Source organism: Leptonotus elevatus, chromosome 14 (assembly GCF_054856555.1).
Source record: "Leptonotus elevatus isolate MCC_2025b chromosome 14, RoL_Lele_1.0, whole genome shotgun sequence".
NCBI classification, from domain to species: Eukaryota; Metazoa; Chordata; class Actinopteri; order Syngnathiformes; family Syngnathidae; genus Leptonotus; species Leptonotus elevatus.
Genome location: NC_141252.1, coordinates 5,376,740 through 5,909,365, shown reverse-complemented (window position 1 = coordinate 5,909,365; position 532,626 = coordinate 5,376,740). Strand labels below are relative to the sequence as shown.

Here is a 532,626-nt window from a genome sequence, read left to right as displayed (position 1 = left end):
GGTCTGGTTTTAACAGCCCAACACCTGCGCACGTTGTTGCCGCTCTTCATCATCACATGACAGGACGCCTTAACGGTCTTCGGGGGACGACTGAGGGAGATTTGTGAAGACACCTTCAGAAGCGCTGCAACATGCAAAGAGGGAATAAAAACAATGTGCTCCGGCTAGATTTGGTGAGGTCCACCATGTGCTTTACCATCTAGGTGGAGTTGTCAGAGGCCCATTTTTTTCTCCATTTTGGGGTGTGGGGGTGTGGGGGGGGGGTGAATGAACAGATAAGATGGGAGATGCGACAAACAAATGGTCATAGTGAGCGAAAAACGTGGAATATATATGCCAAGAAGCCAAAAACACTCAACTATGTGGAGGAATTTCTGGCAAGTGCTGGCTGCTTAGGTAACATCGATCTCCTATCTTCTTATAGAATGCCTGCTCTGTGGGGTGACAAGCATTACAAAGAAAAAAAATAAACACACTTCAAATCTCCCAAATACATGTGGGAAAATATGTTACGGCCGCTGTGTCATGCTTGGAGAGCTGTTTAACCTTCATGCTACTGCTAGAAAAGCAAAAAGTCAGAAAAATCCCATTAGACATTATTAACTTTATTTAAGGTTAATGAGAGGCACTTAAAATGGCAGCACTTGTGCTGAATCTCATTTAACTCATTCACTCACAGCCATTTTCCCTGAAGCCACCCGCTTTGCTTCCAGCTGTTTTACTGGATTTGGACTGATTTTGCAAGGCCCGCAGAAAATCGTGTTCTATTGCTATAAAAACATGGAACCTACCAAAAGAAAGATTAGAGTCTCTTCTTTCATCAAGAAAAAAAACCCATTTCTATCTGTTTCCGTTTTGCAGCAATTATCAATAGAGTATAGTGAAGTTTCATCATTAGAGCTTTTTGCAACATGGCCCTGGTTGACCTCTTTTTGTAATAATTACCATTGCTTCAAGCATTCTCTTCAGTTCAGAGGCTGCATCAAAGTCTTCTGTAAACATGAAAAAAACAAAAACGTATGACACATGAGCAAATGAGTTTGGCTGTGAATGGTTAATACTGAACACAGCCGCATACGAAAGGGTGTGCACACTTGTGCAACCACATTATTGCAGTTGTTTATCGTATAGGGTATAGGTCACATTCATGGGAGAAAAGGTTTGGAAATGAAAATTGTTTTCATCACAAAAACCTGGCATTTGAAAAGGAGTGTGTAGACTTTTTTTGTATACACAATGTACGTAAATATGAGTCTGTCCATTCACACACCTTTGAAATTATCGTAATTTCCCCTCCGTAGTTTTGAGGTAAAATCATGCAGTTGTTTTTTTTTTTTGTCTTTCGGCATGCTGGTCATGTTTGTTGTTATTCCACCATTTTTGAGGACCTTGTTGCTAGAGGCATATTTACTTCTACTTTTTTTTTTGTATCATTTCCTACTACATGATCGTGAGAGCACATTGTTTCGATCTGCTCCAGGAATCCAGCATGAAAAAAAAAAATCACCCGAGTGGATCAGAAGGTTTCTCATGCTGCTTTTCTAATGCCATCCATTTGTTGTCTGCTCACTTCGCTCCAGCTTTAGCCGCATGCTAAATTCCTGCACATGGCTCAACGCCCACCCCCTTTTTTCCTTTTGTATTTTTTTTGCGTGCACATTTTTGGCTTCCTGCTAGGCCCTCGCTATCATGCACCAGATTGTGTGGTTGCTCCGTCTTCGTTCCCATCTGAAAATAGATGATTAGAGTCAGCGCGGAAGACAAATGCAACTTTTCTGGATGCTCTAAATCTGTTTAGGCACATTTAATAGTGTCAATTATTGAGGGGCCAGACGCAGGACTCGGCCCTTTCTGTAGTCCTAATAACATTGGCTGCAATGAGAAGCAGATGCTGACCTGCTTGGTCTCTTTGAAAAAAAAAAAAGAGACATTTGAGTAGCTCTGCTTTTAATTTATGAGCCCCCTGCCCCTCCCCATCCTTCACATCTGGAATTCTTTATAATTAAAACATAAAGCCCGACGTTGTACTTCCACCTGTCAAACGCTGAGAGGATGAACATAGTAATGGGCTGGAGGGAGGGACTGCTTATTTTTTGCAAGGGGCAATAATGGGGTGCAAAGAGGGATTGTTTTTCTTTGTGGCACCGCATAGTTCCAAGGATAGACGTCACATTGGCGTCGGTTTACGGGGATGTAAAAAGTCGAAAAACAAAATCCTCAAAAAAAAAGAAGAAGAAAAGCCGTTTACTTCCTGACTTCAGAGCGATTACATTAAGACACAGACAAAAGATTTCCGATCCCATCCGGAAGCGTGTACGTGAGTTATATATTGGAAGCCAAGAAATGAATTGGACACGGCTGACGAGAAACATTGTTACCCGTCCGTAAAAAGGGTTTGTTCCACAAATCAACGGGACGCATTAGACTGTGTAGGTGTGTGCGTGTGGATCCTTACAGTTACCTGCCTTTCATTCAGGGTTCAAATCCCGGTCAATGCACCATTCCACCCTCCAGTGGCAAACCTTGATAAAAGAGAGGATTGTGTCAGGAGGTGAATTCAATACAGGGAGCCCTTGAGTTACGTACGCTGGCGATGTCATCCGACATTCTATTTAAGTCGGATTTCACCGGTAAAGTCGATATTTACATCAAAATACTTCGTACAGTAATTAAAAAAAAACATGTTTGCACCACCTGGAAGATGCCAGAACCACTATTTCGTGTTTGCGCACGGACATTCAATGCCGACGGACGGCAAAGCGGAGCTAATGGAGACTTAAACACGGAAAATGTGGCATGATTACTGTGGGAAATTACCGAAAAAGAAGGTGCATTTTGATTGTTTTATACGCATGGCCTAGAAAGAATTATCATGCAAATATTCACATTGACTCTGATTTGTTTTTGAACCACATCTACCGGATTAGCGTAGGTTAGTGATTGACTACGGAACATTACAACTTGCAATTCCCTAATCGTCAATTCCCGTCGATGACGACGCCCAGAGTGCCCATGTTTCGGAGCGCTTCCGCATGTTCGGCTTTATGACGCCTCGCAAAGATCCACGGAACGAGAGGGACCATCTGTACCCACACCGATTGACGGGCGTAAGTGTGCTTCAGTCGGTGCTCAGTCCGAGTATTTTTTTCGAGGCTTCGCATCATTGTGCACTCGCTAAAAAGTGGGCGTCGTCATCGACGGGAAGTGACAATTAACGGAAGTGGGCAGCTCTGCGCTGTAGCAACCGTCACAAACCGAGGGATGACCTATAGTCTTCGCTAACTATTTCATACATCAGCGTAGACGCTAACACCGTCATGCATTTAATGATGTTATTGGCAATATCCTCAGCGGGATCTCTACGATATATAAAAGACACAAAAGGAAGATCAACACGGTATTGTTGCTTTTTGCTATGGTTCTGAACTGCAAAAATAACGCTCGACAGGCTCCGAATGCACAATTTCCTGTCCTATTTAAAAATCTGTACCTGGACTTAGCCTGATGTATGAGTAATATTCCTACCACCATATCTATAGGGTAGTTTTGGGGCAGATGGAGGTCCTAAAAGTGTGTTCTTGGCCAGTTTGCGACCCGAGGATGAGAAGCGGCCCACTCCCTTCAAAGCGTCTGCGTCACATCGGCCCAGAAGTAAAAGCGGAGCGACTACTCTCAGGGGTGTGATTGAAAGGGTGAGAAGTTAATTTGGCAGCTTTTCCTCCTCGCTTTGCTAATGTTTCCTCTCAGGGCTAAACACCCCCTCCTCAGTCCCCTACCCCACCCGTTAGGGCTGCCGCTCCTCTCCAAAGTCCATAACGACCCACTTCCACCCCCCCCCCCCCCAGCGCCTCCATCCAGTTACACCCTACCTGCTAAGGCTTGCTTCATCAACCATCCACTCCAAGCCACCCATCACCCCCCACCCCTTACATCCTTGTGAAAATCCACCCTCCATCGCCGCATTGCACGCTGACCCGAGACGAAACCTTTTCTCCCCAGGAAACATCCTGCTCCGAAACACTTCGGCTCAAGTGTGTTTTCTCCCGGGACCCGTGGGGGGAAGACGGAGGTGGGCGGCAGGAGGTGTGTGTGTCCGAGGTGATGGCGGCGCGGTACTTGAGCTAAATGGAGACCATGTTGGTGTATCTTCACGGCCTGTCAATCAGGAGTCCGCTGATGTGTATGGGGGTCTCTGCTACAGCTCAGCCGAGGATGAAGGGTCACGAGGGGGCGGCGGCAGCGGCGGGTAATGGGGGCCAGGGGCATGTGTTGTGTGTTACGCAGTTAGGGGGGCCACATGGTGTCCTTGTTCTTTTCACTCAGCACATGAAGGATGACTGGAGAGTGTGATGGTGTGTGGGGAGCGCTGCCGGTTGTAGCAGCGGATTAAGAGGCAGAGGGGGGGGGGGGGGGGGCATTGAAAACGCATCTAAAAGCCAATTTGATAGTCTTTTCTTCAAGGGACGTGGCAGAACTTTCTTCCGAAGCTTACAACCCATAATTGCCCCACGGGGATACATAAAGTTTTCTGAACATGAATCTGAATTATCCGATCAGTGTTTTAAGTCCATTTACGAGCCACGCAACTCACGGCCTTTCGAATGTTTGACTTTGACGGCGTTTACAGCATAACCGGTTACCGTCCTCTTACGTACAATATTTCAAGTTCCAAATCTCAGTCACAGAGGGATAACAGCATTCCTTAAAGGTTCACACACTTTGGGAATTCTTTTTTTTTTTATGCCATGTGTTTTCACAATTTCACAAGCCAACACCCAAAGTACACACTGAGGGTACGATGACCTGCACATGCCGCCGTGCCATATAGTTTCCTATGATGATACATACTCAGTGGGGAATTGTAGAAAATGCCAGACTGGGGGATTGCGTAGTAGTTTTGGGTGTGGTTTCTCACTCGGGAAGCCTAGCTCTAGGAACTAGTCCCAATTTTGTGCCCGCAAGTCCTTAGACACTGAGTCATTACCATTCAAACAAAGGGTGTCCACTTGTGTCCACCAAAAGGTCCTTGCTGTTCCACAGCAGGGTGTCAAGGCAAGACAGGACAGGAAGTCTGTCTGTTGTCTCTCATGCACTTTTTGGTGCTGGCTTTCATATTCTCTGTTAACCAATCAGGGATTCACTCTATGACAGTGAATCGAACTTCTGCAACTGGCACCCAAGGATGCAAAAAAAGTGGATTGGATATTGTGGGACTTTAGAATGGAAAACGACTCAAACTACTTTGCATGTTTTTTGAATGTTGGGAGAAAGCTGGAGTACCCGAAGAACATGCAAATTCCAAATTGAGAAGTTCCAACGGAGATTCGATCCAGGATCTAATGCTTATCACGCTACAACAACCTAATTTGCATTAACTTGACCGAAAAAATGATAGATTCAAACTGAAAGCTGTCCTGAATACTATTCATTTATGACTTTGTCCAGTGCGACTTTTTTAGCCTGTCAATCAACAGACAACACCATGTCCATCTCTGTCCCATGCAAACCAATTGGGTTGGCACAGGTCGGCTATTTCAGGACTTGAAAATGGAAACACTTGGGAGGGTAACCAATGGAACCAATCCCAATTTCTTGGTGTTCAGCTTGTGTTAAATGCACCTCCAATTGATAGTAGCGTGTCAAGCTCCAGTCTCACACAAGAACGGGGGCAGAAAAGTGCATCTTTTGGGACGTTATGACAGGAAAACTGTCTGAACTGAACATCTTTGGTGTTCTTAGGTCGCATTGAATGTACTCATAAATCACTAATTAGTCTGAAACATAACCTACTTGTTTCTGCTTCTCGAGGCAGTGCATCACTAGTCAACCTACAAGGCACATAATGACAGACAACCGCTACACTGCCAGTGACACTTTTATATTCTATGTCAACTAATAAAGAAGTTTGTGTACATGCATGTGCCCTGCGATTGGCTGGCGACTAGTCCAGGGTTTACCCTGCCTCTTGCCCAAAGTAAGCTGGGATAGACTCCAGCAAAACGGCAACCATAATTACACCAAGCAATGGACGGACACTAAACCGAAGCCTACTTCTGGGTGCTCGGAGATGTTAGGTAACATTAAACAGAACTACAAATGAATGACCAGAACCGAACGTGGTCTTAAACATGACCTGCGACACCTTGCATCTGCTTCTCGAGCCAGCAGAATGCATTACTTCAGCCCCCCGAACTGGCAGGTAGACATACGCCACCCCGACATTAACCGTGGGACCCCTGGAGAATGAGGCAATTTAAAGTATCTCAAACAATTTTAAAGCACTTAAGAGCATTTACTCGGACATGGAAAATGACTTAAACGGTTTCTGCAGTCAACACTTGAGCACCAGCAGTGGGTCCCTCCGGTACTGAGCTCGTCATAGTGGGTGGGGTGGTGCCATTGGGTTTTCGGTATGAGTGACATCACCTAGCGAGCTGTAACTCATTTTCCCGCAGCGCACTAATCAAACATAGGTTTTGGCCCGGGGCCAACACCTTACACATAGGCGAATGACGTCGAGACGTACCTATGGTCCCTGCTTTAACACCATGCAAAACATGATCTCACACATACAGACCTACGCACACATGCTTGCAGGGACAAATCCTGTCCATTTGTGGTGGCCCCCGTGCCCGTTGCGTGCCTGGCTAATTTTCTAAACGACATTCCCAGACAATGTCTTCGAACCATGATGTCATCTGATGTGACACGCTAGCCGGCACGAGACGTGCGTGTCGAAATCTTTGTGTGTGATGCGAAGGCTGACATACGAGGTGCAGTACTGCAGCTGACAATGTGGAGGCATTAGAACCGCTCAAATTGATTTCTGTTGATTTCTTTTTCTGTGTCACACCAGACATCGACAGCATCAAAAATATCTGACGAGATGCCACATTGCTAGGTAAAAGAACACAAATCTACGGCAACATCCTGCTTCGCTGGGTTCGATGTAAAAGACACAGTGCAGAATCTGGTGGTCAATTTGCGTGAAACAGGCTTTGATGACAGCGTGTTGACGCAGCTAACGGCACACGTGGCTAACACAGCACAGAGACAGGCCAGCTCTGCCGGTGACAGTGAGCAGCCGCTCCCCTGCCTCATTTATCTGCCATGGCGGGAGGACAGAATGCAATTTCCTGCCGTGAGTGTGTGAGGAAGGGCGGGGGTGAGTAGGGGGGGGGGGGGGACGCATGGCGGTTGGGAGTGCAAAAAGAACTTCAAAGAAAGCTATCAGGAACTTGAGCAGTGCCAGCGCTATGTGCCAACCCGCAGCCGCTCGCTCACCCTGTGGTGCGCCCAGATGTGACACACACTGCTCGTGTGTGTGCGTGAGGATAAAAATACCTCGTCCATTTAGAGGCGCAAACACCTCGAGCTCACTCGCAGCGGCCATTAGCGCACTTGCGGCATGAGCTGGAGGTCACAGTTTATCAGTGCACACACACACACACACACACACACACACACACACACACACACACCCACACACACCCACACACACACACACACACACACACACACACACACACACACACACACACACACACACACACACACACACACACATACACACACACACACACACACACACACACACACACACACACACACCCTATGTATGTTCCAGCTTGGTTATATATATAAAAAAAATATATGGGAATGATCAAGCTAATTCCTCCTGATGACTTCCTCCCGTTTTACATTGCACCTACACGCGTACACATTTATTAAATACATAGAACATTTTCACCTTTTTTTTTGTTTTAAAGCAAAGCCCGACTGTGTTTTTTTTGTGTTTTTATAGTTGCCATGGCTGAACAGAATAGACATTTCTTGTGCAGCACGGAGGGCAGCTGGTTAAACAAGTGCAACTAAATAAATGGGCCGACCTCGGTGTGCGCGTGTTTGCATCGTGACCACCGCGACTGGGCCTCCTCACGCAAATCCAACATTCCCAACACAGCTGCACTGACCAGAAAAAAACTCACACTGGACCGAATATGCATCTACCGCCTTACCAGCGAGACATGACATTTGTTCAAACTGAGTTTTCATTTTTATGGCGGGTCATCAAACTTCACCGCCATGCTCCCAAAGGCAATGACAAAAGCTCAAATTATTCGCAATTTAGCGCCACCCATCTGTCTGGTGTATGATGTTCAAATTCGGTAGCAAGTGGACAAAATCTCAAGGAATTTCTAGTTTGTCTTTGAGGGTCACCTGAAAACCCCCCCCAAAATGATCCTAAATTGGCCGCTTCAAACCAAAATGGCGGACTTCCTGTGTATTTTCAGGCTTGGGTTCCTGAGACTAATTTGTGGGTCTTCTCATTACAGACAAGCCTCCTAAATCTCAGGTTGCTAAATCAAACTAGCGTTGGTTGCTGAATTTTAAACAAAATCCAGGAGCTTCAATTGAGACCATTGTTTTAAGTGCACTTTAAGTACGTTAAAATAAGTTGATGGCTCTAAAATGTCCACTTTTAGAACAGGCCATCACGTCATTCGTAAATGTCACTTTATTTGGTCGTTCATATTTTTCCAAAAACTATTTCTCCCTCCCTAAACTTGACTATGGCCTTCAGCGGACTAAAATGGCCATCACCAGGCACTACGGAATGTTTTTGTCTCGCTCTTTCGTGCCATCCGCTTTCACTTATGCCATATTGGGCCCAAGAACTTTGTCTTTCAGTACCAGCTCTTAGAGGGACAGTTAACCTGCTTTCTTGAAAGGTGCTAGAGGGGTCAGACACCAGGGGTGGGATATCTTATCGCAGCCATCCCACAATGCCTTGTCGGCAGCCATTCATTGTGCTGCCCCCTACCCTCAAAATGACAGATAACAGCATACCGCAGCAGGGCTCCCCTTTCCCCAGCCGTCTATCACACTTGCCGCACAGTCGTCTCCCTCTAAACTCCGTCCCTAGCTGGTTTTATTGGCGAGGAGAGAGAAAACAGAAAGCCTCAGTGTGGGAAGCCACTTGTTATCTGAGAGTCTTGGGAATCAACGGCTAGGCAGAGGCTTCACTCAGCACTCTAATGAAAGTGGGGCAATTTGGACGTATTCATCCCCCGTCCGCGTTCCCTGCGCACAGTACCAGTACCAGGTACTCCCTCATCCTCACCTGACCCTCTGCCACCAGAATATATTTTTTGTTCTGAAACAAAAATGCCATTAACATGCATCCCGTCCATCAATTTTCTATAGCGCTTGTCCACGTAAGGGTTGCGGGTGACCTGGAATCAATCCAGACTGACTTTGGGTCAAGGGTGGTGCACACCCTGGACTGGTTGCTGGCCAATTGCGGGACATACACAGTGGTACAGTTTAGTTTAGTCAGTTTAATTGAGCAATCGCATTTCAAATGGGATATTGCAGCAACTGTGTGCACTTTCATGTGGCAAACACCAAGAGCTACCTTCACTGTGGTTTCCTGGTAAATTGGCATTTCAAAAAAAATTCAATGAAGCAAGACATTCCAACCAAATCTAATCCGAAGTATTTCTGGAGTACATTTGAAAACAACAGGGTTTACTGAAATTTTTGCTGTACAAGTTTGAGGCTGCTTTCAGAGGTGCCCCCGAGGGTGTCACCTCTGCATTGGGACACAAAGCGAGTCCAGGTGTACCTTTCACCCCAAGTCATTTTGGACAGACCTCAGCTTTCCCAGTGACCATGAACAGAATAGTGGTCAAAAATGAATGAATGGATGATCTCATTTGGCCAAGCTTACTGGGTTAAATCAAGTGAGGCAAACAGGAATCTCCCAAAGGCTTGACCGTCACATTGTGTCAAGGTATGATACAGTTTTCAGGGTAAAGATTGTTGGGGTACGTTGAAAGAGTCGCATTTGGGTCTTCCAAAGCGTATCGCCCCGAATAGGGCCACTAATTGAATTTTCTGTTCAAGATTCAGCTATCCTGTCTCAGTTGGGATAGACTTTACTAACTACCCCTGCAAAGAAGAGATTTACAGAAAACAGTGTGCGTGTGGTTCAAAAGGCAGACTGGTGGTCCCACATAGCACCCAAATCCACTCTATTCAGCAACTCATTATAGCTAAAAGATTCACATTCCCAGAACTTAACAATGGTGGAGATCGCCACTAAGTTCACCTTTGTCTGCTACATAGCTGAGGTTTAGCGTTTTTCAGCTAAGCACTTCCCTGCCAAAGTAGAGGCTATGAAGGCCGTTGTCGTAAGGTAAGACTTGGCCGCCAGGCATCCGGGTTGGGGGGACACCGAGGCGAGGGCTCAGCTACCTTTGTGGCAGATACCTGACAGGTTGGGACGATGAACAGACGGACTCCCACCCATCCACTTTCACCTGTGGTGGAGGGGGGGGTTGGGATGGGATGTTCCCATAGGGCACGGGGGTGGATTGCGTGTAGCTCGATATTCCAGCGGGCTTTGACGGCCTCCGGAGAGAGGTTAAATGAAGCCAGGGCTGTCTGCCGGACAAAGGCCGCAGGTCAGCACATGGGCCTTTGATGGGCTCCTGGCCTCTTCAGACCACAGAAACAGTCCTTTTTGTTTCACCTTGCTCCTCTGTCCCGAGGGCTTGCTGCTCCCCCTCCCACCTAACCCTCTTTTTCCTCTCAATCTGCCCCCGACAATGGAGTCACTTACAAAGCTCTGAGCGCTCGTATGGCTCGCCAGTCACCAGACGGGAGAGGTTTCAAAGGCAAGGCGGCGGAGGTTCGGGTCCCCAGCGAGGAGATGGATACCCAGCACAGGCACCGAACCCCCCGCCATCTGCACCCGGGGGCATCCAACAAAGACACGGTGGAAAGCAAAGTTGATGTCTCGGCTCCCTCTTCGTAACTTTTTACTTTTGAAAAAACATGATTGATGATTTGAGGAAGATTTTTAAAAAAGTGTGACATTTGCAGGTACACAAAACAGCGTGTTGAATTATTTTTTTAAGGTAGTCTATACTAACCTATGCTGTTGTTAAGTCGCCCACCCATCCTGATTATGGTTGTGAACTCAGTTTGGTCTAGACTGGTTGTAGGGCACATATAGACAAACAATCATTAACAATCAGACCTAAAGACAATTTGGAGTCTTCAGGTAACCTAACTTGAATGTTTTTTGGATGTGGAAGGATGCGGAAGTACCTGGAGGAAACCAAAAGCAAGCACGGGCAGAACATGTAAACTTCCCGCTGGACCCCCAGTCTCAAAATGGTGAGGAAGATTTGCTAACCACTTGACTCCCATTCCGCCCGGAAGAGCCATTACAGTAAATGTTTGTATGAAAAACACTTGTATCCATTTATGCCACTTGTGACATCAACATCTGAAGCAGTCATCCCCTTAAGCTAGATGCTGTATGAAAGCAGGTCTTACTAAGTTACAAAACCTGTAGAGGTTACTTCGCATACTTCGACTGTTTAAACTTGTTTATTGTACACCTTTTCAAAACCTTGAAACCTCATATCTCTGGAAAAATGCAAAACAGGGACGATCATATTTTAATAGTATTTGGACTTTGTAGACTTTGTCCTGGTAAATAAAAATGAAAAAAAAATAATAAAAAAATAACAGCCTTAATTCGCACAATATTTTGATTTCTATTCCAATATTCAGAATATTTTATCTATACAAAATTATAACTTTTTGCTTGTAAGATGTTGACAAATGTACAGTACATCTACAGTATATTTTCAGTTTCTTCTCGGGGTTTTAAGACAACAACAATAACAACCTTCTTATTGTAACATTTTGATTTTATTCCTGTAATAGTTCAAAGTTTATTTTTACATTGTCAAGACTTGATTTTCGTAAAATTACAACTGTATTCTCATAATACAAACGGCACAAGGGCAGGAATGCAAAGGCTGCACCGGGGGTTGGGGGGGGGGGGTGCTTTGCAGTGCTAATGGATTAACGGGCCGTCCTGGCATGCTAATGAAGATTGTCGGTGATGTAATGAGCTTCTAATTAGGTCACCTCTGAGCTTGACCCTCTTGTAATGAACAAGAGGACTGAAGAGAAGAAAAAGAAGGAGAGGAAGAAGAAGAAAAGGAAGGGGGCCGCGGGGCCGGTGATAGCAGCCTGACCTGCAGGTGTGAACCGGCCCGGGCTGTAAACATGGGTGGACATTCTTGGCATTCCCAACACAGCATCCCCTCCCACTACTCCCCACGTCCTCCTCCTCCTCCTCCTCCTTCTTGCCAGGAACTTGTCTTTCCCGGGTGCTGGATGCATGCGCAGACACAATACACCTTTCCAGCATGACATCACACGTACTTCCGGGTGGCAAAGTTACCATTGCACCACTGGTAAATAAACACGTCATTTGACCAAGGCATCGCGATTGTGAAAAAATGATAATGGCTCAAAGGATGATTTTTTTCCCCCCCTTCTTCTCTTCCTCCATAGCTTCTTGAATGGGTGATGGTTCAGACCAAAATAATATATGGCATGAGGTAAATTGCTTGTAAAGAAAATGGAACACCCACAGACAGTAATTTACATTTCAACAGGTAAGTTGTTTCAAAAATAAACGTGGTGGAAACTCAGACATACTCAATCCTCAGTCTCGTCTCAGTTTTGACACCACCAAGTCTTGGTCTTGACATATACTCCCCACTCCTTAAAGTCAATGTATTTTATGGTCTTGACTACAACACTAGTGAAAATTGGGGGGGGGGGGGGGTGAACTTTATGACAACTTGTCCAAGTAATACAAAGGTTTTTTGCCCGAGTTTATGTCCCGAGTCCTTGCTTAGGTCCTTGGGGAATTGTTGAGAGGTAGGAAGTAAGTAGATGATGTCTTTATCTGTCTTTGCTTGCAGCAGCCTGGACTCGTTAGACCCTCAATAAAGGGTCTGGTCTTAACAAGGAGTCATTTTTAGGAGTCTAAAAGTCTTGGTGTTTTTTATTTTTTTACTTAACTCCAATTCTTTGGATCCATACCACAGAGTCTTGACTTGGTCTAAACTTCTTAAAGTCTTGGCTTGGCCTGAAGTTCTAGAATCCTTGGCGACAACCTGTGTTAGTCTTGTTCTTTACTTGGTCTCAATTCATACAAATCTTGGTATTGACTTTAAAGATCTTTAAGTATTTTTGATCAACTCCACAAAGTCTTGGTCTTGACTAATCCCAACACACACAGTCTTGGTCTTTATTGTATATCAACTGCTAAAAGTACTGGTCTCTCCTTGTCTTGGTGTTTTACTCTTCATTTTCTTGGTTTTGACATTGTCTCGACTGGTCAGTCTTGGTCTTGATTCAGTCTTAACTCCTTGAGTTAGTCTTGATCTTGACTTGGTTTTAAAAGCCTTAAAATAGTGGGCTTTACTTCTCAGAGTATTGGTCTTGACATAGTCAGATTACCTCAGTCTTGGTCTGTAGACTTCTAAGTCTGAATTTGCCTCTGTCTTGTATTTAGCTCTGTCTAAACTCCCCAAATTATTGGCCAATATTTCATCATAAACCCTCAAAGTATTGCTCTTGACCTGGTCTTAAACCTCAAACTCTTTGTTTCTTGGACCTGCCATGGTCTTACATCGGCTTTGTCTCAGCCCCCCATAGTCTTGGTCTGGACTTGGTATCAACCCCTCAAAGTCTTGAATTCAGCCATCATGGTATTGTTCTTGACTAGGTCACCCTGGTATTGACTTGTTCTTACCTCTTGGCCTTGACATGGTCTCAAATCCTTACAACTGTGGTCTCGACCTCACTTAGTATTGCGTTGACTTGGACTCAACACCTCTAAACCTCGGTCTCGATTCACCTAAGTTTTGGTTTTAAAGTCCTCGCTCGGCTCCTTGGGGTGCCTTTGTTGGGACCTCTGAGTGCAGGAAGGTGCTGAAACAATAACCCCGAAAAAGTAGGAAGTCAGTGGACGTTGTCTTTATCAGTCTTTGCTTGTCGTAGCCTAGACTCATTACACCCTCCATAAATGGTCTGGTCTTAATGAGGAGTCTTTTACAGGAGCCTTCAGGGAATAATCAGACTACAGTAGGAAGTCGTCTGTCTTGATAGCTTGCCCCCTGTCTCAGCGGTGGTCCCGACTCCCGAATGCATCGCCCACACTTCCACTTCCATACAACTGACCCACTTTTCATTCTGTCTTTCTCTACTGTCTCATTAACTACAGTATCTGTATCTGTATACTGTATATCACGGCAGGATAAAAGTCAGCTCTAGTGGCCACCGTCAAGCCCTCTCGCGGGTCTTTAATTGCCTCCTTCCTTGCCGACTCCCCCCCCCTCGGCCCGGCCGGCTGCAGACGTTTTACGAGACTCAGGCCTTGGACCCACCGGCTGCCGCTGCTCGGCCCTTTTTCTTCAATCTCTTTCCAATCATTTCTCTATCTGTCTCCCGAGGCAGTCTCATGCAAACATGCAGGATGTGTGGCAGCAGATGGAGGACGTGATAGAGGATGTGATGACACAGTGATGTTTCCAAAAAAAACAAGCTGGTGTTGTCATAAATACACTTACAGTGGAGCTGTAATTCGTTTTCAATATCATTTGGTAAAATAATGGTCATTTTCTGATATCGGGCTCTTCTTCCGCAAGCAGAAGTGAGCAGCCGGCCGGCCGGCCATGGTGAACTCTCGCCGTGACTGAAGCGGAAGACTACATGGTTAAACACAGCGGCAGCGAGAACAAGAAGGTAAGATCCAGCCTCCATCTAACGAAAGCCGTATGTTGGCCGGATGAGGGCTGGCACATTGCTGGAGACAGATCAGCCCCTAAACTCAATTTCACCATGGCAAGAAATATGCTGTAGAATCTCTCTCTAATTCTGGATCATGTTGTTAAGACACATGGGAAGAGTTTGAAAAGTTTCTAAAAGCAAAATGTCTACGCAAGCCAAAAATGACTAACACGCATTTTGTTGTGCATGACAAGGCAGACGGTGCGTTTACTTGCCGTCTTAAGCAGATAATGAAGATTCATGTCAAGTGTTGCTTTTGCTGATTAAAAGCATATTTGTCAGCGTCGTGTCGGATCGTCCGAGAAAGATTATCCCCGAAGCACGTGTTTACCGTTGAGGTCAAAGAGCACGACGTGTTTACATGGGCGGCTTTGGGACAGACATGTTTACCAGTGGAAATACCGCCGGAGGCAAGTAGGACTTTAATCTAATTACTTTTGTTCCCCCTTCTCTCGCTGTCTCCTCACTCAGCGGATTCAAAACAACTGCTGCCTAACGTCACTGAGTGGATGTCACTTCCTGCCCCCAGTCATTCCAGAGGACCGGATCCTATCTGTACCAAGATAACGTGCCGCATCACACACCGTGCCTCAATTAGTCGCTACTGTTCAAACGCGGATATTAAAACTGTCACCTGATGAATCCATTTGAATTTGTTAACCAAAACAGCACCGCACACACTGAGCAAACAGTCTCACCAAGTGTGGAGTTTTGTCGTAAATGTTCCGGTAGACATTTCAATCCGATTGCTAACCAAAACGGCAGCACCGAAGAAGTGTCTACTGTACCAAAAACACGACTAGTGCCTGAGTAAAACACATATAGAAGTAGTAGTGAAGTAGATATAACACAATCCGTTGTGCTACTTGCTAACAGCAATGCTAAGCTAATGCCTATGCTTTCCATTACTTTTGATGGGGAAGTTGCCCTTGCTAACATGGCCACCACGTTGACACGAGTTTTGTTTTATAAACCTGCCCTAATCCCGGAAGAATGTGGCCAGGCTCTTCCTGTTGATGGCACCACAGCGCCGTTTACTGGCACTGTGGCGAATTGCGGGCCAATGCTACACTAACAGACTTTAAAAGGTACTGTACAAAGAGACATTTTGAGCGTGTTTCAGGTTATTCCCCACAACGCCCTATCTGCAGCTGAGTAACACGAATGTTGAGGGATGTTGCCGAGCAGCTGCGTCATGTAACGTTGTCTCCACTGGAGCCTTTCAGTTCTTGGCAACACATCCAAAGAGAAGGGAGATGGAGAAACTGAACGATAGCTGCGAGCAAAAACAAAATCCTTTCTGCTTTCACTTTGGCGCGGTGTGATTATCAGGATGGGTGTCAGATCAGACGGCTCGCCTGGATCGACACACTCCAGACGGAAGGGTGGGGTGGGCGGTTTGAGTGCTTTTTTGTGAAATTCAAGTTAGCGTCTTTGGAGGCGGGAGGTGGAAGGTCGGGTCCAAAGGTGGCGGCCTTGGCTCCGGGTACAGGGGCTGTTACCGGTGAGGTGCATGGACAGGACACGAGGGAGATCTCACATCCTTTTGGGGTTTTTCTTTGAGAGGAGTAACTTAAACCGAAACGAAATAAAGCCTTTTGCTAAAAAGTAGCATACATACATACGAATCAACTTCTTCATGTGGCCCCCATGGGAATGGCCCACCTCGAACCCAAACCTAAATTCAATGGAAAATCACGACAGGTTATACGCCACAACCTCCACTTTGCTGCCGGAAGCCCTCAGTCTCCTTTTGGATAAACTTTGTAGAAATTACAAAAATATAAACACACATGCAAAAGCCTTTAAGTGCATTATACTTCACAGGCTATTTTACTGCTGTTTGCCCTTAGTCTCTTCTTGGATAAAATGTATAGAAATTACAAAATGTTCCATTAACAACTAAATGCAGTGGATATATTCTCCACAGACCCCCACTTTGCTGTAACAACCTGCCCTCAGTCTCCTTTTGGATAAACATTGTAGCAATGACAAAATATAACACACATGCTTAAATCCTACATTCAAAATGGTGCTGGCATATAATCCACAGTCGCCACTTTCTAGAAGGGTGCCCTCAGTCTCCCCTTGAATAAACTTTGCAGCAATGACCAAATATGACCCACACCTGCTTACATTCTTGACTTTCGCTTTTAAATGAGAAGAGCAATGAATGTGATCTGCGTTTATGGGCATGTCGTACGATCCATGTGGGGTGCGCCGTGATAATTTATTGTATTTTCATTAGGAGGCCGAACGGGTGCACGGGATATCCCATTAAAGCAATAAGGTATTTTTTCAACCGTTTACCTGCATCATTTTCCCGTGCCTTCACATCGCCGCTTGGGTGATACCTCCGCCGTGACTCAGGCAGATAGGTGCGCTATCATTACGAAGACTGAGACGCGCTTTGTTGTTGACAGGATAGCGGTGATTAACATGCCTTCTCCCTACCCCAGCTGCAGCATTCGTACCTCCTACGTATACAGGTACCCCGCCTCTTTCTCATTCCTGGAGACAGCCTCCATGGTAATGACAGGGATTTTGTTTAGCTTGCTTAATTAACGCATCTGATACAGTATTTATGCAATTTATATACAGACAACTTTGCTGGGATGTTGAAGAGCACTTTTTTTTGTTTTGTTATTTGTGTATTTTCATTATGTCTGCATGATTAATGTTTTTGTTTTGATTTTCTTTAAGTTTAACAAATATTTATCTGTACATACAAATATTATTATACCAATTATTTTTCAAAATATTCAAAATAAAAGCCAAAAATTTGATTTTATTATTATTATTATTATTATCCATCCATCCATTCATTTTCTTAACCGATTATACCTCACAAGGGTCGCGGGGGTGCTGGAGCCTATCCCAGCTGGCTTTGGGCAGTAGGCGGGGTACACCCTGAACTGGTTGCCAGCCAATCCAGATATTCTTTTTTTATTGAAGTCAAATTTCCATCGGTGAACCCCCCCCCCCCCAAATAAAACTTTAGGGCACTTTTAAAACAAAAAATATAATTATTTCTGTATCTTGATCATGTCTGCATCATTATTGGTTTTTGTTTTGAGTTTTGATTTATTTTATTTCAACGTTTAATATTGATCTCTAATTTCCACATTCCTTGACCAATTCAAACCACTCCAACTTCAGACTGTTCATTTTATTCTTATTCCACCAAAAATTTAAAATACATTTAAGAACACGTTTTTAGGTATGTGTGCATTTTGATCTGCACAATTATTGGCTTTTTTATTTTGATTTCTTTAAGATTCTTTTTTGCAATGTTTTATATTTACATCCAATTTCCACATTCGTTGACAGATCCAAACCATTCCTATTTAAATTATGCAGCTCATTCTTATAAAAAAAGAAGACGATTAAAAAAGGCCCAAAATTAAGTCTTTTTTTTTTTTTTTGCATTTACCTTGACTTTTTTGCATTCCTTGACTAATTCAAACATTCCAATTTCAAACTGTTTAGATCATTCCTATTCCAGAATTTGTTTCAAAATTTCAAAATAAAAGCCCAACATTTGAGAGTGCTTAAAAAACCCAAAACGTATTGGTGTATTTTGATGACGTTTGTATGATAATTACATTTTGTGGAGAGGGTGCGCCAACTCTGTCAGCATGTTGATAGCAGTGTTTTCATCATGTTTGCATAGAAACTGCCTATAAACAGGGGCTGCGCCAAGACTATACTTTGTTGCAGAAACACTACAATAACCAGTTACCTGTCCACTGTAAAAAAATAACGACATCTACTTTGAAAGCTTCCTTAAAGGGACCACTTTTTACAGTATTTTGGGGAGCGTTTTTCTCTTGGACTATTCAAGTTAGAATCGTATCAAAGCGTCTTGCGCCCGTCTGTCTCCTCTCTCGTGTGTTCGAACCTCATAGAGAGGCAGCTCCCAGTGGGTTAGGCAGCAGCAGACGAGCCGCCCTTCCAGAGTAAACATGTAATCATCGTGGAAGACGGCTATCATTAGACGTGGAATAGGAAGGGAGACAAGCTTGGCAGATGCATGTCAGAAAGAGAGAGAAAAGTGTGCTTAGAATTGGTTTCAAATCTGCGTTCTGTGTTTGATTGAAGGTGTACAGTGTCGCAGAATCGCACAAAGACCTTTTTCGTTAGAAACTGAAACTTTGGGACTCAAAAGCATGGAAAAATCAGTCCTGAATCTTAAGGAATAATGTCGATGACAGACAAACGTTTCATGCTCTTCATTTTGTCTTATCTAATTGCATAGATGTTCGTCGTTCCATAACTTGTTAGTTTTGCGCCCTTAGCTTCATTTGTTTGTATGCTTTACTGTAATTTGTCCCTAATGTCGCGCCTGCATCTTGAGCTGAGGGACAGCTACAGTGAGCAGTTACACAATATTCTTGAGATTTAGGACTAAAAAGGTGACGCTCCTTCCTTCTAAATCTAAAAGAGAGAACTACTCTGACCTTTTAGCCTACTTTAATTATATGTAACATCGTCTTAAAAGAGGTATGCAACCACATCTGTATGAGATGAGTTTCATTTTCCTTTTTTTTTTTTTATTTAAAGATACCTTTCACAATAACCAGTGGGTGGCTCCGCCATTAAGCCTGTTCTTTAATCTGACTTCTCCAGAGAATTTTTTTTCCCCCCATCGCCATTAAAATTGTATTCATCACTCTCAAAAGCCGACGCATCGCTATCTGTTTTCCTTTGCATCAACCTGACTCACTTTGAAAGCAGCCAAGCCTTCTTCTTCTTCTTCTCCTTTTATGTAAAAGTTGCCCTCTAATTTGCTCCCGTCTCAGATCATCTTGAAAGGGGGGCGGGACTCAGTGGTGACATCACGCCATTTAGGCAAATTAAACACACGCAAACAGACAGGGGAACAACTGAGGCTATTCGCCATTAGAGCCGTTTCCAAACTTTATAAGCTACCTTCAACATCCTAACACTGTCAAATATGTCCAAACAAAGCATTTTTAAAACCAATAATTATTAAAATATGATTTAAAATAAACACAACAAATATTTTATTTTGAATTGCGATGTGCAGGTTATAGGCTACATTAATGGTGGACAAAGTTTTGCAATGATTTAGCTTGGTCTCATTTATTTACATAACAAAAACCTGTAGGGGTGTGTAGACTTTTGAAATACACTGTATATTTTACTGTCTTGTATTTTTTAAACCACATTTTCATAATTATCGGCTATAAACGAGCTTTGTTTTCTACTTTTTGAAGGGTGTGAAGCAGTGCCCTCGCACCCGACTTGCTCCCGTTGCTTAGCGACAACCATGACTCAATTATGCAGTAGAATGCAAGGTGGGAAGCAAAACATGTGCTTATGTCATGCTTTGACATGTTTACCTTTCTGAAGGCACAGGCAGGAATGACCTGTAGCCGTTAGCGGGCTGGAAATCTTGAGGGAGATTGCTAGCCAATGAAAAAAACAAAAACAAATTATTAAATTGCAAAAGTAATGTTGTGTTAGATTGTTTTGAGTTCATGAGTCGCAGCATATTTACAGTTGAAACGGTTAATACAGGCAATTAAAAACCTTGAGGGTGGGGATGTCAACTTTAGTTTTTCACTTTTTGCCGCAGGGTTCGATCCTTATCCCCTGCGTAAAGCCGTATCTAACAGTATTGCCTAACCCAAGTTTGAGAATTAACCACTGCTGTAAATAAATGAATAGCTTGTTGCTGAATCTTGTATATTTGTAGATGTTTGGTTGTAAACTACTCAGGGAGTTTCTAGTTACCCAATTTCCTGAACTGGAGCAAATAAATAAATACGCGCTCTTGGTTGGCGAAATTCTCCCACCCTTCCTTATCCCGCTCGGGCGCGCGGATACTCCTTTTAGCCACGGACGCGCTCAAGCATCCAGGCTCGCCTCTCTGCTGTCGGCGTAATGGCAGAAAGGACGATAAAGAGCCGGGGATAGCTGGGCCTTTATCTGCTCTGCTGAAAGTCAGCCATTGACACCATGCACTTTAGAGGATGTGTCACTCAGTATGGGGACCCATCCATCCCCCCTTGGACCTTCACTGACAGCGACGCTTTATGTGGCTGGCTTGACTTCGCTAAAATATTGGAAAACCTTTTACGGATGGGAAAAAGATGGTTGGTGAGGAAAAAGACCTAACGAAATAACCCAACTTTTTTAATGGACTTTTCTTGTGGAAGGTTCCTGGACCTCCAGGGCCTAAAACTGGTCCATGTTTGGAAATAAACTACAGTCACTTTAATTACAATACAGTTGACAATATGGCCCAAAAATGGCCATATTGTCACCTGTAGTGTAGTGTATTTTTTGCCATTCATAAGTCTAGGTATGGAAAGCTTCCAAACCACCTGAGCCAATAATAATGAGAAATTATACCAAAAACAAAAAACTGCATTTTTTTTTCTGGGTGTGTTCAGCGACCCTGGTGTGAATGTTGAAGATTTCCCAGATCTACTGGCCCCCCAAATCAGCCTCGTTAGAAAATTGATAAAATTATTATTTTGGCTGTCAATGATTTTTTGGTGCAGTCATTGAAGTTTTCCCGGACTTGCTTGCATCCAAAATTAGGCCTCCAAAGAATGTTTCCTGCACTTCTTGGTTCTTTTGGGCCCATAAAACCGAGCAAGTTGAAAAACTTGACATTTCCCAACAGGTATGAACAAAATGGCCAAAAACACACCCCCATGCAAAAGTGCATTATTTAACCCCAACCCTGGCAAGCTCTCGTGGCCTCGACGGGAATGTAGCAGCAAATTCCAAAATTCATCTAAGTCCGAACCTGCCCCTAAAAATATTTTTGTTGTTGTGCTATTTACAAGTGTGTCCAGTGTGTCCCTGGTATGAAAGGTTTCCTGGCCCACAAAGGAGGTGGCGTCACTAACTTTCAGAGTCATGGCAGTCTTGATGTTAAACACAGACACACGCGCACACAAATCAATGCACTGGAAAAATGCCTATTTTTTTCTTGTTGCACCATTTCTGCATTAGTCCAAGGGCCCTGGTGCGAATATTTGAAGTTTCTCACCTCCTGGCCCAAACAGTTGGCTGTGCTAGCAGATTCAGTAAATTGTAATTTCTTGACAGGTCCAGACCGGACAAATTGGCCCAAAATCATTAACCCTCCAGGTGTGTCCACAGTTCCCTGGTGTTTCTGCAGAAGGTTTCCCAGACTTTGGGAAAAAAGGGTAGTGGCAAAGTTGAAAAATTCACAGAACGGTAAAATGAGCAACCTCTTGGAAAAAAGGTACTATTTTTTTTTTCCTGGGTTCGTCTGGGGTCTCTGGTGTGGATGTGGAAGTTTTCCCAGACTTCCTGGGACCAGAATTACAATATCCCCAAATGTTCATTTTATGACAAGCAAAAATTGTAAATTGTAAAAATTTGGGCACCATATGGTGTAGTTAAAGCAGTCCATTTACCAAAACCCCTTCATTCAGGTGAGTTCATGGTTCCTTGGCGTGGCTGTGGAAGGTTTCCCGGACCTCGGGCTCAAAAATGCTGCAAGATGAGAAAATTGGAAATGTTTGAATCTGACAAAATAGCAAAAAAACAACAAAAAAACAACAACAACAAAAACTAATGGGGTTTATTTAGCCTTGTGGGTCCCTGGTATGGATATGGGTTTCGAGAACTGCTGGCCCAAAAACGGGTAATAGCAGCAACTTCAACAACTTGGACAGATTCGGACCCGAGTAAATGGTTGAAAATACTCCTCTCTTGAATTTGAGTTCTCATTTTTTGGGTCTCGAAATACTAGAAGTTGAGACCAAAAAAAAAAAACTCTAACACTAGCCTTAATTTTTCTGTTGCTCCACTGAAATATTGTTGACATTAAAGGATCTTATGTCTTATGTCTGTTTCCAGTATCAGAGATTTTCACTTCTGGTAGAATAGGATCTAAATTGCATTTAATTGGGATAATCCCTTCGCTTCCCACAGCTGCCCTTCAACCGAGCGTCTGTAAGTGACAGGAAGTAGCGAGCGTGAATTCCTGGCTGACAGGGATGTGAGTGAAATCAGGAGGGCAGCGCTTATCTGCTGCGTCCAACCGGACTCACTTCAAGCTGACAATGACTCCCCATCTGCGCTCCTTATCCGTCCAGAGAGCTGCTGCTTTTTTGTCCGCATTGTATAGTCCGTTTCATTCTTTCGACGACGCCTGCTGCACCGGTGGCAACGTCCCCAAAAAAAAAAGAAAAAAAAAAGAAGTCAATCGAGGGCAGCGCCCCTGTTCATACCGGCGGACAAAAGGGGGCTAAACCGGAGTCAGTTGGTTTCCGCTTTGTCATTTTGATTGCTGACAAGTGAAGTTTTGTCATCGTAGCAACGATAGCCCGACGAGAAGCAATCTCATTGTAAACATCGTGGCACTTGATTGTTGGCTGAAGGACGGCGGGACAAAGGAGCGGCAGGTGGGATTGGGCATGGCCAGGGCCCTCCCTGCAGTTCTCTACAGCAGTAATGACAGCCTAAGTGCCAACAGCAGGTGTCTTTCATTCAAGGCAGGCCAGGTTAATAAAGTTTACTCCCGGCGCCCCGCACCACGACCACCACTGCCGCACACGCACACTTCAAGTCAATAAACAAGCACTCGTTCACACACTAAAGCTAATTTCTCCTCCGCACTCCTGTGAGAGGCTCGGGTCTTCTCCCCCCTCGTAGGAACAGTCCCTCAAATGTACCGATTTGGTAAGACCTTTGCAAAATCTTCAATCGTCAGGTTTACTGCAGCCCTTATTTGGGGCCGGAGGGTCTGGGAAGGTTTCCACACAATTGCTGCGACTCAGAAGGCGCAAAAAAAAAAGAAGAAAAAAAAAAAAGCACTTCGGCAAAATAACCTTTTTCAACCAAATTGGATTTTAGAGTTGCCGCCTTTTTGTTCGTTTTGGCATATTTTTTGGTGGGCCATTTGGTCAGGTCAAGGCCTGGTGCAAACCAAGAATTTGAGAAGTTCCTGCCAATGCCACTTGTTTATGCCAGGATGTCGGGGAAACCTTCCATACGCACACGAGCGACAGTGGATGCACCTTTTTTTTTCTTGTCAGGTTCAGACCTTTTACAAAGTTACTCATGTGGCTGCCACTGACCTTTTTTGGCCCAAAATGTCCTGCAAATCTTCCACACCACATTCCAGAGGTCCTGGACTCACCCAAAAATGTCACTTTTTTGCCCAATTTGTCTCGAACTGTCGCAAAATTACAATGTTGTCAATGCACTTCTTATTTATTTCGTAGGTTTCCGTGTATGAGCGTGCCTGAAATTGTAGCCGGGCCACTCTAAAACCAGATCAAGTGGTGTGGTTCCATTAGAAGAGACACATGTGGTAACTTTCAAAATAAAATGCCAAGCCACAGTTACTCAAGATCTTAAGAGCTTTGCCATGTCAATCCAGATGTGGGAAGAGTCGTGTGGGCATGTGTGAGGGCTGCTTGGTGCAGATTCCATAGTGGGTTTGCCCCTCTGAACTGACGTTGTTAGGATTAGACCACCTCACCCTTGAACCTTGAGGGTCACTCCATGCCAAATCACCCCCAAAATAAGAAAACTTAAACCAAGCAGATATTGATTGTAATGAAACTTGCTGTTACTTTTTGATAGCGATGGCACAAAACAAAATCTCAAGTTTCAGGTCAATCAGAGCAGGGGTTTGAAAGCTACAGCCTGCCATATTTCGACATTTTCCGCAAAAGAGATGTGGCCCGCCTTCCTTTGAACCCTTGTCTCTCAAGAACTGCTAGGTCGCTCTTCACAAAAAAAAATAAAATCAGTGATCCCCTTATCTTGCTTAGAGCCTGCTGAAGCACAGGACAATGCACTAACCCACGTTTTGAATGGCCGAGGCGTGGCGGGCTTGTTTCCAAAAGATGGATCGTACCAACATTTACCATAAAACGGCATCGACGTCGTACGTGACAGATCGCCATAACAGCGAGCAAGGCCTATGTGCCTCGGAGGCTTAAAATACGATATGACAGCTTCCACATCAGAGGACTATCTGGGGATTTTCCCAAAACCACACCATGAAACTCCCTGTTGTTCCAAGTTCCGATGCAAAATGCAGGCAGCGGCTCAAAGTCACCGGAGTGAAGTGGTGAGGAGGTCAGGGCCGCTGCACATGCAAGGCCGACTCACGTTCATGTGGCAGCAAAGGTTCACGTCCCGTCCAGCCCTGCAATTAACTCGATATTTCCTTAACGTTGACCAAAAGCTTTGGTGGCCAAACCCATATCTGAGCGTGTGTGTCTGTGGATTGCAAATATTGAAGAGAGCTACTTTTTTTTTTTTTGGGTACCAGACTCTCTGAAAAGGTTGAAGAACATATCTGACCCAGAAGGAGTTATCGATATCACTCTACCCAAAGGGACAAATCATTTGCTTCTTATATTAAGGAGATAAAAGAAGCAATTGTGGTAAATGTTCAGTTTCTAGGGTAACGCCACAATATTTATGATGGTGCAAACCCAACACGACCAGAAACCAGGGTACAGTAGGAGCTGTCGTCTGCAACCACGCGCCCCATTTCAAAAGGATAGCTAAGCAGTTTGACAATACGAGCCCAGTGACAAGGCATTGTACCCCTAAAGGCTGAACTTTTTGTTCCGTTCCCTTGATAGGAGCTGAGGATATTGAGGCCTAATGGGAACAATATGGCTGGTAATGAGAGACATGATGGAGGAGTTGACATGGATTACCAGCATTCCTCTTGATGGGTTTTATGGAAGAGGGAGTGGGGAAAAAAGAGCAAAGAATAGAGCTCCCTGGTTTATTTGATTTGAGGGGTTGTGGTCGTCCAGATGCAGGTTTCATCAGGGCTAAATATTTCCACCCTGCGTAAGAAAAAAAAAAAGCCAGAAAGCAAACACAAGCCAGATTGTGGACGATTGTGGGTATTTGTTTACATGATGGTCTTTGTGTGTGTGTGTGTGTGAGTGTGCGTGTGTGTTATCCCTTGTAAGTAAATACCAATTCTAGCCACGTTGCATGTCATAGCAGGTGCTTCTGGAACAATTGCGCAAGACTATGGTTAAAGATTTATTTTTTACATGGTGGCAAAAAAAGGTCACTGCAGATCAATATACTCGCTAACCACTAACCACTTTTTTTTCTAACAGCTGTTTGAGAAGGACATTTAGCAAGCTTTAATGCTGTTATGACACAAAGCTGCCAGTTCCACTCACAAGTGTTTAGGGCTGGTTTGGACATCTATTATTTATTAGTTTTCCTGAAATACGACACAGGGAAAGTCTCAAAAAAGGAAATGTGTTTGTCACGCTGTTTAATGTGCAAATCAGTGAAAAGCTACAAAATGTCCAATAAGGCCAAATAAATAAACAGAAAGAACAACAGCATTACTCAGAGAAAACCGTTTCACTGTTCAGCCAAACCCCCGTTTGTCACTAATCAGCAGTAGAACATAAGTAAGTTTTACGAAATTCCGCCGCTTCTCCAAAAAAAAAAAAAAACGAAGAAAACAAGCTTTTGTGAAAAGAAACCTATCAGAGGCTATAAAACAGCTGAAACAACATTAAGGAATGGCTTTTTATAGCAAAAATAATAACATACTTAGCAAAATACACACGCTGTGAGTGAAGCTAACTCACTGGATATCATGTCAGTCACAGATTTGTATTGTTTAGTGTCTAATGATCCTCATCATATAGCCAAGATCTCGGTTTTACTTGGCCACATTTATGACCCTCGCTCACTTCTGCTACCACAACACAATGTATAGTATTTTTTTTTAACTCAACGAGAGAATTCTCTCATCAAGTTAAAAAATAGTCTGTAAGTTGCGCCAACACTGACTAGTATTTGGAACGGTTAATAATTCCCTCCACTTGCCTTGACTAAGGTGCGCCTGTTCCTGCTGAGTTCACGCCAAACACAGCTTCTGGAATTAGAGCCAACATTGGTTCAAACGGACCATAATCTTTCTTTGTAAAACAAGGCTTCTGCCTCGCCAACCGACACCATAGCCCAAAGATACAGTATGTAAACCCTAAACCAAACCCTTAACTCTAGTCCTAACCTGAAACCTTAACCCAAGATAGAGAGAATGTTGCATCTGTAGCCTTGCTGGAATACCACCTGCATATTTATGATTAGGGAGCGTGCCTTGAGAATGACTGCATTTATAAACTTCAGTAAATACTTTGATGCTCAGTAAAACCCTTGTCGTAATAGCTGCCATGTTTTCCCAAGCTCATCACCTTCATCGTTTATCCTGCGCCCTTTTTCTCCCACTGCCCCGTCTCTCCTTCCTTGTTCCTCCTGCCCGACGGAGGCCGAGCCAGAGCACCTGCAAATGCTCACTTTGAACGATGTTGCGGACTCAAGAATGTGTGCCGTAAACACACGAGAGTTCTATTTATAATAAATCAGGTTTATGGGCCTCTGATGGAGGTGATATCAGTGAAATTTATGCCGGGAGACCTCGCCGTCCCGAGTCAAACAGCTGCGAGATAGCACTACAAAAAACACCCGCCTCCCCAACACACACACAGCCCGCACTGACCACCCCCCAAAACCCTTCTCATTCTCTAGCCGATGAGCTTTTGCCAATTAAACATAACTACCACGTTTTTTTTGTTCAAGCTAATATTCTTGACCTTTAACAGAAAGGAACTTAAATCAGACGAGTACTGTTACTTGAGAAAAAAATGGACTCAAGTACAGGTATGAAGGCATTCATCAAATAGTTACGCGAGTAGGATTTTTCAGTATTTAATGACAAAATGACGGCCAAGCGACGGCTGGCGGATGCCGACTACGTTCTGGCCACCTCCGCTCCGTCAGAGTCGGGACACAGTGCCCCCCCCCCCCCCCCCCCCCGTATGCGGTGGTGCATGTGGTGTCTGGACGAGTACTGTCCAGACTGAAATAGAGACACGGATCTGATAGCAAGTAACGACATATCGCTCATAATAATGTAACCACAGAGAACTAGACTAACTCCAGTTTCATCATTTTTGCAGGAGAGTGAGTTAAAGTTTTATGACTTGCAGTAATATCTGACGGATTTATATAGCAGTGATGATTATCTTTGGATACTTGTTTTTACAGAAGTTGTGGTTTTCCTCAGATATTAGCTCATTCCAACATCCATCAAGTCTCGTCAACATTTGGTGCAAGATGATAAATACATGCAGTTACATGGCACCCAATCTTAAGCCCCACTTTGCTACTACGTTCTGAACCTTTTATCAATTTCCGAACCTCACGCAGGTGAAGTCTGGTTTCAGAGGTGCGGCCATCCTGGAAATTCATCATCATTGCACTGGTATCGATACCAAGGTCGTGATCAGGATTGTCGATATCTGGTATGATCCCACCGCTAAGGTCTAGAAACCCAACGTTCCCGGTATGTGGCATGAGCATTTTTCCTGATGGTTTCCTCTCACTGGACACAGGGCCGAATTTAGGCGCCGATGTCACGGACGTGCATACATTGTACGGTTTCACCTTACAACACCCCCACCTCTCCTCAATCCCACTATCCCTGCCCCCGATTCCCGTTATTCTATGATGAAAGGTGACCACCCGCTGTTATTTGGTTTTCAGCAGATGCAGGCAATATTAACAACGGCTGCTTGCGCTTGCGCTGCGCTCTTCCTCCCGAGCGACTAAAAGCACCACAGAAACAAGCCTAATGGAGCCCTGAAAATAAAAGCGCGTAAACAGCGGAGCGGCTGTCGGCTGATGTCATGCTTGTTCTGGGGAGGAGGTGAGGCAGCTTCTGTACGTGTTTGTTGTTCTTTTGGTCAGTCATCTCCAGCTGAACTACCAACTGACAATTCAGTTGGATTTCCTTGGGAAAGTAACGCATTGGATTCACAAAATGCAAACCTTTCCTCCAGGAGATGGTCGGAGTAAAGTGCCACAGTCGGGAGAACCTTGACTGCCGACATTTTATGAGCCACCAATCCTCGCCTCAATTAGTCTTAGGCTGGATTCCCACTACGGAGTTCAAGTAATACCATTCTCACGAAACCGAACCCCTAAACATAAATGCGAACGATCTGTGTGACCCTTAACATAACCATAACCCCTAACCCAAATTGTAAACCCAAAACTTTAAACCTACTAGCCGCTAATCATAATCCTAACCTGTTAACCTTATCAATACCCTAACCATAATTCCCTTCTATCCCTACACCCTAACCTGTAAACCGAACCCTAATCCCTACACTGAACTAATCCTAACCGCTTAACAATGACCCCTAAACCAACCCCTTAATCCAAACCTGCAAACCTAACCTATAGATCAAATTTTAAACTAATTTGAACCAAACTGCAAACCACTAATCCTAACTTGTAACCCCAAAACCTTATTCTCACCAGTAAACCTTAAAATGACACCCCCCCCGTCCCGGCCCATACTCCCGCATTGGGAAATATTAAAGCTTGTTAGTGGGGAATACTTTAAACAGTCGGACCTCGATCATCCCGTGCCACAAAACAGAAACATCCTATTTGAACGACGTTCCTACGAGTGCTCGGAGAAGCTTTGGACCACCACGTATCAAAGTGCAATCTGGCCCGTCGCCTAGTAAATGTGCTTGTTGTTTCGTTGGTGGAGGAAATGGTAACACTGCATGGCAATCTATGCACACACTCTGTTCCATTCCCTATTTTACAATTTCTAAACACAGCTGCTACCAAAGACAGATGGGAATAAGGATAAACCACTGTGTTGCCCTAGTTTCCCTGTTATTCCCCGCGCCGATTCCCCTGCCGATCACGAGGCTCCCCGAGGGTGGGGCACAAGGTACTTGAGGGGAAACAGCAGAGCGAGGAAACACATTTTGGCAGCAGATCTGATGCCAACCAACGGCATGTTTGAGCGGTCGTCATGGCAAAGCGGAGGCGTCTCTGGGGGTTCTTCCTTGGGACGGAAGTCAAGATGTTGGTTACTCCATAGGGGAGAAAAAAAAATCATGAGGAAGAACACGTTTTTTTGTTCACCCGGATAAACCAAACATTCCCCTCAGAAACAATTAAAAGTGAGCCAAACCAAAAACAACAATAAAGTGACGTGTTTAACAAAAAATAAATAAAAAAAATCCATGATTTTCGACATGCGCGGGTGCACAACATCCAACGTGTTAACATGACCAATTGAGTAATTTTCTCCCAGAATAATAAAGTGACACCGGATCCTAAATAAACACACTAACGGTTACTTCGGCTTATATTCTCCACGACGTTTGCCGGAAAAGAATATCCATTGTTAGTGGTACCATTTGCTCCGCTTACCCTGGCCAGGCAGAATCCTCGAGGGTATTTGCTCGTGAGCAGGAATACACACAATCAGCCATAAACCCCTTTTTTCGGAATTGTTTGCTTATTTATTCATTTCGCTGTCAGCGGAAAATTTGTGTCATGTCACAAATGGATCCCCCAGGGGCCGCACCGGCGCGCAGGGGGAAATGTGGCTCTAGTTAGACAGATCTGTTTCCAGTTCAAAAAAAATAAAAAGGGGTGGGGGTGGGGTGGTGTAGTCCAGCTGCCCCGGCTTTTTGCGTAGTGGATTGATTTGGTAGCACAGGTAACATGACTCAGCATTTTTACGAGCTTCCCATCAGTTGGCCAAAATCCTCATTCTAAGCCTGCTAAGATATCCGCTTCTCTTTGTCCTTGTTATTATTGTTGTCGTCGGGTAGCTACACAAAAATCTTTAAGTAGTATTTGTGTCTGAATGGCTCAGTAGCGACCTAGCCTTTTCTTTCTAATGTATTTCCTACTGTTGTTGCTATCATCAGCACCTTACTGAAAAAAGGCCCAGCAGAGGACGTACTTCCTGCGGCTGCTGAGGAAGCACGGAACCAAGACACGGGCAGGCAAAATCCTCATGGACCCTCAACACCCGGGTCACTCCAGTAAAACCAACAGACATTGCAATAGTTTCTTCCCTCTTGCCGTCAATTCCCAAAACAATTGACTCACGATTCCACAGTGCTACTTGTGACAGTATTACTGTATTGTTGGTTTGTCATAGTTGTTTCCGCAATACGAGTGTAACTCATACTGTAAAATTCCTTTTTACACACTTGGCCAATCAAATGATTTGTCATTCTGATTGAAATTTAGTATTACAACAGGCCTGTGAACTCCTCAGCTTTGCCAGGTTACTTTGACCGTGGCTTCGATGCCAACCGTTCCTGCTCAGGCAATTGCATGCCGCTCGCCCTCGGGTTCTTCTCTTCAAAGTGGTATGTTCTTTAAAGATGCGGTCCAGGGTGCAACCCAGAGGCGGCAACTGCTTTAAGCATTTTTCCATGTGTACAGGCGACACGTCGGAGCAGCGACCGATTCTTAAAACCTGGGTGACAGCATTCCTGGATCTTTGAGGGGTGAGCTAATCAGATGTCCGCTGCCAAAATCTCAGGAAATGGCCCGCGGGGAGTTAAATTTCAGAATGCGCCTTGAAGTATTACGTCAGGAGCGAGTCAATTGCTTTTACACCTTGTTGTTTTTATAGTTTATTTCTGGTGAGGAAGAGATTGTTCTGAGCAGATACACAGACCGCAACCTCTGAGCTAACATGGTGAGCCTGCCTGCTAATTTTTCTGGCCAACGTGCTAACTTCACTAGCCTGTGTGTTCATGTGCTGCACATTAACGTTACTAACCTGCACGCTAACAAGGTGGACACATGCTAACTTCTCAAGAATCCGGACGAACTTCATTAGAGTCCTTGCTAACCTGGCAAGCCTGCATGCTAACGTTGACAACTTCTGTGCTAGCCTCTGTGCTAACATGGCAAATTTCTATGCTAACTTTGATAGCTACATTTATCAGAGCCTGTGCTAACACCGGACTCTGTTGTATTGATTTTGCTAGCCCGTGTGCTAACATGGTGAACCCTTGTGATATTAACCTTCGTGTTAAATCCGCTCGCCTCCATGTTACCCTCACTTGCCTCCAAGCTAATATGGAGAGCCTCCCTGCTAACTTCAAAAGTTATAGGCCGTCACCAGGCATTTTAGTTTAGTCTCCTTTCAAACACACTCCCCCTCCTCACTCCCCCTTTGCCCACACAAGGGATGTTAGCATATTCCAACTGCTTGGAATTCCTGGCCCGCCGTCCCGCGAGCGCACACTGCGTTTTAAAACTTGTTGGGCCCTTTCAAGTTTTTATTTGAAAGTATGTAATTGCATTCTTGGCTGAATAACAGGTCTCTGGAGTGATTTACTCGCCGTATTAAATGTCACGGTTGAAAAAAATACAGTACTGTCGACACTCGGAGAACGTTTAAGAGTGCTGTTGATAATCCACTGAAATGGCGCAATAGCTGGGGGGGGGGGTCTAAATGTTATACACGGGTGGTGTGTTGAGAATTATAATCGATGTTCTGACTGCTGTGTAAAAATGTTGTGTTGATGTCTCACTTTGCAGTTTGATGATTTACTGCGTCAAGGCAATTGAACGGCTTTCCTTTACAGGGTTAGTTAAGGTTGTCAAGCGGTCCCACGATTCGGCTATCTATCAAGTTTGTTTATTTTGTTTTGTGTGCCCCGGCTTCCGCCCACATTCCAAAACAATGCATGTTCGGTGAGTTGCAGAATGGAAATTGTGGATCAATTTTATTTAACAAATGCAAATCACAATAGCAAAAACAGAATCGTCATGTTGCGTTTATAAACAGCGAACACAAGAAGTCATGTTTTGGATGAAATTACTGAATATTTTGTCTAGCTATATAAATTGCTGTTACTGAGGAATATGGGCAGAAATGGCCAACTAGTTTTCAGGCAAATATTACACTTAAACTTGGATTTATTTAATTTTACATTTTGGTAAAAATAATCATTACTGTTCTTAATATTTTTTGGCTCCAGAATATTTTGGCCAGAAATAAAGAGCGGGCGAAAAGAGGGTATAGCTTGTTAGCAACAATTGTAATAGCATCAAAAATAAGACAATATGGTATCCTACATCAGTTCTGGTGGTGGTGGTCAAGCAACTACCCCCCTCCTCCCACCCCCTCGCTCCGATGACGACATTATCTTCGAGTGTCAAGTGACAATCCACATGGTGATAAAAAAGCTTTTTAATCCATTGACAAAGTATCCCCCCCACTGCCTTTGGCCCACTCGGGCTGCGTCTGGACAGTGTTGAAACCAAAGGAAGACCTAAAAAAAGGAGCCTCGCACTACTACCACCACCACCACTTGACCAAGCGCCTGCTGATAATATCTGGCAGGGAGCAAGTTCGCAGCAGCACAAGAAGCGCATGGAAAGACATTAAAGCAGCATCACTCTCTTGGTAAACTCGTAGCCGCCGAGTGCCGGTGATGCCCGCTCCTTCTAATGGGTCCCACCATCACCCCCCCCCCACTCCACCTGAAAGCCATGGTGTCGCATGAGATGACCACCTGACAAATACTGCCGCTCTTCATTGTAAATACGATCAACAGTGGCCATAAAAAGTGTACACACCCCTGCCAAATATCTGTTTTTTGTGATCTACAAAAATATTTTCCACCATTAACTCATATGCTCCCAAAAACGTAGAAATGCGTTATATTTTAAATAGTACCATGCTCCCAAAGACATATTTATGTTTTTTTTAATGTTTTTTTTTATGCTAGGGCATACAAAAGGCTGAACTGAAGAGAATGCTAGAAGCAATGGTAGCTATTACAAAAACGGCCAGCAGGTGGCAGCAGAGTATAAGAGATCAACCAGGGCCATGTTGCAAACAAGCTGCCCCCTCCCCCCACTGTTTTAAACAAGATTTGTGAATAATGATGAAACTTAGTTATATTCTAATGCTAATTGCTGCAAAACGTAAACAGATAGAAAGACTCTAATCTTTCTTTTGGTATGTTCCATGTATTTATAGCAATTGAACACAATATTCTGTAGGCCTTGCAAAATCAGTCAAAATCCAGTAAAACAGCCGTGAGTGAAGGTGGTTGCTTCAGTGAAAATGGCTGGGAGTGAATGAGTTAATGTGTCCTGTAACTTGTGGAACAGGCTGAGTTGGGTTTAATCAGACACTCGATTAATTCACTGCCACCAACTGCTATAGATAAATATCAAATATCCACAAGTTAACACACTTTCATTAGCAGCCCTCAACCCATTATACACGAGTTTGAATGTAATTGGTTAATTCTGAACACAGCCACATACTGAGGGTGTGCACACTTGTGCAACCCCATTATATCAGTTTCTATTTACCTCCCATTGAAAAGATTTTTTTTCTCAATGAATTGCACAAGTTACAGTCACATTACTGGTGTAAAAAGTTTTTGCAATGATTTCTTTTGGGCTCGTATTTTCAAATCACAAAACCTTTTGGGGGCAGAATTGGACGGATGGATTATTCAAAACAGGCTGTGATGTTAGCTAAGAGACTATAGTTCATTAGCATTATACTGCAAATGAGACAATATCCTACATTAGCTTGTCAACAAAATGCATGTTTACAACAGCGGCTTGCAAGTGTATTACAATTCATGACAGCAGGGGGAGCTCATGAGCAAAGCATTTTTTTCTCTTACTGTTACTTTAAAAACAAACCTCAAGTTTGAGCATAAATATTCTTTGTGGCCAGAAGGTTGCCGTGTTTATCCAAACTGGGAAATGCGCTTACAAGAGATGGTCCGGAAAAGGTTTTAAAGTATCTTGTGGTCTGCTCGCTCTGGGAGGGAGAGGCGAAGGAGGGGTTACGAACCGTGAGTTTCAACACAGATTTTCCCCTGGAAAGCACATCCATCCCTATCCATTTTCCCTCTGTTTACTTCCAGCCTCTTGAGTTTACATGCCAATTCCATTACAGGGATTAAAATAGTTTCTCCGACCCGTCCGTAAACTTTTCTTGTCCGTTTTTTTTTTTTTTATACCCCTCCTGTCTCGTCTGAGCACGACTTGCACGTCGCAGAGGATGGATTACAGGCCAAGCCTTGCAAACGCAAATTAAACTGGGCGGGACAAAAAGGTACAGGTGAGAGGTTTAGTGACAGTCGCGTGGAGGTGAAGCCGCCCGATTCAAAGCTACAACGACGGAGGTGCATTCTGAAGCGAGTCCCCCCACCCTTACTTTTTTCTTTTAGGTTCTCTCTCCTCCCTTTGCTGGCTGCGACAGAGTTGCATCACTTGAAAAGAATCTCCAAAAGTTCACCGAAAAAAAATTTACTTTAAAAAAAAATTCCCATGACTCCCTGGTGACAGTTAGTCTAGGAGATGCTGTGGATCAGAAAAATTACTTTTTAATGCAATGTAGATATTTGACTCTTTTTTTTTTTTACAAATCTGAAGGCCGAAAAAGCTGCTATCTCTCTGAGCGGCAAACTTTAGCTAAATTAAAATAAAAATAAAAAGATTTTCATCAGGTTTTGTAAAATGTTGCCAATATGTTCACAGACAGTTTTTCACTATTTGCGAACATCTTTTGAAAACTTTTACAAACTTTACAAGAGATGCTGCTGACACTTTTTGCTTTTGTTAAAATTAAAACTTTATTTACTATAGAGAAGTATTTACTTTTGTGTTCAAATTGTCAAACAAAGCTGTTTATTTTCTGTATGTTTAAATTAAAAGAAATGTTTTTAAAAAAACATGCTTAATTTTGTTTACATTGGATGCTAATCATTTTTCTTTTACTGCAAAAGAATACCGGCCTCCTTGCCTACTAATAATGAGTATCAGCATCGGTCCTGAATAATTCTAACACCAAATTTAACACGACATCACATTAACACCAAGACCTGCCAATTGAACTTGCTTCAAAAATGTAGTCCTGATGACTTTTTTTTTTGTAGGGTGCTTAATGGGTTCTTAAAAGGTCTGGTCCATAAATATTGGGGACATCTTCACAATCCTCGGTTTGGAGGTGGCGGTGCCATTCACCCCCCCCCCCCCCCCCTCAAATCGAAAGACAAAATGTATTGGTCAAAATCACTTTTTTCCCTTCAAGTGTATTTCATTTCCACTTGATCTGCTTTATTCCAGAATGTCGTTAAAATATGCAAAATACCATGTAATATCCGTATTAACGTTTCATTATATCGTCTAACTTTAGAACGTTATCAGAATGTAAGACATTCGTCTAACACCAGTATCCTGTTTGATGAGGGCAAGCCGCAGCAGTTCCCCGTGTGACATGCCAGCATTTTACTTATCGGGCCATAACAAATAGCTCCATCACTTTTATGTGACGTCTTATCAGGGCTTTTACATCTGCTGCTCTGAAAAATGCTTGTCTTTGGCGCTTCTGCGCTGACGTCACATCTGATTCATCCCGTAAAGCATCGGCGGCGCCCTCTGCTTTGTGTTACAATAACAAGGTTTGATTACGTCTCATTGTTTGCTCGTACATGTCAGCGATGTGTTAAATTGCCTTCCCTTCAGTCAAAACATTTCGGCCCAAACGTTTATAACGTCTCTAATTTCTGACATCGGCCAGAGCGAGCGTTGGATTATTTCACGTTTCATCTGTTTTTCATTCCGTTTCCAATATGAAATCACGCAGGGAGCGTTTTTTGGGGGGGAATCTGAATGTGAGGGGCAGTGGACTCTGAGGTCTGCCGGCATGCTGCGAACTTTGTGACTTGAAAGTGAAAAACGAGGTGTGAACCACTAAAAATAAGCATGGAAGAAATAGTTTTGGTAAAGACGTCCAATAGGACAATCTTTTGCCAAAAACGTCACTAAGTGTATAGCATGCCAATTGTGGCAAAGGTACTCTTTACCTGAGCAGAAGTACAAATACTTGTTTAAAGAAATATTGTGGTAAAAGATTCAACTCTTTTTCTCAATTTTAAAAATGTGCAGAATTTTACAAGTTACTTCGTGTTAAAGATTGGATAGCTCTTAATATTAAAAGAAAAATGCACTGAGCTGTCACCTACGTCTTACAAATGCAACTATGCCATCACAACTCAATATGGTAAGTTTTTAACTCAATTTTCTGAATTATTATGGAATTACTGTATCAATGACTAAAAGATGCAGCCATATTTCTATTTAATTTTTTTTCCACTTTTATGTTAACAATATGAAACTTAGAAAAAAAAATATTGTAGATTTTATTGTACATTTAGAACAGATATAAAATTTGCAATTAATCGTGAGTTAACTCTTGAAGTCATGCGATTAATTACGATTAAAAAATGTAATTGCCTGACACCCCTAATATATATAATAAAATGAATGCATTAATAAATAAAAATAAATTAGCTTAAAGTTATTTATTGCATTCCGCGATAATTCTAATGCTAATTAGAAGTCATGCTGCACTGCTTTTACCCTTTAAGCAACAACCAATTGGTTCAGCAAACATCGAGACAGGAAATAACAGTAGTCAGGCTTAAATTCTTTATCCTCTTCGCAGAGCAACTAGTATTACTGTAGTTCTGCACTGATAAGCTCAGAGTTGAGGTGTTATGAATTCTACTTGAGTTCTAGGCAGGACTTGCCCCACTGCAATATGATTGGCTTTACTATTCAGAGACAAGGACTGCTTAGAAATCTAGTGAAAATCATATTAACGCCTCATTGAACAATATATTTGTGTGTTATACTGCCACCAGGTGGCCAAGGCGGGAACACCAGAAGAAGCATCATCAATGCAGTGACAAAAACAGTTGAATTCTTTGTCATTCTATTGAATTATGAAATGATTATGTTCTTATGAAGCGCAATGTTATGCAGCGTTATTTTTCCTCATTAATAAAAATTTACATTTTATTTTTTGGGGGAAAGGCTGGAACTGATTAATGGCATTTCCATCCATTTCAATGGAAAAGATGATTTGAGATTTGAATGTTTTCAGTTACGAGTGTGACCACAGAACGAATTAAACTTGAGTCTTAAGGCCCCGCGCACCTTATTTAAAGAATTGACTTAAGTACAGAAACAAAGTATTTGCTCATTTGCACCACTTCCAATTCTCTGCATGGCACCAGGGTTCGGCCCAGAGGCTAAAGCAAAAAAAAAAAATCCCACCTGTCAGGTTGACTGAGATATGAAATAATTCAATGAAAATGAATAACGACATGAAAGTAGGACAGAGGGTACTGCTCATAGCGTTCTTCATCCCGAGCGCTTCCAAGCCTTAATGGCTCGTCCGTCAACATGGTCCTGCTCAGGAGTGCTTATTCAAACCCGACAAGTGGAGCCAACAGCTGTAAATAATCTGCGACTTTCACACATCATCCTTCTGTTGTGATAGTTTGGCGCACGTCTGCCTCGCATTGGAAAAGGGGAAAGTATCTTTCTCTGGCCGACGATGTCTTGTAAATCACCCAGCATTGAGATTTTATGCGGACATTCGGGTTGTGAGAATGCGCTCGTAAAAATGAACGGATGGACAGATGGGTTGTCGGACGGATGAGTGGACGTCAAATGATACAGAGTGAAGGTGGTGCTTTGCATTTCAGCAGAAAGATGCAACTCTTGGTGGTCAGGAAAATGGATGAACTGGCTGGTTGGCCAGATGATGGTTGGATGGGCGGGTGATTGAAAGAATGCTTGGACGGATGGACAGTAGATTGGATGGATGGATGGATGGATGGGTGGGCGGATGGATGGGCGAATGGATGGATGGACGGGTGGATGGATGGACGGATGGATGGAAATGGCTGAAAAGGTGAATAGATGACAAACTATTGGATGGATGGTTGGATGGACGGGCGGATGGATGAATGGATGGGCGGATGAATGGATAAAAAGGTGAATAGATGACAGACTATTGGATGGATCGGCGGATGGATGGTTGGACGGATGGATGGACAGATGGAAATGGCTGAAAAGGTAAATAGATGACAGACTATTGGATGGACAGAAGAATGGATGGACACAGACAGACAGATGGACAGATTGGACACAAGGACAGATAGACAGAGACGAAAAGTTGTATGGCCGGATGTGCTGCACATTAAGTTGAATGAACCGCTGCAGAAACAGATTGCTGAATGACAGATGAGTGGATGAAAGAATACTGTGATGGATGGACAGCGGGTTCTTGGATGGACGGACAGACAACTGGACAGCCCGTTGGACTGATGGATAGATGACAGAAAGATGGATGATAAATTGCTCGATGGATGAATGGTTGCACAGATGAATTATTGGATGATTGGCCAACGGATGATGGATTTAATGGATGGAGGGACAGACATTTTTGAAGAGGCGAATAGATAAACAGACTACTGGATGCATGGATGGACGGACAAATACTCATGGTTGGACGGCTGGATTTGCCTACTGTTGAATAGATTGGCAGATGTAGAGATTGCTGGACGACATATGAGGGGATGAATGGATGAATGGATGACAGGACACATGGATGGATGGAGAAAGTAATAGACGGATGGCAGACTGTTGGATGAATAAATAGATGACTGGACAGCCAGATTGGAAGAAGTTTGTAAATATTGTTGAATGAGATTGTTGGAAAAAAAGATCATTTAGATGCACAGACTATTATTGGATAATTATTAATTGGATAATTGAAAGATGAAAGAAAGCAGTTTGTTAGATGGACAAATTAATGGACGGCTGGACATTCAGCTATAAAGATTTAAAAAATTACAAAAAAATAAATTGTACAAAGTTGATCATTATGTTTTGGACGATTAATATTAGAATCATATAGATCATATATCATATCACATGCTTATAGAGGAGGGGCAAGGGGGTGTCGTGATGATGGTGGGGTGGGGGTGTGGGAGGGGGGTTATTCAAGGTGTCTTGAGACAGATGAGGGAGAAGGTGGGAGTCGCACGGGAGAAGCGAGAGGACGAGGAGGAGGAGGAGGAGGAGAGGTGGGCAGGAAGGTTGAAATTGGGCGGATCCATAAAAAGTGCACGGGTCTTCGGATGCTGGCTCATTTCGGACACGTCCCTCCTGCGCACCGCCTCGTTCTCTCTTTTCCCGTCCCACCCCGCATCCATCCCAACCTTCGGCCGACGTGCGTGCGGCGCCGGCTGACCCGCGCGGAGCCCCTCGGAACACCTTTGGAAGGGATTTAATGAGCCACGAAGACGCCCGATTCCACTTTGAGGCGCAGTTTTTATATCCTTGTTGATCATTCCTGGACTTTATGACTGTATCGCGTCAATCTTGATACTTGCTTGTTTGGACCTGGACCTCTACTGATGGTGAGTCTCGCTCGTTATTTGACGCGTCCTCCGCGGTGAGGCGTTCACGGACCGAACCAACCTGTTGCTTTTGAGTGTTTTTGTAATGATTTTTTTTTTAGACTAGTGAAAACGCCCGATTTCACTTGTGAGTTGGGGATGCAAAGTGAACGTTTCGTATGACAACGTTTGAACGTGACGTTATCTGCCATTTTAAGTGACGAACAAACTCACCGGTGGCATTTTTTTACGCATGGATTTACGCTCGAATGACAACGAAACGTCATTAATTGTTCACATAAGTCGCGCACATTGCAAAGCTGTTGTGCAACATCTGTTCTTTGTGAGCAACACATGAGGGTTGTTACATTCTTCTACGTCACCAAATGTGGATGCATTTAAGAATCGTGGAGTGCGTGTGTGTGTGTGCGTGCGTGTGACTGTGTGTAAAATGTCTCAATTGAGTGGAGTGAGGACAAAGGACACACACTCACACATCCACACACATGCAGACACACACACATGATGACGTGTAAGCAAGTTGCAATAACAACCAGCATGGGTTAAACCTGTGCATTTGAGTTATATAAGAGTGGGTCGGTGCAGTAATGTGAAATAAGATGTTTATTTTCAGTTTATTTGAGTATTTTTTGTCTAAAATGGAAAGAACAGGAAAAAAGGAGTATATTACTTAGTCATACATACCCCCCCCCCCAGAAATATATTTTAACATGTTTTTCTTAGTCTTGCTTATATTATTTTGTTTGTTTATTGTTTATATATGTTTTGAAATGTTAGTGCATGTGTTAAATTATTTTGTATTTTTTTTAAACTCGCTAATTGTATTGTCTAGTTTGAGGAGCTTGTGTTAAATAAACTTTTCTATACATTTTTAAAAAATATATGTAACTCAAAACAAGTCTTTAATTGATTTGTTCTATTTTATAATTATTGCATGCCATCGTTGCTTGCTTTTTATTTTAGGTACAATTACATTTTTGGGGCTCTAAAATCTTGTTATGCAATTCAGCTTATAGTTTGGTTTTAGATCAGGGTTGGCAACCTTGATCATATTTTGTCACAAATTCTGTACGGCCCTCGGAGGACTTCATGAGAACCAAAATGGCCCCAGAAAGGCAAACTGAGCTTTCCGTAGCAACTTAAGCCAAAGCAACATAAAGACGGAACATTTTGTGCTATATTTTGCTCGTTAGCTGCTTATATCTGAAGGCTAATAAACAACAATAATAAACATCAAACCAAACAATGGCTGACTTTCTTGTAATGGCTTTGAAGTTTCCTTTTGATGGCAAACCAAAACTTTTTTCCTTTTGATGTCCAGTTGCTACTGAATAGAATAACAACAAAACCAAAGCGACATCAGCTAGCGCAGACGACAGTAGAAGTAGCCAATATTTGCGGCCGAATTCCAGCCCACTTCTGCTTCCGTGACTGTAAACCAATTAGTGACAACTGAAATGATAAAAATCAGGGGCTAGCGATTGGTCAGCTTGCCCCGCCAACCCATCCCCGCTAGTCAAATTCCTCAAGAAAGGCATTATCTCTGCTTTAGAGAGCCAGGCTTCTAATTGCGGCCTGCTCTTGGGTTTGTCGCCGCAAAATGTCCGCAGCTGGGCCATGTGTGCTGACGTCCTAAAAATAACAATACGGTAACACATAAGTCATAAAATGGCATAGAAGCCAAGCACCTAATGGTCTTTCATCATCACTATTTTGTTACTGTTACAAGATGTTCTTATGGTCGCTGTTTTCAATTCCCTGTAATGATGGGAGAGGCCCCCATCTCTCTCTCTCTCTCTCTCTCTCTCTCTCGCCCTGTACAATGAATGCTTGTTGTCACTGATGCACACACACACACACGTTATTCCCATACACACACACACACACCTCCCACCCCGTGGGTAATAGAGCTGATCATGTTCCGAACCGTCCTCGCTCGCTCTGTTCTCACAAACATGCAATGGCTGCCGTTTCCCGCCAGTGTGTGTGTGTGTGTGTGTCAGTACGCAACACCAACACTCACACAGGATTTAGTGTCATGACCGAGCAAGTCGAGGGTCGATGGCGGGTCAAAGGCAAACGAAAAAAAGTATCCTTGAATCTACAGTGGTACCTTGATTGACAAGTTTAATTCATTCCGTGAGCGAGCTTGTTAACTGCATTTATTTGTATATCAAATCGATATTTTCCATTGAAATGAATTGAAATGCCAGTCATCCGTTCCAGCCTCCCCCCGCAAAAATGTTTGTTTTTATTGAAAAACAGTAACGTTGTATTCTTTAAAAAACACGAGAATGTAAAGAAAAATGGTTTTCTAGTTATGATATCAACTGTGCACTAGAGCTCTGTCACTGTAATGTGGGCGTGGCCGAGTGAGTGACATCATGGACATTGCCAGTTAGATCAGATCTCAAAGGGATACTTGACTCATTGAGCCATTTTTAACAGTAAGAAGATAATAATTTGCCTATAATTAATGTGACAACTTCATTAATTGGCACAATTAAAAGATTTAAAAACTAACTTTGCAAGTTGCTGTCGACTGAAGATGACATCACCTGTGCTAACTGCTGAGGAAACAGGTAACGACCAATCATAGCTCAGTTTGTTGACCAAGCCCAGAAAACAGGTGAGCCGTGATTGGTCGTTACCTATATTCCTCAGCACAGGTGATGTCATCTTTCGTTGACAGCAACTTGCAAAATTAGTTTTTAAATCTTTTAATTGTGCATGACAATTAATGAAGTTGTCACAATTATACACAAAATATTATCTTCTTACTGTTGAAAGTATCCTTTTAAGTTTTGGCCTACTCAGCTGTTGTATTAGTGACAGTGAGTCTCCTTTTTTTTTCCCACTTTCACTGAAGCCAGCTCGTAAATCAAATTTTGGCTCGCAACATGAAGAAAACAATGTTTTCGACAAATTGGGATGCTCGTTAAGTCAACATACCACTATACATGCAAGAGCAGCAATGGGTATAATAAACGATGTTCGTAAAGAATTTCAGCGATGGTGCGACTTGGACGACAAATGTGAAATGACCTGAAAAAGATTCAATTACACGATTCCATCAATTTGCCGTGTCTTAAAGCAAAATGGAGTGCACTCTTGATGTGGTCTCAACTTCTATTCTGTAAAAAAGCTGGTAATAAATATATGAAAATATAACTGGATTAACATCTGAAAAACGTAAAAGTAAATACAATATATATATATATATATTTGTAAATACCATTTACAAAAAGTAAATTTATTTTTCTTTACGTTTCAGCTAAACTTAATATTCATTGGATATACAATTGAACTAGTAACAGAAGTTGAGGTTAAAAAAAATGGTGTGCACTGCTTGGCAGCTACCAGCAGAGGTGCTGTTTCAAGTACTTTCGAGTTTTGTCAAAAAAAAAAGGGGAGCTGGACGACATCAGCAAAGGGACTTTTTGTAGAAATGTTGTTTGTACTTAATTTTCCAAATAATTACAAATCTGAAATGATAAAAACAAAAAAAAACTAAAAACCTTCTACTAGAAATCTACATAAAATTGTCTGCAGCCAAGTCAGCATCTAAATTGCCTCATCTGGATAATTAAAGGCAACATTTGATGATGATGATGATGATGATGATGATGATGATGATGATGATGATGATGATGATGATGATGATGATGATGATGACGACAATAACAATAATTAAAATAAGTGGATTCCTGCTTGGTAAAAATATTGCTGTAAATCAAAATGTTGAAAATATTGAGATATTTCCTGCCATCTATTTTTTCCAATAGAGTTTTTAACCAATCAAATAATTGTTAACTTTCCTGTGTATAGTTTGGTTTAGGCTGTCACCTTTGTGCAAAAACAGAAAAAGAAAAAACAAACAGTTATAAAAAAGTGCTTGATTTTTCCATCCATCCATTTTCTTAACCGCTTGTCCTTACAAGGGTCGCGGGGGGCTGCAGCCTATCCCAGCTGGCTTCGGCAGTAGGCGGGGTACACCCTGAACTGCTTGCCAGCCAATCGCAGGGCACGCTTGATTTTTATTGAGTTTTTAGGTTTAGAATCTGTTTTTACACATTTATTTACCACTATTATTGACTTTGTGCAAGTAAAGACCAACAACATTTTTTTTTTAAATCGTCAAATTTGCATTCCTGGTTCATACACATATAGCCGACTTTTTTTCTATAAATGCATTTGGCTTCAGCATCCAAAATGGTGACAAAAACGTCATGAGAGTAACCTTTTACGATTGTGATTCAAGAGTGGTGCATTTAATGACCCCCCCCCCCAAAAAAAAAAGGACAAAAAAGAAACACACCCAACACTGCTTTCGTCCTCCGCGCCAGACGGTAAATCAAAACCAGTATTCCACCTTACGACATAGTTTCACGCGTGTTGCCTCACTTGACAAGTCTATTAATACCACCATTTTTCTCTCAGAATTCTGCTTCTAGAAGTGTCATGCTATTGATTAATTTCACAGCCTGGAGATTCATGTTTGATTTAGATGATGCCCATGATGAGTTTTCCAAACAGCACAGGATCATAGCAGTGTGAAATGATGTAAAAATAAGTGATTTGTTTGGTATAATGTGTTGTAGATATGTCAATTCTCTGCTGCACTGTAATGAGTCCTATATGAGGGTTCGATACCCCTTCAATACAGAATGGCTCAGTTGCTTTGGTACCCTTCAGAAACGTAGACGATTAAAATGGAATAAAATTCGGTACTAAAGGATTCTGTGTTTGGTCTGGAAGAGCTAATAAGGTTGAACGTGCTCATGTGGAAAAGCTTGAATCTAATTTTCACCCCAAATTTGTATTGTTCAGTTGAATTGGTGCCAGAACGGGTACCTGCCCGCAACCTTGTATAAACAGGACCCATGGTTTTATCTCTGCATTTCACAGTCAGCTATCTCGACTTGGCATATTTTCAATTGGAACAGGCCAACAGCTCAGCTTTGATGGATTTTCTTCATCTTGAGCTGTGCAATAACTGATAGAATTCAACATTTTATACTGTCGTTATTAAGCTTCAGATACAAATGATTCAGTTATTATATATATTTTTTTAATTTTTGTTTGAATTCGGCTTCAAACAGGAACATTAAGATTCGCAAAGCTAGTACTAACGTGAATTGTTTGCATTTTTATTTTGGCACGTTTTAATTTTTAATTAGCTTTATGAACAGGAACAGACAAAGCCGAAACATTGTAATTTTGTGCTTTTAAGCTTTAGACCTAGACGACTCAGTTTTGATGTATTTCTGATCATTAGCAATTGGAACAATGATAGCACATGGTACAAAGTAGAAAAGTTTTGCCTTTGACTCACTGTGGCCGCCCCTCACAGGAAAAAGCAAAAGTCACTTTTTATTCTTGTTTATTTGCAATTTACCAGAGGTGGCAAATCCAGGTACAGAAAGTTAAAAAACCTGCTACAGTTTGGCTTTAGCCCCTTGTGCTAGCTAGCTCCATAGCCGAACACCCGGGGAGCTAGCTAGGGAGCTTGCTAGCTAGCAGCTAGGGCTAAAGCCAAACTGTGGCAGGGTTTTTACTTTCTAGACCTGAATTTGCCACCTCTGAATTTAACAGATGCACACGGACATTTAAAAAAAAAATGCCATAAACGTCTGCAATTATGTGCTGTAATTAAGTTTATAAGTTCTTTGTGTGTGTGTCTCTTCCAGGAACAGGCTCACTCCTACGTTCTCCTGCAGCCGCCCAACGCCACCTAACATTTCCTGGAAGAACGTGTCCGCCGCCTGCTCCCAACAAACATGGACTGTTTTCCCATGCTTTATTTTCTCTCGGTAAGCAAGTGGCATGTGACTTTGTTAAAGTCGCACATTAAAATTTTATAAAAATCCATTTTTAGTTTGGCTAGTGGCAAGTAGTTGAAAGTACAAGAAGTGAAAACTGCTCCTGAGAATCCATCCAAAATCTGGATTCAGTCAATCAAAATTCTTACTTTTGAAGTATGTCAGCCAAAACCAAATGCAAGTCGTCTACTGTAAAACGGTCTCACGTACGGTAAACAACAAAAAACAATCCATTTTCTGTGGGTTGGCTGAGTTGAACTCCAGCAGTGTTACCCGCCCGCTAAGCCAGTCAGCCGCCGCCAACACTTTCTAAGATTATTTTCCTTAACTTTTGTAGAGAAACGTTGAAAACGCCGACCATCTTCAGCTCTTCAGTAGTGTTAATTATTTCATGAACAAAAACTAAAGGAAATGATCTTCGTCAACTAACATTTTTCACCGGACTGAATTGATATTTTTGTTGACTCATGAAGACTCATGAGACAAAAATGTGGTCCACTTAATAAAGACTGGACTAAAATCTATGGACATTTTAGTTCATGAACAAAGACGAGACAAAAATTCTATGATTTTGTAACAAAATTTTTAGTGGTGGTTGTTTATAATGTAACATTAATCCAAAGGCTATAATATTCCGACAATAACGTTAATCTGACCACTAACTAATGCTGGCTAATTTACTAGCTCGTAGCATGGAGCCATAGTAGCCACTTAAGATACAGAAATTGTGTGTGAAGTTGTTTATCAACGAAAATGTGAGATCAAATTAAATTGATTTTATGTAAAATAGTTTTAGATCAGATGGAAATTTTCAATGTAAAAGGGTCAAATGAATGTCCTGACTAAAATTAGACTAAAACGTTGACAGTTTTTGTTGACTAAAACAAGATGAATATTATGTTTTCTTGGACTGAAATAACGACTAAAATGCTCGACTTGTAATCAACTAAAAGTTGAATAAATAAACAAAATAAACACGACTCTTCAGCCTGCCCAATACCAATCTTCAACCCAATCTACTGAGCCAAATAATGAACCCGACCTTGGGTAGAAGTAGAAGTATCCCAACCCCCAAAATTTGAAAACAATCGAAAATTAGATTTGATCTTACCTTTGAAGTATGTCACAAAGATCAAATGCAAGTGATATGAGAGGGCCTTCTTTACTGTAAACAAGCCAGACTGGATCATTCAAGCCAATTAAGTGGGCGGTTATGAAGTCCTGTCTCCGGGCGGGTCAAAGTTCAATTTCTAATCTTGTAACCTGTGTCCCGTCAGAGACATCATGATTCCTGGTAATCGAATGCTGATGGTCCTTTTTATATGCCAAGTCCTGCTGGGAGAGAGCAACCATGCCAGTCTGATACCTGAAGAAGGAAAAAAGAAAGTGCCGGGCCTGCAGGGGCGTTCGGACGCTCAGAGCCATGAACTGCTGCGGGACTTCGAGGCCACCCTGCTGCACATGTTCGGCCTCAAGAGGCGGCCCCGGCCCAGCCGCTCGGCCGCCGCCGTGCCGCGATACCTGCTGGACCTGTATCGGCTGCAGTCCGGCGAGGGAGAGGAGTTCGGGGGCGGCGACGGAATCGCCTTCGAGTACCCGGAAAGGTCGGCAAGCCGAGCCAACACTGTGAGGGGCTTCCACCATGAGGGTAAGGATGGTTGTGGAATGTGTAGTTGGGATTTCCTCAGCGTTGGCTAGCTCTCTGTAGCGTTAGCGTCAGGGGAGTAATTCAAAAAAAAAGAGAGAGAAAAAAGGAAAAAAAATGGGAAAAAAATGTTTTTAAAAAATTAATTTAATTCAATTATTTAAATTAAATTATTATTAAATTAATAAATTAAATGTAATTTAATTAATTAATTGAAATTAATATAAAAAAAATAAAATTTGGAAGATGACAGCTCCACCTGCTTCACAAAGCTTTTTCAGGATGTGATCATCAAACGATGCGTGACAAGCTCCAAAAATCCGCTAGAAAAACTCAACAGCCTCCTGGAATAAAGTTACTGTAAAGCTTAAGGAAAAAGCATATCACCTTCATATTATCCATCTTTTACGGCAAACCACTCCCAGCAAAGAGCAGCATTCCGTCTTAAAAGGAAATGGGCTCGGCATCACCTTAAATGTATAGTTTTGTGCTCCATTTCTTAATTTTTTTAAAGTATCTCCAAATTGAGCTTTTTTTAAAAACTTTTTCAGACCAAAAAGTTATTTTGTGCATTTTTGGTATAAAGACAAAAAAAATGTGTTTCATTTGTTCGTCTTTACCTCAAGGTTCGGTCTGCTTTAAATATTTCATTTTGTTTTAACGTAACAGGGTCAATATAACTATTAAGTGTGTTTTGTGTCCTTATCAGGATTACTCAGTCATCATGAGAATGTAGCAGAATACTGAAACTCCGAGTTCTTATCATAAGTGGCTAAACGTTTGCACACATACCAGTGCAATGATCAGGCTCTTAAAATGTGTTTCTTCGTTTTTATACAACTCTTTTTCATTGAATTTTGGTGATTTTGGCTTTTCCCACACACTGCTCTGCTATGACACATCGTTTTATTGTCCATGCCAAGTTATTTAATAAAAACAAGTGATTTTGATCATTAATTCTATTTGTATAATCCCTGGAATTGCAGTCCACCCTGTCATTATGGGAGAACTGCCCTTTTAAGAAACCCTCTTATCTTTACAGTGACATTTTGTCATTCTGCAGTGGAGGCTGGTTTTATAAGTGAAGGTCTACCGTGTGTTCATTAAATGCTAACATTAGCCAGAAATGTCCATACTGTCATTGTCAACCCTGTCGCAAGCTCACTTATTTTGATTTGTGTATGTTCAATGCCCAGTTAATTAATTCAAAAAGAGGGTGGGAGCCTAACAAATATGCATCCCCAACAACATAACATCGACTTAATACTTTTTATTTTATTTTATTTAAAAAATGTTGGTGACAAGATTAAGTCACAAAGGAACCTTATGGTAAAAATGAGTACTCATGAATAATAGTACATTTAAGTTGATACTGTAAGAGCGGTTGCCACCTAAAATATGTGGGGGGAAAATTCATTCAAAATTGAACTTAAAAGTCTCCAAACATTCCCTGACTAGTTGCAAAATCATTTTAGTATCTCCAAATCTTGTGATGTATTATTTTTAACCCGACAAAACAAACTTTCAGCTGTTTTCTGTTCACTGCCTAGCAACAAGATTTGTTGGCCTTTGTTTTGATGCTCAGTTAAAAATAAATAAAAATAAATAAATTAAATAAATTAAAAAATTACAATTGTAAATGAAAGGTAAGGGTATATAATATAGTGGCCGAAGGAATGCTCAAGTGGGGCCTAAAATGTGCGCAACCTGACATTAACCTCAAATTGATCTGAAAAAATCATCAAACGCTGCAAAATATTTTTGGCATCGCCTTTTTTGTTTTCTTTAAACCCGAGAAATACAAATAAAATACACAAAAATGTAATTTCTTTGTATGTTTGGAGTTTTTTTTGGATGAAAGAAAAACAAATTCAGGCGTGCTTTCTATTCCATAGCGACAAGATTTGTTCGTATCCATTTCAAGGTGCCGTCGCTGGAAAAAAAAAAGAAGAAAAAAAGTCATCACGATTGTAAAAATAAATCTGGTCAAGAAAGCAAGACAGTTTGCTGAAAGTATGCTCGAGTGCCGCCTAAAATATGCGCAAAAGATTAACCCCCAACCTGGCATTCTCCCAGATTTGAATGTGAAAGTAAGCAAATACTGCCTGATGAGCTGTGAAAACCTGCTTGAAAAACTCAAGAGCCACATTGGACTAACGGTTTTAGTTAACAGCTTTAGCAAAAAGTCTACCTTCATATTACCGACGTCTACGTCTAACCGCATCCTGCAAGGGAGCAACTTGGAAAACTGGACTGCAGCTCCCCAGTCTTGTGGCGCTGGACCATTTTTTTTCTTGAAAAAAAAAAAAAAGGACCTTCCTCAACGTGCAATTATCTTTAATGCTACTCTGCCGCGTTCTAAATAAAGACAGCCACTGCTAACAATGTGGGTGCCCGAGAGCGGAGGGATGGAAAAAAGTGCCTCAGAGGCCCGTGCGACGCAGGGGGACGGGACGTAGTTGCAGTGACCGAGGCGGGCGGCTTTCGATTAATGGTGAAGGAACTCGTGGTTGACTGAGCTGCTGGAGGTAAACTGTGGTCGGAAAGCTTTAAACAAGTCTGGTAAATCCTTAAGGGTCAAGGAACGAATGAAACCAGAGGGGAGACAAGTGTGTTGAACTTAGAAACCTTCGTTTTACTTTGAAGTCCAAGGGAACAAGCGTGAAAGTAAAAAAAATTAAATAAAAAAATAACAGCAATCAGTGTTCAAATTATAAGACAGTTGGTTGACAGTGTGCTTGAATGTGCTCTTCATTGATTTGTTTTAGGGTTCAATCAGCTTAAAAAGGTCACATATTTGTTATAAACTTGCACGTGAGAACACCTCTGAAGTTCTCCAGAAATGTAATTATATGTTTTCATGGGACAACGCTGAAGAGATGACACTTTGACACAATGAAAAGTAGTGCACAGCTTATGTAAGTATAAAATTTATTGTTCTATCAAAATAACTCAAAAATACTGCCATTTATAGCAAAACCCCAGGCAACAAAAGTGAGTAAAAATGTCCAAATGGAGTACAGTTAGTCCTTTTCCCTCCCCAATGTCATGTCACTTGTTAGTGAGATAGAAATGTGGCCTACTTTTGGGCTACTCCATGTACGTAAAGTAAGCAAATCTCCTTGCTTAAATGTGGCAGGTATAATTTAGCTACAGAAAACAATCAGGTTTATATAATGTTTAGTTTTAAATGAAATTGAATTTGAAGTTCAATGGATGTCTTAATCAATTTGCTCCCAAAAACGTATAAATACGTTCTATTTTAAACGTTTCAGTTGTCCCAAAGACATATTTATACGTATTGTTTTGTTATGCTAGAGCATACAGAAGGCTTTGATGCAGCCTCTCAACTGCACAAAACGGTTGAAACAATGGTAATTATTACAAAAACGACCAGCAGGTGGCAGCAGAGTATACCAGGGCCATGTTGCAAAAAAACTGTTTCCCCCCCACGGTTTTAAACAGACTTGTGATTAATAATGAAACTTAGCTATATTCTAATTGCTGAAAAATTGAAAAAAAATAGAAATATACTTTTCTTCTCCTCATGAAAGAAGAGACTGTTTCTTTTGGTAAGTTCCATGTTTTTATAACAATAGAACACAATATTCTGTGGGCCTTGCAAAATCAGTCAAAATCCAGCCAGGAGCGAAGGGGGTTGCTTCAGTGAAAATGGATGGGAGTGAATGAATTAATAGTCAGGTGGAAGTGGCTGTATGTGATGTAATGTGTATGTTAGAAGAGTTTCTACTGCCCGGTCTAAGAATGTATGTGTTTTTTAAGGCTCTAAACTATGTTAATATAATGCTTAGAGTTCATTTGATTGGGAGTACCTGTACTCATTTTCAGGTCTCCGTCATTTTGCGATTCACTTGACATTTACCTTTTTCATTCATCCGCCTCTGAGAACATCCGACTCAGCTGACTTAAAAATAATAATAATAATACATTGACAAATATATCTCAAGCGAACAACCGGCGCTAATCAGAACCACAGCGGGTTTTAATAATCAGAACCACCTGGGCAAGATTAGGCTCTGGGTGCGAAATAACAGGAGTGGATTGTGCAGGAAAATAGTAGACGCAACATTCCTTCCCCGCCCGCACCTCAACAATGGCGATCTCGCCAGATTTCTGCAGCGTTAGCGCGCAACAGGGAGCCTCCACTGTGTTTATCCTGTCGCTGTGGTACGTTAATCACCACGCCCCTCGGGAAGTGCTCGGAGAAAGGCAAACGAGTCCACGAGATACTTTGGGAAAAGACGTACAGTCGTTAGCTTGACTTGCAAGTTTCATTCATTTCGGTGGCCAAGCTTGTAACGAAGTTATTTGCATGTTCAATCAAGTTTCCCCTTTGAAATGATCTGAATTTGATTCGCAACATGCACTTGGAAATGTTAAAAGCTGATGGAATACAATCCACAGATGTTAGCAGACGTTGCTTCTTGTACTCATTTTAATGTGCATTGTTGCCACCTAGAGGTGTGGAGTGGAACATCATCAAAACTGGCGTTGGAATGGTTTTGTTTTATAATCCAGACTGTTCCACAAACTGACACCTTGAGTTGAAATACATTGTTCTTTTTGTTTTGTTCTGTATTTAGGTTTGGCAAAAATTTCTGTTCCTCTTAATTTGTACCCACTTTCCCTTGTTTTGAATTTGATTTGCATGTTAATTGGTAAGATTCCATGATGGGATTTATACCATATATTCCATCAATTCATTAAATTTTAAAGTTTCAAGTTGTATGAATATTGGATTAGTGTGATCTCTGTATCCACAACCGAAAACGACACAAATAGCCCGTTTCTGTAAAAGAAAAATGGGTTCAGTGTAGGTTTTGGCTGCACACCCCCGCACTTCAATGCAATAGGCCATATGCGCTTTCCATGTTAAATGTTCATATGTTCAATGGTTCACGTTCACATTTTCAAGTGCTTTCTGGGTTATTTCTTGAACTTCCGGCACAGAAGTTTGCAGGCAGTGCTATTTCTTCTTTGGCGGCTGTCAATAACTTTTCAATGTACAAGACCAACACAGAGAGGATTAGCGTTAATGCTAACTTTGGAACGTTGTAACTTCAAAAATGTTCATAGCTGCCTATAGATTCAGGCCCAGAGTGAGTAATCTACAAATTGTGGTGAATTCCCGCTGGGCCAGGGTGCTATATGGGCTACAGCCCGCCGATCCATTTTGAAATCTGCAAATATAGTGCATCCACGATTACTATGACTTATCGTACAAATGTACTACTACCATGCAAAGACAGGCAGATACAGAGAAACAACAACACTGTAACTATATTAAACCCTGCCTGCACAAAATAACACATTAAAAGGCATAACACTAGGGCTGGGTTTAAAAAAAATAATCGAATAATCGATATCAAATCGATTTTTCTTTTCGAGGTGCATATCAATTCATAAAACCATGAATCAATAATTTTACTATCGAATTTTCTCAAACATTTTTACGAAAATCGATTTTTAAAGGCCACATTTTTTCGTATCTTACTGTTTTCCAGAAATTGACTGTTCACATAAATGTCAAAGTATTTTGTTACATTTATGAAACACCTGATTTATTGTACTTTACAACAATTCTGAATCTTTTTAATTTATATTCACAAATATTGAATTAGAATTATGAAAATATTTTTATCTCATCCTTGCTGATGTCAATGTTTGTGTCACACTTAAGTGATTATAACACGTTACTTTCATGAATAAACAAAATCATTTAACCAGTTATTGCCGACGCAAAATTTTATTTGGAATTTAATGTTTGTAGAGCTTTTATCATGTCCTTAATATTTAAGAAAAATTTATGTTCCATAATTAATCAATATCGGATTGAATTGAAGTGAATCAAATCAAATCGGGGAAGAAAAAAAAAGGAAATTGAATCGAAATGAACTCGTGAATCGAAATTTAATCGATTGAGGAAATTTGAATTGATACCCAGCCCTACATAACACGGTCACAAGTGTTACTTGTAATGGAAACAAAGCATTATGGGAAATCCTCGTCCTTACTTTGGCCTTGTGCCGATCTTTAAGTTAGCGTAAGTCCGCTAAGTAGTGCACCGAAAGGGGTGTGAATAGTTTTCAAAATAAAATTACTAAGAGGAAGTGCAGTGTTACTTGATTTAATCTTGCTGTTTTAACAGTGTTTTTTACAATAAGGCCAACCCCGAATACTCGTTTTCAATAAAAAAAAATAAAATAAAGATTTTTGTTCCAGTTTTTCCAGGATCACCGTGGTAGCGGGAGTCGACTTTAAATTATTCTAAAACTTTCATCTTGTTCCCTTTCAGAGCACATGGAGAGAGTGCACGAGTTGGATGCCGGTGAGGCCACGCCCTTACGTTTCCTGTTCAACCTCAGCAGCATTCCGGAGGACGAGCTGCTCTCCTCGGCCGAACTGCGCCTCTACCGACATCAGATAGCCGAGGCGGTCGGCGACGACAACGACAAGACGGGCCTCCATCGGATCAACGTGTACGAGGTGCTGAAGGCGCCGCGGCCCAGCCAGCTCATCACGCAGCTCCTGGACACGCGGCTGGTACGGCACAACACGTCGCGCTGGGAGAGCTTCGACGTCAGCCCCGCCGTGCTGCGCTGGACTCGCGAGCGCCACCCCAACCACGGACTGGCCGTCGAGGTCCTGCACCTGGACGAGACGCCGCGCCACCGGGGCGAGCACGTCCGCGTCAGCCGCTCGCTCCACCAGGAGCCCGGCGAGGACTGGGAGCAGCTGCGCCCCCTCTTGGTGACGTTCGGTCATGACGGCAAAGGTCACCCGTTGACCAAGCGGACCAAGCGCAGCCCCAAGCAGCGGGGACGCAAACGCAACCGCAACTGCCGGCGTCACGCGCTCTACGTCGACTTCAGCGACGTGGGCTGGAATGACTGGATAGTGGCGCCCCCTGGCTACCAGGCCTATTACTGCCACGGGGAGTGTCCCTTCCCGCTGGCGGACCACCTCAACTCCACCAACCACGCCATTGTTCAAACACTCGTGAACTCTGTGAACAACAACATTCCCAAAGCCTGCTGCGTGCCCACGGAGCTCAGCGCCATCTCCATGCTCTACCTGGATGAAAACGACAAGGTGGTGCTGAAAAACTACCAGGAAATGGTGGTGGAGGGCTGCGGCTGCCGCTAAAGCGCAAGCTAACCTGGACTTGGACAAAACAAATCTCTACAAGGTCTCTTAAAAAAAAGAAAAAAATCACTTGGACGCTTATTTATAACTTTTACGTTGAGGTGTACGTTTGTCTCACTTTTTTTGTTTCTTTGATAATATGATCATATATTTTGACAAAATATATATATATTTATATCGACATTTTAAAAAATAAATTGAGTCCTTATTTTAAACATTGAAAAAAAAAAAGCTGTACAACTTTTCATCATGTACATTAGATTGTATACGTTTTTTATTGATAAAATAGTAAAGATGAAAAAAAGAATCTATGGAGTTTATTTACTGGCAATATTTATTGCTTATATATATATTATACACCCTTTTCAATAATTCACATTTTACAAATTCCTATGTTTTCTTCCCTTATTTAACTCAATTTCAAAGACAGTAGCAGGCCTTTAGTTAGGCTCCCTATTGTTCTCCCATTTCACCTAAATGTCAATTAGGCTAACATGTGCTGGGACAATCGCTAATCCAATTGCAAGCAGGCCGCGGGTGAGGGTGAGCCTATTGTCCCCCCCCCCCCCCCCCTACTCCCCTTCCTACCCCACGTCCCCACGTTAGGGACATGATTGCGGACGATGTGTCCCGGGCTGACGTGATCCTCTGAAGAATCAAAAGGTTAGACGCTCTGTCTCCTGCCTTTGTCTCGTGCCGGCAACAGCAAAGACGCCTGTCTCCAACCTGTGCCCCCGCCACACAATGGGCCTCGACATGACTTATTTACAAGCCGACGGCTGGCCCAAATTATATGATAATGTTTGCAGAGAGCAGCTCCTTTGAACTGCTGCTGGAAAGGGGGGCTAATGGGGTTGGGGTGGTGGAGGGGGGTGGGGGGGCATTGCCGGCAGCTCTGCATTGTTTTGAAGCGGGTCGTGTACATCATGTCATCGGCCACCGCTGCACTTTGTTTTGATCACAAACCATTCATTGAAATGCGTGAGAATTCCAATACTCAATACTTTTTACAGAAATGTTTTAACTACATTTGCATAATTACATTAATAATGTTGGCAAGTTTTATATTGAACACACTAACGGATCATGTGACAGAGAGAGGAGAAAAAATGTACAGTAGAGTATTTACAAATATATACAAATTTATAAAAAATTTAATAAAAAAAGATAAATGGATTGCTTTTTATATAGCGCTTTATCTCCACCATATGATGCCCAAAACTGAACAAAATTTCACATTCACGCACACATCCATACACCGGTGGTCGGGTGCCGCCATGCAAATCGAAGTTCAGTGTCTTGCTCAAGGACACTTCGGCGTAGTCACAAGGGCTAAGGATCGAACCCACAACTTCACAGTTGGAAGACGACCACTCTACCACTGAGCCGTGCCGCTCCCCTGACTCTGTGAATTAAAATACGAAAATATGAGCGGCTGAAATGCAAATAAAACGTAAGGAAGTCCTGGTATTATTGCAGTGAAAAGTGACCGGTAATCACTCCAAAATGTATGATTTTAAGTTTATTTTTTTGTTTTTTTTTGCTGAAATGGGATACAAATATAAACTCACAAGATATGTTAATACTCCATGCTTTTCATTAGACAACAACGATATCTTAATGTGAACACATACCACTGCCCAAGAAAAGCAGAACTCTCGATTTCTGCATAAATTGGCCATAAAAACGGAACGTGATCTTCAAGTTACAGCAATAGAGAAACGTACTGGTCTTAAATAAATCCCACGCAAATAATTATGGTTTCATTTTATTTTAGCAGTGTGAAAAAAAAAAAAGTTTGTGGTCCCAGGACTAATGACTTCTGCAAGAGCTAATTGGCGGCAGGAGTCAGCCAACCTCGAGTCGAATCAATGTGACAAGATGGCGGAGGTGTTGGTTCAAGCTGTCCCACCCGATAAACGCAAACCTCAGTTTGCGATGCTCAATAAGCATTGTCTGTTGTACACCGTTGCAAAACAGCTCTCACAAGTGTCTCTGTCAATGGGTAAAGTTCAACAGTTTAGCTACTGACGCTAGGAGTGGCTGTCGTGCAAAGACGAGTGACTGCGCAGAAGACAAGGAGATCGCAGTGCGTGGAGGAAGATTCTAAATGATCGTTTCTCTAAAAAATTCAACCAACAGCAACTTAACAGTATGAGATGAATGCATAACTAAAGTGAAATCTATGTGCTTAAAAAAAAAAAAAAAGATTGCAAGATTATACTCAATGAGATCTTATCTATCACGTTATTGTCAAATTTAGTTAATACTTGACGAACTGTCGATGGGCTAAAGTCTCAAGCTCATTGAGCTAGCTTAGTTTCACAGTTCGCACAGCTAGCTTACCCGCGCCGGACAGATGATTTCTTATCTTCGAGTTTTAAACGGTTAATGTTGCTCTTTTCTTTTTCTTTGTTTCATCAAAAATATAATAAACACATAAAATTCATCTTTGTCAAAGCAGATTTCCAAAGTAAACAGAATGCTTTGTCAAGTCATGGAGAAAAGTCAATCAAAGTCAAGTCGATTTTTTCATACATTTTTTGCCAAAGCAAGTCGTAAAATTTGCGACTCCAACTCAGCATGGCGGAGGTTGGCATCGTGGTTTGTGATCGCTTTGTTACTTCAGGGCCTGGACTGGATCGACAACTGAACCTTTCTCAGTTGTACATAACATCTGATTGCCAATTGAAGATTGGCAGAAGACACAGTAAGTGATGCAGCAGGCCGGTAACCAAAGGACAGAAATAAATCAACAACCTGAATGACTTCAGCAGAAGAAAGTACACCTTAAAGTGGCCAACACAAAGTCCTGATCTTAATTTACATGCCGCAGGACCTCAAGAGAGCAATTTACACCAGACGTCCCATCGATATTGCTGAACTGAGAACGTTTTGTCAAATGTAATGGTTCAACATTCTTTCGGATTGGTTGTGCAGGTTGGATTTGCAACTACGAGGCTCAAATCCAAAGATACATAGACTTTTTCCACCCAGCATCGTGAATGTTTTCAACATTGAGTGTCTAATAAAAACATAAAAACATAATTGTTTTTGTGGTATGATGCCAAGCAGACAGTATTTTTTTTCTTGTGGCAACTTATTGTATATTAGATGACATTTTATGATGAATTTACATCACATACGTTTTGATGGTGCACGTTTTGTACATGTTAAAAATATATTTTTGTCGAAAAGCAAAAAAATATGTTGAGTTATACGTAAAAATATAAACGTAAATTTGAAGCATGAAAATCATGTATCTCCAAATTCCAAAAGCAACATAACATTGTGCTTTGGGTAAAAATACAAACTCACACAATTTAAAACATTAAAAGCGTGCATCTCAAAATGTTTAATTTTACTAGAATTTATTCAGATAAGATAAGCTTTATTGTCATTGTAAAATACAATGACATTTTGTTTGGTTGCATCTCTCGATAGCAGCAGCGAGTCAAAATAAATAAATAAATAAATAAATAAATAAATAAATAAATAAAAAGAAAAAAAATTTAAAAAAATTTTTTTAAATAAAAATTAAAGAAAAAGCAGCAGCGAGTCACAATAAAATACATAATCAAAACGAAAAATAATAGTCATAAAATAAGTAAATAAATAAATAATTTGTGAGTTCAGGGTAGTTGACTGTGTGTATATATGGTGGGCTAAACTGATTGCGCACTAAAACACATTTTATTTTAATTTTTTTATTGTTTTTTTTTTTTTAATGAGAACTCAATATTATTCATTCGACAGACTTCCCGAGTCAACGTCATCATCGTCACTCTCGCTCTTTTTTTCTTTAAAAATGGTTTTATTCAGTAGACTTGTTTGTCCTTTGTTTTTTTCGTTTGAATACTTTTGTGGAGGCTTTGAAACAAACAAACAAATAAAAACATAATTTTGCTTTACAATAAGTTTGCAAAGTGCATTTAACGTCTTGCATCTGCTCCCCGCATTTTGCCCTGTCGCCAGAGAGATGCCATTTATTTCACTGACATGTTTTTGTCACAAAAATGAGTTGAATTTCGCTAATACCAAGCTAGGTTTGTTAGTTTGTACTCCTAGAGCACATATAGGGAGTCTCTAGGGTAGGGGGTTTGGGGGGGGGGGCATCTAATGGCCACTGGGCGTCCCTTTGATGCCTTGCATATTAGTGTCAAAAAGAGAGAAAAAGGAGGGAGAAGAAGAAGAAGAATTTCATTTTGAAGTGGCTAAAGGCCAAAGGGGGGAGAAAAAAAGTGGGAGGAGGAACATACATGGCGATGTGTCCGGGAACAAGCTCGGCGTTGGGGGCCAGTTGGGTGGTTGACAGTGCAATTACAACATTTCAACTGCCCCCCCCCCCCCCCCCCAAGCCCTCCAACCCCTGAAGTGGCGATAACATCAGCTAGTTATGGTAATTGTCTGCCTGTTCATTATCCTGCTACTCCACACAAAGACGACATGCATGTTCGTTTCAAGGCCCGAAGAGGGATGTTTATGTAAGATCATTGAGTTTACCAAAGGCAGGTAAGTTCCAAATGTGTTTTGGGCTTTCCGTCCATGCAAAAAGTCTGTTTCTCGTTCCTAAAAACTATGAAGTGTCAACGGTATGCAGCAAAAAAAACTCATGGTTCGGTAATTAGCTTAGTTATAGCAGCGGAGACGCACTTTGATCTACGGAAGCCGAAAAAAACATAATCCTGACAAGTAAATACAAATTAATCAAACAATAAAGTCAATTAATCACCCAAACCATTACATCTGTGTCCAAATCCTGATAAAGATATTACTGGGTACGCTCCCTCCAATCATGTAAAAAAAAAAAAAATCCTGACTTCCCTTGTTCTTTATACCAGAAAGCAAACAAACACAAATACAGGGCTCCATGATTAAAAAACAGTCCGAGGTCCGAAAAGCAAATGTAGAGTCGAGAGGTGATCGATGATCAGATTAATCGAAAACTTTTTGCTCAATGAACCATTTAGCAACATTAGCTTGTCCAAATCCTCTGAATTTCAGTCTTTCACCAGCAAATAGTTCCAAATTTCTCTGTTTTCAATCCAAAAAAGACATTTGCAACAATCTGCTTTTACTTTGGAAAACGATCTGCATTTTTTTTGCCTATTTTATGACATTTTACAGACCAACCCAACAACTGAATCATAATCAATTTATGTACGTCCATTTTCTATTTTGTCAATTTGAAATGATGTCCTGTTTTGATTAAGGGGATGGAGGGTAAAGTGTTTTTATCCAGTCCGCCGATTAATTGGAAAAATAACTGCTAGTTGCAGACCTAGCAGAGTCAATTCTCCAAGAACAAGAAAGGAGCTGCTCGTTAACAAATGGATACAACAACATGGCATTTTATGATTTTTCACTTTTATCAGAAGAATTTTTTTGTGTTGATATTTTACTTTCTTCAGACGTATTACATATCTGAAATGGCCGCATAGGATCTTCAAGCGCCACCTGTTGTTTTGGCAAGCACTTAACCTCCTGTTAATGTATGGAGGACAAAAACTGCCAAAATTAAAAAAATAAATATATGACTAAAAAATATAATTCGAAAATTAAATTTTAAATATATTTTCATACATACATACATATATATATATATAAATAAAAACAACAAAAAAAATATATATACATAAATAAATACATTTGTATTTAATTTTTGAATTATATATATTTTTTAATATCTGTTTTTATTTTCACTTTTAGTCATTTGTTTATTATCCTGGCAGTATGGAGCAAAACTGCCCACATTTAAAATAAATAAATAAACAAATAAATTCATGAATAATTGACAAAAAGTGAAAATATAAACAAATGTAAAAAATATTCAAAAATTAAATACAAATGTATTTATTTATGTATATATATATATAAATATATATATATATATATGTATATATATATATATATATATATATATATATATATATATATATATATATATATACATATATATATATACATATATATATATATATATATACATATATATATATATATATACATATTTCCATTGATATGAATTTTTTGGGATTACATTTTTGAATTATATTTTTTATATGTGTTTTTATTTTCACTTTTAGTCATTGATTTATTTATTTATTTAGTCATTTATTTATTTTGAATTTGGGCAGTTTGGTTCCTCCATACTAATGGATGCCAAAGCGTGTTTGCAAACACTTTTAGTGTTGCTCTTAAAATGCACCCATGGACGTACAGTACATCACATTTAGCAACATGACGGTTCGAGTCCCAAAGTGTCATCGGCCACGTGATTGCCAAGAATTCAGCAACTCGAAAGACGAGCGCGAGAGTGTGTGAAGAGAATTAAGAGGGTGGGGGGAGGTCAATTGCAGTAGGAGTCCTTAAAAACAGATCGAGGGCTTTGTCATTCCTTTGTGACGTGCCCCTCGGTCTCCTGTAAGTGCTCGTTCGCACGCCATAACGGGTGAGTCATTATGCAGCGGGGTCTATTGACACTGCTCACCTAATTGACCGGGTGAAGTCTTCAAAAAGCTTTTTTACTTGGACGTCCCACCGTAAAAAGCAGAGTGTTTATTTGATAGTAAACCTCCCGACAGGAACAAAGGGAAATGATCCGGACTGGCCTGGTTTGAGCCGGGGGGGCACGAGTCATGAGTCACGTGATTGTCCTCTTGATATGGTGACACAACACCACTAAGTGGTTCAGTCAAGTGTTTTGTCTGATGACAAAAGTGGAACTAAATCCTTTTGGATAAAACATCATGGCATGAAATGATGTTTTTCAGAGGATAGTAAAGTGTAAACGTGACCATTCATAACTGAAAAGCATACAGTGGTGTTTTGAGGTACGAGTTAAAGCAATTGAATGGGCGTAAGTTATTTGCAGATTTTTAAAAACTTCATTTTTATTCTATAGCTTTCGAATCAGCATTTTTTTTTTACAGTCTTTGTCATTCACTGCCATAAATCCATTAAAAAAAACAAGATTATTAAAAATGAGGGGCAAGAGGCGATTACAATTTTTTATTGTAATTAATCGCATGACTTCACTAGTTAACTCGCGATTAATCACAAATTTCATATCTGTTCTAAATGTACAATACAAAAAAATCTAGGTTTTCATACTCATACTTGTTAACAAAAGTGGGAACAAATGTTAAACTAATAGAAATAGTTGAAATGAATTTTTGACGTTTATAGCCGTCAATGGCAGTGAATGAGTTAATTTACTGTGTTAAAAGGATACTTGACTCATTGAGCCATTACAGCAGTAAAAAGTTAATATTTTGTCTTTTTATTTTGTTTTGACTTCATTATTTTTCATGTAGAATTGATACCTTTAAAAACAAACTTTTCCACTTGCTCTCAACTGAAGATGACATCACCTGTGCTGAGGAAGTAGGTAACGACCAATCAGGGCTCAGTTTGCTGGCCAAACCCAGAAAACAGGTGAGCCCTGATTGGTTGTCATTGGATGTCATCTTCAGTTGACAGCAAGTGGAAAAAAATCGTTTTTAAAGGTATTAATTGTATACAAAAAAATCTAACTTTTTACTGCTGAAAATGGCTCAATGAGTCAAGTATCCCTTTAACTGTCTTTGTTTAATTTTCACTTCATGAAAAACATTTTGTATTCAGCTATGGTTGTTTTTAAATGGCTCTATAACTAATGTTGAGTTGAGTAAATGTACTAGATATTGCCTTTTTCTTTGTGTACTCTCGAAATCTACTACGTCATGCACAGATTCGCTATAGCTAACAGCTAATCGGTGATTAATCATACGGCCAATTTGAATCATATCTAAGAAACGAAATGACACTATTCACAATTCTAAATGTTTCTCCTCTGCACCACAGTATCACAATAATCACAATCCTCTCCTGGGTGGCCAGTGGGGTGTCCACCATTAACTCCGCCCCTGGACACAAGTAACCACACAATACCGCCATCAACTGTGACATTTGATTCACGTTACGGAAAAAATCTTTCCAAGCATACAGAATGCAAGACAAGACAACAAACGGCTGCTCTTCAACCCGCTCGGGCTTCTCACACACACACACACACAAAAACTACACTAATCCGTGTATCGTTTTCACAAAACGCAGGCCTGAAATTTTAGAGCCATCTCGTTGTCCGTCTGTAGGGGTTATCTGGGTGGCACCTTTGACAACACCCCCTACACTCATCGACCCCCCAGCCAGTCATCGCACAGACACACACTGGCACGTCAGCCACGGGAGGGGCGCCGAATTTTCATCGACGTAAACGTTTGACCTCGCCGAGGCGGTAATCGCACGCAATGTCACAGTTACTGTTTATAGTTTGTTTTTTATTTATTGCCTATAGTGGATATAAAAAATCCTACACACCCCTTTTCCAAATACCAGGTTTTTGTGATATACAGTAAAAAAAAAATGATAATAATAAAAAAATATATATATAAATAAAAAATAAACCAAGATAAATTAATTCTAAACTTTTTCCACCATTAATGATTAATGTGGCAAGTGAAAAATATATAATAATTTCTGGACCAATTAAATAAAATTGGATCATTTCCCTTACATGTTGGAAATCGTTGATGTACAGTAGAGGGTATATGAATTTGGTCATGCCAGTGAAATGGAATATTGTATCCTGGAACAGATGGTGGTCAAGTTACAAGGTTACACTGTACAAAAGCAAGTGTAAATTGTAATGGGGCCTGTCAAAAGGTGTGAGAAAACACACTCAAGCCTTTGGGGGGGGAGGGGGGGGGCTCTCAATGAAAGCTTAATAACCGTAATTGCTGCCTGAGTGATTAGCAAGAGTATTAGATATTTCCATCTTGACAACTGTTCCCAAATAAAGTGCAAAAAAAGGGAGCGTTGGCAGGGAGGGGGGTGCTTGATTATGTGACCCCCTCGCCGGCCCCTCCCTGTCTCCCACGACAATCCTCGAATGAGGAAGGATCCGTGGTGGAAATTTCCACTGCGGCGGTAGTTGAAAATTTGGTGTCAAGTGTTTCTGTCGCTGCGCCGACGGAATTCGCTTCTATTGTGCGGGCGGGCGCGAGGTGTAATTTTGGGCAGGGCAGGGTGTCCCCGCGGTGGGTCTTTCTTTTCTTCCTTCCTCGGACACCGAGCGGTTTCATTAGATACGGCTTATGAAAAGATGGCGGGCGCTGCGCTGCTCTAAGAGCGTTCGCCTCGCCCACTCGACAGGTGTGGACCTGTGACGGACCCCCGGCACTTACTGGAGCACGCTCAACACTCTTTGCCCTCATCTTTGATTTATGCAAGGTTGTCTAAATACCATATAATATCCAATTTACATGCTTGACTGTCATACGAGTGTAAAAATAAGTTGACCATGATTTATAGTTTTCGCTATTGAAATAATGGAACTGGAAGTAAAAATAGATAAATAAAATAAAACATAACATTAAAATAATATAAAATAAAATAAAATAAAACTAACAATCAACACAAAATCATGGCGCTAGAAATAATGAGTTTCCGATTTGCAAAAACGTTTTTTGCATACTTACTGAAGAAGAAACGAAGACTGTAACTGTCATACAGTATAAGCGCAATAAAGGTACTGTAATGGTAGACTTACATGCAGTTGGCTTTTGTGCAAACGGTGCGGGCTCAATTCACGGCCAGTGGCCCAATAATCAGCCTTTGTAGCTCCAGGCCTAAAAAAAAAAAACATGGGTGAGTTGTATCAGTAAACTTGTGACTCGCTGTGATGACCCCTAATGAGACAAGCTGTGAGTCGCAATAATTGTCAAACAAAAGAGAATTTGTGATACAGTGCGATACATTCAACAAATGATTGACACAGGCCGACAGCTATTCATATAACAAAAGAGGTGAGGCGGTGTTTGGAGCGCAGCCGTGTTTATTTGCAAACAAACTCCCTCTGTGTTCCGAGCCCGACTCTTTTGTGTGCCGATCTCAGGTGGGTTGCGCCCTTGGCTGAAAGCGACAGCGTGAAACCGGAGACGTAAGGCGACGCAGAGGCAATTAAGCCCACAGAAAAACGTCTTTTTCTTCTTCTTTTTTTTAAAACTCAAATTCACCCCTATTGTGTGTAGTTAAATTATATTTAAGGGAAAAAGGTTTTGTTTGAGTCTTCCTGGCTAGCGTTATTTGTCTACAAGCATGTGGATGGAGGGGGGGAGGGTGGGGGGGTTAGCCCCCCCCTCCTCCTTCTGCTCCCTGAATACAACATGTCTACCGGATCTGGCCAGGATGAAATGTCATATCTTGAAGTGATCCTTATCTCTTAATCGCTTCCTTTGTCTCCCGTGATTCCCCCAGACCCTCCCGGACGGACTTCCCTCCTGGACGATCTGCTTTGATGTGTCAGCCGCTTGTTAGGGACCGGGGCCTGCTCCGCTGGGGGTGGGAACTCTGTGTGTGTGTGTTTTCAAGGCTCGTTCTTCTCAGAAATAATTTGAGGCCTGAAGGTTATTCTGATGCAACAAAGGCCACTGGAAAGGCTACTTGTATGACATTTGCATTTCTGATAGCAAATAAAAATTCACAGGCAGTGGCGGTTTTTGGTATGTGCGATATGTGCGGCCACACAGGGTGACATTCTCAGGGGCGGCCACGGACCAATCCCTCCCCCCAAAAATTGGTGCGTGAATTGGTTTTGTATTGGCGTAATTTGTAGATCATTGGAATTTGTATGGGGAATGTATGCCCCCTTGTGGAGACAAAAGGGTTTTCCAGGGTTTGCCAAATGGACATTGTCAGCGGTGGCGTGCAAGAGGACAGCTGACGGGATGGGGAGCCTGGGCCTTATCCAGCCTGCCTCCATCTGTAGACAAAAAAATTCAACGAGCAGCAAAATGTTTTGTTGTTGTTGTTTTTTTGCCGCGCACACGTTAACCTAAAAAAAAAATCTTTCTTGCACAAATGTATGATTGTTTCTGAAGGGGCATCCATTTTGGACTAAGCCCATCAAGCAGCGGATATATATCAACAGCGACCATCAAATTCTTCCTTTCGCACCCCCCCCCCACCACCACCACCACCACCACCACCACACAACTTTTTTCATATCACTTTGTTTCTGTTTCCACCAAATATAATATGTTTTATTATTTGCATTTTGTTACTTTGCTGTACTAAAAATATACTGAACCTTAAAAACAAGATATGTACCCAACAGGGATTTTTGGTGTGCCGTTCCACACCTACGACATCCAGAAATGTATTTTGACCTGTTAAGTTCCCCAAACAAAATAATTATTTCATACACAAAGTTTCCTCCGGTGCGCTCATTCATTGAAATCTTCCGTGCATTTCCGTGCAGAAATAATATACAAATAATAAAATAATTCTCTTTGTATCTCCCAAACGCATCATCCAAATGAAAGAGGAGCTTTTGTATGCTATCATCACATCAGTTTGTCTGCTTGCCTCATTGTGTCCATGCAACATCCGGAGGCTTTAGTCCAAAGCCAGTGGGGGTAACCAGGTGGTGATGGGGGCACATTGTCTGCCCCCTCTGGTGGCCGGATGCAACAGCACAGCTTTTGTGCATGTGGATCTGGGTTGAGAGGAACAATCAAAGCATATGTTTCAGGTGAGTGAGATATGAGTGACGTACAAAAGCAGCATAGGAGGCAATGGCCGCCACTTACGGGTGTTTGGAGTGAAGCCTTGAAGTCCTGTTATAACCACCTGGTAATGGAGAAAGGAAGGAAATCCACAATAATCAGGCGTGTGTCAAATTCGCAATAATAGTCAAACGTCATCTGTTTTCTGTATAATAAGACAAGAATGAAATAAATAATGGAGAGGGAACAGGAGGGTTTTTGCAAAGCACTACAGTCACCTAGTGACCTTTTATTGGCATTGTTGAACAGCTTCTGTGGTCATGTTACCCCGAACAATATGCTAACATCCAACATCTGACTGCTAAAAAGGACAGATGATAGAAAATATATTTAACGATTCAAATTAATTCAAAATGATTAAAAAATAAATTAAAAAAATTACATTTCAATTAAACAATTTTTGAATGGAACAATTACTGAAAGCTCAAGATTTGTTGAAAAAGGAAGCTTTCTCACAGTCAAACATTAAGACATATTTTAGTATTTACCACTACTAACTGTCATACAAGCATATATTTGCCACTGTAACGTATTTTCTGTTCATTATTAAACATCTCATGTGGAAAACGAAACGTTAAAACCCACCTTTTGATCACGTGACAAGCGCAAGTAGCCAATCTAGCTCGTTTAGCTAGCGCTAACACTAGCATAGCAACTACATCGTCATTCAGGGCTACTACTAGTCAAACAGTGTACACATATGGATTTTTCTGTACGACACCACTCACAAAAACAGAAAATTGAAGTCAATTTAGTCCACAAAAAGAAACGTGTCTGTAGGAGTGCCAGAACTCTCAGCTAACCTGACCGGAAAAGGAACAAATGAAAGAGGAAGTTACCAAAATAAAACCGACAACCTCACAAAGAGAGCTGCGACTCAAGTCAGCATTGACAAAATACTCATCACCCAATGTGCTAAAAAACAAACAAAAAAAACCCTCATTGTTGATGTTGCTTTAAGCCCTGCTGCGAATTGACTCTTGACTAAAAATGTTCATACCACAATTGACTCTTTCACAGACCACAGTTTACAATCAGTTTACTGTAACATCATTTCAAATTAATTTTACAACATTACCCATAAAGTTAAACAGTTTGAAGATTATTTAATTTTGAAAAAACTTTTCTGTCAGTCCAGATGTCTCACATAATTTCTTGGCAGCTACTTTCCTATTAGGTCGGGCTTTGGTGTCATCTTGGGCCTTTCAGAAAGAGCACTAAAAATGGGCTAGGGATTGTTTTCGCAGGCGGAAAAAAAAAACACCAATAGGTAAATTTGTGAATGTTGAACTGCAAATACGTGGGGTCACTGGGGGTTAACTGAAATGGCATCACTCCTCTGGAAGACAGGTGATGTTTTTTCAAGCCAAATGGTCATTCGAGTGGCCAATATTGCAGTCACTTGTGCATCAGCGTGTATTTTCCCATTTTAAAGCAGCAAGCAGAGAGTACAAATATTCCAGCTCATTTGGTCCAGATTTCGTATTCTATAAGCTTGAATCAACCTCTTCCAGTTGAATGATTGTCAAGAGGCTGTGTGTTGCTTTTGGCATGGCCATACACAACTGCATACATTTAGCCAATTTAGCCAAAAAACGCTGCGGGCATTGCAGAGTGAGCTCATGAACATGTGGTCCGGGGTAGTTAAGACCTGCAGTCACGAGCCCGGAGGGACCGCCCGGCTGTGTAAGTCTATACCGATCATATACTTTTAGTGCATGGCAACAACATGTGCAAGAAACATGCTTGCTAAGTGTGTGCAACGGCGTGAGTGAGATACACGTATACAAACAAACACATCAGGCGAAATTGCACTTGTTATGAGGTTTACGATTTCTCCCACTAAACATTTGGCGGTCTGCTTAGATGGTCCGATACACCTCGACTGCTGCAGAAATGACATTTTTAGCAGTAGATTTGTGACTTTGATGGGAAATCTGGAACGACTTCACACACACACACAAAAAAGAAGCAAAATCAAAACCAGATTGACAATTACTTTTATTTATATACAGTATTTATTTATTTAGTCAGTTTCCTCACTTTTTTACTTATTTATTTAGTCAGTTATACTCGTTTTTTTTGTTGACATTTTAAGTTATTTGGATTTTCTTTTTCTTTTTTATTTAGTCAATTATACTATTTTTTTTTTTACCAATTAAGTTATTTAAATGGTATTTTTCATTTTTATTTAGTCAATTATAAAAGTATTTTTTGGACTAATTTACTTAGTTGTATTTACTAAGCTATTTACAAGAGCCTTTTTTGACTGAAGTTATTTAATATTTTCTTTTTTTAATTTGGTTGATTATACTAGTCTTTTTTCTGCATATTTAAAGGTAATTATTTAGTCTTTTTTTTAAACTTATTTCTTTAGAGTTTATTTAATTAAAATGTTTTTTTTTTACTTTTTTTGTATTCATTTGTTTATTTTGTCACTCATACTAGTCATAGATGGTACATAGGTGGATAAATCAAGGTCAAGGTTTATTTAAAATATTTAAAATACAGTAAACACTGCCCAAAGTATTAAAGATAGCACACACACAAAAAAAAGACAATTTAAAACAATACAATGCAAATGTCAAGCTACATGTCCTGTGCTAGCAACAGATGAAAGGAAGTTCTCAAACATGGACGCTGGACCTGAGAAACAAACTAGCTTAGCAATTAGCTAGGATGAGGCTAGTAGCAACGTAGATGGATTTAAAATGGGACCGAACAGAAACAAACATCCACCACATAGTGTGTCCAAAAATGTGTTGCGGCCTCACCCATCTACCGTTGAGTAAATGATTTGTGTGTGTGTGCCTGCGTATGTGTGAGGAAGAGATGGGTCCTTTAAAGCCCTCAGTGGGCACACTAAGGTGTGACCCCTGTGGTCCGGCCCGCTATACATCACGCTTCTAAAACACTCCTTCAACTCGCTCGCATTGACTTTGAAGTGGATCACGGTTCAGCGAGCGAGCGGTCGCTATCCCGCGGCTCGGAGACACGCGGCGAGAGAGAGAGAGAGAGAGAGAGAGAGAGAGAGAGACGGACAGACAGACAGAACAAGTCAGCATCCAAACTTTATGGTCCTCGACTCCACACGAAAAGGAGCAAGCAGCAGATGTTGAGAAGACCAGGTCTTTTTTTCCCCCCAAATCAGCCTGCTGTCTTTTTTGCGGTTGTGCTCCATTCAGTGACTAATTAAGTGCCTTAGGAATGACGTCATGGTCAAGGGGAGTGAAGTGCAAGGTCAACGTCGGTGTTTGGACAATGACATATTGGTGTCTCACAATCACACCTATAGGAAATTTAGAAGGTTCAATTAAACTCATGTTTGGAATGTGGGAGGAAACCGTACTGCCCAGAGAAAACCCACGCAGGCGCAGGGAAAACATGGAAACTCCACGCAGACAAGCCCGGATTCAAACCCGCCACCTCAGAGCTGTGAGGCATATGTGCTAACCAGTAGTTCACTGCAAAGTATTATAAATATGTATATTTATAATTAGTCTCCACTTTATTTCAGTGGTCTTGCCCTCAGTCTCCTTTTGGATAAAATTTGAAAATAATGACAAAAATTAAAAAAAAATACACAAAGATCCTGAGCCTGGCAGTATTAAACTCCACAGTTTACCCTTAGTTGTGGGGCTAAATTTTCTTGTTGCCCACAGTCTCCTCTTGGATAAAAATGGTGAAAAATAGTAATGTTTTAACATTCTTATTCCTGGACACTGTGGCAATATACTCTGTAGTGTCAACTTCCCTACATTTGCCCCGTTTGTTTGCTACCCTTAGTCTCCTCTCAGGTGAATTGAAGGAATGACAAAAAATAAACGCGAAAAATAAACACACGTTTACATTCTTAGCCCTTAATGTTGCAATATTAGTCTCCACAGTCTCCCATTTGCTGCAATAGTCCATTTTCTTGTTGCCCTTAATCTCCTCTTGGATAAAAATGGTGAAAACATGATGAAAAATAGTAATGTTATTCCTGGACACTGTGGCAATATACTCTGTAGTGTCCACTTTCCTACATTTGCCCCGTTTTTTTGCTACCTTTAGTCTCCTCTCAGGTAAAATTCGAAGAAATTACAAAATTTAAACACATGCTAACATCCATAGCCCTCCAACTCCACATCCTTCCCTTTTTGTGCGAGTTTATTTTTTTCTTTTTTTTTTCACTGGCTGCAGCCTCCTCTCGGGTAACATTTGAATAAATAATGAAAAATACACACACGCTCACATCCTTAGCCCTTAATGCGGCAATATTAGACTCCACAGTCTCCCCTTTGCTGCAATGATCCATTTTCTTGTCATCCTTAATCTCCTCTTTGATCAAATTTGAAGAAATTACAAGAAATAAACACACAAATGGTCCGTTTTACTGTTGCCCTCAGTCTCCTCTTGGCTAAAAAGTAAAGACATTATGAAAAATAATAATATGCTAACATCATTAGTACTGTTAATTGCGGCAGCTGTCCTGTCTCCCCTCTCAGATAAAATTTATAGAAATAAACATAAAGCCTTTAATGCTGCAGTATGCTCCGCACTTCTCTGCAGCTGCCCGCATTCTCTTTTCAGCTCTTCACACAACAAACAAAATGTGTCCAAATTCAGGCGATTACCATTTGTGAATGAAACCGGTGTGCCAAATGACCGACATAAAGAATATATACAAGAAAAAAGAACAGCAAAGTATTCCAGAGACACATTCTCGAGTATGATGTCAATCCTCGTCAATAATAAACATGTACGTACTTCAAGTCCCGCTGGCAGGAGGTTGTTTATATGCTCCCTGTACATGAACGCTACCACGGGGGTCTCCCCAACTTTCCAATCCCAAGCCTGGCCCTGCGTGTGAACCCCCTTTCCCAGACTGCTACATCAGGTTGCGCCCTGAGGGAAGCCCTTGGGAGCCATGTTCGCGAACCCCACCTCCATCGCACCCCCCTTTTTTGACTGCAGCTCTCTCACCACCAGGAAACGGGGGCCTTCTCCCGTGCGTCTCGGGCCGCAACATTTGACAGCTAATATTTTTCCGGCCAATGCGCGTCGGTAATCCGCACGTCCACGCCGGGATCCCGTTACGACCTGTCTTGAGCGGGCCAGCTGTTCAAACAAGGTGATTAATTAAAGGAATTCTGTTTGTAAAACAATCCGTGACCTCTTGCGCTTTCTCCACCGTCTCACGCTCTACCTTCATCATCCTCGTCTCCTTCTCGTTTAGTTCCCGCTCCCATTGGACCATCCATCCAGTCTGACCATTGCTTCAGACTAGAGTATGTCTGGAATCCGGAGTTTGAAGTATATATTAGCATAGTATATTAGCAGGAGTGTAACCCCAAAAAAATCCGTTTGAATTGGAATCCCATTGAATCAACCCGAATTCTTCTAACTTTTGAAATGAACTGTGCCAATTTATAGAGATACGCGTAAAACCGTCTTTTATAGGAGAGATTCACACCCCTACATATTAACATATCGACAGCTGCTCTACCACTTCTTTTTGTTATCGTAACATTAAAACGTGCTTAATTTATTTCACGCAACATTCGGATTGCTTTGTCTTAAAATTGCTACTTGATCTGAGAATATTACAACTTGTTTCTTGTACACCTGACATCGTTATGTTTTTTTTTCTCATAGTTGTATCATTACAATTTTTTCTCTGAATTAAAAGACAGGTTTCGAAAAGGTAGGACTTTTCTCATGTGATATTACAGCGTATTATAGTATTTAAAAAAAAATCTCAAAACATCAATCTTTTTTTATGGTCTTGTTTCACTTAACATTACAATTTGTTTTCTCATTACTTTGAAATTTCTTTCTCATAAAATTACATATTTTTGCCGTAATATTGCAAATTTATTCCCGTAGCATTATGTTTCGTTTTTTGCTTTGTTTTTTTCACGAAATTTTACAACTTCAATCTTGCAAGATTATTCATTTTCTTCTTCAACATTTGGGTAATTAAAATAAGAACTCCCAATCAGTGATGCTGCTTGAATCAATGACGTGATTGCGCAATCAGTAACTAAAAATCCAGCCAATCCCAGAGCATTCCCCGTTTCTCCCTGAGATCTTCCACATTATCGAGACAAACATGTTGAGAGGAGGCAGTGCAGCTGGCTGTGTCGTGTGTGTGTGAGTGCAAACCTGATAGCAGCTGATAGCGAGTGAGGGATGGACCTCACAAAGGGAAGTTAGCGGATGAGAGGATTTTTTTTATTGCTCTGCCTTGCAGCAGGTGAGTCCTCTCCTTGCCAATTCCACAGAAACGCAAGCCCCCACTCCTCCCCTTGTTTCCGCCATCTTTCCATCTTTCCGTGAGATGTGCAGGTGCTCGCGATTCATCATGCACTCAAGCAGATGCCGCAACTCCCAATAGGCAGAGGCGCATGCTAACCTAAACTGTGTTCATGTCCCCTTGGCTGCAGTGCTTTGTTCCTTTGTTGCCCTCAATCTCGGATATATCGTTTTGAATGTACTAAAATAAATACAAATGACCAACATAAACACTTAGTTCTGGACTGCTGTAAAATTCTCCACAGTCTCCATTTTTCTACAGTGGTTCATTTTCTTGCTGCCCTCAGTCTCATTTTGGATAACATTTTAAGTAAGTGAAAAAATGCACTGTGGTTATGGTATGCTTCAACTCCAACACTACAATATAATACTCTACATTCTTCACTGAGCTGCAGCACCTTTTTTTCCCTGTGCCCTCAGTCTCCTCGTGGATAAGATTTGCACTATGTGTCAAAAATGGACCGATCCTCTACTTGTGTCGATTTGACCCAACTTTGAGTCAAGAAATAGGTCTTTCAGTGTAAAACAACTAAATATTGGTCAGATCCTTTACTTGGGTCAAAAAATTTGGTCATTTTGTAAAAAACAACCCAGAAAGTTAGGTCAAATTGACCCATAAAGTGGATCGGTCCATTTTTAATCCATAATTGGGTTACTTTTGACCCAACTTTTAGAGTGTAGAATCAACGCAAAAATAAACACATATGATTAAGCCCTTAGTTCTAGGCTACTATATAATTCTCCACAGTATCTACTTTGCTGCAATTGCCCATTTTCTTGCTGCCCTCAGTCTCCCCTAGGATACAATTTTAAGAAATAACACACACAAAAAAGCACCGTTGTTATGTTGTTATGGTACGTTTCAACTCCAGCACTGCAATATGATACCCCAGTAATATGCCAGAGTCTCCACTTAGCTGCAGCAGCCCTCAATCTTCTCTTAAAAATGGTCCGAGACCCGATGATCTGATTTTAAATTCCTGCGGGACTCCGATACAATTCATTCGACCATTGAACGTCTGAAAAGAAATTGTATCGTAACACGCATTACTGAGATGACATAATTGCCCAAATGTTTTCCCTGTTAGTTCCTTTGGTGACACGTTACTCTCAAGAATGGCAAAAGCAGAGCGGACTGCAGAATGAGAAAACACAAGTGCAGGCTCGGTGCAAGATGTAAACAGCTGGGGCCGCACCTCGTACACATGAGACAAGCGTGCACCCGCTGCTCTCAAACTGCAGTCTTGCGCACAGATGTTTCATCACAGGACACAAAAGAGGCCATAAACCCCCCCCCGCCAAAAAAAACCCATTGCACACACGACCTTACATACGCCTTGGAAAGCACTCTCTCCCTAAAAAGCCAACAGGGACTTTTCCAAAGTATTTCTATGAGGAGTCTGGGTTTTGTCCCGGCTTGTGCGGAAGGACTTGGTGAAAGGATTAAAGCCGGGTTCTGGTCAAGAGGCCTCGCTACTTGGTTTACGGAACAATTCCAAAATCTACGCCACCTGGTTAATTGGGGTTTTAGGTCAAACACATGCTTTCCCGAACTCGCCGCCGAATTGTGCGAATGTTCAGACGTGTCGACACTTTTCAACTGCGCAGATCAGAAGGAGGCCCCGGAGAAAGTACGAAGTGCTGAAACCAGAAGTGTGGGACTCGAGTCAGACTTGAGTCGCGTATTTTGGAGCTTGGGACTTGCTTGACTAAAGCTTAGGACTTTAACTCAGTGTTCATGGACATAAAAGCCAATGTCACCGATAGTGTAATGCTACACACAGCATCGGCCGGATTCCCACTTGAGTGCCTCCTGGCAACCAACCAATCCAGGGTGTAGTCCTACCTTTTACACACAGTCATCAAGGATAGACTCCAGCTTTTCCCGCAACCCTGACAGGACCAGAAGATAAATGGACGGATAAATCAACCACAGCTACGATCATTCCGGAAATCGGATCGCCTTGATTGCGCGGTAGGCCGGACGACATTCCTCGCGGGAACACGGCGAACGGCAATAAGAAACATGCTAAACAGTCGCAGAGGTCCATCTGCGGGAAGTCCGAATTTAATTTGCCCGTGCCACTCCCCCAACTTTTCAGGACTGATCCAGATCCAGATGCCACATTCTGCACCATCTGAAAGGGATTCACAATGCATGCTGGGAAAGAAAGCATTGCGATCGTCTGGAGACCACATTTTGTTGAGACGTGCAAGAGTGTAATGTTATAACGGAATGCAGAGGAGGTGCCTTTGGTACGCTGATAGAAAAAAGCAAATCAATGCTAATTTTAGCTAGCTTGCGATATTATACTCCACAGTCTCCAATTTACTGCAGTCTGACTCGTGTCTTGTTGCCCTCAGTCTCTTATTGGATAAATTGTACCTGGGGTTTTTTCTGTGAAAAAGTCGCTGTTCCAAGCGAGACGGAACAAAAACAGGTACTACTTGGTTTTGGAGATGTTTTGCGCGTTGCTCTAGTGCTCAGTTTTCCTGCAGTCCTAAATAACGAAGTTTAATATTGATTGGCGAAACTGCGCAAACTCTTTACAAATCGACTCAAGCCGTAAATCCTTTTCTCCAGCACAACCGGCGTTAGCTTATCTCCTCCACACTCCAAGATGGGTGGCATTCCATGCCGACCATGGAATGGTTACGCTGCCTTCATGCCCGACTGGCCTCATGTGTCCCCTTTCCAGTTGCTAACATGCTAGGCACCGCCCTGTTTCTCCGATCGTTCCGTGCGTACCGGCAGAAAAGAAAGGACGTGATTGTAAACAGGCCCACGCTTACTTTTTGGCAAATCGGTGATGTCACAATTTTGCTCGGCCAGCTGCCCGACTGCTTGGAGGAGTGAGCCAAGGGGCAGCAGAGAACTTGGGCCTGCTTTAGGGATGGGGCGGGGGGGGGGGGGGGGGCACGATGACAAACTCGGCCTGGTTCCACACGGAATAAAATGAAGAAGTGAGAAATCATGATCATGGTCATGGAGAATAATAAAGAGGTAAGGGCTTAGTTCCTTGGCAAGTTTTGGCCATTTTGTCTCGCAAAAAAATTGAATTCTGCAGCAACCACCCACTCCAAATTTTTGGGGCTTCATAAAACCTTCCAGACCCTCACCAGGGGTCCCAGCCAGACCCAGACATGGCAATAAAAGGTTGCAGGGAATCCAGTAGGTGTGAAGTAAATTCATAAACTTTAGAAGCTGTTTCGAAGCCCTCACTCCAAACTTTATTCTTGGGTCCAGTAGGTCCAAGACATGTTTCAAAGCCACACTATGGGGGTAACCTGTCAATCATTTTGTCAGGTTAATATCTAAAAAGTCCAAGAAACGATGCACACAGTGAGTCCTGAAATAGCAGTAAACCAGGGCGGGACTGGCACAAAAAAAAATGACCCTGGCATTTTGACTTAAGCCCTCCAACCCAGCTCGGCCCGACTCCTAATCACATAGTTACACATAGTTCTGCCACTGATGTTGATATATATTCTATATTCTATATTCTACATGGATTAATGGTCGAGTCCCTCTAAATGGTGGGTCAGTCTCTTGGGGTAAAATGGAAGAAAATAAACATCCAAAAGGATTGCATCGGCCTCAAAAAACGTCGGCCCACCGGGCATCTGCCCTGTACGCCAGATGGCCAGTCCAGCCCAGCATTAAACTGCACTTTTACATGAGGACGGGGTTTCCATTGAGAATCAAGATTTTGCAAACCTTTTTGAAGAATCCTTAAGAGGAACATGAAAACATGAGCTGGTGGAAAACATGTTGAGCTTCATCCTGGCCAATCTCTGGCTGCACCTGTGATGACAACCCCTTGTGTGCACTCCATTGATTGTGTAACCTGGAATGAGACCGGAGAAAGGTTGGGGGGCTGGGGGGGGGGGGGGGTGTAAAGATTCCCTCAACTTGTAAATCCACGACAAGACCCAAAAAAGTCACCCCTCCACTCGGTGTTCTTCGGCAGGGCACGGAGGGGGCTGGGGGGAACGAATCCAACGCACCCCGCTCTGTAGCCTCACCCCCAAACTCCCCCTCCCCCCCACCCTTAACCCCCGATCGCCATTCCGCACAAGTGTGTTGTTTCAAATCATAATAGTAACCAGACTGTAATCACATTATTGCACACATGGTGATTTTTTGACAAGTGGTGGGAGTCATGTGCTGAGGCTTTGGCAGGGTTCGCACACCACTCTCCCAGCTGCGAGCTCAGACGCACCCTACCCTACACCCCCGTCACTCCCTCCCCTCCCCTCCACTCCACACACACACACACACACACTACAACCATCTCTCAAATTGCTTTGTTCCACTGTAACCTGCATGCATCTGCGCCCAGCCTAATTTAGATCAGACTTTTGTTCCGACACTTAGTGCTGCGTATTAACACCCCCCCCCCCACCACCACCACCAACACCACCCCCCACCACCACACCTTGACAGGAGAGACCCCTCATGGGTCGTTCCCATCACATGCGGCATACATGTTAGAAGAGTGCCTCGTAAAATCTTGAACACAAGCTGTTATTTGTTAGCAACCAGAACAAGAGGCTATAAATAGACCTCGTCTACAGATTGTAAACAAGCTAACAGGGTGGTCAAATGCTCCGACCGTCTGCCCCTCGCAACAACGTCATGCAAATATCCGTCGGCGTTCGCGCAACCCGCTTGGTAGTTCAACTCAAAGCATGATGGATGATTAGTGATTCTGCAGATGGGCCGCAGTCAAGATCATTTAGTTAAAAGTCCGAACTCGAGTGAGGTTGAGGCCAAAGAATGTTGCAGTCAGCCACCTCGTGTCATATGTTCTTGTACTACGCAGTTCAACCTTGTCGGATCTTTGACTCTTCACCCGTCCCCGAAACCAAAGCCAACCGCCACCTAATACATCAGAGATGATTGAGCTTGTCATGGAATCCTGCTTAGCGAAGCACATGACTCAAGTCCAAATGTGTAAAGTCTTCATGGTTGACATCCAATTGCTCAGATAGCAAGAAAATGCTACTTTTCCCACACAATTTGTCTTGCAAAAAAAATAATTTTGGAGCATTTTATGTCAGGAAAATCCAAATCCACACCACTGGGGGTAATTTTTCCATCATTTTATTAGGTTTAGGGTCCACTTTGGGGTCCAGTAGGTCCAAGAAATTTCCACACCCAGTGCCCAGTCCAACACAAGAAGGCTAAAAAAAAAAAGCACTTGTTTAGGAAGTTGTCAATTTTTTGTAATTTTATCCTGCGAATTATGGAAGGTACTGCCTTGGTCCCTGTTTTGGGTCTTATGGTGAATAAAATTTTTAACGCCATTTTATTAACTTTTCAATAATTTTGTCATGCCATGATCTGTTGTTGCTGCCATAACCCCCCCCCCCCCCCCCCCCCAAATTTTCATTATGTCAGGTCTGGATCCATCATAGATAAAACAAAAAAAACAAACATAAAATCTGGGTCCAACTTGAAACTTTCATGGATGTGAAAGATTTCACAGTCCTTCTGGACGCAATAATGCTGGGGCCATGGCAGTAGCTTCCAAAATATGAGAGAAATTGACGCCCTCCTGGAAAAGTGTTTTTTCCCCCCCATGTCTTGGTCAGACTGGGGTCCCAGGCAAAGCCACCCCTCCCTACACGCAGACCACGCACTGCATATGGGGCCCCAACCTCCTTCCGTGGGGGACCCCATTTTGCGCAAGGGGACAACATGCAACACCTGACCAATGTGTGAGAGCGCCCCGACATATGAAATGCCCAAAATTCCGCCTGCACATTCCCCCGCTCCCCCCTCAACCATGGCATGAAATACGCCTATAGGGGGCCCCAAGATGAATTCTTACTTGGGGCCACATTTTGGTCAGGGGCGGCTCTTGTCTCTGGTGTGGTTGTGAAAGTTGTCCTACGGGGCCCCAAAATTGATCTTTCTTGGACCTAGTGGACCATAAATTGTACCCAAAAACCGTAAAATATACATATATACTATAAAAATATAGTATTTTAAATGTGATTTTATGGGTGTAATATGGTAAGTCATTCTTGTTCCTATCTAACCATTACGTAGTCAAATTCCTATGAGTATTTCGACATCAGGGTTCGTTCGGTATTTTTCCTTTGACTTTGTCCGAATTGGGTGCGGGTTCCCGTGCCTGTATGTCTTCATCATAAATATAAACCCACTTTATTTGATTCATAACAATCCGCTTCACAAAGACAAGTGTGATGTAATTAAACAATACGAGCTGATGGCCCACATTGCTGACAGCTTTCATCAGAGGCCCGGGATTGTACGCTGGTGGGAATGCATTGCACAAAATCTGATTAACATTGTGTTTTTATGTAGAGGACACGTTGTTATCACTGGATCGTTCAGTAATTTATGAGCGTTGTAAACAAACAACAGCTTTGCTAAAGCTTAAAGGTCAGTCAGGCTGTGGTAGGGGAGGAAAAACTCGCCGTAATGCAATTATACCGGCCACAATTATGTCATCAACGAGGGGGATTTAATCATTTGTGCAAACAAACACACGCTATTTCCCGTGCACACTCGTAAAAAACGATAAATGAGACACCGATGGGATACTTTGACAAATCTGCAGGTTAGCGCTCATGCACGGTGGTCCTAACATCAGATAATACTCCAGGAATCCCCGGAATGGTTTTGTTTCACGTTCCCTCCGGGGGCGGGGAAGAAAAGAAGAAAAAAAACAATTGTGACAATCCTTGGAAATATGATGCTTCTTTTTTGAGAAGTGAAAACATCACTCCATCACAAGTTTAAGAGGCAAAACCAGATAGCGACACGTCTGCGGTGGAGACGTTATCTCCTCTCCAACGTGCTGGATGTGTGCGAGGGGGACCGACGGGACGAAAACAAGTTGGGAGGAACATCCACGCACGCACGCACGCAGGTATCTTGACTGCGAGGCATGTTAAAATACGACGGCAGGAGAATGTGTGGTGCAAAATTGACAATATGATACTAATAACGAATGTAATTATGTGAAATACGTGAAATACGTCGAATCTTTTACACAATTCGGTGAGATAATATTAACAGAACACAATAAAAAAAAAAGTATGCGGATGAAGTGGAAATGTCAAAATTATAATAAAACTAAAAATGATAACTGTTCCATATTTCTCATTGGAAAAATAATGAGAGAAATGCACAGAAAAATGTGAAAACAGATGCTCTTTTCCGCAATTTTACAACTTTATAATGAGAATATTAATTAGAGAATACAAATGAAAATGTGTGAATGACATTTCACTCCTCAACATTACAATAATAATAATAACTAGAGAACGTTTAAAGATGTTCACTTGAATGAAAACTATTGCTGTCAAAGTTAAAGCGTTAAAAAATTATCGCATTAATCGTAAATTAACGCAGATTAATTTTGACCGTAGGTTAGCCTTTAGCGTGACAGCGTGGCTACGTTTAAGCTAGCACAGGTTGTTTTTGTGCAATAAACATAATCACATGCATTAAAGTATAGCATTTAATAAATGTTTGCGTTTCACATTTAGAATATTTGTTCATGTCAAAATATTGGGGTCATTTTTTTCCATTTTAAATTATGCAAGTGATTAGAAAAAGAGGAGGATGTCGTTCTCATAACATTAAATGTCAAAAGAATGAACACATGACCGGTGCTCTTCAAATTTGGCGGGAAAAAAATATTGACAAAAAAAGCCATTTTTTTTTATTAAGCGATAAATCATGATTAATCAAAATTCTAAGATGTGATTAATCTGATTAAAAAATTTAATCGTTTGACAGCTCTAATTAAAACCTAAAAGACGCGCACAAAAATGAATGAAAGACAATAGCTGTGTATGTCGAGGGCAACATGTGCTCCATTGCTTTTTCCTATTTGCCTGTTTTGCATTTGTGGCTGCATTTATTTCAGAGCCAGAGAGGGTATGCCAGGCCTCAGTTAGGAACGCAGGCTATAATTTCTACTCGCTTTGATCATGCGTGCGTGTGTGTGTTTTGATTCCAAAATATATGTGAGCGCGCACGGTATACTGTGATACCTAAAGGTTACGCGAACAGTTCAAGTCAATGTATGGACTAAATTACAGTGCAGCCCAAGTCTGACATTGCCACGGAGTTTGTATCAACAACGTAGGCCTTGACAAAGGAGGCCATTGTGGCGCGTTGCACAGGTGGTCGTGATTTTTTGCGTCTGTTTACTGTCGCGCGTATTGACTTTTTCATCATGTCGGCCATGCGTGCGTCCAACTTGAACCCTTCTGAACTTCGTGCCACTCTGTCATTGAGGTTGAATAGCAAAAATAAAAATGCGAGAACACGCCCTCATCATCCTCGTCCAGATGGCACGGTCCTCTTCCTGTCTTTAGCTTTCATGATCATAGTATCATTACATATGTCTATACGTATAATATTATATCAAGATAATAATGGAAGAAAAATGGTTAATGTGCCTAATGTGTTTGTTCCTACATTCTGAAAACTCCCTGAATGCACTATGCTGCTTGTATAGCAAGGATGTGAACATTTTTATTTTGCCCTTCCCGATCATGTGCTAAGCTATTTAATGACACCCCAGTTGGACTTTACTGTAAAACAACACAAAAAAAAAACACGACAAAAAGAATTACATATTGTATATTTAAAGCCAAGACCTACATTTGTTTTAGAAACATTGCTAGTGCAAATGCCAATACAAAATCCCATTGACATGCTAATAGACAATTAGAAATGAGTTCAGGAAGTGATATTTCTTCAAATAACAAATAGTCACACTCAAAATCTGTAGTATTACACACAGACAGGTAATATAACAATACTCAAAGGCATGTATTCTTTCTAATCTGTAAAAAAAAAAAAATATATATATATATTTTACACAGTTGGATCACAACTTTCTTCTTCTACTCATATTAAGCGTGGCCCAAGCTTGCATGGCACCACACTGTCCTCAAGAGGTCATGGTGAACATTGCAGGAACAGCCGGTATTATTACATATTGTTTTTTTTATTGTTATTATTATTATTATTACCATCATTTTTATTACATTATTTTACTTTGTTAAAAAAAAAATTCTGGCTGTTATTTCAATTTGATCTTTGATAGTTAAGTAAAAGTTTTTAAATCATCATGTTTATTAATCGCTATTTCAATACCAATCAAAGCAAAAAGGTGATTTAGTTTTTTTCATACTCACGCAGCAAATTAGAGCGCAGAGTTGGCTGTTGTGAGCTCAGACTAGCGGCTAACTGTTAACTGGCTAACCGTTATCCAGCAGTTTGTTTATGAATTTTCATTAAGTGTTTATTTTGTTACTGTTTGCTCAATAAAGTGATTGAAAGTGCATTTATTAGCTCACAGCGTGTGTTTGTGATCATAGCAATGGTGTTTTGGTTTGTTAGTTCTACATAAAAGTGATCTTCTTTTTTTTTTTTTAAATGTCAAATCATCCCAAGCTAATAGAGTGTGCAGGGAATAGGATGTGCGCCGACTCAGTTGGGATGTTGAAGGTGCACCAACCTTGTCCACATATGTTTGAAGTGCGTACAGAGTTTCCAAAGTTTGTGAAAGTCTAAATTAGTCCCCGTGAGTATAAACATAAGGAATTTTAATGTCTTGTTTTGGCATTGACTCACTGGAAAACAACATAAAAAGCTGGCTTAGATGAAAGTCATTCACCTGCGTGTGACCTTTCCTCGGTCTTACTATCACCAATAAGGAGCAGCCATCATATTAATGTCATGAATTAGAGGCCTTTGTCATAAATAGGTATGAAAAAAAAAAAAAAAAGGGTACTAGAAGCCTCCATGAGGTTGCAGTGAGTTCAGGCTCCCCGCCAAGTGACAGTACACAGACTGAACCTTTAACGGGCAACCATCAAAGGCAGGTCAATTAAGGAAGCGGACACTTAACGAGAACCTTTGAGTTGCAGGAAAATACGGGAAATCTCATCCGGGTGACTCACTGACAAAAAGTGACTCACATGCGCTAATCCACTTGAATAAGGGGAACTCTGCTGGGAAGCTACCGCGAAAGTAGCCTCGTAGTAGCATAGGTGCCTTTAATTGAAGACATAAGCCCCCCCGCCCTCCCTTACGGTTCCCGCCCCAAACAAACATGACCGGTCATGACATTTATTGGAAGCAAGCGGATACGCGGCCGAATGAGAAGATGAAGGCTAAGAAACACTCTGTAATGAGCGTTACGCATCACTTTTTCCGCCAGGTGTTTTGCGTTTTTATTTGACGGCGTGCGCCGCCGCCACCAGGTGGCCATTTTAATTTTGGCCTGATGGACAGTCTGGCCCACCATGCAGGTTTTTTGAGATACGAGCCATCGCACTGTTAACAAAACGAGAATTACACGATGTGTATTTAAAGAAACCATGTAGCCTCTCATGCCTAAATACTAACAATGGGAAACTCTATTGACACACTGGCTAACAATTAGCATCTATGTGGCGGTGTTGGTACCCTTTGACCAACGGATAACTCAACACAAATGTTGCTAGAACACAATGTAGACAGACCATTTAACAATACTCTCAAGCATATACACTATTCTTAATCCTTTGTGAAGAATGGCTAATTATTGCTACACCCATTAGCTGAAAGGAGTTGTTACGTCTCATATAGCATATCGATGCTAACTTAGCCTGTCTTTATGGCGTTAGGCACTAAGCGAGTGGAACTTCGAGACAAATTTATGTGGATTGGTTTTACATTAAACTTCAACTGAGAATGGCAATAAACAACTTGATGAAAGCCCGCACACAGAGGGCAGGGCAGACGCCATCCACTTCTTCTCAAAGCTAACTTTTGTAGGTGAAGTTTAAGCTAATTTTGGCCACTTGTAAGTCACGGTACCACTGTGCTACCGTCGCGTTTGAGTCACTTAAAAAGGTTGACGTGTTGTAAAACCCAAATAACGTTTTAGCTTCATATCTACACTGAGCTATCTCCAATCTCGTGAGCTGGGCAACACTGTCTGATCTCGCGCCGGCGTCGGACCTGCATGCCAAGGTATCTGCTGAGCCAGCGGCCGGCGAGCTGTGAAACCCCACGCTTGGCAGGATGCAGGCCTTGCGGAGATAAGTCGCCCGTGTACCCATTGAAGCATCTGAAAAAACGCACACACAGATGAAAACACCGGCTGATTGCGAGATTGGACACGTTGAGAAAATGTCAAAAGCATACCGGATAAAAGAGGAGGCATTTACCTTTGATTTGTCCAACTAAGTCTTGAGTCTTTCCCAAAAGCGTTGTGACGCCATACAGAACCCTCGCGACGAGGGTTCTGTATGGCTAATATACTAATCTGCCATAGAAGGAAAGAGTCCAATCTCTATCAGATGTAACGGTCTTTACAGTCTACTGGCAAAAATGTCAGCATTTTGAATAAGAATCAACAGCCTACCTGCTGTAGGATTGTACATCGGCGTTTTTATCGCACCGGCAGATAAACCTCCCGGGTGTCGCGATAAGACGCGGTGTCGCAAACTCGATTTTTGTCTGCTTAAAAGTGTTGTTGTGGGATTTGCTCGAATGATCTGTGGACACTCATCATATGTTTTGTTTTTGGTGGGTATGCGGGATTGGGGTGCGACAACTTTACTTTCAATTTTGCATGATTATTGTTGAAATAAAAAAAAAAACGAACTGAAACTGCATTTTACGATAAAAAAATAAACTATCAATAACTAACTATAATCAGGGGAAAATGTCTTTCATTTTCGTTTTTGTCAATTTTATGCATGTCCTTCCGAGGTTTATTTTAAATGTATCCATTTCGGTAGTACTGTACAGCCATACAAAAGAAAGGTCAAACAGTCATTTGGGAATTGTAGTTTGCTTTATTGCGTAATAAAAAAAAACTCAAGCTAATTCTAAAACTAATAAAACTAAACTAAATTGAAGCACTTAAAAAATGAATGAAAACAAGCAATTCCACTCAAAAATCTCATTAAAACTAACTGAATAAAAAACAAAAGATCAAAACTACATAAAAAAAATAGCTACAATAAAAAATTCTAAACTATTATAATCCTGGCGCTAACTCTGCTGCAATGTTGGAGACTAATTTTTGATTATTTTGTTGTTTTTGTAAACAATGTTTGCATGCTTACTGGCTTCATGTGGCGTTTTGATTTACCTTTTCGTGGTGCTAAAAAACATCTCAGATTTTTCAGTGTTTTTTGGAGGGGAGTTACCATTCTCTCCGCACCACCTCACGTTGGTGGTCCAGGTCCGAGAGGAAGATTTAAAAAAAGGGATGGAAACAGCGAAAGACAAAGAAAACTAGTTTGGCCCTGGACGATTTCCCTCGGCTGCAGATGTGGTCGTAAAGAAGGGAGGGGAGAAAAAAAATCTCTATAAAGTTATAATTATCCACATGAATGCAGTGGAGCATATTTTGTAAAAACACACACACACACACACACACACACACATACGCTGGAGCATATACTGTACTTCACTCCAGTGGTTCTCAAACTTTAAACAAAAAGCACCTATCTACCAAAAAAATTCTTAGCTCCCAAGTATAGAAAAAAAACTTGAATTTGATTTAATGATTCACAGAAAGTTAAAGACAAATTGTACCTAAATGAATGTCCAGTTCTGAAAAATAGAGTGCAATTGAATTGTTTAGAACAACCTCAGTTTTCTTGATTAAGCCTTTTGAGAAAGTCTGACTAAAATAGAATCGTAATGAAACCAAAGCAATATTTTGTATAGGAAATCATGTCAATCCAATTAATCTGTTCCAGAGTCTGGAATCTAGACACCAAAAATATTAATAAAAAATACTAAAAAAATAAAAAATAATAAAAAATATAAAGATTTCTATTTTTTTTTATGAAAATTATTTAACATTTGAAACATTTAAGTCTATATGTTTTCTTTTTTTGAGTGTTCTGCTACAGTACACTAGTACAAAACTATGAGATTCGCTGCGTTGCTCCATGAGATATTGAGCCTTTTACCATTTAAATGATTCCAATTTTAGCTGATGAAGTCAACTAAATAGCAGCCCATAAAGAGCGAGCGTTCCAAATTTGGGTCAAATGTGTTCACTATTGTTCGCTGACAACCGCTTTGTATCAGCTCCGTTTACCTAACAGTATATTTCCCTGCGGGACATGTGGAGAGATAACTAAATAAACCTTTCAAGGCAGGAATGTTCCCCAGGTGGGTGTTTTACTGAGCTATATTTGCAATGTAATGTTGGTCATTCAAACATCACCTCTCAGGTGTCGCGCTTCTATGGAGTTAACTCCAAACACTTCCTCTGGTTAATGGCGGGAATTCTTCTTTCATGTAGCAAGGGCTTTTTTTTGGGTTTTATGGCCTCCGGGAGAGTGGCCAGAGAGTAAAAATCACAAAAAAATTGGGATTAAGCGAAGTCACAATGTTGAAGGCCACTTTTTGATTCTTTTGTCATTTCTTGCATGACCGATGGATATAAATAGACTTTGAGCTTTTTTTAGGGCATGTGCAGAAGAGTGCGGGTGCGCCAACTCGATCAGGATGTGGTAAGGGATGCGTGGCTTCAAAAGTTTTTATGGCCACCAGGAGAGTGGCTCAACTCCGCAGAGGCTCGCAAAAAAATTGTGATTAAACAGAGGGTGAGGAGCAGGGAGGAGTGGTGAGCAGCCTCTCCCCTGTCGTGGCTTTGTTGTCCCAGCTGCAGACTCCGACCGACCGCAGTGCGGTGGTGCTTCCCTTCTTTTAACGTGATAAGAATTTTTCAGGCTCAGCTCAACTGACTTGACGCGTGGCGCCCGTGGTGGACTCGTCATCATCATTTACGACAGCCCCAGTCATACAAATTACAGTGCCCCTGTGAGGATGTCGTGTTGAGACCAAGTCAAGTCAAGTCAAATCATCTTGAGGTTCTAATAGTTTGGGATTTTTCATTATTAGTTTGTTTTTGTTTTGTTTTGACTTTTTTTTTAATTCAATAAAAAAAAAGAAGAAATTGGTGTGCGCGTTTGTTAGATTTTTTTGTTTTGTTTAAATTTGTATCTATTTAAAAATGCTTAATTTTTTGTTTTTATTAGTTCTAGTATTAGTTTTAGCTTTTTAAAAATATCGCCATTATTTATTTATTTTTTAATAAGTGCAAAAAAAAAAAAAAAAGGCACTAAACATCATGTAATAAAGTAAAACAAAGCACACTTGATTGAACTCACAACCAAACTCAATTGCTTTTGTTTTATTGAAGGGAGTAACCCAAAATAAATTAACAACTGAAACGGATTTTGGACGGCTGTGAGAAAATTGCATGACTTAAACCTAATAGAGCATGCGTTTTACCTACTAAGAACGAGACTGCAGGGACTAAACACATAAAACAAACAATTATTTAACTCTATCATTTTCATTTAAATTTTTATATATATATATATATATATATATATATATAATTATTTATTTATTTTAAGGCCACATCACCCAGTCTTTCTCAACCAGAGGCTACAGGTTACTTTTGGGTTCTCACCACTCAACCTGTGCCTCCCGGACTGCCAAACAAAACCTGGAAAAGTCTGTTTTTGCGGAGCCGAAGATACAAATCGCAGATGAGGTCCCCGGTGGACCTCGTTTGTTTGCCTACTTTTGCATACTTGCGTTGCTGCTGCAAAGCACTCGTCGCCAAGCCCACCCAGACTCCCCATGCGTACATTTGACGTGATTGACAGACGATTGTATCCGACCACGTACAAGAAAACGTCTGCCGTTTAAAGGCCGGTCATAGGCTTTTATTTTATTTCCATCTTTTCCTCGCCTGTCAGCCCTGATGGTGATAACAGGCTGTGCTTGTACGGCTTACAATACATGGCCCATAATACACTCCAGAAGGCCTGACTTCCTAATGACCGCTTGTGCTTCGAGCCTTTCCGGGCATGACACGCACGCACGCATGTATGCACGTATACTGTCCACCAGTGGTTCTTAAATTGGGGTCTGAAGAGATGTAGATGAGATGTATTTTTACTTGTTAAAAATTGACACGGAAGAGAGTTACTTTTTTTTGTTTTATAGATTGCTTGTTAGCTTTTTTTATGCTGCACTACAAAACTGAAATTTTAAGTAAGATATAATTTGTTAAATGTAACCTAAATTTGCTTATTTTGTTTTGATAAATTATTTTTTACTTAGAATAAAATTGTCAGGCAAGATTATTCTGCTTTTTTTTTGTTTTGTTTTTTAAAGATACTTACTTGTATGTTACTGTGAGGCTTAAAACAAAATTTTTCACATTTTAAGATGACTAACCAACATCAAAAGCCCTAACTGGGGTTTCAAAAGTTTAATTTTCTTATTTTATGATTTTTCTGAATCTAGTAATAAGATAAATGGGGAAAAATAAAAGTCTGAAAACAATCAGACAAAAGTGCAATAGAGCTCTTTATTATAAGAATTTTCTTGGTTTTGTTATATTTACTAAGCTCATTTTACCTCTTGCCAGTTAATGCACTATACATGATCAGTGGTCGAGTGGTAGAGTGTCTGCTCTCAGACTTGGAAGCTGTGGGTTCAACTCCCTGGCTGGGTCATATCAAAGAAAATTAAAAAATCTCCCTGCTTGACACACAGGCTAAGATGGCCACCTGTAAATAGTTCTATATATTACAGCTTTAAAAAAAAGTAAATATTACTTGTTTTTAAATCTAAAAATACTATTTTCAAGACCGCTGTGGTTGATATGGGCCTAGCATTATTTAAAAACATTGTTTTTATTATTATTATTATTTTAAATTATTTAAATTATTTTTCAAAAATTTACAGGTAAATTTAAGTAAAATTTTCCTGTTCTGTTGGCAGATAATATTGCTTATTTGAAGTAATAGTTTTCCTATTTTACTCTATTTTTTCTTACATTTTCTACTGTCCTTTTTGCAGTGTGGGTGGCTTCCCCGATAGAACCCCCATTTTATTAATTCAGATTTATGAATTCAGATTTATGAAAGGCTGTGGTAGGATATTGGGGCACTGGCCAAAAGGAAGCTGGCATACCTGGACGAAAATGGACGCAAGCATGGGAGGAACATGTAAGTACCACATAGGGGAGACCTGACCCGAGATTCAACCTCAGAACCTCTCAAATGTGAGCCAGACGTATATTAACCACGAGGTCCACCTAGATGTAAGAGAGCTGAAAAGGTTTGAAGCAATCCCGAGAACGGCGCTCCCACGTCCAATCCGCCTGCCTCCCTCCTCGCCCCCTTCGCCCCCTTTCTCTCGCCGCCCCGCTCTCCCGTCGCTGGGCGTCGGGAGAAAGGAAGCGGACGAAGGATTTACTGTTGGGTCCTGACTTGTACACATTCCTAGTGTTGTTTTTCTCCCCTCGGCCCCCTTTGGCCATAGCGAAGGCCTCTAAAACAACAGGCTGTCAGGTTGAGACAGCTGGCTTCAAACAGCTCCTACACAGCAGCCCCGCACCCACACGTTCCCAAGCCTCACCATGGCGCTCCGCGTGTGTGCGCGTGTATTATACGTGTGTGTGTAAGTGTTTGTTTGGTCTATGCAGATAAGTAGGCCTCCAGTCACTACACTTAACATTTAAGCCTCTTTGGCTGTGTTCCACAGGTGGCCGAGTGGCTTTGAAGCCCTCTCACGGCCCCGTCCAGGTGTGTTGTGGGCCGGCCCCCGCCGTCTGTCTTTTTGTGATCCTCTTCACATATGTGGGAATCCCGGGCACAAAAAAAAAAGAAAAGGTGAGCGGCAGCTCTAATGGGATAATTGTTTGCACTCCATCGCCCCAAATGAGGTCACAGCTCAAGTGTGGCTCTTTGCGAGTCGCGGAGGTCGGACATTTGGAGATATACGTTCAAAAATCATGACGTCACAGTAGAGAGATTAATTTAATCCAAGGTGAGACAAAGACCGGCAGGAAAAGGAAGTTAAAACTGTGTAATTTACACATTTTTACAAAGCCACCTGGTGCTAAAATATGAAAAAATAATAATATTAATTGATCATCTGTACCCTCAATTCACGAATCTGTACCCTCAGTTTACCAGTCTGCCCCTTTGGTTTAGTAATACATACCAGTTTAGTCATCTGTACCCTCAATTTAGTCATGTGTAACTTCAATTTACTAATCTGTACCCTCTATTAGTGTTTAGTATACTCTACTCAATTACCTGTAACCTGTACCTTCAATTTAATGATTTGTACTCTAATTTTCCTAATCTGTGCCCTCACTTTACTAATCTATACACCAGTTTACTTACTATAGCCTCAGTTTAGTAATAAATACCCTCAGTTTACTAATCTGTACCCTCAATTTAATAATCTGTACACTCAATTTGTATTCTTCACCACGGTTTACTAAATAGCATCCTCAGTTTAGTAATCTGCACCCTCACTTTCCTAATATGTAACCCAAAAATTAGTCATCTGTATCTTCACTGTGCTAATCTTGACCCTCAGTTTAACAGATCGATAAGAGACTAAGGATGACACAGGAACAGGAAAGGTAATGTGACGTAATGTGGAATGAATACCGCTTAATAGATCACTGTGCTAAAATGTAAATAAAGTGAATTTTTGAGTACTGTACCACACTGACCAAACCCAAGTCCAGAACAGGAAGACCAGACAACAGCAACTGGCACACTGAAACTGCAACAATTTTTAGCAGTGATCGCTAAGAAGCTAGCTGCTAGCTAATGCTAACGTGAGCTCGACAGTGATCCGCAATCTTGTCAAGTATTCTGGTTAGCTTCAACTACCAGGTGGAATGAGTAAATGAGGGTACAGATTACTACATGGAGGGTACGCAGCGGTAAACCGAGGGAACAGATTATCAATTCATATTATTTTCCTCATACGTGGCACTAGGCATTTTCAAGTGCATAAGCAATGACGTCACCACGCATTTAGGTCAAGAAAGACATACAAATATGACTAATATTAATAATTGAGTTCAATTTGATAATTATTTTTAAATAAGACGAAATAAAATCATTTGTTCCAAAAAGAATATAACAATTAATTGAGAATACCTCAAATTAAATTTAGTATTTTTTTTTAAAGAAAATTAATGATTTTCAATAAAAAAAAGAAATGCAAAAGATGTGTATTAAACCTATTTATTATTTAGAGGGGTGTGGGACCATCACAGTATTCTGTACGAACTATAAATCTTGACCTTTAGGTACTTGGCCGTTAAATTGTGAGCCATTTCATGCCCCCCCCCCCCCCCCCAAAAAAATCATATAGTCCCTTCATCCGCAGGGAGTTTAGCCGAGGGTCTCACGCTTACAAAGTGTTTAGACTGCCCCAGTGCACTCTGGGATGCAGAATTTAAAAGCAATCCGTCACAAGTGGAGTTTTCCACGGCCTGTAAATGTTAGCTTTAGTTTCCTTTACATCAACTGTTTAGCCATCTCTAATTGGAACATGGTCTTTCTCTCTTCTTCTTCTTCTTCTTGTCTAAACATAGAAGAAGGCGTTTTGCGCGGGGGAGTCGTGGTGACATCTGGATGAGCTCATCTAATGCACAGGGGGGGGGGGGGGGGGGGGGTGTCGAGGCTTCCTGGAGAGTACCTTCAAACAGCCCACCAGTGGTAACGCAAACACACACACGCATGCAAACACTCGTGTTGTTTTGGGGGCGAGGGGATCAAGAGCTAAAAGTCTTCCAGGAAACACATTTTATTAATTTAACTGAATTAAAGTCAAATATTTTGTTTTTTAAATGATGACCTAGGCTATATTTATTCATTCAACATATGAAAACATAAGTAGATCAATATTATCCGTGCATTGTAAAAAAAATTGAGGTGATACATCCTCCTTTTTTTTTTTTTTTATCAGACTTTAGAAATTAGTGGTACTGATGTAATGATTGACATGCGATTACTGGATACTGACCACAGATTGGCCTGAAACTGTTGTATTCATTACTGTTTTTTTTATTTTGTAATCCCCGGTTTACACAATTTAGGTCTCCGGGCAAAACCAGATGCCTGGACACCATATTTAAGGTAAACCCTTCAAGGACTTGGGTTTATGTAGATGGACCTAATGAAGTGTCAAGAGGACCACCTGGATACTGAAACAGCGGGCCTTTAATTCTGGGGGTCATCGGACTGTGTGGTCCTGCAGACAAGTCCAGACAACATCCACGGATTTCAGATGTAAAAAAAAAAGGTAAAAAAAAGAAAAAAAAGCAAGACTGATTTGTTGCATGTTCTTGGACTAAAGTGCGGATGGATGGATGGATGGATCTCCAGACTTAAACTCTACAGAGGATGCATTACACCTGCTAAATGCGTTACTAAGAAGAAAAAAATGATTTTACTTGTAAAATGTTGCAATACTATAATTTCAGGTTTAAAGATAGCCAATTATCTTTTTTTATCATTGTCACCCCCTCTCACCTGAGACCTCACCTCTTGCCTCACCACTTCCTGACACCACCCCCTGTGTCGGGGGGGGGGGGGGGGGCTTTCACCTTACCTCTCCCCTGCCACCGTCCATCCCTTCACACGTCGCCTCCCCCCTTGCTCACCTCCCTACCGCCTAGCGAGCGCATTTCCCTGCTCCCTCCTTGCCGACAATGGAGAAGCTTTTACTCATTAGCGGATGACCCTTGGCCCGGGGCCACATTTTAAGAGGCTCTACTTGACTCCTGACAAGGCCGCCAGCAATCAAAACATGTGCGTTCCGAGCGTACATAAGGCTCGGAGGGAGCGCGTATGCATGTGAGCATGACGGCAGACTGACAGGAGACAGACAAGTTCACTAACTCGTGCCTTAAACCCCCTGCGCCGCTGCTTCCTCTCATCTTGGGATGGACACAGGCTAAAGGTAGTTCCAAATGGAACAGTGAGCTTGATTGGTTGGCAGGGCCAACTCGAGATGGCCATATTAGCCATAAGCCTCCTAGCTATGGCTGGCATTAGCTCCATGCTAATTAACTTACGAAATGACTAACCGACGTTCTCAGTTACTAACTGGGATGGACACAGGCTACAGGTAGTTCCAAATGGAACAGTGAGCTTGATTGGTTGGCAGGGCCAACTCAAGATGGCCATATTAGCCATAAGCCCTCTAGCTGCGGCTAGTATTAGCTCCTAGCTAATTAACTTACGAAATGACTAACCGACGGTCTCAGTTACTAACTGGGATTGACACAGGCTAAAGGTAGTTCCAAATGGAATATTGAGTTTGACTGGTTGACAGGGCCAACTAAGATAGCCATATTAGCCGTAAGCCTCCTAGCTATGGCTAGCATTAGCTCCTAGCTACTTAACCTACGAAGTGACTAACTGACAGACTCAGTTACTACTACTTGGGTGGAAACAGGCTAAAGGTAGTTCCAAATGGAAGTGTGAGTTTGATTGGTTGGCAGGGTCAACTCAAGATGGCCATATTAGCCAAAAGCCTCCTAGCTATGGCTACGATTAGCTCCTCGCTAATTAAATTATGAAGTGACTTACTGACGGACTAACTTAGTGACTAACTGATGGACTCAGTTACTACTACTGTATGAGTAAGTGCCTGCAGGTCAGAGTTGACGCAAGGGCTTAAGTGAAGACCAAAAGAGGCTTTCACTCATATTTAAGCACTGGGAGACATGTGGCCACCAGACTACTCTTCTTCCTCCTCCTTGTCCTGCCACTCCTCTGGAAAACACAGCGTCCCTCTTTGGCATGAGCAAACATGTTTGGCCATCTTCCCTGTGAAGGATGGTTGGAGACCCCCTCACCTCTCACCCTCCTCGCGAGGCCCTGAAGATATCTCCTCTCAAGTGGTGAGACAGCGAACCTTGAAGTTGGTTCTCTGTGACCTTTTAAAAGCATTTAATGCTCCACACTATTGAAGTCTCTGCTGGGCCGGGACCATTGTGTCTATGTGAATGATACTCGTCTAGGCTACCTACTTAGACTTAAATGATTAATCAATTAATAACTATTGGAGTATGGAACGGCTGCATGCCCTGCGATTGGCTGCCCGAAGCCAGCTGGGATAGGCTCCAGCAACCCCCCCCCCCCACCCTTGTGAGGAATGAACGGTTCAAAAAAATGGATGGATGTATGGAATGGCTTGAATAGGTTTTAGACTTGCATGATGAGCTGGATCACTTTTTATGTGTTCTGCTGAGAATTTAATAGGACAACCAAGAAAAAAAACAAATGTAATGCATTTTTAATTTTAACAAAGTAGCCCTCTACAATCGAATGTAAAGGATTAAACAGTTTTTGCCTTATTTTTTGCTTTAATTAATTCAATGGACATGATGCTGCTTTTGAGTATTGTTACATTAGCCGTCGACATGTGTTCAAATATATATTGCTTGAGGGGTTAGAGCACTACAACTTCAATGCTATTCTTTAGCCCGTAAATGGGGGTTCCCATTATGTGTTAGGTTTAAGCTAGCTAACTTTAAGGTAAAGTTATGCAGTTGTTTTAAATAAACAACAATGTGCTCTGATCTTAATAATATGATCTGATCTTAATAATATCTGGTTTGATGATGATGATAATAATAATAATAATAATAATAATAATAATAATAATAATAATAATAATAATAATAATAATAATAATAATAATAATTTAACAGTTATCTTTTAATAATTAGTTATTTAGTAAAAAATATATACTTAAACAGCCTTTTACGGCTACAATTTCTTTGGTTAAAAAATTAACTAAAATCTTATTTAAAAAATTCACATATCCACATTTTTTTCCTCAAATAGTGGTCATCCCTGTAATATAAATGGCTATAGTATGTCCCATTTCCAGTTCATGAAAATAAACGGCTCCCTCGAATTAGAATCAAATACTGCCGCGTGATGTTTATGAGTGAATGCTACTTGTGATCAATCATGGCTGACTTTGAAGCATTTTTAGCTGCTCTGGAGATGTACACAAATAGATGTCTTCGTGCTTGATTTGGGATGCAAATAAGCCGAGGAAGTTCGCATGCCCGATCAAACGTACTTTTATGTTTTTCAGCTACATGCAGAAGGCGGATGATTGCTATCCAAACACATATATTTACTTAGTCAATCAAAAATAGAGTAAAGAAGTGTATGTTGATGTTTTGCACTCTATATGATGCAGTGGCTCGTTTGCGGACAACGTTTGCATCTCTCGTGCCAACATGAGCCACATAAGATAATACAGGAAGTCTGTTTGAGTCGCTTCAGTTTTTTTTGGCTGCAAGTCACTTACCAAATGAAAAGTTTATTTTGATAGTGACGATAAATCAAGCTGCAGAAGTCAAGGAGTGCTCTCACGTGGGGTAAGACTGCTGTTTTGGTGCGCAAAAGAGTTCAAATGGGGTCAGCGGAGAATTCTTTTAATGTCTGTGTGAACAATATTGCTGCGACTACTTCCACAACTACTACGTTGTACTATCACCAGTACTGTGATGGTGACTGCGGCAAACACTACCACGGGCACTATAGCCGTCACTACCACTACCACTGTAACTATTTACATCACTACTACCACTGCCACTTTCACTACTACTACTACCACCAATGACACCCACTACCATTACATCTACCGCCACTACTACTACGAAGCTGTTTTTGTTACATTGCCCCTTCCCATGTAGCCAAACAAGGTATGCCTTCTATTGGAATAGCATGTGTGATATATGGGATTAGGGCTTCCTTTGTGTGTTTTCTTTGCTCTCTCTCCCATGGATGCTGGATGTTGACGTCACGGCACAGAGCCCGCACTCACATGAGGTGCTGACAGCATTATTGACGCAGGGTCCCTATTGAGCTTGCGCGTTAAAACGTTATACGGACCCTGGGCGAGCGACAATTCTCCTTTCACCTGCTATATATTCGGAGAGAGTTATTGCCCCCGTAGACGCAGTGCGCCATTTGTTCCCGCGCACAAACTCAACAACAACGAACAAGCAGTCGCGATGACGAGTGTTTTGGTGCAGCGCAGAGCCTCATCTGTGTATTTTCACCTGCTGAATGTCGGAACCGGGAGAGAATAGAGGGAAGTAGTGGAGCTTGTACATAAATGTGCAATTAGGGAGATGTACACACTCCCAACTGCTCTGTTTAGGATCTGGAAGGTTTCCTAACGGCTTCAAGATGCTCTCTTTTGGGGTGAAATGGACCCCCCCCCCCCCCACACACACACACACACACTTTAAAATAAACACTTTCAATAAACGAAAAATGGAAAATGCAGTTCAGGTATTACCAGCCTTCTTCTGTGCCATAAAATCACAGGAGTTGGACAATAAACAAACTTTGTTTGGACTTATTTTGTGATGGGTACCAGTGATAGCATCGAAGAAAAGTGTCATTACATTAGAGCAGGAAATAACTACCAAGAGTAGAGGACACACCTTCCAGTCTCTAACTTACTCTAATTTGAACCCCTAACCCAGTTTTGAAATCAAGATCATCAATGAACATGGCCATGAAACATCTTGCTGCGCTGTCCTTTGAGCCCCACCCTCTCCACGCACCTGCTTACGCTTTTCAGATTTCATTGCGAATCGTTAAGGCGTCACTGTATTGCCATGAGCCTCAATAGAAGACCGACTGGCACGCAAGTGGTTAAAGACAGCTGCCAACATCTGCACTCGCCGCGGTTGGCTTTTAATTAGGAGGCCCACGGCGGAGCCAAGATGGCGGCTGTGGGGTGGCGTCGGAGGAGGTCTGGCAGGCCACGTATTTCACAGGGCCGACATGTGGCCTCAATGATAGCGTCCAGGGGCGCGCTCGTCTCCTATGAAATATTCAATCTGGCTCTGCGGACGGACCACCTGCGAGAGGGCCAGAGACAGGGAGAGAGACCATGTCCCTGCACGGCAACAGACGTGCGTGTGCGTGTGCGTGAGAGAGAGCGAGAGAGAGAGAGAGAGAGAGAGAGAGAGAGAGAGAGAGAGAGAGAGAGAGAGAGACAGACAGACAGAGAGAGAGAGACAGAGACAGAGAGAGAGAGAGAAAGAGAGAGAGAGAGAGAGAGAAATGAATAATTTGCCTCAATGTGTTTGACTAAAAGGCATCACGTCTTCAATGCAGCAGACAAGGAAGACATGTAGAAGTCTGTGTTTCCAGTAAAGTCTATAAAACACATATAAAGGCAGCCAAAAAGGACATGGTGCATGCTGCCTCCTGGCCTGCACTTTTACACTGATAAGGGGCATTATCGTCAAGAAACGTGAAGCGTTTTCATTTCCAACGATTTAACAGACAACGGCGACGCGATGTGGATATGTGTTGTCATTGCATGCGAAAAGGTGGATATACAATATATATAGTTCGTTGCATATGCTACTATTTCATATGCACTATAATCTTCCATATTAATTATACGTAAACTGGATTATAAAATAGGGGCATGACTAGATAAAATAAGCTTCTTCCCGCCCCCTTTGCATACCTGTTTACTGATATTTGGGTATAAGATGGTTAATATTGTTTATTTGAACTTTTTTGTTATTTTTTTTTAAATCTAACTTTCAATTTTACAGGTGAATTAATTTTGTTTGTATAACATTGTGAGTACGAGATGAATAAAACAAACAAACAATAGTTCACTAGCTTACAACAACAGCGAATTGACTCCTTATTTAGCACTTTATGTACACCATATGCTGCCAAAAGTACTTTACAAAGCTTTACATTGACTCATTCAGACACACACATTTGTCATAAATATAGCTAGGAAGTGCGTTGTCATATGTGGCCCCCGAGTAGTACGCAAGTGGGAAAATGGTGGCCCCCTCCGCCATTTAAATTGCCCATCACTGCCGTACACGTATCCGTGTCGTGATATAAAACGACCACATGATGGCAGTAAAGAACTGCTGTAGTTCACTATAGCGTCTCTTCCCTGTATTCGGGTGCACCTGCGCTTCAATAAGGGTGGAGGGTATTTTATTAAGCGTGAAGGTCACACACGCAACGTATCATTATCATCATCCTCCTCATCATCATATAATGATTGCATTTTTAAAGGTGAAGAATTAAAGATAAAGACAGGTGTCACTTGTACGATACAAATGATGTCATGCCTTCGGAAAGGAAAATATTTATGAATGGCTCTGTGGCATCACAAACAGTCTCATCATCAAGTGGCTGCTCGTCATTCCAGACGTGCCGGGACTGTTCATTTCGTCAACCCCGCCTCCACCTCCACACTGGAGACGACAAATCGATAGTGTCCTGCCGCAACATCTCCACGTTATCCACCGACACACCAACACACACTAAAATGAGATATGACGGGCATCGTGACGTCTACACTTAACCGGCGCTCCGATTGGCTCGCATCAGGAAGGGGGCGGGGCGTTCTCCATTGAGGAATTTGACGGCGACGTGCGTATACACGCCTCACGGATAAAAAGTGCACACGAGAGTGGCGGCGTCGAGCAGAGGAGGAGAGACGAGACGAGATAAGACTAGACGACCTGGCTGGCAGTTGAGTGTCATTTTGTCGTGTTTGGGTCCCTTGTGACGTGCTAAATGTGACGTTTCGACATCCAAAGAGCCGCAAGCTAATTAACCCAAGTGGCATCAGGTGCGCTTCGAATACATGTCTGTATTTCTTCGGATTAATTCAGGTGAGTTTTCTCCCGAGTATTTTAATAAGCATGTGTAGTGTTAAAAGGTGTCATTTTTAACGTGAATTTTGTTGATTTAATGCTTAATTTAATCCAATAAACCTCAACTCATATCGATGGCCGCACTCGTTTCTTTACCCAAATGTAAGCATCAAAGAAGAAAAAAAAAAAAGGAGGGGGGGGGGGTTTAGGCGTGTCAGAAATGTGTCAATTAAATAAATAAAAAAGATAGCCTGCTCTGTGCAATACCTGAGAACCAAGCTGGAAAGGTTTCACATTTATCTTTTATATTTAGTTATAAAAGTATTTTTGGTTTGCGTCCTTCCAGACGCCCCGCCCCTTCCATCCCCTCCACTCCTCTACATCAAACCTCGAGTTGTATAATGGCTGCAGGTGCATTGCAGTCGCAAAAGAGGATGCACCCATTTGTTCCATATCCCAATTCAGCTTAAAGTCCATGTACTAGTATGTGCTTTGTTGTCACTACTAGTAAGACAATTCAGCTCACTAGTAGAACAAACGTTTTCACGCGACGACTGTCCCTTTTGGCCTACGAATATGAAGCTGCATTTATTCCATATCTTTGACATCCATCTTGGGGTCCGTGTACCAGTTGGCTCTTTGTCTTCACAAGACAATTCAATGCACTAGTATAAAAAAATTAACAACTTTTCCCGCTCCACTAATAGTACCACTTTTGGCCTACAAGTACGACCTTAGTTAGCAATGGAAATGACATTTATACACAGTAGGAGGACAACCTTAAACTAGTAACTTGTAGTTGTTCTACTAGTGTTCCCTAGTTGTCCTTCTTGTTCCTCCCTAGTTGCACTGAAGTGTTTTACTGGCAAGGACCTGTATTACATGGATGTTTGAGTGCACTAGTAGGATATTGAGTAAATGCTCAAACGGCTTCCCATCGAGGTCTGGGTCTCACACACTTGTAGCACCGTCTTGTAGTGGACCGTCCTATGGTGTACAAAAATGTGAGTAATATAGAAGAAAACTAGTAACTAGTTCTACCATAGTTCGTGGAGTTGATATCAAAACAGTGTTCAGATTTCTATAAAGCAGTTATTGGACATCCTTGATGCCAACATAAGGTCCATGTAAGGCCGACTAGTACACTTTTTTGTCTCGCTACCTCTTTACAGTTAACCTTAACTCGCTGAGGATGTTGTTGCGGTTTTTCGAGACTTGATATAGTGTATGCTCCTTCCTGTCTCTGGGGAGGATATGCGAGTTGCTACTTTTTTTTTTGTTTGTTGGTGAGCATTGTTCTGCAGGTTGTCACCTCGCCTCGCCGGGAAGTTCACTCTCAACAGCTATCTGCACTGTAACACCACTTGGCTTCTTCACATAAAAAAAAAAATAATGTTACCAACCGGCATTGAAGTCAAAAGTTTTTTTTTTTTTCCCCAAGGTCAACCAATCTTTTCATGGCAGGATCATGTCATAGTCATGGTTAGCCTAACATCAGGAGTTTGCTTATTATGGTAGAACCACAAAAATGTATAATCGCTGTTCGCTACAGGTGTATTGTATTTTTTTTTTTTTTTTAAACAATCAGTAGACAACTGTACAGTATAGTTAGTGCATTCTTGACATGCGTGACCCACTTCTGCCTGCTGGCCTATATCCTACCTGGCTCAAGATGGAGAGGATTTCACCTGCAACTAGGGCCCAGTACACGTCAAGTCACTGTCTGTAGTTGTACACGCGTAGTCGCTGAGAGCATTAACCACCACTCTTGTCTATACTGTAAGCTTTTATGTAATCCATTTACAGCTGGGTTACTTTGTAGGACATTGTCTGCACGTTCCACAATGGGGACGCGCTGTTTAGTCCCCCCCCCCCCCAATTACCTTGTAGTACAGTAGTTTACCAGTAAAGTTGTAGTGGAAAATATTACTAACTAAAACAAACTACTAGTGATGACAGTAGTCTGGATGTTGAATAAAACCTCAAATGGCTTTCTATTTCCATTAATGTTGGTGTGTTTCCCTACCAGGTGGACATATTTGCGAGAATATACACACACACACACACACGCTTCCTCCTCATTGTGCCCCCGTTCTGTTTTATTAGCCCAATGTTCTGTTATTCTTAGCCAAGCAGGATGTTTATACGATCCCCGCGCAGAAATATGACTGGCAAGGCTCGCGTGTTTATCTTTCTTCCCGCTTCTCAGGTCGTCACTGTCTCACTTCCCTGAGCATCCCTCCATTCCCCCCCCCACCACCACCCACCCTCCTGTTTGCATGCCTGCCTGGCCCTCCTCCGCATCCCGCTCACAGATGAAATGACATCCGCCGTGATGAACCTCTCATCGCTCTCGAGCCTCCATTACTTTAATTATTATTATTGTTAGTAGTAGTAGCTCAAACAAAAATACATGTAACGCTTATAAATAACATTTGAGATAAATATTCCCAATTCCAAATCTTGATTCATTATAACTTGGATAAATTAAATGGAAAAAACATTAAGCAGAGTATGTCTGGATTCTGAATCTAAATAAAAGTGGAAAAATCGGGTCACTGTTGGTGTTGTGATGTTCTCCTGAGGGATCTTCTCCCGAATGGCAAACATTTATCACAGAGAAAAGGTGCTCTACGGTGTAAGTTAAAACTGAATTATACTCCGTTTCATGAGATCAAGTGCCACAGGTTGACTCATCCCGAGAAAGCGGTACTACTTCCTCAGGACCTGACACTTTGACATGTGGCATATGGCGACACATTTAAGGAAGTGGAAACTAATCTATGGGAAAGGAAAGTTAACTGTCGTGCTTTTTAATTAACTCATGCTTTTTAACATTCCTGATTGTCGCAAAGGTGTAAAAAAAAATTATTGCTATAAAACATGGAACCTACCAAAAGAAAGATTAGAGTCTCTTCTTTCATTTTATTTCTATCTGTTTCCGTTTTGCAGCAATTAGTTTCATCATTATTTACAAATTTGTTTAAAACGGTGGGTAAAAGAGCTTTTTTTCAACATGGCCCTGGTTGATCTCTTGCTCTGCTGTCACCTGCCGGCCGTTTTTGTAATGTCTACCATTTCTTCAACCGTTCTCTGCAGTTGAGAGGCTGCATCAAAACAAAAAAAACAAAATAAATACATCTTCGGGATACTTAAAACATTCAGAATAGAACGTATTTATATGTTTTTGGGAGCAAATTGGTTAATACAGAAATCCAAGTAATTCCAAAGGTGCTTTTATAAAATTTGGATATGTGACAGGTCTAGCGTTTAAAGAAGTGCGAATGGAGGATCATCAAAGAAATGTTAACTGCTGTCAAGTAAAACTTTGAATGCAGTAACTTACTTAATTGCTGCTAACTTGTGACTGAGGCTGATGCGAGTGTCGGCGTATGTACGTATGTATGTGCCTGTGAGGCAAGTCAGTTGACAAAAAAACTGAACACAGCTAACTTTTTGCGATGCGCACAGCGTCCCTGGTGGCATATTTCCGCCAAAGCCGAGCTGCAACATGTTGCCACCGGCATGAATTGACAGTGACTCAACTGGATGATACTCGCTCTTTCACAACAACGTTGCACTCTTCTTGTGATGTCAGACTTTCCATAAGCGAGTAAAAACTGAGTGTGTAATCAGGACTGGAAAAAGTAATTAAAAAGCAGTTGGCTTTTTTTCCCCCCTTTTTTTGCTTTAGGGGTTAATCAGCTGCCACTTAGTGACTCATGTCATGTGATGCCACTACCCCCCCCCCCCCCCAGAACTGCTCATTTGAGTGGACTCTTAGTCTGGAGAGAGACAATTTGGAGCTTAACTGTGCGTGTCCTCACGTCCTACGCTACTCGGGTTTGGGTTCATTTGCCATTGGGGTTCCGTGCAGTTGGTATGTTGACTATCTTTTAGACTTTTTGGGGCAGTGATTTGTTCAGTTATATTTACATGATTTCATCCTGAGAAGGAATCAATTTGTGTCTTACGGTGAAACGATTTACAGAAGCATCACACAAATGTTTTTTTTTTAAATTATTATTATTATTTTAATTCATGTTTCTATCATGATGATTGATTGAAACACTACTTTTAAGAAATATGAGGCACAGTGCAAGTCCGAGCTCTGTTGTGGATTTTATATAATTGGATGTACATAACGTACGTATAACTTTTGATTGGTTTTGCTTGGCTGTGAAATGTTCTGTATATTATCGCAATCAATCATTGCCTCAATGTACTTTCTGCCGAATTATGTTTTGTGTGAAATGTTATAATGTGAAACAGGACAGTGGTGTTGTGATATTTTGGTCCATGTGGGCTTGTGGTTGAAGTGTGCCAATATGGAAACGATGCCATCCATGGTTTAATTGATGAAAATGTATACAAAAATGATTGTCAATGAAGTGTAGACATTCAGCTTTAATTCAACAGGTTTTGCTAAATATAATGCTTAGATTCATATTTGGCACGGGGAAAAAAAGCTATGTGAAATGTCAAATGCCATAATTCTTGTGATGACACTTAAATTAAAGCTGAGCGTCTAGTACACTTAAATCCTTGGTAGTGGTTAAAGCTCCGTCATTGTCCAAATACTTTTGGCCTCAACTGTAACTCCTCTGACCTCTTGCAAAAGAGGACTTGATCACACGGAGTGTGTTCGACGCAAGCCAGACCTGTGCTCGCGCATTCCTTTTGGGGATGCTTCATGATGCAATAGAAGTTTCACAGTGTGTCCCCTGTGGGCTTTAATCAGCATTGGTAATTAAGAGGTTATTCGAAAGAAGAATGTTTTAATAAGACTCGGCGCTTTTTTACATTGTGGCAAATTGATTCCGTGTAACAAGTGTTTACATAATTGTACTTTGCAAATCATGTGTTAATCACCGTCCCCTGCTTATATCCTCAAACGCGTCTGAGATTTAAAGTGGGTCAAGCCAAATCTGTCGGCTCATGTTGAGCGTCTTGTCACAGCTTTCCTTTTGCAGCCAGCAAGCATACAAAAGTGCAAACTCGTGGTGGCCGCCGACCACGGCGTGCTTTAAATAGACTGCGTGAGAAGGCCGCCGAGCGTCGCGTCGCGTCGCACCCCGAGACTGCGCGCGGGCCTCACCGCCGCCAATCGTCGCCAATCGTAAAATGGCAACAACATAGAAAGACTGAACTTGCAGGCAACCTCGTGCTATTTGGAAAGTTCGGTCAAGCTTTGGTGGAACAAAAGTGCATTGAGTTCCTTCCCCAGTCAAACCCACAAAAGCCCATTTTCCTAACACTGCAGGCAAATGGAACAGTTGGCAACAAAGTGTTATTTGAACGCAAACTGTAAGAATCGATACTACGCCAAGTTAAAATCCATCATTCAGATGTATTTTAAAAATGCTTTGGTTTCCTTGATTTGAACTAGCAAATATTTGACAATGTTTTTTGTTTTTTTGTTTTGCGTTTTAGCAAGAGTAACAAGCATATGTAGTTTGTGGAGTGCGCGGGGATAGCGTAAATATGTTTTATTTAAATGCCCTTAAATTATACGGCTAATGCACACTGATGACTTCCTCCCCGTCGCATTTAACAACAAGCATCCCTTTTTTTTCCCTTTCCCGTAGTTCAGCAATTGTGCCTGTCCGAGATATGACTGAGGTGATGATCAACAGCACCCCCATGGACGACATGAGGCTCAGTCCCACCAAGGACAGACTTTCTTTCCAGGTATGTTTGGCACACGCGTACAGTAGATATGCTACATCCCACAAAGTTTCTACAAATGCAGCATGCATAATAACACTAAACCGTAAACAGATGCAAGACCGTTGTTGGTCAAAAATAGAAAAGTTGTGAGCATCTTATTTTAATTTTTTTGCTCATCGGTTCGCTGGTCACACTTCCAGTTTAACAAATTCCTTTTTATTTTTATTTTTATTTTTTTTGGTCAATACTGTGACATTAAACTTTTAGAATTTTTGTACTTTGCTGTAGTAAATTTGTCGGGAGCAAAGTTTAAATGAGTTAAGTGAGAAATGTCAAAAACACACCGCACGAGTTTGTGGATTTTTTTTGGGGGGGGGGGGGGGCTATCCTCAGTTATTCACTAGAAATCTCATCTACTGTACTGTATTTATTTTTTTGGAACTTGAGTTGAGGAGCTTAATTTAGACAAATTTGTTGAAAACATCATAAAAAAGGCAAAGTTTGGGAATGCTAGACTGCCAAAGACCAAAAAATACTAAAAATGTAGATCCTTTGTATTGTCTGAGAGTGTTTTCCAAAGGCTCCATTTTTAAAGCCAAAAGAAAATATGCTTGTGTGTGAACGAAAGGCCAAAAAGAATAGAAAAGTCCGTCTGAAGCAGTCAAGAGTTCCGGTGGAAATTGGTTACGTGGCGTTTGCGCACCACTGTGAACAAAGAATCATCAAAACAATCCCTCATCATTTCATGCGTGGCACGGAGCTAAATATGGTGTGAAGATTGTGACTGCAGTCACAATCCGACACGGAGACGTGTTGTTATGTGCGAAAATAAGAAATCAGAGGTTTCCGTGAGGCGGAATTGCTTTGCCCGAAAACTCATCGTAAATTAGCGCAGCAGCCATCCGTGTCGGGCGACGCCAGACACAATCGGCCATCAGGTGGTCTTGACAAGCGCCTTCCAGCAGCTTTTGTTTCACTGTCAGCTCAACAAGGTCATCCAAAGCACGCAGCTGCTGTGCCGCCGTCACATTTCACACCCAGCGCCGACACCGAGGGATTAATGTGACGCAGCGTTTATGATTTGGAACGCCAACTTTGCATCCGCTGGACGGCGAGCGATGCCCGTTGATGCACGTCTTGAGGAGGATGTAGCTTGACCCAGAGGAAGAGGCCGACTTCCTCTTGCCCTATTCGCACACCAGCTGCCTCGTCCGTCTGGGTCTGGACTGGTGCAAAGGGGGGGCGACGCTAAATTGTGTACTCTTTAACCTCACCACACATTAGCTTTCTGCCCCAAGCTTCCAGACTGTCTCGGAACCAAAAAGTCTGAGGTGCCAATTCCGACGTCAGCTTTGGTCGGACTCAGGCCAAGTATACACTTATGTAATTAGCAGAGAGTTTGGAATTCTTTGATTTGCCATGTAAGTTGTAACATGGAATTCAAAGACACTGCACACATCCTAGGCCCAGCTGTCTAGTACAGGGGTCTGCAACCTGCGGCTCTGGAGCCACATGTGGCTCTTTAGTGCCTCTCCTGTGGCTCCCTGTGTATCTCCAAAAACTGACCATCACATGCCCAAAAAGGAAGAGGAAATCAGAAAATGACCATAAAATGTCCATGAAACTGCCCAAAAGTTAGAAAATTATTTATTTTATTTATTTATTAAAAAGGCAAAAAAGAAAACATTTACGAAGTAACTATAAAATGTAAAAAACAAAAACAAAACTAAAACTACCATAAAATGTCCACAAAATTGGCCCAAAAAAATCTGAAAATGTATTTAAGAAAATATTCAAAAAGTTAACCATAAAAAAAGAATCCCGAAAATTATAATAATGAAATGGCCACAAAAGTGCCAAAAATGTCAGAAAAAGATTTTTTGGGGGGGGGGGGAACAAAACCCAAAATGTCCACCAAAAAAGGGAAGACGACGGAGAAAAGTACCAAATTGTCAAAAAGGTCTAAAAATGTATGGAAAGAACATGAACCGTATTGGATGCTGCTTATTTTTCCGTTATGGTGCAGCTCTAGCTGTTGGGCCCTCAATACATTAGACTAACACCAACACACAATGTTCAAATGTTTTGTGGCTCCAGACATTTTTGTTTGTTTGTTAATTAATTTGCTGCCGACCCCTGGTCTAGTATACCCTCCCTGTGGTTGTGATTAGATAAATTCCTTTGGAGGATTTCATTCGGGTACGGCGCCTGGAAAGGGCCAATATCTTTGAAAAATGGCACCTTCAAAACAAAACAAAAAGACTCGTGAAAATTGTTAGCCTGTGAGCATGACATCACTTGGTCATTATTTGATTGATTTCATATTTACTGTAACTATACTACTACTGCGCTAGTTGTAAGTTAATGATAGACAACGGTGTGTTCCGACTTGTCACTGCTTTAGAAATGGAACTCTGTCGTGAACCAAGAAGCCCTTGTATATTTTTAATTTGACGCACAAGAGTAAAATGTTTAAGCATTCGCAACAATGACTTTCTCAAACAGCATATTAAACGGTGCGGTGGTTTGGTCCTGCCTGGTACGCAACAATCCCAAAAATAGCAACTGATGCGCTGTCGTCGCTTCCTGCCGCTGTAAGTGAAACTAGTTGTGACGCGTGTCCGAAGGCAAAGTCATTCCTTTTCCAGCTCCCGCCCACCCGTTTTTTTTTTGTTTTTGTGAGAAATAAACTCCCAATGATGGACTCTACTGTTTTCCTAACCTGATAAATTCTCACAGTCCCCACAGAAGAAGACATATTTGCTGTCTTCTCATGCGTTTGATGGAATTCCTGGAGGCTTGGCCACAGCTGCATCCCCTCTCTCTCACTCTCTCTCCTCTCCTCTCCTCTCTCGTCTCATCTAATGCTTACTTTCCACTCGGCACTTTGCCCAGACGCTGACCCACCACCCCTCAAACGTCTCTGAGTGAAATATGCAGGTCTAAAAATATTCATCCACTTTGTCCAAACAAAAATGCTGTTCTTGGATCTGGAGGTTTTCTTTCCCTCCGCCCCTTGGGCTTATTCGCCGGGATCCTGAGAACGTAGAAAAGTTTGAGGTTGTTAAATCTCAAATGTTCTTTGCATGTCTGGGGCTTTGGCCAAACATTTGACGACTCAACCTCTTTTTTTAAAATTTTTCCATCATGTTCTGTCCTCAAGCTTCTCCCAACTCGAATGAAATATTCAACACCGTACGCTGACTTTTATAGAGCGTTGTTTCACTCTCTTTTTTTCCGAAAAGGCCAGTTTACTATCGATTATTATGCTCTTGTATAATCTTCCGTGCTGTACCGGATGAGTTCATAACGAGCTGTGAGCGGCTTGGCATGTCGCCCCCGTCGCCTGCAAAGCACTTCAGATTAAACACGATGCAGCGTTTTTAGCGCAAAGTCTGTTGGACATGTTTAATTTGCCACTGATGTAACTTGCCATGTGCCGCTAATTTTAAAGAGTGTTGGATCTGCAACCATGAATATCCAATTTACCCTTGTTTATAGAAATACACGTTTTGACGTCTGCTTGTCCTCTCTGCAGATCTTCCCCGACCCGTCCGACTTTGAGCGCTGCTGCAAGCTCAAAGACCGTCTGCCCTCCATCGTGGTGGAACCCACGGACGGAGAGGTGGAGAGCGGCGAGCTGCGCTGGCCCCCCGAGGAGTTCCTGGTCAGCGAGGACGACGATGACGAAGTGGAGCCCGACTGCGGCGGCGTCCAGAACGGACAGGCGACGGTGAACTCCCAGCACTAGGGGCCACGTCGTAGCTTCCAATGTCAACAACCCCCCCCCCCCCCCATCCCGTTCACGCACTGGTCACGCTGCACCTTAAACCTTTGCGACCGTCACCACCCGAAAGAAGCAATATCCCCTTTTTTGTCGCACTGCCACTCGATGGGACGCTGTTCGAGAAAAGACTGGGCGTTGGGACTGCACTCGCATTGGGGCCACAAAATGGTCGCCCTCCAAAAGCAGAACTTTCTCTTAACCCGACAGTTGTGTGTTCACTCTCTGGATTGCTGTTGAAGTATTTCTTTGCGCGAGAAGGTTTAGCCGTTTTGTCGTCGTGGGTGTTGAATGTGTCAAACTTTGGCGAAAGTTAACATCTTCGTACTATTAGCAAAGCGCTAGATGTTAACTCGATTCTTGTAAGTCACCAGGCGAACTCGTAACTTTTAGATGTCAGCTAGTGCACAGTTTTCCCTCGGTAGTATTTACTTGTTCTAATAGTGATGACAATGGGCGTGAGTGTTTAGAGCACTAGTAGAACGACTGTCTATGCTAGTACATTAAAAATAAATAAATAAAATTTAAAAAAATTCACACACTAGTGGACATGTTACTAGTGATCCAAAACTACTATTATGCAATTTGGTGCTACTATGAGGTAGTGCATGACATTAGTCTTCTAGTTGGGCCTAGTGCTGTTACTAGTGCAGAACAGTAGTTTTACTAGTAAGGTTTAAGTGCATACTAGTAGTTGAAAAAAAAATGTTACGGGTAAGACAATCGTTCTATTAGTCATCCTGGTAGTACACTGAATTATCTGATGAGGACAAAAAATTCTATCCACTAAATTATCCATATGAGTTTTGAAAATTTACACAATAGCTTTGACCATACTGTTTGACTAGTAACATTTTTTTCCACTGCCTTCCTCTACTTTATGCACACTAGTGAACTATTAGTCGGCATATTGGTGCTACTCGCAGGGTCCATGAGCCTATTGATGCTAGTTGGGTCTTTTATTTTTACCCAGTGAAGCAGTTTACTAAGGTTTAATTGCATACTAGTAAAAAAGTGAAACTAGTCGTAGAAAAAACTTTTTTTTGTCTTACCAGTGAGCACAACTTTGTCATCCCAGTAAGGCAACTACATGTTAATCGCGAGGGATACTGCTATAGTTGACATCTACGCATTCGTCGTTTTTACTAGTGCGCTTCACTGTGGCGGATTTAAAAGCAAATGAGCGGAGGAAAGGAGGCTAACGTGCTAACCGGATGCTATTTGCTTGCCGTGGGAATCCTTTACGACTCGACCGCGTGCAAATTACGACTGTATTTTGTTATGTTTTTTTTCTTCAAGCTAATAACATTGGACGTAAAATGGATCCCGTCGCAAGTGAACGCTCCTTTCTATTCTTCAAATTTCTTTGGAAGCAGTCATACGTTTTCTCTCCACGTAGCTTTGATATGTAGGTCATTCAACACGTTCCACCTTCAACGTCAAAAAGTAATGTCGTTTTTGTCCACTTGTTGTTCTGACTTGTCATCCATGTGGCATTAGGGCTGTGTACAGGATGTCTTATCGTCTTTTTCCTATGTCTGTAACCGAGCAGGTTGTTTTTGTAAAGCTCAGGGAGAATAGCTGCCATCTTTGTTTTGTTTTTGTCATTGTATTTAGACCACTGTTTTTCTCTCTCTGACTGTTACAGAGGCTGTAAATAAACTTGAATTTGCTAACCCAAGCGTGTGGTACATGTGTGGACTACCTACTCTTGATTATGCACTCCCCATCAAAGGTAATGGAAAAGTGAGGCCAATTCCTTACTGTATATAATAAAAAGATTTGGGTTTGACATCAAATCAATATTAAAGGGGGGGGGGGGTTACTGTATCTGGAATTGATACACAACTTAGAAGTTGGCATTAGTTATACCAAAACACATTTTTCACATGAACAGAAGTATTTGATCATGTGACAATTGTGTCCCATTATTCAAACAAGGAATGTTTGGGTTTTGCCTGTGAAGAAGGAGGGGGTTGCATTAAAAAAAAAGAAGGTATTAACAAATGGAGGAAGTCCACAATAAAGTATATTGCAATGCTCAAGATTCTTCTCGTTATGACAGGCTGACCTTACAGTTGTCTTGGACTGCCTCTATTTTGTTTATTATTGTGCTCACCATTGGCAAACTATAATTTACACTGTGCTGACATGGTGTCATTTGGCTTGAGAGGGAGGCATAAATAACCCCTGGCGCGCTTCCCATAAGCACGATCGCAACGATACAAGACTCATAAAAAAAATTGGCTGCACGGAAAAGGGCTAATGGACGGGAACTGAGGGGATTTACAGGAAAAACAACCACTCACTTCCTGATCACTGGAAGTGACTGTCGTGTACACGCAGTAGCTAATATTGTATCGGACTGCTGTTAGCTTCTTGTGCTAGCTAGCTGCTAACCATGTAGCTCACCGCTAAATGGTTAACCGCATTATGCTTCTCACTGGTGACCAATGACGAAGCGGGAATCAAAAGACCCTGGTCTTTTTTGGGGGATGTGATAGAAAACTTGCTTGGTTAGCAACACGCTGCCTGTGTTTTTGTGAACTTTCAACTAGCTTCTCTCTGTTTACGGCCATGGTGTTCATGCAAAGCGTGCACATCAGCGAGGACACATCACCAACTGGTGGGTTATTATTAACCTACGCGGCCATTTAACTTCCAGGAAAAAAAGAAGCAGAGTAGAACGTGAATGTCCGTTGATTGTTCCTGTTCCTGTCGAACCAGGAAGTGCCGGTAATTCCCAAGGGATACCATTCCTGTCTAAGCTAGCAGACTACTTCCTGGTTCATGGAGTATTATGTAAGATGGCACAGTACCATTTTTTTGTGGAGGGAATTGTGGTTGTGATTTAAATGCTTTCTAAAAGACGGGGGATTGTATATGTTTTTTTTTTTTTATTCATGTTTGTCAGTTCTGAGAGGGCTACTTAGCACTCGATGCTACGGTATTCCACAATCTATATTTTACTGTAGTAGTCATTTTCTCCCTACCTCAGTCTCCTCCAGTCCATGGATACAATTTATTTCTGACTGCTATTGACTTTTAATGTTAGCTTCTTTGTCTCTAAGGTGTTTATTTCTTTATTTTATTTTATTTTACACGAGCTATTCCTGTTGCTTTGACTCAGCTTTGTAAGCTTCCGTATTATACTAGCTATTATGCTTTCTTCTACCTCTGCCGCTTGCTAGCGAGCTAACATCGAGTTAACCAGAGAGAAAAACATGATTGGTTAGCCACTTAGCTAGCATTAGAAGCTAATAATACTTCTTAGTGTCAACCTGACTTTAATATTGCTACTCATTTTGACGGGGTTAACCTGAAGCTAACGTAGCATCCTTCTGTAAGTGTTTCGCTGATAGAGCTTCTCGCTCATTCTTGGAATTCTTTCCAATGGAAACAATGTTATCCCAGAGTGTCGGCCGAGTTTGACCTGACGGCCAGTCGACAATACTGGTGACTGGTTGTCCACATTAAAATGTCTTCTTTGAACACACACGCACGCACGCACACCAGTGCTCTGATAACATTAGTCCATGAATTTCCTTGTCATGAAGAGAACAGTTATCTGATGTACACTTTTTACACTCCTTTTAGAGCCTTTCCCAAACTTTTTAAGCTGTGTTCATGTCATCACATCACCTCTCCACCACTCCAGAAGCAATTTTTTAAAAATTTACATTCTGTTTGGAAAGTGCCCAGACATGGTAAATATGTGGCACCGTGAACAACATGGAGAGAGACGCAAAACACAAAGAGATGTGAACAAGTGATGGAAATCACATTTGTGCTTATCTGCCAGCCAGACTAGTTCCGGATTCATGGAGTACTGTACTACGTAAAATAGGACTGCGCCATTTCAAGCAAACATGTTATTGTTTTTTTGTGTGTGTTTTTGTTAATGTCAGCTTTCCCTGTTGCTTTGATCGAACTCTGGACACTGCAGTCTCATAGTCTCTATTTTTCGCTGCAGCACTCCATTTTCTCAATGTCATTAGTCTCCCCTGCTTTTTTTTTTTTTAATTAGTAATTTAAGTTAGCTTACCCTGTTGCTTTGACTTAGCTCTGGAATCTCCACTTTGCTTCCAGCTGTCTGTTTTCCTGCTCCTTTTCTGCCAAAAGGGGGAAAAAAAAGTCAAGCAAAAATTATTTATAACCGAATGTATGTGAGTTTTTAACTTGGTAAAAACTCCAAATCCAAATTTCCATCATGTATTATTCGTGTTCATCCCTCGGGTAATTTAATGTCTAAACTGGTTCAAATCTTCAGAATGGAACTGATGATGATGATGATTAAAAACGACTTTGATGTATACCTCTAGACTCCAACATGGCCTTTTAAAGCAGAGTGTGTGTCATTTGTTTCTTCTACCCGCCGCTCTACTGTTACACATGACGTCAGCATGTAGTGATGTGTGTGTCTGTGTGTGTACGCATGTGTGTGTGTGCGTGTTGTGAGTCAACGAGTCAGGCTGACAGACAGGCTGAAAAGAGAGCGAGCGAAAGAGAGAGAGCACTTAGTCAAACTCAAGACTTTTCCATGACCCTGCTCCCTGTGGCATGCACTCCGTGATAGACCGAGGAGAATGCGAGCCTTATCACTGTACAGGTCATTCCAGAATTGGGGCACAATTTGATCAGCAACATTTCTGGAAAATGAACCATTTGTATTACAATATATGTTGATGTTATTTCTTTCAGCTCAATCCTCAACGGTATGCTTTTAATGAAATATTTCATTTGTTAGGTCATATTTTTGCTGTGTTTGGTTGCAGCCCTGTTAGACATGCCACGGAACCTAAAAATTTTTTTTTAAATATAGTGCTGAATAAATAATTTACAATGAAATAAAGTTAAATTTTATGTGAGTATAATATTAATTATATTCTCTAACTGCACTAACGGGATTGCAAATGAATGAGTTTTTTTTTCTCAAAAGTATATGCTAGCTGTGTTAGCTTCTATGCTAACAGGTCAAGAACTGACTTAACTACGTTATAAAAACTGATATTGATGTGTTGTACTGATAGTCTGAGTAACAGGGTTGTGTTTGGTTTGTGTGACACACTCAGAACAATTAAAATAAACACACAATTATAAAGGACTTACCTTAGGTCTGCCCATGGTCAGAGCAATTAGCTTAGGCTAATGATGACATTTCTGCTAAGTCATGTGACTCACTTTTTGTCCTCTTCTTCAAACGTTTTTTTAAAGAGGTAAAAAAAGCCATTTTAGGGGGTACTCAAAGAGCTATTTTGAATAATATTTATAAATCACTTTTACCACAGCTACAGTTTAATTTTGTTTCAGAGCAACTATATTGCACACAGCAAGTGCAGTATTTTGGCATTTTGTGCATTGACTATTTAAAATGTATTCACTTTACAGTCGATATTTAAAATGTCTTGTAATGACCCATAAAGTGCAGTGAAATTAACCTAAAGTGGTACAATTAAGTGGGGGTCCACCAACATTTTATGGTGGAACTTTTTACGTACACAAAGTCTTTTTTACCGCGCCGATGCTAATATTTATAGCATGTATCTGAAAACATCAATACTAGTAAGGAACCTGCTTGAAAGTGCCCAGCAACTGACTAAGCTGAAAATTATCTTTAAAGGCTGAGTGGTTTTACTTCATTGTGGTTTTATGCCATTACTGTATGCAACAGAAGACTTTTCTTTACACTTGTATGACACTTGAGAATGTGAAAATGTTACTTTTTGTATGCATAAATTCACTATAGCAAATGCTAAGGTATGTAGCATATAGCCAAAAGCTCTCCTCTTAAGTGGTTTTACTTTAACCTAGTTTTGTTTATCTTTATTAAACAGGGATTACCTCGTTTTTGTGGACAGTAAAAAAAAAAGTTTTTATCATTTTGCTTACACAAATTATTCATAGCATATTCGTAGCATTTAGCATAACTCCTAATAACTAGCATGAAAATGATCAGACATCAGTATTGACAATTTTGAACATCCGGGCATTTCTGATATTTGTATGACAGGAATGTGTAAAATGTGATTTCAATATGGTCTGTACACTTCCTAACATTGGAACAGATGTTGTATCCACTTTACATGATTTCCTGTTGGATCATCTAGCCATAAGACATTTCATCATGTGCTTTTGTGCCACAAAAAAAAAAAGTTTATGTAATTTTTTCCCTCTCCATTTAATCACATTTCCAGAATAAATGCAGAAGAAGCGCACGAGTTCAAGTTGGACTGGACGTGCCTGTTATGTAAGTCAACGTGGGAAAGACAAGAGTGACTTTTTTTGGGCATCGCCTCTCGTCTCCTTTGAGTCTATTGATAGCACTTTGAACTTGTTTTCTCACATCGAGAGGAGAAAAAAACGTTTGTTACATTTAACATTCTTCCCTTTCACGACCTCTTTAAGTCTTCTCGTCTTACCGCCGTGCTTCCTCTTCTCGTTCCCCAGGCCTTGCACCTGCGATACCACTCTTCCCTTTTAAAGCGTCTCTTTGTAGTTTTGCCATGTGCTATATCGGTGCATTTATCTAGCCCATGTCCCTTCGTGCACCCCTCCATAGTCTCAAGGTAAGACGGATTAGAGTGGCGAGGACATAAGCTGCCTATTTAAATCAACACGTATGGCTTTTCAGCCCGTGCTAGTATATAATACTGAGACGACTACTCAATAATGTAAAAGCCGCTTTCATGTCACTTTTCCACTGCAATGTACCGGCTCAGGTTTCCCTGTCACAAAAGTACAGCGAAAAACACTGACTGAACGCATCATGAACCGACAATAACAATGGAGGTAACTGAGATTCCCTTGTATTTACTTCTCTGCATAAGAAACACATTTTACCCCAGAGGTGATTTAGGGCATCGCAACAACGGAGCAGTGCAGCCAAGTGGAGACTCTGGGGTATAATACTGCAAAGTCTAAGAACATGGTAAGCGGACGTTAATTAAAAATGATACTAGTGGTAAGCAGACAAAAAAAAATTTTTATCCAGGAAGAGACTGAGGGCGCTGCAGCAAATTGGAGACCGTGGAGCAGGGGTCACCAATGTTTTGCCCGTGGGCCTGTTCTGAGTAATGACTCACCAATGGTGGGACATTGTGATTTTCTAGTAATGTTCTAGAAGTGATTGTTTGAAAATGTAAACATTGGCAGAGATTGATAGAAATAAAGTGTGGTTTTTTTTTAAACTTTTTTCTGTCTCAATTATTGTGGGAAATCATTAACATGATTAGTGGTTTCAAATTAATTAATCTATTTCTTTTTTTTGAATAATAACATAACATTTCATTAAGTGTGTATCAAACTCGTAGTCTGTTCAAGTAGAAGCGTGAAACACTCCTGACAAATGTCTGACGAGTTACCACCACATTTGCACAGGTTTCCAAAGAAACATTTGTTGGTCTGTGAAAGGTCACGGGGGAGTCTCGAACAGTAAAAGTCATGTACTGTAATCGTATAGGTCAGGGGGGACAGGGGTATCAGGGATTTTGAAACAGTCTTGAGAACTGTCTGCGTTCCACCACATTTCCACAAACTCCCTTAGAAACATACATCTGTCTTGAAAGTACTTGGGGGTGGGGGGGGGGGTCTTGATCATACACAAGAAACACACAGACTTTTCCTTTTCTCTGAAACATTAAGGATTAATAATCTATTTATGAATGACAGACAGGATCTTAATACATAATTTAAAAAAAAGTATGTAGTTTGTAAACAATTTTTTAATTAATAATTATGAAGATTTTTTGCCTGTGTCAATATCAACCTGGAACATGCCATGCATGCATGGAAAATGAACAGTATGTAAATAGTAAAACGGAAATGTATAATATAATATAATAATATGTTACGACTGATAAATAAAGTGGCTTAAACAAGACACTAAAGTTTGTTTTTGCATTTGTTAAATTAAACGCTCTGTTTAGTAGGTAGGAGCCGTTTCCTCGGTGGGTTTCTTGGTAGTTTGGGTTAAAGAAAAGCTGAAATAAACATCATAGCAGTGTCATAGTAGGAGTCCAGGAAAAAGTTCCCCACGGGGAAAATAAAAGTATATCGTATCGTATCGTAATCCTTTAGTGAGTGTGGAAGAAACAGCACCCCCTGTCAAAGGCCGGCTGCAATTACAGTTACAAGGTAGCAAGTTGAGCGCTGGTGTTAGCAACGAGGTGACACTGCTATGATGTTTATTTCAGCTTTTCTTTAACCCAAGCTACCAAGAAATCCACCGAGGAAACGGCATTCGGCTGTTTCACGCCCGCAAATCAGCCTCCCAAGGATTCAAAGGGAGAGCTTAGTCGGTTAGCATCCGTTAGCCCAGCAGGTTGCTATGTCGCAGGGAAGCCGTTGGACGGACTCATCCGAGCTACAACTTTGTTTTTGAAAAGCACGTCAAAGGTGAGTTTGTTCACGCCTGACATGTGCTGTGTGCTAGTCGCCGGACCCGTTAAAGTGAGCGGTGTAGTGTAACCGCTGCATTTCTTTTTAGTTGAATTCGCCTAGTTAGCTTAGCATTCGGGCTGAGGCCAGATTATGAAGCAACACTTGGTGGTGGGCTGGGCATATTATAAACTGCAGATGCGATTCGGATGACGTTGATCGAGTCACCTTGCGTTAATTCACTTTTTGAGGAACGTCGTTTTACAATTTCAAATCCAAGATTTCCTTGGCTTACTTTTAAAATAAATCACGCCCTGTGCACCTGTTCGAAAAGTTTTTTTTTTTAATAGGTTGTTCACTGCGCCTGATGATAGGAAAAATACAAACTAGTTTGATAATATTTAAATTAAAACGGATTGCACATAAAAGTTAAATCGTGTACTCACTTTTGCACAACACATACTGTGCACATGTGAACTAGTTCCTCCATGTTAGCAGCGATGTTAGTGACAGCACACATCAGCGGGGAGGCAATCAGAACGAAGAAGAAGAAGAATAAAGATCTTTTCTTTTTTCTTTTTTAAATCGGTCCTGAAAAATACATTGGAGTTAGCTGATAACACATTGACCAGTCTTACGACCATCGGTTTTGAATATGAAAATGAAAATCCCCCACGCAAAAAAAGAGAAAAAAAATCTTTTTTTTCATATTTAATTATTTATTTATTTATTTACAAGATTTGGACACATTTGATTTGACAAAAATATTTTTCTTATTTTCTAGTGTTAAACATTTTGTTGTTGTTTTGTTGTATCAGATGCAAAAATCAAAACCCCACAAAATAAAGCTAAATCCAACATCAAATACTGCTTTGATTACTTAATTCGTTGTAAAAAGGCCCTCTATTTTTTTTTTTTTTTTTGCAAGCATTTGGATCCACACGTTACGTCCTCCAGCTATTTGAAGCCGAGTTGACGTTGGCGTCAGCTGACGCACCACAAGGGCGTCTCCAGCACAACCCAAGCGGCTGACGTCAGCACTGACACGTTCAACCTTTTGAGGTAAATTTTTTAAATTTTTTGATTGGGGACCTGCCAGCGCTCATTGAGCTGCTTTGTATGGTAGGATTTAAAAATTGAGTGCTTGTTCAATCAAGCAAGCGAGATTTTAATGTTCATATCTACCGTCCCTGTTTTTTTTTTCTTCTTTAAACCCACCACCAGCTTTTTGCTCCTATACCTCTTCAGTTGATCATAAGTTGATTACGAACACATTTTGAGATGTTTAATACAGTCGGACCTTGTCTTACACGTGACCCAGCTTGAGAGTTTTTAAATGTAAATTTAAAAACAAAACATCAACCAAAAACTTTGTAATCGTATAAACGTGTGCTCAGCAAAGCTAATTATTGTTCGGGGCTCACATTTTCCGTCATTAATGTAAGTATTGCTTGCATGCAGTTTATTTTTTCCTTAATAAACCTTCAGTTTTCACTTGCCACATGGAGTCTCGCTGCGTCATGCTGCTTTTGATGTGTTTTTGTGTGTGTGTGTAGTCCAGACCAAGTGCGTGTGTGTGTGCATGTGCGTCCATGGTGATAATTGAGGTGGAAAGGTGCGAGCTGCAATGCGCACCTGCTAGATGAAATAAGTCCCAGTAGCGTCGGCTCTGGACTCGGCGCGTCAGCGAGGCCTTATCAATTCAACGCCCTTTTCACCTACGCTCGGCAATAATTTACCGGCAGCGCTTCTACGTTTACGACTGGCCAAGGTTATTTGAAACATTTAATAGGTGGCACACTTTGCAAGTTATGCATTTATATGTTGATGTGGTGCTTTTTAGGTGGTGCTCTACCACAAATAAACCCATCCCAAATCCGCTTCTAAGATCAATCGGGCAATGTTTTAAGAAACAGTTTTCTCTTAAGTCTTAATTGTGAAATAGAAGTGTTAAAACGTGTCAATCGCTGTATGGATGAAACCTTGACAACAAAAGCTGAGAATACCGGATAGACAACTTATCTGAGGTGGAACCAGAGTGCTACAGGTGGAGTTATTCCATCGAAGGTGCTCCTGTGGGTCTCTTCATTACACGCTAGACGTTTGATGAAGACGTGACCATGCAGGCCCGACTTAAGAGTTTCATGTTTTACGGCGAGTCATCAAATTTTGCCACACCCTTTGACGAAAACCCGCGTTTCAAATTTGGTAGCGAATCGCGATTGAACACAATCTCACGGACGAGTTCATCTTTGAAACGCACATGGGAAAGATCCTAAAATGGCTGCGTCTGACTAAAGCGGCAGAATTCTTGTGTTTTGAAATTTCCTGCTGGTAAATTAACCTTATTTCACAATTTTAAAAATATTACTATTTAGTAGTGATGGCAAAATGAAGCTTCATGAAGCATTTGCGATATTTTTTGACTCCTCTAGATGGCGCTCTTGGTTTAAAGATAAAGGCAAGTGCAATGAAAATGGATTACATTTGCATTGCATCTTTGAATCATGAGTGCCATCTAGAGGAGTCAAAAAATATCGCAAATGCTTCATGAAGCTTCATTTTGCCATCACTACTATTTAGGCATAGTCCATCTTTAAAGGACACTTGGAAATGGCCAAAATAACGGTAAAATGGCTGTTTCAAAACTAAAAATGGCTGACTTTTTTTGTGGGTCTACTAATGGTGGACACGCCTACCAAATTTCCTGTTCCTACGTAAAACTGGCAAAGCAAGGGCGGCCTCAACACAGCTGTCAGCTACTGTATGAGGCCCCTAAACCTGGAGAGTCACCGCTGGAACATTCCAGACCTTTATTGACTCTTGATGTGATCAGAAACAAGGAGTTATTGGCAAGGACAAAGTCAGCAGTCTCGAAAAGAGGAAAGGATGCAGAGATGCTATCGCTGGCTAGGGCTCAGTCTTCGAAAACCAACTCAAAGCGTCACAAGGTTAGTTAGCACTCAAATGGAACCCAAAGCGCAGAAGAAATCAAAAGAAATACCTGGCGAAAGGGATCGAGAGGCTGATTCTCAGAGGTGGAGAGATTGTCTTTCTCGAGTCTGTCTTTCAAGACAAATGGCCAATTTAACCCTAAAATGTCCACTTCAAAACAAAATGGCCGACCGTGTTGCGTACAGCACATGTTCCGCAAGTGTAAAATGACCTGTGCCATGCCAGCGAGATACCAAGGGATTGTCACGGGCACTTTAGAGATGACTCACCTCTCGCCCGTTACGTAACAATCGCCGGTCCTGTTTCTCGGTTTCAATTTTCACAAGGATCACAGGCTTCCCACCGTCCCGACCCCGTCCCGCAGGGATCTAATGTCCATGTGGTGTTTCCGCTATGTGGCGACTACCGCTATGACGCAGCTGTCAAAAAGGCCCTGTGTTGATTTCATGTAGCCCTTGCAGGGGTTCGGGTTGCTACTCTTCATGATAATTGGGTGTTTAGCGCATCTATCTTTGATTTGCTCGGGGTTTATAGGGGGATTTGACATTCTCTCGCTGGACAATCCGGACCTTCCTCTGCACCTGTGTGGTTGAAAGACTCCACTGTGTACTTGATCTTCTGGGCATCCATTAAGCAATATGGAGCTGGGAAAATGCAGTCTTCTGTCATTTATTGTTAGCATAGCGAGCATTAATGATTAAAAAAAAAAAAAAATCCTGTCAGAGGCTCACTCCAAACTTTTCAGCTTTCTAACTAGGGACCTCATTAGGGCCCTCTTGTACATGTACTCCTTGTCTCACAAGAGAGCCTAAAGTACAGAATGCGACGTTTGATTGAGCCCGTGAGTCAATTAGGCTTGTTGTTTAACTGGTGGGGGGGAAAAAAACTAACCTCTGTGTCAACCTAGCAACACAGATTGGTACAGTGCTCTGGAAGTTTCCATTTGTCAAAAGTTGTGAAAGATCATGACTCGGGATGCACAAACTGTGATCACGGAATTATTTATTTATTTTTGCCCCAAAATGGCCCTAACGTCCGATCAGAACCACTTTTGATACCATCTGATCGTCTGATTGAAACCATGTGTCAATTTAGTGGGTTGTTAACCATTTGAGATAGTCCTGTTTGTTACGTTGTTGTTTAGTACATTTTCATTGAAAAAAAAAAAAAAAAACTAAACTTAAGTAACACCTGAACAAGTTTTATTTTATTGGCTCAATTTAGTTTGAAGCCACAATTTCTTAGCCCCAGTCAAAACGGTCCCCCTATTTACATTCCAATTGAGGAATGTCCGCACTGGATTTTCCACTGTTTGTGGGAAAATACGTCGGAAGAGCAACAGAACGGCGTTGAGTGTCCGTAATCAATCGTGTGTTTCATGGAGCATGAGAAACTTCGGTGGATGATTGACTTTAGGCGCTGAAGCTATTGGAGGTATGGTTATTTTCATTTTTTTTTCTTCTTCTTTGTCTTCACAGATGGCTGTGTCGGTGCGGGGTTTGTATTTTGTCCTGACCCTGTTCTTGGCCAGTTTCTTCGGGAGCGTCTTCATGTTGGGTCCGGTCTTACCCCTCATGCTGCTGTCCCCCGCCTGGTACCGCTGGATTACCGATCGCATCGTGGCTACCTGGCTCACCCTGCCTGTGGTGCGTACGTCTGCTCAGTTCTCACTTGACCTACTTGGGACTGGCTCGAGATGAATAGTCTTGAATCCATTTTTTTTTGTTTGTTTTTTGTTTGTTTTTTTACACAAGGGCTCAATTTGATCTCATCCTCAATTCAGCTTGTTTTTTTAAGTCAAACTCTTTTAACTCATTCGCCCCCCAGCCATTTTCACAGAAGCAATCCCCTTCACTCCCTGCTGTTTTACTGGATTTTGACTGATTTTGCAAGGCCCGCAGAATATTGTGTTCCATTGCTATAAAAACATGGAACCTACCAAATGAAAGATTAAAGTCTCTTCTTTCTTCTCTGCAGCAGTTAGCATTAGAATATAGCAACGTGTCATCATTAATCACAAATCTATTTAGAATTGTGAGTAATTGAGGTTTTTTTTCAACATGGCATTTTGTCTCCCTCCCAAACAGTCCCTGCTGGAGCTGGTGTTCGGCGTAAAGGTGGTGATCACGGGCGACGCCTTCGTCCCCGGGGAGCGCAGCGTCATCATCATGAACCACCGCACGCGCCTTGACTGGATGTTCCTTTGGTGCTGCCTGCTGCGCTACAGCTACCTGCGCCTGGAGAAGATATGTCTCAAAGCCGCACTCAAGGCTGTGCCCGGCTTCGGTAGGCCCCGCCCTTCAAAACGCGCACTTTTTTTGCAAGGGTTCTGATCGAACCGCTGATGCTCTCCAGGCTGGGCCATGCAGGTGGCCTGCTTCGTCTTCATCCACCGTCGCTGGGAGAAGGACAAGGAGCACATGGGGAATATGCTGGACTACTTCTGTGACATCAGAGAACCTTTGCAGCTGCTGCTCTTCCCAGAGGGCACCGACCTCACCGGTGAGCCACCGCTTTGGTGACCGTTTTGTGTCATTTTAGGGATTTTAGTTATATTTCATGTTTAAAAGGGGGGGAAGTCAACCTTTTCTTGACAATAATGTTAGATGTGACTTCACTGATCTAAACATGACATTCTGATTAATGTCACATTTGTGGAATATGAGTCATGAAGCAAAATCCAACCGTTTTTATCCATCTGAGGGGGCGGACATTTTGCCACTTGGTGTTGACTGAAGATGACATCACAGTTGCTCAACAGGCAACGACCAATCACAGCTTAGCTGTTTTCTGAAGCTGCACTGTGATTGGTTGTTACCTGAGGTCAGCAAGTGGCAAAATGGCCGCCTTCTGATATTGATACAAACTGCTGGATTTTGCTGCTTAGCTCAAATTCCACTAACGCAATATTAACCAGAATACTATATTTAGACTAGTGGGGCTGCATAGAATATATTATTGTCAAGAAATTTGTTTGGGATTGTCTTCCCCTTTAAAAAGAACAATTAGTAAATTGTTCCTCATTATATTACATTGAGCCATTTGTTGGGGATATCGACAGCCATGCCACAAATACACCAAAAAAAAAAAATAGTGACTAGGTAGGTCTATGCCAACACTTACAACAGTAATAAATACACAAATAATATATGTTGAAAAAAAAATCTTTACATTTTCTTTTATTATATTTGATGTTTTTATACTGTACATGTGAAAATATAAAAATACCAAAATATATTGATTTTTTTTAATTCTAAACTTGTTTTGAATATTTGAATTGTCTATAAGCAAAGGGGAAATGATATTGAAAAAATATATATATTTTAATGCCATATCGCCCAGCCCTTTTTGTCGCCCACACTTCACCTGCCTGGGCCGCCGACGCCGCTATGCAAACACGGTTCAGCAGTGCTAACACATAACCAAATGCTTGTCATCACGCTCCCAAAATGCTCTGATGTCAAATGACACCGCTGCCTCAAAGCACTCCCTTAAGCTGAGCAAAGCCCCCCCGCTCAGTTTCTTTTATGAGTGGTCGGGGGGATGCTAAATTTCTCTTTGTGTGTTATGATGTCATCTCAGGAGGTCCATTCAAGTGACATCATAATTGAAGCTTTAGCTGTAGCTTTTGATAGCACACCAGTGCATGTCCTCTTATTTGGCCTATTTGGTCATTTTTTTATTTTTTTTATTCAGAGCTATAGTGCGTTCTCCTTAATTCACAGAAACATAAAACCTTTACAGTACAGGACCGATGCTTCATACTTGCATGCATCACGTTGTAAGAGAACCACAAGCTCCAAGTGCAGATGAACTGTCTTTCGTTTGTCCTGCCCGAAGGACCTGCTGGTGTTACATAACATGATTAATGAGTCACCCTATAGTTAGTTCCCCGGGAACTGTTTGGTTAATAAACAATCGTCTGTCTTTATATGTTTATGTCCTCCCTCGCTCTTCACATTCTCCTTTACACAAATGTGTGTTTGTGTCAGCTGGAACATCGTTAACCCCCGCCTGTCACCACTGTTATTGTTGCTACGAGTGTTTTGTTCATCTAAATAGTGTAGTACAATTGTTTATGTACAGTAGCTTAAGTGTCCCCTTGTTTTTATGCCCCATAGCGTGCAGTTTTCTGTCAACTTTTCTTTTGCTTCCCCCGCAGAGAACACGAGAGTGCGCAGCGACGAGTTCGCCGCGCAGAACGATCTGCCGAAATACCAACACGTGCTGCATCCGCGCACCACTGGTTTCACTTTCATTGTGGAGCGATTGCGAAAAGGTTAGTGATGCAAAATCGTGCCTCCACCCAAAATGATGCCTCCACCCAAAATGATCTACGTGGGATTGATTAAAGGGGAACCCCCCCCAAAAAAATTATTGGCAGTTATGTTCTATGCAGCCCCACTAGTCTAAAAGGAAGAGGATTAGGGCCAGTGAAGAGAGAGAGAAAAAAGTTTGGCAGGATTTTCACTTTATTCTAAGAATTCTTGCTAACTTTAAAGTCAGAATTATGACTTTATTTTCAGAATTCTGACTTTAATCATGGAATAGGGTTGTCACAATTCTGACTTTAAAGTGAGAATTCTGACTTTAATCTCAGAATTCTGACTTTAAAGTGAGAATAATAGTAGCACTAATAAAGTCAGAATTCTGACTTTAAGTGAGACTCAGCATTCTGAGATTAAAGTCAGAATTCTGAGAATAAAGTCAGAATTCTCACTTAAAAGCCAGAATTCTGAGATTAAAGTGAGAATTCTCACTTAAAAGCCAGAATTTTGACTTCTGAGAATAAAGTGAGAATTCTCACTTAAAAGTCAAATTCTCACTTTAATGTCAGAATTTTTAGATTAAAGTCAGAATTCTGAGACTAGTCAGAATCCTGCCAACCTTTTTTTTCCTCTTTACTGGCCCTAATCGTCTTCCATACGGTATTCTGGTTAATATTGCGTTAGTGGAATAAATCAGTTGTTCAGGTCTCAGCCAGGTAACAACCAATCACAGCTCAGCTTCAGAAAAGGGGTGAGCTGTGAATGATCGTTGCCTGACCCCTGAGCAACTGTGATGTCATCTTCAATCGACAGCAAGTATGCCTGAGATGGGAAAAAAAACGGCTGGATTTTGCTGCATAGCTCGTATTCATTCACTCCTATTATTGTCGAGAAATGTTTAAGGTTGACTTGCCCTTTAAAGGAAAGCAGCTTATTGAAACAGGACACATGAAAAATTCTCCATGACCCATGTCCGAAGTTAAACAGGAAATCCGCCGTTTTGGTTTGAAGTAGCCACTTTGAGTGAATTTCAGCTTGTGCTTGAATGTGATCGGAAGCAGGTGGCCCCTACCTGCTTATTCTTCCAATTCCCAGAGAGATGCTATTATTTCCAGTTGTCTCAGGAGATTTAGCTTTAACAGAGCGTTAACAACAATTTTGTCCACGTTCGTATGGAGCCTATTCTAATGGGAAGGTATCATTTTGAAGCATAAATGGTAAAAATGTCGCCCGTGTTCCCAGGAGACAACCTGGATGCGGTACACGACATCACGGTGGCTTACCCCAAGAACATCCCGCAGACCGAGCGCCACCTCATGCTGGGCCACTTCCCGCGCGAAATCCACTTCCACGTGCGCCGCTACCCCGTCGCCACCTTGCCCGCTCCCTCCGCCGAGCTGGAGTCGTGGTGCCGCGAGCGCTGGGCCGAGAAGGAGTCGCGCCTGCGGGACTTCTATTCGGGCCAGCCGCGGGCCTTCGACCGGGAGGGCGTGTCGCGGGTGCCGCCGTGCAAGTCGGAGCTGCGCGTCGCCCTCATCAAAGCCGCCTCGCTGCTCTACTGGACCGGCTTCATCGCGCTGTGCTTCGCCGGCCTGTGGCTGTGGGCTCCCGTCAGGTTGTACTTTGCGGTGGTGGTGGGCGTGTACGTGGCCCAGCAGAAGATAGCAGGTGGGTTGGAGCTGCTGGAGTTGGCCTGCCATCGCTATTGGACCTCCGTGGCGGCCAACGGGGGCGACAAGATGCTGGATGGAAAGACTCAGTGAGGCTTTTCGTCCTTCTTTCTAAAGGGAATCTTTATGTTCACCTCCCGGCAGCTTGCTTGACCGCAGCAGGAGGCTCAAGATTTTGTCTCCTTTCAGTACCTCCGCCAACCACAAATCGCACCAGACATCATTTTTTGCAGGATGGCGCATTTAGTTACGCATTTAGACCTCTCCAATGCTCGGGATGATCCATTTTCCAATTCGAAATAGGACAGCAGGAAACTACGTCCCTCCTACTGAACAATCTGCCAGACAAGAAACATGCCAAAAATTGACAACACCCAGAATGATGACCTTCTTTTTTTTTTTTTGCGAGAGGAGACTGAGGGCAGCGATAAAACAGTGGGGCGCAGCCAAGTGTAGACTGCGGAGTATAATACTTGGCCCTTATGGCCACCCCACAGATTTTTGATAACATTTTCTGTCCTCCTTGAAGTAAGAAACAAATTGTATCCATTTTTACTGACCTCAGACAGCGGGCTGCGCTATCCTGGGGTCCACCCGAGTTGTCACTGAGCTCACGCCACTGGTAGGTTTACTGTGAAGTGTACGTGTCAGGCTACAATCTGTGTTATCGCCACATTGTCTCCGTACGTTTATTTTTTTGGTTTTGCGTATTTCCCCGGTGTCATACACGATGGAGCGAAAGCCATACAACCTGCACATCCTCTACAAGGACTCATCTAAATGTATTTTCAAATACCTCCTACTTGGGTAGAATTTCGCTTTTATACAAAACATAGGAATGGATTTTTCCCAGGGATGGGAAAAATCTGCTTGTTTGTACTAGTACAAAAGCCAAAGGTGAGCCAGAAAGTAAATACCCACTGATGAGGGTTGGCTGTGGTAGTTCCTTGAGATTAGAAGCTGATTTTCTTTTCTTTTCTTTTTTGTGTTTTAGGCTTGAAGCAAAGTCCTTATTGGGAATGTTTTGGAGGAAGGGGAGGGGGGTTGTCGGGATGTTGGGACAACATGACCCTTCCGCCACAGTGGTGGCACAGGAGGACCACCAGACTTGGAGTGGAAAACTGTCCCCCCCCTGAAGAAGTAATCCCTGAAAAAGTCCTTTAAGGCCCACTTCTGTGTGTGACACTGATGCGCCGGCTCAAGTCAATTAGCAAATGGCAGCTGAGAGGAAAGCCACGTTTGTTGTGACACAACTTCTCCATGCCACATTTCGGGATTTTAAACTACAGTGGAACCTTGGTTTTCCTATGCCCTAGTTTTCGCCAGGGTGCGACGTAAAGCCTTTTTGAGTAGCGGTGGCCCTGTCGGAATCGCTAATTGCATAATATATCAGGTTGTGTCCCTATTCTGGCCGACGACGCTTAATAAGACCTGCACAAAAAATGTGCACGGTCCAGTAATATGACTCGATTTAAGTGGAGAAAATATTTGGGGTAAAAAGCGAGAATGTAGGGTTGGTCGACATGGCCTCAAATTCATATCACAATATAAATACAATCCATTCGCCGTAATGAATTATGTCACAATATAAATCTAAGTATAAACATTTTACAATATAATTATTTTTGAATGGGTTGTATGGTCCTTTAGCAAAGCTGAATAGACAAAAAAAAAAAAGAAGTCATTTTGAGAACATTTAATGCGCAGAGCTCAAAATCGAAATTCAGCCCTTTATTGTGTAAAAAAAGAACATTGTTGATAAAATAAAAAATAAATGTATACAGTATATAACATAAGCCCTTCCTTTCAGTTGACTTATGTGGTAACATACCAATTAATTTCTGCCAGTATTTAGGCGTGTGCCTGTATGTTTACTGTATAGCTGTGTATTTTCTCTCCAGGCACTTATTTACCTAATTTGTTGTTCATGTTCAGATAATGGATGGATGGATAGTTTGGATTATTTTCCCGCATAACGCAGTTACAGACAGACTTTTGTGAAAAGCGTACTGCATCACGCAAGCACTTATTCCGGTGTTTCGCGACGATTAGCATGGCTCAGACCTTCAAAATAAAAGCACACAGTCTTAATAGCAGTTTCAATGCACTGTCTTTGGCCGCATGGTGGCTTATTTAGCAGTCACACCCAACCAAACACAAAATAGTTTGAGTGTTGCGGAGCAGACCCGGGAGTGTTGTGAATGCAATCAGTTGTTAACCGTCTGGTAGACCACTTGTTCCACAATATGATCCAACAGTTTGAATGTCGGCTATAAAGGCAGTGAGAAATTAGATACGTTTGAATGAAATCGAATTGAAGAAAGAACCTGTAGCAAGGAACGAAAATGTCTCTTCTTCTTGCTGTTTTAAGCCTTAAAGGTAAAAGTGATGTTCGGTGTTCATTTCTTCACTTCATCAGTCATGTGCATCGATTTCACACTGTTTTCTGTGCGTAAAACTCGCCGTTTTCTCAGAAATGTATTTTTTGTTCATATTTGTGGGTGTCTGGAATAGATTAATTGGATTTCCATGATTTCGTATGGAAACAATTGCTTTGGTCTTCGTACGATTTGGTTTTAGTCGGATTAATCAGGAAAAAGGTTCCACTGTATGGAAAATGTGTCCTCTTTTAGTTTTTTGCCCGAAACAGCAGCTTTCTGTAGCAAAGCTTGAGCAAATCAGCAGACCGCCGACATGGCAACAAACAATCTTTTCAGCACAATCAAGCAAGACTTGTATGTCCTCAAATAGTGGTTGCGGGCGTTTGTTGACTCCAATGCAGACGAGGCAGGCATATTTTGAACAATGCATTATTTTCTTTTCAATATGAACAGTATATCGACATGTTTTCGATAGCATGCACACACGATAGGCTAAAAGGAAATTCCAAGGAGCTCCTCACGTGAGATGATTACAGTTTTCTTTCCCCTAAAATGGAAATAGGAGGCCACTTGTAATTGGTTATTTGAGGGAGGCGTTTATTTTGTTTTAATGCCGCACCCTACGATGAATTGGGACATATAGTCAAGTCAAGGTAGCGCTACTATGTGAGGAAATACACTGATTGTCTGTTGGAAAGATCACGTTTGGAGCCGCTGTGCTTTCCAATCACTGTGATTGAATCGACATGAAACACGTTAAATGAGCTTAAATGTATTACGTGTCTTTGTTATTATTATTCTATGTTTTATTGTTATGTGTTTTCACTTAAATTGCTGGTGCTGGACCTCTTAAATTGACAACCCTCAGGTAAACATGGTGAGTTGATGTTGGAGAGAGAAAAAAATACCAGATTAAATGGACTCTGACTCCATTCAAAAGTCTCATTTGTGTGTTTGTGTATACTTATTGTTTTGCTTTTTCTTTGGCTTTAAAGTTTTTTGGGGTGACACTTGATGATTGCAGGAGAACAGAGCAGCCTCGACGGGATGTTGACAAGATTAGGATGCAGGAAGTGACGCGATTTACTTGAGCATTCGCTGTCACGTTACGTAGATGGAGGGTGAGTCGTATTACTGTATTTTAGTTTTGCTTGGCTACTTTTAACACATAAAAGATTTATATCTTATATTTATATGTTCATTTAATGTAATTTGTGCTAACACCAACTATTTTTTTTAAACCCAAATAGAAGCGGGAATCTTATCCTATAAGTAAAAATGACTATTAGTGCTGTGTTGGTGAACTGAAAAAAAGTTGTGGCTTTACTATGAATCCCACTAATATTCTAGGAAAGGCATACCCTACTGCAACATGATTGGCTGGTGCACCCAGGCAGCAGCCAATTAGATTGTACCATGGCTTGTCCTGGCTAGAACGCTAGTGGGCTTCATAATAACGCTTCAATGAGCACTGTCTGTTTTATACTGCCCCCATGTGGCCAAGGCGGGCACATCAGAAGGCGCAACATTTGATATTGGGCTTTTAATTGAAATTGTGTCACAAAATCTCGAAGTCTTATTCATTCTAATTAATTATGTCACCATTGTATTTGTTTTATGAAATACGTCAAGTTATTTGTGTGTGTGTGTGTGGGGGGGGGCACTAAATGAATTAAGCCACCGGTTTATTAGATATTTTGTATTGATTTTCTTTTTTAATCAAATCTTTTTATTGTATGTTTAGAATGTTATTTATTCTACTCCTCTATTTTCATATTTAGTGATTTTTCCTTGTGAATGTAGTTTTTAAATTGCTTTGATGTTATGCACTCTATCATATAACATTAACATTTATTTTATAGTTGATTTTCATATTTTATTAATTTGTTTGTATTTAATGATTATTCACGTTACTTTATCGGCACTAACTTTGCGTGGAATGACAGAATGGTGTGTTACACAACAGCGCGATTCTCATCCCCCTCCCTCCCCAACCGCAGGCACAAAAAAAAAAAAAAAGGTCAGGAGCTTTGAAGGTGAAGTGCAGTCACCATAGTAACAAATGTTGTCTCCGCTGTCGTCTAGCAACGGGATGTGGAGTGATGTCAATGGAAAGCATGCTATTTTCTCCCCGCTGACAGAATGTCACTGCTTTGTGTGCGTGTGTGTGTGTGTGCGCGCGCACACTGCTAAGGGAATGGAAAAGGGGGCCACAAAGTTGACATCCCCAGGAGTCAACGATAAGCTAAAATATCTCCCCTCCGGGACGATGAATCATGTGCCAATTAAGGGTCCAATTGTAGTGGCTGGATCTTTTTTGGGCAGCCGATACGCTGCAGGATCATCCTCTGCATTTGGATATCAGCTCAAATTTGACTAAGGCAAGATGTGTCAGCACGCGGCACATCACTTTACAATGCATGTCCTCCGCTATTAATACACTTCTACAAGTGGCGTCACTAGCTCTATTTTATGGGGGCTTTAGCCCTGGTGAGTATTCTAAAGCCCCCCCTAAGTAATCCTTCCACAGATGTTCGATAGGATTTAGATCAGGGCTAATGAATGCCATTTCAGAATAGGCCAAGCCTCCTCCATGTTTCAGAGTAAGGACAGTGTGTTGCCAAAAAATTCCAGTCATTGTTATTGTTTGGGTTGTTCTTAGGCCAGCAAACTAATGGGCCTAACATGCTTAGCCGGGCATTATGCTTATCACACCACATGCTTTGTTGAGGTTACGTGGGGACAAAGTGAAAAAGACTGCAATGAATTATAAAGCAGGAGCGCTCTCACTCTCTGGGATGAAAGATGGAGTCTCCTTACATACTGTTCATTTTCCACACACACGTAGTATGATACAGGTCCATTTTTGAAACATTAATGGGGGATTAATCCTGAGTGAAGGTTAAGTGTATGTTTTACATTGCTCATTTATTTACTGATTGATTGGATGGTAATGATGATTTTGATACTCTTTCGCTGCTTTGCGATTCCCCCTGGACTCTTCAAAGACGAACACGTGCATGTTTCTGCGGAAATCTATGCCGATGTGGCTGGACCATAGTGTTCTCGGGAATGCTACTGGTACCACCATTAAAAAAAAATACACACATTTATGGCATGCAAGAGCCAGAGTGCATACAAACTATACAAAAGTAATCACATTTCAGGTTAAGAGACATTTAGGCTATTTGAATTTGTATTGCTGTCAAATACAATGCCAAATATGAATCACAATTTGACCCAAACAGCACATTTTGTCAGGTGATATCGTTTCCCCTCACACAATGAAGGCTACGAATAACTCTTGCGACATTAAGTGGGCGGATTTAGAATGAATCATCCTAAGACCCTATTTAAAAAACCAAAACGAAGCTCTTCCCTATGATGATTGGAAGTGGGAGGATAAAAAATAATTTTGCCATTCATTTTCTTTGGCTCCAGGGAGCAACATGACTGGCATGCATTTTGCACAGCAGTGACTCTCTAATTCTACCTTGTGGAGTGCGTCACATCCACATCAGGCCTGCCCAGGATCAGGTCTAAAACAGGTCGTGATGCTTCACTGCCACCTGCTGGCCGAAGGGCGGCCATACCCATATCCCCAAAAATGCTGAACGGTGAGTAAAAGCCAACAAAACGAGGGTCATGGTCACATTATGGAAAATTTATAATTATTATTATTTTAATGATTGTTTACAAATAATGGGTGGTCAGACACACTAAGTGTGAAATTAACTATTCCTGAAAATGTGTCTGTGAGCCAGCTAAGGCTAGCTTAATTTAAGTTTTGAAGTGGGGGAAAGAAAAAAATCACTAATGCAGCAGATGAGGTGCTATCAATGTCAAAACTTTTTACAGATCACACTTGAGTGATTAAAACCACACATGGAACAAAATCCAATACAGTTATATATTTAAATCACAAGTAAACTCCCTCCCCCAATATTGAAAATGCACACGTCAATAAAATAACTCAATCGGAGAGCAAATTAAAAACATTGGAACCATCCGTAAATATTAAAGTTCAAAATAAATCAACATTTTTTTTTTATTTTACAAAATCATCCCCAAAAACAGTGGTGCCTTGAAACATGAGTGACCCGGCTTACGGTAACTTAATGCTAACATGTAATGGAAAATACCAACATGCTAATGGTTAGCATTGATGGTTTTACAACTCGTTCAACAACAGACATTTGAACACAAATGGAAGAAAACATGTAAACATATAATATAATATTACCCACAGGTGTATATTACCATATATTATTATTAAATAACCCTTTATGAAAATGGCTAATATTACAGCAACTAATGAGTAGTTGAAGAAGAAGTTACAATTTTGTGTCTGTATCAGGGCCATTGACAAGAGTTTGGCCAACGCCAAGATGGCGTCTATATGTCATGTGACCAGCAGTTGACCAATCACAACGTGGTACTCTACGTGGTACTCTGCTGAAAACAGAGTTGGCCAAACTATCAACGACTGTGGTCTTCTGTATTATACAATACTGCCTCCTGGTGGCCAATATGGGTACACCAGAAGCAACACCAGCTTCGAATAATGCACAAACTGTTCTGTGCTTTACATTATATTTGTTTTGGTTTTTATAAAGAATGCAGAGTGTTTTCATTTACGATCATTGTCACGTAACAAACTCTTATTTCAAGACACCACTGTATTATATTTTTCTTTATAAAAGGAGAGATGAAATGACAAGAACGGCGGGCTTATTGGGCACAGATGATTGTTAGCGCTTGAAAATTTATCTTAAGCTCAACTAATACGACAAACGTGCATTTATAAATCAAGGAGACCTGTGGAGAATGCCGTCTGTTATTGCGAGCGCACAAAGCCAGCTTAACTAACGGGCTTGCGTATCTGCGCGCGCTCCACGGTGACCCGGTTAGCAACGTAACAGCGAGAAGAATGCAGCGTAATTAAACCCAGCGAGAGGCTAACAATCACCTTTAGCTACGTCGACGTCAAAGGCGCTTTCCATTGTCGCTATTGAATTGCGCTAATAAAAGGAAAGTCCGCGCTGGAATCAAGGCAGGTGACGTCATGTTGGTTGTTAATAATCAATCAATCTATTGTTGAGAAAATGGCCGATTTTGTGGTTTGGTTGGATTCGTCGGTTATTGAAGTGGCTTGAGTCAATAGAGTGGACGTTGAGCTACGTCCATGCTACGCTAACTCCATTGGTTGGTCTAATTTTGCTGGATACAATGACGCCGCCATGGACTACAGCTACGTACGGCGGGTATGGAAATATTTAGAGTATGTTCCTCTGCTCGCAGTAAAAATTATAATCTGAAGAAATAAAATTATAAAGAAAATCTAAAAAAATTTAAAATAAAGATTCATTAAAGGATAAGATATCGGTGTACAAATGTAGTGCACCGGATGCGGAAACAAAAGTTTAGAAAGAAAGCAATTTGCCTTTCCCCAAAAACAAAATCACAATGGAAAGAAAATCAAAAAGTAATCATTAAATTGGTTGCTTGCTCCTGTCTGGCCATTGAGTCCAAATAAAGCACACGACTGCAGCAACCGGTGGCGTCATCTAAAGCAAGTGTTCATTTTCCGCACCGCCGATAAAGGAGCCGGAGTGAAAAACCTACCCCTAATGTTTCTTTCTGTGAAGTTGCTGAGTCAACGGGCATGGTGGCGGCAAAGAAGCGGCGCGGCGTGTTCAAGAGTTGTCCGAGGGCACGTGCTCCTCGAAGCCCTCGCTCTCCCGGACCAGCGCCCTCTCCAGGATGACTCTGCCCTCCTTGTAGCGCTGGCTGTCCTCGGTGGCAAATTCGTAGATCCAGCCCAGCTTGCTGTTGCAGTTCTTGCAGCTGACGTCTCGCACCATGTGTCGGCCCGTCAGCATCACGCGGTCCTGGACCTCGCTGTACTGGAGGTTCACCACCTGGACGCGTGTAAGTATGTATGTATGACTACCGTATACTAAATGTTACTTACGACACCTTACCTATTTGCCCCACCGTATTACAAGCGTGTATGTGTCATTTTACCTTGTTGAAGAGGAAGGCTCTGCCGGTGGCGCCCGTAAATCGGGTGGAGATGAGTTCGGAGCGGTTGGTCAGGATGGTGTCACAGTTGGCGCAAGAGAACAGGCGCGTTCCGCCGATGTGGTCCAGGAAGATGCGGCCCATTCTGACTACATTAACAAAAGCCAATACGTCACATCTTGGTGACATTTTTCAAGTGTCGAATACTTGAACATCAAACCACACGAACTGCTCATAGAAGCTATTAAAATGTCCCTGCTACAGTATCATTTTTTTATTTAATTTACATCCAAATCAGGTGAACACTGTAGGAACTAAAAAAAAATTTAAGGCAAATAATTGAATGTTGTGTTTAAATAATGGTTATATTAGTACTTACTATACCCAACACAACCTCATAATCTTTGCAACCATATTAATGTACAATTACAAAATAGTCTTGCAGTCCTATAATTTGTCCCGTACACACAAATTACGATCTACCTACTAGATTATACACCATCTACCTCATCCACTTATTAAACCTTAAATGTACAACCCTGTTCAGCTACCGATCTACTCTTGCGCGTCTAATCACAGGGAGCGCAGGAAGCTAACGCCGCACTAGCCGCTTGCGCTAACAGACAACAAAACCGACATCAGCAGCATGAGGGGGGAAACTGTTTTAGTGGCTTTTTAGCCCACTGTCGACTTCTTACCGGCGACTCCGACGTTCAAGGTCCAAAAGTCTTCTTCGAGACGATGTCAGGGTGGATTGAGTTGCGTTTTACACGGACAAACGTCGTAAGTCTCGGTACCGTCGGTGGTTTTGTTGTTGCTCTTCAGTTGTTCCTAATGTTGTGTCCGGCAGTGCACATTGTCAACATCCGGTGTTGACGTCAGCACAGTGCTGCAATGTGACGAATTTACGGCAGGGGACGGCAATGTGCAAAGACGAACGGTACCTTCCAGCAGTTGTAACGAAAGCGTAAAGGTGCGCAACTGTACTCTAAAGTGTAAAGTAATAATAAAACACAAGAATAAATCATAATGTAAATAATAATATAACTAACACAAAAGTTAATAACATACAATAATTAACACGGTAAAACAATTGAAACAGTTAATAGGTGAACAGATTGTAAAAACAACCCTGAAGCAATTACAACAAAATATATAAAAAAGAAATATGAAACATAAGATTAAAGCAATAAAGAGGTGTCTAACATACATTTATAAAACTGCAAAACGGCGACGAAACTAAATATAGTATATAAAATATATAATATAAAACATTTAATAACTAACACATTTTTAATAATAAATAATACAGTATATTATAAAAGAAAATATAAAAACTACACAATTATTTAAACAATGAATAGAAAATATCCACATATCCTAAGATATAATATTTCATGAATACATTAAAATGAATAACCCAAAGACTATTGAAAAGGAACATATATATACAAATTATAAAATACAATAAAAAGAACAATGAAATATTTTAAATGATACATAAATTAATATAAATGCCATGAATTAATAAAATATTTAAAAAAAATAATGACAAAATAAAAACCTTGTTAAATAAAACAACATATCGCAACAGTTGCAACTTTACGGCTGGTTGATTTTGTTTTTGTTTTTCCTTCTTTCTTTCTATCATTTATTTTATTTTATTTTATTTATTTATTTGTTGCTTCTTAATGCTAATCTGATTACAAGGCATGAAGATTAACTCCGTTTCCTGGTTCATTCCAAGGGTCGGGGGCTATCAGGTAACAATCTGAGCACACCATAAAACATATCATATCATCACCATCTCCAAAACTCTGCTGGAGTTTCACCGTTTGACTGAATTGCCAGTCGTTAACACGTCGATTATGCAAGCTGTCGAAAAATGCCAAAGACAAGTTGAAAGTTAAACATCAACCTATTAAATAGATTTTGAGCTTCGGGTCCTTTTTTGTTGGGGTTTACTGAAGCCGAACCAAACCGTCTTTGTTAGCTCGTTGACTGAGATTATCGTACATTTCCACCCAAATGACTTTTATTATTCGTCATGAAATGTAATCATATCTCTTTGGTTACTATCATTGTGTCCACACGCGCCATAATATTCTTTAGAAGAATGGGGCAGCTCATAGGTGTTCTATTTATTAGAAATAATAAATTTGTTTGTTTTTTGCTGAAAATATCGTTTGATATATTGAATAAATTACACCATAATATTGCAATATCTTTCCTTTCATCACAATACAGCAATTGCAGGATAATTGATATTTTCACTAAAAACAACTTAAAAAAAAAAAAAAAGGTCTCACACATTGAATCATTTGGATATTGCGATATTTTTCTTGTATCTCGATTCTGTGTTTACGCGATTGTAACACGCACAATATCTTTGTAAAACGTCTCAAAACTATCGTCTTGCTTGCATTTTGCAAGTAATAGTCAGAAATGATTGCGATATCTTTCCTGTCGCAGGATACAGTGACATCGCAATCGCAATATCTATTTCAACCAAATATAAATAAATATGCAAATGAGTAAGTTATAGCATGACATTGCTGTATTTTAACAATACAGTATCACGATACAGCAATTGTAAGGTTGTGGTATCTATTTAAAATAAATGTGTAGAAACTCTTATCCAATGGCTTAGTTGTTCTTTATTTTAAATGCTCATTTCATAAACTTCTTTTGAATCATTTAAAGTAATTGGGTTGTTTGCAATACTCCACCGTGTGGCAAATTTAGAAGACATTTATTTGTACTTTACAGGGTTTTTAATAATTGCATTAAAAAAAATATTTATATAGGTTCGATTTTTGTTTCACTTAAGTTCATATATGAGCCAATAAAAATATTGGATGATGAGTCAATTCAAATATATTGCACATAAGTGTTTGCTTAGCCGTTGTGTTTTAATTTTGGTGATAAGTGATATTTGGAGAGCAAAGTTGTTTTTTTGTGTGTGTGTGTGTTTTTTTTAGTTGCCATTTGGTGTAAAAACTTAGTCACAGGCAGTTTGTAATAATTAACCACTACGTAAACCACACATTGTGGTGTATTTGAGTATACATGTTGGCATCCTTACTACGTCACCTGCATCTCTCGACAAGCCATTAATGCTTAAGCGTGTCATTGAACCCTCACCGTCATGTTGAGGAGCAGTGGTGGGGGCCGAGCTAATAAAGAGGAAGGCAGACGCAGCCAACGGCCTCACTCTGTGCGGAAGATAATCATTATCCTGCTATCATGTCCGGATATACATTTAGGCTCCCCACTCGGCTGCTTCTCATTGGCTCCACGCTTTTGCTTATTGGTAAGACACTCCAAAAAATTATTTAAAAATTGTTTCAATAATTCATTATTTTGTATTCCTATTCCATTTAGACACTGTAACAGGCAAAACACATCAGAAGGTACTTAATTTTTTTTCTTCAAGTATCAGTGGCTGATATCAGCACCTGATACCTACAAATAAGGCCGGTATCATCCCGATACTGACACCTCTTATTGTTACTTAAACCTTAACCCCCCCCCCCCAAATATTTGTAGATGGTGATTACATAGGATACAAAGGCGACTCCTATCTATTAAATAAAATATTAAAAACATTATACATCAATTACCATAAAAAGGAATCAGAGATATAAAAAAAAAAGTATGATGGATGGTGGGTGGACTGTTGTCCGCTATGGGCGGAGACGCCAGCCCACACATCAGTGGAAGGAACGTGACGGGAGGTACCAAGGACGGAAGGACCGTGCGATTCTCTTTCGCTCCAGGAGGGGGGGATCAATTCCCCTATCCTGGTCGAGGAAGGGCTCAATCCCTCATTCCTAACCCCTAACCCTTCCTTGCGCTCCATGATGGGGGGGGGGGGGGGGGGTATTCCCCCTATCCTGCCAGGGTAAGGGTTCAGTCCCTTTTTTCTAACCCTAACACACACGAGCGCCTTTGTATCATTGTGGGGACATCTCATTGACTTAATGCATTTCCTAGCCCCTTCCCCTAACCCTGTCTACTCCCATTCCTTACCCCAACCAAAAATTCCAAACCCCAACCCCAACCCTGTAAGACAAAGCCTTGATCCTCAAAAATAGGTCTAAACTTGTGGGGCCCAGCAAAATGGCTCCACAAGGTTGGGTGGGCCCCAAAAAAGGGTACGTACACACAAAGTTTTTTAAATTTTTTTATTGAAGTGTTGATTGACAAAGTTGCCGTATGAGATTTAATCAGCAAATAAACACACTGCAAACTTTTGTTGTTCTTGTTTCTGCGGAGACAATGCCGGTTGTTTACATTCATGTTTTACACACCAATCTTAAACCTACACACACAATTGCACAATCACTTGTTTCCGGCGCAGGGAGCATGACGAGCTTGTCGCAATCAACTGTAAGGAAGGGAGAGTACCGACGCCAGGTATCGTATCGACTCAAACCTTATTTGGAAGTATCAGTATCCGTGACTTTTATGATCAGGAAGGGGGAAGTTAGAATTTGTCATTCGGGGTTAGTGAGACAGCAAACAGGACCCAATTCTTGTTTGCTGTATTTAGTTATCCTGTTATGACAATCCAATGGAGGGCGTCTTATTGCTTGGAGAATCAATAAGACACTCGGGGTGGGAGGGGGTTTCACGTGTGCGGGGGTCCGTTGGTGTAGCGCAGCATGGGGTAGAAGGAGCGTGCAAAGTTGTTGGCCAGCGAGCAGCTGTAGGACGGCTGGCCGGAAGGCGGCGCCACCAAGCAGGCCAAGGTCAGCAGCAGCAGGAAGACCACGTGCAGCGGAAACGCCGCACGCAACACGCGGTGCAGCAGGGGCCGTCGGACGGCGGGGCCGCCACCGCCACCGCTGCCGTCGTCGTCGTCGCCCTCCTGGCGACTGCAAGCAAACACCAGTTTCCATTAAGAAAACACAAGTTAGGGCCCTTGTACTTCCGCCCCACCTGTGGACTCGGACCCCCTTGCGCCCTATCAGTTTCCAACATGGATATCTCTGCTTCCACATCAACCCTTAGAAACGGCCATCCGTGCCCTTGCTCACAACTGGGCCGGATTGCGCTTTTATTTTGGTCAGTCAGCCAGTCGGTCCAAAATTCTGCAAGAGCTCACAGGAGGGAGCACGGAAGTGCAACTCTGGCCTCCCTTCACTGGCCAAGTTTTGTTTTTCACATTTTCTTTTCAAATCCCTCCATGGTCTTGGCCCGCCCACCCAACTTTTGTGAGCGTCTCCATGCCGACGAGCCTCCAAACGCGACTTCGGTGCCAGACTGGGACCCAGCCTTTCTCCTTTTACTCTTCTCTTTCCTTGCATCTCTCGCCCTCCCTCCCTCCCTCCCTCCCTCCCTTTCTCTTTTTTCCTTCCTTTGTATTTCTGTCCTGCTGCTAACTCGTCACTCCCTTCTTCTGATGTCGTGTTGCGTCTTCCTTCCTTCCTTTCCCCCTCCCTCAAGCAGTCATTGCCAACACACAACCTTCCCATCGGTTTTCTGGCGTTAGAAACAAGAAAGTACCTTCTTGGCACGTCCGCCTCTGCTGGCTCCTCTTCTTTGTCCTGAGAACAAACACACGCAAAATGTCAGCGTCCGGCAGAGGCTGGCGTGCCGTTGAGCGCCGCGGCCTACCTGCTGCCGTTGGAGGGCGCCGAGATCCCGGTCGAGGCCGGCGAGACGTTTGTGGACGTGCCTGAGCAGTAGCTTCATCTTGTTGCCAACGGCGTGAACTTTGTCCCTGGCCTCGACGCAGTCCTCGTGGTCGCGGCCCGCGTCTAGGAGCAGCTGCGCGCCCACGGCGTGCAGCGACGAGGCGGCCGCCTGATGACCCCGCAGCTCCTCCCGCAAAACCTGAGGGGGGGGGGGGGGGTGTTGTAGGACGACCGTTGGGGAGATGCGCAGGAGCAGATGAGGCCGGCACGCGCTGCTCACTTACCTCCAGCGCGTCATGCTGCTCCAGCAGGCCGGCGTACGTGGGCCGCGCCTGCCGCGTGCTCACCGCGCCGACTTTTTGTTCCACTCGCGACAGCCACAAAAGCAACGAATGCAGCGACTCGTGAAAGTCCTGAAAAACAACAAATTGTCAACTTGCGTCCTCGCCTTACGGAAGGAACACGGCCGATGTCGGTACCAGATGTGATCGGGCTGCCAGATTGTATCGGGGGTCGCCGACCGATGACGTCACGTGACAGGATAGGCTGGAAATGACCCGTTTACAATTGTTCAATGAAGTTATATGAAAAACATATCCGGTTGCTGTCAAAATATTGGAAAGAAAATATTAACTCATTTTGCTCCCAAAAATGTATCAATACATTCTATTCTATCTATAACGCTGTAAGTGTCCCAAAGACATATTTATGCATTTTTTAAAGTTGTTTATGCTAGAGCATACAGAAGGCTTTGATGCAGCCTCTCAGAACGGTTGAAGCAATGCTAGTTTTTACAAAAACGGCCAGCAGGTGGCAGCAGAGTATAAGAGATCAGCCAGGGCCATGTTGCAACAAGCTCTTTTCCCCAATGTTTTGAACAGGTTTGTGAATGAAACTTAGCTATATTCTTATGCTAATGGCTGCAAAAGCGCTAAGGAAATGCGTGATTCAGATGTGTTCACTTCGGTTTCTTTTTTCACGAAAACAGCCAATGATAATAGGGACACATTGGCAATCGAAACGGACAATATTTGTCACATTTCAGGCAATTAATTTGAGTATTTATCATTTATTCAATCTATTTGATTATTTATTCAATATATCTTGCTTTTGTATTCTTAGGTTGATTTAGGTTTTTACAATTTCAGTCCATACATTTTGTTATTTCAAGGATATCTTAATATTTTCTTTCCAATGTTTGACGTCCACTGCATAATTTCCAGCCAATTATGTAGCGTGACGTGTTCATTAGGCGACGCCGATACCATCAGGCAGCCCGATCACATCTGGTCCCGACACCGACCGTCTTTCCGCACCTGACACTGCAGGAGCGCGGCGTGAAGCCCCGCCTCCCAGCGCTCCAGCGCACCGCAGGCTCGCATCCAACTGTGATTGGCCGAGGCCAGCCCCGCCTTCAGGTCCGTCAGCCGCTCGCCGTCGGTCAACAGTAAGCGAGCGCTGGCCAGGTTGAGCGAGATCAGGGCGCGTTTGTGGACACAGAAGGCCCTCTGCATCTCCTGCGCTTGGCAGAACAACAACAGAAGGACCGTTGGGGCTCCTCAAGTGCATGTCAAAGGTCAAACCAAAATGCAACAGTAACACAAGTTCCTCTCAAATAGTTGGCCGGGTTCCGATGCAGCTTTTTTTGGCTGTACTCGAAGAAAGTTGCAGGGTTGGTTTTTTTTGCAGTTTAGTAGGTGCAAGTGGCGCCGGAAGGCAAATGTCAATGCAATGTGCTGATGGCTTTTCTATTTTCACAGCTTGGAGGTGGACAGGAGGGTTGTGCAGAATTAGGCATGTTTTGGTGACGACTGGTCACACTTTTCAGACACTTTGAATGGACAAAAACATGATTAGGATGCTTGCCTTCTTCCATCAATGACGTTGACAGGGTGAGGTGAGGGAAAACGGCAGGCCACGCCCAAAATGTGGGTGGGACATAATGTGTGCAATGCCGTCATCTAAAAAGGTGTGAAACGTTTTTTAGGGGGGTGAATTTTAGTGCTGACGTGGAGACCCTCACAAGTGTTCATGTTCAGCTCAATCTTAAACCCTTTCAGACACACATTTTTCCTGCCGGTTAATTATAAAAAATTTTAACCGATTTTGACTCTTTTTCCACATAAGAACAACATGGAATTTTTTGGGGGGGGTTATCTCATGCTTTTATTTGTTATAGTGGACCCTAGGATAGTACGGCTGTCACGTGTTGCAAACTTACCAAGCTTATATGTAACATTTTTTAATATGAACATCATGCAAATCAACTTGTGGTTTTGATTGGTTAGTTGGGATCCAATCACGAACCAGGAATGGTATCGTCTATTGGTTTAGGCGGGCAAATATTTCATGTCCACTGCAATCATCTACGGGTCCGACCGAAGGGTTCATTTGCTATCGCAGCTCTCACGCTGCTCAGTCAAAGTTCAACGTGGCAAACAAACTCTCTGAAGATCTGAAAACAAAAAGCTCTTGCCCAATTTTTTTTTTATGCCATAGCACGAGTACACCCCATCACACGCCTCACACCTGTTGATGTTCTCCAAGAGTGGAACGCAACAAAACGGATTATTAAATAATGATGATTCGTTTTGTTCCTTTCATTATTTTAACCAAAGCAAGGTAAAAAAAAAAAAGCTGCCCAAAGACAACTGGGACAGGCTCCAGCACACCTGGGACCGTCGTGGGGATAAGCGCAACAGAAAATCCAGGTAACGGTTTTGGGGATGGATGACGCAGAAATAAGACTTGGCCGCGTCTTTGTCCTGTGCTCCACGCGGCTTCGCGGCGCAAACTATCATCATCCATGCAGTTGACAATGTGGTGCGTTCACCTGAAAGTCATGTTTTGTTTTTTTCTGATGAAGATGTTGAAAAATATTTGCTGAGATGATAGATAGGAGTCATAACTGCCGCAGTGGCCAAAACGTTCCTAGCCAACCTCTGGCAAACCACGCCCCCAATTTGGTCGGTCAGGCTCCATTGAAATTCTTTGGACAGTTTACAAGTACATTTATTAAAAATGGTTGTTTGCTGGATTTATCTTGAGGCCTGTATGCTTTAGACTCCATACTTGTCAATATGGTGAACAGATCCTTCCACTTTTGCCTCCGTCTGGAATATATCACGCTTGCATTGCTCCAAGAACACTCACTGACATGCTCCGGTACCCTCATTTACATTCTAAGTGTACAGAAGGATGTCCATTCAAATTGAACTGCACTGATATAAACTAACCACCAGACAGAAGACAAAGCGAGTGTACACCTTGAGCATCCTGACGTTGCCTTCAAAGTCTTTGAGGCCAGTGGAGGGCGGGATCTCCTGCAGCGCCTCCAGCTCAACCAGCTTCCTGTCCAGCCAGGAAGTGATGTCACGCAGCTCAGCGTTGAGCTTGTGCCATTGCTGCGGGTTGCCCAGAGGCACCTGCGCCTCCTGGTGGACCTCCTGGCGGACATCCTGGTAGACCTCCTGGGCCTGCGCCACCTCCCAGTGTTCGATCACACCTGCATGCGACCAGAGAGACTCCATTGCATCACTATAGCCAGGCATTTTGAGTCCGTGTACCAGAGAAACTCAAAATTAGGCATGAGCCCAAATGTCATTGTGACGGGATGATAAGTCCGCAACAACTTGTTTGAAAGGTTTAAAGAGCATTTTTATTCCACTGAAAATAATCGGCTTTATTCTTAAACAAATGAATAAATATTGAGTACCGACCGATGCTAACGTTCAACTTAACCTTCTTAGTAAGTCACAACGTCTCTTTTTACAACAGACCCTGTAGGCTATTCATGTTTGCCTTGGTGCCAACTAATGTTAATTGTATCTGCCATTTTTAAATGTAGTGTTTTTTAGTCCAGTTTCAATCACCATAGTTAGTTTTTTTTTTTTTATCAAAGTTAGTCAATCTCACATCCCAATTTTATTTAGGCCATTTTTAGTCAACTATAAACAAACATTTTAGTCTATTTTAGTCCAAGAAAAAAACTCATTTTATTCATCTAGTTTTAGTCAACAAAAGCTGTCAACATTTTAGTCAGGACAATCATTTTACCCCTGGATTTTTTTTGTCAGCAGATTATGTTGAAATTAAAACTATCCATCCATCCATCCATCTATCTATCCATTTGAAGAAAAACAACTTAACACACAATTCCAGTAAATCAACAAGTGGCTACTATGGCTGCATGCTACGAGCTAGTAAATTAGCCAGCATTAGTTAGCGGTCGGATGAACATTATTGTTGGAACGTTATAGCCGTTGGATTAATGTTACGTTATAACTATAATTTACTTATTTTTAACCTTTTACCGTGAATCCACCTCCTGTCTGTCCCATGGGTTTGTGCATGTTGCACTCGCTAGCTGCAGATTTGAAAGGGGGTGTGTCACATGACAGTGTCACAGGCGTGACAGATTAGCAGAGACAAGATTTGACAAAATTATATAATTTTCGTCTTGTTTTTGCTCAAACTAAAATGTCCATAGATTTTAGTCCAGTTTTTTATTCAGTACATTTTCGTCTCGTCTTCATTAATGCATAGTGATTTTGTCCCACTTATTGTTCATTAATGAGGGCTTTAGTCGGGTGATAAATGTGTGTTGGCGAAAAGATTTTTGTTTCGTTTTCTTTGACGAAATGAACACTTGTGCTAACTGGCATACGTGTCGTTTCTTTTCCACTCGGGTTGTGGGCGTCGGGGCCACGATGATGACGACGATAGGGAGCGGAAGGAGATTTGCTCTTACCCGTCCCCACGGGCTTGTGTGCGGTGCCGCCGCTCAGACCCGGCAGAAGCGGCGGGCCTTCCGCTTTGCGCTCGTCCTTGAGGATGGACTTGACTCGCTTGACGTCGTCGATGCTCCCGCTGCACTCGGACATCAGCTTGACCTGCCCACGTGAGCGCACACGCCAGTGTCAACCAACAACACGACAAGCCGTCCTCTCACGTGCATTCGTTTGCTTACGTAGCCGGGCCGGTGGAAGGAAGTCGTGGCGACTGTTCGGCTCCACGCCGTCCTCAGCGGGGAGGGCGGTCCATGCCAGCTTGGTGTGTCGCCAGCTGACGTCACTGTGGAACCACAGGTGGCTAGCAATCAGTTATATTTACTTCCTTGCATTTACTTGAGTAACTCTTTGGAAAAAAAAATACTTTTAAGAGTAGTTTGAGCACACAATACTTTTGACATTTACTCCAGTAGATGTGTGAAAAAGAAACGCTGCTCTTACTTTGCTACACTCGAGTCATTAGCGTTCATACATTGCATTTAGCGTATTTTTACGTAAGCGCTCCGCTTGACTGACTGTGTGGGACACGTTGCTTATATGCAGGAAATGCGGCCCTGTTTGAAGACTGGCAGGCATGATGAGAACCCGAAAGAGTCAACAGAAAGATGACGTTTTGGTGCAGCAAAATCGAAGTAGATTAACAAAAGTATTTTTGTTTAGTAAACTCCTCTCCCCACCGCTCGGCTCTTACCTGAGAGGGCACTGAAGAAGGCGAAATCTTCGTTGTCCTCACGCGACGAGGATCCTCCCACGTCCACCGTGTGGTCCCACTCGAGCGGGATGGAGTCCACACTGACGGGCTTTTCTCTTCCAGAATGTTCCAAAGGCGGCACAAGGAGATGGCACGAGGCCTGCCGTTCGCTGCCGTCCTTCAGCGGGTCAGTCCACGAAGACGCCGCACCAGCTGCTCTGGGGGGGTTCTCGGGTGCGGACAGCTCCTCCTCCAGCACTTCAATCTACAGCAAGACGAACGTTAGAACTGGAGAAAAGGTGCACGTTCTCCATGTTGCCCACGAGGCCACTTTGGCTACTGACCGGACGGCGGAAGACTAGACGTTGGTGAAAACGTGCCACGCGGCCAAAGACTTCCTGGCAATACGAGTGCAGTTCTTCCAGTTCGTCCTCGATGAGTGCCCCGTCCGGAGGAGCGCTCTTCTGGATCAGCTTCTCTCCAAAGACAATGAGGGCATCAATCTTGTTGGTGTTGAGCGTGATCTGGTGCTGGAAGGCCTACGACACAAACCAGAACAAAACTTTGCTTTGAGGGGTGTCGCCAGAGATCAAGCGGGGACCGCTGGCCCCTCAGTACCTTCAGCCGCCTCATCTTATCTTCCATGTCACTCTCGGAGAAGTGCTCCACGTTGGTGAGCTGCAGGTCCATCTCCGTCAGCCACATGAGGATGCTTTCGCGAGTACCCTCGAAATCTTCTCTCTGCGAAGTGAAGTGCTGGACAACAACAACAACAACAACAACATTCAATGGTGGCGTCAACAAGAGCTGCGTTAGTCCATTCTCCAGCCAGACCACTGTAGCCCGCAATGACAGAATTGAGCTAAGTGGATTCTTCTCCATTGGTGAAGACCCGATTCCAAAAGCCTTCGTCCTAACTTTCAGGTGTGGAGTCTCCCTACTTACGATGCCTGCGGCGGACCAACGCTACGACAATGGAGGGCGGTCTCTCTGGGTCCAAAGTCGGTAAAAAGGGACTCGACTTGAAGACAACAATGTCCAAATTGGCTTAGGGTTACCCCAAGTCTGGGGCGCTATTTGATAATCAACTCCTTCAAACCTCAAGTTGATGTTATCTCCAAACAGGTGCAGCAAAGATTGTGCCTTGGGGTGCAAATAGAAAATGTCATGACTCTGTGACAAATGGTTGCAAATGTCTTACTCTGAAAATAACAAAAACAAGCAAAGAAAAAAATGGATCGTCACAGAAATCTGACGATGGTTCCTTCGAGAGGCTGAAACTGCAAATGTGGGCAACAACTTGATCTTTAAATGACTAATCGATCATCAAAAACAATGAATGGTTCATTAGAAAGGAATTGAAGCCAGAATTAAGTTTTTGTCTGAGGCCAAACAAGCATTGTGAAAATGTGGACTGTCGTCGGATGAGCGTGACATGCGGCCGGCCGAGAACTCGGCACACGTGAGTAGCGGATGGCAGCCGGCGAGGATCGTGGCTACCTCAGGCAGCAAACGTTAACGCTCACCTTGAGTCGTCGCAGCACGGCGGCCACCCGCCTCTGGAGGCCGTCCCATCGCCGGTTGCCCTGGTTGGCCTGCAGTCGGAGCTGGCTGGCGCCGTCCGTTCGGTTCTCGCGGGCCAGCCGGCGGTACTGCTTGTTGAGCAGCTCCAGCTGAGTCAGACGCTCATGCACCTGGCGCTGGAAGGCCTGAAAATGACGGTAGGCCGCGTCATGTGCTGGCTTTTGCACAGATAATCGCTAGCTTTATCCCTCCTCATCATCATTGTGGTCCATTACCACAGCGCTGCTACTGTCCTGCCGCAGTGGGGCGTATTTAGAGAAATAGTCATGTGACGTCTGGATCCCGATGGACTTTGTAGGAGCGAGCTAGGCCAGGGGGCTCCTGTCCGGCATGTTCTGGACGTTTCTTTCCCCCAGCACACCCGATGCATACGATCCGGACGCTTATCAGGCTCCTGCAGAGCGTGCCAAGGAGCCCATCGTTTCAATTAGGCGCTTTGGAGGCAGGAAACATCCAAAACATGCAGGAGGGTGGCCATCAAGGAGCAGATTTGGACACCCATCAGTTGAAAGGGCCAACCAATCAACCAGACTTGTCACATTTTCAGACTGGTTGGTGCTCAGATTGCCATCGCAAGCATCTTTGATTCTCTTCAAGGTCAAGATGCGGTAGGAGATTGGATAAATGTAGAGAAGTTGCCCCATATTTACTCTTAATAGTATTGCAAAGCATTTATTTAGCGGTATAACCTTGTTTGAATGATGTCAATTGAAGTCATCTGTGAAGAGAGTAGAGCCCTGTGAGAAAGAGCATGACTCATGCTCCTGCAAAACGCAGCAGTGCGCTTAACACAAGATAGAGGCTGAAAGACTTTGCGGATGAACTGTTGAACTTTGACAGCGCCAGAGACAGACACATCTGTATTATCTGCACAATGACTCATATTTAATGTTGCTGCTGTGTGCCCCGTCCCCTTTAGAGCATCAACGACTGTAAGCAGGGACCACCCTAAAAGAAATTAAAAGAGAGGGCTGGGCAGAATGTTTTTCCGAGCGGTAGGAGATTATAACTGTGCACATCTCTGTCCGTTCTCCTCGCGAGCAAAAATAATCTCTTGTCTTCCTTCCTTGTCTGTTGGTTATGAAATGTTCTAGGTTGACTGAACCTGACACCACTTTTGCTTTGACATCAAACTGATATCAGCACCACGAGCATTCACGTAAATGACAGATAATTCGCAAGCAAACCAACACGGACCGTCCTTCTGATGAGGACGACTTACTCCGCATCAGATTTGTTTGCCTCAGTATCGCTGGCTGGTATTGGCAGCCTTCACAAGTAGCCAATACCTTGAAACGCGGCTGATACCTGCTGTGTCGGAAGGTTCACCTCAAACTTCTTGAGCTCCTCCTTGGCGCTGGTGTAGAGGACGTCAGCAGAGTCGGGATTGGCCGCTGTCAGCTCGGCCGCCGTCAGCCAGTCCTCGAATGCGGCAAAATCGTCCAGGAACGTGCGCCACAGACGGCACGTCTCCTCGATCCTGAACCGGCACAAATGCGCATTTTCACTCAGACTCCGAACGTCGGCTCAACTGGGGCTGCCATTCATTTGTTGATTTTATTATTTGTTTATTTTTTTGCAAAACGCTACTAACCCAATTCCAAAAAAGTTGGGATACTATATTGTGAATAAAAACTGAATGCAATTATTTGGAAGTGCCAAATTTCAATATTTTGTTCAGAATAGAGCACAGATGACAGGTCAAACGTTTAAACTGAGAAAATGTTTTATTTTAAGGAGAAATTATGTTGATTGTAAATTTCATGGTGCCAACAAATCTCAAAAAAGTTGGGACAGTTAGCAATAACAGGTTGGAAAAGTCAATTGCACACAATTACAAAAAAAATAATATATATATATATATATATATATGGAAGACCAGAAGCCAAGATGGGTAGAGAATCGCCAATTCCTCCAATGTTGCGCAGAAAGATAGTGGAGAAATATCAGAAAGGTGTTTACCAGCGAAAAATTGCAAAAATGTTGAAGTCATCATCATCTACAGTGTATAACATTTCAAAGATTCAGAGAATCTAGAACAATCTCTGTGTAAGGGTCAAGGCCCCCCCCAAAAAAAAAAAAATCATACTGAATGCCCATGATCTTCGGGCCCCTAAACGGCACTGCACCGCAAACAGGAATGCTTACTGCAAGGGAAATCACAGAAAGGGCTCAGCAATACTTCCAGAAAACCAAAACAAAAGTGGAAACCTGTTTTGTGTCACGATTGGAAGTTCTTTGTGGAAAACTGGGGCGCTATACCATACTGACTAAAGAGGACAAGAATGAGCCAAGTTGTTATCAGCACTCAGTTTCTAAGCCTGCAGCCTGCATCTGTGACGGTATAGGGTTGCAGGAGTGCGTGTGGCATGGGCAGCTTCCACATCTGGAAAGGTCAATGCACAAAAGGTATATTCCGATTGGAGAACAACATATGCCGCCATCCAGGCATGATCACTTTCAGACTAGATCTTGCATTTCTCGACACGATCATGCCAGACCACATGCAGCGCCAATTACAACATCATGGCCGCGTCCGGGTATTGAAATGGCCAGCCTGCAGTCCAGTTCTAGAGCACATTCGGCGCATCATCAAGGGGGAGGTGCAACAAAGGAAGCCCAAGACAGTTGAACAGTTTGAGAGCAAGTAGTAGACAAGAATGGGACAGCATTCCTATTCCTAAACTTGAGAAACTTGTCTCCTCCATCCCCAGACTGTTGTAAGAAGAAGAGGGGATGCCTCACAGTGGTGAAAACGGCCTTCTCCCAACTTTTTGGAGATTTGTTGACACCATGGATTTGAAAATAAACAGTTTTTCCTTAAAATGAATAAAATATAAAAATTTGGCACTTCCACTTAATTCCACTTCAGTTTGTATTCACTATTTGTAAAGTGTCCCAACTTTTTGGGAATCGGGTTTGTAAAACCTTCCATCGCTTTCCTAAAAACCCAGATGTCATTCCCAACAGACGTGGGCCAAGTGCCGGTTTCGACTGGTTTTGAAAAGGTTGCGCTAATACTGGCTGTCACCGTAATCCCCTTTTCTTTTGCTTTCTTTCTACGCAGGGCACAATATGATGGGCTGCTTGCAGGGTTGAGCAAACCAGCCGCCTCACTCAAGTTCATCGCCTCGAATGTCATGTTTGGGTTAGCTTTTTGTTTGTTATGGCTGAGCTTGTTTTTGTCTGGGGTTGGTGTTCCTGGTTGCGTCCCTTTTCTAGTTATGTCTAACCACGTCCACATGTGTGCGTCTTCCCTTCCGCAGGTGTGTCTCAGTGTTGCTGTAGTCTGTTGTGTTTGTCCAGTCGGGGTGGCTGCATTGCCTATGTCATTTCTGTAACGAAGCGCTTTTATTAAATGCACGAACACTTCCTGCTACCTCATCCTCCTGTCCTGGGAAGCAGCGCAGATGTTCTTCCAGCGTCGGTCCAGACTGTGGGCGGTCTGCAGGATGGCGTCGCGCTCCGACTCGCTGCCGCAGGCGTCCACGTCACGCACAAGCTCGTCGCACAAGCTCAGGACCGACGCCACCGTGGCCGCGTGATCGTCGATGTCGCACTGCGCCTCCTGCGGGGCCAACGCCGTTAGCCTCATTAGCACACCTTGCTTGCACATGCCCCTATGGTCAGATTATTTGCAATCTTTTTTTGTCCAAGCCTTTTTGTTTCTGAATAAAGCTGGAGAAGCACAACGTCTCATTTTTGCTTTCGCTCTCAGCCGGTTACCAACAGTTCTCTCAAAATGTGTACTTAACGTTTGTGGAATAAGATAACATTTTGCGGTTGAACTGTTTAACTTTGACTGTGGAAACTTTCAGTGCCGAAAAAAAACATGTAATTGTAATATTATTTGCACAATGATTCAAATGCGGGATGGTTTTAATGTTGCTGCTGTGTGCCCCTCCCCTTTAGAGCAGCAACGATTGCTTCAACATTGATATGACATTAGTAAAAAGTATGTACTCTGTCGTTTAAAGCCGGTACATTTCCATCAAAAATGAAAATAGCAATAGTTATTCCTGGAGAAAGACAATTATTCACAAATGATAGACCAATATTACTGCTGCCACAGTTATAAAAAATTATATCTTTTTTTTTTCATACAGACGGGACAATTTTTTTTTTAGAAACATAAGCTTTTAAGTGAAAATTAATATGGGTTTAGACGGACCACCTCAATGGCAGTTATGGAACTCGTAGAAGCAATATCTACTAACATAGATAAAATATTTACTGTTGGGAATGTTATAGATCTTAAAAAAAATAAAAAAGGATTTGATACCATAGATCATTATACATTAATGAATAAATTAGAGAGATAGGGCATAAGAGGCTTAGCATATAAATGGATGAAAAGTTATTTGGACAATAGATATCAGTACTTGCAGTTAAACAATATACAATCAAAACACTTCAAGATCACTCATGGAGTTCCACAAGGGTCTGTGCTAAGCCGGAAACTATTGATATTGTATATCAATGATATCGGTTGTGTCTCAAAAATATTCAAAAGTGTTTTATTTGCTGATGACAACTCTCTACTGTTTAGGAGAGAAACTTCTGATTACCGTGGAGAATGAATTGAACACTTAAAAAACTGGTTTGATTTAAATTCATTATCATTCAACTTCAACAAAACCAAGTTTCTAGTTTTTGGTACTAGACAAAATCACTAATCAAGTCAAAATTATGGTAAACTCAATTGAAATAGAAAGAGTGTATGAAAATACATTTCTTGGAGTAGTTATTGATGATAAATGATGTAACACATAAATATGTCAAAAATTATCGGGATACTCTCTAAAACAAAGGATGTCCTGAATAAGAAATTATTATTATTACCCTTCCTGACTCATTGGAGAAACACATAAAACAAATACCAACCCGGTTTTCAAACTGCAAAAACGAGCCAAAAGAATGATCAAATAACGCAAAAGCAACACATTCACTATTTATGAAATTAAATACAATTACATTTGATAACTTAGTTGAGTTTGAAATAGCACAAATAATGTATGAAGTATACAACAATCTACTCAGAAGCTATTTGAAATTAGAGAGCGTCCTTATGACATGAGGCAGGGGTGGCCAAGTTTGGGCATTGAGAGCCCCTATCCAGCCTGCTTTCCATGTCTCCCTCCTTCAGCGCAGCTGAATCGAATGATCAGCTCATCAGCAAGCTTTCCCACGCAATTTCTGCAGAAATTGCACTTAGTCTAATTTTTAGTGAGAATTTTGGCCACCACGAGTTATTATGAACGAACAACCAAACGGAATGAGCGCTTCCGACCCACCTGCTGCCGCTGGAGCTTGCGCTGGATGTCGTCGGCGTGGCAAACGTGGTAGACGAGCGGCTGGGCCAGTTGGGCCTCGGCGCCGGCCAGCCAGGCGCGCAGCTGGTTCATGTGCTCGTCCAGCTGCTGGACGGCCGCCAGCGTCTCCTTCAGCTTAGCGACCCTGAAAAAGAAAACAAATTCATCACTTCAGGTTACTCAATAAACGTAGACGGTGCCGGCGGTTTCGGTCCCAATGCATCTCTTCTCGTCCGTTTTGCGCGGTGGCGCGCGAAAGCCGAGCGGCGCCTACCTGGCCTGGATGTGTTGGAACAGGTGCTGCCATCTCTGGTCCACGCGGTTGACGGCGTCGTTGACGCTCTCTTTGCTTTTCTTGCTGGCGTCCATCTGCTCTGCCAGCTGCTTCAGGTGTCGTTTGTTCTCACTGAACAAGTTCATCTCCTCCATACAGTCCTGGTTGGCCCGCAGCACACAAAGCGTTAGCATCCAGCGGGCTGAGCCTTTAGCCATGTTGACAAAGCCATTTTTGTGGCAATGCTGGACAAATGTTATTCGGAGTCTTTATTAGGATTCCGTCGGATTCCACGTTACTTACAGTATTGGCACAATTTAAGGTTAAAGATCAACTTTTCCCCATTCATTTTCAATGGGACTGACATTGAACTTTTTCTACGGCAGAGCAGTACTAATCAAGTGGGCGGAGCTTACTTTGTTGGTTTAACACCAAATAAATCAACGGTCAAGGCTGACCTCCATTTAAAATGTGATGATGTTAAAAATACACTTTGAGCCTTGACATGCAATTCAAGACAAAAATGGTGGAATTTTGGACTTAAAATGAACATGTTATGCATTCCATGGTTTGTCAAGTTTCGCATGATCACGAAAATGCAATCAATCTCCCATCATGTGGTTTGTCTGGTATTTCAATATCAGTGGGGATTTGATTGGTCCATTTTTTCCTTGATTTGAGTGCAACTTGTCAGCAAATGACGACATGGTGGGTGGGATGTTCCTTCATTTTGTTTTTCAAGCCAATGTGCAGAAGTGCTTGAGAGCGACATGGCGGCCAGCGCGTTCACCTTCTTGAGCTTCTCCACCATCTCCTCCATGTTGAGATGGGACGCGTCGGCCATCTTGTTCTCCATGTGCGCCAGCCAATCACACAGCTCGGCGTTTTTCTCCTTGAACATCACCCACGCGTCGAGCCGGTCGCCGATTTCTTGCTTGCGCAGGGACACCTGAACGTACACACAAAATGACTGACGCACAACAAGCGCTTTATGAAGCTAGCTAGCACGTTAACCCGTCTTTGGACGAGACGCTAGGCTGGAAGCGCCACAGCGCTCCCTGGCTGCGCTTTTGCCGATGGGATCAAGCGTTGACTTGGGGCGAAAGAAAGGCGGGGTCAACAACAGCCAATCACAGGGCACACAGGGAGACAGAAAACACCCCCACCCTCTCTGCTACCACCTTCTGTCCCCCCCCCCCCCACTTGCAGAACTTTAAAGTGGACTGACAGATGCCGAGAAGCGCTAAAGTCATTAAAGTCTTAAAGGCTCTCACACCACTCAACTAATTCTTCCTCGGCAGGAAAGCCAGCAACTGTCGTCATCATTCCTTTGAGCGGTGATGGATATACATACATATATATGGATATATGGATATATATATATATGTATATATATATATATATATATATAGATATATATATATATGGATATATATATATATAGATATATAGATATATATATATATATATATCCATATATCCATATATATATATATCCATATATATATATATATATATATATCCATATATATATATATATATATATATATATATATATGGATATATATATATATATATATATATGTATGGCTATATATATATATATATATATATATATATATATATATATATATATATACATCCATCCATCCATCCATCCATTTTCTGTACCGCTTGTCCTCACAAGGGTCGCGGGGGTTGCTGGAGCCTATCCCAGCTGACTTCGGGCAGTAGGCGGGGTACACCCTGAACTGGTTGCCAGCCAATCGCAGGGCACACAGAGACGAACAACCATACTCACAATCACACCTATGGACAATTTGGAGTGTCCAATTCACCTGCCATGCATGTTTTTGGAAAGTGGGAGGAGAGTACCCGGAGAAAACCCACGCAAGCACGGGGAGAACATGCAAACTCCACCCAGGAAGGCCGAAGCCCGGACTTGATCTCACAACCTTTGCACTGGGAGGCGGACGTGCTAACCAGTCAGCCACCGTGATATATATATATGGATATATATATGGATATAAATAAATAAATATATATATATATATATATATATAAATATATACATAGATATAGATATATATATATAGATATAGATATATATGGATATATATATATATATGGATATATATATATATATGGATATATGGATATATAAAAAAAATTTACAATCGATTCATCTATTGGTTATTCAACTGATTCATCGACTAATCGGATTCATTTGACATTTTCCCCCCTGAATACTGTTAAACAGTCATTGGTGTTTTTTCGTACTTTGCATTCGTATAGTGATTAAAAAGAAAATGTGGGTTGATGTTGTGCTATGTCACCAATTTGGCTATTGTTTTCCAAAGTAAAAACTGATTGCTTGCAAATGTCTTATTTGATCAAATACAGAAGATAACCTAACTTTGCTCATAAAGGACGACAGAAATCAGTCAACAATTACTGATGACATCAGAGGACTTAAACAAAGTTATTAAAATAGTTGTTAATTAATTGGATAATGGATTATTTGTCCATTAATAGATTCATTTTGACAGCTCGACATTAAGCTGACCCGACAATCAGCGTGGGAGGGCCACCTGCCTCCATCGATGAGGTTAGGCAGAGAGGTGAAGAAGGACAGACAGACAGACAGACAGACGCTATTTTGGGGGAGATGTTCGAGGGAGGGAGGTCGGGAGGCCGATCAGAAGTGAGAGACAAGAACGTGCAGTCCTACAAGCGTCTCGCACTTCAACTAGCGGATGCAGAGCCAGCAAAAAATTGTTGAGGCAAAATCCAGATTGAAACGTTTTGTGTTTGCGCCATTCTGACCTTGAGGCACAGCTCCTCCCAGTGGCAGCGAAGGTGTTGGACGTGCTCGTGGACAAGCAGGACGTCGTCGGCCATGGTATACTGGCTCAGGTCCGTCTTCATGGCGCTCAACTGGCTCAGGCTGTCGGCCCAGTCGTCCAGACCATCCTCAGGCCACTCCTCTTCCTCCTCCTGCATACCAAGGTCCGCCGTTAGGACATGCTGAGGTCAAAGTCACCACTTTGTGCCTCTCCGCTGCTCTGGGACGGCCCGCCTTAAAAGGGATTGTGGGGGGCGGGGGCGGCGGCAGGATAAAGCCTTTGACGGGTCAGGAGTGGTGTGAGGAGTACAACAGACTGGTCTCAATCAACAAAATCAGGATTAGGATTTCTGTTGTGGAACCCAAAGTAAAACGCTGGGCCTCCGGTGTGAAGAGGACTTCTTTGTGGACCAAGACCATCTGATGTCACAAGGAGTTGCCAGAGGTGGCAAATCCAAGTCCACAAAGTAAAACACCCTGCCACAGTTTGGCTTTAGCCTCAGGTGCGAAAGCCAAACTGTGGCAGGGTTTTTACTTTCAGGTGTTAGCTAGCTAGCTCCCTAGCTAGCTGCCATGGTGGGTGCACGTTTACCTGCTAGGGAGCAAGCTGGCTCTATATGTATAGACGATATTTTTTGCCAGCGATGCGTGTGCACGCGCGTGCGTGCGTTCTCGTTACCTCAAGGCTGGTTGTCTGGCACTCGGCCATGGGCCGGTCCAGTCTGGTCTTCATGTCCTTCAGCTGCAGCATCTTGTCCTCCAATTCGGCCTCGCAGCGCTCCCAATTCTACAAACAAAAATGGCTTCTCTTTAAAGGCCTGCATACTTTTCTACCTCAGCAAGCAGCGACTGGCGTTGCTGAGCAACTCGACAAAAACTTGACAAAAGGGACGATGACAAGGTCACATTTGAGTTCTAATCCATTTCCTGTCAGGGGAAAGCAAGTCCACAAGCGTCCATACGCCGACACTGACTCGCAGCAAACCTTTCAAAAGCAAATCTTGGCAACAATTTTCAAAAGGAGCCCCACCCGGCTTGCTTCAAACTCAAATATTTCCGCAACATTGCTTTGTCTTCAACACACTCACAAGTAGGGCTGGGTATCGATTCACATTTCCTCAATCAATTCCATTTTGATTCACAAGAGTTCAGTTTGATTCGATTTCGATTTTTCTGGATTCTCAGTGATGATCTTTTGTTTTCCAAAATAAAACATTTGCAAACATCTGCTTTTACTTTGGAAAACAATGCTCGCGATTTTGGATGTTCCCGAATCATCATCAGCTGATAATTTTTTGCGTCTCAGTTCAACAAGCTGCCTGAAAGAATGTCGCATTTGCCAATTCAGGGATGCAAAGTCAAAAAAGCCTTTGATGCGACTGAGTACCTGCACAACGGCCTGGGCCAGGTCCAGCCGGCGGGCCAGAAGGCCGTGGAGGCGGTCCCACTCGTCCTGCAGCTCCCCCAGCTGGGCCCGGAGCACGTCCTGCTCTTGGCGCCGGGCCGCGGAGAACAGCCGGCCGCCCAGTTCCAGCGTGCTGGCGAAGGTGCCCTGCCGGCGCTGGAAAAGCAGCCGGGCGTCCTGCCGGTGGTACGTGCGCAGAAGCCGTGGAGCTCGTCAAAGGCGGGCATCATCACGAGGGCTTCCGCCGGACAATAAACAGCGAGTCCAACCTTGGCTTGTGAGCAAGCTAGCGGCGCCCGCCCATTTTTTGGGACGCCAGTGAGCGCGCAACTCAAGTTGCTGACTGGGGCCATTCGATGGGGAGGAGCACAAGCGCGAAGCAAGCGCATCAAACTCCAAAGATGTTGGACAAAACGTTTGTACCGGCAGCCTTTTTCATGTCGGATCATCTTAACCAGAGGTGCCAAATCCAGATCCAGAAAGTAAAAACCCTGCCACAGTTTTGCTTTAGCCCCAGGTTCTAGTTAGCTAGCTCCCATGGTGCTCATTTACCTGCTAAGGAGCTAGCTAGCTAGAACCTGGGGCTAAAGCAAAACTGTGGCAGGGTTTTTACTTTCTGGACCTTGATTTGCCACCTCTGGACTCTCTTTCAGTATATATTATTATTATTATCATTTAAAAAAAAACACCACCAGTTTTTGTTAGCTGGTTTGAAGGCTCTCCTTGCTCACATGCAAGGGCATCATCACTATGCCCAACCTCTTTTATAAAAAATAAAACAAATACACGTGAAAGCTTGCAAGTAGACAAACGGCACGCGCACCTGCAACTGCCGCAGAGATCGCCGCGCGGCGCCCAGGCCGCCGGGAAGGGGCCCGGATCCCGGCAGGAGGTCCTGCACGTCGGCCAGGAAGCGCTGAAGCTCCCCGAGGCCGCGGCGGTACCGCTGCCAAAGCCGGAGCTGGTCCTCCACCAAGCAGCGCCGCTGCTCGGCCCGCCGCGCTGCGCCGCACCACTGCTCGCGCAACTGCGTCAACTTCAGGATCAAGTCTCTCCTGAGGGGAAGACGGCGGAGGCCAGCAACTGTCACCACCACCTCTCCGTTTTGTCTTCAGCAATTTATCTGTCTTGCATTCCCGTGTGAGAGAAGAGGCGTAGCACGTTCAAATCCAAAAGTCTTCCTCAATTCATTCGTTTCCAAGTTGGAAAGTTACTTTTGAGGATATAGGCAGAATGCCATCATTTTGTGTGATTTATGTTGACTTTTAGCACCCTCTAGTGGTGAAGATATATTACGTCTGACTCGCGTTGATGTCACTTTTCAATGACACTCCTGAAGAGCAACACCAGAAGTGGCATATCCAAGTCCAGAAAGTAAAAATCCTGCCACAGTTTGGCTTTAGCCCCAGCTAGCTAGCTTCCTAGCTATCGCCCTAGGTAGCTCCCATGGTACACATTTACCTGCTAAGGAGCTGGCTAACTAGCTAGCATCAGGCGCTAAAGCCAAACTGTGGCAGGGTTTTGACTTTCTGGACCTGGATTTGCCACCTCTGAGCAACACATCATACTCGGTGGAGCACGTAAATGACTATTTGTGTTCAAGTGCATCATTTTCTGTCAGCTATAAAGAGTTAAAAAAAATGTAAGAACAAGTCATTGAAGATGTTAGCATTTGCAGCCAATTTGCATGTTCTCAAACTTTTTTCAGTTAAGTACCCCCTAAAAAGCGCAAAGCATTTCTGATGAACTCTATTTGTATTTATGTGGTCCCTTGAATTATTTGGAAATTAAAAAATATAACAAAAACAAAAGAATACATAAATAATATAATTATAAATAAAGATTTGTGCACATACAGATTATTATCAACTTTAAGTGTCATCTTTTAGAATCATAGTAAAGCACTGCTCTCCAAAATATAATGAACTGAATTTTCAAGAAAGTTTTCAAGTGATTGACAGGTGATTCTCGGTGGCATATGCCAAGTTGGCTCAAACCATTCTGCTATGGGGGGAAATGCTGGGTTTTGAGGACACTGAAATTCAATTGCCTACTGAATATAAAATTCATTTTAGGAAACCCGCTTTGCCGTGGAATTTCTCAATTAGTGTCCGTTTATCACCTGTGGTCCATGTCTCCTCCGTGCAGCAGGTGGATCACGTCGGCGATGAGGGAATGAAGGATCTGGTGCCCTGAGGACTCCTCCACCCGGAAACGCTGACAACACCAGCACCAGGTTAATCGGCCGGTCAGCCATTTTTGCAAGCACGTGACAGAGACGGCCACGCTTACCTTGTGAGCGCGGAGCTGCTGCCGGAGCCCGAGGTAGGATCCTGCCAGGTCCACGGCCAGATGCTCCTCCATCCTCTGCAGGAAGGACATCCAGCTCTCGCACTTTTGCTGGAAACTCTGATGGCGCAACGCCTCCGCCTGCAGCTCGCTGGTGGCCGCCGCGTGGCAAACCCGAAAACAACAACAAACATGGCAAAGTCACTCGCTCGCCGCATGGTCACCACCGTGGACGTTTGCGTTTGCCTGGCGGAATGCCAGCGTTTAAGGTTCAGTCTAGTCAAGGACTTTATTTTTGTAACGGGAAGGTGTGGAGGCTCTCGCCCAGCTTGAAGAGATGGCGGCCGACTCTTGATTGTATAAATGGTCTTGAATGCTTGATGTTTGCTGCTCATTTGTGAGGATGTGCGGTCTGAGGATTAGTTTGCGCAACACGCACAAATTCAAATTCTGGCACATCCGCAGTCCGCACACTTAGGGAACGAGGCCCAGTGAGTCTATGCTCCTGCCAGCCACTGGGGGGCTCTGTTGCGCCAACCCACCTGCAAGCTTCCTGCGTTCGGGCGGAGGCGTCGGCCCATGCTCGGTTGAGGCGCCGCAGGCGTCGCGCATCGTTATCGTTCAGCGTGACGCCGCGACTCAGCTCGTTGAGGACATCCAGGTCGGCGGCGGCGGCGCTGGCGGCGTCCAGCAGGTCGCCGTCCAGCAGGTCGGCGTGCTGACGACACATCACAAAATCAACCCAAAAAATTGTCATCATTAACATCAACTTGGACAACGCGGATGACATTTTTGAGAGGGGAAGAGAAATCAATGCAAGTCACGTGGTTGCGCAATTGTGCACACCCTCTTGTGAGTGGGACGTGGCCGTGTTCAGAATGTCACATCGAAACTCATGTGAAATGCGAGTCAACTGCCACCAAAGTGCCTCAATGGCACAGCCAAGTAAAGTTAACCTTTAACCCGACAGAGGCTGCATCTGAAGGGCAAAACCCCTGGAAAATATCACAAACTGAGAGAGGTTGCAGTGAAGGCCTGGCCTGACCTGCTGATCGGCGTCCAGACGCTCCGTCCAGCGCTCCAGGGCGGACTCCAAAGCTTCCAGGAGGTTGCTCACTTCCTGCAGCGTCGCAAGCTCCTCCTGAACGCCAACAAACCTGATTAGATAGGACCACATTGGCGCACGCTAATTTGTGGCTCCGTCTGTCACTTGGCCTGCTGGCACACTGACCGACCTGCGTGCACAATTGCACATACACGAGAGGTGGCAAATCCAGGTCCAGAAAGTAAAAACCCTGCCCCAGTTTGGCTTTAGCCCCTAGTGCTAGCTAGCAGGTAAACGAGCAGGTCAATTAGCTCAATGGGTGCTAGCTAGCTAGCAAGCTAGCTTCCTCCTTCAACAGGTAAACCATGGCAGCTAGCTAACTAGCACCTGAGGCTAAAGCTAAACTGTGGCAGGATTTTTACTTTCTGGCAGAGGTGGGAGTAAGTAAAAAAGCAAGCGAGCCAAGCAACAGCTGTCAAACTACTATCGGTAGCCAGCAGATCAGTGGTCGCCAGTCACCCGATGCTAACGCTAACAGTTAGCTACTAGCCACGAACACTGGAGACTTGTACCGTATCGTGCACTGACGGCGTAATTCACTTACGGTTCCTTGGCATCCAAAATGAGCTATTTAATATACTTGATAATAGTAGTCACAAGTCATTGTCAAGTCCAGTTGTAAGTCTTTTAACATTTTGTCGTGAATTTGGGTCATGTGACTTGGACCCGAGTCCACACCCCTGCTTTCTGGACCTAGATTTGGCACCTCTGATACACACACACGCGTGCCGTTAATTCTTAAACCTCAACTGGTTAAGATTTGCAAATGCACTTCCAGAGTCAAAAATAGTCAAAACAACACCGGCACGTTCGTGTCCGTTCCTTCCTTCGTTCCTTCAACTGTGTTTGTTTTGAAAGTAGGGAATGAAGAATATTTCAACTTGAATTTCCACACGAATGGTCTCAGTCAAACTTCAACGTGCGCAGCTCATTCCCATTGAATGCATTTTTGAAATTTTTGTTTGGGATCCGCTCATCACAAATCATTCGTCTGCATTTCCGCCTTCATGTGCAATCCCGCCAGAAATTGCTATCTAGTGGGCTGTGTTGAGACTGCAGCCCAAATTCAGAGTGGCGCTGCCCCATATGATGCATTTCTTGGTTTATGGATTTGGGATGGGACCGCAGTCGGGTTGCGCTCTTCATTAAAAGATGCCAAAAGCAAATGATTTGGCTAGAAAAATGGCAGCCAAACACCCTTCCGTGTTTGGTGTCACTTGCCGGATGCATTCTGTTGGCTTTCCGACTATCAAGGATGAGATGAAAAGAGGTTCCCCCCCACCCACCACCAAATTGGCCGGCCTGGCCTGCAGCGTCGGCACATATTCATGCACACATTTTTCCACCGGTGGACGGACGGATGAGGCCACCTGCAGCCCTCGCCGTTTGGCAGCCAGCGTGCGTCCGAGCCGCAGGACGGCACGGGACAGCAGCCTGCTCTCCGATTGGACCAGAGCGGCCACCGAGGGATCTAGGCGGCCAACCGGGTCCTTGGAGGCCTCCAGCGCCCCCTGCAGGTCGCCCTGCAAAGCGTCCGCTCTCTCCTGCAGAGTCTGGACAAGAAGAGAACCGCGTGAAGGTTTTGCACCGCTTGCTTCCAAAAGAACATTTGCTGCTGTTGTTTGTCTGGACTTGGAGTTTGCGCAAGTCCTTGTTGACGCCGTCCAGGTGTGCGTCTCCGCCGACGACAGACGCAACCTCCTCCTTCAGCTCCGTCACGCGCTCCCACAAGAGGGCTGCGTTGAAGGCGTGACCCTCCCACCACGTCTGGAGGACGAGGCTCCTCTGGAGGGCCTGGTCCAAACGTGAGCACGTGCGCCGCCAACTGCTCGGGCAGGATAGGAAAGGAAAGGACATTTGCCAGGCAAAAAAAAGAAGACATTTGCTCCCTTGGAAGTGAGCTCGTCCGGCAGCAGCCAATGATTTTTTATTGTTTTGAAAAGCCGCCGTCCTGACTTTGTCACGTCGCTTTTGTCATAAAGTCAGCCAGAAATGCGACGCTAGCTAACAGACAAAAACTAGACAGTGCAACCGGGTTCAAATGCACTTTGGAAGTTGGCAACTTGGCATTTTTTACGACATAATATTTATGTAGTATTTTAAAAATATATATTTTTAACAAGATAAATAAATACATGGAGTCCTCGAGTTACGGCCAACTTCCGTTCCTACAATTAATACTTTGTATTTTCACATAATTTATCTTTCAATTTGCTTCATAAGCATTCAGCTATCAGCATTCAGCATTTCCATGCAATTTCTGCAGAAATTGCACTTAGTCTAGTTTTTAAAGAAAACAACTATAATTTGCCAACTATTCTAACCCGTGTGCGTGTGTGCGTGCGTGTCACCTGTCATCTTGCGCATGGACGCGCCGAGCCAGCACGTCGGTTGCATCCGGGTGTAGCCGTTGCTGGAGAGCGACCAAGGTCTGGCGGAGTCCCTCCCAATCGGACTCGCAAGACTTGGTGTCCTCGCAAAGACTCTTTTGGGAAAGGAGCGGCTGTCAGGCGGTGAGCGGCGGCGGCGGATGGCGGAGGGGGCGGGGCCGCGTTTACCTGCAGCTGCCGTTGGAGGTCTTTGTGGGCCCGCAGCGAGAGGGCGGGACCTCGGACAAGATCCCACATCTGACACGCCCACGCCCGCCTCCACGTCATCTGCTCCAATTGCTCGTCCAGGCTGAGCCGCAGCTGCCTCGTCACCGCCAGGTCACGCCCCACCGCCTGCTTCTGCTCGCCGTCGCCGTCACAGCGGAGCGTTAGCCTCGCGGCTTGTCTTGCGCAAACACACGCTCGTTTGGGAAGTCCAGCAAAATCGTACAAATTAGGGGTGGAAATCTTTGGCTTTCCGATTTTTGGGTCTGCGATTGGATTCAGAATCGATTTTTGATTCAAAATGATTCGAATGACAATGATTTCTGCTTATAGATGTGCAAAGAATCGTCATGATCTACTCCAGTCTGACTCGCTAACGCTAATTAGCGCACTACTCGCGGCACTTTTATCACGCAAAAATGCATGTGTCGAAGCTATTTGAATCATTTTTAAAAACATATTTGCAGACCTGGAAGTTGCCGGAACCACTATTTTGTGTTTCTGCACGGACACTTATTGCTGACAGACTCCAACCGGCATGCTAATGCTAATCGCAATTATTAATTGTTTAGCATAGACTAACTTTGTTGGTGTTTTTGTAATACGTGCATAATGTGTGCAGCAGAAGATAAGGAACAATGAGTATTTATATCCACTAAATTCAACTCACGTTTGACCTTAGTGGAGCCTTTTTTTTTTAAATGTTTTTATTGTTGTTGAAAAAAAATATTTCTTTATATTGGGGGGGGGCTGGGGAGGTTAGTCGATTAATCGATTTTTTATTTTAAAAAGTCGTTAGTGACAGCACTAATATGTTTTGACAAACAATGTTGTGAAAATTTAGCATGTGGCGTTTGGATAATTGTGGGAATATTTTAGATTTATATATTTTTTTAAATGGTGGCTCAACAGCTGGGAAAAAACTCAAAGAATCATCATCACGTCGCTAACGCTGAGATGAGCAAATTCACAAGACAGCAGTAGCCTAGCATCTCTCACCAGCTGAGCTAGCTCCACGCATGCCGCTCTAGATTGGTCAATGAGACACGCAAAGGCTCCGCCTCCTCCTCGCTGGCCATGCTGGTCTGCTAGCTCCTGCAGGGCAACTTGCCTCATCTGGATTTGCTCCTCCAGATCCTGATGGACGTCAAAACATTGGAACAAACTTTTGGAAGGCGCAAAGAAAAGATGCAGGTGAGTGACCTGGGGGTCGTGCTGAAGGTTGGTCAGGTTTCGAGGGGTCCGGGCCGAGTCCAGTTTCCGTTTCTGGTCCGCCATCCAGGTGTTGATGCGCTCAAGGTGGACTTCTTGCTCCGTCCTGACCCTCAAGTCCTCCTCCAACTCACCAATCTGACGCCAAAATGTCAACATGACTTTTTTTACGGGAATTTTTTTGTTTCTGGTTCAGGTGAATGACGCCAAAGCTGTAAAACTGTAGAAATTGTAAATAAAGGTCTACAATGTCTTTTGATTGTCTGTTTTGTTGTATGACTTGTGAAACCAATAAAAAGACATTTAAATGAAAGAAGGAAGGACATTTGGCAGAAGCGTGAAAACAGGAAGTATTTCAAGCTTGGCTTCGTTTTTGTTGAACGTCAAATCCTCTTCAGTCTTGCTTTTAACGAACGTCTACAAAAAGTGTTTGGCTGACTGGACATGTGCGTCAACTGTCTGAAAAACTGCAGCCACACACTTAATGCTGCTTATCCCATCATACACAAGAAGTCTGCTAACCTTATTTCTGGCTTTGGTCACATGACCTTCCGCACAGAGCCGAATGGCTGAGAAACTGGGCGCGGGGCTGGGTAATGTGTTAATTAGTCCTGTTGCGGTGTCACAATTTGCAATTTGGCGCAACTGAGAAGAGTTAGCTTGTTCGAAAGCTTACAATCACTAAAGGTAGACGCGACCTGTTCCAAAGTCACGTTTATCATCTTGAAAGCAAAACTGGTCTCATCTACCTGAAAGTCAAGAGTGGTTTGCCTCGTGAGCCAGAGCCGCTTGAGGCTTCCCTGATCCTCTGCCATCCGGTTGGCGTCCTCTGTAGCGTGCGTCTGCCAAGGTTGGCTGGCGTGGTCCAGGGTGGCCTGGTGCGCCGACATCTCCGCCTGACACTCCTGACAGAAGGGCGGTCGCATGGCCAGTCACTTTCATGGCTAGATTTTGCTCCCATCAGAGGTTGGAAATCCAGGTCCAGAAAGTAAAAACCCTGCCGCAGTTTGGCTTTAGCCCCTGATGCTAGCTAGCTGGCTAGCTCCCTAGCAGGTAAACGAGCACAAATAGAGCTAGCCAGCTAGCACCTGGGGCTAAATGCCACAGTTTGGCTTTTGCCCCAGATGCTAGCTAGCTAGCTAGCTCCCTAGCAGGTAAATGAGCATCAATAGAGCTGCTAAAGCCAAACTGTGGCAGGGTTTCTACTTTCTGGACCTGGATTTGCCACCTGTGGGTCCCATTTCCGTCGCGGGGAAGCTGGAGACTATTCCAGGCACGTTACACTACTGAGGTACTGGTTGCTAGCTAAGAGCGCAGTACACACACTGTGACACACAATAGACTGGTAAGCGCGCGATCACTCGTACAAACCTTGTAGCACTTGAGGAGCAGTCGGAGATCGGCGCTGGTGCAGGACTTTTGGTCCACACGACTTTGTCGCTCCTCCAGTCTGGACTCCAAGTCGGCCAGCCAGACGCGCAGCTCCTGCAGTGCTCCCCGCTGGCTCAACGTCTCCATCCACCACTGGCCGGGAGTTAGCCGGACAACACCGTTGAGGAGGCGTGTGACGGAAAAAGGACTTTTGGCGCCAGACACTCACCTCGTGCAGAGCGCGTTGGACCGCCCGAATGTCGGCCAGCAGAGACGACCAGTCGCGCTCCAAGCGTCCCGCACGTTCACTCACGCTATCGGGATCCCCGTCCGAGCGCAGTGCGTCCTCAAGGTCTCCTCCACAGTCTCGGTCAGAGCCCATCAGCTCGAGCAGCCGGCAGGCGGCGCTGACGGCGGCGGCGTTCAATCCACTTTGCTCCTCCAGATCCTTGATTAGCGCCTGCGCATTTAACAAATTGCTTCATCAAACATCATCCTCGTTAAGTCTGCTCCTGCAGTCATCCGGACATCGTTCACTTTCTTCCGCTTATTCCGTATCTCGGCTCTTAGGCCTGATTTTTTAAATCTTCAAAGTTCACAAAAAATGGCAATTTTGTGATGGGATTTGAAGATTTATTCATCAAGGAGATTTAAAGTTGTCATGACGACATTTGAACAGTCAACTCAATAGTCAAAACTCTCCATTTAACGTATTCAGTCGCAGTCTATTTTCACTGAAGCAATCCCCTTCGCCCCCGGCTGTTTTACTGGATTTGGACTGATTTTGCAAGGCCCACAGAATATTGTGCTCTGTTGCTATAAAAACATGGAAGCTACCAAAAGAAAGATTAGAGTCTCTTCTTTCATCAGGAAAAAGGGACATTTTTGTCTGTTCCCGTTTTGCAGCATTAAAATATAGCTAAGTTAAATCATTATTCACTAAGCTGGTGAAAACACTGGAAAAAAGAGATTGTTGCAACATGGTTGATCTCTTATACTCTGCTGTCGCCTGCTGGCCGTTTTTGTAATAACTACCATTGCTTTAAGCGACTTCTTCAGGTCAAAGGCTGCACCAAAGCCTTCTGTATGCTTTAGCAGAAAAACCCCCCATAAAAAACGTATAAATAAGTTTTGGGGAGCATGGTAATATTTAAAATAGAATGTATTTCTAAGTTTTTGGGAGCAAATGAGTTAAACTTGAGGCCTGTTGGGTAAAATATGTGTGAGTGTCAGACTTTTTTTTTCTTCAAAAGCAGAGCCATCATCATTTCCGCGTACGCATGCTGTGTGGACATTCCAAATTAGTTCCAAGCAGGAAGATATTGACGAGTCCTGCCTTTGTTAACCAATGAGACGCGTTGTCTTTGTGTGCAGCAGGCCGAAGAAGCCAAACCCCCCCCCCCCCCAACATATGCAAAGACTGACCTTGTTTGGCAATGCGACCGTCTCGGGACTCACCACAAAGCGGCGGAATTCTTCCCGCCTGCGCTCGCCGTCCATAGCGTGGGCGGTGTCCGCGACCAGCAGAAGATTCCAGCTGCCAATCAGCTGTCTAGCCCCGCCCATCCACTGCGTGAGCGCAGCAGAGTCGCATGCAAAACTGTTGATGGACACAAAATGGCAACACTTGACAATTGTGGCAATCCTCGTTTGCTTTTCCTCCTGTTGGCGCCAGTCGGTGGGCGGGGTCTCCTGCATGACATTTGTGGGTGGAGTCTCCTGCTTGACACTTGCCAGCGCTCGTCATTTCCTCCTGTGATCTTGGTTTTGTATTTGGAAACAGAAGAGATGGGTAGGAAGATGAGAAGCATGCAGATGGGCACGTCCATGTGTACACCCTACTGAAACATTTCTGGCCCCGCCCCCATCTGCAACTGGAACCTTCTGGACTTTGCTTCCTTCCGTCCATTTGAGAGGAAAAGCAAACATTTTGGAATATGTGAGCAATGGAAAAGGGATGGCAGCTTGCTTGTCACCTGTCGGCGAGTTTTCTCCTCCTGTCCGCATCTGTGTTTCGTCGCTGGTACTTTTTCTTCACGTTTCTCCAGCGACTCTCCAGGTCCCTGCAGGCCACGCCCACTTGGATGCAGCCGGCCCCCTGCAGCCAAAGTCCCGCCTCCAGCATCCCGCCCAGCTGTGCCGCGTTTGCATCCAGAAGGCCAGACGCGTCCTGCAACGACGGGCGGGCGGGTGTCAAGTCAGAGCGCAATGGACCAAAACAGGTTAGCATGCTAGCATCATCCCCTTTTCCTTTTTTTGTCTTTAACTCATTTAAACCCAAAGACGTAGAAATACCTTTTTTAATACTTTGTCATTTTTTTAATTTTAATATTTTACTACTTTACGTTATACTTTATTAATATTATTATAATAAATAAATAAATAAATAAAACGACAAGCTAAAAAAATAAAAATAAAATGTAATAATAATAATGTATATAATAATAATAATAAAACAAATAAATAAATAATTAATATTATTATTATTATTATATTTTATACTTTATTAATTTATACTTTACTTTGTACTTTAATTTACTTACTTTAATACTTTATTACTTTTTAATATTTTTTAAATACTTTGTCATTCACTCCCCAAAACGTATTTATGCATTTTTTATATGTTTGTTTTTTTAGGGCTAGAGCATCCAGAAGGCTTTGCTGCAGTTTCTGACCCGAAGAGGTGGCTTAAAGCAATGGTAATTATTACAAAAAACGACAAGCAGGTGGAAGCAGAGTATAAGAGATCAACCAGGGCCATGTTGCAACAATCTCTTTCCCCCAGTGTTTTTAACAGATTTGTGAATGATGATGAAATTTAGCTATACTCGAATGCTAATTGCTGCAAAACAGAAACCGATAGAAATATACCTGATGAAAGAAGAGACTCTAATCTTTCTTTTGGTAGGTTCCTTGTTTTTATAGCAATAGAACACTATATTCTGTGGGCCTTGCAAAATCAGTCCAAATCCAGTAAAGCAGCCGGGAGCGAAGGGAGTTGCTTCAGTCCAAATGGCTGCCAGTGAATGAGTTATGTGCCAAAAGTGGACAGCCCACATAAGACACAAAAATAGGACAGTTGACAATAAGAAGAGTCTCCTTCCATCCGGCCCAAGCCCGTAAGTGAAAGCCCGTCGATTGAAATGGCTTCCGCCTGTCAAACAAACGTCAGCGTAGAGTCGCCGATTGCGAGAGGAAAGGAAATCACCTGCGTGGGCAGCGAAGTCTCCACGCCGGTCAGCAGCGCCTGGCAGCGGCCGGCATCTTCCTCCCACTCGCTCCACCTCTGGCAAGACAGCGAGCGGTGCAAGTGACGGCAGATAATGAAGCCGGGTTTGGACCGCGCGCACCGTGAGGCAAACCTGCAAGACTTGTTCCATGCGGACGCCTCGGCGCAGTGCCTGCTCCTGCAGAGAGAGCGCCTGCTCCTGCAGGACGTCCAGCCGACTGTGGAGGGCGCTCTGGGGAACTCTCTGGCTCAGGAAGTGCAGGATGTGCAGATGTTGGTGCAGGAAGTGGAAGAACTTCTGGAGAGAGAATTCAATGGCTCTGCACGCAGCTTTGTTGTTCTTGGCTGAATGTGAATTGCCAATCGCATTTGGCCGGCTGTCGGTTGCCATGGCAATGCAATCAGCAAAACCTTCACAACAGGGGCTGAGATACCAGTAGACCAGCAATGTGGCTTACTCGCTGTCGGGAGAAGTGAAGCTACGGGAGGGCCATTATACGTTGCTGTTAGAATAAATGTACATAAGTTATCCCATATTTACTCTTAAAGTATTGCATTTATTCAGCAGTGTGACCTATGTTTGGACCATGTGAGATGGGGTCGTCTGTGAAGACAGCTGAAGCTGCATTTGCAACACAGGAACTGCGACCTTATCACAAGATAGCGACTGGAACATTTTGCAGCTAAACATTGACTGAAACTTTCTGCGCTGTAGAAAAACGTTTGCATTATTGTCGGCGCAATGACTCCTATCCGGGATGGTTGTCATGTTGCTGCTGCTTCCCCAACCCCTTTAGAGCAGCATTAGGCTATGTAACTAGGGACTGCCCAATAAAAAGAGAGGGCTCAGCGGTGTGTGCTTCCGAGCGGAGATTGTAATCTGTGCACATCTCTGTCCGTTCTCCTCGTGAGCAAAAAAAGAATGGAAGTCTCTTGTCTTCCTTCCTTGTCTGTTGTTGATGAACTGTTGTAGGTTGACTGAACCTGACACACACTCTCAAGCTTGACCTGGCAATAGCGCAGATGTGTCCGCTCGGGCCTGAGCAAGCACGCACGTAACCACAACTTGAAACGTTGACTCGTAAGCGGCGCCGCTTCCTTGGCCTGATTGGTTCGGCACTGTCAAGGCGCTATCTGTGACCCCTGCGCCATCGGAGGCGCTAACCTACGGCAACCGCGCTAGGACAAAACATAAATGTATTCCTCTACGTACAATTGGATAGATGGATGAATGATAGATAGATAGTCTAATAATACATAATACAAAGTAAATACTAACGTACATAAAGGTCAACAACATGAAACTAATGTGTCTGTCTAGGAAGCCAGAAGACGAGCAAAGCGCGCACCCAACTGACCGTGTGAGCGTGGAGTTGCCGACAGAGGTCGGTCCTGGAGTTCAGCCGCGGCGGGCGCTCTAAACGTTCTCGACCCGCCGCCGCCAGATCGCTCAGGCTGTGCGCCAGACGCTCGCAGTGCTTCAGCGCGTCCTGGCCGCCCCTTCGTCCCTCCTGGTCCTGGTCCTGGTCCTGGTCCTGGTCCTGGTCCTGGTCCTGGTCCTGGTCCTGTATGTGGTCATCACAATCACAACTTTCTTCTCTTGTGGCGCTTGACCTGGACTGTGATTTGCATTGTCCTATCGCCAATTTTGAAGCTGGCACTTGTTTTCATGCCTTTTTTCTGTTATTTATTTAACAAATAGTTGGCAATTAATCGGTCATCAGACGACTCTGAGACCACCTGGGGGCGATCCAAGCACTTCAATCCAGGTCCAGAAAGTAGACCCTGCCACCGTTTGGCTTTAGCCCCAGGTGCTAGCTAGCTAGCTCCATTGGTGCTCATTTATCTTGCTACATCAGGGGCTAAAGTCAAACTCTATTGATGCTCATTTTCCTGCTAGGAAGCTAGCAAGCTAGCTAGGTTAGGTAGCATCAGGGGCTAAAGCCAAACTGTGGTATTTAGCCACAGGTGCTAGCTGGCTAGCTCTATTGGTGCTTGTTTATCTGCTAGGGAGCTAGCGAGCATCAGGGGCTAAGGCCAAACTGCGGCAGGGTTTTTAGTTTCTGGACCTGGATTTGCCTCTGGTTATGTTTGGATTTGAAGGATTTTTATTTGCAACTTTGATTGATAGATATTGTAAATAAACTTAGCTGAAATTAAAAACATTCAAATTTGAGATAAAATCAGCGATGAAATAAAAATCGAGAGCATAATTGCAGTCGATTAAGCAGATATGAAAGCAACGGCACCCCCTGGTGGCTTTGATCTCAGGTTGAGGGCCAATTAAATATGACGTGCGTTATCTATGATCGGGCACGTCGGAAATATGCTTTTCTTTAATATTTGAACAAGGGTGAAAAAGGACATGGGGCAGCGCCCCCTGGTGCTTGTAAGTTCACGCTACCTGTTTCCTTTTGATCATCAATCCATTAGAGTCAACATAGGGCTGGACGATTAATCAAAATTTTATTGTGATTTCGATTTTGACTTCTCTCAATCTTCAAAACTTAATTAGCAAAGAAAAACAGTTCATGTACAGAACGATGCGTTGCGTCATCCCAGTGTTTAACCTGAAGATGGCGCCACACACACACACACCCACACACACACTTTTTGCCCCAAATTCAAGCTTTCAACAAGCATGCACTAAATGACTAAAATGTCCAAATAATCACCAGGACTTGTAAACAGCCGTTTCTAGTTTACTGGCAGAGAAAAGTTGATTATGTACTTCAGGAGGAATCACTTTGCATACCGTCAAGTGGCAAATATTTACCCAATAGGGCACTTTACAATTACGCCCAATTATGGGGTAGATGCCACGGACTGCCGCCGGCATCAGCGCAGTTTCCGGCCACTTCTGGCCACATTCCAACACTCGCACCTCCACTCCTGCGCCCCCAAACCGCGCGCTCCCGATCATCGGCGGGAGGGCGTCTCGGCTATCTGAGATGCTTCGGACACTGAGACGGACACGACACACTCGCAGCCTCGCACCCGTCGACGGGAACGCGCAACCGAGGGGCACAAAGGCGGAAGCGCAAGTACTGGGACGCGGCCCACACGTCGCAAACCGGAAGTCGGAAGTCCCGCCTCCTCCGTGGCATATAGTCAATTAGATGGATGGATGGATTTGAATCCAAAAACCGATAGAAATGTTTAAATGCTGTAGTTGCGGCTTGTGTAAGCGTGATAGCCGTTATCCCAATGGACGGGAAGGAGGTGTCCGGTTTATTCCCTTCTCTAAACCCTCAAACAACTACGAAACACGCGTGCGCTGGATCAAACTTTGTGAAAGAACACACGAGCAGTTGAATCGCTCCAAAATGATCATAAACGACTACATCTGCACTAGGGTCATGTTCTCAATTTTGTTGTCGGTCAGAGTGACAACTTTACCATTACTGTGGATGCACTTTTTGCTCATCTTGACCGCTAAATGTCCGAGGGCGCTGCTCGTCGCATTTAGTGGGCGGGGACGGGGGCGTGCCACGGTAAGGTCAGTTGTTACGTGACTGCTGTTTTGAGCGTGACCTACCTGGCAGGCCAGCTGTTGGCGCACGTCGCCGTCCGTCCCGGCGTCGAGCGTGTTGGGACCTCCAGCCGCTTCCGCCGTCGGCAGCGCGTTCTCGAGGGGCGTCTGCGCACACGCAGAGGAAGACGACACCTGGCGCAGGTGACATGAGGGATGCACACCAGCAGCAGGACGTTAGACTAGGATCCGCTTGCTGCTTGCAGTTCAAACTTTGGAGTGCAACACACGGCCGCGGCTGTTTGTGCGCTTTTGGCCCAGACTGGTCCAAAAACAGCACAGTCGCCGACTATAATTGGCCAACTAGAATCCAATCGCAACATTCTTCTGTACTCACTTTAAGTGCGTACGCCATGAATCCACGAGGCCAAAACCCACAGGAACACAATTTGTTCTGTTTTTTTCAGTTGCCATTATTTTTAGTTTATTTCACTTTCTTATTGTTTTAATTTGTCATTGTCCTTTCAAGTTATATTTAAAATTATTTCAAGGATTCAATTACTTTATTTTCTCACATTTCAAGGATGCAAACATCCAAGGATTTTTGCTGTTGTCTTAGCATACATTTCCACATGACATGGCACGAAATATAATCCCCGAGGTCCCAGGTTTGCCCCGTACGTCTCAAGACTTGTGAAAATAACACAAGATAAAATTATATAAAAGATAAGGTCAATGCTTTACAGCAGTTGTAAACAAGTAAGAATGTTTTTATTATTGACACGTAAATCTATACAATGACCTTGTATACTTCATGAAATGCTTTGATAAGGTCATACTATGGACTTGTCATTCAAAGCAGAGAATCTTAATAGCGATAGTTTGCGCGCAAGTGACACCCATTATAAAGAAATTGCAGAGGGGGGCTAATATTATGCATTACCATATATATATTTTTTATTTAAAATAATCTGCAGCTTAATCGGAAATTGGTATTTTTTCGGCATCGGCCTCAAAAAATGCATTTCGGTCGGGAACCGACACGACATGCACCTTATTTAAAATTTTTGATGCACATTGGTGGACGGCCACCTATCCCGAACCCTCTCTGAATCTCAAACACAAACATCCATAAACCTCCTCTTTGGTCCCTAGACCTTCTGCCTGGCATTTGGAAACTCAGCATCCTTCTGCCAATATACTCACTATCTCTCCTCTGGACAAACCATCTCAGTCTGGCCTCTGATGTACTCATTCCTGATTCTATCCATCCTGGTCACTCCCAAAGAGAACCTCAGCATCTTCATCTCAACTGCAAATTGTTGACCAAATGGCAATAATGTAGGGCTGGCACTACAGCAGGGTCAGGTAGTGCGAGAGCCCCAGAGTCCCAGTTAGGCCATTATTGGAACCCAGAGGTGGCAAATCTAGGTCCACAAAGTAAAAACTTTAGCCCCTAGCACTAGCAGGTAAACAAGCATAATGGGTGCTAGCTAGCTAGCTAGCTCGCTCCCTAGCAGGTAAACGAGCACCCTGGGTACTAGCTACCTAGCTAGCTTGCTCCCTAGCAGATAAACGAGTACCATGGGGGCTAGCTAGCAAGCTCGCCTGCTCCTTAGCAGTTAAACAAGCATAATGGGTGCTAGCTAGTTAGCTAGCTCGCTCCCTAGCCGGTAAACGAGCACCATGGGAGCTAGCTAACTAGCACCTGAGGCTAAAGCCAAACTGTGGCAGGATTTTTACTTTCTGGACCTGGATTTGCCACCTCTGTCTGAACCTTGTATTCCTCACAAGGGTCGCGGGCGTGCTGGAGCTTATCCCAGCTGTCTTTGGGCAGTGGGCGGGGCACACCCTAAACCGGTTGCCAGTCAATTGCAGGTCACACATCAAATAAGGTAAAAAAAAAAGGCACCAAAACAAGTGGGAGGTGCCACCAGAAGGAATGAAAAGAAGCAAAGCTACATGTTGGTTTTGCACATAACTGCAGCTGGGAGCGGGAACAAGCAGATCCTAGCCCACCTTTGTTGCCTGCTTGGTTGGCAACTTGCGCTGGTAGATGGGCGCCTTGTACCTCGAAGTGGCATCCAGCGTGTTGCAATTGACGATTGCGCTGTCGCCTGTACCTGATGAGGTGAGCAGCATGCAAGACGGCTTTCTCTTCCCCTGCTGAAGCAGTGTGCAATGTCTCCCTCTTGTGGGGATGACAGGCCTCACTCACCTTTTGCTTCACCCCGGCAAGCTGCCAAGTATGTATTAGGTTTGGGTATTTTTGGGTTAAAAAAACCGATTTAATTAATCCTATAATATAAAGGGTTAGGGTTCCACTGTATGTGCAAGTGAGGTGATGATTGGGGCCATTATTGGAGCATGTACATAAATGTGTAATTAGATCCACAAAACAATTTGTATTCACAAGTCCAGGTCCAGAAAGTAAAAATCCTTCCACAGTTTGGCTTTAGCCTCAGGTGCTAGTTAGCTAGCTCCCTAGCTAGCTCCCATGGTGCTCGTTTACCTGCAAACAAAGTGCTTTGTTTACCTGCTAGGGATCGAGCTAGCTAAATAGCTAGCACCTATGGTGTTCGTTTACCTGCTCGGGAGCTAGCTGCCTAGCCAGCTAGGCACCATGGTGCTCGTTTACCTGCTAGGGAGCTAGCTAGCTAGCACTAGGGGCTAAAGCCAAACTTTGGCAGGGTTTTTACTTTCTGGACCTGGATTTGCCACCTGTTAAAACAGTACACCTGGTCGAATGTGTGCACGCGCGGCTTTCAAATGTGTGGCTCCACCAGCAGCCATTGCTAAAGGTGCCTGGAAGCCACCTTTAGCAATGGCTGCAATACTAGCGGCCCCTGGTGGTCTTATATACAGGATGTGTTAATGGAAGGACTGTAGCGTTCAACCACTTTACGCTTACAAATGGCAGCTAATTGGAACTGAACGCATAGCAGGCGTCCAACCGTTACTTGATAGGTTGTCAATATGGTGAAGTGCAAAAGCAAACCTGTGAGTGTTATTTATTGGTTATTGGTCCCGTGGTGAGTAAAGACACAAAGACATCAAGGATTTGATGAATGTTTTATTGATACTTGCAAGACAGGAAGGAGCGCAAGGGGAGGACACATCATCCATGCAAACTGTGTTAAGACTTCATGCTGACCGCCGGTGATAATCCAACGCTCGGACCGGCCACGCGTCGCCTCGGACGACTTTCATTCATTATTAACATATTAGCAAACAGGACGTCAATTAGTGAGCGTTTGCAAGAAAACATCAAGGTCCATGCGGGACGCCGGCTCAACGGCAAACACAAGCAAACAAAGCGCGCCAGGAGCCAACGGAGAGATCATCATCAAGACTCCGCCGCTCAACGTTCATTTGCCTTTGTTCCGCCAGGCGGAAGCCGACTTGGAGACATGGAAAGCAGGCTGGATAGGGGTACTCGAGGAGCAATGCTTAGCAGGTGAATAGAATCCAAAACATTGCGACTTGCGTTCTAATCGAGTGCACATGAATTCGTTTTTTGTCCATGTAGGACTTTCAAGCTATTGCAACAAGTCAAGCTGCAAAGTGCACCATCCAAATGATGGCAGACGCAATGGCGGACTTCCGCTCAAACACGGCCGAGATGGCGCCGCGCCGGTTAGGTCAGGATTTCCAATCGGATGCCGCGGACGTTTACACAACAGCGCCTAATGCATGGGTGTCCAAGCTCGGTCCTGGAGGTCCGGTGTCCCGCAGGTTTTGGATGTTTCCCTGCTCCAACAGCATCGTTATAAGGCTTATGCAGAGCTTGCTGATGAGCTTCAGCTGTGTTGGAGAAGTGAAACATCCAAAACCTGCAGGACTACCGACCCTCCAGGACCCAGTTTGGACACCACTGTCCTACTGGAATGCAGGCCGACCGACGTCGAGTGGCGTCTTTCAGGACTGCTGAGGTGGTTTCCATGTAAAACAGTCCACTGTGAGCTTTGCTTTTCTCCAATCAATTCCAAGCGGTCTAGAAAGCCTTAATGATGCCGCATCTGGCTTGGGCTCAGAGCTCAGCCACTAACTTTGGTCTACGGGACGTTATAGAAGGACGGGGAAAGGATGTGATCCTATGGTGGCTTCTAAAGGTAGCTGGCGTAGCGCCGACAAGACTTGAAGGCTTCCCACATCTAGCAGAGCAAACATCTCTGCTGGGAACCGGCCGCAGGTTTGGAGACGGTGGAGGTGTTTACCATGCGACCGGGGACGTTCGGATGTCCGGCAGGCTCCGGGCCGGATGGAAAATCCTCAAAGGAACTCGGATCGGTGCCACCGGAACCCTAAAACAAACAAATGAGCAAGCAAACAGCCAGGTGAGCGGACGCAAAAGTAGCTTGAATTAGGAGCGTGGTCCAACAAAGGTTCGAAAGCCCTGCGTCAGGCCTGCTACACGCACAAAAGCATATGCGCGCCCATGTTACCCCAAATGCTTCACCAAGACCACTCGAGTTGGAAAAGGCCAAGTTGTTGAAATCAAAACTCTTCAAAGCTGGAGTTTTGAAATCTGGCGTGCTGATTTTGCCATATTCTTTCGGATTTGCATTTTTATTTAATCTTATGTTGTACTGTACGATGTCTTGAATAAAATGTATTCTGATAATAATTATTTGCCGTTACCTGTTGACTTTCTTGGCCCCGTGAAGCTTGGTGGCCTTCTGGCTCGCTGACTTCCGGACTCTGACAACATCATCAAGAGAAAGCAATCAATTGAAGGGCGGCAGAATAGCCAAGGGGATATCCATCGATCCACTACGCTGAAAGCTTCCAAACAATTCATCAATGAAAAGTGTCACAAATTGGAATTTGCATTTGTTCCACTTTTCTGTCATTTTTGCTTACCGGCAGAGGTGGCAAATCTAGGTCCAGAAAGTAAAAAACATTGCCACAGTTTGGCTTTAGCCCCAGGTGCTAGCTAGCTAGCTAGCTCCCTAGCTAGCTCCTGTTGGAAAATCGTTCTTTGTTTTCCCGTGTTCATAATGTTGATTATCAAAATCAGACAATGAGATCGGTGAAATCAGGATTTATTTTACATAAGCTTATGGACAGTTAAGGTAGCAGTGAAACTCCATCATTATTCTACCTCATCTGTAACATCCCTCCCCCGAGCAAGTCACTAATATCCTTCCGTGACTCTACAAACCCCTCCCCGTCTTCTTCCACCAATCCTCAGCCGTTCCTCTCCGTCTCAGACAGTCACATGATACATCAATACACATCGCCAAAATGCTCCCGCTCAGTCACAAGATGAAGATTTACGTTGTTTTCAGAGCCAGAACAGATGTCACTAAACCCCTCTGCTCAACCGGTTGTAAAATACAAAGGCATCTAATTCATTCGCTTCACCCCCTCACATCAACTTGAATTCTCACACAGAGACATACTGAGTAAATTAAAGCAGTTATGTCCACTTCTAAATAGTAATATTATAAATCAAACAGTTATAATTCAATTAATTCACTTCACTCCCATGGTACTTGCTTACCTTTTAGGGAGCTAGCTAACTAGCATCAGGGGCTAAAGCCAAACTGTGGCAAGGTTTTTACTTTCTCTGCCTCGATTTGCCACCGCTGATCACCTGCTCATTTGACAAAGTCAAATGTCTTTGTTTCATTTATTGTGTATCCATCATTGACATTTCTTTCATTTCATTGTTTTGAATGTCATGATGGGTCGTTGTATTGGGAAAAAAAAGGCAAAAAAGTAATCAGTGTGAAAGTTGGAGCAGACGAGAAGTTGCTTTTCATCTCTTGAAACAGATGTCCCACGTGGCGGAGGTTCATCAAATAAACCAAAATTAAAAAAAAACACTTGACATTCAACAAGCCGATAAGCATAGCAAGAAATTAAATAACCCAAAAAGATTGCCAAACATGGCGAGGGACCATTCACGAATACACGTGTAGGGAAAAAGCCGAGGAGGAGAAGAGAAGCAGGTGCGGTTATTTGCAGCTTGTTTGGTTACCTCTGAAGGAGCCCCCATCAAAGTACCCCAGAGCCACCACAAAGCACTTCCTGCACCTGCCTTCAGTCCCTGCAGCAGCCCTCCCCTTTCGCGGCCGGCCACCGCCTTGTCACACTCGCGCTGCAGAAACAAGACGCACGCACATTGCATCATTCGCACCCATGTCACCTCGCTTCAAACGCAAACAAGCTCGGCCGAGCCACTTTTCTTGTGCAGGAAGAATTTCCCAAGTCCAGCTACTCTCACGCAAACAAATCACAAATAATTGAGAAGATTGGCAAAATGGCACAAATATGGGCCACAAGCACATGCAAGTTCCAGATTATTTTCTTGTACGGCCGCGGAACCCCTACCCGATTCTTTCTTTAGGCCGCTGAAGGCTTCCAAGCAAACAAATTGGTTTCAATTGAATTTCGACTGATGTTTTTGATTGCGTTCATGAAAAGCTGCGGCAAGGATGGCCGCCGACTTCTCTCACCGGCATGCTGTCGGCCATCCCGGAGCCTTCCTCCTCGTCCGGGGCAATCCTGAAGTGGACCGGCTCGTCGTTGTCATCCTCCTAATGGGCGACAAGGCCGCTGGGTTGGGAGCCGCAACAAGAATGACACGATGCCGCCGACTCACCTCTGAGCTGGACAGCTCAAGTTCTGCTCGGAATGTCCCCTGCGGGCGACTGCCTCGAGCAACTTGAGCCCACTGAGCCCGCTGAGGCGGCAGCTGCTGAATGAACAGAGCTGGAACCTTCTACGACCACAGCAAGACAAACGGGAAGTTTGTCGCGGGTCGGTCGGCGAGCCGCCCCGCCAGCCATCGGCCCAATCGACGGACTAACCTTCTCCAAGTCCAGCAGCACGACTTGGAGCTGATTGATGGCCTTGAAGACGGTCAAGGTCTCATCTGCAGTCTTCGGAAGACGAAGGTCCAGTTTGGCTTTCTGCATGTCGGCAACGCTGCTCCTCATGGACTGGATCTTCTCCTCGGCCATCTGCGTGCGGTCCAAGGGCTTTGAGCACATGTTTTGGTTTGACCAAGGACAAAAGCCACACATCACCTTCAGATATTTCTCCTTGGGGCTGGGCAAGGTCTCCAGAGAACAGAAGATGCTCTTGATCTCGGCAACGCTCTTCTCCATCTTCTTGACTTGCGCCTCCATCGAGCTCACCTCCTAAGGGAGCCAGCCGACGACATGAGTGGACATGAGCGAGGCGCAGACACCGAGCGACGTGTCGAATAAATGCAAGACTCACGACAGAGGCGTGCTCCAGGTCAACCAAAGGGGTGGCAAAGCTCTCCTGAACGCTCGTCAGTTGCTGGTCGGCTTCCGCCAGCTGATCCCTGAGAATCGAGACTTCCACCACTTGAGACATTTGCTCCACGACTGTAATGAAACCCTCCATGGTGCTTTGGATCCGCACAGAGTCGTTCAACACCGCCTGTGACGTCCCGAGGTCAAACAAGTGAGAGAGTGTCATTCGCCAGGATGTGGATTTCATCATCATCCTCCTCCTCCTCCAACCGTAAACCAAGATTTGGGGCGGCCGCTGCTGACCTGCAGAGCTTGGGCCTGCTCACGCAAACATTTGGACGAGATGTACTTGCGGGGAGTGATCATCCACAATTTCGACTCCGACATCCAAGTCCTGGAGCTGTAGATCATTTCCCGATGCTCCTTCAGCCAAATTTGGGTCTGCGCACAAGCGCAAAGCCACACTTAGCATCCGACAGCCAGAAGCAGCTCGGGAGTTTGATCACAGCAAATATCGAAAGACAAAAGCGTTTGTCCACCTTGCTAATGAGGGTGGTCCTCTGCTCGGCCCGCTCGGCCAATTCCGCATGAAGCTGCTGCACCTCTGCCAATCTCTCCGTGAGGGACAGCGCCTCCTTTGGACTGTCCAAGCCCTGCACGTCAGCTTGCAGCGCCGCAGCACGCGAGTGCCACTTCTGCAGCTCGTCCCACACCAGCTGCTCACCCAAGTTCAAACCGTCTTTACATTTGGAGCAGAACGTGTGCCACGAGTTCCGTGTGTGCCCCACTCACCTCCTGAGACAGTTTTGCGTCCGCTATGTTAGGACTTGTGTCTTCCAGCATCTCCTGCACGAACATTAGGCCAGCTTGCGTCTCCAGCAGCTTGGCTCCGATTCTCTGCACGGGTTTGCTTTTCTCCAACGCCTCTTCAACCTGAAGGGACAAATCCAATTTTATATTTCACTTTAGGCGGACTTCTGCAATTCACACCTCAACTTTATGCGTCCAGTTGCTCCCAATCAACTTTTGTGAATTAGTCTCGCCCGGTTGACTTGACTGGCAAACTGGGTTTACCTTAAGCTCGACTTGCTCCAAAGACTTTTGGATCTCCTGCAGCTGTCCGTCCATCTCAGCCGGGACGGCGCAGGATTCTGAATACTTTGCCTTCAGCCTCTCCCGAATGCGCTGGAACTGGATTCTCTGGGCGCACAGCTGGCTGTGGATCTCCTGAAAACACACACGGGTGGACACGCAAGTCCCGTCAGGACGCTCCACTCGCAAACCAAATCCCACCGCTTCCGAGCATTGGAGCTAGACAGCCTTGGTATACCTTCAGTTCTGCCATGCCGCTGCTTGGATCTATCTCTGACAAAACGCTGTCAGCTGCCGTCAACCAAACCCAAAACACCTGCAGCTCCTCCTGCACTTTTTGTTTCTCCTGCAGCTCCACCTTGATCCGCTCCAAACCTTCTTGGCTCCTCTGCTTAACGCTAAGGAGCCGCACACAGCAAACATGCAAAATTAATCTCTTCCAGAAGTTTCCATCAAAGTCAGCTTGCGATTCTTAGCGGTGGCCTTCTTTGCTGGCTTCAACACCATCAGAAGCACTGACCTAGATCTTCCAGTACAGGAAATGGTAGCAATTTATTCCGTTTTGGTAGCGTTTCTCTTGGCTTCGATGCTTGCCGCAAAGCTTGCATTTTATTGTCCAATCAAATTTCAGCATCGTTGTGTTTCAGCAGCGTTTTGCAATGGGACTGTGACAACAGTTCTTCCTGCTTACCTGCTGTAGGTGGCCTGCATCACTTGCAGCTGCTGACAGATGGGCGTTAGTGGCGCCTGTTCCGCGTTGGCAGGGACGCCCAGCAGCCTGGCAATGCGCAATTCTAGGCCGGAGAGGGCCCCCTGTTGACAGTCCAGCCTGTCCTGGTATTGTTCCCAGCACTGTTGCAGGCCAACAAGTTCTTCGACAGTGGCCATCAACAGGGCAGGCTCGGGGAGCTCCCCCTCCAGTTGCTGGAGCACAGCAGAGGCTTTCGCCACCTGAGAAACAAAAGCCGAAATTGCCGGTGGAGCAGACGCTAGCTTTCGACCACTGGGTCACGCCTGTTCAGACTTACACTTCGGGTGATGTCGCTCCATTCTACAATCGCCTGTTTAAGTCTGGCAGCCAGCTGCTGGGAGCAAAGGCGGAGTTCTGTCATGCGTCCCCAGGCGGCAGCAGTGAAGATCTCCCGGCGCCCTCGGCACATCTGCTCTGGACACCACTCCGCCACCTCCTCAAGCTGCTTGTGGACAGAGTTCAGATCCCCGCGCAGACCCTGCAGCGGAGAGCCGACACAGGTCAGGCGCAAGATGTACTTTGTGGCATTGCGTAGCCTGCGGTTCGATGCGTACCTCAAGCTTTTGCAGCTGCTGAGTGCAGCCGGCCAGAGAAGTGACCTTATGAGAGGCAAACTGCTCCAGGCTTGCCTCAGCTTTTCTCACACTTAGAATGATTTCTTCGTGAGATTTTGCGTAGTTTCTGATGTTTTCGGCACAGCTGTGAAACATTTTTACCAGTTACAACAAAGAGGCTACCCTAGTGGATACTGTGAATAAATGTACAACCTGCTGAGATTCTCCATTTGAAGGTAGCCTTTTGCTTTAAGCGTGGACATCCTCACTAGTATCTGGCTCAGAATACTCTCTTGGAGATGCTCTAGCTCCTGCGTAGACAGGAAAGGATGCAGGACAACTTGGCTCAGCTGCTCCACGTGAGTCTGGAAATTATCCTCCACTGAGGCCAAGATCTCCTGGGTCTCCTCAAGCTTTTCACAGCAGACTCCAGACAAGGCAGGAAGGGGCAGCACAGAGACCTCAAAGTCCCTCAAGAACTGCATTGCATGCTTGACAGTACGGGTGTACTTTCTCAGTGATGTCCTTGCATCAGAAATGTTGTCCTAAAACACCAATGCATCACAGACTGTTATGTCAGAGCATATAGTTAAATACAAAGCCCAAATGAAAAAAAAACTGATGGATTGAGGACAGTTTAGCAAGGCTGTAGTTTAGCAGGTGCTTGTCAAATCTTGAAAAAGCAGAAAAAGCCCACTTGCCATTTGTGCGTCACATTCACGTAGCACGCAATTCTTCAAGTCTTCAAGATCTGATGATCCGGTTCCTTCCTTGTTCCCATGACTGCGCTCGAGAACCTCCATTGCTCTCATTCGTGACTCAACGATCTTTTTCAAAAAGAGTATTTTCTGGTATTCTTTATTAATCCAGGTTTCATTTGGCATCATCAGTGCAGGCTTCTGGAGCTCCTGCTGAGCATCCCAGAGGAAGTCTCGTATACCTTTCCTCTCTGCGTTGAGATCCAGTTCTTGAACCAGAGAACACTCCACGATGCTGAGAATGTTGAGGGTTTTCATCTCCAGGTTTGTAAAGCTGTCCTGGTTTTGTTGAAGTCTGTGTTGCTCTGCGCACAGCTGAGCAGGGTATAGGTCAGTCGAGATCATTCCCAGTTTGGATCCTACCTCCATACAAAATCTCTCTATCAGAGGGAAGTGAAAGAGAAGCTTCTGGTAGGCCTTGTACTGCTCCACCACCGGTCTGTCATCTTTGGTGTGACAGAGTTGCTCCTCGACAGACTCTCTAATGTCCTCCACATTCTGTCTCATGTTGAGGTACTTCTCGTGCTCTCTGGCCTTTAATTGCAGGGAAGTCAGTTTGATATGAAGTTTGGCAGTAAACGAGTACAATTCTCTTGTCTTCCCTTCCTGAATATAGGATTGGAGATGGTCAATCTTGGACCTGTGCTCCAAAAGCCTGTTTTTAAAAGACGCCAAAACTTGTAGGGATTCCGTCGTGACAGGGAACCTCTGTTTGTTCAGATCGTCTTGCATCTGCCTCAGGCTTTTTTCAACAGTATCAAGCTCTCTCCTGTTTGAGTCCACAGATCGAATGTGTTCATCAAGCTCATTTCTCTTGGCCCTTTCATGGCTGCCAATGTTGTTGATGTCTTCCTGGAGGTTGGCAAGCTTGCTAAAAAGCTGCAAGTTCTCCGCGATGCTAAGCTCAGAAGCAATGTCCTTACTTTTCATTAAAAGTGCCTCACAGGCAGCAGACTGCTCTCCCACCACAACAAGCATCTCCTGGATCTCATGACCACTGTGATCAATCTTGCCTACACTCAGGAAATCCTTCCTGACGGCCTTAATTGTCTCCCTTTCCAAATGTGTCACCACCCAGGAGTCCAGATCCGCAATCTCCTCTGCCAATTTTTCTCGGAACTGCAGACCCGATTCTATGTCCTTCACCGCCTTGGACAGCTCCTCTGTGATTGACTTTGAATGTTCTTCAAGACGTTGGAGAACGGAACGCATCACCGGCATTTCCTCACTTTGCTCCAGCTGTGGCAGAAGTTCGGCTGCTGCCTTCACCTGTGACTCGAGTTGCTTCTGTTTGACCGTGACCTGGGACTGCAGTTTTTTAAACGCCGTGAGCTGTTGGTAAACCGCCTCAGGGAGCAGCGGCACCCTGCTGCGCTTTCCCTCAATGTCGCTCTCGAGCTGCCTAAACCAGGAGAGGCCGTCCCTCCCCAGTTTCATAACTTTCTTTATGACGGGATTGCCGCCACTTCTCTGGATTTGAGAGGACATCCATTCCTCTGTGAGACAAAGTTGGTCTTTGACATTCAGGAGGGCTTTCTTGATCTCCACTCGTTCTTTTGGCCATAAGCTTGGGGGCAGTGCCTCGGACCTTTCCTTCATATGGTGGTATTTGACGTGGGCAGCTTTCACTTCAGCGTGTGCTATGATCAACTGCCATGCTTCCTTGCAATCCCACGGGGAGCCTTGAGGGACTTGGGCTTCAAGCTCTTGACTAATTGATTCCAAGTGTCCCCGCAGGTAGGAGAACTCCAGCAAAAGGCTACTGCAGCTTTGGGACTGAACACACATATGATGCAATGCCTTTTCCACGGCTCTCTCCAGTCCTCTCCATTCCTGACGTCGAATCTGAAGAATATTCTTTGAAGCTGCTTGATGAGAGAGGCTGAGAAGAGGGTACAGCTTTGCATGGATGCTAAGCAACTCCCCAAGGACAGTGGGTTTCTCCTCAAGAGCTCTCTTGATGGAGTTCAGGCGGTCCTCATCTTCATGGCAGCTCTCCGCTGGGGAGCTACAAGACAAACAGTTCAACTACTCACACACAAACCAACTGAGCCAATGTGGAAGAGATTGGGCAGTGATGAACTTACAGTCTCCACACATCCAGTTCAGCTGACAGACTTTCCAATGTGGTCTGGACTTTTCCATTTTGATGACAGTAGTCCCGCACAAGCTCAAGCTGTTCCACTTTGTTTTGGATGACAGCGGCTGCATCCTGAGCAGCGGCCTTCCACTGGTTTTCCATGTACTCCAGAGCGTCAGACTCGTCAATATCTGCTTTCCTCTGCTGGCACAGCAGCGCTGCCTGTTCCTGGGCCACGTCTCGACACTTCTGTAACCGGGTAGGCAAAGCATGGCTTGTGAATTGGTCCAAGTGTGGTTACACTTTCTGTTGTGATTTATGCAGTGTGTACTTGAAAAGTCTCACCTCAGCCTCCTTCACCTGCTGGCTCATGGCGTCTAACCGTAGCTCAGCAGAGCGATTCTTACAGGTCAGGAGGTTAGACACAAGACTGCACAGGAGAGCATCCAAGTCACAGCTGGGGGAGGTCATCAGGACTTCGAGGCAATCCTCACTTGAGTCCTATAATGACAGGTTTGATATCAGTCAAGAAGGCCATCTGTTAGTAAAGCCTAAAGCTGTATACGATACGTACCTCGTTGAGGAGTTCCATGTTTGCGATGGCCCTAAGTTCTGAGAAGATTTCTGTCAACCAAGACTTTTTTGGTATGTCGCTTTGCAATTCAGGTTGGTCAATGCTTGCTTCACATATCTCAAATGTGCTTATTGTGGTGGCTGCACAGGGAGCATCTTGTGGTTGAAACCAAATGACCTCGCCACTTTCCTTTTGGAATGATGTGCTAATTGTGTCTTTGGTAGCATTGTTTTTCTGGTCTTCTGGGAGCGTATCAGGGCCAGTGTGTGAGGGAGCGTCAGCGAGGCTCTCCTGTGATTCTTCTTGTGGCACCGATTTAATGGGCTGAATGTCACCTTGGTCCACTGTTATCTCAATCTGGACATTCGGTTCCTTCTCTTGGGTCACAGCCATTTGGATTTCTTCCTGTTCACCAAGAACAGGATTAAAAGCAACAGTAAGTGCGTCACTCAGAGCGCCGTGTTTTTCTCCCTCTGTGCTTGTGCCTTGCTTCTCTACTGGTGACATATCATCTGCAGGTTTTGGTGTCTCTTTTGTTCCTGTTTTCAGTTTGTTTTGCTTCTCTTGTTGTGTTCTTATCTCAACCAGTAGAAGATGCACATCTGGCCCCATCTGAATTCTCGTGGGGGGATCTTGAAAAGCACCTGTAGACATGGAGGGCCCGTGCTCCTCTGTGTCACTCCATCTTTCCGTGTTGATTTCCACCAGAGTCTCAGTCTGGCGTGTCTTTTCCACGGCCTTGTCACACAATACAATTTCTATCACTTCTGTCGCATTTGGTTTAAGTGTTGCTAAAACCACAGGAGGTTCTTTCTGTTCAGCGCTGCTCACACTAGAAAAGTGTTCATCCTTAACTTTGTTCTGTGTGTTCAGTTCTAAAGCGTCCACAGGTGCACTCCCACTGATTCCCTCGAAAAAAACTGAACTTTTTTCTAGGTCTGCGCTGTCATCAACAGCAACCTCTAGCAGGACTTTGCCCTCTTCGGGTCTTTCTCTTGCGGATTCTAACAGTTCCAACTCAATGACAGTTTGCATTGATGTCATTGTTTGCTCAACTAAGATAATTTCTGAATCGCTCGGAGTCTTAGGTGGCTGAGCTTCTGCAAATTTAGCCTGGTCATTTTCAAGCATCTCACAGGTGCTTTCCTCGACAGCTACTGAGTTTGTCTCATCAGGCCTGGCCTCTTGTGTGATGGTTTGCGCTTCCTCTTTCTGAGGTTCTGGAGAAGGCTTTAAACTCTTTGACTTTCTTTTGGGCGGTGATAACTTTCTGTCTCCCAAAATCATAGCTTTAGGCTTCGTTCCACTTTCAGGGCCAAAAGCTTTACTGATAGCGACATCTGGTACAGTGGAAACTGAGGGAATGTCAAGCTTTTTGGACTTTCTCCTAGTTGACAACTTTGGAGACTCTGGTGAAATGGTCGTACTCTTTGCCATTGCTGCCACATTGGAGCATTGGATTCTGTCGGGTTCTTTTGTTTTCATGAGCCCCTTTTTGAGAATTCCCGGGGATGCCGTTGAACTCTTTGACTTTCTTTTGGGTGGCTGTGGAGTTGTAGGTTCTTTACCAGAATTGGACGACTTTTGCTTGGACACCGTGACATCTTCAAAATGAAGTTTCACAGCCTTTGACTTTCTTTTGGGTGGTAAGATCCCTCCTCCCGCCACAGTAACAACTTCAGGCGTGTCTGTGACAACTTGTGGAGCTGAGGATGTTTTCCTACGACATAACTCTGGCAGATCTGCCTTTGCTAGTGAATCAACATCTTGCATCGCAGATCCAATACGTCCTGTGACAAATTCATCGACGGCAGAATATTCCGCACTTCCCGCCATGCGCTCTCGAGATGTTTCTTCTTTGGGTTCCAGATCAGATTCTTCCTTCGGCTCCCCTTTTTCAGGCAGTTGTGGAGCCAGTGTGACATTTTTTGATCTTCTTGTCGGTGGTGAGAGCTTTCCTTCGTCCTCCATAGCAACTTCAGAGATTTCTGTGACAGCTTGCGAAGCTGAGGATGTTATTCTCCTTTCAGACTCTAGCGTTTTTTCCCGTGAAAGAACATCAACAGCAGATTCAACAATTGCTGTGACAAATTCAGCAATGGCAGAAGCTTCCACACTTGTAGTGTCTTTAATTGCTTCCTCACAAACCGTGCACTCTTTGTCGTCTTGAGATGCTTCTTCTTTGGGTTCCAGAGCAGATTCTTCTTTCGGTTCCTCTTCTTCAGGCAGTTGTGGAGTCAATGTGACATGTTTTGATCTGATTGTGGGTGGTGAGAGCTGTCCATCGTCCATAACTTTAGAGATTCCTGTGACAACTTGTAAAGCTGAGGATGTTGCTCTCCTTTCCAACTCTAGCGCACCTTTCTGTGAAAGTACCTCGACAGCAGATTCAACAACTGCTGTGACAAATTTAGCGACGTCAGAAGCGTCCACACTTGCAGTGTCTTTTGCTTCCTCCCAAATCCTATGCTCCTTGTCATCTTGAGTTTTTTCCTCCTCAACAAGGTCTAAATTAGAGACTTCCTTTGGCATCACTGTCTTGTCTTTTTCTGGTACTTTGGGAGAAAATGCAACACTTTTTGTCTTTCCTGTGGGCGGTGAGAGCTTTCCTTCTTCCACTGTAACAACTTTAGGCATTCCTGTGACAACTTGTGACGCTTTGTGTGATAGTAAATCAACATCTCTCATTGCAGACTCAAGAAGTCCTGTGACAAATTCAGCAACGGCTGTGGCTTCCACATTTCCAGAGTCTTCCCTCGCTTCTTCACAAACACCTTTGTCATCGTGATTCTTCCCTCTCAAGGGCTCCAGATTACATTCGCTAATGGGCTCCTCTTTTTTAGGAAGTTGTGGAGAAAACTTTACACCCTTGGTCTTTGTAGGTGGTGAAATTTTCCCTCCATTCACAGAAGCAACATCAGTTGAGAATGTTTGTCTGCTTTCCAGTTCTAGTGGAGCTTCATTTGGTGGCAAATCGAAATCTCTGATGGCAGATTCAATCATTCCTTGCACAAATTGAGCCACTTCTGCACTTTCAGTGTCTCCTGTAGAAATCGTGTGCTGAACTGGAGCTGTTGGTTTGATTTTTCGTGGCGGTGCAACCAAAGGTGTCTTTGACTCCTCAGGCTCATTAACAACATCAATGGACTGACACTCCGTTTTTGGCTCACTATTCACACTAGCTTCCTAAAATGAATAAATAAAAACCATTCGTCATTTCAGAGTCCACTTTCATTTCATTTCATTTCACAAGATGTTTTCGATATGGTTACCTTTGAGATCGGGCATAGAGACAATTGAAGTGCCCCCGCTTCTCTGAGAGTTTTGCAGATGTCTTTTGAAAGTTGCTCAAACACATCCTGGGTCAGACAGTCACTCAAAAACTGCTGATGATCTAAAGCCTCCCCAAGTACAGCCTGCAATTTTTCACCTTCCTCTGCTGTCTCCTAATAAACATCAGACGTTGGCTAATGAGTACCACTTTGAGCTGTCAATCAAACGGGACGTCTGAAAAGACATGATGCAAACCTGCAGGGATGTACTCAATTGTGAAGGCTTGCTATGACTCCAGTCCTGCAGCGCTTGCAAGGAATGGCGGAGGCAGCGGGCAGTGTTTGTGGAACAGCTTTGTTGATTTTGCTTCAGTCTGGACTGCAGACTGAAGGAAACAGCAAAACACAGCATTATACAAAACAAAGTGGCACCGGCATGGATTTGATGACACTGTGAATGGAGGTTAACTGTTCCTAACTTAATACAGCAGATATTTTGGCTTCAAGAATGTGAACATCTCTTGTTATTGTTACAGCTATCTGTTTTTTAGTGTTTTTGCCAAGTGGCGTCGTGCTTGCGGTGATGAACTGACGAGTTCTGTTAATGTGCTGTGTTGTCGTCATCCTCAAAAGTGGCATGTTTTGCTCAGTCATTGACAATACATCAAACAAATTAATTTGAAAATAAAAATAAAAACCCACATCACTATTTGTATCGATTTTGGAAAAATTATGTTAATTGACCAATTTCTGATGTGAAGTATCGGCCCAAGGCTAGCAATATAAACAGGGCCAGTGCGGGTTCGAGTAGGGCCACCACCCGAAAAGGCTTAAGGTAGAACCCTGAGTGGGACGGAGATGGGGTTGGCTCTTTTGCGTCTTTTCCCCACAAAAGAACATGGAATATTTGTGGGGCTTCATCTCCTGTTTTTAGTTGTTATAGTGGACCCCAGGATAATATGGCTGTAACGTGTTGTCACCCTCGAAGCTTGAAACATGAACATCATGCAAATCAACTTGCGATTGCGATTGGTTAGTTAAGATCCAATCATGAAGCAGAAGTGTTGACATCATCCAAATGATGCGTTTTTATTGGTTTAGACACGCAAATATGTCACGTTCACTGGGACCATCTATGGGTCTGAAGGGGTTAAAGCAGCTACAAATCATGATGTTGCAACGTCTACACACCATCCTAGTGTACACAGCACAAGTAAAATGGCAGAAATCAGCAATTGCAGACGGCGCTCAAATTGATAACAATCGGAATGTGAAGCAAAAGTCAACTTATATGTAAATGACGTTGCATTTGAAGCAGTTCAAGAGGCTAAGAAACAAACCCTGGCCCTAATGTGGCGTTTGTTGGCAGGGGCCAATACATCAGGCTTGGAGGACGAGGAAAAACAAAACAAAAACATAGCTCATCATTGTGGTGACCATTCACCAAGCACGCTTGCTCCTGTTTTAGGTCGTTCCGGCTGGCAAAGGAAGCTGTCTGTGTCCGATACAACTTTTGAACCGACCGCAATGATACTGTTGTTTTTATTCCACCACGTTTTGTGTGTGTGTGTGTGTGTTTGTGTGTGCTTGGTCTAACATAACCCTGTTCAGTGTACAACTCACCCTGACAGAAACGACTTGATTTCTCCAGCATACTTATGATCGATCCCTTCATCCAGTCTAAGCTGCCAAAAGTCAAAGATCATCACTTGTGCTACTTGAAGACTTCCACGAGTTATTAGCGCCCACTCGTTTGTGTGTCGGTGTGTGCACAGTGGAACTCGAGCAATGTGAGAGTGCGCCCAAATTACATATAAAGACGTAAAATATTGAACCAGAGTCTTACACTCACTGCAATTCGGTTTTAACTCATTCACTGGCAGCCATTTTCACTGAAGCAACCCCCTTCGCTCCTGGCTGTTTAACTGCATTTGGACTGATTTTGCAAGGCCCACAGAATATTGTGTTCTATTTCTATAAAAAGATGGAACCTACCAAGAAAAAAAAGATTAGTCTCTCTTCTTTCATCAGGAAAAAAAAAGTCTTTTTTTTGCAGCAATTAGCATTTGAATATAGTTTCATCATTATTCACAAATCTGCTTAGAACTGTGGATAAATCAGCTTGTTTTCAACATGGCCCTGGTAGATCTTTTCTACTCAGCTGCCACCTGCTGGATGTTTTTGTAATAACTACCATTGCTTTAAGTGGCCTCTTCAGGTCAGAAGGTGCATCAAAGCCTTCTGTATAAAACGTATAAATGCGTCTTTAGGACTGGCATGGTGGCTGCTTGAACAATCTGGCACCACCTATCGGTGAATCTGCCTCTTCGAAAGAGCCGTACAGTAGCGTGCGCCACACATGCAGAATGTAGCGTGTGCCATTTGGCACCAGGCGGTACCTGTCATGTTGCTGGTGCAGAGACTCCGCCGTGATGCAGAGTTCTGCCGGAAGCTCATTGGTGGCGGCAACTTCCTGGTTAAGCACATCAATGCGGACACGGAGATCCTCCAGCGACTTTTCACAATTCTGCAGTAAGAGAAAGCAGGGCGTCTTTCAACGTGCTTAAGCGGCAGGTCAGGCCTGGCCGCGGATTGTGGCGCAAGCTCACCTGCAGGTCGTTCCAGTGCCGCTGCAGCTGGGGGACGTGGTTCTGCGGCCGGGCGTAGCCGAGCGCCCGGTCCAGAGAGCTCAGCTCCCGCAGCAAGCCGGCCGCTCTCTCCTTCAGCTCCTCGGCCCGCTGCTCCGCCCGCTGCTCCAGCTCACGCAGGCGGGCCTCGCAGACCGCCAGTTGCTCCCTCAGGCCCCGCTCCGAGGTGGCGCACAGCTCGTGAAGGACGCTGACCTCCAGCGTTAGAGCGTCACGACCTCCGGGCGTGCACATGGCCAGCAGATCGTCCGTGGCGGCGTCCAAGTCCTTCATCTCATTCTGCTCGCGCTCGACGGTCTGGAGTAAGGCCTGAGAAGGAGACGCCAATCAAGACCTGCACTGACGAGTTGTTCCCGGCCCGGCCCGGCCGGTGCTGACCTTAAGCGTGTTGACGGCGGCGCGAAGACGGGCTGGCTCGTTCGGCGGCGCTTCCAGGCCTTTCACCTGCTCTCGCAGCCAATCCTGGGCCGCTTCGTGCTGTTCCAGCAGCTGCGTGACTTGTCTCTCCGCCACGATGCCCTGCTCCAAAGCCATCACGGCCTCCTGATCGCACGCACACAAACAAACAAACTCCTGTCAACGTTTGCCTTCTGTTGCGCCTCGGGCTGCAGACAAAGACTATTTTGCTCGTGGGACATCTGACGGAAAATTCGATCTAGTGGTGCAGCGGATCACAAAAAGTCACGTCCAGATCAGATCACAGATTTGAGTCAAGGATGGGATCGTTTTTCGGATTAGCAAAAAAAAAAAAAAAAAAAGATAAATAGTACTTTGTCTTCATTTATTTTGTAAAACGCCTTTTCCCATTAAACTCAAACCAAACAAACCAAATTAATTCAATATGTCTAATATAGCCGTTTAGGATTTGGGAACACAACTTTTAAGTGCAATATAAGGCTTATTTTTACATGGTCCATGTGTAAAATATTGTAAAAATAAAAATAAATAAAAACTAGAAAATGCCATTTCTGGAGAAATTGAAGGTGAAGGCAATGAGGCTGAATGAAAACTGTGGAATGATATTGCAGTGACTAAATGTGAAAATCAGTAGAAAAACAAGAAAACATGCTATTTTTGGGCCTTTTAGTGGGTATTTTAATGGTGAAAATGTTTAATTGATTCTAAGTGGAAGAATATCTGGCAACGGTAGGTAAAAGCTGAATGGTTTGAATCAGTGAATACATGTAGAAATCAGAGTAGAAAAACAAGTAAACATGGTAATTATTGGCTTTTTGTGGGTATTTTAATGGAGAAAATGTTGAATATATGGTAAATGGGAATTTCTGGCATTGGTAGATAAAAGCTGAACAGTTGAAAATGAGAATGGTTTGAATCAATTGAGCATCGACACCTGTTGCTGTACGCAAAAAAAAAAAAAAAGCCCAGAGAACCTTGGCACCGACTGGAGAACTGCCTTCCGGCCTGAACTCACCGTCAACTCTTTGAGCACAGCTGAGATGGATTCCTCCATGCCAGCGCAGGTAGAATCAGCCCACTCGGGATTCTGGGTGGTCTCAAATAGCTCGGCAGCCTCAACGACATGAAACGTCCGCAAGTTATTTTTCACGCCTACAAGAAGGAAATTGTTCTTCCCGAGAAGGGCCTGCGCTCTTCGGCCAAGATTTCCTAGTAGTTGACATGAAAGACATTTGAGAATGTACCTGCGAGCGTAGAAGGAAGAGGAGGGGCCCCAGGGTCGAGGCCGTGTCCAGCAGGGTCCGGGCTTGCTCCGCCGCATGCCTGCGCTCCCCCAGGCCAGGCCAGGGAAAGGCGCGCGGCAAATTGGACGTCTGCGTCAGGAGTTGGGCCAGCCGCGCCTCAGCCTGTCCTCGCTGGAAGTGACAGGACACCAGGAGCTCCTCCACACTCTGCAGATGTCTGCTGGGACGGCGGCAGACAAACAAACGTCAGTGATCCGTTTTGGGGAGGGGGGCGTGGCCGTTCGCCGCCTTCTGGTAATTGTGCACTCTGCTTGCTTTGCCTCCACTTCTTCCACTTCTCATTTGGCAGAGGATTTTTCACTAGATTTCCGTTCACATTTCCAAAATCAGATTAATTTGATTTGGTTTGGGTTTTCAGAGAGAATTAATTCCAAGCACAGGGCAGGTTGTGCAAATCAAGTGGCGAAAAGACAATTGTGACATTCCTGCCACTGATTCACAAGGTTGTTGTGAACTGAACAAATGGAACAAATTCAACTGGATCCTAAGCCAATAAATAACTGCAAGGATACGTTAAACAGATTCTGAATTGTCTTTCGCAAATGTCAATGGATGACTTTTTGTCAAGCGCTTTATTTATCTACACCCCAGAAAATACTTGGAAATTCCTCTAAACAGTAACCAAACAACAAAAAAAGGCCTTTGAGTCCAATTTGAATTGTAAATTTATGGCTATGAACCCATATGGGGCTATGGAACGGAAAATGGGACACAAATGGTTTCCTGGACTTAGTCAATGACGGAAGGATCCTTTTGGCACCTGATTCTGTCGTCCGCCCCCTGCAGCACAGCTGTCCACTGCTCTTGCAGCTGTTGGAGTTTGGTGTGCACCTGTAGCCTGCTGTCCTCTTCCAAGTCCGTGTGTTCGAACAGCCAGTGCGCCCGCCTCTGCAGATCTTCCACTCGACTCTCGCCGCTGGATTTGCCGCTCAAGATCATCTGGAAAAAGATAGTTGATGGATTTGCAAGCAAGCGGCTTACCAGGGCGCCATTTGTGAGTCAAGGGGCTTACGTGCGCCGCGTTCAGCCTGTCCTCAATCTGGGCCAGGCTGCCTCGAGCGTCCGTGCCGATGCTGTCCAGCCGCGTCCGCAGCTGGTCCAACCAGGATTCGGTGGTGCTCGCTTGGCTGAAGAAGGCTTGGAGCTCCCTGGAAAGCGTGTAAGCCAACTGGGCTTTATTAAGGTAGCTGTCAGCGTCACGCAACAGCACCCCCCACAGTTCCTCCAAGGCTTGGAGTGCCGGTCCGGACTCTGGCCCGCCGTCACCAAGATCCCGACATTGTTTCTGCAGCTCGGCCAGCTTGCAATCGCCTTCCGGTTTGGAGCTCAGGATGGCCTGACGCAGGGAGCACAGACCCGTCTAAGCAACAGCATTTGCTGCAATCGTTCTTTTTGCATCAATGTAAGGAAAGCTGCGACTGCCACGGGCTCAACTTGCGCATTAACTACTAACCTGTGCGGTTTTTACGGTCACGTCAGGTTCCTTGTAAACAAGGAGCGAATTGAGATTGTCTCGCATAACTTGCAGCCAAGCTTGGACTTGTTCTCTGGCCTCTTTGTGCTCCTTCAGCTGACGCTCTCGAGCCATCTGCCTTTCTGTTGCATCCAGCGCTGCTTTGGCAGCCTGGATGATTCTCCCCCACCGCTCCTCGGCATCCTCCACAGTCTTCTCCAGCCTCAACTCCGGCTCCTGAGCGCACAAACTCCGGGAGCGTCTCTTCAGCTCCTGGACTTTCTCGTCTCCTTTTGACTTCGTGGTAACAATGGTCTGACAAAAAGACCATGACGTCCAGTTAGTAACTTGGAAGATGTGGCCACGAACTACCACCAACGGATAAGATGGACGGTGGACGCTCAGCTTACTCATGCTCAAGTATAAAGTGTGCTTTCACTTATTCCACTATTGTATTCTACTTATTTGGGGGCGGCATGGCTCAGTGTGGTCGTCTTCCTAGCCCAAGGTTGCGGCTTTGATCCTCAACGATATTCGTGACCATGTCCAAGTGCCCTAGAGCAAAATACTCAAGCTGTCTCAGCAGACCTGGCAGCACTTCCCATTGATGAGTGAATGTGAGGCTGCGCAAAGTGCTTTGGCCACCTGATGGTGGCGCTATTAACTCATTTGCTCCCAAAACCGTATATGAAAACGTTCAATTTTTAAGTCATATTTACACGTTGTTGTTTTTTTATGCTAGAGCATAAAGAAGAGTTTGATGCAGTTTCTGACCAGAAGAGATCACTTAAAGCAATGGTAGTATTACAAAGATGGCCAGCAGGTGGCATCAGAGTATAAGAAATCAGCCAGGGCCATGTTGCAAACAGCTCTTTTCCCCACTGTTTTCAACAGATTTGTGAATAATGATGAAACTTAGCTATATTCGAATGCTAATTGCTGCAAAACGGAAACAGATAAAAATATCCCTTTTTCCTGATGAAAGAAGACTCTAATCTTTCCAAAATCAGTCCAAACAGTAAAACAGCCAAGAGCGAAGGGGGTTGCTTCAATGAAAATGGCGAAAAGTGACCTCCATTTACTTTCGACTTTAGAAGATCCCCAGGCGGCAATTTGGTATGCAACAGCGGAGAAAAATAATAACCCGTACGTTTCCTAAATACCTCAAATAAAGTGAACACGTAGTAGAGGAAAACAATCTGACAGTGGATTTAAATGCGCAACAGCTGATGGTAGGAAATCTCTCTTAAACGTGACAGTAACCAGACCATTCTTGGCATCCAAACGACTATTTCCATTTTGGCGGCAAATTCAGTTCCTGAACCAAGTGTTGCCTCACCTGTGTCGCATGCAGTCGCTCTTGCGCTGTGGCTTGGCTGCCGAGAGAATCCAGCTGATATTGAAGGTCTGAGAGCCAGCGCTCCGTTTCCTGCTGGAGGCTCTGGAATTCCCTCACCTTTAAAAAAAAACACACACACACACAGAAGACAAGCAAGCACAAGATGAGGTCCAGAAAAAGTCAAAGTCTGCCAAGTTCTGAATGAGCGTTCCGTCACCTCAGAGTCTCTGGACTCCTTCTTTTGGTTGATCTGGGCTGCCGCCTCCTCCTCCAGCTGTTGGGCCAGCTCCACAATGTTCTTCCACTGTTCCTCGGCATCTTTGACCGCCTGCTGGATTTGACATTTTGACTCCTCGGTCACATCCTGCCGGTCAAACAGGGTCTGGCCCAGCCTCCTCAGGTTGTCCACCTGACAGTCGCCGTCAGGTTTGGCCTGCAGTACGTCCTGAAAAAGCCAGCGCAGATCAATGGCTGATACATCAAATCCACTTTCCATAGTACGAAGCTCACGCGGGTCGCCGCTGGATGAGCTGGCGCCCCTCGCGCGCCAATATCCAAACGAGGCAGCAGTGGGTGCACCAAAAAAGGGACGTGTCCTCACAGTATTTAGTTTCTATGTTGCTGTACTATGTTGCCAAACACAACATTCGGATCAATATTTTGTTTGTGGAAAAGGAATAGAGCAGCAAAGTTCACCTGTTTGATCCATCTCAAAGGTCGGCTCTCATTTAGAAAATGAGAGCGACGACAAATTCCTCTCCTTCCTCTTACTGTTCAGGACATGCGCTGAACGGGAATGTGAATCGGAATACTCCCACAATACATTTCACAATGTTCAAAAGCAGAGTGGTCTCTTGTTTTGTTTTGGTTTTTTGTTTGCAGAGTTTTTCTTTGTGACGTTTTCTACAAGATTTGGTAATTATAAAACGAGAGCGACGACAACGACAAATTCCTCTCCTTGCTGCTCAGGACATTTGCTGAAAATGATGTTGCTACCTCCAGCGGGAATGTGAATCGGAAAATACTCCCACAATGCATTTCACAATGTTCACAAGAGTTTCCTCTCTTGTGACGTGTTCTACAAGGTTTGGTAACGTGTGTGCGCGTGGCTGTTTATTCAAGTCTTCTTTCTCACTGCTGCAGATGTCAATACTGCTTATTGTAAAAATAACTCTGAAAGACAAACCTGGCCTGATTTCTTACAAGTGATTTTTGAGCAAAGGTATAAAGAAGAGAACCGACCTGGGCCAGGCGGCGTCTGTCATCAGGCGGCGCGTGGATGCCGACGGCCTGCAGCCGGCGAAGTCGCTCTCGCAGCCAAGACGCTGCCGTTTGACTGCGCGCCTCAAAATCATCGCAGAGGCTCCGCACTTGAGCCTCCTGGCAGATGTGCAGGAGTGACTCCCACTGTTGCTGCGTGTCTTCCAGCAAGCGAGCCATCCCGGGCTTCCTGCTCTCCTCCAAGGTCTCCCACACTTTTTCCATTTCACTCTTCAGCTCCCCGACTTGACATTCGCCCTCATGGCGGCACGCAAAAACAGCCTGCGGGTAGGGGGGTGTACGTCAACAACAAGCAAAACATTTCCCAAATCACAGCAACTGCATACTCTTGAGGTTGGCCCCGCTTCTGCCTCGCACGCTTCAGTGACTTTTCACTTGTTTGTGTTTCCAACATGTCTTTATTAAGTCATTCACTCTCAGCTGTTTTACTGGATTTGGACTGATTTCGCAAGGCCCACAGAATATTGTGTTTTGCTATAAAAACATGGAACCTACCAAAAGAAAGATTAGAGTCTCTTCTTTCATCACTAAAATCTGATTAAAACAGTGGGGAAAGAGGTTTTTCTTCAACATGGCCCTGGTTGATCCTATTTGCTCTGCTGCCACCTGCTGTAATAACTACCATTGCTTTAAGCATTCTCTTCAGTTCAGAGGCGGCATCAAAGCCTTTTGTATGGACGTGGGCGGCTCTGCCCCTCTGTTGGCTGCTGGGTGGCGGCTGTGTCTCGGCCGTTTCCTGGGTCTCTTGGGGGGTGCTGCGTTGGGGTGCTCTCTCTGGTGTCCAGCGGGGTCAGTCGCAGCCAGGCAACGCAGTTCGGGGCGGGTGGGCCTCCATGGTGCCTTCGTGGTTCCCTCTCCCCCTCACCCTGGTGTGTTAGGCGATGATAGGGGGGGGATCTTTTTGGGTGGGGGGTGGGAGTATGGTGATACGGGTGGCTGGGTGGGGGAGGTGCCCCGTTCTGCTGCGTTGGGCTTGGAGCGCGGGTCGTGTTGAGGCACCTGGGTTTGCTCTCCGGCTTCCCTCTTTAGTGGAGGTTCTCATGCATTCCAAATCCACAAAACCAGGGAGGCTGATGTCTGTGAATCTCACTCTGCTTCATCTATCCTTTCTTCCTTTGGTCTCTTGAAGTCTCCCTAATTTGTTGGAATCTAGATGTTTCTGAGGTTGGTGAAAGATTCTGATTTGTAACCCTGTGGGGTAGTAGGTCGGTGCTGAATTTCACTTTTCTTTTATCCTTCTATCTCCTGACAACTTCACAACTCTAGTGGGATTCTGAAGTCTTGGGTTAGGTGAACGATATGGGATTTTTAATAGGTTCAGGTGAATTAATGAGCACAAACTCACACGCACGCACATATGCACACACACACAAAATAATAATGACATGTTGAATGAACCGAATGAAAAATACTGAGCTCTCTCTATAAAAAAAAAAAAGCCATCTGTATGCTCTAGCATAAAAAATTTTTAAACAACAACTTATGTATACACCTTTGGGACACTTAAAACATTTAAAATAGAACATATTTATAAGTTTTAAGGAGCAAATGAGTTAAGAACGCGAATGAATGAGCGAGCGACTGAATAGGTAGGCACCTGTACGACTTGCAGTCTTTCTTGGAGCGGCATGTGCGGCCCGAGCGAGAGAAGCTGGGACCTGCGTTCCCTGATCCAGGACTGCGTGGCCTTGATGTGGTCTTGGAAGGCGGCGGCGGAGGCGTACCTTTGCGCCTCCTCGGTGGCCATCATCACGCCGGCCCAGCCGCCTTCCGTGCCCCGGATCAGATTCTGTATCTCCTGGCATAGGCCGTCGTCCGGGTCCAGGTTGTTGCACAGAGTCTGGCCCTGCTCTTTTAGCTGCTGCAGCTTGGACTGCATTTCAGCTTGGTTGGGCAGGGCTTCCTGAAATTAACGAATCACACCAAATATTAAGTTGAACCACCGTGAAAGTCCCTCGATCGCCGGGTAGGGTTTCGTTCCAGTGTACGTGAAATCCGCACGATGCAAATAGTCAGGAGCAAAGGCGTGTTTTTAGAGCTTTTAAAGCTCAGATTTGTTCAAGGCAATATCGTCAAGTCTGCCGACAGTGAAGCAAGTCCCGCCTTTTTCCCCATTTACAGCATCACGTCGTTGAAGATTCAATGTCGAGGACCTCACTTCCTCTTTTGGCTTATTCTTTCAAATTTACTGTCATGTGCCGCCACAGAGTGTCAAAACGTGTGTGTGGGAGGGGGACACGACGTACGCGGCCTTAACCCCTTTTCAAAAACCTAACCCATCGCTCTACAAATCAAAGGTGAGTTTAGTTTTGTAGGCCACCTCTGACCCCAATGATGCACAGCTGTGACGCCAAAATCAGTCCAGGTCATAAGGGTTCATCCGCATCATTTAAGGCGTTGTCCGCATCATAAAACTGGCTGACGCTTTGAAGAATTATGAATAAATAATAAGAAGAATTAATGAATTATTATGAAACATACGCTTTGGATGACTATCAACTTTTCTGTACAATGTACAATTGTGAAAATCGGAGTCCCGTTTTGTTAACGGGGTGTCACTTGCAACTCGCCTTCAAAGTCTGATGAGACTCAAGGTTGCCATCCACGTGCTTGAACCAGGACTGCAAAATTTCACTCTGGGCTTTGAGAGCCTCCACTTCCTGGCGGAAGCGCGGCGGCGGCTTGGCTTTGCTGAGGACATCCTGAGCAGCCCGCAGGACGCTACCCCACTCGTCCTGCAGGTCTCGAACCAGCTGCTGGACTTCCTCTTTCTTGCGCTGGTCCAGCTGGCCCTGCTTACAAAGGCTGTGGCTGTCAAGTTGCAGCCTTTCCATCTTGGAGTCTCCCTCAGCCTTTGCACTCAACACAGCCTGGTGGCCACAAAGTCAAAAAAGAATGCGTGTGCACGTTTGTAGGCTCAGAAAGATTGTTCCGCTTGAGACAAAATCAGGAAACGTACCAATCCCCTTCTCGCCTTCAACGGCTGTTTAATGTCAAAAACAACAACAGTACCTAAATTGTGTGATTCAAACAATGTTGGCTTTTGCCCTGAAAGGAAGAATATGAAAGCAAGGCAATTTGTTGACATGGACCAGCTCTGACCTGCGCTTTGAGGCTCCTCTCTTTGCAGGGCAGGTCGCCACACGCCGAGGTGAAGGAACCCAGGAGCTCCTTCAACCAGGCCTTGGTGTCCTCAGCCTGGCCGGCAAACTCCTCCAGCTGCCCGTCCATGACTTGCTTGTCCTCCTCCGGCCGCGTCTGCAGCCGGGCCTCCAGATCTCGGTAGTGCTCGATGACGTTGTTCGCGTCCTCGAGGATTCTGTCGTTTCTGACGCCTTGGCGGCGCACCAAAGTCAGCAGCTCCACTAGAGCGTCCACTTGTTGTCTGACGTACGCAAGGAGAACAAAAATGACACCTGCGATGGTTGTGAGCCATCAGTCGGCGCACCCTGTGCTAGAAGGGACTGAAGGCACGTGACATCACACGCCATCGTTTCTCTTAGCCAGTGGATTCAAAGATAGACTTGAAGGATCAAAGGCGACATCATAGTCACCAAGGCAGTGATGACAGCTCATGTCACGGATAATATATATATATATATATATATATATATATATATATATATAAACTATACCATATCATGCTTGTGAAAGCCTGCCAATGTTGCTTTTTCCTCCAAATGGCTTTCAACGAGCCCTGAGCAAAAAGCAAGCTACGTTCACGGACCAGATTCAGCGTGCCATGTGATAGCTTTTGAATTTCAGGGCCAAAGGCAAATTTCTCATTGCCATCCTTCAAAGGCGGCACAGAGAACCGCCTCGCCCCATAGTAATCGGTCTATCTCAGTGGCGCCGTGTCCTCAAAAATGATGTTTGACAATGATGAGTGATAAACCTGCAAGGCTCATTTGAGCCGTTATGGCCTAAAGCACCTGTGCTGTGTTTAATGGCGTCAACAAAACAGCAGGTGGAAATTGTCATCTAGAAAATAAAACTTCCTGAAGTCAAATGGAGGGGTTTTGGCATCCATAAACTTCTTTTAAAGCCTAAAGTGCCTGTGGATTAAAAAAAAATTAGGCTTTAAAAGAAGTTTATGGATATATATATATATATATATATATATATATATATATATATATATATATATATATATATATATAAAATAACTACAGCTGCGAGCAGCTTGTAAAGTTTGGTGAATTTTCGTTCATGTTAAGTTTCTCAAAAATGTGATCGTTTCGAAAGAATAAGAAGAAGAAGAATTCCTTCAGAAACAATGGGACCTTGCAGCGGCACAGCCGCTGCCTGGGCCCTAATAATAAAAGTAAGGGAGAAATGGTGGGTGTGGGAAAATTGGATGCCAGTGGAGAGCTTTGGTGCAACTAAAGCATTTGTAACTACAATCAGACCATTTCGCTGTGGTCAATCAAGACAATTTCAATTTAGAGCGCAACGTTATTGATCCTCAACTAAAAAACGCTCGCTTGCTCTTGTTTTGCTTCTGAGTGCCGAGTGGCGGGAGGCCTGGACCCTCGTGGGATACACAGCCGACGCCAGCCCAAAACTTTGAAAGCTGTTTTGGAGCAGCTCTGAAAATCAGCTGCAAAATTGCCTTGAATTAATTCAAGTCAATTTCAAAGCCCATCGAATGACCACTGGGGGGCACACGTGCCGTCCTGCCAAACGCAAGCGCTCACCTCTCGCACTGGAGGTCCCGGAGGAGACCCTTGGCCGCGCCAGGTGCTGCGCTCAGCTCCTCTTTGCCCCGCAGCCAAGCTTGCAATGCGTCATGCCGCGTCTGCAGACTGCACAGGCGGCAAACATCAGCTTGGTCGCGTCCTCTTTGGAAGACTTGGCGGCAGTCTGAACTTTACCTGCTCAAGTCCCGACTGAGAGCCTCCATTTGCTGGCGCCTGTTGAGACAGTGCGTCTTGAAGGCACGCGCCTCCCCCTGCCGTTCCTTCAGCCAAAGGTCGAGCTCACGCAGCTCCTGAGGGTCCAATTGCGGCCGTCCTCCTTCCAGATGTTCCCTTAGCTGCTCCAGACGGCGCTCGGCATCGTCGGTCTTCAGGAAGCCCTGAGAGAAGCGGGGCAAACCGTGAGGAGCCTTAGCCAACGCCACGCCGTCCTCGCGGCTCGCACGCTCACATTCAGCCTTCGTAACGACGTTTCCACATGCGCGCTGCTCTCGGGGTTTTCGAAGCACTCGTTGACGGCCAGCTGCAGGTCCTGGAACCAGTCATCAAAAGACTGCCTCTCATCTGGACAAGACAAGACAAAAGGATCATTCAGCTGAATCAACAAAGTGAGAGCCTCTCCGGAGCACCTGAATGTGCTCAGCTGATGTGGTGGCTCACCTTTTGTTGAAGAAAGGCCTCTGCTGATTCTTTGCTCGACCTTTATGTCTACATTTTTCTTTGTACAATATTCATCAAATAATAAAATGAACTCGTCACTGGCAACAAATGCTTGGTGCAAATTCTGATTGGCTGGTAAACTTTGGATCCAAAAAGTTCATTTGGAACCCTGACTCCAACCAACTATCGATAAAGGGAAATCGAGTTTCAACCGGAGCTGAACTTTGTTTTGGCGCCAGCAGAGAAACCATTTCGGGAAACGACGGAGCAGACACGTGGACTGACCTTGGATGACCTTGGCCAGGCCTTTGTTCTTCTCGTCCCTCTTGAGGCCGATGGCGTCTTTGGCACGCACCATGGCGTCCGTCAGTCGCCGGCAATCCACCGACAGATCCTCCAGCACCGCCGGGCTGGCCACGCTGGACACAAGAGCCATCTCGCTCAGCACCGACTCAGCCTGCTCCTCTTGCGCCTGCAGCTCATCGCACAAACCCTGCAGCCAAACCATACAAAAAGCACTTGACGAACCAGCGGGAAATGGGATTGGATCAAGTGAAAATTCATTTGCTCTACAACATGGAAGCATGGCGGCGCCATTGTCTGCATCAATGATGATGGTGAATGTGGTTGAGTGTAAAATCACAACTATGTTGTATTAAGGGTTCTTAAAAAAAAATTATATATATATATATATATATATATATATATATATATCAGGGTGAAGGTCAAGGTGACAAGGTGACAGATGGAATTGGTAAGCATTTGATTGAACTGAAGATGTGTGTGCGCCCCCATCGGTGTGAGCACAGCGGCAGCACAGATGTGTGTGTGTCTTTTTTTTCAGCTTTGTGTATTGAAATATAACTAAATAATAAAAATAAAACACTTCCGGTATCGATATCGGATCTATAAAAAAAAAAAAATACACGTAGACAAAAGGACAGCGGAACAAAAAACACACACGAGAGGTATCGGAACGGATTGACGCCTGACGGATTGGTGAAATGTAGCAATGACGGACGGATGATTCCGACCGAGTTCGGCTTGCAATAATGCCGGACCGACGATGCCGGACGAGTTGCCCGGCCGCTGACCGCTAAAATTTGCCGACGCGTCCATCTCCGAATGCACGCGGCGAACCGTGACGTCTGACAGGTGGCGCGAGGTCCCTTGACAGCTGCGTACCTGCAACTGGGTCTCCATCTTTGGTTCCGAGGCTCGGACCTCACGGACAGAGCAGTGAATGTTGTCGACAGCCGACAGGCAGTGCTCAATCTTTTGGGCCAGATGCTTCTTTACCACCATCAGCTCTTCAAAGACGTCAGTGCAGTCGGCAAACAGCTCCTTCACCTGCTCCATCCTCTTCCTCAACTGGGTCTCCGTCACCTGGAAGCCGAGCAAGGGAGATGTTTGCGGTTCCAGCGTTCGTCCTGCATCAAACATTTTCAAAGTGCTCGGACTCACTTGCAGCTCCAGTGGAGCCTCTTGACTCTGAAGCATTTCCCGGATCTCCTCAGCCTTCTTGTGGAAATGTTCCATGTTCTCCTGGTACGTCTGGATCTCGGCCTACGTATTCAAATCATTCGCACGCTTTCATCTTTTCGAGCAGGTTAGTGAATGCCTGTTGCACACCTTTGAAGCTCACCTTCATGTCCAAGACCTGCTGCCGGTTGTGGAAGGGGTGGCCCTCTGCAAACGAAGCCAGCTTGGAGGCCGCCCAGCCCTCAATCTCTCCGCCAAGCATCAACTCCTTTTCCCACAGCTCCAAGGCCACGCCAAGGTTGTCCGCGTAAGCGTCTACCTTCTCCGTCACCTGCGCGGGGACACAAATTGACAGCGTGAGCTCTTGACACGATTGCGGTGGATTCCGGGAGTCCAAGCAAGCTCTCACATCCAGCCAGGCGTCCATCAGTGTGTCAGCTTCGGCTTGAAACGGCGCATCGCTGCAGTCGGGGAACTTGTTGAGATGACACTGCAGCTGCTTGCAAACGGCCCTCAGCTCATCCAGCTGCTCACTCAGGCCGCTCAGCTCCTTCTTAATGTCCTCCACCTGGACAAAGCCACGCAATCCGTTTTGTAGAGTCAATTTGACAATGAAAAAGACTAGATTCCGTCCCAGTCTAAACTTTATACTCAGAAGAAAGTCAAATATTCACACACACACAAAACAACTGTTACAGCCTCTCTCTACATTCCCTATTCAGTCGTTTGCATGATTAGTGATCGCCAGCACGCACGCAGACAGACGACAACTTCATGAAAGTTCAAGTAACGTCTACCAATCAACTAGCAGGAAAAAGAAAGAAGACGAGCAAGTCAAAGAAGCATATTTAGTGGATGCGCAGACACGAGTGATGTGACGTTCACGAACCAATCAAGTCTTTTGAACGGCTCTTCAATGTGACGATGGGAACCGAGTCTTTACAGAGACCCGTTCAACCCCCGAACCCCCCCTCCCCTTCCCCTTGCGCGCCACAATTCACTTTTGGAGGGAGCGTCATCTTCGCATATTAGCCACAATCAAACAATTCAGTTGTAAGTCGGTCAGTGAGCTCTGAAACAAGCAAAAAAGAAAGAAAAGAGGACACAGCTCATTGTGCATGCCCGCTGTTAGCATCATGGCAGAAGTTAGAATACAACAAGCTCAAAAAGTTATTTTTTTATTTTATATTGTCATCTGAAGATGCCAGCATTTGCACATAATTTTGCCTGATGACATTGTTTTAAAAAAATTAATAAATAAGACTTCATGTTCAAGCGGTTACTTTTCAGCAAATACTTTTTTTACTTGTACTTTTTACTTTTACTCGAGTGATATTATTTTTGAAGTAACACTACTCTTACTTGAGTACAATTTTTGGCTACCCTACCCACCTCTGCCTTTGGGACGCATCAGCATTTTGTTAGCTAACAATAAGTCGAGCATAGCTCAAGTGGTAGAGTGACTGGCTTCCATGCTGAAGGTTGTAAGATCGCTCCTCAACCCTTGAGGGTTTCACAGTTATTTTTTTTTGTATTTGACCCTCTTCCAAGTGTAAAAGTTGACTGTTTACAATGGGGCCGAATATAGTCTTTTTAGAGTCAAATTTACTCCGCGAAGTTGACTGTGCAGTGTGCAGTCACTTCTTGAAGACTGCAGAAGGAACTCAAGGGAGCCCGGCCGGGTGCGCCGGTCCGGCCGTCACAATCTTTCCTGCTCACCTTGGTTCGAATCCTCTCAAGGTTGTCTTTGCCCATGTAGGAGGCCTGCTCGCTCACGGCCTGCTCAGCTCTCAGCACGGCGCCGCTCAGATGACTGCGACGACTCTGGCACTTCTTGAGAAGTTCAATCAGGATGCCGCACCTCTGCTTCCTGCGAGACACCGTGACTTAAGGCACAGCTTCTCAACCACACTAAGATACTGTCTGATGTGCCGTGGGAAATTGGCCAATTCCACCTAATTGGTAACACCAAATTAATTTCTATCCGCAAATAGTGTGGCGTTGTTGAGTAACTCAAGAATCCCCGAAATCGCACTTGCACACAACTTTGTCCAAACACCACAACTTTAGACGCTAGCGTATACGTAAAAAGTATTGACAGGAATATGCGGTCTCGGCAAATCACACTCACGGAGGCGAGTTAGGAGCACCGAATGAATTAGGGTGAGAAACTGTGTGCATAACATTTTCATGTGAAATTGTAAAATGATGCATCTTGAGCCGAGAGTTGGTCAGTTTTGACATAAATCAATCATTAAACATGTCTTTAAATGGGTAGAATTATAATGTGAAGGTATTTCACCATACTTAATTGAAAGTGTACAAAAGTATGTTTTTCAGAGAGATCAAGTGGAAGTGGAAATGGAATGCAGTAGTAGTTATAGCAATGAAGTTGACCAAGATAGAATTAAGCACGGCACATTTCTTAGTATTGGCAATTTATTTTATATTGTTTGATTATACTGTGCATAACGCACCTGTAAGAATATTTGCACTTTTGATTTTAAGAAATGATTTGCGCTTTTTCCAAGTTATGTGAACTTGTTCAATGATCTACAATATATATAATACAAAGGTTAAAAAATGAAACACCTAAGCCATTTTAGTCAAGTTAGGATTTTTGTTTTGTTTTACATTTTCTATGGCTGGTGTGCCTGGAGATTTTTTTCAATGAAAAAAGTGTGCCGTGGCTCCAAAAAGGTTGAGAAACACTGACGTAAGGCGCCACAGACGAGTCGCCGGATCAGGCAAGAACGGGACGTCAACGTACCTGTCTTTCAAAGATGTTTGAGTCTGGTTGTACTCCGTCTCCAGCTCCTCCATGAGGTTTTGACTTTCTCCTTGAGACTCAGGAAGCTCCTTGAGACTTTGGATCTCGGAGTTGTGAGTCTGCAGCTGGCCCTCCAAATCAGACAGAGCCCGAAGCCTAAGGTGAGATGTGATAGTTTAACAGGAAATCTTTGTTAGCATTGTGGTGCTGCTAAAGGGACAAAGGACCCACCTGTGTTGTACGGCCGGCACGCTGGCCTCTGTCAGGCCTTGTGATTGGATGGCGTCCTGAAGCTTTCTCAGCTCCCCCAGCAGGACCCTCTTTCTCAAGCCCAAAGACCGGCTGTGAGTGTCTCTCCGGAGGCTCCGCTGTTGGCCCACCAGTCTGCCGTCCGCCTCTTTCAGCTCACTGAGCAGGACGCCGACCATGTCCAGGCAGGAGGCAGGAGAACCGTTCCTAGTGACCGTCAGCCGGGCCCCCTGGAGGAGAACATCCAGCTGCGGGGCCTTGTCTTTCAGACTGTCCACACTTTGCCTGATCAGAGCCAGTTTGGCCGCATCCCTGCAAGGGGGAGCTTGCGCGCCGGCGATGTCCTCCTCTACCGTGCGGAGGGACATGAGAAAGCGGTCCAAAGCACGAGCAGCCGCCTCGCTTTTGCGAACTTGTTGGCCGAGCTGATCCAGGCTGCTTCTGTGGGCTTCCACCTCCCGGGAGAGAGGCAGGCAGTCTCTGGGATCCAGGTTGCTGGATTCTGGCTCCAGGCGGGCCAGCTGATCCAGTTCACTCTGGATGTTTTCAACGAGTTCCTGATGGGGGAACAAGTTGACATTTTAGAATCTGTTACAGAGTGACCGACTTCTTCCATGGTGGACACTGGACCTTGATGTCTTTCAGGATGTTTGTGTCGGCCAGTGAAAAGGCCGTGACGTCTTTGGGTTGCCTCAGGAAACGGTCCAGGCGGTCTGTGAAGTCCACCATGTGGTTCTCGGTGGAGTCAATCTGCCTGAGGGCGGCACCCAGTGAACTGCCTCTCCTCTGAAGGTTTGACTGCTGGGCCTGCCACCGGTCCTGAAGATCCGATTTCTCCAGCTCGAGACCAGCGTCTCCACTCAGTTGGGAGCACTGGTTTATAAACTCAAACCACAAAGACTCTGTGTCCTGCCTCAGGAACTAAGAGAGAAGAAATGTCGATTGCCAGTTTGTTTTTAATCGTGCAAATCCTGCGCTCTGCCATCATGGTACCTGGATTTCCTGTAGTCGGGTGTGAAGATCCTTTAGAGTCACAGAGCCTGAGGAAACGTCTCTGATGCTCTGTTCGTTTTTAGACAACTGGACCTGCAGAGACTTCTTGTAAAGTTCATATCTGTAAACACAAACAGGACGGATGACGGCAAAGCTAATTTCAAGCATTGTATTAGCATCATCGCTCCATTTACTTCTCTAAAGCCTCCTTCTTGTTGCCGTCGTCATCGGCAGACGAGTGATGTTTCGCCATTTGTTCGGCATTTGCTGTCTTGGGTTTGCTTTGCGAAACCTGCAAAGCACATGCGTGGATGCTTGCTGAAGGACAAAAAGCTTCACGGTGACAGTTACTGTCTGCTTTCAATGGCTGCTGTGATACCTCCGTTGGGATTGGAGGTTTGCCGAGAGGCGCGCTTTCCACGGTTGGCGTCTGCTCCACCATGAAGACATCAGGAAGCCTGTCAAACATCAAATGTCATTTGAAAATTGGAGAAAAAAGGTGTCTGCCGCCTGAGTGACCTCGGCCGGCCGCGTCACCTGGATTCGGGCAGCGGCGCATCTTGGTCTCCGCTGAATTGGCGCTGGATGGCAGCCAGGCTGCTTTCACACTCCCTCAGCTGAGTGTGGGCCAGCCGGTGGGCGTCCTCCGGACTCAGCATGTCGCACAGCTCTTTTAAAGCCTCCGCTTGCCGGCATGCTTGGGCCGAGTTGCCCTCGGAGGAGAAGCAAGCCTGACGGACGGTGACAAGCATATTTCAGGTCGCCTGTAGGGCACTGGATGCAAATGGGTTCAACTGATGCACAATTTCAAAAAACAAAATCCGACCTCCCACTGGGACCTGACCGACTGCGTAAACAGCTCCATGTCCCTGAGCTGCGGAGGTGCGCAGAAGGCCTCCATGCCTTTGGCTGCTCTCAGGAATTCCTCCAGCAAGTCTGGATCCAGGGTCCTCCGAGTCTACAAACGAGCCGAGGCTTTGGTCAGCTGACAGAGTCAAAGTAACAGCAGCACCATGTCGGCAAAAAATCCCACTTACATTTGTCACTGCCGTTTGCTCGGCTGCCAGACGTTGGTCGCTGATGGCCTCCAGGATGTGTTCCTGCAGGCAGTGCTTTGCCTCCTCAAAGCCATTTCGAGCCAAAGCCTGGGCCTTGGCGTAGGCCTCGGAATAGGCTTGCGGTGGAGCCTGGGCCAGGGCTGGCGGTGCCGTGCAGACGTCTGCCTGGGCTTGAGGCAGCGCACAGATGGAATCCACCGACTTGAGAACAGCTATGGGCTGTTTTGGGTGACTTGGAGCTTGGAACTGCGGAACCTGGAGGCTCGCCTGCATTGGCGACTGGGAATCAGGAAGTTCCGGTGGCCGTGATGCAGGTTTGACTGGTTGCTGAGTAATCATTTGAGGCAAGCTGGTTTTAAGTGAAGGCTTGGACACGGATAAAGCACTGCCTTGGGTCGCTGTTGGAACTTTGTGCTGAAGAGTAAACTGGAGTTCAGGTTTAGGTGGTTGGAATTCAGTGTTGGATTGAGGACATGGCTGACTAGTTAACTGCTCAGGCATGCACTGCACTAGTGTCAAAACCTCAGGTTGGTTTGGTGACTGAAATTTGGGCTGAGGTGCTTCCCAGCTTTCAGCTTTATATTGTGGTCGGGATTGAGTTTGAATTTGAAGTTGGCATACAGCGTGTGGTTCAGGTTCGTTTTGCGGCAGTGAGTGACTCTTGGCACCTGGTTGTACTTGATGTGTATATGCTGGCACTGAAGGAGCAGGAGCCCGGGGCAGCTTTGGTGTTTGAGCCAGCCAACTATATTGCTGTGGCGGCTGCTGTGGCTGAGGCTTCAACTGAACCTGTGGCTGCACAATGACTTGCGTCTGAAGGGGAGGTTGGGGCTGTGGCTGAAGTTGAGGCTGAGCCGGACAGCGAAGAAGGCTGGCTTGGTTTAGTTGCCAAGGTAACCGAGCTTGCATGTTAGGCCACTCAACATGTGGATTGTTCTGAGCCGGGAGAAAAGGGCCGTGGCTTTGGACACTTTGGGGTGCCTGCATCCGCATCTGTTGCTGAGCGTGGCCTTCCTGCGTCTGCATCACAGCCACATGGTGGGCTTGCATTTGGAACAATGCGTGAGCCTGGACTTGGGTGTGAGAGTGCAGCTGCATCTGAGGCTGATTATGGGATTGTGGCCCGGCAGGGTGCCCCATTTCAGATCTTTGTGGGTGACCAGCCTGGGCCCATTGTGCTGCTTGTGGAGCTTCAAATGTTGGCTGAGGGAATGCTTGGGGAACGTGCTGCCTTTGCCTGACCACATCTTTAATTTGCGGCTCCAGCACAGGAGCCCACTGCTGTGACGGGGGCTGCGTCTGCGAGTTGGGCTGGGGGTGAAAGTGAGGTTGCGCTGAAGCCTGAGGTCGCATTGCCATGGAGGATGAGCTGCAAACCTGGGCCCATGCGTGAGGTTGGTCTGGACACTGCCCAGCTGGCTGAGATTGGGTGCGATATTGCGTCACAGGATGTACTTGAGGCTGACCTTCAGTCAAGGGTAGTGTGAGACGTGGATGAAGTTTGGCTTGTGTTTGAGGTGGCGGATGAAAATGAGCTGGCGTTGACGCCGCCTGCTGATAAGGCATGGAATCATCTGACGTTGCTTGAACTGAGCTTTGAATCTGGGCCAGAGTTCCGGTTTTGGTGACTGCCTCCGTATACTTTTGAGACTGGACCTTTGAAGGAGGGTGGCTGTGAGCCGTTGCTTTGGGCTCTGCTTGAGACTGAGCCATGGGCTGAGCGAACCTTTGAGCTCGTGTCTGTACCTGGGATGGCGTTTGGGCCTGCATCATGGACGCAGGACTGCTTTGGGGCTGAGGCATCGGAGTCGGGTACTTTGGATGTGGATGGGTTTGATGGGGAATATTTTTTTGTGCCTGGTTTTCAGACTGGGGCCTTGGCGCAGCATTGGCTTGAACCTTGAGCAAAGGTTCAGGTTTGGCTTGGGAGAGGTCCAGTGACTGTTCAGATCCAGACCCAAAGTGGGCGTGGCTTTGTGTTGGAGAAAGCGTTTGTGCTTTCTGTTCAGGCGTGTTTGGCTGAGTAAGACTTGTCATCGGGTATGTTGTCTGCTGAGATGTGCAGCTGTGCTGGGCCTGCGCTGGTGCTTCAGAGGAGGTTGGCCGTGACTGCGGATGACAAGGGACCTGAATGAGAATTGGGTCCCGCCTGGGAGATGTTGGCCTGACTTGAGCCCAAGTCACCCCTTGAGCTCCAACTTGGCCATGTGCGGGAAGTTGGAGCTGAACAAGGATGTGAGCTGCTGGCTGACTTTGCTCAAGAGGCAGAACTTTTGGACTGGCCTTTTTCTGGCAGTTTTCCTCATGTTGCGCCACTACAACTGCTTGCACTCCCTGTTGCTGATTTTGAATTTGCTGTGCTCGTTCTTTCTGCGCTGTTGCCTGTGCGGCGGACTTGTCTCGGAGTTTGGACCGGGCTCCGGGGTTTTCTACAGGTTCCTTAATATATCCCATGACATCCTTTTCGGCCTGTGGTTGCGGAGCCTCAAGTGGTTCTTGAACAGAATCTTTCTTTGTACTTTGAATGTCCCCCTGTGCGTTTTTTTTTAGCCAGGGTCGATTCTTCACGGCCTGGGCCTTTCTGTATTGGAGTTCTTGTGGATGGAGCGGTTCCTTTCGTGCCGGCGTTTTATGCAGGAGTTTGGTTTCAACCTCTAGATGCTGCTCCGGAAAAGTAATTATTTCTTCTGCGTATTCCTCCCGCACTTCGTTCGGCACAAATGTTTCTGGAGATGGATGCGATGCCACCAGGGATGCCGGCGACTCCTGGGTTGGCGGCGGTGCGTTCGATGGCCACACTTGATGGGGTGCGCTTTCGGCTTGGATAAAGACTTTGGACGGAGGCCCACCCGTGGGACTCCTGCTTCCGTCTCTCCTTGCTCCCAAACTGCTCAGCATCCCGACTGCCTCCTGGAATCGTACAAAAATGGGCAAACCTTCAAGAAGGGAAACATTTTTACACACGCGCCCGTGGGACTGACATCATTTAACTCATTCACTTTCAGCCATTTTCACGGAAGCAACCCCCTTCACTTTGACTGATATTGCAAGGCCCACAGAATATTGTCTTCTTTTGCTATAAAAACATAAAAGCTACAAAAAGAAAGATTAGAGTCTCTTCTTTCATCAGGAAAAAAATATTATAATAATATATAAAAAATATATAGCTAAGTTTCATCATTATTCACAATTTTTTTTAAAACAGCAGGGAAAAAAGCTCTTTGCATCATGGCCCTGGTTGATCTTGTATGCTCTGCTGCCACCTGCTGGCCGTTTTTGTAATAACTACCATTGCATCAAGCATTCTCTTCAGCTGAGGCTACATCAAAACCTTCTGTATGCTCTAGCTAAAAAAAAAAAAAACGTATAAATACATCTACGGGAGCATGGTAACATTTAAAATAGAACATAGTTATATGTTTTGGGGAGAAAATGAGTTAAGCATCTCCAGTCTCTTTTTGCCAAGAAGCATTCAAAATAAAGAGCAAGAAGACGACAAATACGACTGACCTGTGACTGTGATAGTGCCGCTCGCACTCGTTCGTGCATGACGGCGGTCTGTAGGTAGCGAATGGGCGAGCTCTCCTGACTGCTCAGAATCAGCACCTGAAGGTCTTGCTCCTCCGTCACCACCTGACCCTCCAGCTGAAGCCCACGAGAGATCAGGACCTGCAGGAATAGAGAGACGGAATCCACTGACTCAAGTGGCGGCGCCAGAGAAGTCCCGTCGCGGCACGCTCAGAAGATGGTCTCACCCGAGCCCTGGGGTCCTGGCCTCGCTGCTGCTGTCGCTCTGCAGCCCTCAGTAGTTGGTACATCTCCCTGGCCTCCGTCTCCCAGTGCAGGAGCTCGGCCAAGCGACTGTCCAGACCCGAAATGCTGCGCTGTAATTCTGCACACACCTGCTCTGCCTGGCACAGGGTCTTCTTCACCTGGTTCAAGCACATGCATGCCCTTCAGGTTGCGCTTTGGATCTCAGATCTCTGATATCACTTTCAGCTCAGGTGTGCGATGGCTTGAATTCAGGCTGACAACGCGATGGCTTACTTCAGATGTGTTCATCTTCAGGTCCTGTAACTCATCCACGGAACATTCTGGAGATGAATCAAGAGCCTCCAGATCCTCTTCCTTCACCTTCCTCAGCAGTAACTGAAGGACAAAACGCAAACCCTTGATGGCAAGTCGTGATTCTAATCAAAAGCTGAACAAACCATGTTTCTTAAATCCATCGGCGGGGGATAGGGTCGCAAATAGCCAAATTATGTGAGACGCTGATTGTAAGCCAGCTTTCTAATTGGTAAACCAAGTGAGTCAACTTCTAGAGTGCACCAAGAGTGCCCAACAAGTCCATCGCAGTTGACAGGTGAACCGCTAGGGGTATGTGAAAATGTTTCTGTTAGCATTATTATTTATTTTATTATTTTTTTTGTGCTGGTGTACACTACAGCAGTAGTCCCCAACCACAGTTGAAAGAATCAAGAAAAACTTACCGTACTTGCAGTTAATGGATTAGCCGAGGCTTACAAATATTTTATTTTGAAAAGTGATCAGATTCTCTCTGTTTACGGCAGACTCTTGACACATGATGCGGCACTTCATTTAGCGCTATGGTGAGTGAGTTACTCATGCACTTTAGATTTGTTCTGTGGTGCCTTGTTATGTTGGCACATTTAATTACAGAAGACGCTGCTAATATATTTACATCATAATGTGGCTTCACATTTATTGTTATATCGAGAAAATAGCCCACTTTTTGTGTTGCTCGTATCATTCATAAGCATCATCAAAGTGACCTCACCATATTAAAGCTTTGTTGTTACCCTTGTTATGGTGCTTGTGCAGCTAGTACAGGTACATGGGGGGGGGGGGGGGGGGGGGGAACGCTCCGCGAAAGTTGTGGCAGCAAAGCACTCCTTTTGTCAAAATAAGGCTTCTCAACTCACTCCAATGCCGCAATATTGCAAAAAACACAGCACTACTTTTATTGAAATGCAGCTTTTATAATTCCTTGATCCCAAGATGCCACAAGATGGCGTCAAATTGATTGGTATCAAAAGAGGATGTGAGGTCCAGAAAATGGATGGACGGATGCTGGTCTGCTTTTCATATAGCTACACCATATAGATGGATGGATGCATAGACAGACGGACGGACGGATGTTGGTTGGAGGGAGTCTCAAAGGCCTTCACAAGGCTACGATTAAAAAAAAAAAAAAAAAAAAACTACATGATTGTCACAAAAACAGCCAACGTTAGGTTTTCCAGCAAATAATGGAGGAGCAACCAAAATAGTTGCAAATGTGCAAGTCCAAAATTGTGGGGCAATGTCAATTGTTGTCTTACCTGGATTCTTTTCCTGCAGGTGCGTAAAGGAGCTGCGCTTGTCTTGACAGGCGTTTGGAGAAGAAGTGTGGCCTCCTTGACAAGAGCTTGAAGTTTTTGTGGTCCGGTCTGGATGTCGTTGTCGGAGTCTGCCGCGCTATCCTTGAAAACACACAAACACACAAACAGCCTCATGGAAAAGTTTGCCGTAAGTGGAGTCGCCTTTCCCAAAAAGTTGAGCATCTGCCAACACTCTTCTTAAAATTGTCGTCAACAAGACGTGAAAACCTACCAAAGTGTTTGAGTGGACAAACTCCGCCCAGTCCACGTTGAGCTTGAGCAGCTCCTCCTCCAGGCCGCCGCTGGTCTGCGGGTCGCTGACCTCCATCAGGAAGCTTGCCACCTCGTTGAGGTGAGCCTGTCGAGACCCCCACTCGGCCACGCTCTCCGACGTCACCTTCAAGTTGCAAACACATGTTGGAAAACCCATCATTTCCATTCCAACCCAGCGAATATGTACAGTTGGGGCCCATATGGGCAGCACTTTGGCTGGGCGTGGGCTTGGAGTGGGCTTCGTTGTTGGGCCCCACTTGGGCAGTAGATGGGAGAAACTAAGTGTGGGCAATAAGTGGGCTCTGGCTGGGCTTCACTCCAAAATATTCAAATTTTGCACAATAACAGCATGCGCGAGAAGGCTTACTACCTGGCCTATATATTTCATTACAAGTAAGATTTTCTTTTGGAAAAGAAAATGCTCACAAAAAAATCTATATTTCAACTTAATATTGACACCTTAAAATCATCGCCTAAGTCATTTGTATTCATATTTTTCAGGAAACACAAATTGAACCATTTGCATCATTAGGCAAAAAATTATAATTTGGGGGGAGAAAAAATGACATAGGTAATTATTTTAAGAGGGTGACGATATGTATTATTATGTATTATTTGGACTATTAATGGCCATTTTATACACATTTAATAGCACAAGATTCATATTCAAAGCTAGAAAAAAGCACTGCACAGCATTCCGAAATGAAATGGGAAAACCCCTCCCCCATCGAGCCAATTAAAGGAAGTCTGCCAACTGGCAACATTTTGCCACCTCAACAAGTACTTCAAGCTCCAGGAGTTGGAAAAGGAATAATTCTGTTTGTCTGTTTCATTCGAAGAAAAGGAATTTGGGCACTGGAAGTAATTTTCACTTACAAAAGAGACTTCCCCAAAAACTGGACTGTTAAAATGTGGACATCAGTGATACGCTAATTTCTCGTTGAATGCATTTAAAACATACATTTTGTGCTGTGGCTGTATAGCTTAGTGGTTAGGGTTTCTGACATTGGTTCCATGGTTCGCTGGTTCGAATCCCTGTCATAGCAGCCACTTTTTAGGAGTCAACTTTGAACTGGGGCCCATTCACCAGCCATTCCAAACCCATGTGGGTTGTAGCTAGGGCCCATATGAGGCCCACCTTGAGCCCATCTGGGTTTGGTCACATGGGGCCACCATGAAATTAAACTGGGACCCATTCACCAGCCCATATCCAACCCCCATGGGGCCCACATAGGTGTGTTGACAGGGAAGAGATGGCACACGTGGGCGGATTACAAAGCTGCCCTTTTTGGGGAGGGTTTACGCTAAACAGGCAAGTCATGTATGAGGCGGATGGTGTGGACCGTGCTCCACCCTCTTGGGGGGACCACCTTTGAAAAAGAGACCTCAGTCTCCATGCTTTTTTTTGTCTGGTTAAGATTTGATTTAGATTTGCTTGTCATTCGGAAAAGTTGAACTGTGAGTGAGAGTAAAGACTACTTAGCAGAGTGTCTTTCATAAAGTGTGTGGAAGGGGTACGTCTATTTGGAAGAAAATAATTTGACGTGGATGTACAGCATGATCTACAACGCCGGCGAATACCCTGGGTGGCGGGCCGCAGCCCCTTCCGGCCGAGGCCTGCTCCAGCCACGCCTGCATGGAGCTCAAAGCGTCGCCGTAGGAGTCCCAGGCGCTCAGAACCCGTCCCAGGGTACCCTTGGCCGAGTCCACCTGGGCCAGGACGGCCGCCGTGTCCTCCTCCAGCTGCGTCACTTGTTGACAAACGCGCTGGTAGTCTGCAGCTGAAAGACGCACGTTGAGCAAGCGAGTCTGAAAATTGGCAAGGCAGCAGACTCACCGAGAGCAGACTTGCTCGAGTATTTCTCCGAAACTTGCTTCACCTTATGGAGAGCGGCTTCCAGCTTAGAAGGAACTTCCTGACTGGACACCAGCTCCTGAGGTACAAACGCAACATTTCATCCATAGCTGGGGGAAAATCTTGGAAAAGGAATGACAGAAAACCGATGGGCTGGGTCTCATTGTGAAATCATTCAAAAACACAAGCTTTTGACCTTTGAAAATGTTGTGAATTGGAGTATCTTGAAAGTGTTTTTTCAATGTTTGTACATCTGTGTGTCACCACCGTTATCTGGTGTCGTGGTGAGGCGTCGGAGCTTCCGTAGACCGACCACCAGAGCCTCAATAAGTGGGGACTGTGAGCTCCCAAAGTTTAGGACAACTTTTGGACAGTCTAGCTTCTGCTATCGGAACTCAACCCTGGAATGCTCCCCTCTCCCCGCTCAACTTAAATTGGAGACAAATACAAGTGTCTTCAAAACAAAAACTCAAACCGTGACTGAAGTCGGGCCAAAACTTCTCTCGTTGAATGAGAGATTTGTTTGCACTGAATTGTACAGTACAGGCCAAAAGTTTGGACACGCGTTCTTATTCAATGCATTTGCTTTATTTTCACGACTTTGGAGATTCTCACTGAAGGCATCAAAACGATGTATGGACTGATGCGGAGTTACGTATTTGACAAAAACAAAAGGTGAACTAACTGAAAAGATGTTTTAGATGATGGATTCTTCCAAATCGCCATCCTTTGCTCTTTTTGCATTCTTACCTGTGGGAACTCCTTCAAGACTTTTGGAAAACCCTTTCAGGTCGTCGACTACCTGTTAAAGCTCATCGAGAGAATGCCAAGAATGTGCATAAAAAGTCATCTGAGAAAAAGGTGCCTATTTATTGATATATTGATTTGATTCTTTTCAAGTCCATCACTCCAAACGTGTTTGTTAGTTGTCGTCATAGTTTTGATGCCTTCAGTGAAAATCGACAATATGAAAATAAAGCAAATGCATTGAATGAGAAGGTGTGGCCAAACGTTTGGCCTGCACTGTACTCGTGTAATATGATAGTATTTTGTTGGAAATTGATTTGTGATTTGAATGACTCTCTATTATTACATCCGCGAAAGGGACTGCCAATGAAAACTAGCTTGACTGAGCTAACTTGGGCACGTTTACATTGTAAAATGTTGATTCATGTGCATTGTCCCTTTCAAAGAAATACATTCCAATTCAAAACACCGGCTAGCGCAGGGGTAGGCAACTTTGGTTGTTTTTGATGTCTCCCTCCTTGAACACAGTTGAGAGGCTCCTGCAGAACGTGATGACGAGCTAATGATTTGAAACACCTGGATTGGAGGCAGGAGGCACCGAAAACATGCAAGACTGCGGCTCTCTAGGACCGAACTTGCCAATCGCTGGGTTAGCGGGGATCTTCCGATCTGGTACTGCACGTGCCAGCAAGAGAATTTGAAAAAGAAGACAACCCACATGCCACTCGCGCAGCAAAAGCCGGACCGCCTCTGGGGACAGGTAAGGCCTCTTCCACAAGCGCACTTTGGTCCTGATCTGGCTCAGCAAATCCAGAACCACGTGATGGTGCTGGCGGTACTCCAGCTTAATGCCGTGGTACTTGGCGCTCACTCTCACGCTGGTCAACCTGGACGGCAAAAAAAACAAAAAACAAAGTCACATTGGATCATTTGTCACCATCGGGGAGCCATGAAAAACCAGAGAAAGGTGACATTGGCCCCGAAAGAATCCAGATGAGGCCCACCTTCTCTTCAGATCCTCCATCTTTTCAATGGGAACCAGCAGATTTCCGTACACGTCCTGGTTTTGAAAGGCCTGCAAAGTCTTCAGCTGCTGGGGCATCTCCTCAAGGCACACCTGTGTTGAAGAAGGGAGCCATGGAAAACAGACTGGATGGTGTTCCCCGAGGACCGCGGTTGTGAAACCAAGTGTGGGTGAGCCGAATGGCAAATCTTCACCTTGAGTTGCTCTTGCTTCTCCTTGGCTTGGTCGGCGGCCCGGCCATGGTCCCGGGGGTCGCCTTCCTCCTCGGCCAGAACGCCTTCCGTCTTGAGCAGCCAGCGCGCCACCGCGTCCAGAGGCTCTGGCAGGCTCACGTCCAGCTCCAGCTTGTACTGGCTCAGCTGTCACAGAAGCAACGTGGATGGACGGCGGTCAGGGCAGGGCCGCCACGGCTTGCGCAAGCGCCGACCCGCATTACGAGCTCAATTGGAGTATGAGGTGGGGCGCCTCGAAAAACATGTAGGACTGCGGCCTTCGAGGACTGCAGTTTGACGCCTATGTCCTAGACCGCAGGTGTCAAAGTCTGATCCTCGATGTTGAATAAAAGGAGAAGATGAGGAGAGGTTCTTTACAGGGTGCAGTATTGTGAGAGGCACTTGCTCTCCTCTCTCCTCGCCAGCTGTCTAACAAAAACTGCTAATAATGATAATGGATTGATTTCCCTTTTTTTTTTTTTTTCAACCATATGGCATGTTTCAAAAGAACGCTGCACTGGTGATTATTATTATTGTTGTTATACATATTTCCCTGTGACTGAATTAAAAAGTGACATTTAATTGCCAGTTACAGTATGTGTCCCGTTTCAAATGAAAGCAAAGACAGGTTTAAGGATCTTGCAATTGAAATGAAAAAATGTGTTTCGATGTCAAAAAGAATGTCAGTCGGCCCCCGCCCCGCACTTTCATCTCTCCAAAAAACGTTTGGACACCCCTGCCCTCGACGGTGTGTGGTATGGCGGCTTTCTATCACTGCGACATGACAGCGGTTGGATTCAAAAGTGTCTCCAGTTGCCCACGGAAAGGTCAGGTAGCAAAAGCGAGAAAGAGTTAGCGGCCGACGGGCAGGATGAACCCACGTGACCGAGGAGGCCGCCCACAAAATGACGAGAAAGCGTCCCCACCTTTTCTGCCAGGGCGTCCCAGGCCTCCCTGAGGCCTCGCTGCTCCTCACTCAGCGTGGAGCTCTGTCTCATGGCGCTCAGCAGAGGCATGATGGGACGCCGCTGCTCGTTAAAGGACGCCACAAAGGTCTGCAAAACCTGAAAAGCGCACAACGACATTCAAGCGCGCACGCAGATCGGCGGGCACAAAAAAAAAGCCAAGAGAGGAAATGTGGTGGACCGTAAAACAAAAGAGCAACCCACGTGATAGCGCTCGGAGTAGTTGTGGTCATGGGTGGAGTCCCAACCCTCCAGCAGCTCCTCGTACGCCTGCACAAGCCAACGGGACACTTCCTGCAACTTGCGCTCCGGCCTCGTCTGCAGGGAACAAAAAACGTTGGACATTCACCCGCCACTTGGCTCTTTTTGTCTCCGCAACTTAACGGATTCTCAATTCTTCTCTTGCTCCTCATGGCTCGCTCGTTTGTGACGGCCGCTCGTCGGAAATCAGGATCCAGCCTTCGATCGGTCGACATTGGTTTCCTTTTAATATCAATCGGCAGATTTCAAAATTACAAGCGGACGTTTTTTGAGGGATTCATTTGTTTGCTTTTTGCGTTTGTGCGAATGATTGTCGATTGTCGCTAATAGTTCATGGATAAGCTAGTCAAGTTTGTTTCCAGTCTCCTACTCGACTGGCATATGACCCTTCTGGGTAATCTTATGCTGTTTTTGCTTCTTCTTTTTTTCCGCCTGTCGTACGTCACAAGGCCCTGTATGTGTGAGTTTTTCCTCGCCCGGGTGGAGACTCTGCGGCTCAACTTTCACAACTTGGGAAGCATTTTGTCTGCTTTTGCACAGGGACAGTTAGGTTTGGTCCCCGAGTGGCATTTTGACAGACCAACATCAGATTCAAAACTTTCATGCCATTAATCACTTACAAATTATATTTTAGCTAGGAATCATCTTATAAGGATTTTAAAAAATAGATATCTTGAAAAGATCGGCCATATTGTCATATCTGAAACACCAACCCCAGTAAGAAGCAAAGCATGATGGGAAATACCTGCCGCAGGGGACAAGCAGAGACAGCAGGAGTGTAGTGGACGGGAAGGCTGACGGGAGACGCGGCCTTAGGGGGACGCAGGTACTCCATCTGAGACGAGACGCAGAGGGAGGGAGGAAGGAAGGAAGGAAGGAAGGAAGGGAAATAGGGAAGGAAGGAAGGGAGGGACAAAAGAAGGAAGGAAGGAAGGGAGGGAGGAAGGATAGAAGGGAGGAAGGAAGGAAAGAAGGAATTAAGGGAGGGAGGAAGGAAGGAAAAAAGGAAGGAAGAGAGGAAGGATGGAAGGGAGGGAGGGAGGAAGGAAGGAAGGAACGAACAAATGAAAGGAAGGAAGGAGGGAGGAAGGAAGGAACGAATGAACAAAGGAACAAAGGAAGGAAGGAAGGGAGGGAGGAAGGATGGAAGGGAGGAAAGAAGGAAAGAAGGAATTAAGGGAGGGAGGAAGGAAGGAAAGAAGGAATTAAGGGAGGGAGGAAGGAAGGAAGGAAGGAAAAAAGGAAGGAAGAGAGGAAGGAAGGAGTGAGGGAGGGAGGGAGGGAGGAAAGAACGAACAAACGAAAGGAAGGAAGGAAGGAAGGAAGGACAGTTGTTTTCAACACAAGATGGCGGACGCCTGTGTTGCCTGTCAAACTTTCCAGTCTGTCTTTGTCTTTATGCTAATTTATTATTAATCGGCAAAGTGACAGTTTGGCTGTCAGGGATGCAAATCAGGAACGATCTGAACAGATTGGTCGTCCGGCTTACTTTTTACTTCAAAGCGTGTGGAGGAAGCCAGCGAGTCATTTTGGGAACATGCGTTGACCTTTGACAATATTGAGCAGGCAAAAAAATCTAAGCAAATGATGCGTTCGGGCGCTCCAACCCATGTCGTTACACTTTGTGCAGCAAACCAGTTGGCAAAATGGATTTACATCTATCAGGAGGAATAAACGGCAGGCAAAATGGATGGATTTTTTTTGAGATCACACTTGCAATTGTGTCATTATTTCCATTTTTTAAAAAGCAGTACAGGTCAAAGGTCAGCATTGCATGACATGACCAAATAGTGTTTGTGTAGCCAAATGATTTGAGCCGAGGTGTTGCTTCGGAACGAAGTCGCTGTCAGTTTGAAAAAGGTTCTCCTGCCGGCAATCATTGATTGGTAAAGAGGAGCGGTCGCTGACCTGCACGGCGTCCTCCTCGGAGACGACGGGCGCGTCTTTGGAGTAGCGCAAGAACTGCGCCACGTAGGTCATGATGGACTTGTCGTCGGGCTCGCGGACGTCCACATCTGTGGGCACATCGTCACAAGCGGCCATCAGCGACTTGTTCTGGCTCTCAGCGCACCCACGGGAGGCGGCAGACACATTTGGCCCCCTGGGCGCACGCACGCAAGCCCAACGCCCGCCCCCGTCCCATGTGAGAAGCTCAAGCGGCTAATGGGCGTGAACCAGTCAAACAAGAAAGTGTTTCATGTTGTGCAGAAGGCAGCGAGCGGCGGGTCGATCAGCCGACACTGCGACGCCCCGCGGGAAAGGCGGCTGACGACACAACGGCGTCTTTCAGCCAGCCAGATCAACGTTTACGCCGCACATCCACCATCAAGTACGGCGCCACTGCAACACCAAATGGCACTTTTATCATCCACGTGCGGTCAAAGGAGATCAAAAAACTCGTATAGAATATCTTAATATTGATTTTCTTTTTGATTCCAATATTCTCAAATGTTATTGTTGACATTGCTGACTTTGTGTATTTGCTGAGTTGAGATACACGCAAGTGATTTTGCTACAACAAAAGACAAGGTTGCTCGCTAGTCCGAGTCCTTTGGTTTTTCGTTTTGAAGACAAAAAAAGGCTTTTGGTTTTACTTTGGCTAGTTTTGCCCTCAGAAGCTGTCAAACTGACAGTCGTGACGTGTCTCATCGGCCGATGTTCCTGAGCGTAGCCGGCGTGGCAGAACTGTCATGTGACGACCACGCCCTCCGTCGTTCGATGATCTCCAGAGAAGTGGGTCTCATGTGCGATTGATGATTTATTCAAATGATTGATAGAAAAAGTGTTAGAAATCAAGTCGGAAGGGTTGAGATTTGCTTGGGAGGAAAGTGCGTTGAGACCCACGTCTGTGGTCAGGGGTGCAACTGCTCGGCGAGTTTGCCGGCGGCCTCACCGTCGGGCTCCAGCAGCCGCGGGATGTTGAGCTCCCGCTCGGCCAATCGGAAGGCCTCGTCCAGGTTCTGCCTGTTGCTTCTGCTGGCCGCCTGGGACAAGTCCACCAGGTCCGGGCGCAGCGCGTGCAAGATGGCCAGGAAGAGCACGCCGCTACGCCAGCTGCCCTTGAAGTCCTTCACGCTCACCGAACATCCTGCCCTGAAAGCAAACAAACGGCTTCACTTCCTCATACACAACTCCACCCCCACGTTTGCAGCGTTTAGGGGGTTCAGGGGGCCGCAGCCATCGCAACGTTTTCTGCCCGATACGTCATCTTTCCGAAGTCTGCCCTGCCCATCCCAAATTGGTTCCCTCAGCTTCAACCTTCTCATCTCGTTTTTTTGCAATAAAACGTACAAATCGAACTCAGGAGAAACGTTGCCCCCCCCCACCCCCACCCCCACACCCCTCCACGCTGCGCACAAATGGAGATGCAACGGACCATTGCGGTGGCGACATACGCACTTGTGGCACTGCTGGCGGACCCACAGCATCAGCGCCTTCTTGGCCGACACCCTGAAGCGGGCGTGGAGCGGCGAGCCCCGACAGGGGAGCGCACTGCCGCCGGCCGAGCCGGCGCTCCGTGACGAACCCGAGTCCAGACTGGCAAGAGACTCCATGGACGACTGGCGCGAGCTGAAGGAAAGTCCGCTGGCCAGCTCCTCGATCTGCGCAAGGGACACAAACACTTCCTGGTTCTGTCCGTGCACCGCCATTTTGGACATGCAACAGTGCTACTTTCAGTGCCGGTCGGTCAGGAGAGGTCGACAGGGCGGACTCGGCTGAGGCAAAAATTCCATCATGCAAAGGGAATATTGGCATTCAAAATGGAGAACTAATATTATATTTTGATATTTATGAAGAGCAGGACAAATCGCGTACAGTTAACCAAGCGTGAAATTGTTCCCGCTATCTTAAAAAGTTGGACATGCGCAGTAGGTCGGTTTTTCCTGCAAGAGAAAGGAGCAAGGTGGGCCGCAGGAATCCCGGTCCGGAAAGTTCAAATCCTGAAACAGTTTGGCTTTTAGTCTCAGGTGGAGAGACGAGCTCGTTGACCTGAAGCTCCCGCGACTAAAGCCAAACTGCGGCAGGGTTTGGACTTGATGGACCTGCGAGATTCCCCAACCCGGCGGGTTTGGCGGCGCAACGGCACACCCGCTGGTTTGGTCACGTCATGTGCTCCGCCTTCCTCCTGACCACCCGGCGAGCCACGCTTTCCAGTCGGACCTGAAGGCGGCAGACCGGAAGCGACCACTAGACCCCATGGTGAAAAATGCTTCAAACGTCCTGGAACAGGGACGCCCCTGCCCTGGCAGTCGCTTGGAGCAAGTAGGCAAGACTGCAATCGACCACGACTTGCCGGAGAGACTCCAGGGAAGGTCGCGCAACTGGCGGCGGGCACTCCAGTACGAAGGCATTCAAAGACGGTTGGATTTGGAAGTAGAACGATTGGATTCGGTGTGATAACGACTGAATTGGAGATGGTACGGTTCTGGATTGGATTGGAGATGACCCGAACCCTAACCTGGTTTGAGAGGGGATGACGCAATGACTTATTTCCTGTCATGTGACGTGCATTTCCATGAACCTGTCCGTACTGTAACTCCAATAAAATAGGTTATGTCAGTCCTGGTCCTGGAGGGCCAGAGTCCTGCAGGTTTTTGATGTTTCCGCCCGCCGACGCACCTAATTGATATCAGCAAGCTGTGCCGAAGCCCGATTCAGATCGGGATCTTTAGAAACGGGCGCGTTCTCAAAAGTGCAGGACCAGGATTGGCCTGCGTTACGTCCACATACTTGAAAGTGGAAGCATTCCATGCACTCGCAACCCTTCAATCAAAAAAGCTATTTTCCGATTTGTTTTGTTTTTTCACAGTCCTGGTGAAAAGGGTCCCGTAGAAGGCCCCAAGAAATCTGCGACAGCTGGACGATGCCAGATGAGGACATTTGACGGATTTATTTGGCGCACTCTGTCTGATGCGGGCCAAGCAGAACATTTTTGGGGACCCGGGCCGTTGACTTTGACAAAGGAGCGGCGGCGTTGCTCTCACGTGATACTGCAGGATGATGGTCCAGATGAGGCCCAGTATGATGGCCGGCTTTCCATCGATGATGTCGGGAATGTTGATGTTGACCAGTTTGATCTGAAAGCACCATGAGATCATCGTTCCGGCGCTCAACATTCAACAATCAGCGTTTGATAGTTACCGATTTGCGTCGGAGGAAGGCCAGGCCTTTCTCGATGTTGCTCCTGTGCTGGAACGGTCCCCTTCCTCGTTCGCGATTCTGACCCAGCCAGCAGACCCGGTTAGCATTTGCGCTAGCTAGCTGGCGTTAGCCTTTTTGCGACATTTTGGACTCACAATGCGTTGGTCGCTCATCACCTCCAGCAGGTCCAACAGTTTGGATCCATCGCAGAAGTCGTGGAAGAGATCCTCCACCCTGCACGGAGGCCTCCTCTGCACGCACAAGACCTTCACTCGTTCATTCAGGTCACAAACATTCCACTTTTCTCTTTCTTTCGACTGTAACGAGGCCATCAACGTGCCGATGACCAAACTCGGCCGGAAGGACGCATCCGCATGGGCATCATTTGTTGCGTGGCAAATCCGCCATGTTGGATTGGCTGATTTCCGACATGCGCTTTAAAAATGGCCACTTTGCGCTGTTGTGGGCCTGACACGCTCAGGAGACAAAAAACAAAAAAGGTGCAGCATAACATGCATGACTGGCGGCTGCAGCAACAGACAACGCAATGAGCTCATGTATGTGAGTGACGTGTCCTTAACATGCATCGCATTGTACTACTTTTCAATTCATGTCAACTCTAAATTGCAAGGAAACCAAAATGTGGCCCTAAAAATTCTATTTTCTGAAGAATTTATGGGAAAAAGAGAAAATAATTGATTTGTGGTTTTATGAATCGATATTGATGTCGATGATTGGATGTTTTAAAGCAGGGTTAGCGAACGTGACTTGATGCTAACGTGCTAACGTTGAATGTTGAGTCGGCGCTCACCTTTGCCAGCTGGGCGTTGACCCAGTTGGTGAAAGTCCGTTTCTGGATCTGCTCCTGCTCCACTGCGCGCACACGCACGCACACGCACACACACACACACACACACATTGGTCTTGTTGACTTCATGTCTCATGTCTGACATGAAGTCCTTTTCACTTTTAGTGACATTTTCTTCAAGCACACAAGAATAAAATCCACTAGCACAAAATGGTTTGTTTGTTTTTTGGATCAGTCAATAAAAACAAAAATGATCACATTTGCAAAGTTGAAGAAATATCAACTCAGACGTTTGTCATTGGCAAGAGATGCCACAAGATGGCGGCACAGGCCTGCAACGTCCATTTTCAAAATGGCTTCGTTCTCAGATGACAAGAGGAGAAAGAAAAACATTTGTCAGCCCACAAAACTATCAATGGTGTCTATTTTAGCACACGTCCGCACGACCTTCAAACAAATGACCTTGAAAGTAAACTTGTGAATGAATTATGACGTGACACGGGCGCACGTGATCAATAGCCACATTGATCATTGTAATTGACTGGCGGGAGGGACTTGTCCACAATCTCAACCTGATTTGAAAGTTTGGTTTTGTGTGCTAATTTTGGTTGATTGTTTTTTTGCAACACAGTGCAATGCTAACTTTGTTAGCTGCAGTGCTAATAGTGTATTTTTTTAATTAATGTGTTATGAGTTCACCAACCTGTGGCCTAAAACATAAGTGCAGCCTCTGTGCCAATCTGCCTCAAACCAACGCTTTGCTTTTTCACTCCTTTTGCAGTTTGAGCCGCAGTTTGCGTTGCGCTCCTAGCCGCCATCTTGCTCTTGTGTTTTTGTTTTCAATTTCCATCCCACTTGTGCGCTAACGCCTGCAAATGTGGGCGGGGACGAGCGAGCATGATGTCATCGTCCGCCATTTCACCCGCCCCAACGAAGTGGCAATCGCGTGTTTGTCGCCAACGCGCCACACTGAAGGGAAGATACACGCTTGATAGGCGCAGTTCAAAGGTCAAGCCTCCCTCTTTGTACTCAACCGGTCATGGTGGCGCATGCGTGATGGACAACATTCCTTCGAGTTTGCAACGCACCTTTAAACTCACACTGTGAAGAGCAGGACATTTTATGTTCTTGTCTTCAAGTACATCCACGTTGATTTTTTGGTTTCTTCTGTAGCATAATTTTATAAAATGTTTTTTTTTTTTTTAAAGAGAGAGTGACACGTGCGCATTGTACTTAACAAGCAGCGCCTTTGAAGTAAATTGCCTTCAATTAGTCCACTTGTCGGTGAGTGAAGCCGAGCAGACGAAAGGGGACGTGATTGCCTTGGGTGTTGAGTTTGCATCGTAGCCTACTTTCTTTCTTTTTTTTTAAGCGTAAGTGTGAGGTCTGTTGTAGAAATAGCCCAGCAGTGATTGGATACGGCGTGTTGCTAAGAAAAAGTCAAACAGAGGAAGAATATCAACATGTATTTACTTATAAACTTAACATGGTACATGTTTCTAAATGTAGCCATTTTTCTATATTTTCTTTAAAAACAAAATAGAATGTGGTACATGAAAAAAAAATGCTGGTATTTGCCCAAATATTTCAAATGAGCACGTTTTAGAGTTGTAATTTGAATACTTTGATATTTTTCCTCATATCAGCCCTTGCCTATTTATAAAGTATCCCGGCCGGCGCGCCTGCGAAAGCGGCTCCTCGCTCGGCACATTTAGACCCGAAATGTCGCTTGCTGGGAAACCGGAAGAGCTGCTAACAAAACGTTGGGGTTATCCAGCATAATAAACATATCATTTAGGTATACATATGACGTACTTCCTCATGATGATGAATCGCCTTAAAGATCATGTGCGGTGATACGTATCGTACGGTGACGTTGTTGGCAAAAGGTTGCCCTCGACCATACGATGAGGACATCATCGGCAATCTCACCGTACAATGCATTATAGTTCAAGCGTGCGTTTGGGCTTGGCGCATGTTATGAAATGCAACGTTAGCCTAACGTTAGCAACTTAGCCCTAAACTAGCTAGATGAGGATCATGTAGGGCTGCAGTGGTTCTCAACCTTTTGTCACTCACGAACCCCCGGCGACATGTTTTTTCGAGCCGAGCACCCCCAACCAGCGCAAAAAGATTTTGGGATGGACAAAAGGAGACAGTGCTGTGCCATCATCTGTCGGGTTTTAATTTGGAAACTGGTTTTAACTTTGACCGCAGTCCCACTATGTATCGGTCAAAAAAAACTTAAGTCATTAACTTAATGGTAGATTAATAATTGTGCAATAATTATCAACATAACACGTCCTTTGGGATACAGGTCACTTTTCAAAACAAATTATTCAGTTAACTTAGCATGTATGCTACTTTTTGAATTATTCTTTTTTTTTTAATTCCCGTACCCCGATTTGAGAACCGCTGATGTAAGAAACTCCCGTAATTGTTTCAGTGATTGTAAAATGAAGCCAGTTTGCAAAGACTGCAATGTTAGATGAATGAAAGTGTAATAAATGCCAGGACCAGAGATTATTATCTCAATGTCTATGAAGCCCCTCCCCCCCCCCCCCCATACAATAATTCACTTATATGATGGATATTATTCGTGTTTAGCTCACAATCAATACATTTTACATTACAAACTGCTCCCAATTCGTTTTATTTTTGTGCATAATTCCAAATGATGGCTTTTCCCTCACAGGTCACCGTTTCTAAAACGCAAAAAAAAAAGTACGTTCAATTTAGAGAATCTTCTCCGGGGACAACGACACCAAACAAAAAACGTAAGTAGAAAAAAGCCGTCACTATTTTCACAACTTTTATTAATTACAGCTTTGAATTTCTTCAAATTCAAAAAACAATAAATCACAGCAAAAATAGCAAATATCAATTGACCTGCAGTGTAATGTAATGAAACAAACAAAAACGCAACGTAAAAAACAACAAAAAGCTCGTTTTTAAGCATTAAGCTAAAAAATGAAGTCAAAAGCATTGTTTATTTGAAACTTTTTTTTTCATTTCTTTTCATGTCATGCATGATTTAGGTTTGGCTTTTTTTCCCATAATGCAACGGGACATTATGTGGCATGATGGGAAAATGTTATCAAGTAGGTCAGGACAACAAATGACAAATTTTGATTCGGTCTCCTCGAAAATATTGCTGGCTACTTTGTTTACACATGTTTTTTGTTGTTCTTCTTTTCTGCTGAAAATATGACGACAAACAATCATCAACACGTTTGCCAATTTTATGGCATCAACCTGTCCACGTAATTCCTTCATGTTTGTCCATTTTCTCTGCCAATTTCAACAATGTCCTGTTTTCAATAAAACGATGGACATTACAATTTTTTTTAATCCGATTCATCGACAGATTAATCGATTATGAAAATCATCCCTGTTTTGGACGTTGTGAAGCCTGCATGTTTCCGTTTGCCATCATGAAGTGACATCATGACTTCCTGTTTGTGAAGTGACATCATGACTTCCTGTTTGTGAAGTGACATCGTCACTTCCTGTTTGTGAAGTGACATCGTCACTTCCTGTTTGTGACGTGACATCATCACTTCCTGTTTGACCAGTTCGCCTTGCAGCCAACGTTTGGTTTCTTTGGACTTTTAAGGTTTGCCAGACAGTCAGCAAGAAGCTTGAACAGGCCCCGCCCCTTTTGCCCTTTCTTGCAGCATTCCCGACTTCTGCTCGCAATGGAAGCTGCCAACGCGGCGTCGGCTCAAGATCACGTTTGTTTTGGCTTTGAAATTGCCCGCGATGAATTTGAGGACATCCTGGTCCAATGACAAATCAGGTTGTCGTGATTCTGAATCGGATGTTTGAGGAGAAGAAGAAATGGACTCACCCATGCCGACTGAAGCGTTCACATTGTCCACGCGCGTACGCACCCACGCACGCACACACGCAAACACCGTGAGAGCAATATGAGAAGCGAATTGTGTTTGTCTGGTCCGACCGCCTTTCAAGCAGGTCCGACTGACTGCAGCTCCGCCCCCTGGTCATGCGCCAATTAAAGAGTCGCTTATTCAACCCGCCAGTCGCGCGTTCCTAGACGGCGCCTCGAGATACGAGTGCAGACTCGTTGTTTGTCCTCGACTTGAGCAAAAGTTTCAAACGTACTCGTTTGGCAAATGGTGAAAGTTGCTTTCCCGGCGGCTCCAGTTCAACACAACCGGACGACTATCGCAGGCACTTTGGTTTTTTGATCCACTTAAAAAAAAAACTTTTTTAAAAGAGCAAGTAGAGTGTTTTGCAAACGCTTTTTTTTCTTTTCACAAAATCCCTTTTGGCATTTTTTTGCAAACTTTCGGCGCCGTGTCGTTTTACTGACCGTGCAGCAGCATGAGTAGGTTGTCGATGTCCAGGGGGGCGGAGCCTGACTCCCCCGTGACGTCATCAGTGCAGTCCGAGGCCATTTGGGGTCAGTGGCCACCTGCCGGCAACATGGCGGGCGAACGCGTCAACAAGCGCTTTGGGTCAGCTGAAAACATCCGCTGGCGGACAAAATGCCTTTTTGAGGAGCAACTTTCAACTTCTTTAAAACAATTACAACATAGACGTTATGAATATTTGGCTTTCGGTGAAATTTCAGGATGAGCCTAAAATGCATTCCAACGTTTACGGGTCAACTGAATGTGACCTTCTCGAAGCTTTGTTAAATGTTTGGGTGCTGCAAGTTGCTGTTGACGTGAAAATTGCCAAAGGACAAAGCTCCAGCTGATGGAGGCGTCCTCATCGGGCAACGGCGTGTACCTCAAATAAACGTCTGACACTCAAGTATGTCCGTCTTAGGTTAGCTTAGCACTTAGCACGGCTTCTTCCTCTTTTCTTGTCATCTCGTCCAAAATGAGGCCACGCGGGCACAACATTTCCGACTGTTAGCCGTTGGACGCTGTTGCTAGCTCGCTGCTTGTGGCGGACGTAACGGCGAGCCGCGCTAGGTGACGTGATGACGCTAGCCAAGCTTTCTAGCCCATCCGTCTTGGTCACTTCTTTTGGCGCTTGTCAAAATCTGATTCTCACTTTTGCTCTTCAAAGGGTTTGAATGGGGCCAAATATTCACATTTTGAGCCGCTAAATTCCAGCCTTCGTCTGTCTGTCTGTCTGTCTGTCCGTCCGTCTGTCCGTCCGTCTGTGTGTCTGTCCGGGCTGTAAAGAAACGCTCGAAGTGAGAGGACGACAACGCAGTTTGACCAACAGCTGTCTGAACAAACGCACATGTGACGTCTTCAAATGACAAGAACACACACTTGTTTGTTTGTTTTGACCTCCAGCCGCTGCCAGAGGGGCGGGGTTTAACAATTCAACGACACAACTTCCTGCTAGCCCACACTCACAAAAAGTGTGTGCGTGTGCGTCCGTGTCATTTTACAAGTCAAGCAGTGCCCTCTAACATTCACACTGAAATGGAGACGTGTGTCATGTGTGTTCGTGTGTGTGCGTGGCACGCAAGTCATGCCAAGGTTGTGAGTCAGCTGCCGCGTGAACTTTGAGTGGTGATTGACTTGACTGGCAAAATGAGGCCACAAAAAGGCAAGAACAAATATGCCCAAAGACGTCAACACAACTTGAAGAGTGGCTTGGGAGACCTCCGCCAAGGCCAAAGCACACGTTTGTCCTCGGGCTCATGTTTGCTAGCGCTAATTGTTGCTTGCGCACAGCAGGCTGGCAGAGGCCACTGTTGATCAACTTCAACATGGTGGACCCGAAGGACGCATGCAGAGACTTAAGATCACTTTCAGCCGTTGTGCAATATTCTGCACTTGCCACATCGTTGTGACCGATTGCCAACGGTCCAAAATCGAAGAAACGCGGTTAATATGGTGGGAGAGAAATTTCTACACGTCCTGTCGTTGCCGTTGGTCAGAGCCGCGCAAGCCTGATCGTGGTCCGAATCTCACCAATGGGCACCGGCAGAGCAAAATTGCCGCTTTGGGATGTCTTCTGCGAGGTCATCGGCCTTGAGGTCAGGACTTGGCCTGGGCCAGTCCAGAGACCAGAACGGCTCTTCTCAAGCTGTCCCCCTTGCCGTCCTTTCCAGCTTCAGCCGGTGGACGCCAGTCGTCAACTTGTCAATTGATTGCTACTCGCGGCCTCCTTGGCTTCCGGTTTTCGGCTCTTCGGCGTGTCGCTGAAATCTCGCCAAATCTTCAATACCGCATCGGCCGCCGCAATAAGCCGAGACTGACATTTGCCGCTGCCGGCTGGTCGCGTGACGCGACACGTTGCGCTCCGTGCTACCTGCTAGCGAGGCTTGGCGCCCGGCAGAAGGTCAGCTGGCGTTTGGAGCGGCGCTAAAAATAGCCGCTCACGTTGGTCGGCGGCAAAAGTGCAACATGCTTCGTTGGGCTATGGAACGCTCCCGCCAACAGGAGTGGAAAACCTGAACGACTACTTACTTGCTACTTTGATTGAGTGCGGCCGCTTACTTACCCGCAGCAAAGGTCGGACAGCAAGAGCGGTCCAGGCCCCAAGAAGTGCAGGAAGACCAGAGAGGAAGGTTGCACCCCGCTGGCACTCGCACGCCGTTCTGAGGACAAACTTCAAGCTCGGATGCGGACCGTCGGCCAAACCAACCGGGACATGCGCCCCACAAGCCCCCGGCATACTTCACGCCGCGCTAAATTTACACACACGCGCACAAACTTTCATGCGCACACATATGCAGTGGTGTACACACATGCGCGCGCGACACCTGCTTCAAAGGTCCAAAGAGAAGCAAAGTTGAAAGTCTAGAGTAGAAACACAACAACAATAGAAAGAAAGAAAGAATGTGAAGATGATCTCAAAGTCAAGTTGTTTGGCTTCATCAAAATTGTTGCAACACGCCTGAAAAGTATGGAAGACCAAAACAAATAAATGACTACATAAATAAATAAAGTGAAAAATAAAAATGGATATAAAAAATATAATTCGAAAATTAAAATGGAAATAAATCATTATTAGTCGTTTGTTTATTTATTTAGTCATTGGTTTATTTTGGACGAAATGTTATTCAAATAAGGGGGCGGTCCTAAGCACGTCTTGGGTTGGACTCCGCCGTTGCATACTGCCTTTTATTGGTCGAGTGAGCCTCGCCGGTCGCTTTGCATGGAAAGCTCCAGCAATGGACGACTATCTTGGCCACTGTCACCTCGACTTGCGACTCGAGTTGCTCGACAACAATGACATGTTATTTGCTTTCCAGTCCTCTCGTTTGACTTTCACTTCCCACAATGTGCTCCTCTGCGAGTCACGAGGCAGGGAACCGATGCGTCATCATAGCGCTGCTTGGCGGTCGTAAGCAACAAGGCATGATTGGAACATGAAAGGGGAAACGCTTATCGCCAAACACTACGAGATGTTTTCTTTTTTGCTAAACACGACGAGAACGCAGCGGCAGGATAACAACATGGCGTCCACGTGTCATGTGACCAGCAGTTGACCAATCACAGCGCAGGCTCTGATGTCGCGTGACACGGACGAGGAGCGCGCGTGCACTCGCGTCACGTGTCACGACCGACAGCTGCCAGATGAGATGAAGACGACTATGGCGAGAGATTTGTCTCAAAATGATCCACACAACAATTCTGACCTGATTTTCAAATAATACCGCATGTATTTGTTCATGTTTTGAAAGCATTTATCACGACTTACCATTTGCAAATGCTCAATTGTGCTTGTGAATGTGCCTTTGTGGATCGCATTTTGCGCATTTCGTTTTGAGACAAACATCACAATGAAGTTTCACACTCGTTCGTCTTCCGTCCACGAGGTGGGAAAGAGACGTTTTTGTCCTTTACAAATGGAATTGGGAAAACGGGAAACGAGCCTTGATCTGATCTTCTGTGATGCGTTTGTTTCATACAAGTCGGGAAAAACGTGTTTTTGCTTTCACCCGGACAACTCGCTCCCAGTCACGACATAGTAAGATTTAAATCTCTCCTTCTGCCCCGCGACGCCAAGAGGCCGACACGAGACAGCGGACGCCGACCAAACAATAAAGTCAAAGGTGGACGGCGAGGAAGGAGAGGGCAAGAAAAGAACGAGAATGTAAATGTAAAAAAACTAAAAGGAAGAAGAAATAGAGAGAGAGAGACCGTAGATGAGGAATGAAATGAAAGGAGTGAGGATTGGCAAAATAAAGCAAAGAGGAAAGCAAGAAAAGAAAGGAGCGAGGGAAAGAGGAGGCTGTTGAAGGTGCGATCGACCGACCCAACACGTCAAGGGACGGCGCGCCCTCGTGTGGATTCAACGGCTAGCGCAGTACACTTTCCCAAAGGAAGTAAAGGCAGTTCGAGGCGTGCCGCAACGTCAGGTGGACCTAAACGTTTGACTCCGCCCACACGGATTATGTTTTGTTTGTTTTTTTACTTCGTAGCGCCGCCGCCTTTCTTTCTTTGTTGTTAACCCTAACCATTACCCTACCACATCACGATTACAGTATTTTTTTTAACACTTTATTGAACAACAAAAATTAAAAACTGAGCGAAACCCAAATACCAACCTCAACCGTCCAGGGATGCGCTATCTGCTGGGGACATGTAGTACTGCACTTTGGCCTCTTCCTCAAACCTTTAGCTGACTGAGTTTTGAGTGTTTGTCATTTTTGTTGATCCATAATGTTTAAAAGAAAAACTTTACGTCATAAAACGAAGCATTATTAACTCTTCAAATTTTGTTGGAAAAAAAAATGGTTTAAACCGTTTAGAAAAATCTGTGTGGGCGGAGTCAAACGTTGAAGTCCCCTCAAATGTTGAGGTACGCCTCCAACTGCGTTCTGTGCGAAGTGCAAGGAGTGCGAGTCGAAGAAAGATGGCTTCCCAAATGACAAAAAAAAATATGTCTTTCATATTCAAGTGTAGAACTTGGGAGACTTACAACAATTTTCACAAATACATTCACAACTCCAGATTGAAATCAACGTAAAAAACACACACACAGGTCTGAGAGTAGCAATTAATACAATTAATTCCTTGGAGGTGGAAAACTTTGGCCATGAAAGAATTTCCGTACATTATCCAAAGCGCGTAATCGCAAACAATTCCCTTCCAATCAACACCAACACAAACACGAGTGACTTCATCGTCTGCTCTCTCACAAAACGGTTCGTTTCATACCACTTCTAAATGATTCAACGTTTGGATTTATTTTTTGTCACTGGAAAAAAATCATTTTGTACCATCCGAGACCTGGCGACGGCGTCGACACATTGCTGCCGGGAGGGAGGGGGCCGGCCGGGGCCAATGTCAACAAACCCCGCCCACATCCAGGACCCCTCCCGCCCAACAATGGCAAAAGCCAAATTCATCCGATGAGATGACAAGCAAGAGAAGAGCAAAATTGTGATGATGTTTCACAGGCCAAATTGCTGAGCAATATTGTCAACATGTCGCTCGCTCGGCTCCCTCTAGTGGTTGCGTAAATAAATGTAAAAAGTGCACATCACCTTGTAGTTTCCACTTCGAGGAGTGGTTTCACTTCACTGAAGATTGATTTGCATACACAATTGCCGATGCCCCTGTTTCTTTGACCCAATTAGCATTTTTGGAATACCGAACATTTGTGAAACCCACTTTGGTTGGATTTCACTTTCACTACGTTTACATCAAATCTTTTACAACATTTTGTTTTCATACCATTTTTATTCACATTTCATTTTGGATCCCAAATGAAGTTAGAAGTTGAACGTGTGCACAAGGTTATGTTACAGCGGCGTACAAGAATATTGGAAGCAAAGTCAAGTTTGGAGGTGCGAATCAACGCCGAACGACAAAATCAAGTCCAAAATGTTGCTGACAATGCGCTTCAGTTTGCCGTTGTTGTCGTCCATCTGAGGGCATAGGGCGGGCGGCCATTTTGCCACTTCCTGGTCACCGAAAGTGACATCACGGTAACTGGCGGGCCAACGTCACATGACCGCACCCACAACACAGGTGAGCCGTGATTGGTTGTTACCTGAGCAACTGCGATGTCATTTTGAGTGGCCAGCAAGGGGCAACATGGCCGCCCACGCTGAAATGGACAGGAAGCATTTTTTCTGCTTCCTTCCTTTTCCACAAACGCAAGATTGATCAGAAGCGCATACAATATTTGACTGTCTTGTCAACATGGTCATGGGGCGTCGGCCAAGCATCGCCAATCGATGGCGGCTGACAGTACGGCCGATTATAAAACGAGCCCGGTGACGACGGAGAAGCGGTTTCCCATTTACAAGGCGACGCACATCTCCTGACTTTTGCAAAGGGTTAGCAACAACATTCCCAAGTGGTCGTCTGATTGGATCAGCAGCAGCAGCACAACGCCAGCGCGCCGTCCTGCCACAATTCGTCTTGTCGCTCAACAACAAATGATTACTTTCGGCTAGCTCGCTAGCTAGCAAACATCAAGGTTGCTCGCCCACGTCGACGTCAACAAGTCATCCCTCCTCTTGGCTAGCCCGACACTCGCGCATTTTGTTCCCCTCGGCCCAAACGCACGAGTGCTTTTGGAGGAAGAAAAAATGGACAGCTGGTGGCAAAGGTCCAACGATTTGGTTTTGTTTGACGTCCCACCCACACAAGTCAGTTTCTTTGTTGTTGTTGTTTTTTTTTTTTATTGTTATTGTTCCGTCCGTTTGCAATAATATCAGTTGAAGGGAAAAAGAAAAAAAATATTTACAGTGTTGAAAGCATGAAAACAGACGTGATGATGAATCTATTGTAAAGTAAATTGCACAAACACAAGAAGGGAAAAAAAAAACATAAGAAAAAGAATTAAGAGACCAGCGGCGCTCGCGTTCCAAACGGCAGACGCTGCCGGACTTTTGCGGGGAGGGGCTCTACTGATGTGAGGGGGCGGGGTTAAGTGGGGATGATGCCGTCGCTCCTCAGGCCTCGCTTGAGCTCCAAGTCCTCCAGCTTCTTCCACAGCTCCTCGCGCTCCTTCTCCTTCTTCTTCTCCCTGCAGCCAACATTCACACGCAACACGTCATTCTCTTCTTCAACACTAGGGGGCACATTGTGCTCACAACCGGCCAATCGGGAGGCCCGCTCGCACTGATCAGGAATCAAAGCCGTTACTCGAAGGTTTGTCCTTTCCACGGTTGCTGTGCAGGATGAAGTCGGAGTGTACGCGCAGAGCGATCGTCAAGACAATCGGCCTCCATTGGTTTTTGTTCCTTCCAGCCCAGGACTGTCCGAGAACGGAGGACACGAGGAGTTGTAAAAATAGCCATGGGACATTGTGATTTTCGAGGAATGTTGTCATTTGAAAAAGTGAAACCTGGCATATGATTATCTGCTTATGAATCCCAGACTTCCCTCTTCCGGGAGGATCGCAACAGACGTCCAGCCCGTTCATGCATCCGTATTTTCACGAGCTTTAAAAGGCGCGGTCTCGCTTACGGATGCTATTTCTGTATTTAACACACGCACAAGGCGCACCGCACTATTGGGCGCGGGCACCGTTCATCGTCATTTGACAGCTCAAAACATAGGCTAGCATGCTTTCACGCTAAAAATGCTAGCGTAGGTTTTTAAAAAAAAAAATTCCTGAAGAATTGAACGTAAACGGTGAATTGAAGTATTGAACTCACGTTTGCTTTTGATTAAGCCTCATCCACAAATCCTTCAAAGTCCTCATCTTCTGTATCTGAAAGCAACAGCTGGCCAAGCTCGCCATCAAACACGCCAACGTCCCTCTCGTCTGCCTCGTTAGCGTGCGTCTTTTGCCATAGCTCCATTAGTGATAACATTTTTGCAAAATTTGGGCCCTTTTTCAAAGTTCCAGCGTTTCCATTCAGTTTTATTTGCGCATTTTTTGAATAAAACGGGTGGACGGAAAGCCAAGTGCAGACAGTCAAGCGAAAGTTGCACAACAACATTTGCACATTTCAGAACTCGGTGCACCCGACCGACTATTAGGCGCGCCGTCGATTTTTGAGAAAACGTAAGACTTCTCAGTGCGCCTTATTTGCTAATCAATCATTGAAGCAAACGTGCGTATGAAGAATCTGAAGTTGGGAAGAAGCGGACGGTTTGTGAGTCCCGTCCTCGAGGACGATGCCTACGTGTGCGGCGCCAGCCAGAGTGGGCGTGTCCCGCTCGGGGCTGACGGTCTGACACGTTAAACCGGTCCCAATCATCGGAGCACGTGAACACAACGCAGCCCCAAAAACCAAAAAAGCCAGAGAAGTTCTTACCGCTGGCGGTCCGACTTGTACGTGGCGGTGAGCTCGTCAAATAAGGTGCTGTTCATCTCCATGAAGGCCTTCAGCACGTTGTAGACCAGCGCCACGATGGCCCTGAGGAGCACCACAGCACGCGTGAGAGCAAAGCCGGGGAGGATTGTGGTCACGTGCGCGACGCGTGCGCCTTTTCTCACGGGTTCCAGTGTTCTTTGGAGATGCGGTAGAGGCTGGCGAACATGATGGGCAGGATGACGCTGGAGTTCTCCTCGATCAGGCTCATGATGTACTCGTTGTTCCAGTAGTACAGCGCTCGCTCCGCCACCTGCAGGTCGCAAACGCCGGCAACGGTCACAATGCCCGCCCGCCCGCGGCTCGCGCCCCCAACGGCGGCGGACCGACCTGGAAGTGCGGGCTGGACACGCATCGGGAAATCTGTTTGAAGAGCGGCTCCTGGATCTTCACAAACTGGGTGGGCTCGATCACGTCCAGGATCTCCTCCAGCTCGCCCAGAAACATCACCTGGCGCCGGACGCGCAAAGGGTTCAAGCGACGACAGCCACGACAACAAAAAGCAAAAGCGGAAGCTCACCTCTTTCTGACTGCAAGTTTTGGGCCAGAACTTCAGTAATCCTCGGATGACCTGAACAAAGCAAGACCGTTTGGTCACGACTAGCGGTGCAACGGATCACAAAAGTCACGGTTCAGATCGGATCGCCGATTGGAGTCACAGATCGGATCGCTTTTCGGATCAGAAAAAAAATCAATAAATACAAGTAGACATATGTCTTCATTTTGTAAAGCACTTTTTCCATTAAATACAAAACAAAACATCTATTCAAACTGTAATATAGCAGTTTCGGATTTAGAAACAGAAAAGTGCAATATGAGGCAAACATTCTTATTTTGACATGTTCATGTGTCAAAGAAGGCTCAAAGTTTCAGCTAAGTTTGACATTTGGAGTTGAGGGTTTTCCTTTTTTGAAATAATGAAAAGACCTCCAGGTGCAATTTAACTTTAAACAAGGAGAGTAATTACAAAAATAATTCAAGTAAGCCGTCAAACGTACTTAGCAGCCGGCAGCCAGCAGCCAGACACTCGTTGGTCATGCTAACAGCTAGCTGCTAGCCACTTACGTCAGAAACTTCTGCCATATTCTATATGCCTTTGAGGTTTGATGTCAAACGTAAAGTGCTTTACAAATAAAATGTATTATTATTATTATACGGTCTAATTATTTAGTGGTTACTTAGTGTCCTAAATTAGCGATTGGACATGAATTTGGGATAGTGTCAATTCTGATCAAGTAACGTCTAAAAGGGAAGTCAAGCTCTCCATGGCGCCACCATGTGGGTCAACTTCAAAGTAAAAGTCTACTAAAGGCTATTTGCATTGCCGTCAATATATGACTGCATTTGTTCAACTTTATTTTGAAGTTAGGCTTAGCGTGTCACGTTGAGTATGTTTCAGCAGCTTTGACATGTCCGAATGGTACCGAGCACGGATCCATGATGATCCGTCGCACCGACAGGTGGCTGACTTGACGTGGCCGTGCTCCCCGCAATGGCTTCAAAGTTGCGTTTGCCGTTTGGCGTGCGTACTCACGGGTTCCGTTAGTGTGGGGTCTTTCTCCAGGAACTGTACAATGCAATACGCCAACTGCGCACAACAAAGAAGAGAGCGTGACCTGCAAGGATCGCAACATGCGTGTTGACGTGCGTGCGCGCGCGCGCTTGGCGTGTACCTGCGCGTGGAAGAGCGACAGACTGCGGACCGTGTGCAGCGGGATCAATACTTTGACCAGAAACTGTTTATGCTCCGCCTTCAGCGGCAGAGCAAAACCGTTGATTATACTGCAATAAAAGGAAGGATCATTTGAGTTCACAATTTATGTCTTCGCATTCAACCCTGCTTTGTCAACCGCGGTCCTCCAGGTACACTATCCAGCTAGTTTTCCACGTCTCCCTATTCAGACACAGGTGTGGATCATTATCAGGCTTCCCCCAGAGCTTGCTGATGCGCTGTCATTGGAATCACGTGCGTGTGGAATCGGGAGACACGGGAACCGGACTGGAGAGCGTGTCCCGAGGACCAGGGTTGACAAACACTGACCCAAATAATCGAGATTTTGCCCAATTATTCACGACGCTCACACACAAATCAAGACCCGAAAGAAAAAATCCTTTGCCCATCCTCGGCAGCCAGACACTCGTCGCCTCATCTTGACGCAGAAAAGTGACTTTGAGGAAAACGTTTTGCTTTCCTTCTTGAAAGCAGCTCGACGGCATTTACGCCAAAGATTTCGGGCTGGCAGGAATGACGTCAAAACACCGCAAGCAGAAATGTTTTCTTCTTTTTCCCGGGTATAAAAGTCAACATGCAATTTTGCCAAACAAGTTATATTTCTGGCCAGGTGTGTCCACATACCTGCCCAGGATCTCCAGCAACTCTGCCACGCCGTTGAAGTGCTCCGTCTCATAAACAAAACTGCAGTCGGGATGGCAAAACAAAAGTTGCAAAAGTCACAAGGCGGCATATTTCTCAAACGACGACATCAAAGTCATCATGCAAACGGGCACATTTCACAAAAGCACAAATGTGGCAGCAAGCAAGGATCAGGCGCGTGCTGACCGTAGAAAAATATTATTGATCTGTTTTCGTATAAAAGCCCTCAGTCCCAGGAATTTGCCGTAGATTCTATGCAGGACCGTCTTCAGGTAGTCTCGCTCCCGAGGGTCCTCGCTGTCAAACAGCTCCAGCAGCTGGACGGACGAAAGCAAACATCAGGCGCTTAGGCAAGAGTGACACCAAAGGCGCAAATCTTTTTCTGAGGAAAGGGCGCGCACCTGCAGGACAAACTTCTGGTCTATGTACTTTTTGGCAATGCTGGGCTGGAACTCCTGACTCTCCAAGAAGCGGATGAAGAATTCGTAGACCAACTGCGGAAAAGGGCGACAAGAGGCGTCAGTCATGGGCGGACCGAGGCCGACGGACCGAGGCCGGCGGCCAGCGCTCACCTGTAAGTGAGGCCAGGACGCCTCCAGCGTGGGCTCGTCCTCTTCGGGGTCAAACTCGTTACTGTCGCTGGGCGGGAGGGTCCGGAATATGTTGTGAGACACCTGAGGGGCAAAGGGCGTGGCGTGAGCGTCGGCAAGGCCAGACATGCGGGCGGGCGGGAAGGGGCTCACCATTTTCACCACTTCGGGGTAGGCCTGCTCCGTCAGGTAGCCGCGGCTGACGGTGACGTAGTCCACCAGCTCGTTGAGCGTGGAGCGCTTGTACTCTTTCATTTTCAGGTCCGACAGCGTGTCCATGAAGTCGAAGACGGTGCAGCACTGCTGCAGCTTCTTCAGGAACAGCTCCGGCTGCTCCGGGGCCGGCACGTCTGCCGACAACAACACCACCACCACACCAGACGTCAGTGGCCTCACACTTGCCACTTTCATGACAAATTGGCAAAGCAATGGAAAAACCACTGCATTTTAGGCCCGCCGATTGTTAGGGATGTAACAATAACGTCAATATCGTGATATCGAAACTGCCACAATATTGCCGTCGGCGTTGTGGTCATGTCACGATGTTAAAAGCAGCACATCTGTTAAAAAAGTCAGGCTGATTTCCATTTGTGCAGTTCTAGCACCCTCTGGTGGTTAGTTGTTGTTGTTTTTTTGGTGCAGGTAAATTTTCACAAGGCATGTTTTGGCCCTTAACATAAAATCCACACTAATGGTCAGATGAAGGGGAACGTAATATGTTTGTGAACAGTCAATATGTGGAGGAACTTACACTAAGGGCAAGTAAGTGCCACTATATATATATATATATATATATGTATATATATATTTGACTTTAATGCATATTGAAACGTCCGTCAAAGTGGCAGTTGGCTCATGCATACCGGAAAGCATCGGCCACATGTAAGTAACTGTCATGCTGAACCCCCCCCCCAAAAAAAAACATTGTGATTTTCTAGGAATACCATTTGAAAATGGAAAAGACCAGCAAAGATTTGAAGTCTTGCAAGGAGTCATTAACCTCCGTGTACGGTTTTCACTTCAATGTCTGGGATTAGTTTTTAATGATAACAAAAGCATTTCAGCAAATTGTGTGCATCATTAATTAGCCCCCAAAAAGTAGCTTTCAAAAAGGCCGCACCTAAACCATTTGTCCATGATCAAAACTGCTCTCTCTCTCTCTCTCTCTCTCTCTCTCTCTCTCCATTCATCTATCCCTTCTCACATGCACACTTTGAGAGTGGCGGGGCTTTCCCGTGTCGCTAGTGCGTGGACCTTGCTCACTCGGGTTACAGGCGGCGAGTGGAGCCTCAAGGTGACTTTGGGGAGGCGAGTGACGGAAGGAAGGAAAGCAGGCCACGACGTGACGGCGACATCAAGACTTTCTCCTGCGCTTCCTAGAATGTCTCTGAAAATCCTTCTCTGGAAAGATTCGTCTTACTTGGTCCCCTCCCGAATCATTTTCATACTTTAGAGTAGACAAATCTAACGGAAGACTAGTTAGCAAGACGTTTGGCCGATAGCGTGGTGGTTACTAGATCTTACCTTCAATCATATTAGCGGTGTATTTGAAAAATTGTCGGGATGTGATGACGTAATGGCTAACGTCCTACGTCATCGTGTCCATTTGGACCACTGATCTGAATATATGACTGGACAGCCGACACACGCCAGTGAAAGACGTTGAAGCCACAGGGCGGCCATCTTGCTCCTCCCATTTCGCGAGCAGACTACTGTATAAACTATACGGTACACGTACAGAATAGACATATACAGTTCGTATAGGGGTGGGGTGGGGTCAGGGAGGTCACTATTTTTTAACAAGTAAAAAAAAGAACACGTTTTGAGACCCCCTTTTTCTTTGATCGCTCAGTTGCTTAGACCCCAATATTAGATTTGCCAGAGGCCTCTTTTGTTGAATTGCAGTTATAATTCTTTAATTTAAAAAAAACATACAAGTTTCCTCTAGTAAACATCATTGAGCATATCATTTATACATGTATTTAAGGCAAGTTGTCAAATGTCTGAAGTCCTCTTGTCAAATTGAAAACATGATAAATCATGCCGTTTCTACGAAGTACTGTCTGAAAGGCTCTCTAATTTCAATACTGTAAATGTATAGGATCGTATGCCGAGAAAGGTTTGGTGGGAGGAGCAATATATATGCCGTTTCCGCAACTTCAAAAGTCTTGGCCTATCGGCTATCCAATCATATATTTCGATCAGTGATTTGGACGCACGAGTTGTTCGCTACTGCTTAGCCACAACGTCGGAGACGTACCAAGCGCGAAGCCTCAAACTGGTTTCCGGTCAAAAAGGAGAAAATATCGGATTCATGAAATTTGCAAAAAGCACAAATGGGTCTGGGGGCCACAGACTCTGCGACTTGTTAAGGTTTGTGTTTTCTTTTATGAAGCAATCATGTTACAATTTGACCTGGCAGGGAAATCACTACCTGGCCAGTTTTCTTCATTTTGTATTATTATTATTATTATTTCCATTTCAAGCTGTCACTTATACAGTTGTGCTATACAGGTAGTCCTCTAGTTACGAGCATTCAACTTGCGAACGTTTCACAGATACAAACAAAGGCCGACTGATGCCCATGAATGCGTATTTCACTCATGTTTTTTTTTATTTGCGCAATTTATCGACCTCACTGTCCTATGAAGCACGGCATAGGAGCCATGGTGCATGCACTCTCATACACCAAATATGATAAATAAATTAAAAAGAATAAAAGTAATTTTTTTGTATTTATTTTATGCACTATAAAGGCACTATATACACTACATATAATTAGTTTTAACTTTTTTTTTTTTTTTAAATAATTGAATACAAATGTAATCTTAAAATTAATGTGATTGGACCTACAAGCAAATTCGACTTACAAACAACCTCTTGGAACACATTGTGTTTGTAAGTTGAGGACTACCTGTATTTGCATTTTGTTTACGTTTCAATTGGGGGGGAAAAAAGTTGCCTTAAATATTGTATGCAATAAAAATAGTGATAACGGGGAAATAACGGTGCTGACAATCATGGTGGAAATAATGGCGGTGATTATTTTGGCACAAGGGTGCAAGGCCTGCTATCAGCCCGCTTGGACAGTAGACCCACTCGGACTGATATGCCGCATCCTCCCCAAACGCCAACAGTGGCTCTTCTCAGTTCCGGGCTAGAAAAAAGTTCTACTTTCCAACATGGAGACGGGAGCCGGTGCCATTTTAAGGGCGTGCACGCCTGTCAGGCCGGGCTAACTTTATCACTGGCGACACCCACCTCCACCGTCGCTCCCTCGGTCAGGGCTGCGCTCCCTCGGTGGCACCGGCGGCGGGGAAATGCGGAGGGCGAGCGTGGCGTTGCGTGCGTGGCCAGCAGCCTGGACGTCAACACGTGGACGACACAAGTTTGCCGGCGCGCCTCTCGTGGCTTGTTTGGAGCAAGTGTAACTGCTGGGAAGATGTAAAGGGACACCCCGCGGCTCGGGTTTCTCCCTGGGTGGGGGTGGGCATGGCGGTGGGCTTCGGCGGCTGAATGGGGTGGGCGGCATCGTGCATACGTCTGGATGCAGCTATTTTTGAGAGCCTCTCTTTGAACCTGATGACCAGGAAGCTCAGACAGGCCTGCTGGAGACGCCAAGCCAGCGCAGAATTCACCAAACGGGCTTTGACCAGCTTCTTCTTCTTGCGTGTTTGAACGCAGCTCGCGGAAAAGACACTTCTCCAACAGTCTTGATAAGAGCAAACTGGTCAGTGCAGAAATTTCCGGGGCAGCAACTCCCAGGTGATGGTCTGCCTCGGCTCTCGCCCGGTTAATTAGCGTTTTTGGGGGGGGGAGGCAAAAAACAAAAAAAGTTCCATCTTTACTCATTTGCTCCCAAAAACGTATTTCAAATGTTTTAAGTGTCCCAAAGACGTATTTATACGTTGTTGTTGGGTTTCTCCCCCCCCCCCCATGTGTTTTTATGCTAGAGCATACAAGAAGGCTTTGATGCCGCCTTTGAACTGCCGAGAACGGGTGAAGCAATGGTAGTAATTACAAAAACGGCCGGCAGGTGGCAGCAGAGTACAGGAGATCAACCAGGGCCATGTTGAAAAAAAAGAAGCTAATTTCCCCACAGTTTTAAACAGATTTGTGAATAATGATGAAAATGTGCTCTATTCTAATGCTAATTGCTGCAAAACGGAAACTGATATAATATATAAAATATATTTTTTTTCCTGATGAAAGAAGACTTTAATCTTTCTTTTGGTAGCTTCCATGTTTTGATAGCAATAAAACACAATATTCTGTGGGCCTTGCAAAATCAATCCAAATCCAGTTTAACAGCCGGGAGCAAACGGGGTTGCTTCAGTCAAAATGGCTGCCAGGGAATGCGTTAAAGTGATCATTAATCCGCATGAATGAGTTCCTCTCAAAAATGTTTCGGCATCGATGACGTACGTGACTTGTGTTGCCGTGACAACCTGGCAACGAGGGCATCCGCGCCGTAAACATCTTCAACCGCATCTTTCAGCTCAACTATTTGATGAAGATGCGCTTACTACTTAATACTTGAAGCTGGTACGCACAGCAGTCCACATTTGTCAAACCTATCCGCAAAGTCCAAAGCGTTCAAATGCAGCAAAAGACAAGCGGCCGATGGCTCGTTCGGTCGGCTTCCACCATCCGGCAGGTTCGTGCCCATCAAATCAATCCATCGACAACATTTCACAACGAGATGCCGAGTCCAGAAAAGGTCACTCCTCGTACAGCGGCACGCCGAGCCGTTGGAACCGTCCCAAAAGGCGGCAAGCAAAGCGAAGGCCCGACCAATCGATGGATGGATCGTACGCAACAAGAGGCGAGCGTCGAGCCAGTTAAACGAATTGATGATATTGGCCAATTTCATCGTCTTAGCTGAAATAGACATTGTTTCTTTTGAAAATAGTTCTGTGCAATGTGACTTTTGTGTACAATATTACAAATAGTTTGATTGCGGGTTGTCCTTTCAGTTATTTTGCTCCACCTGCGGGCAACGGCTGTTTTTTGGCCTACATCCAATCTGTCCGGTCAGGACAGAAGACAAGCTTCCGTTTTTCACCAAAATCAACCCTTGTGGCCAATTTTGTCCACTGACAACGCTTCAGTGACTTCCTGAAATTCGGCTCGTACTCAGAAATTGACGCAAAAAAATGCGCACTCATTTTTAGGACATTTCAGATGCAATATAAGCTAATAATAGAATGAGAAGATTTTCACAATGGTTGCAGGTCAAAGGTCAATATGTTTGATCTGATATTACTTATAGTCTATTAGGCCAAGGACATGCTGGTTCGATGAAATTTGGGTAAAAGCAGCCCGGCATGAAAAAGAGTTTGACACGGCTGGCCCGCAGTGTCAAACACAAACCCGCGAGGGCGTGGCTAGCGACACCCCAGCGTACCGAGGAGATTTGGATACTGTGCAACGAAGGTTGCAAGAAAGTAAGAATTGTCTGCCTTCATCAAACAACTGTGACGAGATTGTGATGGTGGCCCAAGAAGGAAAATGGCAGCGGCTTACCCTTGAGCAGTGGCAACGGCGTGAGCTCGATGGGTTTGCCCTGAGAGCGGAACTGGGACGAGCTCTGCGAGCGCTTCTGCTTGGCCTTCCTGACAGACTTGCGGGAAAATCCGTCCACTTTGTCCACGGATGGAGGGGCGGTGGCTGCCGAGGACATAGCCCTGCTGGGGAACAAGCGCCACGCACGTTACTCTCTCGCACTTTCACGACAACGACAACAACAACAAACACAAAGTGCAGAGTAGGGGTGAAACAAGTACTCGAGTAAATAGGATACCTCGAGTACGAAAAATCCTCGAGGGCTTTTTCCTGCCTCGAGTACTAGCATAGCAGAAGCTTTTATTAGCAATGCACTTGCAGGGTTCGACACTGCCCCAATTTACCCGAAAATATGGCCATTGATTCGTCTGTCATTGTATGATACGGCACAAATCTCCGGCGTCACTAACGAGAGCGTAAACATTGACAGCGTTCAGCGAGCCGCGAGGTGCATTCAAATGCAGTTGGACATTTCAGACTAAGAGAGAGAGGGAAAAAAAAGTCCACAATGTATTCACCGTTAATAATTGCAAATATCTAGACAATGTAGGCTTTTATAAAAATGCCTTATTTGCCTTCTTACTGGTCAGATGGCCCAAATTCATAAATGCACAACCACTACCCTCCCGCGTAATGTCTTATTTTTTGTTGCGTACGTAAAATGACCCATTCTTCATCCCAACAAAAAATATGTTTTATCCGAATACTCGATTACTGGATAGGACTTTCAGCAGAGTATTGGAATACTAAAACACTCAATAGTTTGTTTACAGTAAGCACATCGCTGCAACTGTACAATATTTTGCTCTCTCCGTCATTTTAAGAGCGTTCAACTCATTCAGTGCCAGCCGCTTTCAGACCTTCCTTTTTCCCTATTACGTGACTTTTGTTCCTATTCACGGGCGGTTGAATGTCCGGATTCTCGGGAGACATGAAAATCCGCACGGTAAAAGGCCATAAAAACATGTCGAGGGAGTCTTGAAATCAAGTATTTTTGCCCTCCTCCTTACACGCGTGTTCTCTTGTTCCCGACTGCAGCGACTGGACAGGCTTCCCATGGGCTTTGGCTCGGCTGGTGATGGTTATTTTCTAGTTTCGCCATACATCAGATCTCACCAACGGCCGGGCGCACCTCGTGCTGCCGTCGGTGTCAGAGTGCGTGACGACGCCTTCAATCTGGGATTATCTGACAACGCTAAGAGCGGCGCCTCGCTGACGTCTTCCAAATCAAAGATCCAAACATAGCGGCTGCCTTAAACGCTCGCCGCTAATCGGCAGACATCACGCGTCGCCCTAACAACCAGCAGCCTCTCAGTGCTGTCCGCTCCGGGAAAACGTTCAGTCAGAAAGCTGCTGACTCAGCAAGTCTTCAGCGGGTGACCGGCGAGCAAACTACCGAAGAATATCAATGATGATGATGGCGGTGGCAGCCATTTTGACTACATTTACTGCCCATTCAAAAAGACTTTAGCTCCGGTCAGCACGTCACGTGCGCTCCGTCCAAAAGAATCCCAATCAAAACCATGATGTCATCAGACCAGCTTTTGTCTGCCATCTCAGCCTCAGCCTTACCTGTGCGGCGGAGGGGCACTGCCCTCCCCGTGAACCACCATCGGACCCTCGCTGTCTGCCCGTCAAAGTCGACGGCGGCGGGCGACCGCGACAAGCGCAGGACGGCCAAAGGAAGAAGAAGAGGAGGAGGAGGAAGAACGCAGGACGATGCGGGAGCCCTTCCCTCCTCCGACTCTTACATAAGCAGCCTGATGACGGCTGCGTCAGCTCGCTGCCAGGAGCAGCAGCAAGAGGAGCGAGGAGGGATTACACCAGGAAGGGGAGGGTTGGGCTTACAGACATAAAAAGACGGGAAGATGAGACTCGCACAACCAAGGGAAGACAGAGTGGAACCGTGAAGGACACAAATTAGGGCTGCGCGATATTGGAAAAACATGCCATACTTAACAATTACCTCACGTACACGTTAGACTTATAGTAGGACTCCAAAGTATATTCGTATTCAAGTTAATTTTGCAAACAATTATCGGCTTAGTTATCAGTTATCGACATCTGCACTTTCTAAATGATTGGTTAATCGGTATCGGTTGAAAATGGCATTATCGTGCATCCCTAATTGTAATAACCTTATGTTCAACTATTGGACGGTGATGCACATTGACGTTCGTGTCTGACTGGTCAAATTGAGGTAAAAAGACAAAAAAAAATTCCATGTAAAAAGTATTGCATGTTTTTGCGATATGCATATTGCATGGGCCAATATCGCAATATCGGTATTTTTTCTATATATTGCCCAGCCCTAATGGATACACAGACAAAAGAGATGGGGAGAGCGAGAAGAGGTAGAGAGAAAGAAAGAGCAAAATCTGACAAGAGGTTGACGTCTTGGGTTTGGATACCTGAGCCATGAGCAACTGGGTTGCCATGTTCAGCAAGTGACAAAAATGGCCGCCAACATTAAAAGCTAGCGAAAGAGAAAGCTTGTTTGATTGACACGAGCTTTCCATCTGCAAGCTTGTTTCGCACTGCTGTCATGAAGACTGAACATATGACGTGAAGCGTCCTCGCGTGTCCAAAAAATCTCAATTGAGACATCCATATACTCTATTTCTACACTTAATTCCCTTGTCAATGGACGTACCTCAAAAATGGACAAAGTTGAGGCAATTTGCAAGTTGTGGTCCTTGCACCTTTCAAATGTCCATAGCAAGAAGACAAAATGAAAATGGCATTTTCGGGCCCGGAGCAACTGGCTTTTCACAAAATGCGGAATTTGTTTTGCGTATGGCAAGAATGGCAAATGTGGAAAATGCACTTGAATTTCTGAGTGATGGCGTTTCTAGTCGGATTTGGACTAAAGGTACTTTGCTTGCGCTTATTTCTGACAATCTGTCAACATTTGTTTGCAATAACTTCTGTGGAGGTTGACGGAAGGTCATGCTGCAAAGTTTCGTCTTCCCAATTTTAAAGCTTGCCGTCAGGAAAGGTGAAGGCGAGAAAAAAGAAGAAGACACAAATCAAGTCTTTGTTCTTGCAAGAGCGTGAGATTTGATTTGAAGGCGACATGGACTTGGACGAATGAGCACGTTCCACTCCTTCCAATCGGGCTGCAGTCACAAATGCAAATAGGAGAGCAGCCTGTCAAGTCAATCGAGCTTTTTGACCACCAAACACTTTTTGCTTTGCATGACTTCCACTGACGTGAGGCCAGGCCCCACCGGATGGCGCTGTTGAGCACCAGGCAGGCTGATAATTGGTCTTTGTAGCGAATCATTTATCACATTGTATTTGATGAAGAACAATAATATTCAAATAAATACCAATTATGTTTGTATGATAATTATAAACGTTCTAAACATGTATGTAGAATCCAAAGCCAAGTTCAATGGTGTCACTTTCTAAACAGGACTGATGGCGTCTGTTGAAGTGGATGAGCCATTCAAATCACACTGCGCATGTCCCAAGCTGCTCTCATCAGACAGCCATGGGCTGCCACATTAACTGGGCCCATCATCCAATTGGAATACACGAGTGATGTCACGTGACGTCAAGACCCAACCAACACGCGCTGAGTTTTGGCGGGCTGCAGTATACAGCAGCAAACTAGATTGGTTTTCATCGGAAGCAAAAAACTAGATGTCATAGCAAAGCAACAATATGAACCAAGTAGATTCATTGATGACGTCATCGCTCAAGAGAGAAAGGCAGCGCTGCAGAAACGGAGGGCGCTAAAACACCATTGAGTACCGGTATCAATTCCCAGGTACCCAGAATTGGAACAGTACCACTTCAAATGTGAAAGGTCGCCATCACACTTCCGTCAGCCTGCCCCGGGGCAGCTGTGGCTGCGTATGCAGTTTACCGCCACCACGGTGTGAATTTGTGAGTTGTACGTGAATTATGCACCCATTGTGAAGCGGTTTTGAGTGTCCAAAAACGCGCGACACAAATCTGATGATGCATTATTATTAATATTTACTAGGTGAGGGGAAAAATAATACAGAATAGTGTAAACGGTCAGCGACGAGCTAGGGTAGGTGGCGAGTCAATCGGTATCACGATTCGATACAAATTAATCCCGATTCAAATCTATAAATCAATTATTGCTATAAAAACAAAAAATACTAATCAGTAAACTTGTACGCTGTAAGATTTTTATGTATATTGTACTTCGGGCTTATATCTGTGAGCCGCTGTATTTAACAAACAGTTTGCAATCTGTTTCATGTTTGAACGGAATTGAAATCTAATTTTAAGGCTTAATTTTCCGCTAAATTATTCTGTGCTTCAAGTGCGATCTGCAAGTAAGACAGTTTATTGAATATTCCCATCAAAATTGATGTTTAAACATCGATTCAGCTGCATACGGAATCGATACGAGAATTGCCCGCTGTAACATCGCAATAAACTGCTGGGTCGATTTTTTTAAGACCGCTCATTCGTGGTAACACCAGCAACCCAAGGAATGTAAAATGGACTTATCATCTGGCAAACATGCAATCGTTTGTCTTCGCGAAATGCGTCTGTGACGTGCACTTGCAACTGAAACGAAGAGTGAAAACTGTCGATAAAGGATCGTTCCGCGCGCCGAAGTGGAGAATTGCCGTCAGAAAGCATCCCACGTGAAAGAGCAGACCGCAGCCGGGCTCTTTTCGACTCTTTCCGGCTCCTTTCGGGCCTGCCGAAGCTCAAGCGCTCTCGACTTGACAGTTAGCACTTAGCACGGTTAGCCTCCCGTTTTACCGGAGCCGGCCGCAGTTTGCCGCTAGCTAGTCGCTTTCCGCGCGCACGCGAGACATCCGCGTGGCGTTAAGATGCGTTGAGCGCAAGAGTGACAGCAAATGTCATCCGAGTGCAAATTCTGCTGCTGTCGCTCGACTAAGCGAAGCTAATCTAAGCTAAGATGAGCGCAGGGGCTAACTGGCTATCTAGCTAGCCGTTATCATGCTAGCACGTCGTCGTCCTCGGCAAAGTAAAAGATAACAACATGACAACACGGACGAACACATGAAAAATCAATCAAGTCAGTGAGGTTCTGCAGAGCCGAAACACTTTACCTGGGCGGGTTCGGACGGTCACCCATCATCCCAGACGTAAAAACCGAGGCGGAGCTAATGCTGCTAGCGATAGCTGACACACTGATGGGGTGGGGGGTGGGGGGTTTGTTGGGGGGCGACTGAAGCCCAGGCTGGACGCGCCGTCCCGAGTCCCGACAAGCCGCTGTTCAGCTCCACTGGGGGCGGCGGAGGTGGTGCTGGTGTGGGGTACTTTACCTTGATCCTCTGCGTTTCGCAACGGAGACGGCGGCGCGGAGTTATCCTATGTTGGGGAATCTAGCGGGCGGGCGGGGGGGACGGCTAAGTGGCAGGGCTACCTCCAGCTCGGTGCGGGCAGCCTTTCCCAAGCGGCGGAGGAATGAGGCAGATTGTCGGCCTGCAGCTGCGGTGCGGCGGCGCTTCTCCTTCCAAGCGGACAGTCAAACTCCCATGCAGAAGGCCCAACGGTGGCTTTCACATTCCCCCTTCCTCCCTTCCGCTTGGCGTCCTCCTCCTGCTGCTGCTGCTGCTGCTGCTGCTGCTGACGCCGAGGGTTGCGTCCTGATTCTCCTCGCGATTGAAGAATCCGGCCTACTTGTCTCCGACTCTCCGCACCTATTGTCAACAGCACCACACACGCAACGCAAGCACACGAACGTGCTCGGCAGTTCCCGCCTCGCTCGTTGGTCGCGCCGGCGACGACCGCGATCGCCATTGGACGCGCAGCGCGTCAGTCGGACCGTGGGGCGGGGCCAGAGCGTGACGCGAATGGCTCGGCCGGGCTGCGCTCATTGGTCGCAGCGGGCGATGGCGACGACCGCCATTGGCCGAGGAGGCACGTCAGTCAGTCGGAAGGCGGGGCCAATTTGCGACGTCGTCAGTGCCGCCCGCTGCAAACAAGGAAAGACGCAAATCGCAAAGGAAAAGGGAGGCGGCTGGAGGGAACTTTGAACTCAACCTTTGTCGCCTCGGAATGAGGACAAACCTGTCCGCGGCCTTGCTGCCTGCCGCCCTTCAAGACGGCCTAAAAATGCTGCATTCGTGGAAGGTCGGAAGTCGGATTTATCCCTCCTGACTTTTCCCAGTTCCGATCTGAAAGCTTTCGAGGCGAAAGTAAACAAGCAAAATGGCGGATAGCGATCAATTGTTTTTATTTTGGTCCTCAAAACACATTTTGACCTCCAGCAAACTTGCCTTCTCGCAATTTGGTTTCATTTATTGTATTTATCGTATTCCATAAGCATTCCATAGTTCAAGTTGGTCGTGTCACATCAAGTCATTTCAAATATTTATGAATGAAGAAAGCTATCTAGTTTTATACTCGAGTAAATTGTGTTTTACCATTCACGGTATGTATTTCTATAGTGGTCGCCATTGACGTTGGTTGCATCCACGTCGGTCGGTGAAGTCGGTATTTTTTTTAACGACTTCGCAAGTGGGATTTCTATGACGGTATATTAGGACCACATATACATTTATTTTATTTATTTTTAGAGGGTTGGGCAATATTCTGGAAAAAAAACTCACAAATTTGCCACTGTTTTAAGTCGCAAATTTTACCAGGGCTTTTCCTGTGTACAAAATTCAGAGGCGGCCACCTCCAGCCTAAGCCACTGATATCCAATGACGGAGGCACGTGGTGGCCACTCTGTATTTCTTGTACAAAATGGTCCATTCAGATACTATGATTGTATTCAATTATAAAATCAAATCCCGCTGAAACAAAATAAAATAACATGAAACAATGTGATCATCAAAAAGACATTTATTCATGTGTGAACTGACATCCAACATCAAATTAATCTCAAGAGTGTTGAGTCCTATTTACTAACACAAAAAAAACTACAGGCAATAGATTTTACCACAGGAATAACAATGGGGAGAAAAGTAGTCTTTTGGTGAGGTAAGGCATCAACATAGTTTTTTTCTTTTTATACTAATTTCTCTGTTCGGTTTACTTTTCTACTTATTGTGTACAGGTCAGTAAGTGACATTTGCCTTCTTGCCACCAAGTGGCAGAAAGCTCTATTGCAACTCATTGACAATTGTAACCGCTCCAACGCATTGAATTTTCCCCAACACATTATTTTATGCAGCCCACTCGTCCGCGGTGGGCATGCGAACGGTATGGCTGCATGGTTAAGAAGCACTTATTTCGACATTTCAGCTATGAACTTATGGCCGCCACTATATGAGTCATGGTTTCACCCCCAATGTTACGTTTGTAAACGCTTCACTTGTGATCCGGCATCCCAAGTCACGTTTTGTTCACGTTCAAGTGGCGAGTGATCGATTTTGAATCTTCCCACCATCGTGGCACTGTTTGGGGACGGCAAGAAGTCAACGGAACATTCAAAACGAGCTCGTGCATTGCATGGATGTCAGTACAATGTATATATTGGAATACTTTTTGTTATCCTCGAAAGCATTCATGTGTTCAAATTGAATGAGTTTGTTTTCATCCACGAATGCATTTGTACAGTATTAAATGCTTCATATGAAATCATCACAAAACTTTTGGGCCACCACGGCACATTCTTTTGCTGTGTGAAATTTTCTGATACTTGCACTTCTGGTCTAAACATTAACTTGACATTTTTAGTATTTAAGATGTAAATGTATATTTATGGTGTGTAGACACTTGTACAACAAATATGAATCAAAAACATTGTTTATGTGCACCCCTAAATTTTCGAAGTTAGTGGTTACCGCGCACAAAATGTTAGCCTGCAGCCCTGATCAATGTGCTCGAAATGGCGAAAGCGCCATCAGCGAGTCTGCCCACGGGAAGGGGCCGCCGCATCGCTGAGGAGTGTCCCACATTGTCCCTCAGAAGCGTACCCCTTGTCCCCCCTTGGGCTTATTAGCAGTTGGTCACCCTGCTCGTGGGTCAGATGAAGTCCATCCCAGCACGGACCTTTTGCAGGTGACGCCACAGCCCTCATGGGAACGCCCCCTCTGGGACGCTGGACGGCAAAAGAGCCACTTCAATTGTAACCATTGAATCTCGCACAGCGTAAAGTCGTTACCGCATCGATGATCTTATAAAAGGGTCATATGTTGCTGTACGGTCGGTTGTACAGACAAAGGAGTCAACCAAATGTTGCTTTTTAGCGCATACCTACTAATGAAGACAAAAGACGTCGATGGATAGCAGCAATCGACAGAAAGGACTCGCAGGCCAAAGTATTCACGGATTTGCAGCAATCATTTCTTGCAAGGTGAGTCGATAAATGTTGATACATTTTGCTCGTAAACGTACACTCAAACAAAGATTGTAACAGAGGTGTCGAATTGCGTGTTTCAAATCACATTAACCAGCCAGATAGTTAGCATCCACTCCAACTGCACAAACACACAGCTTTGTTTTTAAATGTACCTTCTTCAAAACTATGAAGCGCATTTGACTGTTTAATAATGGAGGATTTCGTCTTTGTGCTATTCGTGAAATGGCCGCATCGCTTGCCACTTCAATCCATTGCTAGTAAACATAGTAACATAACATCATCACAGTGTTTCAATATAGAACCGACTGTCTAAATAAGTCCGTCAGCATGATCGACACGTTTGACCTTTGCATTGCCAGGTATGTTGTCCCAGGTGCGAGCGTAGCATCTCGTCCCAGAGACCCCGCCAGCCACAAGCTTTTGAATCCGCCCCGCCCGGTGGAAGGAGAAGAGATTGACGACATCATGATATAGGTCGCGGCTAAGTGGCTCCGGGTCACGTCCACTTCCATTCAACAATCATTTCCTTCCGCCGTCCGTCATAGGGCAGCCGCGTGATCACGTGACGTCGGTGCAAATGGTCAAGAACAAAAAGATAATAAAACATTCATGATGAATTGCCACTAACGTGTGAATAAACCATACGCGCCATCTTGCCAACACGAAATGCCGTCAATCATTTTCAAAAAGTTTAACGAACAACTTCGAGTCGGACCTCCTGAAGAGAAACAAACGCAACAATTTGGGTTGCAGTCCGCTGGCCTATTCGCTTCCAGTCGAAAGGCAGAATGCGGCCCCCGGTTTCCATAGCGACAGGCGCGCATCCTCCCCGCCGGTGACCAGCGTCCCGCGGGCCTCGTCCCAGGCCAAGCACCTGACAGTGGCGGTGTGTCCCCCGCGCAGGTCGGCGAGGAGACGCAGGCCGCGGTGGTCGCACTCCATCAGCTGGATGTCGCCGTTCCTGTCGCCGCCCACCACCAGCAGCTTGCCCGCCCCCTGCAGCCAGGCCCCGCCCACCAGGTAGTCCGGGCCCCGGCCGCCCGGCGTCAGCTCCAGGCGCCGGACGTCCGGGCAGCCGAAGACGGCGAGCGCTCGCTCCGTGTCCAGCTGCCGCAGGTCCCACAGGCGCAGCCCCTCGTCGCGGCCCAGGCACAGCAGGCGGCTGCCGTCGGGCGCCGCCCAGCGCACGGCCGCCACCGCCGACTCGGCGTTGCAGGTGCACAGCAGAGCCTCGTCCTCCGAGCCGCGCCGCAGGTCAAACACGTTGACCAGGCCGTCGGCGGAGCCCGACGCCAGCCGGTCCTTGTTGTGAGGGTGGAAGCGCACTTGCGTCACGTCGTCGCTGTGCGACTCGGAGTAGGCGCCGAGCGGGGCCGCGTTGGGCTTCCTGCTGTCCCAGAACACCAACAGGCTGTCGGCGGCGGCGTCCAGCTGCCGCAACAAGCACAAACGACAGAGAGGACATGAGCGCAGGAGCCAGCTATCGTGCTGACACATTTATTTGCACAGAAGCGCTCCTTCGTGTTGCCGCAATCCCCTCCTCCGACACACCCGAATCAAATGATCAGCCCGCCGATGAGCTGAATCAGGTGTGCTGGAGGAGTTCCGCCTCTTAAACCGTGGTTGGTCCCGCAGGTTTTGGAGGTTTCCCGTCTCCAACACACCTGATTCACACGATCAGCGCATCATCAGCATAAGCCTGAGAGAAACATCCTGTTCATTGGAATCAGCTATGTTAGAGGAGGGAACCCTGGAAAACCTGCAGGACCGGATGAGCGTAGGGCATGGGTGCCCAAGTTTGGGCCTCGAGCACCCCTATGCAGCCTGTTTTCCACGTTCCTCTCCACTAACACACCTTGGTTCACAATCAGGGTCGTAATCAGGCTTCTGCAAAGCTTGCTGATTATCTGATCATTAGCTTCAGCTGCACTGCAGGAGGGAAACATGGAAAACGGGCTGGATAGGGGCTCTCGAGTACCGGACTTGGGCACCCCTGGTCTAGGGTATATTGGGTCCTATATTGGGATGACCTCAAATCAAAGTCTCGTCCTCAGCCTGTGTTTGTTGAAACGCGTCCTCCACTAATCCCACGCCAAAAGAAGCTGGAGCATTTTTTTTCCGGAGCAGCCAGCCACAGTCACAATAGTTTGTGGCAGGGCCGATCAACCTGAAAAGGATTTTTTTCTTTCCAAACAACAGACTGACGGCAACGCTTTTCACTTGTTGGTGGCAATTGTCTTCCCGAAAGGAAGCTCGTGGCTTAAAGCTTCGGATTGAAATCATTAAAAACAACAACAACCACAAAAGCGGCAGTTGCTAGCGGCTAGCCGTGAAGCGGTTGCCCGCTAGCCGCCGGCGACTGCTGCCGGACGTCTTTTCCAAGCCACTCGCAAATGAGCGACGTCGTATACTGACCGAGGTGCCGGCGCAGAGCAGCACGTCGCCGCAGCTCAGGTCGAAGCTGCCGAAGACGTGCGACGGGTCGCCGCGGAACACCTGAGCGGCGGCGCCGGCGGGGATGCGGACGTCCCAGGCCCGCACCGTCCCGTCCTCCGACGCCGAGTAGAAGAGGTAGGGCCGCGCGCGAGCGAAGGTCAGCCCGCACACGGGGCGGGCGTGGCCGCGATACTCGGCCAGCGGACGCAGCGTGGCCCCGTCGTGCAGCCGCAGCGCCAGGTCCGAACAGGACGCGGCCAAGGTGGCACCGGCCGGGTGCAGCACCATGTCCAGGAGGTAGGCCGGCTCGCCGGGAACGCCGCCGCATAGCGCCGGCCGCAGGACCCTAACCTCCGACGGCGAGGCCTCCATACTGCCGGCACCGCCGCTTTCCTCAAACACGCCGCCCGAAAGCGGATCTTGCAACTGTTGCCGCAGTCAAAAGAGATTGCGGGCGGCGCTGATAATCCTGCAAGCAACCTGAAACACACAAGAACTAACATTTGCACATTTGTTGTCCATATTCAATCAAACAAACGCAAATGTTTCAACATCGGACAAACTCCAAAAGTACACAAATATTGCCCCGCCCCCCTTTTTTTTTTTTATTACTTGTAACAAAGTACACAAACGCCTTTTATTAATAACTGATCAAAATAGTGATGTTGGATGCCAGTCGTTTTTCCAGATCAATACCAGTACAAGTACTCGTACGGTATTCACCAATACCAAGTACAGATGTACCACGAGTACTTTTGGCACATTAAAAAAAAAAAGCCAAGTCGGGGAAAAAGCAGCAAACAACCCAATATTTCTATTTTGCTTCAATTGCCATGAAATCACCAGCAATTTTCTATTCTTCTCATTTCTAGTTCCTGATTGTAAAACGGTCACAAAACTGGTATCGGCCGCCACCACAAGTACCAATACTTTGGTATCAATGAAGACAAAAAGTACACAAAATGTTGCTCGTTGTTATTATTGTTACCGCTAGATGAACATTTCTTTCAGACACAAATATTACATTTGTTTTCATATAAATGTGTGTTGGGTTTATTACGGCAATTAAAATCCTTTAAAATTGAAATGATCCAAAATGACTGGAAAAAAGAGCGGTTTTATTTTGTGGGCACAATTTGTGTACTTTCTTTTTGGAAAGAAAAAGTTGTATTTTTGTCTCGGCATATCGGTGCTTGCGACAGCGGACGATTGTGACCGTTTTACGATCACAAAGTAGAAATGAGAAGAAAGGAAAGTTGCCGCTTATCAACATCTGATGGATTATTATTATTATTATATCAGTCTTTCTTTAAAATAACTGGCCACGTTTTTCGGGAGAAGTTCTACACATCGAAAGCAGCAGCGGTATCAGAACTTTGAGTGACTCACACTGGTATCGATCCGGGACATTTTTTCCTGGAGGCCGTGGCCCAGTAAGCGATGGGTCCGCCGTTCGATCCCCACTCTCCCCAAGTCATGCGTGGTCGTGCGGCGCCCTTGGGCAAGACGCGTCACCCGTCTCGCCTACCGTGCCGCTCACACCTGCTGCAGCCGCTGGTGGGAGGGCGCTGGCAGCCAGTGCGAACCGTGCCTACCTTTGTAAGTTTGTACTTGTTTCTCACCACCGGTGCCACTAAAAGAATAATTGTAAGAGTACAAAAGAGAAATCGGATGCATTCTTATTCAACAAAAATTCGTAGATATTGGATCTTTTCAACTAAGACAAACACAACGGAATACAGTATTATTTAGAAATTGAACAAAAAGTTTACAAAGCGAAAATACAAAGACACTCTGGGGAGAAGATGGCAGACTTTTCAAAAATGCTCTAAAAAACGCAAATATCAAACAAAATCTGAAAAGATTAGTAATAAATAATTGACACAAATTAAGCAATTTTACAATAAGACAAATTCCTTGAATGTTTTTTAATTTGACGAACATTAGAGAAAAATGAAAACATTTTCGGGGAGGGGGGGGGAAGCAAATTATGAAAAATAAACACTTAAATCTGAAGCGAGTAAATGAAGAAGAAGAAAAAAGTCTGAAATGTGGTTGCGTGTTAACGGTCAACTGAGAGTTGCCGGTTGACGCTTACTGAAACAAGTCGTGGACATTTTGGGAGTTCAACTTGAGGAAAACCAAACAAAAGAAAAGGAGACGAGCCAGACGCTCCGTTTCATCATCAAGTGTGTCAAACCTTCGACAGTCATCATCGGCACGTCCGCGGCACGACCAACAACTTACCTGTAGCCTGACGATCGCTTTCGTGAGGTGAGGGAGGAGAACAGGTGACGCGGACGAGAAGAGCAAACACGCGTGGTGTCACGCTTACCGGAAGTCCGGCGGGAAACACACACAGGACCAAACGTTCCGCTTCATGAAAACCGCCAAAGATGATCCGTCATTATTCTCCTGAAGCGGACTTTCGGTCCGACGTGAGGTCATTTTAGCGGCACGTTTGCTTGTATGTCGTTTTGTGAATCTTTCGAATTACGTCACAGCCATCTTGTGGGTAATTCATTGACTTCCCCATCGGATTAAGAGCAGCAGTATTCCAAAATGGGTCCTGCGGGATGATTTGGGATGTTTCCCTGCTCAGACCATCGACATTCACCAAAAGGTTTTTACGCTTGAAGTTGGTGGATTTGAAAAAAAGGAAAATGCACATTTTGCCAATGGAAACAGCTTTTGCGAATAAGCGACTACAAAACCGGACTACAAGACCGGATATACGGTGCACGTTTTCTTTTGAACGGACACGTTTGTGTCGTCACAAAAAAATGGCGGATGTTAAAGTAAGACATGTTTGGGGAGATGAAGAAACATGATTATTTTTAGAATTGAAGCCATGAATGCCATTTTAGATGACTAATCTGTCCTTTTAGTGACGTCATCTCGCGTCTCCATTCGCAAAAGAAGAACGGATGGAAACGGGCACAAGTCGCGTCTTCACAAAATTTGATTACAAATTTCAAAACATTTGGATGGAAACTTGACTATTGTTTTTTCATTAGTAAGACTTGACAAGCGACTTGCGTTTTTGGTTTGACTTTCTACGCGTGCAGAGGAGTCATACCGCGTTCAATAATCCTGGAAGTAACTGGGAGTAACATTCAGGCATGTGGAATGTCGTCCATCTTGGAAAGCAAAATATGCTGGCTCTCCCACCCTGCGCAGCCTGTAAAGGGCGGAGCTGGCAACACCAGACGAGCCCCAAAACGGGCATGCAAGGTTGATGGGAGCCTCTGAATTGTCTGGTTGAAAAAGTGGGTGTGGACAGGCGTCCACAGACATTCCATTGCGATTCGGCACCGGCCAATCAAATGTGTCTTATTTGCGTGACGTCGTCTTGGCTAACGCTGTTGGAATATCAAAATAAGAGTTGACACCATCAAACTTTTTCCCGCAACAACCACACAAGTCATCCGCTACTATCTCTCTTTGGCGAGTAGCCATTAGGGGTGTGGCCTAAACAAAATCCATTTTAAATGTCCCCAAATAAATGTTATTTGAATTATTTGATACCATCTTGCCCTTCTTTGTGTGTGCCCTTATTGTGAGCACACTTCACGTTGTACACGATTTGGCCACTAGGGGCAGTGTGCTTCCGCCCGTTCTGATACACTGTTAAGTTGTAGACGCCTTGGGAAGGGTTAGGGAAGGCCCTTGTTGACGGCAAATGCTGTCATGTGCGCTGCCGGCGGCCCCATCGCCTCGTAAAACAGGAATTGCAAATTTTGTTTTAGACTTTGAGCCACTTTTCAACCCCAATTTCAAAACAAAACAAATGTTTACATTATATCGGTAATATTGTTTTAATTTCATTGCAATGTGTCTAAACGTGTGAATAAATGACAAAATATATTGTTTTCACTTTCAAATGTTTGTAATGGTTGGATAACGTTTTAAAAACAATAGATTGATTTAAATCGAAGTAGGAGTGTTTGGTTATAATGTTAACATCCAAAAATGTATTTATATTCCGTGGTAAAAGAAGCATGACGTTAGCGTTACTCATTCAACTGTCCCAAAACCCGTGATGGAAAATTTGGTCCGGTTTTTTTAGACAAGCTGATTTGAATTTGGACAACTTTCATTTCCTTTATATGGGTTTGTTGTGAACAATATGTTGAACAGACATCTGGAGTTTACATTTGGTATGAAAGTGAACGTCTAAATGTAAACGTCTGTTAGCGGTTATTTAAACGTCTAAGAATAGATGACGGGTCGAGATGAAGTCGTCTACAAAAAAAAAAAAAATTCATTATTAAACCAGTTGGGGACCGTTTTTAGCCAAGACGTCCAAGTACCATTTAGACGTCTTGTAGACGAAAAAAAAAATACTCGGGTTGTTTCTCCTCGCGCTCCCGATCGTCACTTATTGATTTCCCTCCTGAACTCGTAATTTGCAGTCGGCCACGTGATCAAATCAATCAATACACGAATGAATGAAGAGGGCGCGTTCGCAAAACTGTCGACAGCATTTTATTTCACATTCCAATTCATTTTGAAGCATCAACGAGCAGCCATTTTGTTCAAAAACAACCTCGCACCGGCTCTGAAATGAGTACAGCGCATGATTGGAGGCAAAAGTAGCCGTCTGGTTTTGTCTCCAAAGTTTCGCTCAGCGTGCGCGGACGCCGTCAAGCGGCGATCTGCTCCAGCCTCCGGACGACCGCGCTCGCCAACTTGACGTAGGACAACGCCTGGACGGAGCGCAAACGCAAAAGACAACGCAATCATTCCCAGCTTCTCACACGGCGGCCAACAATTGGAAGAAGAAATGGAAGAAGCACCTCGGGACTGCCAGGCGATGACACGACGACGGGCGTCCCTCTGTCAGCCGTTTGTCGGATGTGGACGTGAAGAGGAACGTCACCTGAGACCAGCACAAGTCACGCAAGATGCCTTCACGCACGGCTTGCCACTGGCATTAGCCAGCCATCCATCCATCCAGCCATCCATCCATGTGTAAAATAAGGTATTCATGGCTTAAAGTTGTGTTCCTATAATCTAAACAGCTATGAGTGATTTTCCTTCCTTCTTCTTTTCTTTTTTTTTTGCCTCTTCTGGTTGTGCCAGCTGGTCCACAACAGCTGTCAATCATTATTCAAGTGTGCCGTTTACTCAAAGTGGCAGACGCCTTTTCTATACTGCCAAAATGGCTGCGCTAGCGTAGCCTGGAAATCCAGACTCACTGGCGGCTTTGCCGGAGAGCGATTCTGGTCCTGGACCTGTCGCAAATCTGAGGCGGGGCAAACCTGAGCTTGTGGAATGATTCGGCTCCGGCCAGTTTTCATCTATGGCCGCCGGTCCACACCCACTTTTTTAAACAAAGAAAGTGGGTGTGCCGTTTTGGGACGCGTGACGTCAACGTCCGAATTTCTATTCCCACCCGGCTGCGGACCAACAAACAGAAGGCGCGACACCGGATTGGCCGTACCTAAAAGAGCGACTCCCAGGGAGTCCGCCAGCTGCCTGGCGCCGTCCGAGCCGAAGATGGCCGTCTGCTGGTGGCACTTGGGGCACTCGAACGTGCTCATGTTCTGCACCAGGCCCAGAACCTGCAAGCACGCACACATACGGCATTACAAGAGGAAAATGCGGGCCACCGGACCCAAAAACCAAAGAGCATCAGGAAATGATCGAGAATCTTCCAGGATCGAAATCAATCAAACTTGAATCGATATATTCCAGCGTTCCTCTTTGTTTCTTCTTGACGTGCTAAACTGTGGGAACAGATGAGCCCCGAAATACAAATTCCTACCTAAAAAACATCCACATTCCCACATTCTGAAGCGCGTCTTTCCAAGTGTGCGGCAGTGGGCAATTTTCCATGGCGCACTTGAACGCACCAGCATTCTGATGTCACCCGCTCGCGCTAAATGCATTTCCTTGCCAAAGTCACCGTTGAGCAAGTATCGAGTCAGAGTGAATGAAGCCTTGCACTTGCTAGCATACTTTGGGTGTGCGCGTTTGTCTTTGCTACGTTGTGGGGCCCGTACACGCGTGGTCTTCCAAGTTTAACTACCATTGTGGGGACCGACTTGAAATTGTGTGGTCCCCACAAGTTCCGACCTCTTTTTGAGGGTCCAAATTTGGTTTTAGAGTTTCGGTTTGAATTGGGTTATGGTTGAGGTTAGGGTCAGGAATGGGGGTAGTCAATCCTTTTTCATGGATGGGGTTAGTGGGCGGGGCTAGGAAATGCATCATGTCAATGACATGTCCCCACGATGTGTGTGCGTATCGCGCTGTAATCTGTTAGGATGTCGGGTTTGGGCCAAGTGGGATGCAGGTCCGGATGTCTGACGTCGCTCATGGCGTTCCAATGAACAATCGGGGAGAAAATTGGAGGGAAAATTGCTGACGCACACACACGCACGCACGAGCATTCCACACAAGCGGCTGTTTTTTACCGGCACGTTGACTTTCTTAAACATTTGCACTCCTCTGCGAGCGTCCTGCAGGGCGACGTCCTGAGGCGTCGACACGATCACGGCGCCTGCACGCAAAGCACACGCGACACGTGTCATATCAAAAAAAAGGGGGGGGGGGTGATGATGTTTTGTCGAATGCCTCCTCCTGGCCCTCAGAGAAGCGTTTTCCGAGCGTTTTCCCGAGATTGTTGATGTGGTTTCAAGCAGACCCGGTTGATGATGTAACCTCACCCCCACACCTCCATCCCAGGAAAAGTTGATCGGAGCGTTATTTGGGATCCATCCAAGATTATTTTAACTAAAACTCAATTTCGTTAACAAAATAAAAACAAAAATGCTTTTTAAAAAACGAAAACCAACTGAAACTACATTTTATGTTTACAAAACAAACTATAATTAAAGCAAAAATGTCCTTTATTTTAGTCTTTGGTCATTCATTTCATACATGAGCCTTTGGGGATGATTTGAAATGCCATTTTAAGTCGATTAATTTTTATATTAACTGGGATAAGGATATTTGAAAGTGTGTCACACAGAAGGACGTCATCGAGCAGCAGCCAATAGAAAAGCACCTTCAGATGACGTCGCTCCCATATTGTTTTTTTTTTTTAATATTGTGCACAAGTCACCCCCCCCCCTTTTTTTTTAAGTAAAACTAAAACTAAAACCAAGCATTTTCAAAAAAAAAAAAACCAACTGATCAAAACTAACAGAACTAGCCTGAAAACTAATGAAAACTAACTGGAAAAACAACAACTCAAAACGAAATGAAAACGTTGCCAAACTATACGAACCCTGGATCCATCAGAGGCACTTGGAAGGATGGCAGGTGCGCGCAGAGTCGCATTTAAAACAACTTTCAATGTGATGTACACTTAGCCGAGGGTGTGCTCACTTATGCAACAACGCCATTACCTCAGCAGCGTACCACTTCAGTTGTCGCTTTTTCAGTTGAGGTCACACTAATGGTGGAAAAAGTTTGGAATGATTTTTCTTTTTTGCACACCTGGATTTGAACCGGCGTATTTACTCTTTTAATCATAGCTAGCCTTCATTGTCGTCATACAACCGGATAGACAATGAGATTTTTCCGTGCAGCATAAATACAATTAAAACAAAGATTGATTCCTAAAATAAATATCAAATCGAAATCAAACATCCAACTATTCATTAGCATCGCGGATGTGCTAACCTGCTATCGGGATGCTCTGCGTGATGGTCAGCTGGACGTCACCTGTGCCGGGAGGCATGTCGATCACCAGGTAGTCCAGAGGGCCCCACTCCACCTACACACACACGCACACACACACACACACACGCGTGCATCAGCTGGACGTCGACATGCTTACTTGTACACACGCACACGCATGTGTGCACACCAGGGCCAGAAGCGACAAAAAATTTAAAAACAATTTCGTTAATGAAATAAAATCAAAATGAAAATGCTTAAAAAAACCAAAAAAAAACTTATAGGTAACGTCCTTCATTTTAGTCTTTGGTCATTCATTTCAATCCGTGAGCCTTTGGGGATGATTTTCGATGTGATCTGAAGTATTTTTATTTGGATCTCAATTGGAAGAAAGACGTTTGAAAGTGACGTCATCTTGCAGCAGCCAATCGAAACGTTTTCTTTTCACTCAACCCAAATGCAACGCCAGCTAAGAAATGAGTTACTTTTTTCATTTTAATGGTCTTTATAAAAAAGTAATACACATTTTAAAAAAGAAATACTGAAACTAACTAAAACTAAATTAAAAGTAAGCACGTTTTAAAAAAACTCAAATTAATCAAAACAGAACCACCCTAAAAACAAATAAAAATACAGAAATAAAAACTATCTTTTGAACGTCATTACTTTGTTACTTCTTTGGACAATATTTCAATCGTGTCTGGTTACTAGAAGATCTTTATTATTATTATTTAAATATATGCCATATGTGTTGAATGCAAGCTAAGAAGACTTGTTATTGTGTCATAAAGTCAATTAAAGCACAATCGAACTTCTTCTGCAGCGTCGAACCTACAACCGCAAAATCAAGACATCCAAAAAGAACCCCAAAGCTCATGAGCACGTCGAAACATCGATGACAACAAAAACATTTGAAAGGTTGCCTGGTTTTATTTGCAAAAAAAGATGCTTTTTTTGCAGTTCCTTTTTTTGTTTGGTGCGAATCATTTGTAAAGGTTTTGTGGAACCTTGGTGCGCACGCATACTTGCGGCCAGGGAGGAAGCGTGCCGTGCCAACCTGTCTGAGCAGCTTGTGGAGGGCCGACATGACCATGAGCCCCCTCCACACGATGGCGGCGTCCTCGTCCACCAGGAAGCCCATCGACATGCTGACGGCACACAAGAGCGCGTGAAAGTCCAAACTGGCGGCGACATTTGTTGGGCGTGGAAAGGAAAAGTCGTGTTTCCATTCGCCGCTCCAGGCCAACAAAACGTCATTTGGGCCTTCGGGTTGCAAGTTGAAGTGCTCAACAAACGGGGACAAAAAAGGAACGGGCAAATAATTCTGCTCGTGACTCGCCAACCGGGCCTAATCTGACCTTTCAAGCCACCGCCGGACTGACTGCTGGGGGTGAAAAGCAGGCGCTTCAAAAGGTAAGCAGAGCTGCAGCATTGGTACTCATTTTCACGAGATAATGTTTCCTTTCAAGACTCACCAAGGGATGCCGTAGTTGGTCAGCGGGATCATGTGATTATCTGCACAGACAAAAAAAAAAACAATCGCGGCTTTGGGACATTTAGGTTTTGCTGTTTAAAAAAAATAAAAAATGCAAACAAACGTTTCACAGGCGACGCTAAAATCAGCATATTTGTTCACCCTTTGACCTTTGCGTCATCGGCCACAACAAGCCACTTGAGATTGGTCAGAAATGTATAAAAATACAAGGAGACTTCCGTTCCTACGCTGGCGATGTCACCCCAATTTGGACGCAAGTCGGCGTTCCCCGTTAAAGTCGATATTGACATCAAAATACGTCGAACAGTCATTTTGAAAAACATTTTTGCACGACCCGGAAGCAATATTTGGTGTTTGCGCACGGACATTGATTGCTGACGCACGGCAGAGCGCAGCTAATGAAAACGTCTACACGTACATGCGACGCGGCCGATGGCGAGCCGACGTGATGAAGGACGTCGGCTGCTGGACGCAACAGCACAACTTGAAATAGCGCCAAAATGGAAAAAGAAGCGGTTACGGACGTCAAAACGACGTCGGTCGCGTACGACGTTGCTCAGTCCACGTGTCCAATCGATTTGTCTCACTATATAATATTAATATTTTGACAGTTTAGATTGATGATGTTATTTGCATTCATTTGAATGGGGAAGCTGGTTTGAGATACAAACACAGTGATGGGACCAATGAAGCTCGTATCTCAAGACACCACTGATGTCACGCTGTAACAAACTCTTAAGATTTGAATGTATTTGATGAATGGATTGTCCAATTTGTCACAGTTGGACTTTGTCGAATGAAGACATTTTCCTTGTTTATTTAAAATGTCATTTTCCAAATCCATTGCGGCCCGCAGCCCACGTTTGCACACGCCTTCAAATGTATGATGATGTTCATGTTGCTGCGTTACCGTGAGTGAGCTGCGGGTTTCCCTTCAGGTTCATCATTTTGGGAATGGACGGACCGTAGATGTCAGCGTCCAGCAGACCCACCGACGTGCCCTGAAATGAAGGACAGCATTGGCAAAAATAGCAACAAAGAGCAAAATTGATGCTTTGCAACATTTCATGTCGAAAAGTGAACACGGCGCCGCCGCAATTAAGGATCCCATCAACAGCCCTTTTTTTCTTACTAAAAAAAAGAAAAGAAAAAAGATCCAATTCAAGGAAGTTTTATACAAATGGCTTCAAGCAACACTTTTCAAGCTTCCAAAAATATTGTCTCAACTCTTCTGATGAAACATGGACTTACTGCTAATTAGTCACGGCCTGGGGGTGGGGGGTGGGGGGTGGGGGGGTCTGAATCGCCTTTTACTGAGCAACGAACCCTGCCACACAAAAAAACTACCAATGTGCAGATGTACGTCAGTTCCCCCCTTTCGTCACAAAGTCCATTCCAGCGTCTGCGTGTGATGGCAGAAGCTGCAACACAACCACTTTTGTCTGAGACGAAGAAAAAAAAAAGGGGTGGGGGCAACCTGGATCAACACAGGACCGACTTTCATTGGCTGGCGTGAGCTCAAAGACGACGCGAATAAGCGCTGGTCCTCATGGGAAACGTGGTCTTCCTACAGGAAGAACAACCGGCGCCGTCGTGGAAGTTTGTTTCAGAAGAACATTTTCCACATTGTTGGGACGCTCAGCATCAGCTGACCTCGGAGATGCGCAAAAAAAATCAGTCACATGTTTCATACACAGCCCAACTCGATCGACTTCACATTGTGTCATTAAAGGTCAGCTACAAACAGCTTTGGAGGTTTCAAAGCAAAGTCAAGAATTCTGGAGCAGCTTACTAAAAAAAAAAGGAGGGGGGGGGCAACGCAGAGTGCAAGAACAAGAACAAATGACAATGAAAGCGCTGTCAGAAGATGTTCCTTTTCAACCGGCCTGACACGCATTTACACGCAATTCAAACATTTGGATTGAATCTTGATTCTATTTCCTGCGATAAGAAAAGACAGCTGCAAAAATGAGGGGAAAAAGAAGTTTGTTTGAAGGTGGACTTTGGCTCGGGTACGTCCTTGGCGCGTTGGTCACGGGATTTGACGGCGATTCTTCCCCCCCCACCAAATAATAATTGTCGGGCGGCGTCGACTGAAGCTTCCTCACCGGTTTGTCAGCCGTCAACGCCAGCGCCAGGTTGACTGCGGATGATTCACAAGAGAGAGCTTTTGAAAAAGCCGACGTGCACGAGCGCCGCTGGTCAAGATGAGGCGCGCCGTACCCGCAGTGGTGGACTTTCCCACGCCGCCTTTCCCCGAAGCCACCAGCAGCACCTGGCGGACCCCCGCGATGGCCTTCCGCTCGGGGAGGCCTCGAGCCATCCGCTGCTTCTGACGCTCCGTCAGGGTCGTCGCGTTCGCCGACATCTGCCGTGACAACGAGACACAAAACGACAGGCTGGATTTCATTTGGTCAACGGAAACTAAACTAAAATCATTTGGTCAACACACATTTTTCACCGGACTAAGACTAGACTAAAACCTTCATTAATAAAACATAACTTTTCAATGAGTTTCTCATGGAAAAATGCATACCCTTTCTTCCCTATTCTTTTTATCCCGATTGGAGTTTTCATGTACAATGCTAGTTTCCACGTCGGCAAAGGTGATTTTTGGGCAAATGCTTGAGCTTGTACAATATACTTTGCGACCCACCTTACTTCGAGCGCGAGATACAAGGACCGGAAGCTGAGATCCACAGTGGTGACGTATTTTGCGTTTTTGTGAGGAAAGGGGGGGTCCATAAATGCTTGGCAAATCCAGGCATAGCCATAGCTGCCGTCGACTGGGGGTTTTAACTTCAGTACTACTGCTACTTTACTACACTTTTGACATCATTTTAAGCAGCACAATTGATATAAAATAAACACTGCGGCAATGTTTGATGACGCAATCGCTCAGTGTCGCGAGTGGATGACGTCCCTGTCCACATTCTCACGCTCGTACCCGCGCTCTCCAACCTTTCTTTGTCTATTAAGTGAACACTTCGTCGAAGAGCGTAGGGTGTATGGAGTGCAAGTCTAGAGACAGGGCCACACTTATACATACAGATCAGTGGTGTGAGCCTAGCGACCGGATGTTAGATCGAAAGCACTCCGACCACGTGCGGTCTATCATCGAATCAGATTGCGCTATGATCATAGTTTGATCAAAGAACAATAGTATGGAATGTTAACTCAACGTGATACTTCCGGTGTCGTCGCTGTCAACAAACGAATCTTAACGCAAAGCAAACCGCGACTCTGGAGAAAGAAAGGTCCAAAGATACTCACGTGCCGGCGCGTAGAGTGTAAACAGCAGGCAGACTGGCCTTTTATTTGTGGCCTGGCTCGTAAAAGCAGTGATTTGTTGGCGTGTGCGCTTATCAAACAAGAAAATCTGCCGTAAGTGAAGTGCGCCATGTTCGAGCTGTTCCACTGGATCACGTGATGCGCGTCAATGTTGCGCAAAGTTACGAAACGTTTTCAAAAACAACACTTACGGGATTAGTTATGGAAAGACTATTATTAATGAATACAATAAACAAGTGTTTCGGTATGGTAGTGATTGCTAATTCACAAGGCAAGTCCTGACGGCGAAAAACGTGCGCAACTTTGGGCTTCATCAAACTTCCGGTGTGACATAACCAGAAAGGGAAATATGTTTCAATCCACGTTTCCTGCTTTTCAAACAAGGCAGAATGTGAGTGGTGAGCGTTTGTGTTTAGTTTGCTCGCGCGTGTTTTTGTTGTTTGTTTGTACATTCTCTTGCAAGAGATTATTTTAGCGGAGTGTCATGGCTGGCAGAAGCGATTGTACGACTCCGGTGGCCCGCACGGTTGTGCAGCAATGTTTGCAGGCGAGGCTGCAGGTGAAGCCGCAGGACGAACACCAACAAGCTCAGTGGGTTCAGGTCAGACAGAGAACTCGTACCTAATTCACATCATAACGTATTTCAAAGTTTCCGTTCATCAAAAACGAAAATAAAAGGCAGTGGATTATTTATTTTTTTGCAGTGACTCTCCTGCTAGCGTTATTTTGCCGTGAACGGCTCCGGTTAATCGACGGACCGAGTCATGCGCTTCTGTGTCTTTTTTTATGGGCTTTGTTTTGAAATCGTGAGCAGCTTTTAACCCTCAGCATCTAAGCTGGTGTTATCAACAAATTTGTAGTTTAAAAGCGTACGAACGAACTGGAGCAGGATTTGTTCCCGTTTACACTTTCGCTGCGACCTGGCACACATTCACTGGCGTGCAACGTGTGAACTTGTCGATCTCGCGCGATTCACGGCAAAGTAGCGCGCGGTGGCGAGTTGCTAATCACGGCAAAATATCCACACCGAAAGTGAAAGCCAGCTGCCGTTATATTCAGAGTTCTAATTGTCAATGAACTTTTCGGATCAGCAGCCAATGTGTTTTGATGTGAATATTGCAGATCGAAAGAGGAATGGTGGTCTACGTTTGTTTTTTGAAAGGCGCAACCGAAGACATCCTTCCCAAGATGGGTGAGTTGCCGCCCCCTATTCAAACGACAACTGTCAGGTCAACATCTTCTCTTATTTCAAATCAGCAAACTGTAACTCCACAAAGTATTCAGGAAAGAGAGGATGCACCAAACATGGCATCTCCTCTCTTCTAGAGACGGCCATTTTGTTTGTGAATTTGCAAGCTTGTGAATATTCAGCAACGACATCAGTCAATGCTGGGACTTTTGCATTTTCCAATTCCCATTTAGTGCTTTAAATGCATCTTTTTTTGGGGGGGGGTGTGGAACAGATGAATAGCTATGAAATTCATTTCAACGGGACCAACTGACTTGATGACCCCGTTGCGTAAGAGTGCAAAAATTCCCGCCCTATTGACGCGGTGGGCAGGCGAGACAGTGGTCACATTTTGAATTGAAGGCGTGAGTGTTTCAGTACGACGCCATTTGCGTACGAGCGAATAAGAAATCAACTTCCCGTGCAATGTCTCCTTCCGTAGTTTCCACGCTGCTGAACGTGCAACTGTGCGAGTCTTCGTCCGGGAAGTTGGTTTCGCTGGCGGAGCTCCCGGGCAGCCTCCTGGTGGTCCCCCAGGCCACGCTGGGGGGCAAAGCCAAAGGCAAGAGCATGCAGTATCACCACAACGTGGCCAAGGAGGACGGAATGAGACTCTACAGCCGCTTCGTGGCGCTGTGCCAACAAGCGGCCGGCGCCGGCGTGCAACACGGCACGTACGGGAACAGGCAGGTGCTCCACGTGCAAACCAACGGACCTCACACGCACCTCATGGAATTCTGAATTGTCTCCTTTGGAGTCTGGTCAGCAAAATGTGGAAAGAAATCCCAGCCTCGTTAGCCGTACCGCCGCCACGTTCTGTACTGAGGAGGCGGTCGTCAGCGCCGCCAAGGTTGGAACGGGGGCAACATTCGTCCTCTTTTGCTTCCCCCAAAAACAAAACAAATCTCCACAGTGCATAATTGAAAGCAACTTTTGAATTCACCAACTTCAAACAAAAAACGGTTCATTTCCTGCTTTGATTCTTTTCCACATTAAAAGCTGATTTTTGCAAGCCTTGTTTTGACGAAACACAAAATAATCGTCCTGATGATGTTTATGTTGTTCTGCAAGCGCTGCGGCTGTTTGGAAAGTGCTTTATAAAATAAAGAGGACTTGAAATCAAGATTCGGACCACATTGTGACTTCAATGGCTCTTACAAGTGAGTCGATTATCGCAATAGACTGCGTTGAATGCACGCCATCACCCTTTTAAAACAACAAAATTGGGATATGGCGACGCTCGGAGCGTTTTGCAAACATCCCCATTTCCAAGTTCGTGATTCGTTAGCATAGCATTCGGTTCGTTTATTTAGCATAGCCCTTATTTGGATGGTCGTTCTCGCTGCTGCCGTCAATCACAGCCAGGCCCCGCCCAACCCTTTACGCAAGCCCACGGTTTCTCCAGGCAACGCCCCCTTTCAGCGGTCCATTTCAAGTCGGGTCTGGCTTCCGACCCTTTAAAGCAGGGGTGCTCAAGTTCGGTCCTCGAGAGCCCCTATCCAGCCTGTTTTCCGTGTTTCTCTCCACTAACACACCTGATTCATGATCAGGATCGTTATCAGGCTTCTGCAAAGCTTGCCGATTAGCTGAGCATTAGATTCAGCTGTGCTGCAGGAGGGAAACATGGAAAACAGGCTGGATAGGGGCTCTCGAGGACCGAACTTGAGCACCCCTGCTTTAAAGCCTAGATGTCAAACTCCGGTGCTGGAGGGCCGCAGGTTTGATTCCGATCAACTTATGCAGAGCTTGCTGACGCGCTGATCACATATCAGCTGTGTTGGAGAAGGGGAACCTCCAAAACCTGCAGGACTGTGTGACACCTTGCTTTAAAGCGCCGGCCCGCACCAACAAAGCTTGAGTTTGACGCCCCCTGGGTCCGAATCAAATGTTCCCAGATGTGTTGTGTTGCTTTAAGATCTCAACAAAACGCGAAGCGGACACGCCTCGTTTTTCTGTCATGAATCGTCATCCAGCTCAGCTGGAATTTTGTGCTACCAAATCATCTCATGCATGGAAAAAAAATAAAAATAATAATAAGGATCACATGGTTTAATGTCTTCACCTTGCGACGACAACAAATGTACAAACCCTTTTTCACCTCAGCAGTCCAATCAGGATGTAAATTCAATTGATGACGCAACGTTGTTGCGCCAACGTTGTTGCGCCAACGTTGTTGCGCCAACGTAAACGAGTCCACATGATGACGTCGACCAAAACAAAGACGGAAGCAACACATTTCAAGCTTGCAGAATTCACAAAAGAAAGAAACAACTTTTACACATTAGACGTTTGTCAAGTGTTGCTTATTTTTTTGTTCAACAATAACAAATTCCTGTCCACAATCGTTCATTCCTATATCTTGTCCCGTCCAATATCGCAGTCTCGTCTTTCCACGTGCTATGTTGTCCAGTCCTACCTTGTCAACTTATCTGGAATCATTTGTCCTGTCCTGTTCAGTCCTGCACTACCGGGTTGCAGTGTGTCTGTCTGCCTGTCTGTCTGTCTGTGAGCTCGGGTTAGAGTCATCAAGGTCTTGCGGGGCGCTTCACCGGGCGCCCCAAGTTCCAGGGTACCCCCGTCAGTCCCCCTCCCAGACGCAGTTGCACTCTCTGAGCGGGTTCCGGCGGCGCATGGCCGTCACCACGGTGATCCGGTTGGCCGACAGCTGCACCAGCTGGTCGATGAGCTCCTGGACGCAGGGGCTGGGCCACGGGTGCCCGTTCAGGTAGTCCCTCAGGATGAAGGAGCGCTCCACCAGCAGCTCCAGACGCTCCAGGTGGCGAAGACGCTGCAGGCTCAGGAGGTCCTTCTCAGGCTCGCGGCGGAAGAACCTGCCAGGGGACCGACCCGCATACATCAGCAGTGGCATTTGTCCCGTCCCGTCCCAACCCGCATTCCCCGGTCCCGTCTTGTGCAAGTGGGCAGTATAAATAGGACCCATTACAAAGTTAAGCAGAGGATCAATAATTGGATGAGGATTATTTTGGTTCCTTGGGTTTTTTAAGATTTAAGATCAATTCAATCCCACCTTGGAATCCTGAAATCTCGCCAAAAATGAAGAAAAAGAGCTTCGGGACCGAAACGAGGCACCGTTTGATTTCACGTGAATCGGTGCTCAGTAGTACAGACCCACATCGGTCCCGAAACCAAAAAAAGGACCGTCTTTGCTACCCGTCCCTAGTCTTGTGTCGTCCTGCCCAGTCTTGTCTCAACTTATCCTGTCCCGCCGTGTGTTACTTGTCCTGCATTGCCTCAACATACACTTATTGAGACCTTGTTAACTTCAATGTCTTACTTGGATGATATGATCATCACTGGAGCGTCAACTTTTTTGTGAGTCGTGTCGTCTGTCCTCGTGCCTCGTCTTTTCCAGTCCTGTCCTGTGCCGAGTGCCTTGCCCTGTCCTGTCCTAACTCAGAGTATCCCATCTTTTCCTGCCCAGTAATGTCTTTCTCGTCTTGTATTCATCTTGTTGTGTACTAGGACTGCGCCTTGCACTTTTGCAACTTTCTTGTTTTGTCCTGTGTTGTCTCAACTTGTGCTGTCCCTGCCTTCCTTTGTCCTGGCCCATAGTCTCCACTTCTCCATCATTCCGGGCCCGATCCACTCACCGTATGCGCAGCGTCCGCAGTTGAGGGAACAGCATTGGGATGCGTCGGCACAGGCTTCCGCTGGAGCGGTTCTGCTCGATGTCCAGGTGCTCCAGGGCCAGAACTTTGGGCGCGATGGAGTCCAAATCCTTCAGCGTGATGGCCACGCGCAGCGTTAGCCGCGTGACGCTAGCCGGGATGGTGGTGGTGTACAGCGACAGGGAGTTCCCGCCTGACAACAGGACGCCAAGTCAATTCTCCACCATTTTGGGAAATTCCGTTTCCCTCATGTGAATGATATGAGAACCATTTTGAAATTGTTAAAAATGTATTTTGTTTGCAGATGACACCGCTTTATTGCACACCAAGGAAAATATATATCATGTACCACAAGTAATAGAGAAAGAGTTTAAGAACATTATGAAGTGGTTCAACGCTAACACACCGTCTATAAATATGAATAAAACCAGATCTATGATTTTCAATTGCGGAAATATGGATGTCCAAGCAACAGAAATAGGAAGGACGAACAAAATGATGTTTCTACGGATTATTATCGATGAACACGGAACATGGAAAGCGCATACAGAATATGTCAAATTCAAAGTGTCACAAATTGAAGCCGCGTTACGCGAGATCAAGGAATCGTTGAACAAGAATGCTTTGTTATTGTTCGATAATTCTTTGATTGTTCCACCGATTGCGTTGAAGTGTGAGGGCGCGCCTTCACTGAACCCATTTTTCTTTTACAAGAACGTGCAATTCGTGTCGTTTTCGGACGTGGATACGGAGACCACTCATTCAACATTCATACAGCTACAAACTTTCCCACATCATCAATTGATGGCGTTTAACCGCATTTAAATATTGTATAAAGACCGTTGTGAAATCTTACCGATTAACGTGCAAATCAAATTAAAAAAAAAAAAGGGAAAGAGTACAAATGACATTTTTTCCAAACCTAAATATCGAACAAAACAATAAGAAGGATGCATTTCAACTCAAAGTGTCAGTTTGTAAAACAAAATCTTCTCAGTCTACCTGTATTATTATTATTATTTTTATGAAAGCAAAATGACTGCAAAAACATGCATAGCACAAGAACACGCAGTTGAATTCTTTGATAGAATTGTTCCATTGAAAGCGTCTGGAGCGCATTCATTTTGTGAGTGTTGATGAGCGGCAGACAGAACACGGTTCGTGAAGTGATGACATACATTTTTGAATTGTTATATTTTTGCCGTCTTGCTTACGTTGAAAAAAATGGAGGAAAAAGGAAAAGGAAAAAAATGGACAAAAACAAAGCACTTTCTTCACAATGATTTTAGTTTTTGCAAACGTACGCGTTCCGCAGAATATGTATTTTCTCCCCAATGGGACTTTTGGCGAGTTTGCCGCTGCGGGAGGTCAACGGCCGCAAACGGCGACTCACCCACGATGCTGAGGGTCTCCAGGCGTCGGAGGGGCGCCAGCCAGGACGCCAGGCGGCAGTCCAGCCCGTCGCGGATGTAGCGGTAATGCACGGTGAGCGAGCGCAGGGACGTCAAACTCCTCAGCGCGTTGTAGGGCAGGATGGTCTCGGGGTAGTCCACCAGCTCCAGACTGGTCAGGGCCGGACCCCCGTACGGCGAGCCTGAAGCACACGTACCATCGCAGGGATTGACGCAAGACGTCCATCAAGCAGACAGAAGCCAGCGTTGCGGTGCGATAATAAATAAGAATGAAAAGCATCACTACGACGAAAGCAAGTTTGCAGGAGGACTTTGTTCAAATATGTCGTCTATAAAACGGACAAACGCTATTCGGGCTTTAAGACATCATTACGCGGGCATCAATAAAAAGCTGTCCAAATACTTTTCAAAGGCAGTTTAAAAAGGCCACCATGACGACAGCCTGTGGACAGCTGGGATAGGTTCCAGCACGCCCGCCGCCCTGGTGAGGAGAACCACATTGGAAAATGGCGGATGACGCGGTCGCCGTCCCGACTGATGACAAAGCAGGCGTACTCCAATGGGCGACCAACTCGCTGCTGCGGTCGTGACGTCGCCTCGTCGTTTGTCGAAAAGCTCGCTCATGTTTCTTGAGCGTGACGCTAAGCACATTGTTTAAGTTTAAATTAAAAAAAAAAAGGTAAGCGTGTTGGTTGATCATTAAGTGCAAATGTATTTTTTGGTCTTCTGTACATAGAATCGTTCTTTAACCGAGCAAGACTATGTTTTGGCTTTTTTATTATTGGAAAGAATTTTCAGTGGGACATCCGCATACCGAATACTGATTTGGAGTCGTTTTGAGGAATCATTTGGAGCCAAGACATCTCTCCAGATAAGAAGAGCGAGCGAACCTTCGACAATATTAGGCACGCGGGCTGGGCGGCTTTTGGACCTACCCGGACGCCGCGGGTCCGACGGGCTGAGGTAGTCGTCGGGCAGGGGCTCCTGGGGCTCGCCCCGCATGCCCCACGACAGGTGCGTGAGCTTGGCCAGGCCGGTCAACATGCGGTGGAAGTCGTCCCGGGGCACCGGGCGCACGCGGTCCAGGCCGCAGCCCTCCCCCTGCTGGTGGAAGTGCAGATAGCGCAGGTTGCCGAGGCCGGCCAAGGCGCGGACCAAGTCGGCGGCCGAGCGCAGGCGCACGTTGCACACGCTCAGGTGGGTGAGCTGGGCGCTCAGGTGCGAGCCCAGGGCCGGGCCCAGCATGGGCTCGGACCAGGATGCGTCGCGCACGGCCAGCTCGCGCACGTCGGAGAACTGCAGCAGGTGGTCCAGGTACTTCTGCTTGTAGACGCGGCCGCCGTTGACGAAGGCCACGGCGCTGAGCGACGGCAGGAACTTGACCAGGCGCCGCCACTCCTTGCGGCGCAGGTGGCGCACGGCCACGCGCGTCAGCTTGCGCCGACGCAGTGTGTCCCAGAAGCCGAAGGTGTAGCGGCGCAGGTCCGACAGCACCACCGCCTGGCCCCGCCACAGGTACGGGTGGTCGGCCAGCAGGCGCAGGGCTCGGCACGAGCAGCGCACCGCCTGCATGTCAGCGGGGCCCAGGAAGCTCAGCACCGACACCCACAGCTCCGGGGGCAGCGGCGGCAGGTCCGACATGACGGCTGGCTCGCCGGCTAAGGCCCGCGACGGGAGGCCTCGGTGGGCGCTGTCGTCGGCTCGTGCCGCTCAAACGTCATCGCCGTCGGGCTCCTTCTCAAGTCAATGTTGCTTGTCGGACTTGGCGGCGGCAGTGAACGCGACGCTGGCTTTTTCGCTCTCCATTGTCCCCAAGCCGGAAAGTGACGCCGCGTCGCCGGACGTGACGGCAATTCCAGAAGCAGCCTTTTTTTTTCTTCTTCGACGACCGCATTGGCGCCACCCGCACGCAGGAGGCCTCTCGCGGCGGAAGCCAGAGGGCAGCCATCTTACGTTGCCACTTTTACCGTCAGCTTTGTGGCACAGTGCGCGTTTTACGCTGCAGTCAGAGTACCTACAATTTCTCAGCATGGTGAATTGCGACTCGCGGAGGTTAGCTTTACATTTCACAGCGACCCCCCCCCCCCAACAGAAAAAAACAACTTTCATTGTTGATGGTTCTGACAACATGATCCAGACCAATCTTTGAGTCGCACCCGGAAATACACCTTAGAAAATGACACGTCTTTTTTCTTAGCAATGAAATGTAGCCAAAAAGTAGTGCTTCTCCCAGATGTATTGGTACAAAATGTGTTACGCGGTGGCATTTTCACCACAGAGGCAGAAAATAACGTGAAAACGCAGCAAATAAATTATTCAAGTTAGGCAGCCTTAGTAAGTAGCAACGTAAGATGACCGCTGGTGGCTTCACGTCTCCCAACAGCGACATAACTGACGTTGGCATCCAACATATGCACCCGCACCTTTATTTTGTATTTTTTGTGTAACTCAGAACAACTTTATGACAACTTTCTGCGTCAAGAGACGTAAATGTGATTCCTTTCGATCACAGGAAAAGGCAGCGTCTTCACTGTTCATAATTACTATAATAACCTTTGTTGTTGGTAATCAAGATAAATTAGCAGTTTGTTTGGTTTACTTACTTTACTTGGTTAAAGGGGTAGGACCTGATCCGTTTATACTTCTTCCTCTTTTTCTAACATGTATGTGTAAATGCGCAGCTTATGGCTGGGTGATTTTGAACCACTGCGAAACTTTCTGATGTTGCGTTTATTGGTTTGTATGTTTTGAATATTTTGTCTTTACACATGTACTTCTATAACCAGTGTGTGTGTGTATATATATATATATATATATATATATATATATAGATTATATATATATATATAGATTATATATATATATATATTTATATATATATATATATAGATTATATATATATATATATATATATATAGATTATATATATATATATATATATATATATAGATTATATATATACTAAAAAAAAAAAATTCAAAACAATTGGATGGAAACCTGTATATATATATTATATATATATATATATATATATATATATATATATAAAAAAATACAAATACCAATCTTGACTCTATTGTAATGTCTTAAAGCATGTTTATTGAACAATTTGTCAGACTTTTCAAAATGTGTTTTTTTTTAATCTTGGACAATTGACATACCTTTAAATTTCTAACAAAACGTTCAGAGAGCTCCCAAGGTTATCAGTACGCCTTAAAAAAGTTAAATGGAAACTTAAGCAAGTAAATATCATAGATCTCTCTATAGTTTTCTACCCTAAATATTTTTCCCCAAAATGTAAAAAATACCTACAACCTTAAAACATTCACATTTCTTTGTTTTATTGCTGAACAAAAACAAATGGTTCAGAAGGTAAGTAAAGAATTGGACGAGAAATATTTCCTTTTTGGGGGGGGGGGGGGCAAAATTGCATGGTGAGGGAGCGAAAATAACCTTCACTAAAGAAATGAAAGCCCCCTCTGCCGAGTTTGCCATTACTGTGTATGCACTTTAGTTCATCTTGACCGCTAAATGTCGGAGGGTGCTGCTGGTCGCATTTCGTGAGCGGGGAGGGGCGTGCCACGGTAAGGTCAATTGTTGCGGCCCGATTGTTCCCCAAGTCCCGGCAACGGCAACACGACAAGCACAGAGTTGACGCCATTTCAGCATGTGTACCAAAGTGTTAGCCCCCGGCGCTAATCAGCAGCTCTCAGCAGTCCTCCAAATAATAAGTCAATCAAATTTCCCCTGCACGTCCGATACGTTCATATTGGACCCATTTGCCAATCCATCAATGGGACGACCGACGACGCAATGCGTCGCATGTTGGATTGTAGCATCTGTGTGCGCGTGGAGGTCCGGTCCTGGCCCGGTGAGTGACGTGGGCGCCAGCGGGTGAGAGTGAAATGTTTGCCTTTAAAGGGGCAAATCCAAACTTTTCACGGTCAGACAAAGTGAAGAACCTTTTGCGACAAACCCTCAGCCTTTGGTCCTTTCGCCGGCTTTTCTAGTGCGCCGGCGAGAAGGTGAGGATCATCCAGCCGATGACAAAGTAGAAGAGGAAGACAGGGTAGACCACCAGGCCCTTGCGGTCGGGCGGCTGGCTGCCGGCCAGGAAGGCGGCAGAGGCGAAGGCGGACCAGCCGAAGGCCGCCGTCACGGCCGCCAGCCGTATGGCGAAACCCACGGCGCCGCCGCTGCCCAACAGGACCAGGCGGCACACCACCATGGCCATCGTCAGCGGCAGGATGCAGTAGCCCAGCACGCACAGACTCTGGAAGAAGGAGATGGTGCCGCCCAGAAGCTTGGAGTTGAGCGTGATGACGATGGAGCCCAGCCACACGATGACAAACACCTGCGGAAGCGCACACACGCATGCGCGCCGTCAAGACTCCGCCTACAATATCAGACATTTTTGTTTGGAACCTTTTCTTTTTTTTTGCTTGGACTTTTCCGGCGTAAACTTGCAACTAGTCGCTAACGCGAGACATGCTAAAGCTGCGGGCGGCGCTGAATGCTGCCAACGGGCGCCGTATGTCAGCACTGGTGTTTTGGCGCCTTTAATTAGCAATTGAAGTGGTCGTCACGGATATTAAATATGGTTTCTTTTTTAATAATCATTTTGACTTTTGCATAAACAATATGATTTGACAAGGTAAACAATATATACGCATGCCGTTTCTTTAGAACAAAACCAAATACTGCTCATCGGAAAAAAGGAATTGAAATCTTATAATAATCTTTTTGTTTGATGGTACTGGTTATATGAATTTTGAAAAGTATTGAAATGGGTTTGTACCCATTTTTGTTTGTATTTGAAATAAAAATACTATTTAAAAACCCCATTCACGCGGGAGACTCCCACATTTTCAACCTCGTCTCCCAGGTGCGTCCCGATCTGTTATTCCTCCCGCTCATCTCCAGATTTGACAGCCAAGTAAAGCCTTCACATTGTGAAGAATATTTGGCAACAACTTCAAAATAAACCTTCTCTTCGCAAATCATCAATGCACAGCAATGCCTCGCTCGGTACGCATTTGATCTTGAAGTTGTTCCCGGCAGACGACGGATGACTTGACTCGTCATAAACGATGACGACCGACGTCAACAGCACGACGTTGTCCTGAAATCACGCTCAATCGCCAATTAAGGGTGCTAAAAAAAGACTTCATCACGCTGACATTGTATTGCACGTAGTGTTGTTCAAATGAAAGCGCTACCTCGAAGCGAGCGTCGAACTTCCTGAATCACACCGCTTCGGAATTGCGCTTCGGCGCTTGTATCGTTCGGCAAGTATCGCGTGACCGATGGCGTTCGAAGCTTCGTACGTCACAGCGCGTATTGACGACCCGAAACGCTTTAGTGACCCGTGGCACTTGAAAGGAAGCCTTAAAGGTTCACAAAGCTTCACCCGCACATCTCTAATTGCACGGCACCTGTTGCCAGTGTTTAGTGGCGCAAGCGGCTAACTTGGAGAGCCATCGGATTGGCAGTCAGCCTGACATTGGTTGCCGTTCCGACTGATCACTTTCACGACACGGCCTTAGGAATATGTGCCTTTTTCGTCTGCAAAATCGCAAATGTTCTGACCTCACTTTGTCTCATGCAATCGAATCGACGGGAAGAGATTTGTCGAAAAGTTTTTAGACAGGAACGCCGTGTGCTGATAGGCAGAAGTTACATTTAAGCTAAAAAGAAAGAAAGAAGATGAACTGATAATGAAAATCAGTTGGCCAATCATTATTAAGTTTGTGTTGTCTTCTGTATTCGTCATTTGTTTTTGTTTTTACCAAGCACCAACCGATATTTTCATTGATATTTCAATCCCTGATTATTCAATCTCATTTTCAGTAGGATATCCAAATACCCAAAGATTCAACAGATGCAGCCCTCAGGGGCATTCACGCCTGGGAATAGTTGAAGGATGATGCATTTTCGATGACACAATTTGTCTTCAAGATAAGCCCAGAAATATTTAAAACTCAAAATAACTTTTCCTCCCTTCCCTTCTCAGACGCTGTGAGTCGACGGAGTTCGATGACTTGCATTCACGCACCGAGTTTGGTGTGGACGTGCGCGTGGAAGTTGCGGTCGGGCCGACCTACCTCCGCGAACTGCGGCCCCGCCTGTTCGCCGGAGCGGGCCGCCGCACCGCCCTGGAGGAGCAGCGCCAAGGTGACGCAGAGCAGCAGCGGGCCCCACAGGTCCCAGTCCCGCAGCAGCTCCGAACTCTGCTTGGGGTACAGCACGTGCACGAACTTCTTGGCCACCGCGCGCAGGTCCCTCAGGATGGTCTCTTTCACCGGCTCGTCCAGCGTCGACAGTTCGTCGTCGTCCCCCGCGCCGCCGGCCAAGGACGACGACGAGTCCACCGGGACGGAGATGTCGCCCTCCACGGGGGTGTCCTCCGGAACAGACACCGACGCAAGGCCGGCGAACGGGCGGCTGACGTCCGCCACGGCCGACATTTTGCTGCTGGCGGGAAACGGCACGATTGCGATTCGATTCTCTCTGCGCTTCTTGGTCGGGTTCAACGACACAAGACGTCAAGTAATTGCTGTACAAAACAAAGACCGACTTGATTTCGTTTGGCTCCACGTCAGCCGGAGATTGTTTACTTCCGCTTCCTGTTGCCGTTGTGGCTGCTTCTTCTTCTTCTTCTTCTTCTTCTTCTTCTTCTTCTTTGATTTGCGCTCGCCGCTTGGCAACAGCGTTTATGCGCAATACCGCCATCTAACGGACTGCAGTGGAAACTAGTGGAGCAACTTTGTTACGCAGCCAAACTCGAGTGCCAAAACTAAAATACATAACGTTGAAAATAAATAAATAATACCCTGAAATGTGTAACAATCCGTAGTATGACACCGCGCCTCTTTTTTTTTTGTTATATATATATATATATGTATATATATATATATATATATATATATATATATATATATATATATATATATATATATATTTTTTTTTTTGCTTTGGACCTGTTAATGCACATAATTGTACGCTTACCCGTGACGCATGATAGCGCCAAGAAACATATTTTGTCTTTCAATAAAGTGAGTTACATGTCAGCCCATTTTTGCTCCCTATTTGACTATCCAGTAGCGCCCGTCCATGACTGTACTCGGCCCAAACCATCACGCACGTGATTTGTTACGCGCGTTGCAAAATATTCAATATTTCAGAGCACATTTATTTGTATACTGAGGTGTTTATTTAATTTAGTCTCGCTGCTACGAAATCATTAACGTATTTGACAAAATCTCTCTTTTCCGAGTTCCGTGGACGTCTCCGTGTCGCTAGACAGTGACGTCATAGACACTGGACGTTTTCATCAACATTGCAGTAAGCCGAGCATCCATAACTAGCTTATCTTAATAAAATAAAAAAAAGAAAACAACGCTTTCAAGATGTAGTTGCGTTTATTAATTGGAGTTTGAAGATGAATTCGGCGTGGAACCAACACGTTGGTTGGGATTGCGAGGAGCTGCTCGCTCGCTTCCAACAAACGGATTCTGTCCGCTTTGAGGTTTTCTCCAAATTCTGGAGGGAAATGAAGTTTGGACATATATTTTTGTAAGTTCACACTTAAACGCACATGACATTGTTTTTGTAAGTTCACACTTAAACGCACATGACATTGTTTTTACCCCCTCATAACTATGTACAATTTAAGCGACGGACGGATGGACTGAAAGAAGTGGTTCACATTTCTCTGGTAACTTTAAACGTACGTATTCGAGTGATGAAAGCTTGTAAATGCAAATCGATCATAAGTAATAATAATCAATAATGAAATATACACTGTGGCGTTTTTGCACTTCTCCAGATGATTTCCAAGCATTTTCTTTTCTGGGGGTAACAATAGCCGAAATAATTTGCCCAAAACGCAGTGGTTATTTTGCCGGCACCGGTACCACCGGGATTTTTCCTGGAATCGCGCGCGAGATAACAAAATGCGTGGCAGCTCGCGCCGTAGTATGTAAATTTAGAAAGCAACGAGTTAATTTTTTTTTAAATGCGAGGAGTCAAAAGTACTGATGAGTTTGTTTTAAAAGTGAAGCGTGACATTCAAACGTCCCCAGAAAAATACTCTGCGACGTTCCATCACGTGAACCACCACATCGAGATTCCAAGGTTCGAATGTGTTTGGCGTTTCAGTGGCGCTGCCGGTTGCGAGAAGCGAGCGTTCAGCCGTCTGGTGTTGGATGTGGCGGCGGTCTACTTCCTGCCCCCCTTCAGCTTCCAGATCCGAGCGGGTGGTCTTTACCTGCTCTACAGCCTCTACAACTGCCAAAGCGCCTCGCCGCCCGTCCGGGTGAGTATCGGCGGCGGGCGGCCCTGCCCGGCCCGGCCTCGCCCGCTTGTGGACCACGACCGCTACTTTGTCGTTGGCTCTACGTGTGCTTGCTTTTATAGCACGAAATCAATCAATACGACACCTTCGATTGTTTCTCAATCGTGCTAAATGGGAATGAATATTTTAGCCCATCTCTCAAATAAATGCATATAAAAGTTGTGACGCAATGACTTTGTTGTTGTTTCATTGATTCCGTCATGATAGTGCGTCCATCCATATTTAGTTGTGTTTGCCGTTTGTGCGAGTTGACGGCGGAAAGGGAAGCGTCGGCATTAACCGGAGAAGCGCCTCGGCGTGTGCGCGTGCAGATCCGCCTGGCGCTGAAGGACTGGGAGGACGTCCTGACCTTTGAGAAGGACGCCTTGGGGGCGCGGCATCTGGACGTCGTCTTCATCCTGCGACGGCTGCTCTTCCGGAAAGCCTTCCACTTCAGCGCCATGCCCGCGTTGGTGAGCTGAGCCGTCGCATCGCCGCCGCCATCTTCTTCTTCTACTCGCAAAGTCGGCGAGCACTCTTTCAAAGAACTCCTTCTGTTCGGACCCTTTCTGTACAGCAAGCGAGCATTGAATGCGCTTGACTTGAAGTGTCGCGGCGGCCGGCGAGTACGGCGAATCGGAGCCGGCAAAAATGACATCGTCGCCAAATAGCATATGGCGGCCGTCCACTGGCGCGTCGACGCTCGCTACCACTTTTGTGACCACGTTCCCCGAGAAGGGATGGGCCGTGCCGGCGACCGATCCTCGTCTACGCGTAGTATTGCGCGTCTGCAATCGCCAATCGTCAATAATTGCTCTCCGTTCAAGTCAATTGTTTGATTTGACTTTGTTGAACTTGAGCAAGAATCGTCAGAAGGCAGAAAAGCAACATTAGTCGACGCACACTCGTTTTGACAAACGGCAATAAAAACGTTACGATGGCCGAAAAACAAACAAACGTCTTTTTTGGATGGTCTCTTTTTGCTTTCTTTTTTAAACACGCCTCACCGGCAGGCTTATTGTTCTTTGGTCATTTGAGTTTGTTTTTTATTTTGTTTTGATCATTGGTTTTGTGAATTTAGTTCTGTTAGTTTTTATTAGTTTGAGTTGTTCAAAAAGTGCTTAGTTTGAGTTTAGTTTCAGTATTTTTTTAATGTGTACGACTTTTTAATAAAGACCATTCAAATGAAAAAAGTAACTCATTTACGAGTGAAAAGAAAAATCAGGCGAGGCAAAAGTCAAGCGTGCAAAATTGGAGCGACGTCTTCCGAAGGTGCGTTTCGATTGGCTGCCGCTCGATGACGTCACTTTCAAACGCCCAAATAAAAAAACTTCAGGTCACGTCGAAAATCATCCCCAAAGTCTCACGGATTGAAATAAAACAAAGGACATTTTTGCTGCAATTACACTTTTGTAAATGTAAAATGTTTTGTCAGTTTTGGTTTTGTTAACGTGAACTAAAATAAGCTTACATCCACGGTCGCTAAAAAAACGGCGAGCTTATACTTGGTTTAATTTTTTTAACGGTCGTTCAAAAACCAACAAATAATCAGCCTTACGACATCCGTGTTTTTTTCCTGCCGCGCCAACGTGCGGGTTCCGACGCGGTTAGCGTCCAATCTGCGGGCCTTCCGAGCCACGGCCTCACGGCGAAGTAGCCGTCTGGCCGCCATCCGCTTTCAGTCCCGCTACGGACGTCTTTGATGAGCGGCCATGTTGTTTTTTGCGCCGGCAGCTGACGTTCAGGAGGAGCAAGAAGGAGGCTCGATCTCATCTGCGGAACGCGTTCGTGGCGAAGGCGTGCGGCCCTCACCGGCTCATCGACCGAGACACGATGGAGGTGAGTGGCGGCGGCGGCGGCGGCCGGCATTGCTCGGGCGCGACGGCTCGCTGTCACGCTGCCGGCGTTGCGCCCTCAGGAGCTGTCCAACGTCCACCGGCTGTACCAGCAGCTCAAGTCGTCCGTCTACTCGCAAGCGCAGCGGGACCGCCTGGGGATGGACTTGATCGGCAAAAACCTGCCGGCGCGGCTGCGAGGACACGTCGTGACGTTCCACGACTGGCAGAAGAGGCAGCGGCAGGTGATCGCGACGCACGTTTGGGCGCCGCCTCTTTGTCGCACCCTAACGTGCGGCATACCTTTTGTCAGGACGGGAGCGATTTGGACGAGGACGTCGGCGAGGGGACGTCTCGGCGGGCTGAGGTGCGGCCATGTTGCCTTTTGGACGCCGGCGAACCCGTCTTGACCGGATTGTCTCTCGGTGTGTTCAGAGTTCCAGAAGAGCTCAACTGCTGACGTCCATCAAGTCCAAAGCCTACGGTCAAGCAGCTGAGGTTCGTCATCGTCACGCCGCGTAGTTCGGGACCGAGCCGATCCATTGGACGGCCCCTATCGGCCCGTTTCAAAATCGGCCGCAAATTGGCAGCCACAAATGCCGTCCGGCGTTGGACCCGCTTTGTTATTTTGTCCGACTCATGCATATTCATGAGATGGACCCTGTTGCAATTCTGCTTCCTGTTTGCCGCCGGAGAAAGTTCAGACTCGTGATTTTTTAGTTTGACTTCAAACCCTGTATCAATTCTTTCAGAACATTGAATTTTAAGGGGCCATTTTGTTTTCTATCTGACCATTTTCTTGAAATGTTATTTTCTTACATTTAGGACTTGACTTCATTCAGAATCGTTTTAATTTGGCAATGATTAAATTCGATGTTGAAAATATTTTCATCCTTGCTGATGTCAATGTTTGTGCAAAATTGACTTTGGAATTCAATATTTGTGAACTTTTTATCATTCGTTGCCATCGGATTGAATTCAAACGAATGGAAATCAAATGGAAAGGATCCGGAAACGGAATCCATTGAGGAAATTGGAATCGGCAGCCAACCCTGTTGTCGATTCCGTCGCGTTGGGCTTTTGGTGGACGCGTTTCCCGCCGGCGTCTGTGGATCATTGCTGGTGTGGCGTTTGCATGTGCAGGTGCGCAAGTCCCGCCGCCATCGGCAGGTGGAAGTGGACGTGAGCGAGCAGTCGGGCCCCGCCCTTCCAAAAGTACGCAGCAGGTCCAGCAAAATGTCACTCAAAGCCAGAACCAAGCGGAACCTTCGCATTGGAGGCAAGTGCTTTGAAACGCGGGGATCTATTGTCTGGTATCGGCGGGCTTGACGAGCAGCCGATACGCCCAAGCAAAATGACGATTGAGCGTTTGTGATTTTGTGTCGGCCGTCAGGCGACCAAGCCGCCGCGTCCACTCGCATCCATCGTCTGAGCGTCCTGGACGCCGAGCGCCCCGAAGGTATCGCCCGCCCGCATCTTCGTCGTCATCATCGTCATCGTCATCGTCGTCATCTCACGCTTTTCTTTTGTCTTTTCAGCCAACAAGGAAGAAAATGCAGCCGAGTGACGTTCGGATATCGTGACATCAACATTCATATGTGCTGAGAAGAAAACATCAAAGAGCGTCCGTCCGTCAGATCTGCAAAAATGTGTTGACCACGATATGTTGAAGTCACCGAAGCAGGAACTTTTGTCATATTTGTGGTCACACACAAAAATTCTCCCACTTTTCGAAAAGTCCAATGGACGCCGTTCATGAAACGATGACAACTCAATTGACGATTTTGTCAGCGACTAAAACAACAAAGTGACGAAAATTGCCCAAATCCAACGCGAAGAAAGCAGCAATGAAATGTGAGAAGGAAAAAAAGAAAAGCTGGGAAACTTTTGTTCAAAAATGTTTGCATTCATTGTAGGAACTTTTTATTTAGTTTTTATGATTGTCAGGAATAAAGACACCGTTGTGTTCAATTGTCTTGTTGCAAATAGCAGCTCTGGCCTCGTGGTAGCGTGTCTGCCCTGAGACTGGGAGGTCGCGGGTTCAAGCCCTGGCCAAGTCATGCCCAAGACTCTAGAAATGGGACCCGTCCCTGCTTGACACTCAGCATTAAGGCTTGGAATTGGGGGAGGGGGTTCGATTACCAAATGGGTTTCCAGGGGCGTGTCCTCGACATAACAGCAGCGCCGTCGGGAACGGGTTGAGTTTAGGGCCGTGTTTGTCACTATCCAGCCATGTCTCCCTATTCCACACGCAGCTGATTCCAATGACTGCTCATCAGCAAGATAACGACCCTCACCTGTGTTGGAGAAGGGAGACAGGCTGGCTCGTGGGCACCGGGGTTGACAAACACTGGTTTCGGGTCCAAAAGCGTCACGCCGCTCGGTTACCGTGGTAACGCAGTCCTCAGCTTCCTCCTCCGTCTCCCCGATGCTGATTGGCCGCTTCCGCCGACCGCTTCCTGTTTGGCTCGGCCAGCCGATCGGAAATGTCTTTCGACGTGTCGCTGTTTGTTCTGCGCTGGCTTTTCTCCTTTCCAGTCGCTCTGAACTCGTGTTTGCTCACAAAGCTGCAGGCTGTGCGTGTACGTCAACACGTGTGTGTGCGTGCCTACGGGCCACACCCTCATCCTTCGCCACACGCATGGAGCAGATGTCAGAACAGCGAGCTGGAGGTTAACGCAGAAACGGAAGAGTTTGGGGACGTTGGACGAAGACTCAAAGTCTGCAAGGAAGAAGATGAGCAGAAGTTGCTCAGGAAAAGGAGGAGCAGATGTGAGGAGGAGGAGTTGAGAGGAAGAAGTGGGGAGGTGGAACGGGGGGGGGGGTTGTGGGGGACCCCGTCAAAGAAGAAAAGGAGAAGAAGTTGTTAAGCAGAAGATATGAGCAACTCGACGACAGCGCCGTCTGCGGATTTTGAAAGTAGGTGTGGCTTGATGATCACGTGACCCTCAAAATGTCCTCGGTCACTTCATTAGGTACGTTTTTACGCGCGCGTGACAACCCACTTGGAGTGGATTACGAAAGCAATCACGCAAGCTTCGATATTTCAATACAACACATGCTTGATTTTTAAAAACATTGCTAATGCTAAAGTCAATGTAATATCTGACATGTGAAGAGGACATTTGCATCATCTTTGGAATGATATTTACATTTGGCATACAAATGCTGTGGAAACACACAAACACATTTGAGTAGCACGACAAGAACGAAAGGCACAAATTCTTCCCAACGTGAAAAGTGACTTTTTTTTTTCAACTTTCTTCTTCTCTCTAAGCGTGTAGTTGATAAATGTGTGGCACCACACCGCCCCCCAGAGGACAACAGCTGTGTTTTTTCCCCCTTTTTTAATTTGACTTTCTTTCTCATTTATTTTCTGGTTGTGCTTTCAAGTTGAGTTTTCAAGCAGTTGTTGTTTTCCCGCCAACACACCTGAAATGGCACAAAATGCAAGTGGCAACGTCAGTACACGTTTGTCAGGGGCCGTTAGCGTTGGATGACCAAAAGAGTCCATGTCCCACAAAAACACAAAAACTCACAGGCCTCCCAATTTTTGTTTGCGGTTTTCTTGGATTTGTTCGATTTCCACGACAGCCACAAAAGCACAACTTCCGCAGGTACGCGTTTACAGACGCGTCGCGTAGAAGCAAGACTTTCCGATGGACTACGACGTGAACACAAAAGTATGGCTCAGGTTCCAAGTTGAGAGAAAATGTCAAACGGAACAAAAAACAAGCTCACGTCACGCGTTCCCACCTTCAGTTTGGCGCTTTTGCCCTGCGGGACGCCATTTTGCGAGTGAACGCTCTGACATGCACTTCCGCGCACAAAGTCTCCACACAAAACTGAAGGGAGGGGCGAGCCACGTTAAGGTCAATTGATCTGATGAGTTTGTCATGGCGTGTCCCTTCTTCCTCCTGCTGCGACCAGTCTCGACGGAGGCGGTGGGCTTCCTGTCGGCGGTGGGGGTGTTCATCGCAGCCCTGGCGCTCATCTTCCTTTTCATCAACAAGATGCTCTGCTTCTTCAAAGTGGGCGGAGTTCCGTGTCTGGAGCAGCCCCGGCAGCGGCGCCGGCGCGACCGCTCGGCGGGAGTCCAGCAGGGCCTCGGTGAGACGTGGCGTGACACGCACACACATCCATTGATGTTTCGGCGGAAATGCCGCTTTGGTAAATCGGCAGACGCGCGCAAGCCGACGCAAGTGGAACCTCAACGCGGTAGTTGGCACTGGCTTTCACGCATCAGCGCCGTTTGCGGCCTTCCAACACTCGCACCCCTGCGCCCGCCAGCCGCGTCTCAACTCTCTCATATGCTTCGGACAAATGAGACAGACACACTCGCAGCCTCGCACCCGTCGACGGGAACGCGCAACCGAGGGGCACAAAGGCGGAAGCGCAAGAACTGGGACGCGGGACGCACGTCGCAAACAGGAAACGGAAACAAAGCTGATGTGTGAAAAGCAGGAAGTCCCGCCTCCCCCGTTAGCAACTTCAGCGTTTATAAATCCAGTTCATATTTTCCATCCATGTGAATGGAAATGCAAGTCATACTTCATTTATATACAGTAAATACGCTAACATACTGTAAAAAAAGAAAAGAAGAAAAAAGTAATTCAATAACATTTGACAAGAATTAGCTGTCAACTTTTTTGCCAGTTATTTCTTGTCAAATCGACGGTCAATTTGTGCAGAAAAGTGTCTTCTGTGATTCTAAAGCATTGGCTGATTTCCGCGTGGAAAACCGGGAACTTGTTTCTTTACAAAAAAAAGTGGGAATGCGCTACACATTTCTTTCCATCATCTTTGAAATGTTGCCATTGTTTCGCTCGCCTCATGATGGGCGAGTACGTTTTCATTTGTCAAAAGCAGAAGAAGAAAAAAAAGTGGGTGCGGCCGCGTCTGAGCCGGATCAACGTGAGCCGCCCGTGTTTGTTGAAAAAGTCAACAAAAGGTTCGAAGCAAACATGTCACCAAAAACGCTCCGGCAGGACTCGCCGGTCCGGTCGCACCTCAAACAAGATGCTAGCAGTTAGCATGCGAGTGCTACAATGCTAAGCCTGACTTGGATCACGCGTTTCCACCTTCCAAGGCCCGCAAAGCAAATTTGGTGGGGTGCGAGACGTCCACTGAGCCACGCTGGCGTTTACCATCGCTTGCCATCCAAGCACGTTTTGCCAGGCAGGACTGGTCGCCAATCGATGCCACCGCAGATCCAGACAAACTGGTTGCCGGTTAATCTCAAGGAATGTATGAATGGACTGGTCACCATCTGACAGGTGTAGGTGTTACCTTACTAACCATTTCCCAAAACGTTTTCGTTGCATAGCAACGTTGCTCCGCGGCTCTCGAAACGTGACGCGTTTGTCACGCACCGGTTCCCGCTACCGACCGTTCCTTTGACCGTTCCTTTCAGTTTTGTTTAGTTCCCTAACATTGTCTTTTCTCTTTATTAGTATTACAAATGGATTAACTCTATACACGAGTATATTATAATGAATACACAATCGACGTTGAAAGGACATGTTTATCAAAAAGAAGAAAGAAAAGATTTTGCTCCCCAAAAAGGACGGAAAAAAATCAACAATACAAGAAAAACCCAAAAATGTTTAAGGAAATTCCCCATAAAGACTGATGTGGATTGAGATGGTGGTGGGAGCCCCCCAGTCGGGTTGGGGTCAGGGAGGTCAAGTTTAGTTTAGGACCCAAACGCAGGGAAGCAGGACAAGGAGGCAGAAGTCATGTAAAAAAAAAAGCAACAACGAATGGACGCAGACAGGAGACTAAATACACGCGCACGCTAAAGACACGACAAGACACACCTGCGGCAAGACAAGTGGCTGAGGGCGCGGATTGGTTGACGCGAGGACGGGCGGGACTCGCGAGATGAAGGGAGACACGCGAGGACCCAAACGTGACAGGGCAGAGGTTTGAAAGTCTGCTTTCATTCTTTTGCAGCTGATCGAAAAAGACGAAGAAACAAAAGTTCCAACTTGAGTTCACAAAAAAACACGCAACAGCACGTGACATGTGTCCATTCGGCGCTCGTTATTGGCGATTGGCTCAATTGTGGCATTTGCAACATTTGCTCGGGTTTGAGGCGAGCCCGCTGGAACGATGACGGAAAAGCTGCCGTTTCCTCGGCGTCGCGTCGCGTCGTCCTGCTGCTGACGTCACACGTCGCGAGAATTGACTTCCATTTGCGAGTGGAACGTAAAGCAAGTGTGTCGAAGGGAGAGAGTTGTGCGCGTGCGCGCGCGCCACGGATTCATACAAGCGTGAACCCCACCAGCCCAAAAAGTCAAATGGAAAGAAAAGAATATCATCAAAAAGTCATCGTCGACTTTGCCGAGATCTTATGGCGGCAAATGGCGGCAATGGCGGCTTGGAACGTCTCGGCAGCAAACCGCGAGATATAAAAGGGACGATTTGAAATGGAGCGAACTTGAGCGCCAACCCAATGGCGTCCCCAAATTGGACTTGGGTCTGGCCGGGGAACACAAGTCAGATGATTTTTGTCCCGTCTTCTGTGTGCGTCCAGTCAAGAGCTGGAGCGGGGACGACCACGGCGACCAATCGTCCTCGGACAGCGACAGCCAGCTTATGAAGCACTTTGAGATGTCCTGGTCGCGAGCGCACAGTTTGCGCTCGGAGCAGCCGCCTCCAGGCGCGAGGGGACTCCGCAACGTGTTTGCGGACTTGCCGGAACAGGAAGGTACGCGCTCATCTTGTTTTGGACATTCACTTTGGGATGTCCTTTTGTCTTTGGGGAAAAGCTGTCTTTTCACTTGTTATCCCACGGAGTCGTTTCCATACGTTTGATTTTGCTCACAGCAGGTTTTGGTCCAGCGGCAAGACACGTGCGGAAAGGACAAAATGTGGCAATGACAAAATGTGGCAATGACAAAAAGGGGCAATGACAAAAAGGGGCAATGACAAAATGTGGCAATGACAAAATGTGGCAATGACAATGGACGCACACCGAACAGACACAAGAGACCAAATCCACCGACACTAATGAGACACACCTGAGGGACACACTGAGGGCGCACACACCGGGAAGGGAAGAAAGACGCAAAAGGACGTCAGCAGACAAGCAGGGAAGAAATCAGAAACGCGTGACAAACGCCAACACGAAGACAAAAAGCCAAACACAACAAATAGAAAAAGTTTATCCATTCGGATGGAACCCGGACTTGACTTTGAGTTGATGCAAACTGACGACATTTTCATCAAAGAAAATGTCATTTTAGTCTCTAATGCATTTTGTCACATCTTGTTTTTCTGCAAACCACATTCAGTCTCATTTTTATTTGCCAACAATATTCCACATTTCATTATCGTCTCATTTTGCTCACGTGGTAAAGCTTCGTTGCCGAAGATATCTTGTCCGAATTTTTCGGCGTCGTGAGCTGCCAACTCTTGCGGCTTGTCCGTATTTTCTTTTGCTCCTTCCGTATATTTACAATATGGTAGCTTTCTTTGATCCTCGCATAGAATCCGTTTGGTGTCAAACCCGCTACGGCGGCAGGATTGCGTCAGAGAGCCCAGTTGCGGCGGACAACCAAATCGTGCCAATCTGCTTCTAGACGATTTCCCGGCAGACGACATCATGAAGACCTGCCAGGTGCAGTTGCTGGATTGGTCGCAGGAGACGCCTGAGGGACCCCCGCCACCGCAGCGGCTCTCAAAGGCCGCCTGGGAGGAGGGTCCCGCCCCCTCCACCGGCAAAGCGCCAATCCCGGACGTGGATTCGGGGGGTCAACAAGCTGTTGAGTACACCGCCACGTGTCTGGTACTGCACACTTCCTCCTTGACTGTGCGTTGTTTGTTGCCAGGCGGACTCCCGCCTAACTTGCCCCGTCGCAAAAAGGGGCGGGCCATAACAAACATAGATGTTTTTTTTTTCCTAAAGAAAAATGTCAATCTGAATTTGCTGGTGTGAGCTCAAGGACAACGCAATGCGCTGGTCCTGGTGGGAAATGTGGTCTTCCTGCAGGCAAAACATGGCCGCCGCTTTTGTCCATATGGCGCCGACATAATCAACCCAAAGTGAAAGTTCTTTGGTGCTGCTTAGACGGCACATTTGTTCTGTTTTGTTACGTAACTCGACGTAAGAACAGCCTCTCGGACCCATTGTGGTCAGAAGTCGAGGACTTGCCTGCACCGCAAAGCCAACCGCCAAAAGAATGCAAAAAATGTCCCCGCACGGGACAAGCCAACGGCAAAGTGTCACCCGGGCTTCCTTTTTGTCGCTCACCCAGTCCGCCACCATCCCCATCGCCATCGCCGTCGCGCCCACGCCGCCGACACCCGTGTCCAAGTGCTGCGACCTGCTGGTCTCCTTGGAGTACCGAGCAGCCGGCGAGACGCTGCTGGTCACTGTGGCGTCGGCGCAAGATCTTCCCGACCGGCGGAGGAGCGGGGCGGACGGCTGGCAGGTGCACGTGGTCCTCCTGCCGGCCAAGAAGCAGAGACACAAGACTTCGCTCCGGCGGCTGAGCTCGGCCGTTGCCGGTCCCGACGGTCGCCCGGCGGCGCTGAGCTTCGACCAGACCTTCGCCCTGACGCGCGTCGAGGCCTCCCGGTTGCCGGCGTGGGCGCTTCGCTTCCGCATGTACGCCCTGGACGGCAGGATGTCCCGGCGGCGGATGATGGGCGAAACGGTTCTGCCCCTGGCCGGCGTGGACCGGGCCGGAGGATCGGCCGACATCCGTCTGGTCATGTTGCCGCGCGGCAACATGAAGGTAGTTGCACTTTGCGGCCTTGCTGACGTTTGGCGCCGTCCTTCTGCGGTGGGTTTCTGACGTTTGTTCTCGCCAGAGCGTGGACTCGCAGCTCAGCCTGGCCGGCGACACGGCGTCGTCCGCGGACTCGCTGACGCGCGGCGCCGCCCCCGAGCTCCTGATGGGTCTGTCCTACAACGCCACAACCGGGAAGATGTTGGTGGAGATCATCAAGGGGAGCCGCTTCGGCAACATGGCTGCCAGCAGATTTCCAGGTACTCGTCTTCCTCGTCATGTCCTTTATTGCGGACGTTTTCCATCTCTTCGTCGTCTTGATCGCCGACGTTCTCGTCCTCGTCCTGCCCTTCATCTTCGAAATTCTTGGCGACTTCCTTTCTCGTGTTTCTGAGGTGTTGGTTGTTTCTTCAAGTTCTTCGCGTAACTCGAAACGGGTCAGCAAACTATTCACTCTCTCCCTGGGCTCGGGAGTAACACAGACCACTAGCACCCTCTATTGATCCCGAGCGGAATTGCACTTGAGTCACGACCCGACACCTATCACGTCCACCTGAGGGGCTCCGTCGAATCCTGCTGTTTCCCACGTGTTCTCCACCCGCCGCCATTTGGACCTTCTCCCACTTGCGGTTCAGATACGGCGATCCGGCTGACGCTGCTCAACTCGGTGGGCCGGGAGATCTCCCGCTGCAAGACGTCGCTGCGCCGCGCTCAGCCGAACCCGGTGTACAAGGAGACCTTCGGCTTCCAGGTGGCGCTCTTCCAGCTGTCTGACGTCACGCTCATGGCGTCCGCGTACGGCCGCCGCCGCCACCTCAAGCGGAAGGAGATGATCGGCTGGGCCGCCCTGGGCCAGAACAGCAGCGGCGAGGAGGAGCGCGTCCACTGGCGGGACATGAAGGACGCGCGCGGGTCCCAAGTGTGCAGGTGGCACGTCCTCCTGGAGGCCTGACGCACGCGCGCGCATGCACTTTGGCTCTGTGGTATAGTGAGCCCTGGAGAAGTGGGTTTACACGAAGACACGTGTACTGGTGGAAATAAAGTTGTGATAAAAGTCTTTCATGTATGTGGCGATGCAAATGAGCAATTATGTGAAAATGGCCCGCATGTCGCATCAAAGTGATTCAAATTGGACGTCACGCTCACAAAACAATTGACTCAGGAACGCATTTTAACTGCAGTTGCAGTGTTGCGCCTTGGAGGCGCTATAGCAACAGCAGTGCACCGGAAAGACCTGAAACAACTACTGAAGAAGAAACTGCTTCTTTTTTTTTTCTCTTCTCTCAACTTTAATTAATGTACCGAAGAAGACACACGCCCGTTTCCTGGTTGCGAGGCCGAAGTCGAGCCTCCAGACATCGGCAAAGTCAGAGAAACACATTATATACATAATAATAGATCATAATTATAAACAAAACGAACTATATTTACAATTTAATACGTACTAGTAGTGGATGATGATTATTATTATTATTATTTTGATTGTAGGTTAAAAAAAGGCAACAATGAACGGCAACTTTGTATTCATTTAATATCTAATTTCTAGTCCCTGATGGTAAAATGGTTGCAGGAGGGCGGCCCATAATGGTAGCGATCACCACCGCGATTTCCGATACCTTAAAATAAAAGGGGGATTGGCACCGCTACCGATACCTGGCATCGGTAGTCACCCGTCATCGGCAGGTTAACACCACCTCCGCCTCCATTTGAGCAGTTGCATAGTCGCTAGCATGTTGCAGCAGGCAGCTAGCAAGGCTAACGCCGAGAAAGCGGACCATAAACATACCTGCAATCGATTGGTTCTGAATTTTTAGCCGCTGGCCCATTTCCACCCACGAAATGTGGAGAGCGCATACGGATGTCTTTGGCGTAAATCGCTGCCGTTTCATTGTACATGCTTGAACCCGGTGGAAACATTCGTCCGGAAACTCCCTTCATTCGATCCCGGCCACATAACGGCAGATGCCAAAGCAGCAGAGGTTATTTTGGTGCGGGTTCAGGTGGTCGCGACGTCACTCGTCCGTTTCCCGTCACATCATCGGCCACTTTCACTGACCTCGCAAACATCTGCGCATTCCCGTCGCCGTCCTCGTCTTCCCAGATGTTAGGAAGGAGAAGCGAGCCGGTCACATTTCACTCCGAGAGCATCGCGCGCACAAAGCGAGCCTCCGCCGGCCTACGAGAACTCGAGCAAACACTGGCTGGCCTCTCCTGTAACTTCAGCTTTCTCGCTTTCTGACCGCCAGCTTCTCCTTTGCTGTCATTTGAAATGAAGAAGAAGGTGAACGGCGTCAGTTCTTGGCTTTTGGCTGGTGGTTCATTTTCGGGGAGAACACAGGTTTTTATTTCCATGTATATATATATTTTTTTATTAAATTTTCAAATTCTATTTTTTTATTTTCACTTTCAGTCATGTTATTCATTTGGAATTTTGGCAGTTGAGGTCCTCCATATCGGACAACTGAGACAGACAAACGACACACTCGCACCCGTCGACGGGACCGCGCAACCGAGGGGCGCAAAGGCAGAAGCGCAAGAACTGGGACGCGGCCCACACGTCGCAAACAGGAAGCGGAAACAAAGCTGACGTGTGAAAACCCAAAGTCCCGCCTCCTCCGCGGCATCGACCCCATTGAAAAACATTCCAAGTGTTTTGTTTGTCTCCACCTCGGTCGCATCTTGTGCCCCCCGCTTGCGGCCCGGTCCGGCCCACCAGCAACGTTTGAGCTGCTGATTCATGCAGACGTAGAAGAAATCCTTTTATAAACCTATTTCCTCCATTTGGCAAAGAAAAACGATTGGACTTTGAAACAAAAAGAAATCATTCATTGTGGAATGACAGAAACCAGAAATTCCACTTCACCGAATTCATGACAATTGTTCGTTGTCGACGAGAAAACATGCAGACGTGATGTCCGGCTGTGCTTTGTCAGTTTTGTCCGCACGAGCGTCACACGCCGCACGTGACCGTTTCCCTCCGAAATCCTTGCGCACGCACGCACGCACACGACGAGCACATAAAAAGATATCCAAAAGAAAAGCCATTGAAGAATATGCTCGACGTCTTCTCTACAAGTGAGGATGATGAAGATGATGAAGATGAGGCTCCTGTGCAGAAATGGCAAGACCTTGAGGAAGACGAGCAGTCTTTTTCTTTCGAACCTTGGGAGGAGGCGGACCCCCGATAAGTGTCAACTGCAATTTGGTGGGGTTCAAAAATGTCATCATCCTTGACCTACAAATAGTTTCCATCAGCAAACCCAAAAATAATTAAGGGAGTTCTTAATGTTAGTTAAAAAAATAATAATCTAACAATAGCAACAAAAAATGGACCCACTTTGTTACGTGTCAAGTTTGGTCTCAGAGAAAATCTCAATTGAAAAACAGGCCACAGGGTTGAATTTGATTGGAAAATGTAATTGTTGCAACAACTCGCTGTCGATTGATTGTTTGAGACTTCAAACGGTCGACATTTCAGCCTCTTTTTGTAGTTGAGCACGAAAGAAGGATCAGTCGGGATGCTCCGATCGGGTTTTTATGCTGCCGATACCGATCACCCGTAAGATCGGCTGATACCGATTCCCATCCCATTGATGATCTGTAATTTCCCCCCCGCATTTATTTATGCTACTGAGTGCTATTGGCTATATTATCTGGAAAAAAAGCAAGCATATAATCACTTTAAAACAGTCTTGACTTATTGAAGAGAATTACAAAATTCTTGCTGGCACAAAGCATCAACTATTCAGTCCCAAAAATAAAAACCATGAAAAACCATTCAGCCAAAAATGAGTGAAAAGCGTTCAGTAACGCAATCTTTAACAGGTTGTAATAATCAGCCGTCTCAACTGTGCCACAGAAACATTGCACGTTTCACAATAAGACTTCGTTCCCAAACGATTCAATACGTTCCTAAGTTGACCGTCGCCGGCAACTTGGCTTCGTCTCTCGTGCGTAGACAAACCATCTTGTGCGTTCATCAACGAGAATCACAATTAACGGCTTTATGATTCAGACAATAAATAATATAGCAAATGTGTTTTCGACAAGCACAAAATAATGAGCCGCATTTCCATCGGCTCAATGCCGCGCCTCAAACATTGTCATAAAAGCGCAGGCGCGATGCGAGCCCGCCAACTCCGGGACGCGCACATCAGCTTTGCCAAAGAAAGCGGTTGGAGCGCCGTACATTTCTTGTAAAACTCACACTGGACGACGACGACGACAGGCGGCAAACGCGACACGGCGAGGGGGGCGGGGCCGAGAGAGTCGCCGCATCGCCACCTGCCCCGAGGCCGGTCTGGCAGGCGAGCGAGAGCGCGAGCTGCTGCGGGTGATCGGATCTTTGAGCAAATAATCCCATCATGTACTTTTTCATGAACATCGGCCGACCCTGATCAGTGGCCGATCGATCGGAGCATCCCTAATGATGAACTGACAAACACTTTTGTCCATCATTTTCTGCAAGCTGCTTTGGATCCAATTAGTAATGGAATCATCATCACTTGATATGTTTGGGCATTTTCTGCAGTTAATTTGAATACAAAAAGTGCTTTTGCCATTCATTTTTAACAGGGAACGCCTTTTTTGTCTTGCTGGCTTCCACTAAGATGAAAAGTGCTTTTTTTTTAGCAACAAAAGCTGGATCTCCGTTGGAACCCTTGAGCCTACGACGCTGCTGTATTTGGATGTTGTGTTTTTAGGTGCTGAAAGCTGCCACTGTTGAATCCTGACGGCAAATTCACATTTTTCGTCTTCGGGTGCAAGTGAGTTAAGAAGCCTGACGTGTGCAAAAGTAGTGTCTTGCCGCCATCTAAAGGTTATTTTTTTTAGGGGGTTCAGTCGTGCAGCCTGTTTTTCAATGTTCGCCCCCCCCCCCCCAAAAGTAAAAAGTAGCATTTTTCAATTGGAATTGTGCAAAAGTCACACCTTCAGACGAGGGGCTCGGGGGGCAGCGCGCGCTGGATCTGCTGCGGCTGCAGGGGGGGCGGCAGCTGCAGGGGCAGCAGGGCCTCCACCATGTCGCGGCAGGGCTGCGGCGGGGCTGCCGCGGCGCCCTGGCGCTCGTCGCCGACCACCTGCCCGCCGTGGAAGAAGAAGTGGCTCTGCACGATGAAGGCCTCCACCACGGCCTGGTTGAGCTTGGTGCTGGACAGCGTGTCTTTGTTCTCAAAGTCGGGCCGCATGAGCGTGGGCCAGAAGCAGATGGACAAGTTGTCGGCCGTCATCAGCGTGCTCTTGCTGTGCTGGCTCACCCTGAAACACAGCAACGGGCAGATGGCAACGCGCGCCCATCCGCGCCGGTCCAACGGCCGTGCGGACCTTACCTGTTCAGGTGCGTGATGATGTACTTGAAGACGTGATAGTTGACGGGCGGAAACTTGCCGGCGATTTCCTTGAGGGCGTGCAGACGCTCGCCGTAGTCCGCCAGCTCTGCGGCCACACGCGCAAAGGCGACAAGGTCAGAGGCTCCAAAGGCGTGACGGAAACGGCTCGCGACGCGTGTTGGATTTGGTGACTTCCAAGCGACAACTTTGAACGCTTTGGAATTGATGACTTTTTCCAAATATGGCGGAAGTGACAGCAAAATCAACACAATGCAGAAAATAGCACTTATTTGCGCCACTTGTAATGAACGCAGTAAGAATTGACGAAAGAATGACGCGATACAATTCCTAAAATGTTAAACGGTGACGCAAAAGTGTGCGTTGCATTCACAGTAAACTAACAACAACTATTTGATTGAGTTACTCCATAAATAAATGTTGAATGCAATATTTTTCATTGTATTTACAATTCATTCTTAACATAAAAAAATGTGCATTTACGATCAATCGTATTTTATCTACAACAAATCAATCATTGAACTAAATACCTCGAACAAATGTAATTAACTGACTGACTGAGCTTTGCAATTCCTGTATGACCAAACTAAATATTGTAGGCTCGACCCTAAAGAACAAAACAAAAACAAGCTCGCTTTGGCCAAAGTCAGCTTCTATGTTGAATGTAAAAAAGTAATGAAACGCAAAACTATTTTCAATAGTTCCATCAACTTCCATGAAAAAAAAAAAACTAAATTTCCAACAAAACGTAAGAACAACCAACTTGTGAGCTAAAATTGTCCGAATATTTCCCACAACCGGATTATCCGGCGATTTAGCAAAACGTGCGTTCTTACTTGCGGCCTGCACCAGCTCGGGATGCAGCGCGTACGGGATGAGCGGGTCGGGCAGGTCGGCGAAGAAGGCCTTGAGCGCTCCGGCCGCCGCGTTGATGGCCACGTCCAGCGCCAGCAGGTCCACGCTGCGATCTGCGCACGCAAACACATGCCGTCAATCCAAAGCACACGTGGCACGCCGCTCCACATTTGAACGAGGATCTACGCATTAGCAGCTGGCAGGAAACGGACAAACGAGAGGCTTGAATTGGTGGTGGGGTGGGGGGGGGTGGTGCAATTCCCATTTTGGGCGTAGCGAGCTGGCAAGAAGCTCCAGCGTAGCAAGCCGCACACCTCTCAGCTCAAACTTTTCCTTTTGATGACATGGGGCCCTTCAGCAAGTATGTTACCAAACCGTGAACAACAACCATCACCACTTCTGTCCCCGAAGCGGGTTAAAATGGCCGCGCACATAGCCGGTTCCCGCCTCCACACCTGGACACCACAAACGCGCGCATGCATGCACAAATCCTGAACATGCATAAACAACACTGGTGCGTGTGCGTGGATGTGTGTCACCTTGGTCAAACTGCTTCTGGATGTTGTCCTGGTCCGTTTTATTGCCACTGACGCGGTACAGGCCTTCCGTGGTCAATCCTGTCAACACACACACACGCGAGAGGTGTCAAATGAGTCTGAGTTTATGGACACGTAATCGTGGCTGTCGCTGGTAATGCGCTCTTTTTTGTTGTTGACAGAAACAATATGATTGGCTGCTTCTACAGTGAAGTAAAAAAGTGGCCTCTTTGAAGTGAATTACGTCAGAGGAGGAGGAAGGGAGCAAGATGAGGTACTGCCAACACAATGGGCATCGTCCTAAAATAAGGTGCCAGCGGGTACTAGTTAAATAGTCAGCCCCAAGTGCAACATGAGTAGAGCACAAGGCTATCAGTGGGACACGGAATTAAAACGAGGGGTGGAGCAATCACAATTTCCGCCGACCTCCGTAACAGACTCACTCATATACGTTGGACCTCATTATCACCTTATAAGACGCTAAAGATTTGAGGCTAAAGTTTATGACTGTGCAGGAGTGAGTCAACTCGAGGCGGCAAAAAAGGGCAAATTCCGGAAGAGAACAGAAAGCACGGACATGTGGAAGGCAAAATGGCGAAACGCGGCCGTAAAGAGAGAAAGAGGGTCTCACCCGTGCGCTCAATGTAGTCCACGCACTTCTCGATGAAGAGCGGGATGGGCCGCTCGGGGCTGACCAGGTTGTGCAGCGGGACGCCAAAGTAGTCGCTCTCCCACGTTCGGCGCGTGGGCGGGTACAGCGGCTTGGGCGCCTTCGACGATTTGGCCTGCCCAACAACAACAACAAACATGACGACACAAAACCCAAAATGTTTCGTTGACACCATTTCAGCCAATAATTATTACAGGACTCAAGCCTTTGTTGGATTTGTTCATTTTTAAGCAATGCACGATAAAACCCCCACTAACGTACGTCTCGGCAATCTGGGCACGGCGTGCACGTCGCTGGCTTTTTGCCAGAGGGGTCGCAAATCCGCAAATGGACCTTTAAGCATCTGATCATTTATGATTTTTGATTTAAGCATCAAAATATTCCGCAGCTGCAGCGCTAAAACTATACAGCAGCATTTACAGAAGTGACTCTCCCATATATGTTTACATTTGTACTTTCAATAAAAAAAGAAACATTTTGAAACTGGAAAATCGGTCCATTTGGGTTTTTACATGACATATTTTGCAAAAATCTCATCTCGTCTCGTGGACTCAAATCTCATGAGACATCTCTTCTTGTGGGATGTGTGTCTCGTCCCATGCCTTGTAATGACCAATCATGGCTCACCTGCGAGTCATGATTGGTCATTACCCCTTTCCCAAGCACAGGTGATGTCATCTTCAGTCGACAGAGCAAGTGAAACATTTTTTTTTAAGGTATTAATTGTTTATGAAAAAGAATGAAGTCATCACAATTATAGACAAAATATCTTCTAACTGTTGCAAATGTCTCAATGAGTCAAGCATCGCTTTAAAATACAAGATGGCTTTTCAATCATCCCAGACGCGACAAATTCAGAAAGTGATGGGACACGTCACCCCGCCGGCGACGACTGCCGTGGCGTCGCCGTAACTGCTTGCGTTTCATGCCGGCGCAGCGGGTTGAAATGTTTCCCCACAATGGCGGTCATTCACGACAGCCGTGCAGCGCCCAGGGAAGTTTATCCAGCGATTAGCACGCCATCAAGCGGTTAGTCACGCCGACGAGCACGCGTGCGAGCAGCAGCAAAGCATTTCAACCATCGCTTGATGATCCAATCTTGTCATGAGCCCAGTTTACGTGGAGACTTTATTGAAATATTTGGACGTTAAAGTTTCATGTTTAATGTGCTGTGTCATTAGCCTCACTTATGAGCTAGCACAACACAGGCTCGTGGTAGCGACACGTAATTCTGAAGTGTCACAGACAAAATATCCTCTCACTCAGTCCCAGCGTGTCCTTTTTTTAAAAACTTGCCATGACGAGAAAGCCTGGCAATGCCAACAGGCAATTTCAGGAAAAACAGGAGACCAATCTCAAGTAGGCACAACTCTTCTTGTTTCTGCACTAGGGACGAACGATGACGTAAAATAAGCGAATTGCGATCTCATATTTATCAGCCACACACACACAGGTCACAAAACGCGCATTCCGAATTTCACAAGAATTTCACAAACACGATCAAACATGTTAGGCACTCATGAGACAGAAAACGCACCGAAAATGACGCACACTTACAGTATGTCGTTGGGATGGAGTTCAAATGAGGTTAAAAATCCTTTTGACTTTATTTATTGAGAGGCAAAAAGTGACATTTGAACGGGAAATATTATTTTGTTGTAAAAAGGGACAGAAAATACAAGGTTTACTCCCTCCAATCTTTTTAAATCAAATTTTGTTTTCATGTAAACTCATGTCGAATATAAAAGGTAAGCAGAGCTGTATTAAGTCTTGTCGCTTGCTCAAATGTAGCTGGCCACAGTGGAACTTTGCCGTTCATCTCCTGCAGCGTTTCCATTCTATTCATTCATTCATTCATTCATGCTCGTTCCTGGTTGTCTGCTTCCTCGAGCCACTGTGAATGGCTGCGTATGACGTGTGACTTTGCAGCGCGCATGCAGGAAGGAAGAAGGCGGGAGAGAGTTGAGGCTGTATCTACTCGAATGTGAAGATTAAACAAGAAAGAGAGATCAAATAAAACAGCAGACTGCAGTGTGACCTCCTGTTTCCTGCAGTTCATTTCGTATACCGTGTTTGGACCCCACCTTTTAGGCGATGTGCGGCGGGCGCGGATATGACCCGTACTCCGGCCGCGAGTCCGAGCAGGAACGGACAATAAAATACTGCCGGTGTTGTGCCAAAGTACCGGCAGTTACCCCTGAAAAAAAAACACCGGCATCATTGCCAAACCGCCGCACGGCAACGATTCTGATCATGACGAGGGGGAAGCTCGCACGTTTGATGGAGAAATTGCTCAGCTGTTCAATTTGGATACAGAAGATGAGGACTTTGATGGATTTGTGGATGAAGCCTGATCAAACGATAACGCGAGTACATTGAAATTGTTGAATAAAGTAGAACCAAACTCCCCGTTTTGCTCCTGTTGGGTTGCTCCTGCAACTCGTTTGTTTTAGCAAGCATGCACCCAATAATGCGGTGCGCTTTATGTATGGGTTACATTAAATAGCCCCGCCCCCGTCATCGAGAAACACTGTCCTGTATGAAAGACTTTACTTCCGGGAAGCCGACTCACTTTATATATTGATACAAAAAGCAAAATGTTGTCTTCCATTTTATTTATTTTTTACTTTTCCTGTTGACCAGTCTTGGCACAGACCACATAAAAGCATGCAGACATAAAAAAAGACTGACAACGAAGACTGGACTCACCTTCTTGGGTTCCTTTGGCATCTTGGCCGTCTTTTTCTTCTTCATCTTCTTGTCTTCCTGCTCGGGGTCGGAGGTGATGGCGGGGTTGTCGATGCCGCCCTTCCAAGGGTCTGCGGGAGAGAGCAGGGGGTCCTCCTCGCTGCCGCGATGGGCCCGCCCCTTCTTCTTCTTCTGCATGGCGGGGCCTGTCTCATCGCCGTCGCTGTCCGAGTGAAAGCGTCTTTGGTAGGCCTTGGTTTTGCTGAAGAGGATTTTAGAGCGGTGTTTGTACTTGGAGGGCCTGCGTCCGGCCTGGGACTTACGGTCGTATCCATTCTCATCCTCCGCTCCCCCTTGGAGGCCGAACGAGTTGCGGACCTTCACCAGGTGGCCGTGCGTGTCATCCGGCTCGGCGTAAATGTCATCGGCCTGGAAGCCCCTGGTCCTTAGCAGGGTGTCTGCAGGATCTGCATAGTTGTCCGAAGGCTCCACGTCGTTTGGGAGCGTGGTGGGTCCGCGCAGCGTCCGGCGGTTGCTTCGCATGCCAGCTTCAATGGTTTTCAGCAAATTGGGGTCCAACTTTTTCACGTTGGGCTTGGGGAGAGTCGGTTTGGGCCGAACGGGCGGTGGCACTTTGTGGTTGCGTTCGAGGTCGCTCAGGGGCGTGCTGTGAACCGGGTACTCGTTGCCCTCCAGGTCGATGCGGTACTTGGTACGCTCACTAGGCGTGGGAAGAAGCTGAACGTCGTCACCTATGGGACTGTACGGCGGGGGCGCTTCGTTGTCGTCGTCGGACTCTGGGTAGTACGTGTTGTAGGCTGGAGAGTGGCTGTGAGGTGAGGTCTGAAAGATGTCGTCGCTGGCCCCAGTGGTGCTCTCCCTTGATGAGTTGTCAAATAGGAAGGAGCTCTCAATGTTTGCTTTCTTCTCCAGCACTTCGTTGAAGAAGGGCGTGAAAACCTCCGTCTGCCGGTGGTACTGCGACAGCGAGTACAGCGCCGTAAATTTGGCGGCAATCTCAGTGGCAATGTGCTCGCCTTCGGTCATCAGCTCCTTGATGGCGTCATTTTCAAAGAAGTCCACCTGGCTGTCTGTGATGGCAACCATCTGGACCGGGATCACATCCTGGACCTCGGCCAAGAAGGCCCGCAGCGTTGCCATGGACGCTTTGCGCTTGGCCGAGTAGACCAGGATGTAGCCGTGCACCAGCTCGTCTTTGCGAACGCCGATGGCGGAGTGGTAGGAGAGAACAGTGACTTGAATCCTCCTCCTGCGGTCGCCAACGATCTTGTCCAGTAGCAGCGTGTTGGCCTGGCCCAGCTGCCCGGCGCTACAGCAGTGCGATTCCAGAAAAGGGGAGAGAATAAGGTCGACGCTGAAGGGGTCCCAGCACATGGCGCACATGACGATGCGGAGGTCGGCCTCTGACATGTCTTTGATGGAGGGCAGCGGCGACATGACGTCAAAGTTCTGCTTGAGCCCGTCCAGGACCGCTCGCAGGCCCTGCTTGATCTGGAACTCTGTGAACTTACGTGGAAAGGCGCCCGAGGGAATGTCCACAAAGGTACACTGTAGCTTGTTGGCCAGCTGCTGGCCCTGGTGCCGCAGGATGGGTATGTTCTTACAGACACTGTCCCTCTGATTGGCCAGGATGAGGAGAAAGGGCAGAGGAGGAGCAAATTTCTCTCTCCTGCTTTGGGCAATCTCTGCTCGGATTCTGCCGATGCAATCGCCGATGCAGTTGAGGGACTCGATGGAATTGAAGACGCAGAAGCAGCCGTGCGGCTTGAACGTGGACACCCAGGTGTGGCTGAAGAGCAGCGTGGAGTTGACGTCCACGGGGAGAAGCTCCAGCTCATAAATTTTGCCATCAAGGGCGTACTCGTCGTCGGTGGACTGAGCTCGAATCTCATTGGCCAGTTCTTGCGATAGACCTTCCCTTCCCAAAAGGCAGAGATTGACCTTGTCTACGCTGGCACTGTTGTAGTAGAGGTTTGAGCGGCCGTGGTCCTGCTGAACCAGCCTGTTGGCGAGAACCTGCTCCACTTTCAGGTCCACGCAGTTGTGCCCGCTCAGGCAGGTCTCCTTTGTGGGATGGTAAACGAAACCGATGTGCTTGAGCAGAAGAGACTCTCGGTCCGGAGCCAGTTTTTGCAGCGCCCGGTACCTGGGCTCCTCGTTGAGCACGCTGTGTATTTCACTCATCTTATCGTAGCTCGGCGTGGCGTTCAAATCCAAGTCATAGAAGAGCTCGGCATGCTCAAAGAGCATTTCTTGAAAATCCTCTTTGGCCCGCTCAACTATTTCCTGCTGGTGTCTACAGTAGACATCCTTCCTATCTGATTCTGTGATGAACTTGTAGGCTTCATCCTCCATAACGAAGCACATGACTTCCTCCCAAGGCTGCCCGGCGCTGATGAAGTGAACCCTGTCGAGCGTTTTCTTGAACCGCTCCTTCGTGTCCACCCTCCTCTTTTCCGACAGCAGGTGCTGGACGTGGTTGTGGTAAATCCTCTCGCCGTCGGGCGTGCTCAGGAGGTCAAAGGGTATCCGCCGGTCGCTGTTGTCAATGTGATCCGACTCGTGCCAGGGCGTCTGCTCCAGTACCACAAACCAGCACTGAAAATCGGAGCGGTTGCGGATGACGCTTTGCGCTTCGCTCCACGTCATGTGCTCCACCTCGTCCAAGCGACTCAGGAGGTTGTTGAGGGTCTTAGGCAGAGTGGTCAGGTACTCGTCTCGTCTCCTCCTGATGTGCTCTTGCTTCAGTTGTGCAATGCGCTTTGTGAACATGTTCCTGCCTTTCCTGGAGCCCTCCAAGGTGATGAACTCCTCATAATCGGGGTTGCCCTTCATGTTACTTGTCATCCCTTTCCATGTTGTATGGTAATCTCTCACCACTTGCACCATGAGCTTCTCAAATCTGTCTGTTACCGAGGCAACAAGCTGCCTTTGGACTTTAAAGGCCTCCGAGTACGGAATGGTTTTTGGCTTGCCCCTGGTTTTGTCCAGATGCTGGATGAGAGTGTTGAAGCAGAGCTCCACGTTGACATTGGCACGTGCAGACGTCTCGACAAGGACCAGGTTCTTCTTGCTGGCCACAAACGTTTGAAGGTCCCTCAGGTGATGGTCAACAAACTCATCACATTTGGTGGCAGCAACCACGATGGGCTTTTTTGACTTGGCCATTTGGGAGTAGAGCCCATTGACAAACTTCATTTGGTCATCAAACTTCCTGTTGCAGCCCTTGCTCACGTCAACGCACAGCACAAAGCCGTCCATGTTCAGCTTCCCGTCCGGCATCTGCTTCTGGTCAAAATCCTGTTCCAGGCCCAGCTGGTCTGTGCAGATGTACATGAGCTTCTCGGCAGAGTGAAGCTTGGTGGTCGCCGCCCGTTTGCTGTACTGCTGCATGTTGGTACTCCGGTGCGCCTGAAACGTCTGGTCATCGATGAACTCCGTCTGCTCGATGACTTGGATTTTGCAGTCCAGTCCCTCGTCCCCTCTGTGGGGAACGTCGCCCCAGTACAGGAAGTGGTCATTGTTCACCACGCGGCCGCCAAAGTCGATTGTGCTTAGCACGGACGTGTGCTCCGAGTAGTAGTTGTCGGCGTTGGGACGCACGTATCTGTTGCAAAGGCACGACTTGCCCACGCCGCAGTTTCCCTTGTCTTTTTCCGTCCCGGAGAGGCCAACCACGCTGACAGCGAATGTCGGGGGGCGCACATCCTTGTTCTTGGCCATTGTCTTATATCCCCCCGTTCATTGCTGACTCGCTCGCTGCCAGGAAAAAGCTCAGGATATCATGCCCGTCAGTGGCACACCGGCGCCTTCATCTCCGGTCTTCGGGAAAACGGACAGTTCCACGTTGTATCTCTGTTGTATCTCCTTGGAGCTGGCGGACGTCGGCCGGGTTCTCCTCTTATCACCTGCCTGCAAGACAACGAGAGCACGGTTAGAGCCAAGATAAACGCTCACATGCCTTACACACAACTAACTTGTATGTTGCCTCGAGACAAGCAACAAATCTGCAACATGAACATTGCAATTAAGCCCAATTATCGCCAAATAACAGCTGGAAAACCTCTGCAGGGCACTCAAAAAAGCCAAAGTCAAAACACTTCCATTGTCACGTGAAATTATTTTGCGGTTTCAAACGGATGTTTTTGTTTTGAAACAACTTTTTCTCTCAACTGCTTGACTTTTCTTTTCTTTTAATGATATTGCATTTTGCTGCAGTAGCAACATAAATTGCCCTTCATGGGATCATCTGTCGCATCCAGACAAAGGGCTGGTGTATAACGGCTTGCTGGTATTGTGTACAGTGTACAAAGAGTTCATATGCATGAGGACTGAAATAAAGGGCCTGGTCATTTAGTCCCGTGGCCATATTTGGAGTCGTCCTCTGCCCGCACCAAAGGCCTGAGTGACATGAACGGGATACTTAACTCATTGAGCCATTTTCGGGAGTAAAAAAAGTAAAAAATGTTGTCCAGAACGGGGCTTATTGACTAAGCCTAGAAGCGTTCAGCTAACCGGAATGACTCACTTCCGGCGCTTCACTCGGCCTCGGCAGTGAATGTAGTAGACCTGGAAGATGGCCCATTTTTACACATGATCGCTACAGGACTTGCCAAAAATGACCGTCTCAGATGTCCATCGACTGAACAGCACTGAAATATGGGGTTCCGCGTTTGGGCCAAAAATATGTCGTCATGCCTACTGCCGTGTCGATGTTTACTGGGCGTGACATGACACGGTATAACCAATACCTAGAAAAACACATTTTGCCACTTGCTGTCGACTTAAGATGACATCCCCTGTGCTGAGGAAATAGCTAACGAGTCCGACCTATCGCGGCTCACCTGTTTTCTGGGTTTGGTCAGCAAATTGAAAATGAATATTGATCGTTACCCGTTTCCTCAGCACAAGTGATTTCATCATCTTCAGTTGACAGCAAGTGGCAATATTTGTTTTATGTTCATGAAAAATAATGAAATTATCGCATAAATCATAGATAAAACATTATCTTCTTACTTTTGAAAATGGCTCAATGAGTCAAGTATCCCTTGAAGCTCTTCTAAATACATAATAGAGTTTCCAAATATGATGATCAGTTGAAACCCCACCAACACACACATTTCCAAGATATGCAAATATATATATATATATATATATATATATATATATATATATATATATATATATATGTGTCAACAAAATGTACTGTGCAATTAAAAACATCCACTTTTAAAGGGTTAATATCTCTAAAAAAATAGTAGCTACGCTTTTAAGTACTGATTTCTGATAGACAGGGCCAGAATACATACATATAGCAATTTCCAGCTCTGTACCTACATTAAAACAAAAGATACTGGCCTGCGAATATGGCCCAACATTTTGTGTGCAATTCCCGGATCCCAAAAGTGGGCGTAGCACCCAAACTTTGAAGGGCCATAACTCGAAAACCGTTTGAGCGAGAAGGCTCAAACTTTGGATTCTCTCTTTTGACATCAAAAGGCACAAATGGGATACACATTAAATTGTAGAGGTGTCATTGGGGAGGGTGTGTGAATTGACATGGAACAAGGCCATGTGGCGAAAGAAATAAAATAGTGCTTCGGAGCCATTTGCGGAGGCAGATAAAAACGGCAGGCACATGCGGCCCTTTTTACAGCCGCTGACCTAGAAATGATTTGCTCGGCTGCGAGAATCGAGCAGAGAAACCAAAGCAGAGCGCAGATCTGTTTGCTGCTATGCAAAACAGAATATGTGGTTCAGCATCAAAACCTTTATGCGACACAAAATGAAATGATTTGCATCCATCGAGGTCCAGCGGGCCCCGAGGCGACTGTGACACGGGTGACTGATGAGCGCAAACGGCCCACTGTTTTACAGCAACGTGCCAATCAACGTGTGAGCGCCAGACAAGTATATCTATGCGCCAAATCACTACAGTGAGGACGACAAAATGAGGTTTCCAAGGAGGAGGAGCGGCTTTACCACCGACGGGAACACTCGCCCCAGTTTTCACTCAAGCTCTTGAAAAATAGGGACACCTACTTACGCCTACTTTTTTTTTTGCACCCAGTGATGCCATTATTGAGTAATATGTTACGCTATAATGGTTGCCATCTTGAGTAACAAGTCAGTCATCTTAACACTTTACTACATGTAATGTAGTAGTCTGATTAAAGTTACTATTCAAAGATTTAAATTGGCAAAATGTACAACTTTAGACTGTCTATCTTGCGAGAAGTAACATGAAGCGCAAGTCGCACCAAATCCAGCCGCAGTCTGGTACCTGCGGAGGTTGCACATGCAACAAAACCATCCAGAGTCGGGTCGTGGGGGCCACAGCTGTAGCAGGGAAGCCCAGACTTCCTTTTCCCCAGCCATTTCGTTCAGATCCTCTAAAGGTATTCCAAGACAAGCCGAGAGACAGACGTCCCTCCAGTGTGTCCTGGGTCGTCCCCGGGGCCTCCCACCGGTGAGACATGCACGGAACGCCACTCCGGGGAGGCGTCCAGGAGGCATCCGAAACAGATGCCCGATCCACCTCTCAACGTGGAGGAGCAGCGGTTCGACTCAAGAGTCCCTCGCGGGTGAGCGAGCTTCTCACCCAATCTCCAAGGGAGAGCCCGGACACCCTGCGGACTCTTGTTCTGTCAGTCGGACTAAAAATACCAAACAAGGTGCAGCAAAGGCGCCTTGCGTTTGTCACGTGAGCTGCGGTGCGGACGCGGGATGGCGTCAGTCCATGGGGTCCGGCAGGTTTTGCAGAACAAAATGTGCCGCCGCAGTGGCTCTTATTTACTCCGCCGGCTTTTGCCACGACACCTCGGCGACTACGCTGTTTGCACAACGTCAATGAAGATTTGTTTCGTTCCTTCCACGGGCGTGTTGTTGACTTTGGTCCAACCCAGCCGCTTGCGTGTTCTAACACGTCGCTAATTCATTTCCCCGTGGAGCGACTCCTCTCAACAAGCGCGGCTGCGAGCAAAAATGCCAACTATGAGAAAATGTGGACGGCTATTGTTTCTGGCCGTGACGTTCTTGCAGCCCGCCAGTTGCTCGGCCAAATCCAAACATCTGCTTCCCATCTTTGGCGAGGGAGGCCCTATGCGAGCTGATGTCGCCATCAACACCGACCAGCCTGAAGGACTCAGGTTTGCTCGTAAAGACGCACTAGGCAAAAACACGGATCCTTTTTTAGAAATAGAATCTACTTTTCTCTCGAGTCCGAAAGAATTGAGTGACTGCAAACTTCTTGCTCATTCTTGACAACGACGGTAGATACTGCACAAGTGCCTTATTTACATCGAATGTCTCCGTTCCTTGGTCACATTCTGCATTGAGATTTCTTTCTTTAAAATGAAGGTAGCGCTTGATTGTCACACCCACCTACGTTCTCCGCATTTGAGCCATGGAGCCGTGAGCAGCAGCAGAGCTTGGGAATCATTTGGTGTTTTAACCCCCCAATCACCACACTCAGGGTGACTGTCAATCATGGAGGCTATTGTATAACCCTGCCAGGGATTGAACCCATGGCCTCCTCGTCTCAGGCTGACCTGATACATGCAATAATTAAGAATGGGTAAGTAACCATACCAGCTTTATTTTCAGGTATCGGTACTCGTGACGGTTGCCGATACCAGTATGGGCCGCCCTGTTGTGGCCGTTTTACAATTAGAAAATAGAAATGATCAATTAGAGCAATAGAAAATACCCATTAACTTCAATTATTATTATTTTCAGAAAAATACTATATTGGAATATATAGGTCTTTCATTAAAATGATCTCTCATTTTTGGGGAGGGGGATTTTATGTAGTAGTGGTATCGGTAACTACTCAAGTGTTGAGTATCGGTCAGAAAACAAGTGAGCCGTGATTGGTCTGAGCCCTGAGAAACAATGTTATCTTCAGTCGGCAGCAAATAGCAAAATGGCCGCCCCCTGACTGAGATGAATAAAAACGGGTGCATTTTGCTGCCTAACTCACATTCCACAAACATAATCATCACAATGCCGTGTGATTAGACTAGCGTTTGTGCATAGAACTAGGGTCGTCCCAATCCCATGTTGATATTAGTCCAATAGTCCAAAATTATTAGATATTTTTTTAAATATCGATCTATATGTGAAATCTTCAATATTAGCACTCACAGTTTGGAATAAATGGGTTTGATTTCCTCATTCCTCCTGTTGCTGACTACTTTCAATAGTCTCACTTGATTAAGTATCTTCTTATTTACTTTCACTTATTATTATTTCATACCAAAAACTTAAAACAAAAGCATGTATAATTCCTGCTGGTATGATGTCTGATCGATATGTGTATCAGACAGTACAATATCTGTATCGACGTATCAGAAGTGAAAAGCTATTTTGGGACACCACTACGAGAAGGAACATTTTGGAGTTGACTTGCCCTCTGCGCGGCGTCGCCATTGTCGACGAGTGACGTCAGATTGAAGTCGGGGTCCTTTTTGATCAAAGTGTCGTTTCCTGGTTGGAGGTCATAAAAGTGCGACTTGCCACTTTCATGGAATGCAGCATTCGTTAATTACCTGTGACACCTTACAAAAGGTCAGGTAGCTTACAAATAGCCCACGAACCATCAAGGCCAATCGTGGACGGTGAACTCTGTGTGAGGTCGCAGGTAAATTAATTAATAAATACATGCATACATACAGTTTCCGGATGGCCACAAGTTCCGTTACAAATGATTTTAAACGGGGCCAGATTGGAGTTGCTGAACTCGAGCAGCCGGTAATGCGTCAAAGCCCCGCGGACGAGCTCCTATGTTCTACCAGATACGTTTTGTCTTTACAAACACGCGGCAAAAAAACAAAACCAACCTAAAGAAAACATACTCGTGTCTGTCTCCAACTCCGCATGACGAAAACAAACCAAGCGTTGGCAACCCGCTAACGTTAGCGAGGGGCTAGCTGCTAGCCTCGTTAGCTTCTTTGGAGCCGAGGCAGGGGCTGCCAGTCAACGAGTCGGGGCAGCTCTCGCAGCCCGACGCGGACGGGCCACGACGACGCGCGGACACCTTCGGATCCCTCTTTGGGAACCCGCATCTCGGTCGCTTCCGAGCCGCCGGAAGGCTCGTTGAGCCCGCGGGGGAAGCTCAGCTCGGCTAACTCTAGCCTAGCTTTATTAATCCCAGCCCGGAGACATTCCCGTCGTTCCGTACCCACCTAGTAGGAAGAACAACATGGTCGCTCCAGCGTCCTTGTAGAAAGCGTCCCTGCGTTGACGAAGACAAGTTGAGCTGAGGAGAGGGGAAAACTCCACGGAAAACGCGTCCACTCGATCCACGTCCGTCGGTATCCTCGCGGCCGCTCCACACGGGGGCAGTCGGGGGTGTCGTTCGCTCGCTCGGCCGACTGTGCTGCTGCCGCTGCCGCTAGTGTGAAGCACACAAGAGTGTATTGCTGCAGCCTGGAGACCGTCTCGCTCAAGCCAGCGCCATTTCGGAAGTGCACATAAACTTCAAAATAAATCTCAGCGGAAGTTTGATCAATTTAAAAATTAAAACGAAGCTTAACGCTCATGCGTACGTCGATTAACGGAAGCTCTCGATCTATTTTTTATATCTATTTTTTAGTTCGTTTAACTTCAAATGTACAGAACGTATTGGCATAGTACATTGTTAAACATGATACAGGAAAGGTAACAGACAAGCTTAGAAAACTCCAAAACGACACAAAATACATTAAATATACAACTTAAAGAAAGGAAGGAAAAGAAAAAAAGGGGACATCAGCAAGATCAAATTCCTCCACCAAATTTTTTAGCTTTTTTTTTCTTCATACATTTCAAGGATGACAAATAATGACACAATTATTTATGGTAAAACATAGAAGTTTGGTTTAGATTTCAAGAATCTATTTTTATGTACAATTTTTTTTTACCAAGATTTATGAGTATGTTAATGACTAGGTCATGAGATGACTCTTTTATAGAAAGCTCTCGATCTTGAACGAAAGCGTCATCGAAATAAGAGTCAAACGAAGGTGTATATTTCTATTTAAATGTGTGGATGTTTTTAAGGTAGAATTAGGTCGGTTAACTTTTTCATCTGAGTCAATGTGAGTCTACCAAAATAACTATATTTAAAATGAATGTTTCACAAAGGTATACGTATGAATAAGATAGAATCATGCATAAGAACATGCATGAAGATTTGATCAAATGACTTTTTTGTCTCATAATTGAACGTCATGTATTGTTTTCTTAGGCCAGTCATCTACAATCAGCTGTAAACTACAGCACATCATTGGTTTGGGATTTGGGCAAAAGACAGCTACAATAGCCTCAATATTCATCTTTTTGCCCCCAATTTGGTTACTAACATTGCTCCATTTGAGTACATTTATTGATGCCTAAAACATGTCATGCCTCCAGAACCTGTGGCCTTTGCAGTACGGGCGATGCACAAAAATGCACAAAGCCAGTCATGGGGCGGCACGGCGGTAAAGTGGACGTCTCCCATCCGTGACGTTGTTGGTTCGATCCTCACCCCCGGTGACCCTGCCCAAGTGTCCTTGAGCAATGCTCCCAGTAGACCTGGCAGCAGGTGACCATTGGTGTGTGAATGGTTGAATGTGAGGCTTCGTAAAGTGCTTTGGGCACCATATGGTGTCGTTAAAGCGTTAGATAACAAAAGCAGTCCATTTGGCATATAAAACACTTTAATGATATATCCTTAATAATTTCTTACTTCAAAAGGGTTAGGGATTCACACCTTTTTCAAGTTAATTCCAAAATTATTCCACAAATTTACCCCGATAATTGTAACACACCTTTGCTTAATAATTGTTCTTTTTTCTTGTTTACAAATCAAATGTGGCCAAAACGTTTCCCTTCCTGTTCTCTCTCTCGCTGTAATTGTCATGTTGTGCAGCTGCAGCAGGGGGCGCTGCTGTTGAAGGATGGATGGGTGGGTGGGTGGCGGTCTGCCCGATTCATCACCCCACTGGCCATCCTCCCCGTGGAGTAGAGCGCCGCAACCCGCCAGCCAATCACGGCGCAATTCCGCCCTCTCCATCCCATCCTCCTCAGTTTCCAAGGCAACAGGAGGCCCCGTCTCCCTCCCTCCCCCCTCCCTCCCTCACTCCCTCCCTCCGTCTCTCTCTGCCTTTCTCCCTCTCTCTGCTGGTGTTTCCCGTCCTGAAGGTGCCGCATCATCGCTTAGCTTAGCGTTAGCACTAGCGCCGTGCCTGCTAGCACCGCAGTGAGACAGTTCGGACCGCCGAGGGAGGCGCCTCCCTTCTCCATCCGTCCGTTCTTCCTCCACCTTCCATCCATCCGCTCGGTTCGTCTGACTGCAGACGAGGATTCCTCCGAGCGAGGAGCCAGCCGCAGATGTGGTACGTATTCACATTCTGGCGTCTTTGGGAGGTGGTGGGAAAAGCGCAAGTCAAGGCAGTGGGGTCGGGTCAAAAGCAGTGCCAGGCCAAAGGTAGGGCGACACCCTCCGCCGGTGCTTGGGCACCGCAATAGTTGTTGCCGCGTCCATTCTCATGACGCCAACGTTGGCTCCTTTCCCAACAGCCGATGCCATTTCTGGCTTCCAAGTGGCTTGCAAATCCTTCGGACTGCATTGGGGTCACGTTAGGCTGACTGGGTGAAGGGCGGGGTCAGCGTTTCAGAGCAAGCTTGTTATAGGCCTGCTCGTATGCTAAACTACGCGAGCTAAAATTGAAGCAAGATAGTTTTTCTGAACAAAAGGAACCCAAATGACTGACATCAAACCGACTCCGACTTACAACTCTAACCCAGAAGAAAGGAGTGTCAAACAGAGGTTTGGGAATTGCACAAGTAATCTTGCCAACATTTCAAAGTCATGTCGCCGTGACTCGTGGAGAGATTAAAAGTCGGCCGATGAAAGAATGCTGGAGTAGAGGACGTCCATGACAGAATTCAAGTCAACTGGTCTAGGGCGGCGAAAATCGTCGACCAAGTCCACTTTCAAAATAAGTCGACCGAAGATGTCCGCCTGGAAGCGCAGCCGCCGTCCATGTTTCTACACGGACATTTTTTGCAGACGCACGCAGCGGACAGGAAGTTAGTCATTGTAGCCAAAAGGCAACTCGGCTCTACTTTTACTCACGGACTTTTGTTGAAGCATCGTCTGTACGTGACTTTTAAGTCGTACATTATTGCATTCATCATGAATTAGCGCAGATGAATCGCACGATCAATTTTAACCATCAACGGATAGCTACGTTTAAGGTAGCACAGGTTGTGTTTCCTCATAACATTAAATGTCAAAAGAATCAACATATAACCGGTGCTTTTCAAATTTCATACTCTCAAACACAAATAATTCTAAAATGTGATTGTGATTAACATTTTTTTATCGTTTGACAGCAATTTAGCAGAGCCGCACTTCCGTTAATCCTCACTTCCTGTCTTTGACGGCGGCCACCTTTTCGGTGAGTGCACAACGATGCCAAGCCGAGCGAGCAGCGATTGTAGCGCGTTTACGGCCGTCGATTGAGGTGAGTACAGACGTCCCTCTCATTCCGTGTACTTTTGCGGGGCTTTGCGTCGCAAAACATTCACCGGATATGCGGAAGTACTCGGCGAAAGGTCGGTATCGTCAAAGACGGGAAGTGACGATTAACGCAAGTGCCCAGCTCTGCCGTTAAGCATAGGCTAATGTTGTTGGTGTACTTAACTCATTGACTGGCAGCCATTTTCACTGAAGCAACCCCCTTCGCTTCCGGCGGTTTTGCTGGATTCTGACTGATTTTGCAAGGCCCGCAAAATATTGTGTTCTGTTGCTATAAAAACATGGAAGCTACCAAAAGAAAGATTGGAGTCTCTTCTTTCATTAGGAAAGGGAAAGTATATCTCTATCCGTTTCTGTTTTGCAGCAATTAGCATTATAATAGAGCTAAGTTTCATCATTATTCACAAATCTGTTTAGAAATGTGGGGAAATTAGCTCTTTTTTTCAACATGGTCTTGGTTGATCTCTTTTGCTCCACTGGCACCTGCTGGCTGTTTTTGTAATAACTACCATTCAAGCATTCTCTTCAGTTGAGAGGCTGCATCAAAGCCTTCTGTGTACTTAAGCATAAATTATTATTTTTAAACGTATAAATACGTCTTTGGGACATTTAAAACATTTGAAGTACATTTTTGGGAGCAAAAGAGGTAATAATACTCATACACAGATGATAATAATTAGTAGTTATATATCCACTCATGTAGATATAATGATGTATGTGTGAACTAAATGGTGGTTCGTTTTTCTTTACCTTAAATGGTAATCATTAGTGCGCTAATGCTAATCGTGATTGCTAACCATTTAGCATATGCTAATTTACGCAATCGAAACACGATCAGCGTCACCTTTCGGTGCGGGAATAACAACAGTCACGGAGGATGATGAAGAGGAAAATAAGCAGCGGAATGAAAGTCAAGTTTTAGATTGAATGAACATGTTGGAACAGGATTTCATTTGATTTTTTTTCAATGGATGAAAGGTGTTTGGAATAGATCCGGTAAATTTCGAGGTAAATAGATACATCATCCTGACGTGCTAACCGAGAAGTGAGGTCACGGCGTCCTATGCGCTCACCATCTTCGTCATCTTCTTCATCCTCATTGGTGCATTATTCACATGGTGGCCTCACTGGTAACTTTCAGGATTCGCACGTATGGAAGAACAAAACGGACACAATTCCTAATAAATAAATGACTGAAAGTGAAAATAAAAACGGATATAATTTTTTTTATTAAATCCATAAAAATAAATTTCAATGGAAATAAAAACAACAATACACAAATCTTTTATCTATTTAGTCATTTATTTAAAAAAAAACAATAACAAATAAATAAATGACTAAATAAATAAATACTTCAAGTCTATTTGTGTGTGAGACTTTTGTGGTCAACAGCGTCTTTTGTTTGTTTTAGAGATGACATCATCACGGCAATGTCATCGTGTGTCCTGAGGCTGATAGGCCACATCTCCATGATACGCAATCCGAAATCAATAATATCATGATACTTTGTCCTGGGGGGGTGGGGTGGGGGGGGGGGGGTTCCACCCTTGTTGTCATGCTGACTCGATTGTCGCTGCAGGCTCCGCCCCGCGAACAGCATCCGCCGCTGCCGCTCTCCATCACCTCGTCCTCTTCGTCACCATGAGTGTGGCGGCCGTGTCGCCTCTGACCCCTGAGCCGACGTCCCCCATGCTCACCGCGGCCACACCCAGTCTGGACCCAGAGGCGGCGGCGGTGGCAAGACCTGCAATGGGAAAAATGAAGGCCGGCAGGTAAACAAAACTGACGGAGATGATTAAGCTAACCGGAGTGATGGACTGGAGATGATGATGATGATAGTGACGAAGATGAGGATGACGATGGTAAAGGTAGAGATGAAGATAATGATGCTGATGATGGTGGTGATGATGAAGATAATCGTAGTCATAATAAGGATGATAAAGATGAAATTGACGACGTGATGATGATGATGATGATGATGAAGGTATTGGTAGTGATGAGGACGATGCCGCTGAGCCCGCCCCCTTTTCCTCCCCCAGACCTGATGAAAGGCATCCGCCGCCGGTGCAGGCGTGCGCCGACTGGCAGGTGCTTCTCCACCTGCCGCAAACAGAGGCGTGGCTTCGAGCCAGCGCCGCGAGGGTGACGCGACTGACGCGTTCGGTGGCGCAAGATGGCGACAGCAGACACGTGGACACGCACCTGCTGCAGCTCAAGGTAAACAACTTCACAGCACCTCATTTGCATATCCATCAAATCAGCATATGGCAACTGTTGATGTATTTTTTTTTAATGTACTTAACTGGACCTAGCTGGTTGCAAAAAAAAAACAAAAAACGGTATGGGCCTAATAACTGGACTTATTTCAAGGTATCGGTACTTGCGACGGCTGCCCTCTTGTGGCCGTTTTAGGAATGCCATTCATTTTTTGACATTTTCAGGAAAAATAATACATTGGGATATAAAGGTCTTTCTTGAAAAGGATCTTGTTTTTTTGGGGGGGGGGGGGGGTTTGTGTCTATCAAAAGTACCTAAGTTTGACATTTGATGAGTTGATAAATGACAAAGCAGCATTGAAATGAATGATCCCCAATCCAATGAGTAAAGTTTGCCGCCACCTGGTGGCGAAAAGTCAGAATGTCGCAAATGAGCGGAATCTGGTCATTGGAGCTGGCGTGAAATTGGTGCGCGAGCATCACAAATGAATGAACACAAAAGTGATGATAACACGAATCATTCCAAACAAAAACATATATTTTCTATTCATTGCTGACTGTTGCGACTAAAAAACAATCCGTATCCATCCAGTTATTTTGGATTCTATCCGACTTGATAGCAATAAAGTGGATCCGATGGCACAATCCATAACGTAGTCTACATCATAACAATACATTTGTAAACTACTAATTTGTCATTTTTATGATTTAGTATTATATCTGCAGTTCACAATTTCCTTTTTCCCGCCATGTGCAAGCCAATACCCTGCGGCATGATGGGAAAAAAGTCGTAATCATTGAGCCCTCAATCACGTCAAAAATGTTGCCGAGCTTGCATTGCCAGCTGCCGTCTGCTTCCGCTCGGCGCCATCTTGACGCTTCGTGACCTTCACGCTGACCCTCAAGGACGCCGTCACGTGGGTGCAACGGCGTGCCATTGCAAGCCGCAGCAGCTGCACAAGGAAAGTCGCGGCTGCTCTGAGGGCAGGGCCACTCTGTCCCCGTGGGGACATTTTGGTGGTCCCCACTCGTCCAGACCTCTTTTTGAGGGTCAAGACTTGGTTTTAGACTTTAGGTTTGGGTTGAGGTTAGGCTAAGGAATGGGGGTAGGCAATCATTTTTCATGTTTGGGGTTAGGGGGGGGGGGGCTAGAAAATGCATCATGTCAATGAGATGTCCCCACGATGATACAAAGACAAGTGTGTGTGTGTGTTGTGAGAGAGTGAGAGATTTTGCACTGTGTGTGTGAGAGAGAGAGGGTTGTCTTGGTGAGACAGGTCCCAAAATAACTTGCAACTGTTGCCCCCCCCCCCCCCCCCCGCCAACACCCAATTGAAGAAGCAGGTCAACACACACACACACACACACACACACACACACACACACACACACACACACACACACACACACACACACACACACACACACACACACACACACACTGCGGCACATTCTGTCATTCACGCACACACACTCACAAGCGTGCTCACAAAGTCAGAGTGAGTCGGCATGGAAGTTTGTGTCGTGGCAGTTTTTGGCTTTTGAGCGCAGAAAAGACGCGAAAGGTAAGAAACACGCCACCGTCATCATCATCATCGTCATCGTCGTCGAGCTGCTGTTTGTCACAAAGCTGTGGATGGCGTCTCGCCCCGCCAGCGTGACGCCATCCCAGGCTGGTTGCTATGGTGACGCAAGTGCTTGAAATTCGGGGGACACGCCGAACACACAACGATCGCGTTTGTCGAGAAACGCCGATACACTTTTTTCTGGGCCGATACCGATTCTTAGTAGTCAAGGATGTTCCTTTGCAGTAAAAGGGAAATATTGCTAACAAAATTAGCCACGAAAAAAAAAAAAAATTGACGATCATGTTGACTTTGATTTCTTGTGGACTCAAAGCGCATCGAGTGACCACGCGGCGCAAAAACAAACCGGGAATCCCGAAAAGCAGCATTTATTGATTGATTGATTGATTGATTGATTTGCCAGTACAATGTCACAGCTTTTGATATCAGCAAGTATGACGGCATTTTGCTCATGATCAAGAAAGTTATTTTCTTTGGAACGTTGGAATTGAAATGAAGACAAACGGGAAGTCAAAAAGTTATTTTGCACGTGACATTTGTCCAAACGTCAGCAAGCAAGTTTCAACATTTCTCTTTGAATTTCAATCCCCACCCCCCTCCCCCAGAATCTGATTGTGATTCATGACTGAAAGAGTGAGCCGGAGTTAGCCAGAGCGGCTAACAACAGCGGCTAGCGCCCACTTTAAAGGTAGAGTCCGAAGTTTTGAACGTTTCTGTTTGTAAACAAACAATTCAGCTGGACGTGACCGCACTCAGCCCTGAAGTCACTCTGCACGTCATCATCGCGTGACACGCCCCCTGCTCTGTGATTGGCTGGAGGTTGTAAACATTGCCTTCCCGCCCAGAAACATTCCTCTTATGGCAAAACACAACAAAATGGCAAAATACAGGCTTGTGTGGTTGAGGACGAAATCACCACCAAACATTAACAGAAGCCCAGAGGACGTGATCGAGGACACTTTCACGTGTACACATATACAAGTGTTTATTTCCCGATGGAAAATTTGGACTCTAGCTTTAAAAGCATTTGATCGAAACGCGCCTTTTCAAGTTTGACTATGTTCTGCTTAGGGGTGCACCGATCCATCGGCTCCCATTTCCGGCATTTTGGGGGATCGGTGATATAAAGCCGTCTTTTCTACCGTTCCCGTCTTCCCCCTCAGAGGTCTGAAAAAGTCCGCCATAAGCTTTTCATTTTTATTTGACAGAAAGACTTCATGTGCAGTTAACAACTCGTTTGAATTTTGTCACCGATATTCTTCAATGTTTTCCAATAAAATGAGATTGGAAATCTCAAAGTGAATGCTGCTTGTTATGAGAAAAATCGGGATCGGCACGCACGCACGCACGCACGCACGCACGCACGCAAGCACACACACTTATCTTTGTATTATTGTGGGGACATCTCATTGACATGATGCATTTCTTAGCCCCTCCCCCTAACCATCCAAAATGATTGTCAACCTCCATTCCTTACCTTAACCCTCAACCATAACCCAATTTAACCCTAAACTGTAAAACCAAATCTTGACCCTTGAAAAGAGGTCTAAACTTGTGGGGACCACCCAAAATAATAATAATTTAAAAAAAAAAAATATATATATATATATATATATATAAATGGAAATAAAAACACTATATATATATGTCGGTGTGATAGCCTGGAAAATTTGAGGTAGCACGTTCAGGAAATAATTGAGGAACTGTCATGCATTCATAACGATGCATGTTCAGGAGAATATTCTGTTGGTGCTTAAGTGGAAAATGTTGAGTTTGAGGCGACATGTTTGAGAAACGGAGGTTGTAGATTGAGAAAGACATGGGTGGCATGTTCAGGGAAACAAAAGGTGGCACGTTGATGAAAATGTCGATTGCGTGGCTGGCAAATTTCCAGGTTGTGTTTTTAAGCCCAAAAATGGCGGCATGCCTATGAAACATGGCGGCAAACGGGAAAGCGGTTCTTCGAGGAACGCAAATGGCCGCGCATGAGCACCCGCGTCTGTGCTGGTCGTGCTTGTCACGTGACCTCTGACCCCAGCGGAGGGCTTGTGGCTACGCCTCCGTGACCCACATCCTCACCAGCGCCTCCCACTGCGTGACTGCAAAGGTCATCTAATTTTACTCGACGTGCGCTCGAGTATTTTTAGTGGCCTGGCTCGCATCTTGAGCCACGTGGCAACTTGTCACAACTTGCCGGCGACGAGGAGCGGAACCTGCGTTCCGGACTGCCGATAGCAAATCTTCATGCTGCTGCCCTGAAAGCGGGAAGCGAGTTCAGGTCACGATTACATTTGGAAACGGGATCACGTGATGAAACGGTCACATGGTCGGACGGGCCAGTCACTTGACGGACTGCTGCTCATTCATGTGTGAAGATCCGCTCCTTGAGGGCCCGAGTCCTGCATGCTTTTGCGCTTTCTCCACTCCAACACACCTGATTCAATGATCAGGATAATTATCCGGCTCCTGCAGAGCTTGCTGATGAACTCAACCCTTTAAAGCCTGAACCATGAAATAGATGAGAGGAATTTCTCACTCTTTGTTTTGAACTTTAAAAAAAAAAAAAAATGAAAATGAAAATGAAAATCAACTTCCACATACGACTTTAGATTTTGGTGTCCTATTTGATACTTCCGGTGTCAATGCTTGAACATGTACAGCGTCCTTTTGCAACTGTCAACCGACGACCGGGACCTTTCCCGGCCGGGCCCGGGGTTCCGAGGTGCTGTCCGTCCCCCGGTGCGCCCTCCTCTCTTCCGCCCTTGCGAGGTCGCAGGAAAAGCCATCGGCTGGCTGTTACTGCCCTCTAATGGATTATCCGTGCAATGCATGTGTCGGATCATATACGTCAGGGTTTTAATGGAGGAACAAAACTATATTACACTCCTGAAATAGAGGGCTCAACATGTCTTGCATTTGATATGATACGATTGGCGTTATAAGGTATGGTAATATGAATCAGCTGTGTTGAACGTGGTAAACCTCTCATTACATGTAGGACTCGGGCCCTGCAGGACACCACTGATTTAGGCGCACACGCACGCGGGTGCACACGTACACCCGAGCAAGGTTATGACACGAAATACCTTGAACGGAAAAAAAGTTTTCATTAAATATAAACATGTTGTGGATGCACAATTCAGGACATCTGCGAGGACATCTCTGACCATGTGGAGCAGATCCACGCCCTCCTGGAGACAGAGTTGTCCCTCAAGCTTCTGTCCTACTCGGTCAACATCATCGTGGACATCAGGTGAGCGGCGGCACCCGAAAAAAAAGGCTTGCAACGCCACGCGCCGCTGACGCGTCTCGCGTGTGTTCAGGACGGTGCAGCTTCTGTGGCACCAGCTGAGGGTTTCGGTTCTCGTTCTGAAGGAGCGTCTCCTTCAGGGTCTGCAGGACCCCAACGGAAACTTCACCAGGCAGACCGACATCCTGCAGGCCTTTAGCCAGGACCAACAGCAGGTGCGGCCCGCCGTCTCGTACGTGCGCTTTGTCATGATGTCCATTGAGTCGGTATTTGGGTAGGTGGCACGCTCATAGGAGCCGCATTTGTTCTGTTGAGGAAAATGGTCTGTGAAAGGAACCCAAATCCAAGCAAACTTGCTCGTGTCCTTCAGACTCGTCGACTTGACGCCCTGACTGAAGTCGACGATTGCGGTCAGCTGACCATTCGCTGCAGTCGGGACTATTTCTCCCTGGACTGCGGCATTACGGCCGACGAACTGAACGACTACAGTCCCGGTGACGAGTCCGAAATCCAGGACGTCTCGCCGGAGGTCCCGAAAGCAGACTCGGAAAAGAGGGAGGAATGGGAACAACAAAACCACCGTGTCCAGAGCTGCTTCCCTAAACTTGGGACGTCCGAAGACTCGTCAAAGCGCCTCCATCCTGTCTCAGGAGACGGCAAAGCGAGCAATCAAGGCGAGGCCGCAAAGCGTTGTCTGTCGGCTGACAACCGGAACGCGGAGCCGACACTCCCGAAAAGAGTCGCTCTGAACTCGGGCAAGGTGGAGGACAACGGGGGCGTCTCCGAGCTGCAAATCCAGGCCGAACGCAGTCACATGGATCCTCTTGTCGATCCTCTGGTGGACCCTCCGGACCGCTCCAACTTCTGGTTAGAGCTGGACTCGGTCTGTACGGAAAGCACTTCGCACGACGTCCAAAACCTGAAGGTTAGACTCTCGTCCATGTTGAAGCTTTCAAATGGTTTTGTGGTTTGAAGCCAACCCTCCGTTTTCATCTCCTCTCCTTCCAGCAGGTCCTGAATGGTGGCAACATCCGACGAGGTCACACGATGACAACCGGGAGTTCTTCTGAAGCCTCCCCGCCTCCACGGGATGTGGCGTCCCGGAGAAACCGAGGGGAACCGTGCGCTCTCAGCGACGGTGACTCTGACTTCTCCGTGCCGTCCCCTACCAGAGATCAGGTCCTGTCCTCAGACCTGGAGGCCAGCGGGGAGGAGTCCGACCCCAGACCGCCTCCTGGCAAGATGCCATCCTGGCCGCTGAAGCCGAAAGGACGCAAGGTGAGCAATCATTTGTTGTCCTCTGTGGTCTGTTCTGTAGACTAATCACATCTTCGCTCCCCTCAGCAGGAACTTCAGGCGTCCTCAGAGGCCAGTCCAGACCGGGAGCACTGGTATGGGTCGGAGGAGTTCTTGGCGCTGCCTGCTCAGATCCACAAGAGCGACATTTTGGCCATCAACCTGGAGACTCTGGCTCAGGCGCTGGTGGGTGGTCTTGGAGATTTCTTCTTTGGTCTCAGGCCTCCCTGGTGGTCTTCTCCATCCTCAATGTCATTTTTTTTCTTGCAGCGAGCCGGTGGCGAGGACCCTAGTCCTGATGCTTTGCAGGATGTGGACGACTGGGATTTGACGGAGCTCAACCAGGACAACTGGGATTCCCCTGAGAGTGGGGACGGTGTCCCTTCCCTGCCGCTGGTATGCTTTTTGAATTTGCTCCGTGTCTTGTAACGCAATTGACTCGTACGTGAAATCAATTCCCGTATTCCAGCCCTCCAAAAAAGGGCTAGCATTTTGGGGGATGGGGGGGGGGGGGTGCGTTAGGCTGAAGCCGTTTACTCGTTTTCCATATTTCTGCTCATTTCCACTCTCAGGTCATTTCAAAGTGTAGCAGTCAACAATTCGTTGCTCATTTTTACTCCCGAGCTGCTAGCCACTCCATGCTAGCGGCGCCAAATCAATTCCCGACTTGTCCCCTCCCCCTTCATCCTCAAGGTTTCAATCAGGCAGGACCCCCTGGGTGGCCTTAGTCCCGCCTCCGCCAGCGACATAGCCCACTCATTGGACGAAAGCATGGAGTCCAGCCGGCTGTCTGAAGGCGGGGAGGAGCGCCCGCTTGGGCCTGCGGCGCCCCCGCTGGATGGCCGTGGAAGTGCTACTCTGGTGCGGCAGCTTCTGGAGGACATCGGCCAGGACAAAGATCCTCGAGTGTGGGACAAGATGGAGGTAAGAACTTACCCGGGGTGGAAAAACTCTAGGTCTCACATACAGTATGTACTAAAAAAAAAACATAGAAAAAAGAAAACATATCAATATTATGGCTAAAACGTTCATCTTGTCTTGTAATTCATACAGTCACACTTTTTCTTTTTAAAGACTAAAGCTTTTGTTTACTTTGACTACTTTTGGCATCTACGTCAGAAACTGTCCAAAGGAAGGAGGAAGGCGGCAATGGACGCCGAAACTGGTCAAGATAGAAAAAACACGTTTTGTCTTTAAAAGATAAAACAGTCCATATTATTTCAATCATCAACAGACTTTTTGTAAATCAAATCCTTCATCCAATCAAATATCTCCAACGCAATCTGGTCTTTTTTTTGTATTACACAATTCGTTAGTGGTATAAAAAGTCGACACCCCCCTGAGGAAAGGCCATTTTCCCCTCATTTGCTCCCAAAAACGTATGAAAAAAGTTCTGTATGAAAAATTGCCATGGTCCCAAAACCTTCTCTGGAGCCACAAAAGGACCAGGAGGCACGCGTGGACTCGGTGGCGCCGCCTGCCGCCCGCCTTGGGGTGGCGAGGGCGCTTTCCGCAAAAACGCTGGCTGTGATCTTCAAAACGACGTTGATGGCGACTTTGGGAGAAGGCGGCGGTGATGGATCGGCGCGCGGCCGCCGTCGGCCGCGTTTGGCTAATCCATCATGTCATCATCGCACCTGCAAAGGTCGCCTTTGATTGGCAGTCGGATTATTGAGGAGGCCGCGTACTAATCAGTCATATCCGTCCTATTGAGTACGGGCAAATGTCAATACGCTGAGGCTCGGCCGCATCTTTAATGCGACGCGCTCGGATTCCTCGCCAATTTCTCTTTTGACGGCTATTTCTTCTTCACAACTTCTTCTTCCTTTTTCTTTTTTGTTCGGCTCACTGACGGGATCGCGCTGATCAAAAGCGTAGCCTTATTCTACGGCTGTGAATTGCCTGGCGATTCGATCAAAATCACGATTCACAAGTCGCGATTCGATTGGATACGATTAATCACGATATGAATCCATAAGTCGATGTTTGGGATTTTGTTTTTTGACTCAAAATTTTGAAAACATTCATCAGCAGTGATAGACAAATGAAGCTTCATGAAGCACTTGTGATATCTTTTGACTCCTCTAGAGGGCACTCTTGGTTTAAAGGTCCTAGCTAGCTAGCTAGCTAAAGAGCTAACTCGACAGACAGACAAATGAAGCTTCGTGAAACACCTGTGATATTTTTTGACTCCTCGATGACCACAAAAGCAAGACTTATTTATGGCAAGGTGGCATTTGAGGGCAAAATCACCGCCGCACATGAACAGAAGTCCAGAGGTGGAGAAGGAGTCCACGTGTTTACATCCTGTACTTGTCTACTGTTGATTTCTGACTTTTCCCCTTTACAATGGCATGAATCTCAATGTTCAATTGTTCACCTTATACCGATAGCGTATATCGGTTCCTCGACCGCCGCAACTTGTGGTACATGCGTAACTTCAAAAACAAACAAGTTAGGGAATCAATTCGATCCTTGCTGGACTCAAGAACGGCGCCAACTTCATTAAGAGACACGCTTTGGATTTATTAACTGCTGCAGACCAAAGCAATCGAGTTACACACACGCACACGCACATACACACTGGCAGTCACGCTGGTCGTTCCAATGTGCTCCCGGCTAATTAGCTGATTAGCTGCTTAATTAGCAGCATGTAATCATGGCGATGGATGAACGGCCTAATTGAGGAAGTGAAGAAGAAGAAGAAGACAAACTTCTCCTTCTCCTTCCTTCTCTTTCGCTGCAATTGACCTTATTGACGATTTTTTCCTACTGTTGTGTTTTTTTTGGCATGTTTTTTTTCTTCATCCGGATTAGTCCAGAAACGTATTGCCTTCGCTTGGAGAAAAAAAAAAGGAAGCAAGGCAAAAACATTCAACAACAGAAAACAATAAATACAATTTTTTAAAATACAAATTCTGGGGAAAAAAAACATCAGAAAATCTGAAAATAAAACAAATCCTGTTAAAGACAGAAAAATAAGAAACAGGATTGAAATAAAAAAAAATCCCCAGAAAACAACAACATTTTCCAAGTAAATGCATAAATAAATAAGTAAATAAATACATTCTGGAGACATTGTTTTCATCAGAATATCTGAAAAATAAAAAATCCTGTTAAAGACAGAAAAAAATAAGAAAAATATATGATTGAAATAAAAATAAAATCCCTAGAAAAAAACATATTTTTCCAGGTTTTCCGGCTTGCAAATCATTTTTCACGGTTGTGAATTAATTTAGTTTGGACTTTTTTTCCAGCTCTTCCTTCAATATCATCTTCATCATGCTTCTTCTCACTTATCAATCATTTTCATTTACATTCCTCCTCCATTATAGACCCCCCCCCCCCCCCCCCCGCTTTTAATTAACATGCAGCAATCAATTGAGTTTCGAGGCCTCCTCCAGAATGTTCTGTGATGATTCACAAGTCGACCGTATCCAAGTACAAATACTCCATTACTGTCCTCGGCAGGCCGCCAATATGTGACGCGTATTGGATATTTTTTCACATGATTGTGAACGGAGACTTTTTTCTTTTCTCCAGACGGAAGTAAGGAAACTTCAGTGGGCCAAATAAGCTTTCTCGATCAAAATTTTTTCAGCTTCTGCCGATCAGAAGAAGGAAAAAAAGGCAACAAAACAATCACTTGCAAGCGTTTTAACCTCTATTGACAGGAAATATAATCTCATATTTCCTTTTAACACGACAGTCTGACTTCTTTTGAGGAGTTTTGTTGTTTTTGTTGCTCAACTGCACTTTCGCCTCGCTCGGTGTCATGCTCAAGTCAGCCAGCAAGTGGCACTAAACCTCCATCAACGCTCCTCGTCTGTTTTGCTGCTGGACTTCAAACGCGTTTCTCGCTCTTTACAAACAATAATGGCGAATTGTCTTGAAAAACAAAAACAACTATTTTTTTCCAGCCGTGTTCATTTAACAGCAACATTTGATGTCGTTTTCGGAAGTCTGTTAACCAAAACGGAGTTCAAGTTCAAGTTTTGATGCTGTCAAGGTTGTCCTAATTGTTTTTCTTTACTTCTGGTTGCTGAAATGAGAGTTGACGAACGCTGCGGTAAATAGTTGGCAGCCATTTTGCCACTTGCAAAGCCCCCAAAAGCAAACCCAGAAAAGGCGCAACTGAGCAGATGTGATGTGATTTTCAGTGGACAGGTAAGTGGCAAAATGGCCGCCGCTGAGATGGGCGCAAACGGTGGCCTGTCGCTGCTTCATTCGTATTCCACAAATGCAAGATTGATTAACGGGTGGGTTGAGTGCCTCGTGGTTTGGAGGTGGTGGACGCCAGCGGCTTGCTGTGCGCATTCACACAAACCAACTCTTTAAGACTAAAAAGTTCAAAATGTTCAAATTCCACAGAGGAAAAGACACTTCAGAAAATGATGACAATGCAGTTTTTCGTTTTTCAGACAAGCAGAAGCCAAATTGTGGCATCCAAAAAAAGTTGATCTTTGTACAAAAGTTGACTTGTGACGCTGGCGTTCCGACCGCCGACAGAAATTGCTGCTGCAGCTGGACGGATTCATCGACTGGCTGCGGCGAGCGCTGGACCGAACGCGAGACTGGACGCCGCCCGCCGCACACGTGGACGCGCTCCGCATCTACCTGGACACGCACCTGGTCAGCTCACGCACGCACGCACGCACGCACGCACGCACGCACACACGCATGTATCGATATCGGTATCGATTCACATTTCCTTAATCGATTTGATTTCGATTCACATTTCCTTAATCGATTTGATTTCGATTCTTTCCGAAATTCACTTGCTTCAATCTGACATTGATTAATTATGGAACATCAATTCTTCTTAAATAACAAGGACATGATCCCCCCCCAAAACTCCACAAACATTAAATATAAAATAAAAAGTTTTGGAATTTTCATAAAAGTGAAAAAAGTCAGATCTTTCATAAATATAAGAAAATACTTTTAAATTCATATAAACAGTCAATTTCAAGAAAAGTGTAAGAAACCCAAACAAAAATTGGCCTTTAATGTTATTTTGTTTAAATTATTGGGGAAATCCATTTTTTCATGCTACTATGAATCGATATCGCGCCCGAAAAGATAAATCGATTCCATATTGATGATTAGATTTTTAAAACCCAGCCCTAACACACACGCACACTTTTCTTTTCTTGTTTTTTTTCCTTCTCATCTGCCACGAATGTAATCATTTTCACACGAAAAATAAAAAATCTCAGTTTTCCTGAATTTCATCATCTTGCAAATGACCTTTCACAGAAGCCCCGCCCACCCCCACTTCCTGGACTCCTCAAGTCCGATTTAGCTTGCTGTCATTTTGCTTGTGAAGGTTTGATTTCTTCTGATGGAAGTTTTGCGGACGCATTTTTGTTTTGGGCCGCGTACGAGCTTGACGGACGTTGGCCGTTTGGGGGCGTGGTTGTCAATGCTTCTCATCTTCTGATCACTTTCATTTTCACTTTCTTACTCGTCTCGTCTTTTGAGCGTCTTTTTTTGGGTCTTGTTATTTTCTCATCTCAGTTTTCTTTCTCCTCCAATTTGCTTCTTTTGGAATTGCGCGTTTGATCCGCCTCTTTATGTACCACCTGACCCTCGGGCACGCGCACACACATGCTGGCTGGCGCACGCGCAGTCTGCCGTCTCTCTTGATTTCACTCTGTCCTCATTTGTAGGGGAAAAAAATCAAAACAACAATCAGCTCTAAACATATGGACGCACACACATATGTGCACACGCGCACACACGCGTGACGGAGGTGCAATGAGACGAAACATCAACACGCAAAATTGTAAACACTCATGCGCTCGCGCGCAGAACAACAGATTGTATTTGCATTGTTTATAGAAAATATATACAAGCAGCCCTGTTTTAAATGCGCGCGCGCGCACACGCACAATACCATTTGCATATATTTGCATGTTCCTGGACAGACTTCCAAATGAGCATCGATAGCGTCCCAGTAGAACATCACGCACACACAAACTCGCCTTATCTAGATGTTTTTTTCCTCCCCACGTGCGTGTGTGTACTCCCGTTAGCGGCGGTTAGCTTCAATTGGAATTGCGCGAGCGCTAATTGCGGAAAGAAAATAAATAAGGATGAAACGGTATAGCTAATAGGCTAATAGCGCTTTGCTCACCTGGGCTGCGTGCGTGCGTGCGTGCGTGCGTGCCTGCGTCTGATAGTCACACTCGCACTTTGTAGTCATCAGCGTGCTTAATTGCGTGTTTGCCGATTGACGCACGCGCGTCAGCCGATTGACGCACGCGCGTCATCTTGGATGTTTGTTGTTGACTTCCTTCTCTCGGGGTATGTGACGCGCGCGCACGTCACGTTGATGCTGATCGCAACTTTCTTTTCCTCATTTTTGTTGACGAAAGCGGCGTTGAGTCAATAAGTGGTTGGTTGTTTCCCAAAAATACTCAAATAACAAATGGTTTGGAGATTGAAATTTTCACTTCAAAAACGGCTTCTCAACAGTAAGAATGTAAATAAATAAATACAATGAAATCAAATAAATAACAATATATCTCAATTGTTTTCATTGAAATTCAAAACAATTGAAGTGACATTTCTTCTTTACTTTCCAAACGCTGATGCGAGTGCAAGTGCGAGTGTGTGCGTTCCAAACCCGAAAGACTGACTTGTTCCTTCCTCGCAGTAAAAAAACAACAACAATCTTTATTCCGAAGCCTTTGATTGGATCAACGCTCATCAACGTGCACGCGCGTCAAAGTCAAGCCTCAATGTCACGCGCCTATCAGTGCTACACACACCCTGGCTAATATGCTAAAGGCTAAAGCGTACCAGGCGGCGTCGCCTTGCTCTCCTCCGGGCTAATATGCTAATGCTAACAGGTAATCTGATGTGGCATGCTTTGAAGCGTTTCTTTTCAATCAGCTGGAAGAAGCAAAGACTTTTTTTTGCACGCATCCGTTCATGCGCTTGTTGGTTTGTTGGATTTATTGGACTCAAATCGACTCAAATCGTAATCGTCCTGAATGACTGAAAAAATGTGACATTTTATTTTGGGGCCATATTGCCCAGCCCTATTTGTATGTGTTTCCGTTTTGCAGCAATTAGCATTAGCATAAAGTTTCGTCATTAATGACAAATCTATTTAGAGTAAATGAGCTTTTTTTCAACGTGGCCCTGGTTGATCTCTTATGCTCTGCTGCCACCTGCTGGTCGTTTTTGTGTGCAATGACTACCACGCCGGTTGAGAGGCTGCCTCAAACCTTCTGTATGCGCTAGCATTGAAAAAAAGCATAACAACGGTAGACATTTTCCACATCTGGACTGAGGAATGTGTTGAAAGGCAAAACAAGGTCCAAGATTTGAGTTGCGCTCACTTTCCGTGCTTCCATGAACGTGTGCTTGCGGCCTGTTTGTGACTTTTTCGTGTCTTGCAGACGTTCAAGCTCAACGTGGACGGCCACGCCGCACTGAAGGAGAGCATCATGGAGGACGGCGCGGCGCTCCTCGCCGTCATGCCCGCCCACCGCTCAGGTAAGAGACGGACAGGAAGGTGGACGCCGCCCAGCGAGACGTTCGGGACAACATCAACGTTTAATGGGCAAAGTTGAACGGGGCTGGCGGGAATCGGATAGGGAACATGGACATTCGGTTGCCAGAGTGGCTTTGGCGTATTTGATGGGCAACGCGTGGACTTGAAGAGGAAGTTGAATGCGGACGACGCATCAAGGGACGTTCCATACCGCTTGTTTTCAAACCCGCCGCAGCTGGACACATTTGAATATTTGCATTTGAATATTTGCCACGATATATTTTCAGTTCTTCTTAAAAAAAATAAAATCGACAACACACTGTGACTGTCGACGTTTTCTCATTTTAAGCGACGTTAAACAGACGTGAATCAAATGAGAAACGTTGCAAGTGCACCCATATCAAATCAGAGGCACACAAAAAAAAGTTCACACCTGTTTAATGAAGTATGTAGCATGAATTTGCTAATAGTAGCATTGGTTTCTCTCTCCAGAAACTCGTAAATAAAATTGCCGGCTATTTTTGCTCCATGTTGACGCGGTTCCAACCAGACTTGGTGAAAAGCGTTATTGATCACGCAAGCGCTTAATGCCGCGTCCACGATAACATTAGCCGGTTAGCTTAGCAGCTAGCACGGCTTCTCCGTCCGTCCGTCTCACGCCTCCTAAGCCAATGTCGGTACTTGCAACGTTTCAACGCCATCACGGAAGCTATCATCGCTAACTTTAGGAGGTTTATGTGCGATAATAGCTAGCTGGTGGCTATGCTAGTAGAAGCGCTGCGGTTCGGGCTCGCGTACCTGCGTGCCGCAAATGAAGCGCAGCTCGTGAGTGACGGCAGGCCAAACGTTCGCGGCGCTTTAGTTGTTGTGAATGTAGCATTAGAACGTTGCGTACCTTTCCAGTTTCCGCCCAGTTCTTGCAGTTCGTTCTTGAAAGTGGCGAGTTTTCCGGCTCGGAAGACGCCGGCGGCAAACGCGTCGAAATCCAGTCGGACGGCACCGAGCCGCAAAGCGTTCGGGCTTGGGATGGTTCAGTTGCGCTTGTGTTGCCTTCAGGACTGCGCGACATCCTGACGATGGTCCGCGGCCAATGGGAGCAGCTGCAGCTTCAGATTGGCCGGCAGCACGCGTGGATGCTCCACGCCCTGCGCCTGGTCCGGACACGCCTCCTCCTTCACGCCGACCAATGGCAGCGGCCCGCCGACTGCCCGCAGGTAAGATGGCGGTTTCTTCTTCCTTGACTTCCTGGTGGCGATGGCGAGGACGCGCACGCCTCGTTGAATGTGACCTTGACCGAATGGCAAAGTAAAGGTCCGCTTGGAATAAATGTATGACATGATCAAATATTTATAAGATATTCATTACTGAAGATTAAATACGCACTCGTATCAATAATTCAGTCTCGGCATCTTCCTCATCTTCATCCTCACTTTCAGGGCGATGGAGTTAGATGAGCGCACGCCGCAATAACCCAAAATGACTGTAGGTGGCGATGTAACCGCCAGAAACAATCGGTGGACCACGCCTCTGTTTGGTCAAACAACTGCCATCCATCCGTCCGTCCAATGTCCATCCGTCCATTGATCTCGTCTTCCTCTCTTTGGTTTCCTTTCACTCGGCTTGTGTCTTTCCGGCACCTTCTTCCATCCATCTTCCTCTTCCTCCTCTTCCTCCTCTTCCTCGTCTTCCTGGCGGTCTCTTGTGTGTGGAGGGCTGATTCATGTAAATGTCAGGAAATATCACAGCCGGGGTTGTGGGATTAGGCAGCGGGGAGACGATACACCGATAGCAGCAAATATAACGCTCTGACAAGACCACCAGCGCGGGGATTAGGACGCGCGCGCGCGCACGCACGCACATCTGGCGCTCTTACGAGAGGTGTGCAGCGTGTCGCCGCATTTGAAGGATTTGCGGTGCATGTGTGAGGATTGTCAAGTGACGCGTGTGCTGTTTTGTTGCACATTGAAGGCGGAGGGAAAGGTTGCGCGGCGGCACCGGAGGAGTGTCATATTTAACGGCTTAGCGGGATTTGTCTGGCGCGTTCCGTCGTACGCTCAGCTTTCGCCACTCGGGCTCGGCGGCGCGCAAAAGACCAGAAGGCCGAGCTTCTTCTCATCAGCAACGAACTTTCAAGAAGTAAACATCAGCAATGTTGCAACAACTGTCCGTCCGTCCATGCGTCCGTCCATGCGTCTCACAACGTTCACCGACTTCGTCTCGTGCCTCGTGACGTCTCATATTTTCATTGAAATATTATCTGCAAATAACAATTATTTCACTCATCGATGAATCTGTCCATTGTTTTGTCAATCAATTCATTCTACGTTTAATTCTTCATCTTTTTATTTAAAAAAAAAAGGCATTTTTTTCCAAATGGACAATGCAGTTCAATGAAGGGTTTGGTCCTTAAAAAATGTTGATCATTGTTTTTCAAGTCAAAGCAATTGTTTCATTTTGTTTAAAAACAAAGATGGCTTTCAGGGAGGAGGACGGAAATCGGACCTCATTTGCTGGTGATGAGCTGAAACCATTTGAAATAAAAGAGGATATGAAAACCAAATAATTCTCATTCAATTTGATCATCAATGAGTCGGGAAATTCCAAAATGACAAAAACGTTGCTTAAAAGTGAGAACCGAGCGTTTTTTAACTTTGTGTTCACGCAACTTTTTTTGGGACCTGACTGACTTATTTAAAATCTTCACATTTACAACGGTAAAAATCATTTTGACACTTCCTATTACAGCCGTGCGAACGTTTACAAAAACAAAGCCATCGAGTCTTTTCATGAAAAAAAGGAATTCCTTCTTTTAACAGGACTCACTAGTCCTGCCTCCGACCCTTGTAAACCCCCCCCCCCCCACCACCACCACCACCACCACCACCACGCGCACCTGTGAGACACTCTCACTTGATTTTCTGGAACATAGCGACCTCCCCCAGGGAAGGAAGGAGGCAGTAGGAATGCTGGTGTGAGCGGACGGGCTCCAGATGAGCACATCGCAACACACAAATCTTATTCGGAAGCACGTGCGCACACACCTGATGTAGCTTTTGTTTAACATTGGGACATTTTGTGTGTGTGTGTTTGTAGAAGGAGATATTGAGGTAAAAAGTGATAAGTGACCCCCTGGGTTGCACTTCACGCAGCCTGACTTGAATCATGTGCGTGCGTGCGCGCGGGCGGGCGTGCATTCGCGCGTTTCTTATCAGGGTAGCTGGTGGAGACAGCTTGTTGGCCTCGGGCTGGAATTTCAGCCCACAGACCGCCACCGCGGTGCGAGCGAGACAGGTGTGGGGGAGGGAGGGTGTGCGGTGGAAGGTAAAGAGGGAAGAAAGAAAGAACAAGCAGGTGAGCATGTCATCGCGTTTGGGACTTTTGCAACTTTTTCATGCAGCAAATGTTTCCGCCTGAAATTGACAAACACGTCAACATGTCATTGCGTCATCTCGTTTACATTTGGAACCATCTCAATTGTCATGACTGGCGAGCAGAGCCGCAAAATTGGACCAACATTTAACCCTACAACGCCAAACCTATCCTAATCAATACAAGACATTTTCAGCCCCCCCCCCCTCATTAAAACAATGACAGGGACCATTTGCAATGTAGTTTTTTTTTCATTTTGGAATATTTTCGGCTGATCTAAAACGCAAGTTCTGCTAAACAATTCTCAACCAAATAAAAAAAACACGTCATAATTGGGGCACAAAAGTATCCCGCTAATCGTGTCAACATTAAAACCATTTAAAGAACCATTGAAAATTTAATTTTTTTTTTAAAATAGCCACAGGTCAAAAAAGACGGACAAACATGGACCAAGAGTCCACTTTGACTTATTTCACAAATGTGCCATTTGTGAACATTCTGACGGCAAATTCAAGTTGCGTCTTTCGGCGTACGATGTCGGAGCAAAGTCGCAAAGTCGCAAAGTCTCCTGCTCACGTTCCTTCCACGAGGCGTCGCAAATCAAAACTTCGGAAGCCAACAAACGTTTCCATCAGGAACAAAAAAGACGAGTCCATTTCAATCCTGTTATTACAAAAGCCTTTGATGATAACTATAGTTTCCATTTTTTACTTTAATGACAAGATTTTACTCGAGTAAATATCTGTTACAAGTTCTGAAGAAAAAAGTAGACACATATGTCGAAAAATGTGATTAACATGAGGAATTTGTTTTTGCTTGACATCTCAAATACAGCGGGGCAAAAAAATATATATATATATTTGTCCAGTTTCCCGTAGACTTCCTCTTGGATTTTGGCCAAATACTTTCAGACCCCCGCCGAGTATGTAAACGTAATCAATAAAATAAAATCTGAAACCAGAGTGAGTTGACTTTGAAGTGAGGATAAGAAGAAACCAGCGTAAACATTTTTTTGCATGTCGTCGGCCCCGTGACTCATTTAAATAATGTCCTGAGGTTATTACAATCTTCCCCCCCCCCCCAAAAAAAATTATGCCCTGTTGGACTCCTGCCTGATACCTGGAACGACCAATCAGACGGCGGCGCCTCACTTTCCATAATTTAAGATTAAACTCGGAGCTCCGTCTTGCTGTTAATCCGCGTTTAAGTCGCGGTCATTTACTCCGTGTGCGTGTGTGTGCGTGTTGCCGCAAGCGCGCACACACGCACAGGTATGCACATGAAGGAATATGAAGGCTTGATGCATTAAACATGATGTTGAAAGCATGTCATGCAAACAAACTTTCAAGATTTTTTTAAAGCGTTTTTTTTTTTGACACGTTCGACTTTGAAAGAAATTTGTCAAAACTCTTCCACTCTTTCATTTGTTAAAGGGACAGTGTGTAGACTTTTTTGCCACCTAGTGGTGAACTGCTAGCATGCAACGAGTGTCATTTTGGTGCCACTTGGCGAGCGAGCCCACCGCCAAAGACGACGTTAGCCGCGTTCGTCTCCTTTCGGGAATCCGGAGCAGAAAGATGGCCGCCAAACACGGCAGCCTCCTTTAAGGCGCGGTGCCAAAGCGTCATATAATCAGCCATGACGCGATCCAAACCATGTACGTTGTGATAGAACAGATTTTCATCTGTCTTATTCAAATTAATAGCGTGTTTTTCAAATGAATGAAGACTGAAAAATCACAATTTCACTCCACATCTGTAAAGTCAAACGCAGCAAAGATGGCTGAAAAGCTGAGAGAGAGAAACTTTAAAATATAAAAATCGATGTAAATGTGCAGACGTGCACCAAAGTTGTAAATCATCTGAAATAATGAAGGCCGTGTCAGGTATTAACTTGCGTCCCAAAAACCGAATTGATCAAAGTCCGTGTATTGAAATTATATTTTTTTGAATTGTCGAACACGCCCGAAAGGCTTCGGTGAAATCAAAGAATTCGCAAATGAAATACAAACATTGCGCAATACTTTTACTTGAGTAACTTTTGCATCTTGTTGGAGACGTTTGATGCGACATACTTTGAACTTTAACTAAGAAGAAATGGTATTTTTACTCTATTACATTTACTACAATAACCTTTTGAGACAAATTGAATCCCTCAGCATCAGTACTCAAATACAATTTGTGCGATACAATCTGCATACTTCACCATTTACTAACGGACTCACTTCTTGTCACGGAGTACTTAAGTCATTCTTCGGACGGCGACGGGTCGCGTGATTGTCAAGTATTTGTGGCTGAAGTCGACACGTTCGCTCCGTGAATTTCAGCATTTCTCAAATGTGAAGATTTTCATCTGGAAGGCGAGACGAGGGGAAAAGACTTTTGCGCGACAAAGTGGTCGAGTCGTCACCGATGCGTGTGTGCGTTTAGCATTGCCTTCCATTTATTTTTCATTAGGGGGTGTGGAGAAATAAATCAGCCCGCCAAAATAAAACACGCACACACGCGTTTGTAGATGTGAACATCTGCGCACATTTACACCCACATATGCAATCACACACACACACACATCCCACCGGCGACTCAATTACACCTCCCCCTCGTCCCTCGCGTCCCCCTTGTCCCTCGTGTCCCCCTCGCCCCCCCCCCCTTCCCCCTCCCTCGCTGCTCTCAAAGCCAATCAAAATCACATTTCAACATTATTTCACTTTTGTTTTCTCGCACAATATTTGATCTGCTTGGTTGGACGAAACCAATGAAGTCTTCATGTTGTTAGTGTGTAACGGTGGATGGACGGATGGATGGACGGATGAACAATGGAATGATGGATGGACGGATGGATGGATGCGAGGATCAGATGGACAATTGGACGAGTTTGATGGACAGATGACAGCAAATGACGGATGGGGAAAAGGACGGATGGATGGAGAAGATGGATGGATGATGTCATCATGTCCGCCAAAAGCATCCGAGTCAATAGTTGGCTTTCCATCCAGCCATTTTGATTCCAATTTTCAAGAAATGCGAAAATCAAAGTGAACGGAAACGCTCGAAATTTGAAAAAGGGCCCAAACTTGCAAAAAAGTTTGGACGCTCAGAGGGGGAGGAGTTTGAAACGTATCAAAAAAAGGAAAATGGGAATTTTGCTGATGGAAGCGAATAAAAGTCCGGATACACGTTTTGACCGGAAATACCGTCACACGTACGTTTGTCGTCCCAAAACAAAGTCGGACGATGAAGTAAGGGACGTTTGGGAGACGACAAACGGAAATCCTTTTGGAATTCATGAAAGATGGCAAAATGAACGCAATTTGAGATGGAAAACCGCAAAGGAACGCGACGGTTGATCAACAACGACAAAAGCAAAGTCATATGACGTCATCGCATTCTTCTTAAAAATTCCTGGTGGATCACATCTCTATGGTGTATAGCGCCACCTACAGCGGCGGAGTCCCTTCTCAATATTTGCAGAAGAACAACAGATGAAAGCAAGCGTAAGACGCAGGACGCACGACGCAAGACGCGCGTTCCTTTTGCGCATTTCCGGTCAATCTGCTTCCAAAAACAGTCCAACCAATGAATGCAAATGCGACTGACGTGATTGCTGACACGCCGCGCTTCGATTTTGGATGTTCCTGGCGGCGAGCTCGCCAAATTGTGCACCACAACATTTGCACGTGTTATCGTGCAGAAACCGCATACGCTGGCTCGCTCATTATTCCGCATGCCGGAGCAATGGCCGTTGAAGCGCGAGCGAGCGCTTTAGCGCCACCTGGCGTCAGCGCATCGTGGCGCATCCAACGACAATGAAATGAATCGGAGCGTTCGCGAAAGAAGGGATGCTGCGTTGGAAGAGAGGATGAGGTGGGGGAGGGAGTGACGGAGGGAGGTGCACGCGAGCGCGTGCGTCTTTGCACCCGAGAGGCCCGTAAATCAGAGCCCAAAAGGTAATTGAGGCGTCGTTTGTCATCGGCCAGCAGACGTTTTTACGGCCGGCAGATTGGCCGCCAGGGCCGATGATGACGGCGACAGCCACGACGCAAGCTGTCGCGTGCCAACGCGTTCCCGCGGGAAAGCGCCGATCCCACCCGCAAAACACCAAAAACGCTTTCATCATTTCCTGCCTTGACTTTTGCTAAATTTGCCGCCGGCCAGTCCCTTTTTTTTTTTTTTTTGTCTCTCTGTATCATGACACTGACTGGCAAGCAATCGATTGTTTGTCTGTCTGAGTCCTGGCATTAACTGGCGACCAGTCAATTTGTCTCTGTGCTCTGCCATGCTCGGCGACCAGTCCACAGCAAAAAAATTAATGGATGCCATTTGCCTAGCTGTTAGCATGGAGCTAGTTTAGCATCTTGAAATCATATTTGCGCTGACCGTCGGCCGGTTATCTGCATGCGATTGGCCCGGCGACCTCTCCGGCTTCATTTCAATGTCACCGCCACACAAAATGTCCGCCCGAGCCTAGCGTAGCGTATCATGGTTACTGTAAGTGCGAGGCTTTTTATTTACTGTTTATTCTGCACTTCATCATCATGCAGCTCCCCCCCCCATCTGCCCCCCCCCCTCGCAATCCACTGCGCAACGCACCACTGACCACGCTGCGAGTGTGTGCGTGCGTGCGAGAGGGGATGATGTCTATCCTTCCATGGGAAACCTTGTTAAATATTCATTGACAATGATTCCGCTTTGACCGTCGAGTTTGATGATGACGAGGATGAAGATGATGAGGAAGAGGCCGCCGCAGAGAGCGACGGCAAAAAAGACAAGGCGACGGCCGAAACCAAACGAGCGTCGTCTTCAAATTTGGACGGCCAATCAAACGTCAAGCGTAACAAAAGCCAGCGAAGCTCCGCCCCCTCCACTTTGAATAGAAATCATTGGATTGTTTTTTTCTAATGTTGACTAAGCGTTTTGTTTATAATTATTTTCTCTTATTTGTATTTAATGTGTTTTTCTGACTTCCGTTCCACTTCTGCATCGCAACCAGGAAACGGGCGTGTGCCACGGTTGCGCCGTCATCTGTGTCTTCTTCGTGCATTAGTTCAAGTTTAAGAAAAAGAAAGCAGTTTCTTCTTCAGTTGTTGCTTCAGGTCTTTCCGGTGCAATGCTGTTGATATAGCGCCCCCATAATGGCGCAACTGCAGTCCAAATGCCTTCCTGCCGACCTCAACACAACCGGAGCGCTTGCGGCTGTGTCGAGCCATCTCAGTGGCTCAAGTTGGAAATTAGGTGGAGGTGGCCGCCTCTGAATTTTGTACACGGGAAAAACCCTGTCACTGTAGTCGTCTGTTGGATTTGTTTTTTTGTTTTTCAGAAATGCTTCATTAGAATATTTTTTGTTTTTTTCTCGTGTTTATGTGGTGTGGGAATAACTCTTTTTGGACATTTTCCTGTCGGGGTGTGCTCGCTTTTGTTGCCAGGGGTTATGCTATTAACTCATTGACTGGCAGCCATGTTGACCGAAGCAACCCCCTTTGCTCCCGGCTGTTGGACTGGATTTGGACAAATTTTGCAAGGCCCACAGAATATTGTAAAAAGATTAGACGCTCTTCTTTGATCAGGAAAAAAAAGTTTGTTTCTGTTTTGCAGCAATTAGCATTAGCATATAGCTAAGTTTCATCATTATTCACAAACCTGTTGAAAACGGTGCAGAAAGCGCTTTTGCAACATGGCCCATCGAAAATTGAACTCTTGTGAATCGAAACCAAATCGATTGAGGAAATTGGAATCGATAGCCAGTCCTAGTGTGTGTGTGTCCGTGTGCGTGTCTACAGGTGAGATCCAGCTCGCTGCCAGCGGGCGAGTGAGCGAGGAAGGAAAGCGAGCGAGTGCACATGTTGTATTTGCGTCGGTCTCACACGCATGCAGCGGGATTCAAAAGTTAATTATGTTTTAACACGATATTTAATTAAATATGGAGGCAAGCAGAAATGGATCGGAAGCAAAATAATGAATGAAAGACGTAAGAAGAAAAAAACGTGCCGGGTGTGGTCTCGTCGTCGCTGCGGTTAGCGCCCGTGCCGATGATTTGCTCACTTTTCCGCGCTGGTCGTTAGCAAGCGGCTGACTCGCTTGTCGGATGATTTTCCTGCCACGTTCAATATTTGGACGGGTTTGTCAACAAACGCACACGCAACAATTATTTCGAAGGCTGCGTGTGCAAAGCAGCGCCTCCTACTGGTACTAATGACAATTAGATCGTAATACTCAGTAATTGCATTTTCAGTTTCACATATTTTTTGGGCCCTCGTCGGGTGGAAGGAAGGAAGGATGGAAGATGGAAGGATGATGGATGAGTGAAGACGTTTGGATTGATTTTGTTGAACGTCTCAATGTGATTTGTGTCACGACGTTCTTCATGTTCTTTCTCACTCCACTCGTTTCCTGCCTCCAATTTCGTGCATCTTAATTATTTCCTAATTAGCTTGCATGTTAATTAGCATGGTGGCTAATGTTAATTAGCTCTATTAATGGGAGCTACAGCAGCACCTGCCCCCCCCCATAACATGTGTTAATTTCAAACGCGCACACTCAATTGCGCGCGTGCATGTGTGTGGAGACGTTGAGAGATGCTAGCTTAGCATTTAGCACGTGAGATTTAGGCCACAAATTGAATGCTGTTGATTGAAAACAACAACACTGATGGTAATAATTCATCCATTTTGGATTGAACCAAATCAATCCAATCGAACTGAACTCTTGTGAATTGAAATTGAATCGAGGAAGTTGAATAGATACCCAGCCTTAAGAATTTCCAACCTGTAAGCAGGTTCTTGAATGCAACGTAGTGACATCATCATCATCATCATCATCATCATCATCATCATCATCATCATCATCATGCATGTTTATTCCACGTCAAAACTTGATTTTCATTTTCATCTTCGAATCATATTTAGTCACTTTTCTCGAGCAAAGATCTGCATGTGCGCCGCCCTCATCTCCATTATTGATCTTGTATCATCCTTTGCTCGGCTCGATCAAGACAAAAACAGCCTCTTCTTGGAATATCGCACACGCACACGCACACGCACGGCTGATTTGAGTTTTGTTACTATCGGTGCATCGTGCTGCCGCTGTTGTGTTTTGTGAAAGGTCAGTTGTAATGATCCCACCTCAGCTCTTTATGGATTTATTTTAAATATGCTGATCAGCGATATTTCAAAACATCGCAGAGTCCTACGGTCCAATCAGATGGCGGCGTTTAGCGGAGAGGCCTCAAAGGTGGAACTTTTGATTAGGAAAAATCTTCAATCACCGACCGAGACTCAAACAGATCAAGCCGTGGCGCTTAAACCAACGACAAGACACAACATGGCCGAAAACAACACTACAAACTGAAACATAAGAAGACAAAATCAAATACTTGCAACCAACATGCACGGATGGATGGATGGACGGATAATGGACGGGTGGATGCCATTGGCTGGTAGTGCCTGGAAGCGTCACCAACACGTCGGCTGGCAAATGAATGAGCGCACGCACGCACGTTGAAACACAGATGATTGCGTGTTGCCGTTTTGTTTATTAGCTCCGTGATTGAGTCGTTCGGCCTCCACCAGATTGGATGACCTTTCCGGATCCTTCCATCGAGTCGGGTAAGTAGACGAGACGGCCGAGCGCGGATTGTGGCGTGCGCGCGCCTGTTTTGTGTTCGAGCCTCATCGCCATCCAGTTTGTACGCAATTACGCGCAGAATGCGTGCGTGAAGGAGATGGAGAGTCTTCACGCTGACGCGCTTGCATGAGAGCTCATTTGTTCCGCGGGATGACATTCGTGAGAAAGGTGTGCGGGATTAGGAAGGTGCGTGCGTGCGTGCGTGCGTGCGAGAGGCGCAGCATGAGGCTGGAGTGACGTTTTAAGCGGCACGTCCGTCACAAGATGGCGACAGACGACATCATTGGAAAGGACAATGGACGGACGTGTGCGTGTGTTTGTGTGTGTTTGCGTTAAAGAACCTCGCTGCGCTCTAAATCATCTCATGATGCAAATGGTTCCATTTTTTGTCTGGAAAATGACTCAGGCGATGATTTTAAGAAGGCGTCCGTTTTTAGAATTATGAATTTACTGAAAAGTTTTATTTTGCCGGCATCAGCACAATATCATGATCAATATCATATGGTGAGGTTCCTTTTGTGACACATCGTGACATCCCTAATTGGCAGCCACTCGCTTGACTGCCACCAACAGGACGGGAGCGGAAGTGTCACCTGCGACGTTTGTCATGCTCACAAATTCCATCTTTGCCCCGCCCCCGCAGGCGCAGACGCCGCCCGGTCGCCATGACGCCCAGCAAGACGCCCTCCGGCAGATGGCCGGCAAACTAGCCGGCCTGCGTTACAACTCCATCGCCAGCGGGGGGCGACACTTGCCGCACGACAACAGGTACAAGTCGCTGGCCCACGTACGTGCGTGTGCGCGTGTGTGCGCGCGTGTGCGCGCGTGAGTCAATGAACGGATTTGCTTGATGAAGATGATTTAGGAGTGCATACGTCAAAGCATGCGTGAAAGTGTGCGTTTTTTAGCCGAGCTGCGCTAAAGCTAAACGAAGACTTTTCTTCTCTTTCTCGCTTCTTTTGCTTCCACGCTGCCACACGCCTCCTCTTTGCGTGCGTGCGTGACGGCGAATCCGACAGAGCTGTCAAACTGTCAGCGTCGGCGACCAGAGAACTCCAAACAATTTCACTTCTAATGTCGAGAAAGATGTCGGCGAGCGCCACAGAGACCTCCAACAAATGTATAAATAATGCATGCACGCACGCACGCATGCACGCACACACGCGGCCTAACAAAAACGGCGTGTGTGCGCGCGCTACCGTTTGTGTAAACATTCCAGAAGCCTCCATACTTCATGCGATCTTGCAGCGAGGGAGGGAGGGGGCGGGGTCATAGGATGGGGGAGGGTTTAGTGGGAGCGACCCGTAGCCCCTCCCCTTCCCGATTGCCAAGCAGTCCGCCGAAGCTGACGTACGAGTTGGATTGGTCCCGGGAGCAAACTCGTAAATCACTTCACTTGATAGATGATCAAATGATTTTGTAAAGAATCTGAGGTTCGAACCTTGGGCAGAAAACCAACAAACATTTTTGGCTGCGTTTTAATGAAGACGAGCACAAAACAAAAGCGACCGATCGCGTGTGTCTGTCCGGAAGTCCTAACCTCGTGTTTTCCCGCCTTCAGCCTGCAGGATCTTGAGTGCGCGTACGAAGAGCTCTGGGATTGGCTGACGGACGTGTGCGCCGCGGCGAGCGACGGCCATCGGACGGTGGCGTCGGACCAGCGCCGCCGACGACATGCGCTCCGGGTGAGACGGGCGCATACACACAAACATTCATGCGCACGCATGATATTCTTTCTCGTGTTTGTGTGTGCGTGATGACTAATGGATGGTCCAACGCGCTCACCTGGCCTGCCAATTATTGATAAGTGTAAAGATGAAGCTAATTTCTCCAAAGGAGATTCGCTCAAATATTCATCGGCGTATGAATATTCATGCGGCGCGCGCATCAATTTTCCATGAGAGAAGAATGGCCGCCGTCGTTTCTCCTTTTTTGATGTGTCAAGCGCACTGTTGAAATATTGATGTTCGTCCTCGCCGGGCGAAGGTCGCCATCTTGTCGGACGTCGCCGCCAAACGCCGCTTGTTCATATTGGCTTGATTAACATTGCTAATCTTTCAACTATATCGTAACTTACTAGGAGCCGCTTTACAAAACTTTCTGTTATTTTTAAACGAGTTCTTGACTCTTGACTGGTCAACAATTTCGTTGCCGTGGCGACCGTTCATATATTAACATGGACGTCAAAACCAACATTAAGAAATCATATAAACAGGAAGAAAAGCTACAATGTAACAGTAAAAATGAATATAAAAATAGAGAGTAAATGTGAAAATCAATCAATCAATATTTCTTTATTTTAAGCTGCAAACAATAGCAAATGTTTGTTGGATTCATTTTGTGCGGCACTTTTTCCACTTGAAAATCTGTGGACTGCCATCCGTCCGTCCGTCCGTCCATCCACAAGGGTTGCAGGGGTGCTGGAGCCTATCCCGGCTATAGAATTAGCTGTATTTCATGATTGTTTTAAAAATTATTTTGAAATATAATTTGAGTTGAGCTTTTTTTTTTTTACTTGCACACATGAAATTATTTTCTTCAAAAAACTAAAGCTAATACTGAAACTAATAAAAATGAAACTAAAATGACACTATATTTGAAAAAGGGTGCAGGGTTAATTATAATAATAAGTCAACTAAATAAACTAATGATCACAAACCTGCATTGAAGAGGAAAAAAAAATTACAAGACAACAATTTGAAATGAAAAATAACTATTATGAAAATGGCAACATAACTATTATAACCCGTGTGTGTGCGTACGTGTGCGTGTGCGTGCGTGTGTCTTTCAGGATGCTTTAGAAGAGCTTAGTGAGTGTGTTTGTGTGTGTTTCCGTCTGTGTGAGCGTTAAAGAAACTCGCTGTGCTCCCCCGAAATGCTGGGGGAACTCGAACCCGTAACCATAGCAACGCCGGGGCCAACAAAACTTGTTCTATTTTTTCTTTTTTTTTTAAGTCTGTGCGTGTGTTTCTTGGCAGAGTTCAACTCTACTGTTTATTGTGATGGTACACGGAGGCACTTTTAACTGAAGGAGGGGGGCACTGTGTGCGCGTGTGTGTGCGTGCGCGTGCGTGTGAGTCCGTGTGAGTTTGTTGACACCAGTGACTTTGTGGTTCTTAAATGGCGGCGTAAATCTCGGCTGAGTTGAATCGAGTAAAGCGGATGAAAGAAAAAAACAACGCAGATGCCGTGAGAAAAAACGTTTGCCCGCGTGTGAAATGATGACTTCATGTTTAAGATTATCATAGCACATGCAAATGTCACTTAATGAATTCATAATTTTGGAAGGGGGGGGGGGTCGATTTTCACACAAGGCCTACTGGCCTCGAGTCATTTTTGTTCCTCCGTAATCATCGAACCAGCATTTAAAAGCGACATTTTTGCTTGACTTGGCTTATCTTTGTGTGATATTTCCAACAGACACGCAAAATGAATTTGAAAAGAAAATCCTTGACAAAAGAAAGCGACGCAAGCCGAGCAGCGTCTTGCGTATGATGTCACTTTGAGACGTCGTCCTGTAGGAAGTTGCTGTCACGCGTCTTTCGCGCTTTGTTCCCGCGGTCGCCATGGCAACAATTCAAACGTCTTTGGGAGCCGCGTTGGGTTCGGCGCTCTGCTTTTCCTTCTTGTCCCAAATCACACCATCAGGGAAACGACACTCAACGAGCATGCGCGCTAGGGCTGCGTCTCAATTCTAATTTCCTCAACCCATTCGGACTTTTCACAAGAACGAGTTCAGTTTGATTCGCTTCAATTCAATCCCATATTGATGAATTATGGAACATCAATTCTTCTTCGATATCACGGACATGATCCAAAGTCCACAAATATGAAGTTGCAAAGTCAATTTTGCTGACTGGTCAAATGATTTTGCTTATGAATGAAAGTAGCACGTCATGAAATAATCACGCAAGTGTTACACAAACATTGACGAGATCAAAATGTTTTCATCATTCTCAATAAATCATTGTAAATGTAAACTTAAAATATTCTGAATTCAAGTCTTTCATAAATGTACGAAAATACTATGAAATTCATGACATTTGAATAAAACAGTAAGATACTAAAAACAGCCTTCAAGGTTCTGTTTTCGTAAAAATTAATGGAAAAAAAATTAGATATTTAAATCATCGATTGAAGATGGAAGGAAAGGAAGGAAGGAGAAATAAAAGAAAAGGTCAACGTACGTCCGCTGGAGATTGTGTGTGTGTAGTGGATGTGTGCGCAATGTGTGTGTGCGTGTCATGAAGTATTTTGAGCGTCACACGTGTCACATGTCAACACAAACATGACAAGTCATCGTGTCCTTGAGATGCTCCATTTTCAAGGTCAGCCACATTTTCACCATCTGACACTCGCACGCGCACACGCGTGCTCACGTGTGTGCGTGTGCGTGCTCACGTGTGTGCGTGAGGGGATACATGGAGCGTGAGTGTGCCACTTCCTGTTCTTTCACCGCCACTGGAACTTCCATCTGACGAGGAGACCATTCACAGCCATGAGGAGGAAAAACCGTTTGTCGTCAAGCATTTTCTTTTCTTTCTTTCGTCGTTTTGTGACGAGCGCGGCGTGGGACGGAACGCGGCCCACTCCCGGCCGGTCGAAGCGCCGGCACTCATTCCGTTCTGATCAGGCTGATGCAAACCAACTCGCCGGGGTCCGAGAAATGACAGTGGTGCGTTTGTAAAATGTGTTTCTACCGCCAGGCTGCGCCATCTGGCCTTGCGGGGTGACTCGGCAAATCGGACACTGCCGTAGTTTGTGCCGCAGGGTCAGGGAGGAGGGGCTATTGAAATATTTTGAAGATGGCAACGATCGGTTCAACAAATTGATTTGTCGTCTTTAGTGATGAAATACGGTGACATCCAACACACCTTGCCCCCCCGACCCCAAGCCCCCCACATCTAGCGCCCGCGTCCATCATGGAGCGTGACGATTGGATGCTGTGGTCCTCGGACGAGGGTACGAAATGAAAGAACGCACTCGCACGCACGCGTCCTCTCCTTCCGCTCGCCGACATACGGCGGCAAAGCCAGCGCTCGTTTTTTTCAATTAGTCCCAAACGATGTTTGATGGCGCCCGTCCAGATGCGGAGGGACAAGCACCACGTCTGATGAGGAATGGACGTGTGAATGTCTGATGAACGGGTGAGCGCTTGTGGGAAGGTGCGAGTGGAATGAAGACACCGATTGCGCCGTTCTTGTGCAAGCGTGTGAAAAGCGGCGTCCGAGCTTGCGCCGAGATTGTCTGCCGGCGTGAATACATGGCGACCACTCATCCACGTCCCCCTTTTGTCCCAGCTCAGCATTTATCGCCAACTTTGGATCTCATGCATTTTACTGCACTCGTTGAACTTCAACGACCTTCCGAGCAACACGCGACAAATAAACGTCCTTCACATCTGCGGCGGACGGCGGCAAATGAATCCGTGGCCATGGCTTTGGAGGAAGCGCGCGACCGAACGGCGGCGCTGGCTGCCGTCAGATCCGATAGCGTCTCCGTCAGACGATTGGTCGCCGGGACATTTAAATCTGGAAATGGCGGCTGAGCTAATAATGAAAGACGAGCGACTGGTAGCGGACAATCAGAAGTTGGGATTTGAAACCAGAATTTGCGAGCAGTGAGGCAGGCCATCTCACCACTAGGGCACAGCGGCCAAACTTCAGCCTCCCGCATCCCGCATCTTCCGATTGACCATGCGCACCAACATTTGGACTCTCAAACGTGCGTGTGCGTGCGTGCAGGTGAGCCACGGCGAGCTGACGGCGATGGAGGCCCAGAAGACGAGTTTGCTGTGTCGAGCCGAGTCGCTGAAGACGAGCTCGCGGCTGCCAGAAAGTTTACGGCACAAAATACGCCAGCTCGTGCACAAATGGACGCAGCTGGAGGTAATGCGCGCACACACGCGCGCGCATACACGTACTCACTCAAATAATTACTCAAGTAAAAGTAAAAAAGTACAGGCTCTGAAATGTCAAAAGTATTTTCCTCCTTCGGCAATTGAAAAGATATTAGCTAATGGAACAAAAATGGGTGAAGTTGAATGTCTGCATAAAAGACAAAAAGAAGGAAAAGGTGACGCTGCAGACGAGTGAAAATGGCGCCGGCGCTGCGATTCCCCGGCGAACGGTCGCCGCGCACCCAAAGAAGTTTAATCAGCGTCTGCTTACGGAGGCGGAAGAGCGACCATTCATCTGTCGTTTCATTTTGCGAGACGTTTGCTTACACGTGTCTCACGCTCACCTCGCCGCCGCCATCAGGGACGACGGCGGCGGCGAGGATGAGACGAGCGCAGATGGCGTTTGCGGCGACAAAATTTGCGGCGAGTCGGCGTCGCTCTCTCGACAGGAGATTTTTTTGGGGTTTGTTTCTTCCCGGGAACAAAGCAGTGCCGCCGCCGCCGCCGCCTTTCATCCTGATGATGAGCCGCCGCCAGCTGCGCATGCTGGAATTAATGGATGCGGACGAGCGGAGTGAGGAAGTTGCAACGGAAAACTTGAACGCTGCAACTCATTTACTTGCATGTCCGTCCTTCCTTCCTTTTTTCTTGCCTTCTAACAGTCAAGACGCTTTCTGAGTAATAATTAAACAAAATGGTTGAATAGCATGACCTTGTACTAATTCTATTTTTCCAGAAAAGGTGCTTTTAATTTCATAATCCAGATTGTTCCACAAACGGACCCCTTGAGTTGAAATCAATTCTTCTTTATATTTATGTTTGGGAAAAAACGATCTGAACTCACTTTTTCCCTTTTTTTTTATTTGATTTTCACGTTAATTGATAAGATTTCATGTACGTTATTTTAAGGCGGTTAAATTCCATCAATTCATTGAATTGCAAAGTTTCTAATGAATATTGGATGAGTGTGGTCTCTGCATCCACATCCGCAAACGACACGAAAAGCGCCTTCATGGCTTCATTCCTTCCTTTCCTTCCTCATATTCTTGCTTCCTTTTTTCCTTCTGTGTGAAAAGAAAAAAATAGCCTCGCCCCTTTTTATTTTTACAGAAAAACGAGAAATTGTCTCATCGGTTTTTGCACATATTTTTTTGACTTTCTGTTACATATGATTTACTTAAATTCTAAATATTAACGTAGCTTATTTTGAAACAATGCCAACTTCAAATACCAACCAACCTTAGAAAAGTTTGTCAAAGACGTGAACGTAAAACTTGCGTAAAGTAATAAAGCTGTTGGAATCATTTTGGTTTGTGACAAATTGGTTTGCGTCGCTGTTTTGTGAAAAACACTATTCACTTTGATATTTTCATGCAGGATCGTGATTGGTCGGCAGCAACAATGAATACACAGACACTGATACGCTTTGCTAGAATAATTGTACCTTTTATTCCCCGCAAACAGCAATCGAGACCGGAGAGCCCACGGTTTGGGTAGAACGAGCTGCAAAACGGCCGGGCGATCGTACGCGTCCCACAGCGGACTCCGCCCGCACCGCCTGCCGCTCCGTCTTTTATTCGTTAACAAAAAGGGGCGAGCGTGAGAAACGAGGCATGCAACCTGAGAATTCCCAGGTTTGATTCCACATGTTTTTGAAAACAAGAAGGACTATCGTATAAACAAGGAGTTCCCAGGCTGACCCCGCCCTTTATTTACCTGGATTCGTACAACAGTTCAGGACAACAACGTATCCTTATATAAGACGTTACACGAGGACAAACCGTGGTTATTTTCGCGTAAAGAAAAAAGTTGACTTGCTGATCACGTTTGCACTCATTTTGTTGACATGAAACAAAGCTCAAAACAATAACGCGTGACTTGCATTCTTTCCTTTAAATGACCATTCAATAAAAACTATTATCTCAAGATGACTACCATTTTTTAAGTCATTTGAAGTGTAAAAACCAAAAAAAAATGGCGCCGTCCTTTTTTGCATTGGCTGCTTGTCATGGCGAATGATTGACAGGTGCTGTTGTCGCCATCTCTCCGCTTGCAGAATCTTCTGTGCGACCAGTCGGCCAGCGGCTCGCCTGGCCCGCAGCCATCATCGCCGCCTTCGTCGACGCCGTCATCGCCGACGCCGTCATCGCCGCCTTCGTCGCCGCCTTTGTCGGGCTCGGACGTCCCGGAGCGTCTGCGGGCCGGCATCAAGGAGCTGAAGGCGTGGCTGCGGCACACCGAGCTGCTCATCTTCAACTCGTGCCTGCGACGGCCGCATCCCGACGCCCGCCAGCAGCTGGACAGCTTCAAGGTGGGCGGGGCCTCCCCATCACACACCTTGTATGGGGGAGGGGCCTAACATATCCAATGTGCAGCCCCTGGCAGGCTTTTTGCCTTCCTTCTTACCTTCCTGCCATTTGCTGCTTTTCTCGCATCCCTCATTTCTTTGATGACCTTTCCTTCCGTCTTTCTTTCTTTCCTTCCTTCCTTTCTTTATACCTTCCTTTGTTGTCCTCTGTTCTTCCTTTATGTTTTCCTTCCGACTTTTTCATTCTTTTATTTTTTCCTTTTCCCTCCTTGCTTCCTTTCTGTCGGTGAGGTCTATTTCTTCCTTCCTTCCTTTCCATCCTTACCTCACACATTTTTCCTTCCTTCCTTTGATCTCCCATTTCTTGCATCCTTCATTTTCTGCTTATTTGTTTTCCTTCCTTCCTTCCCTTAGTCCTATCTTGATAACAGTCCTTATTTGGTATGTGGTCCTGGTTGCCCCCCTTGTATGGTTATACCTTGATGTACTCTTTTTTTTTTCTTTTTTTTTTATATACTTACATTCACACAAGACATCCTGAAAAGTAAGTTGAGTTGAAGTTCCTTCCACTCTGCTTATGTTTAGCCTGCAACAAGTCCACGTATATTTGACATTTATTGACAAGGTTCTGCAAGACCAACACATTTTAATGTGGCGGGCTTGTAAACAAGAAACGGAAAATAAAGCTACGTGGCGGCGGCCGCGTGCTGAGCGCCGTGGCCTTAATGAAGGCAAAGGACGTATGGAGGAAGGAAGGAAGGAACGGCGCCACCGCGGGATTTTAATCAGCTTGCGTCACACAGCGAACAGCAGCTACTATCTCTGATTAGCCTCGCGATGTTGCATACACGCGACGCACGCACGCTCCTAAAATCAATGTATGCAAATGAGTGTGACATACGTGCAGACATGCACATCATTAACACATCAACAAACACACACACAGACATAAACATTCTTTGTCACCAAGTTCAGATGATGCAATCAAAAAAAGAAACATTTTCAAAATGGACGGGTTGTGTAAAAAACACGCTCACAAAATGAATGCGCGAGACTCGCTGTGACGATTCGGGAAGAGCCAGAAGTCGCAACACCTTAGATGGTCGTATACGGAAACGTTGCAACACCTTATATGGTCGTATACGGAAACGTCGCAACACCTTATATGGTCGTACACGGAAACGTTCCACGCTTCCACAAAGTTGTCGTATTTGATCTGATAAGATGAAGAAATATGGGAGAATATTACAATTTGGACCCACAGCAGAGAAACAATGACGCAAGTCGCGTTCAAAATGTGTGTGTGTTTGTGCACGTTTTCACTTCTCACTTATTCGACTCCCCTTCCTCCCCGTAGCACCTCCCACTCCGCGAGCTCTTAATTGAATTAGCGCTCCGCTAAGATAGCACGTCGCCATGCCACGCTCCTCCAGCAGGCCCCGGGCATCCTATGACTCCTAATTGTCGGCCAGACGCTCAGGAAATGTGTGTGTGTGTGTGGGGGGGGGCTGCGGTGGTGAAAATTAATAGACTCTCTCTCACACACACACACACACACACCCACACACACACACACACACACACACACACACACACACACATGGAGTGGATCTTTCCAGAAGGTTGAACTCTCTTCCAAGTGTGATTCCTTCATTTCCTCTTTTCTGTCCTTCCTTTCTTCCTTTCTTTCTTTTTTCCTTCCTTCCTTCCTTCCTCCGCTTTCCGACCCAACGGAGATATTTGGCAATGGCGGCGAAAGTCTTTGTTTCGTAACGTCCGCATTAGGGTCACACGACCTCCTGTCGTCACCCGCAATTCCAAAGCAAATCCAAGACGAACGCGGTCAACTCGGGTCGGACGTTGAAGTCGAGCCGGAAGCTTCCAGAAGGCGGCGCCAGCTGCGTGAGGAAGACGGCGATGATGAAGGTAGCGCCGGTGCGCGTTCTGAAGCCTCGCGATCGTTAAGAGCGTTGCGGGCCAGCAAGACGCGTTGCCGTGGCAACCGGCTCGGCAAACGCCGCCAGACTTTCATCTTGGCGGCAACGAGACGACAAGACCAAGAAGGTCTTTGATCCGCTGGAAGCCGAGTAGCGTGGAAGGACGACAAAATGGCGGGCCAGGTGAAGGCGATGACTTGGCGAGAAACGGCGGAAGAGAGCGCCACAGGAAAGGAAACAGGAAGTGGGCAGCAAACACCTTTTGGTTTTGTTGGAGGCGTCGCGACTTTGAGCAATGCCTGGAAGGCACACTCGTGCGCACACACGCCTCCTCCCCGTCCTCTTCCATCATCTTCCTCATGTTCCTTGTCTTCCTCGTCCGTGAAGAATTTGTTGTCTTCTTCCAGCTCGGCCGGCGTTAATTCGACTCTCCGTGCTTTTCTCACGATGTCGTTTGCGAGCGAGGCGTCACGCCGACCATTTTGATGTTGTTTAGAGAACCGAACCCTCGCCTAACACGAACACGCGCGCACGCACACACACGCTCTGAATTCTGCATCGTCTCGGCTGTTGTTTGACAAGCAGGCCAGCAGCAAATATGCTAAACTGCAGCCGCTCAGGCGGGGGACCAAACCCACAACCTGCGTGTGTGTGCGTGCGCGTGTGTGTGTAAAGAGAGTGAGCAATCTCATTTTCTTGCCATTGTTTAATATTTATTGGAAAAATGTAAAGAAAATGTAAAAGAAGTGCTCCTTGGTAAGTTGGCAGGATTTGCATAAATTGTTTGCAGGGGCGCACGCACACGCACACACGCACGCGCACACACACAGGTGGCGTAAACACAAACGCACACTATCACTCACTCACATGACCAAAAGTGTCATTGGTGTACACACACGCACACCGTGTCACATAGTTACATGCGCTCTCACACATTTCCTCTCACGCTATTCACACGAGTGCTGACCCAGGACCGGCACTCTCGACTGCGTGTGTGCGTGTCATCTTGATGACAAAAGGTCCAATTAGTGTCGGTCAAACCAACGTTGTTGTCAGCAGGCCATGAAGTTGTGCTGCGGAAGACAAATTCTGGCAGATTTGCGGATGTTTTCTTTCCCTAGCGGCGTTTTGCGTGCTGACTCACCGCTTTTGCTTTTTGCCGGTTCCAGTTTTGCCGCGACCGACCAATCGGACGACGGCAAATGTGAGGATGAATTTGAACTGGGATCGCTTCGCAAAGAAAAGTCCCAGTGCTAATCAACGCTAATGCTAATATAACCAAAGCTAATCATTGGGCCGGCACGACGCGGCAACACAAACGCTGAAATCGGATTGGATCAATCTGAAATTTAATTCAATTGGCAAATTTGCTGTTATGTTGTCATATTGATATGATTTTTGTTTGATATTATTGTAACTACTGTTTGTCTTTGTTGTCTTTGTGGACGGGACACTCTTGGAAAAGAGATTTAGTTTTTTTATCTCAATGAAAGCAAATGAAATGAAATGAATGAATGCAAAAAATGAGAAAAAAATGAATGAAACAAATATGGATCAACATATTGCACGAGCAGTTAGCGCGAGCGCGCAGGTCGTTTCCTGACAAATCAGCCAGCAGCTGAGGAAGCAAGTTTTGATTGGAATGAAAGTTGGTGTACTCGTTTGTAATGATGGCGAAATACTAAACGTCAAATTTGAGGTCCATCGAAGGAGGCGTTCGGGAGTGACGGGGGACATTTTGGCCAAAAGGGGGCGTGGTCCCCTTCCTTGGAACGCTTCTGTCTCCGGAACGAGCTTCTCAAAACGCGCTTTGTTGGAAAGGAAATTCAGGAAATCATTTAGAAAATGGGGGCATTCTTGAGTAACTTGACCTTTTGACCTATGAATTAACCTTCAAATAGGCCTTGCGGTTCCCTACCCTCAGATATTCAGGATCGACGTGTATACACGGATACTTTGACTCCTAATGGCCGCTAACAAAAAAACATTTTGTTGTTTTCGGGACCATGTGAAAGATTTCCTTCATGAAAAACGGTCGCGTCATCCACAGGATCAGAATTTCAAGTTTGTAAAATCTGCACCAACCTTGTAAACGATTGCAGGATTGGAATCCTTTTCTTGTGAATTTTGACCCAGTCGTTCGGAAAGGTTCCACGGCAGGTGTCCACGCCCCTTTTATCCCCAAATGTCCAAATTGGGCAGACCGCGGCTCCCAAATTTCTGCTCCGATTGACCTCAAATGTAAGTTTCAGGTTGGACCGTCGGTGCCAACAAGTACGGCAAGTTTCGTTCCGATCAAAACCCGCTCGGTCCTGACCCGCAGCATTCAAACATGTAGCGTTTCGTGCCGCCACAGCAGGTTGATTGCCGCTGTTTTGCATCCGCAGAGTTTGTGTTGGGATGTGCGAGCTCGGCGCCGCGGCGTCCGCTGGGTGCTGAAACTGTGCCAGAAGCTCCTCCGGCAGAACCAGGTGAGTTCCTTCAAGTAAGACGCGGACTCGCTGCGTCCAGACGGGAAGCGTGTTCGTCCATGTTTGATTGAAGCGTCCGTCCGTCCTGTTTGTCTGACTCCAGCCGGGCCCCGCGGCAGAGGCGGGCCCAGAGGCGGAGCAGCACCGCGAGGCCCTGCAGCTGCTGTCCATCAACCTGGAGCGGAGGTGGGAGGCCGTCGTCATGCAGGCGCTGCACTGGCAGAACAGACTCAAGAGGGAGCTGGGAGAGCGCACGGTACACGCAACACGCGCGCCGCCGCCGCCGCGGGATCGTTGAGACACTCGTTTGTTGCCGCACGTCCTTGCCATCGCTCAGTGATATTTTATTGAGTGAATGCTGCAAGCACATGTCATTCCTTTTTTTTGATTGTGGGAATGCTGGAAGCCCACAAATGTTATTGTGATTTTTAGTCTCCGCACTTTCTTGCCGTTCAAATTTGCTTAAAAAATTCCCGCCTTCCGGGATATTGATCACCTGATTCCACATGACTTGGCACAATTTAACGTTAAACATCAACTTTTCCTTCCCTTCATTTTTGATGGGACTGACTTGCCCCGCCCACTTCCTTACTTCCAACTGATCATCATTATCGGCTCTCTCATCTTGCTCATGGGCGCACTTGGTCAATTGCATTGTCCAGCAACCAGGAAGCCGCGAGTTTGAATCCCACCTCCAACTGTACATTGCAAATATATCCACGGCGATTATGCTAAGGGCTGCACGTGAATACCAACGGATCGTCCTCGTTCCGCTTTTCCATCGAAATGAGCGGAGGTTCTTTCAGGTAACACTTTTCCGTATCAATTCGATTCAACTTGCTTCCCAAAAATTCACGCCTCCCGGGTTCAAGTGTTCTTTTTATTTATTTATCTTTCAACTGCAATTCATACTTTGTCATTTTCACATCATTTATCTTTCAATGTACTTGATAAACTTCCAGCTATTAGCATTTAGCTTTCAGCATTCCCCTGCAATCGAGTTTATTATTATTTTCATTCTGCTGACTTTTTGGTCCGCTTTCAACTCCCGCAGACAACATCCGTGGTTCGTATCCAGGTTGGAGCCCAAGTTCCGTTTCATATAATTTATCATTATATTCATGTCATTTCACATTATTATTATTATTATTGTTATTGTTATAAAGCACTCCACATTCATTGAAACGTTAGCATTTAGCTTTCAGCATTCACAAGCAATTTCTTTAGAAATTGCACATATACTTTTATTAGTAGTAATAGTGTTTTTATTTGTATTTACATTGGTAGTAGTAGTAGTCATTTTGTATATTTTTTTTACATTCAGTACTTTTTGAAACGTACTCATGATTTATGAAGTCTGGCGTCCTTGTAAATTACAATCGCTTTTAAAAGGGCAAGAAGCTTTCAGATGAACAAAACCTCGTTCCAACACGGCAACGCGTGTGTGTGCGCGCGCGTCCACGCACGCACTCACGCACACTCGCAGGGATGACAAATATGGGCGTCGGGACGCCGTGACCTCGCCGCCCAGCGAGGAGTCATTTGACTTCCTGTGCGGAGGCAAGAAAAACAACGACGATGGCGCTTTAGCTTATAAATGAACGCGACTGCTCGCCGATCAACTCAATGCCTTTTGCTACAGTGTGTGCGTGCGTGCGTGCGTGCGTCCGCCATTTGTATGATCACAACTGCCGACACTTCCGTCCATCAAAGTGAAACATGACTATGTGGCACGTGAGATGGCATCGTTGGTCTGAAATGGATTTCATCCCCCCCCCCCCCACAAAAACCTGAGGAAAAAGTAATCTGATTAGCGATTACTCCGTTAAAAGTAGCTTGTGACTTAATAATGAAATGATGACCTGATTTTACAAGTTACATTTGATGCTAGCAGTGTTCCCGCAGTCATTTTGAAAAGTAATCCGATTATTTAACAGCCCTTTAAAAAGTCAGCGATGACTTGATTTTTTTGTGTGTGCGGACGGCAAGCTACATTTTTAAGTTCCCCTTCGATAGTGTCGGTCCGAGTTACCTTGAAAAGTATCCTGCAGACGTTCACATGCCGCAGCAACAATACCTTGAAAAGTAATCCGGTTACCATTTTTTTACCTTTTGTACAAAATTCAGGGCAACATTTTGAGGGGAAATAATCGTAGAAACTGGAACCAATTGAAAAGTTGGCCATCGGAAAACGGAGCTTGCGCTGTTTGAACGACTGCGCGTATCTTTCCTTACACTGACTCATTGACTGGCAACCATTTTGAATGAAGCAACCCTTTTCGCTTTGCAATGCCCACAAAATGTTGTGTTCTATTGCTATTAAAACACGGAACCCACCAAAACCCACTTTCATCAGAAAAAAAGTATATTTCTATCCGTTTCCATTTTGCAGCAATTAGCGTTAGCATGTAGCTTAATTTCATCATTATTCACGAATCTGTTGAAAACACTGGCAAAAAGAGATCGATGCAACGTGGTTGATCTCTTATACTCTGCCGCCACCTGCTGGCCATTTTTCTAATAACGGCCATTACTTGAACCCTTCTGCCTTCTGCATGCTCTTGCATAAAAAATATGACTTTGGGAGCGTGGCAATATTTGAAAATAGAACTTACTTAACTGTTTTTGGGGAGCAAATGAGTTACGTGCACCACCCGGCGACCACTCACATGTGCGCTTTACACGTGAACAGCATCACGTCGGCGTGATTCATGCGTGTTGTTGGAGCCTTTGCCGATGCCGACCTCCCTCAAGGTTTTGACATGCGGCGTGGGCGCCCGATGAAGACGATGAATAACGACGGCGAGCTCGCCGGGCCGCCGGCAGCGTCCGACTGGCGCTAAGCTAACAAATGGGACCGGTCAGTGGAAAGCGAATGGAAAAGCCTCCAAAGAGAAGCGTCCTCCTCGTCCGCAATCTCAGCTCCGTTTCTCACCTCCTCCAATGACGTCTGTGGCGGTTTCTCCTCCTCCTCGCCACTTCTCCTCGTGCTCCTCTTTCCTGCTCGCCATCAAGCAACTGGTCGCCTCCTTCTCATTTCATCATCATTTTCCTCCTCAACCGCTCCTCGTCCTCTTCCTCGCACTCGTCTTGAGCTCCTCCCTTTCATCACGTCTTTGTTAGCTCCTCATGACCTCATCCTCCTTTTCTCATCTTCCTCTCATACCGCCTCATCTTCTCTCCTTTCACACCTGCTATTTCCTTTTTTCTTCCCCCATTACTTTGACATGCATCTACTTCCAAGCGATTCGTGTCATTCCAACGTCAACATATTCCAAAACGTCTTGCGGCCAATGATTTTTCTCATTCCAAATATTGCCAATTTCTCTCAAATTCAACATTTTCATTCCGACATTCAACGCAACAGATTCATTCGATTCACCATTTTTTAACTTGGAAAAGAAGAAAAATCCCATTGACCACAAATGTAACATTTGCCACGCCCCAAAATCCATTCATTCTCGACGGCACATTCCACATAACGTGTTCATGCTTCTTGTTTTGAAATTCAGCACATTTCGTCCGACGTGGTAACCGTTCTCAATATGCCGAAAGCGTCCACGTCTCAACTCATTCCAATCATTCCACATCATTGAATATCGTTCTGTCTATTTTTCTTTTTTCTTCAGGAATGCTTTTATATACTTTCTCGTTCCGTCGCGGTCCTCTCATCTTCTCATCTTCTCGTCTCCACCTCGTCCTCTTCCTCCTCATCTCATTAGTTCCTCATCCTCCTCTTTCTCATCTCACCTTTGACCCCAGTTGGGATTTCCGCCCCCCCCCGCCGTGTCCTCGTCTTCCTCTCCTCTGTCAAGCAAGATGAGAAATCATAGTGACGCACGCACGAAGAAGAAGACGCTTGTCGCTCATCATGAAATTACCCACAATGCTTAGCTCAAACTCCAGAGGACGGACGGACGTCAAATCAGTCACAAGTAAATAATACAGAAGACGCTTTTTTTGGGTGGGAAGTTTGATTGGATGAAGTGGCGGGAAGCCCCGCCCCTTCGCGGCCATGCGTCGGCCTTATCCGAAACACACAAATCTATTACGCACACGCACACGGCCAATGAGTTTATGAGCTTAATAGGCTATGAATGACTAATATGCAGCACACGCACACACACATTCGTATTAACGAGATGAGGATCAATTTGTATAATTACGTCTGCACAAGTGAACAATTCCGGCGTCTAAGCACATTTTGCCAGCGCCGCCGCCGCCGCCGCCGCCGCCGCCGCCTTCGGAAGGTTTTTGTTTGCGTGTTGACGTCCACTGTGAATTATTCATGGCTTTGCTCGACGGCGGAATCTTCCGACTTTCTTTCGTCTTCTTCTTCCTTTCAGAAAAATATCATAAGTCATTCTCATCTTCCAATTGTATTGTTCGAAGTTCACCGAATTACGATCGATAAACCGATCGTTTGAAGAAATAACTTTGACACATTTTACATGTGAAGCGTATTTAAAAGGTATTGATTTCAATCGTTGTCATGTTCTAATGGTGATTTTATAGTTAACTTCATTATACGTAATTACTTATCCAATTGTTTTATCATCTTTAAAAAATGTTGCATGCATTCATTTTTCATTATTTATTTGTACAATTTATTTTTGATGCAAGTATAATCAACTCATTAGCGAGATACATTTTTAAAATGCATGTATAGAATATTTAAATTCTTACTTGCAATTGTCTTATTTCTACTTTAATTGCATTGAAGCAAACAATTATTTTATGGAAATAAATGTAAAAAACAACAACAAAGCAAAACTAAATCGTATTATGTGAAATAAATGGTTCTGACATTTTTATTACAATAATAAAAATATATATATATAAAAAATATAAATGATTTAATTATGATTAAATGACTACATTCTTTCAAACAATACTTTTTTTTTGCATTGATGGATGGATGAATGGATAAATATTCAAATGTCAAATTGTACACAAAACTGTGATAGTCAAATGTCCTTCAACAAAAAAATGTTTTCAGTGTTAGTCACAAGTTTGTGGTAAAATGAGTGAATTATTATAATTTTTTGTCTGGTCTGCAGGTTCCAGGGAACTTTCTGGAAGCAGGCCTGTTGGACCCGCACCAGGCGATCCCCGTCCAAACTTCCCTGGCCTCTTTGGCTCCAGATGACTCTTGGGAATGGGACGAGACCGACATGACCATCGCAGAAGCTCCAGAAGTTCCAGAACCCGACCTGACGCACAACCTTCCCTGCTCCTGCTCCGAGACCAGTATGCCTTCAGGGAACGTCCCCCCTCCTCAGATGAGTTCTCAGACGCTTCCGCCTGTCTACCAGGTGTACAGCCTTCACACGGTGGAGTTGGACGCAACTTCAGAGCGTCCTCACGTGACCTTTAAGGCAGCCATGAGGAAGCAGCACATGTTCCACAAGAGCCTGAGCAAGGACTCCACTTTCTCTTCCATGGAGTCCCTCCCGGACCTCCTGGGTGGGCTGATGCCAGGCCAGCGAGCTGGGCAGGGGAGACTTCAGAGGGAAGGGGGCAGGGAAGGGGGCAGGGAAGGGGGCAGGGAAGGGGGCAGGGACAGCGGCCGCTCATCCGGCAGCCGTCACTCCGGAAGCGAAAGTGGAATTGTTAGCGACGCAGGAGATATTGAGATGATGTGCCGTGGAATACTCAACGACGAGGATGGGGGCGCGGACGCCGCCACTGTGATGCTGCACAAAGAGGACCAAAGAGGAGACGGAATCCAAAGAACTACTGAAGAAGAAGAGTTGCTGTTGAGCCTCAAGAAAGGAGGTAGTGAGGAGATATTGATGAAGGATCAGGATCACCTTGACCAAAGCGTATCCAAGTGTCCTCTGAGCCGCGGTTTGGATGAACTCGCTGGGCTCCGACACCCAGGCTCTAGTCCCGTCTTATCGCCGGGGTCTTCTCTGGAGTCCCTTCTGTCGCTGGGTTGTGAACTGTTCCCCTCCAAAGAGCACCTCCATCGCAGCGCCTCCCTGGAGAGCGGCCTGGCCGTTTGTCACAGCCTGGACGGCGACATCAGCGCCAGCCTGGGGGAGCTGGACCTGTGCCAGACAAGCGACGAGGACCACATTGGTCCAGAAGGCCACAGGGTTGGTGGGGGAGCGCAAGGAGAGTTGTCTTCCGGGGAGCTGAGCGGGAGAACTCTGGATCTCCTGAAACGTCTGGAGAACATTCAGAGTCCTCTGGCCACCAAGATGACTCGCAGCGTTTCGGACATGACGCTTCGCAGCAGGTTTCCTCTTCACCGACAGCTGGTCGCCTCCCCTTCGCTGGGCGGCCGGCGCTCGCGACGTTCCCGCGAGGCTCTACCGTCACTCATCAATGAGAACTCTGCGTCGCTCACCGAGTTGAGCAGCGGCGATGAGTCGTCTATGGGTTCCGAAGAACTCACCATGCTCCCCAACCACCGGAACCTGCTTCTGGAACAGACCTCGGCGGGGACCGGCAAGCAGACTTCCTACAGGAGGTGCTGTAGAAGGAGCGGCCACCGAGAGGAGGCGGACGCCGTTAGCTTGAGCATGGTGGTCAACGTCTCCTGCACGTCCGCCTGCACCGACGACGAAGACGACAGCGACCTCCTCTCCTCCTCCACCCTCACTCTCACCGAGGAGGAGATGGGAGTCCAGGAGGAGGAGGAGAGGCTGACGCCTGCCTCATCTGGGAACGAGGAAGAGGATCGGGACGACGAGGCCGCCATGGAGGAGTCCTACATGCTGGGCTTGGACGACCTGAAGAAGGAGCTGCAGGCTTGGCTGCGGCCACCTCGCGCCTCAAAGACGGAAGCTGGACTATGGGATGAACTTCAGTGTGGGACCAACCTTGAGCAAGGACACCTACTGAACTCTGCCAAGCAAGACCAGGAGCTGCACCAAGATGAGGAGAACCGGAGGAACGCCGCAAGGAGCTTCATCAGCCAGTTTGTGGATGACATGGAGAACGGGAACGTGGAGCAGAGCAGCCTGAAAGGCAACGAAGACGACGACAAACTCCTGCAAGAGGAGTCCGGTGTGTTCACCAAGAGAGGAGAAGCTCTCAAGATGAGAGGAGATCCTCTCTCCATGAGAGGAGTAGCTCTCCCCAATAGAGGAGAACTTCTCAGGAACTCCCTCACATTCCCCAAAGCAGAAAAGGATGCCGCCCTGTTTCCTTTGTCACCGTCCAGCGAGTTCCTGCCGGCCACTGGCGCCTCCTCCTTAGTGGGGCAGCTTAAGGGGGAGTTACCCTGCCAGAGCGCCTCCCCTTCCCGCCACCGGAAGGCCATCACCATCCAGGAGAAGTTTAAGTTCTCCTCGCTGGTGACGGAGGAGAGCAGGAGCAAAGTCCAGGACAAACATTCCTGCCTGCCGACCAAAAAGTGGAAGAGCTCTCTTGGTTCCTCTTGCTGCCAGCACTCGCTGCCTTCGTGCTCCGCGCCCACCGCGCTCACCTCCCCCTCCTCCCCCTCCTCCCCCTCCTCCCCCTCCTCGCCTCAGGCCAAGGAGGCCGTGCACGACTTTGTCATGGAAATCCTGGACTTGACTTCAGAGGCCCGCCGGAGCAAAGAGGTTCTGGGACAGGAGCCGACGCAGAGCATCAGGAAGTCCGACGGCGCGTTGCGCCCCGCCTCATTCCAGCAAATCAGAGAAAAGGTAACATACACGCACACACATTCTACAACTCTTTAATAATATTATATATACATTAATGAAAAGTTCATTCTACAGTATTGACATGCAAATGTTCATTAATTTAAACATGACAAATAGAAAATCCATTGAAAAAAATCAGGCCGAGGAAAGTGCCAATATGGATAATACCAGGTATCGATATCGGTTTTATTTTATTTTTTATTTCAAGGTATCGGTCCTCACAACATTTTATGATTAAGAGTCTGACCGTTAAGAATGTATTTATTTATTTAAATGACATATAAAGTTACATGGAAAATACTAATTCCATTCAAAATATTTTGATAACTAATACAGCGATGTCTTGAACCTACTTTTAGCTATTTGCTACGTTCTATTTTAAATATGGTCCCAAAAATGTATTTGATGTGTTTTTTTTATACAGAAGGCTTTGAAGTTGCCTCTGAACTGAAGACAGTGCTTAAAGCAATGGTAGTTATTACAAGAAGGGCCAGCAGGTGGCATAAGAGTACACGAGATCCACCAGGGCCATGTTGCAAAAAAACTATTTTCCCACTGCTTCAATCAGATTTGTGAATAATGATGCAACTTAGTTCTATTCTAATGCAAATTGTTTCAAAACGGAAACCAAAGAAATGTATTTGTTTGCTGACGAAAGAAGAGACTCAAAATCTTTCTTTTGGTAGCTTCCATATTCTGTGGGTTCTTGCAAAATCAGTAAAAATCCAGTCAGGAACGAAGGAAGGGGGTTGCTTCAGTCTCAATGGCTGCCAGCCAATGAGTTCATAAAAATGTCCGTTTGCGGTGTCAGGACGCCATTCCGCAGAGTGGCAGAAGGTGCAAGTGCATCTTTGCTCGGTCGCACTTGACGATCTTTTCAATTAGCGGCGGCAAAGTTTTGCTTTTCTGTTTGTTTGAAGGGCAAACGCAACGCGGCAGACATTCAATGCGGGCGCTAATTGAATCCGTCGCTTGGCGGATCGCGCCTTTATTTCAACGCGTCACTACGACGGCCATTACGTGACCTTTGTGTCCTTTGTGCTCGCTGCAGGTGACGCAACATTCCCATCAGCCTTTGCATCTGCGCAACGGCGACTTCTACGCCTACTTGTCGCTCTCGTCTCACGACAGCGACTGCGGCGAAGTCACTCAGCGCGCCGAGGACCAGAGCGCCGCGCCCGCGCCTTACCTCATCCCCACCTGCGCCGCTGCCCCCGCGCCGGGCCCGGTCACCCCTTCTCAAAGGCGTCACCGCTGCCACGACGCAGATGCCGACGCTCTGGACTTGGAGTCGCGTGACGGCGCCCCTGCGAGCCCCGCCCCCTCGCTGCCACCCAGTCCGGACGTCCGTGACGAGGAGACGCTCTTCCCCGCCTGCACGGAGGAGGTGTACCTGGGCCCGCCGCTCTGCTACAGCATGCCGCCCACCAAGAAAACACTCCAGTTCTCCAAACTGACTGAGGCTCGTCCCCGAGACCCCGAGGAGATCCAGAGGGTCATGTCCGCTGTCCGGGAACCTCCATACAGTCAAGTCCACCAAGGCTCGCCACCCGTTGAGAAGACATCAAAGATCTCTCAACTTGAGGGCCCAAAACCCCTGCAGGGTTTCTACCTGGTGGCGAAACCACCCGAAAAGATCCAGAGTGCGGTCTCGGCCGTACCGGAGCTTTCTCACGGTTCCTTCTCAGTCAGCGGCAAGGTCCATCAACTCGACTGCACTATGCCGCCGGCCCAGAACAAACCAAAGATCTCTGTGCTTGAGTCCCCACAGCCCCTTCAGGGCTCCCTCCCAGCAGAGAAGACGCCTGAGGATGTCCAGAGGCTCGTCTCGGCTGTCCTAGAACCTCCTGAAATCACCTTCCCCGTCGAGGGCGAGATCCAGCAGGGCTTGCTACTCTGCCGCAGCAAGATCTCCAAGACGGGGGGTCCAAGTTGCTTCCCCCAGGAGAAGGCGGATTTCCGAGAGCCCGAGGAGGTCCAGAGGGTCACGTCCGCTGTTTTGGAAACACCGTACAGTCAAATCTATCAAGGTTTGCCCCCCGTTGACAAGACACCAAAGATCTCTCAACTTGAGGGCCCAAAACCCCTGCAGGGTTTCTGCCTGGAGGAGAAAGCACCCGAAGAAATCCAGAGTGTGGTCTTGGCTGTCCCGGAGCCTCCTGACATCACCTCCTCCATCCAGGGCGAGATCCAGCAGGGCTCGCTACTCTGCCCCAGCAAGATCTCCAAGACGGGGGGTCCAAGGTGCTTCCCCCAGGAGAAGGCGGATCTCCGAGACCCCGAGGAGGTCAAGCGTGCCGTCCCAGCTGCCCCAGAGCCTCCTTACAGCTCCTTCTCCGTCCTCAGCGAGGCTTCGGGGGAAGCGAGGCGGGGGGAGGCCCGGCGCCTCGGGGCCCGCCATGTGTCAGGGTGGCGGGAGGAGGCGCGTAGTAATGAGGCTCCTTCTTATCTTAATCCCCGGGCGCGTGTCGCCCCGATAGACTCCTCGCCGGCCCAATGTTTGGCAGATACTAAAACGCTTCAATCCAATATTGGCGGCGTAATGACCAAGATAAGTGTCAGCGGCTCGCCGACAAATCCCTCAAAAGAGCCGCCCGCCTCCGCCACGCGTATTAATCCCAAAATTAACTGCAGGCCGATCAAAGAGGCTGATAGGGCGGCGGCGGCGGCGGCGGCGGCGGTGGCGGCGGCGGCGGGGAGGCGGGGGGCGGCCGCCGCCAAGCCGCCTGAAGCCAGGGCGGCGCTGGGACGCAGGCGACAGGAAGCCAAGACAAGCGCGCTGCTGACGGCCAAGAAGAAGCAGGTTGGTGCTTAATCCTCACAAATCTTGGCCACGCCGACACTCGCACCCGCCGTCGGAACCCGATGTGATTAGCGTGCCACACCCTATCGGTGGCGTCGCGCCTGCCCGTGACGTCCGCGCTTACGAAGCCAAATGCGCCGGTCACGTCTTCACTTTGGTTTGCTTCCTTTTTAGCTGTTTACAAATCACAAGAAGAAAAACAGTTGGAATGATAATAAGAACACGTTCGCAGTCAAAACTGACAATATTTGTCACATCTCAGTAAATTCATTTGATAATATTTGTTTTTTTCCATTCTTTGACATGTATTTTCATTTGATCTCATTTGATCTATTATTTTAACTATAATCTTAACGTATCCCGCTTTTATATTCTTAGCTTTATTTATGTTTTTACAGTTTCAGTCCAAACATTTTGTTATTGAAATCTTTCCACGCCAACCGGATCATTTCCAGCCAATCCCGCGGCGATGTCATCGGTAGGCAACCCCGATACCTTCTGGTACCGGCGCCCGATCTCCTCCCGTCCCCTTCACACCTTCTTTCTTTCCAAAACTTCCGTTAAGCCGCAATCTACATTCGCCAAACAAAATTGCCATCAATGATTATAAAAAGCGTGTGCGAGGTCAGCCATATTGATTCCGATGAGTCGTAGTACATTTTTCAATCTTCTGGCTGCTCATGTCCATTTTCGGAATAATAATGATTCAATGAAATGACGTTCATGATGGGACGTGTTGAAATTTGACAAAATGCGGCTCATGATGTTTATCGTAATGTGCAAACATATCGAAACGTCTCGGGAATGTTTTTGTTCCTGACAAAGCAACCGAACAGGAGGTTTTTTTTTCCGAATGCATTTCGTTGTACGCAGAATTTTGCCGTCCCCGCCTGATGCCGTCTTCTCAATAGGACTTTTATTCAGCTCTATTTCAAAGATGTGCCCCCCCCTATCCCCCCCTCCCCCCAAGGCCTCCCCGAGGTGTTAATGCAAGGTGGGATTTGCAGACGTCTCACTTTCAGGTCCAGGGAACAACATCAGCATAATTACTATCAGTCGCATTTGATTAGGATTCATCAGCCTTGAATTAGCACGTTTGGGCTCCTTTTTTTTCCCTTCGCTCACTTTTCTATTTCCTCATGCAAATCAGCACGCCGTCTTGCAAGCGCCGTGCTTTAGCCACTTTTAGCACTTTGGACTCTTTGTCTGCTTGCGCGCGGCGCCGCATAGCAATGAGCCGGCCTTGAGGCGGCACGTCGCGCCGCTTGGCCGGCGTTTTCTCAACACATGGAAAGACAAAAAGTCCTCCAACGATAGCGGCGATATTTGGCAAAACACGAGCAAGTGTTCCGTATTGAAGTTGAGCGACCTCTGCTGGCCGCGTTAAATAGCGAAAAAATACAAACCTGAAACTCAAAGTGGGATCATCTGGTCACAAGACGAACGTTCATCTTACCGAGCTGACTGGTCGCGAATGAGCTTCGTGTGATTTTCTGTTTTTGGGCCGTCACGGACTCAAGGTTGCGGTCAGGAAGACGTTCCGTGAGGTTCGACAGTAAACGTCTTTACGTGCTTGAGGTTCGGAAAAGGCGCCGCGACGTTGTCGGTTGTTACAAAACAGCACCAAGAAAACAATTAGTCAACAATTCAACACTCAAACCATCATTGGCCCAATTGCTCAGTCCCATAAGCCGGAGGGGCTAGGTTCGAGTCTCGCTTTGGGATTTCTGCACTATTTTACATGGCCATTGGAGGTCGCTCAACTAAAATACGCAACACTTGGTCGTAATTTGGCACCTTTTCAAAACGATCGACGTGGTTGTCATTCACGGAAACAAACTCGCTGAGCGTTCGGCGCAACCCAAAAATCTTTGTGGGCTGCGTTCAGGAGATCAGAAATCAACGGACGCGCGTTCGACCTCCGGCAGGCACTTTTTCCGTTTTCGCTTAAAATGTGTAAAAAAATGTATCCTTTCATTGGACAACAAAGAAAGATGTCTGAATTGTTTATTCTTTGTCTTTTGGGTAGCAGGTGAGCGCTGCCAATCAAGCCGCCAAGGCCGCACAGGGGCGGAGCCAAGTCTTGCTTCGGCCAATCAGAGTAGGTCACAAATTGGAATCATCCACCGCCGTTGCCTTCGTTAGGTCGCCAGTCACATGTAGACAAACGATGGACTGGTCGCCACAATTTCTTGGTTGCCATGACACTTTTATTATGTGATCTTTTGACAAAAAGAATATAAATGTGAGCGTGTGTGCGCGCGCGCGCTTGTGGCTGGCCTATGGGTGCCTCCAGGGCTCAGCAAACCTCAGTGCTCCCAAACGACACACATGCACGCAGGCGAGCACGCACACCCCTCAGGGCAGGGCACGCGAGTCGTGTAGACGCTCTGACAGCTCAACAGCTGCAGGTTGTTGTTTCAACACGCACGCACGCACGCACACGCGCACGCAGGAGGACAAAATACACACGCGTGCACACGTGATCTCAGCGGTGCATAAATCTGGTGCTGACCCCCGTCGGGTGTCCCGGTCTAGCCCACCTGTTCACGCACACGCACACACGCGGACTCAATTAAAGCAATCGTGAATGCGGCTCGTGATGTGCTCCGTGACCCAGACAGCAGAAGGTCCGCAAGCGCGCGCGCGCGCGTGCGTGTGCGCACACTCGGGTTTCATCATCCACTGAAGCTCGAAAGTTTCATACTCACAAAAGAGCAGAAACAACACGCACGCACGCGCGCGCACACACACAAAACAGCGAGGATGTTAGCTCCACTCGCTCTCGTTTTGAGTTTCGCGAAAAGGTTTGATTTTGTGCTTCCTCAACTTCAATTGCTTTTCCTTCAATTGACGTCGGAATGAATGCAAACCACGTTGGAGTCAAGCGAGCGCTTTTCATTTGCTGCAATTCTTGTCTTGTGCCGTCCAGAGCCGACCCACACCGATGGTCCATCTGTGACGGCTGCGCGTCCTCGTCTCGCCACGTGGGACTGACAAATGTCTCGCCACGACGAGTGCCGTGCGTGCGTGCGTGCGTGCGTGCGTGCGTGCGTGCGTGCGTGCGACTGATCAACGACAAATATATGAAAGCAGATGAAGAGCAGAAGAAGAAGACGAAGAAGAGGAGAAGGAAGTGGAACGAAAAGGTTTGACGAGAAGATCCCAGCATCAACGTGTCGTCCAACCGGCACCGGGACAAACAAAATGGCCGCAGGCATGCCCAAACACACACTGTTGTGCACGCTCGCACAAGCGCTTCATTCATCTTTACACACGCAATCACACACATTTATATACACGCAAACACAACTCACATACATACACATTCAAACATGCACAGATTACGCACACACACACACACACACACGTGTACACGTACACGTGTACATGGACGCGTACAAACACACACGTTAACGCACACACGCATTGACAAGAACGTGCGACGGCTGCGAGCGTTAATGAGAGATGAAAATTGAGCGTGAAAAGTGACAAAGGAGGATGCAAGGCTGGCAAAGCGGCCATCTTGCGTGTGGCGGCGTGTGGCGGCGGCCATGTTGCGTGGGTCGGGTTTTGCTGTTTTCCAGTTTTGCTTAAAACGCAAATAGCGTTTGAGTCGATTTGTGCCTTGCTTACCTTTTTAGCCGCCGTGATGATGATGATGATGATGATGATGAAGGTGAGGATGTGGAGGCTGACCTCGTGTACATTTGTAAAGGTGGAATGCTGCTTGTGCGTGTGCGTTGCTTCGTGTGTCCTGACTGCATGTTCACTTGACGAGATCATAAAACTCCCGTCAGCTGAAAAATAAACGTGTTTTTGTTCTGACTCGATGGATTTGACGCGCGACAGGATGTCGCCATTGATAAAAGATGTCAAAGGAAAAAGAAGCTGATGTTGTTGTCAAAGCGTCTTGTAGCATCTTATCGCGCGAGAGGCATGCTTGGCGACACCAATTATTAATAAACATTCAGAATGATCATGGCTTGTCCGTTGTCTTTTTTCCGACACACATGCTAGGCTTGCTATGCTAGCGGTCAAAGGTTGTTTTTAGCCGTTCATGATTACGCTCAACTAACGTAACAGTAAAAAAGAAAAGCAATTAGAATAATGATTGTGCTTCTGCTGTTATTGCTCCACCCTCTTTGCTGTGCTAGGCTAAGCTAACAATCAATAAACCTTTTTTTTGCCATGATAAGGAAATCTTTGCTAGTCTTACTGAATTGATCATTTTCCCACCAAGTCATCAGGTGAGGCCAGGCTAATTATTTATTTGATTACTTATTTGCGACGACATTATGAGAATAATGAAGTCGCTTTGAACATTTTTCAGTAATTCACTTTTGTGTCGCTTCATCATGGTAGCATCATGCCAGGCTAGGCTATGCTAAGCTAATGACTTGTATTTAAGATTCATTTCATTTGCATTTTTGTATCAATCATCAGGGAACATCATGCTAGGCTTCGCTAATGCTAACAGTCCTTCGGCTGTCCTGAGCATGATCTCAGTTTAGCTAGTGTAGGCTAATAATTCTTGTAAAAAAAAAATTGGCTAGGCTAGGCTAGGCTAGGCTAGGCTAACTGCTAAATGTGTTTAGAGAGATCACATCACCAAATTTCTTTCCTCAATGTTGTCAGTCTACAAACTGATCAGCTTTCATTTTTACACTCTAAAGAAGGAAAAGTTTGTTAAAAGTAAGCGCGCGTGTGTAAAAGTGAGAAAGTCGGCTCCAATTCCGATGAAAATGCAGCAAGATCTTGTCTACCCGGTAACAAGTCAACAGAGTGTTTACGTTTCACTTGATTCTAATTATCGGAGTAATCAATTCTCATTTTACAGCCATTTTTTTTGCCCTGCCCTCAATCACGTCCACTTTCCCGCCTCCTGGCGCCATGATTGAAGTGCAGACGCTTTGGAGTAAAAACGTGTTTCCCTTCCTTGCCACAAGGTCACCGCCGCCGCGATGATGATGATGATGATGATGATGGAAATCATAAATACGATAGAAATGATCATAAAAAGATGAAGATGTGTTTTTATAGGATCTTAATGTTGTTGTGATTGAAGCAGCGACCAAAAGTGATCGGTGCGCTCCCTCTCAGGAATGATTCGTCAAAGGTGACAAGAAGACAATCACGCCATCGTCATGCATATTTTCACATTGGTGTGTGCGTGTTTTCTTTTCTTTGCTACCACGTAAATGTCGTTTCGTTGCGTAAAGATTGTCTTTGTGTTTTCTGCGCTGGTCACGAAAGATACCGTGCAGATGCAGTTGTGCCGTCTTTGGTTTCAAACAGGAAGTAAGGCAGAATGTAGGCGGAGTCTGCCCTCCATTTCCTGCTTGGCCCTTGTCTTTTTCTTGAATATCTTCCTGCGTGACTTAGTCCAACTTTCCCTTCAACGTTGTGGACGTCCAATGAACATGTTCCCCATACACGTAAGCCTTCCCACACACTGTTAGCATTTAGCTTTAGTACTCTCGTACAGTATGCTAGCCACATGTTGCTAATTCACTTTGTTAGGCTTGTTGACAGTTTGTGTATCCCAAATGTTTGCTTATTAGCGTTAGCCTAATTTGGTTATATCTGCTCATGTTTGCTAATAGAAGCTACTTGCTCATGTTTCGTAAGGTCCATTTGTGTGAACTGTTTCCTGCGGCTTGGTTGTGTGAGCTAATGTTTGCCACGAAGGACGGACGGACAGAAGAAAGACAGGAAGGCAGGCCGATGGAAGACTTGTGGATAGATGGACAGACAGAAAAATGGATGAATCTTGTCTCAGATATGCTCATGTTAGCGCTCAGCAAGCTAGCTGGCGGTTTACCAATGTCAATTTTTCCTCATTGAAGCTTCTTAGCTAACGGAATGACATTTTGCTTTTGCTCAGTCGTTCCATCAGCGCTCAAGTGTTTCGTTGCAGACTGCTGGGCGGCGCGATGGACAAGTGGACTTCATCCTGGCCGGCAGCACTCCAACAACCCCGAGACTCAGCTGGTCACACAAGGTCAGAGTTCACATTCTTAGCGCGTGTGTTTTGAGCACTACAAGGGAAGCGCGTCGTTCATGTTGTTGTGGCGTCGGAATCAAACGGCGTCCCGGCGCGTCGCTGCGTGTGCGCCCAATGAAAATGTGGCGCGTCATGTGACCTTTTGCCAATATTGAGAGCGGACTCCGCCATCGAATGTGATCCAGCAGTCAGTTTGAAGAAGAAGAAGAAGAAGACCAGGAAGTGAGTGCGCCGCCCGATGACGTCGCACGACTTTGCTTTTGATCGACGCTTAATTGCAATTATATTCGCTCTTGAATTAATTCCCAAAAGATTTCTGTCGTCCCGCCAAACATTCTTTGACTTTCCCGTCCGACTTCGCTCTGTGACGACAAACGTGCGTGAGGTCGTATCCAATCGAATGGTGCGACATTTCCGGTCTGCCGGCGTTTCCATCGGCAACATTTCCTTTTCCCAAATCCGCACCCTCCAAGCGCAAAACCTTCCTTTTGCCAATTTGGGGCCTTTTTCGAATTCCTGCCGTTTCTTTTTCAAATTGGAATCCAAATTGGGTGGTTGGAAAGGCAACGTTCGATCACGCAAAGGCAACGTTGAGCGATGAAATCCGTTGCTGACTTTCATTAGTTGCGGGCCGAGTTCTTTAGCGGTGACGCTCGGCCATTGTCTGGTCCTCGAACGCATCGCCGGGGCTGCCATTAATTGCGCGCGCGGCGATTGAATGTTGATGGCGGCCGTCTGCAGACATTTGGAAAACAATTTGATGCAAAGACGGCGAGCGCCGAAAGGCCACCGAAAACCCAAAGTGAAGATGACGGCGCCGTCCCAGCGACGCCATCAATCATCATGTCTGTGTGTGTGAGACAAAGACACAAGTTGATGTCTATTATCAATCACTTGCATATTGAGGTATGCGACGGAGATAACTGCTTGTGTGTGCGTGTAACTTAGCGAGTGCGTGTGTGTGCGTGACTGGTTTGGACTGCTTGTGTTTCCTTCATATGCCTTCGTGTTATTGTGCGTGCGTGCGTGCGCGTGCGTGACAGTGACAAAGACACAAGTCGATGTGTACGATCAATCATTTGCATGTGGAGGTGTGCCGCTACGATAGCAGCGTGTGTGCGCGCAGGCGTGGGCGTCACCCAGCGGCGTGCGTAATTCCCGCGAGCAGTTCATTCATCACCGGCGGCGGCGGAGTTTCCGCTTTGATTACGGCGGCGGGGGCCTGGCTCTCAACTTTGACCCTCGGCCGGCCGGCCAACCGACCTCATCCATCAAATATGAACGCGCGTCGACTTTTGCCGTCCGCCGCTTGATTCGATTTGACGCTCGTCGCGCTCTCCCCCGTCGTCACGGTAACGCGGCCGGACATCTTCATCGTCCGCTCGGAGACGTCGACGTCGTCGTCCGAGCAGAAATGTCGCCGTTGGAAAATGCGTGCTGTGTTTGAGCGCATGTGGTGACTTGTGGGACTCGTACCAAAGTTGCAACGGAATCCTTCTGGTCCTTGAATGCAACGCCACCTTTTGTGTGTGTGTTCTATGTTAGGATTCCTGTTTTGCGAGCTGCAACTTCCTCATTTTTCATCCCATTTCCATCTTTCCAATGTTGACATATGTCAAATATTCATGTTCCGTGGGCTGGTGTTTTTCTCCTTCCAAATATTCACCGTTTTTTTTCCCAAAATGTGCAAATGTTCCGTTCCAAATTGCCCGTGTGTCGCCTTTGGCGCATTTTCACATTCCGGGCTTTGAATTGAAATCAGTCCGCTCATTCTGGAGCTGTCAAAATTCATTGATTAATCGGCAAGTAATCCATGAACAAAATAATCGGCAACTATTCCTAATCATGGTTTGGAGCCATTTTTTTTCTTTAAATGGTCCAAATCTTGATTTTGAAGATTTATTTTTGTGGTCCTTCGTGAAAGAAGACAGATTGTCTTTAAAATACGACATTTGCAAACATCTGTTTTGACCCAACCGGTAACATAGCACAACATCAATCAATCCCTTTAAAAAAAATTTTTTTTAAAGTCCCGCTATGAATGTGAAGTCAATATATTTGAAAAAGGTTTGAAGGTATTTTCCCGCAGTCCAAAATGTTGGTGTCAAGTCTTCCTCGTCGAAACCTTTTGAAAGAAGACAAAAGCTTTGAATTGAATCCGCACGTGAACCGACATCACTGTCGCGCGCGCGCGCACGCACGCGCTCGTCAACATTCCTCCACACGAGCGCGAGCCCGTCAGCGTATCATCGCCCCGCAGAGCTCGCGCGTCCGCGTCCACGCGCGCGCCTCGCAGCTGCCAGTCGGACCGGCGGCCACTCGGCGGGGAGGATGGCCGGACGCGAGCTGCTTCTGTCGGCGTGTGAGGACGAGACATGCCGGCCGGACCGCCAGACTCGCACGCGCGCAACAACAAGTGGCAATAATAACAAGAAGAAAAAGAGCATTTGCACCCGGGCGGACATTTCAAGTTTCTGCACTCAATAGGACACTTTTTGCTTTTTTGTCTTCCCTCGACATCGCTTGTTTGTTTTTTTCTCCTTCGTTTTCGGACCGAACATGACCCGGACCGCCAGAGCTCCCTCAGAAGGTTAAAGAAGAAGAAAAGCAAGAAGCTTGCGTTCCAAGCCGGCACCATGATCAGGATCTTCCCGGACTTCAGCGTGCAGGTGACGGCGTCGGCTGGCGGAGGCGGAGGCGGGATGGTGAGCGCAGCGCCGGTGGGGCGCATGCCGGTGCCGGGAGCGACCAGCGGAAGCCAGCAGAGCGTGCAGGGACTCCCGGGCTACCAGCAAAGGTACCTGCATGCGGGATGACGGGATGACGGGATGACGGGATGACGGGCGACCTGTTGGCTCCGACGCGACAAAAGTCACTTTGGACGCATTTTGGTCTTCAAACAAGAATTGCGGCGCCGCTCTAATTATTATTATTATTTTTAAATGATATCGGGGTTCGAGTCAAGGCTGCGTGAGCGGCGTGACTTTGGGTTTGTTCGGATTGTGCCTTTTGGCAGCGAAGGAATCTGTTGAGTTGTGCTCCAACAAGTCCAAAGATTTTCACCTCAACGTCCATCCACTCATCCGTCCATCTCCCTTTCGCTGCTTGACTCTTGACGCCTTTGGTGTGAATGATTGCTGCGCGATCCCGCACAGTGGGTTGTTTTGCTTTTTGTTTTTCTTCTAATCATCACACTCTGTGGGGTGGCTGATGCGCACGCACGCCCACACGCACGCACGCACGCACATCCGCGTTGAGGTATTCCCGAGACAAGTGGCTCTCTGATGAAGTTGAAGAGCCCCGGGGACGGGAGGGGGACATCCATAGGGGGCGGAGTCCTCCGGTGGGCGCTGTCGTTATTTAAATGTGACCGACGAGACGATCTGGGGCGGATTTGCGGGAAGGTGGCGGGACAGCCACAGCGGCGGCAACTGAAACCACCAAGGCGGGCGAACTGTCTTCTTCCTGCATGTGGTCCCCTCAAACCTGCATCTGCTATGACAGATGTTTCATACAGTTGTCTCTCTTTCTCTCTCTCTCTCTCTTTTAAACCCGTTACTCCTGATTAGCTCCGGGTTGTTCCAGAGAGCAAGATTCGAATGTTCCATGTTGCGTTTATGATTTTACGGCATTTCCAGCACGCAGGTTGCCGGAGTCGTTGATTTTGTGAGTCATTTGAAAGATGGATGATGTTTGGACGGCGCAACGGAGAAGCAGATGTCGGCGAAAAGTGGACATGACAAAAAAACAACAATGTCGTCCCGCGCCGATGGTCGATCAAACGTCGACGTCGAATTCATCTTGAAAAGCAAAACGTATCCCAACACGCCTTGCGTCCATTCAGAATTCAGAATTTTCAGCACGAGACAGATTCACAAGATGTGCTGTGAAAAATATCGACTGTCAAGGTGTCGGGCGGCACCGATGCCACGCGCGCAATCGTCTGCATTTCTGCTCGATTTTTGCCAACATTTCAAGCAGAAATTGCATTTTTTGGGCAAATTGAAATACTTGCTAGCAAACAAACACTTTTTAAGAGAAGCAGCGTGTCATGAATTACAACTTTATGAAAAATACCTTAATTTGAAATTTGCACACACAAAAAGTGCAACATTTGCGTTTTACATTTTGTTCATCATTCGCGTTGGCCAAATAAAGTTCCAAAATCACTTTCATTTGACGAATTGCTAAACGATCGAATCCACAATGTGAAAATCAATTCATTGTTTCAGTCCCAGGAGTACTCGATTACTTGTTCCAGTCCAAAAGTCTATATTATCCATTGTATGGAAAAATCCCAATATAGTGATTGGAAAGTACTCGATTAATCGTTTCAGCCCGAGAGTCGAACCTCGAGTCAGCGATACAATCTGTCGTATTGAGTTTTCTATGAAGCCTTTCAGCCTTCAAATCCCTTCGCGGGGATTCGGGAGTCGAGTAAACGGTTCGGGAGTCGTTTATCATGAATCGTTTACTCGAATCACTATGAAATGTTATTTATTTATTTATTTTTGTAAAAAACTCTTTTTAAAATTTAAAATTTCTGGCCTGTAACAAGCTTTGACCTTGAGAGGTCATCGGCGGAGAAAGCCTGCCCAAGCATCCTCAACATGCTAAGCTAAGCGTTGCTATGCTAGCAGATGACAATGAGTTCATACTTCCAAAATTCGTTTGGATTTTCCGCATGTTGAATTCCCCAAAAGTGGACTTTTTTTCTCATTTCCTGTTTGGTTTGCATTGAATCGACTTTTGGAGCTTCGAGAAAAGCCGCCAGCTGCTTTTAGCTCGGGAGGCGCGCAAGGCAGCACTTTTTCATCCTGTTGAGTTGTGCATATTTGTTGGCAATTTTCAATTTGAGCTCACCAACAGGTTCAAAATGCCTGTGGAAACTTTGGAATCGGTGCGCGTGCGTGTGAGATTTACAAGGTAGCCTCCTCCTGCACCCCCCACGTTGTGCTGACATTGGATGCAACCTGTAAGACGCCACCGGGGGAAATAAAATGAAAACACGCGCGCGCATGCATTGAGACGGTCGCGCGCGTACACGCACGAGGCGAGCGGCGTGTTTGCGGCACGCGGGCGGGAGAGAAAACACGCCGCCGCCGCCGGAGGGGGACGACAAGGCGGGGGGGTGGGTGCCGGTGTGTGTGGGGGGGGGGGGGGGGGACACGCCGATCCCCGACTGCCCACCGGCGTGTCGTCCGGTCGGAGGCTTCTTTTTTGCCGGCTTTTTGTGTTTTTATCTTCTTCTCTTGGCGATTCCGAGCGCGGGAGTAGCGGAGGCAGGCTTGGGATCGACGGAGGCTCTTGGCTTGGCGGGGTCCCCCCACCTCACCTCGCCTCGCTGAGTAGAAAGCTTGCGCGCGTGCACGCGCACGCCTGGACATGGCTTTGTCTCGCGCGGCCGCCGCCGTGACGCATTGGCGCTACTGCGGACGCCTGAGAGGAGAAGCTTGAGCAGACCCCCCCAACCCCCGCCCCCGCCCCCCAATTCCTTCCTTCCGTACCCCCCTACCTCCCCCCCCCCACCGGAACATGGCGCCCACCAAGGCCAGCATCCAGCACGAGCACGCGCGCACACAACGGTAACGCGAGCGGATGCGTGCGTGTGGCGGTGTGTGTGTGTGTGTGTTTGAACTCAACAGTGTGGCGTGCACGCGCCTGCTTGGTGAATGCGCGCGCGCGTGTCTGCATGAAGTTTTATGGCAGCGCGTGCACGTCAGCACGCTCGAACGTCATTCATTAGTGTTAATGAGCATGACGTGATTTCTGTTGATAATGATGATGATGATGATGATGCATTCATGTGTTCATCTGTCGATTGTTAGCTTCAGATTGTTGGCAACTGACGTTGAAAGTTCATAAGTTAAAAAGATAAAGTTGTTACTTGTTGCTCACATGATGATGATGATGAGGATGATGATGATGATGATGATGATGATGATGATGATGATGAGACGGCCTGCCGCTTAATAAAATCAAAGTGATCCCGATCCAATCACCTGATTGGAAATCTGCCAATCACCCGATTTTCAGCTGATCGATATCAGCTGCAAAAGATCACGTTTTCCGATTTTTTAAAAATAATATTTAATTTGGGTTATGTTGTAATGTTATGCATCATATTGTATAATATAACAATGAATACGTGTTACTGCTTTTTTTTAAATATTTAACACACAAATGACATAGAATTGACTTACTGTACTTAATGATTTTTATTATTATGTATTTAATGTATTATTTATGGCATTATTGTCGTCATATTCATGTATTTATTTAATTCACATTGAACACAAACTCGAGCCTAAAAAGTTGACACGTTTTGTGTTTGTGTTTGATTGACTGCGTGTGTGCGTGCGCATGCGTGTGATTGTTAACGTGTTGCGTGTTGAAATATGACGAGGATTCCGGAGGCGTGTTTGGCAACATATGTTTTTGTGCGTGTTTGTTTTCTGGTCGGTGACACACGTTTGCCACGCGTGCTTACTTTGCGCGCCGTCACGCTTTTGGGCGGCCGAGTGCTCACCCGCTGTTCGAACCTCGGCCAAAAGATTTCCAGGATGTCCTCTGAAAAAAATAGCAACATGGTTGGAGGTTGCGGACGATGTTCAAGCGAGCATCAGCCAAAAATCGGCATCACATTGAAAGGGAAAAAAAAGAATAATGATTTGGGAAAGCATATCGCTAAGTTTAAAAAAGCCTTTTTTGGCCCTGGCTGATCTCTTATACTCTGCTGCCACCCGCTGGCCGTTGCTTAATAAAGCGTCCTGTGTGTGTGTGTGTGTGGGGGGGGGGGGGGTCTTTCTGCAAAATAACATTTGACACGATTATTTGATGAAATGATGCATTTGTCATATTGTTTGCTAGCGACAACCCGACGCGTGCGTAATCGTTTCATGAGTCGCACGTTGGTGCGTGCGTGCGTATCTGATGACGTGTCGGCATGTTTTTCTTTGTCAAAGAAAAAGCACCCATAGTGTTGTTGTTGTTTCTCAAAAAGCATTTCCCGGCATGCGCTCAGCTGAGATTTGATCATCTTATCATCAAACCGCCGGCTGCTGCGTGTGTGCGTGTGTGTGTGCTTAAAAACATCAGGTTGAGAAGAGACGCAAGCAAATCATTTGAAGAGCGTACAATCTGGAGACTAAAAGAAATACAGGAAAATCACAGTATTGATACCTGGTATCGGCAGAACTTTTTCGTTCGTGCCTGTCCACACTTTGATGCCGTCACGGTTGTCCATAAAAGAATATTTTTGTATTTAAAAAAAATGATAAGCCGCGTTTTTCCATGAACCAGCAACCGATCCTCACAGTAGACGAACGACAGCTACGCGATTTTGTCGAGTTTTTTTCTCACATTTTCCACTTCATAAAGTCGCAAATTATGAAGTGGCAAATTTGAACGTTTTTCCTCGCAATATTGCCCCGCCCTTTTCAAAAAAAGTCTATATTTAAACGGCCCGTTTTGAATATGGGGTGAAAATGTTTTTTGTTTTATTTTTACCGACAAACAAACGGTGTCGAGATGGTGGATGTCTTCCAGCTGTCTTTTGTCTCTTTTGACTTTTGACAAGTCGGTTGACTTTTGGCGGAATTCGCGTCACGACGCCATCTTCTCGCTGGCGTTTTCTTCCCGTCGTGAGCCGCCAGCCCAACCGCGACCACGGGGGGGGGGGGGGATGTTGGGGGGATTCTATCCATCATCAAAATGGCCGCCGCAGCTTCATCTGCGCTTGTCGGTAATTCATCTTTTAATTTCTGCCGTCGTCATTCATCCGTCTTCTTCACCGGCGGCGTCCAATCCCACGCTCCATCTGCTGCTTCCCATCCTCCGCTTTTGTCTGCGACGCGACGCCAGGATCCGTTTCTGGAGGCGTTTCAGGCCCGATAGGCATCTGGAGGAGAGCAGATCCATTTCCAGGTAGCGAGCCGGCGAGGACCGCGGGAAGATGAGTGACATCATCCGAACCTTTCCTGGCGTCGCTTCTTTTTCACAACCTGCAGCAATTCTGTCACCGCAAAAACAATTTCTTTAGCGCAGCTTTTATTTGCAGAACTTTTGCTTTCTCCCGCTTTGAACTCGTCTTTTTCTGCGCTTGCTCCTCCACCGACGACGTCGTGCGCAATCGGGACGGCAATCGGGTCAGATCGACAAAATCCATTCCATTCACGATTTAGCTTTTGGAAGCAACATAGATGGCTATCGACATGCTTGCGTGGACGCCGCGGATACTTCAAGTCAGGAAAATCTGCCGTTGAATAATTTGCTCCTTAGCAGAATTTCTGCTTCGACACTTCAACAAATCATCATTTGCGTAATTTATCCCCAAAAGTACTCGAGACGTCGATACTTTGATGGCGAGTACTCGGACTGAGAACTCGTAAACTGGCATCAGTCGCAAAAATGGTGCTACACAACATCACCACAAAAGTGTTTCTTTTTGTGTGTATTTACTGCGTGCGTGCGTGCGTGCGTGCGTGCGTGCGTGCGTGCGTGCGTGCGCATCTGAGGTGTGGCGTAATTGAAGAGTGTTTTCAAGGACAGGTAGATATTAGTGGCACCGAGGCTGCACCGTCAGCAGCTCTCACGCCATTGCACACTTTGGCTGACAGAAGTGCGCGCACACACATGCACACGCGCACGCGCACACGCACACGCACGCTGTAAATACACACAAAAAGAAACACTTTTGTGGTGATGTTGTTTAGCACCATTTTTGACTTGAAGTATCGGCGGCGTCCACGCGAGCATGTCGATAGCCATCTATATTGTTCATCATTGTTGGATGTCATCGCAATGCAGTCCGCACACACACGCGGTCTAAAACGCGCGTGTGACCTTCTTGCAAAGCCGCGTTTTGCGTCCTGCTTGCGAATCCCAAAAAGTCTTCAAGTCTTGTGACATTTGAACTCCGCAAGCCTCCAAACGACGGACGTGACTCTCGTGGCATTCAGCGCAAAACGACAAACGCGCACAAAAGTCAACTTTGCAAAGGTTAAGACTAAAATAAGTTGAGGAAATGTTTGAGCACTTTTGAACGAATTAGCCCAGTTAGCGATTGTTAGCTTAGCCTGCATATTGTTTGCACAAATGTGTGCACGAAATATCGGCGAGTGAAACGCCCGCGAAATTTCTCGCCGCCGTCGGTTGAACGCCAGCCGAACTTCAATTCGGAAGCAATGAAACGGCGGCGCCTTTAGCGTAGCCTAGCCTCTTAGCCTGCTGTTAGCGCACATGAAATTGAATCGGTTATTTGAAAAGGGACACGTTAATCATGTTTTAATTTTCACGGGAAGTCCGGCAACGTCCGACCAGCCCGAACCGACCGCAAAATCGGTTGACGATAAGAATACAATCGCTTTACAAACACGTCTTTCCTGCTCAGGCGACGGCGGCGACGCAATGAGAGCAAATGTCAGTGAGAACCTGAGAGAGGTATGTTTTTATTTCTTTTTCATTTTTTGCATCCATCGAACGCGAGCTCAGGTCGGATGCTTGCAGTCCAGACAAATTGCATGGCGCAGCATTTAGCCTAGCCTGCTGGCTAGGACGGACGGCGACATATGACCTCGAGTCACAGTGAGCTCTGCGTTGGCGTTGGGGCGGCCATCTTATGTTGCCAGCGTCACGGCGGAACAAATTGAAAGCCAAGCGTGCATCACTCATGCCGAGGCTTCTCTGTACCTTTGCGAACCTTGACCTTGCTTATCAAGCAAACTTCATTCAGTCATTGAGAAAAGATTGTGATTTCCATGACCACATTTTTTGGGACATCCATATTTTTTAAGCTTCCGATGACTTTTTGTGTCTGTCTCGTCGGTGTTAAGGTTAGAAAAAGTCACTTCAAGAATTGGCTCCTTTTCATGTCATTCATAAATCAAACTGGGAAAAAAACCCTCCAGAATTATTTTTTCTTTTTCAATCAGTCAATGTGATTCTGGTAAAAGTTGAGGGCCGCTAGAAAATTGATGGCGGGCCGCGCATGGCCCCCGATCCGGGTTTGAACACCACCACTCTTTTCATTCTATGCCACACATGAAGTGGCTTGGGAAATAAGACACATTTTCATTCTTCTGTCCTTGCGTCTTCTGTACACACGCAAGCATGGGTCCTGCGCGCGCGCGTGTGCGTGTTGGGAATTGGAGTGTGTGAGTTTGGCGTCAGCGTCGTGGCGTCAAGGTGACGTCAGCGTGACGTCAGCAGCTCCTTCGCCGCATTCATGAGAATGATAGCGGCTTTAAAAGCAAGCCTGAAGTCGGTTCCACATGCTGACCAAACTCATTAACACGCACGCACACACGCACACCTCTTCATCCTCTTCATCGTCTGCATCCTCTTCATCCTCCCTGTCCATGTCCTCGTACTCTTCCAAAGTCAATGCAGCTCTGCTTACCTTGCAGCTTCCTCTTTGGTGTCATCCGGTCATGGCTTGAAAGTGGCTTTGAATCTTCACCCAGCTTGAGGCTTCGGCTCACGGGCGGGGAAACATGACGATGTTGTAAACGTGCGCATCACAGTTGTTATTTTTTTCAACTTTAACTTTAGTATATGTAGGCGGGGTTTCAGATGGCAGGACCGCCCCCTTGACACGGGATCATTTCAACCCTCCGAAATGCAAAAGTGAGGAAATGAAAAAAATACAAAACAACGGTTGTGCATTCATAATCACGTTTGTTGGTTTTGGCTTGCGGCGGATAGGATGTATATGCGCGCGCGCACGCACGCACACACTTTTTTCATTCCCTTTCAGTTACATCTGTCACTCTCTTTCTCCTTGCCATTCTTTTTTCCTTCCTTCAGGGCTTTTATGTGTATGTGGGCCAATGGGAGACGCGCCAGCGCGCGCACACATGCACACACACACACGCGTGCACACAGTCCCCCCCCCCCCCATCCTCCCAGCGTGCTAAATTAAATGTAGCACTATATGTTGCCAGCACCCACATGACAAATGACGTGTGGTAATCGTCTTAGCACTGATAGCGGCCCTCGCCTCCAGTAACACGCACGCACGCGCGCACAAACACGCACACATGCTTTCATCTGTGTGTGCGCATGTGTCTGTTTGTACACATTTATGTGTGTGTGTGCGCGCGCGCACATATGAGTGATGTTTGTGAGTATCATGTCTATTTACATGCCATTTCTGCTTTCTACGCACACGCGCGTGTGTGCGTGTGCGCGTGTGTGTGTAGCCAGAGCGGTGGCGGAGAGCAAAAAAAATGAAATTAAAAAAAGAAAGTATCTTTTCTAGTGGCAGATAAGAGCCGGTGCAAGTTTGCTGGCTGTTTATTTCCATTTTAATAACGTTCATCCTTCATACGCGCTGTCAAGATGGCCGCCGCTCGGCAGCTGGCTAGCTAGCGGGCGAGCTAACATGCGCCACGCGTTGGCCTTCCCGCCAGAAGTTGTCAAATGTTTCAGCTCTTCTTATGAATGGGCGAGGACCGATACCAGTTCTCAGTATCGGCTGAATACCCTGGACCTATTTCGTGGTATGGAAAGGCGCGAGTGGCGGCCGATACCAACATTGGCCGCCCTCTCGTGGCCATTTTACGATCAGGAAGAAGAAAGGTTATATAAGCACATATTTTGATTGGGCCCGCATAATTACGTTCAGTATTTATTGTGTGACCTTTAGAAAGATAGCAAATGTTTTTGAATTAATGGAGAGAGAAAAAATCGGAAACTGTTGTTCATTTCATGCAATTCCAAAAAAAAACGCTATCATGGGATATACAGGTCGTTCTTTCGAATGATCCCACTTGTCCTGAGACATCAAAGCTAACGTGCTAGCAATGTTAGCCATTGTGCTTTCTGTTTGGACGTTGAAGTTTCCCATTTTTGCGGTCTATTTGAATGTAGCGTGCCAGCTAGTATGCTCGCCCGCTCAAATACTTCAAAGCTAGCATGTGGCTTCCTGGTTGAGTGTCTGAATGTTTGTAATTGTTTGGAATGCAGCAGCACTCAGTCAAAGTTTGAAATTGTTTGTGTGGACGAAGCTTTACTTCCATTTGGGCATCTGAAAAGTCCCTTTTTTGGGCTTTCATGAATGCAGCATGACTTTGGATTAGGAGCTAGCATACTGGCTAGGAATAACTGCTCATGTATGCAATTGCGCCGGCAATGCTAACGTTAGCCCTTGCGCTTCCTGTTGGGAGGTCTGGAATTTCCCAGTTTTGCCGATTTCATGGATATGGCATCATTTTGGCATGTCAGATAGCATGCTAACGTTAGCCATTTCACTTCCTGTTTGTAGGACTGCAAATTCCCAAATGTCCCTTTTTCTTGAGCGAGATGCTAGCATGCTTAGCCGCCGCCACCGCTAGCATGTACAAAAGTTTATTGTTGGGGGTCTGCGATGCAAAATCGACCCCCCCGAGTCGGCCAGTTGTTACCACGGCAACTGCTGCTGCCGCTTTAGCGGTACCTTATAAAGTGACCAATGTCAAATGGTGTCACGCAGCGCGACGGGAACTCCTCGGAGAGACGGATGATTGCGCTTTTTCTTCCTGCTGCCGACAAAACGTGTCTCTGGGGACACTTTAGGGGGACGCGCACTCTCACACTGCGCACACGCACACACATTATTCTAGCTTCGCTGTCATACCGTGCGGGGACCCCCGAGTGGAGGATTTCCCATGCTGTCATGGGAAATGCGTTTGTTGTGTGTGCGTGTGCACGCCTGCAGATGTGTTGCCTTGAGATACAAATTGAATTCCATTGTTGAGAAATTTAAATACTAAATATTATTAATCAAAACAATTTAGAAGATGGATGAGTTCAGAAAGTCCGTTTCAAAACAGCTGCTTTAAAGCTAAGCGATGCTAACTATTAGCATGTGAATGGCGTCGTACGTTAGCATTAAACTGAGCATCAGACTTTAGGTCGACTGATGAGATTTGTGAGTTGATTAATGGCGACAGTCCCGCTTTCGGCCTTGTGTCACGAGTCCCCGTTTTTTGCTCAGGTCCTGTCCCGGCGTCCTGCTTTTGGCCAATGTCTCTCATGCGGTTGTCTGAGTGATCCTTTATGACAGAGAAATGAAAATGAATTGAAGCGTAAAGTTGGATTTCATCAGATTTGTCATGTTTCGTTGTAATTTCACACTGCCGGGAGTTCGTTGATAAGAGATACAATGCTGCCATCTGCTGGCTATATTTAGTAGCACAACCGCCCATTGAGAAACAAACAAACATAGTAAACGTCAATGAAGGTTTTTGGCGGCATTTATTTGGATTTTTGTTTTTGTCATTAAAGGTTTTTGGCGGCGAAAGAGTTCATTTGGCAAATCCGGTAAAGCAACACTTTCGATTCTCAGTCGACGTCAGCTGGGCGCGGCTGAAAACAATTGCAAGTCTTTTTTAATTGAACAATTGAACTCAAAATGCCGCTGTATGTAAATATGACAAATATTCATTTTGGGTCACAAACTGTTGACCTGAAGTCGCTCGTCGTGCTTTTGTTTCGTTGACGAGACTTTTTGAAAGCGATTTTCCTTCAACGTCAAACTGTACAACATTCAAATACTTCTGCTTGTTTTCACAACTTTAACGAGTGTGTGCGCGCCAAACGCGACGCCGTCGGCGACCTCCACGTGACCTCTGCCGCTTCGTCCTTTTGCCGTCTAATTGGGTGCCTGTTTAGAAAAGGCGAAGGTGTTAAATGGCTGGAATTCCCAGAATGCTTCTTTACTCAAAGGACCCACAGCCGCTAATCGCTAATTGCTAGCTATTAAAAGCAAGCAAGGTGCTTCAACTTGTAGACGTGCGTGCGTGCGTGCGTGCGTGCGTGTTCGAAGGGAGGTCCATCAAAGTGTGTGTGCGGGGGGAAGGTCACGTGACCGTCCGTGCGTGTTTCGAGAAAAGCAACATGTGCTGTTAGCTTGGCATCAATAGCACGGTTAGCATCGTTAGCATGTTCGGTTGACGTGACTCGGGGAACATTTTCGGCGATTGGTTCTGAATGACGAGTCGCTCGAGACTGACTTCACATAATGACCAAAAAAGGTTCTTTTGATTTAAAATCCAAAATAAACATCACTGTTGAAAATGTGCTTCCGATGAAATATTGACAACATTTGAGGTGAAGCATTTGTGAACTAAAAGTAACTAAGTAATCAGTTCAGTAAAAGTCCATGTTTGGCGTCGCATCGGAGCGGGTGCCATCACTGTTTGTTGATTAACGTGAGAGCGCGCGCCACGCACGCGCAATATTTGATCAAAAGTGTTGATTTGCATTTCCGGGCTGTGCCGTGCGGACGCCACATTTTTAGCGTAATGATGACGCCATTTTGTGTTCCTGCGCGAAGCTTTTGTCAAAAAGATTTCACTTTTGATGAATGAATGAATCTTTTACTTTTGTTTGTACACTGGCAAACATACAGAACGAAACAAAAATCACAGCATGAATAAAGTTGGATTTTTTTGAAGGGAAAGAAAATCATGATTTTTTTTTTTATTATTATTATGAGAATGCATTCATTTTGTCCGAACGAAAATGAGTAATTCATGAGAATATTCCTATTTGTTGTCATCTTTTCAAGAGCAGACCACAAAGTTACACATTTTCATCCCCACAAAATGCATATTTGCAAAACGATTTTTGTTTTCTTGGGGCTTAAAAGAAAATCGGGTTCTTGTTGGGCTTTTTTTTCAAACAGCGAGTTTCGTTGCGACGCAGGCCACTTTTGCCCTTTGACGGCGCGCGGGCCTCGTCCGGAGCGCCTTCTTCACGCCATCTTCAAGTTGTGCGTCGTCGTTACCTCCAGCACGGGTTCGCCGTCCGGCGTGATCACGAAACTCCGCGGAAACGCAAAATAGTGCGGGTGGCGCAAATATGCCTTTCGAACGACCGTGCGGCCATTTTGAAAGCACTTCGACGTCGATATCAACTTTAATGGCGACATCCGACTTTTTGGGTGACATCGCGAGCGCGAGAACGGAACCTAACACAACGCGAGGACTCCCTGAAATGACAAAATACATTATTTGGTATTTAAAAGACAGCAGTTTTTTTTCTGTCTAACTAAAAGTTGCATTTTTTAAATTTGAAAGTCATCCTTTTACCGAGAAGACATTTCTTTTCTATTTTCATCCCTTTTCATGAAAATATTTGACTTGACACGTTTTTTTTTTACTCGTCAGTTCGATCTTATTAAGTTCAAACAATTTTTGCTGGAAACAAAATCCGATTTAGTTTCTTCTTGTTATGATTTTTGTTTTTATAAAATTGTGGGATCATGTGGAATGACGCGCACGTTGGTGTGCGCGCGTGTGCGTGTGCGCTCGGGAGTTGGCGTGTGCGCTCGCCGCACGAACTTTGAAGCATCTCTGCTGGCGTTTCTCGTCCGACTTTTGGCATTTTTACCGGCTGGATGCAAACCAGCACGTTACCTCCGCCAGGGAACAGGAATGTGTTGAGTTTAGCGTCCATGCTGACTCGTCGCTTCTCATGGTACGAACTGCGCGCAACTTGTTCATCCCTCCATTTCATTCACTCACTCCTGGGCCTCCGCTAATAAGTCAAGAGTACACGCACACACAAATAGTTTGGCCAACGGCAGGGTAACAAGATGGTGTCCATATGTCACGTGACCAGCGTGTACCGTAACCCTTTCTTGCCTTTCTTTTCTTTTTCTTTCTCTCTTTCTTTCGGTCCTTGTTGCCACGCCTCCTCTCCCGGCCTCTTCCCCTTTTCTCACCCTTGTTGACTTGCCTCCTCCTCCTCCTTCCTTCCATTCTCGATCTCGCTTTCTGTCTCCCAGTTCCGCCATCGCTCCTCCCTGTTTCCTCGCCCTTTGTCTCGGTGTCCTCCTTTTATTCCTTGGCATTGTCTTTCTCCCGCCTTGCTTCCTCCCGTCCCACCTCTTGTGGCCTTGTTCGACTTGTGTAGCGCCCCCCACTGGAGAAAAGGCGCCCATCCGCCGCTGTCTCCTTGAGTGAAGTGGACCAGCTCAAGTCTGCTTGCGATGGTGAAAATGGTCTTTGGTTCCGTGAAATGTGTGTGCGTATGCGCGCCACTTGTGCAGCGGACATCTTGCGTGTCGGCGTCTCTGACAGGTGTAATTGCGAGGGCGTCATCTGTTCTTGTTTGCACAATACATTTGTGGCCGCCGCCGCCTCTCTCGCTCTCTCGAGGCCGCCGTCGTCCTAATCTGGCCGCCATCATGGCGCCGTCCGTCCGACAAATCCCCCGTTATTTCAACAGATGCTCGGGAATCCATTGTGCTGATAAGTTGCGTCTAGTTAGCATTTAGATTACCCGCAAAAATGGAACAATTTACTACTCTCCCTCCCAGCATAAACCCCCTTTCCCGCCATCATTTTCTCCTTCGACATTCCGCCCGCCTCCCTCCCTCGCCTTGGGGTCCACCCCCCCCCCCCCTTCAAGTGTGTGTCACGCTTTGTGCTCTGCTGCTTTGCTAGCAATTACACTGACGACTCTGTTAGCAGGCAAGCGAGGGTGGGGGGAGGAGCCAAAAGCAAACGGTGGGAAAGTACGCCTTAGCATGGCGCTAACTGAACACCGCTAATTCTCCAGTTTGGCAAATGAGGAAGCATTCATCAGCCCGATACCTTAACTCGTTTTTTTTTAAATGCTAAAGCATACAGAAGGCTTTGATGCACCCTCTCAACTGAAGAGAGCGCTTAAAACAACGGCAGTTATTACAAAAAACGGCCAGCAGGTGGCAAGAGAGTATAAGAGATCAACCAGGGTCATGTTGAAAAAAAGGCTAATTTACTCACAATTCTAAATAGATGAGTGAATAATTGATGAAACTTAGCTATATGCTAATGCCAATCGCTGCAAAACGTTTTGAGAGCAATACAACACAAAATCAGTCACAATCCAGTAAAACAGCCAGGAGCGAAAGGGGGTTGCTTCAGTGAAAATGGCTGCCAGTCAATGAGTTAATTGCTAACATATCATGAAAAATCACATTGGCGTGCTAACAGTTAGCTTCGCTAGTTGCAATTCTAGAAGCAAAAATATTTAACAACAACGACAAGCTCGTTCAGCCTGTTTTTAACTTCAGGTGCTTTATTTTCATTTGTCTTCTTTTGTGATAATAATAATCCAATTAGGATTTCAGTTAACGCTCACATTGTCGTCACTTTTTGATGATGTCATACAGCCGCACTGGGCTCCACGGTTCGTCGAAGGATTTAGTGCACGCACGCACGCACGCACACTTTTGGTGCCAAGCTTGAAAAAATGTCTTCCTGGCATCACGTGAGTAAAATTCACAAGGGTTCTGTGTGTGTGCGTATTATAGCATGTATAATAAATATGCCGTTTTATGTGATAACGTTTGAAGGAAAGCAAAACATGTTATGAAACTTTGAAGTATCGTCATTTCATGTTTTGCATTCTCTTTGTGATATTCCACGTCAATATTTGACAATAATTCTTTGAGATTTTTATTTTTACTTGATATTCCACTTTACGGGAAGTACGGGAATATCAATTCATTGAGATTTTGAAGTCATTTCTTCTTCATTTGCGTTTCAAATATATTTCATATATTATATATATATATATATATATATATATATATATATATATATATATATATATATATATATATATATATATATATATATTTCAAATATATATAAATAAATATATTTATTTATTTTCAAGTAGTCATAACTCATAAGAATAGTCGAGAAAAAATTCGAACATAGATATTGAATTTTTGACCCTGACAAAATATGTTTTCAGTGATAAAACGATCGACTAACTATGTCACTTTTACAAGAACAAAATTCATAACATGAACATTTTGTTAGATGAAAAAAAGTCATTTTATAGCAGTTATTTTGTCAAAATGAACTCATGAGATTATTCTTTTTTTTTTTTTCAAGAAAAAAAGTCCATCTTTTAGAGAACAGAAAAAAAAAATTCATGCCGCCAACAAAATCCCTATAAAATAGTTTTTTTTAATCGATAAAAGAATTGATCTTGACAAACTGGTTTTGCTTGAAACAAAATCAGATATTATTCTTGTTTTATGATTTTTTTTTTTGGGCAAAACACATATTTGGTGTTTAGAAAATATATATTTTTTCCTTCTGAGCAAATAACGGAACATTTTTTTGTATTATGCTGAAATAAAACACAGTAAAAATGTCTTTGGTGCAGTTTCTATGGACATTGTGCGAATGGTTACCATGGCAACAGTCCACGGCGAGCGACGTTGCCGTTGACGCGACGGGCGTTTGAGCTTTTTTGTTGTTGTTGTTGTCCCGCCGTGTGAAAGATCTCGACGGAACAAGCGAGCGCGACCTTTCGTGTCAGCTGATGGCTGTCTGGCTAATTTGCAGCGCGCCACACATTCACGCCTCCTCTTCCTCCTCCTCGTCTTCCGCGCCACCGCCGCCGCCACCGCCGCTTTTATCCTTCCCGCTTCCTGTCCCTTTGCGCCACCACGCTCGCAATCCTTCACACCGGCACAGCAGGAAATGAAAGAAGCCCTGAGCCAGCGGCGACACGTTTTGATTTGTGGGAGGCGCTATCGCTAATGAAAATCACCGAAGACACTTGTTGACCACACAACAGCGCAATAACACAACGCGCTGGCTTCGCTGGCTTCGTGTTCCGGCGCCGATGCGCAAGCGCCACATAAAAAAATAGAGGGCATCACTTTGCAAATGTGTTCATTTTGCAGCGGCTGAAACCGTCTGAAAGGCATTTGGGCCACCAAATGCGAAATTGTGGCCGAAGAATTCGTCATTGTAAATACAAAACATTACATGGTGGCCATTTTGTTGCATGAAATACAAAATGGGGACCAAAGATCAAATTGTGACTTTAAATACAAAGTTGCGACAACAAAAAAAAGGATCTTCGATACCACAGTTTTGTTATTTTTCAGACTGATACCAGTACGGATACTGTAGTCAACTCAACACTGATACTTTTGGACACCCCCCAAAAAACAAGGACCGATCATTTGAAAGAAAGACAAAATTAGCATGAAATGAATGGCAATTTTTCCAATTTTGAGTATCGGCCCGATGCTGATACCCGATATTGGTCCTCGCCCATCCCATTCTTCGATATTGAGCATCCATCCATTTTTTGAACCGCTTGTCATTTTCATGAATATTTTTTGTTTTCACATTCGTGAGAATAATGCGGTAGGAAAGCGCGTTTTGGTGGCTCGCGTTTTCCTCCCTGATCTCGTCTCTTCTCGACTCGCCACTTGATCTCATCGTCTTCATCTTCATCTTCATCCTCTTCTTGTTGCTCGTTACGTCTCCTGTGGTAACAAAGACCCCCTCCCTTCCCCCCGTAGCCCGTCCCACCCCTGCCACCTGTCCGTCTGCTTTCCCTTTTCAGCCTCAGACGCTATTTAGCCGGCTGCATTCAAGCAAGGTCACCGGCAATTTGTGTGTGCGTGCGTGCGTGCGTGCGTGCGCGCTTCCTCTCTCGTCTAGGCACTCAGCCAAAAGTCAATGTCTTCATCCGACACTCTTGACTCCTTTGTGTGTGTATGTGTGTGTATGTGTGTACAGTATGTATATATATATATATATATATATATATATATATCCACACACATTATATATTTGTTTTACTTCAACTCACCCTTCAATTGTTTCTTTGAATGCACTTTTGAAAAAAAATCAAGTCAGCGTTAATTTCCCAAACTGCATCTTATGAATGTTTGTCTCTTTGCAAGACACGTCATCAATATTTATGCCGATTGGCCACACTTTCTGTGTGTGTAGATGCCAAGGCGTGTGCGTGTGTGCGTGCGTGTTTGTGTGTGCATGTCAACATCAGCTTGTTTGTGTGTGCGCACATGAACTCATTTATGTCGACTTGTGGGATTGTGAATGTACGACGTCTACCGTTTACATTTCGTTTTTAATGTCGTTCTGGATGAAACGAGCGTTTTAGCATGCGTGCATAACACAATTCCACCACACGCACACACGCACACACACGGCGTCGTCGTGCTTAGATTAGCATTAGCGTGAGTTTGACACGCAGTGAGTTGGAGCCAAAAGTTTAGCCGTCGTGTTTTGTGAGCAAAACGAGGCTTTGGGGTGCTAATGAGCCGAGCAGCGAAATAGCACTTAGCGGTTAGCGCGGCGGTCGGCCCAAAGTCCGACGGGCTCGCCGGCAGCTCCTCCGCCGGCCGCTCGTAAGTCACGCGGGACGGCGAGTTATTTCGCCGCAAACGACCTTGCCGCTGGCAGCTGGAGTTTTGCTTTGTGTCTGTTTGAGTGTTTTACTTGTAATGAAATGCGCACGTTCACTAAAGGCGTGATTAGCATATATATTGTATTGACACATGCTTGCGATTTTTTTCCTGCTCTTTTCCTTTCATGTGCGACTGGTTTTTATCTGCGCCGCACGCCGCCCGCCGCAGCAGCAGTCGGCCATTATTTACACTCCACCTCAACAAGGAATTAGCGAGCGGCAAAAACAAGACATGTCCTCCATTTTGCTTTGACTTGCTGCGTCACTTGCTGATGATGTCATACAAACAATCTTTTTTCCTTTTTTCCTTCCTTTTTTTCTTCTTTGCTAACTTTAATTGTTTCTTTTTCTTTCTTTTTATCTTTCTTTTCTTTCTTTCCTTCCCTCCTTCTTTTCTTTCCTTTCTTCCTCCTTTTTCATCAGCATGCCAGTCCGCTGCTACGCGATGACACGGACAAGTGCGTGCTGCACTCTTGAGCTCCGCCTTCCCGGGTGTTTGCGTCCGTTGTGATTGGTCCGCAATCCGTTTGGACGGACAGAATGTTTGTCGTGGTCACGTGCCGCCGCAGCGGCGGTCAACGCAAGTCTCGATGATCGGTGGCGTCCGTGGCGACGGCGGAGGTTGCCAGACCTCCACTTTTCCCACGCACACGCACAGCCTGCGTCTCCACGGCGACGGAATGCCTTTTCCATCGAGCGTGTGTCTCCATGGGACCCAAAGGAAGCGAGGGGGTCGTTACGGCGTGGCGAGGCCGGATACGCGTGGCAGGTTTTGGCCGGATATGACGTCACACGTACGTTTGTACGGACGATAAAGTAGGGGACGACAAACGGAAATCTTTTGGGAATTCATGAAAGAAGCCAAAATGAATGCAATTTGATGGAAAACGGCAAAGGAACGCGACGGTACGGAAACTCAGACGACGTCATCGCACGGCGCCGTCGCTTCCTGGTCTTCTTCTTCTTTGAAATGACTGATGGATCACATCTCTTAATGGTGTATAGCGCCACCTACAGCGGCGGAGCGCATCAACAGCAACAGATGGAAACGGGCAGAAGTGGCATGTCAGCTTTTTCAGCCAATTGGCGTGAAGAAATGGAAACAATTGGATGGAAAGCCGACTCGCATCTTGTCTTGCTGAAGGACTCGGACGCGGTCACAATGGCACGGGATCGAACCCACAAGCTCTGGGTTGGTAGACAAGCGCTCTCGCATAGTTGAGCACAAACATGCCAGCATCTTTCTGGCGTCCATTAAATGGAAGAACTTCAAATATGCGAGCTTGTTGTCGTCACGAGCGTTCGAGAACGTTTCAATTGGTGCCGTGATCCGGATTCAACCCCGATCAGTTCTTGCTTATTCAAGTCAGCTGGCATTGGAAATGTGCGCGTGGTTTTTGGGTTTGTTTCTTCCTCCCGACGTGACGAATAACAGCCGAGTGGACAGCCGTTGATTGATGGGACAAACCGCAGGTCGGGACGCCGTCCGTCGAATGACGTCGCAACGGCGGCGGCGCGACGACGACGACGTCTCGAAACGTCAAATCTTTTCAAGTCTTCACACTTTTGATGACGTCACCTGAACATGTCATAACTCAAATGGATCGGGTTTGGTTCTGAAAAAGTCATCTTGTCCTCATTTCCTTCCTTGACCTCCTTTCGCATGTCATTCTTCTTTCTTTCTCTTGTCATTTTTCCTTCATTTTCTTCATGTGCTTCCTGCCCTCCTTATTTCCTCCCTCCATTTCTTTCTTTAACTTCTTTTTTTCTTCCTTCCTTCCTGATTTTTCCTTTTTCCTTCCTTCCTTTCTGAGTGAATGACTGAATGTCAAGTTACTTCAAAAAAGAAAACGGACTGCAAACGCTCCTTTTTCAAGATCACAGCACTGAAAACAATCAACTCAAACATCAACAAAGACATCAACGTCCTTTCTGCTCTTTTTCAAACAGCTTACTTTGCGTTTGAACTTCCAAATGACGAGTCGTCGTCAGGATGGTCACACTTTCGCACCACTTACCGAAACACGATTGATCTTTTATTTGCGTCCGTCCTCGTTTGCCGATTTCTTTCTTTCCTTCCGGTCGTGAAAGTGAAGGAGAATCTTCAAACCTCCGGTTCATCTTTTCCCTTCCTTCTGTTGCACGCTGGCTTGCCCCCTCCCCCACTCACTCTCTCTTTGCCCCTCCCCTCCCCTCTCCACCCGCCACCCCAACCCCTCCTCTCACCCCCCTGCACAAATCAGATATGACAGGAAATATTGTCCTTGTAATGGAGACTCAGGGCACTCTGCCTCAATGTGTGCAGCTAAATAGGCCTGATATACATCAAGACACACGCACACACACGCGCGCTCGCACACACGCATCATACGCACACGCGCACAAAGACGTGCACGCGCACAGTGAACTGAAGTGAATTATTGGTCTGCAGTGTGACGGTCATCCGGGCTTGTTGTCGTAGCACAAAGCTTCTATATCGTTGGCCGCTAATTGGACGCCGCTTGATTAAAAAAAAGTGCGTCATGTGATTGTGTATTTCTTATTAATGCGCGTGCGTGTGCGCGTGCGTGTTTGTACTCGCAGAGGTCATTGTGACACCGTTGGCCAGGGCGTTGCCGTCGTATTTATTAGTGAGCGTCAATATATCGTTTCATCAGATTGACCTCCAGGTTTTATTTTGAAAGTCGTACATGCTGGCAGGAAGTCTTTGTTTTGTCCCCCAAAATGGTTTCCTCTCACCTTTTTTTGCCGTCTTGTCATCGCGTTTCTATTTCAGGAAGTGGGCAGGCTGTTCCCGTCGTCCAATCAGAGGCGTCTGATTGGCCAAGGCGTGAAAGGCACCGTGACAAAAATCGCGCCAAAACGTCGCCGTCCGACACTTTTGAACTTTTTAGAATACGTACGAATGAAGGCTTATTTTGAATCTGCGTTGATTCGGCCCACCGACTTCAGATGTGTCCTTCCGCTACCTGGGAAGGGAAGTAAGTCGGGACGTAACGATAATATTGTGAAAACTGCCGCAATATATCGTCGTCGTCATGTCGCGATTTTGGGATCTTTATCATTATTTACAGTATTGGCACAATTTTCCCCAATACATTTTCAACGGGACTGACATTCAACAAGTCCCACTTTCCACGCCCACTTCCATACTTACGATTTCTCTCATGACCGCCTGTGTGATCCTGCCCAGTAACCAGGAGGTCGCAGGTTCGAACCCCACCTTTGACTGCACGTTGCAAATACATCCATAGGCATTATGCCAAGTGATATACATGATGATTATTATTATTATTATGTGTGCCAACTGACGACCATATCAAGAAATGCGTTCAAATTTCCCTGAAACGACGAAATGCGTTTGTTCAATATCAGATGACCCTTTTAAAAATAAACGCGCCATTTGGCATGATTTTGAAGAAGTCCGCGGTGAGAGCAACTACCGGCCACCTCAAACCCCGCTCGGACCTCATTTGAGTATTTCGGTAATTGACCTTTCAATTGACTTCACAAGCATCCGCATGCATTCAAACCTTCGCATTCAGCTCTTCCGCATTCCCGCGCCATTTCTTAGCAATCGGATGCATCAAATGTGTATTTTTATTAAATGATCGTCTACAATCTTTCAATATTTTCACTCATCATTATGATGATCATATCCACATTTTCCAGCTGCCATCTTTATTACTTAACTTACGTGATTGGTTTGATCAATATACCATCGATCCTGATGGATGTTTACTTGAAAGATGATTATTTAACTCGCATGAGAGTTCTTTATGATTTTTTTTGCATTTTTCTTATTCTTGATGATCTTCAACGTTGATCCTCATTGGCTCGGAAAATGGATTGGCGTCGATCACCGTGGACGTTGGCTGACTTCCTCTTCCTCTTCCTCTTCCTCTTCTTCTTCTTCTTCTGGCATTTACCAGCAGAAAATGTGTACGAGATAAACCCCGGTTACATTTTGGCGAGCTCGCCAGGAGGAATACGTGGACTTCTTCTTCTTCTTCTTCCTCTTGCTCCTCTTCCTCTCTAACCTTTGGCGCAGACATGAGGAGCGTTTGATTGACTCGATCTGGCAGCCGACACGCTCGCTCTCACGCTGCTCTCGAGACGCCGGGCGGGACGCCGCTAACATCAAACACACTGCCGGCGCTTTAAACACTTCTTCAGACGACCCCCCGCCCGTCCACCCTCCGACCCCCCCACTCCGCCATTTACTCTCCCTTCCTTACTCACCCTTAGCTCTCCCCCTCATGTTAGAAAGTGATCTCAAAGAAAGACTTTTTCAACATTGTCAAAAAGTTGGATTAGTGCCTTTGGTGTCATTGTGATGTCATCATGACATCATCACTCACACAACTTCCAAAAGATGTCATGACGCGTCTTCGCAACAACTTTCCGTTTCAGTAAAAGGCGACTTTATGGCATCATGTGACATGATTAAGATGCGTAACCTTAAGAGATCATGTGACGTCAGTCTGATATGATGACAACATGATGACGTCATGTGACTTGACTGAGACGTAACATGACATCATTATGACATGATTTGATAACTTTATTGGGACATCATGAAACATCATTCGACTTGACAGCGACGTCATCAGTAGCGTCTGATGCTTTCTGTATCTGCGTGCGTGCGTGCGTGCGTGCGTGCGTGCGTGCGTGCGTGCGTGCGTGCGTGCGTGCGTGCGTGCGTGCGTGCGTGCGTGCGTGCGTGCGTGCGTGCGTGCGTGCGTGCGTGCCGGCCGTTGTGAAGTCAATCTGGTGACAGCTCAAAAAGTCTGCGGTAAATGAGAGCATTAACTCATGTCAACATGCTCATAAACACGTCACATGCACATACGAGCGTAGACGTGTCGGCGTTCCGTTTGAAAGCAACAAAATGGTTTGCCGTCCGCACGACGTTGTGTGACGTCGCCGACAAATGGGAAGGCCAGGAAACATGTCACCTTTTTCGTGATTCCTTCCAATCGTGCGACGGCTGTGAGGAGTTGATGCAGTCATAAAGACTCCATCTTCTTCTTCTTCTTCTTCTAAATGACTTGTTTTTGTGTGTGTCCTCCACAGTGACCCCTACTGGGAGCGTCCGGCCAATGCGGGCAGCTGCTCGGCCGCCCGTCCTAAGACCCTTCACCTGGCTGGAGGACAGCAGCATACCTCGTCGCCATGGTAACTGCCTCACGCGATGTTGATCGCCATTGAAGCCGTCATTTCCTGTCTTTTGTTGGGTCTTTTTTCAAATGCTAGCTTTAGCTTAGCAATCGAGTTGTCTTTTGAGAATTACGGCTCGTCCCGTCGGGGCTCGTCACGGCTCAATTTACTGACACAACCCGCTGTTTTTTTGGGGGATGATTTGATCGGGAATGGAACCCTTTCCTTGAGATTTTTATAGGATTTGGCTAACCTGGTCCGACTTCTATTTCAAAGCAACCTGACGACTCCAAATTCATTTCCATTCTATGAGGCGGTGTGTATGAGCAGAATTTGTGCAAATATCAAAATGGGGAAAAAAATGTATCAAAATGACGACATGTGGTGTTCGCTGCCATGTTGGACACGTTTGTCCAATCCACGTCGTTGCTGTGACACGTTGCGTGCATTAACGTGGCACTGTTCATTTTGGACTTTCCTGGTGTAAAAAAATATACAAAATGCCGTACGGCGTTGTCAAGCATTGCCATCATTTCGATGGCGCTACTCACCAGCTCGGGTTTCTTTTTCTTACGTCAAGAACCCCAAAAATCTTTTCTCGCGCAAGTGACTGACGAATGCGCGCAACCCGTGCAATGTCCACAAACGTCTTCATGAGTTGAGGAAAATGCAAACTCCTTTAGTTCCACTTTATGGATGAGGGTTTTAGTGGAATCTAGTTTTAGTCCGCTGAAAAATGTGCTGACCAAATGATTTTTCTTTCCTTTTTGTTGGCGAAACGCAGATCCGCGTGCGCGTACTTTCCCATGACATTGCTCGCCGTTTCTCGTACATGAAGTGACGCAACGTTTTTTCTCTACAAAGCGACAACCAACTGTGAAATAAAAAGTCACCTTTTGACATCGCTGACCGCCAGCAAGTTCCAAGCGACAAAACACAAGCGCCGTCACTGCGCGTGTGTGCGCGCGTGTTGCGTAAACGTTCTGTCGGATGTCGCCTCCATTATCCGCCCGCCGCTTCTTTTCTTCTCGCTTGCTGAGCTTTTTGTCACCGACAAAAAGGGATTTTGAATATCGTAGTGCGCGTGCGTATGAGTGCGAGTGAGAGACGGTGTGTGCGTGCGTTGTGTGTGTGTGTGCGCGTGCGTGTGGCAAACATGAAATCAAAGGAGGATTTGTGTCGAGTCCGGCGCAGTTAAAAGAAGACAACGGCAGTTATTAGCTCATTACAGGAGCAGCTTAACGCACGCACACACGTCGGCGCGCGCGCACACACACACACCAACGTGCACGGGCCCCACATAGTAGCAACGACAAAGGCACTTGTTCGGCGGGTCGCATGAGGCCGACGTGTGTCCGACGTCCTGTCTTTGATGCCGCCGCGTCGAAGCGACTTCCTGTTGCCAGTTTCCCGCCTTCGTAACCCCAAAAAGATGTTTTTCTCCTTCTGGTTGTGTTTTTGTTGTGGAGCGCGTCAATGATTCAACATCTTCTCCGTCTTTGTATTTTTCTCGATTTCGCCGCCTTTTGTCTGCGGGCAAGTGCGTTAATAATGGATTGAATTCACTCACTCTTGCGTGCGCGCGTGTGCGTGAAAATAAATGATTAAAAAAATCCAACCCCAGCAGCATTTGAAGTGTTTCCGTGTTGGCGCGTGCGTCCGCGGCAAAGTATCGATCGGAGCGCTCGTTTGTCAGATTGTTTGCGAAGTGAACAGAGCGAGCGTGTGATGAGTTTGTTTGCGAAAGACGACGACTTTTTTTTTCAGGTGGCAGCTTAAGCGCCGCTTAAATGCTTTCTTTCCTTTGTTTTTAGCTTCGACGGCCTCCATTTTCCCACGATCCTCCCGTGGATGGTCCGAGCGCCGTTCAGTTGTTGTGGTCACAAAATGGCGTGAGGAGTTCATACAGTCAACCAAGGCCAAAAGCGGGAGTTCATACTGTCACTTAAGGACTCCGTGGCGTTGGGCGGGCGATGACGCACGTTTTTCCAATTCTCCGAAACTCCGGAACCATTTGCGCTCACAGCAAAATCTGAAAGCGGAGGAGCGGAACTTTACGTTGAGAGAAAAAAAACCTGCTACGATAATAAGACTCAATGAATTGCTTTCAACTTGCCAGAGTGCGCCAATGCAGGACAGTTGACAGCAACGCGACGGTTGAGCTCAAGTCGCGTCTCTCGTCGCCAGGAGGCCTCAGCTAGCATCGGCGCGGTGGCCGACTGGTTAGCACGTCTGCCGCCCAGGGCCGAGGACGTGAGACGGAATCCGGCCTTCCGGGTTTGCATGTTCTCCCCGTGCCTGCCTGGCTGTTCTCCGGGCACTCCGCTTTCCTCCCGCCTGCTGCCCCAAGCCAGCTGGGATAGGCTCCAGCACCTCGCGACCTGAGTGAGGGGCGAGCAGTGAAGCGCTTGGCCAAAACACTCATCAAATAATCCATATCTAAATGTTTATACGCGTCCCGGATGTGTCGAGGGCCCTTTTTAGCTGCTTGCAGCTCGAGTTACTTTTCTTCACGTAAAAGGTCATTAAAGTTCGTTTCATTTTCCTTCTTTTGTTGACGAAAATGTTCTATTTGAGTTCATTTGTTCGTTTTTTGCCCACTCAGACGACCTTGGGCGGACATTGTCTTGAAATGTCTCTCGTGCCTTTGGGTGATTGGACCAGGTGGAAAGTCCCAGGAGAGCACAGATGCTCAGCTGATTGGACGTCCGCGTGGTTAGCACCGGCGTGCGCGCGTTCCGACCTCGTCAGTGAAGGACGGCGGCGGGTTCCGTCTGTCCAGCGCGGCTGCGACTTGATTCCTTCCTTTTTGGACCGCTGGCCTTCCTGGTCTGTTTTTGTGGCCGTGCCGACACTCGTCGCAAAAGCGAACGGCGAGCGAGCCGGCCCCGCCTCCGCGTTCTCAAGTCTTCGGCTTTACGTGGAAACACGCGCGCGCGCGCACCTGCGGCCTGTCGATCGTGTCCCCTGGCGACACGATCGAACCGGCAAAACAAAGATAATAAGCTGTTGGAAACATCAAAGTTCATGTGAGGAGTTCATACGCACGCCTGTGACGGAACTGAAGCGAGCACGCCAGGAAAGGAACAAACAAACAAAAGTTGGTCCAGTTTTGGGGAACCGGCTCAGTCAATTATTTCATGCATGTGTGGAGTTCATACGGTCAAGACGGCCTTGTGGAGTGAATGCAATCGAATAATGGCCGCATGCTAAAGCAGACTTCTCATCGTCGGAGTTCATACCATGAATTGGAGGGCGTGTGTGCGTGGAGGGGGTCGTGGGGGGCTGCAAGTGTGATCCAGCAGGTGTGCTGCTTTTAATGTTGTTGTTTTCTTTTGTCTGCGGGATTTCGCCGTCTTCAGCTTCCTTTAAGCTGCGCGCACGCGCGTTGTAGGCCAAAGGTCACTTCTTCCCACTCGGTTGCCAAACTAATTAGTCATGTCGACTCGCAGGCCTGGAGTGGGATTACAACACACGGTGTGCGTGTGCAGGTGTGTGTGTGTGCGTGTGTGATATTGTGCCAAAGTTTGCTTCTGTTTCTCGCTGCTCTTGTACAAACACAAACAAAATGGCTCCCACTGTTCAGCTCATTGTGTGTGTGTGTGTGTGTGTGTGTGTGTGAAAAATTTAATCGTTTGACAGCTCATATATATATATATATATATATATATATATATATTAGGCTTTACGCCAATCTGACCTCATTGCATGATCGGTGAACGCTTTGGTGTTGAACATAAAGTCGGCCATTTTGATGTGAAAAATCCCATTTGGAGGTCAATGTCATGAAAAAGGTTCCTGAGAAGTTTGTAAATATGACTTCCTGAAACCACTTACACCAAATTTCCTCAACATGTCGACCATGACAAGACATAAAAGTCTCGAGGACAAAATTTCAACGGCAAGTCGGCCATTTTGATTAGAAGCAGCTGATTTGGGGCTCAACGTGAGGTGCAGATCGTTTATTTATCAAATGGGGGGGGGGGGGGGGGGTCCGCCTCCCTCACTGCCACCTTTTGGTCTTATCTCCTCACTCAAGACTTTTTCATTTTGCCTTGTTGACGACATTTTCTCGCTCGCAGTATAAAAAAAAATGCTTTTGTGTCTTGGAGTGCCTTCGTCGTCCGCTTCCTCATCATCACCTTTTGAGTTAATTGACAATTTGATCACAATTTGTCTGATAAAATGCAAGCAAATGGTTTTTGGAAATAGATGGAAAGTCAAGTGGCGTTCGTGGCCTGCATGAAGGTGTGGGAATTTGTGCGCTACGGTCCTTGAACGCAACATCATCAACTTACCTGCTGATAAAACGCGCCATTCTTTGCGTTCTGGTAAATGAGGAAGAAAGAAAAATCTTACGTGTTGAATTTTTGACTGACTCATGTTTTTCATGTGGTATTGCAGCTTTAGTCTCAGATGTTTTTTCTCATAATATTTTGACTTTATGAATAATTGCAAGTTGTCCTTTTCTTTGTTCCTTTTTTAACTGAAGGAATTCAAGTCACACCGTTTTTGCTTTTGGCAAGTTTGGTAGCAAATTGACTGATGGCGCTCGAACACAACCTTGAACATGACACCAAACTTTCCACGCTGCCTGATAGTCCAACGGGGGCGGGGCTTACGCCCGCGTGTGTGCTTTGAGTGTCTCCTGGACGGTAAATCTGCCCGGCGACCGGGCCTCCTGTCACATGACGCACGGGCCGTTTGACCTCCAATTGACCTGCGAGTTAAACCTTGATCTGGCGGGCGACCTTGCCGGCGCGCTAGCTGCCTGCGCACACGCGCCAAAACACACATCTTACTTCCTGGCTGACAAGTGCGACGCAGCTCGCTGAACTTTACGACCAGCGAGCGCGCACACACATGCACGGTGTCAAGCTCTTTAAAACACCATCAAGTCACCAGGCCGAACTTTACGACGTACTTTCAGCTCGTTTTTAATATACACACACACATATGCGCATTCGCATGCGCACACACGTATATACACACTTGGACACACACACACACACAGAAATATACAACACATTGATGCACACATTCTCAGATGCACACGCACACACATATGCGCAAGTGTTGCTTAAGCCCTTTAGGCGCGACATGACGAAAATGTGTCACAGAGTCAGACACGCCTCCTCACGCACACACGCGCGTTGTCGTCGGTCACGATTGTGCGGCGAGCGAGCGGCAGGTCACATGGACGCGACAGGCTCGCTAGCGTCATGATGAAGAGCAACAAGGTTTGAATCCGATCACAATGTCCGATAAGGTCGGGCGGGGCGGACGCTGGAATTCAGAAAATCAGGCTTTCACTTTTATTAGAGGAAGGAAAAGTTGTTTTCATGTCGCTAAATGAATTATGAATCAGTTCCTTCTGAATCTCTGTAAAAGTAGAGCCACTTGGTGCTACGGTACCGTACATGCGGTAGTGACGTAGCAACTTGGATCTAGAAGGCATAAAAAGACGTTCGCCGCCGCCGCCGCCGTCGCCGCCGCCGTCGCCGCTCATGTGGACCGCAAGTTTTCTTTTGCCAAATGCTTCTGTATGACAGCTTTTTAGGGTCACGTATATTTCTTTTCCGGGCGCGGAGGGCAATATTCCCAGAAAAAAGCGCGCAACTTTACCACACTTTGGAAACTTTTTTCTCGTAATATTGCCCCCACCTTGTAGAAAAATAAATCCATTTCTACGTGGCCCTCGTCCGTCCGTTCGCGTTGTTCCAACGTTTGTGCCGTTTTTGAAGGTTTATGTTAGCATGACGCGCTGACGTACGCTGTCGCTCGTCAGGCTGCAGGCTCTGCGCAAGGAGAAGTCCCGGGACGCGGCCAGGTCGCGGCGCGGGAAGGAGAACTTTGAGTTCTACGAGCTGGCCAAGATGCTCCCGCTGCCGGGCGCCATCACCAGCCAGCTGGACAAGGCGTCCATCATCCGCCTCACCATCAGCTACCTGAAGATGAGGGACTTTGCCAACCAGGGCGACCCCCCGTGGAACCTGCGCATGAACGCGCCGCCCCCCAACACCTCCGTCAAAGGTACGACCGGCACACGACGCGAGCGGATCCTTTTAAAGGAAGACCAAAATGTCTTAATGGAGCTTTTTTGTTGTCCTTTTCTTTTCAAATTGAATGTAATGGCCATTTTCAATTTTTCGAATGACGCGTTACGGATCATAAAAACGCCGCGAGAGAGTCGCGGGTGGCGATCAAACTCCATATCGGTACGCGGCCGTCCCTCATCCCTCGTCCCTTGTTTTAAAGACACAGTTTGGTGGATTCTTTTTGTTCTGTGTTGTGAGCTGAATTTTGAGATATGAGAGAGCGTCGGGCTCCCGTGAAGTGAAAAATGAATGTGGCTATTCTTTTGCTCCGCCTCTTTTTCTTTCTGACATTTCTGTTCATTTTTGTTGGGAAAATGGATTTGATATGCGAGTATATTGACTTACGAGTTTGGTCATAGAAGGAGTTGATAACTTGAAAATGCAGATTTCCGAATGGAAGCCGACACCTTTTCGAACAAGACGGACGGACGGACAGGCTGTTAGCTTGTGCGCTAACAATGCGTGTTTTCCTGTGACGCGACGTCGTCTTTGATGAATTTGTGCTGAAGCGGCCGACAAATTAAGCAGACTTTACCTTTGAAATCGACCAGCGCAGCAGCCGGTGTGTGCGTCTCGGTGTGTGCGTCTCGGTGTGTGCGCGCATGCGTGCGTCTTCACGTGTGCGTCTCCAAAGGAAGACAGCACATACGGTCGCCTCGCCGCAACAGATGGCGTCATTGTTGTCAGCACTTTGAAGAGCCGCATGCATTTTAATGAAACTAACCCAAACACCTGTGCGCGCGCGCGCGAGAGAGAGAGAGAGAGAGTGTGTGCGCGTGCGTGCGTGCGACTAGTTTTTCCCAGTGTCGCATGAAGAGACACTTTTCCCGCCACCATTCGTGTTTGTGTCCAAAAGTGGCACAAACATACTCGCGTGTTCCACTTGGCGCCTGTAGGGGGCAGCATAGAAAGTGGCCGTCCCAGAAACAGCAGGAAGTAAACGGCAACTTCATAACGTACACGTGTTTCACCCCAAGTCCACAAGGGGCAGCATAAAGTCAAGTTACGTTTCAACAAAAATGTGCAACTATCGAACATCCCTGCTTCATTAATTCTTATTATTTAATGAATAATTATTAATACCATTTTGACTACAAGCTCTTCTACTGCAACTGTTAGCAGTTAGCGGCATGCTAACTGCTAACAGTTGCACTCGTTCCAAACTTTGTCAAGTCTTGTGGAATTAGCAGCAGAAGGCCATATTTTGCACTGGCCCCTCCCCCTCCCCTGTCCCTCCCCCTCTCGCTTGCCCTTTGCGGTAATTGACCCATCAGTTGCTCTTCTGCAGTTTAGTGTTGCGCCTTTTGACTCGCTGTCACGCGCTCTCCACATCTGCTGCGCCCGCCACACAAACAAGGCTGACCTTTGCAGCATCCTGACACGCGCGTGTGCGTGCGCGTGCGCGTGTGCGCGCCTGCCGTGTTTTAGGGCTGAATTGAGAGCCACGTGGAGGAACGCGCGCGTGCGTGTCTGTTACGTTTGCGTGCCCACTCCCACACCTGCTACTAATTCATTATGCATGCAGATGCGGCGGCGCTAAAAGGCCACACTTCAACGCACACGCACACGTTTCATTCATGCTCTCATATTTCGACAATTAGAAAATAAAGAATTTTACTTTTTAACAGATATATCTTTTGTGTGCGTGCATGCGTTTTTATGTATGTTATAAAGACAAAAATAATAAATCATTATATATATATAATTTTATATAAAAAAATAAATGTCAGCAATTGTGCTGTTTGACTTGAGCTTTATACAAAGTCAAGCTGCGTTTTATCCCGACTAAACGATGGCAGAGCGAGCGAGCGAGGACAAAGAGAGAGAAGACACTCAATTACCGTAGCGGCGGCGGCGGCGTGACGCCGCCTCAGCTTGTTGTCATCTTGAGGCCTCCGCCCAGCGAGCGATGCGTCCCAAGCTGCCAGGTTGGCTTCGGGTCAGGTAACCCTACGCCAACCGCTTTCACCAGCTTTCCAAATTGTAATCGTGATGTCACAGATGACAGCCAAGCAAACACTCTAAAAGCTGTTGGGGCAAAAAGAACCCAAATTGGGTTCCAAAGAGGACTCGACGCTTTGGGTTATTTATTAAAGCAAAAAGTCACAAAACTTGTGATTTGTTTTTGCTTTTTGGTTGTCAAAATGAATAACGCGCCAATTATTTGCTTTCAGGTGACCCAGCTGGGTCCAAAAGGGGCTGTTATTTCAATTAACACCAAAAGTTCAAAGGTCAAAACGAATAACCCACAAAAAACCAAATATGTTGTTTTGGATTATTTTACACACATGAAGAAAACAACAATTTTGTGCTTTATTCATTTGACCCGTCCTTTTGTTTGAGAGAGAGAGAAAAACAACAACTTTTGACCCAACTTGGGTTCTTTTTTTTTACTCGCCTGTTTTTCAAGTGAAATGTCCTTTTCACACTGCGCTTTCTTTCTCACCCGCGCTCTTTCATGGTCGGCTTGCCCATATTTGGAAGTGCTTTTTGAGCGGCATAGCAGGAGGCAGCATATATTTGAAATGGCTGCGCCAACACCTGACACACGTCGCCGCCGTGAACTTTTTCAACTGACGCTCGCGAAAGAACCCGGAAGGGATTTGTGCGCGCGGCGCGTTTTGATTGGCAAGCTGATGATGTGCAAGCGCGTCGTCAGTACGTTGACGGCAGGAAATTGCTTTCAGCGTCTTCTTTTTGCCGTCTGGTCGCAACCCGAAGAGGAACATAATCGCCATGGAAACAATGACCACAAGCCCGCTTGCCTTTATTTTGCCGGCAGACGCACAAAAGCCCGGCGGGTGGCGTCGTTGCGGAGACGAAGAATCGCCGCCAATTGTTGGTAAACGGCAGCAGTTACGTGCGACGCGCGTCCCCTTTTCAGTGGCGCCGCTTTGTCTACTTGGGAGACGCTAATTCACGCTTTTAAATGCGCGCAAGGAACGGCGCATTGTTGTCGTGCGACCGCCTTGAGATACGAGCGACTCGACGAGCCACCGATTTGTTGTTTTGTTTCCTGTTCCCCAAGTTAGGATTATTTTTCTGTTGCTGTGATTCTTGCTCCCATTTTCATTCTTTTGTGGCACAAAAATGCCGTCGTTTTTCTTCTTCTTTTTTGTTGTTGCCGAAATTTGGATTATTTTTCTGTCGCTTCTTGTTGTGTGGATTCTTCTCACCGGCTCAACTTTCTGCTGATGTGGTTTTGAATCCGTGCTCCATTTATCTTTGCATTTTTTTCTTCTACATCTTTTACTTCCATTTTGCTGTTTTGTTTCCATTCTGGCAGATTTGCTTCTGTGTTGCCGTAGTTTGTGCGTGTGCGTGAACCGTGAAAACCGGTTGCCGTAGGAACTGCGACCACTCGTCGGCAGCTCTGCTTTTCAAGGTTTGATCCAGAAGCAATGCGGGTAAAAGATGCCAAAGGAATGACAACTCGTTAGCGGCTTTTTACATCCAGAAGTCCAAAAGGTCGTCCAAGGTCACCGAGAAGCTTCTCGAAAAGGCGGGTAGACGTTTTTTCATGCTCATTTTTAATTGGATAATTGACTATCATGATGCATATTGGAAATAAAAAAAATGCTCATTCATTCCATGAAACACATCAAATCAATCGAAATAATTGAATGAAAGACGAAAAATCGTGTGTCATCTTGCAAATGAATACGTTGCCAACCTTCGAGAACCTTCCCCGCTCTTCAAGGTCACCTTGAGTGACTGTAAACAAGGTTCAAACAGACGCCCCTCCCCCCCACGGACGCACGCCCCTCCCCCGTCATCATGCTGAGTGATGTCATCACATTTGATGCTGAGGGAAACTGAAGCACAACATCACTTCATCGCTTCACTCGGATGACCTTCATAGCGACCTTCGCTTTAAACACTTCTCACCTGCTCGTACGTAAACACACACGCACGCACACACGCGAAAAGGAATGCTGTTCATGTCTCTGTAAAAGCAAGCAGGAGAGTTGGAGGACACACAGATGAATGAAACAGACGAGATCAACTGGAGGAGGAAGGGGCGTGGGGGGTCGTGAGGAGCGGGGGGGGGGGGGGGGGCATGCTCACTGAACTGTGAAGTTCTGCCGCCATTTGAAAAGTCGCTTAGCGGCCGGCCCATTTGCTAATAACACTCGGAACCTTCCTCCTCCTTCTCCTCCTCCTGATCAGCTTGCATCTTCATCTCTCGACTTGAATATTTGCAGAGATTTACATTGAAAACACTTTCTTTTTTTTTACAGTACAAGCACGAGTTGTCTCCGATATCGATAGCAAGTACTCATATCATAAGTACTTTAGACCCCCCCCCCCAATAATGGCCGCAAGATGGCCCGGTATCGGAGCGATACCGAAACGATACCTGGTCGCAATACATTCTTCATTTACATTTAAAATAAAATGTTTATTTATATTCTCCTTAAAAACAACAACAACCAAAAGACAGAGAGAGAGAAAGTTGAATAAGAATGAATTTGACAAAGTCATATTCCAATGAAATTGCATATTTTCTAGAGAAAAAAAAGATCATATATTTCCCCCCCAAACTACATGCTGAGAATGAGAAAGAAAAAGTTGTTTGTAGGGGAAAAAAAATCATAATTCTATTCAAGTTAAAGTTGAAAGGCATCTTTCTGAAAAGGCTGCATTTTTTAACAACATACGTTTCCCTAAAATGTCGCGGAAACATCAACCAAAGATTTTTCAACCATCCGCAAAATCACCAGACAAACCAAAAAGGCCGAATATTCTTGAAAAGCTCCATTAATGGCGGGATTGTCCCAGCGGAGGACAACGTTGATCAAAGAAAAGATCAAATGAACGTCATTTCGCAGTCTTGTCACATTATTGCATCATTCAATAAACACGCCTTCCTTTGGGGGGGGGGGACACGAGCTCTTTATCAGCACCTCCAAAGTGTGTGCGTGCGTGGGTGTGTGCGCGCGCGCGCACGCGCACGCGTTCCAACTTCCCTTTTTGTTGTCTTTTGACTTTTTAGCCTTCAACAACACACACACAATGAATTGGAGTGTTCACGAGCTTTTATTGCACTCTTTATCAAGTCCACATCAGTCGGAGTGTGTGTGCGTGTGTGCACATGTGAGCGTGCTTGTGTGTGCGTGCGCACATTTTCCCATAAGTGCTGCGCCTGAGCCGCAGGATGAGCATCATACATCATAGTTCTACTGTACCAGATAGCTTATCACACACACGCACACGCACGCACGCACGCACACGCTGACGAGGAGTTATTATTGTTGGTTTGTTTTCATTTGGCGTCGTGAGATAAAACATAGATTGGATGTGATTGTCAAGCAGCTTGCCAGGAAGCATCCTGTTAGTTTATCGTGTCACGTGTTAACAGGAATGTGCGTGCGTGTGTGTGCAGGCAATGCGCTTTTTAAAAAATCGATTTGCAAATAAGTTCCATTTTCACGAAAGAAGCCGGCAGCTGGCACGTGGACAGCAAGGCCGGTTGGAATGAAGCTAACATGCTAACGTGTTTGTGGAAGGTGGGAGGGGTACCAGCAGAAAAAGCCTGCAAGCCCCGCCCATCGCCTTCTCTGGTTACTCCGACAAATGTGCAAAGTCCACCCAGAGAGGTCGGACGCCGGATGGCGAGCCGGACGCCGGACGGCGAGCCGGACGCCGGATGGCGAGCCGGACGCTCGAAGCAATCAGCCGCAAGGGCAAAGCACTTCGCCAACTCTGCAACTCAAAACACTGCAATTTAGTTTTTTCTTCTGAGGGAATAGAAAAATACATCCATTTTCAAACAATTTATTTTCTTGTAAAAAAGTTGCTTATTTAAAAACAAAAAAAAACATTCAAATTAAGAAAGTTACAAAAAAGATGTCTATTTTGTTGGATAAATCACATTTTTTCTATATCGTCTAGAAAAAAGTCCTTCCAAAAAACACGTTTTTTTTCTGAAAATAATTCTTATTTTTATGTACTTTATATTATAACAAGCTTGTATGTTTTCTAGAAACAAACAAAGAAAAAAGGAAACAAACGCAAGCTCTTTGCTCCTGGTTTCCACGGCAACACATTTCAGCATCATGTGGTGGCGTGACCTTGTGCTTAGCTGAAAGCTAAGCTAACGTGCGTTCCTGTCCAACGGTCCCCTGGCGTCATCCATCGCCATGACGATGTGCGTTTTACCCCCCGAAATTCAAAACAAAAACAAGTCGGCTTCCAACTGATATGAGAGCGCCGACGCTCCCGCGTGCACTCGCCCACCTCGCACACACCACGATACTTTGTGTGTGTGTGTTAGAGTAGGCTGGTTCCTAATGACTTGTCTCCGCCCACTATTCCCTCAATATCTTCCTGCCTCGCTGAACCCTTGCTCTGCGCGTGCGCGTGCGTGCGTTATATGTTTTTCCTTGATAGCCGAGTAAAGAAAGAAAGCTCAAAAGTGTTGATTATTGTGCATGAAGATCTTTGACGTTGTTTTTCATGGCTTTGCGTCTTGGTTGGCGTCACCGTACCTAATCAAGTGTCCTGGCGTGACCTTCATTTGGCCCGCCGACCAAAGCGAGCGCAGACCGAGACGCCCGCCGTCCGCCGGAACGTGACACGGTTTCACCCTGTTACGATATTAGCCGTTAACGGCAAGCTCCGCCTCCTCCTCGGCCCGTTAACGTCTAATCGGTCGACTTAATCGTCCCCGGCGTGTCTTTGGCGTCGGCGCCGCTTTGCAGATTTTACCGCTGGTACAAAATGTTTCCACTCTGTTAGCGTAGCTAGCTCGTGAACGGATTTTGAAAGCAAACGCGATCAAAGGGTCGTTTTGGGAGGGGGGGGGGGTCAAGCCTGTGGGTGCCGGGGTGGGGTGGTGCTGGGGGGGTTTGGTCTGGGGTTGGGGTTGCCACGCTCGCTCAGCCAAGGCGTCGTAATGAGCGTCCGTGGATTATTAACGCCAGCGCTCGTCAAATCTGAAAGAAGCCTTTAAAAGTCGTCTCGTTCCAATCAAATGTATTCAAACGCCGGCAGCCATGATGACTTTTTAAACAGCTCGGGGAGCGCGTGTGTGCGTGGACGCGCGTGTGTGCGTGGACGTGCGTGGACGTGCGTGGACCGCTTACACTGACTGATGACATCACTTCCTGTCTCTCTGTCTGTCTGTGGATTTTGTGTGCGTGTTTGTATTCAAACGTTATGCTATGCTAATGATACCGCCATGCTAATTGTGCTCTGCGCTGTTTTGGTCCATTTAGGCAGCCGACATCGCCGCCATGTTTGTCTTTAAAATGCAACACTTGGTGATGACACGCACACGCATATTTATAAAGCAAACTGTCTTTTCTATTTGGGTAACACACGCGCACGCACACACCCGGATGCACGCTTGTAGCGAAGCGCTGAGAGCGTGGCCGCGGGGCTTTTATCATTTGCCGATTTTTTCTTCTTTTATTTTGTTGTTTGGAAGTCTCTGCGGTCCTCTTAGCATACCTTGTCTTTTGGAGGAGGAGGATGATGAAGATGATGATGAAGATGAAGCGTGCGGCGGCAGGCGAGCTTTCAAATGAGCTGCCTGATGACATCATTAATGGCGACTAACTGCGCGGCGTAAAAGAGTAAAGAGGAGGGGGCGGGGCCGAACCGGAGGGTGGCGAGGGTTTAAATTTGCCCTAATGAGGTCTGGGGGGACCTCACAAACACCGCAGGCCATAAACACACACGCATCCTGTCTCACCACCTGACCGCGCGTCTGCCGGGATGCAAATGCATTCTTCGTACACTTCCTGTTTCCTCGACTTCCTCTTCCGCCGACTTTTCCCGGACTTTTTTGTGTGCACTGCTTCCCATTTCCTCGACTTTCGCACCTCATTGTACACAAGTTGGCGATAATGATGAGATAAAAGTTCAAACGGCCGCATAGTTTAGAGATAAAAGTTGTAAATTACTCACAAGGTCATATTTCTTATATATATATATATATATATATATATATATTTTAAAAAATGCACATTTTCTGCTCGCATTTTGGAAAAAGTTCCCAACAAGACATTTTTCAGAAAAAGACGAATCATGAATTTTCTGGAAAAAGGCTTTAAGATTCTCCCCAAACATGATGTGAAGTCATATTTTCCAGAAAATGGCTGCCTACTTTCTAGATATAAGTTGTAACTCACAAGGTCATATTTCTAAAAAAAAAAAAAAGGCACATTTTTGGAAAATATGCTTTATATTTATTCCAAAAGCTTGACTTTTTTAGGGAAAATTCCCCAAAAGACTTTTTTCTTTTTTCTAGGGAAAAAAAGGTCACAATTTCTGAAAAAAAAGGTATATTTATTCCAAAAGTTCTACGGAAAAGTTGTATATTCTCTAAAAGGATTTTTTTTTCTAGAAAAAGTTCTAAATGAAATTTTCCAGAAGCAGTTTTGGAGTTTAAAGGTGATTAGCATGTCGCTAACCTGTAAATTGCACAGCTGACCTCACTGGTTCCTCTTGTCCTGTGCAATGTGTGTTTGTCATGCCAGGCTGGCTCAACGTGTGTGCGTGCGTGTGCGTGTGCGCGTGCGTGTGCACGTACCTGTGTGTGTGTGTGTGCGTGCGTGTGTGTGCGGCTTTGCTTGTTTCAGTGTGTCCGAGTCTCACCGAGTCTTCTTCTGTCCTGTCCTGTGCTTTCTCTCTCCTCGTGTGTACGTGCGTGTGCATGTGTGTGCGTGCGTGTGCACGTGTGTGCTTGTGTGTGTGTGTGTGTGTGTGTGTGTGTGTGTGTGTGTAGCTATCGGCAACCAGAGGAGGAGGACCCCCAGCACGCTGGCCTCAGACATCTTTGCGCCGCACCTGGGCAGCCACATCCTGCAGGTAAGACGCCACAAACGTGATCGTCACGCGTCATCTGCAATAAATACGACAACTCGCTCTTTTTTCTTGCGTTCCTATTGATCTCTTCTTGTAAATCGTTTTTTTCTTCCTTTCTTTTTTATGGGCATCTATTATTTGTGGATTTCGCAATTTTTTCACCGTTTTTTCCCAATCACCAACTTGGTCACAATTACGGTCATTTCTGGGCTACAAGCCGCTACTTTTTCACGTGCATTCGACCCTGCGGCTCATACAAAGGTGCGGCTTATCTGTCAGATCACAAGGGGGCGCACTATAAAGGAAGCGCAAGATCGTCAGGCAGAGCCAAACGAGTGAGCCCAAATACAGCCGGAGAGACAGAACCAGAGCCAGACAATTTGCGCACTCATTATGGAAAAGAAATGAGCTTGAACCCGGTGCGCTAACATTAAAACACCCGCGCGTGTAATGTGTCCGTTAGCATTGTTTTTTTAATAGCAGGGTTTTTGTTGTTTTTCAACGTCCACACTTTGCTAATTTGGGCTTTTTTGGGGAATTTCTTTTAAATGTATTTTTATTGTTTGTTTTTTTAATGTCAATTAAAATGACTGGTAATTCTTGTCAATTTTTGTTATTTTCAAGTTGCTTTTTGTACCGATCCCTTCTTATTTGCATTTCTTGAAAAAAAAAAGTTTTCATTTGTCATAAGAACTATCGTGAACATCAATGAATGTTCACGCTCGAACCTGGAAAGCGGGCGTTTGCTGTACGTCATTTTTAGGCGGATTGAAAGTCAAATTGGCATGCTGATTGCAAGTTTTTTTTATTGCATGTTTTTTTTACTCCTTAGTTTACCGTGGAGGTCATCTCCACTGACGAGCTGTAGTAAGACTGTAGTAAGAAGCGCTGATTGCGATCGGACCGGTGTCCAGCTCCGTGGCAACTTGTTTGCGTCGTCACAATTGAGACGTGTTGAGAGATTTGAGCAGCTCTCAAGAGGTCACGATTTGCAAGAACTCGAAGCTGGAAAAGCTCAACCTAAACATGGCACTCGTGCCTGTTTCTCACAGATGTCAATATTTGAAAGAACAAGCACAAGAATATAGAATTTTTCAGAAAACGGGAACGTATCGTGACGTGATAGAGATGAGATCGGTTTTGGATTCTTGCAGGCAAAAATGAGTTAACAGCTGTCAGACAGAAGTCAACGAAAATGGTCTTCCCGGACGTACGACAAAGTCACATGATCAGTGGGAAACGACACAAACGGAGGCGTGGCCGGGTTAACGAGCGCGGCGTGACGAGCAGATCCCGTCCATGCACTTGACATCCCATAATATATTGTTATAATCCCCCCAGAGTTTAGGCGGCAACCTCGACGTGATTGAAGCGCTGCCGCCATTGGAAGTGACACCCGCAACGCCTCCAGGCATCTCCGTGCGTGCGTGTGCGTGTGCATGCGCGTGCGTGTGTGCGTGTGCTTAACATGTCACATTTGTTGTCAGTCCAAGCAAAAGTCAAACATTAAGCAAAGAGACTTGCCGCCTTTCAGTCCGCTAGCTTAATGCTAACACAAATTAGCATCGGTGTTGGGCTGCTTTAACCCTTTCATGAACTGATTGAGGGTTTGTCTTGTCCCACTGTTTCCCCGGACACTGTCCAGCTGGGGACAAAAAAAGTCAAGCTCAGGAAAATGTTTTGAGAAATAAGCACGTTAACGTCCATGTTGCCTTTGAAGGCAAAGTCAGCCCTGCCAACATTAGCCACGTTAGCCATGCTAGCTCCCTTTGATAACGACAGCTGTCCAAATGAGTGCATTCTTGCTCAGTTCATTTAAAGTTCCTTAAATGCCACAAATATTTGAAACGTGATTAATGACCACCCCTTACTTGCAAAGCCTGTACTGACGACATTATAAATTGAATAATTATGCATATATTTGAGGGTCAAGTTGGATTTTACCGTTTTAAAAATGTCCACAATTATTATTATTAAGTTACATCATGTTAAATATGAGATAGCTTTTAACATTAAAAGAAACTTGTGAAGTCATGCGATTAATTACAATTGAGAAAATGGAATCCCCTGATCGATACCCTGAATTATTACACATTACGCTACTCGAACCAACGGCACGAGACCAATTAGAAGCCAGTATTTGGTGGTCATGAGCTCTAGCATAGCAACAGTTGCTATGCTAGCATTTTCTTGTGGAAAGCACGGCTGATACTCGGCTCATAATGACGTTGAATTAGCGACGTGAGTAGGAAATGAGTGAAAGCGCTCGTTAGCGACACGACCATGTGGAAAAAGTCATGAGCGACCATTTTGATATATGTTGGGGTCGGACGGCACCAGTCGGGTACCGTTTGACAAAATGTGAACATGTTTACGGAGGTGCGCGCTACTAACTTGAAGCCGGTAGCTAGCGTGTGTGTTCGCGTGTTAGCTAGCATGCGAGCTAGCATGATGGCCATCTTCATTAAGACGGCGCGGCCCGCGGGCTTAATCTCCCTCGCCGGGCGTCGCTAAGTGACTCGCTGGCATTCATTAGCGCCGCGCTCGGGCGCGATCAATCACGCCGCCTCGCTGGCGTTCTTCAAATGTCATCCGCAAACTTCTCACAATCAATTAGGCCAACGATTAATGAGGCCAATTTGCAGACACGGCCGCCGTCGTCCCGCGTGCGCAAAGGTTAATATATGGACGTTTTCATTTGGGTGTAGGTGAGCATCAGCTGGGTGGGCCCGCGCTGGTTCTTCGCTCTGACGGAAATTGCGTTGCTTTGCAAGCGCGCCGGCAACGCCAGACGTCGAGCGCGCGATTAGCGCTAACCAAGCACAGCACAGATGAAAACACAACCATGCTAACACGTTTTTGCTTCTTGTTGTTTTCGGGAGAAAAAATCTTCTTTTTTCTTTTTGTCATGGAAGTTATCTTGATGTCAATTATTTACAGATTTTGGCTATTCGCACGATTTTGTCCCCATCGCACACTTTTAACAATTTTTCTTCCTGGTGCCAATTTGTTCACGAATGTTCACCATTTTTCACTTTTTTTTCATGAATCCGCAAATTGTTTTTTAATAACATTTCATTTCAGTGTTTTATTTAGTTTTAGTTATAATACATACATTTGTTTAATTTTAATCATTTTAGTTATAAGAAATTTTAATTTAGTATGAGTTAACAGTCTTTTGACCAAAACGAATTAAAAGCTTTTGTCACAAACAAGTCATGTGAATGTGTTTGAGTTTTAATCCAATTTAGTCGTCAAAATTTTCGTCGACATTTTCATGTCGTTTAACACACAAGACGCATTTATTTCAATAAAACATGTTGAACTGACACTTATTTTTCACCTAAATAAAAAAGCGCATCATTGCTTGAGACGAACGTGCACAATCAATGAGTGCTTCTTTTCTCGTACCCGCGTTTTCCTCACGGAGCAGCCAATGAAATCCGAGTATTGTTTTATAGACAATGGAGATGGCGTCATGCGTCTTGCAGGTGTTTCCATGGCAACGGATTGTGTACACGCGTGTGTGTGCGTGCGCGTGTTGTTTTAGATTGCCGTGTTCGACAGCAGCTGATGTACGTTGGCCTTTTGATTGACAGCCTGACAGGAAGCGGTGTCGCATCTTGGCGCCGTCGGCTTTAATTTGGTTGTCGCCGTGACGACGGTGGACCGACGCCCGCTTGCGACTTCCTGCCGGTTAGCCATGAATGATGTGCGCGTTTCAAAAGGGGTTGGGTTTCAAATGAGGATTTCGAGTCAGGGTCAGGGTTCAAAGTGTAGGTTCGGGTTTTGAACAAGGCTGACGGTGCCAAATTCCCTTTTGGTACCAGAGTTTGGGTTTTGACTGAACATTCCAGGCAAAGCTTGTGGTTTCAAACAAGGCTTCCCAAACTCGGGTTAGGATAAATAGGGTTTGAAACGAGGATGTCCAATGGTGCCATCTGCGACCTTTGACCCCATCCTCATGTGTGTGCATGTGCAAAATTGAGAGGATGCCAATGTGAAACCTTTTTTTGTGTTGGAATTCGCGACTCTCTCTCTCTCCTATTCGCTCGCCCTCATCTCTCTTCCACTCGCTCGCTCGTTGTCTCTCTCTCTCTCCCTCTCTTTCCCCCTCCCTTCCCCGCCCCTCCATTGACCGGTGATGTCCCTCGCCCTTCATTCATCCGCCCGATGTATCACTCTCATGCAGTCATGTCGTCCCGCCCGCGTTGTTGTTTGCGCGCGCGTCACGGATGCCGCAGCAGCTGGCAGGGGCGGGCCCCAGAGGCATTGTGGGTAGGGAGGGGGAGGCGATGTCTGGCTCGGGTCCCATCAGCAATCTGGTGCCCGTGCTTGTATGCGTGCGCGCCATATGCCGTGCGTGCGTGTCAATCCTGTTTGTCGTGTCACGTGTCACGGCGTCGAGCTCCTCGACATTCTCGCGCTGTTTGTTTCGTCCTTGGCGGCGCCCCGGGAAGGTGGGCGGGGCTTCCCTCAGCGAGCCGCGGGATTCACGGCATTGGTGCCTTTGCACTTGTGGGACGAGGTTTAGCAACTTTTCACTTGGGCTGATCAACTTTTTTCCTTGTCCAAAAGCACCTCGGAACATGTCATGTTAAATATGAATACGCGATATCATTTCAAAAAGAATGAATAGTGGAAGCGGCTGGGGAGACGCAAGTCTGGCCTCCCCGCAAGAAAAGGGTTTGAAGTCAGGATTAGGGTTTCAAATTCAATTTTCAAACCAATTTTTTCCCTGCAAAAGTTTGGGTTTCCAATCAGTTTGAAGTCCGACTTTTCAAGTTCGGCCTTCAACCTGCAATTACGGTTTCACGCAAAGTACGCCATCGAATTTGCCTTTTCAAAAGTTAAGGTTGACGTCAAATTAGGCTTTGAAGCAAACGGTAGCCACCAACGTTCGGGTTTAAAATGACAGTTTCAAGCCAAGACTGGGCTTTCAAACCCGGGTTTTAGTTTCAAACCCGGGTTTGAAGTCCGGCTTAGTTGTTTCCGATCTGATTCAGACAAAGATTTTAGTTTTCATGCATAAGATAAGGGGTCAAAGTTGACCTTGAATCAAAGGTTTGGGTTTCAAGCCAGAGTGTTTGTTGAGCTTCAAAGTGTTTTTGGGCTTTCAAAATCGGGTTTCAAGCTCGGGTTCGGCCTTCAACAAGGCTTTCAAAACAGTCGCAGGCAAAAAAAAAAAAGGTTTTGTCACACACGTCTTGATCTAAATGTGGAAAGCTGCAGTGGCTGTGTGAATGTGGCAATGTTCTGTTTCAGTTGAGATGAAGAAGATGATGATGACGATGATAATGATGACTGCTGCATGTTTGACGACGTCACCGAGTGATGCTTATTGAAATGTCATGTCACTTCCTGTTGCACCTCCACCTCAGCGTGATGTCATATTTGTTCTCCGCTGGCTGCCCGACTCCCTTTTTTCTCCTCCTTTTTTTTCTCTTTGCTTGCTCCCAGCGCGGCGTGCGCTCGCTTGATTTCCTGGCCGCTCGGCTAATCAAAACGCATGAAGGCCGTCAGGCCAAATGAAGACAAATGGAGGACGCCGCCGCTTTGGACTCATTAGCCATCCGGCGACGCCCTCCTCCTCCTCCTCCTCCTCCTCCTCTTCCTCCTCCTCCTCCTCACAGCCACTCTCCGCCTTCCCGTGACGACTCAATTTGGACGCCACCGCGACGGCGCCGCCGCTGGCCGCCAAACCTGATTGGTCCTGTGAGCGATGATGTCGCCGCATGATTAGCGAGCAGAAGCAGACTTGCACTTCCACCAGTGGCCACCGGTGGCAGCAGAATCACTCATGACAAGGACATTCATGAAAAATGCGGAATTGTTGGGTTAGGTTTTAAAATGTTGGTCAGAAGCCGGCAAGTCCGTCAGCCGCCTCATCCATTGGGGATGCAAATTAGCGTGAAACATTAGCATGGACGGCGCTCACCATTAATCACCAATAATGACGGTGAGCGTGCGTCGTGTGACTGATGAGTCGTCATCGCAGCCGCTTCCTGCTGCTACGTCAATGCTAGGCTAACGTCACACGTCACATCCATCAAATGGGTGTCACAGTTCGACTTTTTCGCTAATAGGATGATGACGACGGCGAAACTGTGTAGCTTTGTTTGATACGATCACCAGGAAGTAAGACGACGGGGCACGCCCACAACACACTCCTTCAATTCCTGATTATTAGCAACATGCTAATCATTGACAAGATCTGTGCCGGCGTCGATTAATCAGGCCTCAAACGCGGGTGCGTGTGCGTGCATGTGTTATGCATGTACATACCGTGTGTGTGTGTGTACAGGAAGTGTGTGTGTGTTTTGTACACATAAATCTGTGTGTGTGTGTTTGGAAGGGTACGTTGAGGTTAAGCGCGGCGACAAGAAGCGTCATCCATCTGGAGAAGTTTTTAACGCGTTTGTCCTTGAGTTTGCATCTTTGAGTGTCTGCCGTGCCGTCGGTCGCCACGGCAACGCCTCGAACAAGCCGTCATGTGACCTGTCAACACGTCAAAACACCAGCGATAATGCTAATGCTAATGATGCTTTTCATTGGTGGCCTTGAGCCAAGCTTCCTGTTCTTTACGTGATCGCGAATGAGTCAAACAATGGATTGGTCGCAGGCCTATGTCAGGACACATATGAAAATCAATCGACTGGTCGCCATCCAGTGCCGGCAAACAACGAACCGGTCGTCAGTCAATGTACAGATGCATGAAGGCTGAAAATTGATTGGTCGCTAGCCAATGTTGGAACATATAAACAAACTGGGGATTGGACAACGAGTAGATTGGTCGTCACCAGTGACGTCACCTTTTTTGGTTTTTGTAAAACGGTGATGTAATTTCTTCCGCAGTGATGATGTCGCTTTTTTCTTCTTGCCCAATGATGTCATTTCTCTTTCTTCATCCGTGATGATGTCATGCGCTCTTCAAAGATGAGCTCATTTGCTGTTTGTCCTTTTTCTATGTTCGTTATTTCCTCTCTACGTATGACATCATCCGTACGCCATCAATGACGTCATTCTACGACGACGTCATGTTCTTCGAAATGATGTTGATTCTTCCTCATCATTTGATGATGTCATTTCCTTTCTGTGTGCTGAGTGATGTCATGCCGATGATTGGCGTCATCTTGCTTGCGGTATCAATATGTGGATGCAATGCCCCCCCCCCCCCCTTTCTCCCTCGTTGGTCTTATTGACACGTTGACCTTTTCTGACTCCCCTGCGCTCTCACCTCACTTGCCCCTCCCATCTCCCTCCCTGGTTGCCTGGCCTCCTGCCTGACACCTCCCCCCCCCCCACTCGCCCCCACTCGCCGATCGATGACTTCATCCTGATCGTTCTATTGCCAATCAGCAGCAAGTTGACCTTTTGGACTTGGCAATGATGGCGCAACAGTTGACCTTTGCAATACGAATGTCAGCCAGCCGGGCCAGCAGATGGACAGGAAGGACATCGTTTGGACGGCAACTGAACAGGAAGTACTTCGGATAGACAGGAAGTATGTCAAGTGCGCAGGGTCCGAAATGTTTGAAAGGGACTTTTCAAAATGGGGCTTTCAAGACTTCAACTTTCATCATGCAAGGAGACGGATGCCTTTCTTCTTCTTCTTCTTCTTCTTCTTCTTTTGTCCCCAAAGTCTTTGTCCCACCATTGCTCATCTTCTCCCTAAATTGCTTTTAATCACGCCTCCTGTTCCTCGCTTGATTTCTTTACTTGTCGCTTTGCCATACATCACACCCTTTTCTTTTACCATCCATTTGTTGTTCTGCGCACACGCACGCACACACACGCACACACACTTTCCATTTGTCACGAGGAGGCAGTTCGACAGTAACATTTAAAGCGTCTGTTGTGAATGGTTAAAAGATGGCCTCTTCTTCGTTGTGTGTGCGTGCGCGTGCGAGGGCGGGCGATCGATGCAGTAATCTACGGAAGGTGGGACGCGGCGAGAGAGTGAGAGAAGCATTCAGCAGCGCTCACTAATCAATTGCTTGTCTCGCTTTGACTGTCTGAATGTCCTCATTTAGGACCTGCGTCTGCATGCTGCCGTCTGCAGGTGGCGCCAGTGAGGAATTGGATGATGCGGTGTCACGCTGCTCGCAATGAATCCTTCATATGTTATCATTACTGTGATTTATTGATGAGTATAATAATAATAATTATTATTATTATTATGGCTTATCAAATGATTGCAAATGCTGTTGTCCTGATAATTGGGGGCGGGGCTGCTTAGCATTGTGAACTTTAGCAACACATCAAGCCACTTTTTGTGTAATAGTGGGGCGTGTCATTGTGTGATGTTTTATCTTTTGGTAACAATTGTTAGCTAATGCTAACTAAGGTGCCACTTTTCACTCATTCAAATCTGTGGTAGCAATTGGAATCGACGCGAAGGTCAAACTGATGGCTAATGTTAAAACAGGCTAACGCTAATAACACTGTTTGCCAATGCTAATCTGTGCTAACACTGGTAAAACTACTAGCTTCTGCTAATTCGTGCTAATGTCATTTTGTAAATTGGAATCACTTTGACATTGGTGAATATTCGTTTCATATCCGTGTGGGTGTGTGTGGGTGTGTGTGTGCGCACGTGTGTGTGTTACATTTGCATTATGAGCAGAAGTCAAAGTTGTTTTCTTGTGTCTGCAGAAGTGACTGAAGCTTTTTCATCATTTTCATTCTGCCTAATAAGACAAAGCAATTTATTGTGCACGCACGCGCGCACGCACACGCACGCACGCACACACACGCTATTAATTCTACACAAGCGGTCCACACACACCAAATAAAATAAATAAATGTACAATCAAAATTGCAATTACCTGCGGAATTTGTGAAGGGTAAACAAATGTGCGCCAACCCCCTCGCTCACTCGCGCTGGCTCACACATGCGCACGTGTGCGCACACACACACCCACGCGCGCGTGCGGTGTTAGCGTTCTAGTTAGCATGCTGAAATGAATACAGTTAGATCCAAAGCAATTTCCTTTTATTTATCTTAGCAGCCGTGCATAAATAAAGGCAAGGGCATCCAGGCAATTAGCATAATTACTAGGAGGCGGTCAGAGCCTCTGTGATTTCTCACACACACGCACACACCCGCCATGGGGCGTGTTTATGTGTGTGCGTGTAGACAATGGAATGTGTGTGTTGCAACTGTTTGTTGTTTTCTTTACTTTTGTGTGCGAGCGGCCATCTCCTGTGGTCCGTTTGTTACACACACACCTCGAGGCCCCGTGTGTGTGTGTGTGTGTGTTATTAATATGCAAATGGGCGGAAAAACAAGCGGCGGACTTTGGAAACAATATCCCGTCTGACAGGCGAGGTCAGCTGATTGGGGATCAGCCGCTTGTTCCCTCGTTGGCTCGCTCTCATCTGATTGGTTTGCTGCTCCTTCGGCTCATGAATATTAATGAGGCCCGCCAGCTGCCGCGCAGCGGCGCCACAAACATAAACGTCGTTGTGCAGAAGATGCGCAAAAAAAGTTTTGCTCGGACACACGCCGCCTCGCGAGAGCGCTTCGGCGGCGCGTGTGAGAGCCTTTTAGTCGCGTAGGTGAGTAAGAGAACGTGACCGTTATTGATTCACACATCTAGTACAAGCTAATGCTACATTAGCCTGTTAGTCTGTTAGAATGTATGAATGACCTTCCAGGGAAATGTTCCTCAAGGTCGTGTTGACTTGACCTTTGACCCTTTTCACATGCTTCTAAAGCTTTATTAACATGCGTGGCGCAATCCCAGCAGCTAATGCTAAATTAGCTGTTAGCATGCGCGATTGCTCAACCCGGGAAACTTTCCTCAAGGTCATGTTTGTCTTGGACTTGATGTTTGCATCCGGTGTCGTATCAGCACGCATTTATGCGTGTTGCTGAAGCTAAGATGAGGAAAGAAACACGTGGCGACGATCTTTTCATTTTCAATTCGGAGGAGCAAGAAGTCATCCAGACCGGAAAAAAATCATCACGTGGACGAAGGAATGAAACGTCAGCTGGAAACGTTCCCAAAACATGCTGACAGGAATTATTCTCAAATTTCGGACGTCCTCAATTAAAGAAGACCGATTATCATAATTTGTGTTTGTTTAAAAATAAAACAATTATAAACTTTGGAAAACAATCGTCCACATTTTTTGCCCATTTGTTTTATTGTTGTCAAATGTGTGCATTTTCTGCGACTATATTCCACGAAGGGGGCATATATTGTGAAAATGAATTTGAAACGTGTTTTTTTAAAGGTTTCAAGCTGCAAACATTTGCACTGCTCATTATTAGAAATGATTTTGAATATTGTGTTATTTTGCTGACATAACTTAAAATATTATTTATTATTCGTTTTTCTTTTTCTTCTTCTTATTGTTGATAACAAAACGTTTCTATTTATCAACCTTTTATTTATTATTTTTTCCCCATATTATTATTATTATTGTTGTTGTTATGTCAGTCTTGCCGATATCTGCCAGTCGCGCACACAACCTCCTGGTGTAATTAACCTGACTGATGGTGCACGTGCACGTGCGTGTGCGCGCGTGCTGTTTGCCTTACTTAGCGCGCAGTGTAAGGAAGGCGCGCGCCTGCTGTGTGTGTGTTTGTGTGCGCGCGCGCATGCGATATGTTGCGCCTGTGGAGCGTCACGGCATGATCTTCACATCAATCCGCCATTAGACACACTCGACTCGGCTCGGCTGTGTGCGTGCGTGCGCGCGTGCGTGCGTCTGCGGGACGCACAGTAGAACATGCGCGTTACACGTGTTGATCACATTGCGTGTTGATGATATTGATTGACGATTGACGGACGATGTTGTGCGTGTGTTTTCTTTTCTTTTCAGTCTCTGGACGCTTTTGTATTTGCACTAAACAAGGAGGCTCGCTTCCTGTACATCTCGGAGACGGTCTCCATCTACTTGGGACTCTCGCAGGTCAGTCCACGCCTGCCTCCGTCATGTGACGTCATGTGACGCAAAGTTCACTTTGGGAAACAAACTTCAACGCTTTAATCGGCCGTCACCGAGAAAACCAGGAAGTTTGACTTTGAGTTTATTCTGAGCATGATTTTTTTTTTGAAGAAGAAGAAATCAATAACAGTTCAGTTCAATGATTCTAAATGAATAACAATGAGATTATTTACTCAAAATACATAAAGTGCATTGTTTGAATTGCACAATAATCCGGTGACCGATATACGATAAACATACTGCTATGTGTCCAGTCCCCCATTTTTTTTTAAACATTTGTATGTTTCTGGGATGAAACTGAATGCAGACGTCCCAAAAACGTCAAAAAAAGTACATATCATTTATTAATACTAAATACATAAACATGAGGGTTATGCATTTCAAATAAATAGACTTAATTAGTCTCATGAATGTGTATTATATAAGGTTTTTATTTGATAGATTTGTGTTCAAATGATCTAAAAACAGTTCAAAAGTAAATGTGAATTTTTCATGTAAAAAAAAAAGACATATATCTTAAGATAGGCTTGAAATATTTCTGAGTGATATTTTCTGTTTTGGCGCAAGCCAGCCAATCATTGTTTGTTTAATTGTGTCTCATTTGGTCAGCAAAGACAATTGTCAACAAATGAGCTTCATTTACAATCTCATCAGCGACACGCGCGCGCACGCACACGCACGCTCTGTTCTATTGACTTGCGTGTGCGTGCCTGTCAGCTCGCTAACGAGCCGTGCGTCTCCATTGGCTCACTCTCCGCTCACTCGCTTTAATGGAGGCCCCAAGGTCAGCGCTTTGACCTTGACAAAGCTAATAAGTCATTAGTGACGAGCTCAGCGTCCGTGCGTGCGCGTGTGGCGCGCGTGACAAGTCAATGATGGCGGCTCAAAGTGCATGTTGATCAAATGTTTGTTTTTTATGTTCAATGCAGACGTTTATGTTTTTCAGTGTTGATGTTTACTGAATATTGAGTGTATTTTTTGTCCATGCATTTTGTTCTGTTGAGCACCCCCATGTGGCAGAGTGCTGTACTGCATTGATTTGGTCTTTCAAGTCGCAGCATTCTTCGAAGTCACAGGTTTAAAAATGGCTCTAGATCTTCACCCAGCCAGTTGATCAAGTCATCAGTGATGAAACAGTGTGGGGGTGCTATTATGCAAATTAGCGGGACTCACAATCACAATTAGGGACATTTGTGGGCCAGATGTTAAAAAGTCATGTTAATTACACATTAATAAATAATAATTCAGCACAAGAAAAATCTTCATTATTGAAGCATGATGTCTTGAAAACGGCTTTGGATCTTCCTCCATTTGAGCTGATCAAGTCAAAAACGCGATACCAGGATTATGTAAATGAGCTGTTGTGTGACCTCATAATTGGTGACATTTGAGCGCACGCTACTACTTTACAAATTGTTTGCATCTAATTAATTCATAATTTTTTCACAAAAGGTATTTTTAAAATTATATTATGTGATGTCACAAACTGTGGAATTTTAGACTTTGTATACAAGACATTAAAAAGTCACAATCATTACACATTTGTAACTCAAATCTACATTTTAAAAAAGTATTATTGTCTTGAAAATGGATTTGGATCTTGACCCAGCCGATCTGATGAAGTCACTGGCAGAAACACTCCATGTGGTTGTGGGAATATGCAAATTAGCCAGATTGTGACATCACTACTGGTTGAAAAGTCACCTTAATTGTGCAAAAATAAGTTCTAAAATTGTGTATTGAAGTCTAGTTGTCTTGAAAAGGGCTGTGGATCTTCACCGAGCCTACTTCATCAAGTTGTTGGCAGGGGAATTCAGTGTGGGGGCGGCATTATGCAAATTAGCCCGATGAGTGACATTTGCGGCCATACTTGTGTATGACACGTGAAAATGTTATGTTTATTACACGGTAATAATTTGGCCCAAAAGATGTATTGAGAAAAAAAAGGGGGAAAAAAACATCATTTTTTGAAGCATCCACATTTTTAACTCGGGCTGTGCGGCCATTTTAACGATTAGTTAACGACCTCATTTCATTTTGTGGACTTAATGTCTGGAATATATTTGATTGACGGCTCGTCACTTCCTCAAAGTTTTTTTTTTTTTTTTTTTTAACCTTTGGTAATCCCTCAATTTAATGGTGCCGCCATTTTGTCACTAGCGGCAAACAAGATGGAGGATGAGGAGGTGTGTGCGTGTGTATGTGTGATTAAAGTTCTGACATGAACGCGAGCGCGACACGCTAATCACCCGCTAAGCGCGACGTCGGCTAACGTGCGATAAAAGCCAAAGAACAAGATAAGGGTTGCTTGCTTGGGGGACCCGTGTGACAATTAATCAATTATTTGATAGACATCATCAATCAATGCTGGATGTGGAATTAATCCAGGGAGGGAGAAAGGTACGGGGGGGGGGGGAGTATGGGGGGGGGGGGAGTATGGGGGGGGGGGGAGTATGGGGGGGGGAGTATGGGGGGGGGGCTTCCTCTTTAATTTACTAAAGTGATTGTTGGCAACTTTTTTGGAAGGACACACACGTGACACGAGCACACAAACTTCACACTTCCTCAACGGCCACGCCACATGATCACATGACCGAATGTGTGTGTGTGCGCGCATGTTCACTTTCTGTGCGTAATAAAATACATGGAAATAAAACGAATTGAAATCAATAAATATTTGGATTAATTGAAAGAAAGAATCTATTGGCTATCAAAAGTTGAAATACGTTTAAGGAACGGGTGACGTGCAAAGAACTCGATTGAAGTCAGATTTCGGAAAATCTCCCATTCAGCGAATTTCAAGTTTGTCTGTCTGACCACTGGGTGGCACTGTGCACGTACTGACGTACCAAGAAGAAAAACTCATCTGATGATGTCATTCCGCTGAAAATAAGATCGGTTGGAAAACGTGGACGAAAAAGAAACAACAGGTTTTTTTCAGAATTACGACACGGACCGATTCTTCAGGTAGAGACGCAGACAGCAAGCCCCTATACCCCCTCCCCCCCACCCCCATCTTTGTTGTTCACAACGCTTCGGGGGCGCAACTGGGACACTCCAAGTGGGATCCATGGGACTTCCCACCTTCCTTGAATAGACACGCACACACGCGCTTTTCCAGATGTGAAACGTTTTCAGTGTCCAAACTTTCAAGTCATCTTTCTTTTCCTTCCTTTCCGTTGCCGTCCTCGTCTTTTTTCTTTTTTCGCTGGCGTGTGCGTGCGTGTCGGGGACGGGAGGTCGCCATTTACATGAGGTGGCGCGGGGGCACGCCAGAGGCGGGCGAGGAGGCCGACGATGAGGATGGGCAGACGAGGAAGGTCACACTTAATTGAGCCTTTCTCACGCACGCACGCACGCGCGCACGCACGCACGCACGCGCGCACGCACGCACGCACGCCGTCTGTCCCCATTCATATTTGATGACTCCTGAGTTTGCGTGTCATTACAATGAAATCGTATCTTCAACATCGACAACGGACCGCTGTCTGGATGCTCTACTTCACCATATTATATATGATATAATCTGATCGATTTGTTGCGTTCGGTCCTTTCATGCAACTCTTTTTTTTATTTTTACATGATGGCGCCGTCCTTGGTTGTGGTGGCGCCCCCTGTACGTCATATCCTTCTAGCGCGGTTGCAGCCAATCATATTGCAGCGGGGCGGGTGGAGCGAATTCTCGGGTTTCATGCGCTAGCGCACGCTGCGGCGCTAACGCCGTTTAGCGTCCTGGGCCATCGCTCATCGCTGCCAAGTATTTATTAATCCAACACAAGATTCGTGGTACATGAAAGGAATGTGGGAAATCGCTATGTTCAAGACTGAGTTGTTTTGTTTCCAATTGGAGTTTGGTTTTACCCTAGGTCCGAGGATAATCGATGATAGCATAGCACGCAGCTAGCTGATGCTGGTAGTGATGCTAATAGTGACAGGCATTTCTTATGCCTGTCACTTTATGCCACTGGCATAAATTAAATCATAATTTAAATGATGATACAGTCATAATCATAATTCTTTAATTAGCTGTGAATAATATACACGGTCACTTTTTACTCCAAGACATAATAATTTTTTCTAAAACTGCATATCGAACTGAACTGAAAACCGTGAGCACAAAACCAACCGAACTGTGGAACCCCTAATATATATATATATATATATATATTTTTTTTTTTTTATGATTGCAATGTATGACCATGTGCAGCTGAGGGGTCAAAGTTGACAGTCGACAGTTTGTGTATTTCAAGTGTGCATTTTGTTCCTCTGCTTGAGGGCAACTAAAGTGTCACACACGCCGGCCGCCTGAAGGAGCCGCTGAAAACGCGTTGGGGGGGGGGGGGGGGTCTCGGGTTGTTGTCAGGTCAGGGCTGTGACCCACATCGGGATGGCGGCAGCGGCGGAGTCGCTTGTTGCGCGAGGTGGCGCTTGTTGGTTTGCATTACACACGCCGGCGAGGTGAGGCGAGCGCGCGACCTTGACAAGGACGCCGCACATTTCAATTGCGCGCTTCACAAAGAAGAAAAAGAAGTTGTTCTTTTTTTGGGAAGTCGTTTGTTTCGTTCGGATTCACTTGTGAAAGTTGGAAGTGTTTTGAGGTTTGACCTCGTCAAAGTCAAACAGCAAACTCTCTTTATGACACTTTCAAACAAACTTTCACAAACTTATAAAAATATATATTTTAAATGTATATACAATTCTCTCCTTTTTTTCCTTTTCTTATCTTCCCTTTGCTCGGCGTCATCCTTCTCTTCCCCCTCCTCATCCTCGTCTTCCTCGTCTCTCGCCATCAGCGTCCTGCTGTTATTTTGATGTGTGTGCGTTGCTGCAGTCGAGTCGTCAGCGACACCTTGGGGAGCGATGCTAACGCGTGCGCGGGCGCGTGGCACACAAAGAAGTTGACGAGCCGCGAGGCTTAGGAGCGGCCCTAAAGTTGAAGGTGATTGGAAGTCATCCGAGGCCGCTGACGGGTGCCGGTGGAGGGGGCGGGGCCTGTGAGTGCCGGCCAATGGAGGGACGACGTGTCGGAATATGAAGACGGAATGCTAATCAAGTCCATCGCATGCAAATGAAGTCGATCATTTTTATTGACGCGGCCGATCGATGGGCAGCAGAAGGTCAACGGCGCCCCCTGGAGACACGCGCGCAATTTCAATCCGAACCCTGGGGGAGGTCACACGTGTCCTTTGCAATCTGCCAGGCCAGCGCGCGTGCGTGTGTGCGTACATTTTGCAAATCAGCTCACACTTATTATTTTTTTATACTGCGGTAAACACGTTTGAAGATTTGTGTTATTCCTGGAGATTTGTGGATTTTTAAAAACGGGGAAAAAATGCCGACAAATATTCTTCGTGTGCGTCGATGCTCATGCTTGATTTCTTTCCTCTTTTCATCTGAAGTGAGGGATGATGAAGAAGAAGATGAAGAAGAAGAAGATGAAGAAGAGGGAGGGAGGGAGGGAGGGAGGGGAGGTCACGTGATCGCAGTTGACGGCCACACTTAGGTCTTCATTTAAGTGCATTGTCGCCTCCTGACGTGTCAGCACAAATCACTCACGCGTGTGCACGTGTAAGTGTGTGGACATGTGTTTGTGTGTTCAGCAAGGGTATGTAACAAGAAGGAAAATTCCAAAAACAATTTCCTTATAATAAAATTAAAACGAAAATGCTTTTAAAAAAACGAAAACTAACTCTTATGTTTACAAAACTAAATATAACTATAGCGAAAATGTGCGTGTGCGTGCGAGCAGGTTGAAGAAGCTTTAATGATTTGGGCCACTGAGACACGAGCGCGTGAGACAACGTATTGATCGCGCACTTCCTGCTCCTGTGAGGCTCCTCACGCGCGCACGCGCGCACACACATAGCAGTTAGTGAGAGGCGTTGATACGTTGATCCTGCTGCAAACACTTGCTGCAAAATGTAGTCGAGCCTGTGAGTGCTCATGTGCTTGCGCGCGTGCGCGCGTTGCCTCCGACCTCCTTCATGGTCCACATGACGTGATTGTTTTTAGCAACCTGCGTTTTGTTTGGTTTAATACATCACACTCTATCACACTCAGCTGACGCGCGCGCGCGCGCGCACGCACGCACGCACGCACACACAAGGTGGTAGAAAAGAGTTGATATTGGCGAGTTCATTTGTCATCTTTCGAGGAGCTGACAAGCAGAGTGTCTATTTAGCGTGCGTGCGCGCGCGCGCGTCAAAATAAATTCATCCTCATTCATCTGACTGATAACACACCTGTGCTGTCTGTCAACGCACACACATTTACATCTCGTATGCCGGAAGGCATCCCATAATACTAAAATCAAAGTACAGGCTGCTTGAAACCAAAATGGCCGACTTCCCGTTCACATAAGCGACGGCACGGTGCATTATGGGCAGCTAGCGGCGTGGTGCATTGTGGGTAGGCTAAGCTACCATACGGTCATTGAAAATGAATTGGATTCAAATCGAATGAGTTTGAATTTGTAATGTTTCAAACCCTGGAAAGTTGCTGGTTTTTATTGAACGTATTTTAAACGTGCGGACTTGCAAGCTTTAAGATGTTCAGTTACGCAAAGACCGCCATCACTCTCATCTCCGCCAATCAAATGATGGCGAGTTTGGTAGCCTGGCTTTTTTTCCCACGCATGCGCAAACGCGATGCGCACTTTGCTTATTGCGATGTGAGTCCTTCCGACTTTTTGGTGCGTTTCGTCATGATCGATAAACTCAACTGGTTTTGCGTCCATCGGATCAACTGCTGTCAGGGGCCGATTCTAAAGAAATAATCCCAAACGACCCCTTGCGCGGTTTCCACGGCGACAAGGCCAGACTTTTACGGGGCGCTCTCGAGTCGCTTCCGAGCACCGAGCGAGGAAAGCCGAGAACGGGTGTCGTCAGCGGCCGGCTCGTTAGCGGCCGGCGTCTCATTATGCGCCGTCCAAGCGGCAACATTAGCCCACTTAGCTCATGTTTAATGTCCTCATTAATTGTGCGCGCTGCCAGCCCCGCCCACATGCCGTGATTTGATGACTTCTTTGCAAAGTCACCAAGAGCGCAAACTGGCCCGGCGCGTGCGTGCGTTCCATGCGAATGAAAACGCCATCAAAGATTGAGATGAATGGGACGCCGTCATGTTTTCCAAATGAAGCTCCTTGTTTTTGTTGTTTCTTTTGCCTCCAAATGTGGACTTGCCCAATTCCAAAACTTGGAATTCCAGTGTTCATGTTTGTTGTTAAACTAAAACAAAAAACGCGTCTAAGCAAAAATTTCCCATGAATAAGTCAATCTTTTTTTTGTCTGTTTTTGTGTCAAAGGACCGAACGCAAACAAAACAAACGTTTTGTGGCTAATTGTGGACTGCCGAGTCCAAAAAGCACATCCATCTTTTGGAACTGGCTCTCGTTTTAGAGGTGTTGATATTTTTCCACTATGAATTGATTGCCGGACACCCCGAAAAATGTCTCCCATAAAAGTGAAACAAGCTTGTTAATTGTTTACTGCAAATTTTGACCCAAAAATGGTCTTGATTTTCACATGGAGGAAAATTTGCAGAATTTGCGAATGCTTGCCGTCCGCCCACCAAAACAATTCTCTTAATAGTTTATTTTCGTTCCACTCTACTGTTGGCCTTTTCAAATTCTTCATCTCGACGCCGTCGCCTCCCACTCAAACCATCCATCCACGCCAAGTACATAAAAAAAAAAAAACGGCAACCGCCACAAGTTTTTCTTTTTCCTCGTTGTGATTTTCGATTTCGGGTGACGTCACGAGAGAAACCGTCGCGCGGCATTTACGTGTCGATCGGAAATGGGTCGTACTCGCAGTGGAGACCCAGCCACAAGCGGGCCGGCTGAGAGGGCGGTTTCTGTGAAGCCCCCCCCTCCCCGTACCGGAAGGTTCTGCGGTGGAAACGCGGCTCACGAGTAGCAGAACGAAACGCAGACCAAGACTGACGTCGAGCGTTCGTTAAGGCTCTTGTTTTAAATAAAGTTTCAATGGAGTTGTGGGGCAAATTGTCACCGCTTGCTGTACGCAGATCCAATTAGCGCTGCTCCGTGTCGGCGCCGACGCCAACTCCCATGATGCTCGGTGTTTTTGCCGCCACGCCTTCCCGTATATGGAAGCACACTTTCTGGCATAGTCGGCTGGCGGAAAGGAATTCTTTCAGAATTCCGTCACAGGACTGGAATCCCTTCGTCTCCGTGGACGCGCACGACCTGCACACACGCGGCAAATAAACAAATGTGCAAACTAAGATAAATACTTTTGATGTGCCAGCAATGTTCATGCGTTCGTGCCTGCGTGTATTTAATTATTTCGAGTTTTATCGGGAAATCAGGCCTCTTAACACAACACAAACAGGAAGTAATGATTCGTAATTGGTAGGAAGTGCAGTAAAAGCATTACTAAGGACACGTCATCTGAAATGGTATTAACAGGAACGTGGAGCTTTTAATCTGAAAGAATATTTGAAATGAATGGCTCGTAAATTGAAAACCTATTTTAGTGTCCAAACAGGAGGTCAAAAGTGAGCAAGTGACGACTTGTGGGTTCCCTCAGGTGGAGCTCACGGGCAGCAGCGTGTTTGACTACGTGCACCCGGGCGACCACGTGGAGATGGCGGAGCAGCTGGGCTTGAAGATCCCGCCCGGCAGGGGAGCGTCGTCGCTGTGCCAGGGTGCCGCCAACGAGGACGCCGCCTCGTCGGCATCGTCGGCGTCGCCGCACCCCGACACGCCCGAGCCAGGTAACAGCCGCCGCCGCCGCCGCCGCCGCCGCCGCCGCCGCCATTCTCAAGTCATACTTGCAACGCGTTCATTGCACATCCATAAACTTGTGGATTTATCTTCAATTATTCATGTGTGCACAAAAACACACGATCTACACACGTGACATCTTGTAACATCCAATTTCAAATATGCAATAATGCATTTTCATATTCATTATTTCGTATTTTCATTTCGTCATAAATCAAGTGCGATTAAGAAAAATTATGAATGAAGTCTGATATCTTGTGACATTACCAAAAAATGACATATTTTCATCATTCTTCGACAATCCTAAATCATTTCAATGTGCATGCATGATTTTAAAACAACTTTTTTTAGATGTACAAAATAGTCAAATGGAAAACTATCAAATGGATTTAAAATTGAAAAATAAAAAAAATCATGTGGCATATTTTCATTTTTGTAACATTAAAAATAATATAAACATCAAAAACAGATTTTTAAGTTGTACATTTCTTTTAACTTTCACATGTATTTAAAATTGCAGATGAAAAATGATGCATGATCTAATTTTAAAAAATTGTAAGAAAATTATTGATGAAGTTTTAATTGGAATAAATGAATACTGCGCTATCGTACTTTCTAAGCACGTGGATTGAGACATGATTTCAAAGTATGTAAAGCGTTGTTTGCGTCACGCTTGAATGCTGCAATCGGATTGATTTTGCCGCTTTTTCCGGCATGTCCGCTTTGACCACAAGGCGAGTGCGATCATCGTCGTTGCTAACTGTTAGCACGTCGGGTGTGTTTCGGATTATCGCTTAGCCTGAAGCTCAGCGGGCTTTTCTAAGAAGACAAATCACATAGAGTCGCACAAGGTGTCTTTGTCTTTGTAGCTTGAGCGTTAACGTGAATAGGAAAGTAGTCATCCGTCTTTTTGCAGGTTGCGAAGCGGCGACATGCACGTCGGCGTCCTGGCGCTATGAAAATTCCCCGCGGATGGGATTCGATGGCGCCCATTAGCATTCGCTGCGGCGCCTGCAAGACTTTTCACCTGGCAAAGCTTCTCACGACGCTGACGATAATTTGCGAATGAGAGTGAAATCCATTTGTAAATTAAACAAAGCGACTTGATCTGGGCGGAGGACGTCACTTCATCAGGACGTTCAAACACGCCGCAGATTGCCTCACTGGTTGCGGCGCTCCGCCGAGACGCCGCGCTAATTACATCTGCCGCGCGTTTATTCGCAGCTCTTCGCCGCTGCTTGACGGCTGGGGAGACGCAGGGGTGGGCGAGGCGGGTAAAGGGGAGGCGGGTGGGGGGGGGGGCTGCTTATGAATTGGAATTGCACTTTTTTCACTCTTTTTTTTCTCTTTGACTTTGTGCAAACATCTCACAGCTCAAGATGGCCGACACTTGTCACAGTGAGGAGAAGACAAAAAAAGAAGAAGCTAATGTTAATCTGAAACTGAAACCTGTCGGACATGCTGCGTCTCTGTCTTGCTGATGTCATCAAACGAGGCGTGGCTTGCGTGCTACTTTTAGTGGCTCAAGCGCGTTTTTGTCATGATTATTTTCCACCTGTCTCGTGTATGAGACTCCAGTATGATGGCAATTGGACCGTCTGTTGGACAACGGCTGGCTTGCTGCGTCGTTCCTCACACGGCTTCTTGATTTCGATTTTGTGGGTCTCGCGGTGATAGATTTGTCCACCAAATTTCGTGGCACAAAGTCAATCTGGCTTCGGGGGCTGAATTTTCCCAAATTTCGAATGACCCTGACCAAGATGCGAAATGGTTCTAAAATGGCCACTTCCGTCCAAATGGCAGATTTTGAGTATGACTTCCTGAGGCTTTTTTGCGTGTCGACTCGTGGTCGATACGTCCGCCAAATTTCATGCCATGAAGTCTTTGGGCGCTGAATTTTCCAAAATGTGGACGGTCCCCGAAAACGATCCAGAAATGTCTGCTTCAAAGTCAAACGTCATTTTCGGCGTCTTCTCAGGCAGGCTTCTTGTGACTGTTTTTGTGAATCTGTTTTGGTGGAACAAGATTCCATTGGTTTTGCAGGCAGAATTTTTGGGGGGTGTCAGACAAAGCCCCGGAAAGGATCCTACAACGGCCACCTGAAGCCAAAATGGAGGCTTTTTGTGTCTTTTTCAGCGGGAATTCCTCAGGCTTTTTTTGTGGGTCTTCTCATGCCTCCCGAATTTCATGTTGCTTAGTCAAATCGGCTTTGGCGGCTTTTTGGAAAGGAAATTCAAAAGGCTCAACAAGCTGACTGTAAATTGCCCCAAAATGGCAGACTTTGGGTGTCTTTCCAAGATTTTTGTTGTTGATTTTTTTTATGTGTGGTCAACTCCTAATTCCATGCGAATGTTGGGGGCCCAATTTTGCAAATTTGAAAGACCCTTGAAAAATGGCCAAGGTGAGAAGTAATAGCAAAATGGCAAACGTGGGTTTTGGGCGTGGCTTCTTGAGCCTATTCTGCATTTACTGATTGTAAACATGCCTCCAAAATTGTGCGTTGCTTCTGGGCCTGAAAAGTCCGAAATGAATCATCGAAGGACCCCGGAAAAAATGAACTGACCTTAAGATTGGCTGCTTCAAAACAAAATGGTGGACTCGACAGACTTTGTGAGACTTTTTATTTGCGGGTGGACGCGTTAGATGGCGAAATTGATGCGAGCGATTTTGGCACTCCCGCCTGCGTTGAAAAGTGGCACGCACGTAAGCGCACGTGAGCGCTTTTGAGTTTGATGATGAAAAAGAGAAAAAGTGTGCTGACCTTGTCAGCCGTCGCGAGCGCCGTTGCGAGCGGCATCGCGAGCGGCGAGCACGTTGCAGTGAAGAAAATCATCTTGAAAGGCGCATGATGCAAGTGGACTCTTAAAAGTGCACCCGAGGATTGGCGCAAAACGTGTCGCCATGCCCTCCTCGACCACCAGGAGGGAAACTCGCCACATTTTCCGTTTGGCTCTCAAGGTCGCACGTTTGCCCTCGAGTGCCTCAGCAAGCAGAAATGAGAGCGAAACGGTGAGCTAACATACGCATATATATCAAATGAAGCCGGAAAATTGTGGGGGGGAAACGTGCATGCACTCACAGCAGGCAACGAGGCGCTCTAAAGCGACCATGCTATTGGCGGTCTGTTACTATTCACATTTAGTCTTCTTTTCTTTTTTTAAGAGCCAAAGGTGGTCCAAGAACTTTTGGGGACTCTTGTTCTACTTCCTATTTGCTCAATTCCACAGCGTTGAGCAGACGCGTTTCCCGCGTCGGCAACATGTCCAATTGGATTGTCGCAGTTCGGTCATTCTGCGGGCGACGTGTGACTTCCCATCATGCAATGTAACCTTGAGTGACAGGTTACAGGCGCCACCTGCTGGTTGTTTGCTCCTCATTAAAAACAAACGAGCTGACCAACAAACTCAAATGATTGGATTTATTATCGATTTATCGGCCAACCTTACGCTCGTCGCCGTCATCAGTCTTGCGTGTTCCACTTTTCTTCTTCTTCTTCTTGGCCTTCACTTCCTGATTGTCTCCCCAAAGAGGAAGAGGAGCTGAAGTGAGCTTAGAGGAGCTTTAATGTGGCGGGATCAGGCAGGATGAGGATGAGGATGAGGATGAGGAGCGGCGAGAGGAAGTGTCGGGATCAAGGCGGCTTCACACTTTTACATTTGAAGGAGAGGACGACGAGGACGAGCGTCCGTGCGTGCTCATGCGTGCTCGTGCGTGCTCGTGCGTGCTCGTGCGTGCTCGTGCGTGCTCGTGCGTGCTCGTGCGTGCTCGTGCCTGCTGGGAAAAATCACACACATGCGAACCAATTTGCCACTTTGCCACTTCCTGTCTGGACACGTTGACTGGAACCTTCGGAGCAGGTAGTTGTTACAGTGTCGTCGATATGAGCCAGCGTGGTCACATTTTTGGGATCATAACGATTGAATGTGAATTCTTGCGTCGTCTTTCAACTTTCAATTACATTGTGTGTGCGTGTGTGATCGCTCGCCACCTCTGGGATCTCCATCAGCTGCTCTGTTGCATTGTGGGTAAAAAGCAACAGACAGGAAAAATGAGATGGGAGAGCAACCCCCCCTCAAAAAAAATCACCATGATGCCCCCTAGCTGCCAAAACTTTTTTTTTTATCACAGGACGTGAGAGCAAAACAGGTTGAAAAATTGTGTAAGATTTTTGATGATAAAATGTTTGAGCTATCAGTTGGTTCTGCTAGCTTACTGATGCTATATAGCTACATACGCATCTTAATTAATTGTTCGCTAGTTCCTTGAAGAAAAGTGGACTTTGCCTTTGAAGGATTGGCGCATTTTTGCGGCGGTGGCGTCCACCTTGACGCTCGGCGGTCACGTTAGCTCATTATCATCGCCACACAATGAGGCTTTGCAAGCGAGCGGCCATGTTTCAGTTCGACAAAGACGGCGGCGGCCCGCAGAGACCCGACGCCGTCACGTAGCCGCCGCCACGTAGCCGCCGCGGCAACGCACCGGGTTTTGTCCACACGAGTGGTTCTTCCTAATCAACGACTCGTCCTTCAAAGCTTGCCCAAGTTTCCCGCCGCAGATGATAATATCAATATAAATGTGATCATAATGAGCTTCCAAGTCGCGCGGCGCCACCTGCTGCCTTTCAGGCTAATCTTTGTCTTGGAGGAGCCGCGTCCCTCAAGACGCGGCACCCGCGGAATGAGAAAGAGAAAACGTGCGCCACCTCTGTACCCGCGCGCGCCTCCTCATCCTCGTGGCCTTCATCATTTGTTTGTCTTTCGCCCTCCTCATCATCACTTGTCTTCATTCACGTCCTTTTCTTCTTTCCTTGCTCGTCTCAGTCCCATGACACGTCTTTCATTGGAAACCTGCATGTCAAGGTCATTATAGTTTTGGAATTGACTTTTTAGTTAGTTTTGATTTCATTTTGCATTTTTTGTATTTATTTATTTGTATTTGTTTTCTGAGTGGTTCTGTTTTTATGAGTTTGAATTATTTAAAAAATACGTTAAGTATTAGTTTTAGTTTGTTTTTGTTTTTGAAGGTGTATGACTGAACATATTTCTAACCTAATGTTGCATATCGGCTGAGTGAAAAAGCAGGCACGCCGTTGAAGCCAAAAGGAACGACGTCATCTGAAGATGATTTTCTATTGGCTGCTGCTCGATGACATCACTTCTGCATGACACACTTTCCAACGTCCTTATTCCGCTTAATATCAAAATAAATCGACTTTAAATTACTTTTTAAATCATCCCCAAAAATACATTAAATGAATTGTCAAAACTAAAACGAAGGACATTTTTTGCTATAGTTCGTTTTAGTTCGTTTTGTGAACATAAAATGTCATTTCAGTTAGTATTCAGTGTGCGTGCGTGCGTGCGTGTATTTCCGAATGTGTGTGACTCCGTAGACACTTGTGTGTGTGTAGCCATGTTCATGACCATGTGCACGCTCGTGTGGGAGTGAGTTTGTGTTTTTGTTTTTGTTTTTGTTTTTTTCTTGGCCTGCATCTTGAGTTTGAGCCTCCAGAGGGCAGCACATTCTTGACTTTTGATTCCTCCCTGAAATTCCACGCAAGTCTGGCGTGAACTTGAGCACGTTGTTCTTCTCAAAGTTTTCCTTTTGGTCCTTGTTAGCCAGTGAGCCTCCTCGGCCCCGCCTTCATCAAGGGCGTCCAATTTGCATATTCATTAGTTTTTTACTTTGAAAGGACTGACAGGAAGCGATTGTGTTGTGTTTCAGCGGAGTCGAGCAGTCCCAACTCAGTCCTGTCGCCCGACGACTGTCTGGAACGTTCTTTCTTCATCCGAATGAAGTCCACGCTCACCAAGAGAGGCGTCCACATCAAGTCGTCAGGGTACAAGGTGGGTCACCTCGTTTTCAGTCCTCGGTCCAAAAAGTCTTCGTCTTTCACTTCCAAAGAGGAAAATGAGGTCAACGGTGAAAATTACCATTTTTATTTCCCACAATTTGCATCTTGCGATGAACGCTTTTCAGCACTTATGTTCAAGGTTTTGCCAAACCAATTTTTAGGCACATGTGACAGCTTTGAACGCAGCATTCTGGTCATCCAGATGCCAATCGAAGGAATGCAACGAATCACAATTGGTTGGCGGGGGGGCAAAAACAAAGCGCGCATTCACAGTCGATCCCATTCTGACATGCCAAGGAAGCGGAAACATAACATGTTTTCCAAATACGGTCATATATTGACGGAAATGCACGGACTTTTATTTTGAAGTTGGCCCACGTCCTGGCGTGATGGTGAGCTTGACTTCCCTTTTCGACCTTTCTTTGATTGACGCTAGCCCGAACTCGTATTCGAGCGCTAATTTAGGACGCTAAGAAATCGCTCATTAATTACGCCGTCATTTTGTGATCCAGCAGAAGTCTCTGACGCAAGTGGCTAGCGGCTAGCTGTTAGCATGACCAAGGAGTGTCTGGCTGCCGGCTGCTAAATAACTTTGAATTTGTTTTCAAAATTGTGGACCCTGCCGGCTACTTTGTAATTCACTCTCCATGTTTAAAGGAAACGAACGTGCCTTAAATTGCACGTTGAGCTATTTTCATTATTAAAAAAATGAATCAATAAATAGAACTTTGATTTTATAAAAACACTTTTGTCTATTAAAAAAGAAAAACATTCAACTCAAAATGTCAATCGTAGCTGTTTAGAGTTATAGGAACACAACTTTAAGCCATGAATACCTTATTTTAAACATGAACCACTTAAAAATAAGAATGTTTATGCGTCACATTGCACTTGAAAGTTGTGTTCCTAAATCCTACACGGTTATATCAGACATGTTGAATTGATTTTTTTTCTTTGAATTTGATGGAAATGGCGCTTTTTGAATAAATGAAGACAAAGTACTATTTACCTTAGCTGATCCGTGATCTGATCCGTGACTTTTAGAAGGAAAGAAAAGCTGCGTTTTTTAACTTTTGATGTGAAAGCCAAATGTCTTCAATATCCAACAAAAACAAAGGAACCGGCCTTGTTGTCCCAATACTTTTGGAGGGGAGCGTGTATGTAATGTCGCGTACGTGATGACATCATCAGTTGAGAGAAATGCTGCCATGCTGCGTTTGTCCCTCAGGTGATCCACGTGACCGGTCGCCTTCGCATCCGAATGGCGCTGACGCACGGCCGCTCGGTGCCCAATCAGATCATGGGCATGGTGGTGGTGGCGCACGCCCTGCCGCCGCCCACCATCAACGAGGTGCGCATCGACTGCCAGATGTTTGTCACGCGCGTCAACATGGACCTCAAGATCGTCTACTGCGAGAACAGGTGAGCTAAAAAAATCAACATTAAAAAAAGGAAACGGATCAATCGCCGCTAATGTGATGCCAACCACTTGTTAGCATGCTAATGCTCAATATGGTCGCATTTTTTTCAGTCCACGTGTCGACGATTCTGATCCGTACTGATGATAGACGATAAAATATATTCTGAATAGAAAACCTCGTCACTTTCATGAGCGTTTTTTCTGCGCAAACTTTCACAAGCTTAACCACACCCGTTAGCATGCTAATGATATATTTATTGCCTGTCTGTATATAGGCGCTCTGAAGGCGGTTGGCAATAAAAAAAATAAATAAAAAAGATCATCTGTGTTTTCTGAATGTCTCTTTGTCACCTCTTTTTCACCTTCCTGTTTTTTTCCATTTTGCCATGTTTTGTCTTTTCGATTCAACACATTTAGCTTAGTGTATCACGGAGCCTAACTACATCTGTTAGCATGCTAATGCTAATTTGACTATATCTTGTTAGGCGTCCAACGGTAAACCATAAAAAAAAAAAAAATTATGTGTTAGCATGCCAATGCTAATCATGCTAAGATTTTCCAATGTTGTTTTTGTGATAAACAATAACATTCTCATCATTTTGCATTTCTGCCCCAATGTCATCAGATCCGCACCGTCCTTCGCATGACAAATTGGTGGAAACATTTTCCCCCACATTTCCTCCGGATTTCATTTCGCCATCTTTTAAGATTCCCGACGTGATGCCGCGTCCGTCCGTCTGTCCGGTGGCCGCTCGTGTCGCGCGTGGCACATTTTTATTCATGAGCCAATCGCGCGGCGTAAGCCGTGGGCGAGTCTCTGATGGATCTATCTTGCTCGCCGCCGTCCAGATAAAAGTGATAGCATCTCACTCGCGACTTAACCGGCTGACCGCCGAGATTCTATCAAGCGCCGCGACGCACAAAGAGAGAAGAAAGCGCCGTGTTTTTTGTTAAAAAAGAAAAAAAGTCGGATGGATTCTTTTTGTGGTCGCTGCGAGCAACACAATGACGAGCGCCGGCCGCCTCCATTACAAAAAGAGGAAATGTGTTTTAGGAGAAATGAGGGAGGCGTGCTCTTATCTGCCCGGCAGATGTTAGACCGCCCCCACCAAATTTGACCCCCCCCCCCCCTTTCCAATACATAAAATGCAGCAAATAGAGGCCGGACATACAAATGTGCGCATTCCGCAGCAGATCCTCCTCCGAGGTGACACCAAGTGACAAATGAATTGCTCAAATCGGGTGAGATGAAATTATACGAGGATTAAATGAGGCGAGAGAGGATAGAAAGTCGGATTAAAGGACTTGAGTTGAATTCACCTTTGATAAGATAAGATAAGATAAGAGGAGGAATTGCATGTGAATGACGAAATGTTGATTCATATCATATGGAAACGTGGATTGATATTAATTCATGTGGAATGAGCTGATTAGTTTAAAGTTGGAATGGTCTGAATTGATCAAGAAATGAATTGGAAATTAGTGGAGGTGAAGGTGTAAAAAAAAAAATGGAATTTGGGGCCTTCATTTGCACAATTGTGGGAATTAAAATGAGATGAAAAGTTGGAAGTTGAAAAAATGTGGAAGATGGATGTCAATATGTAAACATTGAAATTTGGGGCTTTTATTTTGAAATTTGGGGAATGAGCTCAATGCTTTGAATTTTGACAAATGGAAATTGGAGGTGAATATGTAAAAATAACATTTCGGCCTTTTGACCGTTTGTTTGGTGAGGGATTGAACAAAATAGTTTGAAGTGGGAATTGTTTAAATCAGTCAAGAAAGGTGAGAAATGAGAAGTAAATTAAAAAAAAAGATCTTAATTTAGGGCTTTTATTTTGAAATCTTGAACACTTTTGGAACAGGAATGAGCTGAACACTTTGAAGTTGGAAGGGTTTGAATTGGTCAAAAAAATGGAGGTGAGAATGAAAGAATGGCAAATTTGGGATTTGTTGAGTTCGGAACGATGGATGAAATGGTTTGAACATTTGCAAGCGGGCAGAACGTGGAAGGAGGAGCCAGCAATGCGCAATTTCGTTGTGAAAAACGTCGTGTTGACTTTTTTTGTAATGTGGGAATTGTTTGAATGTGGAAAATCATTCGCTCAGGTTGTGCTTGCACTTTTTTGTTCATCTGTCAAACTTGTTCATGTGATGGTGATGCCCTTATTTGGCCATGATTTGATGAGCACGGCACTTCCATGTTGTACTTTTGTTTCCCTCGTCATGTTCGGTGCGTTTGCCCAATGAGCCACTAGGCGGCGTTTTTTCTTGTCTGCAGGATCAGCGACTACATGGACGTGTCCGCCGTGGACATCGTGGGCAAACGCTGCTACCAGCTGATCCACGCCGAGGACGTGGACGCCATCAGGCAAAGTCATCTCGACTGTGAGTACGCACGCATGCGGGAAAATGAAAGAATTGTTGCTTAGTTAGTACGGATGCCGCTTTGCTGCGCTCTGATTGGACGCTCGCGTTTCGGTCCCGCCTCCTGATGCCACACACGTTAGCTCGTACGGGACAAACATTTCACGTCTCTTCGGAACGTTTCAGGTGAAGGGGTCACGTGTCAATCAACAGGTAGATGTCAAAATCTTCCTCCTGGCCTTCCTCATCGTCATCAGCATCCTCACACTCCTCATCCTCACCTTCCTCTTCCTCACCCTCCTCATCTTCCTAACTTCCTCTTCTTTTTTGTCTTCTTCTTCACCCTCCTCATTGTCACCTTCCTCATCCTCTTCATCCTCCTCATCTACTTCCTCATTTTCCTACGTATCCTTATCTTCATCCTCATCTTCCTCACTTCCTTATCATCCTCTTTGCTTTTGTCTTCTTCTTCACCCTCCTCATTGTCACCTTCCTCATCCTCTTCATCTTCCTCACCATTCTCATGCATCTCCTTCACCTTCATCTTGCTCAACTCACTCCTCCTCATCTTCCTCTTATTCACCTTCCTCACCCTCTTCATCCTCAGCCTCCTAATCTTCATCCTCCTCCCCCTCAACAATTTGCATGCCCTCCTCATCCTCACCGTCCTGGCCTTCATAACCTACCTCACCCTCATCCTTTTCATCCTCTTCATCCTCACCCTCCTCGTCCTCAGCGATGATATAAATCCGATGTGCAATTCATAATTCATGTGTGACGGCGTTGTAGCTGACGAGGCGCACTTTTTAAAGATCGCGAGGGACGACGCTTGAAAAGACGGTTGGAGCCTCAAAGAGGACGACTGGACGCCACGGCGCAAAGACAAACACAGAGGCAGCGGGCGAGCCAGACACACAGACAGACAGACAGACAGACAGACAGAGAGAGAGAGAGAGAGAGAGAGAGAATGGGTGAGCGAGAGCGTTTGACACGGAGCTCGGCGTTGAAGCCTGGAGGCGCTTTAGCTCAGTTTGTCTCTGCGGACCCCTACCACCTTTAATCAACGCACACGCCAACACACACACATCAAACGCCTGTAATACACTCTTACACACACACACACCTGTGCACACAGGTGAAACACACGACACAAAGTCACTTCAATGTCAAAGACCGCAGTTTGTCTTTTACTTCCTGGTAGCGTTGCGTTCTGATTGGCTGACGAAAGGACTAAATGTTACACATGTGAACCTACGCAGGCACCAACACGACGTGACGGACACGACTTTGATGTCTAATATTGTCTTTCATTCCCGCTCTTGCTGCGCTTTGATCGGCTGACTTGATTGTTCCACTTTCTGGCAACATGCGGACGACAGGAAGTGCGTCCCCTTCAATCCGAACTGCAGGCAGAACAGACGATGTGTCGTCTGCGCGGTCCAAAGCCACAGAGAAGGACAGATTCTCCAGACAGCACCAACGGAACTTGGAAGCGGGCGCATGTGACGGGAACACTTGAGCAACGAAGCCGCCAGAAAGGGGGAGGAGTCATCCACATCTCCCGAGCGCTTCACCTGATTTTGTCATGGAAAGTCTTTGCTCGTTGGTTAGCATCGCGCAGATGTTACAACACGTGAAGAGCAACAAAGAACATCGCCTGGAATTTCAACTGGCACCCGAAAGAGGGAGTCAGCGTGCAGCCCACCTGAACCACAAGATTTGCTTTCCGTCAACCAAGAAAGATGGCTGAAGAAATCATCGAAGCTACTTTGAGCTGGGACTACGTCTCTCGGTTGGGCTGGGAACGCCTTGGGATCCTGCAGGAGGAGCTGGCTGAAGTGGCTGGGGAGCGGGAAGTCTGGGCGCCCCCACGACCTGACCCCGGATAAGCGGTAGTAAATGGATGGACGGAGAAACCTTTTGGATCCAGTCTACTTGCCCTGATTCAATCTTTCCGCATTACCTCCGCCTGGATGACATTTTGACTTCCTGGTGTTGCTAGCGGGACAGGAAGTGGTCATCTTTCATGTGTTGTTGCCTCAGGGTTGGCCTGTGGCATTTTTTTTCCTTTCTCCGGCGTTGCCTTCGTTAGCCGCCGCTGACCTGACATGCACACGCACGCACAAACAAATATATCACACTTTGTGGTTGATAAAAACGTATCACCATGGCAACCGCCCTCGTGGCCTTGAGTGAAGTTTCGTCAAAGTCTCGATTAGCTTTAGCATTTATGCTAAATGAGTCTGCGTGTCTTGTCTGTGTGTGCTGAAAGCCCTCACCCTCCTCATCCTCATCCTCATCCTCATCCTCATCCTCAGCCGTCCGCCCGCCCTTAACTCTTTGACTGCCAGACGTTTTCAGAAAAGGGATGCCGTCAGTGCCAGCCGATTTAAGCATTTTGACTGATCTTTCAAGGTCCACAGAAAATGTTCTGTTTGGACTATGGAAACACACGTACTACCAAATGAAAGATTGGACTTTCATCTTTCATCAGAAAAAAAAGTTTGTTTTTACCTTATTCCGTTCTTTAGTAATCAACAATAGAAAATGGTTAGTTTGACCCAATTTCGCCTGTTTTGGACCAAAATACGGAGAAATCAAGCTTTTAGTGAAACGATATTATTTCATGCATTCTAGTGAATTTGACACTTCTTTTTGTCCATGAATGATGCCACAAACACCTAAATAGTGCTTTACTTCTATAAAACACTACCACCAAGAATGAAAAAGTGTTTTTTGATAGCAAAATACGTTTATTTACATTCAACAGTGTAACAATTTGACAACAATTTGGCAAACTATTTACAAATGTGTGCAACTGTGGTGCTATTTACAAATATGTGGATGTTTCAACGACAGTTTTTCTTTTTGTGTAACACTCCCCTGCGTGCAAGGAGACGCAACCGCATTTGCACAACAGATTGCCTCTTCGCGTGCTCCACTTTCTTGCCGGCCGTTTTTTTCCGGGGAATAGCAAGTATATACTGCAGTGTGTCATCAAGTCTAATATCAGGATCATGCTACAGTTACGTTACGTCTCGCTTCCTCGTGTCCTTCAGTTGCTATACCGGGTGGTAGGAGATGTTCTGATCCATTTTATCCACTCCATTCATGGTGGCATCGTAGTCCAGAAACAGTGATCAGACTGTACCCGCTCCTCCGATGAATATGCATTGGACTCGGGGTACTCTTCATTGTCCGATCGAATGTCCGCTTGTGCAGCTCCGGCGTTAGCAGCGCTAGCCGCGCTTAGCCGGTGAGGCTTACTACGTAATCATAGCAGTCGCGTCAAGGCTTCCAACTTTGGCGTCAAGCTCGGAGTCATCATCATCATCATCATCAATCTGCATTGGTCGATGCCAACTCTCCATCGCCCGATCGAATGTCCGATTGTGTAGAAGTACCCGGTCGGCTATTGTGCGCGTTTTGCGGCCTTAGCAGCGCTAGCCGCGCTAGCCGCGCTTAGCCGGTGAGGCTTACTACGTGTCATAGCAGTCGCGTCAAGGCTTCCAACTTTGGCGTCAAGCTCGGAGTCATCATCATCGTCGACATCAATGCGCTTTTTAGTATTGATTGATGCTTTCCGTCTTTGAAAAAAATGCTCAAGCGTGAGTTGCTTGCAACCGGTTGCTTGGTCAAGCCACAATGGCTTGAACCAGCCATTGTCTCCTCAACACTCTAGCTCCGCCTCACGTCTTCTACTGACGCCCACGGTGGGCGGCCCATCCAACCTTGTGCAAAGAGAGTCATCGCTGCCCTCTAGGGGCCAAAACGAGTCTTTTACTAATCAGATCTGCCTGATACTTTCAGCACAGCTGCCCAAGGCTTTCCTGCACCCGTTTTCGAAAAAAAAACAAAAAACATAGGGGACGTCTTTTAACGTCCTCGGCGCCCTTCCCTAGGTTTATGCTAAACATTTTATAACGTTTAAGGCAGTCAAAGAGTTAAAGTCACGACCAAGGTGACGTCACGTCATGAGGATGTCGCTGAATTTTTTTCTTCCAACGGAGCGCGTCTGAGTTGCTAGTGTGAACGCGTGCTGTTGCTTTTGTATAAATGTTCCACCTTGGATGTTTGCGGCCTCCTCGCCAAAGAGATTATGTGGCAGGAGGCGGAGTTTGCCGACTGCGTGTCGGCGAACGACTCCTGATGAGCGGCGATAAACATTGACTGCTTCATTTGGACACTTTATTGCAGCAGGGGGGGCTTAATGTGCAAATTGGGGGCGGGTGGGGGGGTTCTCCATCTTTGAAGGAAGGGAAGAGTCACAGCACCATCCTGTGGACAAATACACTCACTGCAACCAGGATGACAAGCGTGTGTGCGTGCGTGCAGTGATGAACAAAGGGCAGTGCGTGACCAAGTACTACCGCTGGATGCAGAGGAGCGCCGGCTACATTTGGATCCAGTCCAGCGCCACCATCGCCGTCAACGCCAAAAACGTCGGCGACAAGAACATCATCTGGATCAACTACGTGCTCAGGTTTGTTATCAAGTACTTTGAATTTGGATTTGCATTCATTGCAAGCCGGATGCATTTATACCACGTTTTATTCGTAATATTATTGGTTTGTTTTCTGTAGTTCCTACCGTATTGAGGATGTCATTTTATTCCCATTTAGTTTTTTTTTTTATATGCATTTTTTATCATACATTTTATCAATGAGATTTGTTCAATTTTAAATCTTTAACAATAATAATATAATTAAAAATAATAATTATTATTGTTGATTGTTGTGGAAATAATACTTTATATGAAATATGTTTATAATGTGGAAGAAAATAATTTTAAAAATGTTCACGCGGTACGCTAAAGGAGATTCTGAAAATGGCTGGCACTGAATTCGTTTTATTATTGAATTTTTTATTTTGTTCATTTTTGGTTTTCATGAATACGTTTTGTATTTAATGATGTACAAAATGCATATTTTTGTTTGTGCGTATTTTGGGTATATCTGCGTGACATTTTTCTGCGTTCGTCCACAGTAATCACGAATACAAGGACACGCCCATCGACTTTGGCCAGATGCCGAGCCTTCCGGAAAAGAATTCGGATTCCTCGGAACCTTCCGACTCGGACTGCGAGTCCAAAGAAAACTCTGGTAAGTCCTACCCGTCCCAAACAGGAGATGCGCAACATTCTGCTGGAGTTTGTATTTAATTCCAAATTTTGGTTTGTGGTTGTCTGACCAGACAACGAGAAGAGGGCTGCTGGGCTCGGCCAATCAGAGCGCAGCGAGGACACGGAAGCGGAGTCTCGGCGGCAGCAGCAGCGCTGCAGCCAATCGCATTGCACGTCCGAGCAGGAAGTGAAGCGGCCGGAGGAGCCCGAAACCTCCAGCAACGGCGACAGTCCGGAAAGCGACGACAGCCTGGACGCTTCCGACGCTGAGCCGGACGAGCCCGATGACGGCGGGGAGGCGGCAGCCAGGATGGACGGCGTCCTGGGCGGCGTCCTGGGCGGCGTCCTGGGCGGCCTTCAGATCAAGGTGGAGCATTACGGCGAGGCGGACGAGCATCTTCAACCCTCGCAGTCGTCTTCGTCGGAGGAGGAAGAGGACGATGATGAAGACGACGACGGAGGCGCCGAGGTGGACGGCGGCACGGCGAGCGGAAGCGTGGAGAAGCTCCAGCGGCAGAAGAGGCGGAAAGTGCAGAAGTGGGACCGCAGGCGGAGCAGGAAGTTGCGTCTGTCCTCGACGAGGCCCAGCCCGGTCCCGCTGCTGGACGCCGCCCCTAACCCTTTGCACCTCGGCGGCGAGGTCACGTCGGTGGCGTCGGTCCTGAAGATTAAGACGGAAATGTCGGAGACCATCAACTTCGACAACGACAGCAGCATCTGGAACTTTCCCCCCAACCGGGAGATTTCCCGCAACGAGTCGCCGTACAGCATGACGGCCAAGCCCGCCACCCCGGGCCCCCTCAAGCAGGGCGGTTCCCTCCATGTCCCCATCCCCGACGCCGTCCTCACGCCGCCCGCCACAGAAGGCGGGGCCGGAGCCAGGAAGCCTCCTTACAACGGGAGCTCCACCCCGTCCGGTTTAGCGCCACCCTCCGGCGGTTCCTCAGCAGACCCCCTGTCGCCGCCCCTGTCAGCGTCGCCGCGCGACAAGCGGCAGGGTACGCCCACCACCGCATCCTCCTCGTCATCATCCTCCTCGTCTTCGCTGTTGTGCTCGGGCGACCTGGAGGCGCTGCAGCGCTTGCAGTCGGGCAACGGGGTCCTGCCCCTCGTCCACCGCGTCACGAGCACCCTGGCTCCCACCGCTAGCACGCCGCCCCGCGTGTACACTACCGGGACCATCCGCTACGCACCCGCCGACGTCACGCTAGCCATGGCGCCGGGCAGCCTGCTGCCCAACACCTCGGTGAACTTTGTAGACGCCCCGGGTTTTGGCCTGGACCCCAAGACCCCCATGGAAATGCTGTACCACCACGTGCACCGTCTCAACATGTCGGCCGCCGCTGCCGCCGCAGCCACCACGGGGCCCTTTGCGGGCTCCCCGGGGGCCGCCGGAGGGACGGGCGCTCTGGTCACGCAGATGCCCGCCGCCGCAGCCGCCGCCAACATGTTCACCGCGGCTGATGGGATTTTTTCCACGCTGCCGCTTCCCGTCTACACGAACGGCATCCAGGCCGAGAGGAAGGACAAATAGCTGGGGCGGGTCCGGACCGGCCCAGACCAGAGACCGGGTTACTGTGCTTTCCGACTCTACTGTGTCGCCATGGAGGACGAGCAAGGGAACGAGGGATGGGGGAAGGACAAACTCAACAAAGGAGGAAAGGAAAGAAAAAAGGTGGGAGGACTGTAGGAAGGATGAAAGGATGATAGAAAGAGGAGGGGGGGAAGGAAGGATGGAGGTAGGAAAGGAAGGGTAGAGGGAGGGACAGATGGAAGGACAGGCAAGGGAGCAAGAAGATGGGAAGGAATCAAAAGAGGAGTGTAGGAAGGAAGGAAGATGCGGGTGGAAAGGAAGGCAAGAAGAATTATGCAAGGAAAGGACGATGAGAGGAATGAGGTAAGAGGTGAGGCGGAAGGATGGACAAGGGAGGAAAGGAGGATCAAAGGAAAAGGAAAGAAAGGAGGATAGGTAAGGAAAGAAGGAATTTAGGAATGGAGACCTGATAGAACAAAGGATGGAGGGAAGGAAAGATGGAAGGATGAACTGAAGGACGCAAGGACGGATTGTCAGACTTTGTGTAGCACTTTTTTAACTCCTCGCTTCTTTTTGCCGCCATTTTGCTCCGCCACCAATCTCGCCGAAGATTGTTGACATCACTTCCTGTTTGTCATCACTTCCCTTTGTCGCTGGCAAGGATCCAAACAACACAAAACTGACACACACACACACACAAAAAACAAGCGACATGAGAATGTGAAACTACTTCCTGTTGCGTCATCCCGCCCCGTCGTCCATCTTGGAGTTTCGAAGACGACACACGTGGTGCTACGACATGATGGCCGCCGCTAAGCCACTAGCATTGAATTTAGGCAATAATGCTAATCAGTTAGCATTGATGCTTATCAGCTAGTGATGATGTCAGCTAGCTAGCAGTGATTCTAATTGGCTAACATTGATGTCTACATGTTAACGTTGAGACTGATAAGCTAGGATTGTTGCTGCCAACATGTATGCTAATTCAAAAAGTGTTGACGCGAACCACTTTCTGAGGCTGATTCGTTTTAATCACCTTCAAAAATATATGTTATCAGTTGATCTTGGTGTTAATCAGCTACCACTGGTGTTGATTGGTTAGCAATTATGCAAATTGTTTAGCATTGCTGCAATAATTGGCTAACATTTGTTTATTGACTAGCATTGAAGCTAATTGGTTTTTGTTGAGACATTGACCAACTTTGATGCTAATCAGCTACGAGACTTGATGCTAATCAGTGGAACTTGATGTTAATCAGTTAGCATTAATGGTAAGCGTTTAGGATCACTGCTGTAATTTGATAACATACATGCTAATTGGCCAGCATTTAAGCTAATTGGTTGCATCGAGGCTAACTCGATGCAAATCGGCTACTAGAATTGCTCCTAAACAGCTAGCTTTGATGTTAATCAGATAGCTCAGCTAGCATTGCTGAAATAATTGGCTGATATTTATGTTCATTGGCTAGCATTATGGCTAATTGTCTACTAGAATTAATGCTCAACAGCTAGCTTTGATGTTAACCAGCCCTGATTATCTATGATTGTCACATCACTGATAATCAGCTAGCATTGCTGCCACAATTGGCTAATATTCATGTTAACTGGCTAGCATTGAGGCTAACCAGCTACTAGAATTGATGTGAGTCAGTGAGTGTCAATGTTAATCAGTTAGCATTGAAGCTAATGAAATAGCATCTATGGTAAACGGTCAGCAAGGACACTTCGGCTGGCATTGATTCTAATCAGCTAGCATTGATGCTAATGAGCTTCTGCGGCTAACTTGAAAAATGAATGTCTTGGACTTGGACCGGTTGCGGTTTGATTTGACCCGTTTGTTTTCCGCACTTCTTCCGGAATCTTCTCCGCTGACTTTGGGGAAGACAATCCACTGACTTCCGTCGCATCGCCGGACTCTGGAAAACCGACCGCACATCCACTGGACGCCTCGTTGCCCCCCCCCCCCCCCAAAAAAAAAAGAGGGGGGCAAAACTAACAAGCGTGTGCACTGTGAATCGACGTCATTTGTATTTTTTGCTAAGAAGATGAAAAAAAAGATCCCGCAAAAATGTGCTCAACGCGTAAAAGTGGTGTTTTTTTGTTGCCCCTTCCACCGTGTTTTTGGTGTCGCTCACGGCCACTTCCTGTTGCTGTGCGTGTTGCTCTGTGCCGTGTGTGCGCGGTCCCCGCGCCGCTGTCGTCGTCGTCGTCGTCGTCGTGTCTTCTCTGTGCTCTTGTGTGAACCCCAAAACGACCCAGGGAGGTTTTGGGGGTTGCTGTGCTGCAGGAAATTACAACAAAAAAAGAAAGAAAACATTTGTATTTTCTTCTTCTTCTTCTTCTTCTTCTTCTTCTTCTTTGTTTTTTTCATCTTCTTCTCTGCTTTGCTTTTGTGCCGTCGTCTTGTTGCCAAAACTGCCTGGACGCTCCGTGTGAGCGACGCAAAGCATTCTGGGACGCAGCCGTCGCGGCTTCACGTATTCAGATGATCAGATGATGATGATCATCTTGACTGCTCGCCGTTTTCAAGGAGGAGTTCTGTTTTAGAGCATTTTGAGCACGTACGTCTACTTCCCATTCTTCTCCAGGAAAAAAAATAAGCTTTTTCTTTTTTTTAGTAATCACAAACATGGGTCAGTTTCACACAAAAAAAAGGTTTGTGATCAAAAAGTGAAGAAGAAAAAAAGCTCAAAGAGTTCAAACGTAAACGAGCAAGCCACAAAAAAAAATGTCCACCCTGACGACACAAATATGGAGGAATTGGGTTTTAAAAAAACAATGAGACTGGAGTTAGGCAGCTAGCACTGGGTGGCATTGAGGCTAATTAGCTAGAATTGTAATTAGCATTGAGGCTAACGAGCTAGCATTAAACCTAATCAGCTCATTGGTGCTAATCATTTGGCATTGATTTGGGTCAATTTGCGTTTTTAGCCAGCTTTGATGTCAGTCAGCTAGCAGAGATGCTAAATGGCTAGCGGTGATGTTAAACATTTAGCATTGAGGCAAAAAACAAGTGGAAGATGGGGTCCAAAGCTGACAAAAAGGGGTTGTTTGGCTCCCAAAAAGAATGCCGACCTGCGAGTATCCAGATGTTTACAACCCAACTAAGGAACGTCCCGCAAGTGATGTCAACTCACTTGAGTTTTGGGGTTTGTTTATTTTTTACATCCATTCCCCATGAATTGTGTCATCTTGTAGAACAGCACTTTAGCAGAAAGCTGGATTTAATTGCCAGCGTGAAAGGGGCTCAATCAATGTTTTGTACTGTCATGTCACACACTAAATGAGCCACAAGCCCCCTTCACGCTGCCTGCTGGATAATGTCAGAGGCGTTAAGGTAGATACCAGTGTTAGTGACGTAAAGGATATCCCCCTTTCACGCCGGTGGCGTTGCACCTCTCGTACTACCTCCGAAGCCCTGAAATTCACTGGTTGACTTCAACCCCCGCATTCTGTGTCTGTAGCGGTTTGGTTAGGCGGCGTGAAAGGGGCTGAAAACCAACGTTTTTGTACAGACCCACCAAATGAGCCACAAGCCCCTTTCACGCTGCCTGAACGTCTCATCGGCGAGTCAGACGTGCTAACGCTTCAACCAGCATTCATCAGCCTGTGCCTTTCACACACGACGGGACGTTCGCGCACATTCAGATATACGTTAAATGCTGACCACCGCTTTCGACACAAACGGGTGTCTTGGTTGTTCAATTTGTTCCTCTGGCGGCTTTGGCGCTGGCGCACGTCCGCCTTTCGTGATCGGTCTTGACGGGCAGACTGCAGTCGTTTCTAGTTTGCCGTTAAAGAAATGAAAAACACGGCAGACGCGGACGGAACAATTCCAACAAAATGTGATGTCTTGAGCAAAAGCGGATGTTCTAGAATGTGGATGAGAAGTTCAACACCCGTGATGTTCTCCAACGAGAACACCACGTAGGAAAACAAATATTAAGGACTCGGGCGATGTTGCAGAGCTTAAAATGTCATTCAAGTTGAAAACTAGAATGTCAACGCTGTGATCTTTGATCTGCTAGAACATCAAACTAATGTTCTAGAATGCAGACAGAACATGTTATTAACTTGAGATGTTCGAGAAGGACGAGATGGTGGGAAAACAAATTGTTCAGCAGATTTGGGAGTCAAACGCATTTGATGTTCTAGAACAGGGTTCACCAATTGCAGGCCTCGAGGTCCGGAGTCCTGCAGGTTTTAGATGTATCCGCCTACCAACACAGCTGATACTAAAGATCGGGGATCTTTATCAGGCATGCCGATGAGCTGATTATTTGAATCAGGTGTGCTAGTGGACGGAAACATCTCAAACCTGCAGGACTCTGGACCCCGAGGACCGGAACTGGTGAACGGAAATCAAGAGATGCGTATAAGAAAGACTCGATCTTAAAAAATTCCTGGAATGTGGGCACACAGAGTGAATGTTCTAGAATGACAAAAAGAAAGTGAAAAACAAACATATGATCAGATTAGTGGTCAAAGTTAAAAAGTTGAGTTATTCTTGAATGTGGCCAAGAGATGTTTGATAAAAACACTTTTGATCTGTAGGACATAAAACACTTTTGACGTTCTAGAATGTGAATATTTAATATGATTAACTTAAGGAGGAAAACTCTGGTGAAGTTCCAGTAGTTCATATGTTCCTCAAATTGGAAACTTGACATTGGAGAATACGAACAAGACTTGTCTAGACCATAACCACGTGTGAACCTTGAAGACGGACTCTAATGTTCTAGAACAGGTGTAGGGAACCCTGGTCCTGGAGAGTCACGGTCCTGCCTGCCAGCTTTCCATGTCTTCTCTTGAGAAGCCTATTTCAATGTGCACTGTCAGAGATGTTGGGATGCTCTAGAAGTTAAAAGGTGTTTGAGTAGTCAACGCTTGATGTTCTAAAATGTAGACAAGACATGTCAGGGACGTGAACACTTGTGAATGGAAAGTATGCTCGAGAACGCGGACACGATGCTTGACCTTCCACGAGGTCAACACTTGTGATGTTCTCCAATGAAAACTTGCCTCGCGGTTTTCCATGAAAAGTCGAAAACGTCGACCAGCTTCACAAATGACGCGGCTGACATTGGCGCGTGTGGTTTCCCAGAATGCTTTGCGGCCGGATGCGTGCGTTGCCTGCATTTTGTCGGCTCCGCCACACAAAACAAAACAAAAAAGCAAATCAAAGACATTTTGAATCTTTGTAAAGAAACTTTTTTGTTTTTAAACAACCCCAAAAGAAGGACTATTTCTCAATGGGGGGAAAAAATCTATTTTTCTAGCCCTTGTGGACGAGTCCCGCGACCGCTCCCTCGTCTTTGAAGCTAGCCCATCCGAGTCTGTAGCGACCAATCACTGACCATGTGGAAAGCGTGTCGCAATTTGCCTTTTTTTGCGCTTGGAGTAAACGCACGCTCGCTTTTCCTTTTATAGCCTTCGCTTGGCGGCCGACAAATGCGTGCGACGCACGCGCGCCCACTCGTGGCAAAAAAAAAAACAGCAAAGCGCGTCTTTCTTGGCGTTCTTCTCGGTTCCGTGTTTGTGTGTGAAGACTTGAAAATGGCGGCTTATGTCCTGATCATTTAAGTGTGAACAAAAACTATGTCTGTGTTTTGGAAATTCTTCTTCTACAAATTGTTTTTTTTTTTCCTTTTTTCTAAGAGACCGTGAGAAGGAGATGGCGGGGCTCTTCTCTTACTATCAATGTTAACAGTGTTATTCAAGAGTTTAAAAAAAAAAGTGATGAAAAGAGTCAAAAAAAGAAAAAGTAAACAAACCACGGTACATTTCTATTTTTTGCCTCGCAAAAGAGGAGGAACATGAACACAATGCTATCGGATGCTAACTGAGTGCCTGCCTCGTTTTTTGTTTTTGTTTGTTTTTTGTTCTTCGTGTTGTGTTTTTTTGTCTTTTGATCATCGAATATGCTGCAAAACTGAGCGTGTGCAAACCTCATTTTTATAACGGTTCTTCTTTTCTACGTTTACTAAGTTGGCGTCACTACGACATCTCGCAGGAGACATTTTCACAATAAAAACTTTTCTCTTCAACTTGCCTGCCGCGTCGTCATTGCAGAACCTGCTCAGCACCGCGCCCGCCACGCTTGCCGTGTTCTAGAAGGACGGCGGGTTCCGCATCAAACGGCAAGATTTGAAATGCTTCCGCTAGCCTACGGGTTAAACTGGTGAGATGTTGAAGAAAGGTTGGGAAGTTGTCAAAGGCAAATGCAAATCTGAGTTAGTTCTAGAATGTGAACACACGAAGGTTGATGCATGCGATGTTGGGGAAGGCAAACGCTCAATCTTCGAGAACAAGATTTACAGATGGCAAATTCCTGAAGTTTTAGACATAAATAATAATGATAATCATAATAATAATAATAATAATAATAATGAGGCGACGAGACAGCGCAGAGGTCAACGGCGTCTGTGAGCGCTTTAAATATTTCAGCGCGTGCAAAATGAGCGGTCACGAATGATGGATCAGAGCCAACCTCAACCGACGCACGAAAACCGCCGGGCAAAGTTTGTGTCGTGCAACGAACGAGTCGAGATGTTTGAGCAAATTTTCTCTGGGAGGGTGCGGGCCAGGCCGAACGACTACAGGCGGTGTTTTCCGTGGGGCAGCAGCGACCCCTGTGGACATAAGCTGTCACTGCAGCTCAACGTTAACTAAGTCTTCAATTCCATTTTGCAAGACCGTTCCAGAATACATCTTATTTTTGCAATAGAACGTTTTTGCTGTGTGTTTTCTATAATATCTCTGGCTGTCATATTTAAATGTTTTAGATCATTGTTTAACGATTTAGATAAAAACTACAATGAAAAAAAAAAATCAAAAATTGTCAGTCAACATTTTCAAGTTGTCAGAAAGAGACGAAAAGGAAGATGAAAAACTTTCAAAAATGAGCTAAAAATGTCCAAAAGTGATTATAGTGGCCAAAAAGGAAGAACGGAAGCAGAAAATGACAATGACATTTCCACGAAATTGCCCAAAACGTCTGAGAATTTAAAAAAATAAAATAAAAAATATTAAATACATTATTAATATTATTATTATTATTATTATAATATTAATATTAAATAAAAAGGCAGATGGGAAAACGTTCAAAAACACAAGAAGAAACTCAGAAATTATATTTTAAAAATATATAATAATTACCATAAAATGCCCACAAAATTGCAAAAAAATTACACGTTTTTGCTTATTAAAGCTTGCATGGTTACTTTATTTTATTTTATTTTACACACGTCTTATTACTTCAGTAGTACGAAAGTCACTGAAAGTAATAACGTGCAGCGATTGACAATGGTCAGCACGCCGTCCTCCGGAAACCACCGAAGAAGAAGAAGAAGAAGACGAAGTCGTCGCATTTAGTAGTAGTAGAAGAAGAGAAAGAAGGAAGCGGCTGTTTTGTCGTTCGCTATTTGCTTAGCACCGATGTTTCTGTCCGAAAAAGATCTTCTTGTAACGACCAACAAGATGAACAAATGCAACGATGTCGACTCGTATGAAATCGAGGAGCCAAGCGATGAGGAGAGAGCAGCAAGCAGGTTGGTTGGTCGCCAACTCGTCTCGACGTTGTGTTAGCTTTAGCGGCTAGATTGCAATGCTACTAACATGTAAACAAACTCACGCGGGCACTTTTTCACTTCTGCCGCTATTTGCTTCTAGTGCAAGAATGAGAAACAGTAAACCTTTTGAAAAATGGAACGCATACTGCATTTTTTTGTATGTATTTTTTACCCCCATTTATCATTTTTGTTGATTGAAGTCTCCCCTTTGTGCCATTAGTAAAGCAATACTTGACTCGTTTTGAGCAGTGAGAAGTTAATATTTGATCTATATTGAATTTGATAACTTCCTTCTTTTTCATGTACAACGAGTACCTTTTAAAAACACATTTTGCCACGTGCTGGCGACTGAAGATGACATTATGTGTGCCCAGGGCTCAACTCAACTTTATTTTTTAAAACACATAAACAAGCATTGCTGTACATGGAACAGAAATCAGTCATGCAGTAAAGAGAAGTGAAACAAGAACAGCAAAACAAACATTGTAAGTAAGTGGTAGTAAATACAATGGACATCAATAAATTAATAGCAAGAAGTAATCGACAATTATTTTAATAATTGAGTAATAATTTTTTAATTTAAAAGTGCCCAAAACCTCTGATTTCAGTATGTTAACAGTAAATGTTCACTGATTTCTGTAGTCCTTGAAAGAAGACTTCTATGTTTTGTGTTTAATCAAAATAAGACATTTGCAAACATCTGTTTTGACTTTGGCAAGCAATGACCAAACCGCTAACATAGTACAACATCAATAGATCACGATACGAATACAAAGTACGAAATAAACACCAATCACTGGTTAAGAAACAGTAATCAGGGGAAAATATTTTTAAATGCACTTTAATGCAAAATTAAAATGAATCTGATTAATCGATTGAGTAATCGATAGATTAATTATATTCTAAAAATAGTGTTTGGGACATCCGTAGCTGTAACTAATAATTATTTTGGTAATCAAAGATTTAATTTTTTTTATTAACTGATGTCTCAATTAAAAAAGATATTTCACATTTGAATTTTTCTACATTTTGTTTTGCTTCATAACATTTCAGAGAATAGAGACACAAATAGAAATGTATGGTTGTTTTCCAAAGTAAAAGCAGGTGTTTGCAAATGTCTTATTTCGATCAAATGGAAAAATAATCACTCCGCTTTCATGGAGGACCGAAGAAGATGGAGAATATTTACTTTTCAGAGTCTGAAATTCCAAAATTGTGGGCAATTTGAAGTTGAACCAGGTCTTGTCATGATGAATCGATGATCTAAACATTTGTCGGTTCATTTGGTTAGTCGTTAATTAATGGTTGGCGATCCACGCAAATCCTCATTCCACGCGCATGCACCATTTGATCGAGTACTTGTCAGGCTTGCAAACGTGTCGACGTGACGCGTCGCCTTTTCTGGTCTTAAGTTTCCTGCTCGAGTGGGCCGTCACGATTTTCACACTCTCTTACGGTTAATGTTGGATTTGATTATTTGTGTTGTTTTTACTTTAATTTTTTTTGCATTTTTCCAGTGGATATCATTAGTTCCACTTTTCCATCGAAATGATTGAAAGATGCTTCAAAAAATGTTTATCTTTCAACTACAATTCATACTTTGTAATTTCCACCTCATTTATCTTTCAATTTTTTTTTTTTTTTTTTTTTTTTTTTTTTTTTTTTTTTTTTTTTTAGAGCTCAGTATTGTTCATTCGGAAATGTCATCATCATTGCTTTTTTTTTTTTTTTTTTTTTTTTTTTTTTTTTTTTTTTTTAAAATATATATATATATATATATACACATATATACATACATATATACATATATACATACATACATACATACCTTTTTTTTTTTTTTTTGTGTGTGTGGGTGAGTATGTGTGTGTGCGTGCGTGCGTGCGTGTGTTTGTTAGCTCACCAGAAAACCTATTAGAAAAAAAAAATCTTATACCGTTCACCTAAATCGAACACCAGGAGACCCGAGGGGACCGAAGAAAACCAAGGAAGGTGAAATCCAGCACCGACCAGACACCCCCCACCAGAACTCCTCCCCAGCCCAAGAAACATCCAGACCCCAACAAATCCAAAAAACATAAAGTCAGGGAGGCCTCAAGAGACCAACGGAGAGACCGAGAAAAGGAAGGAAGGACAGACGAAGCCGCGTGAGATCCGAGACACCAGCCTCCACCGATTCAATAACCTGAGGAGGAAACAGATTGTGTCTGAGTTTCGGTAGATGCTGGTGTGGTGGATCTGGCATGCATGAAAATCTCCACCAAAGAGGGGAGCCGTCGACCCCCGCCGGAACAGAGCAAGCGCAACACCTCAGGGCCCCCCAGGCCGCGGCAGCGCCAAAGGACGACCCCCGGGCCCCACCAGGGCCACCGGCCGGAGAGCAAACCCAGGAGCAAGAGCGCCCCCCGCCCCAACACGGCCCGCGCCCCCGGCCCAACGCAGCAGGACGGGGCACTGCAGGCCCACCAGGCACCCCACCGGCCCCCAACCCCCGTCCCCCCACCCCCCGCCCCCCATCCACCCCCCGCCACCCACCCCAACCCAGCCCCAGCCGCCCCCATGCCCCCAATCCCCCAGACACCCCCCACCCCCAGCACCCCCCCACCCCGCAACCCCCACCACCGCCCCCCCCCAACAAAGCCGCCCCCACCCCGACCAACCGGCAGCCCCCCAACCCCCGACCCCCAGCCCCCGGGGACCACCCGCACCCAGGCACCGGCGCCGAAGAGGGGCCGGACAGCGGAGCGGAGAGGGCAGCCGCGCCCACCCCACCCCCCGCCGTGTGGAAGGACGGAACACCGGTGGCAGAAGGGGGAGATGGGGGCACCGGAGGGCGGCCGACACCCCCGAACCCCAGGCCCAGCGGGGGAAGGCCCCGGTCGTCACCCCAGCGTTCTTTGTGAAAATTAACCCCTGTTACTGAGTCCGCCAGCTCGCGGACTGGCGAACTCTACCCCTAAACCGTGAATGTGACCCCACCCAGTGTATATACAAGTGTGTGTGTGTGGTGCATTAAAATTAGGAGCAGGTGAACCGGAGCCGATGGAAATGATATTCCCACGCTCCGATCCACCCGCCACCCAAGCATGTTGCTGAGTGTATGTGGTGCATTAAAAAAAATAGATAGGGCGGGGGGGGGGGGGGGGTGGCGACACGGACAGGGGACCGCAGCACTGCTCTATACTGCGGCCCCCAACCGATGGCACCCCCACAAGCCCCCAAGCCCCCCCCCCCCCCACCCACAAGTTGTGTGGTGTATTAAAATTGGAGGGGAGTTGTAGGGTGAAGACGGTGTTTCCACCCTACCCCACCCCCCAAAGTGTGTTATGTGCCCTATATGTCTATAAAAGTGTATTGTGCAAACCTAGTGTAGTGAGTTAAGAGGTGTGACCAGCGGGGCCCCCCCCAACCGGGCGGGGGCAGGAGGCGCACCGGCCCACCAAGCCCCCACCCACCCCACCAGGACCCCGGCGGGCATATGGGACCCGTCCGGCGGGGCGATAGGGCTCGCCCCCCGGATACTGGGTCCCGCCCGAGGTGTCAGGACGCCCACCGGAGCGGGGCGGGCACGACACCAAACCCCAGCCACCCCCGCCGGCCCCCATAGCACCGAGACCCGGGCCATGGATGGAGCCCCCGGCCCAGGGGAGGGGAAGGAAGGCGTACCGGGGAAGGGGAAGGGAGGAGGGAAGGGGACGACAAGAAGGGCAGGGGGCAGCGGCAGGGACGCAAGGAAAGGGGGAGAGGAGGAGGAAGGGCGACGAGGGAGAGGGGACAGGGAGGCGGAGGACGGGCGGGGAGAGGCGAGGAGGGAGAGGCAGCAAGGGGGAGGAAGGGGGAGGGGAGAGGGAACCACCGGGCACCCCGGCGGCCCACAGGCCCCGAACCGCGTCGCCGGGCCCAGAGCGACGGACCGCGCCGGAACGGCGCCGCCCCCGACACCAGGGAAAGCCCCGCAACGCAGCACCCCCCAAGAGACCCAGGGAACGGCCAAGACGCAGCCGCCACCCAGCAGCCAACAGAGGGGCAGACCCGCCCACTCCCCGCCAGGGGGGACAGCACCCACAGAATTAACCCACTGGCATGCCGTGAATCCGAATATCAACCCCTGGTGCCCATCGGAGGTGAATCCGCTCGATCCCGCTGGCAGCAGCCGGGTTCCTGACTATGGAAACACAACCATTAGTTACAAATTGCCTAATACAGAAACATCAATGCCAGTTATAACGCTGCTGTGGCTCTCGCTAACAGGCAGAATTAAAATCCAAGTTTAGGTTAAAAAATTCTATATACGTAGACCATGTTTCTTTAAATTTTGACATTTGGTTTTTATTTGAGGCAGATATTTTTTCCATTAAAATATGATTTATGAGGAGGTTAGACCATTGGTCGATATTCAAAGTTTGTTTATTTTTCCAGTTAACAAGAATTGTTTTTTTTGCGATAGTAAGGGCTACAAGTATAGATTGAAATTGTTTATGTGGTAAGTCAATTGTTGTTAAGTCACCTAGCAAACACAAGTTTGGAGAGAACGGTATCCTACAGTCCAAGACAGCGGAAAGTTTTTCTAAGACTTTAGTCCAGAAACACATAACCGGAGTACATAACCATAAAGCATGAAAATAAGTGTCTGTAGTGTTTTGTAAACACTGGAGACAAATGTCGGAGTCTGAGAGTCCCATTTTCTTCATCATATATTGAGTAATGTATGTTCTGTGAATAATTTTATATTGGATAAGTTGTAAATTTGTGTGTTTTGTCATTTTAAAAACATTTTCACAAACTTGAATCCAAAAGACAGATTCCGGAGCTATAGACAAGTCTGTTTCCCATTTTGAGATGGGTAAAGACGTTTTATCAGTATATGAAAGTAACTTATATATTTTTGAGAGTTTTTTTGTTGTTGTTGGAGAAAGCTTGGTAATATCTTTAGCTAAAACAGGCGGTTGGAGCGTACCCTGGAGTGTTGGAATTTGTTTCTTTATCATACTTTTAACTTGCAAATAATGTAAAAAGTTTCCATTTTTTATTTTATATTTTTGGAGCAAGGATGTATATGATATAAACATATTATCTGAGAAGAGATGGTGGAGATGTGTAATTCCTTTCTGCTCCCACACATTCAAATAAAACGATTGGTTGTTAATTTGAAAGTCGGGGTTATGCCATAGGGGAGAAAGCCCGCTGGGCTCCACTTTGGCTTTTGTCATTTCTAGTGCCTTCCACCAGGCAGTCAGGGTGGCGGAAATCATTGGATTTTTAAAGCAGTTATGGCGCTTAATCGATGTTGTAATAAAGAGTAAATCTAGGAGTCTGAGGTTATTACAATCCTTCTGTTCTAGTTCCAGCCAACAGTTAGTATCTCTATTGGGTTGTGCCCATAAAATAATATATTGTAGCTGGTTGGCTATATAATAGTGCATAAAATTTGGTGCCTCTAGACCTCCTTTGGATTTATTTTTCTGAAGAGTAGATAGACTAATCTTTGCTTTTTTTTTTTTCCAGTAAAATTTTGTAACGGCTGAGTCCAACAACTGGAACCAGTTAGCCGTAGGTTTAAATGGAATCATTGAGAAAAAATAGTTTATTTTGGGTAAAACTTTCATTTTAATAGTGGCTATTCGTCCTATTAGAGAAATAGGAAGATTATTCCAGCGCTCCAAGTCACTATAAATGCTATCCAGAAGTGGAGTGAAATTTAAATGAACTAAATCAGTTAATTTAGGTGAGATTTTTATGCCTAAGTATTTTAAATTACCTATAGGAAATGAGTAGTATGGGTCCTGGCTTGCAGGGTTCCATGAATTTTCTGTAATAGGTAGAAGTGTTGATTTTGTCCAGTTAATAGAATAGTCTGATAACTGTGAGAATTTAGTTATTAAGTTAAATACTTCCCCTAATGAAATAGCAGGCTTTTCTAAATAAAGTAAAATATCATCGGCATATAGATTAATTTTATGTTCTGTTACCCCAGAGTGAATTCCTTGAATCATTCTTTCCTGGCGTATGGCTAATGCAAGCGGTTCAATAAATATTGCAAATAATAAAGGCGACAGTGGGCATCCCTGTCTTGTGCCTCTCTGTAGAGTAAAACTCTTAGATATAATCCCATTAGTAGTAACAGTAGCTTTAGGAGAATCATATAATACTGACACCCAGTGAATAAATGACTTCCCAAAGCCAAATTTATTTAAAACAGCAAAGAGGAAGGACCAGTTAACTTTATCAAAAGCTTTTTCTGCATCCAATGATATAATAACTGCCTTTTTATCATGCCGCTGTGACATACTAATAAGGTTAAAGAGCCTTCTAATATTATTAGTAGAGTGACGCTCTTTAATAAAGCCTGTTTGGTCGCTATGAATGATTGTCGGGATTACTGTTTCTAATCTAGATGTAAAAGCCTTAGTGATAATTTTAATATCAGTGTTAATTAGTGAAATCGGACGGTAACTTGATGGAAGGGTGGGGTCTTTTTCTGGCTTTAATAAAAGTTTAATTGCTGCTGTATTCATGTGTGGGCGTATGTGACCATTAGTTTTAATTTCTGTTACTACTCTTAAGAATAGTGGAGCAAGCATTGACCAGAAGTGCTTTAGAAATATAGCCGGATAACCATCAGGGCCGGGTGCTTTGCCATTTGGCATACTATCTAGAGCACTGTACAACTCGTTTATAGTAAGTGGTGCATCTAACATATCTTTATATTCAGTAGTTACCTGAGGTATTTATCTTTCAATTTACTTCATAAGCATTCAGCTGTTAGCTTTCAGCTATGAGCGTTCCCACGCAATTTCTCCAGAAATTGCACTCAGTCTAGTTTCATTAGTCATTGGGGTTTATTTTTACATTGTTTTCAAGTTATTTTCCATTATTTTTTTGTTTGTGTGATTCTTTTGAGTGTTAGTAACGGATTCATTGGATTTCCATGAATTTCCTCTGGCAAATGATGCTTTGATTTTCGTTCAATTTGGTCTTTTCGTAACAGATTGCTAACGAAAGCGTGAATGACGTATTTGTTGTATTTTTGCGCTAGTTCTGAGGACGAGCTGGACGTGCTGCTGAGCGGCACCCCGGAGCAGAAGAAGAAGCTGATCCGAGAGTACCTGACGGGCGAGAGCGAGTCGTCCAGCGACGACGACTTTGAGAAGGAGATGGAGGCCGAGCTCAGCTCCACCCTCAGGACCATGGAGGACACCTGGGCTCCCCCGCCCGCTCGCACAGGTCCGAATCCTTACCAGGCCTGCCCAAAAAGAGAGAAGACTTTTTGGGGCCAATTCCAATTTTTGACGGGGAAAAAAACAAACACTGATAACTGATTCATCGGCACGGCGCTGACATTTGACAATCCTGACACCATTGTCCTGTGTTGAATTCAGAGGAAGCTTCCAGAAGCGGAGGTGACGGCTCGACGCGCGCCAACGCCCCCATGTACGACAAGATCTACTTTGACTCGGACTCGGACGAAGACGACAAGCCCGGTACGTTTTGCGTCGGCTGCTCGGGAGGGGGGGGGTGGCTTCACCGTCGCGTCGCTCGCTCGCGTCTGCAAACGTTTGGCAGTTCATTTTTAGTGTTTGAAATTCAAGTTACTACTCAAGTAAACACAACAAAAAACAGTTTTTTCAATAAATCATTACAATCTCTTTGGTTTTATTTTCATGCATTGGAGTACTTTTTTTTCATAAATTAAAATACGTTTATCAATAAATACTTATTTAGGTATTTTCAGCAGTAAAAAGTTAATACTTTATCATTTGATACATTGATTGATTTTTTTTTTTTTTTTTTTTTACAATACCTTTAAAAACACCTTTTGCCACACGCTGTTGACTGAAAATAACATCACAGTTGCACAGGCTCGCCTGTTTTCTGGGTTTGGTCATGTGACATTTGCAACCTGAGTTCTGGCCACACGTGACACATTTTCAGTCGACAGCAAGTGGCAAAATCCGTTTTGAAGTTATTAATTGGACACCAAAAATAATGATGTTATCAAATGATAGTCAATAGGGCTGAAATCGAATAATCGCTATCCGATCCATTTTCCTTTTCCAGCGCGATATCGATTCATAAAACCATGAATCGGTTATTTTAATATCTTCTTTTTTCACATAAATTAACAACAAAAAAGAATCAAAATACAACTTACTGTTTTCTTGAAATCGATTGTTCACGTCAAAGTATTTTCGTGCATTTATGAAAGGCCCGACTTATTGCACTTTGTGACAATTCACAATCTTTTTAATTTATGTTTACCATTATTGAATTAGAATGATGAAAATATTTTCATCTCATCCATGCTGATGTCAATGTTTGTGTAACACAAGTGCTTATAAAACGTGTTATTTTCATTAATAAATAAATCATTTAACTAGTTACTGCCAAATTTTACTTGGAATTTAATGTTTGTGGAATTATTTTTTTATATCCTTGTTATTTAAGAATTGATGCTCCATAATTAATCAAAATTGAATCGAACTGTTCTGAATAGAAACCAGTCGATTGAGAAAATTTTAATCGATGCCCGGACCTAATTGAGAAACGATTCACTTTTTACTGCGGAAAATAGCTAAATAAGTAAAGTATCTCCTTAAGCTATTTTTGGTAAGCAAAGTTGAAGTTTACTATAAAAGTGACACATAAATGATTCAAATGAAACATTGTAGCCGTAAAGAGCAAAATGTTCAACCAAACTATTTGTCAAAAAGAATCCCGCTAGCTTGTTGCTAGGCGTGTAAAGCTAAACGCTCACAAAATTAGCATAGATGTTGTTTGTCCAACTAAAGTCCACGAGCTTCTTGCTACATAGATGGGCTAGCAAAATTAGCATATCTGTTAGTCATTTTGAATCTACAGAAAGCAGCAACACAAACAAACAATACTCGCAGCCCTGTTTTTGACATTTCCTCAACATAAACTTTATTGACTCAATTTGCACACTAGCATAAAACGAGACTGCTTGCAGGCGGTTCCGCCGGGCGGCGCGTGCTGACCAATGACGAGCTGCTGTACGACCCCGACGAGGACGAGCGGGACCAGGCCTGGGTGGACGCCAGGCGGCGCGGGTAAGAGCGTCTCATCTCCTAATCTTTGACGCTTTTGTGGTCACGCTGTCCTGTCCCCGCCCACTTCCAGGTACCACAGGACGCGCCCGGTGGCGTCCGCTCACTCGCGGCGCCCGCAGGCCAAAAGTCTTCCCAGCAGCGACGCCGTCCTCAACTGTCCGGCGTGCATGACCACGCTGTGTCTTGACTGTCAGCGGTGAGGACGCGCACGCACACACACGCACACGCACGCATGTGAGCAGAGGCGGGTTGTGATGCGGAGGACTTTGGTCTCCACACAGACACGAGAAGTACCGCACGCAGTACCGCGCCATGTTCGTCATGAACTGCAGCGTGAACAAGGACCAAGTTCTGCGTTTCGCGAAGCCCACGGTCAGGGCGCCGCGGAACAGGAAGCGCGGGAAGGACGAGGCGCAGGCGACCACGCCCGCTGGGATGGACGCGGACGAGCTTTACCATCCGGTGCAGTGCTCCGAGTGCTCCACAGAGGTCGCCGTTCTGGACAAGGACGACGTCTACCACTTCTTCAACATCTTGTCCAGCCACAGCTGAATTGCAACGTTACGCAACAGCTTGAAAGCAATCTCTTATGTTTTCTTCATCTGTCATGACTGTAAATATAATATGGAGAATTGTGAGGTCAAAACGCTGCCATAAAGTGGAATTTTGACACTTTCTTAACTTCAAAGAAACTCCTCACTTTCGGAGAATTGTCTTCTTTCTGTACAGATTTCAGGTTGTTTTTTTTACTTTCTGTACACTGAGTCACAGATGAGTGCGAAATTGTCACCAAACTGGTATGTCCAAACGTTGTTTTTTTTTTAAATTAGGCTTTTCCCTCAAATATAGACTTACAATAAGTGTTTATATTTCCTAATAAGATTTACAGTCATTCAGTACGGAAGTGTTTTGCATTCACTCACTTTTTTAGGCAGCTTTATTTTTGGGGGGAGTAATTTTTTTGTTCTGTTAAAAAAAAAAAAAAACGAGGGGGGGTACTCAGAAAAACATAAGGGAATATATATATATTTTTTTTTAAACAGGGGAAAAAAATCTCAAAATTATATAATGGGGCTGGGCCTTCTGTTTTTCGGAGTAATTTTATTTTTATTTTTTACTACCTCTGAACTCCAAGTGACTTGTTGCAGACTCGCTAATAGCCGGCGCGGACACTTTCCCGCATCCCTCCAACATACCTTCTGGCTCAGTTAAGGTAAGGCATGTATTGTAATTGGTAACAGGCAGTATTAATAATGTATTTGTGTTAGGTATTCAGAAAATCGGGGGGGGGGATATATTTTTTAAAACAAAAAAAGTTATTACTCAAAAAAAACAGCTCCCCCAAAACGTTACTCAGAAAAAACGGGTTTTTTTGTTTTGTCTTTCAAGTGAATGCAATACGCTTCAGTAGTTCAGCATCAACAAAAACAAACATGCAATTTAGTTTTCATGGCTGTTTGCAACTACCAATGCATATGGAACAAAAAGTATTTACGTTCACTTATTTGCGGGTAAGCTCAGCCACATTCAAAATGTCGGACGGGCTGTCGTATCGCAGCAGCGCACCAGCCCGCTCAATGAGACACCTCATTGCTGTGTCAACGTGTACATTTTTATTGGTTGACATCCGTGAGCGTGTTGACGTCACACGCAAACCGGAATTTGATGCGGTAGAAAAGTGGAAGCTAGGCTAGTCGCTAGCACAAATTTGTAACATGGCTCTCGGCGACTGCTGGAAGAACTTGTCGTGGTTCTACCGCCAGTACCTTCTGGTGACGGCTCTCTACATGCTGGAGCCGTGGGAAAGGACCGTCTTCAGTATCCTTTTCAGGTCCCGGCCCGACCGGGCCGTGCTAATAACTTCTTAGCGTCTCGTCTTCCGCGTTGCCTTGAAAACGCCAAATCAACATTTCGCTCATGTAAGTTGGCGCGCTTAATGTTCCTAAATTGATGCATATCGTTGTCGGAGAGTTTATAAATGTCTGTTTGTTTAGTGAGTTTGTTGAAGTACCCCGCACCCGCCGTACCTGAAGTTCTAATTGAGGTTATTGCGATGTTTTAATTAATGCCGAAGAGTTAAGAAGCCGTCATTTAACACGACGTTCACTTTTGGGGGGTTCGGTCGCGTCGGCGTTGTCGTGCTGCGAGTTGCTCGGTAAATGGCAAGTAAAGCTAAGGGAGCTTCGGGCAGAGCGAAGCTAACTGATTAGCGCCGTGGGCGCGACAAATGACGTCACGACGTCAACTCACGCTCACGTTCACCTCGTCCAGGGTTCACCAATTGCGTTCCTCTGGGTCCGGAGTCCTGCAGCTTTGAGATGTTTCCACCCACTAGCACACCTGATTCATATAATCCGCTCATCAGCACTCCTGATAACGATCCTGAACTTTAATATTAGGTGTGTAGGTAAGCGAAAACATCTCAAACCTGCAGGACTCCGGACCTCAAGGACCGGAATTGGTCAACCCTGACCTCGTCCCATGGATATCTTTGGAAAGTCATTGGTGGGTGGTTGTGTTTTATTAATTTTTATAATGACTTGCATTCTTGTCAATTGGATTGCCTGCTGTTTGTATCATGCAGCTCTGTTGAATAATAATAATAATCATCATCATCCTAATAAAAGCCCTCGCATGAAGGTGGATGGGTTGATGTCGCAACACTGGCCAATCAGTCTTTAGAGCGGGTTGTTTAATAGTTTGGATTAAAGATATTAGCTACAGGCTTAGCTCGCTGGCCCACCAGGCTTTCCGTGCCCCTCCGAAGGCTAAGCTCCTCCCCCCCATCATTTTGAACTTGACAATGTTTGGTGCTATTTCAAATCCCCCCCAATGTGACACTTGACAAATGGCTGATGCACTATTAAAAGATGTAAAGTGTTGCTAACACGTGTATTGACTTTCTTGAACGGGTCAACGGTGAAATTGAAGATGTTGTCCTTTTGGGATGTTGTTGTCGTTAACCGTGGCCGCATCAGACTCGCTGCTGGTCAGCGTGGCGGGCATGGCCGTGTACACGGGCTACGTGTTCATGCCGCAGCACATCATGGCCATCCTGCGCTACTTCCAGATGGTCCAGTGACGGCGTCCGCGCCGTTCCGTGGGCGGATCGTCTGGATCGGTGAGATTGCAGCTGTGCGCCTTGTGCACGTTCTTGGACTCTTGACGTGTTCTCAAAATGGACCCAATCGATCATTCCTTTCCCAAAAACAAATGTACTTCAGTTTTTTTGCTCCATTTAAAGTCAACACCGTTTGTGGATGTCACGTTACATCCAAATTGTTTGTATTTATAGCACAAGTGTCATGTAATCAATTTTTGGCAGGGGGAAATAAAAATGTCAACTATGTTTTGTTAAATTAATTCGAAAAAAGCTCCTTTGTCTCCCTCTGGTGGTTTTTGACACTCAGTTGCTCATTCTATTTGCCGAGAACATTTTGAGGTTGACTTCAGCTTTAAGGGCTTCCACAGGTGACAAAAGTAGAAGTACAGGTGCTTGAAATAAATCATGAATAACCACTCAAAGTTCAATATTAAATAGATCTCCACGTACATATAGTATGAATGCAAAATGTGTCTGTCTTAAAATTGACAATGTTGTTTCAATGTAAGTAATACGCGCTTTTGAACCCGATCGTGACGTGATGATATATGACGTAACATTATGGAGATGGTATTTAATACAATTGAATTGTAATATTTTGATTAATGACAATCAGCGGTTCAGAAAAAATGGTTGGATTATTAATAGGCAAAAGATTCAGGTCGGAACTGGGAAAAGATAAATGCGACTTCCGACCGTCCTGGAAAGCAGCATTAGGATAGTGGCAGGGGGTGGGATTGTTTTTGAACAAGTGGGCGGTGCCTGCTGCTTTGAACACGCCTTCAACACCTTTTTTATTTATTTATATCTCAGTTCCTTAGACCCCAATATTACATTTGGCAGAGGCATCTTTTGTTGAATTACTGTTAAAAAATAAATACAAGTTTCCTGCTGTAGACATCATTAAGCAAATCATGTATAAATGTATTTAAGGCAAGTTGTCAATTGTCTGAAGTCCTCTTGTCAAATTGAAAACATCCTAAATCAAGCTGATTCTACGAAGTCTCAAAGGTTCTCCAATTTGGACACTGCAAATGTCGAGGATGGTATGCCGAGAAACGTTTCTTGGGAGGAGCAAAATGGCGGCTTCGCGCTTGCGTGTCCTTGTCATCCTCTAAGCGCTTTATTCGAACCTTTGATTCCCACTTTTGCAAACGACCGTAAGCCCTTGTTGCATTTTGAAAGTGACTTTCGCAACTTGGGATCTTGTTGCACCGTTGCCGTTTGTCAGCAATGCAATGTTTTGAACGGACGAATGTTGTCGTGAAAAAGGCGTTTCCCGAGCCGACCTGTGCGTTTGTCTGAGAAGATTCATTTGAAAGGTCGGCTCGAGTCGTTTCATTTTGCGGACAAAGCCCTCGCTTGCTTTGACGACCGTCACCGCGGGAGAAGATTCGCCGGCTGCCAACATCAACATCAGGTGGGATTTTTGTGTGTGTGGGAGACGCCACACTTTCGCATTCAACTTCTGAAATGATGAGAAACGCCAGTTTCGATTCATTCCGGAATAAAGTGGATGTACATTTTGTACAACTGCAATTCATCTTTTTTATGATTGTCCTTTTAGTATCAGGTTGTGGAATGATAGAGAGAAATGTATTTTTCAAAAGGCTGTCAAGATTGGGGGGGGGGGGGGGTATTATTACTCGGTTTACGGACAAAGCTACAGATATTTGTAATATTGTTGGTCTTTTTATTTTATGAAGGACATTTCATATTCACAAAGCCAAGTTTCTCAAATTTAATCCATGCTTTAAAGTATTTTTGGTTGATATTAGTCTTTACATAGAGTCTCTTACATTTGTAAACAATAAGAAAGGTCAAAAGATTTTGAAAATATTTTCTATTTCTATTCTTTTTTTCTTTTAGGGTTATCATATAAATTTGCATTTGCAGTTATGATGATTGAACTGGAATGTCTTGAATGTTTGTGTATATATATACTTTTGTTGTTGTTTTTATTTGTTTTATTGACAATATGTATTACAGAATTGTTCATTTGTATGCTGTCAAAAAAAAAGAAAAGGTGGATAGTTCAGCCCATGAAATAGAACATGTCAACACAGAATAACTGAGCGCTGAGTGTCTTAAAAAAGATACTAAATGAAATCATTACAAAACTAAAACATTAAGATTTGTTTGTGTTCTTGAAACTGCAGTTACAGCGGATGGCCAGCAGACGACGCCAACACACCAGGTTTAAAGCTGAAGTCTTCCAGTAGAGGTCAAGCAAAGGTCATTTCCAGGCAAGACACAACATTCATCATGCCTTTTATGATAATTATGTATGTTTCAGTCATTTTAAGTAACAAAAATGACATACAAGTTACAAAAACTGCTCAAGCTCTCATACTTAAAAGCAAGCCATGTTTGAATGTTTTGTTTGCGCGCCATCTTTTTATCCTTTGACGCGAAGCGGATCGCCGCTTGTCGCCGTCGCCGCTAAACAAACGTCGCAGGCCGCCCTCGCCCTCCGATGCGCAACCTTTGTGGCCTCGTGACGAGCTCATTCAGCCAATTAGACGCAGGTGTGATGCTAATTAGCCAGGCGGCGTGCGGAGGAGGTAAAAATATCATAATCGTACACATCTGTACCCGCGTAGCCTGCTAGCTCGTCTCTCACACTGGGTGACACTCCCACGCACGCACGCACGCACACAAACACACGCGACAGCACAATGGAGTTTGTGTGTGTGTGTGTGCGTGCGTGTGTGTCGAATCCACGCTGCTCCTCCTCTGATTTGTTTGAATCTCCGAGAGGTTCTCGTCAAAGAAAAGCAGACTTTCAGCGTGAGACCTTAATTGCCTCATCTGTTTGCTAACACACGCTTGCTCTGTGGTTATTATGCCACACATCAAGAACTGTCAAATCAATAACATTTGGGTCACATGATACTCGAGGAAGTAGCAGTGAGACTTTTTTTCCCACATTGCAAAATCACATGAACGTAAACGTACACGTTTGGACCATTTGTTCGTTTGTTGCATGATGTGTGAGCCTTTCAGTTCTTTCAACAAACAAGAAACTGTTTAAAGGTTTAGGATGACCATAACAACCAAGCGTCGTCTATGGCATTTTGCACTTGTTAGCATTTTTAAGCTAGGGCTTTTGTTACACAAACGTTTCTGCTAATTTTGCAAGCCCTCCTGTGATGTTTTGCACTACATGTTAGCGTTACGCTAGTGAACTTTTAAATGTTTTGAAATACCCAAGCATCTAAGCTAATTTTGTTAGCTTATCTATAACGATTAGAATTACACGTCGACTTTTGTTCAACAGGAAAGAAATTGTTTAAATATTTAGGATTATATCTACACTACATTTTGTAACTCATCTATGGTGTTTTGCACTACGTGTTAGCATTAAGCTAGTGGACTTTTGTTGGACAACCCAGAAGTTGTTTAAATGATTAATATGACTATAATACTGTAATTTAGCTAGCTCATCTATAGCGTCTTGCACTACATGTTAGCTTTAAAATAGTGGATTTTTCTTCAATGAACAAGAAATTGTTGATCACCGCAATATCTATGCTCATTTTTGTAACGTGTCTATGGTGCTTTGCACTACATGTTAGCATTAAGCTAGTGGACTGCAGTTGGACAAACGTTTTTTTAAACATCTTTGCTAACTTTGCTAGCGTGTCTATGGCCTTTTGGCACCATTTTATTTTTAGCATTAGGCTAGTGGGCCTTTTTTGGACAAAGAAGAAAATGTTGAAAGGTTTGGATTAGAACGACGTTAACATGTGCCACGAATGGTGAATACTTGCACGTTTGTGCGTTTCTTCCCCATACGTGTACGTAAGGAAGTGGACTTGTTATGCGTTCATGTTCATACATGTTGGACATGTAACATGTTCTCCCCTCCCCGCCCGCGGTCGCTCCACCTGTTGACCAGCTGAGAGACGTGCACTTTCATTATCTTCTCCCACCTCACGTCACATGTCAGCGCACACAAACACGCACGCACGCACACCTCCAGCGCGCCACCTCCTCCTACACGAAGACAGACGTGCGTGCGTGTGTGGAGGTTATTATCGGATCATGTCGGCTGGATCATGCGCACGCACACACAAAATGAATCAACTCAGGTGTGTTATATCCTCACACATGATGTTCTGACAAGTGCGTGTCCATATGCGTGTGTGTACAGTATGTGTGTGTTCTTCATTCATACGTGCTCTTCACGGTCACAGGACGCCGTGTTGAAGCCGTCTCTCCCTTTTTCTGTAGCAGCGACATGAAGTTTTCAAAATAAGCGGCGCCGTTTGCATGTGCAAGTTCATTGATCAAGCGCGTACGTTTCAATTGACAGCAAACAGCAGTTTGGAAAATCACGTCACGTCACGTCAGCGGGCTTCAGAACGAGCGAGAGCCGTCGATAGAGAGAGCTTGGCCAACTCAGCAGGGTAACAAGATGGCGTCCATATGTCATGTGACCAGCACATGTCCAATCTACGCTGTAATTTTGTAACTCACCTTTGTGTTAGCATTAAGCTAGTGGACTTTTGTTTGATGAGCAAGACATTAATTCATAATTAGTGTAATCCTAAGATTTATGCTCCTGTGATGTTTTGCATTATATGTTAGCATTAAGCTAGTGGAAGTTTCTTGGACACACAAGAACATTTATAGTGCTTAAAAAAACATTTATAGTTCTTTCCATGCAGCAGATGAGTGACGAGCCCGGTTGCCTGGCAACAAGAAAGCGAATGAGCCTTTGTGATTGGAGAATGCCTGATGACATCATCAAAGTGTGACATTTGCACGCGATATGAACGAGCTGAACAAGCATTTTGTTTTGTTTTTTTCTCCCGTTTAGTTTTTAACCCTATAAAGCCTGAACCATGAAATAGATGAGAGACATTTCTCATTCTTTGCAAATGAAAATGAAGAAAAAAATGAAAATCAACTTCCACATATGACTTTAGATTTTGGTGTCCTATTTGATACATCCGGTGTCAATGCTTGAACATGTACAGCGTCCATTTGCAACTGTCAACCGACGACCGGGACCTTTCCCTGCCGGGCCCGGGGTTCCGGGGTGCTGCCCGTCCCCCGGTGCTCCCTCCTCTCTTCCGCCCTTGCGAGGTCGCAGGAAAAGCCATCGGCTGGCTGTTACTGCCCTCTAATGGATTATCCGTGCAATGCACGTGTCGGATCATATACGTCAGGGTTTGAATGGAGGGAAAAACAAACACTATATTATACTCCTGAAATAGAGGGCTCAACATGTCTTGCATTTGATATACGTTTGGTGTGACGTTTTTGTCTCCCTCTAGTGGCAGGACGCCGCCGAGCAGGAATGGCGTCGCTTCGGGGGTTGTCGTGGTGACACTTTGAACGTTGGTCTCACCGCGGGTCTTTGTCGCTTATGAGCCTCATCATCGCTAATTTCGTCAGGCTCCTCCCGCCTTAATGGGCTCAGCGGCCCAATTAGCTCCGGCTGTTAGCACCTGCAGCATGCGCGCGCACACACACACACACACACACACACACACACACACACACACACCTTTGAGCGACGTAGTGGCGAGAAGTGATGAGTTGGAAGCGCTGTGTCGAAAAGCGGGAGGTGTAAATGTTTGTCTTTTGTTTCCGCTGAGCGTCCGCCAGTCTTTTAGCGGCGTCAAGTCTGAACTGGGCTTGTTGCCGTGGCGACGGCGCGTACCTTTGCGCGTGAGCGCTCCTGCGTGGCACGTTCGGAATACGAGCATTCACGTTGAACCACGCTTGTAACTCAAAACACTGTTGTGCAAACACAAAGTGGTGATGCAATTCAATGACATGAAAACCAATTGCACTGCTTTTGGCATCAAATGAAAATCTCAAAGTTCATCAGCGCGGCGCTAATATTCGTCCCTTGATGACCGAGTACTGTTTTGATGTTTAGCCGAACCGTTTTTGTTCACTCCGTCGCTTGAATGGCTCAGCGCAGCAACACATGTGCTAATTAGCGTTAGCTTGAAGCGAGGGGTGACTCGCGAGCGGTGGAAAATTGCTTTTAAAAACAAAACCCTCTGCGTTGCATGTTGACGTTTAGTTTTGTCAACACCGTTTCTAAGAGAAGCATTTCAAGAGTGCTGATCACTGGTCCAAATCCAAACCCCTGCAGGACGCCAAGGCCGATTGAACAGATCCTTTGTTACCAAAAACTGTAAGCGATCCTTCAAATCGGATTTGAAGCGGCATTAAGGAAATTCCAGTAATCCCAAAGACGTGTTCTAATGGCGCTCTTAGGTGGTCGTGCTCTATTGGGTCAAAGGTCGCGCAAGTCGTGCGAGTACTGCGGGAAAAGTTGTGCTGTTTCTGTGCTCTGATTGGTTGCAGAGTCGAGGCTTAGAAGGGAGCAAACGCACATTTGCATAGAAACCCTAGAATGTGGCACGTTCAGGAAAGACACGTTCACGTATGAACAATTGAGCGTGACATGTTCAAAATGTGTGTGGCACGTGAGGGCCCTCACATTCAGGTCAGTCGAGTGTGGCATGTCAAGGAAACGCACATTTAGGAAAAACAATCTAAAATGGCACCTTAAGGAAACGTTATGTGGCATGTGAGGGCGCACGCATTCGCATGTCATTGGTTTCACATAGTATGTTAAAGTAAACACGCATTCAGGCATAAACGGTCAAGTATGGCGTGTTAAGGACATTTTGTCTGTTGTGAGGACGCACACATTCCGGGACGAGCCATCTCGTGTGGCATGTTCAGGAAAAACAGCACATGCTGACATTGAGACTTGCGGGGCATGTTAGGACGTTCACAAATCAACAATCTCAGCAGGCATGTTAAGGAAACAGGAAAATGTGCTGTGCGGATGAAACTCTGGACTGTGTGTGTGTGTGTGCACGTACAGCCAGTTTACAGATTGCATGAAAGCCTGAGGGATTGTTTGTTAGTTTATTTGACAACACACACATACAGAGTAAGCCCCTCCCCCTTTTCCTGGGCTCCAATGGCAGCGTCCCATCTCTCTCTCTCTCTCCCTGTGGTCGTCTCTCGCCCCCTCCCTCCCGGCCCCCCCTCCCGCGGTGCTTGCGTGCTAGCGGCGGGCTTGTGCGTGCGGCTGAGTGCCTTGACGTTGACACACTCTGACATGTTACACTCAAACTACTTTAACGATCAATATTCAGTTCACAGCCCAAACACACACACACACACACACACACACACACACACCGGTGTGTATTTGTGAGAGATTAAATGCGTGTCTGTGTGCACGAAGACAATACGCGTACATGTGTGTGTTTGTGTACATAAAGATGATGTAAACTTGTGCGTGCGTGTGTGAGATTAAACGTGTGCTCATTCATTTGTGTGTGTGTGTGTGAGGGATTAGATATGCATTTGTGTTTGTAGAGATAATGTCCGTTTTTATGTGTGTGTGATCAAATGTGTTTGTGTGCAAAGACAGCATGTGTGCGCGTGCGTGCGTGCGTGAATTGGAGCGGAGGCAGTGGTGTTTGCTAGCAAGGTCTCGACAGCGATGAAAACACAACGAAAACGTCACGCAAACTTACCAGAGGAACAACAACAAAAACACGCGCACACAGTGGGGAGGGGAAAAAAAGAGGAAGTTACATGAAGGAAGGAAAAGGGGGAGAAAAATGGAGAGCAAGATGGCGACAAAGGATTCATAAATAGTCAAAACAAAACAAAAAAAAACCCTTTAAGTGTTATTTTTATTTGTTGTAATAGTTTGCTTTGACAAGCAAAAAAGGCCTTTTTTTGGTGTGTTTTTTACTACACAACAAAAGTACATGAAGTCCGTCGTCATTACGAGTTCCATCTTTCTCGAGCACAGAGGGCAGCCATCTTACGTTGCCATTTTGTCCCGCTGTTCTTGTTGCGTGTTTGACCTTTCCAGGATTTCTTTAGCTTTAGCTCGAATGTGCAAACATGCTAACACATTTATATGCTAAAACGCTACTCGTCCGAGTCGTTGTAATGCAACCGAGGTTTTACTTGAGTCATTTCGTTCAGCAAAACTTTCCTGGCTTTCGCTTTCTAGCTTGACGTTCTTCTTTAGTTGCTGAATGTGCTAGCATGATAATAGGCTATCTTGCTAACAAGCAAGCTAACATGCAAATGCGCAAGTGTTTTTTGGATCAAATGTGCTGGTCAGAGCCGTTTTAACTGAGGTTTTACTTGAGTATTTGTCTCTCTTTCTTTTGCTTGCCCACGTTCCTCTCGCTGCGCTAACGTGCTAACACATTCACACGCTAAAATGCAGCCGAGGTTTTACTCCAGCATTTTTGTTGATCAGAAACGTTGGCTTACATTTGGGGACTGACTTGTGTCACATGACTTGACGTTGGCGTAAGTCGCCAAACAACTTTCAAAGTGGAAATTCCGTCTCCATTTTACAAACTAAGACCACGTCCAATTTTGGCCGACTCGACCTGATGAAAGATTGATGATGTCATCATTAATAAGTCACACAAAATCAACAATGAATATTCATGTGTGTATTTCATAATTCATGCGACCTGGTGACATCACACCTGTCATGTCGTCACGCATGGTAGGGAATTGTGGACATTCGTTTTGCGTCATTTGATCTTGCGTCACGTGATTGATTTCATGATGACGTCACTTCGTGGCATCATTTTTACAAAATTCACACATTGGAGGATAATTCCATTATTTTTATATTATATATTTACCACATCATTTATTCAATGATCGGCTGAGGACATTTTCAAACACATTTGATATCATTGCACATTTTTCCTGACACTTTAAAAAATGATGACACACAATTGTGAAATTTCGTAATTCATGTTGATACACGAGGATTGCATTATTTGACATCATTACATTTTACATGCATTTTTTTTTTCTCATGATGTCACTTCAATGTGGAATTACACGCGTGCGTGCGCGCGCGCGCACGCTTAGCATTTGGTGACAGCCACCATTGAAACCCTGACATTGCGGCGCCAAAAGAGACTCAAATGTTTTTTCGGTCCCGCTGAGACATTATTCCATTTCTACGCGTGTCTCGCGCTCACACTCGCTCGCTCGCACGCGCGCGCGCACGCCGTGTAGTTAATGACACACAGGTCTGCTTGAAGAGCCGCAGAGTGACAGGCCGCTCGTTAAGGTGCTCGTATCGCGCGCGCGCGCGTGCACACACACCCGCTGGTAAAAGCAATGCCAATGTGCGTTGTGTATTTTGTGCTTTGTTGAGTCCCCGAGACAGCAACAAACAACAAAATACGCTTCGGAATATGAATAAGAATAAGAATAAGAATATTGAGAATGACTCAACAACACATTCTTGCATTTGTTTTTATTATTTCATCTGAATGAATTCATTTTCACGTGTGGTGTTGAACGTTTTTAAATAGACATATATTCAAAAACTCTTATAAACAATATGTCTGTAATATAATGATATTTTTGTTTTATTTGAGAAGTCTGCTTGTGTAACTATAATTTGTAGCATTTCAATTATTAAAAAGACAATTTGCACATTTATTAGACGGTGGAAAAAATACCCTACATGACTTCATATCAATTAACCTTTTCTTATAATTTCATATGTCAATTATTCCAGACCAATTCAGATTTTTGGATTAAATCAGTCATGTAATGGAATACAGTTTTTGACTCTTACAAAAACAACGCATTTATTTGTATCTGTTATATATAAGTATATGTTTTGTTTTAAATATACCATAATGTACCCAAGATAATTGAACATCAGTTGATGTATCAATAAATTATTCATAAAGTCAGATTAAATGTAATAAATTCAAAGTGACGTGATCGAATGTGGTCATATGTAATATATATATATATATACATATATATATATATATATATATATATACAAACACAGAGGCATGTTTTTGAAATTGTCATCATTGTTTGAATATTTGTTGTGTATTTGACTTGCGTGGGTTTTCATTCATTTGTTGTCAAATGACAATATGCAAATAATCGTGAGAATGTTGAATCAGGTTTTTCCTCTTTCGATGCATTTTGTTGAGTCTTTGCTTCATCTGCTCGAATGTGACAAAATTTCATGTGGGGCATTCGTTATTTATTTATTTATTATGCTGCAAATGACAAAGCGTAAAATATGAAATTTTGAAATTCACGTTTGGTTGTCGTCAATCTGTTTTGTTTTTGAAATGTACGAATCAAGCTGTGAGGTGCCTAAACACAAAAGTAAAACTGTAAACACGGTAAGCCGTCATCTTCATCATCCTCCTCATCAGCGTCTTCTCATCTTCATCTTTTTTTATTTATTTAATCAGCTAATTAATCGACCGCTTTAAGTGCCCGAGTGTGTGAGAAAGACACACACTGGCATATTATTATTATTCATTCCTGCAGCTCACTGAGACACGCGCGCGCGCGCGCACGCACGCACGCACTGACTGGTGTACACTAACAAAGGAACTCTCTAATTGGACCGAGACATCAGGAGGTGTCAATCAAATGTCTTTACAAAGCGACAATCTCCTGCAAAAGCCATTATACACCAGCACACACTGGGGAGCTGTTCGCGCGCGCGCGCGCACACCGCCTGTGCAATGGGAAGGGGTCGTAATGAGATGTTGGTGGTTTGATCGGACACCTCCAGGCCAAAAGGAAATCTTCTCACAGCTTTCAGTCTGCATCTGAGTTTCGGAGTAAAAACACACAAAAAGACGGTGGTGTCCTTAAGAAGAAGGCTTTTTTTATGATTTTTTTTTGGGGGGGGGGCATCAAGTGTCAACGCGATGATGTTGTGTTTGGGGACACGACATAAAAATCAGCACGTGACGTCAGAAAATAATAGGCTAAATACACATTCATGAATGAGTGGCATGTTCAGGAAACTCACATTTTTATAACACATGCATCAAGACAAATTCATGCGTAAAAACGTGGCATGTTCAGGAAACACATTCATGAATGGACAATCTGGAGTGGCATGTTCGGGAAAAAACAAAGGTATGAACGTTAAGGAACTACGGAAACATTCAACTTTGAGCCGTTTGCCGTCTGCTTGCTGCCACGTGACCTTTGACCGTCACCCATAAGCTAGCAGGCGCGGCTAGTCATGTGGCAGATGTTTATGCGTGCTTGCGTGATATCGGGAGGGATGAGCAACGTCAATGCTGGGGTGGGAGGGAACCTTTTCATCTTTTGCTCAACTTTGTCAAAGAAAACGGTCCGTTTTTTTTCGACTTTTATTCAAACCGTTGCAACTGTTCGGCTTATATCCGCCAATGGCACTTATTGCACACGCGGCATTTCCCGACCCCTGGGCCGAGGCGGCCATCTTGGCCGATGGATTCGTTTTGTTTTGTTGTTGCTTTCTTTATTCATTCAAACTCCAACATCCAATTCAAACTGAGCACACGAACCAGAACGGTGCTGTCAAACGAGACACAAGGAAAAGAAAACACAAAACAAAACAAAACAAAACCAGGAAGTGACCTAGACTTTTTTTTTTCCCATTTTTTTTTTCAGGAAGTGACTTGGCAAAGTCTTTAGCCAATAAACTTTGTTTGTTAATGAAAGTTTGACCTTTTGCTCTGTCACCCGACAGAGTGAGCATTGAATTCATCGATTTCATTTAAAGCCAACGTGCAAGCCGACCCACGCGGCCGCCGGTGCGAAGAGCCTTTCCAACCTGCACTTTCCTTGTTTTTATTTTTGTGGGGGCTTTACGCCTCAATTATGACCCCGCCCACACCGCACACACTTCATAAACCTTCGCCATCGTGAAGCCTTCTTCATCTTCTTTTTTATCTTTTTTTTATTTAAAAATAAAAAACAAATAAGCAGTCATCAAAAAATATCTCAATCAAATAATAATAATACAATAAATTTAAAATAATAAAAATAAACAATAATCAGGAAAGAAATGCTTTTGTAATACACTTTAATGCAAAATTCAAATAAATCCAAATCGCTTAATCAATTGAATACTTAATTGATTCTAAAAATATTCGATAGCGACAGCACAAATGTTCATGTTTTAATACGGCTTTTTTTTTTTTGTGGTCATACTAATATAAAGTGTAATTGCACTTCCACAACAATAGTGGGCAGTGGCGCTCTCATACGCAGAGAATACATTTAAAGCAATTTTATCAACAAATGATACGAGTTATTAGTTGCCACAGAGAGTTGGGGGGGTACGAAATATTTTTGTCTTTGTGGGGGGACAAAAACATAATTGCGAATGACAAATGTGTTCAACACGTGTGGTGTGTAAATGTGAGCTTTTGTTTGTGTATGCACGTGCGTGTGTGTTTGTGTGTGCATTTGTGTGTGTGTGAGCACATGCACGCTTTTGCAAGTTATGCGTGTGTTTGCGTACGCATGAATGTGTGTACACCTGCCCGCCTTTGTGTGTGTACTTAATAGCGCGTTCCTCCCATCCTGCCCAAGAAAGAAAGATGGCGCCAATCAATGGCGTCATCCTGCGTTGGCGCGCGCGCACGCAGGGTGCAAAAAAGCGCACATGCGTGGAGGGTGTAATTACGAGGCCTCCGCTCCGCCGCCATTGATGTGCAGATGAAGACGGCGCGGTGAAAGCGGCCGTGTGTTTTGCGCGTGTGCGTGTGTGTGTCGCGCGTGTTTTGCTTTGCGTTCTGTCAACTGAACAGCTGGATTGCCATTTTTCACTCAAATTAGATTTGGCCTCAAGCACCGGCGCTGGGGGGAATTAAAACCCGAGGAGGAAGATGGCACTGGCGCGCTTTTGCCCTTTTGAAAAAGGCACGCATACGCACGTGATGCGGAACGGCGGGCGCGGTGCGGGCGGCGGGGCGGGCGGCAACGTTTAGCGGCGGCGGCGGTGGCGCCGTTGTGTATTCAGCCATCGCTTGCTTCCACTTTGCACTTTTGTTGGGCCTTCTTTCAAAAGCGCACAAAGGGCTTCGCCGCTCGTCGCCCATTGGCGGCATCTGTGGCACAGGCCACGCCCAGGCACGCTCGACGATGTCGACGCGTCGCCAACTTGAGCGCAACCTGGTGTCGCACAACACAAATGATGGGTTGACTTCAGTGCTAAGCTAACGCTAGCCACAGAGTGGTGCGTTATGAAAGGTATTTTGTGGCACGTGATGCTAAGCTTATGCTAATCCAATGCTATGCTAATGCTAATTATTGTGAGTTGTTGTGTTAATTAGATTTGCTAAGATAATGCTAATCCTATGCTAATGCTAATTCTATGTGTTGTGTTATTGTGGCGTGACTGTGACAAGTGTTTTGTGACACACATTGCTAGGCTAATGCTAATGATTGTGTGTCGTGTTATTGTGTTCATTCGATTTGACGTGGCCACGAGAAGCTCTGTTTTGCAGTACGCAATGCTAAGCTAAAGTTAGGCTAACGCCAAGTAAATGCTAAGCACATGTTATATGGGATCATGCACAAAATGAAATTGATCACGTTCTGGTTGTCTGAGACGTTTTGACAGTAATAATTCAAATCTTGTGTTCCATTTCATAATTGTGACTGCGAGAGGTGTATTTTGACCAAAGTGCTAAGCTAAAGCTAATTCTATTATTGCTTACCTTAACTGCCATGGCACGTGGTCACATGGTGGTGCTTGCTGGGAAATGATGCAACGGCGCCACCTGCAGCTTTTAAAAACAGAAAAGGTCTCATGTCGTTTTTTTCCTCTTTCTATAAAACTAAAGACTTTTCATTAGTTTGTCAAATATTGGTCTTTAAAATGGTTTTGTTAGTGCATGGAAATCATTGAGCAGAGTTGAAGGCTCGTCGACTGGCCTGCAGGTGGCAGCAGAGATCAGCGAAGAGCAACACTGGCCAGGCGGGGAACGTTTCAAAACAGCAGCCATCGTTTTCTGCATGAATCCAAAATATTTGCATTCAACATGCAATATTTTGCATGATGACGACACAAACGCTCTTTTGTCAACTTTCATCTTTCCCGTTAAGAATGCGACAAGTGACCTGCAGTATTTCTTATCCTAAATGATTTTATTTGTTTTTGAATTCATTTTTGATTTGTTTAAGCCGGCTTTCTGCAGAAGAAGCGAGAAATAACCACATGTCGGAATAACGATTCGATTCAGAGGCGCCAAAAGGCAAATTGGAATGTCAAATGTTTTTCCATAAAAAGTCAGCAATTTGTCATGAAATTATTAGATTAACATCACATGATGGTTTTGTTAAACATATTTTTAACAGTTTCTTTATTGAGTTTTACAAAACAATATTTTAAAACATTTCATAATGTTTCAGTTTCTGCCATTTTAATTTGTTTTTATGTTTATAATTGCAAACAACAGAAAAATAACGTGATTGTACGATGAACAGCATTTTGTTTTGTAATTTTAATTGTACATCATTGATAAAAAATTACGTGTTTTTTACTACATTATTATTATTAATAATAATAAATATTTGTAAATTCAAAATATTGTTTTGTTTTTTACATAGAAACAAGTAGATAGAAAGACTTATATAGTATATATTATTTCGGGGTTTTTTGGGGGGGGGGGTTCAATGGCAAAGTGAATATGAAAATTGTGCTGCAACTCATGCAGCTTATTTTAATAATCGATGACTGCAAACATTTCAAAGTGAGTTTTGCCGTCTGAAAATAGAAAATAAAAAAAGACAAGAAAAATGATTTAATAATGAATAATCCGTCTGCTTTCATGGAAGACCGGATGATCAATTAAACAATTCATTCGTGTCGAGAGGATGCGGTCGTGATTCATTCTTAATTGTTAAAACACTTCTTCTTCTTCTTTTTTTTTTTTAAATCATGTCAAAGAATTGAGACAAAAACACAATTTTGTGTTTATTTTGACGACAAGGCGAGTTCAAGATCTCGTGTGTTGTTGTTGTTTACTTTTTGACTTTTGTGTGGCAAACAATGGCGGAAGGATGGCTCGCATGTTGTTGTGTTGTCACTCGCTTGTTGTGATGTGTTGTCCTCAACTTGTGTTTACACGCCGCCGAGCAAACATGGCCGTGTTGTTTTGTTCCCGCTCACACAAGCAATTATTTCACACGCACACACAAGCACGTGCGCTGACTTTGAAGACAGTCGACAATAACAATTACACACCTTCATTAAGCAGCCAGCATGGCGGTGTGTGCGTGCGTGTGTGTTTGGAGCTAACACACACACACACACATGCAGAACAAAAAAAAAGTGTGAGGCAATCAGTTGCCAAACTTTTTTTTCTTCAGTTTATTATAACGCCAAACGTATCATATCAAATGCAAGACATGTTGAGCCTTCTATTTCAGGAGTGTAATATAGTTTTGTTCCTCCATTCAAACCCTGACGTATATGATCCGACACGTGCATTGCCCGGATAATCCATTAGAGGGCAGTAACAGCCAGCCGATGGCTTTTCCTGCGACCTCGCAAGGGCGGAAGAGAGGAGGGAGCACCGGGGGACGGGTAGCACCCCGGAACCCCGGGCCCGGCAGGGAAAGGTCCCGGTCGTCGGTTGACAGTTGCAAATGGACGCTGTACATGTTCAAGCATTGACACCGGAAGTATCAAATAGGACACCAAAATCTAAAGTCGTATGTGGAAGTTTTTTTTTTTTTTAATTAGTCTTAAAGGACCAATTAACACTCCATTTACAAAGAATGAGACATTTCTTTCATCTATTTCATGGTTCAGGCTTTATAGGGTTAAAAGTTTTACATAAAGGTTGGCCAAAAAACAAACTTGTATTTTCTCAGTTACCCCAAATTTCAAATTTTCAAAACACTGCATTCACTTGTAAATCTAGGAAACAAGAACATCGTTTGACGTTAGGTTGTGTTGTAATTAAACCGATATGTCGGGGTGTGCCAAAAAAAAGGATTCTTATAAGAATTTTTGCCATTCCAATTAGTACAATTTAAAATCGATTTTAAATGTCCCAAAATCGATTTATTTCAATTATTTTATACTGTCTTTGCCCTCGTTTGTGTGTGCCAGCAGGTGGCAGCAGAGTATAAGAGATCAACCAGGGCCATGTTGAACCAAGCTCTTTTCTCCACTGTTTTCAACAGACTTGTGAAAAATGCTAATGCTAACTTTTTGCCATGTGAAGCGAATGCAACATGAGCGAGCGAGCGTCTTTTTGTGGAAAGCGCAACTTGCATCTCAAATCTTAAATGATTATAAGAATGAAAGTCTCCAAGGTGTTTTCCTCAGGTGGCTCGCAGCCCATCTGGATGCACCTGGAAGGGTGTGTGCGTGTGCGCGTGCGCGTGCGTGTGTGCGTGCGTGCGTGCGCTGTGTTGAACAAGTTGCCACATGTTTCCACCAGCGTCTCCAAAGACAATTCTTGCAGGACAAATTGTTTTTAGTGCAACATTTCTAAGCTAGGCTAACTTAGCGACGTCCTCTTAGTGATGTATAGAAACTATACTTAACATCTATTTTATTATATATAATGCGCTGTATATATAGACAACGACATGCATTTAATAAAAGTTTGCCTTTTGACATTCACAATATTTCTTCATGTGAAAATAGTGGCGTCATTTTTTAATCTCTCCATTTTAAATGATGCAAGTAACGAACTGATTAGAAAACAAGGAGGATGAGAGCGTATGCAGTGGATCAATAAATGTTTAAAAAAAGACGTCACATTTGGCGGGCAAGAAATAATAATATAAAAGCTTTTTTATTAGATTTTTATTTTTGATTCAAATTTTAAAATTAAAATTAAAATGAATGAATGAATCGCAATGAATCCAAATTCTAAGATGTCATTATTCTGATTAAAAAAAAATTCCGATAAGAATCGTTTGACAATATTTATTATTCTATTATTACTATGCATTACATTGTTGGTCATGTGATGATGTCGTGTCGGCCACGTGTGTTGTTACCGTGGCGACGCAGCACACGTGCATCACACACGTACTTTTCATGTGAATGATTCTTATAAAGTTCTTTTTTTTAAAGAAAAAAGAACATGTATCAAAAGTGTCTGAAAATAAATCCACCTCGTCGCCTGCTACCTTAATTGCTTTCGCTGTGTGTGTTCGCTTCATTATCACGCGCACACACAATATGGCAACATTTGCTCCTGAGGGAGTGCGTGCACGTGCGTGTGTGCGGACAGGTGACACATACGCACGCACGCACGCACGCCAGCATGTTTGACACAGGTGAACAGGTTTTTGCTTGCTTATTAAGTCTAACGAGGCGTCATGTGTTGCAGCCGCCGGGAATTTGATACTCATGAGATCGGGAAACAATTTCACGCGCGTCACAGATGTCTATTTGACAGACGAGCAATTGTCCCCTCAGCCAGACGGCAGCCATGTTACGTTGCCACTGTGACTTCCCATTTGTGTTGGGAATTGGCTGAAAAGGTGGGAAAGGTGACGGGGCGGGTTTTCGGCCTCCGCTCGGGGTCGCGTCACGAGAGACTCGCAAACGTCATCTTCTCGTTCATCCGCTGCATTCGAGGAAGCCGGGAAGTCCGATGTTCTTGTTTCATACCGGGAAGTATGCGTGGGAACGCCCCTTTCGCAGCCATGGGGCGGCATGGCTCAGGAGTCGAGGTTGTGGGTTCCACCCCGTGCCATTTTTGATGGAAATATTCAACAAAACATCTTTGTTGGGGTTCGGGTTGAATGTTTTATGAATGGAACATTAAGCCTTCATATTTTGATGAAACCGAATTTGTTAAGCCTGAAGTTTCAGACAAATATACAAATGTTAGTGTACAAGTTTAATGATTGGTCGTGATGAGAAAATGAAGCTTCACGAACCTTCATGACGCACTTGCAAAATTCTTTTTTGACTCCTCTAGATGGCACTCTTGGTTTAAAGATAATGCCGATGGACATTGATTACATTCCCACGGCATCTTTAAACCAAGAGTGCCATCTAGAGGAGTCAAAAAATATCACAGGTGCTTCATGAAGCTTCATTTGTCTAATCACGACTGGCAAGTCATTTCAAAATGTTAAGGGGAAAAAAATCGCAACATTCGCCGTATAGATTCGTATCGTGATTAATCGCTATCGAATCGTGATACGGACGGAATCGTCAAGAAAAAGGCAATTCCCAGCCCTACTGGTTTCAATCTGACAACGCTCGACAACAGGGAATTTCGTTTTTGGAAACCTGACCTAAACCAACAAGCAATTGATCAGTGAGTGGGATATTGTCGATTTCCCGCCTTCCTCGAATGCGTCGTTACTCGCCCCCAACCAGACTCTTGCTCGCCCCCTCCTCACTAGTATTTGCTTTCGCGGAGCATCGTTGGCTTGCAAATGCGGCGAGTGGTGGGCGTGGCCTGCCTGTGATTGACAGCAGCAGTGAAAACGAATCGTTTCTATCCAACCACAAGCGAAGCTAAATAATCTAATAAGATGAAAACGGATATAAAGATACGTTTGCAAACGTTGCTATGCTAACCCTAAGTCGCTAAGGAGGCGTGTACCGCTAGGAGGTAAAGCGGCGGCGTCACTTTCACGCAAGTGACGTCAAGACGGCCAAATTGTGTTTAACCTGAAGATGGCGTCGCGCAGATTTGGGTTGTTGACGTTGTTTTTTTCAAGCTTTTGGAAACATGTAGACAGCGTTCGTAGAAAGAAACACATTTTAGAGGTTGTCAGCAAAAAAACTAAAAAGTGGATTTGATGTTGAGTTGCACTTGAAATCTGCCTCACTTGCTTTTACGCACACGCAAGCATGGACGGCAAACGTATGCTTGCCTGGAATAATCCAACTCGACATCCATTTGGCGCTTCAACAAAAAAGGATAAAAGCACAATTACGAACAAGAAAATATCACATTCAAATGTAGCAATTAATGATTTTTTAAGAATAAAAGAAAGAAATTAAATGAAATATTCACCCTTGCACCCTTGCAAGCACACGTACACACAAACAAGCATGTATAACAAATGCACACACACACACACACACGCGCGCACACGCACACGCACGCACTCCAGCACCTGTGCTAATGAAGCTGCAGAACATCATCCTTCAGCTTGTCAATCAAAAGCTTTGCTAATGGACCTCTGCATTCCCAACACACGCACACACACACACACACGCACACACACAACGACAGCTGTACCTTCTCATTATGAGGGGAGGGGGGGGGGGGCAATCATCCCACGCACACTTCAGGAAACAAGATGGCGTTCGAGTGGAAGTGACAAAAAGCAAAGCGAGCATCCAGAGATGCTACATTAGCACAGCGCTAATGTTGTTAGCTCGCTGCTAACATGCGTACTTTGCATTGAAAATAAAAATCCTCTGCCAATGCTTTCTATGTGATGTCACTTCCTGTATGTTGTGTACGTGCTACATGCTAACGTGGCTAGCACCAGTGGGGAGGATCATGTAGCGGGTGTAAAACACTTTTAAAAAAAAGCATTGATTTGAATCTTTATTAGGCTGTATTGTCAATAATTTTCAAATAAACAAAAAATATAGAAACTTTTGATCAATCCATATCCATTTTTTTTCAAATTACCCCCCCCCCCATTTGAAGCCACGCCCATCCCGGGATAAACCACGCCCACTTCTGGTATATGCCACTCCGAACACAGATACAGATTCATCCCTCATGCTAAATATACTTTTATTGGCGTGGCTAATTTGTGTCATGCTAATCTGTTAGCATGTTAGCCAAGCACATCCCCGCGGCTAACCGACGTGATTGCGCGAGGTCGATGACGGACGAGTCAAGAGTGGCGAATGCTTAATGGGCACAATCTCAAATGAAGTCACACGCACGCGCACGCGCACGCACACACTGATCAAGACCAGGCAAAGGTGCGAGCGTGTTTGCGGCGACTTCATCAGCTAACCCTGCAGCCAATTAAGTGGAGGCAGGCAGACGTGAAGCGCGCACAACTGCCGCAATTAAATACACGCACACACGCACGCAAACGTAGCAAAATAGTTTTGTTGTTTTTTTGCCGTCGTTGAACTTGCACAACAACGTCGTCACTTCCTCTCGCCGGCTCGCGCACGTCTGAAACACGACGACCCCGACGTCGGCGTCGACGTCGGGAGCGATCTTGCAGAAGCGCGAGGACTTTGTTGGGTGGAGATTTTCACAGCGAGTAACGCCTCGCTCTCCTTGGCGGGTACGCCTCACCAGGGTTTGAGTTCCTCGCGCACACAGGAAGTGATTTGACACCCTTCAGCCCTCCCGTCTCCGCGGCTGCTATTCCCGTCACTGGTGTGTGTGTGTGTGTGTGTGTGTGTGTGTGTGTGTGTGTGTGTGTGTGTGTGTGTGTGTGTGTGTGTGTGTGTGTGTGTGTGTGTGTGTGTGTGTGTGTGTGTGTGTGTGTGTGTGTGTGTGTGTGTGTGTGTGTGTGTGTGCCTGTGTGTGAAAGTGCTAAAAAGGCGACGCACTAACTCAATTTGTTTTGCGTTGTTGTGCAAACGTTTGGAGGCAAAGTTTGCCGACGGCGCTCGCAAGTTGACGCACAAGAGCGGCAGGAAGTCCGGAACAGTTTGGAACATTTTTTTTTCTTTGTTTATGTGAACGAGTGCTCATGAATATTATTCAGCTTAATGAGCATCCATTAGCTCATTGCTAGCCTATCATGCCAAAGAGGGGCTTTCGAAAATGAGCATCGCGCGTAACTCAATTGAAGTCCATTTTTGTCCTTTTACGAGAGTGAACGCTACACGGCTGGCTAGCGCGTCCGCCTCACGGTTCAGAGGTCGTGGGTTCGAATCCGGGCTCCGGCCTTATGTTCTCCGAGCACTGCGATTTCCTCCTACATTTCAAAAACAAGCACGGTCGCTTTATGAACTCTCTAAGTTGTCCCTCAGTGCGATTGTGAGTGTGAATGGTTGTTGGTGCCCTGCGATTGGCTGGCGAGCAGTTGAGGGCGTGACCCGCCTACTGCCCCAAGGCAGCTGGGATAAACGCTTCGCAAAATGGCTGCTGGGTTTTTGAGCAATGCAAATCCCACAAGGTTTCCATCCACCCGTTTTTATTCCACTTTTGTGCGAAACTAAAACGCTAGAAATTCGAGAATGTGGCCCAAAAAGTTTCTACATTTCGAGGAGGTGAAGGAAAATGTGAATTTTGCCAATGGAAACAGGTTTTGCAAATGACGTCACGCGTTGCGTTTGTCGTCCCAAAGCAAAGTGAAAACTTTTGGGAATGAATTCAAGAAGCGAATATTCATGCAAGTTGAGAAGGAAAACCGCAAAGAAAAAGTACGCTTGATCAAGATTTACGAAAGAAAACTCTTACGATGACATCATGGCGGCGCAGCGGCTTCCTGCTCTTCTTCTTCTTCTTCTCTTTTCGATGTATAGCTTCAAACATTCCAAACGGTTGGATGGAAACACAAACTCCAAGATGGGCTCGTTCATTTTTCAGTTTCAGTTTCTTGGCAAGTTCGTCAAACGCGGGAAATTGCCGTTAGTGAAGGTGTTTTAGTTCTACTTTTTGTTGGCTTCTTCTTTTCTTCATTTCTGTTGAACTCGTCAAGTCAGTCATTTTGTAATGTAAGTAAAAAGTTTATATGTTCGTCATTTGACGCAAGCTCGTCAGTTAGCTAGCAATTATCTTCCATGTTAGTCGCTTAGTCAGTTGTTTTGGTAGCTTATTTATTAACCTCGTGAGTTAGCTTGTTAATAAAAGTCTTTATTGTCGTTGTCAGTTAGTCAATAGTTTTGCTCGCTTGTTAATTTCTTGAACCAAGTCAGTCAGTCAGTAAGCTCATAATTGTGTTCCATTTTTAGTTTCTTTGTTTGCGAGTTAGTCTGTCTATATGTTATATATAATTATATATATAGTTAGTTTGTTAGTAAAGGTGCTTTAGTTTATTTTAGTACTTTTTTATTTGGTTTGGTTATCTTGTTAATATTTGTTTCCTAGTCAGTTGGTAAGCTGGCTAATTAGTAAGTTAATAATTGACTGTAGTTATTTAGTAAGCTCGTCGATTAGTGAGCTCGTAAATGTGCTCCATATTTAGTTTGTTTGTAAGTTACTTGTTTTGTTAGTTTCTTTGTTAACCTCATAAGTCAGTTAGTTAGTGAAGATCACAAACACTTAAAATACACTTTAAAAACATATTGCTTGGTATGTCAACTTACAGTAACTCTTACTGTCAAGAAATGTAACTTATTATTATAAAAAAAAAAAAATCAAATCATCTTGAACATTTTATTATTTTATTGTATTCTATTCATTCTTCAACATCCTGTTCGGATGAAACAGTCTCCGAGCTAGCATTAGCCTCTGTTGCTAAGCCTGCGACTTCTCTCTTTTGATTGGCTGCTGGTCTCCGTCGCGTGATCACGTTGGTCCAATGGGAGCGGCGCGCGGGCTGGCTGCTGCGTCTCCACGGCAACCATGATAACTTTGTGTTGTTTTCAGCAAACTTGAGCGTGTCACATGATGATGATGATGATGGTCATCATCATCAGGATGAAGAGGAAAGACTCTCCCTCTTCATCCCCTCGCCCCCACCTCCTCCTCCTCCTTTCCCTCCACAGTAGCGCCAGAGTCCGGTGGAGTGTCTCTTCCTCCAGTCCCTCTTCCTGCTTTTCCTCCTCGCGCATTTTTGCTCCTATTTGGAACTTCTGACGTCCGTACCTCCTCCTCTTCCTCCTCTTCCTCTTCCTCCTTCTCGGCTGTCGCCCGTCTGGGTCCGGATCTGGATCTTTTTGCTCTGTTGCCGGCATGAGTGCGCCTCCGCTCATTCGCACTCCCAGCCCGCTCTCCTTCCCTGGGGGGCCACCGGGGGGAGGAGAGAGGGGAGAAGGAGGAGGCGGCGGCGGCGGCGGCGGCGGAGGAGGAGGCGTGCTGTCCTTCCACATCCAGATCGGTCTGAGCCGAGAGCCGGTCCTGCTGGACTCGGCGGACGTGAGTCTGGCTCAGGTGCGCGAGGTGGCCTGCTCCATCGTGGACCAGAAGGTAAGGACAGGAAGCGTCGCCATCATCATCAACAATAAGCGTTAGAATCAGTCAGCAAAGTCAGCATCGGCATGATGCGCAGCAACATGCTAACAAATGCTCAGCATAATTGCAACGTTCACGGCAAGCAACTTTTCAGCCAATCACAGAACAGACACTATTAAACATTTCAAATGAGTTAGGCTAGCGTAGATGCTAACAAATGTGGAACGTCATGTAGACCGAACAGTCCCGGTTTTCAGTTTTGTGTCGCAAGTCCCAGCGGATTTCGCTCAAGCCATTGTTTTGTACCGCTGTTATGAAGGTCCGGTCCAGTCCGGTCCGGTCCCGGCGTCCGTGTGTCCGTATGTCGCCTGTATGTCAATCACACAGTTGTCATAGCGATTCATCCAATAGATCGACGACAAGCGTGTTCAATTCGTTCCGATTTACTTTCACATTCACGTTTGTGTTCTCATCAGTAGCTAATCGCTAGCAAGCAGGTTTTTGTCATACTGGAACTACAACTACTTCCTGCTTCCGTGTCTAAGAATCTTGGGAAATGTGGTCCTATGACTCTTCATACAGCCGTCGCCAGTCAGACCCAACGCAAGCCGGGCTTTTTGGGGCGGAATATTTCCAATGTTGCAATGCGGGACTGGCGCAAGGGCGACGGCACAGCCAGCTTCCGATCGATCCCGGGATCGAGCGAATAATCGTGAGTGCCTTGCCTTGTTTGGCGCCGACGAGCAAATGTTTGCTAGCAGACAGGCTAATAAACTGTAAGTTGATAATGAAATCATTATTTCAATGCTGTCGGTTGTCACGGTAACGGATGAACACAAACAAATGTTTTCACCTTTCAAATGTCAACAAAGCACGGAGCTAAAATGCTAACATGTTTTGAGTTTGTGTGCGTGTGTGTGCGCATGTGTGTGCGGTCCAGGGGAAAATTCAATGCGGGTCATGCAGAGATCATGTGCAACGCTGCAGGCTAACCACGCTAACCGTCAATAACGTTTGACCCCTGCCGCCACCGGGTCATGTGACGTCAATAAGGCTCATGTGACCATGTTTTCTTATTGAAATATTTGCCACATGTCAGCGGCCATCTTGGTTGTCACGTGACTTCCTGTTTGGCTCCGCCCACACAGGAAGGTTGTATTGACACCATGTTTGTGTCGTCGCTGCAGACGCAGACGACTTTACATCACTTTGGCCGTGCGTGCGTGCGTGCGTGCGTTAGCGCGTGATGTTAGCACGTGGACGCGGACGGATTCCCGCCATTTTCCTGTTGGAAGACAGAAGAATCCCGCCTCTGTTTGCTTTGCGGCTTCTGGTGAAGAAGCCGCTAGCAAACACACACACAAATGCATCAACACATGTTAACACAAACACTCGCATGCGCATGCACGCGCACACGCACACGTGCACGCGCACACGCGCACGCTGATGTGTCCATTAAGTTACTCTAATTGTCGCACTTTAGGCGACACTTTTGCACCTGTACCGTTAGCGATGATGCTAACGGAGCACACACGCGTGCACGCAACGTTGCTAAAAGGCGCAGCAGGTGACCTCAACACCTGCATGACAGCACGCCACACTTAACACGTTCGCACAAATGAACTGATTAATGTGCGCGTGTGTGAGACTGCTTGGGAATGAAGTTTGGAAAAAATGAAAAATGGCCCCAACTGTGTGAGAAATAGTGATGATGACATAACGAAGCTCATCACTCGCGCAATGCTAACATATCATGTGACGCCATAGATGGGCTAACAGACATTAGCATGAGGTTTAATCAAAAGAGAGCCGTACAATTTGGGTGCGCTCTTTTTTCTTTGTAATGAATTGCCACGAGATCGAGATCGAGACTCGGTATCGGCGGGTACTTAAAAACAAAACCACTTGAGACTTGAGTGCAAAAAAAGAAAAAAAGGTGATTTTGTGGGAAACGTTACATTGTGTCAAAAATCTGACCTGTTTTGCAAATCTGTAATGTTACTGCGAGCTTTTATTTTGAAGGTCTGACTTTTGCCAGGATGTCTTTTGCAGATCGTACGTGTTGGATTTCGCTTTCCTGTTTGTTGAACCTTTGATAAAACTAGCAAACGTCTTTTGCTTTTCTTTTTTGTACATGAAATCTTGAAAAAGCGAATCATAAGAAAAGCGGCTTCCGCTGGACTCGGGTGCGTAAACGTGGCTACCGATCTCCAAAACAGGCGTGTGCGGCGAGGCTAACACTTCTCATAAAGTCGTTTGTGTCAGTTGAGGTTTTTTCCTCCTGTTGCTCGGCAACTGAAGATGATGATGGTGATGATTGCGCCTGTGAAGTGTCCTCCTGCCATTATGACTCTCACACACGCACACGCATGATGTGTGTGCGCCGACAAAGTGTTTTCTCATCCACACTTGATTATGAGGCGACAACTTTTAGTGCTGCTACCCATCATGCCTCGCAGGGAAGTGCGTGCGTGCGTGCGTGCGTGCGTGCGTGCGTGCGATCCAGAATGGAAAGTTTTGGGTCTGCTACCCATCATGCCTTGCCGTGTGTGCGTGCGTGTGCGTGCATGCGCGTGTGTTAAAAGAGGGCCGGCGAAGAGGAAGAAGCCTTGAGCGGCGGCGGCGGCTGCCATGCCAACGGAGTGCCGTTGCCGTGGCGACGAGCATCAGGAGGACCAGAGGAGACGAGTGGACTGGAAATAAAGGAAGTGAAGAGGTGAAGGTGTGACGAGCGGCAGCACACCTTCCTCCTCCTCCTCCTCCTCCTCCTCCTCCCCGTTTGGATGACATCATCTGCTCGTCACTCCTCAAAGTCCTCAAAAATCCTTTTCTCCACTTTCCAAAGTTCTTCGCTTAAAAGGAATCTCAAGATGTTTTCGAACCGTTGCACACCACAGTTGACGCTAACTCTCTGCCGATTCACTTTAATTCATTTGAACGGTGATTCCCTTGGGTGCCGGCCGGCCGGCTAATCTGGCTCGTGGCTAACCTGCTTTGAAACGAGCTAGCGCCGAGCTAACGCTAGCGTTCCCTTCAGATTCCCGAGTGCGGCTTTTATGGCATGTATGACAAGATCCTGCTCTTCCGCCATGACCCGACGTCGGACAACGTTCTGCAGCTGCTCCGCTCGGCTTCGCAGATTCAAGAAGGAGATTTGGTGGAGGCCGTCCTCTCGGGTAAGCGAACTTGCGTTCTTGTCATGATTTGATGGCATTCTTACTCATTGGGAGTCTTGGGACTGAGCCCTGCCTGTAAAAGTCCACCAGGAAAAGATTGGCCAATAGATGGCGTCCAAGTTGATATCGACACGGTTTTGGCCTGAGCACCAAATTGTGACCTTTTTTTTAAGAATCACTTGATCTGTTGATGATCAATTATCTGAGTTGTTGTATGCGTTTCTAAATTGGACGTGTCTGGCAATAAAAGGTGGGAGTCGAGCATTTCAGAGATTTTGCTTGGATTTTTTTAAATCGAATTAAAGCAAAGCAAATAAAATCTCACCCCACAAAATATGCAAATGAGGTCTCTGTAGGGATCCACGCTTATGAAGTTGAGGCGTCGTATGTGTCCAGGAGCTAGCAAGCGGCTAAGCTAACAGCCGGACAGCTGCCGCTTAGCTGACTTCCTGTCATACATTTTGCATTGCACTCCAAATTGCTAATATGGTTAGCACGGACAGCTAACAGGAAGTGAAGACACGATGCCGGGAAATTGATATTTTCACAAAAACAAACATCTTTCAATCTGCTTTTGTGTATGTTCAGGTTCGGCCACGGTGGAGGACTTCCAGATCCGTCCGCATTGCCTGTTTGTGCACTCGTACCGTGCGCCCGCCTTCTGCGACCACTGCGGCGAGATGCTGTGGGGGCTGGTGCGCCAAGGCCTCAAGTGCGAAGGTCAAATTCAAATCTTCTGTTTGGCAAACTATCGGATTTTCTTTTAAAAAAAGTTAAAAAGTGCATGTTTGCAATCATCCATCCATCCATTTTCTGTACCGCTTGTCCTCACAATGGTCGTGGGGGTTGCTGGAGCCTATCCCAGCTGGCTTCGGGCAGTAGGCGGGGTACACCCTGAACTGTTTGCAATCAACAAAATCCAAAACATACAAAATATTTTCTTCAAACTTTTATTTGGTTACAATTTTTATGATGTTTCTCTACAGTTTGTTTGTACAGTAATGCCCCCCTCCATGATGAAATCCACAAAATAACCCCCCCTCCTGGCTAGGCATGTTTTTAAAAGCATTTACAGCACCTAAAGTTTATTTAATGCTCTTACAAAAAAACATTGCAAACTTCCTCAAACATGCAGAATGCAGTGAGAGCACGAGCTAAGACAAAAATATCATACAGTGTCGCCATGCCTGTCAAAAATCAAATCAAAATTCCTACCAAACTTGACTTGCCATCTCAAATGATCCATCACAAAATAAAGCTACAGGCATAAAAAGCAGGATTGAAGAGGATTTGACAATGAATAGTCTGCAGCAAAAACTCAGCTGACTTGAAATACTTCCTGTTTTTCTTCTTCTTCTTTCAAACCACACCGGTTGGCGCCATCAAGTGATCGTCAGTGGAATTACACCCAAAACTCTACCCCAAAAAATCAAGAACATTGTGATGGAGGGAGGTTCGCTGTGTAATTCAAGCGGTTGTAAATTTGAGTGAAGCGTTTCGGTTCATTGGTTAGCGTAGCCTTCAAAACGATGAAAGCCACTTCTTCGGAATCAAACCTCTGCTTTGTTTTGAGACAACCTTTTTTCAATGTTGGCCATGTCAGTTTCTTCTTGCCGCTTCGTTCTGTCAACATTCTCAATCACTATTCTCGACGTTTCCGTATGGAGAAATTTCGTTTTTGTTTTTTTCCCATTTGATTTTTTTAGGCTGCGGTCTGAACTACCACAAGCGCTGCGCCTTTAAGATCCCCAACAACTGCAGCGGCGTGAGGAAACGCCGCCCGTCCAACGTGTCCCTGACGGGGGTGCAGGCCATCCCGGGGGGGCGTCCCCTCTCCGCCGAGCCCTCGCCGCCGCCCCAATATGGCGACGAGGCCATGCTGGTCAGCACCGTCACGCACGCACGCAAAGTGCACGCAAAGTGCACGCAGCGCCTGACTTCCTGTTTCCTCTTTTGTCTTGCAGTCCCCCGCCAGCCCCAACATGGAGGTCAGGCCCACAAAACAACCGTTTGGGTTTTCAAAACGGGGTTAGGGTTTGAAACCGGGGAAATCTTCAAGTCCGGCCGGACTTTGGGTTCGGATTTCAGGTTCGGGTTTCAGGCCCGGCTTCGGCTTTTGAAAACAATTTGGAATTCATGTCACAAGTCCGAGTTTCGACCCAGGGCTCGGGTTTAAAACAAGGGTTTAAATAAGGCTTAATGTTTCAAAGAAAATGTTGTCAGGCTTTCAAATGGTTCGGGTTCCAAGTCTGGGTTCGGCTTTAAAATAAGGATTCGTGTTGAAAATGTGGCTTTTGGGCTTCACGTTCCAGATGGTGTTTGAAACCAGGGTTAGGGTTTGGAAAGGAGGTTGAAATGAAGACTTAAAGGTTTCCGTTTTGGGGGTTTTCAAACTTGGTTTAGGTTTGGGGGCTTTTAAAGGTTCGGGTTCATAAAGAGGCTTCAAATGAGGGTTGCCAGCCAACTCATTTGCTCCCGAAAACCTATAAATACTTTCTATTCTAAATGTTTTAAGTGTCCCAAATGGCCAGCAGGCAGCAGCAGAGTATAAGAGACCAACGAGGGCCATGTTGAAAAAAAGAAGAAGCTCATTTACATCCCAGCTTTGTAAATAATGATGCAACTTACAGAAATGGATAGAACTCAACTTTTTTTTCCTGATAAAAGAAGAGACTCGAATCTTTCTTTTGGTAGCTTCCATGTTTTGATAGCAATAGAACACAATATTACAAACCGCCGGGAGTGAAGGGGGTTGCTTCAGTCAAGATGGCTGCCAGTCAATGAGTTAAGGTTTCAAATTAGGGTTTGAAGGTTGGGATATGGTTTTCGGACTTGAAAGTAGAGTTTGGAACGTTTTGACAGTTGTGCGTGTTTTGCGTGAGGACGCTGAACGCGTTGCTTGCGTTTGTGTCAGAAGTGTTCGTGGGAGGCGCGCTGGGGTCGCGAGCGGCGCGCCAGCTGCCAGTCGTACGTGGGGCGACCCATCCAGCTGGACAAGCTGCTGCTGTCCAAGGTCAAAGTTCCTCACAGCTTCCTCATCCACTCGTACACGCGGCCCACCGTCTGCCAGCACTGCAAGAAACTCCTCAAGGGCATCTTCAGGCAAGGCCTGCAGTGCAAAGGTAACGCGCGCACGCACGCACGCACGCACAACACACGACGCCAATCTTTTGCTTTTTCACGCTACTCGTCACACGTGTAGCCCGCTAGCATGCAATGTAGCCACATTCAACTTCTGTTCTCTCCCAGCACCACTTCCAGGTCTAACCCGTGGCCATGTGTCCCACGAGGAGCGCCAACATTCCAAAAGGAACACAAATCACTCGCCAGCACATTTCCTACAAATTTCAAAGCGTATTGCATTCACTTGAAGAAAGAAAAAAGAAAAGTCTTTTTTGGGCGTGGGGGGGCTTGCTTTGTTTTTGTTCAATATTTATTTATTTTGGGGGTTTAGGGAACATTTTTTGGGGTTGGTCATTTTTTGGAACATTTTTTAGTGTCGTGAAAAAAAAAATCCCCAAAACTCGGGGAGGATTTTCAAAAGAGTGTAGAAAAAAGCAAACAAACAATTCTGAAAAATAGAAGAAAATAAAAATAATAATTCCAAAAAACTGGGCAAAGCCATTTTTATAAAACATAAAAAATATATAAAACAACTCCAATTGATCACTTGAGGCGGGGTTCATCAACGTGGTGAGCCCCAAGGGCCACATGAGTAGCCTTGGACGTCACCAGTAACTTTCTGCTTCTTGTTCAGATTGTCGGTTCAACTGTCACAAGCGTTGCGCTCCGAAGGTTCCAAACAACTGCTTGGGAGAAGGAGGTGATCACACACGCACGCACGTGCACATGCACACGCACGCACGCACGTGCACACACTCACACGCACGCGTTTGCACTTTGGATCCCGCAGAGCTGCTGAGCCCGGGGGCGGAGTCTGACGGCAACGCGGCGGACGGTTGCCTTGACGACCGGGAGAGGGGCGGCAGCCTGACGGACGACGCGGACGACGGCGCCGCGGCGGCGGACGACATGGCCGCGGCCAAGGCCACGGAGGCGGGAGACCCGCAGGACCCGGACGGGGACGAGTCCAGCAGAGCCATCAGGTGCAAGGAGTCGGGTTCCAAATTGGGCTTTCAAAACACGCTGATTGGCTTCAGTTTTCAAAACAGATTTGGGCTTTGACATGAAAGATTTTGAGGATTAGGATTTTCAATTCGGGTTTCAAAAAGAGTGAGTTTGTTTCAAGTTCCTTTTTGTTCACGCGCATGTTTGCGGCCGCTGGGGTCACGTTGCAGAATTTCAAAAAGGACTTCATGTTAAAGATGAAATAGCTCCAAAAAAGACAAATGCACTGAGCTGTCACCCATGTCTTACAAATGCAATTGTGCCATCTCGTGGCAGAAAAATGACCAACACAAATCAATATCACACTCATTTTTTACCGCCAGTTTTTCCTTTTACTCTCTTGATTTGATGCCTTTGTATTTATTGATTTTATTTTTCTGTGCCTTCATTTTGGGGTTTGCTTTTAATTGTCTTAGTTGAGTTTACTCTGCCCTGAAAGCGTCCTTGAGTGTCATGAAAGGCGCTGATAAATTACATTTATTATTATTATTATTATTATTATTGAAATTTAACTCAATTTTATGAATGATGAAATTACTGTAGCAATGTCTAAAAGATGCGGCCATATTTCTATCAGTTTGACTTTTTCTCCACTTTTATGTTAACAAGATTATGGAAACTTTTCCATGTCATTGTACAATTAGAAAAGATATGAAATTTACAATGAATCGTGAGCTAACTGTTGAATTCATGCGATTAATTACGATGAAAATGTTTTCATCCCGACACCGCTCGTTCCAAGACGGGGTTAAAGTATCAAGTTAGGGTTTCCATTTTAGGATGATGGGTTTAAAAAAAGGGGTAAGGTGCCAAATGAGGGTTTCCGGCTCAGGTTCGAGGTATCAAAGTAAGTTGGGGTTTCAAGACAGGGTCCTGGTTTCCAATTAAGCCAAGGTTAGGGTTTCAAACAGGAGTTCATGTTGCAAATTGGGGACCGAGTGTCACGTTAAATAAGGACTCCAAGGCAGGATTCGGGTTTCAAAATGCGCTTTAAGCCCCGATCGAGAAGTTCCCATTTGAAATTGTGTCTTCGTGTTCGTTTTGGTGTTTTCAAACAATTGATGCGATTTCCTACGTTAGAGTATTTATGACAGAGCCCTGAGGTCCGCCGATCGACCTGTGAATGAGCAACGGGCGTGTCAATCAAACGTTTGCCCCGCCCCCTGCAGCCCGTCGACCAGTAACAACATCCCGCTCATGAGGGTGGTCCAGTCGGTCAAACACACCAAAAGGAAGAACAGCAACGTGATGAAGGAAGGCTGGATGGTCCACTACACCAGCAAGGACACTCTGGTAAGCCAAAAAGCCGCTAGCGTAGCATGTAGCCTAGCAACGGGCACCTAGCTTAGCATTCCTGTATGCTGTGCGTAATTGACGCCCCTCCCCTAGAAAAAAAGTGGCTCAATGAGCATCGAAAAGGGTTGAAATGGAGCTCCTGGACTCACGCCGACATAGTTCCTTTGCATGAAGATGGAGCCGCAGCTCTACTTTTGTTGAAATGAAGCTCCTCAACTCACTTTTTCAAAGCTACTTGTAACAAAAATGTCACAAAATGGCGCCAAAGCACCACTTTTTTTTCAACTGACTTTAACACACTTGCAGATGCCGTCAATGCACTATTTTCGATGGAATGAAGCTCCCCGAGTGATGTCCACGTAGTTCCTTTGGTCCGAGCGGGTTCAAAGCTATATTTTCGTATGAATAACGAATCGTCGGACCGATTCAGGCAAAGGCGATGATTGCGTAATAATCTGTTTCAGAGGAAGCGGCATTACTGGCGCTTGGACAGCAAATGCATCACCTTGTACCAGAACGACACGGGAAGTAAATACTACAAGGTAAATGTCGCAAATGATGAATGTTCGCCAGTCCAAAACGACATTTGTCCCATTTGGAACGTTTGTGCTCGCGTGCGCCGTCCAGGAGATTCCGCTGTCGGAGATTTTGTCGCTGGAGGCCGCTCGGACCTCGTCGCTTCTGCCGGACGGCGCCAACGCGCACTGCTTCCAGATCGCCACCGCCGCCGCGCTGGTTTATTTTGTGGGCGAGGACATCATCGGCGGCGGCGACTTGCTGGTGACGCAACAAAACCACCCGAATGCCAGCATTGGCTGGTCACAACATTAGGTACACCCGCGTGGCAATAACGTGCCGGGTCGGCGAAGGTCGCAGGCGCGCAAACAATTCACTTCAATCGGCTGCATTATGGGAAAGATAAGCATCGCCGTTATTTGGGCCATCATTTCATCAAATAATTGTACAAAATGAAGGCAACGCTATCGTTATGCGAGTTCCTATTGCATGAAACGAAATTGATTCCGTTTGTTATTTCAAAATTCTAATCAAAAAAGGTGCAAATGTATACATTTAAACTGCTCAAAAATGATCATCATCTTGTTTACGATGATGCTAACAATTGAAATTGGAATTGATTTGGGATTCTTGCGCTTGCTAACATTTGGGAGAAAAAAATCCATAAGAAGTTTGCATTCAAACTCTTTGAAATGGAGACTTTTCCAGGCGTGACTTTTTTGTGGGTCTTCTCATGTCGAGCAGATTTCATCTTGCCAGCCCAACTGGCTTTGGAAGCTTTTTGTTTTGTTTCGTTTTTTCAAAAACGACCCTCAAAGTGACAAACAAAATGTGTCGTTGAGCTTCTGACGGCTTTTTTTTCTTTCGTGATTGACATGTCTGCCAAATTCCGTGTGGTTTGACCAAACTGGATTGTTATTTAGATTTTTTAATCAAGGGAGTTCTGCAAATGTTCCAAATCAGCCTGAAATGGTCGCGACAAACCAAGATGTCACGCTTGCGTTGTCTTTTCAGAGAGAATTTTCTTTGGAGAATTTTTGTGGGTCGACTCATGATTGAGCAAACGTCACGTCGCTCGCTCGGTCTGGCTTTGAGCTGCGGACGCCAACAAACCCATTTTTGCGGTGCTGGCATGCGCTCCACCTAAATTTGCATCAGGTCACAAATTCACCAAAAACATTTGGTGAATTTGTGACTTTGGAAAAACCTTGAAAAACTCGTTACCGGCACTTTGGAACAATCCGATTAGGAATGATGACTCGAGCACGTGTACCTAATGAAGTGGCCAGCGAGTGCGTTTGCTTGTGAGTGTCTGTGACTGACTGCCGACTGCCGATGATGTCACTTCCTGCCAGGTGAGCGGCGCGGGTCGTGACGTGGCCCGCATGTGGGAGATGGCCATCCAGCACGCCCTCATGCCCGCCGTCTCCACGGGCGTCTCCCACGGTCGCCATGGCGACGGGCACAGTGAGTACATCGCCGCGGCCGTCGACTCGCGCGCGGAACCCTCGCCGATATTCGCCGCTTTTTATTGACGCCGACGAGCTCGTGACTCGCGACTGGGTCAGTTCTAGGGATCGTACAAAATTCTGACCCCAAAGTCAGCCTCAACTTAGCAACGGGAAATTTGGTTGGCTCGTCTGTCATGAGAAGACCCACCAAAAAGTCGCCGAGGAAATCAAGCGGCCATTTTGGGGTCCATTTCTAGGGATCGTTGAAATGTTTGGAAAATTCAGTCAACTTGACTCAGCAACATGAAATTTGGTCGACTTATTGATCGTGAATAGACGCACAAAAAGTCTCAAGAAGTCATGCCGAGGAAGACAGGAAAGCCACCATTTTGCATTTTGACTGCACCAAATAAGGTCATCTCGGCTTTGACCTTCTGCGGCAAACTTCTCGAAACCACCTTTTTTTTTTCCAGTTACTACCAAATTTGAGGTATTCGACCGGTGGAGAATGTTCAATTTCCATTTTATTGTTGTTGTCTCGATGCGGCATCAGGTCCAAATATGACGACTCTTGGTAGCACATTCTGGATGTTCTTTTCTTTTCTTTGTTTATATATTTTTTCTCCGTCTTTTGTCGCAGAGGAAATCTCCGTCAGTATTTCCGTGTCCAACTGTCACATCCAGGAGAATGTGGTGAGCACGCACGCACGCACGCACGCACCAGCTATGTCTCGTTGTGCCGACGGTTTTCCCAAATGTTGTCATGGCCGCGCTAAATGTGTGTGTGTGTGTGTGTGTGTGTGTGTGTGTGTGTGTGTGTGTGTGTGTGTGTGTGCGTGTGCGTGCGTATGAGACGTCACATGGGCCGACGTGAGCGAGCGGTCGGTCGGTCTGTCCGCACGCACGCACGGCAACTCGGCTGGAGATGATTGCGATGACTTAGTGAAGCTGAGCGAGCGTCGCCATGGCGACGCGTGGCAATTAGGCAGCCGGCAGACACTAATATTGTCTTCTTTGTGCGCTCCTGAGCGAGGTGTGATATTAGCCTGTCAGCGCACGCACACACGCACGCGCGCACCCGCGCACGCACACACCAGCTGATGTGACAAGGCAACTGGAAATGTTTGATACACAAACCGCAAAATCCAACAACAGCCAAGAAAGCACGCACGCAACATACACAAAAACATCACTAGAAAATACACAATAATCACAACACACATAACACACGCTACAGAAACACGCACACGCTCGCATGCACGCCTGCCGTGATGTCAAGTGTCACATTTTTGACACGCATGTTAAGTCAAAATCAGCATTGGTTTTTATTGGATCGTTTTTCGGATCAGCAAAAAAGGAGAAATAAATAAGTTTGCCCTCTTTTATGTTGTAAAGCGCTTTTGACATGAAATTAAAAAAAATATCCGTTCACATTGTATAATTCATGTCTTTGTTGATTTTGTAAAATGCCTTTTCTCATGAAATAAAAATAAAAAACAAATCAATATAAAATGTCTAATATACTGCGATTGGCTGGCAAGCAGTTGAGGGCGTACCCCGCCTACTGCGCGGAGCCAGCTGGGATAGGCTCCAGCAACCCCCGCGATCCTGGTGAGGACAAGCGCTTTCGAAAATGGAAGGACGGGTTTAGGAACGCAACTTTCTTGTGCAATATGAGGCAGAAACGTCGTCTTTTGACTTGTTACATGACATTTTGAGTTGAACGTTTGTCTTTTTTAGGGGACAAATTAAAAGCTTGACTTTTCTTGAATATTTTAAGACAATCCAATCAAATCGTTAGCAAAATCTCAAAAAGACATTCGTGTGAGTGAATTAAAGTCGGTCACCGGTTGGAAAAGTTGTTGGGGACCGTCAGGAAGAAAATAACTTCCAATCCAAGTCAAACGTCTTTTTGTGTCTTTCAGGACATCAACTCCATCTACCAGATCTTTCCGGATGAAGTTCTCGGCTCCGGACAATTTGGAATCGTCTATGGAGGTCAAACATAACACGCCACAAAAGCGCCGGAGCGAATCCCGCTTTGCGAACCGAAACGCGATCTCACGCGGCGATCGACGAATGTCGTCAATTGGAAATTGTCCAAATGCTCGAAATGTCAGCAAAGTTGCCCGATTTCTTTCCGTGTCCATGAAAGTTTTGTGCCGAATCAAATGAAAAGGTTTGCTTTTGCTCGCTTTCAGCCGTCAAAAAGAATATTTGGCCCAGAATGCCGCCATTATTTTTCTTGTACGACAAACCCATTTTCCCACGCGCACCTGTGCTAAGGAAGTAGCTAACGTTTTCTGTTTTCTGTTTTCTGGCTTTGGTCAGCAAAGTCGGCGCAGATGATGTCATCTTCGGTCCGCGGCGAGCGCAAAAATGGCTTTTGAAAAGTGTTCGTTGCGCATCAATCGTAATGAAGATGTCAAATTCATTTGGGGCAAAAATAGGAACTTCTTACTGCTTTGGGAAAATCCCAAATTGAATCCCAATTCCATCGTCTGCGAGAATCCGTTTGCCCGCCAACTCACATCAACTTTTTGCGTTTGTGTGCGCGCATGTTGCCAGGGAAGCACAGGAAGTCGAGTCGAGATGTGGCCATCAAGATTATCGACAAGCTTCGCTTCCCCACCAAACAAGAGAGTCAGCTTCGAAACGAGGTGGCCATCTTGCAGGTACGCACGCGCACGTACGCACAGGTGGCAAAACCGGGTGCAAGTCAAAGCCCTGCCACAGTTTGGCTTTAGCTAGCGAGCTCGCTATCAGGTTTGGCTTTAGCCCCTTGTGCTAGCTAGCTAGCTCCTTATCAGCTAAACGAGCACCCGAGGAGCTAGCTAGCTCGCTCGCTAGCTAGCTCGCTCGCTAGCTAGCACAAGGGGCTAAAGCCAAACTGTGGCAGGGCTTTGATTTCCTGCACCCGGTTTTGCCACCTCTGCACATGACAGCAAGCAGGAAGTGAAGGCCGGTTACAGGAAATGGAGGCGGGCGGCTCCAGGAAGTGACATCCGTGTTGTGCGAATGTGCGTGTTTGTCTTTGCGGTCAGAACCTGCACCACCCCGGCGTGGTCAACCTGGACTGCATGTTCGAGACCCCCGAGCGGGTTTTTGTGGTGATGGAGAAGCTCCACGGCGACATGCTGGAGATGATCCTGTCCAGCGAGAAAGGACGCCTGCCCGAGCGCATCACCAAGTTCCTCGTCACGCAGGTCGCTGCGCCGCGTTTGCTCCCAGAAACCTTTTGAAATCATGTCACTCGTATTTTGGGATGCAGCCTCTCAACCCAACAGAACGCTTGAAGCAACGGTAGTGATTACAAAAACGAGTATAAGAGATCAACCGTGCTGCTCCAATCTCTTTTTGCCGGTTTGTGAATAATGAAGAAACTCATCTCGATTGTGATGCTAATTGCTGCAAAACGGAAACCCATAGAATTGTTTTTTTCCCGATGAAAGACGAAAGTCGTCTTTCTTCTGGTGGCCGCCATGTTTTGATAGAACGCAATATTGTGCGGGCCTTGCAGAATCTTTCTTTGCCTTGTTGCCGCCGTGCGTTCAGATCCTAGTGGCGCTGCGTCATCTCCACTTCAAGAACATCGTCCACTGCGACCTGAAACCCGAAAACGTTCTGCTGGCGTCGGCCGATCCGCTCCCTCAGGTGACAAACCGGCTCGGCCAATGGGGAGAGGGCGCCGGCCGGCGAGCGCCGACTCGTCCTCATTTTTTTTTGCTGGCGGCAGGTGAAACTGTGCGACTTTGGATTCGCTCGCATCATCGGCGAGACGTCCTTCCGCCGCTCGGTGGTGGGAACGCCGGCGTACCTGGCGCCGGAGGTGCTGCGGAACCGAGGATATAACCGCTCGCTGGACATGTGGTCGGTCGGCGTCATCGTCTACGTCAGGTTCGTGCGCCGCGGACGCCGACGCTTTGTTGGCGTACGACCTTTTGTTTGTGAAATCCTCGCCATCGTTCGTCCGCCGCTTCTTTCGTTTGTCGTGAATTGCGGCAACGCTGGTTCTGTTTCCGTGGAGATTCTTTCTTCTCGCATTTTATCACTTTTCCGTCGCGGTTTGTCTCGTGAGTCGAAGTCCGAAGATCGGGAGCGGCTCATTGCAACCATCTTGAGTTGCATTTCTCATCGTTTGTTTTGTTTGTTTATTTCGCCGCTAATCTTTGGGAATGTCGCTCAACGTTCCCGCCGTGTTGTCTTCCGCCGTCTTCAGCCTCAGCGGAACGTTCCCGTTTAACGAAGACGAAGACATCAACGATCAGATCCAGAACGCCGACTTCATGTACCCGCCGCACCCCTGGAAAAAAGTCTCCTCCGAAGGTAGGTTCGAGTAGAAAATGGAGAAGCATCTGATCTTCATGTTGTTGTTTTTAACAATGAGAATGGATTTCTTCAGTGTACGCGCGTTTGGAGAAGTTTGTTGGCTCGGTATTATTTCGGTGGCCATGTTGATGATTGCGTCCTTCCTTAGTTAGTTAGTTAGTTAGTTTGTTCGTTAGTTAGTTAGTTAGTTAGTTAGTTAGTTAGTTAGTTAGTTAGTTAGTTAGTTGCTTAACTGCTTTGATGCCATATTTAACACCTTCCTTTGACATCCTGTGACGGAATGTATCTTTTGCCCTGGCGACTGGCCAGACTGGTGTGTTTGTTGCTCTCATGCTAAGCTAATCACGCTAACTTGACGTCCTGCGGCAGAAGGTTTGACTCGGCGGAGCGTAAAAAACGAATGAAAGTTGAATGGAAGTGTCAACTGCGAGACGCTGACGACTTTCCCGTTCGCCGGCCTCCCCCCCCCCCGCTGTCTTTAATGAGCAACATCCGCCGGGGTTGGCGTTAGCGCGCTAGCGCATTTCACGCCGCCTGTCGACGGCCATTACGCTCACGAGTCCATCTCGACCACCATCTTGTCCCCGCTGAGATGATTTGTTTTTTGTTTGGGCGCCGCGGCGACCTCCACTTGGGTTCAACTTTGAGTCTTGTCTCGGACCGGAGTCCGTCAATGAGTCAGTGAGCGAACGCGTTAGTAAGTCTGCGAGGAAAAAGAGTTAGGAGGTCGCTCAGCCCGTCAGTGAGTGGTTAGTTAGTTGGTTGCCGTCATCAACGATTCAGTGTGTTTTTGTGTTACAAAGTCTGTCTGTTACTTGGCTCGTTAGTTAGTCAGTTATGTTATTATTGTTAACTTAGTTAGTTAGTTTGTTTATTGCACCGAGCCATGCCGTGCTCGTTTCTTTTACTTTACTTAATAACTACTTGGTTGCTGAGGTAAGCTTTTCATTAGCTCGTTAGCAATGCGGGTTTTCTCACCTGTCAAGCAGGAACGTCGACAAAAGTTGTGCAGCACCGAAAATGCGAGCGGTCGCAGGGGGCGGGGCTATTGGGGGGTGGGGGGGCTCCATTGAAGCAGCGATGCATTCATGTGCATAATGCCAAGCGATGGCGCCCCCCTCCGTATCCCTTGCCCCGCCCTCACCTTCATCAACCCGACCAGGCCCCGTAGACCCCCCCCCCCCCCCGTCCCCCCGTCCCGCCGTCCCGCCCCCACCTCCCCCGCCCAAATCGGGGCCCCTCGCCGCTGGAGCTGCTCAGACCGCTGACCCCTGAAGAAATGTTAACATCATGTTAGCTTAGCTCATTAGCCTCTGCTGACCCTCTCTCCAGGGAGGGTGCAAGGCGGGGGGGGGGGGGGGGGCACATCCTCCGCAGCCACAGCTCCAGAATTGTTCCTCTTCCGGGGCTAAAGGGGCGATTGACCGATACATGGAGTTGAAAAAAGGAATTGATCGATATATTTGACAACGTCAAATAAAATGCTGGAGGAGCTCAACAGATTTGTCGCCGGTTTGGCACCAGCCTTAAGCGCCCCTCCCCCTTCTGCTCCTTCTTCAGCCATCGACCTGATCAACAATCTTCTGCAGGTGAAGATGAGGAAGCGCTTCAGTGTTGACAAAACACTTTGTCACGCTTGGCTGCAGGTCAGAACACGGTGTGAGTGAATACATGAATAAATGAGTGAATGCATGACAAAAAATACCAGAACGGGTGGAAATGATGTGCCAATGAATCAACACGGGGAGTGAATGAGTGAAGTCTAAAACATGTGAGCGAAAAGACGAATCAATACATGAATAAGTGAATGAATGCATGACAAAGTGACAGTGAATGAATCAAGACAAATGAGAACTTCAAAACAAGAATTCCTTCATGAATGAGTGAATGCATGGCAAAATAGGAGTTTGTGAAGGAATGAGCGAAGACGAATGATGTGCAAGTGAGTGAACGCGCGCGTGATTGCATGAGTGAGTGAGCGGGTGAGCACATAAGTGGCATTGAGTGAATGCATGATGTTTCTGTGTGAAAGCGTGAGTGTGAATATATAAAATATCAAGTCATTGTGACTCCATGAATGAATGCATGAATAGTGATTGAGTGAATGCATAACTGCATGATTGACAGCCTAAGTGGATGAGTGAATGCATGAATGAGTGAATGCGTGAATGAGTGAATGCATGAATGAGTGAATGCATGAAATAGTGTGTGTTTGTGCGCTTAGCAAAATGTATGAGTGAGTGCGACTCCGTGAACAAATGTTTGAATAGTGAGTGAGCGGATGAAAGGAGCCATTTGTGGTCCGAGCGCGTTTTCCCTCCAAGCGTGTTCGCTCGTGGCGGTTTGCAGGACTACCAGATGTGGTTGGACCTGCGCAGCCTGGAGGGCCGCGTGGACGAGCGCTACGTGACGCACGAGAGCGACGACCTGCGCTGGCGTCATCACGCCAGGCTCGGCGGGGGCCACGCGCTCGCCTACTTGGCCGGCCAGCAGGGGGCGCCGCTCTATCCCGCCCGCGAGGACGAGCTGGAGACGCTCAGCGAGCGCGTCAGCGAACTCTGAAGACCGCAGGAAGTGCCCAAGGCAGCACTGACGGGAAGTTCCTGCTAACAAACAGGAAGTTGACGCAAAAACAACAACAAAAACTTGACGGAGTTGATGGATATAAAGAGGAAGTTGGAACAAGACTGACAGGAAGTTCAATGCAAACGAACAGGAAGTTGAAAAAAATGGAGGGGAAACCATCAGGAAGTTGATGAATATAAATAGGAAGTTGGAACAAAAACAATAGGAAGATGATTGGAAATATTGACAACAATTTGGCGGGAAGTTGATGCAAAAAGATGAAAGAAAACAAAAGCGTTATGCGAAGCGCAACCTCAGCACTCAGAAACGTTCCTCTTGGTTTTGTAGTTTGTTTCTTGAGACGCAAGCAAGCGATCGGTAGCAGCTCATCTGTCCGTGTGCGCGATGCTAACTCATTGCTAACCCCAGGCTAAACTTTGTTGAGTCTCAAACGATATGCTAACATAGTTAGCGTTCAATGCTAATGGCACGTTTCTCTTCTTTGTCTTTTGTTAGCATCTACGCTAATGAAATGATTTGCGCTTCATTCCAAGAAAACCTCATGTGTGTTGGCACGCTAACATGCTACATGTTAGCGTGTTAGCACTGAAACAACAACAAACTCTGGATACATGTGGGGGGGGGAAAAACTTCTGGGGAACGATAAAACATTGTATTACCTCTACCAGCGATGGGTCACCTTTTCTGAGACTCCTTTGTTGGAGAGACGACGAGCTAACAAATGAGCAATTTGCTATCAATTTAGCCTTGGCTGAGGTCTTACTGTGCGATGACGTCGTCATTTATTGGGAGTGACTAAACAAATAAAAATGTCCTTACAGAAATAGTCTGTCGGAATTTGTTTTGTGCTTGGCGACCAATCCGTTGTTTTTCACACTAGTGCTTTGGCTTGTCCACGTACGAGGACGCTTTTTGCGAGACGATGAGGTTCAGTGCACGAGTAGAACGACGACGAGCTCTAACGCCAGAAGTTTTGTTGCCACGAGCGTATGACATTTCTGTTGCACGAGTAAATTGACGAGGGCGTCCGATACCACAAGTTACGAGTGAAGGGGAAATTGGATAAATAAAATAGAAAAAGATGTTTTAAAAAATAAAAAATAAATACCAAATATATTTGGAAAACAATACTAATAAAAAATAAATAAATCAAATAAAAAAGTAAGGGGAAAATTGTGAACTCCTTTTGCTGGCGAACATCCGGTGTTTTGTGCAATTTGCAGTTTTGCTTCACTCGTAACCGGAGATGTTTGATACCACATTTTTTTCAGGCCGATACCAGTACAAGGACTCAACTCTTGAGTAGTCACCGATACTAAGTGCCGATACTATCATGCTACTATAGTACTTTTGATACCCCCAAAACCAAGATGGCCTTTTTCCTTCAAATTGCATGAAAATCATGCCGGCAATTTTCTATTCTCTTTTTTGCATTTGTTAACAAAATACATGTTTTGTAAAGGACGTGCAATTCAATGAATTGAAATAAATTCTTAATGGCCATCTGTCACACATGCGTGCATTATGTTCCGGATCGGAAAGCGGCCACAGGAGAGCATCCGATAGCACCGATACCTTGAAATGAGGTCCGATACCTGGTACAGGTACTCATCCATCTCTAGTTTATTTGGTTTTTCTTTCTATTATTGATGTATTCGTTAGGCGACATACAAACAAATCCTGCTTTATGTGGATTTACACAAAGTTACAAAATTAATGAAACAAATACAATGAAATAAACAAACTACATTTAGTGTAATAAATAAAATAAATGACAACCATTTTTTTCTCAAAAATGAAAATGTGTTCAGGATTCATAATTTATGATAATGAGATTTTTTTTAATCGTCAATTAATAAAATAAATACTATAGACACGACAAAATAGCTAAATGTTTTGAATTTTGCACAATTGATCACCCTTGTAGTTAAATTTAGATTTTAGATTTTCAAAAACAAAAATCGAACTGACCAAATGTGATGTTTCTATTATTTTGACCACGTTTTGGCGCCCGATGACACTAGATGGCGCCCTGAGAGAGGACACTGCTTCTGTGTGTGCGCGCGCGAGCGTGTGTGCGCGCGCGCGCGTGTGTGTGTAACACCTACCGCCGTGCTTGTTGGGACGCGGCAGGCCACATGAGCACACACGCGCGCGCACACACATTTAAGAAAGAGCAGACAACAACAACAAACACGTCCTGCGAGCAAATTCGCGCGCACGATGAACACGCAAACGCGCGCAATTAAAAACACGCAAAAATAATTCCAGAGAATTCGACGGCGAAAGAAACGCGAGCAGGTTGCAACGGAAATGATTTCATCTTTCATGAAATGGAGACAAACAAAACGGGGAAAAAAATCATCGAGGTTTGCAACTGGGCGCACGCGCACGCGCCCTAAAAACGTGCACGATTTAGGGCGCGTGCGTGCGTGCGCGCCCATTTATTCTTATCTTTTCTAATTTGCGCTTTCTATTTTGGTGTAACTTTATCCTGCTTAATAGCACAAATTCTCACATTTTCTTCATAATAACAATAATAATGCGCGTCGAGCGCAAATATTTCAACAATAAAAGAGTTTTGGCAAATGCTGGATTTTATGGAAGCAAAAACTCAAATTGATCAATTGATGAGAACATAAACGTTTGACAAAAACAGCTTTGCAATTCTCAAGTCAGACTTCAGAATGTTTTCAAAGAAGATGATCTGCATTTAGTTTTAGTTTTCTTATTTCCACTATGCCCCCCCCCCCCCAAAAAAAAGACCCCAACAAAACCGGACGGTTCTGCAATCAATCCAAAGTCAATGTATTTAGTTAGTCATTATTCATTTCAGTGCTCATTAAAGTATCAAATTTGTATTTTAGTCAATGAATAAATAAATGCTACTTTTTAAAATAGAACTTCATTTGTGTTGTGATTTAAAAAACAAAAAGAATCTCGCATTTCTTCTGAAAATGTTCCGCCGACATCACGAAAATGTTCTTCGCGGACATTTTGAAGCTTTTAGAAACAAATCTTGATACGTTATGAAAATGATCCTTTTTATTATTAACAATGACGCCATGAAAACATTACAAATTTACAAATGTGTTATTATGAACCTATTATTTATGATATCAGAAAAAATCTAATAAAAAAAATAAAAAAAGATGATTGATGGATTTATACTTGATTGTATACTATTATTATTATTATTATTATTATTATTTCTGCTCAGAAAATATATTTTTACTGATGTTCTTATGACTTTCGAGTCATATAATAATAATGATAACAAATTCGTTTTTTTAAGTCAAACAACAATGTTACTGATCAAATCTTTTTTTTTTCACCCTCCACACACATTTTTTTTAAATCATAATTTCAACATGACTGCATTTCTACTTGTTACTTTTTTATGTCATCATTTAAAAAATATGTCATTATTTGACATATGATGGGAAAAAGTTTGTGTTTGTTTTACCTTGGCACGTGCGCGGAGATGATTTGGTCGCTTGTGCTTGTTTTTGTCGTCGACGTCGAGACTTTTTCTTTCTTTCTTTCTTTCTTTCTTTTTCTTTTTTTAAATGTTCTTTGTGTTCTTGTCGCTCGTAAGCCAAAGTCCCGCCGAGGCCTCCTTTGACGCTCCTTTATTTATTTCTTGTTTGACTTTTCCTGTCAGCGCGCAACAACACAATCATCCAAACATAATCATAATAATAAACAAAGGCCAAGGTAAGAACGTGACCGATGACGTCGATGACGCAATCGGTCGGCGGTGAGAAACATTTGGAAAATCGCCCAACACTTGTCATTTGTCCTCTTTTGAAAAAAGGATTTTTCGACAATTAAAGACAGAAAAAAAATCAAACATGCTAAATATTGCAGTTCTTTTATGTAAGACAAATCATTTCTTAGAATATTTTCACATTTGGACTGATTCAATCTTATTTATTTATTTATTTATCTGTCAGATTTGCTCTTTGGATTCTTGTTTTTTCTTTCCACTTATGAGTCAATATTTGTTCTTATTATTTCACATGCATGCTGGAGTTCATCTTTTCAGGTGAAACGCACGCGCTTTCTTTTAGTGCGCGTGCGCGTGTGCGCTCGTGTCGTCTTCCATGGCTCCACCCCCTTCTCTTTTTGTGAGCGCTTTGGCCCAATGGGACGAGGCGGGCCTTGAGGTCCGGCTTCAGGTCTGGATCAGGGACGGCGGACCGCATGGCGGCGGTGCTGGGCGGCCATCTTGTTTGTGGTTGCTGCGGAAACTGTCATTCGTGCGCATGAGCCTGCACTTGAACATGGAAGACAATATTCCCTACAGGATCCACCGGGTCAGGGGGTCACCAAAATGTTGTGAAAATAGCTCAGCCGTGACGGGACATTGTGATTTCCTCGGATTGCTGGAGGTGAGCTTTTGTTCAATCAACAGTAAGACCATGATCTCCCAAGATGGTTGCCGGCCAATCGTGATTCACGTGCAAAGGTGCTTTGTGTTGCTTCACAAGTGCGGAAGAAACCCTCGCTGACCTCGCTGACCCCGCGACCCCGCGACCCCTCAACTTTCAACTTCACCTTCTGCTACATTCACACACACAAAAACGCGTGCGTACACTCAATGACTCGCTCTCTCACATTCTCCCTCACATGCAAACGCACACACACACACACACATATTTTGTGTGTACACAAAAACACACACACAAGAACGCACGCATACACTCATTGACATGCTATCTCATGCTCTCACAAAAAAGCACTCTCATCGGCACTCTCTCACACTCCCTCAGATGCAAACGCACTTACACGTGCACAATAACACACGCACATGAATACACTCGTGCTCTCTCATACCAAAAACACATACTCACACGCACACCTAAACACAGACATACCCTCTCTCTCTCAGAATTTCTCTCACATTACACACCCATACATACCCTTTCTCTTGCTCTCACACACATTGTCTGTCTCTCACTCACATCCACTTATACAGACACGCGCTCTCTCGTACCACACTCATGCCAAGTAAAACAGTTCCGCTGTCACTACAAACACTCTCACACCTGCTCTCACACATGCACTTACATGCAAACACGCACACATGCATACTCACGCACACACTCTCTTAAACACACTCCTTCAGCCACACACGTATACACACACCGATGCATGCGCGCACACACACACACACACAGGGCGCTACCTGCTAAGCTGGCTATCGGTTAGCGCGCGGCGGAGACGTCTTGCGGCGTCTGATGCTTTTTTGATGGATAGCGTCAGGTTGAAGTGTTTCACACGTGTGATGGAAGTCGATTAACTTTTGCCGTTTGCTAATTAATTGTCGCCTAACTGACTTTGTGTTTCTTCGCCGCTCGCTGCTGTTTACTTCCTGTATGGCGCTTTAATGTCGCCGTCATTATCCCAGCACGCCGCCTGCTTCCCGCCCTCGCCATCACAGATGTGTTTGTGTGTTTGTGCCTCAAGCTGCCGCCGCTTAACATCGGCTGGCAAACTGGCGGTGGCGGCGGCGGCGGCGGCGGCGGGATTCTTTTCAAAAGTTCCCTCGGGAGGCCAGCGGCGCGCCGGAAAACTCGGTGGTCGAGTACACGAGCGGCTCGCCAACAAGATGTCCGATTTCCACCCAGGATGGTTGCCGTGGAAACAGACTTTGATCTGGACCGACCACTGGATGAAACTCGCGAGGGTCCAAAAGCGCTTCCGTGGTTCATCGGCAACTGACGAGAGCTGCGCGACTTTATGGATCCGTCCCGGGACTGGATTCTGCACCGGGAGACTCGTGAGAGGATCCATAAAAGGTTCTGAAAGTGGATCTGTAGATCCTCCGCGTGGCGATTCCACCGGGAGAGGTTTTGAAGATTCTGAAAAGAATCTACTCGAGCCGGGATCTCCGACCTGTGAGACATCGTCAGGTGTTGTACGCTGTAAAAAAAGAAACAATTCATTCATTCATTTCATTTCATCTGATTTACAAAAATAAACTCTGACTTGACACGTCAAACCGAGTCAACAAAATGACACTTCCGGTCTACGCTAACTTTGACGTCTCGTTCTTTTTAAGCTAGGACGCGTGCGCGCGTGCGCGCGTGCGTGCGTGCGGAGGGTGAAAAGACAACAAGTGTTTTGCGGCGTGTGTTTCCGGTGCGGCGGAAACTGAGGAGAGCGTGAAGCGCGAGACGCGGCGTGTTAATTGTTCCTTCTTTTGTTTTTGCGTCTTTGTTGTGTTGCGTGCCATCAACAGACGGAGGGACGCCGCCCGCCAAACGTTTGCCAAATGCCCGCCAAAAGCCCGCCAAACGCCCGCCAAACGCCCGCCAAACGCCCGCCAAACGCCCGCCAAACGCCCGCCAAACGCCCGCCAAACGCCCGCCAAACGCCCGCCAAACGCCTGCCAAACGCCCGCCAAACGCCAAATGCCCGGCAAACGCCCGCCAAACGCCAAACGCCATCTCGTCGTCGCCGTCTTGTGTTTCCTAAACAGCCAGAGCGATCACGCCGACGTGTTTGTCATCGAACGCGCAGACAGGAAGCGGCTGCGGCGTTACCGTGGCAACCGCGGCAACCGCGACATCGTCCCTCCGTGTGCCCGCCACACGTGCTTGTTGCGTCGGGTGAGTGCGTGCACATGAGAGAGCGTGTGTTTTTTTGTGTGACGGTCTAATTACCTGTGTGAGTGTGTTTGCGTGTGAGAGATTGCGCGTGCGTGTGCATGGTGTCACTGGTGATACTGGTGATGACGAGTGTGTGTGTGTGGGGGGGGGGGGGGTCGCTGGGGGGTCATCATCCATCCAAATCAGGATTAATCAAGACAGCGTCTGGCATCAAATCAGACAAATGATTGTCGCCATTGAGCCAGCGATGGCGAGGGGGCGAGCGACCACGTAGCAATCAGCCCGCCGCCGCCGCCGCCGCCGCCGCCGCCGCCATCGTCGTCGTCGCTCACTTCCTGGAGATTCTTTTGCCAGCTGATCGTCTGAGGGCTCAAGTTGTGCTTTTTGCCGCCATCTTAGATCAACCGGCGCCGCCGCACGCATTCATTTCCTTTTTACACCACAGAAGAAGACGAGGACGTTGGCCGCATGCTCGTGAAGTCAGGTGAGCATATTACGACTGTGGTTGAATGTGGGCGCCCCCTAGTGGTCAAACAAAGAACACAATTCAAACTGTGCACAATGTTGACATGAGAGTTGGAATCGATTCAGATTTCCAAAATCTATTCAATTTGATTCAATTCACATTGATTTTCGATTCAGGTCAGGATTTCATGCAGTAGCAATTTTGCTTGTGTATGGAAGACATTCTCAGAAATAGAAGAAGCTTCTTTCTCTTACTTGGCGCATTACTAAAAATATGAATATTACTTTTATAATTGAATCCAATGCAGTTACTTTCATCGTGTGTGTTTTATTAAACATGACCTGATCAAAACAATCAATAATAATTGAAATCAATGACAACCACAGCGCTTTGTCAATAAAGTGACAAAAACATTCTGTCAAATCGCGACGTTCACATTCCTGTGACGGTTTTTATGCGAAGGTTCCAGTGGTTAATAAATTCATAAATACAAACAAATGGACCGTCATAGTGCACAATTCTTACCGAACTTCTTTTGGGGGAAATTGTTTGTCTTTTTCTTTTTCTTTTTCTTTCAGTTGACTGCCGCATGCATGCACTCCGTTTCATAAGGGGGCGCTAATGGACCAAAAGCACCTGTCAAGCGCCTTTAGAAGAAGAAGTCATGCATTACCGCCAGTGGCCTTCTGCATAGCCTATGCTAAAGAAGGGGGCGCTAAGCAACCAAAAGTATTTGACAACCATCAAATGGAAGAAGAAGAAGAAGTCCGAAGTCTCGTGTAAGTTCTCGTGCAGGATGACTTCTTTACTATTTAGAGCAGCACGAGGCGCCGTCAACGATCAGGATTCTTCCTTTGGCTCCAATGTGACGCAGAATTTCAGTTAAGGTAAGTCGCTTTTCCGTCATGGAACTTTCCTGGTTTTTACTTTTTGGACCTTTATTTGCCACCTCTGAAAATGATATTGGCATTGACTCAGTTAGGATCAGGATTATATGATTCGATTTATTGCTTGAGGTTAGCCTGTCGGGAAGCAATGTCAATTCCACAGCCCCCCCCCCCCCCAAAGGAAAAACCCTGCTACAGTTCGGCTTTAGCTCCTGATGCTAGCTCGCTAGCTCGCTCCTGTTGTGGAGTCGATCTTTTCCTCCGCGTGTTCGTTTTCTTTCGGGTAGCGAGAATGTTTGTTATCCGAACACAGGCTGGAGATCGATGAACAGTTCATTCGAAGCTTTTATTTTTACAGAATATTCCGGGCACAAGCGAGTTACAGGCAATGGCTGCAGCTTCTCACAAGTGCGACGATTACAATATTCTTCTACTATCTTGAAGGGCGGTACCGCCCAGTTTCCAGTAAACAGCTCAACCGGAGTTGACCGGACATGAGATCAAACTCAAGGACATCGTGCAAACACAAACCAAAGCGCATTTGAGGAATAGAGGAGGTTGTTCAGTCGTGACCGCAGCCGGCAAAAATTGCGATCACAAGGATGCATCCGCAGAACAAAGCTCGACTGAGGAAATGAGGACATTTAAACAGTTATGACTAAATCTGAGCAGAAGATACATTTCACTCCCTGGCAGGTAAACGAGAACCATGGGAGCTAGCCAGGGCGCTAGCTAGCTAGCTAGCATCAGGGGCTAAAGCCAAACTGTGGCAGGGTTTTTACTTTTTGGACCTGAATTGGCCACCTCTGATGTTGGCACGTGCTTTTGCCAGCCATGCTTTACATTTTAAGTGTAAAGCAGTTTTGTATTGTTGCGTTCCGTTCGTCTTTGCACGTACTTGACATCACTTGCTTGTTGGAATCGTGCCTTTTTTTCTTTTCTTTTTTTTAACATATTGTTTGCAGAGATAGACTGATATGTTTTTTTTTCAGGGCAGATGCCGATTATTAGTAGTCAACGAAGTCGATAACCGATATTTGGAGCCGATAATCATTTTTAGTAAAGATTTCATTTCATTTAAATGTAATTGAAAATGTAAATAAATCGTTCCCTGAGATTCAAATGGTTCTCGCGTGACCTTTTATCGGCCGTCAGATTTGTGAAAAAAAGGCTGACGGCGATATCGGTCATTATGCCCAATATCCGCATCCCTCATTGTTTGACCTTTGCTCTTCCTCTACCGTAGCAACGTGTTGCGTTCTCGCGGCTTTGACCTCCAAACGACGTTGACGCGTGCTTTGTGCCACTTTGACTTTTCGTCCCCAAAAAAGGTCCCGTCTTGATGTGTTGTCGTGTCCTTTTGTGAGCCTTTTCCCACGCTCCACCTGCTCCCGCCAGCGGCGCCGCCTCCTCGTCCCGCTCGTCGTCCCCGGGGACGAGCTGCGGTTTGGGGCCACGCCGCCGCGGTTCAGCCCCTCGCAAGTCTGGGAATGAGCCGCAACGATCTTCCCAGACTTGCGAGGTGGCTCGTTAGCACGCGGGTGCGCCGCCGAGGAAGTCGCGCGGCCGGGCCGAGGCGGGCCGAGGCGGGACGACGCGGGAGGGGGCGGCGGAGTTCGAGGGTCAGCGTCCGGGCGGGAGGGGGACGGACTTCCCGGGTCGTTGCGGGATCAGTGGGCAGAAAAGCAACGCAAATTGTCAACACGCAAGTTTTTTACTTTCGAATTTTTTTGAATAAAACGTTGTACAAATTGAGCTGATCCTTCCGCATCTCTTAAACGAGTCCAACTTTGAGAAAAGAATACAGAGAACACATCATCAAAGCGGTCCTGCCTTCGATTGTGCCTTTACTGCAATTCGGGACATTTCGGGAACTGGTTTCCCGTATTTCAATGTTTTTTTCCAGACTGTTGGCAATAAAATGCCCAAATAAGGAAGTGCTGCATATTTACAATATCTGCCGTCTCACTCTGCAATTGCACTTTTCTGACCAAAGAAAACTTTACCAATTTCATTTGAATGAATTGCGCAACATTTCAGTCCTTCAGATTTCTCTACAGAATGAAATTGATATTTTTACATAAACACAACAATCGTAAGGATTCAAGAAGGAAGCAAAAAGCACCGACGGGGGGGAAATCAAACAATTAATGATATCGTCATGTTTTCAATCATGTATTTTTGTATTACTCCACATATTAATATATGACTTCAACATTCACAGTTAAACAATATCAATAATTCATCATAAACAGCAGGAATCAAACTTGATTTCATTTTATTTCCAACTCTCGGCTAACAAGACGCGCGCTGATTAAATGTCGGATTTATATTCATCGCGTTTCGTTTATGAAAATGTGCGAGTGAAATTGAACACGTCAAAAGTTCAACGTCAAAGAAATTCAGCACGGTTAGGGAGCGAGAATTTCGGGTTCCGGTCCAAACTCCAATTTGAAGATAAGTGGCTTGAGCAGCCAAACTATCAATTAAAAAATGATATTTTGATGAGTTAAATGAGGTCCGAGTTGATCACGAGTCATCAGGACGCAATCAAACATTGTCGAAAGTCACAACGGCTCAAAAAAGGAAAGAAGCCGCAAACAAAGGAACGCGCGCACGCACACGCACACGCACAGGTGGCGATCAATAATCAATCAGAAAGCCGAGCAGCGTGTGATCGGTGAAAGCGTGGCTAGGGAGCGCAGGCGGGACGTAAACAATCCCACGACCCGCCGGGCGGACCCCTCGGACCCCCGAGACCCCCCCCCCGGCCATCCTTCCCTCGGGGGACAGCGACGGCGGCATGGGGATACCTGTTGGCTCCTCCCCCTTCTCCCTGATTGACAGATGGCCACTCCATTAGATGAGAATGATAAGTGGCTCTCCATTGGAGGAAAGAGCTTCCTCTTGACCTCTGACCCCTCCGCAACTTCCACTCTTGACCCCTCTTAGGACTCCGCCCCTCCCCTCTCGCTTGCTTCCCCCACAGGTGCAAAACGTTGCAGGATTTTCTTTCCTGTCTTGTCGATTGTGAGGACGAAGAGCGATCGCGTAGAACTTTGATGACAAAGGGTGACAGTGTACCATGATGAGCCACATGCTGCTTCACCGAGCCTAAATACTTGATCGTGGGATGAAGTTCCATTTGCTGGTTAGTGTTTGGAATGCTGGCGGCGGTGATTGTGTTTTTGTTCTGGCGGTTTGGTGACGCTGTCATGGCGCAACTTTTAAATGCTGGTCATTGCGGCGGCGGTGATTGCGGCAAACGAGCGCAACGTCCCAGCGAGGGTTTGCGACATAACAAGTCGCTTTTGTTTACGGCGTCTCGCGATCTGTTTTCATGACGCCGCCGGCGGCCCGCACACTCGGAGACGCGACGCCAGCTGCCGCAAATCACACCTTCAATTACCGAGCTCTGCCTTCACGCACACAAATATTGAGAGCGCCGCCGCCGCCGCCGCCGCCGCCGCCGCCGCCGTAGAAAAAAAAAAACAAAGTCATTACGGCACGGCACCGCCGGCGTGACCGCTGTGGACGAAGGAAGGAAGGAATTAAAATAAAGTCGACATCTCCTCATACAGAAAGCATTTGAAGAAAGACCACTGCGATCCTTGCCAGGGTCAAAGGTGAGCACCAAGGTGGACCGCGTCACCCTGCTAAGAGGTCAAAGGTTCCATTAAGACAGGAAGTCCTTGTCTTTTGAGCCGTCCCATTGGCCGAATGACATCAAGGCGCTCATTTCAAATGCAGAAAGTCAGCGGAGAAAGTTGGCCGTCGTTGCTTTTGCCCCCTAAACCGACCCTGTGACACAATCACCCCCCCCCCACAGACACACCCCATCCCCCCCCCCCCCCATTAGCGACAGCTTTGCCGGCATAGCGAGTCATTAACGGCACTGTGAGCCTCTCAGCTCCAAACATGGCCGCTTGTCATCGCCACGCTTGATTGGCAGCAGCCAGGGGGGGTGGGGGGGTTCGAGAGGGGGTGGGTGTGTGTGGGGGGGGGGGGGTTGCAGTTGTGTGATGGGAATGCCACTCGAGATGTGAATTGGCTCGGCCACTCCAATCAGGCCGCTGGATGACAAATGAAGTGTGTGCCCCCCCCCCCCCCCCCCGTGCCCCCCCCCCCATCACCACCACCACCTTCTTCTTCACACTTCTCGGCCGTCCGGGCTCAGGAAAGAAAAGGCGAGTTCATGCGGGAGTGCTTGACAGCAACACAATCACATTCCCATTCAGCCCCCACTGCCCCCCCTCCCGCCTGCTGCTAGCGCGCTAGCACGCTAAGACGACCACAAGGAGGAACGTCGCGGCCCAATTAGAATCTGTGAAAGACACAAAAGGTCTTTAGAGGTTTGGACAGGTGTCTCATTTTGTCTCATTTGGCCGCAGGACACTTTGGCAGCTTTTTCAATCCCGTTTGTGGGCAGCGAGCGAGGAAAAGTGAGGAAGAGGTTATTTGTCGCGCTGTCATGCCGCTCGTCTTCCTCGCCATCCGTGGGAAATGAAATCATCTTCGTTTTTGCATCAGGTCACGTCGCTTTGGTCCGACGCTAAACACCAAAGGAAAAAATAGAAATCGTCCAAAAGTTCTCACGTTCTCACGAGTCGCTAGTTAGCGTGCGCAAAAGGGCTAACGCTTGGACGGATGGGAGCGCTAACCTCAAGCGGCCAGCAGGAGGTAAAAAAAAATCTCCTCACACTGTAAGTCGAAAGCCGATGAAACGGAAAATAAAATGATCCCAAAACAGGAAGTAAAGGTTCCTCCAGCAGCAAGTAGAAAACCTCAAACAGGAAGTTGGAAGAGAAAGCTCTTCAAACAGGAAATGAAAATTCCTCAAACACCGCAAACTGAAAGTCCAAAGATCTTCAAGTAGGAAGTAGAAAGCTCCTGAAACAAAAAAGACAAAAAGAGGAAATTGCACTTTGAAAAGAAAGTTCAACAGTAAAAAGAAAGAGGAAACAAATGCTCCTTAAACAGGAAATAAAAGTTCCTCTAACAGGAAATAGAAACGTCTCAAACGGAACGTAGAACTTCCTTAAACAAGAAGTTGAAAGCTCCAGAAACAGGAAATAAAGATTTTCCTCCCGAAAACAGAAAATAAAAGTTGTACAAATACCTTTGTACGGGAAGTGGAATGATTTTGAAACGGGAAGTAAAAGACAGACTTCCTGCCAAATAGTGATCCATGTGTCCGGCCTGAACAAGAACAAGCCGTGTTGGAGGAACGGCAGCAGAAGCAGGCGACTTGCGGGCCTCTCACCAGGATAACGGGTTGGGGGGGGCATAGGTTTAGGGATGGGGGGGGGGCATACGTTTAGGGATGGGGGGGGCACCGGTGGGAGTTTGAGAGGAGGAAATGTGAGAACGCTGGAGGTGACAGGCTTTGTGTGAAGGTGTGAACGGTGAAGACAAGAGCACTGAAAGTTGTTCTTGTCCTGAGAGGAAGAGGACATTCACTCCCTCAAAGACCCCCCTGGATCCCCCCCAAGCCCCCTCGCGGGCCCCCCACCCCAATTAGACAAACATTAAGGTCGATTAAGGGTCCTCACGGGAACGTTGGCTCTATATAATTACCTTAATGGGCGGACTCTTTCTCTCTTTCTGTCTCTTTCTTTGGACCCTCAATGTCTTAAACAAACTTGGAGGGCCTGAGCTGGGGGGGTGGCGCGGGGGTCCTGGGGGGTCAGACAAACGTTGATGGGCAGCGGGAGGGGGAGGGGGGGGGGCGCTTTCCCATTAGGCTTTGTGGCAGAACTTCGTCACAAAGGCCTCGCTTGAATCGAAGCTATTGGCCCACAAACAAGGAGCTGTTCCCACCGAGGGAGGGGGGGGGGGGGGGGGCAGAACAGACCCCCGACTGGGAGGGGGTCAAGGGGGAGGATGAGGACGGTAGAGAAGGATGAAGATGTCAGGCTTGATGCTGATGTCATGTCGTTTGTTTAACAGACAAAATCTACTTCCTGTCGGCCATTTTGCTTCAAAGGGTGATGATGTCATCGTGGCTCGGCCGCTCATCGTCTTATGTTGATCACGTCTTTTTCTTAGCTCTTGCGTATCTTATAACATTTCATGTTTGGTTCCTCGTCTCCTCCTCAAACGATCTGCCGGCCTGAAGCGACGCGAGCAGCCGCCGCCAACTCGCAAATAAAGGCCGCGTCAATCCAAAGAGGAAGCGCGTGTCGTCGGCGCGGCGGCGGAGAACAAACAAACAAAAGCCTCTTCTTTGGTTTTCTGGCAGCTTGCGTTGCGGCGCGCCGGCGTCCAGGACAGAGCGGCGAGCGAGCGCCTCGTCGCTCAGCCTCCTCGCCTGATTGACGCGCCGCAGTCCATTGTTGGGCGGCCAGCTGGACGCCGCCGTGGCCGCCAGCTGTGGTGGGAACGCCAACGCCAAACGCGCCGGCGTCACTTCAGCTTGCCGACGGTGTGAATTTGTTGACTTTTTCTGCTGCGGCGCGGCGTGTCGGACAATCGGAGACGAGGACAAAAAGGGCGAGGAACACCGGCAGGATGTTTGAAGGAGACAACCTAGCGCCACCTGCTGTCGAAACGGGATGTGTCATGGAAAAGAGACTTCATAATGTTTGTTTTCAAATGTAAAAAAAAGGACCTTTTTAGTCATTTTCGAGAATGAACTCTGACCCCACGGCGACATCGCAATTGGGCTCTTTTAGAAAATGCCCCCCCCCACTCCGAGCCAACGACGGTCCTGATGCAGCCGACTAATCGTGGAAATCCAGGCTCGCCATTGGCCCAGCCGTGCCATATGAGACAGATCCGCCCCTTAATGAGCAAAGCGGGCCCTCAAACGGTCAAGGTCCGACAAGCTCGTTTCTTCTTCTCAGACCTCCATTGAAACATCCCCGTCAATTTGTTTGCTTGCTCGAGCAAGCAAGTGCCTCAAAATGACGTTTTATCAGAGATCGTTGAGGTTGTTTGTGTGCGTTGCTGTTATGCACAATATTGTGTGTTTTCTTTTAGTATGAGTTATTTTTTTTTTTTTTTACAATATTGTGACCTCTTTTTGTATCGCCAACCACCCCACAATATGGTGATCACGATCACGTTGTCACCTTCATATCGCGCTAATATCGTATTGTGACGTTTGAGTATCGTTCCACCTGTCGTCAGTTCCCGCCGCTTCTCATATCGGGAGCTCGCGACGTTTCATTGATTTGCGCGCAGCAGCGTCGTAAGCGATGTCATCTTTCACGTAGCGTTTGTTTGCTAGCTAGCGTCAACAACCGTTCGCTTTCAGACAGTTGAGAAAAAACACGTCATCGGTTTACAGGGACATTTCTAAAAAAATAGCAATTCTATTGCGGGCTTCCAATTCCCGCGCTTCGAGAGAGACGCTGCTGTTGTACCGTCTTATTTTGAAAGCCGTCTGCTTTTGTGCATATTTGATTGTGACAAATATTATCCCTCCATTTTGCCTCCATCTGGAAGATGCGACGCATGCGTTGCTCCAAAAACACTCACGGATTTTCTCAGGTTTGTTCTTTTCCATTGTCGATGTCCAGAAAGATGGCGGACCCGGAAGCGTCCACTGAGGGGGCGGGGCTCAACGGCACCATGGCAAGAAACGTGTCAACGGGTCCCGAATGGTTTTGACGAGAAACGCGTTCCTCAGAGAGCCGGCGACAACATTTGCAAGGTCGGCGCTTTAAGCTGTCAGCGCGCCTTAACACTGCTTTTATGCAAATGTTTCACTGGCGCTGGTGCTTTTTGTGTGTGTGCGTGTGCGCTGACATGTTTGAGCATGAGCGTAATGAGACTTGTGCGCCAACAAAAGAGCGCCGCTGACGGCCTACTTTGACACGGCCTGCTCGGGACGCGGCGGGGGGGCGCCGCTTTGGAGGGGAAGAAACGCACTGACAGGAAGTGACGGCGGCGTGCGGCCTTTCATTTACCTTTAGCTGTGTTGAGGTTACTCTCCGGCCGCTATATTGTGACCGATACAGAAAAAGGATTTTGCGTTCAGGGTATCGGATCACGCAAACATAAAGAAGCTTTAGTATGAGTCATTCTTCGCAGAGGATAAGGAATACGTCGGTGAGAATGATTATATCGTCCGTCTGCATCCTTTGTGTTGACGACTTGTAGCATCCCAACACAGATGCTACTTGTTAGCATGTCTATGGCGTTTTTCCTAGTTTGTTAGCATTGAGCTAAACAGGCAGAGCTGACGTGAGTCAAGTGAAGTTCCCGCCACCGTAGCGCCCAATGAGGGTCCGGATTGAGCGAACGATTGCGAACATTTTTTTTAGTGCCGCTGCAATATGTCAATACACACACGATGCTCCAAAATGGCCGACGCACACGACCTGATCCGCTGACAGCCAACGGTTGCCCTTTGACTCGCGCGTCGTCGTTTACCAACACGCAGGAAACTACACACGAGTACACGCACAAGTGAGGCAAAGCGACCCTGTTGCTAGGCAACAAAGGAGCAAAAGAAAAGCCAATCAACTTGTTTGGTCTCGTCATCACGTCTCGTCGCCGATGTCTTTATTCTCATGAAATCTCATGTCCCCAAATGTTCTTGTCTCATTTTGAATGATGTCATCACTGGTCATGTTTCATTAAGTGCCCTCAATTCTCATCATTCCTCCTGCCAAAATGTCTCAACGTGTCTCATCATATCCGCGTGTCCTTTCTCGTTCTTTGAAAACGTCGAATACCAAATCTCGTGTTTTTCGATCTTGTCAGCTCTTGTGATTCTCATCATACGAGAGAAATCTCATCTTTTATGACATGTCTCCTCATTTCCAATCAAATATCAGCATGTCTCATGTTTGGTCGTCATCTTGTCTTGTTTCATGAAGTCCCGTGTGAACACGTCTCATGTCCTTTCTCGTAATGTCTCATCACTTGTGTCTTTTTTTGTCATGTCTCTTGTCTCATCAAGTCTCATGTCCTATTTTTTATTTTGTCATCATATGTCACGGTTCATCATCTCTCATGTCAATGTCTCAGCATGTCTCATGCTTCATATGTCTTTCTTTTTTTTTATCATTTCTCCTCATTGTATTTCATTTGTCGTCATCCCTCTTGTGTCTTATTTGAAATTGTCTCATGCCTCGTCATGCGTCAACCTTTAAGCGTCTCCTCGTGTCTCATGTCAAATCTCATCAGGTGTCATCGTTTATGATGTGTCTTGCCCGATTAATATTCTTTGACAGCTCCGCCCCTTCCTCCCCCTTTGCCCGTACCTGAGTGCGGCTGTCAATCATCCCTGAGTGAAAGGGTGGGGGTGGGGGTGGGTTTGGTGGGGGGGACAGATGGAAGGTGAGAGAGTTGCTCCCACTTGTCTATCTCGTCCGTCTATAAATACTCGCCGTCATACACGCGCGGACGTACATTTGTCGGCAGTCGCGTAAGCGCGTGACGCCTGCAGATGGAGAGCACGGCCGGGTCACGTCGCCATGGAGATGCCGACTGTGTGTGCGCGTGTCTATTTATGTGGCGTGTCTATACGATATGTGTGTGCGTGTTTGGGTACGACATTTGTTTGCGTGTTAACATATTTGTATACGGTGGACGGATTATTCTTCAAATGACTTCCTTCACATTCGGTGTTCTCCTGCATTGCTGACTGTTTGCTAACACGTTCAGCAGCCTGACGGCTAACTTTGATATGTTCCGAATCCCGGCAGAACATGAAAACACAAAAAAGTCAAAGAAGAAGAAGGATACTCGCATACGAGTTCACACATGTGCGCACGCGCACGCACGCACGCACGCACAGCTGTCAAGTGAGGAATAATCATCACTTGCAGAGTTTATTTTCTCAGCACAGATTCAATTGATGGGCCGTTTGGATCAACATCCACATGACCCCCGAACGTGCGTGCGCGTGCGTGCATGTGTATGTGTGCGCGCTGTAAAATAAACACACGTATTCAGAAACAGCTGGAAACGCACACGTTGCGGCGAGTGACGACAGCGAAGAGAACATCTGCTGCTGGCTTCACAAAATGTGAAAAGTTTTGTTTTCATGAAGTTGAAGTCATCGAAAAAACTGTCCAACACGCCACTTGACTCTGACTCCATTAGCATTAGCAGCTCGCGCTAACGGCTAACCGCTAACGTCAGGCCTGACAAGAGTGTTGAGTTTGTGTGTTCATTTGTTTGTATTCGTGTACAATTTTACCGTGTGTGCGTGCACGTGTGTCTATGCCTCAAGTGTGTGTTGCCTTCTGACTGACCTGACGTGAGTAAACAAACTGTAAACACGCACACGCGCGGTAAGTACACGACGCCACAAGTAAAGTTCTCACTTCTCAAAGCAACATGTGTATGTGTGTGTGCTCTTATCACCTTTGCATCTAACACACCTCAAGGCTATCACGCACACACACGCACACAAATGTGCGCGTGCACACACACGAGAAAAGCCCAGATGGCCTCACAATCATGTCTCTTGCCAAACAGATGGACTCGGATGCATTCATTCAACGAGGGACACACACACACACACACGCGCACACACACACGGAATGGCGGCTGCCCAATCACAGTGCCCTCCACACACACAAACAAGTACACACTGACACATACACAGTGGCTGGTGTCCAGTCGCAGTGCCCTCGCTGCGTGTGTGTGTGTTTGTGTGTTTGTGTGTGCGCGCGCGTATGTGTGTGTCGCATGTGAAGTCTAATTAGCAGATCAGCATCAATATTGATGAGGGCCATTTTATTCCGGTACATTTATTTGCACTCACACTTCTCTCGCAGTACTTTGCCGTTACTCGAATACTTTCATTTCGTTTCCTCATGCAGTAAAATGTACGCGTGCGCGACTGTATGGATAACTCGCGCAAATGCGTTATCAATACCATTTTATTTTTACTTTTCAAACAAGATCAAATCAAATGTCATTTCAAATCTGACATTTTGAAAAAAAGAATGACAAATAAAGCTTTTAAGCTTCTAGGCCACTCCTCCTGGCTGATGAAGGTCCTAGCGTAGCGTAGTAGATTTTCTCTCCACAGTCCGGACAAGAGTGACCAGATTTTCAAAATTAAAAACCGGACACTACAATTTTGCTGAAAATCAAATTTGTTTTTATCAAACTGTTCCAAACTTCAATTTCATTAACTTGGTGAACTTGTGGATTCTAAGCTAAGCATTTTTACTAGCATGGCAGTTAGCATTAGCAGTACGTGTTGGTAACACACGGTTAGCTTAGCATTTTTGACTTTGATCCCTCAGCACCAGGAGTTGAGGAGCACTTCTTGGTCTTTGACGTTCTAGCATGACAGCTCATGTTAGCATTTAGCAGCTAGCATTCAAATCGAAATCAAATTAGTTTGTTATTCAGATATTACAACAGTTCATAGTGCATAGCAAGTAAACTTTTTGTTTATACAAGGAAACCGTACTTGAATGTATACTTTTTTTGGAATTTTAAAATAACAAATCTCAATTATCACCAAAATAATTGTGATTAATGTACCAGGAACAATTTCTAACAAATTTTAAAGGCTTGTCAATCTGATAAGCAGTGGTTGTGTTGTTACTGTGGCTAATGCTAAACGCTAATCTTGTTTGACAGTTGAACAGCACTAAGCAAGTCAATGCACTCGCTTGTGATGCCACCTTTTTTTCAGCGCTTACGCCGGGACGCAAGGTTCGAAATCAAGGCTGTCGCAGGTCATTTGCGACATCTGGTCACCCTAATCCAGACATGTATGTATTTTCCTGCTATTCTTCTGCGCAACGTTGCCTTTAACACGGCTCCGGTCAGACGTCTGCAAAAAGTCTACTCAATCGCCACGGCACTTCGCGAGCCCTGTATTTCTTAGCTTAGCTTAGCAATTAGCATGGCCTGTACTTTACGTATGGAGGCCACAATTACTGTCAGGCTGAGACCTTCCACTACAGAAGACTCCTCCTCCTCTTTGGTGACCAGGAGTTGTGTTAGCATTTAGCAGCCAAAGTCATATCTTGCGTGACGGTTGTAAGCAATTCACTCACCAGATGCGCTCACAGACCGCCATGCTAATGTTGCATGTAGCATGTTTAGCCGAGGTTCTACGAGCTAGCTCGTGCGGCATAAGTAGCAACGTAGAAACGTGAAGTAGAAAGTAACACACGCCAGCGTCCAGCCAAGCAAAACTTTTTGGGACTGTCTTTGTTTTCCTTGTCGATTCATTTTCCCTCGCAAAAACTTCTTTCGGGTTGCACGTCACATGTGCTTGTAAAGCAACTTGCAGGTGGCCGGTGACAGAACAGAGTTGCTTTATCAAAAGTCAAAGCTCAGGTAAAGCGCTTACTTTGCGCTCGTTGGGCCGCCTCGAAGCGACTCCGCCCGGCGCCGCCGAGAGGTTACGTAAAACAAACAGCACTTAAGAAGTTGTTGTGTTTGCCGCTGCGAGGTGTTGAGCTCGTCCAGCTTTGAGCTGTTGAGGCTTTGCTGTGACAACACGCGCGCACTTTTCCCATAATCCGTCAGCACGCACGCACACACACGCGCACGCACGCACACACACGCGCACACACACACTCGCCATCCGTCCGTCGACGCCCCCGTCTCGTGGGACGAATGGGAAGTAATGCAGAGCGACCAGGAATTAGCAACGTTTGCTTTTTTAGCTGATCGGTCACATGCACACACGCGCGCACACACAAATGGGGTTCATTTTCGAACACTTTGCTAGCATGCTAATGCTACCTAATGCTAACACACATATAGTATTGTAAGTATTGTGCTTATACATTAGCTTAGCATGTGTACTGCACTGCAAGTCTTTTTGTGAGTGTGCGCGTGTTCGTTTGTGTGCCTGCATATATGCGTATATGCGTGTGTGTATTAAAGTGTGCGTCTGAATGTGTGTCGTGTGCATGTGCATGTGGCCGTGTATTTAAATGTGTTTTTGTGTATATTGGCATGTGCGTCTGCACAGGTGTGCGTGTGTATCTGTGTGTAATTGCAGCGCGTTGAAAGACGAGAGTGTTCACTTTCAGGCGGGCCGACACTGGATCATGGGGCCGGGTTCAAAGGTCAACATCCATCCTTCAAGCGTACCTGCCGAGTGCGATGATGTCGTCGCTTCTGAGTACACGCTGGAGGACATTCTTTCATTCTTTCACTTCACGCGACTTTTTTTTTGTACTTATCCTCAGCCCCCCTGCCTTCATTCGGCTCCGCCCCCTGAGTCCCCGGGGGCGTGTGATTGGTGGCCTGGGTGAAGATTAAAATGTCGCAGGAGAAAAGACGCGTTAAGAAACACACGTTTGGACTTAAGAGGATTAAAGTCGCGCTCGCCTCTTCAACGCTCTCCACTCGCTGCAAGTAGACAAGGTCAACACAACCACCTGCTAACATGCTAACATGCTAGCAAGCAAAATTAAATGACTTTAGGAAATTCTGGCAGCTCCACAGAAGGGCCATGACGAGAAACTAGTAGCCAAGTTAGTGGTGATTGCTAGCCAGCGGCATGGCTAGTAGCGATGCTAGTAGCCCCCGGGCTAGTGGTGAGGCGAGTACGAGACAAGTCCAGTGGCCAAGCTAACATCCTAGCTTGAAGCATACCAAGCAGAAGGGGTCGAAATCCCCCATAGGAAATGAATGGCGGGCTACCAGGGGTCGAAATCCCCCATTGAAATCTAGGCGTATGATTGCACGTGTGTTTAGCATTAGCATGTGAGCAAGTGTTTGTTTTCTCCTAACCAAGTGTGCGTGCGTGATTTAGCATTTGTTATTATTAGCATAATTAGCATGTCATGGGTTTAGAATGTTAGCAAAATGTTTGTTCCTCTATTTACTACATTTGTGTGTGTGCGTGCGTGCGGTTTAGCGTTAGATAGCATTAGCATGTTAGCATAGTAATTATCGTTCAGCGGTGGGACACAAAGAGGCCAAACAAAGGCTAAGCTGCAACTAATCTCTCGGGCGCTAATTAGCCTTGCGAAGCAGCCGCGACAACAAACTAACATGGCCACCTGCTGGCTCACTTCCTGCAAGGGTCAGGGGTCGCAGGCCAATCACTTTCTTCTCCAGCGTGGTCGGGGATCGAACCTCCTCAAAGGAACGCTGCAGGCCGCTCAGCAGGTGGCCGCTCGTCGACGTTTGTTTTGAGGGCCGCGGGATGTCGGACAGGAAGTCAGCTGACCAATAGGAAGTGATGACGTCAGCCCTCCAATACAAAACACACAAGTTGTTGTTTTTTGTGTTATTATTATTATTATTTCATTTTTTTTCAACCTTTTTTTTCTTTTGCTTGTTTTCAATGTTTGTCTTCTTTGTGTGTTCTTGTTTTTTGATTGTGTTGATTTTTCTTTCTTGTTTTTCTATTTTGGTATGCGGTTGTTCGTCTTTTGATTTTTTGTTATCAGTCATGTTTGTGTTGCTTTCTTTCTTTTTCTTGTTTCGTTCTTGTTTTCTTTGTCACTCGTTGATGATGATTGTTTTGTTATTGATATTTTCCTCTGTTCTTTTTTGTTGTTGATTCTTTTTACTTGATTCTTTATTTTTGATCTTTAATCTTATTGTTTGTGATTTTCTTTGTGGCATTTTCTTCGTTTTTTTTCTTTTGTTGATTTTCTTTTCCTTTGATGGTGTTTGTTTGTTTATTTCTTTATTTACAGTTTTTTGTTTCCTTTTTTGTTTGTCTTTGCTTTTTTCTTACTTTTGTTTTTTGATGATGTTGATTGTGTTCATATTTTGTTTATCCTTGTTGATCTTTCTTGAGGATGTCTTTGTTTGCAATTGTTGCTTTTTGTTTTCTTTCCTGTTGCAGTCAACCCTTTGTTGCTTTTTGTTTGTTGCGTATTTTGTTGTTGTGCTTGCCGCCGTTTGTGTTTGTTGTCCGTCCTGGTGCTTGTTTGGCGTCGACGCGGCCGTCAACGTCGTGGCCGCCCGCTTCCCGAGTGTCGCCTTTCAGCGCGTTATGACGCCGGCGTCTGATTGGATCACGCGGATCGAGTATCACCGCCAAGGAGCCAATTAGCCGCCGACAGCGACCCGGCGCTGGCCGCCCTCGCCCACATCTGTCCGCGTATTAGCTGGCCGCCATTAAAAATGAATGCGGGCCTTTTAAAGTGGATGGCGAAGGGGGAAAATATTGTTATTGATCCAAAGTTCTTAGACGTAAGAGGATCTCGGCAGCTTCCAAACATCCATCACCGCGAACACGACACCGCCGGAACATCCAGGCGGCCCAAGGCGGGGCGGAGGGCGAGGGGGCCGGGGCGGGGTTGTTGTCGCGGCGACAAGGACGATGAGTGCAGTTATGAAAATGAAGTGGGCTTAATTGATTGGCTTGGTTACGTTTTTATTCCTGCGTATTGATTGGCCGGCCACGACAACAACAACATGGCCGCCGGCAGACGAACAAGGCGGAAAACATAAAACGCCGGAAGGGGGGGCGGGGGGTGCTGTGTGTGTGTGTGTGTGTGTGTGTGTGTGTGTGTGTGTGTGTGTGTGTGTGTGTGCGTGCGTGCGTGCGTGCGTGCGTGCGTGCGTGCGTGCGTGCGTGCGTGTGTGTGAGATGTTGTACGACCACAATTAAAAATCCAGAAAATATTTGACATCCCAATTTTCAAAGTCTTCTTTTTTCCATCTTATTCTGTAGCGTCTGACTTTTTCAGTTTTTTTAATAGTTTGTTCGTTAATCATTTTATTTTTCTCCTTTTTTTATTTTAGGTGTTCTTTGGGTTGATTTTGTTTGTTGTTTTTCTTTCCTTTACTGTTTTCATTTATTGATACTTTTCATTTCTTGTGTGATAAATTCTTTGTTTTTCCTTTTTGGACTGTTTTTGTTTGTTTTCTATGTGGTTGGTTGTTATCATTTTATTGTTTTCCTTTTATTTGGAGATTTTACTTTTTTGTTGATCTTTTTGTTCATTCTTAATTTTTGGGCTTTGATTTGTGTTTATTTTGTTTATGATTTTTATTTTAATTTTATTTCATTTATATCATGATATGTTTATCTTTTTTATCTTGATCCTTTTACCATTTTGTTTATCATTTTCTTTGTTCATCTTTTCTTTTTCATTTGTTGATGAACTTTTTGATTTTTGTTGTTGATCGTTTTCTGCTGTTGATCTTTGTTGTTGATGGTTGGTTGTCATTTTTTTATATCATCAAATGAATTAAATAATCAATAGTTAAAAAAAAGAAATGACAAAATGAAACATTTTTATTTAAACATCGTCGTGCGTGCGTGTGTGCGTGTGTGCGTGTGCGCGTGTGTGATTACAGGTTAGGGTTACATCCTCCTGGTCGCGCTCATCATCTCGCCATCCTGTCAGCCAATAGCGGTGAGTTTGATGTTGTTCTTTGATGCTTTGAGTGTTTCTGCGCTCGATGCAAATGTGATCAGTGGGCACATTCGCACGCACGCACGCACACACACGGACGCATTAAAGCTTCTGGAAGGAAGTGAGGAGGAAGAGTAAATATGGCGTCGGGTTTCAGACGTTTGGAAATGTTGCAAAATTGCATCAAAAATGCACAAAGTGACTCCCACAACAAGTTCATTTTACACACACACACACACACACACACACGCGCGCGCGCACAAGCGCATGCCTGC

At 45.6% G+C, this 532,626-nt stretch overlaps 19 protein-coding genes and 1 long non-coding RNA gene across 48 annotated transcripts; 11 read left to right on the top strand and 9 right to left on the bottom strand.

Moving 5' to 3' along the window:
• Nucleotides 1-22,060: 22,060 nt before the first annotated feature.
• Nucleotides 22,061-66,868, bottom strand: LOC147162745 (uncharacterized). Of its 2 annotated transcripts, none has more exons than XR_015097085.1 (5): nucleotides 66,620-66,868; nucleotides 66,059-66,098; nucleotides 65,835-65,964; nucleotides 64,018-64,096; nucleotides 22,061-22,176 (listed from the first exon to the last, which is right to left on the bottom strand). It is a non-coding gene; the product is annotated as an uncharacterized LOC147162745 (long non-coding RNA). The 2 variants fall into 2 exon arrangements; XR_015097084.1 differs by lacking the exon at nucleotides 22,061-22,176 and adding an exon at nucleotides 55,260-55,830.
• On the top strand, nucleotides 39,430-54,909 carry bmp4 (bone morphogenetic protein 4). Its single transcript, XM_086094832.1, has 4 exons — nucleotides 39,430-39,791; nucleotides 45,482-45,604; nucleotides 46,891-47,261; nucleotides 53,575-54,909. Exons 3-4 carry the CDS (start codon nucleotides 46,898-46,900, stop codon nucleotides 54,423-54,425), a joined length of 1,215 nt encoding a protein of 404 aa, XP_085950958.1. The 5' UTR covers nucleotides 39,430-39,791; nucleotides 45,482-45,604; nucleotides 46,891-46,897; the 3' UTR covers nucleotides 54,426-54,909.
• A 30,769-nt stretch (nucleotides 66,869-97,637) lies between the features above and the next one.
• On the top strand, nucleotides 97,638-109,010 carry lbh (LBH regulator of WNT signaling pathway). 2 transcript variants are annotated; one of them, XM_086095410.1, is made up of 3 exons: nucleotides 97,638-97,893; nucleotides 103,464-103,566; nucleotides 107,084-109,010. In XM_086095410.1, exons 2-3 carry the CDS (start codon nucleotides 103,489-103,491, stop codon nucleotides 107,294-107,296), a joined length of 291 nt encoding a protein of 96 aa, XP_085951536.1. In that variant the 5' UTR covers nucleotides 97,638-97,893; nucleotides 103,464-103,488; the 3' UTR covers nucleotides 107,297-109,010. The 2 variants fall into 2 exon arrangements, with proteins under 2 accessions (XP_085951536.1, XP_085951535.1); XM_086095409.1 differs by lacking the exon at nucleotides 97,638-97,893 and adding an exon at nucleotides 101,645-101,755.
• A 6,439-nt stretch (nucleotides 109,011-115,449) lies between these two features.
• lclat1 (lysocardiolipin acyltransferase 1) lies at nucleotides 115,450-127,911 on the top strand. Of its 3 annotated transcripts, XR_015097060.1 has the most exons (8): nucleotides 115,450-115,723; nucleotides 116,634-116,767; nucleotides 120,139-120,306; nucleotides 120,748-120,946; nucleotides 121,016-121,162; nucleotides 122,823-122,939; nucleotides 124,171-125,220; nucleotides 125,593-127,911. XR_015097060.1 is itself a non-coding variant. In XM_086094539.1 (7 exons), the coding sequence occupies exons 3-7, from the start codon at nucleotides 120,139-120,141 to the stop codon at nucleotides 124,689-124,691; spliced, it is 1,152 nt and encodes a 383-aa protein (XP_085950665.1). In that variant the 5' UTR covers nucleotides 115,450-115,723; nucleotides 116,634-116,767; the 3' UTR covers nucleotides 124,692-127,911. The 3 variants fall into 3 exon arrangements, 2 of the variants coding, with proteins under 2 accessions (XP_085950665.1, XP_085950666.1); XM_086094539.1 differs by having other exon boundaries at nucleotides 124,171-127,911; XM_086094540.1 differs by lacking the exon at nucleotides 116,634-116,767 and having other exon boundaries at nucleotides 124,171-127,911.
• Nucleotides 127,912-130,628: 2,717 nt separating this feature from the next.
• LOC147162742 (protein yippee-like 5) lies at nucleotides 130,629-133,863 on the bottom strand. Its single transcript, XM_086094541.1, has 3 exons — nucleotides 133,702-133,863; nucleotides 133,007-133,152; nucleotides 130,629-132,900 (listed from the first exon to the last, which is right to left on the bottom strand). The coding sequence occupies exons 2-3, from the start codon at nucleotides 133,145-133,147 to the stop codon at nucleotides 132,676-132,678; spliced, it is 366 nt and encodes a 121-aa protein (XP_085950667.1). The 5' UTR covers nucleotides 133,148-133,152; nucleotides 133,702-133,863; the 3' UTR covers nucleotides 130,629-132,675.
• Nucleotides 133,864-137,175: 3,312 nt separating this feature from the next.
• Nucleotides 137,176-228,588, bottom strand: syne2b (spectrin repeat containing, nuclear envelope 2b). The gene is made up of 115 exons (XM_086095147.1): nucleotides 228,487-228,588; nucleotides 224,154-224,215; nucleotides 223,498-223,593; nucleotides 223,343-223,420; nucleotides 223,186-223,278; nucleotides 221,600-221,802; nucleotides 221,094-221,293; nucleotides 220,109-220,215; nucleotides 218,144-218,257; nucleotides 217,901-218,038; nucleotides 216,957-217,121; nucleotides 216,743-216,855; nucleotides 216,457-216,625; nucleotides 214,974-215,070; nucleotides 214,718-214,917; nucleotides 213,096-213,260; nucleotides 212,825-212,965; nucleotides 211,530-211,631; nucleotides 211,238-211,414; nucleotides 210,993-211,151; nucleotides 207,462-210,392; nucleotides 207,251-207,382; nucleotides 206,962-207,155; nucleotides 206,804-206,882; nucleotides 206,619-206,716; nucleotides 206,425-206,545; nucleotides 206,062-206,352; nucleotides 205,414-205,988; nucleotides 205,183-205,338; nucleotides 204,132-204,282; nucleotides 202,822-202,980; nucleotides 202,576-202,743; nucleotides 202,395-202,496; nucleotides 202,116-202,316; nucleotides 201,216-201,423; nucleotides 200,722-200,834; nucleotides 200,448-200,650; nucleotides 200,271-200,378; nucleotides 198,676-198,958; nucleotides 198,140-198,443; nucleotides 197,171-197,472; nucleotides 195,535-195,834; nucleotides 194,510-194,737; nucleotides 194,293-194,409; nucleotides 192,954-193,268; nucleotides 192,513-192,836; nucleotides 192,261-192,439; nucleotides 191,441-191,657; nucleotides 191,212-191,310; nucleotides 190,158-190,322; nucleotides 189,741-190,088; nucleotides 189,531-189,658; nucleotides 187,388-187,517; nucleotides 187,132-187,305; nucleotides 183,860-187,045; nucleotides 183,631-183,786; nucleotides 183,293-183,534; nucleotides 181,149-183,213; nucleotides 180,661-180,992; nucleotides 180,448-180,592; nucleotides 180,171-180,371; nucleotides 179,834-180,093; nucleotides 179,381-179,540; nucleotides 179,125-179,277; nucleotides 178,843-178,983; nucleotides 178,590-178,766; nucleotides 178,354-178,491; nucleotides 178,052-178,237; nucleotides 177,856-177,969; nucleotides 177,637-177,789; nucleotides 177,429-177,548; nucleotides 177,283-177,363; nucleotides 176,805-176,924; nucleotides 175,460-175,519; nucleotides 174,976-175,122; nucleotides 172,838-172,981; nucleotides 170,885-171,013; nucleotides 168,705-168,911; nucleotides 167,480-167,644; nucleotides 167,326-167,403; nucleotides 166,094-166,287; nucleotides 165,576-165,717; nucleotides 164,347-164,577; nucleotides 164,118-164,270; nucleotides 163,496-163,651; nucleotides 162,534-162,884; nucleotides 161,499-161,669; nucleotides 161,292-161,425; nucleotides 160,573-160,765; nucleotides 160,311-160,493; nucleotides 158,881-158,976; nucleotides 158,378-158,553; nucleotides 157,839-157,986; nucleotides 157,669-157,763; nucleotides 156,370-156,601; nucleotides 155,529-155,723; nucleotides 154,821-154,928; nucleotides 154,123-154,293; nucleotides 152,087-152,245; nucleotides 151,297-151,457; nucleotides 151,005-151,167; nucleotides 149,091-149,278; nucleotides 147,040-147,190; nucleotides 145,653-145,835; nucleotides 144,745-144,882; nucleotides 144,471-144,665; nucleotides 144,127-144,391; nucleotides 143,615-143,718; nucleotides 143,396-143,537; nucleotides 141,912-142,150; nucleotides 139,962-140,162; nucleotides 138,930-139,058; nucleotides 138,626-138,844; nucleotides 138,515-138,555; nucleotides 137,176-137,883 (listed from the first exon to the last, which is right to left on the bottom strand). Exons 1-115 carry the CDS (start codon nucleotides 228,569-228,571, stop codon nucleotides 137,637-137,639), a joined length of 27,381 nt encoding a protein of 9,126 aa, XP_085951273.1. The 5' UTR covers nucleotides 228,572-228,588; the 3' UTR covers nucleotides 137,176-137,636.
• A 6,113-nt stretch (nucleotides 228,589-234,701) lies between these two features.
• Nucleotides 234,702-248,715, bottom strand: ppp2r5eb (protein phosphatase 2, regulatory subunit B', epsilon isoform b). 3 transcript variants are annotated; one of them, XM_086094175.1, is made up of 14 exons: nucleotides 246,475-248,715; nucleotides 244,864-245,024; nucleotides 239,491-239,687; nucleotides 239,320-239,421; nucleotides 239,149-239,241; nucleotides 238,934-239,064; nucleotides 238,730-238,789; nucleotides 238,047-238,155; nucleotides 237,908-237,961; nucleotides 236,894-236,944; nucleotides 236,704-236,823; nucleotides 236,499-236,626; nucleotides 236,317-236,418; nucleotides 234,702-235,076 (listed from the first exon to the last, which is right to left on the bottom strand). In XM_086094175.1, the coding sequence occupies exons 1-14, from the start codon at nucleotides 246,513-246,515 to the stop codon at nucleotides 234,977-234,979; spliced, it is 1,449 nt and encodes a 482-aa protein (XP_085950301.1). In that variant the 5' UTR covers nucleotides 246,516-248,715; the 3' UTR covers nucleotides 234,702-234,976. The 3 variants fall into 3 exon arrangements, with proteins under 3 accessions (XP_085950301.1, XP_085950300.1, XP_085950302.1); XM_086094174.1 differs by having other exon boundaries at nucleotides 244,864-245,027; nucleotides 246,475-247,927; XM_086094176.1 differs by lacking the exons at nucleotides 234,702-235,076; nucleotides 244,864-245,024; nucleotides 246,475-248,715 and adding an exon at nucleotides 242,599-244,853 and having other exon boundaries at nucleotides 236,313-236,418.
• Nucleotides 248,716-253,121: 4,406 nt separating this feature from the next.
• On the bottom strand, nucleotides 253,122-257,995 carry wdr89 (WD repeat domain 89). The gene is made up of 4 exons (XM_086094434.1): nucleotides 257,861-257,995; nucleotides 257,005-257,246; nucleotides 255,593-256,093; nucleotides 253,122-254,608 (listed from the first exon to the last, which is right to left on the bottom strand). Exons 3-4 carry the CDS (start codon nucleotides 255,983-255,985, stop codon nucleotides 253,940-253,942), a joined length of 1,062 nt encoding a protein of 353 aa, XP_085950560.1. The 5' UTR covers nucleotides 255,986-256,093; nucleotides 257,005-257,246; nucleotides 257,861-257,995; the 3' UTR covers nucleotides 253,122-253,939.
• Nucleotides 257,996-260,084: 2,089 nt separating this feature from the next.
• nubpl (nucleotide binding protein-like) lies at nucleotides 260,085-268,326 on the bottom strand. 2 transcript variants are annotated; one of them, XM_086094431.1, is made up of 11 exons: nucleotides 268,011-268,326; nucleotides 266,961-267,105; nucleotides 266,846-266,880; nucleotides 265,648-265,738; nucleotides 264,718-264,757; nucleotides 264,300-264,390; nucleotides 263,246-263,339; nucleotides 262,033-262,118; nucleotides 261,060-261,180; nucleotides 260,413-260,495; nucleotides 260,085-260,322 (listed from the first exon to the last, which is right to left on the bottom strand). In XM_086094431.1, the coding sequence occupies exons 1-11, from the start codon at nucleotides 268,137-268,139 to the stop codon at nucleotides 260,260-260,262; spliced, it is 978 nt and encodes a 325-aa protein (XP_085950557.1). In that variant the 5' UTR covers nucleotides 268,140-268,326; the 3' UTR covers nucleotides 260,085-260,259. The 2 variants fall into 2 exon arrangements, with proteins under 2 accessions (XP_085950557.1, XP_085950558.1); XM_086094432.1 differs by lacking the exon at nucleotides 268,011-268,326 and adding an exon at nucleotides 267,394-267,995.
• dtd2 (D-aminoacyl-tRNA deacylase 2) lies at nucleotides 268,155-270,379 on the top strand. The gene is made up of 3 exons (XM_086094433.1): nucleotides 268,155-268,629; nucleotides 269,151-269,220; nucleotides 269,699-270,379. The coding sequence occupies exons 1-3, from the start codon at nucleotides 268,513-268,515 to the stop codon at nucleotides 269,995-269,997; spliced, it is 486 nt and encodes a 161-aa protein (XP_085950559.1). The 5' UTR covers nucleotides 268,155-268,512; the 3' UTR covers nucleotides 269,998-270,379.
• A 911-nt stretch (nucleotides 270,380-271,290) lies between these two features.
• LOC147162736 (uncharacterized) lies at nucleotides 271,291-276,156 on the bottom strand. Its single transcript, XM_086093960.1, has 4 exons — nucleotides 275,233-276,156; nucleotides 274,279-274,479; nucleotides 272,868-273,078; nucleotides 271,291-272,087 (listed from the first exon to the last, which is right to left on the bottom strand). Exons 1-4 carry the CDS (start codon nucleotides 275,936-275,938, stop codon nucleotides 271,835-271,837), a joined length of 1,371 nt encoding a protein of 456 aa, XP_085950086.1. The 5' UTR covers nucleotides 275,939-276,156; the 3' UTR covers nucleotides 271,291-271,834.
• A 1,217-nt stretch (nucleotides 276,157-277,373) lies between these two features.
• On the bottom strand, nucleotides 277,374-280,963 carry yipf6 (Yip1 domain family, member 6). The gene is made up of 2 exons (XM_086093948.1): nucleotides 280,402-280,963; nucleotides 277,374-278,651 (listed from the first exon to the last, which is right to left on the bottom strand). Exons 1-2 carry the CDS (start codon nucleotides 280,762-280,764, stop codon nucleotides 278,304-278,306), a joined length of 711 nt encoding a protein of 236 aa, XP_085950074.1. The 5' UTR covers nucleotides 280,765-280,963; the 3' UTR covers nucleotides 277,374-278,303.
• A 645-nt stretch (nucleotides 280,964-281,608) lies between these two features.
• snapc1b (small nuclear RNA activating complex, polypeptide 1b) lies at nucleotides 281,609-286,438 on the top strand. 4 transcript variants are annotated; one of them, XM_086095105.1, is made up of 10 exons: nucleotides 281,609-281,872; nucleotides 282,458-282,614; nucleotides 282,965-283,105; nucleotides 284,367-284,471; nucleotides 284,551-284,712; nucleotides 284,781-284,834; nucleotides 284,903-284,965; nucleotides 285,611-285,746; nucleotides 285,861-285,926; nucleotides 286,006-286,438. In XM_086095105.1, the coding sequence occupies exons 1-10, from the start codon at nucleotides 281,739-281,741 to the stop codon at nucleotides 286,032-286,034; spliced, it is 1,047 nt and encodes a 348-aa protein (XP_085951231.1). In that variant the 5' UTR covers nucleotides 281,609-281,738; the 3' UTR covers nucleotides 286,035-286,438. The 4 variants fall into 4 exon arrangements, with proteins under 4 accessions (XP_085951231.1, XP_085951230.1, XP_085951229.1 ...); XM_086095104.1 differs by having other exon boundaries at nucleotides 282,905-283,105; XM_086095103.1 differs by having other exon boundaries at nucleotides 282,902-283,105.
• A 557-nt stretch (nucleotides 286,439-286,995) lies between these two features.
• Nucleotides 286,996-295,797, top strand: syt16 (synaptotagmin XVI). 3 transcript variants are annotated; one of them, XM_086095102.1, is made up of 8 exons: nucleotides 286,996-287,386; nucleotides 288,398-288,577; nucleotides 291,006-291,179; nucleotides 292,054-292,259; nucleotides 292,729-293,211; nucleotides 293,288-293,465; nucleotides 295,452-295,543; nucleotides 295,644-295,797. In XM_086095102.1, the coding sequence occupies exons 1-8, from the start codon at nucleotides 287,347-287,349 to the stop codon at nucleotides 295,668-295,670; spliced, it is 1,380 nt and encodes a 459-aa protein (XP_085951228.1). In that variant the 5' UTR covers nucleotides 286,996-287,346; the 3' UTR covers nucleotides 295,671-295,797. The 3 variants fall into 3 exon arrangements, with proteins under 3 accessions (XP_085951228.1, XP_085951226.1, XP_085951227.1); XM_086095100.1 differs by lacking the exons at nucleotides 295,452-295,543; nucleotides 295,644-295,797 and adding an exon at nucleotides 293,841-294,245; XM_086095101.1 differs by lacking the exons at nucleotides 288,398-288,577; nucleotides 295,452-295,543; nucleotides 295,644-295,797 and adding an exon at nucleotides 293,841-294,245.
• arhgap5 (Rho GTPase activating protein 5) lies at nucleotides 294,493-312,788 on the bottom strand. 4 transcript variants are annotated; one of them, XM_086095099.1, is made up of 8 exons: nucleotides 312,506-312,788; nucleotides 303,321-307,232; nucleotides 300,573-300,726; nucleotides 299,945-300,022; nucleotides 299,387-299,518; nucleotides 298,533-298,638; nucleotides 298,135-298,461; nucleotides 294,493-295,462 (listed from the first exon to the last, which is right to left on the bottom strand). In XM_086095099.1, exons 2-7 carry the CDS (start codon nucleotides 307,041-307,043, stop codon nucleotides 298,137-298,139), a joined length of 4,518 nt encoding a protein of 1,505 aa, XP_085951225.1. In that variant the 5' UTR covers nucleotides 307,044-307,232; nucleotides 312,506-312,788; the 3' UTR covers nucleotides 294,493-295,462; nucleotides 298,135-298,136. The 4 variants fall into 4 exon arrangements, with proteins under 4 accessions (XP_085951225.1, XP_085951224.1, XP_085951223.1 ...); XM_086095098.1 differs by lacking the exon at nucleotides 294,493-295,462 and adding an exon at nucleotides 296,228-296,367; XM_086095097.1 differs by lacking the exon at nucleotides 294,493-295,462 and adding an exon at nucleotides 296,257-296,400.
• akap6 (A kinase (PRKA) anchor protein 6) lies at nucleotides 310,790-369,711 on the top strand. Of its 8 annotated transcripts, XM_086095092.1 has the most exons (24): nucleotides 314,282-314,680; nucleotides 315,684-315,814; nucleotides 317,408-317,600; nucleotides 317,868-318,045; nucleotides 322,774-322,883; nucleotides 322,954-323,095; nucleotides 323,251-323,805; nucleotides 323,889-324,158; nucleotides 324,225-324,362; nucleotides 324,447-324,572; nucleotides 324,870-325,100; nucleotides 328,686-328,808; nucleotides 331,589-331,685; nucleotides 332,740-332,897; nucleotides 343,315-343,439; nucleotides 344,233-344,356; nucleotides 348,416-348,559; nucleotides 350,627-350,881; nucleotides 355,203-355,286; nucleotides 355,390-355,542; nucleotides 360,347-362,926; nucleotides 363,978-365,729; nucleotides 367,759-367,830; nucleotides 368,662-369,711. In XM_086095092.1, the coding sequence occupies exons 3-24, from the start codon at nucleotides 317,470-317,472 to the stop codon at nucleotides 368,689-368,691; spliced, it is 7,578 nt and encodes a 2,525-aa protein (XP_085951218.1). In that variant the 5' UTR covers nucleotides 314,282-314,680; nucleotides 315,684-315,814; nucleotides 317,408-317,469; the 3' UTR covers nucleotides 368,692-369,711. The 8 variants fall into 8 exon arrangements, with proteins under 8 accessions (XP_085951216.1, XP_085951214.1, XP_085951215.1 ...); XM_086095090.1 differs by lacking the exons at nucleotides 314,282-314,680; nucleotides 315,684-315,814 and adding an exon at nucleotides 310,790-310,896 and having other exon boundaries at nucleotides 367,762-367,830; XM_086095088.1 differs by lacking the exons at nucleotides 314,282-314,680; nucleotides 315,684-315,814 and adding an exon at nucleotides 310,791-310,896 and having other exon boundaries at nucleotides 323,892-324,158.
• Nucleotides 369,712-369,926: 215 nt separating this feature from the next.
• npas3 (neuronal PAS domain protein 3) lies at nucleotides 369,927-454,080 on the top strand. 7 transcript variants are annotated; one of them, XM_086095026.1, is made up of 14 exons: nucleotides 369,927-369,979; nucleotides 371,650-371,733; nucleotides 374,313-374,533; nucleotides 397,036-397,137; nucleotides 402,908-403,152; nucleotides 411,952-412,034; nucleotides 422,865-422,954; nucleotides 431,540-431,726; nucleotides 437,461-437,582; nucleotides 438,819-439,012; nucleotides 441,292-441,398; nucleotides 445,713-445,860; nucleotides 446,364-446,479; nucleotides 446,571-454,080. In XM_086095026.1, exons 3-14 carry the CDS (start codon nucleotides 374,373-374,375, stop codon nucleotides 448,031-448,033), a joined length of 3,018 nt encoding a protein of 1,005 aa, XP_085951152.1. In that variant the 5' UTR covers nucleotides 369,927-369,979; nucleotides 371,650-371,733; nucleotides 374,313-374,372; the 3' UTR covers nucleotides 448,034-454,080. The 7 variants fall into 7 exon arrangements, with proteins under 7 accessions (XP_085951152.1, XP_085951154.1, XP_085951157.1 ...); XM_086095025.1 differs by lacking the exon at nucleotides 369,927-369,979 and adding an exon at nucleotides 371,141-371,167; XM_086095028.1 differs by lacking the exons at nucleotides 369,927-369,979; nucleotides 374,313-374,533 and adding an exon at nucleotides 371,028-371,167.
• A 1,318-nt stretch (nucleotides 454,081-455,398) lies between these two features.
• On the top strand, nucleotides 455,399-465,364 carry eapp (e2f-associated phosphoprotein). The gene is made up of 6 exons (XM_086094911.1): nucleotides 455,399-455,583; nucleotides 462,641-462,828; nucleotides 462,984-463,085; nucleotides 464,573-464,672; nucleotides 464,743-464,868; nucleotides 464,954-465,364. The coding sequence occupies exons 1-6, from the start codon at nucleotides 455,471-455,473 to the stop codon at nucleotides 465,222-465,224; spliced, it is 900 nt and encodes a 299-aa protein (XP_085951037.1). The 5' UTR covers nucleotides 455,399-455,470; the 3' UTR covers nucleotides 465,225-465,364.
• Nucleotides 465,365-466,295: 931 nt separating this feature from the next.
• On the top strand, nucleotides 466,296-468,021 carry sptssa (serine palmitoyltransferase, small subunit A). Its single transcript, XM_086093921.1, has 2 exons — nucleotides 466,296-466,490; nucleotides 467,651-468,021. Exons 1-2 carry the CDS (start codon nucleotides 466,388-466,390, stop codon nucleotides 467,752-467,754), a joined length of 207 nt encoding a protein of 68 aa, XP_085950047.1. The 5' UTR covers nucleotides 466,296-466,387; the 3' UTR covers nucleotides 467,755-468,021.
• A 22,032-nt stretch (nucleotides 468,022-490,053) lies between these two features.
• On the top strand, nucleotides 490,054-508,235 carry prkd1 (protein kinase D1). The gene is made up of 21 exons (XM_086094879.1): nucleotides 490,054-490,646; nucleotides 493,669-493,807; nucleotides 494,396-494,527; nucleotides 495,514-495,689; nucleotides 495,772-495,795; nucleotides 496,722-496,929; nucleotides 497,565-497,630; nucleotides 497,721-497,913; nucleotides 499,105-499,228; nucleotides 499,696-499,773; nucleotides 499,859-500,011; nucleotides 501,103-501,214; nucleotides 501,839-501,891; nucleotides 503,124-503,196; nucleotides 503,767-503,873; nucleotides 504,243-504,404; nucleotides 504,754-504,852; nucleotides 504,935-505,095; nucleotides 505,418-505,524; nucleotides 507,088-507,173; nucleotides 507,877-508,235. The coding sequence occupies exons 1-21, from the start codon at nucleotides 490,413-490,415 to the stop codon at nucleotides 508,087-508,089; spliced, it is 2,700 nt and encodes an 899-aa protein (XP_085951005.1). The 5' UTR covers nucleotides 490,054-490,412; the 3' UTR covers nucleotides 508,090-508,235.
• Nucleotides 508,236-532,626: the final 24,391 nt, after the last annotated feature.

Coding starts and splice junctions, on each gene's coding strand:
- bmp4 (XM_086094832.1), top strand. CDS start 46,898: ATGATTCCTGGTAATCGAATGCTGATGGTCCTTTTTATATGCCAAGTC. Junction 47,262..53,574: donor GAGGGGCTTCCACCATGAGG/GTAAGGATGGTT, acceptor GTTCCCTTTCAG/AGCACATGGAGAGAGTGCAC.
- lbh (XM_086095410.1), top strand. CDS start 103,489: ATGACTGAGGTGATGATCAACAGCACCCCCATGGACGACATGAGGCTC. Junction 103,567..107,083: donor AGGACAGACTTTCTTTCCAG/GTATGTTTGGCA, acceptor TCCTCTCTGCAG/ATCTTCCCCGACCCGTCCGA.
- lclat1 (XM_086094540.1), top strand. CDS start 120,139: ATGGCTGTGTCGGTGCGGGGTTTGTATTTTGTCCTGACCCTGTTCTTG. Junction 120,947..121,015: donor CAAGGCTGTGCCCGGCTTCG/GTAGGCCCCGCC, acceptor GATGCTCTCCAG/GCTGGGCCATGCAGGTGGCC. Junction 122,940..124,170: donor TGTGGAGCGATTGCGAAAAG/GTTAGTGATGCA, acceptor CCGTGTTCCCAG/GAGACAACCTGGATGCGGTA.
- LOC147162742 (XM_086094541.1), bottom strand. CDS start 133,147: ATGGGCCGCATCTTCCTGGACCACATCGGCGGAACGCGCCTGTTCTCT. Junction 132,901..133,006: donor GAGCCTTCCTCTTCAACAAG/GTAAAATGACAC, acceptor ACACGCGTCCAG/GTGGTGAACCTCCAGTACAG.
- syne2b (XM_086095147.1), bottom strand. CDS start 228,571: ATGGCCTCGGACTGCACTGATGACGTCACGGGGGAGTCAGGCTCCGCC. Junction 221,803..223,185: donor CCATCATCCTGCAGTATCAC/GTGAGAGCAACG, acceptor TCCCTTGCGCAG/ATCGAGGAGCTGGCCAGCGG. Junction 144,666..144,744: donor ATAAGATGAGGCGGCTGAAG/GTACTGAGGGGC, acceptor TTTGTGTCGTAG/GCCTTCCAGCACCAGATCAC.
- ppp2r5eb (XM_086094174.1), bottom strand. CDS start 246,515: ATGGTGGTTCACGGGGAGGGCAGTGCCCCTCCGCCGCACAG. Junction 245,028..246,474: donor AGTGCCCCTCCGCCGCACAG/GTAAGGCTGAGG, acceptor CTTGTTCCCCAG/CAGGGCTATGTCCTCGGCAG. Junction 238,790..238,933: donor ATCAATAATATTTTTCTACG/GTCAGCACGCGC, acceptor TCCCGACTGCAG/TTTTGTTTATGAGACGGAGC.
- wdr89 (XM_086094434.1), bottom strand. CDS start 255,985: ATGGAGGCCTCGCCGTCGGAGGTTAGGGTCCTGCGGCCGGCGCTATGC. Junction 254,609..255,592: donor TGCTCTGCGCCGGCACCTCG/GTCAGTATACGA, acceptor TTGTTGCGGCAG/CTGGACGCCGCCGCCGACAG.
- nubpl (XM_086094431.1), bottom strand. CDS start 268,139: ATGGCGCACTTCACTTACGGCAGATTTTCTTGTTTGATAAGCGCACAC. Junction 265,739..266,845: donor CGTTGACGGCTGACAAACCG/GTGAGGAAGCTT, acceptor CCTTCATTTCAG/GGCACGTCGGTGGGTCTGCT. Junction 262,119..263,245: donor GCAGAGCATCCCGATAGCAG/GTTAGCACATCC, acceptor CTTTGCGTGCAG/GCGCCGTGATCGTGTCGACG.
- dtd2 (XM_086094433.1), top strand. CDS start 268,513: ATGGCTGGCAGAAGCGATTGTACGACTCCGGTGGCCCGCACGGTTGTG. Junction 268,630..269,150: donor AACAAGCTCAGTGGGTTCAG/GTCAGACAGAGA, acceptor TGAATATTGCAG/ATCGAAAGAGGAATGGTGGT. Junction 269,221..269,698: donor AGACATCCTTCCCAAGATGG/GTGAGTTGCCGC, acceptor CTCCTTCCGTAG/TTTCCACGCTGCTGAACGTG.
- LOC147162736 (XM_086093960.1), bottom strand. CDS start 275,938: ATGTCGGACCTGCCGCCGCTGCCCCCGGAGCTGTGGGTGTCGGTGCTG. Junction 274,480..275,232: donor GTCGGACCCGCGGCGTCCGG/GTAGGTCCAAAA, acceptor CGTGTGCTTCAG/GCTCGCCGTACGGGGGTCCG. Junction 273,079..274,278: donor GGAGACCCTCAGCATCGTGG/GTGAGTCGCCGT, acceptor TCCTGTTGTCAG/GCGGGAACTCCCTGTCGCTG.
- yipf6 (XM_086093948.1), bottom strand. CDS start 280,764: ATGTCGGCCGTGGCGGACGTCAGCCGCCCGTTCGCCGGCCTTGCGTCG. Junction 278,652..280,401: donor CGGGGCCGCAGTTCGCGGAG/GTAGGTCGGCCC, acceptor GCGCTTCCGCAG/GTGTTTGTCATCGTGTGGCT.
- snapc1b (XM_086095103.1), top strand. CDS start 281,739: ATGAATTCGGCGTGGAACCAACACGTTGGTTGGGATTGCGAGGAGCTG. Junction 281,873..282,457: donor AAGTTTGGACATATATTTTT/GTAAGTTCACAC, acceptor TTGGCGTTTCAG/TGGCGCTGCCGGTTGCGAGA. Junction 284,472..284,550: donor TCGACCGAGACACGATGGAG/GTGAGTGGCGGC, acceptor TTGCGCCCTCAG/GAGCTGTCCAACGTCCACCG.
- syt16 (XM_086095100.1), top strand. CDS start 287,347: ATGAGCAACTCGACGACAGCGCCGTCTGCGGATTTTGAAA. Junction 288,578..291,005: donor GGGAGTCCAGCAGGGCCTCG/GTGAGACGTGGC, acceptor GTGTGCGTCCAG/TCAAGAGCTGGAGCGGGGAC. Junction 293,212..293,287: donor TGCCGCGCGGCAACATGAAG/GTAGTTGCACTT, acceptor TGTTCTCGCCAG/AGCGTGGACTCGCAGCTCAG.
- arhgap5 (XM_086095099.1), bottom strand. CDS start 307,043: ATGGCCAAGAACAAGGATGTGCGCCCCCCGACATTCGCTGTCAGCGTG. Junction 298,639..299,386: donor CGAGCTGGTGCAGGCCGCAA/GTAAGAACGCAC, acceptor GTGTGGCCGCAG/AGCTGGCGGACTACGGCGAG. Junction 298,462..298,532: donor ATCATCACGCACCTGAACAG/GTAAGGTCCGCA, acceptor GCTGTGTTTCAG/GGTGAGCCAGCACAGCAAGA.
- akap6 (XM_086095087.1), top strand. Junction 324,363..324,446: donor AGACTCTGGCTCAGGCGCTG/GTGGGTGGTCTT, acceptor TTTTTCTTGCAG/CGAGCCGGTGGCGAGGACCC. Junction 325,101..328,685: donor GAGTGTGGGACAAGATGGAG/GTAAGAACTTAC, acceptor GACCGCCGACAG/AAATTGCTGCTGCAGCTGGA.
- npas3 (XM_086095025.1), top strand. CDS start 371,147: ATGAACATGTTCCCCATACAC. Junction 371,168..371,649: donor TGAACATGTTCCCCATACAC/GTAAGCCTTCCC, acceptor GTTTCGTTGCAG/ACTGCTGGGCGGCGCGATGG. Junction 371,734..374,312: donor GACTCAGCTGGTCACACAAG/GTCAGAGTTCAC, acceptor CCGGACCGCCAG/AGCTCCCTCAGAAGGTTAAA.
- eapp (XM_086094911.1), top strand. CDS start 455,471: ATGTTTCTGTCCGAAAAAGATCTTCTTGTAACGACCAACAAGATGAAC. Junction 455,584..462,640: donor GAGGAGAGAGCAGCAAGCAG/GTTGGTTGGTCG, acceptor TTTTTGCGCTAG/TTCTGAGGACGAGCTGGACG. Junction 464,673..464,742: donor GTGGACGCCAGGCGGCGCGG/GTAAGAGCGTCT, acceptor GCCCACTTCCAG/GTACCACAGGACGCGCCCGG.
- sptssa (XM_086093921.1), top strand. CDS start 466,388: ATGGCTCTCGGCGACTGCTGGAAGAACTTGTCGTGGTTCTACCGCCAG. Junction 466,491..467,650: donor GTGGGAAAGGACCGTCTTCA/GTATCCTTTTCA, acceptor TGGCCGCATCAG/ACTCGCTGCTGGTCAGCGTG.
- prkd1 (XM_086094879.1), top strand. CDS start 490,413: ATGAGTGCGCCTCCGCTCATTCGCACTCCCAGCCCGCTCTCCTTCCCT. Junction 497,914..499,104: donor GAGTCCAGCAGAGCCATCAG/GTGCAAGGAGTC, acceptor CGCCCCCTGCAG/CCCGTCGACCAGTAACAACA. Junction 504,405..504,753: donor CCAAGTTCCTCGTCACGCAG/GTCGCTGCGCCG, acceptor CCGTGCGTTCAG/ATCCTAGTGGCGCTGCGTCA.